The 576,716-nt window shown below is 44.0% G+C and overlaps 1 long non-coding RNA gene across 1 annotated transcript; it reads right to left on the reverse strand.

Annotated features, from left to right (window-relative positions):
• Positions 1-172,905: 172,905 nt before the first annotated feature.
• On the reverse strand, positions 172,906-437,064 carry LOC307069972. The gene is made up of 3 exons (XR_013811508.1): positions 437,011-437,064; positions 174,798-174,892; positions 172,906-173,022 (listed from the first exon to the last, which is right to left on the reverse strand). It is a non-coding gene; the product is annotated as an uncharacterized lncRNA (long non-coding RNA).
• Between the last annotated feature and the right edge of the window lie 139,652 nt (positions 437,065-576,716).

The following is a 576,716-nucleotide window of genomic DNA, read 5'->3' on the forward strand; positions in this document are numbered from 1 at the left end:
AAAATTTTCCACAAACTTGTCATCAGAATGCTCCATAAAACTTGTATCACTATGATCCATGTACTTCTCATCAAAATGCTCTCTCACCACTGATATCAAAATGTTCCATCACTAGTCATCACAATACGCGCTCACCCCTGTCATGACACTGTTCCACGGCCTTGTCATCACAAGGCTCCATGACCCTTGTCAACACAATGCTCCAATACCCCTGTAATCACAATGCTCCATGCTATTGTCATCACAAAGCTCCATGATGCATGTCATCAATCTGCTCCATGGACTTCTTATCACAATGCTCCATGCCCTTGTCATCACCATGCTCCAAGACAACTGTAATCAAAATGATCCATGCCACTTTTCATCTCAATGCTCCATGAACTCTGTAATCACAATGAACCATGACCATCATCATGGAGACTTCTCAATACATAGGTTTTAAGATTCTTACTAGTCAGATATATTCCTCTGCGAGAAATATGGGGTTTTGAGTCCATTTCACTGAGGAAAGTGTAGGTCTTGTCTATTCCGTAGTTGGTTTTTGGAAAGGTATCTGTACTAATATCAAACTCTGGTTTTATGCATCACCCCATCACTCCTTCCCCGTTAAGCAGGCATAAGAGTGTTTTCTAAATGTGAGACTCTGTTCTCTTTCCTAACTCAGTTCATGTGTAGCCATGTTTACAGGACATTCATAAGTGATATCTTATGATAAGTTTCTTTTTCTCTGTGACTTATTTCACTTAGAATCATCGTACCTGAATCCACTCATTTTGCTGCCAGTGGCCTTATAACATTGATTTCATGGCTGAGGGATATTCCATCGTACGTAAGTAACACAATTTCTTGAACAAATTTTTCTTTCCTGGGATATTTAAGGTGTACCCAAGTTGAGGATCTTGTAAGCAGTGCAACACGAAATTTTGCGGTGGCTGTCTTATTGATTTTCAGTATTCCCAAGGTATATTCCCTAGACTGGAAGTGCCCTTGGCTCTGTTGCTCTGTTGTTTCCTTGTTTTAGGGAACACAATGCACTCCTCCAGAGAGGCAGTTGGCAATTTACATCCTGCCCATCAGCATAAAAAGGCTCCCTGTTCTCCAGGGCCTGTCTTGCCTTTCTGGTTTTTACACATTTTGCGGATGTCCCTTTTGACTGGTGGGAAGTGATCCTTCATTGTAGTTCAGATTTGCGTTGCCCGCTTGCTTGCTTGGCCAAAAAGGTCGTATGCGTTTTCTCCTTAATATATTCAGGAGAAAACACATATGCCCTTTCTGGCCAAGTGCATAATTGTCGAAGTTTTGCCCCTCTTCCTGTGCTTTAAAGGTGATTCCAATGAACCTCTTGAAATCTGTTTCCTGCTATTCTGGCTCGCTTTCAAGTCCGCCTCATTGCCTTCCATCAAAAGATTTTTGGACGATTGTTGTCCTTTACTTCTCTGACAGTTTGTGCATTGCTGTGCCCCTAAGCTCCATTTTTCAACTCGTTTTTGTGAGTTGACCGCAAGTCCAAATTTTGGTTCAAGACCTATACTTGTTCCCGGCGGGCGGCTGAGACTTTGGTTAATTCTTCTTCTTTCCGGGAAATTAGAGTGACCTGTGCCCGTCCAAAAGCCTAACAGCTACTCTCTCATTGGTTCTCCCTCATCCCTTTCATCCTCTGCCAAATTGGCAACCTGTGCGAACCAGGAGGTTAAAGGGGCTGTCTTTCCAAGTTTGGAGATTGGTAGTAAATCTGTTGGAAAGTCAAACCGGAGCACCAGGAGAGGGATTATTAGTTGAGTTTTAGAAAACTTTCATATTCACAGTGTGTCCATTCTCTAGGGTTTCCGTACATGTTATTGCTGTAGTAATATTCCCATCATCCTGGAGAATTGGGACCCTTGGAATGTGGGCCACTCGTTATTGCTTTAAAGGGTCTGCATTTGCTCACCGAAACTCACCAATCCTCTCAGTCCCAAGTGTCCAGCCTTATGCCACATCGAGCTGTCGTTGTAGATTGGGTCATTCCAGGTTTCATCAGAGCCCCTGAAGGAATTGTAAAGAATTTCCCTGGTTTTTGGTTTTGTTTTTGAAATTCCTTTTTATAGTGGGTTTGAACTGATTCTCACTGCCCTGTTTATGCCAGTCTAGACAAACTTGATTCCCTTACGGAGACATATCAATACATAGGTTTTAAGATTCTTACCAGTCAGATATATTCCTCTGCGGGAAATATGGCGTTTTGAGTCCCTTTCACTGAGGAAAGTGTAGGTTTTTAATATTCCGTAGTTGGTTTTTGGAACGGTACCTGTACTAATATCAAACTCTGGTTTTATGCATCACCCCCCCTCTACTTCCCCCTTAAGCAGGCACAAGAGTGTTTTCTAAATGTGAGACTCTGTTCTGTTTCCTAACTCAGTTCATGTGTAGCCATGTTTACAGGACCTACATAAGTGATATCTTATGATAAGTTTCTTTTTCTCTGTGACTTATTTCACTTAGAATCATCGTACCTGAATCCACTCATTTTGCTGCTACTGGCCTTATAATTTTGATTTCATGCCTGAGGGATATTCCATCGTACGTAAGTAACACAATTTCTTGAACCATTTTTGGCTTTCCTAGGATATTTAAGGTGTACCCAAGTTGAGGTTCCTGTAAGCAGTACAGCACTAAATTTTGCTGTGGCTCTGTCTTATTGATTTTCAGTATTCCCAAGGTATATTCCCTAGACTGGAAGTGCCCTTGGCTCCGTTGCTCTGTTGTTTCCTTGTTTAAGGGAAAACAATGCTCTCCTCCAGAGAGGCAGTTGACAATTTACATCCTGCCCATCAGCATAACTAGGCTCCTTGTTCTCCAGGGCCTGCCTTGCCTTTCTGGTTTTTACACATTTTGTGGATATCCCTTTTGACTGGCGGGAAGTGATACTTCATTGTAGTACAGATTTGCATTGCCTGCTTCCTTGCTTGGCCAAAAAGGACGTATGCGTTTTCTTCTGAATATATGCAGGAGAAAACACATACGGCATTTCTGGCCAAGTGCATTATTGTTGAAGTTGTGCCCCTCTTCCTGTTTTTTAAAGGTGATTCCAATGTACCTCTTGAAATCTGTTTCCTGCTATTCTGGCTCGCTTTCAAGTCCGCCTCATTGCCTTCCCTCAACAGATTTTCGGACGATTGTTGTCCTTTATTACTCTGCCAGTTTGTGCAATGCTGTGCCCCTGAGCTCCATTTTTCTACTCGTTTTTTGTGAGCTGACCGTTAGTCCAAAATTTTGGTTCAGGACCTATACTCGTTCCCGGTGGGTGTCTGAGACTTTGGTTAATTCTTCTTCCTGCCGGGAAATTAGAAAGACATGTGCCGTTAAAATGCCTAACAGCTACTCTCTCATTGGTTCTCCCTCTGCCCTTTCATTCTCTACCAAATTGGCCACCTGTAAGAACCAGGAGCTTAAAGGAGCTGTCTCTCGAAGTTGGGAGATTGATAGTAAAGCAGTTGGAAATTCAAACTGGAGCACCAGGAGTGGGAATATTAGTTGAGTTTTAGAAACCTTTTGTATTCACACTGTGTCCATTCTCTAGGTTTCCCGTACATGTTATAACTGTAGTAATATCCCCTACCACCTGGAGAGTTGGGACCCTTGGAATGTGTGCCACACATTATTGCTTAAAAGGGTCTGCATTTGCTCACCAAATCTCACCAATCCTCTCAGTCCCAAGTGTCCAGCCTTATGCCACATCCAGCTGTCATTGTAGATAGTGTCATTCCAGGTTTCATCAGAGCCCCTGAAGCAACTGTAAAGAATTTCCCTGTTTTTTTGTTTTGTTTTTGAAATTCCTTTTTACAGCGGGTTTGAGCTGATTCTAACTGCCATGTTTATGCCAATCTAGACACACTTGATTCCCTTATGGAGACTTATCAATACATAGGTTTTAAGATTCTTACTAGTCAGATATATGCATCTGCGAGAAATATGGGGTTTTGAGTCCATTTCACTGAGGAAAGAGTAGGTCTTGTGTATTCCGTATTTGGTTTCTGTAACGGTACCTGTACTAATATCAAACTCTGGTTTTATGCATCACCCCACCTCTCCTTCCCCCTTAACCAGGCACAAGAGTGTTTTCTAAATGTGAGACTCTGATCTCTTTCCTAACTCAGTTCATGTGTAGCCATGTTTACAGGACCTTCATAAGTGATATCTTATGTTAAGTTTCTTTTTCTCTGTGACTTATTACATTTTGAATCATCGTACCTGAATCCACTCATTTTGCAGCTACTGGTCTTTTAACATTGATTTCATGGCTGAGGGATATTCCATCGTACATAAGTAAAACAATTTCTTGAACCATTTTTGTCTTTCCTAGGATATTTAAGGTGTACACAAGTTGAGGTTCTTTTAAGCAGTGCAGCACTAAATTTTGAGGTGGCTCAGTCTTATTGATTTTCAGTATTCCCAAGCTATATTCCCTAGACTGGAAGTGCCCTTGGCTCTGTTGCTCTGTTGGTTCCTTGTTTTAGGGAACACAATGCACTCCTCCAGAGAGGCAGTTGGCAGTTTACATCCGGCCCATCAGCATAACTAGGCTCCCTCTTCTCCAGGGCCTGCCTAGCCTTTCTTGTTTTTACACATTTTGCGGATGTCCCTTTTGACCGTTGGAAAGTGATACTTCATTGTAGTTCAGATTTGCATTGCCCGTTTGCTTGCTTGGCCAAAAAGGACGTATGCGTTTTCTCCTGAATATATTCAGGAGAAAACACATATGACATTTCTGGCCAAGTGCATCATTGTTGAAGTTGTGCCCCTCTTCCTGTGCTTTAAAGGTGATTCCAATGTACCTCTTGAAATCGGTTTCCTGCTATTCTGGCTCGCTTTCAAGTCCGCCTCATTGCCTTCCCTCAACAGATTTTCGGACGATTTCTGTCCTTTATTACCTTGCCAGTTTGTGCAATGTTGTTCCCCTGAGCTCCATTTTTCAACTCGTTTCTTGTGAGCTGACCGCAAGTCCAAAATTTTGGTTCAGGACCTATACTGGTTCCGGCTGGTGTCTGAGACTTTGGTTAATTCTTCTTCCTGCCGGAAAATAAAAATGACATGTGCCGTCCAAATGCCTAACTGCTACTGTCTCATTGGATCTCCCCCTTCCCTTTCATTCTCTACAAAATTGGCCAGATGTGAGAACCAGGAGGTTAAAGGGGCTGTCTCTCCAACTTGGGAGATTGATAGAAAAGCATTTGGAAATTCAAACGGAGCACCAGGAGAGGGACTATTAGTTGAGTTTTACAAACCATTTGTATTCACACTGTGTCCATTCTCTAGGTTTCCCGTACATGTTATAACTGTAGTAATATTCCCTACATCCTGGAGAGTTGGGACCCTTAAAATGTGTGCCACGCATTATTGCTTTAAATGGTCTGCATTTGCTCACCGAATCTGACCAATCCTCTCAGTCCCAAGAGTCCAGCCTTATGCCACATCCAGCTGTGGTTGTAGATAGGGTCATTCCAGGTTTCATCAGAGCACATGAAGGAATTGTAAAGAATTTCCTTGTTTTTTTGTTTTGATTTTGAAATTCCTTTTTATAGTGGGTTTGAGCTTTTTCTCACTGCCATGTTTATGGCAGTCAAGACACACTTCATTCCCTTACGGAGACATATCAATACATAGGTTTTAAGTTTCTTACTAGTCAGATATATACCTCTGCGGGAAATATGGGGTTTTGAGTCCCTTTCACTGAGGAAAGTGTAGGTCTTTTCTACTCCATAGTTGGTTTTTGGAACGGTACATGTACTAATATCAAACTCTGGTTTTATGCATCACCCCAACTCTCCTTCCCCCTTAAGCAGGCACAAGAGTGTTTTCTAAATGTGAGACTCTGTTCTGTTTCCTAACTCAGTTCATGTGTAGCCATGTTTACAGGACCTTCATAAGTGATATCTTAGAATAAGTTTCTTTTTCTCTGTGACTTATTTCACTTAGAATCATCGTACCTGAATCCACTCATTTTGCTGCTACTGACCTTATAATTTTGATTTCATGCCTGAGGGATATTCCATCGTACGTAAGTAGCACAATTTCTTGTACCATTTTTGTCTTTCCTAGGATATTTAAGGTGTACCCAAGTTGAGGTTCCTGTAAGCAGTGCAGCACTAAATTTTGCGGTGGCTCTGTCTTATTGATTTTCATTATTCCCATGTATATTCACTAAACTGGAAGTGCCCTTGCCTCTGTTGCTCTGTTGTTTCCTTGTTTTAGGGAAAACAATGCACTCCTCCAGAGAGGCAGTTGGCAATTTATATCCTGCCCATCAGCATAACTAGGCTCCTTGTTCTCCAGGGCCTGCCTTGCCTTTCTGGTTTTTAAACATTTTGTGGATGTCCCTTTTAACTGGTGGGAAGTGATACTTCATTGTAGTACAGATTTGCATTGCCCGCTTGCTTGCTTGGCCAAAAAGGACGTATGCGTTTTCTCTTGAATATATTCAGGAGAAACACATATGGCATTTCTGGCCAAGTGCATCATTGTTGAAGTTGTGCCCCTCTTCCTGTGCTTTAAAGGCGATTCCAATGTACCTCTTGAAATCTGTTTCCTGGTATTCTGGCTCGCTTTCAATTCCGCCTTGTTGCCTTCACTCAACAGATTTTTGGACGATTGTTGTCCTTTATTTCTCTGACAGTTTGTGCATTGTTGTGTCCCTAAGCTCCATTTTTCAACTCGTTTCTTGTGAGCTGACCGCAAGTCCAAAATTTTGGTTCAGGACCTATACTGCTTCCCGGAGCGTGGCTGAGACTTTGGTTAATTCTTCTTCCTTCCTGGAAATTAGAGTGACATGTGCCCGTCCAAATGCCTAACAGCTACTCTTTTATTGGTTCTAACTCTGCCCTTGCAGCCTCTGCCATGTTGGCAACCTGTGTGAACCAGGAGGTTAAAGGGGCTGTCTCTCCAAGTTGGGAGATTGATAGTAAAGCAGTTGGAAAGTCTAACCGGAGCACCAGGTGAGGGATTATTAGTTGAGTTTTAGAAACCTTTTGTATTCACAGTGTGTCCATTCTCCAGGTTTCCCGTATATGTTATAGCTGTAGTAATATTCCCTTCAACCTGGAGATTTGGGACACTTGGATTGTGTGACACGCATTATTGCTGTAAGTTGTCTGCATTTGCTCACGGAATCTCACCAATCCTCTCAGTCCCAAGTGTCCAGCCTTATGCCACATCCAGCTGTCGTTGTAGATAGGGTCATTCCAGGTTTCATCAGAGCCCGTGAAGGAATTGTAAAGAATTTCCCTGTTTTTTGTTTTCCTTTTGAAATTCCTTTTTATAGTGGGTTTGAGCTGATTCTCACTGCCATGTTTATGCCAGTCTACACACTCTTGATTCCCTTGCGGAGACATATCAATACATAGGTTTTAAGGTTATTACCAATCAGATATATTCCTCTGCGGGAAATATAGTGTTTGGAGTCCCGTTCACTGAAGAAGGTGTAGGTCTTGTCTAACCCGTAGTTGATTTTTGGAACGGTACCTGCACTAATACCAAACTCTGGTTTTATGCATCACCCCACCTATCCTTCCCCCTTAAGCAGGCATAAGAGTGTTTTCTAAAACTAAGACACTGCTCTCATTCGTAACTCAGTTCATGTGTAGCCATGTTTACAGGACCTTCATAAGTGATATCTTATGATAAGTTTCTTTTTCTCTGTGACTTATTTCACTTAGAATCATCGTACCTGAATCCACTCATTTTGCTGCTACTGGCCTTATGACATTGATTTCGTGGCTGAGGGATATTCCATCGTATGTAAGTACCACAATTTCTTGAACCATTTTTGTCTTTCATGGGATATTTAAGGTGTATCCAAGTTGAGGTTCTTGTAAGCTGTGCAGCCATAAATTTTGTGGTGGCTCTGTCTTATTGATTTTCAGTTTTCCCAAGGTATCTCTGCTAGACTGGAAGTGCCCCTGGCTCTGTAGCTCTGTTGTTTACTTATTTTAGGGAACACAATGCCCTTCTCCAGAGAGGCAGTTGGCAGTTTACATCCTGCCCATCAGCATAACTAGGCTCCCTCTTCTGCAGGGCCAGTCTTGTCTTTATGGTTTTTAAACATTTTGCGGATGTCCCTTTTGACCGGTGGGAAGTGATACTTCTTTGTAGTGCAGATTTGCATTGCCCGCTTGCTTGCTTGGCCAAAAAGGGCGTATGCGTTTTCTACTGAATATATTCAGGAGAAAAGCCATATGCCCTTTTTGGCCAAGTGCATCATTGTCGAAGTTGTGCCCCTCTTCCTGTGCTTTAAAGGCGATTCCAATGTACCTCTTGAAATCTGTTTCCTGCTATTCTGGCTCGCTTTGAAGTCCCCCTCGTTGCCTTCCCTCAACAGATTTTTGTATGATAGTTGTCCTTTATTACTCTGCCAGTTTGTGAATTACTGTGCCCCTGAACTCCATTTTTCTACTCGTTTCTTGTGAGCTGACCGCAAGTCCAAAATTTTGGTTCAGGACCTATACTTGTTCCCGGCGGGTGGCTGAGACTTTGGTTAATTCTTCTTCCTGCTGGGAAATTAGAGTGACATGTGCCCGTCCAAATGCCTAACAGCTACTCTCTCATTGGTTCTCCCTCTTCCCTTTCATCCTCTGCCAAATTGGCAACCTGTGCGAACCAGGAGGTTAAAGGGGCTGTCTCTCCAAGTAGGGAGATTGATAGTAAAGCAGTTGGAAAGTCAAACCGGAGCACCAGGAGAGGGAATATTAGTTGAGATTTAGAAACATTTCGTATTCACAGTGTGTCATTCTCTAGGTTTCCCGTACATGTTATAGCTGTAGTAATATTCCCTTCAACCTGGAGAGTTGGGACCCTTGGAATGTGTGCCACGCATTATTGCTTTAAATATTCTCCATTTGCTCACCAAATCTCACCAAACCTCTCAGTCCCACGTGTCCAGCCTTATGCCGCATCCAGCTGTCATTTTAGATAGGTGCATTCCAGGTTTCATAAGAGCCCCTGAAGGAATTGTAAATAATTTCCCTGTTTTTTTGTTTTGTTTTTGAAATTCCTTTTTATAGTGTGTTTCAACTGATTCTCACTGCCATGATTATGCGAGTCTAGACAAACTTGATTCCCTTACGGAAACATATCAATACATAGGTTTTAAGATTCTTACTAGTCAGGTATATTCCTCTGCGGAAAATATGGGGTTTTGAATCCCTTTCACTGAGGAAGGTGTAGGTCTTGTCTATTCCGTAGTTGGTTTTTGGAATGGTACCTGTACTAATATCAAACTCTGGTTTTAGGCATCACCCAACCTCTCTTTCCCCCTTGAGCAGGCATAAGAGTTTTTTCTAAATGTGAGACTCTGTTCTCTTTCCTAACTCAGTTCATATGTAGCCATGTTTACAGTACCTTCATAAGTGATATCTTATGATAAGTTTCTTTTTCTTTGTGACTTATTTCACTTAGATTCATCCTAATTGAATCCACTCATTTTGCTGCTACTGGCCTTATGACATTGATTTCGTGGCTGAGGGATATTCCATCTTACTTAAGTACCAGAATTTCTAAAACCATTTTTGTCTTTCCTGGGATATTTAATGTGTACCCAAGTTGAGGTTCTTGTAAGCAGTGCAGCCCTAAATTTTGGGGTGGCTCTGTCTTATTGATTTTCAGTTTTCCCAAGGTATCTTCTCTAAACTGGAAGTGCCCTTGGCTCTGTAGCTCTGTAGTTTACTTGTTTTAGGGAACACAATGCACTCCTCCAGAGAGGCAGTTGGCAATTTACATCCTGCCCATCAGCATAACTAGGCTCCCTGTTCTCCAGGGCCTGTCTTGCCTTTCTGGTTTTTACACATTTTGTGGATGTCCCTTTTGACCGGTGGGAAGTGATACTTCTTTGTAGTGCAGATTTGCATTGCCCGCTTGCTTGCTTGGCCAAAAAGGGCGTATGCGTTTTCTACTGAATATATTCAGGAGAAAACACATATGCCCTTTTTGGCCAAGTGCATCATTGTCGAAGTTGTGCCGCTCCTCCTGTGATTTAAAGGCGATTCCAACGTACCTCTTGAAATCTGTTTCTTGCTATTCTGGCTCGCATTCAAGTCCGCCTCGTTGTCTTCCGTAAACAGATTTTTGGACGATAGTTGTCCTTTATTACTCTTCCAGTTTGTGAATTGCTGTGCCCCTGAGCTGCATTTTTCAACTCATTTTTTGTGAGCTGACCGCAAGTCCACAATTTTGGTTCAGGACCTATACTGGTTCCCGGCGGGTGGCTGAGACTTTGGTATATTCTTCTTCCTCCGGAAAATTAGAGTGACATGTGATCGTCCAAATGCCTAACAGCTACTCTTTTATTGGTTCTAACTCTGCCCTTGCAGCCTCTGCCAAATTGGCAACCTGTGCGAACCAGGAGGTTAAAGGGGCTGTCTCTCCAAGTAGGGAGATTGATAGTAAAGCAGTTTGAAAGTCAAACCGGAGAAGCAGGTGAGGGATTATAAGTTGACTTTTAGAAACATTTCATATTCACAGTATGTCCATTCTCTAGGTTTGCCGTACATGTTATAGCTGTAGTAATATTCCCTTCAACCTGGAAAGTTGGGACCCTTGGAATGTGTGTCACGCATTATTGCTGTAAGTTGTCTGCATTTGCTCACGGAATCTCACCAATCCTCTCAGTCCCAAGTGTCCAGCCTTATGCCACATCCAGCTGTCGTTGTAGATATGGTCATTCCAAGTTTCATCAGAGCCCCGGAAGGAATTGTAAAGAATTTCCCTGTTTTATTGTTTTGTTTTTAAAATTCCTTTTTATAGTAGGTTTGAGCTGATTCTCACAACCATGTTTATGCCAGTCTAGACACATTTAATTCCCTTACGGAGACATATCAATACATAGGTTTTAAGATACGTACTAGTGAGATATATTGCTCTGCGGGAAATATGGGATTTTGAGTCCCTTTCACTGAGGAATGTGTAGGCATTGTCTAATCCGTATTTGGTTTTTGGAACTGTATCTGTACTAATATCAAAATCTTGTTTTATGCATCACTCCACCTCTCCTTCCCTCTTAAGGTGGCATAAGGGTGTTTTCCAAATGTGAGACTCTGTTCTCTTTCCTAATTCAGTTCATGTGTAGCCATGTTTACAGGACGTTAATAAGTGATATCTTATGATAAGTTTGTTTTTCTCTGTGACTTATTTCACTTAGAATCATCGTACATGAATCCACTCATTTTGCTGCTACAGGCCTTATGACATTTATTTCATGACTGAGGGATATTCCATCGTATGTAAGTAACACAATTTCTTGAACCATTTTTGTCTCTCCTGGGATATTTAAGGTGTACCCAAGTTGAGGTTCTTGTGAGCTGTGCAGCCCTAAATTTTGGGGTGGCTCTGTCTTATTGATTTTCAGTTTTCCCAAGGTATCTTCTCTAGACTGGAAGTGCCCTTGGCTCTGCAGCTCTGTTGTTTACTTGTTTTAGGGAACACAATGCACTCCGCCAGAGAGGCAGTAGGCAATTTACATCCTGCCCATCAGCATAACTATGGTCCCCATTCTCCAAGGCCTGTCTTGTCTTTCTGGTTTTTACACATTTTGCGGATGTCCCTTTTGACCACTGGGAAATGATACTTCTTTCTAGAACAGATTTGCATTGCCCACTTGCTTGCTTGGCCAAAAAGGGTGTATGTGTTTTCTCCTGAATATATTCCAGAGAAAACACATACGCCCTTTTTGGCCAAGTGCATCATAGTCGAAGTTGTGTCCCTCTTCCTGTGCTTTAAATGCGATTCCAATGTGCCTCTTGAAATCTGTTTCCTGCTATTCTGGTTCGCTTTCATCATAAAGCTCCATGATGCTCGTCATCACAATTATCCATGGTCGTCTCATCACAATGCTCCACGGTCTTACCATCACATTGCTCCATGTCCTGATCATCACAATGCTCCATGACCCTTGTCATCACAATGCTCCATGCCTTTCTCAGCACAATACTCAATGACCCTTGTCATCACAATGCTCCATGCGCTTGTCAGGAAAATGCTCCACCAGCTTGTCATCACAATGCTGCATGCACTTCTCATCAAAATGATCCGTCACCACTGATATCACAATGTTCCATCACTAGTCATAACAATACTCCCTCACCCTTGTCATCACAATTTTCCCTGACCTCTGTCATCACAATACTACATGCCCTTATCATAACAGTGCTCCATGACCCCTGACCTCACAATGCTCCATAACACATGTCATCAAAATGATCCATGACATTTGTCATCACAAAGCTCCATGACCATTGGCATCACAATGCTCCATTCCAATGTCATCACAATGATTCATGAAGCCTCTCATCACATTGCTCCATGCACTTGTCAACCCAAATCTCCATGAGTATTGTAATCACAATGCTCGATGTCCTTCTCAAAACAATGCTGCATGCCCTTGTCATTACAATCCTGCATGATCTATGTATCACAGTGTTCCGTGCCCTTGTCATCACAATGCTCCATGCCCACTCTCATCAAAATAATCCATGAAATTTTTCAGACCAATGCCCCATACCCTTGTCATCAAAATGCTCCATTACACTTGTCATAACAATGCTCCATGACCCCTGCTATCACAATGTTCCACGGCCTTGTCATCACAGGCCTCCGTGACCCTTGTCATCACAATGCTCCAACACCCCTGTAATCACAGTGCTCAATGCCCTTGTCATCACAATGCTCCAACACCCCTGTAATCACAGTGCTCCATGCCACTTTTCTTCTCAATGCTTCATGAACCATGTCATCACCATGCACCGTGCCCATCACCATAATATTTCATGCTATTGTCATCACGAGGAAATCAAAATGCTCAATGACCTCTGTCATCACAATGCTCCAAACCCTTCTGATCACAATGTTCCATAACACTTGTCATCACAATGCTCCATGACACTTGGCATCACAATACTCCATGCCATTGTCATCGCAATGGACCATGACATATGTCATCACAATGCTTCCTGACATCTGTCTTCACAATACTCCAAGACCTTGTCATCAGAATGCTCCATGCCCTGTCATCACAGTGAGCCATGCCCACTGTCATCACAATAATCCATGAAAATTGTCAGACCAATGTTCCATGCCCCTGTCATCACAATGCTCCGTGACTCTAGTCATCAGAATGCTTTATGACATTTTATATCACAATGGTCCATGCTCTCATCACACAAGGCTCTGTGACCTCTGTCACCACAGTGCTCCATGCCCTTGTCATCACAATGTGCCATGCCCATTGTCATCACAATAATCCATGAAACTTCTCAGACCTATGTTCCATGCCCCTTTTATCACAATGCTCCATGCCCTTGTCATCACAATGCTACCTGATGCATGTCATCACAATGCTCCGTGACTCCAATATCACAATGCTTCATGACTTTTGTCATCACAATGGTCCATGCCCTCGTCACACAAGGCTCTGTGACATTTGTCATCACAATGCTCCATGCTCTTGTCATCACAATGCTCCATGACCCTTGTCATCACGATGTTCTAAGCCCTTGTCATCAAAATGCTCCATTACATTTGTCATCACAATCCTCCATGACACTTGGCATCACAAAACTCCATACCATTGTCATCGCAATGGACAATGACATATGTCATCAAAATGCTCCCTGACACCTGTCTTCACAATAATCCATAACCTTTTCATCACAATGCTCCATGCCCTTGTCATCACAATGCGTCATGCACACTGTCATCACAATAATCCATGAAACTTGTCAGACCAATGTTCCAGGCCCCTGTCATCACAGTTCTCCATGCCCTTGTCATCACAGTGCTCCGTGCCTCCAGTCATCACAATGATTCATGACCTTTGTCATCACAATGGTACATGCCCTCGTCACACAAGGTTCTGTGACCTTTGTCACCACAATGCTACATGAACTTTTCATCACAAAACCCCATGAACCTTCTCATCACAATGCTACATGCCTTGGTCAGCACAATGCTCCATGACGCTTGTCATCACGATGCTCCATGCACTTGTCAGCACAATGCTCCATGACCCATGTCATAACAATTCACCATGCGCTTGTCATCACAATGCTCCACATCCTTTTCATCGTTATGCTCCATAAAACGTGTCATCACAATTCTCCATGCACTTCTCATCTAAATGCTCTCTCACCACATATATCACAATATTCCATCACTAGTCATGACAATACTCCCTCACCCCGTCATCACCATGTTCCATGAACCCTGTCATCAAAATGCTACATGCCCATATCATCACAATGCTACATGCCCATATCTTCACAATGCTCCATGACCCCTGACATCACAATTTTCCATAACCCCTGTCACAAATGCTCCATGACACTTTTCATCACAATGCTCCATGACCCCTGACATCACAATGTTCCATAACCCCTGTCATAAAAATGTTCCATGATACATTTCATCACATTGCTCCATGACTGTCATCACAATGCTCCATGAACTATTCATCACAATGCTCTGTGACCCTTGTCATCACAAAGCTCCATGCAATTTTCAGCACAATGCTCCATGACATTTGTCATCACAATGCTCGATGCACATGTAAGCAAAATGCTCCATAACCCATGTCATCACAATGCTCCCTGCACTTCTCATCACAATGCACTACGCTCTTTTCATCAAAATGCTCCATGACCTTTGTCATCACAAAGCTCCATGAACCTTGACATCACAATGCTCCATTCCATTGTCATAACAATGCTCCATGAACCCTCTCATCACATTGCTCCATGCATTTGTCATCAGAAATCTCCGTGAGGCTTGTCATCACAACGCTCGATGCACTTCTCCTCACAATGCTCCATGCCCTTGTCATCACAAAGCTCCATGACGCATGTCATCAGAATGCTCCATGCCATTGTCATCAAAATACTTCACAAGCTTGTCATCAGAGTGCTGCATGACACTTGTCATCACAATTCTCCATGCACTTGTCAGTACAATGCTCCCTGACCCTTGTCATCACAATGCTCCAAGCGATTGTCATCACAATGCTCCATTACTTTTGTCATCAGAATCCTCCATGACACTAGTCATCACAATGCTCCATGCCCTTGTTATCACAATGCTCCATGACCCCTGTCATCACAATGCTCCGTGACTGCAGTCATCTCAATGCTTCATGACCTTTGTCGTCACAATGGTACATGCCCTCGTCATCACCCATCTCTGTGACATTTTTCACCACAATGCTCCATGAACTTTTCATCACAATGCTATTTGACCCTTGTCATCACAATGCTCTATGCCTTTCTCAGCACAGTGCTCCATGACCCATGCCATCACAATGTGCCATGCTGTTGTCATCACAGTGCTCCACAGTCTTTTCATCACAGTGCTCCATAAACCTTGTCATCACAATGCTCAATGCACTTCTCATCAAAATGATCTCTCACCACTGATATCACAAGGTTACATCACTATTCATCACAATACTCCCTCACCCCTGTCATCACAATGTTCCATGACTCCTGTCATCAGAATGCTACATGCACTTATCATCACAATGTTCGATGACCCCTGACATCACAATGTTCCATAACCCCTGTCATCAAAATGCTCCAGGACCCCTGACATCACAACGTTCCATAACCACTTTCATCAAAATGTTCCATGACAATTTTCATCAAATTTCTCCATGACCCTGTCATCACAATGCTCCCCGCCCTTCACAACAGAGTGCACCACACACTTGTCATTAAAATGCTCCATGACCTTTGTCATCACAAAGCTCCATGACCCTTGGCATCACAATGCTGCATGTCATTGTCATCACAATGCTCCATGAACCCTCTCATCACATTGCTCCATGGCCTTGTCATCACAAAGCTCCATGACGCTTGTCCTCACAATGCTCGATGTCCTTCTTATCACAATGCTCCAGCGCTTGTCATTACAATCCTGCATGACCCATGTATCTCAGTATTCCGTGCCCTTGTCATCACAATGCTCCTTCCCCCTCTCATCACAATAATCCATGAAATTTTTCAGATGAATGCTCCATGCCCTTGTCATCAAAATTCTCCATTACCCCTGTCATAACAATGCTCCATGACCCCTGCCATCACAATGTTCCACAGCCTTGTCATCACAAGGCTCCATGACCCTTGTCATCACAATGCTCCACGGCCCCTGTAATCACAATGCTCCATGCCCTTGTCATCACAATGCTCCAAGACTGCTGTTATCACAATGCTCCATGCCCCTTTTCATCTCAATGCTCCATGAACCCTGTCATCAAAATGAACCATGCCCATCATCATAATGCTTCATGCTATTGTCATAACAATGAAATCAAAATGCTCTATGACCTCTGTCATCACAATGCTCCCAATCCTTCTGATCAAAATGTTCCATAACACTTTTCATCACAACGCCCCATGACGCTCGTAATCACAATTATCCATGTTCTTCTCATCACAATGCTCCATGACCTTTGTCATCACAATGCTCAATACCCTTGTCATCACAATGCTCCCTGACACTTGTCATCAGTATGCTCCTTGAACCCTGTCATGACAAGTCTCCATGCCTTTTTCATCACAATGATCCATGCCCTTTTCATCACAGTGCTCCAAGACCCATGTAATCACAATGCTCCATACCCTTGTCATCACAGTGCTCCGTGATGCATGTCATCAGAACGCTCCATGTCCTTCTCATCCCAATGCTCCATGCCCTTGTCATCACAATGCTCCAAGACCCCTGTAATCACAATTCTCCATGCCCCTTTTCATCAGAATGCTCCATGAGACTTGTCATCACAAGGCTCCATGGTCTTCTTATCACAAGGCTCCAGTTCCTTGTCATCACAATGCTCCATGACCCCTGTCATCACAATACACCATGAACATTTTCAGCCCAGTGCTCCATGACCTTCTCATCACAATGCTCCATGACCCCTGCCATCACAATGCTCCAGGACCACTGTCATCACAACGCTCCATGAACCCTGACAACACAATGATCCGGGACTCTTGTGATTAAAATGCTCCATGACCCTTGTCATCACAATGATCCATGCCCTTGTCATCCCAATGCTCTATGACCACTCTAATCAAAATGCTCCTTGAGACTTGTCATCACAGTGCTCCATGAAACTTGTCATCACAATGCTCCATGCCTTTGTCAGCAAATGCTACATAATCTTGTCATCACAATGCTCCATGCACTTGTCATCACAATCCTCCATGACCCTTGGGAACACATTGTTTCATGCCCTTGTCATCTCTCTCTTGCCTTTGTGGTTTTTACAGATTTTCAGATATCCCTTTTTACCGGTTGGAAGTGACAATTCTTTGTACTGTGGATTTGCATTGTGCGCTTGCTTGATTGGCCAAAAAGGTCGTATGCGTTTTCTCCTGAATTCAGGAGAAAAGTCATACGCCCTTTTTGGCCAAGTGCATCATTGTCGAAGTTGTGATGCTTTTCCTGAGCTTTAAAGGCGATTCTAATTTACCTCTTGAAATATGTTTTGTGCAATTCTGCCTCATTTTCAAGTCCACTTCTTTGCCTTTCCTCAACAGATTTTTGGAATTGAGTAGTTCTTTATAACTGCAGGTTTGTGAATTTCTGTGCCCCTGAGCTCCAATTTTGAAATCCCATTTTTGTGAGCTGTCTGCAAATCCACAGTACTGCTTCAGGACCTATACTGGTTCCAGGGGTGGCTATACTGGTTCCCTGCTGTTGGTTGAGGCTTTGGTTAATTCTTCTTCCTGAATGGGAAATTAGAGTGACATGTGCCCGTCCAAATGCCTTCATCTACTCTCTGATTGGTTCTCCGTCTTCCCTTTCATCCTCTGCACAATTAGCAAACTGTGTGAACCAGGAGGTTATAGGGGTTGACTCTCCAAAGTTGGGAGATTGATAGTAAAGCAGTTGGAATGCCAAATTGGAGCACAAGGAGAGGAAAAATTAGGAGACTTTTAGAAACCTTTCGCCAAAACAGTGTGTTCATTCTCTAGGTTTCCCATACATGTTATAACTGTAGTGATATTCCCTTCTTTCTGGAGATTTGGGACCCATGGAATGGTAGCATGCATTACTACTTTAAAGGGTCTGCATTTTCTCTCCCAATCTCACCAGTCCTCTCATTCCCCGGTGTCCAGCCTTATGTCTCTTCCAGCTGTCTTTGCAGATAGGGTCATTCCAGGTTTCATCAGAACCCCTGAAGGAATTGTGTAAGAATTTCGCTGTTATTTTGTTTTGTTTTTGAAATTCATTTTTATAATGGGGTTGAACTGATTTTCACGGACGTGTTTATGCCGATCTAGACACAATTGATTCACTTACAGAGACATATCAATACATAGGTTTTAAGATTTTTTACTAGTCCGATATATTCCTCTGCGTGGAATAGGGGTGTTGAGTCCCGTTCACTGAGGAAAGTGTAGGTCTTGTCTATTCTGTATTTGGTTTATGGAATGGTACCTGTGCTAACATCAAACTCTGGTTTTATGCATCACCCAACCTCTACTTTCCCCTTAAGCAGGCATAAGAGTGTTTTCTAAATGTGAGACTCTGTTCTCTTTCCTAATTCAGTTCATGTGTTGTGATGTTGACATTACCTCTATAAGTGATATCTTATGATTAGATACTTTTTCTGTGTGACTTATTGAACTTAGAATCATAGTACCTTAATCCACTCATTATGCTGCTACAGTCCTTATGGCATTGATATCACGTCTCAGTGATATTCCGTTTTACAAAATTACCACAAGTTCTTTATGCATTTCTCTTTTTCCTGGCATATTTTATGTGTATCGAAGTGGAGGTTCTTGTATGCAGAGCAGCCCTAAATATTGGGGTGCCTGTGTCTTGTTGATATTTAGTCTTCCCAAGTCATATGCCCATGAGTTGAAGTCCCCTTTGCTCGGGGGCTTTGTATTTTAGATGTTTTAGGAAACAGCATACACTTCTTCAGAGTGGCTCTTGGATATTTATACCCCACCCATCAGCGTTATCAGGCTCCGTGTTCTCCATGGCCTCTCCTGCATTTCTGGTTTGTACACATTTTTTGGATGGCCTTTCTGAGCAGTGGAAATTGAGGCTTCTTTGTTGAGCAGACTTGCATTTCCCACTTGCTTGGTTGGCCAAAAACTCTGTATGTGTTTTTTTCCTGAAGATATTCACGAAAAAAACGCATACACCCTTTTGCCCAACTGCATCATTTTAGAAATTCTGCTGCTTTTCATATGCTTTAAATGTGAGTACAATCTACCTTTTGAAATCTGTTTCCTGCAATTCTGCCGCTCATTCAGATCCTCTTCGTTGCCTTACCTGAATATATTTTTGGATGTTGGTTATCATTTATATCTTTGCAGGTCTTTGAATTGTCTGCTCCTGAGCACCATTTTTCAACTCGCATTTTTTGTGAGCTGGCCGCCAAACCATTGTATTGCTTCCGGGCCTATTCTGGTTCTGGGGAGGCAGGCTGTGCCTTTGGTTAATTCTTCTTCGTAATGGGAAATTAGAGTGACATGTGCCTGTCAAAACTCCTACAGCTAGTCTCTCATTGTTTCCATCTCTTCCCGTTTATCCTCTGCAAAAATTGCAAACTGTGTGAAAGAGGAGGTTAAAGGTGCTGATTCTCCAAGTGGGGAGATTGTTAGTAATGTGGCTGGAATGGCGAACCCCAGCACCAGGAGATCAAAAATGAGGTGCATTTTAGACACCTTTCCTGATCACACGGTGTACGTTCATCTTGGATTTCCAGGCATGTTTTCACTGTCAGAAGATTCCCTTGAACTTGCAGATTTGGGACCCATGGAATGGGTACCAGGCAGTATTACTTTAAAAGGTCTGCATTTCCCAACCCAGCCTCTCTAACATGTCTTAGCGTGCATAGCTTCCAGCCTTATATATCATCCTGCTGTGGGTCTACATGTGTTCAATCCATGTTACATCGTAGCCCTTCAACAAAAGTTGTAAGAATTTTTGTCTGTCTCACTGTTTTTATACATATTTTTAAATTTATTTTTATATTGGTTACAGCTGATTTTCAAAGCTCTGTTTTTTGCTGCTGTGCATCCACTTGATTCATGTACTGTGAGACAACAATAAATTCTTTTTCAGATGCTTACCAGTTATATGTATTATTTTCCAGTGACTTGAGTGGTCTGAGTGCAGTTCTTTGAGGTACCGTGTAGGCCTTGTCAGTTATTCAATTTGGTACTTGGAATGGTATCTTTGCTAATTTCAACCTCCTGGATAATAACTCACCCTTCCCCACCTTTCCCATTTAGCAGCCTTATGTCTATTTTCTACATATTTGACTATGTTTCTTTTTTGTAATTTATTTCATGTGTAGCCATTTTTGATTCCACCTTTAAGTGACATCTTATGATATGTGTCTTTTTCTTTCTGACATACGTCACTTAGAATGATCGTATGTATCTCCTACAGAGTTGTTACAACTGGCCTTATTTCATTGATTTCTGGATGAGTAATATTCCACTCTACATAAGTACCCCATATCTTTTATCCATTTTATCCTTCCAGGGACATTTATTTTACATCCAAGTTGAGGCCCTTTTTAACAGAGAGGTGGTAAACGTTGGGGTGCCTGTTTTCTTTCGATTTTTGTTTTTCCCAAGGTATACACCCATGAGTGCAAGTGCCCTATGCTCTGTAGCTCATTTTTTAGATGTTTTAGCTAACAAAATACACTTCTCCAGAGTGGCCATTGGCAAATTACATTTCCACTATCAGCCTCACAGGGCTCCCTTTTCTCCTCACCCTGTCCTGCATTTCGGGTGTTTACACTTCATGTGGATATCCCTTCTGACTGATGTGAAGTGATACATTTTGTAGTATTGATTTCCAGTGCCCACCTTTTTGGTTGGATAAAAAGTGTGTATGTCCTTTACGTGAATATATTCAGAAAAAATGCATACGCCCTTTTTGGCCAACTGCATCATTGGCGATGTTCAGCCCCTTTTCTTGTGCTTTAATGGGGAGTCCTTTCCACCTCTTCAAATCTGTTTCCTGCCACTCTCCCTTGCTTACAAGTCCTTTTCTGTGATTTACCTGAAGACATTTTTTGACGATAGATATTTTCAACTCTGCAGTTTCATGAATTTTAGTGCCCCTGAGATCCATTTTTCAACTTGTGTTTTTGGAAACTGGACACAAAACAGCGGGATTTCCTCTAGCCCTATTCTGTTTCCGTGGGCAATTCTAGCCTTTGATGAATTTGTCTTCTGGATTGGAAATTAGAGTGGCATGTGCCTGTCCGAACACCTAGGACTTGTCTCTAAATTTTTCTCATCCTTCCGCTTCATCCTCTGGACAAATTCCAAACTGTGTTCAACAGGATGTTGACGGTGCTGATATCCCCAAGTGAGGAGATTGTTAGGAAAGATGCTGGAGGGGTGAACCCGAGCACCAGGCGATGAGGCGATGAGGTGCCTTTTCCAAACTGTTTCTGATCAAACGGTGTACCATCCTCTAGGTGTGACAGGCATGTTTTAGCCGTAGGAATGGTCCCGTGCATGTAAGGAGAACACCAGGGAGTTTTCCAAATCAGTGTCTCCCTGAACCCCAAACTGGGGAATTTTTAAGCTATGGCTAAATATATGTCCATTAAGGGCCTTGGGAAATAGGCAGAGTCCAAACCTTAGATGATTTAAATCTTCAGACTCAAAAGTGCTCACCATCGGCCTTGCTTAGGTTACATTTTATCTGTCATTGATAGATGATGTCAATAAAAATATCTATTCTTTTGCAGATTATTTCCCCTTATAGGTTATTGTAAAATATTCAGTGTAGTTCCCTGTGCTATACAGTAGTTCCTTGTTGATGATCTGTTTTATACATAGCAGTGTGTATGTGTTAATCCCAAACTGTTAATTTATCCCTTCTCCTACCTTTCCCCTTTGGTAATAATAAATTATAAGATTTTATACTTCTCAGAAATGGGGAAGCTGAAAGAGAGGTATCATTTTCAATGGAAAAGCATTCAAAACAAGATTAAAGCTTCAGCCAAGAGTATTCGATGTACATCCTTGGGAATAAATCACTTCATTTCTCTAATGTTGACCTGACAAATAAGACAGACGTCTTCACTAAACTTGCTTATAATAAAGTGATGGAAATATCAGATGTAAGTCTTAGAAACATCTTATTTTACCCGAGCCTTATACACTGCTCTAGGTTGACTACAGTTTGGCTCACACATCTGTTCATTGAAGTTACAATGTTCTCAATTTCTGTTACTGATCCTCCACAGTGGACCCCAACAGGAGTCCCCATGCCCAGTGTCATTGGAGCCAACAGATCAAGACTGAGTTTGGTTCAGAAGCAAAGGAAACTTTATATTTTGAAAACAGAATGGAGAGGTGAGAGCGTGCACTCCCCCGCGGGCTGTGGGCTGGGCTGCTGTGTAGGGATCCCAGCAGCGTCATCGGGAGGGAGGGGATGGAGCTCTCGAGGGCTGGGTTGGCTTCAGCTCAGGCTCTATGTCGCAGAGTCTGCATGGGACCCCGCTAGCTGAGGTGTCGACCCAGCCATTCTGCACTAGGAATTCGGTCTGAAGTGCCGCGTGTGGGACCTCTGCATGCGGAACCCTAGGAGCACGTGAAATTAGACAAAGCACAAAGGAAAAACCGGTTAGACTTTAATTTATTGCCCAGATTCTCTTTTTATCTCCCAGGAATTTTTAATGAACGTTGCCGGAGACGAACACCTCCTCTGCTTTTTGTCCTGATCCTCATTCTTTGGGTGCTGAGGGTGCAGACACCTCTTTTGTAACTGCTTCATGCTGAGGTGCGAGCCCTCATACACGGGGGGAGGGGCAAAACTTCTCCCCAGCAGCCTCCAGGTGAGGTTGATTGTCCCAAGGACTCCTGCCTCACTGCTCGTCCACCTGAGCACCAGCATTGGAAGTGTTATAGATTCTAATGACCTTTAAGGGTCCAGGAAAGAGATGCACAGAGATGCTGCTGTGGCAGGTTTCACCCCACCCCACATTTGTTCGGTGAACTTAGGCTGACGGATTTGCCAGCCTAGATGCTCTGACCAGTAGTCTGTGCTTCCTTTAATTAGGTCCCTGAATTAATGTACAAACAGCACCATGTGTCAAATCCCTGCGCACTCAACTCCCACACAGTCCAGGTTCGGTGGTGATCCAGGACCATGACGTCCACTGAGTCAACGGCCTTTTGAAGTAGGCAGCAGTCCAGCCGGTCATATTGGCCACCATCACCGCGGTGTCTGTAGGGTTTTCTATGGTGAAATCGTGATATACGTTTCCTCCGCCAAGCTTGTTAGCTCCCGTCTGTGTGCAGTAAGTCCTGCAAGCAGTAGTCTGCTCGTTCGGGGCACAGACTTGTTTTCTGAGAGAAACTCCAGGTCAAGTGATGGACACACGAGTCATCTTGGGGTCCCATTTCCCCCATTTGTCTCTCTGGAGGTTGGAGTTGGAGGGCCTCCTCACTCGAGGTCAGTGTGTCCACAGAGCGACCCCTGCATCTTCAGGGCATGATGGGTTGTTAGGATCACCACGTGGGTTCCTTTTCCCTTAGGAGGTAGGTGGCCTTGTGGGCTGCTGATTTCCAGCTTTTTAGATACCCCAGTATCCTGACCTAATGGGGCAGTGGGCAAAGCCCTTGCTGACCATAGTTTATCATACCTGAAGGGCATTCTTGTGTTGCTCCATTTCAAGTGGTCCCAGTTTTTGCACTAAGGCTCCAAGGGCGATTAACCTTTGACCTGGTATGTAAAGGTCAAAGGGTTTAGCTAAATTAGGGAGTTCCTGGGCAAGGGTCTGAATTGACTGCTCTTTCCATTCTTGAAAGGCTGCTTCTGGATTCTATTCAAAAGAATCATCATCATTTCGTGTCAGTGTTTCATGTAGAGGCCCAGCTATTAGACTGTAGTTAGGGATCCAGATGCATAAAACCTTGGCCTCCCCAGGAACCCCTAAGCTGTCTTCTAGTTTTAGAAGAGGTAAGGCTGCAAATGGCTTCTTCCCTTTTCTGGGATGCGTTTCTCCTAATATCTGTGAGAATGAAGCCCAGGCATGTCACCTTAGCCTGGGATATTTGAGCCTTTTTCTTGGACACCTTCTATCCTTTCTTGGCTAGGTAGTTCAGAGGCGTCTTTAGTAGACCTGACAATCAGAATGTCATCTACATATTGAAGGAGGGTTCCCTTTTACAGAGGTAGAACTTTTAGGTCTTTAGAGGACATTTCCCCAATGATGGTGTGGGGATTTTTGAACCATTGGGGCAGGACGGCCCAGCATTATTGCTTTTGTTGCATGTTGTGTCCTGCCACTCACAAGCCAAAAGTTATTGTGACTCTGAGATGAATGGAATACAGAAGAAGGCATCATTGAAGTCTAATACAGAATGCCATGGCCTGGTGGATGGTAGAATGACCAGCAGGGTGTAGGAAATAGGAGCTACTGGATGTATATCCTCGGTGGCTTCACTGACTGTCCTGATATACTTTACCAGGTCTCCAGCAGCCCATGGGGCTCTCGTGGTCAGGCCAATCCCAGGATATGGAGCTTACCTGGGCTGAGCCACCCACCCCACAGCCCACGGGGCTCTCGTGGTCAAGTCCCTCCCAGGATATGGAGCTCACCTGTGCAGCTACCCAGCAGCCCATGGGACTCTCCTACTCAGGCCCTTCCCAGGATACAGAGCTCCCCTGGGCCGGTACCCCAGCAGGGCTGGACACACAGGAACTGTGCACATAGCCCACCTTGCAGAGAACCCCCAGCTCACTTGTCGCTCACAGCTGACACAGAACACCTCAGAGAAGGACTTGAACTAACAAACAGCAGGTCTGAGAGGTCTGTGACCCTGGGTATCACTCTGTGCAGCCTTTCTCTGCCTGGTCTTCCAGACACTTCCACTGCAGCCAGGGCACCAGGCCTCTGTCTCCACCCACCATCACTCCTCTCCCTGACCCCTGCATTCCTCTCATTAGGATGGGGTCTTCTTGAAGTTGTTTTCCACTCATAGACCAGATAAAATGATAAGAAAACAAGCCGCAGCTGCAGGCCCTTGTCTATCCTAACTCTCAGGAGCCCACACCTGTTCCTTGGGCCTGGCCTGTTTAGCAAGGTTCATTTTCTGCAACTGTGAGCACCTGAGGGGTGAGGATTGGCTGATTTGGGCAACCTGACACTGCCTGCCAGCCCTCCCCAGGTGTGCCTGGGTTGAGGTCAATATAAACGCATCTCCAGTCAGCAAGAGCCCCTGTTGCTGTGCCTGACGCCATATTCTCTGCCCCGTCAGCAGTGCCGGGGCTGGGGTAGTGGGAGGGAGTGAGGGGCCGTGGCTTTGTGGGTGGCCCAGTTTGAGGGGGGCTCTGATGGACTTTCTGCAGGACTTGCCAGGCTGCCACCTGCTAAAGAAGAGGATGTGTCACCCATACCTGCCACTGGAATTTCTCCCCAGGCAGTGGTGAGGATGTAAAAAAGCAGTGGGGGCCGTGGCAGGAGGGGTATCTCAGGCAGGGAAATGAAAAGCTTCCAGAAGAGCATCTGAGGCCAGGACCATCCTGGCTGGCCTGCAGGCACCAAGTCGGCCTACGTGCTGTCACTTGTGTGACTCCACAGCCCTTCCTCTAGGCTTGCAAGTTCTTATACATATTCAGGTGTTTTACCTGGAAAGGGTGGGAAGAGTTCAGCTGCAGCAGGACTGGGGCTCAGCTCACATTTCCTCACAGACTCCTCAACACAGTCCCCCAGCTTTGCAATGAGGATGCTCCTTGTGGGGGGGAGTGCTGCTGACTGCATGGGAGACGATTTCACACCTCTGACCAACTTAAGAATTTTTACCACTGGAGCAAGTGCCCTGATACAATTTTCCTCTGTATAACTAGTAGGTTCTCTTTTGTATTTTTTTTTTCTTTTTTTCTTTTTGGTTCAAGGTAGATTTTATTTATTCCTATTTTTTTAAATTTACAGATATAAACATGGAAATAATACATTAATATAAAGAGGTCTATATGAAGGGAAAAACTTTTTTTCTGTTTTTTTAATTAAATGTTATTTATTTACTTTTATTTTTTTTTAAATTTATTTCTTTCTTTTATACAGCAGGTTCTTATTGGATATCTATTTTATACATATAAGTGTGCACATGTGAATCCCAGTCTCCCAATTCATCCCACCACCACCCTCCCATGGCATTCCCCCCTTGGTGTCCATATGTTTGTTCTCTACATCTGTGTCTCTATCTCTGCCCTGCAAACCGGTTCACCTGTACCATTTTTCTAGGTTCCACATATATGCATTAATATACAATATTTGTTTTTCTCTTTTTGACTTACTTCCATCTGTATGACAGTCTCTAGATCCATCAAGGTCTCTACAAATGACCCAATTTCATTCCTATGTATGGCTGAGTAATATTCCATTGTATATATGTACCACATCTTTATCCATTCGTCTGTCTGTGGGCACTTAGGTTGCTTTCATTACCTGCCTATTGTAAATAGTGCTGCAATGAACATTGTGGTGAATGTGTCTTTTTGATTTATGGTTTTCTCTGGGTATATGCCCAGTAGTGGCATTGCTGGATTATATGGTAATTCTATTTTTAGTTTTTAAAGGAACCTCCATACTGTTCTCCATAGAGATTGTATTGATTTACATTCCCAACAATTGTGGAAGAAGGTTCCTTATCTCCACACCCTCTCCAGCATTTGTTGTTTGTAGATTTTCTGATGATGCCCATTCTAACAGGTGTGACGTGATACCTCATTGTAGTTTCGATTTCCATTTCTCTAATAATTAGAGATGTTGAGCAGATTTTCATGTGTGTCTTGGCCATCTCTATGTCTTCTTGGAATAAATGTTTATTTAGATCTTCTTCCATTTTTCTAATGGGTTGTTTGTTTTATTAATATTGAGCTGCATGAGCTGTTTATATATATTGGAGATTAAGCAATTGTCCATTGGTTCGTTTGCAAATATTTTCTGCCATTCTGAGGGTTGTCTTTTCGTCTTGTTTGTAGTTTCCTTTGCTTTGCAAAAGCTTTTACGTTTCATTAGGTCCCAGCTGTTTAGTTTTCTTTTTTATTTCATTAGTATAGGAGGTGGATCAAAAAAGATCTTGCTGTGATTTATGTCAGAGTATTCTTCATAAGATTTCCTCTCAGAGTTTTATACTGTCCAGTCTTACATTAAGGTCTCTAATCCATTTTGAATATATTTTTATGTATGGTGTTGGGGAGTGTTCTAATTTCATTCTTTTACATGTAGCTGTCCATATTTCCCAGCACCACTGATTGAAGAGACTGTCTTATCTCCATTGTATAGTCTTGTCTCCTTTGTCATAGATTAGTTGACCATAGGTGTGTAGGTTTATCCCTGGGCTTTCTTTTTTTTTTTTTTTCCTTTTACACGTTTATTGGAGTATAATTGCTTTACAATGGAGTGTTTGTTTCTGCTGTATAACAAAGTGAATCAGCTATACATATACAAATGTCACCAGATTCCCTCACTCTTGCGTCTCCCTCCCACACTCTATATCCCACCCCTTTAGGTGTTCACAAAGCACCGAGCTGATCTACCTCTTCTATATGGCAGCATCCCAGTAGCTATCAGTGTTACATTTGGTAATGTATTTATGTCCATGCCACTCTCTCACTTCGTCCCAACTTACCCATCCCCCTTCCGGTGTCCTCAAGTCCTTTCTCCACTTCTGTGTCCTTAATCCTGTCCTGCCACTAAGTTCTTCAAAATCTTTTTTTTTTCTTCATTAGATTCCGTATATCTCTGTTAACATACAGTATTTGTTTTTCCCTTTCTGACTTACTTCACTGTGTAGGACAGATTCTAAGTCCATCCACCTCAGTACAAATAAGTCAGTTTTGCTTCTTTTTATGGCTGAGTAATATTCCATTGTATATATGTGCCAGATCTTCTTTATCCATTCATCTATCGATGGACACTTAGGTTGATTCCATGTCCTGGCTATTGTAAATAGAGCTGAAATGAACATTTTCGTACAAAACTCTTTTTGAATTATGGTTTTCGCAAGGCAAATGCACAGTAGTTGGATTGTTGGGTCGTTTGGTACATCTATTGTTAGTTATTTAAAGGAACCTCCGTACTGTTCTCCCTAGTGCCCATATCAATTTACATTCCTACCCACAGTGCAAGTGTGTTCTCTTTTCTCCAATAAAGGCCTCTACAGCATTTATTGTTTTGTAGGTTTTTTTTGATGATTGCCACTCTGACTGCTGTGAGGTGATACCTCACGGTAGTTTTGATTTGCATTTCTCTAATGATTAGTGATGTTCAGCATCCTTTCATGTGTTTCTTGGTAATCTGTATATCTTCTTTGAAGAAATGTCTATTTAGGTCTTCTGCCCTTTTTTGAATTGGGTTGTTTGTTTTTGTGATATTGAGCTACATGAGGTGCATGTAAAGTTTGGAGATTAATCCTTTTTCAATTCCTTCATTTGAAAATATTTTCTCCCATTCTGAGGGTTGTTTTTGCATCTTGTTTATGTTTTCCTGTACTGTGTAAAAGCTTTTAAGTTTCATTAGGTCCCATTTGTTGATTTCTGTTTTGATTTCCATTTCTCTAGGAGGTGGGTCAAAAAGGATCTTGCTGTGATTTATGTCATAGAGTGTTCTGCCTATGGTTTCCTCTAAGTGTTTTATAGTGTCTGGTCTTATATTTAGATCTCTAATCAATTTAGAGTTTATTTTTGTGTATGGTGTTATGGAGTGTCCTAATTTCATTCTTTTATGTGTAGGGGTCCAGTTTTCCCAGCACCAATTACTGAAGAGACTGTCTTTTCTCCATTGTATATCCTTAGCTCCTTTGTCATAGATGAGATAGCCATAGGTATGTAGGTTTATCTCTGAGCTTTCTGTCCTGTTCCGTTGATCTGTGTTTATGCCAATCTACAAACACTTGATTCCATTATGGAGACATATAAATTCATAGGTTTCAAGATTATTAGCAGTCAGATATATTCCTCTTCAGTGAATAGGGTGTTTTGTGTCCAGTTCATTGAGAAAGGAGTAAGTCTTGTCTATTACATATTTGGTATATGGAATGGTATCTGTGCTAATTTCAAACTCTGCTTTTACACATCACCCCACGTCACCTTTCCCCTTAAGGAGGCATAAGTGTGTTTTCTAAATGTGTAACTCTGTTCTCTTTTGAAATTCAGTTCATGTGTATCCATGTTTACATTCCCTCTATAAGTGATATATTACAATAAGTTTCTTTTTCTTTGTGGCTCATTTCACTTAGCATCATTGTACCTAAAGCCACTCATTATGCTGCTATTGGCCTTATGACATTGATTTTATGTCTGAGTGACATTCCATTGTATATAAGTACAACAACATCTTTATCCATTATTTTTTTTCCTTTCCTGGTGTATTTAAAGTGTACCGAAGTTGAGGTTCTTGTAAACAGAACAGCCATAAACTTAGGGGTGGCAGTGTGTTGTGGATTTTTAGTTTTCCCAAAATACACGCCCATGAGTGGAAGTGTGCTATGCTTTGTACCTCTGTTTTAGAAAACAACATACAGTTCTCCAGAGAGGCTGTTGACAATTTACATTCTGTCCATCGGCATAACCAGGCTCCCTTTTCTCCATGGCCTGTCTTGTATTTGTGGTTTTTACACTATTTCCGGATGGCCCTTTTGACCGGTGGTAAGTGACACTTCTAAGTAGTGTGGATTTGCAATGCCTGATGGCTTGCTTGGCCAAAAAGGGCGTATGCATTTTTTCCTGAATATATTCAAGAAAATACACATACTCCCTTTTTGGCCAAGGACATCATTGTCGAAGTTCTGTCGCTTTTCATGTGCTTTAAAGACGACTCCAATCTACCTCTTGAAATCTGTTTCCTTAAATTCTGCCTTACATTCAAATCCTCTTCACTGCCTTACCTCAATATATTTCTGGATGATAGTTGTCCCTTATAACTCTGCAAGTTTGTGAATTGCTGTGCCCCTGATTTCCATTTTTCAAATCGCCTATTTGTGAGCCGGCTGCAATACCGCAGGATGGCTTTAGGCCCTAGTCTGGTTCCGGGGCTGCAGGCTGAGCCTTTGGTTAATTCTTCTTCCTGAGGTGAAACTAGAGAGACATGTGCCCATCCCAATACCTACAGCTAATCTCTCATTTGTTTCCCCTCTTCCTGTTCATCCTCTGCACAATTTGCAAACTGTGCATAACAGGAGGGTAAAGCCGCTGAAACTCCAAGTGGGGAGATTTTCAGTAATGCAGATGGAATGGCGAAGCCCAGCACGATGAAAGGAAAAATGAGGTAGCTTTTAGAAAACTTTCCCGATTACACAGTGTACTAACCACTGGGTTTCCCATGCATTTTTAACTTTAGGAAGATTCCCTTAAACCTGGAGAGTTGAGACCACTAGAATGGGTAGCACAAAGTATTGCTCTAAGTGGTGTTCTTTTGCTCACACAACCTCAGCAATCATGTCAGCTCCAAATGTCCAGTCTTATGTCTCATCCAGAGGTGGGTGTAAAGTTGGTTGATCCACATTGCATCACAGGCCCTGAACGTAATTTTTAAGAATTTATCTCTGTTTCGCTGTTTTTACATTTTGCTTTTGAAATTTATTTTTATACGGGGGGTTTAGCTGAATTTCAGTGCAGTGTTCATGCCGTTATACACACACATGATTCCTTTATGGAGACATGAGAATACATATGTTTTAAAATTCTTAAAGTCAGATATATTCCTCTGCAATGAATAGGGGGTGTTGAGTCCAGTTCATTGTGCTGGAAGTAGGTGTTGTCTATTACATACTTGGTTTATGTATCGGTATCTGTGCTAATTTAAAACTGTGGTTTTATGCATTACCCCACCTCGCCTTTCCCCTTAAGCAGGTAGAAGATTGTTTTCTAAATGTGTGACTCTGTTGTGTTTGTAATTCAGTTCATGTGTAGCCATGTGTACATTCCCGCTATGAGTCATATCTTATGATAAGATTCGTTACTCTGTACTCTTTCCTAACTCAGTTCATGTGTAGACATGTTTACAGGACCTTCATAAGTGATATCTTATGATAAGTTTCTTTTTCTCTGTGAATTATTTCACATAGAATCTTCGTACCTGAATCCACTCATTTTGCTGCTACTCGCCTTATGACATTGATTTCATGGCTGAGGGATATTCCATCGTACGTAAGTACCAGAATTTCTTGAACCATTTTTGTCTTTCCTGGGACATTTATTGTGTACCCAATTTGAGCTTCTTGTAAGCAGAGCAGCCCTAAATTTTGGGGTGGCTCTGTCTTATTGATTTTCATTTCTCCCAAGATATATTTCATAGACTGGTAGTGCCCTCTGCTCTGTAGCTCTGTTTTTTACTTGTTTTAGCGAACAGAATGCACTCCTCCAGAGAGGCAGTTGGCAATTTACATCCTGCCCATCAGCATAACTAGGATCCCTGTTCTCCAGGGCATGTCTTGCCTTTCTGGTTTTTACACATTTTGTGATGTCCGTTTTGACTGGTGGGTAGTGATACTTCTTTGTAGTGCAGATTTGCATTGCCTGCTTGCTCTCTTGGCTATAAAGGGCGTATGCGTAAACGCCTACGCCCTTTTGGGCCAAGTGCATCATTGTCGAAGTTGTGACCCTCTTCCTGTGCTTTAAAGGCGATTCCAATTTAACTCTTGAAATCTGTTTCCTGCTATTCTGGTTCGCTTTCAAGTCCGCCTCGTTGCCTTCCCTCAACAGATTTTTTGACGATAGTTGTCCTTTATTACTCTGCAGTTTGTGAATTGCAGTGCCCCTGAGTTCCATTTTTCAACTCGTTTTTTGTGAGCTGACCTCAAGTCCAAAATTTTGCTTCAGGACATATACTGATTCCAGGCGGGTGGCTGAGAATTTGGTTAATTCTTCTTCCTGCCGGGAAATTTGAGTGTCATGTGCCCGTCCAAATGCCTAACAGCTACTCTCTCATTGGTTCTCCCTCTTCCCTTTCATCCTCTGCCAAATTGGCAACCTGTGCTAACAAGCAGGTTAAAGGGTCTGTCTCTCTAAGTTGGGAGATTGACAGTAAAACAGTTGGAAATTCAAACCGGAGCACCAGGAGAGGGACTATTGTTGAGTTTCAGACACCTTTCGTATTCACAGTGTTTCCATTCTCTACGTTTCCTGTACATGTTATAGCTGTACTAATATTCCCTTCAACCTAGAGAGTTGGGACCATTGCAATGTGTGCCACGCATTATTGATTTAAATGGTCTGCATTTGCTCACCGAAACTCACCAATCCTCTCAGTCCCAAGTGTCCAGCCTTATGCCACATACAGCTGTCGTTGTAGATAGGGTCATTCCAGGTTTCATCAGAGACCCTGAAGGAATTGTAAAGCATTTCCCTGTTTTTTTGGTTTGTTTTTGAAGTTCCTTTTTATAGTGGGATTGAGCTGATTCTCACTGCCATGTTTATGCCAGTCTAGACACACTTTATTCCCTAATGGAGACATATCAATACATAGGTTTTAAGATTGTTACTAATCAGATATATTCCTCTGCGGGAAATATGGGGTTTGAGTCCCTTTCACTGCAGAAAGTGTAGGTCTTGACTATTCCTCATTTGGTTTTTGAAACGGTACCTGTACTACTATCAAACTATGGTTTTATGCATCACTCCACCTCTCCTTCCCCCTTAAGTAGGCATAAGAGTGTTTTCTAAATGGGAGACACGGTTCTCCTTCCTTAATCAGTTCATGTGTAGCCATGTTTACCGGAACTTCATAAGTGATATTTTATGATAAGTTTCTTTTTCTCTGTGACTTATTTCACTTAGAATCATCGTACCTGTATCCACTCATTTTGCTGCTACTGGCCTTATGACATTGATTTCATGGCTGAGGGATATTCCATCCTACGTAAGTAACACTATTTCTTGAACTATTTTTGTCTTTCATGGGATATTTAAGGTGTACCCAAGTTGAGGTTTTTGTAAGCAGTGCAACCCTAAATTTTGGGGTGGCTCTGTCTTATTGATTTTCAGGATTCCCAATGTATATTCCCTAGACTGGAAGTGCCCTTGGCTCTGTAGCTCTGTCGTTTACTTGTTTTAGGGAACACAATGCACTCCTCCAGAGAGGCTATTGGCAATTTACATCCTGCTCATCAGCATAACTAGGCTCCCTGTTCTCCAGGGCCTGTCTTGCCTTTCTGGATTTTACACATTTTGTGGATGTCCCTTTTGACCGGTGGAAAGTGATACTCCTTTGTAGTGCAAATTTGCATTGCCCGCTTGCTTGCTTGGCCAAAATGGGCTTATGCGTTTTCTCCTGAATATATTAAGGAGAAAACACATACGCCCTGTTTGGCCAAGTGCATCATTGTCGAATTTGTGCCCCTCTTCCTGTGATTTAAAGGCGATTCCAATGTACCTCATTAAATCTGTTTCCTGCATTTCTGGCTCGCTTTCAAGTACGCCTCGTTGCCTTCCCTCAACAGATTTTTGGACGATAGTTGTCCTTTATTTCTCTGCCAGTTTGTGAATTGTTGTGCCCCTGAGTTCCATTTTTTACTCGTTTTTTGTGAGCTGACCGCAAGTCCAAAATTGGGCTTCAGGACCTATACTGGTTCCCGACGGGTGGCTGAGACTTTGGTTAATTCTTCTTCCTGCCGGGAAATTTGAGTGTCATGTGCCCTTCCAAATGACTAACAGCTACTCTCTCATTGGATTTCCCTCTTCCCTTTCAACCTCTGCCAATTTGGCCACGTGTTAGAACCAGGAGTTTAAAGGGGCTGTCTCTCCATGTTGGGAGATTGATAGTAAAGCAGTTGGAAATTCAAACTGGAGCACCAGGAGAGGGACTATTAGTTGAGTTTTAGAAACCTTTCATATTCACAGTGTGTCCATTCTCTAGGTTTCCCATACATGTTATAGCTGTAGTAATATTCCCTTCAACCAGAAGAGTTGGGACCCTTGGAATGTGTGCCACACATTATTGCTTTAAATGGTCTGCATTTGCTGACCCAATCTCACAAATCCTCTCAGTCGCAAGTGTCCAGACTTATGCCACATCCAGCCGTCATTGTAGATAGGGTCATTCCAGGTTTAATCAGATCCCCTGAAGGAATTGTAAAGAATTTCCCTTTTTTGTTTTCTTTTTGAAATTCTTTTTATAGTGGGTTTGAGCTGATTCTCACTGCCATGTTTATGCCAGTCTAGACACACTTGATTCCCTTACTGAGACATATCAATACATAGGTTTTATTAATCTTACTAGTCAGATATATTCCTCTTTGGGAAATATGTGGTTTTGAGTCCCCTTCACTGAGGAAATTGTAGGGCTTGTCTCTTCCGTAGTTGGTTTTTGGAACGGTACATGCACTAATATCAAACTCTGGTTTTATGCATCTCCCCACCTCTCCTTCCCCCTTAAGCAGACATAAGAGTGTTTTCTAAATGTGAGACTCTGTTCTCTTTCCTAATTCCGTTCATGTGTAGCCATGCTCTCAGGGCCTTCATAAGTGATATCTTATGATAAGTTTCTTTTTCTCTTTGACTTATTTCTCTTAGAATCATCGTACCTGAATCCACTCATTTTGCTGCTACTGGCCTTATGACATTGATTTCATGTCTGAGGGATAATCCATCGTACGTAAGTACCACAATTTATTGAACCATTTTTGTCTTTCCTGGGATATTTCAAGTGTACCCAAGTTGAGGTTCTTGTAAGCAGTGCAGCCCTAAATTTTGGGGTTGCTCTGTCTTATTGATTTTCAATTTTCCCAAGGTATATTCCCTAGGCTGGGAATGGCCCTGGCTCTGTAGCTCTGTTGTTTACTTGTTTTAGGGAACACAATGCACTCCTCGGGAGAGGCAGTAGGCAATTTACATCCGGCCCATCAGCATACCTAGGCTCCCTGTTCTCCAGGGCCTGTCTTGCCTTTATGGTTTTTACACATTTTGCGGATGTCCCTTTTGACCGGTGGGAAGTGATACTTCTTTTTAGAACAGATGTGCATTGGCCACTTGCTTGCTTGGCCAAAATGGGCGTATGTGTTTTCTCCTGAATATATTCCAGAGAAAACGCATACGCCCTTTTTGGCCAAGTGCATCATTGTCGAAGTTATGCCCCTCTTCCTGTGCTTTAAAGGCAATTCCAAAGTACCTCTTGAAATCTGTTTCCTGCTATTCTGGTTCGCTTTCTAGTCTGCCTCGTTGCTTCGGTCAACAGATTTTTGGACGATAGTTGTCCTTTATTACTCTGCCAGTTTGTGAATTGCTGTGCCCTTGAGCTCCATTTTTCAACTCGTTTTTTGTGAGCTTTCCCAAGTCCAAAATATTGGTTCAGGACCTATACTGGTTCCCGGCGGGTGGCTGAGACTTTGGTTAATTCTTCTTCCTGCAAGGATATTAGAGTGACATGTGCCCGTCCAAATGCCTAACAGCTACTCTCTCATTGGTTCTCCCTCTTCCCTTTCATCCTCTGCCAAATTGGCAACCTGTGCGAACCAGGAGGTTAAAGGCGCTGTCTCTCCAAGTAGGGAGATTGATAGTAAAGCAGTTGGAAAGTAAAACTCGAGCACCAGGAGAGGGACTCTTAGTTGAGTTTTAGAAACCTTTCATATTCACAGTGTGTCCATTCTCTAGGTTTCCCGTACATGTTATAGCTGTAGTAATATTGCCTTCAACCTGGAGAGTTGGGACCCTTGGAATGTGTGCCACACATTATTGCTCTAAATGGTCTGCATTTGCTCATGGAATCTCACCAATCCTCTCAGTCCCAAGTGTCCAGCCTTATGCCACATCCAGCTGTCATTCCAGGTTTCATCAGAGCCCCTGAAGGAATTTTAAAGAATTTCCCTGTTTTTTTTGTTTTGTTATTGAAATACCTTCTTAGTGGTTTTGAGCTGATTCTCACTGCCATGTTTATGCCAGTCTATACACACTTGATTACCTTATGGAGACATATCGATACATAGGTTTTAAGATTTATACTAGTCAGATGTATTCCTCTGCGGGAAATATGGGGTTTTGAGTTCCTTGAACTGAGGCAAGTTTAGGTCTGGTCTATTCCGTATTTGGATTTTGGAACGGTACCTGTACTAATATCAATCTCTGGTTTTATGCATCACCACACCTCTCCTTCCCCCTTAGGAAGGCATAAGGGTGTTTTCTGAATGTGAGACTCTGTTCTCTTTCCTAACTCACTTCATGTGTAGCCATTTTTACAGGACCTTCATAAGTGGTATATTATGATAAGTTTCTTTTTCTCTGTGACTTATTTTCCTTAGAATCATCATACCTGAATCCACTCATTTTGCTGCTACGGTCCTTATGACATTGATTTCATGGCTGAGAGATATTCCATCGTACGTAAGTACCACAATTTCATGAACCATTTTTGTCTTTCCTGGAATATTTCAGGTGTACCCAAGTTGAGGTTCTTGTAAGCAGTGCAGCCCTAAATTTGGGTTGGCTCTGTCTTATTGATTTTCAGTTTTCCCAATGTATATTCCCTAGACTGGAAGTGCACTTGGCTCTGTAGCTCTGTTGTTTACTTTTTTGGGGGAACACAATGCATTCTTCCAGAGAGGCAGTTGGCAATTTACATCCCGCCCATCAGCATAACTAGGCTTCCTGTTCTCCAGGGCCTGTTTTGCCTTTCTAGTTTTTACACATTTTGCAGATGTCCCTTTTGTCCAGTGGGAAGTGATACTGCTTTGTAGTGCAGATTTGCATTGCCCGCTTGCTTGCTTGGCCAAAAAAGGCATATGCATTTTCTCCTGAATATATTCTGGAGAAAACTCATATGCACTTTTTGGCCAAGTGCATCATTGTCGACAATGAGCCCCTCTTGCTGTGCTTAAAAGGCGATTCCAAAGTACCTCTTGAAATTTGTTTCATGCTATTGTGCCTTGTTTTAAAGTCCGCCTCATTGCCATCCCTCAAAAGATTTTAGGACGATAGTTGTCGTTCATTACGCTGCCAGTTTTTGAATTGCTGTGCCCCAGAGCTCCATTTTTCAACTCGTTTTTTTTTAAGCTGACAGCAAATCCACAATTTTGGTTGAGGACCTATACTGGTTCCTGGCGGGTGACTGAGACTTTGGTTAATAATTCTTCCTTAAGGGAAATTAGAGTGACATGTGCCAGTCCAAATGCCTAACAGCAACTCTCTCATTGGTTCTCCATCTTACCTTTCATCCTCTGCCAATTAGCAACATGTGAGAACCAGGAGGTTAAAGGGGCTGTCTCAACAAGTTGGGAGATTGATAGTAACGCAGTTGGAAATTCAAACTGGAGAAACAGGAGAGGGATTATTAGTTGAGTTTTAAAAACCTTTCGTATTAACAGTGTGTCCATTCTCTAGGTTTCCCGTAAATGTTATAGCTGTAGTAGTATTCCCTTCAACCTGCATAGTTGGGACCATTGGAATGTGTGCCACACATTATTGCTTTAAATGCTCTGCATTTGCTCACCGAATCTCAACAATCCTCTCAGTCCCAAGTGTCCAGACTTATGCCACATCCAGCTGGCATTGTAGATAGGGTCATTACAGGTTTCATCAGAGCCCCTGAGGAATTGTAAACAAATTCCCTGTTTTTTTGATTTGCATTTGAAATTCCTTTTTATATTGGGTTTGATCTGATTCTCACTGCCATGTTTATGCCAGTTAGGACACACTTGATTCCCTTACGGAGACATATCAATACATATGTTTTAATATTCTTACTAATCAGATATATTCCTCTGCAGGAAATATGGGGTTTTGAGTCCCTTTAACTGAGGAAGGTTTAGGGATTGACTCTTCCATAGTTGGTTTTTGGAAAGGTACATGTGCTAATATCAAACTCTGGTTTTATGCATCTCCCCACCTCTCTTTCCCACTTAAGCAGGCATAAGTGTGTTTTCTAAATGTGAGACTCTGTTCTCTTTCCTAACTCAGTTCATGTGTAGTTATGTTTACAGGACCTTCATAAGTGATATCTTATGATAAGTTTCTTTTTCTCTGTGACTTATTTCACTTAGAATCATCGTACCTGAAACCACTCATTTTGCTGCTTCTGGCCTTATGACATTGATTTCATGGCTGAGGGATATTACATCGTACGTATGTACCACAATTTCTTGAACCATTTTTGTCTTTCCTGGGATATTTCAGGTGTACCCAAGTTGAGTTTCTTGTAAGCAGTGCAGCCCTAAATTTTTGGGTGGCTCTATCTTATTGATTTTCAGTTTTCCCAAGGTATATTCCCTAGACTGGAAGTGCACCTGGCTCTGTAGCTCTGTTGTTTACTTGTTTTTGGGAACACAATGCATTCCTCCAGAGAGGCAGTTGGCATTTTACATCCCACCCATCAGCATAACTAGGCTCCCTGTTCTCCAGGGCCTGTGTTGCTTTTCTAGTTTTTACACATTTTGAGTATGTCCCTTTTGTCCGGTGGGAAGTGATACTGCTTTGTAGTGCAGATTTGCATTGCCTGCTTGCTTGCTCGGCCAAAAAGGGTGTATGCGTTTTCTCCTGAATATATTCAGGAGAAAACGCATACACAGTTTTTGGCCCATTGCATCATTGTCGAATTTGTGCCCCTCTTCCTGTGCTTTAAAGGCGATTCCAATTTACCTCTTGAAATCTGTTTCCTGCTATTCTGGCTCGCTTTCAAGTCCACCTTTTTGCCTTCCCTCAACAGATTTTTGGACAATAGTTTTCCTTTATTACTCTTCCCGTTTGTGAATTGCTGTGCCCCTGAGCTCCATTTTTCAACTCGTTTTTTGTGAGCTGACCGCAAGTCCAAAATTTTGGTTCAGGACCTATACTGGTTCTCGGCGGGTGGCGGAGAATTTGGCTAATAATTCTTCCTTCCAGGAGATTAGAGTGACTAATGCCGGTCCAAATGCCTAACAGCTACTCTCTCATTGGTTGTCCATTTCCCTTTCATCCTCCTCCAAATTGGCAACATGTGAGAACCAGGAGGTTAAAGGGGGGGGGGCTGTCTCTCTAAGTTGGGAGATTGATAGTAAAGCATTTGGAAATTCAAATCGGAGCACCAGGAAAGGGACTATTAGTTGAGTTTTAGAAACCTTTCATATTCATAGTATGTCCATTCTCTAGGTTTCCCGTACATGTTATAGCTGTAGTAATATTCCCTTCAACCTGGAGAGTTGGGACCCTTGGAATGTGTGCCACACATTATTGCTCTAAATGGTCTGCATTTTCTCACAGAATCTCACCAATCCTCTCAGTCCCAAGTGTCCAGCCTTATGCCACATCCAGCTGTCATTGTAGATAGTGTCATTCCAGGTTTCATCAGAGCCCCTGTAGGAATTTTAAAGAATTTCCCTGTTTTTTTTTTTTTGTTTTTGAAATACCTCCTTAGTGGGTGTGAGCTGATTCTCACTGCCATGTTTATGCCAGTCTAGACACACTTGATTACCTTATGGAAACATATCGATACATAGGTTTTAAGATTTATACTAGTCAGATGTATTCCTCTGCGGGAAATATGGGGTTTTGAGTTCCTTTAACTGCGGAAAGTTTAGGTCTTGTCTATTCCGTATTTGGATTTTGGAACAGTACCTGTACTAATATCAATCTCTGGTTTTATGCATCACCACACCTCTCCTTCCCCCTTAAGAAGGCATAAGGGTGTTTTCTGAATGTGAGACTCTGTTCTCTTTCCTAACTCACTTCATGTGTAGCCATGTTTACAGGACCTTCATAAGTGATATCTTATGATAAGTTTCTTTTTCTCTGTGACTTATTTTCCTTAGAATCATCATATCTGAATCCACTCATTTTGCTGGTACTGGCCTTATGACATTGATTTCATTGCTGAGAGATATTCCATCGTACGAAAGTACCACAATTTCTTGAACCATTTTTGTCTTTCCTGGGATATTTCAGGTGTACCCAAGTTGAGGTACTTGTAAGCAGTGCAGCCCTAAATTTTGGGGTGGCTCTCTCTTATTGATTTTCAGTTTTCCCAAGGTATATTCCCTAGACTGGAAGTGCACTTGGCTCTGTACCTCTGTTGTTTACTTTTTTGGGGAACACAATGCATTCTTCCAGAGAGGCAGTAGGCAATTTACATCCCGCCCATCAGCATAACTAGGCTCCCTGTTCTCCAGAGCCTGTTTTGCCTTTCTAGTTTTTACACATTTTGCAGATGTCCCTTTTGTCCAGCGGGAATTGATACTGCTTTGTAGTGCAGATTTGCATTGCCTGCTTGATTGCTTGGCCAAAAAGGGCATATGCATTTTCTCCTGAATATATTCTGGAGAAAACTCATATGCACTTTTTGGCCAAGTGCATCATTGTCGACAATGAGCCCCTCTTGCTGTGCTTAAAAGGCGATTCCAAAGTACCTCTTGAAATTTGTTTCATGCTATTGTGCCTTGTTTTAAAGTGCGCTTCATTGCCATCCCTCAAAACATTTTTGGACGATAGTTGTCGTTCATTACGCTGCCAGTTTTTGAAATGCTGTGCCCCAGAGCTCCAATTTTCAACTCGTTTTTTGTAAGCTGACAGCAAATCCACAATTTTGGTTGAGGACCTGTACTGGTTCCCGGCGGGTGACTGAGACTTTGGTTAATATTTCTTCCTGACGGGAAATTAGAGTGACATGTGCCCGTCTAAATGCCTTACAGCTACTCTCTCATTGGTTCTCCCTCTTCCCTTTCATCCTCTGTCAAACTGGCAACCTGTGCGAACCAGGAGGTTAAAGGGTTTGTCTCTCCAAGTTGGGAGATTGATAGTAAAGCAGTTGGAAACTCAAACTGGAGCACCAGGATAGGGACTATTAGTTGAGTTTTAGAATACTTTCGTATTCACAGTGTGCCCATTCTCTACGTTTCACATACATGTTATAACTGTAGTGATAGTCCCTTTTACCTGTCGACTTGGGACCCATGGAATTGGTGGCATGCATAATTGCTTTAAATGGTCTGCATTTTCTCATCCAATCTCACCAATCCTCTCAGTCTCAAGTGTCCAGCCTTATGTCTCATCCAGCTGTCATTTTAGATAGGGTCATTGCAGGTTTCATCAGAACACCTGAAGGAATTGTGTTAGAATTTCGCTGTTTTTTTGTTTTGTTTTTGAAATTCATTTATATAATGAGGTTGAGCTGATTTTCACTGACGTGTTTATGCCGGTCTAGACACACTTGATTCCCTTATGGAGACATATCAATACGTAGGTGTTAAGATTCTTACTAGTCAGATATATTCCTCTGCGGGAATAGGGCTGTTGAGTCCCGTTCACTGAGGAAGGAGTAGGTCTTGTCTCTTTTGTATTTGGATTATGCAATGGTACCTGTGCTAATATCAAACTCTGGTTTTGTTCATCTCCCCACCTCTCCTTTCCCCTTAAGCAGGCATAAGTAAGTTTTCTAAATGTGAGACTCTGTTCTCTTTCTTAATTCTGTTCATGTGTAGCCATGTTTACATTTCCTTCATAAGTGATATCTTATGTCAGAATGCTCTACAGCTCTTGTCATCATAATGCTCCATGATGCTCATCATCACAATTATCCATGGCCTTCTCATCACAATGCTCCACTGTCTTGACATCACATTTTTCCATGCCCTGTTCATCACAATGCTCCATGTCCCTTGTCATCACAATTCTGCACCTCTTTGTCATCACAATGCTCGATGATACTTCTCATCACAATGTTAAATGCTTTTGTCATCACAATTCTCCATGCACTTGTCATCGCAATGCTCCCTGACCCATGTCATAGCAAGCTCCATATGCTTGTCATCACAAAGCTTCATGACATTGTTATAAAAATTCTCAATGTCCTTTGTCATCACAATGCTGCATGCCAATGTCATCACAATGCTCCATGACACTTGTCATCACAATGTTCCAAGCCCTGGTCATCACAATGCTCCTTGCCCTTGTCATCACAATGCTCCATGACCTCTGTCATCACAATGTTCCCTGACACCTGTCATCACAATGCTCCATGCCCCTTGTCAGTACAGTGCTCCATGATGCTCGTCATCACAATTACCCAAGGTCTTCTCATCACAATGCTTCAGGGTTTTACCGTCACAATTCTCCATGCCCTAGTCGTCTCAATGCTCCATGTCCCTTGTCATCACAATTCTCCACGTCCTTATCATCACAATTCTCCTTGACACTTCTCCTCACAATTTTATATGCGCTTGTCATCACAATTCTGCATGCACTTGTCATCACAATGCTCCAGGACCCCTGTCATAGCAAGCTCCATGCGCTTGTCATCACAATGTTTCAAGACCTGGTCATTAAAATTCTCAATGGCCCTTGTCATAACAATGATCCATACCCTTATCATCACAAAGCTCCTTTACCTTTGTCATCACAATCCTCCATGACACTTGGCATCACAATGCTCCATGTCATTGGCATCACAATGGAACATGACATATGTCATCACAATGCTCCCTGACACCTATCTTAACAATAATCCATGATGTTGTCATCACAATGCTCCATGCCATTGTCATCACAATGCTCCATGACACTTGTCATCAAAATGCTCCAAGCCCTTGTCATCACAATACTCCATGCCTTTGTCATCATAATGCTCCATGACCTCTGTCATCACAATGATCACTGACACCTGTCATCACAATGCTCCATTCCCCTTGTCAGTACAGTGCTCCATGATGCTCATCATCACAATTACCCAAGGTCTTCTCATCACAATGCTTCAGGGTTTTACCATCAAAATGCTCCATGCCCCTGTCATCACAATGCTCCATGCCCTTGACATCCCAATGCTCCAGGGCCGCTGTCATCACAATGCTCCGTGACTCCATTCATCAAAATGCTTCATTATCTTTGTGATCACAATGGTCAGTGACCTCGTCATCACAAGGCTCTGTGACCTGTCACCACAATGCTCCATGAACTTTGCATCACAAGGCTCCATGACCCTTGTCATCACAATGCTCCATGCCTTTCTCAGCACAATACGCAAAGACACTTGTCATCACAATGCTCCATGCACTTGTGAAGACAATGCTCCACCAGGTTCTCATCACAATGCTCCATGCCTTTCTCAGCACAATACACAAAGACACTTGTCATCACAATGCTCCATGCACTTGTGAGCACAATGCTCCACCAGGTTCTCATCACAATGCTCCCTGCACTTCTCATCAAAATGCTCTGTCACCACTGATATCACACTGTTCCATAACTAGTCATCACAATACTCCCTCACCCTTCTCATCACAATGTTCCATGACCCCTGTCATCACAATAATATATGCACTTATCATCACAGTGCTCCATGACCCCTGACCTCAAAATGCTCCATAACACATGTCATCAAAATGCTCCATAACTTTTGTCATCACAAAGCTCAATGACCCTTGGCATCACAATGATCCATGTCATTGTCATCACAATGCTCCAGGAAACTTCTCATCACATTGCTCCATGCCCTTGTCATCACAAATGTCCATGACGCTTGTCATCACAATGTTCGATGCCCTTCTCATAACAATGCACCATGCCCTTGTCATTACAGTCCTCCATGAACCCTGTACCACAGTGTTCCAGGCCCTTGTCATCAGAGTGCTCCAGGCACACTCTCATCACAATAATCCATGAAACTTTTCAGACCAATGCCCCATGGCCTTGTCATCACAATGCTCCCTTACCACTGTCATAACAATGCTCCATGATCCCAGTCATCACAATGTTCCACAGCCTTGTCATCACAAGGCTCCATGACCCTTGTCATCACAAGGCTCCATACACATGAAATCACAATGCTCCATGTCCTTGTCATCACAAAGCTCCATGATGCATGTCTTCGGAATGCTCCATGGCTTTCTCATCACAATGCACCATTCCCTTGTCATCAGAATGCTCCACGACCCCTGTAATCACAATGCTCCATGCCCATTTTCATTAGAATGCTCCATGAGAATGTCATCACAAGGATCCATGGTTTTCTCATCACAATGCTCCAGGACCTTGTCATCACAATGCTCCTTTCTCTTGTCATCACAATGCTCCATGACTCCTGTCATCACAATACTCCATGAACATTTCAGCACAGTGTTCCATGATATTCTCATCACAGTGCTCCTTGACACCAGTCATTACAATGCTTCATGACCAATGTCATCACAACCCTACATGACCTCTGACAACACAATGATCCGGGACTCTTGTCATCAAAATGCTACATGACACTTGTCATCACAATGATCCATGCCCTTGTCATCACAATGCACCATGCACACTGTCATCACAATAATCCATGAAACTTGTCAGATTAATGTTCCATGCCCCTGTCATCACAATGCTCCATGCCCTTATCAACACAATGCTCCATGACACCTGTCATCACAATGCTCCGTGACACCAGTCATCACAATGCTTCATGGCCTTTGTCATCACAATGGTCCATGCCCTGGTCACACAAGGCTCTGTGATCTTTGTCACCACAATGCTCCATGCCCTTGTCATCATAATGCTCCATGCACACTGTCATCACAATAATCCATGAAAATTGTCAGACCAATGATCCATGCCCTCGTCACACGAGGCTCTGTGATCTTTGTCACCACAATGCTCCATGAACTTTTCTTCACAATGCTCTGTGTCCCTTGTCATCACAATGCTCCATGCCTTTGTCAGCACAATGCTCCATGACACTTGTCATCACAAGGCTCCATGGTCCTCTCATCACAATGCTCCAGGACATTCTCATCGCATTGCTCCATTCCTTTCTCATCACAATGCTCCATGACCCATGTCATCACAGTACTCCATGAATATTTTCAGCCCAGTGCTCCATGAACTTCTCATCACAATGCTCCATGACCCATGTCATCACAATGCTACATGACCACAGCCATCAAAATGATCCATGCCACTTGTCATCAGAATATTCCATGCGCTTGTCATCCCCATGCTCCATGACCCCTGTAATCACAATGGTCCTTGACGCTTGTTGTCACATAGCTCCATGACACTTGTCATCAAGGTGCTCCATGCATTTGTCAGCAAAATGCTACATGACCTTGTCATCACAATGCTCCATGCACTTGTCCTCACAATTCTCCATTACCTGTGTCATCACAATCATCCATGAACTTTGGGATCACATTGCTTCATGCCCTTGTCATCACAATGCTCCATGATTCTTGAAATAAAACTGAACCATGACCTCTCTCATCACAATGCTCCAAACACTTGTGATCACAATGTTCCATAACACTTGTCATCACAACACTCCATAACACTTGTCATCACAACGCTCCATGAATCCTGTCATCACAATAATCCATGCCCTTGTCATCACAATGCTCCATGAACTTTTTCATCACAATGCTCAATACACTTGTCATCACAATGCTCCCTGACACTTTTCCTCAGAATGCTCCTTGAATCCTGTCTTGAAAAGGCTCCATGCCTTTTTCATCAAAATGCTCCATGCCCTTTTTCTCACAATGCTCCATGCCATTGTCATCACAATACTCCACAAGCTTGTCATCAGAATGCTCCAAGACCCTTGTCATCACAATGCTCCATGACCCCTCTCATCACAATGCTCCATGACCCATGTCATCACAATGCTCCATGAAACCTGACAACACAATGATCCGGGACATTTGTCATCAAAATTCTCATTGACCCTTGTCATCACAATGATCCATTCCCTTGTCATCATAATGCTCCATTACCTTTGTCATCACAATGCTCCCAGCCCTTGTCATCACAATGCTCCATTACATTTGTCTTCACATTTCTCCATGACACTTATCATCACAATGCTCAATGCCATTGTCATCACAATGCACCGTGACATATGTCACCACAATGCTCCCTGACACCTTTCTTCACAATAATCAATGACCTTGTCATCACAATGCTCCATGCGCTAGTTATCACAATGTGCCATGCCCTCTGTCATCACAGTAATCCATGAAATATGTCAGACCAATGCTCCATGCCCCTTTCTTCCCAATTCTCCATGCCCTTGTCATCACAATGCTCCATGACCCCTGTCATCACAATGCTCCGTGACTCCAGTCATCACAATGCTTCATGACATTTGTCATCACAATGTTCCATGCCACTTTTCATCTCAATGCTGCATGAACCCTGTCATCACAATGCACCATGCCCATCATCATAATGCTTCATGCTATTGTCATCACAATGAAATCAACATGCTCCATGACCTCTGACACCAAAATGACCCAAACCCTTGTGATCACTATGTTCCATAACACTTGGCATCACAACGCCCAATTATGCTCGTCATCACAATTATCCATGGTCTTCTCATCACAAAGCTCCATGACCTTTGTCATCACAATGCTCAATACACTTGTCATCTCAATTCTCCCTGACACTTGTCCTCAGTATGCTCTTTGAACCCTGTCATGACAAGGCTCCATGCATTTTTCATCGCAATGATCCATGCCCTTTTCATCACAATGCTCCAAGACCCCGGTAATCACAATGCTCCATGTGCTTGTCTTCACAAAGCTCCATGACGCATGTCATCAGAAAGCTCCATGGCCTTCTCATCACCATGCTCCATGCCCTTGTCATCTCAATGCTCCAAGACCCCATTAATTACAATGCTCCATGCCGCTTTTCATCAGAATGCTGCATGAGAATTGTCATCACAAGACTCCATGGTCTGCTCAGCACAATACTCCAGGACCTTGTCATCACAATGCTCCATTCCCTTGTCATCACAATGCTCCATGACCACTGTCATCAGAATACTCCATGAACATTTTCAGCTCAATGATCCATGACCTTCTCATCACAATGCACCATGACCCCTGTCATCACAATGCTCCATGCACACTGTCATCCCCGCGCTCCATGACCCCTCACAACACAATGATCCGGGATTCTTGTCATCAAAAATCTCCATGATACTTGTCATCACAATGATCCATGCCCTTGTCATCCCAATGCTCCATGACACCTTAATCAGAATATTCCGTGACGCTTGTCATCACAATGCTCCATGACCCTTGTCATCACTGTGCTCCATGACCCCTGTAATCACAATGCTCCATGAACATTTTCAGCCCAATGCTCCATGAACGTCTCATCACAATGCTCCAAGACCCCTGTAATCACAATGCTCCATGCCCCTTTTCATCTCCGTGCTGCAGGAACCCTGTCATCACAATGAACCATGCCCATCATCATAATGTTTCATGCTATTTTCATTACAATGAAATCAAAATGCTCCATGACCTCTGTCATCACAATGTTCCAAACCCTTTTGATCACAGTGTTCCATAAAACTTGTCATCACAATGCCCCATGACGCTCGTCATCACAATTATCCATGGTCTTCTCATCACAATGCTCCATGACCTTTGTCATCACAATGTTCAATACACTTCTCATCACAATGCTCCCTGACACCTGTCGTCATTATGCTCCTTGAACCCAGTCATGACAAAGCTCCATGACATTTTCATCACAATGATCCATGCCCTTTATTTCACTATGTTCCAAGACCCATGTAATCACAATTCTCCATGCCCCTTTTCATCAGAATGCTCCATGAGACTCGTCAATACAAGGCTCCAATGTTTTCTTATCACAGTGCTTCAGTACCTTGTCATCACAATGCTCCATTCCCTTGTCATCACAATGCTCCATGACCCCCACCTTCACAATACTCCATGAATATTTTTAGCCCAATGCTCTATGACCTTTTCATCACAATGCTCCATGAACCTGTCACCAAAATGCTCCATTACCACTGTCATCACAATGCTCCATGACCCCTGACAACACAATGATCCGGGACTCTTGTCATCAAAATGCTCCATGACCCATGTCATCACGATGATCCATGCCCTTGCCATCCCAATGCTCCATGACCCCTGTAATCACAATGCTCCGTGACGCTTGTCATCACAGTGCTCCATGATTGTTGTCATCAAAATGCTCCATGCCTTTGTCAGCAAAATGCTTCATGACATTTTCATCACAATGCTCCATGCACTTGACATCACAATACTCCATTCCCATTGTCATCAAAATCCTCGGTGAACCTTGGGTTCACATTGCTTCATGCCCTTGTCATCACAATGCTCCATGCTCCTTGAAATGAAAATGATCCATGACCTCTATCATCACAATGCTCCAAACCCTTGTGATCACAATGTTCCATAACACTTGTCATCACAACGCTCCATGAGGCCTGTCATCACAATGCTGCATGAAATTTGTCATCAAAATGCTCAATACACTTGTCATCACAATGCTCCCTGACACTTGTCGTCAGAATGCTCCTTGAACCCTGTCATGAAAAGGTTCCATGCCTTTTTCATCACAATGCTCCATGCCCTTTTCATCACAATGCTCCATGACCCCTGTCATCACAATGATCCATGACACCTGTCATCAAAATGCCCCATTTCCCTTGTCATTACAGTGCTCCATGACGCTCGTCATCCCAATTATCCATGACCTTCTCATCACAATGCTCCACGGTCTTGCAATCACAATGCTCAATGCCCTGGTCATTACAGTGCTCCATGTCCCTTGTCATCACAATTCTCCACGTCCTTGTCATCACAATGCTCCATGACATTTCTCGTCACAAAGTTACATGCTATTGTCATCACAATTATCCATGCACTTGTCATCACAATGCTCCATGACACCTGTCATAGCAAGTTCCATGTGCTTGTCATCACAATGTTTCACGACGTTGGCATCAAAATTCTCAGTGGCCTTGGTCATCACAATGCTCCATGCCCTTGTCATTACAATGCTCCATGAGACTTCTCAGCACAATGCTCCAAGTGCTTTTCATCACAATGCTCCATTACTTTTGTCATCACAATCCTACATGGCACTTGTCATCACAATGCTCCATGCCATTGTCATCACAATGCTCCCTGACACCTGACTTCACAATACTCCATGACCTTTTCTTCACAGTGCTCCATGCCCTTGCATTCACAATGTGCAATGGCCACTGTCATCACAATAATCCATGAAATTTTACAGACCGATGCTCCATGCCCCTGTCATCACAATGCTCCATGCACTTGTCATCACAATGCTCCATGACACATGTCATCACAATGCTTCAAGACTTTGTCATCACAATGGTCCATGCCCTCATCATCACAAGTCTCTGTGACATTTGTCACCAAAATGTTCCATGAACTTTTCATCACAATGCTCTGTGACCCTTGGCATCACAATGCTCCATGCCTTTGTCAGCACAATGTTCCATGACACTTGTCATCACAATGCTCTATGAGCTTGTCAGCACAATGCTCCATGACCGATGTGATCACAATGTGCCATGCGGTTGTCATCACAGTGCTCCACATCCTTGTCATCACAATGCTCCATAAACATTGTCATCACAAGGCTCCATGAACTTCTCATGAAAATGCTCTCTCACCACTGATATCACAATGTTCCATCACTAGTCATCACAATACTCTCTCACCCCTGTCATCACAATGTTCCATGACCCCTATCATCACAATGTTACATGCTGTTATCATCACAATGCACCAATCCCTTGTCATCAAAATGCTCCATGACCTTTGCCATCACAAAGCTCCATGACCCTTGCATCACAATGCTCCTTGCCATTGTCATCACAATGCTTCATGAAGCCTCTCATCACATTGCTCCATGCCCTTGTCATCACAAAGCTCCATGACGCTTGTCATCACAATGTTCGATGACCTTCTCATCACAATGCTCCATGACCTTGTCATTAAAATCCTCCATGACCCATGTATCACAGTGTTCCGTGTCCTTGTCATCACAATGCTCCATGCCCAGTCTCATCACAATAATCCATGAAAATTTTCAGACAAATGCTCCATGCCCTTTTCATCACAAAGCTCCAAGACACATGTCATCAGAATGCTAAATGGCCTTCTCATTCACAATGCTCCATGCCCTTGTCATCACAATGCTCCAAGACACCTGTAATCACAATGCTCCATGTCCCTTTTCATGTCAATGCTCCATGAACCCTGTCATCACAATGCACCTGGCCCATCACCATAATGCTTCATGCTGTTGTCTTCACAATGAAATCAAAATGCTCCATGACCTCTGTCATCACAATGCTCCAAACCCTTGTTATCACAAAGTTCCCTAACACTTGTCATCACAACGCCCCATGACGCTCGTCATCACAATTATCCATGGTCTTCTCATCATAATGCTCCATAACATTTGTCATCACAATGCTCAATACACTTGTCATCACAATGCTCCCTGATACTTGCCATCAGTATTCTCCTTGAACACTGTCATGACAAGGCTCCATGCCTTTTTCATCACAATGATCCATGCCCTTTTCATCACAATGCTCCAAAACCCATGTAATCACTATGCTCCTTGCACTGGTCATCACAAAGCTCCATGACGCATGTCATCAGAATGCTCCTTGGACATCTCTCACAATGCTCCATGCCCTTGTAATCACAATGCACCAAGACCCCTGTAATCACAATGCTCCATGCCACTTTTCATCAGAATGCTCGATGAGACTTCTCATCACAAGGGTCCATGGTCTTCTCATCACAATGCTCCTTGCCTTTGTCATCAAAATACTCCACAAGCTTGTCATCAGAATGCTCCATGACCCTTGTCATCACAATGCTCCATGACCCCTGTCATCACAATGCTCCATGCCCCTTGTCATTACAGTTCTCCATGACGCTCGTCATCACAAATATCCATTGTCTTCTCATCACAATGCTCCACCGTCTTGCCATCACAATGCTCCATGACACTTCAAATCACAATGTAACATGCTCTTGTCATCACATTCTCCATGCACTTGTCATCGCAATGCTCCATGACCCATGTCATAGCAAGCTCCATGTGTTTTTCATCGCAGTGCTTCACGAACTTGTCATCAAAATTCTCAAAAGCGCTTTTCATCACAATGCTCCATGACCATTGTCATCACAATGCTCCAAGCCTTGTCATCAGAATGCTCCATTACCTTTGTCTTCACAATGCTCCATGACAATTGGCATCACAATTCTCCATGCCATTGTCATCACAATGGAACATGACATATGCCATCACAATGCACCCTGACACCTGTCTTCACAATACTCCATGACCTTGTCATCACAATGCTCCATGCCCTTGTCATCACAATGCACCATGCCAACTGTCATCACAATAATCCATGAAACTTGTAACACCAATGCCCCATGCCCGTCATCACAATGCTCCATTCCCTTGTCATCACAATTCTCTGTGACTCCAGTCATCACAATGCTTCATGAACTTTGTCATCACAATGGTCCATGCCCTCGTCATCACAAGGTTCTGTGAACATTGTCACCAAAATGCTACATGAACTTTTCATCCCAATGCTCTCTGAGCCTTGTCATCACAATGCTGCATGCCTTTGTCAGCACAATGCTCCATGACCCTTGTCATCACAATGCTCCATGCGCTTGTCAGCACAATGCTCCATGACCCATGTCATAACAGTGTGCAATGCACTTGTCATCACAATGCTCCCCAAACTTGTCATTACAGTACTCCATAAACATTATCATCACAAAGCTCCATGCACTTCGAATCAAAATGCTCTCTCACCACTGATATCACAATTTTCCATCACTAGTCATCACAATACTCCCTCACCCCTGTCATCACAATGTTCCATGGCCTCGTCATCACAATGTTCCATGACCCAAGTAATCACAATGCTCCATACCACTTTTCATCTAAATGCTCCATGAACTCTGTCTTCACAATGAACCATGCCCATCATCATAATGCTTCATGCTGTTGTCTTCACAATGAAATGAAAATGCTCCATGACCTCTGTCATCACAATGCTCCAAACCCATGTGATCACAATGCTCCATAACACTTGTTATCATAACGCCCCATGAGGCTCGTCATCACAATTATCCATGAACTTCTCATCACAATGTTCCATGACATTTGTCATCACAATGCTCAATACACTTGTCATCACAATGCTCCCTGACACTTGTCATTAGTATGCTCCTTGAACCCTGTCATGACAAGGCTACATGCCTTTTTCATCACAATGATCCATTCCCTTTTCATCACAATGCTCCAAGACCCCTGTAATCACAATGCTCCATGCCCTGGTCTTTACAAAGCTCCATGATGCATGTCATCAGAATGCTCCTTGGACATCTCTCACAATGCTCCATGCCCTTGTAATCACAATGCTCCAAGACCCCTGTAATCACAATGCTCCATGCCCCTTTTCATCAGAATGCTCCATGAGACTTCTCATCACAAGGCTCCATGGTCTTCTCATCAGAGTGCTCCAAGAGCTTGTCATCACAATGCTCCATGACCCCTTTCATCAGAATCCTCCATGAACATTTTCAGCTCAATGCTCCATGATATTCTCATCACAATGCTCCATGACCCCTGTCATCACAATGCTCCATGCTCCTTGATATCAAAATGATCCATGACCTCTGTCATCACAGTGCTCCAAACCCTTGTGATCACATTGTTCCATAACACTTGTCATCACAACGCTCCATGATGCCTGCCATCACAATACTCCATGCCCTTGCCATCACAATGCTCCATGACCTTTGTCATCACAATGCTCAATACACTTTTCATCACAATGCTCCCTGACACTTGTCGTCAGAATGCTTCTCGAAACCTGTCATGAAAAGGCTGTATGCCTTTTTCATCACAATGCTCCATGCTCTTTTCATCACAATGCTCCATGCCATTGTCATCACAGTACTCCACAAGCTTGTCATCAGAATGCTCCATGACACTTGTCATCACAATTCTGCATGACCCCTGTCATCAAAATGCTCTTTGACACCTGTCATCACAATGCTCCAGGCCCCTTGTCATTACAGTTCTCCATGACGCTCGTCATCACAATTATCCATGGTCTTCCATCACAATGCTCCACGGTCTTGCCATCACAATGCTCCATGACACTTCAAATCACAATGTTACATGCTCCTGTAATCACATTCTCCATGCACTTGTCATTGCAATGCTCCATGACCCCTGTCATAGCAAGCTCCATGTGCTTTTCATCACAGTGCTTCACGAACTTGTCATCAAAATTCTCAAAAGCCCTTGTCATCACAATGCTCCATGCCCTTTTCATCACAATGCTCCATGATCATTGTCATCACAATGCTCCATTACCTTTGTCATCACAATCATCCATGACACTTGTCATCACAATGCTCAATGCCATTGTCCTTAAAATGCACCATGACATAGGTCATCACAATGCTCCCGGACACCTGACTACACAATAATCCATGACCTTTTCTTCACAGTGCTCCATGATCTTGTCATCACAATGTGCAATGCCCACTGTCATCACAATAATCCATGAAATTTTTCAGACCGATGCTCCATGCCCCTGTCATCACAATGCTCCATGCACTTGTCATCACAATGCTCCATGACACCTGTCATCACAATGCTCCGTGACTCCAGTCATCACAATGCCTCAAGACATTGTCATCACAATGGTCCATGCCTTCATCATCACAAGTCTCTGTGACCTTTGTCACCACAATGCTCCATGAACTTTTAATCACAATGCTCTGTGACCCTTGGCATCACAATGCTCCATGCCTTTGTCAGCACAATGTTCCATGACAATTGTCATCACAATGCTCCATGAGCTTGTCAGCACAGTGCTCCATGACCGATGTGATCACAATGTGCCATGCCGTTGTCATCACAATGCTCCACATCCTTGTCATCACAATGCTCCATAAACATTGACATCACAATGCTCCATGCACTTCTCATGAAAATGCTCTCTCACCACTGATATCACAATGTTCCATCACTAGTCATCACAATACTCCCTCACCCCTGTCATCACAATGTTCCATGACCCCTATCATCACAATGCTACATGCAATTATTATCACAATGCACCACTCCCTTGTCATCAAAATGCTCCATGACCTTTGTCATCACAAAGCTCCATGACCCTTGGCATCACAATGCTCCATGCCATTGTCATCACAATGCTTCATAAAGCCTCTCATCACATTGCTCCATGCCCTTGTCATCAAAAAGCTCCATGACCCTTGTCATCACAATGTTCGATGCTCTTCTCATCACAATGCTCCATGTCCTTGTCCTTACAATCCTCCATGACCCAGGTATCACATTGTTCCGTGTCCTTGTCATCACAATGCTCCATGCCCACTCTCATCACAATAATCCATGAAAATTTTCAGACAAATGCTCCATGGCCTTGTCATCAAAAAGCTCCATGACGCATGTCATCAGAATGCTCCATGGCCTTCTCATCACAATGCTCCATGCCCTTGTCATCACAATGCTCCAACACCCCTGTAATCACAATGCTCCATGCCCCTTTTCATCTCAATGCTCCATGAACCCTGTCATCACAATGCACCGTGCCCATCACCATAATATTTCATGCTATTTTCATCACAATGAAATCAAAATTTTCCATGACCTTTGTCATCACAATGCTCCAAACCCTTCTGATCACAGTGTTCCATAACACTTGTCATCACAATGCCCCATGACGCTCCTCATCACAATTATCCATTGTCTTCTCATCACAATGCTCCATGACCTTTGTCAACACCATGTTCAATACACTTGTCATTACAATGCTCCCTGACACTGGTCTTCAGTATGCTCCTTGAAACCTGTCATGACAGGGATGCATGCCTTTTCTTCACAATGATCCATGCACTTTTCATTACAATGCTCCAAGACCCCTGTCATCACAATTCTCCATGCCCTTGTCATCACAATGCTTCATGAGCCGGCATCACAATGCTCCGTGAGTCCTGTCATCACAATGCTTCATGACGTTTCTCATCACAATGGTCCATGCCCTCGTCATCACAAGTCTCTGTGACTTTTGTCACCACAATGCTCCATGAACTTTTCATCACAATGCTCTCTGACCCTTGTCATCACAATGCTCTATGCATTTCTACGTACAATTCTCTATGACTCTTGTCATCACAATGCTCCATGAGCTTCTCAGCACAATGCTCCATGACCCATGTCATGACAATGTTCCATGTGCTTGTCATCACAATGCTCAACATCCTTGTCATCAAAATGCTGCATAAACCTTGTCATCACAGTGCTCCATGCACTTCTCATCAAAATGCTCTCTCACCACTGATATCACAATGTTCCATCACTAGTTATCCCAATACTCCATCACCCCTGTCATCACAATGTTCCATGGCCCCTGTCATCAAAATGCTACATGCACTTATCATCACAATATTTGATGACCCCTGACATCACAATGTTCCATAACCCCTGTCATCAAAATGCTCCATGACCCTTTTCATCACACTGCTACATGACCCCTGACATCACAGTATTCTATAACCGCTGTAATCAAAATATTCCATGACACTTTTCATCAAATTGCTCCATGACCCTGTCATCAAAATGCTCCCTGCCCTTCCCTTCACAATGCACCATGCCCTTGTCATCAAACTGCTCCATGACATTTGTCATCACAAAGCTCCATAACCCTTGGCATCACAATGCCATTGTCATCACAATGCTCCATGAACACTCTCATCAAATTGCTCCATGTACTTGTCATCACAAAGCTCCATGACGATTGTGATACCAATGCTCGATGCCCATCTCATCACAATGCTCCATGCCCACTTTCATCACAATAATCCATGAAACTTTTCAGACCAATGCTGATGCCCTTGTCATCACAATGCTCCGTTACCCCTCTCATAACAATGCTCCATGAAACCTGCCATCACAAGGTTCCACGGCCTAGTCATCACAAGACTCCATGACCCTTCTCATCACAATGCTCCAAGATCCTGTAATCACAATGCTCCATGCACTTGTCATCACAAAACTCCATGACGCATGTCATCAGAATGCTTCATGGCCTTCTTATTCACAATGCTCCATGCCCATGTCATCACAATGCTCCAAGACACCTTTAGTCACAGTGCTCCATGCCCCTTTTCATCTCAATGCTCCATGAACCCTGTCATCATAATGCACCATGCCCATCATCATAATGCTTCTTGCTATTGTTATCACAATGAAATCAAAATGCTCCATGACCTCTGTCATCACAATGCTCCAAACCATTGTGATCATAATGTTCCATAACACTTGTAATCACAATGCTCCGTGGCACTTGTCATCACAGTGCTCCATGACCCTTGTCATCAAAATGCTCCATGCATTTTTCAGCAAAATGCTACATGACCTTGTCATCACAATCCTCCATGACCCTTGGGATCACATTGCTTCATGCCCTTGTCATCTCTGTCTTTCTTTTCTGGTTTTTACAGATTTTCGGAAGTCCATTTTGACCGGTGGGAATTGACAAATCTTTGTAGTGCGGATTTGCATTATGCACTTACTTGATTGGCCAAAAAGAGCGTATGTGTTTTCTCCTGAATATATTCAGCAGAAAATGGATACGCTCTTTTTGGCCAAGTGCATCATTGTCGAAGTTGTTACGCTTTTCCTGTGCTTAAAAGGTGATTCCAATTTACCTCGTGAAATATGTTTTGTGCAATTCTGCCTCATTTTCAAGTCCACTTCGTTGCCTTCCCTCAACTGATTTTTGGAAGTGAGTTGTCCTTTATTACTCTGCAGGTTTGTGAATTGATCTGCCCCGAACTCCAATTTTCAACTCACGTTTTTGTGAGCTGCCCGCAAATCCACAATTTTGCTTCAGGACATATACTGGATCCGGGGGTGCAGGCTGACGCTTTGGTTAATTCTTCTTCCAGACGGGAAATTAGACTGACATATGTCCGTCCAAATGTCTACAGCTACTCTCTGATTGGTTCTCCCTCTTCCCTTTCATCCTCTGCACAATTTGCAAACTGTGCAAAGCAGCAGGTTATAGGGGCTGACTCTCCAAGGTGGGAGATTGATAGTAAAGCAGTTGGATTGCCAAACTGGAGCACAAGGAGAGGAAAAATTAGGAGCCTTTTACAAATCTTATGCCATCACAGGGTGTCCATTCTCTAAGTTTCTCATACATGTTATAACTGTAGTTATATTCCATTCTACCTGGAGAGTTGGGACCCATGGAATGGGTGGCATGCATTACTGCTTTAAAGGGTCTGCATTTTCTCACCCAATCTCACCAGTCCTCTCATTCCCAAGTGTCCAGCCTTATGTCTCATCTAGCTGTCTTTGAAGATAGCGTCATTCCAGGTTTCATCAGAACCCCTGAATGCATTGTGTAAGAATTTCACTGTTTTTTTGTTTTTGTTTTTGTTTTTGAAATTCATTTTTATAATGGGTTTGAGCTGATTTTCACCGACGTGTTTATGCCGGTCTAGACACACTTGATTCCCTTATGGAGACATATCAATATATAGGTTTTAAGATTCTTACTATTCAGATATATTCCTCTGCGGGGAATAGGTGTGTTGAGTCCCGTTCACTGAGGAAGGTGTAGGTTTTGTCTATTCTGTATTTGGTTTATGGAATTGTACCTGTGCTAATATCAAACTCTGGATTTATGCATCAGCCCACCTCTCCTTCCCGCTTAAGCAGGCATAAGAGTGTTTTCTCAATGTGAGACTCTGTTCTCTTTCCTAACTCAGTTCACGTGTAGCCATGTTTACAGGACCTTCCTAAGTGATATCTTATGATAAGTTTCTTTTTCTGTGTGACTTATTTCACTTAGAACTATCGTACCTAAATCCACTCATTATGCTGCTACTGGCCTTATGACATTGATTTTACGTCTGAGTGATATTCTTTTGAACAAAATTACCACAAGTTCTTTACGCAATTTTCTCTTTCCTGGAATATTTAAAGTGTACTGAAGTTGAGTACCAAAGGCTGAGCCTTTGGTTGAGTACTGAAGTTTGCAGAGCAGCCTTAAACTTTGGGGTGCCTGTGTCTTCTTGATATTTAGTCTTCACAAGTTATAGGCCCATGAGTGGAAGTGCCCTATGCTCGGTAGCTTTGTATTTAAATGCTTTAGGAAACAGCATACACTTCTTCAGAGCGGCTCTTGGATAATTATACCCCACCCATCAGCGTGAGTAGCTCCCTGTTCTCCATGGCCTCTCCTGCATTTCTGGTTTGTACACATTTTTGGATGGCCTTTCTGAGCAATGGAAATTTCGACTTCTTTGTTGTGCGGATTTGCATTTCCTGCTTGCTTGCTTGGCCAAAAACTCTGTATGTCTTTTTTTCCTGAAGATATTCACGAAAAAACGTATACACCGTTTTGCCCAAATGCATCATTTTAGAAATTCTGCTTCTTTTCATATGCTTTAAATGTGAGTCCAATCTACCTTTTGAAATCTGTTTCCTGCAATTCTGCCTCTCATGCAGATCCTCTTCGTTGCCGTACCTGAATATATTTTTGGACGTTGGTTATCATTTTTATCTTTGCAGGTCTTTGAATTATCTGCTCCTGAGCTCCATTTTACAACTCGCATTTTTTTGTGAGCTGGACGCCAAACCTTTGTATTGCTTCCGGCCCTATTCTGGTTCTGGGGAGGCAGGCTGAGCCTTTGGTTAATTCTTCTTCCTAATGGTAAATTAGAGTGACATGTGCCTGTCAAAACTCCTACAGCTAATCTCTCATTGGTTCCCCCTCTTCCCGTTTATCCTCTGCACAAATTGCAAACTGTGTGAAACAGGAGGTTAAAGGTGCTGATTCTCCAAGTGGGGAGATTGTTAGTAATTTGGCTGGAATGGTGAACCCCAGCACCAGGAGATCAATAATGAGTTGCATTTTCGACACCTTTCCTGATCACACAGTGTACATTCGTCTAAGTTTCTCAGGCATGTTTTCGCTTTCGGAAGATTCCCTTGAACCTGCAGATTTGGGACCCATGGAATGGGTACCAGGCAGTATTACTTTAAAAGATCTGCATTTCCTCTCCCAGCCTCTCTAACATCTCTTAGCGTGCATAGCTTCCAGCCTTATATATCATCCTGCTGTGGGTCTACATGTGTTCAATCCATGTTACATCGTAGCCCTTCAACAAAAGTTGTAAGAATTTTTGTCTGTCTCACTGTTTTTATACATATTTTTAAATTTATTTTTATATTGGTTACAGCTGATTTTCAAAGCTCTGTTTTTTGCTGCTGTGCATCCACTTGATTCATGTACTGTGAGACAACAATAAATTCTTTTTCAGATGCTTACCAGTCATAAGTATTATTTTCCAGTGACTTGAGTGGGCTGAGTGCAGTTCTTTGAGGTACCGTGTAGGCCTTGTCAGTTATTCAATTTGGTACTTGGAATGGTATCTTTGCTAATTTCAACCTCCTGGATAATACCTCACCCTTTCCCACCTTTCCCATTTAGCAGCCTTATGTCTATATTCTACATATTTGGCTATGTTTCTGTTTTGTAATTTATTTCATGTGTAGCCATTTTTGATTCCACCTTTAAGTGACATCTTATGATATGTGTCTTTTTCTTTCTGACATACGTCACTTAGAATGATCGTACGTATCTCCTCCAGAGTTGTTACAACTGGCATTATTTCATTGATTTCTGGATGAGTAATATTCCACTCTACATAAGTACCCCATATCTTTTATCCATTTTATCCTTCCAGGGACATTTATTTTTTATCCAAGTTGAGGCCCTTTTTAACAGAGAGGTGGTAAACGTTGGGGTGCCTGTTTTCTGTCGATTTTTATTTTCCCAAGGTATACGCCCATGAGTGCAAGTGCCCTATGCTCTGTAGCTCATTTTTTAGATGTTTTAGCAAACACAGTACACTTCTCCAGAGTGGCCGTTGGCAAATTACATTTCCACTATCAGCCTCACAGGGCTCCCTTTTCTCCTCACCCTGTCCTGCATTTTGGGTGTTTACACTTTATGTGGATGGCCCTTCTGACTGATGTGAAGTGATACATTTTGTAGTATTGATTTCCAGTGCCCACCTTTTTGGTTGGATAAAAAGTGTGTATGGCCTTTACTTGAATATATTCAGAAAAAATGCATACGCCCTTTTTGGCCAACTGCATCATTGGCGATGTTCAGCCCCTTTTCTTGTGCTTTAATGGGGAGTCCTTTCTACCTCTTCAAATCTGTTTCCTGCCACTCTCCCTTGCTTACAAGTCCTTTTCTGTGACTTACCTCAAGACATTTTTTGACGATAGATATTTTCAACTCTGCAGTTTCATGAATTTTAGTGCCCCTGAGTTCCATTTTTCAACTTGTGTTTTTGGAAACTGGACACAAAAGAGCGGCATTTCCTCTAGCCCTATTCTGTTTCCGTGGGCAATTCTAGCCTTTGATGAATTTGTCTTCCGGATTGGAAATTACAGTGGCATGTGCCTGTCTGAACACCTAAGACTTGTCTCTAAATTTTTCTCATCCTTCCACTTCATCCTCTGGACAAATTCCAAACTGTGTGCAAAAGGATGTTGACGGTGCTGATATCTCCAAGTGAGGAGATTGTTAGTAAAGATGCTGGAGGGGTGAACCCGAGCACCAGGCGATGAGGAGATGAGGTGCCTTTTCCAAACTCTTTCCGATCAAACGGTGTACCATCCACTAGGTGTGACAGGCATGTTTTAGCCGTAGATAGGGTCCCGTGCATATAAGGGGAACACCAGGGTTTTTTTCCAAATTAGTGCCTCCCCGAACCCCAAACTGGGGAATGTTTAAGCTACGGCTACACATATGTCCATTAAGGGCCTTAGAAAATAGGCAGAGTCCAAACTTTAGATGATTGAAATCTTCGGGATCAGAAGTGCTCACCATCGGCCTTGCTTAGGTTACATTTTATCTGTCATTGATAGATGATGTCAATAAAAATATCTATTGTTTTTCAGATTATTTCCCCTTATATGTTACTGCAAAATATTCCGTGTAGTTCCCTGTGCTATACAGTAGTTCCTTGTTGATGAACTGTTTTATACATAGAAATGGTTATCTGTTAATCCCAAACTGTTAATTTATCCCTTCTCCTACCTTTCCCCTTTGGTAATAATGAATTATAAGATTTTATACTTCTCAGAAATGGGGAAGCTGAAAGAGAGGTATCATTTTCAATGGAAAAGCATTCAAAACAAGATTGAAGCTTCAGCCAAGAGTATTCGATGTACATCCTTGGGAATAAATCACTTCATTTCTCTAATGTTGCCCTGACAAATAAGACAGACGTTTTCACTGAACTTGCTTATAATAAAGTGATGGAAATATCAAATGTAAGTCTTAGAAATATCTTATTTTACCCGAGCCTTATAAACTGCTCTATGTTAACTACAGTTTGGCTCACACATCTGTTCATTGAAGTTACAATGTTCTCAATTTCTGTTACTGATCCTCCAGTGTGGACCCCAACAGGAGTCCGCGTGCCCAGTGTCAATGGAGCCAACAGATCAAGACTGAGTTTGGTTCAGAAGCAAAGGAAACTTTATATTTTGAAAACAGAATGGAGACGTGAGAGCGTGCACTACACCGCGGGCTGTGGGCTATGCTGCTGTGTAGGGGTCCAGGCAGCGTCATCGGGAGGGAGGGGATGGAGCTCTCGAGGGCTGGGTTGGCTGCAGCTCAGGCTCTATGCTGCGGAGTCTGCATGGGACCCCACTAGCTGAGGTGTCGACCCAGCCATTCTGCACTAGGAAATCGGGTCTGAAGTGCCGGGTGTGGGACCTCTACATGTGGAACCCGTGAGCACGTGAAATTAGACAAAGCACAAAGGAAAAACAGGTTAGACTTTATTTTATTGCCCAGATTCTCTTTTTATCTCCCAGGAATTTTTAATGAACGTTGCCGGAGATGAACACCTCCTCTGCTTTTTGTCCCGTTCCTCATTCTTGGGGTGCTGAGGGTGCAGACCCCTCTTTTGTAACTGCTTTATGCTGAGCTGGAAGCCCTCATACACGGGGGAGGGGCAAAATTTCTCCCCTGCAGCCTCCAGGTGAGGTTGATCGTCCCAAGGCCTCCTGTCTCACTGCTCGTCCACCTGAGCACCAGCATTGGAAGTGTTATAGATTCGATTGACCTTTAAGGGTCCAGGAAAGAGATGCACAGAGATGCTGCGGTGGCAGGTTTCACCCCAACCCACATTTGTTTGGCGACCTTAGGCAGACGGTTTTTGCCAGCCTAGATGCACTGACCAGTAGTCTGTGCTTTCTTTACTTAGGTCCCTGAATTAATGTACAAACAGCACCATGTGTCAGAGCCCTGCGCGCTCAACTCCCAGACAGTCCAGGGTCAGTGGTGATCCAGGACCATGACGTCCACTGAGTCAACGGCCTTTTGAAGTAGCCAGCAGTCCAGCCGGTCATATTGGCCACCATCACCGCGGTGTCTGTAGGGTTTTCTATGGTGAAATTGTGAATATACGATTCCCCCACCAAGCTTATTAGCTCCCCTCTGGGTGCAGTAAGTCCTCCAAGCAGTAGTCTGCTCTTTCGGGGTACAGACTTGTTTTCTGAGAGAAACTCCAGGTCAAGTGATGGTCACAAGTGTCTTCTTGGGGGCCCATGGCCCCCGTTTGTCTCTCTGGAGTTTGGAGTTGGAGGGCCTCCTCACTCGAGGTCAGTGTGTCCACAGAGCGACCCCTGCAACTTCAGGGCATGATGGGTGGTTAGGATCAACACGTGGGGTCCTTTTCCCTTAGGAGGGAGCTGGCCTTGTGGGCTGCTGATTTCCAGCTTTTTAGATACCCCAGTATCCTGGCCTGATGGGGCGGTGAGCAAAGCCCTTGGTGACCATAGTTTGTCATACCTGAAGGGCATTCTTGTGTTGCTCCATTTCAAGTGGTCCCAGTTTTTGTACTAAGCCTCCAAAGGTGATTAACCTTTGACCGGGTATGTAAAGGTCAAAGGGTTTAGCTAAATTAGGGAGTTCCTGGGCAAGGGCCTGAATTGACTGCTCTTTCCATTCTTGAAAGGCTGTTTCTGGATTCCATCCTAAAGGATCATCATCTTTTCGTGTCAGTGTTTCATGTAGAGGCCCAGCTATTAGACTGTAGTTAGGGATCCAGATGCATAAAACCTTGGCCTCCCCAGGAACCCCTAAGCTGTCTTCTAGTTTTAGAAGAGGTAAGGCTGCAAATGGCTTCTTCCCTATCCTGGGATGCGTTTCTCCGAATATCTGTGAGAATGAAGCCCAGGCATGTCACCTTAGCCTTGGATATTTGAGCCGTTTTCTTGGACACCTTCTATCCTTTCTTGGCTAGGTAGTTCAGAGGCGTCTTTAGTAGACCTGACAATCAGAATGTCATCTGCATATTGAAGGAGGGTTCCCTTTTACAGAGGTAGAACTTTTAGGTCTTTAGAGGACATTTCCCCAATGATGGTGTGGGGATTTTTAAACCATTGGTGCAGCATGGCCCAGCATTATTGCTTTTGTTGCATGTTGTGTCCTGCCACTCACAAGCCAAAAGTTATTGTGACTCTGAGATGATTGGAATACAGAGGAAGGCATCATTGAAGTCTAATACAGAATGCCATGGCCTGGTGGATGGTAGAATGACCAGCAGGGTGTAGGAAATAGGAGCTACTGGATGTATATCCTCGGTGGCTTCACTGACTGTCCTGATATCCTTTACCAGGTCTCCAGCAGCCCATGGGGCTCTCGTGGTCAGGCCAATCCCAGAATATGGAGCTCACCTGGGCTGCACCCCCCAAACCACAGCCCACGGGGCTCTTGTGGTCAAGTCTCTCCCAGAGTATGGAACTCATCTGTGCAGCTACACAGCAGCCCATGGGGCTCTCATAATCAGGCCCTTACCAGGATACGGAGCTCCCATGGGCAGGTACCCCAGCAGGGCTGGACCCACAGGAACCGTGCACATAGCCCAACTTGCAGAGAACCCCCAGCTCACCTGTCGCTCACAGCTGACATAGAACACCTCAGAGCAGGGCTTGAACTAACAAACAACAGCTCTGACAGTTTTGTGTACCTGGGTATCACTCTGTGTGGGCTCTCTCTGCCTTGTCTTCCAGACACTTCCACTGCAGCCAGGGCACCAGGCCTCTGTCTCCACCCACCATCACTCCTCTCGCTGACTCCTGTGTTCCTCTCATTAGGAGAGGGTCTTCTTGAAGTTGTTTTCCACTCATGGACCAGATAAAATGATAAGAAAACAAGCCGCAGCTGCAGCCCCTTGTCTATCCAGACTCTCAGGAGCCCACACCTGTTCCTTGGGCCAGGCCCGTTTAGCAAGGTTCATTTTCTGCAACTGTGAGCCCCTGAGGGGTGAGGATTGGCTGATTTGGGCAGCCTGACACTGCCTGCCAGCCCTCCCCAGGTGTGCCTGTGTTGAGGTCAATATAAAGACCTCTCCAGTCAGCAAGAGCTCCTGTAGCTGTGCCTGACGCCATATTCTCTGCCCCATCAGCAGTGTCGGGGCTGGGGTGGTGGGAGGGAGTGAGGGGCCGTGGCTTTGTGGGTGGTCCAGTGTGAGTGGGGCTCTGCTGTACTTTCTGCAGGAGTTGCCAGGCTGCCACCTGCTAAAGAAGAGGTTGTGTCACCCATACCTGCCGCTGGAATTTCTCCCCAGGCAGAGGTGAGGAAGTAAAAAAGCAGTGGGGGCCGTGGCAGGAGGGGTATCTCATGCAGGGAAATGGAAAGCTTCCAGAAGAACATTTGGGGCCAGGACCATCCTGGCTGGCCTACAGGCACCAAGTCGGCCTGCGTGCAGTCACTGCTGTGGCTCCACAGCCCTTCCTCTAGGCTTGCAAGTTCTTGTACATATTCAGGTGTTTTACCTGGAAAGGGTGGGAAGAGTTCAGCTGCAGAAGGAGTGGGGCTCAGCTCATATTTACTTACAGACGGCTCGAAACTGTCCCCCAGCTTTGCAATGAGGATGCTCCTTGGGGGGGGGATCGCTGCTGACTGCATGGGAGATTATTTCACACCTCTGACCAACTTAGGAATTTTTTACCACTGGAGCAAGTGCCCTTATATCATTTTCCTCTGTATAACTGGTGGTTTCTGTTTTTTTTTTTTTTTTTTTCCTTTTTTTCTTTTTGGTACAAGGTAGATTTTATTTATTCATCTTTTTTTTTAAATTTAGAGATATAAACATAGAAATAATGCATTAATATAACGACGTCTATATGAAGGGAAAAACTATTTTTCCGTTTTATTTTATTAAATGTTATTTATTTATTTTTAATTTTTTTAAATTTATTTATTTCTTTTATACAGCAGGTTCTTATTGGATATCTATTTTATACATATAAGTGTGCACATGTGAATCCCAGTCTCCCAATTCATCCCACCACCACCCTCACATGACGTTCCCCCCTTGGTGTCCATATGTTTGTTCTCTACATCTGTGTCTCTATCTCTACCCTGCAAACCGGTTCATCTGTACCATTTTTCTAGGTTCCACATATATGCATTAATATACAGTATTTGTTTTTCTCTTTCTGACTTACTTCACTCTGTATGACAGTCTCTAGATCCATCAAGGTCTCTACAAATGACCTAATTTCATTCCTATGTATGGCTGAGTAATATTCCATTGTATGTATGTACCACATCTTTATCCATTCGTCTGTCTGTGGGCACTTAGGTTGCTTTCATTACCTGGCTATTGTAAATAGTGCTGCAATGAACATTATGGTGAATGTGTCTTTTTGATTTATGGTTTTCTCTGGGTATATGTCCAGTAGTGGGATTGCTGGATTATATGGTAATTCTATTTTTAGTTTTTTAAGGAACCTCCATACTGTTCTCCATAGAGACTGTATCGATTTACATTCCCAACAATAGTGGAAGAAGGTTCCTTTTCTCCACACCCTCTCCAGCATTTGTTGTTTGTAGATTTTCTGATGATGCCCATTCTAACAGGTGTGACGTGATACCTCATTGTAGTTTCGATTTCCATTTCTCTAATAATTAGTGATGTTGAGCAGATTTTCATGTGCGTCTTGGCCATCTCTATTTCTTCTTGGAAGAAATGTCTATTTAGATATTCTTCCATTTTTTTATTGAGTTGTTTGCTTTATTAATATTGAGCTGCATGAGCTGTTTATATATATTGGAGATTAAGCATTTGTCCATTGATTCGTTTGCAAATATTTTCTGCCATTCTGAGGGTTGTCTTTTCGTCTTGTTTGTAGTTTCCTTTGCTTTGCAAAAGCTTTTACGTTTCACTAGGTCCCTTCTGTTTCGTTTCTTTTTTTTTATTTCATTAGTATAGGAGGTGGATCAAAAAAGATCTTGCTGTGATTTACGTCAGAGTATTTTTCGTAAGTTTTCCTCTCAGAGTTTTATAGTGTCCAGTCTTACATTAAGGTCTCTAATCCATTTTGAATATATTTTTATGTATGGTGTTGGGGAGTGTTCTAATTTCATTCTTTTACATGTAGCTGTCCATATTTCCCAGCACCACTGATTGAAGAGACTCTCATTTCTCCATTGTAAAGTCTTGCCTCCTTTGTCATAGATTAGTTGAGCATAGGTGTGTAGGTTTATCCCTGGGCTTTATTTTATTTTTTTTTCTTTTACACGTTTATTGGAGTATAATTGCTTTACAATGGAGTGTTAATTTCTGCTGTCTAACAAAGTGAATCAGCTATACATATACAAATATCACCAGATCCACTCCCTCTTGCATCTCCCTCCCACACTCCATATCCCACCCCTTTAGGTGGTCACAAAGCACCGAGCTCATCTCCCTGTTCTTTGTGGCTGCTTCCCAGTAGTTATCGGTATTACATTTGGTAATGTATTTATGTCCATGCCACTCTCTCACTTCTTTCCATCTTACCCATTCCCCTTCTGTTGTCCTCAAATCTTTTCTCTATGTCTGTGTCCTTAATCCTGTCCTGCCACTAGGTTCTTCAAAACTTTTTTTCCTTCGTTAGATTCCATATATCTCTGTTAACATACAGTATTTGTTTTTCCCTTTCTGACTTACTTCACTGTGTAGGACAGATTCTAAGTCCATCCACCTCAGTACAAATAACTCAGTTTTGCTTCTTTTTATGGCTGAGTAATATTCCATTGTATATATATGCCAGATCTTCTTTATCCATTCATCTGTCGATGGACACTTAGGTTGCTTCCATGTCCTGGCTATTGTAAATAGAGCTGCAATGAACATTTTTGTACATAACTCTTTTTGAATTATGGTTTTCGCAAGGCAAATGCCCAGTAGTTGGATTGTTGTGTCGTATGGTACTTCTATTGTTAGTTATTTAAAGGAACCTCCGTACTGTTCTCCCTAGTGGCCATATCAATTTACATTCCCACCCAGAGTGCAAGTGTGTTCCCTTTTCTCCAATAAAGGCCTCTCCAGCATTTAGTGTTTTGTAGAATTTTTTGATGATTGCCAATCTGAATGCTTTGAGGTGATACCTCACAGTAGTTTTGATTTGCAATTCTCTAATGATTAGTGATGTTCAGCATCCTTTCATGTGTTTCTTGGCAGTCTGTATATCTTCTTTGGAGAAATGTCTATTTAGGTCTTCTGCCCATTTTTGGATTGGGTTGTTTGTTTTTGTGATATTGAGCTACATGAGGTGCTTGTAAAGTTTGGAGATTAATCCTTTGTCAATTGCTTCATTTGAAAATATTTTCTCCCATTCTGAGGGTTGTTTTTGCATCTTGTTTATGTTTTCCTGTACTGTGTAAAAACTTTTAAGTTTCATTAGGTCCTATTTGTTGATTTCTGTTTTTATTTCCATTTCTCTAGGAGGTGGGTCAAAAAGGATCTTGCTGTGATTTATGTCATAGAGTGTTCTGCCTATGGTTTGCTCTAAGTGTTTTATAGTGTCTGGACTTATATTTAGATCTCTAATCAATTTAGAGTTTATTTTTGTGTATGGTGTTATGGAGTGTCCTAATTTCATTCTTTTATGTGTAGGGGTCCAGTTTTCCCAGCACCAATTACTGAAGAGTCTGTCTTTTCTCCATTGTATATCCTTAGCTCCTTTGTCATAGATGAGATAGCCAAACGTATGTAGGTTTATGTCTGGGCTTTCTGTCCTGTTCCATTGATCTGTGTTTATGCCAATCTACTTACACTTGATTCCATTATGGAGACATATAAATACAGAGGTTTCAAAATTATTACCAGTCAGATATATTCTTCTTCATTGAATAGGGTGTTTTGTGTCCAGTTCAGTGAGAAAGGAGTAGGTCTTGTCTATTACATATTTGGTATATGGTATGGTATCTGTGCTAATTTCAAACTCTGCTTTTGCACATCACCCCACGTCAACTTTCCCCTTAAGGAGGCATAAGTGTGTTTTCTAAATGTGTAACTCTGTTCTCTTTTGAAATTCAGTTCATGTGTATCCATGTTTACATTCCCTCTATAAGTGATATATTACAATAAGTTTCTTTTTCTTTGTGGCTCATTTCACTTAGCATCATCGTACCTAAAGCCACTCATTATGCTGCTATTGGACTTATGACATTGATTTTATGTCTGAGTGACATTCCATTGTACACAAATACCACAACATCTTTATCCATTTTGTTTTCCTTTCCTGGGATATTTAAAGTGTACCGAAGTCGAGGTTCTTGTAAACAGAGCAGCCCTAAATTTTGGGCTGGCTGTGTGTTGTGGAATTTTAGTTTTCCCAAAATACACGCCCATGAGTGGAAGTGTTCTATGCTCTGTAGCTCTGTTTTAGAAAACAACATACAGTTCTCCAGAGAGGCTGTTGGCAATTTACATCCTGTCCATCGGCATAACCAGGCTCCCTTTTCTCCATGGCCTGTCCTGCATTTGTGGTTTTTACACTATTTGCTGATGGCCCATTTGACCGATGGTAAGTGACACTTCTATGTAGTGTGGATTTGCAATGCCTGATGGCTTGCTTGGCCAAAAAGGGCGTATGCATTTTTTTCCCGAATATATTCAAGAAAATACACATACTCCCTTTTCGGCCAAGGGCAACATTGTCGAAGTTCTGTCGCTTTTCATGTGCTTTAAATACGACTCCAATCTACCTCTTGAAATCTGTTTCCTTCAATTCTGCCTTGCTTTCAAATCCTCTTCACTGCCTTACCTCAATACATTTCTGGATGATAGCTGGCCTTTATAACTCTGCAAGTTTGTGAATTGCTGTGCCCCTGATTTCCATTTTTCAACTCACTTATTTGTGAGCTGGCTGCAATACCGCAGGATGGCTTTAGGCCCTAGTCTGGTTCCGGGGCTGCAGGCTGAGCCTTTGTTTAATTCTTCTTCCTAATGGAAACTAGAGAGACATGTGCCCATCCAAACACCTACAGCTAATCTCTCATTTGTTTCCCCTCTTCCTGTTCATCCTCTGCACAATTTGCAAACTGTGCATAACAGGAGGGTAAAGGCGCTGACACTCCAAGTGGGGAGATTTTCAGTATTGCAGATGGAATCGCTAAGCCGAACACGAGGAAAGGAAAAATGAGGTTCATTTTAGAAAACTTTCCCAATTACACAGTGTACCATCCAACGGGTTTCCCAAGCATGTTTTAACTGTAGGAAGATTCCCTTAAACCTGGAGAGTTGGGGGCCTCTAGAATGGGTGGCACACAGTATTGCTCTAAGTGGTGTTCTTTTGCTCACACAACCTCAGCAATCTTGTCAGCCCCAAGAATCCAGTCTTATGTCTCCTCCAGCTGTGGGTGTAAAGGTGGTCAATCCAGGTTGCATCACAGGCCCTGAAAGTGATTTTTAAGATTTTCTCTCTGTTTTGCTGTTTTGCATTTTGCTTTTGAAATTTATTTTTATAAGGGTGTTTAGCTGAAATTCAGTGCTGTGCATTCCATTATACACACGCATGATTCCTTTATGGAGACATGAGAATACATATGTTTTAGGATTATTACAAGTCAGATATATTCTTCTGCAATGAATAGGGGCTGTTGAGTCCAGTTCATTGTGCCGGGAGTAGGTGTAGTCTATTACATACTTGGTTTATGGAACGGTATCTGTGCTAATTTAGGACTCCGAATTTATGCATCACCCCACCTCTCCTTCCCCCTTAAGCAGGCATAAGAGTGTTTTCTAAATGTGAGACTCTGTTCTCTTTCCTAACTCAGTTCATGTGTAGCCATGTTTACAGGACCTTCATAAGTGATATCTTATGATAAGTCTCTATTTCTCTGTGACTTATTTCACTTAGAATCATTGTACCTGAATCCACTCATTTTGCTGCTACTGGCCTTATGGCATTGATTTCATTGCTGAAGGATATTACATCGTAAGTAAATACCACAATTTCTTGAACCATTTTTGTATTTCCTGGGATATTTCAGGTGTACACTAGTTGAGTTTCTTGTAAGCAGTGCAGCCCTAAATTTTGGCGTGGCTCTCTCTTATTGATTATCAGTTTTTCCAAGGTATATTCCCTAGACTGGAAGTGCCGTTGGCTCTGTAGCTCTGTTGATTACTTGTTTTAGGGAACACAATGCACTACTCCAGAGAGGAGGTTGGCAATTTACATCCTGCCCATCAGCATAACTAGGCTCCCTGTTCTCCACGGCCTGTCTTGCCTTTCTGGATTTTACACATTTTGCAGAAGTCCCTTTTGACCAGTGGGAAGTGATAATGCTTTGTAGTGCAGATTTGCATTGCCTGCTTGCTTGCTTGGCCAAAAAGAGGGTATGCATTTTCTCCTGAATATATTCAGGAGAAAATGCATACCCCCTTTTGGCCCATTGCATCATTGTCGAAGTTGTGCCCCTCTTCCTGTGCTTTAAAGGCAATTCCAATGTACCTCTTGAAATCTGTTTCCTGCTATTCTGGCTCGCTTTCAAGTCTGCCTCATTGCCTTCCCTGAACAGATTTTTGGACGATAGTTTTCCTTTATTATTCTGCCCGTTTGTGAATTGCTGTGAACGTGAGCTCCATTTTTCAATTCGTTTTTTGTGAGCTGACCGCAAGTCCAAAATTTTGGTTCAGGACCTATACTCGTTCCCGGTGGGTGGCTGAGACTTTGATTAATTCTTCTTCCTGCCGGGAAATTAGAGTGGCATGTGCCCGTCCAAATGCCTAACAGTTACTCTCTCATTGGTTCTCCATCATACCTTTCATCCTCTGCTAATTGGCAACATGTAAGAACCAGGAGATTAAAGGGGCTGTCTCTCCAAGTTGGGAGATTGATAGCAAAGCAGTTGGAAATTCAAACCGGAGCACCAGGAGAGGGACAATTAGTTGAGTTTTAAAAACCTTTTGTATTCACAGTGTGTCCATTCTCTAGGTTTCCCGTACATGTTATAGCTGTAGTTGTATTCCCATCCACCTGGAGAGTTGGGACCATTGGAATGTGTTCCACGCATTATTGCTTTGAATGGTCTGCATTTGCTCACCCAATCTCACCAATCCTCTCAGCCCCAAGTGTCCAGACTTACGCCACATCCAGCTGTCATTGTAGATAGGGTCATTATAGATTTCATCAGAGCCTCTGAAGGAATTGTAAAGAATTTCCCTGTTTTTTTTTGTTTTGTTTTTGAAATTCGTTTTTATAGTGGGTTTGAGCTGATTCTCACTGCCATGTTTCTGCCAGTCTAGACACACTTGATTCCCTGATGGAGACATATCAATACATAGGTTATAAGATTCTTACTAGTCAGATATATCTCTCCACGGGAAATATGGGGTTTTGAGTCCCTTTCACTGAGGAAGGTGTAGGGATTGTCTCTTCCGTAGTTGGTTTTTGGAACGGTACCTGTACTAATGTCAAACTCTGGTTTTGTGCATCACGCCACCTCTCCTTCCCCCTTAAGCAGGCATAAGAGTGTTTTCTAAATGTGAGACTCTGTTCTCTTTCCTAACTGAGTTCATGTGTAGCCATGTTTACAGGACCTTCATAAGTGATATCTTATGATAAGTTTATTTTTCTCTGTGACTTATTTCACTTAGAATCATCGTACCTGAATCCACTCATTTTGCTGCTACTGGCCTTATGACATTGATTTCATGGCTGAGGGATATTCCATCGTACGTAAGTACCACAATTTCTTGAACCATTTTTGTCTTTCCTGGGATATTTCAGGTGTACCCAAGTTGAGTTTCTTGTAAGCAGTGCAGCCCTAAATTTTGAGGTGGCTCTCTCTTATTGATTTTCAGTTTTGCCAAGGTATATTCCCTAGACTGGAAGTGCCCTTGCCTCTGTAGCTCTGTTGTTTACTTGTTTTAGGGAACACAATGCACTCCTCCAGAGAGGCAGTTGGCAATTTACATCCCGCCCATCAACATAACTAGGCTCCCTCTTCTCCAGGGCCTGTCTTGCCTTTCTGGTTTTTACACATTTTGAGGATGTCCCTTTTGACGGGTGGGAAGTGATACTTCTTTTTAGTGCAGATTGGCATTGCCCGCTTGCTTGCTTGGCCAAAAACGGCGTATGCGTTTTCTCCTGAATATATTCAGGAGAAAATGCATAAGCCCTTTTTGGCCAAGTGCATCATTGTAGAAGTTGTGCCCCTCTTCTTGTGCTTTAAAGATGATCCCAATGTACCTCTTGTAATCTGTTTCCTGATATTCTGCCTTGCATTCAAGTCCGCCTGGTTGCCTTCCCTCAACAGATTTTTGGACGATTGTTGTTCTTTATTACTCTGCCAGTTTGTGAATTACTGTGCCCCTGAGATCCATTTTTCAACTCGTTTTTTTGTGAGCTGACCACAAGTCCAAAATTTTGGTTCAGTACCTATACTGGTTCCCGGTGGGTGGCTGAGACTTTGGTTAATTCTTCTTCCTGCTGGGAAATTAGAGTGACATGTGCCCGTCCAAATGCGTAACAGCTACTCTCTCATTGGTTCTCCCTCTTCCCTTTCATCCTCTGCCAAATTGGCAACCTTTGTGAACCAGGAGTTTACAGGGGCTGTCTCTCCAAGTTGGGAGATTGATAGTAAAGCAGTTGGAAAATCAGACCGGAGCACCAGGAGAGGGAATACTAGTTGAATTTTAGAAACCTTTCATATTCACAGTGTGTCCACTCTCTATGTTTCGCGTAAATGTTACAGCTGTAGTAATATTCCCTTCAACCTGGAGAGTTGGGACACGTGGAATGTGTGCCACGCATTATTGCTTTAAATGGTCTGTATTTGCTCACCGAATCTCACCAATCCTCTTAGTCCCAAGTGTCCTGCCTTATGCCACATCCAGCTGTCTTTGTAGATGGGGTCATTCCAGGTTTCATCAGATGCCCTGAAGGAATAGTAAAGAATTTCCCTGTTTGAGCTGATTCTCACTGCCATGATTCTGCCAGTGTAGACACACTTGTTTCCCTGATGGAGACATATCAATACATAGGTTTTAAGATTCTTACTAGTCAGATATATTCCTCTGCGGGAAATATTGGGTTTTGCGTCCTTTTCACTGAGGAAGGTGTAGGGATTGACTCTTCCGTAGTTGGTTTTTGGAATGGTACCTATACTAAAATAAAACTCTGGTTTTATGCATCACACCACCTCTCCTTCCCCCTTAAGCAGGCATAAGAGTGTTTTCTAAATGTGAGACTCTGTTGTCTTTCCTAACTCAGTTCATGTGTAGCCATGTTTACAGGACGTTCATAAGTGATATCTTATGATAAGTTTCTTTTTCTCTGTGACTTATTTCACTTAGAATTATCGTACCTGAATCCACTCATTTTGCTACTACTGGCCTTATGACTTTGATTTCATGGCTGAGGGATATTCCATCGTACGTAAGTACCACAATTTCTTGAACCATTTTTGTCTCTCCTGGGATATTTCAGGTGTACCCAAGTTGAGGTTCTTGTAAGCAGTGCAGCCCTAAATTTTGAGGTGGCTCTCTCTTATTGATTTTCAGTTTTCCCAAGGTATATTCCCTAGACTGGAAGTGCCCGTGTCTCTGTAGCTCTGTTGTTTACTTGTTTTAGGGAACACAATGCACTCCCCCAGAGAGGCAGTTGGCAATTTACATTCCGCCCATCGGCATAACTAGGCTCGCTCTTCTCCAGGACCTGTCTTGCCTTTCTGGTTTTTACATATTTTGCGGATGTCCCTTTTGTCTGGTGGGAAGTGATACTGCTTTGTAGTGCAGATTGGAATTGCGCGCTTGCTTGCTTGGCCAAACAGGGCGTATGCGTTTTTTCCTGAATATATTCAGGAGAAAACGCATACGCCCTGTTTGGCCAAGTGCATCATTTTCGAAGTTCTGCCCCCTTCCTGTGCTTTAAAGGCGATTCCAATGTACCTCTTGAAATCTGTTTCCTGCTATTCTGGCTCGCTTTCCAGTCTGCCTCATTTCCTTCCATCAACAGATTTTTGGACGGTAGTTTTCCTTTATTACTCTGCCCGTTTGTGAATTGCTGTGCCCCTGAGCACCATTTTTCAACTCCTTTTTTTGTGAGCTGACCGCAAGTCCAAAATTTTGGTTCAGGACCTATACTGGTTCCCGGCGGGTGGCTGAGACTTGGGTTAATTCTTCTTCCTGCCGGGAAATTAGAGTGACATGTGCCCGTCCAAATGCCTAACAGCTACTCTCTCATTGATTCTCCCTCTTCCCTTTCATCCTCTACCAAATTGGCAACCTGTGCGAACCAGGAGGTTAAAGGGGCTGTCTCTCCATGTTGGGATATTGATAGTAAAGCAGTTGGAATGTCAAACCGGAGCACCAGGAGAGGGACTATTAGTTGAGTTTTAGAAACCTTTCGTATTCACATTGTGTCCTTTCTCTACGTTTTCCGTACATGTTATAGCTGTAGTAATATTCCCTTCACCCTGCAGATTTGGGACCCTTGGAATGTGTGCCACGCATTATTGCTTTAAATGGACTGCATTTGCTCACCGAATCTCACCAATCCTCTCAAACCCAACTGTCCAGCCTTATGCCACATCCAACTGTCGTTGTAGATAAGGTCATTCCCGGTTTCATCAGAGACCCTGAAGGAATTGTAAAGGATTTCCCTGATTTTTTTGTTTTGTTTGTGAAATTCCTTTTTAGAATGGGTTTGAGCTGATTCTCACTGCCATGTTTATGCGAGTCTAGACACACTTGATTCCCTTACGGAGACATATCAATACATAGGTTTTAAGATTTTTACTAGTTAGATATTATCCTCTGCGGGAAGTATGGGGTTTTGAGTCCCTTTCACTTAGGAAGTTGTAGGTCTTTTCTACTCCGTAGTTGGTTTTTGGAATGGTACATGTACTAATATCAAACTCTGGTTTTATGCATCACCCCACCTCTCCTTCCCCCTTAAGCAGGCATAAGAGATTTTTCTCAATGTGAGAGTCTGTTCTCTTTCCTAACTCAGTTCATGTGTAGCCATGTTTACAGGACCTTCATAAGTGATATCTTATGATAAGTTCCTTTTTCTCTGTGACTTATTTCACTTAGAATCATCGTACCTGAATCCACTCATTTTGCTGCTACTGGCCTTATGATATTGATTTCATGGCTGAGGGATATTCCATCATACGTAAATACCACAATTTCTTGAACCATTTTTGTCTTTCCTGGGATATTTCAGGTGTACCCAAGTTGAGGTTCTTGTAAGCAGTGCAGCCCTAAATTTTGGGGTGGCTCTGTCTTATTGACTTTCAGTTTTCCCAAGGTATATTCCCTAGACTGGAAGTGCCCTTCGCTCTGTAGCTCTATTGTTTACTTGTTTTAGGGAACACAATGCACTCCTCCAGAGAGGCAGTTGGCAATTTACATCCCGCCCATCAGCATAACTAGGCTCCCTTTTCTCCAAGGCCTGTGTTGCCTTTCTAGTTTTTACACATTTTGTGGTTGTCTCTTTTGTAAGGTGGGAAGTGATACTGCTTTTTAGTGCAGATTTACATTGCCTGCTTTTGCTCGGCCATAAAGGGTGTATGCGTTTTCTCATGAATATATTCATGAGAAAACGCATACGCCCTTTTTTGCCCATTGCATCATTGTCGAAGTTGTGCCCCTCTTCCTGTGCTTTAAAGGCAATTCCAGTGTACCTCTTGAAATCTGTTTCCTGCTATTCTGGCTCGCTTTCAAGTCCACCTCAGTGCCTTCTCTCAACAGATTTTTGGACGATAGTTTTCCTTTTTTACTCTGCCCGTTTGTGAATGGCTGTGCCCCTGAGCTCCATTTTTAAATTCGTTTTTTGTGAGCTGACCACAAGTCCAAAATTTTGGTTCAGGACCTATACTGGTTCCCTGCAGGAGGCTGAGACTTCGATTAATTCTTCTTCCTGCCGGGAAATTAGAGTGACTTGTGCCCGTCCAAATGTCTAACAGCTACTCTCTCATTGTTTCTCCATATTACCTTTCATCCTCTGCCGATTGGCAACATGTGAGAACGAGGAGGTTAAAGGGGCTGTCTCTCCAATTTGGGAGATTGATAGTAAAGAAGTTGGAAATTCAAACCGGAGCAGCAGGAGAGGGACAATTAGTTCAGTTTTGAAAACCTTTTGTATTCACAATGTGTTCATTCCCTAGGTTTCCCGGTCATGTTATATCTGTAGTAGTATTCCCTTCAGTCTGGAGAGTTGGGACCTTTGGAATGTGTGCCACGCATTATTGCCTTAAATGGTCTGAATTTGCTCGCTGAATCTCACCAATCCTCTCAGTCCCAAGTGTCCAGACTTATGCCATATCCAGCTGTCATTGTAGATAGGGTCATTATAGATTTCATCAGAGCCCCTGAAGGAATTGTAAAGAATTTCCCTGTTTTTTGTTTTGTTTTTGAAGTTCCTTTTTATAGTGGGTTTGAGCTGATTCTCACTGACATGTTTCTGCCAGTCTAGACACACTTGATTCCCTGATGGAGACATATCAATACATAGGTTTTAAGATTCTTACTAGTCAGATATATTCCTCTGCGGGAAATATGGTGTTTTGCGTCCTATTCTCTGAGGAAGGTGTAGGGATTGACTCTTCCATAGTTGGTTTTTGGAACGGTACTTGTACTAATATCAATCTCTGGTTTTATGCATCACACCACCTCTCCTTCCCCCTTAAGCAGGCATAAGTGTGTTTTCTAAATGTGAGACTCTGTTCTCTTTCCTAACTGAGTTCATGTGTAGCCATGTTTACAGGATCTTCATAAGTGATATCTTATGATAAGTTTATTTTTCTCTGTGACTTATTTCACTTAGAATCATCGTACCTGAAGCCACTCATTTTGCTGCTACTGGCCATATGTCATTGATTTCATGGCTGAGGGATATTCCATCGTACATAAGTACCACAATTTTTTGAACCATTTTTGTCTTTCCTGGGATATTTCACCTTTACCCAAGTTCAGGTTCTTGTAAGCAGTGCAGCCCTAAATTTTGAGGTGGCTCTGTCTTATTTATTTTCAGTTTTGCCAAGGTATATTCCCTAGACTGGAAGTGCCCGTGCCTCTGTAGCTCTGTTGTTTACTTGTTTTAGGGAACACAATGCACTCCTCCAGAGAGGCAGTTGGCAATTTACATTCCGCCCATCAGCATAACTAGGCTCCCCCTTCTCCAGGGCCTGTCTTGCCTTTCTGGTGTTTACATATTTTGCAGATGTCCCTTTCGTCTGGTGGGAAGTGATACTGCTTTGTAGTGCAGATATGCATTGCCCGCTTGCTTGCTTGGCCAAACAGGGCGTATGCATTTTCTCCTGAATATATTCAGGAGAAAACGCATACGTCCTGTTTGGCCAAGTGCATCATTGTCGAAGTTGTGCCCCACTTCCTGTGCTTTAAAGGTGATTCCAATGTACCTCTTGAAATCTGTTTCCCGCTATTCTGCCTAGCTTTCAAGTCTGCCTCGTTGACTTGCCTCAACAGATTTTTGGACGATAGTTTTCCTTTATTACTCTGCCCGTTTGTGAATTGCTGTGCCCCTGAGCTCCATTTTTCATCTTGTTTTTTGAGAGCTGACCGCAAGTGCAAAATTTTGGTTCAGGGCCTATACTGGTTCCCTGCTGGTGGCTGAGACTTTGATTAATTCTTGTTCCTGCCTGGAAATTAGAGTGACATGTGCCGGTCCAAATGCCTAACAGCTACTCTCTCATTGGTTCTCCATCTTACCTTTCATCCTCTGCCAATTGGCAACATGAGAGAATCAGGAAGTTAAAGGGGCTGTCTCTCCATGTTGGGAGATTGATAGTAAAGCAGTTGGAATTCAAATCAGAGCACCAGGAGAGGGACTATTAGTTGAGTTTTAGAAACCTTTTGTATTCACAGTGTGTCCATTCTCTAGGTTTCCCGTACATGTTATAGCTGTAGTAATATTCCCTTCAACCTGGAGAGTTGGGACCCTTGGAATGCGTCCCACTCATTATTGCTTTAAATGGTCTGCATTTGCTCACTGAATCACACCAATCCTCTCAGTCCCAAGTGTCCTGCCTTATGCCACATCCAGTTTTCATTGTAGAAAGGGTCCTTCCAGGTTTCATCAGAGCCCCTGAATGAATTGTAAAGAATTTCCCTGTTTTTTGTTTTCTTTTTGAAATTCCTTTTTATAGTGGGTTTGATATGATTCTCACTGACATGTTTCTGCCAGTCTAGACACACTTGATTCCCTGATGCAGATATATCAATACACAGGTTTTAAGATTCTTACTAGTCAGATATATTCCTCTGCGGGAAATATGGGGTTTTGAGTCCTTTTCACTGAGGAAGGTGTAGGGATTGACTCTTCCGTAGTCGGTTTTTGGAATGGTACCTGTACTAATATCAAACTCTGGTTTTATGCATCACGCCACCTGTCCTTCCCTCTTAAGCAGGCATAAGAGTGTTTTCTAATTGTGAGACTCTGTTGTCTTTCCTAACTCAGTTCATGTGTAGCCATGTTTACAGGACCTTCATAAGTGATATCTTATGATAAGTTTCTTTTTCTCTGTGACTTATTTCACTTAGAATCATCGTATCTGAAGCCCCTCATATTGCAGCTACTGGCCTTATGACTTTGATTTCAGGGCTGAGGGATATTCCATCATACGTAAATACCACAATTTCTTGAACCATTTTTGTCTTTCCTGGGATACTTCAGGTGTACCCAAGTTGAGGTTCTTGTAAGCAGTGCAGCTCTAAATGGTGGGGTGGCTCTGTCTTATTGATTTTCAGTTTTCCAAGGTATATTCCTTAGACTGGAAGTGCCCTTGGCTCTGTAGCTCTGTTGTTTACTTGTTGTAGGGAACACAAGGCACTCCTCCAGGGAGGCAGTTGGCAATTTACATCCTGCCCATCAGCATAACTAGGCTCCCAGTACTCCAGTGCTTGTCTTGCCTTTCTGGTGTTTACACATTTTGCGGATGTCCCTTTTGACCGGTGGGAAGTGATACTTCTTTGTAGTGCAGATTTGCATTGCCCGCTTCCTTGCTTGGCCAAAAAGGACGTATGTGTTTTCTCCTGAATATATTCAGGAGAAAATGCATACGTCCTTTTTGGCCAAGTGCATCATTGTCGTATTTGTGCCCCTCTTCCTGTGCTTTAAAGGCAATCCCAATGTACCTCTTCAAATCTGATTCCTGCTATTCTGGCTCTCTTTCAAGTCTGCCCCTTTGCCTTCTCTCAACAGATTTTTGGACGATTGTTGTCCTTTATTACTCTATCATTGTATGAATTGCTGTGCCCTGAGCTCCATTATACAACTCGTTTTTGTGAGTTGACGTCAAGTCCAAAATTTCGGTTCAGGAACTATACTGGTTCTCCGTGGGTGGCTGATACTTTGGTTAATTCTTCTTCCTGCCGGGAAATTAGAGTGACATGTGCTCGTTAAAATGCCTAACAGCTACTCTCTCATTGGTTCTCCCTCTTCCCTTTCATCCTCTGCCTATTTGGCAACCTGTGCGAACCAGGAGTTTAAAGGGGCTGTCTCTCCAAGTTGGGAATTTGATAGTAAAGAGGTTGGAAACTCAAACCGGAGCACCAGGATAGGGACTATTAGTTGAGTTTTAGAATCCTTTCATATTCACAGTGTGTGCATTCTCTACATTTCCCATACATGTTATAACTGTAGTTATATTCCATTTTACCTGGCGAGTTGGGACCCATGGAATTGGTGGCATGTATTATTGCTTTAAACGGTCTGCATTTTCTCGTTCAATCTCACCAATCCTCTCAGTCAAAAGTGTCCAGCCTTATGTCTCATCCAGCTATCGTTTTAGATAGGGTCATTCCAGGTTTCTCCAGAACACCTGAAGGAATTGTGTTAGGATTTCACTGTTTTTTTGTTTTGTTTTTGAAAATCATTTATATAATGAGGTTGAGCTGATTTTCACTGACGTGTTTATGCCGGTCTAGACACACTTGATTCCCTTACGGATACATATCAATACATAGGTATTAAGATTCTTACTAGTCAGATATATTCCTCTGCGGAAATACGGCTGTTGAGTCCCGTTCACTGAGGAAGGAGTAGCTCTTGTCTATTCTGTATTTGGATTATGCAACGGTACCTGTGCTAATATCAAACTCTGGTTTTGTGCATCTCCCCACCTCTTCTTTCCCCTTAAGCATGCATAAGTATGATTTCTAAATGTGAGACTCTGTTCTCTTTCCTAATTCAGTTCATGTGTAGCCATGATTACTTTTCCTTCGTAAGTGATATCTTATGTCAGAATGCTCCACGGCTCTTGTCATCATAATGCTCCATGATGCTCGTCATCACAATTATCCATGGCCTTCTCATCACAATGCTCCACCGTCTTGCCATCACATTGCTCCATGTCCTGGTCATCACAATGCTCCATGTCCCTTGTCATCACAATTCTCCACCTCTTTGTCATCACAATGCTCCCTGACACTTCTCATCTCAAAGTTACATGCTCTTGTCATCACAATTCTCCATGCAATTGTCATCTCAATGCTCCCTGACCCTTGTCATAGCCAGCTCCATATGCTTGTCATCACAATGCTTCATGACATTGTTATAAAAATTCTCAATGTCCCTTGTCATGACAGTGCTCGATGCCAATGTCATCACAATGCTCCATGACATTTGTCATCAAAAGTCTCCAGGCCCTTGTCATCACAATGCTCCAGGCCCTTGTCATCACAATGCTCCATGACCTCTGTCATCACAATGTTCCCTGACAACTGTCATCACAATGCTCCATGCCCTGGTTATCTCAATGCTCCATAACCTTTGTCATCACAATTATCCACATCCTTGTCATCACAATGCTCCTTGACACTTCTCCTCACAATGTGATATGCTCTTGTCATCACAATTCTGCATGCACTTGTCATCACAATGCTCCAGGACCCCTGTCATAGCAAGCTCCATGCACTTGTCATCACAATGTTTCAAGAGCTGGTCATTATAATTCTCTATGGCCCTTGTCATCACAATGATCCATGATCTTGTCATCACAATGCTCCTATACCTTTGTCAACACAATCCTCCATGACACTTGGCATCACAATGCTCCATGTCATTGGCATCACAATGGAACATGAAATATGGCATCACAATGCTCCCTGACACCTGTCTTAACAATAATCCATGATGTTTTCATCACAATGCTCCATGCCATTGTCATCACAATGCTCCATGCCCTTGTCATCACAATGATCCATGACCTCTGTCATCACAATGTTCCCTGACACGTGTCATCACAGTGCTCCATGCCACTTGTCAGTACAGTGCTCCATGATGCTCGTCATCACAATTACCCAAGGTTTTCTCATCACAATGCTTCAGGGATATACCATCAAAATGCTCCATGCCCCTGTCATCACAATGCTCCAATGCCCTTGACATCCCAATGCTCCATGACCGCTGTCATCACAATGCTCCGTGACTCCATTCATCACAATGCTTCATGATCTTTGTCATCACAGTGGTCAATGCCCTCATCATCACAAGGCTCTGTGACCTCTGTCGCCACAATGCTCCATGAACTTTGCATCACAATGCTCCATGACCCTTGTCATCACAATGCTCCATGCCTTTCTCAGCACAATACACAAAGACACTTGTCATCACAGTGCTCCATGCGCTTGTCAACACAATGCTCCACCAGCTTGTCATCACAATGCTCCATGCACTTCTCATCAAAATGCTCTGTCACCACTGATATCACAGTGTTCCATAACTACTCATCACAATAGTCCCTCACCCTTCTCATCACAATGTTCCATGACCCCTGTCATCACAATACTACATGCCCTTATCATCACAGTGCTCCATGACCCCTGACCTCACAATGCTCCAAAACACATGTCATCAAAATGCTCCATAACTTTTGTCATCACAAAGCTCAATGACCCTTGGCATCACAATGCTCCATGTCATTGTCATCACAATGCTCCAGGAACCTTCTCATCACATTGCTCCATGCCCTTGTCATCACAAATGTCCATGACGCTTGTCATCATAATGTTCGATGCCCTTCTCATAACAATGCTCCATGCCCTTGTCATTACAGTCCCCCATGAACCCTGTACCGCAGTGTTCCAGGCCCTTGTCATCACAATGCTCCAGGCCCACTCTCATCACAATAATCCATGAAAATTTTCAGACCGATGCCGCATGGCCTTGTCATCACAATGCTCCATTACCCCTGTCATAACAATGCTCCATGATCCCAGTCATCACAATGTTCCACAGCCTTGTCATCACAAGGCTCCATACACATGAAATCACAATGCTCCATGCCCTTGTCATCAAAAAGCTCCATGATGCATGTCTTCAGAATGCTCCATGGCCTTCTCATCACAATGCACCATTCCCTTGTCATCAGAATGGTCCGCGACCACTGTAATCACAATGCTCCATGCCCATTTTCATTAGAATGCTCCATGAGAATGTCATCACAAGGCTCCATGGTTTTCTCATCACAATGCTCCAGGACCTTGTTATCACAATGCTCCTTTCTCTTGACATCACAATGCTCCATGACTCCTGTCATCACAATACTCCATGAACATTTTCAGCCCAGTGTTCCATGACATTCTCATTACAATACTCCAAGACACCTGTCATCACAATGCTCCATGACCAATGTCATCACAAGCCTCCCAGACCCCCGACAACACAATGATCCGGGACTCTTGTCATCACAATGCTCCATTACACTTGTCATCACAATGATCCATATCCTTGTCAACCCAATGCTCCAGGACCCCGTAATAACAATGCTCCGTGACGCTTGTCATCACAGTGCTCCATGACACTTGTCATCACAATGCTCCATGCCTTTGTCATCAAAATGCCCCATTGATTTGTCATCACAATGCTCCATGCCCTTCTCATCACAATGCACCACAACCTTGTCATCAAAATGCTCCATGACCTTTGTCCTCACAAAGCTCCATGACCCCTGTCATCACAATGCTCCAAACCTTTGTGATCACAATGTTCCATAACACTTGTCATCAAAACGCTCAATGATGCCTGTCATCACAATAAACCATGCCCTTGTCATCACAATGCTCCATGATATTTGTCATCACAATTCTCAATACACTTGTCATCACAATGCTCCCTAACCCTTGTCTTAAGAATGCTCCTTGAACGCTGTCATGAAAAGGCTCCATGCGTTTTTCATCAGAATGCTCCATGCCCTTTACATCACAATACTCCATGCCATTGTCAGCATAATACTCCACAAGCTTGTCATCAGAATGATCCATGACCCTTGACATCACAATGCTCCATGACCTCTGTCATCACAATTCTCTATAACACCTGTCATCATAATGCTCCATGCCCATTGTCATTACAGTGCTCCATGACACTCATCTTCACAATTATCCATGGTCTTCTCATCACAATGCTCCACGGTCTTGCCATCACAATGTTGCATGCCCTGGTCATCACAGTGCTCCATGTCTTTGGTGATCACAATTCTCCTCGTCCTTGGCATCACTACGCTCCATGACACTTCTACTCACAGTGTTATATGCATTGTCATCACAATTCTCTATGCACTTTTAATCGCAATGCTCAATGACCCCTGTCATAGCAAGCTCCATGTGGTTGTCATCACAATGCTTCATGAATTATCATCAAAATTATCAATGGCCCTTGTCATCACAATGGTCCATGCCCTCGTCATCACAATGTTCCAAGACCTTGTCATCAAAATGCTCCATTAACTTTGTCATCATAATCCTCCATGACACATGGTATCACAATGCTCAATGCCATTGTCATCACAATGAACAATGACATATGTCATCACAATGCTCCCTGAAACCTGTCTTCACAATATTCCATGACCTTGTCATCACAATGTTCCATGCCCTTGTCATCACAATGCGCCATGCCCACGGTCATCACAATAATCCATGAAACATGTCAGACCAATGTTCCATGCCCCTGTCATCACAATGCTCCATGCCCTTGTCATCACAAAGCTCCATGAACCCTGTCATCACAATGCTCCGTGACTCCAGTCATCACAATGCTTCATGAACTTTGTCCTCACAATGGTCCATGCCCTAGTCACACATGGCTCTGTGACTTTGTCACCAAAATGCTCCATGCCCGTATCATCTCAATGCTCCATGCCCACTGTCATCACAATAATCCATGAAATTTGTGAGACCAATGTTCCATGCCCCTGTCATCACATTGCTCCATGCCCTTGTCATCACAATGCTCCATGACCCCTGTCATCACAATGCTCAATGAAAACTCTCATCACATTGCTCCATGCCCTTGTCATCACAATGCTCCATTACACCTGTCATAACAATGTTCCATGACCACTGCCATCACAATGTTCCACAGACTTGTCATCACAAGGCTGCATGACCCTTGTCATCACAATGCTCCAAGACCTCTGTAATCACAGTTCTCCATGCCACTTTTCCTCTCAATGCTCCATGAACACTGTCATCAAAATGCACCATGCCCTTCATCATAATGATTCATGCTATTGTCATCACAATGAAATCAAAATGCTCCATGTCCTCTGTCATCACAATGCTCCAAACCCTTCTGATCACAATGTTCCATAACACTTTTCATCACATGCCCCATGACGCTCGTCATCACAATTATGCAAGGTCTTCTCATCACAATGCTCCATGACCATTGTCACGACAATGCTCAATACACTTGGCATCACAATGCTCGCTGACTCTTGTCATCAGTATGCTCCTTGAACCCTGTCATGACAAGGCTCCATGCATTTTTCATCACAATGATCCATTCCCTTTTCATCACAATGCTCCAAGATCCCTGTAATGTCAATGCTCCATGTCCTTGTCATCACAAAGCACCATGACGCATGTCATCAGAATGCTCCATTGCCTTCTCATCAAAATGCTCCATGCACTTGTAATCACATTGCTTCAAAACCCCTGTAATCTCAATGCTCCATGCACCTTATCATCAGAATGCTCCATTCCCTTTTCATCACAATGTTCCAAGACCCCTGTTATCACAATGCTCCGTGACTCCAGTCATCACAATGCTTCATGACACTTGTCATCACAGTGGTCCATGACCTCGTCACACAAAGCTCTGTGACCTTTGTCACCACAATGCTCCATGAAATTTTTATCACAATGCTCTGTGACCCTTGTCATCACAAAGCTCCATGCCTTTGTCAGCACAATGCTCCAAGACCCTTGTCATCACAATGCCCGATGCGCGTGTCCGCAAAATGCTCCATAACCCATGTCATCACAATGCACCATGCACTTGTCATCACAATGCTCCACATCCTTGTCATCACAATGCTCCATGCACTTCTCCTCAAAATGCTTTCTCACCCCTGATATCACAATGTTCCATCACTAGTCATCAAAATACACCCTGACCCCTGTCATCACAATATTCCATGACCCCTGTAATCACAATTCTCCATGCCCTTGTCATCACAAAGCTCCATGACGCATGTCATCAGAATGCTCCATGGCCTTCTCATCACAATGCTCCATGCCCTTGTCATCACAATGCTCCAACACCACTGTAATCACAATGCTCCATGCCCCTTTTCATCTCAATGCTCCATGAACCCTGTCATCACAATGCACCATGCCCATCACCATAATATTTCATGCTATTGTCATCACAATGAAATCAAAATGCTCAATGACCTCTGTCATCACAATGCACCAAACCCTTCTGATCACAATGTTCAATAACACTTGTCATCACAATGCCCCATGACGCTGCTCATCACAATTATCCATGGTCGTCTCATCACAATGCTCCATGATCTTTGTCATCACAAAGCTCAATTCACTTATCATCTCAATGCTACCTGACAGTTGTCATCAGTATGCTCCTTGAACCCTGACATGACAAGGCTCCATGCATTTTTCATCACAATGATCCATTCTCTTTTCATCAAAATGCTCCAAGACCCCTGTTATCACAATGCTCCATGTCCTTGTCATCACAAAGCTCCATGACACATGTCATCAGAATGCTCCATTGCCTTCTCATCACAATGCTCCATGCCCTTGTACTCACATTGCTTCAAAACCCCTGTAATCTCAATGCTCCATGCACCTTTTCATCAGAATGATCCATGCCCTTGTCATCACAATGTTCCATGACCCTTGTCATCGCAATGTTCCAAGCACTTGTCATCAAAATGCTCCATTACCTTTATCATCACAATCCTCCATGACACTTCGTATCACAATGCTCCATGCCATTGTCATCCCAATGGACAATGACATATGTCATCACAATGCTCCCTGACACCTGTCTTCACAATACTACATGACCTTGTCATCACAATGCGCCATGCACACTGTCATCATAATAATCCATGAAACATGTCAGACCAATGTTCCATGCCCCTGTCATCACAATGCTCCATGCCCTTGTCATCACAATGCTCCAAGACCCATCTCATCACAATGCTCCGTGACTCCAGTCATCACAATGCTTCTTGAACTTTGTCCTCACAATGGTCCACGCCCTCGTCACACAGGGATCTGTGACCTTTGTCACCACAATGCTCCATGTCCTTTTCATCTCAATGCTCCATGCCCACTGTCATCACAATAATCCATGAAACTTGTCAGACCAATGTTCCATGCCCCTGTCATCACATTGTTCCATGCCCTTGTCGTCAAAATGTTCCATGACCCCTGTCATCACAATGCTCCATGACTCCAGTCATCACAAAGATTCATGAACTTTGTCCTCACAATGGTCCATGCCCTTTTCACACACGGTTCTGTGTTATTTGTCACCACAATGCCCCATGAAATATTTATAACAATACTCTGTGACCCTTGTCATCACAATGCTCCATGCCTTTGTCAGCAAAATGCTCCTTGACATTTGTCATCAGTATGCACCTTGAACCCTGTCATGACAAGGCTCCATGCCTTTTTCATCACAGTGATCCATGGACTTTTCATCACAATGCTCCAAACACCTGTAATAACAATGCTCCATGCCCTTGTCATCACAAAGCTTCATGACGCATGTCATCAGAATGCTCCATGGCTTCCTCAGCACAATGCTCCATGCCCTTGTCATCACAATGCTCCAAGGTTCCTGTAATCACAATGCTCCATGCCCCTTTTCATCAGAATGCTCCATGAGACTTGTCATCACAAGGTTCTATGGTCTTCTCATCACCATGCTCCATTACTTTTGTCATCACAATCCTCTTTGACACTTGGCATTACAATGCTCCATGCTGTTTTCATCACAATGCACCACGATATATGTCATCACAATGCTCCCTGACAGCTGTCTTTACAATATTACATGGCCTTGTCATAACAGTGCTCCATGCCCTTGTCATCACAAAAATCCATGACCCTTGTCATCGCAATGTTCCAAGACCTTGTCATCAAAATGCTCCATTACATTTGTCATCACAATCCTGCATGGCACTTGGTATCACAATGCTCCATGCCATTGTCATCACAATGGACAATGACATATGTCTTCACAATGCTCCCTAACACCTGTCTTCACAGTAATCCATGACCTTGTCATTACAATGTTCCATGCCCTTGTCATCAAAATGTGTCATGTCCACTGTCATCACACAATTTCATGAAACATGTCAGACCAATGTTCCATGCCCCTGTCATCACAAAGTTCCATGCCCTTGTCATCACAATGCTCCATGCTCTTGTCATCCCAATGCTCCATGACCCCTGCCATCACAATGCTCCGTGACTCCAGTCATCACACTGTTTCATGACCTTTGTCCTCACAATGGTCCATGCCCTCGTCACAAAAGGCTCTGTGATTTTTGTCACCCCAATGCTCCATGAAATTTTCATCACAATGCTCTGTGTCCCTTGTCATCACAATGCTCCATGACACTTGTCATCAAAATGCTCCATGCGCTTGTCAGCACAATGCTCCATGACACATGTCATCACAAAGTGCATTGCTCTTTTCATCACAATGGTCCACATCCTTTTCATCGCTATTCTCCATAAAACTTGTCATCACAATGCTCCATGCTCTTCTCATCAAAATGCTCTCTCACCACATATATCACAATATTCCATCACTAGTCATCACAATACTCGCTCACCCCTGTCATCAGAATGTTCCATGACCACTCTCATCACAGTGCTACGTGCCCTTATCATCACAATGCTCCATGACCCCTGACATCACAATGTTCCATAACCCCTGTCACAAAATGCTCCATGACCCATTTCATCACACTGCTTCATGACCCCTGACATCACAATGTTCCATAACCACTGTCATCAAAATATTCCATAACCCATTTATTCAAATTGCTACATGACCCTGTCATCACAATGCTCGCTTCCCTTCTCATCACAAGGCACCACGCCCTTGTCATCACAATGCCCCATGACATTTGTCATCACAAAGCCCCATGACCCTTGGCCTCACAATGCTCCATGCCATTGTCATCACAATGCTCAATGAAATCTCTCATCACATTGCTCCATGCCCTTGTCATCACAATGCTCCATTACACCTGTCATAACAATGCTCCATGACCCCTGCCAACACAATGTTCCACGGCCTTGTCATCACAAGGCTCCATGACCCTTGTCATCACAATGTTCCAAGACCCATGTAATCACAATGCTCCATGCCCCTATTCATCAGAATGCTCCATGAGACTTGTCATCACAAGGCTTCATGGTCTTCTCATCACACTGCTCCAGGACCTTGTCATCACAATGCTCCATTCCCTTGTCATCACAATGCTCCTTGACCATTGTCATCACAATACTCCATGAACATTTTCAGGCCAATGCTCCATGACCTTCTCATCACAATGCTCCATGACCCTTGTCATCACAATGCTCGATGCGCGTGTCAGCACAATGCTCCATAACCCATGTCATCACAATGCACCATGCACTTTTCATCACAATGCCCCACATCCTTGTCATCAAAATGCTCCATAAACCTTGTCATCACAATGCTCCATGCACTTCTCCTCAAAATGCTTTCTCACCACTGATATAACAATGTTCCATCACTAGTCATCACAATACTCCCTCACCCCTGTCATCACAATATTCCATGACCCCTGTAATCACAATTCTCCATGCCCTTGTCATCACAAAGCTCCATGACGCATGTCATCAGAATGCTCCATGGCCTTCTCATCACAATGCTCAATTCCCTTCTCATCACAATGCTCCAACACCCCTGTAATCACAATGCTCCATGCCACTTTTCATCTCAATGCTCCATGAACCCTGTCATCACAATGCACCGTGCCCATCACCATAATATTTCATGCTATTGTCATCACAATGAAATCAAAATGCTCAATGACCTCTGTCATCACAATGCACCAAACCCTTCTGATCACAATGTTCCATAACACTTGTCATCACAATGCCACATGATGCTGCTCATCACAATTATCCATGGTCGTGTCATCACAATGCTCCATGATCTTTGTCATCACAATGCTCAATACACTTATCTTCACAATGCTACCTAACAGTTGTCATCAGTATGCTCCTGGAACCCTGTCATGACAAGGCTCGATGCATTTTTCATCACAATGATCCATTCCCTTTTCATCACAATGCTCCAAGACCCCTGTAATCACAATGCTCCATGTCCTTGTCATCACAAAGCTCCATGACACATGTCATAAGAATGCTCCATTGCCTTCTAATCACAATGCTCCATGCCCTTGTAATCACATTGCCTCAAAACCCCTGTAATCTCAAAGCTCCATGCATCTTTTCTTCAGAATGCTCCATGCCCTTGTCATCACAATGCTCCATGACCCTTGTCATCGCAATGTTCCAAGCCCTTGTCATCAAAATGCTCCATTACCTTTGTCATCACAATCCGCCAAGTCACTTGGTATCACAAAGCTCCATGCCATTGTCACCACAATGGACAATGACATATGTCATCACAATGCTCCCTGACACCTGTCTTCTCAATATTCCATGACCTTGTCATCACAATGTTCCATTCCCTTGTCATCAAAATGGGCCAAGCCCACTGTCATCACAATATTCCATGAAACATGTCAGACCAGTGTTCCATGCCCCTGTCATCCCAATGCTCCATGCCCATGTAATCACAATGCTCCATGACCCCTGTCATCACAATGCTCCGTGACTCCAGTCATCACAATACTTCATGACCTTTGTCCTCACAATGATCCATGCCCTCGTCACACAAGGCTCTGTGACCTTTGTCACCACAATGCTAAATGCCCTTGTCATCTCAATGTTACATGCCCACTCTCATCACAATAATCCATGAAACTTGTCATACCAATGTTCCATGCCCCTGTAATCCCATTGCTCCATGCCCTTGTCCTCACAATGTTCCATGACCCCTGTCATCACAATGCTCCGTGACTCCAGTCATCACAATGATTCATGACCTTTGTCCTCACAATGGTCCATGCCCTCGTCACACAAGGCTCTGTGATCTTTGTCACCGCAATGCTCCATGAAATTTTCATCACAATGCTCTGTGACCCTTGTCATCACAATGCTCCAAGCCTTTGTCAGCATAATGCTCCATGACACTTGTCATCAAAATGCTCCATGCACTTGTCAGCACAGTGCTCCTTGACACATGTCATCACAATGTTCCATGCTCTTTTCATCACAATGCTCCATATCCTTTTCAGCGCTATGCTCCACAAAACTTGTCATCACAATGCTCCATGCTCTTCTCATCAAAATGCTCTCTCACCACATATATCACAATGTTCCATCACTAGTCATCACAATACTCGCTCACCCCTGTCATCACAATGTTCCATGACCACTGTCATCACAGTGCTACATGCCCTTATCATCACAATGCTCCATGACCCCTGACATCACAATGTTCCATAACCCCTGTCACAAAATGCTCCATGTCCCATTTCATCACAATGCTTCATGACCCCTGACATCACAATGTTCCATAAACCCTGTCATCAAAATATTCCATGAACCTTTATTCAAATTGCTCCATGACCCTGTCATCACAATGCTCCCCGACCTTCTCATCACAATGCACCACGCCCTTGTCATCAAAATGCCCCATGACATTTGTCATCACAAAGCTCCCTGACCCTTGGCATCACAATGCTCCATGCCATTGTCATCACAGTGCTCAATGAAATCTCTCATCAGATTGCTCTATGCCCTTGTCATCACAATGCTCCATTACACCTGTCATAACAATGCTCCATGACCCCTGCCATCACAATGTTCCACGGCCTTGGCATCACAAGGCTCCATGACCCTTGTCATCATAATGCTCCAAGACCTCTGTAATCACAATTCTCCATGCCACTTTTCATCTCAATGCTCCATGAACACTGTCATCACAATGCACCATGCCCATCATCATAATGATTCATGCTATTGTCATCACAATGAAATCAAAATGCTCCATGTCCTCTGTCAATACAATGCTACAAACCCTTCTGATCACAATGTTCCATAACTTTGGTCATCACATGCCCCATGACGCTCGTCATCACAATTATGCAAGGTCTTCTCATCACAGTGCTCCATGACCTTTGTCACCACAATGCTCAATACACTTGGCATCACAATGCTCGCTGACACTTGTCATCAGTATGCTCCTTGAACACTGTCATGACAAGGCTCCATGCCTTTTTCATCACAATGATCCATTCCCTTTTCATCACAATGCTCCATGACCCCTGTTATCACAATGCTCCGTGACTCCAGTAATCACAATGCTTCATGACATTTGTCATCACAATGGTCCATGACCTCGTCACACAAAACTCTGTGACCTTTGTCACCACAATGCTCGATGAAATTTTTATCACAATGCTCTGTGACCCTTGTCATCACAAAGCTCCATGCCTTTGTCAGCAAAATGCTCCAAGACCCTTGTCATCACAATGATCGATGCGCGTGTCAGCACAGTGCTCCATAACCCATGTCATCACAATGCACCATGCACTTGTCATCACAATGCTGCACATCCTTGTCATCAAAATGCTCCATAGACCTTGTCATCACAATGCTCCATGCACTTCTCCTCAAAATGCCTTCTCACCACTGATATCACAATGTTCCATCACTAGTCATCACAATACTCCCTCACCCCTGTCATCACAATATTCCATGACCCCTGTAATCACAATTCTCCATGCCCTTGTCATCACAAAGCTCCATGATGCATGTCATCAGAATGCTCCATGGCCTTCTCATAACAGTGCTCCATGACCTTTGTCACCACAATGCTCAATACACTTATCATCACAATGCTCCTTGACACTTGTCAACAGTATGCTCCTTGAACCGTGTCATGACAAGGCTCCATGCATTATTCATCACAATGATCCATTCCCTTTTCATCACAATGCTCCAAGATCCCTGTAATCACAATGCTCCATGTCCTTGTCATCACAAAGCTCCATGACGCATGTCATCAGAATTCTCCATTGCCTTCTTATCACAATGCTCCATGCCCTTGTCATCACATTGCTCCAAAACCCCGGTAATCTCAATGCTCCATGCACATTTTCATCAGAATGCTCCATGCCCTTGTCATCACAATGCTCCATGACCCTTGTCATCGCAATGTTCCAAGCCCTTGTCATCAAAATGCTCCATTACCTTTGTCATCACAATCCTCCATGACACTTGGTATCACAATGCTCCATGCCATTGTCATCACAATGGACCATGACATATGTCATCACAATGCTCCCTGACACCGGTCTTCACAATTCTCCATGACCTTGTCATCACAATGTTCCATGCCCTTGTCATCACAATGCACCATGCCCACTGTCATCACAATAATCCATGAAACTTGTCAGACCAATGCTCCATGCCCCTGTCATCACAATGCTCCATGCCCTTTTCATCACAATGCTCCAAGAACCCTGTAATCACAATGCTCTATGCCCCTTTTCATCAGAATGCTCCATGAGACTTTTCATCACAAGGGTCCATGGTCTTCTCATCACAATGCTCCATTACCTTGTCATCACAATTTTCTATGACACCTGTCATCTCAATACTCCATGAACATTTTCAGCCCAATGCTCCATGACCTTCTCTTCACAGTGTTTCATGACCCATGTCATCAAAATGCTCCATGACCACTGGCATCAAAATGCTCCATGATCATTGTCATCACAATGATCCATGCCCTTGTCATCCCAGTGTTCCATGGCCCCTGTAATCACAATGCTCTGTGACGCTTGTCATCACATTGGTCCGTGACCCTTGTCATTACAATGCTCCATGCCTTTGTCAGCAAATTGCTACATTACCTTGTCATCACAATGCTCCATGCGGTTGTCATAATAATTCTCTATTACCATTGTCATCAAAATCCTCCATGAACTTTGGGATCACATTGCTTCATGCCCTTGTCATCAAAATGCTCCATGCTCCTTGAAATCAAAATGATCCATGACCTCTGTTATCACACTGCTCCAAACACTTGTGATCACAATGTTCTATAACACTTGTCATCACAACACACTTTGATGCCTGTCATCACAATTATCCATGGACTTCTCATGACAACGCTCCATGACATTTGTCATCACAATGCTCAATACACTTGTCATCACAATGCTCCCTGTTACTTCTCATCAGAATGCTCCTTGAACCGTGTCATGAAAAGGCTCCATGCCCCTTTCATCACAATGCTCGATGCCATTGTCATCACAATACTTCACAATGTTGTCATCAGTATCCTCCATGACCCTTGTCAACACAATGCTCCATGACCCCTGTCATCACAATGCTCCATGCCCCTTGTCATTACAGTGCTCCATGATGCTCGTCATCACAATTATCCATGGTCTTCTCATCACAATGCTCTACGGTCTTGCCATCACAATGCTCCATGTGCCTTGTCATTACAATACTCCACGTCCTTGTCATCACAATTATCCTTAACACTTCTCATAACAATGTTATATGATCTTGTCTTCACAATTCTCCATGCACTTGTCATCGCAGTGCTCTATGACCACAGTCATAGCAAGCTCCATGTGCTTTTCATCACAATGCTTCACGACGTTTTCATCAAAATTCTCAGTGGCCCTTTTCATCACAATGCTCCATTCCCTTGCCATCACAATGCTCCATGACTATTGTCATCACAATGTTCCAAGCCCTTGTCATCAAAATGCTCCATTACCTTTGTCATCACAATCCTCCATGACACTTGGTATCACAATGCTCCATGCCATTGTCATCACAATGGACAATGACATATGTCATCACAATGCTCCCTGACACCTGTCTTCACAATACTCCATGACCTTGTCATCACAATGTTCCATGCCCTTGTCATCACAATACTCCATGACCCCTGTCATCACAGTGCTCCGTGACCCCAGTTATCACAATGCTTCATGACCTTTGTCATCACAATGGTGCATGACCTCGTCACACAATGCTCTGTGACCTTTGTCACCAAAATGCTGCATGCCATTTTCATCACAATGCTCCAAGCTCACTGTCATCACAATAATCAATGAAACTTGTCAGACCAATGTTCCATGCCCCTGTGATCATATTGCTCCATGCCCCTGTCATCACAGTGCTACATGCCCTTATCTTCACAATGCACCATGACCACTGACATCACAATGTTCCATAAACTCTGTCAGAAAATGATCCATGACCCATTTCGTCACAATGCTTCATGACCCCTGACATTACAATGTTCCATAACCCCTGTCATCAAAATATTCCATGACACTTTTCATCAAATTTCTCCATGACCCTGTCATCACAATGCTCCCTGCCCTTCTCATCTCAATGCACTACGCACTTGTCACCTAATGCCCCCTGACTTTATCATCACAAAGCTCCAAGACCCTTTGCATCACAGTGCTCCATGGCATTGTCATCACAATGATCGATGAAATCTCTCATCACATTGCTCCATGCCCTTGTCATCACAATGCTCCATTACACCTGTCATAACAATGCTCCATGAGCCCTGCCATCACAGTGTTCCACGGCCTTGTCATCACAAGGCTCCATGACCCTTGTCATCACAATGCTCCAAGACCCCTGTAATCACAATGCTCCATGCCCTTGTCGTCACAAAGATCCATGACGCATGTCATCAGAATGCTCCATGGCCTTCTCCTCACAATGCTCCATGTCCTTGTCATCACAATGCTCCAAGACACCTGTAATCACAATGCTCCATGCCCCTTTTCATCTCAATGCTCCATGAACCCTGTCATCACAAAGCACCATGCCCATCATCATAATGCTTCATGCTATTGTCATCACAATGAAATCAAAATGCTCCATGACATTTGTCACCACAATGCTCCAAATCCTTGTGATCACAGTGTTCCATAACACTTGTCATCAAAATGCCCCATGACGCTCGTCATCACTATTATGAATGGTTTTCTCATCACAATGCTCCGTGACCTTTGTCACCACAATCCTCAATACACTTATCATCACAATGTTCCCTGACACTTGTCATTAGTATGCTTCACGAACACTTTCGTGAAAAGGCTCCATGCTTTTTTTATCACAATGATCCATTCCCTTTTCATCAAAATGCTCCAAGACCCCTGTAATCACAATGCACCCTTCCCTTGTCATCACAAGGCTCCATGACACATGTCATCAGAATGCTCCATGGCCTTCTCATCAAAATGATCCATGCCCTTGGCATCACAATGCTCCAAGAACCCTGTAATCACAATGCACAGTGCCTACAGTCATCGCAGTAATTCATGACATTTGTCATCACAATGGTCCATGACCTCGTCACAGAAGGCTCTGTGACCTTTGTCACCACAATGCTCCATGGACTTTTCATCACAAAGCTCGGTCACCCTTGTCAACACAATGCTCCATGCGTTTGTCAGCACAATGCTCAATGACCCTTGTCATCACAATGTTCCATGCACTTGTCAGCACAATGCTTCATAACCCATGGCATCACATTGCGCCATGTGCTTGTCATCACAATGCTCCACATCCTTGTCATCAAAATGCTCCATAAACCTTGTCATCACAATGCTCCATACACTTCTCATTAAAATGCTCTCTCACCAATGATATCACAGTATTCCATCACTAGTCATCACAATACTCCCTCACCCCTGTCATCACAATGTTCCATGACCCCTGTCATCAAAATGCTATATGCCCTTATCATCACAATGCTCCATGACACCTGTCATCAAAATGCTCAATGACCCGTTTCAGCACAATGCTCCATGCCCCCTGACATCAGAATCTTCAATAATCCCTGTCACAAAATGCTCCATGACCCGTTTCATCACAATGCTCCATGCCCCCTGACATCAGAATGTTCAATAATCCCTGTCACATACTACTCCATGACCTTTTTCATCACAATGCTCCATGACACCTGACATCACAATTTTCCATAACCCCTCTCATCAAAATGTTCCATGAACCTTTTCATCAAATTGCTCCATGACCCTGTCATCACAATGCTCCCTGCACTTCTCACCACAATGCACCACGGCCTTGTCATCAAAATGCTCCATGACATTTTTCATCACAAAGCTCCATGACCATTGGCATCACAGTGCTCCATGCCATTATGATCAAATGCTCCTTGAACCCTCTCATCACATTGATCCATGCCCTTGTGATCAAAAAGCTCCATGACGCTTGTCATCACAATGCTCAATACCCTTCTCATTACAATGCTCCATTCCCTTATCATTACAATCCTCCATGACCTATGTATCATAGTGTTCCGTGCCCTTGTCATCACAATGCTCCATGCCCACTCTCATCACAATAATCCTTGAAACATTTCAGACCAGTGCTCCACGTCCTTGTCATCAAAATGCTCCATTACCCCTGTCATAATAATGCTCCATGATACTTACCATCACAAGGTTCCATGGCCTTGTCATCACAAGCCTCCATGACCCTTGTCATCACAATGCTCCAAGACCCCTCTAATCACACTGCTCCATTTCTTTGTCATCACAAAGCTGCATGATGCATGTCATCAGAATGCTCCATGGCCTTCTCATCACAATGCTCCATGCCCTTGTCATCACAATGCTCCAACACCCATGTAATAACAATGCTCCATGAACCCTGTCATCACAATGCACCATGCCCATCATCATAATGCTTCATGCTATTGTCATCACAATGAAATAAAAATGCTCCATGACCTCTGTCATCACAATGCTCCAAACCCTTGTGATGACAATGTTCCATAACACTTGTCCTCACAATTCCCCATGACGCTGGTCATTACAGTTATCCATGGTCTTCTCATCTCAATGCTCCATGACCTTTGTCATCACAGTGCTCAAAACACTTATCATCACAATGCTCCCTGACTCTTGACATCAGTATGCTCCTTGAACACTGTCATGACAAGGCTCCATGCATTTTTCATCAAAATGAAACATTCCCTTTTCATCACAATCCTCCAAGACCCCTCTAATCACAATGCTCCATGTCCCTGTCATCACAAAGCTCCATGACGCATGTCATCAGAATGTTCCATGGCCTTCTCATCACAATGCTCCATGCCCTGGTCTTCACAATGCTACAAATCCCCTGTAATCACAATGCTCCATGAACCTTTTTATCAGTATGATCCATGACCCTTGTCATCACAAGGTGCCATGGCCCTCTCATCACAGTGCTCCAGGATCTTCTCATCGCATTGCTCCATTCCCTTCTCATCACAATTCTCCATGACCCGTGTCATCACAGTACACCATGAATATTTTCAGCCCAGTGCTCCATGACCTTCTCATCACAATGCTCCATGACCTATGTCATCACAATGCTACATGATCACTGGCATCAAAATAATCCATGCCACTTGTCATCAGAATATTCCATGTGCTTGTCATCCCCATGCTCCATGACCCCTGTAATCACAATGGTCCTTGACGCTTGTCGACACAGAGCTCCATGACACTTGTCATCACGGTGCTCCATGCCTTTGTCAGCAAAATGCTACATGACCTTGTCATCACAATGCTCCATGCACTTGTCCTCACAATTCTCCATTACCAGTGTCATTACAATCCTCCATGAACCTTGGGATCACATTGCTTCATGCCCTTGTCATCACAATGATCCATGATACTTGAAATCAAAATGATCAATGACCTCTGTCATCACAATGCTCCAAACCCTTGTGATCACCATGTTCCATAACACTTGTCATCACAACGCTCCATGATGCCTTTGATCACAATAATCCATGCCCTTGTCATCAAAATGCTCCATGAACATTGTCATCACAATGCTCAATACACCTGTCATCACAATGCTCCCTGACACTTTTCCTCAGAATGCTCCTTGAACCCTGTCATGAAAAGGCTCCATGCCTTTTTCATCACAATGTTCCATGCCATTTTCTCACGATGCTCCATGCCACTGTCATCACAATACTCCACAAGCTTGTCATCAGAATGCTCCAAGGCCCTTGTCATCACAATGCTCCATGATACCTGTTATCACAATGCTCCATGACACCTGTCATCACAATGCTCCATGCCCCTTGTTATTACAGTGCTCCATGACGCTCGTCATCACAAATATCCATGATCTTCTCATCACAATGCTCCACGGTCTTTCCATCTCAATGCTCCATGACACTTCTCATCACAATGTTACATGCTCTTGTCATCACAATTCTCCATTCATTTGTCAACACAATGCTCAATGACCACTGTCATAGCAAGCTCCATGTGCTTTTCATCACAATGCTTCAGGAACTTGTCATCAAAATTCTCAATGGCCCTTGTCATCACAATCCTCCATGCACTTGTCATCAAAATGCTCCATGACCCTTGTCCTCACAATGCTCCAAATCCCTGTCATTACAATGCTCCATTAACTTTGTCATCACATTCCTCCATGACCCTTGGCATCACAATGTTCCATGCCATTGTCATCAAAATGCTCCATGAACACTCTCATCACATTGTTCCATGCAGTTGTCATCACAGGCTCCATGATGCTTTTCATCACAATGCTCGATGCTCTTCTTAACACAGTGCTCCATGCCCTTGTCATTACAATCCGCCATGACCCATGTATCACAGTGTTCCTTGCCCTTGTCATCACAATGCTCCATGCCCCCTCTCATCACAATAATCCATGAAACTTTTCAGACCAATGCTCTATGCCCTTGTCATCAAAATGCTCCATTACCCCTGTTATAACAATGCTCCATGACACCTGCCATTAAAATGTTCCACGGCCTTGTAATCACAACCTCCATAACCCTTGCCATCACAAGGCTCCATGTCCTTGTCATCACAAAGCTCCATGACGCATGTCATCAGAATGCTCCATGGCCTTCTCATTCACGATGCTCCATGCCCTTGTCATCACAATTCTCCTAGACCCCTGTAATCACAATGCTCCATGCCCCTTTTCATCTCAATGCTCCATGAACCGTGTCATCACAATGCACCATGCCCATCATCATAATGCTTCATGCTATTGTCATCAAAATGAAATAAAAATGCTCCATGACCTCTGTCATCACAATGCTCCAAACGCTTGTGATCACATTGTTCCACAACACTTGTCATTGCAACGCTCCATGATACCTGTCATCACAATACTCCATGCCCGTGTCATCACAATGCTCCATGAACTTTGTCATCACAATGCACAATACACTTGTCATCACAATGCTCCCTGACACTTGTCGTCAGAATGCTCCTTGAACCCTGTCATGAAGAGCTCCATGCCTTTTCCATCACAATGCTCCATGCCCTTTTCATCACAATGCTCCATGACCCCTGTCATCACAATTCTCCATGCACTTTTCATCGCAATGCTCCATGTCCCCTGTCATAGCAAGCTCCGTGTGCTTGTCATCACAATGCTTCACGACGTTGGCATCAAAATTCTCAATGGCCCTTGTCATCACAATGCTCCATGACGCTCATCATCACAATTATCCATGGTCTTCTCATCACAGTGCTCCACGGTCTTGCCATCACAATGCTCCATGACACTTCTCATCACAATGTTACATGCTCTTGTCATCACAATTCTCCATGCACTTGTCATTGCAATGCACCATGACCCCTGTCATAGCAAGCTCCATTTGCTTTTCATCACAGTGCTTCACGAACTTGTCACCACAATTCTCAATGGCCCTAGTCATCACAGTGCTCCATTACCGTTTTCTTCACAATCCCCCATGTCACGTGCCTTCACAATGCTCCATGTCATTGTCATCACAATGCACCATGACATATGTCATCACAATGATCCCTGACACCTGTTTTCACAATATTCCATGACCTGGTCATAACAATGCTCCATGCCCTTGTCATCAAAATGTGCCATGCCCACTATCATCACAGTAATCCATGAAACTTGTCAGACCAATGCTCCAAGCCCCTGTCATCACAATGCTCCATGTCATTGTCATCACAGTGCTCCGTGACTCCAGTCATCACATTTTTCATGACCTTTGTCATCACAATGGTCCATGCCCTCCTCATCACAGTGCTCTTTGAAATTTGTCACCATAATGCTCCATGAACCTTTCATCACAATGCTCTCTGACCCTTGTCATCACAATGCTCCATGCCTTTGTCAGCAGAGTGCTCCATGACCCTTGGCATCACAATGCTCCATGTGCTTGACAGAACAATGCTCCATGACCCATATCATCACAATGTGCCATGCGCTTGTCATCACAATGTTCCACAACCTTATCTTCACAATGCTCCGTAAACATTGTCATCACAAAGCTTCATGCACTTCTCATCAAAATGCTCTTTCACCACTGATATCATAGTGTTCCATCACTAGTCATTACAATACTCCCTCACTCCTGTCATGACAATGTTCCACGGCCTTGTCATCACTAGGCTCCATGACCCTTGTCATCACAATGCTCCAATACCACAATAATCACAATGCTCCATGCCCCTTGTCATCAGTGTGCTCCATGAGACTTGTCTTCACAAGGCTCCATGGTCTTCTCATCACAATGCTCCAGGACCTTGTCATCACAATGCTTCATGACCTCCTCATCAAAATTCTCAATGTCCCGTGTCATCATAATGTTCCAAGCCCTAATCATCACAATGCCCCATTATCTTTGTCATCACAGTCCTCCATGACACTTGGCATCACAATGCCCCATGCCATTGTCATCGCAATGGAACATGACATATGTCATCACAATGCTCCCTGACACCTGTCTTCACAATACTCCATGACCTTGTCATCACAATGTTCCATGCCCTTGTCATCACAATGCTCCGTGACCCCTGTCATCACAATGCTCCGTGACTCCAGGCATCACAATGCTTCATGATATTTGTCAATACAATTTTCCATGCCACTTTTCATCTCAATGCCGCATGAACCCTGTCATCACAGTGCACCATGCCCATCATCATAATGCTTCATGCTATTGTCATCACAATGAAATCAATATGCTCCATGACCTCTAACACCAAAATGCCCCAAACCCTTGTGATCACAATGTTCCATAAGACTTGGAATCACAACGCCCCATTACGCTCGACATCACAATTATCCATGGTCTTCTCATCACAATGCTCCATGATCTTTGTCATCACAATGCTCAATACACTTGTCATCTCAATGCTCCCTGACACTTGTCCTCAGTGTGCTCCTTGAACCCTGTCATGACAAGGCTCCATGCATTTTTCATCAAAATGATCCATGCCCTTTTCATCACAATGCTCCAAGACCCCGGTAATCACAATGCTCCATGTGCTTGTCTTCACAAAGCTCCATGACGCATGTCATCAGAATGCTCCATGGCCTTCTCATCAGCATGTTCCATGCCCTTGTCATCTCAATGCTCCAAGACCCCTGTAATTACAATGCTCCATGCCGCTTTTCATCAGAATGCTCCATGAGTCTTGTCATCACAAGACTGCATGGTCTTCTCAACACAATGCTCCAGGACCTTCTCATCACAATGCTCGATTCCCTTGTCATCACAATGATCCATGACCCCTGTCATCACAATACTCCATGAACATTTTCAGCCCAATGATCCATGACCTTCTCATCACAATGAACCATGACCCCTGTCATCACAATGACCAATGAACACTGTCATCCCCGCGCTCCATGACCCCTCTCAACACAATGATCCGGGAATCTTGTCATCAAAAATCTCCATGACACTTGTCATCACAATGATCCATGCCCTTGTCATCCCAATGCTCCATGACAACTTTAACAAGAATGTTCCGTGAGGCTTGTCATCACAATGCTCCATGACCCTTGTCATCACAGTGCTCCATGACACCTGTCATCACAATGCTCCATGCACTTGTCATCACAATGCTCCATGACACCTGTCATCACAGTGCTCCGTGATTCCAGTCATTACAATGATTCATGACCATTCTCATCACAATGGTCCATGCCCTCGTCACACAAGGCTCTGTGATCTTTGTCACCACAATGCTCCATGAAATTTTCAACACAATGCGCTGTGTCCCTTGTCATCACAATACTCCATGCATTTGTCAGCACAATGCTCCATGACACTTGTCATCAAAATGCACCATGCGCTTGTCAGCACAATGCCCCATGACACATGTCATCACAATGTGCCATGCTCTTTTCATCACAATGCTCCACATCCTTTTCATCGCTATGCTCCATAAAACTTGTCATCACAATGCTCCATGTACTTCTCATCAAAATGCTCTCTCACCACATATATCACAATGTTCCATCACTAGTCATCACAATACTCGCTCACCCCTGTCATCACAATGCTCCATGACCCCTGACATCAAAATGTTCCATAACAGCTGTCATCAAAATATTCCATGACCCTTTATTCAAATTGCTCCATGACCCTGTCATCACAATGCTCCCTGCCCTTCTCATCACAATGCACCACGCCCTTGTCATCAAAATGCCACATGACATTTGTCATCACAAAGCTCCCTGACCCTTGGCATAACAATGCTCCATGCCATTGTCATCACAATGCTCAATGAAATCTCTCATCACATTGCTCTATGCCCTTGTCGTCACAATGCTCCATTACACCTGTCATAACAATGCTCCATGATCCCTACCATCACAATGTTCCACGGCCTTGGCATCACAAGGCTCCATGACCCTTGTCATCACAATGCTCCAAGACCTCTGTAATCACAATTCTCCATGCCACTTTTCATCTCAATGCTCCATGAACACTGTCATCACAATGCACCATGCCCATCATCATAATGATTCATGCTATTGTCATCACAATGAAATCAAAATGCTCCATGTCCTCTGTCATCACAATGCTCCAAACCCTTCTGATCACAATGTTCCATAACACTTGTCATCACATGCCCCATGACGCTCGTCGTCACAATGATGCAAGGTATTCTCATCACAATGCTCCATGACCTTTGTCACCGCAATGCTCAATACACTTGGCATCACAATGCTCGCTGACACTTGTCATCAGTATGCTCCTTGAACACTGTCATGACAAGGCTCCATGCCTTTTTCATCACAATGAACCATTCCCTTTTCATCACAATGCTCCAAGACCCCTGCTATCACAATGCTCCGTGACTCCAGTAATCACAATGCTTCATGACATTTGTCATCACAATGGTCCATGACCTCGTCACACAAAGCTCTGTGACCTTTGTCACCACAATGCTCCATGAAATTTTTATCACAATGCTCTGTGACCCTTGTCATCACAAAGCTCCATGCCTTTGTCAGCAAAATTCTCCAAGACCCTTGTCATCACAATTATCGATGCGCGTGTCAGCACAATGCTCCATAAACCATGTCATCACAATGCACCATGCACTTGTCATCACAATGCTGTATATGCTTGTCATCAAAATGCTCCATAGATCTTGTCATCACAATGCTCCATGCACTTCTCCTCAAAATGCTTTCTCACCACTGATATCACAATGTTCCATCACTAGTCATCAAAATACTCCCTCACTCCTGTCATCACAATATTCCATGACCCTTGTAATCACAATTCTCCATGCCCGTGTCATCAGAAAGCTCCATGGCGCATGTCATCAGAATGCTCCATGGCCTTCTCATCACAATGCTCCATGCCCTTGTCATCACAAAGCTCCAACACCCCTGTAATCACAATGCTCCATGCCCATTTTCATCTCAATACTCCATGAACCCTGTCATCACAATGCACCGTGCCCATCACCATAATATTTTATGCTATTGTCATCACAATGAAATCAAAATGCTCAATGACCTCTGTCATCACAATGCACCAAACCCTTCTGATCACAATGTTCCATAACACTTGTCATCACAATGCCACATGACGCTGGTCATCACAATTATCCATGGTCTTCTCATCACAATGCTCCATGATCTTTGTAATCACAATGTTCAATACACTTATCATCACAATGCTCCCTGACAGTTGTCATCAGTATGCTCCTTGAACCCTGTCATGACAAGGCTCCATGCATTTTTCATCACAATGATCCATTCCCTTTTCATCACAATGCTCCAAGACCCCTGTAATCACAATGCCCCATGTCCTTGGCATCACAAAGCTCCATGACTCATGTCATCAGAATGCTACATTGCCTTCTCATCACAATGCTCCATGCCCTTGTAATCACATTGCTTCAAAATCCCTCTAATCTCAATGCTCCATGCACTTTTTCATCAGAATGCTCCATGCCATTGTCATCACAATGCTCCATGACCCTTGTCATCGCAATGTTCCAAGCCCTTGTCATCAAAATGCTCCATTACCTTTATCATCACGATCCTCCATGACAATTGGTATCACAATGCTCCATGCCATTGTCATCACAATGGACAATGACCTATGTCATCACAATGCTCCCTGACACCTCTCTTCTCAATATTCCATGACCTTGTCATCACAATGTTCCATGCCCTTGTAATCAAAATTCGCCATGCCCACTGTCATCACAATATTCCATGAAACATGTCAGACCAATGTTCCATGACCCTGTCATCACAATGCTCCATGCCGATGTCATCACAATGCTCCATGACCCCTGACATCACAATAATCCATGAAACTTGTCAGACCAATGTTCCATGCCCCTGTCATCACAATGCTCCATGCCCTTGTCATCACAATGCTCCATGACCCCTCTCATCACAATGCTCCGTGACTCCAGTCATCACAATGCTTCATGACCTTTGTCCTCACAATGGTCCACGCCCTCGTCACACAAGGCTCTGTGACCTTTGTCACCACAATGCTCCATGCCCACTGTCATCACAATAATCCATGAAACTTGTCAGACCAATATTCCATGCCCCTGTCATCACATTGCTCCATGCCCTTGTCATCACAATGCTCCATGACCCCTGTCATCACAATGCTCCATGACTCCAGTCATCACAAAGATTCATGACCTTTGTCCTCACAATGGTCCATGCCCTCTTCACACAAGGCTCTGTGATATTTGTCACCACAATGCTCCATGAAATTTTTATCACAATTCTCTGTGACCATTGTCCTCACAATGTTCCATGCCTTTGTCAACACAATGCTCCATGACACTTGTCATCAAAGTGCTCCATGCACTTGTCAGCACAATGCTACATGACACATGTCATCACAATGTGCCATGCTCTTTTCATCACAATGCTCCACATCCTTTTCATTGCTATGCTCCATTAAACTTATCATCACAATGCTCCATGCACTTCTCATCAAAATGCTCTCTCACCACATATATCACAATGTTCCATCACTAGTCATCACAATACTCGCTAACCCCTGTCATCACAATGTTCCATGACCACTGTCATCACAGTGCTACATGCCCTTATCATCACAATGCTCCATGACCCCTGACATCACAATGTTCCATAACCCCTGGCACAAAATTCTCCATGACACATTTCATCACAATGCTTCATGACCCCTGACATCACAATGTTCCATAACCCATGTCATCAAAATATTCCATGACCGTTTTATTCAAATTGCTCCATGACCCTGTCAGCACAATGCTCCCTGTCCTTCTCATCACAATGCACCACGCCCATGTCATCAAAATGCCCCATGACATTTGTCATCACAAAGCTCCATGACCCTTCGCATCACAATGTTCCATATCCTTGTCATCACAAAGCTCCATGACGCATGTCATCAGAATGTTCCATTGCCTTCTCATCACAATGCTCCATGTCCTTGTAATCACATTGCTTCAAAACCCCTGTAATCTCAAAGCTCCATGCACGTTTTCATTAGAAGTCTCCATGCCCTTGTCATCACAATGCTCCATGACCCTTGTCATCGCCATGTTCCAAGCCCTTGTCATCAAAATGCTACATTACCTTTGTCATCACAATCCTCCATGACACTTGATATCACAATGCTCCATGCCATTGTCATCACAATGGACAATGACATATGTCATCACAATGCTCCCTGACACCAGTCTTCACAATACTCCATGACGTTGTCATCACAATGTTCCATGCCCTTGTCATCACAATGCTCCATGACGCCTGTCATCACAATGCTACGTGACTCCAGTCATCACAATGCTCCGTGACTCCAGTCATCACAATGCTGCATGACCTTTGTCCTCACAATGGTCCATGCCCTCGTCACACAAGGCTCTGTGACCTTTGTCACTACAATGCTCCATGCCCTTGTCATCTCAATGCTCCATGCCAACTGTCATCACAATAATCCATGAAACATGTCAGACCAATGTTCCATGCCCCTGTCATCACATTGCTCCATGCCCTTATCATCACAATGCTCCATGACCCCTGACATCACAATGTTCCATAACCCCTGTCACAAAATGCTCCATGACCCATTTCATCACAATGCTTCATGACCCCTGACATCACAATGTTCCATAACCCCTGTCATCAAAATATTCCATGACCCTTTTCATCAAATTGCTCCGTGACCCTGTCATCACAATGCTCCCTGCCCTTCTCATCAGAATGCACCACGACATTGTCATCAAAATGCCCCATGACATTTGTCATCACAATGCTCCATGACCCTTGGCATCACAATGCTCCATGCCATTGGCATCACAATGCTCAATGAAATCTCTCATCACATTGCTCCATGCCCTTGTCATCACAATGCTCCATTACACCTGTCATAACAATGCTCCATGACCCCTGCCATCACAATGTTCTACGGCCTTGTCATCACAAGGCCCCATGACCCTTGTCATCACCATGCTCCAAGACCTCTGTAATCACAATTCTCCATGCCACTTTTCATCTCAATGCTCCATGAACACTGTCATCACAATGCACCATGCCCATCATCATAATGATTCATGCTATTGTCATCACAATGAAATCAAAATGCTCCATGTCCTCTGTCATCACAATGCTCCAAACCATTCTGATCACAATGTTCCATAACACTTGTCATCACATACCCCATGACGCTAGTCATGACATTTATGCAAGGTCTTCTCATCACAATTCTCCATGACCTTTGTAACCACAATGCTCTATACACTTGGCATCACAATGCTCGCTGACACTTGTAATCAGTATGCTCCTTGAACACTGTCATGACTAGGCTCCATGACTTTTTCATCACAGTGATCCATTCCCTTTTCATCAAAATGCTCCAAGACCCCTGTTATCACAAAGCTCCGTGACTCCAGTCATCACAGTGAGTCATGACATTTGTCATCACAATGGTCCATGAACTCGTCACACAAAGTTCTTTGACATTTGTCAACACAATGCTCCATGAAATTTTTATCACAATGCTCTGTGACCATTGTCATCACAAAGCTCCATGCCTTTGTCAGCACAATGCTCCATGACCCATGTCATCACAATGATCGATGAGCGTGTCAGCACAATGCTCCATAACCCATGTCATCACAATGCTCCACATCCTTGTCATCAAAATGCTCCATAAAACTTGTCATCACAATGCTCCATACACTTCTCCTCAAAATGCTTTCTCACCACTGATATCACAATGTTCCATAACTAGTCATCAGAATACTCCCTCAGCCCTGTCACCACAATATTCCATGACCCCTGTAATCACAATTCTCCATGCCCTTGTCATCACAAAGCTCCATGACGCATGTCATCAGAATGCTCCATGGCCTTCTCATCACAATGCTCCATGCCCTTGTCATCACAATGCTCCAAAACCCCTGTAATCACAATGCTCCATGCCCCTATTCATCAGAATGCTCCATGAGACTTATCATCACAAGGCTCCATGGTCTTCTCATCACACTGCTCCAGGAACTTGTCATCACAATGCTCCATTCCCTTGTAATCACAATGCTCCTTAACCAATGTCATCAAAATACTCCATGAATATTTTCAGGCCAATGCTCCATGACCCTTCTCATTACAATGCTCCATGACACCTGTTATCACAATGCTCCATGCCCCTTGTCATTACAGTGATCCATAATGCTATTCATCATAATTATCCATGGTCTTTTCATCACAATGCTCCACGGTCTTGCTATCACAATCCTCAATGCCCTGTTCATCAAAATGCTCCATGTCCCATGTCATTACAATTCTCCACGTCCTTGTTATCACAATGCTTCGTGACACTTCTCATCACAATGTTACATGATTTTGTCATCACAATTCTCCATGCACTTGTCATCGCAATGCTCTATGACCCCTGTCATAGCAAGCTCCATGCGCTTGTCATCACAATGCTTCACGATGTTGTCATCAAAATTCTCAATGGCCCTTGAAATCACAATGCTCCATGCCCTTGTCATCACAATGCTCCATGACCCTAGTCATCACAATGTTCCAAGCCCTTGTCATCAAAATGCTCCATTACCTTTGTCATCACAATCCTCCATGACACTTGGTATCACAATGCTCCATGCCATTGTCATCACAATGGACAATGACATATGTCATCACAATGCTCCCTGACACCTGTCTTCACAATACTCCATGACCTTGTCATCACAATGTTCCATGCCCTTGTCATCACAATGTGCCATGCCCACTCTCATCACAATAATCCATTAATCTTGTCAGAGCAATTCTCCATGACCCCTGTCATCACAATGCTCCGTGAATCCAGCCATCACAATGCTTCATGACCTTTGTCATCACATTAGTCCATGCCCTCTTCACACAAGGCTCTGTGATCTTTTTCACCACAATGCTCCATGAATATTTCATCAAAATGCTCTGTGTCCCTTGTCATCAAAATTCTCCATGCCTTTGTCACCACAATGCTCCATGCCTACTGTCATCACAATAATCCATGAAACTTGTCAGAACAATGTTCCATGCCCCTGTCATCACATTGCTCCATGCCCTTGTCATCACAAGGCTCCATGACCCGTTTCATCACAATGCTCCCTGACTCCAGTCATCACAATGCTCCGTGACTCCAGTCATCACAATGCTTCATGACCTATCTCATCACAATGGTCCATGCCCTCATCACACAAGGCTCTGTGATCTTTTTCACCACAATGCTCCATGAATATTTCATCACAATGCTCTGTGTCCTTTGTCATCAAAATGTTCCATGCATTTTTAAGCACAATGCTCCATGACACTTGTCATCAAAATGCTCCATGCGCTTGTAAGCACAATGCTCGATGACCCATGTCATCACAATGCGCCATGCGCTTGTCATCACAATACTCCACATCCTTATCATTGCTATGCTCCATAATACTTGTCATCATAATGCTCCATGCACTTCTCCTCAAAATGCCTTCTCACCACTGATATCAGAATGTTCCATCACTAGTCATCACAATACTCCCTCACCCCTGTCATCACTATATTCCATGACCCCTGTAATCACAATTCTCCATTCCCTTGTCATCACAAAGCTCCATGACGCATGTCATCAGAATGCTCCATGGCCTTCTCATCACAATGCTCCATGCCCTTGTCATCACAATGCTCCAAGACCCCTGTAATCACAGTGCTCCATGCCCCTTTTCATCTCAATGCTCCATGAACCCTGTCATCACAATTCACCGTGCCCATCACCATAATATTTCATGCTATTGTCATCACAATGAAATCAAAATGCTCAATGACCTCTGTCATCACAATGCACCAAACCCTTCTGATCACAATGTTCCATAACACTTGTCATCACATTGCCCCGTGACGCTGGTCATCACAATTATCCATGGTCTTCTCATCACAATGCTCCATGATCTTTGTCATCACAATGCTCAATACACTTATCATCACAATGCTCCCTGATAATTGTCATCAGTATGCTCCTTGATACCTGTCATGACAAGAATCCATGCATTTTTCATCACAATGATCCATTCCCTTTTCATCACAATGCTCCAAGACCCCTGTAATCACAATCCTCCATGTCCTTGTCATCACAAAGCTCCATGACGCATGTCATCAGAATGCTCCATTGCATTCTCATCACAATGCTCCATGCCACTGTAATCACATTGCTTCAAAACCCCTGTAATCTCAATGCTCCATGCACCTTTTCATCAAAATGCTCCATGACCCCTGACATCGCAATGTTCCATAACCCCTGTCATCAAAATGTTCCATGACACTTTTCATCAATTTGCTCCATGACCCTGTCATCACAATGCTCCCTGCACTTCTCATCACAATGAACCACGAACTTGTCATCAAAATGCTCCATGACCTTTGTCATCACAAATCTCCATGACCCTTTGCATCACAGTGCTCCATGCCCTTGTCATCACAAAGCTCCATGACGCATGTCATCAGAATGCTCCATTGCCTCCTCATCACAATACTCCATGCCCTTGTCATCACAATGTTCCATAGCCCCCCTTATCAAAATGTTCCATGACACTTTTCCTCAATTTGCTCCAAGACACTCTCATCACAATGCTCCCAGACCTTCTCATCACAATGCACAACGACCTTGTCATCAAAATGCTCCATGACCTTCGTCATCACAATACAACATGCGTTTGTCATCAAAATGCCCCAAGACCTTTGTCATCACAAAGCTCCATTACCCCTGTCATAACAATGATCCATGACCCCTGCCATCACAAGGTTCCACGGCCTTGTCATCACAAGCCTCCATGACCCTTGTCATCACAATGCTCCAAGACCCCTGTAATCACAATGCTCCATGCCCTTGTCATCACAAAGCTCCATGACGCATGTCATCAGAATGCTCCATTGCCTTCTCATCACCATGTTCCATGCCCTTGTCATCACAATGCTCCAACAGCCTTGTAATCACAATGCTCCATGGCCCTTTTCATCTCAATGCTCCATGAACCCTGTCATCACAATGCACCGTGTCCATCACCATAATATTTCATGCTATTGTCATCACAATGAAATCAAAACGCTCAATGACCACTGTCATCACAATGCACCAAACCCTTCTGATCACAATGTTCCATAACAACTTGTCATCACAATGCCCCATGAGTCTGGTCATCAAAATTATCCATGGACTTCTTATCACAATGCTCCATGATCTTTGTCATCAAAATGGTCAATACACTTATCGTCACAATGCTCCCTGACAGTTGTCATCAGTATGCACCTTGAACCCTGTCATGACAAGGCTCCATGCATTTTTCATCACAATGATCCATTCCCTTTTCATCACAATGCTCCAAGACCCCTGTAATCACAATGCTCCATGTCCTTGTCATCACAAAGCTCCATGACGCATGTCATCAGAATGCTCCATTGCTTTCTCATCACAATACTCCATGCCCTTGTCATCACAATGCTTCAAATCCCCTGCAATCTCAATGCTCCATGCACCATTTCATCAGTTTGCTCCATGACCCTTGTCATCACAAGGGTCCATGGCCCTCTCATCACAATGCTCCAGGACCTTCTCATCACATTGCTCCATTCCCTTCTCATGACAATGCTCCATGACCCCTGTCATCACAGTACTCCATGAATAATTTCAGCCAAATGCTCCATGACCTTCTCATCACAAAGCTCCATGACCCATGTCATCACAATGCTACATGACCACAGTCATCAAAATGATCCATGCCACTTGTCATCAGAATGTTCCATGTGCTTGTCATCCCAATGCTCCATGACCCCTGTAATCAAAATGCTCCTTGACGCTTGTCGTCACAGAGTTCCATGACAGTTGTCATCACAATTCTCCATGCCTTTGTCAGCAAAATGCTACATGACCTTGTCATCACAATGCTCCATGCAATTGTCATCACAATTCTCCTTTACCAGTGTCATCACAATCCTCCGTGACCCTTGGGATCACATTGTTTCATGCCCTTGTCATCACAATGCTCCGTGATTCTTGAAATCAAAATGATCCATTACCTGTGTCATCACAATGCTCCAAACTCTTGTGATCACAATGTTCCATAACAATTGTCATCACAACGCTCCATGATGCCTGTCATCACAATACTCCATGCCCTTGTCATCAAAATGCTCCATGAACTTTGTCATCACAATGCTCTATACACTTGTAATCACAATGCTCCCTGAAACTTTTTGTCAGAATGCTCCTTGAACCCTGTCATGAAAAGGCTCCATGCATTTTTCATCACAATGCTCCATGCCATTGTCATCACAATACTCCACAAGCTTGTCATCAGAATGTTCTATGACTTTTGTCATCACAATGCTCCATGATCCCTGTCATCACAATGCTCCATGCTCCTTGTCATTACAGTGCTCCATGACGCTCGTCATCAAAATTATCCATGGTCTTCTCATCACAATGCTCCACGGTCTTGCCATCACGATGCTCCAAGACACTTCTCATCACAATGTTACATGCTCTTGTCATCACAGTTCTCCATGCACTTGTCATCGCAATGCTCCATGACCCCTGTCATAGCAAGCTCCATGTGCTTTTCATCACAATGCTTCAGGAACTTGTCATCAAAATTCTCAATGGCCCTTGTCATCACAATCCTCCATGCCCTTGTCATCAAAATGCTCCATGACCCTTGTCATCACAATGCTCCAAACACCTGTCATCACAATGCTCCATTAACTTTGTCATCACATTCCTCCATGACACTTGGCATCACAATACTCCATGCCATTGTCATCACAATGGGCCATGACATATGTCATCACATGCCCCCAGACCCGTGTCTTCACAGTACTCCATAACCTTCTCATCACAATGCTCCATGCTCTTCTCATCAGAATGCGCCTTGCCCACTGTCATCACAATAAACAATGAAACTTGTCAGACCAATGCACCATGCCCCTGTAATCAGAATGCTCCATACCCTTGTCATCACAATGTTCCGTGACTCCAGTCATCACAATGCTTCATGACCTTTGTCATCACAATGGTACTTAACCTCGTCATCACAATTCTCTGTGACCATTGTCACCACAATGCTCCATGAACTTTTCATCACAATGCTCTGTGACCGTTGTCATCACAAGGTTCCATGAATTTGTCAGCACAATGTTCCATGACCTTTGTCATCACAATGCTCCATGCACTTCTCAGCACAATGCTCCATGACCCATGTCATCAAAATGAGCCATGCAACTGTCAACACAATGCTCCACAGCCTTGTCATCACAATGGTCCATAAACCTTGTCATCACAATGCTCCATAAACCTTGTCATCACAATGCTCCATGCACTTCTCATCAAAATGCTTTCTCACCACTGATATCACAATGTTCCATCAGTAGTCATCACAATACTCCCTCACCACTGTCATCACAATTTTCCATGACCTCTGTTATCACAATGCCACATGCCATATCATCACAATGCTCCATGACCCCTGACATCAAAATGTTCCATATCCTCTGTCATCAGAATGCTCCATCACCCTTTTCATCACAATGCTCCAAGACCCCTGACATCACAATGTTCCATAACCACTGTCATCAAAATGTTCCATGACCCTTTTCATCAAATTGCTCCATGACCCTGTCCTCACAATGCACCATGTCCATCATCATAATGCTTCATGCTATTGTCATCACAATGAAATCAATATGCTCCATGACCTCTGTCATCAAAATGCACCAAACCCTTGTGATCACAATGTTCCATAACCATTGTCATCACAATGCACCATGACGCTCATCATCACAATTATCCATGGTCTTCTCATCACAGTGCTCCATGACCTTTGTCATCACAACGCTCAATAAACTTGTCATCACAATGCTCCCTGACACTTGTCATCAGTATGCTCCTTGAACCCTGTCATGACAATGCTCCATGCCTTTTTCATCACAATGATCCATACTATTTTCATCACAATGCTCCAAGACCCCTGTAATCACAATGCTCCATGACCTTTAATCACAAAGCTCCATGATACATGTCATCAGAATGCTCCATGGCCTTCTCATCACATTGCTCCATGTCCTTGTCATCACAGTGCTCCAAGACCCCTGTCATCTCAATGTTCTCTGACTCCAGTCATCACAAGTCTTCATGACATTTGTCATCACAATGGTCCATGTCCTCGTCACACAGGGCTCTGTGACCTTTCTCACCACAATGCTCCATGAACTATTCATCACAATGCTCTGTGATCCTTGTCATCACCATGCTCCATGCCTTTGTCAGCACAATGCTCCATGACCGTTGTCATCACAATGCTCCATGCGCTTGTGAGCACAATGCTCCACAACCCATGTCATCACAATGCGCCATGCGCTTGTCATCACAGTGCTCCACATCCTTGTCCTTACAGTGCTCCAAAAACCTTTTCATCACAATGCTCCATGCATTTCTCATTAAAATGCTCTCTCCCCTGTCATCACAATGTTCCATAATCCGTGTTATGACAATGCTACATGACCTTATCATCACAATGCTCCATGAACCCTGACATCACAATGTCCCATAACCCCTGTCATCAAAATGCTCCATGACACTTTTCATCACAATGCTCCATGACCCCTGACATCACAGTGTTCCATAACCACTGTCATCAAAATATTCCATGATACTTTTCATCAAATTGCTCCATGACACTGTAATCAAAATGCAACCTGCCCTTCTCATCACAATGCACCACGACCTTGTCATCAAAATGCCCCATGAACTTTGTCATCACAAACTCCATGACCCTTGGCATCACAATGCTCCCTGCCATTTTCATCACAATGTTTCATGACCCCTGTAATCACAATGCTCCATGCACATTTTCATCAGAATGCTCCATGAGAATTTTCATCACAAGGCTCCATGGTTTTCTCAACACAATGCCCCAGGAACTTGTCATCACAGTGCCCCATTACCCTGTCATCACAATACTCCATGAACATTTTCACCCCAATGCTCCATGACCTTCTTATCACAATGCTCCTTGAACCTGTCATCACAATGCTCCATGTCCACTGTCATCACAGAGCTCCATGACCCCTGACAACACAATGATATGGGAATCTTGTATTCAAAATGCTCCATGACCCTTTTCATCACAATGCTCCATGCCCATGTCATCACAATGCTCCATGAAGCCTCTCATCACATTTCCCCATGCCCTTGTCATTACAAACATCCATGATCCATGTATCACTGTGTTCCATGCCCTTGTCATCACAATGCTCTATGCCCACTCTCATCACAGTAATCCATGAAAGTTTTCAGACCAATGCTCGATGCCCTTGTCATCACAATCCTCCATTGCCCATGTCATAACCATGCTCCATGAACCCTGCCATCACAATGTTCTACGTCTTGTCATCACAAGGATCCAATACCCCTGTAATCACAATGCTCCATGACCCTTTTCATCAGGATGCTCCATGAGAATTGTCACCAAAAGGCTCCATGGTCCTCTCATTACAATGCTCCAGTACCTTGTCATCACACAGGTCCATGCCCACTTAATCAAAAGGCTCTGTGAAATTTGTCACCACAATGCTCCATGAAAATTTCATCACAATGCTCTTTTACCCATGTCTTCACTATGCTCCATGTCTTTGTCAGCACAATGCTCCATGACGCTTGTCATCACAATGCTCGATACTCTTCTCATCACAATGCTTCATGCCCTTGTCATTACAATCCTCCATGACACATGTATCAAGTGTTCCGTGCCCTAGTCATCACAATGCTCCACGCCGAATCTCATCACAATAATCCATGAAATTTTCAGACCAATGTTCCATGCCCTTGTCATCACAATGCTCCATTACCCCTGTCATAACAATGCTCCATGACCCCTGCCATCACAATGTTCCACGGCCTTGTCATCCAAAGCTCCATGACCCTTGTCATCATAGTGCTCCAAGACCTCTGTAATCAAAATGCTCCATGCCCTTGTCATCACAATGATTCCTGATGCATGTCATCAGAATGCTCCATGGTCTTCTCATGAAAATGCTCCATTCCCTTGTCATCACAATGCTCCAGGAACCCTGGATTCACAATGTCCCATGCCCCTTGTCATTACAGTGCTCCATGACGCTCGTCATCACAATTATCCGTGATCTTCTCATCACAATGCTCCACGGTCTTGCCATCACAATGCTCCATGCCCTGGTCATCACAATGCTCCATGTCCCATGTCATCACAATTCTCCACGTCCTTGTCATCACAATGCTCCATGACACTCCTTATCACAATGTTACATGATCTTGTCATCACAATTCTCCATGCACTTGTCATTGCAATGCTCTATGACCCCTGTCATAGCAAGCTCCATGCGCTTGTTATCACAATGCTTCACGACGTTGTCATCAAAATTCTCAATGGCACTTGTCATCGCAATGCTCCATGACCCTTGTCATCACAATGTCCAAAGCCCTTGTCATCAAAATGCTCCATTACATTTGTCATCACAATCCTCCATGACACTTGGTATCACAATGCTCCATGCCATTGTCATCACAATGCTCCGTGACACCAGTCATCACAATGCTTCATGGCCTTTGTCACCACAATGCTCCATGAAATTTTCATCACAATGCTCTTTGTCCGTAGTCATCACAATGCTCCATGCCTTTGTCAGCACAATGCTCCATGACACTTGTTATCAAAATGCTCCATGCGCTTGTCAGCACAATGCTCCTTGACCTATGTCATCACAATGTGCCATGCGCTTGTCATCACAATGCTCAACATCCTTTTCATCACTATGCTCCATAAAATTTGTCATCACAATGCTCCATGCACTTCTCATCAAAATGCTCTCTCAAAACTTATAACACAATGTTCCATCACTAGTCAACACAATACTCCCTCACCCCTGTCATCACAGTGTTCCATGACCCCTGTCATCACAGTGCTACAGGCCCTTATCATCACAATGCTCCATGACCCCTGACATCACAATGTTCCATAACCCCTGTCACAAAATGCTCCATGACCCATTTCATCACAATGCTTCATGACCCCTGACATCACAATGTTCCATAACCCCCGTCATCAAAATATTCCATGACACTTTTCATCAAATTGCTCCATGACGCTGTCATCACAATGCTCCCTGCCATTCTCATCACCGTGCACCACGCACTTGTCATCAAAATGCCCCATGACCTTTGTCATCACAAAGCTCCATTACTCCTGTCATAACAATGATCCATGAACCCTGCCATCACAGGGTTCCACGGCCTTGTCATCACAAGCCTCCATGACCCTTGTCATCACAATGCTCCAAGACCCCTGTAATCACAATACTCCATGCCCTTGTCATCACGAAGCTCCATGACGCATGTCATCTGAATGCTCCATGGCCTTCTCATCACAATGCTCCATGCCCTTGTCATTACAATGCTCCAACAGCCCTATAATCACAAAGCTCCATGCCCCTTTTCATCTCAATGCTCCATGAACCCTGCCATCACAATGAACTGTGCCCATCACCATAATATTTCATGCTATTGTCATCACAATGAAATCAAACTCCTCAATGATCTCTGTCATCACAATGCACCAAACCCTTCTGATCACAATGTTCCATAACACTTGTCATCACAATGCCCCATGAGGCTGGTCATCACAATTATCCTTGGATTTCTCATCACAATGTTCCATGATCTTTGTCATCACAATGCTCAATACACTTATCATCACAATGCTCCCTGACTGTTGTCATCAGTATGCTCCTTGAAACCTGTCATGACAAGACTCCATGCATTTTTCATCACAATGATCCATTCCCTTTACATCACAATGCTCCAAGACCCCTGCAATCACAATGCTCCATGTACTTGTCATCAAAAAGCTCCATGACGCATGTCATCAGAATGCTCCATTGCTTCTCATCACAATACTCCATGCCCTTGTCATCGCAATGCTTCAAAACCCCTGTAATCACAATGCTCCATGAACCTTTTCATCAGAATGCTCCATGACCCTTTTCATCAAAATGCTACATTACCCCTGACATCACAATATTCCATAACCCTTGTAATCAAAATGTTCCATGACACTTTTCATCAATTTTATCCATGACCCTGTCATCACAATGCTCCCTGCCCTTCTCATCACAATGCACCACGACATTGTCATCAAAATGCTCCAAGACGTTTGTCATCACAAAGCTCCATGACCCTTGGCATCACAATGCTCCATGCCATTTCATCACAATGCTACATGAAACCTCTCATCACATTGCTCCATGCCATTGTCAGCACAATGCTCCATGGCGCTTGTCATCACAATGCTCGATACTCTTCTCATCACAATGTTCCATGCCCTTGTCATTACAATCCCCCTTGACACATGTATCACAGTGTTCCCTGCCCTAGTCATCACAATGCTCCATGACGAATCTCATCACAATAATCCATGAAATTTTCAGACCAATGTTCCATGCCCTTGTCATCACAATGCCCCTTTAACCCTGTCATAGAAATGCTCCATGACCCCTGCCATCACAATGTTAAACGGCCTTGTCATCCAAGGCTCCATGACCCTTGTCATCACAGTGCTCCAATACCCATGTAATCGCAATGCTCCATGCCATTGTCATCACAAAGATTCATGACGCATGTCATGAGAATGCTCTGTGGCCTTCTCATCACAATGATCCCTGCCCTTGTCATCACAATGCTCCAAGACCCCTGTAATCACAATGCTCCATGCCCCTTGTCATTATAGTGCTCCATGACGCTCGTCATCACAATTATCCGTGATCTTCTCATCACAATGCTCCACGGTCTTGCCATTACAATGCTCCATGCCCTGGTCATCACAATGCTCCATGTCCCATGTCATCACAATTCTCCACGTCCTTGTCATCACAATGCTCCATGACACTTCTTATCACAATGTTACATGATATTTTCATCACAATTCTCCATGCACTTGTCATCGTAATGCTCTATGACCCCTGTCATAGCAAGCTCCATGCACTTTTTATCACAAAGCTTCACGACGTTGTCATCAAAATTCTCAATGGCACTTGTCATCGCAATGCTCCATGACCCTTGTCATCACAACGTCCAAAGCCCTTGTCATCAAAATGCTCCATTACCTTTGTCATCACAATCCTCCATGACACTTGTTATCACAATGTTCCATGCCATTGTCATCACAATGCTCCGTGACTCCAGTCATCACAATGCTTCATGACCTTTGTCACCACAATCCTCCATGCCCTTGTCATCACAATGCTCCATGCCCACTGTCATCACAATATTCCATGAAACTTGTCAGACCAATGATCCATGCCCTCTTCACACAAGGCTCTGTAATCTTTGTCACCACAATGCTCCATGATATTTTCATCACAATGCTCTTTCTCCCTAGTCATCACGATGCTCCATGCCTTTGTCAGCACAATGCTCCATGACACTTGTCATCAAAATGCTCCATGCGCTTGTCAGCACAATGCTCCTTGACCTATGTCATCACAATGTGCCATACGCTTGTCATCACAATGCTCCATATCCTTTTCATCGTTATGCTCCATAAAACTTGTCATCACAATGCTCCATGCACTTCTCATCAAAATGCTCTCTCAACACATATAACACAATGTTCCATCACTAGTCATCACAATACTCCCTCACCCCTGTCATCACAATGTTCCATGACCCCTGTCATCACAGTAGTACAGGCCCTTATCATCACAATGTTCCATGACCCCTGACATCACAATGTTCATAACCCATGTCACAAAATGCTCCATGACCCATTTCATCACAATGCTTCATGACCCCTGACATCACAATGTTCCATAACCCCTGTCATCAAAATATTCCATGACACTTTTCATCAAATTGCTCCAAAACGCTGTCATCACAATGCTCCCTGCACTTCTCATCAAAATGCACCACGCCCTTGTCATCAAAATGCCCCATGACCTTTGTCAGCACAAAGCTCCATTACCCCTGTCATAACAATGATCCATGACCCCTGCCATCACAAGGTTCCACGGCCTTGTCATCACAAGCCTCCATGACCCTTGTCATAACAATGCTCCAAGACTCCTGTAATCACAATGCTCCATTCCCTTGTCATCACAAAGCTCCATGACGCATGTCATCTGAATGCTCCATGGCCTTCTCATCACAATTCTCCATGCCCTTGTCATCACAATGCTCCAACAGCCCTATAATCACAATGCTCCATGGCCCTTTTCATCTCAATGCTCCATGAACCCTGTCATCACAATGAACCCTGCCCATCACCATAATATTTCATGCTATTGTCATCACAATGAAATCAAAATGCTCAATGACCCCTGCCATCACAATGCAACAAACCCGTCTGATCACAAAGTTCCATAACACTTTTGATCACAATGCCCTATGACGCTGGTCATCACAATTTTAAATGGACTTCTCATCACAATGCTCCATCATCTTTGTCATCACAATGCTCAATACACTTATCATCACAATGCTCCCTGACAGTTGTCATCAGTATGCTCCTTGAACCCTGTCATGACAAGGCTCTATGCATTCTTCATCACAATGATCCATTCCCTTTTCATCACAATGCTCCAAGACCCCTGTAATCACAATGCTCCATGTCCTTGTCATCACAAAGCTCCATGACGCATGTCATCAGAATGCTCCATTGCCTTCTCATCACAATGCTCCATGCCCTTCTCATCACAATGCTTCAAAACCCTTGTAATCTCAGTGCTCCATGCACCTTTTCATCAGAATGCTCCATGAGCCTTTTCATCAAAATGCTCCATGACCCCTCACATCACAATGTCCCATAACACTTGTTATCAAAATGTTCCATGACACTTTTCATCAGTTTGCTCCATGACCCTGTCATCACAATGCTCCCTGCACTTCTCATCACAATGCACCACGACCTTGTCATCAAAATGGTCCATGACCTTTGTCATCACAAAGCTCCATGACCCTTGGCATCACAATGCTCCATGCCATTTCATCACAATGCTACATGAAACCTCAAATCACATTGCTCCATGCCATTGTCAGCACCATGCTCCATGATGCTTGTCATCACAATGCTCGATACTCTTCTCATCACAATGCTCCAGGTCCTTGTAATTACAATCCTCCATGACACATGTATCACAGTGTTCCGTGCCTTAGTCATCACAATGCTCCATGCCGAATCTCACAATATTCCATGAAATTTTCAGACAAATGTTCCATGCCCTTTTCATCACAATGCTCCATTACCCCTGTCATAACAATGCTCCATGAAACCCGCCATCACAATGATCCATGGCCTTGTCATCCATGGTTACATGACCCTTGTCATCACATTGCTTCAAGACCCCTGTAATCACAATGCTCTATGCCCTTGTCATCACAAAGATCCTTGACGCATGTCATCAGAATGCTCCATTGCCTTCTCATCACAATGCTCCATGCCCTTGTCATCACAATGCTTCAAAACCCTTGTAATCACAATGCTCCATGCACCTTTTCATCAGAATGCTCTATGACCCTTTTCATCAAAATGCTCCATGACCCCTGACATCACAATATCCCATAACCCCGGTCATCAAAATGTTCCATTACAATTTTCATCAATTTTGCTCCATGACCCTGTCATCACAATGCTCCCTGCCCTTCTCATCACAATGCACCACGACCTTGTCATCAAAATGCTTCATGACCTTTGACATCACAAAGCTCCATGACCCTTGGCATCACAATGCTCCATGCCATTTCATCACAATGCTATATGAAACCTCTCTTCACATTGCTCCATGCACTTGTCAGCACAATGCTCCATGACACTTGTCATCACAATGCTCGATACTCTTCTCATCACAATGCTCCATGCCCTTGTCATTACAATCCTCCATGACACATGTATGACAGGTTTCCGTGCCCTAGTCCTCACAATGTTCCATGCTGAAACTCATCACAATAATCCATGAAATTTTCAGACCAATGTTCCATGCCCTTCTCATCACAACGCTCCATTACCCCTGTCATAACAATGCCCCAAGACACATGTCATCACAATGTTCCACGGCCTTGTCATCAAAATGCCCCATGACCTTTATCATCACAAAGATCCATTACCTCTGTCATAACAGTGATCCATGACCCCTGCCATCACAAGTTTCCACGGCCTTGTCATCACAAGCCTCCTTGACGCTTGTCATCACAATGCTCCAAGACCCTTCTAATCACAATGCTCCATGCCCTTGTCATCACAAAGCTCCATGACGCATGTCATCTGAATGCTCCATGGCCTTGTCATCACAATGCCCCATGCCCTTGTCATCACAATGCTCCAAATCCCCTGTAATCACAATGCTCCATGCCCCTTTTCATCTCAATGATCCATGAACACTGTCATCACAATGCACCGTGCCCATCGCCATAATATTTCATGCTGTTGTCATCACAATGAAATCAAAATGCTCAATGACCTCTGTCATCTCAATGCACCAAACCCTTGTGATCACAATGTTCCATAACACTTGTCATCACAATGCCCCATGACGCTGGTCATCACAATTATCCATGGACTTCTCATCACAATGCTCCATGATCTTTGTCATCACAATGCTCAATACACTTATCATCACAAAGCTCCCTGACAGTTGTCATCAGTATGCTCCTTGAACAATGTCATGACAAGGCTCCATGCATTTTTCATCACAATGATCCATTTCATTTTCATCAAAATGCTCCATTAACCCTGACATCACAATGTTCCATAACCCCTGTAATCAAAATGTTCCATGACACTTTTCATCAATTTGCTCCATGATCCTGTCATCACAATGCTCCCTACCCTTCTCATCACAATGCACCACGACCTTTTCATCAAAATGCTCCATGACGTTTGTCATCACAAAGCTCCATGACCGTTGGCGTCACAATGCTCCATGCCATTTCACAACAATGCTACATGAAACTTCTCATCACATTGCTCCATGCCCTTCTCAGCACAATGCTCCATGACGCTTGTCATCACATTGCTCGATACACGTCTCATCACAATACTCCATGTCCTTGTAATTACAATCCTCCATGACACATGTATCACAGTGTTCCGTGCCCTAGTCATCACAATGCTCCATGCAGAACCTCATCACAATAATCCATGAAATTTTCTGACCAATGTTCCATGCCCTTCTCATCACAATGCTCCATGACCCCTGTCATAACAATGCTCCAAGACACATGCCATCACAATGTTCCACGGCCTTGTCACCCAATGCTCCATGACCCTTGTCATCACAGTGCTCCAAGACCTCTGTAATCACAATGCTCCATGCCCTTGTCGTCACAATGATTCATGACGCATGTCATCAGAATGTTCCGTGGCCTTCTGATCACAATGCTCCATTCCCTTGTCATCACAGTGATCCAAGACCCCTGTAATCACAATGCTCCATGCCCGTTGTCATTACAGTGCTCCATGACGCTCGTCATCACAATTATCCGAGATCGTCTCATCACAATGCTCCACGGTCTTGCCATCACAATGCTCCATGCCCTGGTCATCACAATGCTCCATGACCCCTGTCATCACAATGCTCCGTGACTCCAGTCATCACAATGTTTCATGACCTTTGTCATCACAGTGGTCCATATCCTCTTCAAACAAGGCTCTGTGATCTTTTACACCACAATGCTCCATGAATATTTCATCACACTGCTCTGTGTCGCTTGTCATGAAAATGCTCGATGCCTTTGTCACCACAATGCTCCATGCCCTTGTCATCACAATGCTCCATGCCCACTGTCAACACAATAATCCATGAAACTTGTCAGACCAATGTTCCATGCCCCTGTCATCACATTGCTCCATGCCCTTGTCATCACAATGCTCCATGACCCTTTTCATCACAATGCTCCATGCCCTTGTCATCACAATGCTCCATGACCCCTTTCATCACAATGCTCCGAGAATCCAGTCATCACAATGCTTCATGAACTTTTTGCTCACAATGGTCCATGCCCTCGTCACACAAGGCTCTCTGACCTTTGTCATCACAAAGCTCCATGACCCTTGTCATCGCAATGTTCCAAGCACTTGTCATCAAAATGCTCCATTACCTTTGTCATCACAATCCTCCATGACACTTGGTATCACAATGTTCCATGCCCTTATCATCACAATGCGCCATGCCCACTGTCATCACAATAATCCATGAAACATGTCAGACCCATGCTCCATGCCCTTGTCATCACAATGCTCCATGACGTATGTCATCACAATGCTCCGTGACTCCAGTCATCACAATGCTTCATGACATTTGTCCTCACAATGATCCATGACCTCATCCCACAAGGCTCTGTGACCTTTGTCACTACAATGCTCCATGCCCTGGTCATCTCAATGCTCCAGGCGCACTGTCATCACAATAATCCATGAAACTTGTCAGACCAATGTTCCATGCCCCTGTCATCACATTGCTCCATGCACTTGTCATCCCAAATCTCCATGACGCTTGTCATCACAATGCTCGATGCACTTCTCATCACAATGCTCCATGCCATTGTCATTACAATCCTGCATGATCTATGTATCACAGTGTTCCGTGCCCTTGTCATCACACTGCTCCATGCCCACTCTCTTCACAATAATCCATGAAACTTTTCAGACCATTGTCCCATATCCTTGTCATCACAATGCTCCATTACCCCTGTCATAACAATGCTCCATGACCCCTGCCATCACAGGATTCCACGGTCTTGTCATCACAAGCTTCCATGACCCTTGTCATCACAATGCTCCAAGACCCCTGTAATTACAAATCTCGATGCCCTTGTCATCACAAAGCTCCATGACACATGTCATCAGAATGCTCCATGGCCTTCTCCTCACAGTGCTCCAGGCCCTTGTCATCACTATGCTCCAACACCCCTGGAATCACAATGCTCCATGCCCCTTTTCATCTCAATGCTCCATCAAACCTGTCATCTCAATTCACCGTGCCCATCAGCATAATATTTCATGCTTTTGTCATCAAAATGAAATCAAAATGCTCAATGCCGTCTCTCATTACAATGCACCAAATCCTTGTGATCACAATGTTCCATTACACTTGTCATCACAATGCCCCATTACGCTGGTCATCACAATTATCCATGGTCTTCTCTCACAATGCTCCAATCCCTTGTCATCAGAATGCTCCATTACATTTGTCATCACAATCCTCCATGACACGTGGCTTCACAATGCTCCATGTCATTGTTATCACAATGCACCATGACATATGTCATCACAATGCTCCCTGACACCTGTCCTCACCATACTCAATGACCTGGTCATATCAATGCTCCATGCGGCTGTCATCACAGTGCACCATGCCCACTATCATCACAATAATCAATGAAAGTTGTCAGACCAATGATCCATGCTCCTGTCATCACAATGCTCCATGCCTTTGTCATCACAATTGTCCGTGACTCCAGTCATCACAATGCTGAATGACCTTTGTCCTCACAATGGTCCATAACCTCGTCATCACAGGGCTCTGTGAACTTTGTCACCATAATGCTCCATGAACTTTTCATAACAATGCTCTGTGACCCTTGTGATCACAATGCTCAATGCCTTTGTCAGCAGAGTGCTCCATGACCCATGTTATCACAATGCTCCATGGGCTTGTCAGAACAATGCTCCATGACCCATGTCATCACAATGTGCCATGCACTTGTCATCACAATGTTCCACATCTTTGTCACCACAATACTCTATAAACCTTGTCATCACAAAGCTCCATGCACTTCTCATCAAAATGCTCTTTCACCACTGATATCAAAATGTTCCATCACTAGTCATTACAATACTCCCTCACGCCTGTCATGACAATTTTCCACGTCCTTCTCATCACAAGGGTCCATGACCCTTGTCATCACAATGCTCCAAGACCCCTGTAATCACAATGCTTCATGCTCTTGTCATGAAATAGCTACATGACGCTAGTCATCAGACAGCTCCATGGCCTTAGCATCCCAATGTTCCATGCCCTTTTCATCGCAATGCTCCAACAACCCTGTAATCACAATGCTCCATGCCTCTTTTCATCTCAATGCTCCATGAACCCTGTCATCACAATGCACCGTGCCCATCACCATAATATTTCATGCTATTGTCATCACAATGAAATCAAAATGCTCAATGACCTCTGTCATCACAATGCACCAAACCCTTCTGATCACAATGTTCCATAACACTTGTCATCACAATGCCCCATGACGCTGGTCATCACAATTATCCATGGTCTTCTCATCACAATGCTCCATGATCTTTGTCATCACAATGCTCAATACACTTATCATCACAATGCTCCCTGAAAGTTGTCATCAGTGTGCTCCTTGAACCCTGTCATGACAAGGCTCCATGCATTTTTCATCACAATTTTCCATTCCCTTTTCATCACAATGCTCCAAGACCCCTGTAATCACAATGCTCCATGTGCTTGTCATCACAAAGCTCAATGACACATGTCATCAGAATGCTCCATTGCCTTCTCATCACAATGCTCCATGAACTTTTAATCACATTGCTTCAATACCCCTGTAATCTCAATGCTCCATGCACCTTCTCATCAGAATGCTCCATGCCACTGTCATCACAATGCTCCATGACCCTTGTCATCGCAATGTTCCAAGCCCTTGTCATCAAAATGCTCCATTAACTTTGTCATCACAATCCTCCATGACACTTGGTATCACAATGCTCCATGCCATTGTCATCACAATGGACAGTGACATATGTCATCACAAGACTCCCTGACACCTGTCTTCACAATACTCCATGAGCTTGTCATCACAATGTTCCATGCCCTTGTCATCACAATGCGCCACGCCCACTGTCAACACAATAACCCATGAAACATGTCAGACCAGTGTTCCATGCCCCTGTCATCACAATGCTCCATGCCCTTGTCATCACAATGCTTAATGACCCCTGTCATCACAATGCTCCGTGACTCCAGTCATCAAAATCCTTAATGACATTTTTGCTCACAAGGGTCCATGCCCTCGTCACAAAAGGCTCTGTGACCATTGTCACCACAATGCTCCATGCCCTTGTAATCTCAATGCTCCCTGCCCACTGTCTACACAATAATCCATGAAACTTATCAGACCAATGTTCCATGCCCCTGTCATCACATTGCTCCATGCCCTTGTCATCACAATGCTCCATGACCCCTGTCATCACAATGCTCCGTGACTCCAGCCATCACAATGAGTCATGACCTTTCTCATCACAATGGTCCATGCCCTCGTCACATAAGGCTCTGTGATCTTTGTCACCACAATGCTCCATGAAATTTTCATCACAATGCTCTGTGTCCCTTGTCATCACAATGCTCCATCCATTTGTCAGCACAATGCTCAATGACACTTGTCATCAAAATGTTCCATGTGCTTGTCAGCAAAATGCTCCATGAAACATGTCATCACAATGTGCCATGCTCTTTTCATCACAATGCTCCACATCATTTTACTCGCTATGCTCCATAAAACTTGTCATCACAATGCTCCAGGCACTTCTCATCAAAATGCTCTCTCACCACATATATCACAATGTTCCATCACTAGTCATCACAATACTCGCTCACCCCTGTCATCGCAATGTTCCATGACCGCTGTCATCACAGTGCTACATGCCCTTATCATCACAATGCTCCATAACCCCTTACATCACAATGTTACATAACCCCTGTCATCAAAATATTCCATGACCCTTTTATTCAAATTGCTCTATGACCCCTGTCATCACAATGCTCCGTGACTCCAGTCATCACAATGATTCATGACCTTTCTCATCACAATGGTCCATGCCCTCGTCACACAAGGCTCTGTGATCTTTGTCACCACAATGCTCCATGAAATTTTCATCACAATGCTCTGTGTCCCTTGTCATCACAATGCTCCATGCCTTTGTCAGCACAATGCTCCATGACACTTGTCATCAAAATGCTCCATGCGCTTGTCAGCACAATGCTCCATGACACATGTCATCACAATGTGCCAACATCTTTTCATCACAATGCTCCACACCCTTTTCATTGCTATGCTCCATAAAACTTGTCATCACAATGCTCCATGCACTTCTCATCAAAATGCTCTCTCACCACATATATCACAATGTTCCGTCACTAGTCATCACAACAATCGCTCACCCCTGTCATCACAATTTTCCATGACCAATGTCATCACAGTGCTACATGCCCTTATTATCACAATGCTCCATGACTCCTGACATCACAGTGTTTCATATCCCCTGTCACAAAATCCTCCATGACCCATTTCATCACAATGCTTCATGACCCCTGACATCACAGTGCTACATAACACCTGTCATCAAAATATTCCATGACCCTTTTATTCAAATTGCTCCATGACCCTGTCATCACAATGCTCCCTGCCATTCTCATCACAATGCACCACACCCTTGTCATCAAAATGCCCCATGACATTTGTCATCACAAAGCTCCATGAGCCTTGGCATCACAATGCTCCATGCCATTGTCATCACAATGCTAAATGAAATCTCTCATCACATTGCTCCATGCTCTTTTCATCACAATGCTCCATTACACCTGTCATAACAATGCTCCATGACCCCTGCCATCACAATGTTCCACAGACTTGTCATCACAAGGCTCCATGACCCTTGTCATCAAAATGCTCCAAGACCTCTGTAATCACAATTCTCCATGCCACCTTTCATCTCAATGCTCCATGAACATGGTCATCACAATGCACCATGCCCATCATCATAATGATTCATGCTATTGTCATCACAATGAAATCAAAAGGCTCCATGTCCTCTGTCATCACAATGCTCCAAACCCTTCTGATCACAATGTTCCATAACACTTGTCATCACATGCCCTATGACGCTCGTCATCACAATTATGCAAGGTCTTCTCATCACAATGCTCCATGACCTTTGTCACCACAATGCTCAATACACTTGGCATCACAGTGCTTGCTGACACTTGTCATCAGTATGCTCCTTGAACACTGTCATGACAAGGCTCCATGCCTTTTTCATCACAATGATCCATTCCCTTTTCATGACAATGCTCCAAGACCCCCGTTATCACAATGCTCCGTGACTCCAGTCATCACAGTGCTTCATGACATTTGTCACCACAATGGTCCATGACCTCGTCACACAAAGCTCTGTGATATTTGTCACCGCAATGCTCCATGAAATTTTTATCACAATGCTCTGTGACCCTTGTCATCACAAAGCTCCGAGCCTTTGTCATCACAATGCTCGATGCATTTGTCAGCACAATGCTCTGTGACTCCTGTCATCACAATGCACCATGCATTTGTCATAAAAATTCTCCTCATCCTTGTCATCAAAATGCTCCATAATCCTTGTCATCACAATGCTCCATGCACTTCTCCTCAAAATGCCTTCTCACCACTGATTTCACAATGTTCCAATACTAGTCATCACAATACTCCCTCACCCCTGTCATCACAATATTCCATGACCCCTGTAATCACAATTCTCCATGCTCCTGTCATCACAAAGCTCCATGACGCTTGTCATCAGAATGCTCCATGGCCTTCTCATCACAATGCTCCAACACCCCTGTAATCACAATGCTCCATGCCCCTTTTCATCTCAATGCTCCATGAACCCTGTCATCACAATGCACCGTGCCCATCACCAATATTTCATGCTATTGTCATCACAATGAAATCAAAATGCTCAATGACCTGTGTCATCACAACGCACCAAACCCTTCTGATCACAATGTTCCATAACACTTGTCATCACAATGCCCCATGACGCTGGTCATCACAATTATCCATGGTCTTCTCATCACAATGCTCCATGATCTTTGTCATCACAATGCTCAATACACTTATCATCACAATGTTCCCTGACAGTTGTCATCAGTATGCTCCTTGAAGCCTGTCATGACAAGGCTCCATGCATTTTTCATCACAATGATCCATTCCCTTTTCATCACAATGCTCCAAGACCACTGTAATCACAATGCTCCATGTCCTTGTCATCACAAAGCTCCATGATGCATGTCATCAGAATGATCCATTGCCTTCTCATCACAATGCTCCATGCCCTTGTAATCACATTGCTTCAAAACCCCTGTAATCTCAATGCTCCATGCACCTTTTCATCAGAATGCTCCATGCCCTTGTCATCACAATGCTCCATGACCCTTGTCATCACAAAGTTCCAAGCCCTTGTCATCACAATCCTCCATGACACTTGGTATCACAATGCTCCATGCCATTGTCATCACAATGGACAATGACATATGTCATCACAATGCTCCCTGACACCTGTCTTCACAATACTCCATGACCTTGTCATCACAATGTTCCATGCCCTTGTCATCACAATGCGCCATGCCCACTGTCATCACAATAATCCTTGAAACATGTCAGACCAATGTTCCATGCCCCTGTCATCACATTGCTCCATACCCTTGTCATCACAATGCTCCATGACCACTGTCATCACAATGCTCCGTGACTCCAGTCATCACAATGATTCAGGACCTTTCTCATCACAATGGTCCATGCCCTCGTCACACAAGGCTCTGTGAATTTTGTCACCACAATGCTCCGTGAAATTTTAATCACAATGCTCTCTTTCCCTTGTATCACAATGCTCAATGCCTTTGTCAGCACAATGCTCCATGACACTTGTCATCAAATTGCTCCATGCGCTTGTCAGCACAATGCTCCATGACACATGTCATCACAATGTGCCAAGCTCTTTTCAGCACAATGCTCCACATCCTTTTCATCACTATGCTCCATAAAACTTGTCATCACAATGCTCCATTCACTTCTCATCAAAATGCTCTCTAACCACATATATCACAATGTTCCATCACTAGTCATCAAAATACTCGCTCACCCTTGTCATCACAATATTCCATGACCACTGTCATCACAGTGCTACATGCCCTTGTCATCACAATGCTCCATGACTCCTGACATCACAATGTTCCATAACCCCTGTCACAAAATACTCCATGACCCATTTCATCACAATGCTTCATGACCCCTGACATCACAGTGCTCCATAACACCTGTCATCAAAATATTCCATGACAATTTTATTCAAAATGATCCATGACCCTGTCATCACAATGCTCCCTGCCCTTCTCATCACAATGCACCACACCCTTGTCATCAAAATGCCCCATGACATTTGTCATCACAAAGCTCCATGAGCCTTGGCATCACAATGATCCATGCCATTGTCATCACAATGCTCAATGAAATCTCTCATCACATTGCTCCATGCCCTTGTCATCACAATGCTCCATTACACCTGTCATAACAATGCTCCATGACCCCTGCCATCACAATGTTCCACGGCCTTGTCATCACACGGCTCCATGATCCTTGTCATCACAATGCTCCAAGACCTCTGTAATCACAATTCTCCATGCCACTTTCATCTCAATGCTCCATGAACTCTGTCATCACAATGCACCGTGCCCATCACCATAATATTTCATGCTATTGTCATCACAATGAAATCAAAATGCTCAATGACCTGTGTCATCACAACGCACCAAACCCTTCTGATCACAATGTTCCATAACACTTGTCATCACAATGCCCCATGACGCTGGTCATCACAATTATCCATGGTCTTCTAATCACAATGCTCCATGATCTTTGTCATCACAATGCTCAATACACTTATCATCACAATGCTCCCTGACAGTTGTCATCAGTATGCTCCTTGAAGCCTGTCATGACAAGGATCCATGCATTTTTCATCACAATGATCCATTCCCTTTTCATCAGAATGATCCAAGACCCCTGTAATCACAATGCTCAGTGTCCTTGTCATCACAAAGCTCCATGACACATGTCATCAGAATGCTCCATTGCCTTCTCATCACAATGCTCCATGCCCTTGTAATCACATTGCTTCAAAACCCCTGTAATCTCAATGCTCCATGCACATTTTCATCTGAATGCTCCATGCCCTTGTCATCACAATGCTCCATGACCATTGTCATCACAATGTTCCAAGCCCTTGTCATCAAAATGCTCCATTACCTTTGTCATCACATTCCTCCATGACATTTAGTATCACAATGCTCCATGCCATTGTCATCACAATGGACAATGACATATGTCATCACAATGCTCCCTGACACCTGTCTTTACAATACTCCATGACCTTGTCATCACAATTCTCCATGCCCTTGTCATCACAAAGCTCCATGACGCTTGTCATCAGAATGCTCCAAGGCCTTCTCATCACAATGCTCCATGCCCTTGTCATCACAATGCTCCATGCTCCTTGATATCAAAATGATCCATGACCTCTGTCATCACAGTGCTCCAAACCCTTGTGATCACATTGTTCCATAACACTTGTCATCACAACGCTCCATGATGCCTGTCATCACAATACTCCATGCCCTTGTCATCACAATGCTCCATGACCTTTGTCATCACAATGCTCAATACACTTGTCATCTCAATGCTCCCTGACACTTGTCGTCAGAATGCTTCTCTAACCCTGTCATGGAAAGGCTCTATGCCTTTTTCATCGCAATGCTCCATGGCCATTTCATCACAATGCTCCATGCCATGGTCATCACAATACTCCAAAAGCTTGTCATCAGAATGCTCCATGACCCTTGTCATCACAATGCTCCATGACCCCTGTCATCACAATGCTCCATGACACCTGTCATCACAATTCTCCATGCCCCTTGTCATTACAGTTCTCCATGACGCTAGTCATCACAATTATCCATGGTCTTGTAATCACAATATTCCACCGTCTTGCAATCACAATGCTCCATGTCCCTTGAAATCACAATGTTACATGCTCTTGTAATCACATTCTCCATGCACTTTTCATAGCAATGATCCATGACCCCTTTCATAGCAAGCCTCATGTGCTTTTCATCACAGTGCTTCACGAACTTGTCATCAAAATTCTCAAAAGCCCTTGTCATCACAATGCTCCATGCCCTGTTCATCACAATGCTCCATGACCATTGTCATCACAATGCTCCATTACGTTTGTCGTCACAATCCTCCATGACAATTGGCATCACAAATCTCCATGACATTGTCATCACAATGGAACATGACATATGCCATCACAATGAACCCTGACACCTGTCTTCACAATACTCCATGACCTTGTCATCACTATGCTCCATGCCCTTGTCATCACAATGTGCCATGCCGACTGTCATCACAATAATCCATGAAACTTGCCAGACCAATGTTCCATGCCGCTGTCATCACCGTGCTCCATTCCCTTGTCATCACAATGCTCTGTGACTCCAGTCATCACAATGCTTCATGACATTTTTCATCACAATGGTTCATGCCCTCGCCATCACAAGGCTCTGTGAGCTTTGTCACCACAATTCTCCATGATTTTTTCATCCCAATGCTCTTTGAGCCTTGTCATAACAACGTTCCATGCCTTTGCCAGCACAATGCTCCATGACCCTTGTCATCACAATGCTCCATGCGCTTGTCAGAACAATGCTCCATGACCAATGTCATCACAGTGTGCCATGCACTTGTCATCACAATGCTCCACAAACTTGTCATCACAATGCTTCATAAACATTGTCATCACAAAGCTCCATGCACTTCAAATCAAAATGCTCTCTCACCACTGATATCACAATTTTCCATCACTAGTCATCACAATACTCCCTCACCCCTGTCATCACAATGTTACACGGCCTTGTCGTCACAAGGATCCATGACCCGAGTAATCACAATGCTCCATACCCCTTTTCATCTCAATGCTCCATGAATCCTGTCATCACAACGAACCATGCCCATCATCATAATGCTTCATGCTATTGTCATCACAATGAAATCAAAATGCTCCATGTCCACTGTCATCACAATGCTCCATGGCCCCTGACAACACAATGATATGGGACTCTTGTCATCAAAATTCTCCATGACACTTTTCATCACGATGATCCATGCCCTTGCCATCCCAATGCTCCATGAGCCCTGTAATCACAATGCTCCGTGACGCTTGTCATCACAGTGCTCCATGACTCTTGTCATCAAAATGCTCCATGCATTTGTCAGCAAAATGCTTCATGACCTTGTCATCACAATGCTCCATGTGCTTGTCATCACAATCCTCCATTCCCATTGTCATCAAAATCCTCGGTGAACCTTGGGTTCACATTGCTTCATGCCCTTGTCATCACAATGCTCCATGGTCCTTGAAATGAAAATGATCCATGACCTCTGTCATCACAATGCTCCAAACCCTTGTGACCACAATGTTCCATAACACTTGTCATCACAACGCTCCATGATGCCTGTCATCACAATGCTGCATGAACTTTGTCATCACAATGCTCAATACACTTGTCATCACAATGCTCCCTGACACTTGTGTTCAGAATGCTCCTTGAACCCTGTCATGAAAAGGTTCCATGCCATTTTCATCACAATGCTCCATGCCAGTGTCATCACAATACTCCAAAAGCTTTTCATAAGAAGGCTCCATGACCCCTGTCATCAAAATGATCCATGACACCTGTCATAACAATGCTCCATTCCCCTTGTCATTACAGTCCTCCATGAAGGTCGTCATCACAATTACCCATGACCTTCTCATCACAATGCTCCACCGTCTTGCCATCACAATGCTCAATGCCCTGGTCATCACAATGCTCCAGGTCCCTTGTCATCACAATTCTCCTAGTCCCTTTGATCACAATGCTCCATGATACTTCTCATCACAATGTTACATGCTCTTGTCATCACAATTATCCATGCACTTGTCATCGCAATGCTCCATGAACCCTGTCATTCAAAGCTCCATGTGCTTGTCATCACAATGCTTCACGACGTTGTCATCAAAATTCTCAATGGCATTTGTCATCACAATGCTCTGTGCCCTTGTCATCACAATGCTCCATGCCCCTGTCATCACAATGCTCCATGACCCTTGTCATCACGATGCTCCAAGCCCTTGTCTTCACAATGCTCCATTACCTTTGCCATCACATTCCTCCATGACACTTGTCATCACAATGCTGCAAGCCATTGTCATCACAATGCAACATGATATATGTCATCACAATGCTCCCTGACACCTGTCATCACAATGCTCCGTGACTCCAGTCATCACAATGCTTCATGACCTTTTTCATTACAATGGTCCATGAACTTTTCATCACTATGCTCTGTGACCCTTGGCATCAAAATGCTCCATGACTTTGTCAGCACAATGCTACATGACCTTGTCAGCACAATGCTCCATGACACATGTCATCACAAGGCGTCATGTGCTTGTCATCACAATGCTCCACATCCTTGTCATCACAAAGCTACATAAAACTTGTCATCACAATGCTCCATGCACTTCTCATGAAAATGATCTCTCACCACTGATATCACAATATTCCATCACTAGTCATCACAATACTCTCTCACACTTGTCATCACAATGTTCCATGACCCCAGTCATCACAATGCTACATGCCCTTATCATCACAATGTACCACTCCCTTGTCATCACAATGCTCCATGACATTTGTCATCACAAAGCTCCATGAACCTTGGCATCACAATGCTCCATGCCATTGTCATCACAATGCTCCATGAAGACTCTCATCACATTGATCCATGCCCTTGTCATCACAAAGCTACATGAACCTTGTCATCACAATGCTCGATGCCCTTCTCATCACAATGCTCCATGCCCTTGTCACTACAGTCCTCCATGACCCATGTATCACAGTGTTACTTGCCCTTGTCATCACAATGCTCCATGCTCACTCTCATTACAATAATCCATGAAATTTTTCAGACCAATGCTCCATGGCCTTGTCATCACAATGCTCCATTACCCCTGTCATAACAATGCTCCATGACTCCTGCCATCACAAGGTTCCATGGCCTTGTGTTCACAAGACTCTATGACCCTTGTCATCACAATGCTCTAAGACCCTGTAATCACAATGCTCCATGTCCTTGTCATCATAAAGTTCCATGACACATGCCATCAGAATGCTCCATGGCCTTCTCATTCACAATTCCTCATTCCCTTGTCATCACAATGCTCCATGACCACTGTCATCACAACGCTCCTTGACCTTTGACAACACAATGATCCGGGACTCTTGTCATTAAAATGCTCCATGACACTTATCATCACAATGATCCATGCCCTTGTCATCCTAATGCTCCATGACCCCTGTAATAACAACGTTCTGTGACGCTTGTCATCACAGTGCTCCATGACTCTTGTCATCAAAATGTTCCATGCATTTGTCAGCAAAATGCTTCATGACATTGTCATCACAATGCTCCATGCACTTGTCATCACAATACTCCATTCCCCTTTTCATCAAAATCATTGATGAACCTTGGGTTCACATTGATTCATGCCCTTGTCATCACAATGCTCTATGGTCCTTGAAATGAAAATGATACATGACATCTGTCATCACAATGCTCCAAAACCTTGTGATCAGAATGTTCCATAACACTTGTCATCACAACGCTCCATGATGCCTGTCATTACAATGCTGCATGAACTTTGTCATCACAATGCTAAATACACTTGTCAACACAATGCTCCCTGACACTTATCATCAGAATGCTCCTTGAACGCTGTCATGAAAAGGCTCCATGCTTTTTTCATAACAATGCTCCATGCCCTTTTCATCACAATGCTCCATGCCAGTGTAATCACAATACACCACAAGCTTGTCATCAGAATGCTCCATGACCCCTGTCCTCACAATGACCCATGGCACTTGTCATCAAAATGCTCCATTTCCCTTGTCATTACAGTGCTCCATGACGCTCGTCACCACAATAATCCATGACCTTCTCATCACAATGCTCCACGGTCTTGCGATCACAATGCTCAATGCCCTGGTCATCACAGTGCTCCATGTCCCTTGTCATCACAATTCGCCACGTCCTTGTCATCACAATGCTCTTTGACACTTCTCATCACAAAGTTACATGCTATTGTCATCACAATGATATATGCAATTGTCATCACAATGCTCCATGACACCTGTCATAGCAAGTTCCATGCGCTTGTCATCACAATGCTTCACGACGTTGGCATCAAAATTCTCAATGACCCTAGTCATCACAATGCTTAATTCCCTTGTCATCACAATACTCCATGCCCTTTTCATCACAATGATCCATGACCATTGTCATCACAATGCTCCATTACATTTGTCATCACAATCCTCCATGACACTTGTCATCACAAAGCTCCTTGCCGTTGTCATCACAATGCACCATGACATAGGTCATCACAATGCTCCCTGAAACCTGACTTCACAATACTCCATGACATTTTCTTCACAGTGCTCCATGCCCTTGTCATCACAATATGCAATGCCCACTGTCATCACAATAATCCATGAAATTTTTCAGACCGATGCTTCATGCCCCTGTAATCACAATGCTCCATGCACTTGTCATCACAATGCTCCATGACACCTGTCATTACAATGCTCCGTGACTGCAGTCATCACAATGCTTCAAGACTTTGTCATCAGAATGGTCCATGCCCTCATCATCACAAGTCTCTGTGACCTTTGTCACCACAATGCTCCATGAAATTTTCATCACAATGCTCTGTGACCCTTGGCATCACAATGCTCCATGCCTTTGTCAACACAATATTCCCTGACACTTGTCATCACAATGCTCCATGAGCTTTGTGTGCACAATGCTCCATGACCGATGTGATCACAATGCGCCATGCGGTTGTCATCACAATGCTCCATAAACATTGTCATCACAATGCTGCATGCACTTCTCATGATAATGCTCTCTCACCACTGATATCACAATGTTCCATCACTAGTCATCACAATACTCCCTCACCCCTGTCATCAAAATGTTCCATGACCCCTATCATCACAATGCTACATACCGTTATCACCACAATGCACCACTCACTTGTCATCAAAATGCTCCATGACCTTTGTCATCACAAAGTTCCATGACCCTTGGCATCACAATGCTCCATGCCATTGTCATCACAATGTTTCATGAAGCCTCTCATCACGTTGCTCCATGTCCTTGTCATCACAAAGCTCCATGACGCTTGTCATCCCAATGATCGTTGCCCTTCTCATCACAATGCTCCATGAGGTGTCATTAAAATACTTCATGAACCATGTATCACAGTGTTCCGTGTCCTTGTCATCACAAGGCTCCATGCCCACTCTCATCACAATAATCCATGAAAATTTTCAGACAAATGCTCCATGCCCTTGTCATCACAAAGCTCCATGACGCATGTCATCAGAATGCTCCATGGCCTTCTCATTCACAATGCTCCATGGCCTTGTCATCACAATGCTCCAAGACACCTGTAATCACAATGCTCCATGTCCCTTTTCATCTCAATGCTCCATGAACCCTGTCATCACAATGCACCATGCCCATCATCATAATGCTTCATGCTATTGTCATCACAATGAAATCAAAATGCTCCATGACCACTGTCATCATAATGCTCCAAACCCTTGTGATCACAATGTTCCCTAACACTTGTCATCACAACGCCCCATGACGCTCGTCATCACAATTATCCATGGTCTTCTCATCACAATGCTCCATAACATTTGTCATCACAATGCTCAATACACTTGTCATCAGAATGCTCCCTGACTCTTGCCATCAGTATGCTCCTTGAACACTGTCATGACAAGGCTCCATGCCTTTTTCATCACAATGATCCATGCCCATTTCATCAGAATGCTCGAATACCCCTCTAATCACAGTGATCCTTGCCCTGGTCATCACAAAGCTCTATGACGCATGTCATCAGAATGCTCCATGGCCTTCTCATTCACAATGCTCCATGCCCTTGTAATCACAGTGCTCCCCAAACTTGTCATCTCAATGCTCCATAAATATTGTCCTCACAAAGCTCCATGCACTTCGCATCAAAATGCTCTCTCACCACTGATATCACAATTTTCCATCACTAGTCATCACAATACACCCTCACCACTGTCATCACTTTGTTCCAGGGCTTTGTCATCACAAGGCTCCATGTCCCGAGTAATCACAGTGCTCCATACCCCTTTTCATCTCAATGCTACATGAACACTGTCATCACAACGAACCATGCCCATCATCATAATGCTTCATGCTATTGTCATCACAATGAAATCAAAATGCTCCATGACCTCTGTCATCACAATGCTCCAAACTCTTGTGATCACAATGATCCAAGACCCCTGTAATCACAGTGCTCCATGCCGCTTTTCATCAGAATGCTCCATGAGACTTCTCATCACAAGGCTCCATGGTCTTCTCATCAGAGTGCTCCAGGGCATGGTCATCACAATGTTCCATGACCCCTTTCATCTGAATACTCCATGAATATTTTCAGCTCAATGCTCCATGATCTTCTCATCACAATGATCCATGATACCTGTCATCACAATGCTCCATGCTCCTTGATATCAAAATGATCCATGAACTCTGTCATCACAGTGCTCCAAACCCTTGTGATCACATTGTTCCATAACACTTGTCGTCACAGCACTCGATGATGCCTGTCATCACAACACTCCATGCCCTTGTCATCACAATGCTCCATGACCTTTGTCATCACAATGCTCAATACACTTGTCCTCACAATGTTCCCTGACACTTGTCGTCAGAATGCTTCTCGAACACTTTCATGAAATGGCTCTATGCCTTTTTCATCACAATGCTCCATGCCCTTTTCATCACAATGCTCCATGCCATTGTCATCACAATTCTCCACAAGCTTGTCATCAGAATGCTCCATGACCCTTGTCATCACAATGCTCCATGACCACTGTTATCACAATGCTCCATGACACCTGACATCACAATGCTCCAGGCCCCTTGTCATTACAGTTCTCCATGACACTCGTCATCGCAATTATCCATGGTCTTCTCATCACAATGCTCCACCGTCTTGCCATCACAATGCTCCATGACACTTCAAATCACAATGTTACATGCTCTTGTAATCACATTCTCCATGCACTTGTCATCGCAATGCTCCATGACCCCTGTCCTAGCAAGCTCCATGTGCTTTTCATCACAGTGCTTCACGAACTTGTCATCAAAATTCTCAAAAGCCCTTGTCATCACAATGCTCAATGCCCTTCTCATCACAATGCTCCATGACCTTGTCATTACAATCCTCCATGACCGATGTATCACAGTTTTCCGTGTCCTTGTCATCACAATGCTCCATGCCCACTCTCATCACAATAATCCATGAAAATTTTCAGGCAAATGCTCCATGCCCTTGTCATCACAAAGCTCTATGATGCATGTCATCAGAATGCTCCATGGCCTTCTCATTCACAATGCTCCATGCCCTTGTAATCACAGTGCTCCCCAAACTTGTCATCTCAATGCTCCATAAATATTGTCCTCACAAAGCTCCATGCACTTCGCATCAGAATGCTCTCTCACCACTGATATCACAATTTTCCATCACTAGTCATCACAATACACCCTCACCACTGTCATCACAATGTTCCAGGGCTTTGTCATCACAAGGCTCCATGTCCCGAGTAATCACAGTGCTCCATACCCCTTTTCATCTCAATGCTACATGAACACTGTCATCACAACGAACCATGCCCATCATCATAATGCTTCATGCTATTGTCATCACAATGAAATCAAAATGCTCCATGACCTCTGTCATCACAATGCTCCAAACTCTTGTGATCACAATTTTCCATAACACTTGTCATCACAATGCCCCATGACACTCCTCATCACAGTTATCCATGGTCCTCTCAGCACAATGCTCCATGAACTTTGTCATCACAATGCTCAATACACTTGTCATCACTATGCTCCCTGACACTTGACGTCAGAATGCTCCTTGATCCCTGTCATGAAAAGGTTCCATGCCTTTTTCATCACAATGCTCCATGCTTTTTTCATCACAATGCTCCATGCCATTGTCATCACAATACTCCACAATCTTGTCATCTGAATGCTCCTTGACCCTTGTCATCACAATGATCCATGACACTTGTCATCACAATTCTCCATGCCCCGTGTCATTACAGTGCTCGATGACACTTGTCATCAAAATGCTCCATGGTCTTGCGATTACTATGCTCCACGGTCTTAACATCACAGTGCTCGATGACCTGGACATCACAGTGCTCCATGTCCCTTGTCATCACAATGCTCCATGCGCTTCTCATCACAATGCTCCATGACCCATGACATCACAATGTGCCAAGCGCTTCTCATCACAATGCTCCACAACCTTGTCATCACAATGCTCCATAAACCTTGTTATCACAATGCACCATGCACTTCTCATCAAAATGCTCTCTCACCACTGATATCACAATGTTCCATCACTAGTCATCACAATACTCCCTCACCCCTGTCATCACAATGTTCCATGACCACTGTAATCACAATGCTCCATTCCCTTCTCATCACAAAGCTCCATGATGCATGTCATCAGAATGTTCCATGGCCTTCTCATCACAATGCTCCATGCCCTTGCCATCACTATGCTCCATTACACCTGTCATCACAATGCTTCATGACCACTGTCATCACAGCGTTCCATGACCGCAGACAACACAATGTTCTGGGACTCTTGTCATCAAAATGCTCCATGACACTTGTCATCAAAATGATCCATGTGCTTGTCATCCCAATGCTCCATGACCCCTGTAATCAGAATGATCCGTGACGCTTGTCATCCCAGTGCTCCATGACCCTTGACATCACAATGTTCCATGCCATTGTCATCACAGTGCTCCAAGAACCCTCTCATCACATTGCTCCATGCACTTGTCATCACAAAGCTCAATGACGCTTGTCATCACAATGCTCGATGCCCTTCTCATCACAGTGCTCCATGCCCTTGTAATTACAATCCTCCATGATCCATGTATCACCGTGTTCCTTGCTCTTGACATCACAATGCTCCATGCCCACTCTCATCACAATAATCCATGAAAATTTTCACACAAATGCTCCATGCCCTTGTCATCAAAAGGCTCCATTACCCGTATCATAACAATGCTCCATGACCCCTGCCATCACAGTGTTCCATGGCCTCGTCATCACAAGGCTCCATGACCCTTGTCATCACAATTCTCCAAGACTCCTGTAATCACAATGCTCCATGCCCTTGTCATCACGAAGCTCAATGACTTATGTCATCAGAATGCTCCATGGCATTCTCATCACAATGCTCCATGCCCTTGTCATCACAGTGCTCCAAGACCCCGTATTCACAATGCTACATGCCCCTTTTCTTCTCAATTCTCCATGAACTCTGCCATTCCAATGCACCATGCCCAACATCATAATGCTTAATGCTATTGTCATCACAATGAAATCAAAATGCTCCATGACCTCTGTCATCACAATGCTCCATACCCTTGTGATCACAATGTTCCATAACACTTGTCATCATAATTCCCCATGATGCTCCTCATGACAATTATCCATGGTCTTCTCATCACAATGCTCCGTGACCTTTGTTATCACAATGCTCAATACACTTGTCATCTCAATGCTCCCTGCCACTTGTCGTCAGTATGCTTCTTGAACCCTGTCATGACAAAGCTCCATGCCTTTTTCATCAAAATGATCCATGCGCTTTTCATCACAATGCTCCAAGACCCCAGTAATCACAGTGCTCCATGCCCCTGTCATCACAAAGCTCCATGACCCATATCATCAGAATGCTCCATGGCCTTCTCAACACCATGCTCCATGCACTTGTCATCACAATGCTCCCTGACACTTGTCTTCAGAATGCTCCATGAACCCTGTCATGAAAAGGCTCCATGCCTTTTTCATCACAATGCTCCATGACATTTCATCACTATGCTCCATGCAATTGTCATCACAATACTCCACAAGCTTGTCATCAGAATGCTCCATGACCCATGTCATCACAATGCTCCATGACCCCTGTCATCACAATGCTCCATGACCCCTGTCATCACAATGCTCCATGACACCTGTCATCACAATGCTCCATGCCCCTTGTCATTACAGTGCTCCATGATGATCGTCATCACAATTATCCATGGTCTTCTCATCACAATGTTGCACAGTCTTGCCATCACAATGCTCCCTGCCCTGGCCATCACAATGCTCCATGTCCCTTGTTATCAAAATTCTCCCCGTCCTTGTCATCACAATACTCCATGACACTTCTCATCACAATGTTACATGCTCTTGTCTTCACAATTCTCCATGCACATTTCATTGCAATGCTCCATGTCCCCTGTCATAGCAAGCTCCATGCGCTTGTCATCACAATGCTTCACGACGGTCGCATCAAAATTCTTAATGGCCCTAGTCATCACAATGCTCCATGACCTTGTCATCACGATGCTCAATGACCCTTTTCATCACAATTCTCGAAGAAGTTGTCATCACGACGCTCCATTACATTTGTCATCACAATCCTCCATGACACTTGGCATCACAATACTCCACGCCATTGTCATCACAATGCACCATGACATATGTCATCACAATGCTCCCTGACACCTCTCTTCACAATACTACATGACCTTGTCATAACAATGTTCCATTCCCTTGTCATCACATTGTGCCATGCCCACCCTCATAGCAATAATCCATGAAACTTGTCAGACCAATTCTCCATGCCCTGTCATCACAATGCTCCATGCCCTTGTAATGACAATGCTCTATGACCCCTCACATCATAATGCTCTGTGAATCCAGTCATCACTATGCTTTATGAACTTTGTCATCACAATGGTCCATTCCCTCGTCATGACAATGCTCTGTAACACTTGTCATCACAATGCTCCATGCCTTTGTCAGCACAATGCTCAATACACTTGTCATCACAAAGCTCCATGATGCCTGTCATGACAATACTCCTTGCCCGTGTCATCACAATGCTCCATGAACTTTGTCATCACAATGCTCAATACACTTGTCATCACAATGCTCCCTGACACTTGTCGTCCGAATGCTCCTTGAACCCTGTCATGAAAAGGCTCCATGCCTTTTTCATCACAATGCTCCATGCCCTTTTCATCACAATGCTCCATGCCATTATCATCACAATACTCCACAAGCTTGTCATCAGAATGTTCCATGACCCTTGTCATCACAATGCTCCATGCCCCTTGTCATTACAGTGCTCCATGATGATCGTCATCACAATTATCCGTGGTCTTCTCATCACAATGCTCCACCGTCTTGCTATCACAATGCTCCATGACACTTCTCATCACAATGTTACATGTTCTTGTCATCACAATTCTCCATGCACTTGTCATCGCAATGCTCCATGACACCTGACATAGCAAGCTCCATGTTCTTTTCATCACAGTGCTTCACGACCTTCTCATCAAAATTCTCAACGGCCCTTGTCATAACAATGCTACATGCCATTGTCATCAAAATGCTCCATGACCATTGTCATCACAATGCTCCAAGACCTTATCATCACAATGCTCCATTACTATTGTCATCAAAATCCTCCATGACACTTGGCTTCACAATGCTCCATGCCATTGTCATCACAATGCACCATGACATATGTCATCACAATGCTACCTGACACCTGTCTTCACAATACTCCATGACCTTGTCATAAAAATGTTCCATGCCCTTGTCATCACAATGCGCCATGCCCACTATCATCACAATAATCCATGAAACTTGTCAGACCAATGCTCCATCCCCCTGTCATCACAATGCTCCATGCCATTGTCATCACAATGCTCGGTGACTCCAGTCATCACAATGCTTCATGACCTTTGTCATATCAATGGTTAATGCCCTCGTCATCACAGGACTCTGTGAACTTTGTCACCATAATGCTCCATGAAGTTTTCATCACATTGCTCTGTGACCCTTGTCAACACAACGCTCCATGCCTTGTCAGCAGAGTGCTCCATGACCCTTTTCATCACAATGCTCCATGCGCTTGTCAGCACAATGCTCCATGACCCATGTCATCACAATGTGCCATGCACTTGTCATCACAATGTTCCACAACTTTGTCATCACAATGCTCCATAAACCTTGTCATCACAAAGCTCCATGCACTTCTCATCAAAATGCTCTTTCACCACTGATGTCAAAATGTTCCATCTCTAGTCATCACAATACTCCTTCACCCCTGTCATGACAATATTCCACGGCCTTGTCATCACAAGGCTCCATGATGAATGTCATCAGACAGCTCCATGGCCTTATCATCACAAAGCTCCATGCCCTTTTCTTCACAATGCTCCAAGACAACTGTAATCACAATGCTCCATGCCCCTTTTCATCTCAATGCTCCATGAACTCTGTCATCACAATGAACCATGCCCATCATCATAATGCTTCATGCTATTGTCATCACAATGAAATTAATATGCTCCATAAGCTCTGTCATCACAATGCTCAAAACCCTTGTGATCACAATGTTCCATAACGCTTGTCATCACAACTCCCCATGATGATCGTCATCACAATTATCCATGGTCTTCTCATCACAATGCTCCATGACCTTTCTCATCACAATGCTCAATACACGTGTCATCACAATGCTCCCTGACACTTGTCGTCAGTATGCTCCTTGAACCCTCTCATTACAAGGCTCCATGCTTTTTCATCACAATCACCCATGCCCTATTCATCACAATGCTCCAAGACCCCTGTAATCACAATGCTCCATGCCCCTTTTCATCAGAATGCTCCATGAGACTTGTCATCACAAGGCTCCATGGTCTTCTCCTCACTATGCTCCAGGACCTTGTCATCACAATGCTCCATTCCATTGTCATCACAATGCTCCATTACACATGCCATCACAATACTCAATGAATATTTTCAGCCCAATGCTCCATGAACTTCTGTTCAAAATGCTCCATGACCCCTGTCATCACAATGCTCCAGGACCACAGTCATCACAACGCTCCATGACACCAGACAACACAATGACCCGAGACTCTTGTCATCAAAATGCTCCATGACACTCGTCATCACAATGATCCATGCCCTTGCCATCCCAATGCTCATGACACCTGTAATTACAGTGCTCCATGATGCTTGTCATCACAGTGCTCCATGACACTTTTCATCAAAATGCTACATGTATTTGTCAGCAAAATGCTACATGACCTTGTCATCACATGCTCCATGTGCTTGTCATCACAATACTCCATTCCCATTGTCATCAAAATCCTCCATGAACCTTGGGTTCACATTGCTTCATGCCCTTGTCATCACAATGCTCCATGCTCCTTGAAATGAAAATGATACATGACTTCTGTCATCACAATGCTGCAAATCCTTGTGATCACAATGTTCCATAACACTTGTCATCACAATGCTCCATGATGCCTGTCATAACAATGCTCCATGACCTTTGTCATCAGAATTCTCAATACACTTGTCATCAAACTGCTCCCTGACACTTGTTGTCAGAATGCTCCTTGAACACTGTCATGAAAAGGCTCCATGACTTTTTCATCCCAATGCTCCATGCCCTTTTCATCACAATGCTCCATGCCATTGTCATCACATTACTCCACAAGCTTGTCATCAGAATGCTCCATGACCCTTTTCATCACAATGATCCATGTCACCAGTCATCACAATGTTCCATGCCCCTTGTCATTACAGTGCTAAATGACGCTCGTCATCACAATTATCCATGGTCTTCTCATCACAATGCTCCACGGTCTTGCCATCACTATGCTCCATGCCCTGGTCATCACAATTCTACATATCCTTGTCATCACTATGCTCCATGACACTTCTAATCAAAATGTTACATGCACTTGTCAATACAATTCTCCATGCAATTGTCATCGAAATGCTCCCTGACCCCTTAATAGCAAGCTCCATGCGCTTGTCATCACAATGCTTCACGAACTTCTCATCAAAATTCTCAATGGTCCTTGTCAACTCAGTGCTCGATGATCTTGTCATCACAATGCTCCATGACCCTTGTCATCACGATGCTCCATTTCCTTTGTCATCACAATCCTCCATGACACTTGGCATCACAATGACCCATGCCATTGTCATCACAATGGACCATGACATATGTCATCACAATGCTCCCTGACACCTGTCTTCACAATACTGTATGACCTTGTCATCACAATGCTCCATGCCCTTGTCATCACAATTCGCCATGCCCACTGTCATCACAATAATCCATAAAACTTGTCATAGCAATGCTCTATGCCCCTGTCATCACAATGCTCCATTCCCTTGTCATCACAATGCTCCATGACCCCTGTCAACACAATGCTCCTCCGTGACTCCAGTCATCACAGTTCTTCATGACCTTTGTCATCACAGTGGTCCATGCCCTCATCATCACAAGTCTCTGTGACCTTTGTCACCACAATGCTCCATGAACTATTCATCACAATGCTCCGTGACCCTTGTCATCACAATGTTCCATGCCTTTCTCAGCACAATGCACCATGACCCATGTCATCGCAATTCTCCTTGCGCTAGTCAGCACAATGCTCCATAACACATGTCATAACAATGCTGGATGTTCTAGTCAGCACAATGCTCCATGACATATGTCATCACAATGCGCCATGCGCTTGTCATCACAATGCTCCAGAACCTTGTCATCACAATGCTCCATAAAATTTATCATCACAATGCTCCATACACTTCTCATCAAAATGCTCTCTCACCAATGATATCACAATGTTCCATCACTAGTCATTAAAATACTCCCTCACCCCTGTCATCACAATGATCCATGACCCCTGTCATCACAATGCTATATGCCCTTATCATCACAATGTCCCATTACCCCTAACATCACAATGTTCCATAACCCCTGTCATCAAAATGCTCCATGACCCTTTTCATCACAATGTTCCATGACCCCTGGCATCACAATGATCCATAACACCTGTCATCAAAATGTTCGATGACCCTTTTCATCTAATTGCTCCATGACCCTGTCATCACAATGCATCCTGCCCTTCTCATCACAGTGCACCACGCCCTTGTCATCAAAGTGCTCCATGACCTTTGTCATCACAAAGCTCCATGACCGTTGGCATCACAATGCTCCATGCCATTGTCATCACAATGCTTCATGAAGCCTCTCATCACATTGCTCCATGTCCTAGTCATCACAAAGCTCCACGATGCTTGTCATCAAAATGCTCCATGCCCTTCTCAACACAATTCTCCATGCCCTTGTCATTACAATACTCCATGACCCATGTATCACAGTGTTCCATGCCCTTGTCATCACAATGCTCCATGCCCTATCTCATCACAATATTCCATAAAACTTTTCAGACCAAAGCTCCATGCCCTTGTAATCACAATGCTCCATTACACCTTCATGACAATGCTCCATTACCCCAGCCATCAAAATGATCCACGGCCTTGTCATCACAAGGCTCCATAACCCTTGTCATCAAAATGATCCAAGAGCCCTGTAATCACAATTCTCCATGCCTTTGTCTTAACAAAACTCCATGACACACGTCACCAGAATGCTCCATGGCCTTCTCATCACAATGCTCCATACCCTTGCCATCACAATACTCCATTAGCCCTGTCATAACAATGCTCCATGACCCATGACAACACAATGATCCGGGACTCTTGTCATCAAAATGCTCCATGACACTTGTCATCACAATGCTCCATGCCCTTGTCATCCCAATGCTCCATGTCCCCAGTAAACAGAATGCTCCATGACGCTTGTCATCACAGTGCTCCATGACCCTTGTCATCACAATGCTCCATGCCTTTGTTAGCAAAATGCTACATGAACTTGTCATCACGATGCTCCATGTGCTTGTCATCAAAATACTCCAATACATTTGTCATCACAATCCTCCATGAACCTTGGGATCACATTGCTTCATGCCCTTGTCATCACAATGGTCCATTCTACTTGAAATCAAAATGATCTATGACCTCTGTCATCACAATGTTCCAAGCCCGTGTGATCACAATGTTCCATAACACTTGTCATCACAACGCTCCATTATGCCTGGTATCACAATACTCCATGCCCTTGTCATCACAATGCTCCCTGACTTTTGTCATCACAATGCTCAATACACTTGTCATCACAATGCTCCCTGACACTTGTCATCAGAATGCTCCTTGAACCCTGTCATGAAAAGGCTCCATGCCTTTTTCATCACAATGCTCCATGCCCTTGTCATCACAAAGCTCCATGACGCTTGTCATCAAAATGCTCGATGCCCTTCTCATCACAATGCTCCAGGCCCTTGTCATTACAGTGCTCCATGACCCATGTATCACAGTGTTCCTTGCCCTTGTCATCAAAATGCTCCATGCCCACTCTCATAGCAATAATTCATGGAAATTTTCAGACCAATTCTCCATGCCCTTGTCATCACAATGCTCCATTAGACTTGTCATAACAATGCTCCATGAACCCTGCCATCACAATATTGCACGGCCTTGTCATCAAAAGTCTCCATGACCCTTGTCATCACAATGCTCCCAGACCCTTGTAATGACAATGCTCCATGCCCTTGTCATCACAAAGCTTCATGACCCATGTCATCAGAATGCTCCACGGCCTTCTCATCACAATGCTCCATGCCCTTGTCATCACAATGCTCCAAAAACACTGTATTCACAATGCTCCATACCCTTGTCACCAAAAAGCTCCATAACGCATGTCAGCAGAATGCTCCTTGGCCTTCTCATCAAAATGCTCCATGCCCTTGTCATCACAATGCTCCAAGACCCCTGTAATCACAGTGCTCCATGCCCCTTTGTATCTCAATGCTCCATGATCCCTGTCATCACAATGCAGCAGGCACATCATCATAATGCTTTATGCTATTGTCATCAAAATGAAATCAAAACGCTCCATGACATCTGTCATCACAATGCTAAAAACCATTGTGATCACAATGTTCCATAACACTTGTCATCACAATGCCCCATGACGCTCGGCATCACAATTATGAATGGTTTAATCATCACAATGCTCCATGACCTTTGTCACCACAATCCTCAATACACTTATCACCACAATGCTCCCTGACCCTTGTCATCAGTATGCTCCATGAACACTGTCATGAAAAGGCTCCAAGCCTTTTTCATCTCAATGATCCTTTCCCTTTTCATCACAATGCTCCAAGACCCCTGTAATCACAAAGCTCCCTGCACTTGTCATCAGAAAACTACATGACACAAGTCATCTGAATGCTCCATGGCATTCTCATCACAATGGTCCATGCCCTTGGCATCACAATGTTCCAAGTACACTGTCATCACAGTGCTCCGTGACTACAGTCATCACAGTGCTTCATGACATTTGTCATCACAATGTTCCATGACCTCGTCACAAACGGCTTTGTGACCTTTGTCACCACAATGCTCCATGAACTATTTATCACAGTGCTCTGTGACCCTTGTCATCACAAAGCTCCATGCCATTGTCAGCACAATGCTCCATGACCGTTGTCAGCACAATGCTCGATGTGCATGTAAGCACAATGCTCCATAACCCATGTCATCACAATGCTCCCTGCACTTCTCATCACAATGCACCACGCACTTGTTATCAAAATGCTCCATGACCTTTGTCATCACAAAGTTCCATGACACTTGGCATCACAATGCTCCATTCCATTGTCATCAAAAGCTCCATGAACACTCTCATCACATTGCTCCATGCACTTGTCATCACAAAACTCCATGAGGCTTGTCATCACAACACTCGATGCCCTTCTCATCACAATGCTACATATCCTTGTCATTACAATCCTGCATGATCTATGTATCACCATGTTCCGTACCCTTTTCATAACAATGCTCCATGACCCCTGCCATCACAAAGTTCCACGGCCTTGTCATCACAAGCCTCCATGAAACTTGTCATCACAATGCTCCAAGACCCCTCTAATCAAATGCTCCATGCCCTTGTCATCACAAAGCTCCAAGACGCATGTCATCAGAATGCTCCATGGCCTTCTTATCACAAAGCTCCATGCCCTTGTGATCACAATGATCCAAGACCACTGTAATCACAGTGTTCCATGCCCCTTTTCATCTCAATGCTCCATGAACCCTGTCATCACAGTGCACCATGCCCATCACCATAATATTTCATGCTATTGTCATCACAATGAAATCAAAATGCTCAATGACCTCTGTCATCACAATGCTCCAAGCCCTTCTGATCACAATGTTCCATAACTCTTGTCATCACAATGCCCCATGAGGCTGTTCATCACAATTATCAATGGTCTTCTCATCACAATGCTCCTTGATCTTTGTCATCACAATGCTCAATACACTTATCATCACAATGCTCCCTGACACTTCTCATTAGTATGCTCCTTGAACCCTGTCATGACAAGGCTCCATGTAATTTTCATCACAACGATCCATGCCCTTTTCATCACAATGCTCCAAGACTCCTGTAATCACAATGCTCCATGTCCTTGTCATCACAAAGCTCCATGACGCATGTCATCAGAATGCTCCTTGGCCTTCGCATCACAATGCTCCATGCCCTTGTCATCACAATGCTACAAAACCCCTGTAATCTCAATGCTCCATGCACCTTTTCATCAGAATGCTCCATGACACTTGTCATCACAAGGCTCCATGGTCCTCTCATCACAATGCTCCAGGACCTTGTCATCACAGTGCTCCATTCCCTTGTCATCACAATGCTCCATGACCCCTGTCATCACAATACTACATGTACATTTTCAGCCCAGTGCTCAATGACCGTCTCATTACAATGCTCCATGACCCATGTCTTCACAATGCTCCATGACCACAGTCATCAAAATGCTCCATGACCCCTGTCATCACTATGGTCCATGCCCTCGTCATCAAAAGGCTCTGTGACATTTGTCACCAAAATTCTCCATGAAATTTTCATCACAATGTTCTCTTACTCATGTCATAACTATGCTAAATGCCTTTGTCAGCACAATGCTCCATGACACTTGTCATCACAATGCTCCATGCGCTTTTCCGCAAAATGCCCCATGACCTGTGTCATCACAATGCAACATGTGCTTGTCATCACAATTCTCCACAACCTTGTCATCACAGTTCTCGATAAACCTTCTTGTCACAATGCTCCATGAACTTCCCATCAAAATGCTCTCCCATCACAGATATCATAATGTTCCATCACTTGTCATCACAATACTCCCTCACCACTGTCATCACAATGTTCCATGACACCTGTCATCACAATGCTCCATGACCCTTTTCATCACAATGCTCTCTGACCCCTGACATCACAATGTTCCATAACCACTGTCATCAAAATGTCCCATGACACTTTTCATCAAATTGCTCCATGACCCTTTCATCACAATGCTCACTGCCCTTCTCATCACAGTACAACACGCCCTTGTCATCAAAACCCTCTATGACCTTTGTCATCACAAAGCTCCGTGACCCTTGGCATCACAATGCTCCATGCCATTGTCATCAAAATGCTCCATTAGCCCTCTCATCACATTGTTACATGTCCTTGTCATCACAGGCTCCATGATGCTTTTCATCACAATGCTCGATGCTCTTCTTAACACAAAGCTCCAAGGCTTGTCATTACAATCCTACATGACCCATGTAACACAGTGTTCCGTGCCCTTGTCATCACAATGCTCCATGCCCCCTCTCATCACAATAATCCATGAAAATTTTCAGACCAATGCTCCATGCCCTTGTCATCACAATGCTCCATTAACCCTGTTATAACAATGCTCCATAAAAACTGCCATTACAATGTTCCACGGCCTTCTCATCACAAGGCTCCATGACCCTTGTCAGCACAATGCTCCAAGACACCTGTAATCACAATGCTCCATGCCTTTGTCATCACAATGCTCCAAGCCCTTGTCATCACAATGCTCCTTTACCTTTGTCATCACAATACTCCATGACACTTGGCATCACAATGCTCCATGCCATTGTCATCACAATGGGCCATGACTTAGGTCTTCACAATGCTCCCAGACACCTCTCTTCACAAAACTGCATGACCTTGTCATCACAATGCTCCGTGCCCTTGTCATCACAATGCGCCATTCCCACTGTCATCACAATAATCCACGAAGCTTCTCAGACCAATGCTCCATGCACCTGTCATCACAATGCTCCATGCCCTTGTCATCACAATGCTCCATGACCCCTGTCATCACAATGCTCTGTGACTCCAGTCATCACAATGCTTCATGACCTTTCTCATTAAAATGGTCCATTCCCTCGTCATCACAAGTCTCTGTGACCTTTGTCACCACAATGCTCCATGAACTTTTCATCACAATGCTCTGTGACCCTTGTCATCACAATGCTCTATGCCTTTCTCAGCACAATGCTCCATGACACTTGTCATCACAATGTTCTAAGCCCTTGTCATCACAATGTTCCATTACCTTTGTCATCACAATCCTCCATGACACTTGGCTTCACAATGCTCCATGCCATTGTTATCACAATGCACCAAGACATATGGCATCACAATGATCCCTGACACCTGTCTGCACAATAATTCATGACCTTCTCATAACAATGATCCATGCCCCTGTCATCACAATGCTCCATGCCCTTGCCATCACAATGCTCCATGATTCCAGTCATCACTATGCTTCATGACATTTGCCATCAAAATGGTCCATGCCCTCATCATCACAGGGCTCTGTGAAATTTGTCACCATAATGCTCCATGAACTTTTCATTCACAATGATCTGTGACACTTGCCATCACAATGCTCCATGCCTTTGTCAGCAGAGTGCTCCATGACCCTTGTTATCACAATGCTCTATGCACTTGTTATCAAAATTTTCCACAAACTTGTCATCAAAATGCTCCATAAAACTTGTCATCACAATGCTCCATGTACTTCTCATCAAAATGCTCTCTCATCACTGATATCAAAATGTTCCATCACTAGTCATCACAATACTCCCTCACCCCTGTCATGACAATGTTCCACGGCCTTGTCATCACAAGGCTCCATGACCCTTGTCATCACAATGCTCCAAGACCCCTGTAGTCACAATGCTCCATGTTATTGTCATCACAAAGCTCCATGACGCATGTCATCAATCTGCTCCATGGCCTTCTCATCACAATGCTCCATGCCCTTGTCATCACAATGCTCCAAGACACCTGTAATCAAAATGCTCCATGCCACTTTTCATCTAATTAATCCATGAACTCTGTAATCACAATGAACCATGCCCATCATCAAAATGCTTCATGCTATTGTCATCACAATGAAATAAAAATGCTCCATAACCTCTGTCAACACAATGCTCCAAACCCTTGTGATCACAATGTTCCATAACACTAGTCATAACAACGCCCCATGATGCTCATCATCACAATTATCCATGGTCTTCTCATCACAATTCTCCATGTCCTTTGTCATCACAATGCTCAATACACTTGTCATTACAATGCTCCATGACACATGTCGTCAGTATGCTCCTTGAACCCTGTCATGACAAGGCTCCATGCCTTTTGCATCACAATCACCCATGCCCTTTTCATCACAATGCTCCAAGACCCATGTAATCACAATGTTCCACACCCCTTTTCATCAGAATGTTCCATGACACTTGTCATCACAAGGCTCCATGGTCTTCTCCTCACAATGCTCCAGGACCTTGTCATCACAATGCTCCATTCCATTGTCATCGCAATGCTCCATGACCACTGCCATCGCAATACTCAATGAATATTGTCAGCCCAATGCTCCATGAACTTCTCATCGCAGTGCTCCATGACCCCTGTCATCACAATGCTCCATGACCACTGTCATCACAGTGCTCCATGACACCGGACAACACAATGATCCGGGACTCTTGTCATCAAAATGCTCCATGACCCTTGTCATCACAATGATCCATGCCCTTGCCATCCCAATGCTCCGTGACCCTTTTAATCACAATGCTCCATGACGCTTGTCATCACAGTCTTCCATGACACTTGTCATAAAAATGCTCCATGCATTTGTCAGCAAAATGCTACATGACCTTGTCCTCACAATGCTCCATGCGCTTGTCATCACAATACTCCATTCCCATTGTCATCAAAACCCTCCATGAACCCTGGGTTCACAGTGCTTCATGCCCTTGTCATCACAATGCTCCATGCACCTTGAAATGAAAATGATACATGACTTCTGTCATCACAATGCTCAAAACCCTTGTGATCACAATGTTCCATAACATTTGTCATCACAACGCTCTATGATGCCTGTCATCACAATGCTCCATGACCTTTGTCATCACAATGCTCAATACACTTGTCATCACAATGCTCCCTGACACTTGTCGTAAGAATGCTCCTTGAACCCTGTCATGAAAAGGCTCCAAGCCTTTTTCATCACAATGCTCCATGCCCTTTTCATCACAATGCTCCATGCCATTGTCATCACATTACTCCACAAGCTTGTCATCAGAATGGTCCATGACCCTTGTCATCACAATGATCCATGACACCTGTCATCACAATGCTCTATGCCCCTTGTCATTACAGTGCTCCATGACGCTCATCATCACAATTATCCATGGTCTTCTCATCACAGTGCTCCACGGTCTTTCCATCACAATGCTCCATGCACTGGTCATCACAATTCTACATGTCCTTATCATCAAAATGCTCCATGACACTTCTCATCACAATGTTACTTGATCTTGTCAATACAATTCTCCATGCACTTGTACATCACAATGCTCCATGACCCCTGTCATAGCAAGCTCGGTGCGCTTTTCATCACAATGCTTCACGACCTTCTCATCAAAATTCTCAATGGTCCTTCTCCTCAAAATGCTCCAAGATCATGTCATCACAGTGCTCCATGACCCTTGTCATCACGATGCTCCAAGCCCTTTTCATCACAATGCTCCATTACTTTGTCATCACAATCCTCCATGACACTTGGCATCACAATGCTCCATGCCATTGTCATCAAAATAGACCATGACATATGTCATCACAATGCTCCTTGACAACTGTCTTCACAATAATCCTTGAACTCGTCATCACAATGCTCCATGCCCCTGTCATCACAATGCGCCATGCCCACTATCATCACAATAATCCATAAAAATTGTCAGAGCAATGCTCTATGCCCCTGTCATCACAATGCTCCATGCCCTTGTCATCACAATGCTCCATGACGCCTGTCATCACAATGCTCCGTGACTCCAGCAACCACAATACTTCATGACTTTGTCATCAAAATGGTCCATGCCCGCATCATCACAATGTTCCGTGATCTTTGTCATCACAATGCTACATGCAATTATCATCACAATGCTCCATGACGCCTAATATCACAATATTCCATAACCCCAGCATAAAAAAGCTCCATGACCCTTTTCATCACAAAGCTCCATGACCCCTGACATCACAATGTTCCATATCCCCTGTCATCAAAATGTTCCATGACAGTTTTCATCAAATTGCTCTATGACCCTATCATCACAATGCTCCCTGCCCTTCTCATCACAATGCACAACGCCCTTGTAATCAAAATGCTCCATGACCTTTGTCATCACAAAGCTCCATGACCCTGGGCATCACAATGCTCCATGCCATTGTCAACACAATGCTCCATGAACCCTTTCATCACATTGCTTCATGCCCTTGTCATCACAAAGCTCCATGACGCTTGTCAACACAATGCTCGATGACATTCTATTCACAATGATCCATGCTCTTGTCATTACAATCCTCCATGACCCATGTATCACAGTGTTCCTTGCCCTTGTCATCAAAATGCTCCAAGACCCCTGTAATCACAATGCTCCATGCCCTGGTCATCACAATGCTCGAAGGCTCCTGTAATCAAAATGCTCCATTCCCCATTTCATCAGAATGCTCCATGAGACTTGTCATCACAAGGCTCCATGGACTTCTCATCACAATGCTCCAGGACCTTGTCATCACGATGCTCCATTCCCTTGTCATCACAATACTCCATGAATATTTTCAGCCAATGCTCCATGACCTTCTCATCACACTGCTCCATGACCCCTGTCATCACAATGCTCCATGACCACTGTCATCTCAATGCTCTATGACCCCTTACAACACAATAATCCGGGACTGTTGTCATAACAATTCTCCATGATCATTGTCATCACAATGCTCCCTGACACTTGTTGTCAGAATGCTCCTTGAAACCTGTCATTAAAAGGCTCCATGCATTTTTCATCACAATGATTCATGCCCTTTTCATCACAATCATCCATGCCATTTTCATCACAGTACTCCACAAGCTTATCATCAGAATGCTCCGTGACCCTTGTCATCGCAATGCTCCATGACCCCTGTCATCACAATGCTCCATGACACCTGTCATCAGAATGCTCCATGCCCCTTGTCATTACAGTGCTCCATGACGCTCGTCATCACAGTTATCCATGGTCTTCTCATCACAGTGCTCCACGGTCTTGCCATCACAATGCTCCATTCCCTGGTCATAACAATGCTCCATGTCCCTTGTCATCACAATTCTCCACGTCCTTGTCATCACAATGCTCCATGACGCTTCTCTTCACAATGTTACATGCTCTTGTCATCACAATTCTCCATGCACCTGTCATCGCAATGCCCCAATGCACCTGTCATAAAAAGCTCCATGCCTTTGTCATCAAAATGCTTCATATATTTTCATCAAAATTCTCAGTGTCCGTTGTCATCACAGTGCTCCAGGCCCTTGTCATCACAATGCTCCATGTCCCTTGTGATCACAATGCTCCAAGCCGCTGTCATCACAATACTCCGTTACCTTTGTCATCACAATCCTCCATGACACTTGGCATCACAATGCTCCATGACATTGTCATCTCCATGGACCATGACATATGTCATGACAACGCTCCCTTTCACCTGTCTTCACAATATTCCATGACCTTGAAATCACAATGCTCCATGCCCTTGTCATCAAAATGCACCAAGTCCACCATCATCACAATAATCCATGAAACTTGTTAGACCAATTTTGAATGCCACTGTCATCACAATGCTCCATGCCCCTGTCATCACTAAGCTCCATTACGCATGTCATCACAATGCTCCATTGCCTTCTCATCACAATGCTCCATGCCCTTGTCATCACATTGCTCCAAGACCACTTTAATCACAATGCTCCATGCCCCTTTTCATCTCAATGCTCCATGATCCCTGTCATCAAAATGCACCATGCCCATCATCATAATGCTTCATGCTATTGTCATCACAATGAAATCAAAATGCTCCATGACCTCTGTCATCACAATGTTCCAAACTCTTGTGATCACAATGTTCCATAACACTTGTCATCACAACGCCCCATGATGCTCGTCATCACAATTATCCATGCTTTTCTCATCACAATGCTCCATGACCTTTGTCATCACAATGCTCAATACACTTGTCATCACAATGCTCCCTGACACTTGTCGTCAGTATGCTCCTTGAAACCTGTCATGACAAGGCTCCATGCCTATTCCATCACAATGATCCATGCCCTTTTCATCACAATGCTCCAAGACCCCTGTAATCAAAATGCTCCATGCCCTTGTCATCACAAAGCTCTATGACATATGTCATCAGAACGCTCATGGTCTTCTCATACAAATGCTCCATGCCCTTGTCATCACAATGCTCCAAGACCCCTGTAATCACAATTCTCCATTCCGTTTTTCATCAGAATGCTCCATGAGACTTGTCATCACAAGGCTCCACGGTCTTCTCATTACAATGCTCCGGGACCTTGTCATCACAATGCTCCATGACCCATGTCATCACAATACTCCATGAATATATTCAGCCCAAAGCTCCATGACCTTCTCATCTCACTTCTCCATGACCCTTGTCATCACAATGCTCCATGACCACTGTCATCACAACCCTCCATGAACACTGACAACACAGTGATCCGGGACTCTTGTCATCAAAATGCTCCATAACCCTTGTCATCACAATGATCCATGCCCTTGTCATCCCAATTCTCCATGACCCCTGTAATCACAATGCTCCATGACACTTGTCATCACAGTGCTCAGTGACCCTTGTCATAACAATGCTCCATGCATTTGTCAGCAAAATGCTCCATGACCTTGTCTTCACAGTCCTCCATGCCCCTTGGGATCACATTGCAACATGCTCTTGTTATCTCTGTCTATATTTTCTGGTTTTTACAGATTTTCGGATGTCCCTTTTGAGTGGTGGGAAGTGACAATTCTTTGTAGTGTGGATTTGCATTGCGGGCTTGCTTGATTGGCCAAAAAGGGCGTATTCACTTTCTCTTGAATATATTCAGCAGAAAATGCATACGCCCTTTTTGGCCAAGTTCATCATTGTCGAGGTTGTTACGCTTTTCCTGTGCTTTAAAGGTGATTCCAATTTACCACTTGAAATATGTTTCGTGCAATTCTGCCTCATTTTCAAGTCTGCTTCGTTGCTTTCCCTCAACAGATTTTTGGACGAGAGTTGTCCTTTATAACTCTGCAGGTTTGTGAATTGCTGTGCCCCTGAGCTCCAATTTTCAACTCGTGTTTTTGTGAGCTGACCGCAAATCCACAATTTTGCTACAGGACCTATACTGTTTCCGGGGGTGCAGGCTGACGCTTTGGTTAATCCTTCCTTCCAGAGGGGAAATTAGAGTGACATGTGTCCGTCCAAATGCCTACAGCTACTCTCTGATTGGTTCTCCCTCTTCCCTTTCATCCACTGCACAATTTGCAAACTGTGCGAAGCAGGAGCTTATAGGGGCTGACTCTCCAAGTTGGGAGATTGATAGTAAAGTAGTTCGAATGCCAAACTGGAGCACAAGGAGAGGAAAAAATTAGGAGCCTTTTAGAAATCTTTGCCATCACAGGGTGTCCATTCTCTAGGTTTCCCATACATGTTATAACTGTAGTGATATTCCCTTCTACCTGGAGAGTTGGGACCCATGGAATGTGTGGCATACATTACTGCTTTAAGGGGTCTGCATTTTCTCACCCTATCTCACCAGTCCTCTCAGCCCCAAGTGTCCAGCCTTATGTCTCATCTAGCTCTCTTTGCAGATAGGGTCATTCCAGGTTTCATCAGAACCCCTGAATGCATTGTGTAAGAATTTCGCTGTCTTTTTTGTTTTGTTTTGTTTTTGAAATTCATTTTTATAATGGAGTTGAGCTGATTTTCACCGACATGTTTATGCCGGTCTAGACACACTTGATTCCCTTATGGAGACATATCAATATATAGGTTTTAAGATTCTTACAAGTCAGATATATTCCTGTGCTTGGAATTGGGGTTTTGAGTCCCGTTCACTGAGGAAGGTGTAGGTTTTGTCTATTCTGTATTTGCTTCATGGAATGCTACATGTGCTAATATCACACTCTGGTTTTATGCATCACCCCACCTCTCCTTCCCCCTTAAGCAGGCATAAGAGTGTTTCCTCAGTGTGAGACTCTGTTCTCTTTCCCCAGTTCATGTGTAGCCATGTTTACAGGGCCTTCATAAGTGATATCTTGTGATAAGTTTCTTTTTCTGTGTGACTTATTTCACTTAGAATCATCCTACCTAAATCCACTCATTATGCTGCTACTGGCCTTATGACATTGATTTCATGTCTGAGTGATATTCCATTGTACAAAATTACCACAAGTTCTTTACGCAAATTTCTCTTTCCTGGAATATTTAAGTTGTACCGAAGTTGAGGTTCTTGTATGCAGAGCAGCCCTAAACATTGGGGTGCCTGTGTCTTGTTGATATTTAGTCTTCCCAAGTTATATGCCCATGAGTGGAAGTGCCCTATGCTCGGTAGCTTTGTATTTTAGATGTTTTAGGAAACAGCATACACTTCTTCAGAGTGGCTCTTGGATATTTATATCCCACCCATCAGCGTGACTAGCTCCCTGTTCTCCATGGCCTCTCCTGCATTTCTGGTTTGTACACATTTTTTGGATGGCCTTTCTCAGCAGTGGAAATTGAGACTTCTTTGCTGTGCAGATTTGCATTTCCCGCTTGCTTGGTTGGCCAAAAAATCTGTATGTGTTTTTTTCCTGAAGTTATTCATGAAAAAAACGCATACACCCTTTTGCCCAACTACATCATTTTAGAAATTCTGCTGCTTTTCATATGCTTTAAATGTGAGTCCAATCTCCCTTTTGAAATCTGTTTCCTGCAATTCTGCCTCTCATTCAGATCCTCTTCGTTGCCTTACCTGAATATATTTTTGGACGTTGGTTATCATTTTTATCTTTGCAGGTCTTTGAATTGTCTGCTCCTGATTTCCATTTTGCAACTCGCTTTTTTTGTGAGCTGGCCGCCAAACCATTGTATTGCTTCCGGACCTATTCTGGTTCTGGGGAGGCAGGCTGAAACTTTGGTTAATTTTTCTTCCTAATGGGAAATTAGAGTGACATGTGCCTGTCAAAACTCCTACAGCTAGTCTCTCATTGGTTCCTCCTCTTCCCGTTTATCCTCTGCACAAATTGCAAACTGTGTGAAACAGGAGGTTAAAGGTGCTGAATCTCCAAGTGGGGAGATTGTTAGTAATTTGGCTGGAATGGCGAACCCCAGCACCAGGAGATCAAAAATGAGGTGCATTTTAGACACCTTTCCTGATCACACGGTGTACATTCGTCTCGGTCTCCCAGGCATGTTTTTGCTGTCAGAAGATTCCCTTGAACCTGCAGATTTGGAACCCATGGAATGGGAATCAGGCAGTATTTCTTTTAAAGTTCTGCATTTCCTCACCCAGCCTCTCTAACATCTCTTAGCGTGCATAGCTTCCTGCCTTATATATCATCCTGCTGTGGGTCTACATGTGTTCAATCCATGTTACATCATAGCCCTTCAACAAAAGTTGTAAGAAATTTTGTCTGTCTCACTGTTTTTCTAAATATTTTTAAATTTATTTTTATATTGGTTACAGCTGATTTTCAAAGCTCTGTTTTTTGCTGCTGTACATCCACTTGATTCATGTACTGTGAGACAACAATAAATTCTTTTTCAGATGCTTACCATTCATATGTATTATTTTCCATTGACTTGAGTGGGCTGAGTGCAGTTCTTTGAGGTACCGTGTAGGCCTTGTCAATGATTCAATATGGTACTTGGAATGGTATCTTTGCTAATTTCAACCTCCTGGATAATGCCTCACCCTTACTCACCTTTCCCATTTAGCAGCCTTATGTCTATTTTCTACATATTTGACTATGTTTCTGTTTTGTAATTTATTTCATGTGTAGCCATTTTGATTCCACCTTTAAGTGACATCTTATGATATGTGTCTTTTTCTTTCTGTCATACGTCACTTAGAATGATCGTATGTAACTCCTCCAGAGTTGTTACAACTGGCCTTATTTCATTGATTTCTGGATGAGTAATATTCCACTCTACATAAGTACCCCATCTCTTTTATCCATTTTATCCTTCCAGGGACATTTAGGTTATATCCAAGTTGAGGCCCTTTTTAACAGAGAGGTGGTAAACGTTGGGGTGCCTGTTTTCTGTCGATTTTTGTTTTTCCCAATGTATACGCCCATGAGTGCAAGTGCCCTATGCTCTGTAGCTCATTTTTTAGATGTTTTAGCAAACACAGTACACTTCTCCAGAGTGGCCGTTGGCAAATTACATTTCCACTATCAGCCGCACATGGCTCCCTTTTCTCCTCACCCTGTCCTGCATTTCGTGTGTTTACATTTTATGTGGATGGCCCTTCTGACTGATGTGAAGTGATACATTTTGAAGTATTGATTTCCAGTGCCCACCTGTTTGGTTGGATAAAATGTGTGTATGGCCTTTACTTGAATATATTCAGAAAAATATGCATACACCCTTTTTGGCCAACTGCATCATTGGCGATGTTCAGCCCCTTTTCTTGTGCTTTAATGGGGAGTCCTTTCTACCTCTTCAAATCTGTTTCCTGCCACTCTCCCTTGCTTACAAGTCCTTTTCTGTGACTTACCTCAAGACATTTTTTGACGATAGATATTTTCAACTCTGCAGTTTCATGAATTTTAGTGCCCCTGAGTTCATATTTCAACTTGTGTTTTTGGAAACTGGACACAAAACAGTGGGATTTCCTCTAGTCCTATGCTGTTTCCATGGGCAATTCTAGCCTTTGATGAATTTGTCTTCCGGATTGGAAATTAGAGTGGCATGTGCCTGTCCAAACACCTAGGACTTGTCTCTAAATTTTTCTCATCCTTCCTCTTCATCCTATGGACAAATTCCAAACTGTGTGCAACAGGATGTTGACGGTGCTGATATCCCCAAGTGAGGAGATTGTTAGGAAAGATGCTGGAGGGGTGAACCCGAGCACCAGGTGATGAGGAGATGAGGTGCCTTTTCCAAACTGTTTCCGATCAAACGGTGTACCATCCTCTAGGAGTGACAGGCATGTTTGAGCAGTAGGAATGGTCCCCTGCATGTAAGGAGAACACCAGGGATTTTTCCAAATCAGTGCCTCCCCGAACCCCAAACTGGGGAATTTTTAAGCTACGGATACACATATGTCCATTAAGGGCCTTGGGAAATAGGCAGAGTCCAAACTTTAGATGATTGAAATCTTCGGGATCAGAAGTGCTCACCATCGGCCTTGCTTAGGTTACATTTTATCTGTCATTGATACATGATGTCAATAAAAATATCTATTCTTGGGCTTCCTTGGTGGCGCAGTGGTTGAGAGTCCGCCTGACGATGCAGGGGACACGGGTTCGTGCCCCGGTCTGGGAGGATCCCACATGCCGCGGAGCGTCTTGGCCCATGAGCCATGGCCATTGAGCCTGCGTGTCCGGAGCCTGTGTTCCGCAACGGGAGAGGCCACAACAGTGAGAGGCCCACATACCGCAAAAAAAAAAAAAAAAAAAAAAAAAAAAAAAATCTATTCTTTTTCAGATAATTTCCCCTTATAGGTTATTGCAAAATATTCAGTGTAGTTCCCTGTGCTATACAATAGTTCCTTGTTGATGATCTGTTTTATACATAGCAGTGTGTATGTGTTAATCCCAAACTGTTAACTTATCCCTTCTCCTACCTTTCCCCTTTGGTAATAATAAATTATAAGATTTTATACTTCTCAGAAATGGGGAAGCTGAAAGAGAGGTATCATTTTCAATGGAAAAGCATTCAAAACAAGATTGAAGCTTCAGCCAAGAGTATTCGATGTACATACTTGGGAATAAATCACTTCATTTCTCTAATGTTGACCTGACAAATAAGACAGACGTCTTCACTGAACTTGCTTATAATAAAGTGATGGAAATATTAAATGTAATTCTTAGAAACATCTTATTTTACCCGAGCCTTATACACTGCTCTAGGTTGACTACAGTTTGGCTCACACATCTGTTCATTGAAGTTACAATGTTCTCAATTTATGTTACTGATCCTCCAGAGTGGACCCCAACTGGAATCCCCATGCCCAATGTCATTGGAGCCAACAGATCAAGACTGAGTTTGGTTCAGAAGCAAAGGAAACTTTATATTTTGAAAACAGAATGGAGAGGTGAGAGTGTGCACTCCCCCATGGGCTGTGGGCTGGGCTGCTGTGTAGGGATCCCGGCAGCGTCAGCAGGAGGGAGGGGATGGAGCTCTCTAAGGCTGGGTTGGCTGCAGCTCAGGCTCTATGTTGCAGAGTCTGCATGGGACCCCGCTAGCTGAGGTGTCGGCCCAGCCATTCTGCACTAGGAAATCGGGTCTGAAGTGCCGGGTGTGGGACCTCTGCATTCGGAACCCTAGGAGCACGTGAAATTAGACAAAGCACAAAGGAAAAACAGGTTAGACTTTATTTTATTGCCCAGATTCCCTTTTTATCTCCCAGGAATTTTTAATGAATGTTGCTGGAGACGAAGACCTCCTCTGCTTTTTGTCCCTTTCCTCATTCTTGGGGTGCTGAGGGTGCAGACCCCTCTTTTGTAACTGCTTCATGCTGAGGTGGGAGCCCTCATACACGGGGGGAGGGGCAAAACTTCTCCCCAACAGCCTCCAGGTGAGGTTGATTGTCCCCAGGACTCCTGCCTCACTGGTCTTCAACCTAAGCACCAGCATTGGAAGTGTTATAGATTCTAATGACCTTTAAGGGTCCAGGAAAGAGATGCACAGTGATGCTGCGGTGGCAGGTTTCACCCCACCCCACATTTGTTCGGCGACCTTAGGCTGAAGGTTTTTGCCAGCCTAGATGCACTGACCAGTAGTCTGTGCTTTCTTTAATTAGGTTCCTGAATTAATGTACAAACAGCACCATGTGTCAGAGCCCTGCCCGCTCAACTCCAAGACAGTCCAGGTTCGGTGGTGATCCAGGACCATGACGTCCACTGAGTCAACGGCCTTTTGAAGTAGGCAGCAGTCCAGCCGGTCATATTGGCCACCATCACCGCGGTGTCTGTAGGGTTTTCTATGGTGAAATCGTGATATACGTTTCCTCCGCCAAGCTTGTTAGCTCCCGTCTGGGTGCAGTAAGACCTCCAAGCAGTAGTCTGCTCCTTCGGGGTACAGACTTGTTTTCTGAGAGAAACTCCAGGTCAAGTGATGGTCACACGTGTCTTCTTGGGGGTCCATTGCCCCCGTTTGTCTCTCTGGAGGTTGGAGTTCGAGGGCCTCCTCACTCGAGGTCAGTGTGTCCACAGAGCGACCCCTGCAACTTCAGGGCATGATGGGTGTTTAGGATCACCACGTGGGATCCTTTTCCCTTAGGAGGGAGCTGGCCTTGTGGGCTGCTGATTTCCAGCTTTTTAGATACCCCAGTATCCTGGCCTGATGGGGCGGGGGGCAAAGCCCTTGGTGACCATAGTTTATCATACCTGAAGGGCATTCTTGTGTTGCCCCATTTCAAGTGGTCCCAGTTTTTGCACTAAGGCTCCAAGGGTGTTTAACCTTTGACCGGGTATGTAAAGGTCAAAGGGTTTAGCTAAATTACGGAGTTCCTGGGCAAGGGTCTGAATTGACTGCTCTTTCCATTCTTGAAAGGCTGCTTCTGGATTCTATTCAAAAGGATCATCATCATTTCGTGTCAGTGTTTCATGTAGAGGCCCAGCTATTAGACTGTAGTTATGGATCCAGATGCAGAAAACCTTGGCCTCCCCAGGAACCCCTAAGCTGTCTTCTAGTTTTAGAAGAGGTAAGGCTGCAAATGGCTTCTTCCCTATCCTGGGATACTTTTCTCCGAATATCTGTGAGAATGAAGCCCAGGCATGTCGCCTTAGCCTGGGATATTTGAGCCGTTTTCTTGGACACCTTCTATCCTTTCTTGGCTAGGTAGTTCAGAGGCGTCTTTAGTAGGCCTGGCGATCAGAATGTCATCTGCATATTGAAGGAGGGTTCCCTTTTACAGAGGTAGAACTTTTAGGTCTTTAGAGGACATTTCCCCAATGATGGTGTGGGGATTTTTGAACCATTGGGGCAGGACGGCCCAGCATTATTGCTTTTGTTGCATGTTGTGTCCTGCCACTCACAAGCCAAAAGTTCTTGTGACTCTGAGATGAATGGAATACAGAAGAAGGCATCATTGAAGTCTAATACAGAATGCCATGGCCTGGTGAATGTTAGAATGACCAGCTGGGTGTAGGAAATAGGAGCTACTTGATGTATATCCTCGGTGGCTTCACTGACTGTCCTGGTATACTTTACCAAGTCTCCAGCAGCCCATGGGGCTCTCGTGGTCAGGCCAATCCCAGGATGTGGAGCTCACCTTGTCTGCACAGCCCACCACACAGCCCACGGGGCTCTCGTGGTCAAGTCCCTCCCAGGGTATGGAGCTCACCTGTTCAGCTACCCAGCAGCCCATGGGTCTCTCATAGTCAGGCCCTTACCAGGATACGGAGCTCCCCTGGGCATATACCCCAGCAGGGCTGGACACACAGGAACCGTGCACATAGCCCACCTTGCAGAGAACCCCCAGCTCACCTGTCGCTCACAGCTGACACAGAAAACCTCAGAGCAGGACTTGAACTAACAAAGAGCAGCTCTAACAGGTCTGTGACCCTGGGTATCACTCTGTGTGGCCTCTCTCTGCCTGGTCTTCCAGACACTTCCACTGCAGCCAGGGCAACAGGCCTCTGTCTCCACCCACCATCACTCCTCTCCCTGACTCCTGGGTTCCTCTCATTAGGATAGGGTCTTCTTGAAATTGTTTTCCACTCATGGACCACATAAAATGATAAGAAAACAAGCCGCAGCTGCAGACCCTTGTCTATCCTGACTCTCAAGAGCCCACACCTGTTCCTTGGGCCTGGCCCGTTTAGCAAGGCTCATTTTCTGTACTGTGAGCCCCAGAGGGGTGTGGATTGGCTGATTTGGGCAGCCTGACACCGCCTGCCAGCCCTCCCCAGGTGTGCCTGGGTTGAGGTCAATATAAACACCTCTCCAGTCAGCAAGAGCTCCTGTAGCTGTGCCTGATGCCATATTCTCTGCCCCGTCAGCAGTGTCGGGGCTGGGGTGGTGGGAGGGAGTGAGGGGCCGTGGCTTTGTGGGTGGTCCAGTGTGAGTGGGGCTCTGCTGGACTTTCTGCAGGAGTTGCCAGGCTGCCACCTGCTAAAGAAGAGGATGTGTCACCCATACCTGCCACTGGAATTTCTCCCCAGGCAGAGGTGAGGAAGTAAAAAAGCAGTGGGGGCCGTGGCAGGAGGGGTATCTCAGGCAGGGAAATGGAAAGCTTCCAGAAGAGCATCTGGTGCCAGGACCATCCTGGCTGTCCTGCAGGCACCACGTCGGCCTGCATGCTGTCGCTGGTGTGGCTCCACAGCCCTTCCTCTAGGCTTGCAAGTTCTTGTACATATTCAGGTGTTTTACGTGGAAAGGGTGGGAAGATTTCAGCTGCAGCAGGACTGGGACTCAGCTCACATTTACTCACAGACGCCTCGACATAGTCCCCCAGCTTTTCAATGAGGTTGTTCCTTGTGGGGTGGAGCGCTGCTGACTGCATGGGGGATGATTTCCCACTTCTAACCAACTTAAGAATTTTTTACTACTGGAGCAAGTGCCCTGATACGATTTTCCTCTGTATAAGTGGTGGGTTCTGTTTTTTTTTTTTTTTTTTTTTTTTTTCCTTTTTTCTTTTTGGTTCAAAGTAGGTTTTATTTATTCCTCTTTTTTTTTTTTAATTTAGAGATATAAACATGGAAATAATGCATTAATATAAAGACGTCTATATGAAGGGAAAAACTTTTTTTCTGTTTTATTTTATTAAATGTTATTTATTTATTTTTATTTTTTAAAATTTATTTATTTCTTTTATACAGCAGGTTCTTATTGGATATCTATTTTATACATATAAGTGTGCACATGTGAATCCCAGTCTCCCAATTCATCCCACCACCACCCTCACATGGCGTTCCCCCCTTGGTGTCCATATGTTTGTTCTCTACATCTGTGTCTCTATCTCTGCCCTGCAAACCGGTTCATCTGTACCAATTTTCTAGGTTCCACATATATGCATTAATATACAATATTTGTTTTTCTCTTTCTGACTTACTTCACTCTGTATGACAGTCTCTAGATCCATCAAGGTCTCTACAAATCACCCAATTTCATTCGTATGTATGGCTGAGTAATATTCCATTGTATATATGTACCTCATCTTTATCCATTCGTCTGTCTGTGGGCACTTAGGTTGCTTTCATTACCTGGCTATTGTAAATAGTGCTGCAATGAACATTGTGGGGAATGTGTCTTTTTGATTTATGGTTTTCTCTCGGTATATGCCCAGTAGTGGGATTGCTGGATTATATGGTAATTCTATTTTTAGTTTTATAAGGAACCTCCATTCTGTTCTCCATAGAGACTGTATCAATTTACATTCCCAACAATAGTGGAAGAAGGTTCCTTTTCTCCACACCCTCTCCAGCATTTGTTGTTTGTAGATTTTCTGATGATGCCCATTCTAACAGGTGTGACGTGATACCTCATTCTAGTTTCGATTTCCATTTCTCTAATAATTAGTGATGTGGAGCAGATTTTCATGTGCGTCTTGGCCATCTCTATGTCTTCTTGGAAGAAATGTCTATTTAGATCTGCTTCCATTTTTGTATTGGGTTTTTTGTCTTATTAATGTTGACCTGCATGAGCTGTTTATATATATTGGAGATTCGTCATTTGTCCATTGATTCGTTTGCAAATATATTCTGGCATTCTGAGGGTTGACTTTTTGTCTTGTTTGTAGTTTCCTTTGCTTTGCAAAAGCTTTTACGTTTCTTTAGGTCCCATCTGTTTAGCTTCTTTTTTTAATTTCATTACTAAAGGAGGTGGATCAAAAAAAATCTTGCTGTGATTTACGTCAGAGTATTCTTCGTAAGTTTTCCTCTCAGAGTTTTATACTGTCCGGTCTTACATTAAGGTCTCTAATCCATTTTGAATATATTTTTATGTATGGTGTCGGGGAATGTTCTAATTTCATTTTTTACATGTAGCTTTCCATATTTCCCAGCACCACTGATTGAAGAGACTGTCTTATCTCCATTGTATAGTCTTGCCTCTTTTGTCATAGATTAGTTGACCATAGGTGTGTAGGTTTATCCCTGGGCTTTCTTTTTTTTTTTTTTTCCTTTTACACGTTTATTGGAGTATAATTGCTTTACAATGGAGTGTTAGTTTCTGCTGTATAACAAAGTGAATCAGCTATACATATACAAATATCACCAGATCCCCTTCCTCTTGCATCTCCCTCCCATATTCCATATCCCACCTCTTTATGTGGTCACAAAGCACCGAGCTGATCTCCCTGTTCTATGTGGCTGCTTCCCAGTATCTATCGGTGTTACATGTGGTAATGTATTTATGTCCATGCCACTCTCTCACTTCGTCCCAGCTTACCCATACCCTTTCCGGTGTCCTCAAGTCCTTTCTCTACATCTGTGTCCTTAATCCTGTCCTGCCACTAGGTTCTTCATAATCTTTTTTATTTCTTCATTAGATTCCGTATATCTCTGTTAACATACAGTATTTGTTTTTCCCTTTCTGACTTACTTCACTGTGTAGGACAAATTCTAATCCATCCTCCTCAGTACAAGTGTCTGTCGATGGACACTTAGTTTGCTTCCATGTCCTGGCTATTGTAAATAGAGCTGCAATGAATATTTTTGTACATAACTCTTTTTGAATTATGATTTTCGTAAGGCAAATGCCCAGTAGTTTGATTTTTGTGTCGTATGGTACTTCTATTGTTACTTATTTAAAGGAACCTCCGTACTGTTCTCCCTAGTGCCCATATCAATTTACTTTGCCACCCACAGTACAAGTGTGTTCCCTTTTCTCCAATAAAGGCCTCTCCATCATTTATTGTTTTGTAGATTTTTTTGATGATTGCCGCTCTGACTGCTGTGAGGTGATACCTCACGGTAGTTTTGATTTGCATTTCTCTAATGATTAGTGATGTTCAGCATCCTTTCATGTCTTTCTTGGTAATCTGTATATCTTCTTTGGAGAAGTGTCTATTTAGGTCTTCTGCCCGTTTTCGGATTGGGTTGTTTGTTTTTGTGATATTGAGCTACATGAGGTGCTTGTAAAATTTGGAGATTAATCCTTTATCAATTGCTTCATTTGAAAATATTTTCTCCCATTCTGAGGGTTGTTTTTGCATCTTGTTTATGTTTTCTTGTACTGTGTAAAAGCTTTTAAGTTTCATTAGGTCCCATTTGTTGATTTCTGTTTTTATTTCCATTTCTCTAGGAGGTGGGTCAAAAAGGATCTTGCTGTGATTTATGTCATAGAGTGTTCTGCCTATGGTTTCCTCTAAGTGTTTTATAGTGTCTGGTCTTATATTTAGATCTCTAATCAATTTAGAGTTTTTTGTGTGTATGGTGTTATGGAGTGTTGGAATTTCATTATTTTATGTGTAGGGGTCCAGTTTTCCCAGCACCAATTACTGAAGAGACTGTCTTTTCTCCATTGTATATCCTTAGCTCCTTTGTCATAGATGAGATAGCCATAGGTATGTAGGTTTATCTCTGAGCTTTCTGTCCTGTTCCATTGATCTGTGTTTATGCCAATCTACATACAGTTGATTCCATTATGGAGACATATAAATACATAGGTTTCAAGATTATTACCAGTCAGATATATTCCTCTTCAGTGAATAGGTTGTTTTGTGTCCAGTTCATTGAGAAAGGAGTAGGTCTTGTCTATTACATATTTGGTATATGGAATGGTATCTGTGCTAATTTCAAACTCTGCTTTTACACATCACCCCACGTCACCTTTCCCTTAAGGAGGCATAAGTGTGTTTTCTAAATGTGTAACTCTGTTTTCTTTTGAAATTCAGTTCATGTGTATCCATGTTTACATTCCCTCTATAAGTGATATATTACAATAAGTTTCTTTTTCTTTGTGGCTCATTTCCCTTAGCATCATCATACCTAAAGCCATTCATTATGCTGCTATTGGCCTTATGACATGGATTTTATGTCTGAGTGACATTCCATTGTATATAAGTACCACAACATCTTTATCCATTATTTTCCCTTTCCTGGGATATTTAAAGTGTACCAAAGTCGAGGTTCTTGTAAACAGAGCAGCTCTAAACTTTGGACTGGCTGTGTTTTGTGGATTTTTAGTTTTCCCAAAATACACGCCCATGTGTGGAAGTGTGCTATGCTCTGTAGCTCTGTTTTAGAAAACAACATACAGTTCTCCAGAGAGCCTGTTGGCCATTTACATCCTGTCCATCGGTGTAACCAGGCTCCCTTTTCTCCATGGCCTGTCCTGTATTTGTGGTTTTTACACTATTTGCGGATGGCCCTTTTGACCGGAGGTAAGTGACACTTCTATGTAGGGTGGATTTGCAATGCCTGATGGCTTGCTTGGCCAAAAAGGGCGTATGCATTTTTTTCCCGAATATATTCAAGAAAATACACATACTCCCTTTTCGGCCAAGGGCAACATTGTCGAAGTTCTGTCGTTTTTCATGTGCTTTAAAAATGACTCCAATCTACCTCTTGAAATCTGTTTCCTTCAGTTCTGCCTTGCTTTCAAATCCTCTTCACTGCCTTACCTCAATATATTTCTGGATGATAGTTGTCCTTTATAACTCTGCAAGTTTGTGAATTGCTGTGCCCCTGATTTCCATTTTTCAACTTGCTTATTTGTGAGCTGGCTGCAATACCGCAGGATGGTTTTAGGTCCTAGTCTGGTCCCGGTGTTGCAGGCTGAGCCTGTGTTTAATTCTTTTTCCTGATGGGAAACTAGAGTGACATGTGCCCATTCAAACACCTAGAGCTAATCTCTCATTTGTTTCCCCACTTCCTGTTCATCCTCTGCACAATTTGCAAACTGTGAATAACAGGAGGGTAAAGGCGCTGACACTCCAAGTGGGGAGATTTTTAGTAATGCAGATGGAATGGCGAAGCCGATCATGAGGAAAGGAAAAATGAGGTACCTTTTAGAAAACTTTACCGATTACACAGTGTACCATCCACTGGGTTCCCCAAGCATGTCTTAACTGTAGGAAGATTCCCTTAAACCTGGAGAGTTTGGGCCACTGGAATGGGTAGCACACAGTATTGCTCTAAGTGGTGTTCTTTTGCTCACAGAACCTCAGGAATCTTGTCAGACCCCAGTGTCCAGTCTTATGTCTCATCCACCTGTGGATGTAAAGGTGGTCAATCCAGGTTGCATCACAGGCCCTGAACGTAATTTTTAAGACTTTCTCCCTGTTTCACGGTTTTTCCATTTTGCTTTTGAAATTTATTTTTATAAGGTGGTTTAGCTGAATTTCAGTGCTGTGTTCAAGTCATTAGACACACACATGATTCATTTATGGAGACATGAGAATACATATGTGTTAAAATTCTTACTAGTCAGATATATTCCTCTTCAATGAATAGGGGTTGTTGAGTCCAGTTCACTTTGCCGGGAGTAGGTGCTGTCTATTACATACTTGGTTTAGGGAACGATATCTGTGCTAATTAAGGACTGTGTATTTATGCATCACCCCAACTCGCCTTTCCCGATAATCAGGCAGAAGTTTGTTTTCTAAATGTGTGACTCTGTTGTGTTTGTAATTCAGTTCATGTGTAACCATGTGTACATTCCCGCTATGAGTGATAACTTATGATAAGTTTCATTGTTCTGTTGTCTTTCCTAACTCAGATCATGTGTAGCCATGTTTACAGGACATTCATAAGTGTTATATTATGATAAGTTTATTTTACCCTGTGACTTATTTCACTTAGAATCATCGTACCTGAATCAACTCATTTTGCTGCTACTGCCCTTATGACATTGATTTCATGGCTTAGGGATATTCCATCGTACATAAGAAACACAATTTCTTGAACCGTTTTGTCTTTCCTGGGATATTTAAGGTGTACCCAAGTTGAGGTTCTTGTAAGCAGTGCAGCGCTAAATTTTGGGGTGGCTCTGTCTTATTTATTTTCAGTTTTCCCAAGGTATCTTCCCTAGACTGGAAGTGCCCTTGGCTCTGTAGCTCTGATGTTTACTTGATTTAGGGAACACAATGCACTCCTCCAAAGAGGCAGTTGGCAATTTACATCCTGCCCATCAGCATAACTAGGCTCCCTGTTCTCCTGGGCCTGTCTTGCCTTTCTTTATTTTACACATTTTGGGGATGTCCCTTTTGAGCGGTGGGAAGTGATACTTCTTTGTAGTGCAGATTTGCATTGCCCGCTTGCTTGCTTGGCCAAAATGGGCGTATGCATTTTCTCCTGAATATATTCAGGAGAAAACGCATACGTCTTTTTTGTCCAAGTGCATCCTTGTCAAAATTGTGCCCCTCTTCCTGTGCTTTAAAGGCAATTCCAATGTAACTCTCGAAATCTGTTTCCTGCATTCTGGCTCGCTTTCAAGTCTGCCTCATTGCCTTCCCTCAACAGATATGTGGAGGATTGTTGTCCTTTATTACTCTGCCCGTTTGTGAATTGCTGTGCCCCTGAGCTCCATTTTTCAACTCGTTTTTTGTGAGCTGACCCCAAGTCCAAAATTTTGGTTCAGGATCTATACTGGTTCCCGGCGGGTGGCTGTGATTTTGGTTAATTCTTCTTCCTGACAGGAATTAGAGTGACATGTGCCCGTCCAAATCCCTAACAGCTATCTCTCATTGGTTCTCCCTCTTCCCTTTCATCCTCTGCCAAATTAGCAACCTGTGCGAAACAGGAGTTTAAAGGAGCTGTCTCTCCAAGTTGGGAGATTGATAGTAAAGCAGTTGGAAAGTCAAACTGGAGCACCAGGAGAGGCATTATTTGTTGTGTTTTAGAAACCTTTCATATTCAATGTGTGTCCATTCTCTAGGTTTCCCGTACATGTTATAGCTGTAGTAATATTCCCTTCAACCTGGAGAGCTGTGAACCTTGGAATGTGTGCCACGCATTATTGCTTTAAATGGTCTGCATTTGCTCACCGAATCTCACGAATCCTCTCAGTTCCAAGTGTCCAGCCTTATGCCTCATCCAGCTGTCATTATAGATAGGGTCATTCCAGGTTTCATCAGAGACCCTGTAGGAATTGTAAAGAATTTTCCTCTTTTTTTGTTTTCTTTTTGAATTTTCTTTTTATAATGGGTTTGAGCTGATTCTCACTGCCATGTTTATGCCAGTCTAGACACACTTGATTCCCTTACGGAGACATATTAATACATAGATTTTAAGATTCTTACTTGTCAGATATATTCCTCTGCAGGAAATATGGGGTTTTGAGTCCCTTTCACTGAGGAAAGTGTAGGTCTTGTCTATTCCGTATCTGGTTTTTGGAACGGTACCTGAACTACTATCAAATTCTGGTTTTATGCATCACCCTATCTCTCCTTCCCCGTTAAGCAGGCATAAGAGTGTTTTCTAAATGTGAGACACTATTCTCTTTCCTAACTCCGTTCATGTGTAGCCATGTTTACAGGACCTTCATAAGTGATATCTTATGATAAGTTTCTTCTTCTCTGTGACTTATTTCACTTAGAATCATCGTATCTGAATCCACTCATTTTGAAGCTACTGGTCTTATGACATTGATTTCATGGCTGAGGGGTATTCCATTGTACGTAAGTACCACAATTTCTTGAAGCATTTTTGTCTTTCTTAGGATATTTAAGGTGTACCCAATTTGTGGTTCTTGTAAGCAGTGCAGCCCTCAATTTTGTGTTTGCTGTGTCTTATTGATTTTCAGTTTTCCCAAGATATCTTCCTTAGACTGGAAGTGCCCTTGGCTCTGTAGCTCTGTTGTTTACTTGTTTTAGGGAACAGAATGCACTCCTCCAGAGAGGCAGTTGGCAATTTACATCCTGCCCATCAGCATAACTAGGCTCCCTGTTCTCCAGGGCCTTTATTGCCATTGTGGTTTTTACACATTTTGCATATGTCCCTTTTTACCGATTGGAAGTGATACTTCTTTGTAGTGCAGATTTGCATTGCCCGCTTGCTTGCTTGGCCAAAAAGGGTGTATGTGTTTTCTCCTGAATATATGCAGGAGAAAACGCACACGCCCTTTTTGGCCAAGTGCATCACTGTCGAAGTTGTGCCTCTCTTCCTGTGCTTTAAAGGTGATTCCAATGTACCTCGTGAAATCTGTTTCCTGCTATTCTGGCTCACTTTCAAGTCCGCCTTGTTGCCTTCCCTCAATGGATTTTTGGACGATAGTTGTCCTTTATTACTCTGCCAGTTTGTGAATTGCTGTGCCCCTGAGCTCCATTTTTTAACTCGTTTTTTGTGAGCTGATGGCAGGTCCAGAACTTTGGTTCAGGATCTATTCTGGTTCCCGGCGGGTGGCTGTGACTTTAGCTAATTCTTCTACCTGCCGGGAAATTAGAGTGACATGTGCCCTTTCAAATGCCTAACAGCTACTCTCTCATTGGTTCTCCCTCTTCCCTTTCATCCTCTGCCAAATTGGCAACATGTGCGAAACAGGAGGTTAAAGGGGCTGTCTCTCCAAGTTGGGACATTGATAGTACAGCAGTTGGAAAGTCTAACCAGAGCACCAGGAGAGGGAATATTAGTTGAGTTTTAGAAACATTTCATATTCACAGTGTGTCCATTCTCTAGGTTTCCCGTACACGTTATAGCTGTAGTAATACTCATTCAACCTGGAGAGTTGGGACCCGTGGAATGTGTGCCACACATTATTGCTTTAAATGGTCTGCATTTGCTCACCCAATCTCACCAATACTCTCAATCCCAAGTGTCCAGCTTTATGCCACATCCAGCTGTCGTTGTAGATAGGGTCATTCCAGGTTTCATCAGAGCCCCTGAAGGAATTTTAAAGAATTTCCCTGTTTTTTTGTTTTGTTTTCGAAATTCTTTTTATAGTGGGTTTCAGCTGATTCTTACTGCCATGTTTATGCCAGTCTAGACACACTTGATTCGCTTACGGTGACATATCAATACACAGGTTTTAAGATTTTTACTAGTCAGATATATTCCTCGGCGGTAATATTGTGTTTTGAGTCCCTTTCACTGAGGAAGGTGTAAGTCTTGTCTATTCCGTAGGTGGTTTTTGGAACGGTACCTGTACTAATATCAAACTCTGATTTTATGCATCACACAACCTCTCCTTCCCCCCTTAAGCAGGCACAAGAATGTTTTCTAAATGTGATACTCTGTTCTCTTTCCTACCTCAGATTATGTGTATCCAGACAATTTTAAAGGACCTTCATAAGTGATATCTTATGATAAGTTCCTTTTTCTCTGTGACTTATTTCACTTAGAATCATCGTACCTGAATCCACTCATTTTGCTGCTACTGGCCTTATGACATTGATTTCATGGCTGAGGAATATTCCATCGTACGTAAGTAACACAATTTCTTGAACCATTTTTGTCTTTCCCGTGATATTTTACGTGGACCCAAGTTGAGGTCCTTGTAAGCAGTGCAGCCCTAAATTTTGGGGTGGCTCTGTCTTATTGATTTTCAGTTTTCCCAATGTATATTCCATAGACTGGAAGTGCCCTTGGCTCTGTAGCTCTGTTGTTTACTTGTTTTAGAGAACACAGTGCACTCCTCCAGAGAGGCAGTTGGCAATTTACATCCTGCCCTTCTGCATAAGTAAGCTCCCTGTTCTCCAGGGCCTGTCTTGCCTTTCTGGTTTTTTACACATTTTGCGGATGTCCCTTTTGACCGGTGGGAAGTGATACTTCTTTGTTGTGCAGATTTGCATTGCCCGCTTGCTTGCTTGACCAAAAAGGGCATATGCATTTTCTCCTGAATATAATCTGGAGGAAACGCATATGCCCTTAATGGCCAAGTGCATCATTGTCGAAGTTGTGCCCCTCTTCCTGTGCTTTAAATGTGATTCCAATGTACCTCTTGAAATCTGTTTCCTGCTATTCTGGCTCGCTTTCAATTCCATCTCGTTGCCTTCCCTCAACAGATTTTTGAACAATAGTTGTCCTTTATTACGCTGCCAGTTTGTGAATTGCTGTGCCCCTGAGCTCCATTTTTTAACTCATTTTTTATTAGCTGACCGCAAGTCCAAAATTTTGGTTCAGGACCTTTACTGGTTCCCGGCGAGTGGCTGAGACTTTGGTTAATTCTTCTTCCTGATGGGAAATTAGAGTGACATGGGCCCGTCCAAATGCCTAACAGCTACTCTCTCATTGTTTCTCCCTCTTCCCTTTCATCCTCTGCCAAATTGGCAACCTGTGCTATCCTTGAGGTTAAAGGGGCTGTCTCTCCATGTTGGGACATTGATAGTAAAGCAGTTGGAAAATCAAACCGGAGCACCAGGAGAGAGACTATTAGTTGAGTTTTAGAAACCTTTCATATTCACACTGTGTCCATTCTCTAGGTTTTCCGTACATATTATAGCGATAGTAATATTCCCTTCAACCTGGAGAGTTGGGACCCTTTGAATGTGTGACACACATTATTGCTTTAAATGGTCTGCATTTGCTCACCGAATCTCACCAGTCCTCTCAGTCCGAGGTGTCCAGCCTTATGCCACATCCAGCTGTCATTGTAGATAGGGTCATTCCAGGTATCATCGGAGCCCCTGAAGGAATTGTAAAGAATTTCCCTGTTTTTTTGTTTTGTTTTTCAATCTCCTTTTTATAGTGGGTTTAATCTGATTCTCACTGCCATGTTTATGCCCGTCAAGACACACATGATTCCCTTAAGGAGACATATCAATACATAGGTTTTAAGATTTTACTAGTCAGATATACTCCTATGAGGGAAATATGGGGTTTTGAGTCCCTTTCACTTAGTAAGGTGTAGGTTTTGGCTAATCGTTAGGTGCTTTTTTGAACGGTACATGTACTAATATCACACTCTGGTTTTATGCATCACCCCACCTCTCCTTCCCCATTAAGCAGGCATAAGAGTGTTTTCTAAATGTGAGATTCTTTTCTCTTTCCTAACTCAGTTCATGTGTACCCATGTTTACAGTACCTTCATAAGTGATATCTTATGTTAAGTTTCTTTTTCTCTCTGACGTATTTCACTTAGAATCATCGTTCCTGAATCCAATCATTTTGCTGCTACTGGCCTTAGGACATTGATTACATGGCTGAGGGATAATCCATCGTACGTAAGTAACACAATTTCTTTAACCATTTTTGTCTTTCCTGGGATATTTTAGGTGGACCCAAGTTGAGGTTCTTGTAAGCAGTGCAGCCCTAAATTTTGGGGTGGCTCTGTCCTATTGATTTTCAATTTTCCCAAGGTATATTCCGTAGATTGGAAGTGCCCTTGGGTCTGTAGCTCTGTTGTTTACTTGTTTTAGGGAACACAATGCACTCCTCCAGAGAGGCAGTTGGCAAATTACATCCGGCCCATCAGCATAACTAGGCTCCCTGTTCTCCAGGCCCTGTCTTGCCTTTCTATTTTTTTACAAATTTTGCGGATGGCCCTTTTGACCAGTGGGATGTGATACTTCTTTGTAGTGCAGATTTGCATTGTCCGCTTGCTTGCTTGGCCAAAAAGTGTGTATGCGTTTTCTCCTGAATATATTCATGAGAAAACGCATACACCCTTTTTTAGCTAAGTGCATCACTGTCGAAGTTGTGTCCCTCTTCCTGTGCTTTAAAGGCGATTCCAATGTACCTCTTGAAATCTGTTTCCTGCTATTCTGGCTCGCTTTCAAGTCCGCCTCGTTGCCTTCCCTCAACAGATATTTGGATGATAGTTGTCCATTATTACTCTGCCACTTTCTGTATTGCTGTGCCCGTGAGCTCCATTTTTCAACTCGTTTTTTGTGAGCTGACCGCAAGTCTAAAATTTAGGTTCAGGAACTATATTGGTTCCCGGAGGGTGGCTGAGACTTTGGTTAATTCTCCTTCCTGCTGGGAAATTAGAGTGACATGTGCCCGTCCAAATGCCTAACAGCTACTCTCTCATTGGTTCTCCCTCTTCCCTATCATCCTCTGCCAAATTGGCAACCTGTGCGAAACAGGAGGTTTGAGGGGTTGAATCTCGAAGTTGGGAGATTGATAGTACAGCAGTTGGAATGTCAAACCAGAGCACCAGGAGAGGGACTATTAGTTGAGTTTTAGAAACCTTTCGTTTCTTCACAGTGTATCCATTCTCTATGTTTCCCGTACATGTTATAGCTGTAGTAATATTCCCTTCAACCTGGAGAGTTGGGACCCTTGGAATGTGTGGCACGCATTATTGCTTTAAATGGTCTCCATTTGCTCACTGAATCTCACCAATCCTCTCAGTCCCACGTGTGCAGCCTTATGCCACATCCAGCTGATGTTTTAGATAGTGTCATTCCAGGTTTCATCAGAGCCCCTGAAGGAATTGTAAAGAATTTCCCTGTTTTTTTTATTTGTTTTCGAAATTCTTTTTATAGTGGGTTTGAGCTGATTTTTACTGCCATGTTTATGCCAGTCTGGACACACTTGATTCCCTTACGGTGACATATCAATACATAGGTTTTAAGATTCTTACTAGTCAGATATATTCCTCTGCGGAGAGTAGGGGTGTTGAGTCCCGTTCACTGAGGAAGGAGTAGGTCTTGTCTATTCTGTATTTGGATTATGGAATGGTACCTGTGCTAATATCAAACTCTGGTTTTATGCATCTCCCCACCTCTCCTTTCCCCTTAAGCAGGCATAAGTATGTTTTCTCTATGTGAGACTCTGTTCTCTTTACTAATTCAGTTCATGTGTACCCATGTTTACATTTCCTTCATAAGGGATATCTTATGTCAGAATGCTCCATGGCTCTTGTCATCATAATGCTCCATGATGCTTGTCACCACGATTATCCATGGCCTTCTCATCACAATACTCCACGGTCTTGCCATCACATTGCTCCATGCCCTGATCATCACAATGCTCCATGTCCCTTGTCATCACAATTCTCCACCTCTTTGTCATCACAATGTTCCTTGACACTTCTCATCACAATTCTCCATGCACTTGTCATTGCAATGCTCCCTGAACCCTGTCATAGCAAGCTCCATATCCTTGTCATCACAATGCTTCATGACATTGTTATAAAAATTCTCAATGTCCCTTGTCATCACCATGCTCCCTGCCATTGTCATCACAATGCTTCATGACACTTGTCATAACAATGCTCCAAGCCCTTGTCATCACAATGCTCCATGCCCTTTTCATCACAATGCTACATGACCCATGTCATCACAATGTTCCCTGACACCTGTCATCACAATGCTCCTTGCCCCTTGTCAGTACAGTGCGCCATGATGCTCGTCATCACAATTACCCAAGGTCTTCTCATCACAATGCTTCTCGATTTTACCATCACAATGCTCCATGCCCTGGTTATCTCAATGCTCCATGTCCCTTGTCATCACAATTCTCCACGTCCTTGTCATCACAATGCTTCTTGACACTTCTCATCACAATGATATATGCTCTTGGCATCACAATTCTGCATGCACTTGTCATCACAATGCTCCATGATCCCTGTCATAACAAGCTCCATGTGCTTGTCATCACGATGTTTCAAGACCTGGTCATTAAAATTCTCAATGGCCCTTGTCATCACAGTGATCCATGCCCTTGTCATCACAATGCTCCCTTACCTTTGTCATCACAATCCTCCATGACACTTGGCATCACAATGCTCCATGTCATTGACATCACAATGGACCATGGCATATGTCATCAAAATGCTCCCTGACACCTGTCTTCACAATAATCCATGACGTTGTCATCACAATGTTCCATGCTCTTGTCATCACAATGCACCATTCCCACTGTCATCACAATAATCCATGAAACTTGTCAGACCAATGCTCCATGACCCATGTCATCACAATGCTCCATGCCTTTCTCAGCACAATACTCAATGAGACTTGTCATCACAATGCTCCATGTGCTTGTCAACACAATGCTACACCAGTTTGTCATCACAATGCTCCATGAACTTCTCATCAAAATGCTCTGTCACCACTAATATCACAATGTGCCATCAGTAGTCATCACAATACTCCCTCACCCTTGTCATCACAATGTTCCATGACCCCTGTCATTCCAATACTACATGCCCTTATCATCACAGTGCTCCATGACCCCTGACATCACAGTGCTCCATAACCCATGTCAGCAAAATGCTCCATGACCCATTTCATCACAATGCTCCATGACCCCTGACCTCACAATGCTCCATAACACATGTCATCAAAATGCTCCATGACCTTTGTCATCACAAAGCTCTATTACCCTTGGCATCACAATGCTCCATGTCATTGTCATCACAATGCTCCATGAACCTTCTCTGCACATTGCACGATGCCCTTGTGATCACAAATCTACATGACGCTTGCCATCAAAATGCTCGATGCACTTCTCATAACATTGCCCCATGCCCTTGTCATTACAGTTCTCCATGAACCCTGTACCACAGTATTCCGGGCCCTTGTCATCACAATGCTCCATGCCCACTCTCATAACAATAATCCATGAAACTTTTCAGACCAATTCCACATGGCCTTGTCATCACAATGCTCCATTACCCCTGTCATTATAATGCTCCATGATCTCTGTCATCAAAATGTTCCACAGCCTTGTCATCACAAGGCTCCATGACCCTTGTCATCACAAGGCTCCAAGACCCATGTACTCACAGTGCTGCATGCCCTTGTGATCACAAAGATCCATAATGGATGTCATCAGAATGCTCCATGGCTTTCTCATCGCAATGCTCCTTTCCCTTGTAATCAGAATGCTCCAAGACCCCTGTAATCACAATGCTCCATGCCCATTTACATCAGAATGCTCCATGAGACTTGTCATCACAAGGCTCCATGGTTTTCTCATCACAATGCCCCAAGACCTTGTCATCACAATGCTCCATTCCCTTGTCATCACAATGCTCCATGACTGCTGTCATCACAATACTCCATGAACATTTTCAGCCCAATGTTCCATGACATTCTCATCACAATGCTCCATGACCCCTGTCATCACAATGCTCCATGACCACTGTCATCACAGTGCTCCATGACCCCTGACAAAACAGTGATCTGGGACTCTTGTCATCAAAATGCTCCATGACACTTGTCATCACAATGATCCTGCCCTTGTCATCCCAATGCTCCATGAACCCGTAATCACAATGCTATGTGACGCATGTCATCACAGTGCTCCATGACACTTGTCATCACAATGCTCCATGCCCTTCTCATCACAATGCACCACGACATTGTAATCAAAATGCTCCATGACCTTTGTCATCACAAAGCTCCATGACCATTGGCATCAAAATGCTCCATGCTCCTTTAAATCAAAATGATCCATGACCCCTGTCATCACAATGCTCCAAACCCTTGTGATCACAATGTTCCATAATTCTTGTCATCACAACGCTCAATGATGCCTGTCATCACAATACACCATGCCTTTGTCATCACAATGCTCCATGACCTTTGTCATCACAATTCTCAATACACTTGCCATCACAATGCTCCCTAACACTTGTCGTCAGAATGCTCCTTGAACCCTGTCATAAAAAGGCTCCATGCCTTCTTCATCACAATGCTCCATGCCATTTTCATCACAATGCTCCTTGCCATTGTCATCACAATACTCCATAAGCTTGTCATCAGAATGCTCCATGACCCTTGTCATTACAATGCTCCATGACCGCTGTCATCAGAATTCTCTATAACACCTGCCATCACAATGCTCCATATCCCTTGTCATTACAGTGCTCCATGACACTCGTCATCACAATTAGCCATGGTCTTCTCATCACAATGCTCCACGGTCTTGCCATCACAATGCTGCATGCCCTGGTCATCACAATGCTCCATGTCTTTGGTGATCACAGTTCTCCACGTCCTTGTAATCACTATGCTCCATGACACTTCTCCTCACAGTGTTAAATGCTTTGTCATCACAATTCTCTATGCACTTTTCATCGCAATGCTCCATGACACCTGTCATAGCCAGCTCCATGTGGTTGTCATCACAATGCTTCATGAATTGTCATCAAAATTATCAATGGCCCTTGTTATAACAATGCTCCATGCCCTTGTCAACACAATGCTCCAAGCCATTGTCATCACAATGCTCCATTACCTTTGTCATCACAGTCCTCCATGACACTTGGTATCACAATGCTCCATGGCATTGTCATCACAATGGACAATGACATATGTCATCACAATGCTCCCTGACACTGGTCTTCACAATAATCCATGACCTTGTCATCACAATGATCCATGCCCTTGTCATAACAATGCACCATGCCACTGTCATCACAATGCTCCATGCCCTTTTCATCACAATTTTCCAAGAACCCTATAATCACAATGCTCTATGCCCCTTTTCATCAGAATGCTCCATGAGACTTGTCATCACAAGGCTCCATGGTCTTCTCAACATAATGCTCCATCACCATGTCATCACAATGCTCCATTCCCTTGTCATCACAATGTTCTATGACACCTGTCATCACAATACTCCATGAATATTTTCAGCCCAATGTTCCATGACCTTCTCATCACAATGCTTCATGACCCATGTCATCAAAATGCTCCATGACCACTGTCATCAAAATGCTCCATGATCATTGTCATCACATTGATCCATGCCCTTGTCATCCCAGTGGTCCATGGCCACTGTAATCACAATGCTCTGTGACGCTTGTCATCACATTGCTCCGTGACACTTTTCATCACAATGCTCCATGCTTTGTCAGCAAAATGCTACATGACATTGTCATCATAATGCTCCATGCGCTTGTCATCATAATTCTACATTACCATTGTCATCAAAATCCTCCATGAACCTTGGGATCACATTGCTTCAAGCCCTTGTCATCAAAATGCTCCATGTTCTTTGAAATAAAATTGATCCATGACCTCTGTCATCACAATGCTCCAAACACTTGTGATCACAATGTTCCATAACACTTGTCATCACAACACACTTTGATGCCTGTCATCACAGTTATCCAGGACTTCTCATGACAATGCTCCATGAACTTTGTCATCACAATGCTCAATACACTTATCATCACAATGCTCCCTGTCATTTCTCGTCAGAATGCTCCTTGAACCATGTCATGAAAAGGATCCATGGACTTTTCATCACAATGCTCCATGCCAATTTCATCACACAACTTCACAAGCTTGTCATCAGTATCCTCCATGACCCTTGTCATCACAATGCTCCATGACACTTGTCATCACAATGGTCCACGCCCATGTCATTACAGTGCTCCATGACGCTAGTCATCACAGTTATCCATGGTTTTCTCATCACAATGCTCCACGGTCTTACCATCACAATGCTCCATGACACTTCTCATCACAATGTTACATGATCTTGTCATCACAATTCTTCATGCACTTGTCATCGCAATGCTCCATTACCCGTCATAGCAAGCTCCATGTGCTTTTCATCACAATGCTTCACGACCTTGTCATCAAAATTCTCAATGGCACTTGTCATCACAGTGCTCCATGCACTTGTCATCACAATGCTCCATGACCCTTGTCATCGCAATGTTCCAAGCCCTTGTCATCAAAACGCTCCATTACTTTGTCATCACAATCTTCCATGACATTTGGTATCACAATGTGCCATGCCATTGTCATCACAATGCTCCATGCCCTTGTCATCACAATGCTCCCTGACCCCTGTCATCACAAAGCTCCGTGACTCCAGTCATCACAATGATTCATGACCTTTCTCATCACAATGGTCCATGCCCTCGTCACACAAGGCTCTGTGACCTTTGTCACCACAATGCTCCATGCACTTGTCATCTCAATGCTCCACGCCCACTGTCATCACAGTAATCCATGAAACTTGTGAGACCAATGTTCCATGCCCCTGTCATCACTTTGCTCCATGCCCTTGTCATCACAATGCTCCATGACCCTTGTCATCACAATGCTCCGTGACTCCAGTCATCACAATGATTCATGACCTTTCTCATCACAATGGTCCATGCCCTCGTCAAACAAGGATCTGTGATCTTTGTCACCACAATACTCCATGAAATTTTCATCACAATGCTCTGTGTCCCTTGTCAACACAATGCTCCATGCCTTTGTCAGCACAATGCTCCATGACACTTGTCATCAAAATGCTCCATGCGCTTGTCAACACAATGCTGCATGACACATGTCATCACAATGTGCCATGCTCTTTTCATCACAATGCTCCACATCCTTTTCATCGCTATGCTCCATAAAACTTCTCATCACAATGCTCCACGCACTTCTTATCACAGTGCTCTCTCACCACATTTATCACAATGTTCCATCACTAGTCATCACAATACTCGCTCACCCCTGTCATCACAATGTTCCATGACCACTGTCATCACAGTGCTACATGCCCTTATCATCACAATTCTCCATGACCCCTGACATCACAATGTTCCATAACCCCTGTCACAAAATGCCCCATGTCCCATTTCATCACAATGCTTCATGACCCCTGACATCGCAATGTTCCATAACCCCTGTCATCAAAATATTCCATGACCGTTTTATTCATATTGCTCCATGACCCTGTCATCACAATGCTCCCTGCCCTTCTCATCACAATGCCCCACGCCCTTGTCATCAAAATGCCCCATGACATTTGTCATAACAAAGCTCCATGACACTTGGCATCACAATGCTCCATGCCCTTGTCATCACAATGCGCAATGAAACTCTCATCACATTGCTCCATGCCCTTGTCATCACAATGATCCATTACACCTGTCATAACAATGCTCCATGACCCCTGCCATCACAGTGTTCCACGGCCTTGTCATCACAAGGCTCCATGACCCTTGTCATCACAATGCTCCAAGACCTCTCTAATCACAATTCTCCATGCCACTTTTCATCTAAATGCTCCATGAACACTGTCATCACAATTCACCATGCCCATCATCATAATGATTCATGATATTGTCATCACAATGAAATCAAAATGCTCCATGTCCTGTCATCACAATGCTCCAAACCAATCTGTTCACAATGTTCCATAACACTTGTCATCACATGCCCCATAACGCTCGTCATCACAATTATGCAAGGACTTCTCATCACAATGATCCATGACCTTTGTCACCACAATGCTCAATACACTTGGCATCACAATGCTCGCTGACACTTGTCATCAGTATGCTCCTTGAACACGGTCGTGACAAGGCTTCATTCCTTTTTCATCACAATGATCCATTCCATTTTCATCACAATGCTCCAAGACCCCTGTTATCACAATGCCCCGTGACTCCAGTTATCACAATGCTTCATGACATTTGTCATCAAAATGGTCCATGACCTCGTCACACAAAGCTCTGTGACCTTTGTCACCACAATGCTCCATGAAATTTTTATCACAATGCTCTGTGACCCTTGTCATCACAAAGCTCCATGCCTTTGTCAGCACAATGCTCCATGACCCTTGTCATCAAAATGCTCGATGCGTGTGTCAGCACAATGCTCCATAACCCATGTCATCACAATGCACCATGCACTTGTCATCACAATGCTCCACATCCTTGTCATCAAAATGCTCCATAAACCTTGTCATCACAATGCTCCATGCACTTCTCCTCAAAATGCCTTCTCACCACTGATATCACAATGTTCCATCACTAGTCATCACAATACTCCCTCACCCCTGTCATCACAATATTCCCTGACCCTTGTAATCACAATTCTCCATGCCCTTGTCATCACAAAGCTCCATGACGCATGTCATCAGAGTGCTCCATGGTCTCCTCATCACAAGGCTCCATGCCCTTGTCATCACAATGCCCCAACACTCCTGTAATCACCATGCTCCATGCCCCTTTTCATTTCAATGTTCCGTGAATCCTGTCATCACAATGCACCGTGCCCATCACCATAATATTTCATGCTATTGTCATCACAGTGAAATCAAAATGCTAAATGACCTCTGTCATCACAATGCACCAAACCCTTCTGATCACAATGTTCCATAACACTTGTCATCACAATGCCCCATGACGCTGGTCATCACAATTATCCATGGTCTTCTCATCACAATGCTCCATGATCTTTGTCATCACAATGCTCAATACACTTATCATCACAATGCTCCCTGACAGTTGTCATCAGTATGCTCCTTGAACCCTGTCATGGCAAGGCTCCATGCATTTTTCATCACAATGATCCATTCCCTTTTCATCACAATGCTCCAAGACCCCTGTAATCACAATGCTCCATGTCCTTGTCATCACAAAGCTCCATGACACATGTCATCAGAATGCACCATTGCCTTCTCATCACAATGTTCCATGCCCTTGTAATCACATTGCTTCAAAACCCCTGTAATCTCAATTCTCCATGCACCTTTTCATCAGAATGCTCCATGCCCTTTTCATCACAATGCTCATGACCCTTGTCATCGCAATGTTTCAAGTCCTGGTCATCAAAATGCTCCATTACCTTTGTCATCACAATCCTCCCTGACACTTGGTATCACAATGCTCCATTCCATTGTCATCACAATGGACAATGACATATGTCATCACAATGCTCCCTGACACCTGTCTTCACAATTTGCCATGCTCTTTTCATCACAATGCTCCACATCCTTTTCATCGCTATGCTCCATAAAATTTCTCATCACAACGCTCCATGCACTTCTCATCAAAATGCTCTCTCACCACATATATCACAATGTTCCATCACTAGTCATCACAATACTCGCCCACCCCTGTCATCACAATGTTCCATGACCACTGTCATCACAGTGCTACCTGCCCTTATCATCACAATGCTCCATCACTCCTGATATCACAAAGTTCCATAACCACTGTCACAAAATGCCCCATGATCCATTTCATCACAATGCTTCATGACCCCTGACATCGCAATGTTCCATAACCCCTGTCATCAAAATATTCCGTGACCCTTTTATTCAAATTGCTCCATGACCCTGTCATCACACTGCTCCCTGCCCTACTCATAACAATGCACCACGCCCTTGTCATCAAAATGCCCCATGACATTTGTCATCACAAAGCTCCATGACCCTTGGCATCACAATGCTCCATGCCCTTGTCATAACAATGCTCAATGAAACTCTCATCACATTGCTCCATGCCCTAGTCATCACAATGCTCCATTACACCTGTCATAACAATGCTCCATGACCCCTGCCATCACAATGATCCACGGCCTTGTCATCAAAAGGCTCCATGACCCTTGTCATCACAATGCTCCAAGACCTCTGTAATCACAATTCTCCATGCCACGTTTCATCTCAATGCTCCATGAACACTGTCATCAAAATGCACCCTGCCCATCATCATAATGGTTCATGCTATTGTCATCACAATGAAATCAAAATGCTCCATGTCCTCTGTCATCACAATGCTCCAAACCCATCTGATCACAATGTTCCATAACACTTGTCATCACATGCCCCATGACGCTCGTCATCACAATTATGCAAGGTCTTCTCATCACAATGCTCCATGACCTTTGTCACCACAATGCTCAATACACTTGTCATCAGTATGCTCCTTGAACACTGTCATGACAAGGTTCCATGCCTTTTTCATCACAATGATCCATTCCCTTTTCATCACAATGCTCCCAGATCACTGTTTTCACAATGCTCCATGCACCTTTTCATCAGAATGCTCCATGGCACTTTTCATCAAAATGCTCCATGACCCCTGACATCACAATGTTCCATAACCCCTGTCATCAAAATGTTCCATTACCTTTGTCATCACAATCCTCCATGACACTTGGTATCACAATGCTCCATGCCATTGTCATCACAATGGACAATGACATATGTCATCACAATGCTCCCTGACACTTGTCTTCACAATATTCCATGACCTTGTCATCACAATGTTCCATGCCCTTGTCATCACAATGCGCCATGCCCACTGTCATCACAATAATCCAGGAAACTTGTCAGACAAATATTCCATGCCACTGTCATCACAATGCTCCATGCCCTTGTCATCACAATGCTCCATCACCCCTGTCATCACAATGCTCCGTGACTCCAGTCATCACAATGCTTCATGACCTTTGTCATCACAGTGCTCCATGCCCTCGTCACACAAGGCTCTGTGACCTTTGTCAACACAATGCTCCATGCCCTTGTCATCACAATGATCCATGCTCACTCTCATCACAATAATCCATGAAACTTGTCAGACGAATAGTCCATGCCCTCGTCACAAAAGGCTCTGTGATCTTTGTCACCACAATGCTCCATGAACTTTTCATCACAATGCTTTGTGTCCCTTGTCATCACAAGGCTCCATGCCTTTGTCAGCACAATGCTCCTTGACACTTGTCATCAAAATGCTCCATGCGCTTGTCAGCACAATGCTCTATGACACATGTCATCACAATGCTCCATGCACTTCTCATCAAAATGCTCTCTTACCATACATATCACAATGTTCCATCACTAGTCCTCACAATACTCCCTCACCCCTGTCACCACAGTGTTCCATGACCCCTGTCATCACACTGCTACATGCCCTTATCATCACAATGCTCCATGAGCCCTGACATCACAATGTTCCATAAACCCTGTCACAAACTGCTCCATAACCCATTTCATCACAATGCTTCATGACCCCTGACATCACAATGTTCCATAACCACTGTCAACAAAATATTCCATGACCCTTTTCATCAAATTGCTCCAAGACCCTGTCATCACAATGCTCCCTGTCCTTCTCTTCTCAATGCACCAAGCCCTTGTCGTCAAAATGCCCCATGATCTTTGTCATCACAAAGCTCCATGAGGCTAGGCATCACAATGCTCCATGCAATTGTCATCACAATGCTCAATGAAATATCTCATCACATTGCTCCATGCCCTTGTCATCACAATGCTCCAGTACACCTGGCATAACAATGCTCCATGACCCCTGCCATCACAATGTTCCACGGCCTTGTCATCACAAGGCTCCATTTCCCTTGTCATCACAATGCACCAAGACCTCTGTAATCACAATTCTCCATGCCCCTTTTTATCTCAATGCTCCATGAACCCTGTCATCACAATGCACCATGCCCATCATCATAATGATTCATGCTATTGTCATCACAATGAAATTAAAATGCTCCATGACCTCTGTCATCACAATGCTCCAAACCCTTCTGATAACAATGTCCCATAACACTTGTCATCACAATACCCCATGACGCTCGTCATCACAATTATGCAAGGTCTTCTCATCACAGTGCTCCATGACTTTTGTCACCACAATGCTCAATTCAATTGTCATCACAATGCTCTGTGACACTTCTCATCAGTATGCTCCTTGAACACTGTCATGACAAGTATCCATGCCTATGTCATCACAATGATCCATTCCCTTTTCATGACAATGCTCCAAGACCACTGTTATCACAGTGCTCTGTGACTTCAGTCATCACAATCCTTCATGACATTTGTCATCACATTGGTCCATGACCTCGTCACACAAAGCTCTGTGACCTTTGTCACCACATGGCTCCATGAACATTTAATCACAATGTTCTGTGATCCTTGTCATCACAAAGCTCCATGCCTTTGTCAGCACAATGCTCCATGACCCTTGTCATCACAATGCTCGATGTGTGTGTCAGCACAATGCTCCATAACCCATGTCATCACAATGCGCCATGCACTTGTCATAACAATGCTCCATAAATCTTGTCATCACAATGCTCCATGCACTTCTCCTCAAAATGCTCTCTCACCACTGATATCACAATGTTCCATCACTATTCATCACTATACTCCCTCACCCCTGTCATCACAATGTTCCATGAACCCTGTCATCACAATGCTACATGCCCTTATCATCACAATGCTCCATGACACCTGACAGCACAATGTTCCATAACCCCTGTAATCAAAATGCTCCATGACCCTTTTCATCACAAAGCTGCATGACCACAGACATCAAAATGTTCTATAACCTCTGTCATCAAAATATTCCATGACCATTTTCATCAAATTGTTCCATGACCCTCTCATCACAATGCTCCCTGCCCTTGTCATCACAATGCACCACACACTTGTTATCAAAATGCTCCATGACCTTTGTCATCACAAAGGTCAATGACCCTTGGCATCACAATGCTCTATTCCATTGTCATCACAATGCTCCATGAACCCTCTCATCACATTGCTCCATGCACTTGTCATCCAAATCTCGATGACGCTTGTAATCACAATGCTCGATGCCCTTGTCATTACAATCCTGCATGATTGATGTATCACAGTGTTCCATGCCCTTGTCATCACAATGCTCCATGCCCACACTCATCACAAAAATCCATGAAAATTTTCAGACCAATGCCCCATTCCCTTGTCATCACAAAGCTCCATTACCCCTTTCATAACAATGCTCCATGACCCCTGCCATCACAAGGTTCCACGGCCTTGTCATCACAAGCCTCGATGACCCTGGGTATCAAAATGCTCCAAGACCCCTGTATTCACAATGTTCCATGCCCTTGTCTTCACAAAGCTCCATGACGCATGTTATCAGAATGTTCCATGGCCTTCTCATCACAATGGTCCATGCCCTTGTAATCACAATGTTCCAACACCACTGTAATTACAATGCTCCATGCTCCTTTTCATATCAAAGCTCCATGAACCCTGTCATCACAATGAACCGTGCCCATCAGCATAATATTTCATGCTATTGTCATCACAATGAAATCAAAATGCTCAATGACCACTGTCATCACAATGCACCACACCCTTCTGATCAAAATATTCTATAACACTTCTCATCACAATGCCCCATGACGTTAGTCTTCACAATGACCCATGCCCTTTTCATCACAATGCTCCAAGACCCCTGTAATCACAATGCTCCATGTGCTTGTCATCGCAAAGATCAATGACACATATCAACAGAATGCTCCATTGCCTTCTCATCACAATGCTCCATGCCCTTGTCATCACAATTCTTCATAACCCCTGTAATCACAATGCTCCATGCACATTTTCATCAAAATGCTCCATGAAACTTTTCATCACAATGCTCCATGACCCCTGACATCACAATGTTCCATAACCCATGTCATCAAAATGTTCCATGACACTTTTCATGAATTTGCTACATGACCCTGTCATCACAATGCTCCCTGCCCTTCTCATCACAATGCACCACGACCTTGTCATCAAAATGCTCCATGACATTTGACATCACAAAGATCCATGACCCTTGGCATCACAATGCTCCATGCCATTTCATCACAATGCTACATGAAAGCTCTCATCACATTGCTCCATTCCCTTGTCAGCACAATGCTCCATGACGCTTCTCATCACAATGCTCGATACTCTTCTCATCACAATGCTCCATGCCCTTGTCATTACAAGCCTCCATGACACATGTATCACAGTGTTCCGTAACCTAGTCATCACAATGCTCCATGCCGAATCTCATCTCAATAATCCATGAAATTTTCAGACCAATGTTCCATGCCCTTGTCATCACAATGCTACATTACCCCTGTCATAATTATGCTCCATGACCCCTGCCATCACAATGTTCCACCGCCTTGGCATCCAAGGCTCCATGACCCTTGTCATCACAATGCTCCAAAACCCCTGTAATCACAATGCTCCTTGCCCTTGTCGTCACAAAGATCCGTGACCCATGTCATCAGAGTGCTCCATGGCCTTCTCATCACAATGCTCATTGCCCTTGTCATCACAATGCTTCAAATTCCCTGTAATCACAATGCTCCATGCACCTTTTCATCAGAATGCTCAATGACCATTTTCATCAAAATGCTCCATGACGTTTGTCATCACAAAGCTCCATGACCCTTGGCATCACAATACTCCATGCCATTTCATCACAATGTTACATGAAACCTCTCATCACATTGCTCCATGCCCTTGTCAACACAATGCTCCATGACGCCTGTCATCACAATGCTCGAAACTCTTCTCATCAAAATGCTCCATGCCCTTGTCATTACAATCATCCATGACACATGTATCACAGTGTTCCGTGCCCTAGTCATCACAATGTTCCATGCCGAATCTCATCACAATAATCCAGGAAATTTTCAGACCAATGTTCCATGCCCTTGTCATCACAATGCTCCATGCCCTTGTCATCACAATGCTCCGTGACTCCAGCCATCACAATGCTTCATGAACTTTGTCCTCACAATGGTCCATGCCCTCGTCACACAGGGCTCTGTGACTTTGTCATCACAATACTCCATGCCCTTGTCATCTTAATGCTCCATGCCCACTGTCATCACAATAATCCATGAAACTTGTCAGACCAATGTTCCATGCCCCTGTCATCACATTGCTCCATGCCGTTGTCATCACAGTGCTCCATGACCCCTCTCATAACAGTGTTCCGTGACTCCAGTCATCACAATGATTCATGCCTTCTCCTCAAAATGGTCCATGCCCTCGTCACACAAGGCTCTGTGATCTTTGTCACCACAGTGCTCCATGAAATTTTCATCACAATGCTCTGTGTCCCTTGTCATCAAAAAGCTCCATGACACATATCACCAGAATGCTCCATTGCCTTCTCATCACAATGCTCCATGCACTTGTAATCACATTGCTCCAAACCACTGTAGTTCAATGCTCCATGCACCTTTTCATCAGAATGCTTCATGAGCATTTTCATCAAAATGCTGCATGACCCCTGACATCACAATGTTCCATAATCCCTGTCATCAAAATGTTCCATGACACTTTTCATCAGTTTGCTCCATGACCCTGTCATCACAATTCTCACTGCCTTTCTCATCACAATGCACCACGACCTTGTCATCAAAATGCTCCATGACCTTTGTCATCACAAAGCTCCATGACCCTTGGCATCACAATAATCCATGCCATTTCATCACAATGCTACATGGAACCTCTCATCACATTGCTCCATGCCCTTGTCAGCACAATGCTCCATGACGCTTGTCATCACAATGCTCGATACTCTTCTCATCACAATGCTCCATGCCCTTGTCATTACAATCCTCCATGACACATGTATCACAGTGTTTCGTGCCCTAGTCATCACAATGTTCCATGCCGAATCTCATCACAATAATCCATGAAATTTTCAGACCAATGTTCCATGTCCTTGTCATCACAATGCTCCATTACCCCTGTCATAATTATGCTCCATGACCCCTGCCATCACAATGTTCCACCGCCTTGGCATCCAAGGCTCCATGACCCTTGTCATCACAATGCTCCAAGACCCCTTTAATCACAATGCTCCATGCCCCTGTCATCACAAAGATCCGTGACCCATGTCATCAGAATGCTCCATGGCCTTCACATCAAAATGCTCCATGCCCTTGTCATCACAATGCTCCAAGACCCCTGTAATCACAATGTTCCATGCCCCTATTCATCAGAATGCTCCATGAGACTTGTAATCACAAGGCTCCATGGTCTTCTCATCACACTGCTCCAGGACCTTGTCATCACAAAGCTCCATTCTCTTGTCATCACAATGCTCCTTGACCACTGTCATCACAATACTCCATGAACATTTTCAGCCCAATGCTCCATGACCTTCTCATCACAATGCTCCATGACCACTCTCATCACAATGCTCCATGACACCTGTCATCACAATGCTACATGCCCCTTGTCATTACAGTGATCCATGACGCTCCTCATCATAATTATCCATAGTCTTTTCATTACAATGCTCCACGGTCTTGCTATCACAATTCTCCATTCCCTGTTCATCACAATGCTCCATGTCCCATGTCATTACAATTCTCCACGTCCTTGTCATCACAATGTTTCGTGACACTTCTCATCACAATGTTACATGATCTTGTCATCACAATTCTCCATGCACTTGTCATCACAATGCTCTATGACCACTGTCATAGCAAGCTCCATGCGCTTGTCATCACAATGCTTCACGACGTTGTCATCACAATACTCAATGGCCCTTGTCATCACAATGCTCCATGCCCTTGTCATCACAATGCTCCATGACACTTGCCATTGCAATATTCTAAGCCCTTGTCATCAAAATGCTCCATTACCTTTGTCATCACAATCCTCCATGACACTTGGTATCACAATGCTCCATGCCATTGTCATCACAATGGACAATGACATATGTCATCACAATGCTCCCTGACACCTGTCTTCACAATAATCCATGACCTTGTCATCACCATGTTCCATGCCCTTGTCATCACAATGCGCCATGCCCACTCTCATCACAATAATCCATAAATCTTGTCATCACAATGCTCCATGACCCCTGTCATCACAGTGCTCCTTGACAGCAGTCATCACATTGCTTCATGACCTTTGTCATCACCGTGGTCCATTCCCTCTTCAAACAAGGTTCTGTGATCTTTTTCACTGCAATGCTCCATGAATATTTCATCACAATGCTCTGTGTCCCTTGTCATTAAAATGCTCCATGCCTTTGTCACCACAATGCTCCATGCCATAGTCATCACAATGCTCCATGCCCACTGTCATCACAATAATCCAAGAAACTTGTCAGACCAATGTTCCATGCCCCTGTCTTCACATTGCTCCATGCCCTTGTCATCACAATGCTCCATGACCCCTTTCATCACAATGCTCCGTGACTCCAGTCATCACAATGCTTCATGACCTATCTCATCACTATGGTCCATGCCTTTGTCACACAAGGCTCTGTGATCTTTTTCACCACAATGCCCCATGAATATTTCATCACAATGCTCTGTGTCCCTTGTTAATAAAATGCTCCATGCCTTTGTCAGCACAATGCTCCATGACACTTTTCATCAAAATGCTCCATGCGCTTGTCAGCACAATGCTACATGGCCCATGTCATCAAAATGCACCATGCGCTTGTCATTACTATACTCCACATCCTTATCATTGGTATGCTCCATAACACTTTTCATCACAATGCTCCATTCACTTCTCATCAAAATGCTCTCTCACCCCATATATCACAATGTTACATCACTAGTCACCACAATACTCCCTCACCCCTGTCATCACAGTCTTCCATGACCCCTGTCCTCACAGTGCTACATGCCCTTATCATCACAATGCTCCATGACCCCTGACATCACAATGTTCCATAACCCCTGTCACAAAATGCTCCATGACCCATTTCATCACAAAGCTTCATGACCCCTGACATCACAATGTTCCATAACCCCTGTCATCAAAATATTCCATGAAACTTTTCATCAAATTGCTCCATGACCCTGTCATCACAATGCTCCCTGTCTTTCTCATCTCAATGCACCATGCCCTTGTCGTCAAAATGCCCCATGAACTTTGTCATCACAAAGCTCCATGACCCTTGACATCACAATGCTCCATGCCATTGTCATCACAATGCTCAATGAAATCTCTCATCACATTGCTCCATGCCCTTGTCATCACAATGCTCCATTACACCTGTCATAACAATGCTCCATGAACCCTGCCATCACAATGTTCCACGGCCTTGTCATCACAAGGCTCCATGGCCCTTGTCATCACAATGCACCAAGACTTCTATAATCACAATTCTCCATGCAACTTTTCATCTCAATGCTCCATGATCCCTGTCATCACAATGCACCATGCCCATCACCATAATGATTCATGCTATTGTCATCACAATGAAATTAAAATGCTCCATGACCTCTGTCATCACAATGCTCCAAACCCTACGGATCACTATGTTCCATAACACTTGTCATCACAATGCCCCATGATGCTCGTCATCACAATTATCCATGGTTTTCTCATCACAATGCTCTATGACCTTTGTCACCAAAATGCTCAATACACTTGTCATCACAATGCTCCCTGACACTTGTCATCAGTATGCTCCTTGAACACTGTCATGACAAGGATCCATGCCTATTTCATCACAATGATCCATTCCCTTTTCATGACAATGCTCCAAGATCACTTTTATCACAGTGCTCATTGACTTCAGTCATCATAATGCTTCATGACGCTTGTCATCACAATGGTCCATGACCTCGTCACACAAAGCTCTGTGACCTTTGTCACCCCAATGCGCCATGAACTTTTAATCACAATGCTCTGTGATCCTAGACATCACAAAGCTCCATGCATTTGTCAGCACAATGCTCCATAACCCATGTCACCGCAATGTTCCATGAAATTTTTATCACAATGCTCTGTGACCCTTGTAATCACAAATCCATGCCTTTGTCAGCACAATGCTCCATGACCCTTTTCATCACAATGCTCGATGCGCGTTTCAGCACAATGCCCCATAACCCATGTCATCACAATGCGCCATGCACTTGTCATCACAATGCTCCACATCCTTGTCATCAAAATGCTCCATAAACCTTGTCATCACAATGCTCCATGCACTTCTCCTCAAAATGCTCTCTCACCACAGATATCACAATGTTCCATCACTAGTCATCACAATACTCCCTCACCCCTGTCACCACAATGTTCCATGACCCCTGTCATCACAATGCTACATGCCCTTATCATCACAATGCTCCATTACACCTGACATAACAATGTCCCATAACCCCTGTAATAAAAATGCTCCATGACCCTTTTCATCACAAAGCTCCATGACCCCTGGTATCACAATGTTCTATAACCCATGTCATCAAAATATTCCATGACACTTTTCATCAAACTGCTCCATGACCCTGTCATCACAATGCTCCCTGCCCTTCTCATGACAGTGCAACACGCCCTTGTCATCAAAATGCTCCATGACCTTTGTCATCACAAAGGTCCATGACCCTTAGCATCACAATGCTCCATTCCATTGTCATCACAATTCTGTATGAACCCTCTCATCACATTGTTAAATGCACTTGTCATCCCAAATCTCCATGACGCTTGTAATCACAATGCTCGATGCCCTTCTCATTACAATGCTCGATGCCTTTGTCATTACAATCCTGCATGATCTATGTATCACAGTGTTCCGTACCCTTCTCATCACAATGCTCCATGCCCACTCTCATCACAATAATCCATGAAAATTTTCAGACCAATGCCCCATGCCCTTGTCATCACAATGCTCCATTACCCCTGTCATAACAATGCTCCATGACCCCTGCCATCACAAGGTTCCACGGCCTTGTCATCACAAGCCTCAATGAACCTTGTCATCAAAATGCTCCAAGACACCTGTAATCACAATGCTCCATGCCCTTGTCATCACAAAGCTCCATGACGCATGTCATCAGAATGCTCAATGGCCTGCTCATCACAATGTTCCATGCCCTTGTCATCACAATGCTCCAACACCCATGTAATCACAATGCTCCATGCCCCTTTTCATCTCAATGCTCCATGAACCCTGTCATCACAATGCACCGTGCCCATCACCATAATATTTCATGCTATTGTCATAAAAATCAAATCAAAATGCTAAATGACCTCTGTCATCAAAATGCACCAAACCCTTCTGATCTCAACGTTCCATAACACTTGTCATCACTATGCCCCATGATGCTGATCATCACAATGATCCATACCCTTTTCATCACAATGCTCCAAGACCCCTGTAATCACAATGCTACATGTCTTGGTCATCACAAACCTCCATGACGCATGTCATCAAAATTCACCATTGCCTTCTCATCACAATGCTCCTTGCCCTTGTCATCACAATGCTTCAAAACTCCTGTAATCACAATGCTCCATGCACCTTTTCATCAGTATGCTCCATGACACTGTTCATCAAAATGCTCCATGACCCCTGACATCACAATGTTCCATAACCCCTGTCATCAAAATGTTCCAATACCTTTGTCATCACAATCCTCTATGACACTTGGTATCACAATGGACAATGACATATGTCATCACAATGCTCCCTGACACCTGTCTTCACAATATTCCATGACCTTGTCAGCACGATGTTCCATGCCCTTGTCATCACAGTGTGCCATGACCACTGTCATCACAATAATCCATGAAACTTGTCAGACCAATGGTCCATGCCCTCGTCACACAAGGCTCTGTGATCTTTTTCACCACAATGCTCCATGAATATTTCATCACAATGCTCTGTGTACCCTGTCATCAAAATGCTACATGCCTTTCTCAGCACAATGCTCCATGACACTTGTCATCAAAATGCTGCATGCGCTTGTCAGCACAATGCTCTATGACACATGTCATCACAATGCGCCATGCACTTGTCATCACAATACTCCATATCCTTATCATTGCTATGCTCCATAACACTTATCATCACAATGCTCCATGCACTTCTCATCAAAATGCTCTCTCACCATATATATCACAATGTTCCATCACTAGTCATCACAATACTCCCTCACCCCTGTCACCACAGTGTTCCATGACCCCTGTCATCACACTGCTACATGCCCTTATCATCACAATGCTCCATGAGCCCTGACATCACAATGTTCCATAACCACTGTCACAAAATGCTCCATGACCCATTTCATCACAATGCTTCATGACCCCTGACATCAGAATGTTCCATAACCCCTGTCAACAAAATATTCCATGACCCTTTTCATCAAATTGCTCCAAGACTCTGTCATCACAATGCTCCCGGTCCTTCTCATCTCAGTGCACCAAGCCCTTGTCGTCAAAATGCCCCATGACCTTTGTCATCACAAAGCTCCATGACCCTTGGCATCACAATGCTCCATGCCATTGTCATCACAATGCTCAATTGAATATCTCATCACATTGCTCCATGCCCTTGTCATCACAAAGCTCCATTACACCTGTCATAACAATGCTCCATGACCCCTGCCATCACAATGATCCACGGCCTTGTCATCACAAGGCTCCATGTCCCTTGTCATCACAATGCACCAAGACCTCTGTAATCACAATTCTCCATGCCCCTTTTCATCTCAATGCTCCATGAACCCTGTCATCACAATGCACCATGCCCATCATCATAATGATTCATGCTATTGTCATCACAATGAAATTAAAATGCTCCATGACCTCTGTCATCACAATGCTCCAAACCCTTCTGATCTCAATGTCCCATAACACTTGTCATCACAATACCCCATTACGCTCGTCATCAAAATTATGCAAGGTCTTCTCATCACAATGCTCCCTGACCATTGTCACCACAATGCTCAATACACTTGTCATCACAATGCTCCATGACACTTGTCATCAGTATGCTCCTTGAAGACTGTCGTGACAAGGATCCATGCATTTTTCATCTCAATGATCCATTCCCTTTTCATGACAATGCTCCAAGACCACTGTTATCACAGTGCTCTGTGACTTCAGTCATCACAGTCCTTCAAGACATTTGTCATCACAATGGTCCATGACCTCATCACACAAAGCTCTGTGACCTTTGTCACCGCATGGCTCCATGAACTTTTAATCACAATGCTCTGTGATCCTTGCCATCACAAAGCTCCATGCCTTTGTCAGCACAATGCTCCATGACCCTTGTCATCACAATGCTCGATGCGTGTGTCAGCACAATGCTCCATAACCCATGTCATCACAATGCGCCATGCACCTGTCATCATAATGCTCCACATCTTTGTCATCAAAATGCTCTATAAACATTGTCATCACAATGCTCCATGCACTTCTCCTCAAAATGCTCTCTCACCACTGATATCACAATGTTCCATCACTAGTCATCACAATACTCCCTCACCCCTGTCATCACAATGATCCATGACCCCTGTCATCACAATGCTACATGCCCTTATCATCACAATGCTCCATGACACCTGACATCAAAATGTTCCATAACCCCTGTAATCAAAATGCTCCATGACCCTTTTCATCACGAAGCTCCATGACCACTGAAATCACAATGTTCTATAACCTCTGTCATCAAAATATTCCATGACCCTTTTCATCAAATTGTTCCATGACCCTGTCATCACAATGCTCCCTGCCCTTCTCATCACAATGCACCACGCCCTTGTCATCAAAATGCTCCATGACATTTGTCATCACAAAGGTCCATGACCCTTGGCATCACAATGCTCCATTCCATTGTCATCACAATGCTCCATGAACCCTCTCATCATATTTCTCCATGAACTTGTCATCCAAATCCCATGACGCTTGTAATCACAAAGCTCGATGCCTTTCTCATCACAATGCTCCATGCCCTTGTCATTACAATTCTGCATGATTGATGTATCACAGTGTTCCGTGCCCTTGTCATCACAATGCTCCATGCTCACACTCATCACAAAAATCCATAAAAATTTTCAGACCAATGCCCCATTCCCTTGTCATCGCAAGCCTCGATGACCCTTGGTATCTAAATGCTCCAAGACCCCTGTAATCACAATGCTCCATGCCCTTTTCATCACAAAGCTCCATGACGCATGTCAACAGAATGTTCCATGGCCTTCTCATCACAATGTTCCATGACCCCTGACTTCACAATGTTCCATAACCCCTGTCATCAAAATGTTCCATGACACATTTCATCAATTTGCTCCATGACCCTGTCATCACAATGCTCTCTGCCCTTCTCATCACAATGCACCACGACCTTGTCATCAAAATGCTCCATGACCTTTGTCATCTCAAAGATCCATGACCCTTGGCATCACAATGCTCCATGCCATTTCATCACAATGCTACATGAAAACTCTCATCACATTGCTCCATTCCCTTGTCAGCACAATGCTCCATGACGCTTGTCATCACAATGCTCGATACTCTTCTCATCACAATCCTCCATGCCCTTGTCATTACAATCCTCCATGACACATGTATCACAGGGTTCCGTGCCCTAGTCATCACAATGCTCCATGCCGAATCTCATCACAATAATCCATGAAATTTTCAGACCAATGTTCCCTGCCCTTGTCATCACAATGCTCCATTACCCCTGTCATAACAATGCTCCATGACCCCTGCCATCACAATGATCCACCGCCTTGGCATCAAAGGCTCCATGACCCTTGTCATCACAATGCTCCAAGACCCCTGTAATCACAAATCTCCTTGCCCTTGTCGTCACAAAGATCCATGACCCATGTCATCAGAATGCTCCATGGACTTCTCATCACAAGACTCCATGGTTTTCTCATCACACTTCTCCAGGACCTTGTCATCACAATGCTCCATTCCCTTGTCATCACAATGCTCCTTGACCCCTGTCATCACAATACTTCGTGAACATTTTCAGCCCAATGCTCCATGACCTTCTCATCAAAATGCTCCATTCCCTTGTCATCACAATGCTCCAAGACCCCTGTAATCACAATGCTCCATGCCCCTTTTCATTACAGTGCTCCATGACGCTCGTCATCACAATTATCCGTGATCTTCTCATCACAATGCTCCACGGTCTTGCCATCACAATGCTCCATGACCTGGTCATCACAATGCTCCATGTCCCATGTCATCACAATTCTTCACGTCCTTGTCATCACAATTCTCCATGACACTTCTTATCACAATGTTACATGATCTTGTCATTACAATTCTCCTTGCACTTGTCATTGCAATGCTCTATGACCCCTGTCATAGCAAGCTCCATGAGCTTGTCATCACAATGCTTCACGACGTTGTTATCAAAATTCTCAATGGCCCTTGTCATCACAATGCTCCATGCACTTGTCATCACAATGCTCCATGACCCTTGTCATCACAGTGTCCCAAGCCCTTGTCATCAAAATGCTCCATTAACTTTGTCATCACAATCCTCCATGACACTTTTTATCACATAGCTCTGTGCCATTGTCATCACAATGGACAATGATATATGTCATCACAATTCTCCCTGACACCTGTCTTCACAATACTCCATGACCTTGTCATCACAATGTTCCATGCCCTTGTCATCACAATGCGCCATGTCCACTGTCATCACAATAATCCATGAAACATGTCAGACCAATGTTCCATGCCCCTGTCATCACAATGCAACATGCCCTTGTCCTCACAATGCTCCATGACCCCTGTCATCACAATGCTCCGTGACTTCAGTCATCACAATGCTTCATGACCTTTGTCATCACAATGGTCCATTCCCTCGTCACACAAGGCTCTGTGACCTTAGTCACCACAATATTCCATGTCCTTGTCATCACAAAGCTCCATGACGCATGTCATCATAATGCTCCATTGCCTTCTCATCACAATGCTCCTTGCCCTTGTCATCACAATGCTTCAAAACCCCTCTAATCACAATGCTCCATGCACCTTTTCATCAGCATGCTCCATGACCCTTTTAATCAAAATGCTCCATGAGCCCTGACATCACAATGTTCAATAACCCCTGTCATCAAAATGTTCCATTACACTTTTCATTAGTTTGGTCCATGACACTGTCATCACAATGCTCCCTGCCCTTCTCATCACAATGCACTACGACCTTGTCATCAAAATGCTCCATGACCTTTGACATCACAAAGCTCCATGAACCTTGGCATCACAAAACTCCATGCCATTTTATCACAATGCTACATGAAACCTCTCATCGCATTCCTCCATGACCTTTTGCATCACAATACTACATGCCATTTTATCACGATGCTACATGAAACCTCTCATCACATTGCTCCATGACCTTGTCAGCACAATGCTCCATGACACTTGTCATCACAATGCTCGATACTCTTCTCATCACAATGCTCCATGCACTTGTCATTACAGTCCTCCATGACACATGTATCACAGTGTTCCGCGCCCTAGTCATCACAATGCTCCATGCCTAATCTCATCACAATAAAACATGAAATTTTCAGAGTAATGTTCCATGCCCTTGTCATCACAATGCTCCATTACCCCTGGCATAACAATGCTCCATGACCCCTGCCATCACAATGTTCCACGGCCTTGTCATCCAAGGCTCCATGACCCTTGTCATCATAGTGCTCCAAGACATCAGTAATCACAAGGCTCCATGCCCTTGTTGTCACAATGATTATTGTCGCATGTCATCAGAATGCTCCATGGACTTCTCATTAAAATGCTCCATTCCCTTTTCATCACAATGCTCCAAAACCTCTGTAATCACAATGCTCCTTGCCCCTTGTCATTACAGAGCTCCATGACGCTCGTCATCACAATTATCCGTGAACTTCTCATCACAATGCTCCACGGTCTTGCCATCACAATGCTCCATGGCCTGGTCAACACAATGCTCCATTTCCCATGTCATCACAATTCTCCACGTCCTTGTCATCACAATGCTCCATGAAACTTCTTATCACAATGTTACATGATCTTGTCATCACAATTCTTCATAAACTTGTCATCGGAATGCTCTATGACCACTGTCATAGCAAGCTCTATGCACTTGTCATCACAATGCTTCACGACGATGTCATCAAAATTCTCAATGGCCCTTGTCATCACAATGCTCCAGGCACTTGTCATCACAATGCTCCATGAACCTTGTCATCACAATGTCCCAAGCTCTTGTCATCAAAATGCTCCATTACCTTTGTCATCACAATCCTCCTTGACACTCGGTATCACAATGCTCCATGCCATTGTCATCACAATGGACAATGACATATGTCATCACAATGCTCCCTGACACCTGTCTTCACAATACTCCATGACCTTGTCATCACAATGTTCCATGCCCTTGTCATCACAATGTGCCATGCCCACTGTCATGACAATTATCCATGAAACTTGTCAGACCAATGTTCCATGCCCCAGTCATCACAATGCACCATGCCCTTGTCATCACAATGCTCAATGACCCCTGTCATCACAATCCTCCATGACTCCAGTCATCACAATGCTTCATGACCTTTGTCATCACAATGGTCCATTCCCTCGTCACACAAGGCTCTGTGACCTTTGTCACCACAATGCTAAATGTCCTTGTCATCACAAATCTCCATGACACATGTCATCAGAATGCTCCATTGCCTTCTCATCACAATGCTCCTTGCCCTTGTCATCACAATGCTTCAAAACCCCTGTAATCACAATGCTCCATGCACCTTTTCATCAGAATGCTCCATCACCATTTTCATCAAAATGCTCCATAACCCCTGACATCACAATGTTCCATAACCCCTGTAATCAAAATGTTCAATGACACTTTTCATCAATTTGCTCCATGACCCTGTCATCACAATGCTCCCTGCCCTTCTCATCACAATGCACCACGACCTTGTCATCAAAATGCTCCATGACCTTTGTCATCACAAAGCTCCATGACCCTTGGCATCACAATGCTCCATGCCATTTCATCACAATGCTACATGAAACGTCTCATAACATTGCTCCATGCCCTTGTCAGCACAATGCTCCATGACGCTTGTCATCACAATGCTCGATACTCTTCTCATCACAATGCTCCATGCTCTTGTCATTACAATCCCCCATGACACATGTGTCACAGTGTTCCGTGCCCTAGTCATCACAATGCTCCATGCCGAATCTCATCACAATAATCCATGAAATTTTCAGACCAATATTCTATGCCCTTCTCATCACAATGCTCCATTACCCCTGTCATAACAATGACGCCTGCCATCACAATGTTCCACGGCCTTGTAATACAAGGCTCCTTGACCATTTTCATCACAGTGCTCCAAGACCCCTATAATCACAATTTTCCATGCCCGTGTCGTCACAAAGATTCATGACGCATGTCATCAGAATGCTCCGAGGCCTTCTCAACACAATGCTACATGCCCTTGTCATCACAATGCTCCAAGACCCCTGTAATCACAATGTTCCATGCCCCTTGTGATTACAGTGCTCCATGACGCTCGTCATCACAATTATCCGTGATCTTCTCATCACAGTGCTCCACGGTCTTGCCATCACAATGCTCCATGTCCCATGTCATCACAAATCTCCAAGTCCTTGTCATCACAATGCTCCATGATACTTCTTATCACAATGTTACATGATATTTTCATCACAATTCTCCATGCACTTGTCATCGCAATGCTCTATGACCCCTGTAATCACAATGCTCCATGTCCTTTTCATCACAAAGCTCCATGACACATGTCATCAGAGTGCTCCATTGCCTCCACATCACAATACTCCATGCCCTTATCAACACAATGTTCCATAACCCCTGTTATCAAAATGTTCCCTGACACTTTACATCAATTTGCTCCAAGAACCTGTCATCACAATGCTCCCTGCACTTCTCATCACAATGCACAACGATCTTGTCATCAAAATGCTCCATGACCTCTGTCAACACAATGCACCACGCCCTTGTCATCAAAATGCCCCATGACTTTTGTCATCACAAAGCTTCATTACCTCTGTCATAAGAATGATCCATGACCCCTGCCATCACAAGGTTCCAAGGCCTTGTCATCACAAGCCTCCACGGCCTTGTCATCACAAGCCTCCATGACCCTTGTCATCACAATGCTCCAAGACCCCTGTAATCACAATACTCCATTCCCTTGTCATCACAAAGCTCCATGACGCATGTCATCTGAATGCTCCATGGCCTTCTCATCACAATGCTCCATGCTCTTGTCATCACAATGCTCCAACATCCCTGTAATCACAATGCTCCATGCCCCTTTTCATCTCAATGCTCCATGAACCCTGTCATCACCATTGATCGTGTACATCACCATAATATTTCATGCTATTGTCATCACAATGAAATTAAAATGCTCAATGACCTCTGTCATCACAATGCTCCATGACCCCTGACATCACAATGTTCCATAACCCCTGTCATCAAAATGTTCCATGACACTTTTCATCAAACTGCTCCATGACACTGTCATCACAATGCTCCCTGTCCTTCTCATCACAATGTACCACGCCCTTGTCATCAAAATGCCCCATGACTTTGTCATCACAAAGCTCCATTACCCCGGTCATTACAATGATCTATGACCCCTGCCATCACAAGGTTCCACGGCCTTGTCATCACAAGCCTCCATGACCCTTGGCATCACAATACTCCATGCCATTGTCATCACCATGCTCCATGAACACTCTCATCACATTGCTCCATGCCCTTGTCATCACAATGCTCAATGGCCTTTTCATCACAATGCTCAATGCAATTTTCATCATCATACTCCTCAAGCTTGTCGTCCGAATGCTCCATGAACATTGTCATCACAATGCTCCATGACCCCTGTCATCACAATGCTCCATGACACCAGTTATCACAATGCTCCATGCCCCTTGTCACTACAGTGCTCCATGACGCCCGTCATCACAATGATCCATGGTCTACTCATCACAATGCTCCCCGGTCTTGCCATCACAATGCTCCATGACCTGGTCATTAGTATTCTCCTCGTCCTTGTCATCACAATGCTCTTTGACACATCTCATCACAATTTTACATGCTCTTTTCATCAAAATTCTCCATGCACTTGTCATCGCAATGCTCCATGACCCCTGTCATAGCAAGCTTCATGCGCATGTCATCACAATGCTTCACGAACTTGTCATCAAAATTCACAATGACCCTTGCCATCACAATGCTCCAAGCCCTTGTCATCACAATTGTCCATGACATAGGTCATCACAATGCTCCCTGACACCAGTCTTCACAATTCTGCATGACGTTGTCATCACAATGCTCAATGCCCTTGTCATCACAAGGAGCCATGCCCATTGCCATCACAATAATCCATGAAACATGTCAGACCAATGTTCCATGCCCCTGTCATCACAATGCTCCATGCCATTGTCATCACAATGATCCGTGACTCCAGTCATCAAAATGCTTCATGACCTTGGTCATCACAATGGTCCATGCCCTCGTCATCACAAAGCTCTGTGACATTTGTCACCACAATGCTCCATGAACTTTTCATCAAAATGCTTCGTGACACTTGTCATCACAGTGTTCCATGACTTTCTCAGCACAATGCTCCATGAACCTTGTCATCACAATGCTCCATGCCCTTGTCAGCACAGTGCTCCATGACCTTTGTCATCACAATGCTCCATCCCTTGTCATCACAATGCTCCATTACCTTTGTCATCACAATACTCCATGACACTTGGCATCACAATGCTCCATGCCATTGTCATCACAATGGGCCATGACTTAGGTGTTCACAATGCTCCCTGACACCTGTCTTCACAAAACTGCATGACCTTTTCATCACAATGCTCCGTGCCCTAGTCATCACAATGCGCCATTCCCACTGTCATCACAATAATCCATGAAATTAGTCAGACCAATGCTCCATGCACCTGTCATCACAATGCTCCATGCCCTTGTCATCACAATGCTCCATGACCCCTGTCATCACAATGCTCTGTGACTCCAGTCATCACAATTCTTCATGACCTTGGTCATCACAATGGTCCATGCCCTCGTCATCACAAGGCTCTGTGACATTTGTCACCACAATGCTCCATGAACTTTTCATCACAATGCTCTGTGACCCTTGTCATCACAATGCTCCGTGACCCTTGTCATCACAATGCTCCATGCGCTTCTCAGCACAATACTACATGACCCATGTCATCACAACGTGCCATGTGCTTGTCATCACAATGCTCCACATCCTTTTCATCACAATGCTGCTTAAACCTTGTCACTACAGTGTTCCATGCACTTCTCATCAAAATGCTCTCTCACCACTGATATCACAATATTCCATCACTATTCATTCCAATACTCCATCACCCCTGTCATCACAATGTTCCATGATCCCTGTCATTAAAATGCTACATGCACTTATCATCAAAATGTTCGATGACCCCTCACATCACAATATTCCATGACCCCTGTTATCACAATGCTCCATGACGCATTTCATCACAAAGCTCCATGACCCCTGACATCACAATATTCCATAACCACTGTAATCAAAATGTTCCATGACCCTTTTCACCAAATTGCTCAATGACCCTGTGATCACAATGCTCCCTGAGCTTCTCATCACAATGCAAGTCACCCTTGTCATCAGAATGCTCCATGACATTTGTCATCACAAAGCTCCATAACCCTTGGCATCACAATGCTCCATGCCATTGTCATCACAATGCTCCATGAACCCTCTCGTCACATTGCTCCATGCCCTTGTCATCACAAAGCTCCATGACGCTTGTCATCACAATGCTCGATGCATATCTCATCACAATGCTCCATGCCCTTGTCATTACAATCCTCCATGACCCATGTATCACAGTGGTGTGTGATCTTGTCATCACAATGCTCCATTCCCCCTGTCATAACAATGCTCCATGACACCTGCCATCACAAGGTTCCACAGCCCTGTCATCAAAACACTCCATGACACTTTTCATCACAATATTCCAAGAACCTGTAATCACAATCCTCCCTGCAATTCTCATCAGAAAGCTCCATGACGCATGTCATCAGAATGCTCCATGGACTTCTCATTCACTATGCTCCATGCCCTTGTCATCACAATGCTCCAAGACCCCGGTAATCACAATGCTCCATGCCCCTTTTAATCTCAATGCTCCAAGAACCGGGTCATCCCATGCACCATGCCCATCATCATAATGCTTCATGCTATTGCCATCAAAATGAAATCAATATGCTCCATGACTTCTGTCATCACAATGCTCCAAACACTTGTGATCACAATGTTCCATAACACTTGTCATCACAATGCCCCATGACGCTCCTCACCACAGTTAACCATGGTCTTCTCATCACAGTGCTCCATGAACTTTGTCATCACAATGCTCAATACACTTGTCATCACAATGCTCCCTGACATTTGTCGAGAGTATGCTCCTTGAACCCTGCGATGACAAGGCTCCATGCCTTTTTCATCACAATGATCCATGCCCTTTTCATCACAATGCTCAAAGTCCCCTGTAATCACAATGCTCCATTCCCCTTTTCATCACAAACATCCATGACACATGTCATCAGAATGCTCCATGGCCTTCTCATCACAATGTTCCATGCCCTTGTTATCACAGTGCTCCAAGACCCCTGTCATCACAATACTCCATGAATATTTTCAGCCCAATGCTCCATGATCTTCTCATCACAATGCTCCATGATCCCTGTCATCACAACGCTCTGTGCTCCTTGAAATCAAAATGATCCATGACCTCTGTCATCACAATGCTCCAAACCCTTGTGATCACATTGTTCCACAACACTTGTCAGCACAACGCTCCATGATGCCTGTCATCACAATACTCCATGCCCTTGTCATCACAATGCTCCATGACCTTTGTCATCACAATCCTCAATACACTTGTCATCACAATTCTCCCTGACACTTGTCGTCAGAATGCTCCTTGAATGCTGTCATGAAAAGCCTCCATGCCTTTTACATCACAATGCTCCATGCCCTTTTCATCACAATGCTCCATGCAATTGTCATCAAATTACTCCACAAGGTTGTCATCAGAATGCTCCATGACCCATGTCTTCACAATGCTCCATGACCCCTGTCATCACAATGCTCCATGAACCCTGTCATCACAATGCTCCATGCCCCTTGTCATTACAGTGCTGCATGACGCTCGACATCACAATTATCCATGGTCTTCTCATCACAGTGCTCCAAGGTCTTGCCATCACAATGCTCCATGACACTTCTCATCGCAATGTTACATGATCTTGTCATCACAATTCTCCATGCACTTGTCATCGCAATGCTCATTGACCCCTGTCATAGCAAGCTCCAAGTGCTTTTCATCACAGTGCTTCACGACATTGTCATCAAAATTCTCAATGGCCTTTGTCATCACAGTGCTCCATGCCCTTGTCATCACAATGCTCCATGACCATTGTCATCAAAAATCTCCAAGCCCTTGTCATCACAATGCACCATTACCTTTGTCATCACAATCCTCTATGACACTTGTCTTCACAATGCTCCATGCCCTTGTCATCACAATGTGCCATGCCTACTGTCATCTCAATAATCTATGAAACTTTTCAGACCAATGTCCCATGCCCTTGTCATCACAATGCTCCGTGATTCCAGTCATCACAATGCTTCATGACCTTTGGCATCAAAATGGTCCATGCCCTCGTCATCACAGGGCTCTGTGAAATTTGTCACCATAATGCTCCATGAACTTTTCATTCACAATGCTCTGTGACCCTTGCCATCACAATGCTCCATGCCTTTGTCAGCAGAGTGCTCCATGACCCTTGTTATCACAATGCTCCATGCGCTTGTTATCAAAATTTTCCACAAACTTTTCATCAAAATGTTCCATAAAAATTGTCATCACAATGCTCCATGTACTTCTCATCAAAATGCTCTCTCACTACTGATATCAAAATATTCCATCACTAGTCATCACAATACTCCCTCACCCCTGTCATGACAATGTTCCACGGCCTTGTCATCACAAGGCTCCATGACCCTTGTCATCACATTGCTCCAAGACCCCTGTAGTCACAATGCTCCATGCTATTGTCATCACAAAGCTCCATGACGCATGTCATCAATCTGCTCCATGGCCTTCTCATCAAAATGCTCCATGCCCTTGTCATCACAATACTCCAAGACACCTGTTATCAAAATGCTCCTTGCCACTTTTCATCTCAATGATCCATGAACTCTGTAATCACAATGAACAATGCCCATCATCAAAATGCTTCATGCTATTGTCATCACAATGAAATCAAAATGCACAATGACCTCTGTCATCACAATGCACCAAACCCTTGTGATCACAATGTTCCATAACACTCGTCATCACAACGCCCCATGATGCTCATCATCACAATTATCCATGGTCTTCTCATCACAGTGCTCCATGACCTTTGTCATCACAATGCTCAATACACTTGTCATCACAATGCTCCCTGACACTTGTCGTAAGAATGCTCCTGGAACCCTGTCATGAAAAGGCTCTAAGCCTTTTTCATGACAATGCTCCATGCCCTTTTCATGACAATGCTCCATGCCATTGTCAACACATTACTCCACAAGCTTGTCATTAGAATGGTCCATGACCCTTGTCATCACAATGATCCATGACACCTGTCATCACAATGCTCTATGCCCCTTGTCATTACAGTGCTCCATGATGCTCATCATCACAATTACCCATGGTCTTCTCATCACAGTGCTCCACGGTCTTTCCTTCACAATGCTCCATGCACTGGTCATCACAATACTACATGTCCTTATCATCAAAATGCTCCATGACACTTCTCATCACAATGTTACATGATCTTGTCAATACAATTCTCCATGCACTTGTACATCACAATGCTCCATGACCCCTGTCATAGAAAGCTCGGTTCGCTTTTCATCACAATGCTTCATGACCTTTTCATCAAAATTCCCAATGGCCCTTCTCCTCACAGTGCTCCAAGATCTTGTCATCACAGTGCTCCATGACCCTTGTCATCACGATGCTCCAAGCCCTTGTCATCACAATGCTCCATTACTTTGTCATCACAATCCTCCATGACACTTGGCATCACAATGCTCCATGCCATTGTCATCATAATGGACCATGACATATGTCATCACAATGCTCCTTGACACCTGTCTTCACAATACTCCTTGACCTTGTCGTCACAATGCTCCATGCGCCTGTCATCACAATGTGCCATGCCCACTGTCATCACAATAATCCATAAAAACTGTCAGAGCAATGCTCTATGCCCCTGTCATCACAATGCTCCATGACCCCTGTCATTACAATGCTCCGTGACTCCAGCAACCACAATAATTCATGACTTTGTCAACAAAATGGTCCATGCCCACATCATCACAATGTTCCGTGACCTTTGTCATCACAATGCTACATGCAATTATCATCACAATGCTCCATGACGCCTGATATCACAATGTTCCATAACCCCAGCAACAAAAAGCTCCATGACCCTTTTCATCACAAAGCTCCATGCCCCCTGACATCACAATGTTCCATATCCCCTGTCATGAAAATGTTCCATGACAGTTTTCATCAAATTGCTCTATGACCCTGTCATCACAATGCTCCCTGCCCTTCTCATCACAATGCACCACGACCTTGTCATCAAAATGCTCCATGACCTTTGTCATCACAAAGCTCCATGACCCTTGGCATCACAATGCTCCATGCCATTGTCATCACAATGCTCCATGAACCCTTTCATCACATTGTTTCAGGCCCTTGTCATCACAAAGCTCCATGACGCTTGTCATCACAATGCTCGATGACCTTCTATTCACAATGCTCCATGCTCTTGTCATTAAAATCCTGCATTACCCATGTATCACAGTGTTCCTTGCCCTTGTCATCACAATGCTCCAAGACACATTTAATCACAATGCTCCATGCCCCTTTTCATCTCAATGCTCCATGAACCCTGTCATCACAATGCACCGTGCCCATCACCATAATATTTCATGCTATTGTCATCACAATGAAATCAAAATGCTCAATGACCTCTGTCATCACAATGCTCCAAACCGTTGTGATCACATTGTTCCATAACACTTATCATCACAATGCCCCATGACGCTGGTCATTACAATTTTCCATGGTCTTCTCATCACAATGCTCCATGACCTTTGTCATCACAATGCTCAATACACTTGTCATCACAATGCTCCCTGACACTTGTCGTCAGTATGCTCCTTGAACCCTGTCATGACAAGGCTCCATGCATTTTTCATCACAATGATCCATGCCCTTTTCATCACAATCCTCCAAGACCCACCTAATCACAATGCTCCATGTCCTTTTCATCACAAAGCTCCATGACGCATGTCATCAGAATGCTCCATGGCCTTCTCATCACAATGCTCCATGCCCTGGTCTTCACAATGCTACAAAACCCCTGTAATCACAATGCTCCATGAACCTTTTTATCAGTATGATCCATGACCCCTGTCATCACAAGCCGCCATGGCCCTCTCATCACAATACTCCAGGACCTTCTCATCACATTGCTCCATTCCCTTCTCATCACGATGCTCCATGAACCCTGTCATCACAGTACTCCATGAATATTTTCAGCCCAATGCTCCATGACCTTCTCATCACAATGCTCCATGACCCATGTCATCACAATGCTACATGACCACAGTCATCAAAATGATCCATGCCACTTGTCATCAGAATATTCCATGAGCTTGTCATCCCCATGCTCCATGACCCCTGTAATCACAATGGTCCTTGACGCTTGTCGTCACAGAGCTCCATGACACTTGTCATCACGGTGCTCCATGCCTTTGTCAGCAAAATGCTACATGACCTTGTCATCACAATGCTCCATGCACTTGTCCTCACAATTCTCCATTACGAGTGTCATCACAATCCTCTGTGAACCTTGGGATCACATTGCTTCATGCCCTTGTCATCACAATGCTCCATGATTCTTCAAATCAAAATGATCCATGACCTCTGTCATCACAATGCTCCAAACACTTGTGATCACCATGTTCCATAACAGTTGTCATCACAACGCTCCATGATGCCTGCCATCACAATACTCCATGATCTTTGTCATCACAATGCTCAATACACCTGTCATCACAATGCTCCCTGACACTTTTCCTCAGAATGCTCATTGAAACCTGTCATGAAAAGGCTCTATGCCTTTTTCATCACAATGCTCCATGCCCTTTTTCTCACAATGCTCCATGCCATTGTCATCACAATACTCCACAAGCTTGTCATCAGAATGCTCCAAGACCCTTGTCAATACAATGCTCCATGATCCCTGTCATCACAATGCTCCATGACGCTGGTCATTACAATTATCCGTGGTCTTCTCATCACAATGCTCCATGACCTTTGTCATCACAATGCTCAATACACTTGTCATCACAATGCTTCCTGACACTTGTCGTCAGTATGCTCTTTGAACCCTGTCATGACAAGGCTCCATGCATTTTTCATCACAATGATCCATGCCCTTTTCATCACAATCCTCCAAGACCCCTCTAATCACATTGCTCCATGCCCTTGTAATCACAATGCTCCATTGCCCATGTCATAACAATGCTCCATGACCCCTGCCATCACAATGTTCAACGGCCTTGTCATCACAAGGATCCAAGACCCCTGTAATCACAATGATCTATGCCAGTTTTCATCAGAATGCTCCATGAGAATTGTCATCACAAGGCTACATCGTCCTCTCATCACAATACTCCATGCCCGTGTCATCACAATGCTCCATGCACTTTGTCATCACAATGCTCAATACACTTGTCATCACAATGCTCCCTGACACTTGTCGTCAGAACGCTCCTTGAACCCTGTCATTAAAAGGCTCCATATCTTTTTCATCACAATGCTCCATGCCCTTTTCATCACAATGTTCCATGCCATTGTCATCACAATACTCCACAGGCTTGTCATCAGAATGTTCCATGACCCTTGTCATTGCAATGCTCCATGACACCTGTCATCACAATGCTCCATGACACCTGTCATCACAATGCTCCACGCACCTTGCCATCACAATGCTCCATGACACTTCTCATCACAATGTTACATACTCTTGTCATCACAATTCTCCATGAACTTGTCATCGCAATGCTCCATGACCCTTGTCATCCCAATGCTACAAGACACCTGTAATCACAATGCTCCATGCCCCTTTTCATCTCAATGCTCAATGAACCCTGTCATCACAATGCAGCATGCCCATCATCATAATATTTCATGCTATTGTCATCAAAATGAAATCAAAATTCTCCATGTCCTCTGTCATCACAATACTCCAAACCCTTGTGATCATAATTTTCCATAACACTTGTCATCACAATGCCCCATGACGCTCATCATCACAATTATCCATGGTTTTCATATCACGATGCTCCATGAACTTTGTCATCACAATGCTCCCTGACACTTGTCGTCAGTATGCTCCTTGAACCCTGTCATGACATGGCTCCTTGCATTTTCCTTCACAATGATCCATGCCCTTTTCATCACCATGCTCCAAGACCCCTGAAATCACAATGCTGCATGCCCTTGTCATCACAAAGCTCCATGACGCATGTCATCAGAATGCTCCATGTTTTTCTCGGCAGAATGTTCCATGCCCTTGTCATCACAATGCTCCAAGACACCTGTAATCACAAGGCTCCATGCACTTTTCATCTCAATGGTCCATGAACACTGTCATCACAATGCACCCTGCCCATCATCATAATGCTTCATGCTATTGACATCACAATGAAATCATAATGCTCCATGTTCTCTGTCATCACAATGCTGCAAACTCTTGTTATCACAATGTTCCATAACACTTGTCATCACAACTCCCCATGACGCTCGTTTTCACAATTATCCATTGTCTTCTCATCAAAATGCTCCATGAACTTTGTCATCACAATGCTCAATACCCTTGTCATCACTATGCTCCCTGACACTTGTCATCAATATGCTCCTTGAACCCTGTCATGACAATGCTCCATGACTTTTTCATCACAATGATCCATGCCCTTTTCTTCACAGTGCTCCTAGACCACTGTAATCACAATGCTCCATGCCCTTTTCATCACAAAGCTCCATGATGCATGCCATCAGAATCCTCCATGTTTTTCTCAGCAGAATGTTCCATGCCCATGTCTTCACAATGCTCCATGACCCCTGTCATCACAATACTCCATGAACATTTTCAGCCCAAAGCTCCATGAATTTCTCATCTCACTTCTCCAGAACCCTTGTCATCGCAATGCTCCATGACCACTGTCATCACAACGCTCCATGACATTTGACAACACAATGATCCGGGACTCTTGTCATTAAAATTCTCCATAATCCTTGTCATCACAATGATCCATGCCCTTGTCATCCCAATGCTCCATGACCCCTGTAATCACAATGCTCCATGACACTTGTCATCACAGTGCTCCATGACCCTTGTCATCACAATGCTCCATGCCTTTTTCAGCAAAATGCTACATGACCTTGTCATCACAATCCTCCATGACCCTTGGGATCACATTGCTTCATGCCCTTGTCATCTCTGTCTTTCTTTTCTGGTTTTTACAGATTTTCGGAAGTCCCTTTTGACCGGTGGGAATTGACAATTCTTTGTAGTGCGGATTTGCATTGTGCACTTACTTGATTGGCCAAAAAGAGCGTATGTGTTTTCTCCTGAATATATTCAGCAGAAAATGCATACGCTCTTTTTGGCCAAGTGCATCATTGTCGAAGTTGTTACGCTTTTCCTGTGCTTCAAAGGCGATTCCAATTTACCTCGTAAAATGTTTTGTGCAATTCTGCCTCATTTTCAAGTCCACTTCGTTGCCTTCCCTCAACTGATTTTTGGAAGTGAGTTGTCCTTTATAACTCTGCAGGTTTGTGAAATGATCTGCCCCGAACTCCAATTTTCAACTCGCGTTTTTGTGAGCTGACCGCAAATCCACAATTTTGCTTCAGGACATATACTGGTTCCGCGGGTGCAGGCTGACACTTTGGTTAATTCTTCTTCCAGACGGGAAATTAGACTGACATATGTCCGTCCAAATGCCTACAGCTACTCTCTGATTGGTTCTCCCTCTTCCCTTTCATCCTCTGCACAATTTGCAAACTGTGCAAAGCAGCAGGTTATAGGGGCTGACTCACCAAGGTGGGAGATTGATAGTAAAGCAGTTGGATTGCCAAACTGGAGCACAAGGACGGGAAAAATTAGGAGCCTTTTAGAAATCTTTTGCCATCACATGGTGTCCATTCTCTAGGTTTCCCATACATGTAATAACTGTAGTGATATTCCCTTCTACCTGGAGAGTTGGGACACATGGAATGTGTGGCATGCAATACTGCTTTAAAGGGTCTGCATTTTCTCACCCAATCTCACCAGTCCTCTCATTCCCAAGTGTCCAGCCCTATGTCTCATCTAGCTGTCTTTGCAGATAGCGTCATTCCAGGTTTCATCAGAACCCCTGAATGCATTGTGTAAGAATTTCGCTATTTTTTGTTTTGTTTTTGAAATTCATTTTTATAATGGGTTTGAGCTGATTTTCACCAACGTGATTATGCCGGTCTAGACACACTTGATTCCCTTATGGAGACATATCAATATATAGGTTTTAAGATTCTTACTAGTCAGATATATTCCTCTGCGGGGAATAGGTGTGTTGAGTCCCGTTCACTGAGGAAGGTGTAGGTTTTGTCTATTCTGTATTTGGTTTATGGAATGGTACTTGTGCTAATATCAAACTCTGGCTTTATGCATCAGCCCACCTCTCCTTCCCGCTTAAGCAGGCATAAGAGTGTTTTCTCAATGTGAGACTCTGTTCTCTTTCCTAACTCAGTTCATCTGTAGCCATGTTTACAGGACCTTCATAAGTGATATCTTATGATAAGTTTCTTTTTCTGTGTGACTTATTTCACTTAGAATCATCCTACCTAAATCCACTCATTATGCTGCTACTGGCCTTATGACATTGATTTTATGTCTGAGTGATATTCTTTTGAACAAAATTACCACAAGTTCTTTACACAATTTTCTCTTTCTTGGAATATTTAAGGTGTACTGAAGTTGAGGTTCTTGTTTGCAGAGCAGCCTTAAATTTTGGAGTGCCTGTGTCTTGTTGATATTTAGTCTTCCCAAGTTATATGCCCATGAGTGGAAGTGCCCTATGCTCGGTAGCTTTGTATTTAAATGTTTTAGGAAACAGCATACACTTCTTCAGAGTGGCACTTGGATATTTATACCCCACCCATCAGCGTGAGTAGCTCCCTGTTCTCCATGGCCTCTCCTGCATTTCTGGTTTGTACACATTTTTTGGATGGCCTTTCTGAGCAGTGGTAATTGAGACTTCTGTGTTGTGCGGATTTGCATTTCCTGCTTGCTTGCTTGGCCAAAAACTGGGTATGTGTTTTTTTCCTGAAGATATTCACGAAAAAACGCATACACTGTTTTGCCCAACTGCATCATTTTAGAAATTCTCCTGCTTTTCATACGCTTTAAATGTGAGTCCAATCTACCTTTTGAAATCTGTTTCCTGCAATTCTGCCTCTCATTCAGATCCTCTTCGTTGTCGTACCTGAATATATTTTTGGACGTTGGTTATCATTTTTATCTTTGCAGGTCTTTGAATTATCTGCTCCTGAGCTCCATTTTGCAACTCGCATTTTTTGTGAGCTGGCCGCCAAACCATTGTATTGCTTCCGGCCCTATTCTGGTTCTGGGGAGGCAGGCTGAGCCTTTGGTTAATTCTTCTTCCTAATGGTAAATTAGAGTGACATGTGCCTGTCAAAACTCCTACAGCTAGTCTCTCATTGGTTTCCCCTCTTCCCGTTTATCCTCTGCACAAATTGCAAACTGTGTGAAACAGGAGGTTAAAGGTGCTGATTCTCCAAGTGGGGAGATTGTTAGTAATTTGGCTGGAATGGTAAACCCCATCACCAGGAGATCAAAAATGAGGTGCATTTTCGACAACTTTCCTGATCACACGGTGTACATTCGTCTCGGTTTCCCAGGCATGTTTTCGCTTTCGGAAGATTCCCTTGAACCTGCAGATTTGGGATCCATGGAATGGGTACCAGGCAGTATTACTTTAAAAGGTCTGCATTTCCTCACCCAGCCTCTGTAACATCTCTTAGCGTGCATAGCTTCCAGCCTTATATATCATCCTGCTGTGGGTCTACATGTGTTCAATACATGTTACATCGTAGCCCTTCAACAAAAGTTGTAAGAATTTTTGTCTGTCTCACTGTTTTTATACATATTTTTAAATTTATTTTTATATTGGTTACAGCTGATTTTCAAAGCTCTGTTTTTTGCTGCTGTGCATCCACTTGATTCATGTACTGTGAGACAACAATAAATTCTTTTTCAGATGCTTACCAGTTATATGTATTATTTTCCAGTGACTTGAGTGGGCTGAGTGCAGTTCTTTGAGGTACCGTGTATGCCTTTTCAGTTATTCAATTTGGTACTTGGAATGGTATCTTTGCTAATTTCAAACTCCTGGATAATACCTCACCCTTCCCCACCTTTCCCATTTAGCAGCCTTATTTCTATTTTCTACATATTTGACTATGTTTATGTTTTGTAATTTATTTCATGTGTAGCCATTTTTGATTCCACCTTTAAGTGACATCTTATTATATGTGTCTTTTTCTTTCTGACATACGTCACTTAGAATGATCGTATGTAACTCCTCCAGAGTTGTTACAACTGGCCTTATTTCATTGATTTCTGGATGAGTAATATTCCACTCTACATAAGTACCCCATTTCTTTTATCCATTTTATCCTTCCAGGGACATATTTAATATCCAAGTTCAGGCCCTTTTTAACAGAGAGGTGGTAAACGTTGGGGTGCCTGTTTTCTGTCGATTTTTGTTTTTCCCAATGTATACGGCCATGAGTGCAAGTGCCCTATGCTCTGTAGCTCATTTTTTAGATGTTTTAGCAAACACAATACACTTCTCCAGAGTGGCCGTTGACAAATTACATTTCCACTATCAGCCTCACAGGTCTCTCTTTTGTCCTCACCCTGTCCTGCATTTCTGGTGTTTACACTTTATGTGGATGGCCCTTCTGACTGATGTGAAGAGAAATATTTTGTAGTATTGATTTCCAGTGCCCACCTGTTTGGTTGGATAAAAAGTGTGTATGGCCTTTACTTGAATATATTCAGAAAAAATGCATACGCCCTTTTTGGCCAACTGCATCCTTTGCGATGTTCAGCCCCTTTTCTTGTGCTTTAATGGGGAGTCCTTTCTACCTCTTCAAATCTGTTTCCTGCCACTCTCCCTTGCTTACAAGTCCTTTTCTGTGACTTACCTCAAGACATTTTTTGACGATAGATATTTTCAACTCTGCAGTTTCATGAATTTTAGTGCCCCTGAGTTCCATTTTTCAACTTGTGTTTTTGGAAACTGGACACAAAACAGCGGGATTTCCTCTAGCCCTATTCTGTTTCCGTGGGCAATTCTAGCCTTTGATGAATTTGCCTTCCGGATTGGAAATTAGAGTGGCATGTGCCTGTCTGAACACCTAAGACTTGTCTCTAAATTTTTCTCATCGTTCCGCTTCATCCTCTGGACAAATTCCAAACTGTGTGCAACAGGATGTTGACGGTGCTGATATCTCCAAGTGAGGAGATTGTTAGGAAAGATGCTGGAGGTGTGAACCCGAGCACCAGGCGATGAGGAGATGAGGTGTCTTTTAAAAACTCTTTCCGATCAAACGGTGTACCATCCTCTAGGTGTGACAGGCATGTTTTAGCTGTAGATAGGGTCCCGTGCATTTTAGGGGAACACCAGGTTTTTTTCCAAATTATTGCCTCCCCGAACCCCAAACTGGGGAATTTTTAAGCTACTGCTACACATATGTCCATTAAGGGCCTTGGAAAATAGGCAGAGTCCAAACTTTAGATGATTGATATATTCAGGATCAGAAGTGCTCACCATCGGCCTTGCTTAGGTTACATTTTATCTGTCATTGATAGATGATGTCAATAAAAATATCTATTCTTTTTCAGATTATTTCCCCTTATAGGTTACTGCAAAATATTCAGTGTAGTTCCCTGTGCTATACAGTAGTTCCTTGTTGATGAACTGTTTTATACATAGCAGTGTGTATGTGTTAATCCCAAACTGTTAATTTATCCCTTCTCCTACCTTTCCCCTTTGGTAATAATAAATTATAAGATTTTATACTTCTCAGAAATGGGGAAGCTGAAAGATAGGTATCATTTTCAATGGAAAAGCATTCAAAACAAGATTGAAGCTTCAGCCAAGAGTATTCGATGTACATCCTTGGGAATAAATCACTTCATTTCTCTAATGTTGACCTGACAAATAAGACAGATGTCTTCACTGAACTTGCTTATAATAAAGTGATGGAAATATCAAATGTAAGTCTTAGAAACATCTTATTTTACCCGAGCCTTATACACTGCTCTATGTTAACTACAGTTAGGCTCACACATTTGTTCATTGAAGTTACAATGTTCTCAATTTCTGTTACTGATCCTCCAGAGTGGACCCCAACAAGAGTCCCCGTGCCCAGTGTCAATGGAGCCAACAGATCAAGACTGAGTTTGGTTCAGAAGCAAAGGAAACTTTATATTTTGAAAACAGAATGGAGAGGTGAGAGCGTGCACTACCCCGCGGGCTGTGGGCTGGGCTGCTGTGTAGTGGTCCCTGCAGCATCATCGGGAGGGAGGGGATGGAGCTCTCGAGGGCTGGGTTGGCTGCAGCTCAGGCTCTATGTTGCGGAGTCTGCATGGGACCCCGCTAGCTGAGGTGTCGACCCAGCCATCTGCACTAGGAAATCTGGTCTGAAGTGCCGGGTGTGGGACCTCTGCATGTGGAACCCTAGGAGCACGTGAAATTAGACAAAGCACAAAGGAAAAACAGGTTAGACTTTATTTTATTGCCCAGATTCTCTTTTTATCTCCCAGGAATTTTTAATGAACGTTGCCGGAGATGAACACCTCCTCTGCTTTTTGTCCCGTTCCTCATTCTTGGCGTGCTGAGGGTGCAGACCCCTCTTTTGTAACTGCTTCCAGCTGAGCTGGGAGCCCTCATACACGGGGGAGGGGCAATATTTCTCCCCAGCAGCCTCCAGGTGAGGTTGATTGTCCCAAGGCCTCCTGCCTCACTGCTCGTCCACCTGAGCACCAGCATTGGAAGTGTTATAGATTCGATTGACCTTTAAGGGTCCAGGAAAGAGATGCACAGAGATGCTACAGTGTCAGGTTTCACCCCACCCCACATTTGTTCGGCGACCTTAGGCTGACGGTTTTTGCCAGCCTAGATGCTCTGACCAGTAGTCTGTGCTTTCTTTAATTAGGTCCCTGAATTAATGTACAAACAGCACCATGTGTCAGAGCCCTGCCCGCTCAACTCCCAGACAGTCCAGGGTCGGTGGTGATCCAGGACCATGACGTCCACTGAGTCAACGGCCTTTTGAAGTAGCCAGCAGTCCAGCCGGTCATATTGGCCACCATCACCGTGGTGTCTGTAGGGTTTTCTATGGTGAAATCGTGAATATACGATTACCCCGCCAAGCTTATTAGCTCCCCTCTGGGTGCAGTAAGTCCTCCAAGCAGTAGTCTGCTCTTTCGTGGTACAGACTTGTTTTCTGAGAGAAACTCCAGGTCAAGTGATGGTCACACGTGTCTTCTTGGGGGCCCATTGCCCCCGTTTGTCTCTCTGGAGGTTGGAGTTGGAGGGCCTCCTCACTCGAGGTCAGTGTGTCCACAGAGCGACCCCTGCAACTTCAGGGCATGATGGGTGGTTAGGATCACCACGTGGGATCCTTTTCCCTTAGGAGGGATCTGGCCTTGTGGGCTGCTGATTTCCAGCCTTTTAGATACCCCAGTATCCTGGCCTGATAGGGCGGTGAGCAAAGCCCTTTGTGACCATAGTTTTTCATACCTGAAGGGCATTCTTGTGTTGCTCCATTTCAAGTGGTCCCAGTTTTTGCACTAAGGCTCCAAGGGTGTTTAACCTTTGACCGGGTATGTAAAGTTCAAAGGGTTTAGCTAAATTAGGGAGTTCCTGAGCAAGGGCCTGAATTGACTGCTCTTTCCATTCTTGAAAGGCTGTTTCTGGATTCTATCCTAAAGGATCATCATCTTTTCGTGTCAGTGTTTTATGTAGAGGCCCAGCTATTAGACTGTAGTTAGGGATCCAGATGCATAAAACCTTGGCCTCCCCAGGAACCCCTAAGCTGTCTTCTAGTTTTAGAAGAGGTAAGGCTGCAAATGGCTCCTTCCCTATCCTGGGATGCGTTTCTCCGAATATCTGTGAGAATGAAGCCCAGGCATGTCACCTTAGCCTGGGATATTTGAGCCTTTTTCTTGGACACCTTCTATTCTTTCTTGGCTAGGTAGTTCAGAGGCGTCTTTAGTAGACCTGACAATCAGAATGTCATCTGCATATTGAAGGAGGGTTCCCTTTTACAGAGGTAGAACTTTTAGGTCTTTAGAGGACATTTCCCCAATGATGGTGTGGGGATTTTTGAACCATTGGTGCAGGATGGCCCAGCATTATTGCTTTTGTTGCATGTTGTGTCCTGCCACTCACAAGCCAAAAATTCTTGTGACTCTGAGATGATTGGAATACAGAAGAAGGCATCATTGAAGTCTAATACAGAATGCCATGGTCTGGTGGATGGTAGAATGACCAGCAGGGTGTAGGAAATAGGAGCTACGGGATGTATATCCTCGGTGGCTTCACTGACTGTCCTGATATCCTTTACCAGGTCTCCAGCAGCCCATGGGGCTCTCGTGGTCAGGCCAATCCCAGGATATGGAGCTCACCTGGGCTGCACCCCCCACACCACAGCCCACAGGGCTCTTGTGGTCAACTCTCTCCCAGAGTATGGAACTCATCTGTGCAGCAACACAGCAGCCCATGGGGCTCTCATAGTCAGGCCCTTACCAGGATACGGAGCTCCCTTTGGGCAGGTACCCCAGTAGGGCTGGACCCACAGGAACCGTGCACATAGCCCACCTTTCAGAGAACCCCCAGCTCACCTGTCGCTCACAGGTGACACAGAACACCTCAGAGCAGGGCTTGAACTAACAAACAACAGCTCTGACAGTTCTGTGTCCCTGGGCATCACTCTGTGTGGCCTCTCTCTGCCTGCTCTTCCAGACACTTCCACTGCAGCCAGGGCACCAGGCCTCTGTCTCCACCCACCATCACTCCTCTCGCTGACTCCTGGGTTCCTCTCATTAGGATAGGGTCTTCTTGAAGTTGTTTTCCACTCATGGACCAGATAAAATGATAAGAAAACAAGCAGCAGCTGCAGCCCCTTGTCTATCCTGACCATCAAGAGCCCACACCTTTTCCTTGGGCCAGGCCCGTTTAGCAAGATTCATTTTCTGCAACTGTGAGCCCTTGAGGGGTGAGGATTGGCTGATTTGGGCAGCCTGACACTGCCTGCCAGCCCTCCCCAGGTGTGCCTGGGTTGAGGTCAATATAAAGACCTCTCCAGTCAGCCAGAGCTCCTGTAGCTGTGCCTGACGCCATATTCTCTGCCCCGTCAGCAGTGTCGGGGCTGGGGTGGTGAGAGGGAGTGAGGGGCCGTGGTTTGTGGGTGGCCCAGTGTGAGTGGGGCTCTGCTGGACTTTCTGCAGGAGTTGCCAGGCTGCCACCTGCTAAAGAAGAGGATGTGTCACCCATACCTACCGCTGGAATTTCTCCCTAGGCAGAGGTGAGGAAGTAAAAAAGCAGTGGGGGCTGTGGCAGGAGGGGTATCTCAGGCAGGGAAATGGAAAGCTTCCAGAAGAGCATCTGGGGCCAGGACCATCCTGGCTGGCCTACAGGCACCAAGTCGGCCTGCGTGCAGTCGCTGGTGTGGTTCCACAGCCCTTCCTCTATGCTTGCAAGTTCTTGTACATATTCAGGTGTTTTACCTGGAAAGGGTGGGAAGAGTTCAGCTGCAGCAGGACTTGGGCTCAGCTCACATTTACTTACAGACGCCTCGACACAGTCCCCCAGCTTTGCAATGAGGATGCTCCTTGTTGGGGGGATCGCTGCTGACAGCATGGGAGATTATTTCACACCTCTGACCAACTTAAGAATTTTTTACCACTGGAGCAAGTGCCCTTATACGATTTTCCTCTGTATAACTGGTGGTTTCTGTTTTTTTTTTCCTTTTTTTCTTTTTGGTTCAAGGTAGATTTTATTTATTCCTCTTTTTTTTAATTTAGAAATATAAACATAGAAATAATGCATTAATATAACGACGTCTATATGAAGGGAAAAACTTTTTTCCGTTTTATTTTATTAAATATTATTTATTTATTTTTAACTTTTTTATATTTATTTATTTATTTTATACAGCAGGTTCTTATTGGATATCTATTTTATACATATAAGTGTGCACATGTGAATCCCAGTCTCCCAATTCATCCCACCACCACCCTCACATGACGTTCCCCCCTTGGTGTCCATATGTTTGTTCTCTACATCTGTGTCTCTATCTCTGCCCTGCAAACCGGTTCATCTGTACCATTTTTCTAGGTTCCACATATATGCATTAATATACAATATTTGTTTTTCTCTTTCTGACTTACTTCACTCTGTATGACAGTCTCTAGGTCCATCAAAGTCTCTACAAATGACCTAATTTCATTCCTATGTATGGCTGAGTAATATTCCATTGTATGTATGTACCACATCTTTATCCATTCGTCTGTCTGTGGGCACTTAGGTTGCTTTCATTACCTGGCTATTGTAAATAGTGCTGCAATGAACATTATGCTGAATGTGTCTTTTTGATTTATGGTTTTCTCTGGGTATATGTCCAGTAGTGGGATTGCTGGATTATATGGTAATTCTATTTTTAGTATTTAAAGGAACCTCCATACTGTTCTCCGTAGAGACTGTATCGATTTACATTCCCAACAATAGTGGAAGAAGGTTCATTTTCTCCACACCCTCTCCAGCATTTGTTGTTTGTAGATTTTCTGATGATGCCCATTCTAACAGGTGTGACGTGATACCTCATTGTAGTTTCGATTTCCATTTCTCTAATAATTAGTGATGTTGAGCAGATTTTCATGTGCGTCTTGGCCATCTCTATTTCTTCTTGGAAGAAATGTCTATTTAGATATTATTCCATTTTTATATTGGGTTGTTTGTTTTATTAATATTGAGCTGCATGAGCTGTTTATATATATTGGAGATTAATCATTTGTCCATTGATTCGTTTGCAAATATTTTCTGCCATTCTGAGGGTTGTCTTTTTGTCTTGTTTGTAGTTTCCTTTGCTTTGCAAAAGATTTTACGTTTCACTAGGTCCCATCTGTTTCGTTTCTTTTTTTTATTTCATTAGTATAGGAGGTGGATCAAAAAAGATCTTGCTGTGATTTACGTCAGAGTATTTTTCGTAAGTTTTCCTCTCAGAGTTTTATACTGTCCAGTCTTTCATTGAGGGCTCTAATCCATGTTGAATATATTTTTATGTATGGTGTTGGGCAGTGTTCTAATTTCATTCTTTTACATGTAGCTGTCCATATTTCCCAGCACCACTGATTGAAGAGACTCTCATTTCTCCATTGTAAAGTCTTGCCTCCTTTGTCATAGATTAGTTGAGCATAGGTGTGTAGGTTTATCCCTGGGCTTTATTTTTTTTTTTTTCCTTTTACACGTTTATTGGAGTATAATTGCTTTACAATGGAGTGTTAGTTTCTGCTGTATAACAAAGTGAATCAGCTATACATATACAAATATCACCAGATCCACTCCCTCTTGCATCTCCCTCCCACACTCCATATCCCACGCCTTTAGGTGGTCACAAAGCATCGAGCTCATCACCCTGTTCTATGTGGCTGCTTCCCAGTAGCTATCAGTATTACATTTGGTAATGTATTTATGTCCATGCCACTCTCTCACTTCTTCCCATCTTACCCATCCCCCTTCTGTTGTCCTCAAATCCTTTCTATATGTCTCTGTCCTTAATCCTGTCCTGCCACTAGGTTCTTCAAAACTTTTTTTTCTTCGTTGGATTCCATATATCTCTGTTAACATACAGTATTTGTTTTTCCCTTTCTGACTTACTTCACTGTGTAGGACAGATTCTAAGTCCATCCACCTCAGTACAAATAACTCAGTTTTGCTTCTTTTTATGGCTGAGTAATATTCCATTGTATATATATATATGCCAGATCTTCTTTATCCATTCATCTGTCGATGGACACTTAGGTTGCTTCCATGTCCTGGCTATTGTAAATAGAGCTGCAATGAACATTTTTGTACATAACTCTTTTTGAATTATGGTTTTCGCAAGGCAAATGCCCAGTAGTTGGATTGTTGTGTCATATGGTACTTCCATTTTTAGTTATTTAAAGGAAACTCCTTACTGTTCTCCCTAGTGGCCATATCAATTTACATTCCCACCCAGAGTGCAAGTGTGTTCCCTTTTCTCCAATAAAGGCCTCTCCAGCATTTAGTGTTTTGTAGAATTTTTTGATGATTGCCACTCTGACTGCTGTGAGGTGATACCTCACAGTAGTTTTGATTTGCATTTCTCTAATGATTAGTGATGTTCAGCATCCTTTCTTGTGTTTCTTGTCAATCTGTATATCTTCTTTGGAGAAATGTCTATTTAAGTCTTCTGCCCGTTTTTGGATTGGGTTGTTTGTTTTTGTGATATTGAGCTACATGAGGTGCTTGTAAAGTTTGGAGATTAATCCTTTGTCAATTGCTTCATTTGAAAATATTTTCTCCCATTTTGAGGGTTATTTTTGCATCTTGTTTATGTTTTCTTGTACTGTGTAAAAGCTTTTAAGTTTCATTAGGTCCCATTTGTTGATTTTTGTTTTTATTTCCATTTCTCTAGGAGGTGGGTCAAAAAGGATCTTGCTGTGATTTATGTCATAGAGTGTTCTGCCTATGGTTTCCTCTAAGTGTTTTATAGTGTCTGGTCTTATATTTAGATCTCTAATCAATTTAGAGTTTATTTTTGTGTATGGTGTTATGGAGTGTCCTAATTTCATTCTTTTATGTGTAGGGGTCCAGTTTTCCCAGCACCAATTACTGAAGAGTCTGTCTTTTCTCCATTGCATATCCTTAGCTCCTTTGTCATAGATGAGATAGCCATAGGTATGTAGGTTTACCTCTGGGCTTTCTGTCCTGTTCCATTGATCTGTGTTTATGCCAATCTATATACACTTGATTCCATTATGGAGACATATAAATACATAGGTTTCAAGATTATTACCAGTCAGATATATTCTTCTTCAGTGAATAGGGTGTTTTGTGTCCAGTTCATTGAGAAAGGTGTAAGTCTTGTCTATAACATATTTGTTATATGGTATGGTATCTGTGCTAATTTCAAACTCTGCTTTTACACATCACCCCACGTCACCTTTCGCCTTAAGGAGGCATATGTGTGTTTTCTAAATGTGTAACTCTGTTCTCTTTTGAAATTCATTTCATGTGTAACCATGTTTACATTACCTCTATAAGTGATATATTACAATAAGTATCTTTTTCTTTGTGGCTCATTTCACTTAGCATCATCGTACCTAAAGCCACTCATTATGCTGCTATTGGCCTTATGACATTGATTTTATGTCTGAGTGACATTCCATTGTATACAAGTACCACAACATCTTGATCCATTTTTTTTTCCTTTCCTGGGATATTTAAAGTGTACCGAAGTCGAGGTTCTTGTAAACAGAGCAGCCCTAAATTTTGGGCTGGCTGTGTGTTGTGGATTTTTATTTTTCCCAAAATACACGCCCATGAGTGGAAGTGTGCTATGCTCTGTAGTTCTGTTTTAGAAAACAACATACAGTTCTCCAGAGAGGCTGTTGGCAATTTACATACTGTCCATCGGCATAACCAGGCTCCCTTTTCTCCATGGCCTGTCCTGCATTTGTGGTTTTTACACTATTTGCGGATGGCCCTTTTGACCGGAGGTAAGTGACACTTCTATGTAGGGTGGATTTGCAATGCCTGATGGCTTGCTTGGCCAAAAAGGGCGTATGCATTTTTTTCCCGAATATATTCAAGAAAATACACATACTCCCTTTTCGGCCAAGGGCAACATTGTCGAAGTTCTGTCGCTTTTCATGTGCTTTAAAGACGACTCCAATCTACCTCTTGATATCTGTTTCCTTCAATTCTGCCTTGCTTTCAAATCCTCTTCACTGCCTTACCTCAATATATTTCTGGATGATAGTTGTCCTTTATAACTCTGCAAGTTTGTGAATTGCTGTGCCCCTGATTTCCATTTTTCAACTCACTTATTTGTGAGCTGGCTGCAATAGCGCAGGATGGCTTTAGGCCCTAGTCTGTTTCCGGGGTTGCAGGCTGAGCCTTTGTTTAATTCTTCTTCCTGATGGGAAACTAGAGTGATATGTGCCCATCCAAACAGCTACTGCTAATCTCTCATTTGTTTCCCCTCTTCCTGTTCATCCTCTGCACAATTTGCAAACTGTGCATAACAGGAGGGTAAAGGCGCTGACACTCCAAGTGGGGAGATTTTCAGTATTGCAGATGGAATCGCTAAGCCGAACACGAGGAAAGGAAAAATGAGGTACATTTTAGAAAACTTTCCCGATTACACAGTGTACCATCCAACGGGTTTCCCATGCATGTTTTAACTGTAGGAAGATTCCCTTAAACCTGGAGAGTTGGGGCCACTAGAATGGGTAGCACACAGTATTGCTCTAATTGGTGTTCTTTTGCTCACACAACCTCAGCAATCTTGTCAGCCCCAAGTGTCCCGTCTTATGTCTCCTCCAGCTGTGGGTATAAAGGTGGTCAATCCAGGTTGCATCACAGGCCCTGAAAGTAATTTTTAAGACTTTCTCTCTGTTTTGCTTTTTTTTTATTTTGCTTTTGAAATTTATTTTTATAAGGGTTTTTAGCTGAATTTCAGTGCTGTGCATTCCGTTATACACACGCATGATTCCTTTATGGAGACATCAGAATACATATGTTTTAGAATTATTACAAGTCAGATATATTCTTCTGCAATGAATAGGGGTTGTTGAGTCCAGTTCATTGTGCCGGGAGTAGGTGCTGTCTATTACATACTTGGTTTATGGAACGGTATCTGTGCTAATTTAGGACTGTGGATTTATGCATCACCCCACCTCTCCTTCACCCTTAAGCAGGCATAAGAGTGTTTTCTAAATGTGAGTCTCTGTTCTCTTTCCTAACTCAGTTCATGTGTAGCCATGTTTACAGGACCTTCATAAGTGATATCTTATGATAAGTTTCTTTTTCTCTGTGACTTATTTCACTTAGAATCATCGTACATGAAGCCACTCATTTTGCTGCTACTGGCCTTATGGCATTGATTTCATGGCTGAGGGATATTCCATCGTACCTAAGTACCACAATTTATTGAACCATTTTTGTCTTTCCTGGGATATTTCCGGTGTACCCAAGTTGAGGTTCTTGTAAGCAGTGCAGCCCTAAATTTTGAGGTGAATCTGTCTTATTGATTTTCAGTTTTCCCAAGGTATATTCCCTAGACTGGAAGTGCCCGTGTCTCTGTCGCTCTGTTGTTTACTTGTTTTAGGGAACACAATGCACTCCTCCAGAGAGGCAGTTGGCAATTTACATCCCGCACATCAGCATAACTAGGCTCCATCTTCTCCAGGGCCTGTCTTGCCTTTCTGGTTTTTACATATTTTGTGGATGTCCCTTTTGTCTGGTTTGAAGTGATACTGCTTTGTAGTGCAGATTTGCATTGCCCGCTTGCTTACTTGGGCAAAAAGGGCTTATGTGTTTTCTCCTGAATATATTCAGGAGAAAACGCATATGCCCTGTTTGGCCAAGTGCCTCATTTTCGAAGTTGTGCCCCTCTTCCTGTGTTTTAAAGGCGAATCCAATGTACCTCTTGAAATCTGTTTCCTGCTATTCTGGCTTGATTTCAATTCTGCCTCGTTGCCTTCCCTGAACAGATTTTTGGACGATAGTTTTCCTTTATTACTCTGCCCGTTTGTGAATTGCTGTGCCCCTGAGCTCCATTTTTCAACTCGTTTTTTGTGAGCTGACCACAAGTCCAAAATTTTGGTTTAGGACCTATACTGGTTCCCGGCGGGTGGCTGAGACTTTGATTAATTCTTCTTCCTGCCGGGAAATTAGAGTGACATGTGTCCGTCCAAATGTCTCTCAGCTACTCTCTCATTGGTTCTCCATCTTAATTTTCATCCTCTGCCAATTGGCAACATGTGAGAACCAGGAGGTTAAAGGGGCTGTCTCAACAAGTTGGGAGATTGATAGTAAAGCAGTTGGAAATTCAAACTGGAGCACCAGGAGAAGGAGTATTAGTTGAGTTTTAAAAACCTTTTGTATTCAGTGTGTCCATTCTCTAGGTTTCCCATACATGTTATATCTGTAGTAGTATTCCCTTCAACCTGGAGAGTTGGGACCATTGGAATGTGTGCCGCGCATTATTGCTTTAAATGGTCTGCATTTGCTCACCGAATCTCACCAATCCTCTCAGTCCCAAGTGTCCAGCCTTATGCCACATCCAGCTGTCGTTGTACATAAGGTCATTCCGGGTTTCATCAGAGACCCTGAAGGAATTGTAAAGGATTTCCCTGATTTTTTTGTTATGTTTGTGAAATTCCTTTTTAGAATGGGTTTGAGCTGATTCTCACTGCCATGTTTATCCGAGTCTAGACACACTTGATTCCCTTATGGAGACATATCAATACATAGGTTTTAAGATTTTTACTACTCAGATATTTTCCTCTGCGGGAAATATGGGGTTTTGAGTCCCTTTCACTTAGGAAGTTGTAGGTCTTTTCTACTCCGTAGTTGGTTTTTGGAACGGTATATGTACTAATATCAAACTCTGGTTTTATGCATCACCCCACCTCTCCTACCTCCTTAAGCAGGCATAAGAGTTTTTTCTCAATGTGAGAGTCTGTTCTCTTTCCTAACTCACTTCATGTGTAGCCATGTTTACAGGACCTTCATAAGTGATATCTTATGATAAGTTTCTTTTTCTCTGTGACTTATTTCACTTAGATTCATCGTACCTGAATCCACTCATTTTGCTGCTACTGGCCTTATGACATTGATTTCATGGCTGAGGGATATTCCATCATAAGTAAATACCACAATTTCTTAAACCATTTTTGTCTTTCCTGGGATATTTCAGGTGTACCCAAGTTGAGGTTCTTGTAACCATTGCAGCCCTAAATTTTGGGGTGGCTCTGTCTTATTGACTTTCAGTTTTCCAAAGGTACATTAACTAGACTGGAAGTGCCCTTGGCTCTGTAGCTCTGTTATTTACTTGTTTTAGGGAACACAGTGCACTCCTTCAGAGTAGGCAATTTACATCCCGCCCATCAGCATAACTAGTCTCCCTCTTCTACAGGGCCTGTCTTGCCTTTTTGGTTTTTACATATTTTGCGGATATCCATTTTGCCTGTTGGGAAGTGATACTGCTTTGTAGTGAAGATTTGCATTGCCCGCTTGCTTGCTTGGCCAAAAAGAGCTTATGCGTTTTCTCCTGAATATATTCAGGATAAAACACATACGCCCTGTTTGGCCAAGTGCATCATTGTCGAAGTTGTGCCCCTCTTCCTGTGATTTAAAGGCAATTCCAATGTACCTCTTGAAATCTGATTCCTGCTATTCTAGCTCTCTTTCAAGTCTGCCCCTTTGCCTTCTCTCAACAGATTTTTGGCCGATTGTTGTCCTTTATTACTCTGCCATTTTGTGAATTGGTGTTCCCTGAGCTCCATTATTCAACTCGTTTTTGTGAGCTGACGTGAAGTCCAAAATTTCGGTTCAGGCCCTATTCTGGTTCCCGGTTAGTGTCTGAGACTTTGGTTAATTCTTCTTCCTGCCGGGAAATTAGAGTGACATGTGCCCGTCCAAATGCCTAACAGCTACTCTCTCATTGGTTCTCCCTCTTCCCTTTCATCCTCTGCCAATTTGGCAACCTGTGCAAACCAGGAGTTTAAAGGGGCTGTCTCTCCAAGTTGGGAGATTGATAGTAAATCAGTTGGAAACTCAAACCGGAGCACCAGGATAGGGACTATTAGTTGAGTTTTAGAATCCTTTCGTCTTCACAGTGTGTGCATTCTCTACGTTTCCCATACATGTTATAACTGTAGTGTTATTCCCTTTTACCTGGCGAGTTGTGACCCATGGAATTGGTGGCATGCATTATTGCTTTAAACGGTCTGCATTTTCTCGTTCAATCTCACCAATCCTCTCAGTGAAAAGTGTCCAGCCTTTTGTCTCATCCAACTGTCGTTTTAGATAGGGTCATTCCAGGTTTCATCAGAACACCTGAAGGAATTGTGTTAGGATTTCACTGTTTTTTTGTTTTGTTTTTGAAAATCATTTATATAATGAGGTTGAGCTGATTTTCACTGACGTGTTTATGCCCGTCTAGACACACTTGATTCCCTTACGGAGACATATCAATACATAGGTATTAAGATTCTTACGAGTCAGATATATTCCTCTGCGGGAATAGGGCTGTTGAGTCCCGTTCACTGAGGAAGGAGTAGCTCTTGTCTATTCTGTATTTGGATTATGCAACGGTACCTGTGCTAATATCAAACTCTGGTTTTGTGCATCTCCCCACCTCTCCTTTCCCCTTAAGCAAGCATAAGTATGATTTCTAAATGTGAGACACAGTTCTCTTTCCTAATTCAGTTCATGTGTAGCCATGTTTACATTTCCTTCATAAGTGATATCTTATGTCAGAATGCTCCACGGCTCTTGTCATAATAATGCTCCATGATGCTCGTCATCACAATTATCCATGGCCTTCTCATCACAATGCTCCACCGTCTTGCCATCACATTGCTCCATGCCCTGGTCATCACAATGCTCCATGTCCCTTGTCATCACAATTCTCCAGCTCTTTGTCATCACAATGCTCCCTGACACTTCTCATCACAATGTTACATGCTCTTGTCATCACAATTCTCCATGCAATTGTCATCGCAATGCTCCCTGACCCATGTCATAGCAAGCTCCATATGCTTGTCATCACAATGCTTCATGACATTTTTAAAAAAATTCTCAATGTCCCTTGTCATGACAGTGCTCCATGCCAATGTCATCACAATGCTCCATGCCACTTGTCATCACAATGCTCCAGGCCCTTGTCATCACAATGTTCCAGGCCCTTGTCATCACAGTGCTCCATGACCTCTGTCATCACAATGTTCCCTGACAACTGTTATCACAATGCTCCATGCCCCTTGTCAGTACAGTGCTCCATGATGCTCGTCATCACAATTACCCAAGGTATTCTCATCACAATGCTTCAGGGTTTTACCATCACAATGCTCCATGCCCTGGTCATCTCAATGTTCCATGACCCTTGTCATTAAAATTCTATACATCCTTGTCATCACAATGCTCCTTGACACTTCTCCTCACAATGTGATATGCTCTTGTCATCACAATTCTGCATGCACTTGTCATCACAATGCTCCAGGACCCCTGTCATAGCAAGCTCCATGCACTTGTCATCACAATGTTTCAAGACCTGGTCATTAGAATTCTCTATGGCCCTTGTCATCACAGTGATCCATGATCTTGTCATCACAATGCTCCTTTACCTTTGTCATCACAATCCTCCATGACACTTGGCATCACAATGCTCCATGCCATTGGCATCACAATGGACCATGACATATGTCATCACAATGCTCCCTGACACCGGTCTTCACAATTCTCCATGACCTTGTCATCACAATGCTCCATGCCCTTGTCATTACAATGCACCATGCCCACTGTCATCACAATAATCCATGAAACTTGTCAGACCAATGCTCCATGCCCCTGTCATCACAATGCTCCATGCCCTTTTCATCACAATGCTCCAAGAACCCTGTAATCACAATGCTCTATGCCCCTTTTCATCAGAATGCTCCATGAGACTTTTCATCACAAGGGTCCATGGTCTTCTCATCACAATGCTCCAGAACCTTGTCATCACAATTCACCATTACCTTGTCATCACAATGTTCTATGACACCTGTCATCTCAATACTCCATGAACATTTTCAGCCCAATACTCCATGACCTTCTCATAACAATGTTTCATGACCCATGTCATCACAATGCTCCATGAACACTGGCATCAAAATTCTCCATGATCATTGTCATCACAATGATCCATGCCCTTGTCATCCCTGTGTTCCATGGCCCCTGTAATCACAATGCTCTGTGACGCTTGTCATCACATTGCTCCGTGACCCTTGTCATCACAATTCTCCATGCCTTTGTCAGCAAAATGCTACATTACCTTGTCATCACAATGCTCCATGCGGTTGTCATAATAATTCTACATTATCATTGTCATCAAAATCCTCCATGAACATTGGGATCACATTGCTTCATGCCCTTGCCATCAAAATGCTCCATGCTCCTTGTAATCAAAATGATCCATGACCTCTGTCATCACAATGCTCCAAATACTTGTGATCACAATGTTCCATAACACTTGTCATCACAACACACTTTGATGCCTGTCATCACAATTATCCATGGACTTCTCATGACAATGCTCCATGACATTTGTCATCACAATGCTCAATACACTTGTCATCACAATGCTCCCTGTCACTTCTCATCAGAATGCTCCTTGAACCGTGTCATAAAAAGTCTCCATGCCCCTTTCATCACAATGCTTGATGCCATTGTCATCACAATACTTCACAAGCTTGTCATCAGTATCCTCCATGACCCTTGTCATCACAATGCTCCATGACCCCTGTCATCACAATGTTCCATGCCCCTTGTCATTACAGTGCTCCATGAAGCTCTTCATCACAATTATCCATGGTCTTCTCATCACAATGCTCCACGGTCTTGCCATCACAATGCTCCATTTGCCTTGTCATTACAATACTCCACGTCCTTGTCATCACAATGATCCTTAACACTTCTCATAACAATGTTACATGATCTTGTCTTCACAATTCTCCATGCACTTGTCATCGCAATGCTCTATGACAACAGTCATAGCAAGCTCCATGTGCTTTTCATCACAATGCTTCACGACGTTTTCATCAAAATTCTCAATGGCCCTTGTCATCACAATGCTCCATTCAGTTGCCATCACAATGCTCCATGACCATTGTCATCACAATGTTCCAAGCCCTTGTCATCAAAATGCTCCATTACCTTTGTCATCAGAATCCTCCATGACACTTGGTATCAAAATGCTCCATGCCATTGTCATCACAATGGACAATGACATATGTCATCACAATGCTCCCTGACACCTGTCTTCAAAATACTCCATGACCTTGTCATCACAATGTTCCATGCCCTTGTCATCACAGTGCTCCATGACCCCTGTCATCACAGTGATCCATGACTCCAGTTATCACAATGCTTCATGACCTTTGTCATCACAATGCTTCATGACCTTTGTCATCACAATGGTGCATGACCTCGTCACACAACGCTCTGTGACCTTTGTCACCACAATGCTGCATGCCATTTTCATCACAATGCTCCAAGCTCACTGTCATTACAATAATCCATGAAACTTGTCAGACAGATATTCCATGCCCCTGTCATCACATTGCTCCTTGCCCTTGTCATCACAATGCTCCATGCACTTCTCATCAAAATGCTCTCTCACCACATATATCACAATGTTCCATCACTAGTCATCACAATACTCCCTCACCCCTGTCATCACAGTGTTCCATGACCCCTGTCATCACAGTGCTACATGCCCTTATCTTCACAATGCACCATGACCACTGACATCACAATGTTCCATAAACTCTGTCAGAAAATGCTCCATGACCCATTTCATCACAATGCTTCATGACCCCTGATAGTACAGTGTTCCATAACCCCTGTCATCAAAATATTCCATGACCCTTTTCATCAAATTTCTCCATGACCGTGTCATCACAATTCCCCCCGCCATTCTCATCTCAATGCACCACGCCCTTGTCACCTAATGCCCAATGACTTTGTCATCCCAAAGCTCCAAGACCCTTTGCATCACAATGCTCCATGCCATTGTCATCACATTGATCAATGAAATCTCTCATCACATTGCTCCATGCCCTTGTCATCACAATGCTCCATTACACCTGTCATAACAATGCTCCATGAGCCCTGCCATCACAATGTTCCACGGCCTTGTCATCACAAGGCTCCATGACCCTTGTCATCACAATGTTCCAAGACCCCTGTAATCACAATGCTCCATGTGCTTGTCGTAACAAAGCTCCATGACGCATGTCATCAGAATCCTCCATGGCCTTCTCATCACAATGCTCCATGCCCTTGTCATCACAATGCTCCAAGACCACTGTAATCACAATTCTCCATGTCCCTTTTCATCTCAATGCTCCATGAACCCTGTCATCACAATGCACCATGCCCATCATCATAATGCTTCATGCTATTGTCATCACAGTGAAATCAAAATGCTCCATGACATTTGTCACCACAATGCTCCAAATCCTTGTGATCACAGTGTTCCATAACGCTTGTCATCAAAATGCCCCATGTCGCCCGTCATCACTATTATGAATGGTTTTCTCATCACAATGCTCCGTGACCTTTGTCACCACAATCCGCAATACACTTATCATCACAATGCTCCATGACACTTGTCATTAGTATGCTTCACGAACACTGCCGTGAAAAGGCTCCATGCTTTTTTTTATCACAATGATCCATTCCCTTTTCATCACAATGCTCCAAGACCCCTGTAATCACAATGCTCCGTGACTACAGTCATCACAGTGCTTCATGACATTTGTCATCACAATGGTCCATGACCTCATCACAGAAGGCTCTGTGACCTTTGTCACCACAATGCTCCATTGACTTTTCATCACAAAGCTCTGTCACCCCTGTCATCACAATGCTCCATGCGTTTGTCAGCACAATGCTCAATGACCCTTGTCATCACAATGCTCCATGCGCTTGTCAGCACAATGCTTCATAACCCATGTCATCACAATGCGCCATGTGCTTGTCATCACAATGCTCCACATCCTTGTCATCAAAATGCTCCATAAACATTGTCATCACAATGCTCCATACACTTCTCATCAAAATGCTCTCTCACCAAAGATATCACAGTGTTCCGTCACTAGTTATCACAATACTCCCTAACCCCCGTCATCACAATGTTCCATGACCCCTGTCATCAAAATGCTATATGCCCTTATCATCACAATGCTCCATGACACCTGTCATCAAAATGCTCAGTGACCCGTTTCATCCGAATGCTCCCTGCCCCCTGACATCAGAATGTTCAATAATCCCTGTCACACACTGCTCCATGACCCTTTACATCACAATGCTCCATGACACCTGACATCACAATTTTCCATTACCCCTCTCATCAAAATGTTCCATGAACCTTTTCATCAAATTGCTCCATGACCCAGTCATCACAATGCTCCCTGCACTTCTCATCACAATGCACCACGGCCTTGTCATCAAAATGCTCCATGACATTTTTCATCACAAAGCTCCATGACCATTGGCATCACAGTGCTCCATGCCATTATCATCAAATGCTCCTTGAACCCTCTCATCACATTGCTACATGCCCTTGTGATCACAATGCCCCATGACGCTCGTCATCACAATTATGCAAGGTCTTCTCATCACAATGCTCCATGACCTTTGTCACCACAATGCTCAATACACTTGGCATCACAATGCTCGCTGACACTTGTCATCACTATGCTCCTTGAACACTGTCATGACAAGACTCCATGCCTTTTTCATCACAATGATTAATTCCCTCTTCATCATAATGCTCCAAGACCCCTGTTATCACAATGCTCCGTGACTGAAGTCATCACAGTGCTTCATGACACTTATCATCAAAATGGTCCATGACCTCGTCACACAAAGCTCTGTGACCTTAGTCACCACAATGCGCCATGAAATTTTTATCACAATGCTCTGTGACACTTGTCATCACAAAGCTCCATGCCTTTGTCAGCACAATGCTCCATAACCCATGTCATCACAATGCACCATGCACTTGTCATCACAATGCTCCACATCCTTGTCATCAAAATGCTCCATAAACCTTGTCATCACAATGCTCCTTGCACTTCTCTTCAAAATGCCTTCTCACCACTGATACCACAATGTTCCATCACTAGTCATCACAATACTTCCTCACCCCTGTCATCACATTATTCCAGGAACCCTGTAATCACAATTCTCCATGCCCTTGTCATCACAATGTTCCATGTCCTTGTCATCACAATGCGCCATGCCCACTGTCATCACAATAACCCTTGAAACATGTCAGACCAGTGTTCCATGCCCCTGACATCACAATGCTCCTTGCCCTTGTCATCACAATGCTTCATGACCCCTGTCATCACAATGCACCGTGACTCCAGTCATCACAATGCTTCATGACCTTTGTCCTCACAATGGTCCATGCCCTTGTCACACAAGGCTCTGTGAACTTTGTCACCACAATGTTCCATGCACTTGTCATCTCAATACTCCATGCCCACTGTCATCACAATAATCCATGAAACATGTCAGACCAATGTTCCATGCCCCTGTCATCACATTGCTACATGCCCTTGTCATCACAATGCTCCATGATCCCTGTCATCACAATGCTCCGTGACTCCAGTCATCACAATGCTTCATGACCTTTCTCATCACAATGGTCCATGCCCTCGTCACACAAGGCTCTGTGATCTTTGTCACCACAATGCTCCATGAAATTTTCATCACAATGCTCTGTGTCCCTTGTCATCACAATGCTCTATGCCTTTGTCAGCACAATGCTCCATGACACTTGTCATCAAAATGCTCCATGCGCTTGTCAGCACAATGCTCAATGACACATGTCATCACAATGTGCCATGCTCTTTTCATCACAATGCTCCACATCCTTTTCATCGCTATCCTCCATAAAACTTGTCATCACAATGCTCCATGCACTTCTCATCAAAATGCTCTCTCACCACATATATCACAATGTTCCATCACTAGTCATCACAATACTCGCTCACCCCTGTCATCACAATGTTCCATGACCACTGTCATCACAGTGCTACATGCCCTTATCATCACAATGCTCCATGACCCCTGACATCACAATGTTCCATAACCCCTGTCATCAAAATATTCCATGACACTTTTATACAAATTGCTCCATGACCCTGTCATCACAATGCTCCCTGCCCTTCTCATCACAATGCCAAACGCCCTTGTCATCAAAATGCCCCATGACATTTGTCATCACAAAGCTCCATGACTCTTGGCATCACAGTGCTCCATGCCATTGTCATCACAATGCTCAATGAAATCTCTCATCACATTGCTCAATGCCCTTGTCATCACAATGCTCCATTACACCTGTCATAACAATGCTCCATGACCCCTGCCATCACAATGTTCCACGGACTTGTCATCACAAGGCTCCATGACCCTTGTCATCACAATTCTCCAAGACCTCTGTAATCACAATTCTCCATGCCACTTTTCATCTCAATGCTCCATGAACACTGTCATCACAATGCACCATGCCCAAGACCATAATATTTCATGCTATTGTCATCACAATGAAATCAAAATGCTCCATGTCCTCTGTCATCAAAATGCTCCAAACCCTTCTGATCACAATGTTCCATAACACTTGTCATCACAATGCCCCATGACGCTGGTCATCACAATTATCCATGGTCTTCTCATCACAATGCTCCATGATCTTTGCCATCACAATGCTCAATACACTTATCATCACAATGCTCCCTGAAAGTTGTCATCAGTATGCTCCTGGAACCCTGTCATGACAAGGCTCCATGCATTTTTCATCACAATGATCCATTCCTTTTTCATCACAATGCTCCAAGACCCCTGTAATCACAATGCTCCATGCCCTTATCATCACAATGCTCCATGACCCCTGACATCACAATGTTTCATAACCCCTGTCACAAAATGCTCCATGACCCATTTCATCACAATGCTTCATGACCCCTGACATCACAATGTTCCATTACCCCTGTCATCAAAATATTCCATGACACTTTTCATCAAATTGCTCCATGACCCTCTCATCACAATGCTCCCTGCCCTTCTCATCACAATGCACCACGCCCTTGTCATCAAAATGCCCTATGACATTTGTCATCACAAAGCTCCATGACCCTTGGCATCACATTGCTCCATGACCTTGTCATCACAATGCTCCATTACACCTGTCATAACAATGCTCCATGACCCCTGCCATCACAATGCTCGATGCTCGTGTCAGCACAATGCTCCATAACACATGTCACCACAATGCACCATGCATTTGTCATCACAATGCTCCACATCCTTGTCATTAAAAAGCTCCATAAACCTTGTAATCACAATGCTCCATGCACTTCTCGTCAAAATGCTTTCTCACCACTGATATCACAATGTTCCATCACTAGTCATCACAATACTCCCTCACCCCTGTCATCACAATATTCCATGACCCTTGTAATCACAATTCTCCATGCCCTTGTCATCACAAAGCTCCATGACGCATGTCATCAGAATGCTCCTTTGCCTTCTCATCACAATGCTCCATGCCCTTGTAATCACATTGCTTCAAAACCCCTGTAATCTCAATGCTCCATGCACCTTTTCATCAGAATGCTCCATGCCCTTGTCTTCACAATGCTCCATGACCCTTGTCATCGCAATGTTCCAAGCCCTCGTCATCAAAATGCTCCATTACCTTTGTCATCACAATCCTCCATGACACTTGGTATCACAATGCTCCATGCCATTGTCATCACAATGGACAGTGACATATGTCATCACAATGATCCCTGACACCTGTCTTCACAATACTCCATAACCTTGTCATCACAATGTTCCATGCCCTTGTCATCACAATGTGCCATGCCCACTGTCATCACAATAATCCATGAAACATGTCAGACCAATGTTCCATGCCCCTGTCATCACAATGCTCCATGCCCTTGTCATCACAATGCTACATGACCCATGTCATCACAGTGCTCAGGGACTCCAGTCATCACAATGCTTCATGACATTTGTCCTCACAATGGTCCATGCCCTCGTCACACAAGGCTCTGTGACATTTGTCACAACAGTGCTCCATGCCCTTGTCATCTCAATGTTCCATGCCCACTGTCATCAAAATAATCCATGAAAATTGTCAGACCAATGTTCCATGCCCCTCTCATCATATTGCTCCATGCCCTTGTCATCACAATGCTCCATGACCCCTGTCATCACAATGCTCATTGACTCCAGTCATCACAATGATTCATGACCTTTCTCATCACAATGGTCCATGCCCTCGTCACACATGGCTCTGTGATCTTTGTCACCAAAATGCTCCATGAAATTTTCATCACAATGTTCTCTGTCCTTTGTCATCACAATGCTCAATGCCTTTGTCAGCACAATGCTCCATGACACTTGTCATCAAAATGCTCCATGCGCTTATCAGCACAATGCTCCATGACACATGTCATCACAATGTGCCATGCTCTTTTTCTCACAATGCTCCACATACTTTTCATCGCTATGCTCCATAAAACTTGTCATCACAATGCTCCATGCACTTCTCATCAAAATGCTCTCTCACCACATATATCACAATGTTCCATCACTAGTCATCACAATACTCGATCACCACTGTCATTACAATGTTCCATGACCACTGTCATCACAGTGCTACATGCCCTTATCATCACAATGTTCCATGACCCCTGACATCACAATGTTCCATAACCCCTGTCACAAAATGCTCCATGACCCATTTCATCACAATGCTTCATGACCCGTGACATCACAATGTTCCATAACCCCTGTCATCAAAATATTCCATGACACTTTTCATCAAGTTACTCCATGACCATGTCATCACTATGCTTCCTGCCCTTCTCATCACAATGCACCATGCCCTTCTCATCAAAATTCCCCTTGACATTTGTCATCACAAAGCTCCATGACCCTTGACATCACAATGCTCGATGCCATTGTCATCAAAATGCTCAATGAAATCTCTCACCACATTGCTCCTTGCCCTTGTCATCACATTGCTGCATTACAACTGTCATAACCATGCTCCATGACCCCTGCCATCAGAATGTTCCACGGCCTTGTCATCACAAGGCTCCATGACGATTGTCATCACAATGCTCCGAGAACTCTGTAATCACAATTCTCCATGCCACTTTTCATCTCAATGCTCCATGAACACTGTCAACACAATGCACCATACCAATCATCATAATGCTGCATGGCCTTCTCATCACAATGCTCCATGCCCTTGTCATCACAATGCTCCAACACCCCTGTAATCACAATGCTCCATGCCCCTTTTCACCTCAATGCTCCATGAACCCTGTCATCACAATGCACCGTGCCCATCACCATAATATTTCATGCTATTGTCATCAAAATGAAATCAAAATGCTCAATGACCACTGTCATCACAATGAACCAAACCCTTCTGATCACAATGTTCCATAACACTTGTCATCACAATGCCCCATGAAGCTGGTCATCACAATTATCCATGGTCTTCTCATCACAATGCTCCATGATCTTTGTCATCACAATGCTCAATACACTTATCATCACAATGCTCCCTGACAGTTGTCATCAGTATGCTACTTGAACCCTGTCATGACAAGGCTCCATGCACTTTTCATCACAATGATACATTCACTTTTCATCACAATGCTCCAAGACCCATGTAATCACAATGCTCCAAGACCCCTCTAATCACAATGCTTCATGCCCTTGTAATCACATTGCTTCAAAACCCCTGTAATCTCAATGCTCCATGCACCTTTTCATCAGAATGCTCCATGCCCTTGTCATCACAATGCTCCATGACACTTGTCATCGCAATGTTCCAAACCCTTGTCATCAAAAAGCTCCATTATTTTGTCATCACAATCCTCCATGACACTTCGTACCACAATGCTCCATGCCATTGTCATCAAAATGGACAATGGCATATGTCATCACAATGATCTCTGACACCTGTCTTCACAATACTCCATGACCTTGTCATCACAATGTTCCATGCCCTTGTCATCACAATGCGCCATGCCCACTCTCATCACAATAATCCATAAATCTTGTCATCACAATGCTCCATGATCCCTGTCATCACAATGCTCCGTGACTCCAGTCATCACAATGCTTCATGACCTTTCTCCTCACAATGGTCCATGCCCTCATCACACAAGGCTGTGTGATCTTTGTCACCACAATGATCCATGAAATTTTCATCACAATGCTCTGTGTCCCTTGTCATCACAATGCTCCATGCCATTGTCAGCACAATGCTCCATGACACTTGTCATCAAAATGCTCCATGCGCTTGTCAGCACAATGCTCCATGACACATGTCATCACAATGTGCCATGCTCTTTTCATCACAATGCTCCACATCCTTTTCATCACTATGCTCCATAAAACTTGTCATCACAATGCTCCATGCACTTCTCATCAAAATGTTCTCTCACCACATATATCACAATGTTCCATCACTAGTCATCACAATACTCGCTGACCACTGTCATCACAATGTTCCATGACCACTGTCATCACAGTGCTACATGCCCTTATCATCACAATGCTCCATGACCCCTGACATCACAATGTTCCATAACACCTGTAACAAAATGCTCCATGACCCATTTCATCACAATGCTTCATGACCCCTGACATCACAATGTTCCATAACCCCTGTCATCAAAATATTCCATGACACTTTTATTCAAATTGCTCCATGATCCTGTCATCACAATGCTCCCTGCCCTTCTCATCACAATGCACCACGCCCTTGTAATCAAAATGCCCCATGACATTTGTCATCACAAAGCTCCATGACCCATGGCATCACAATGCTCCATGCCATTGTCATCAAAATGCTCAATGAAATCTCTCATCACATTGCTCCATGCCCTTGTCATCACAATGCTCCATTACACCTGTCATAACAATGCTCCATGACCCCTGCCATCACAATGTTCCACGGCCTTGTCATCACAAGGCTCCATGATCCTTCTCATCACAATGCTCTAAAACCTCTGTAATCACAATTCTCCATGCCACTTTTCATCTCAATGCTCCATGAACACTGCCATCAGAGTGCACCATGACCATCATCATAAGATTCATGCTATTGTCATCACAATGAAATCAAAATGCTCAATGTCCTCTGTCATCACAATGCTCCAAACCTTTCTGATCACAGTGTTCCATAACACTTGTCATCACATGCCTCATGACGCTCGTCATCACAGTTATGCTAGGTCTTCTCATCACAATTCTCCATGACCTGTGTCACCACAATGCTCAATACACTTGGCATCACAATGCTCGCTGACACTTGTCATCAGTATGCTCCTTGAACACTGTCATGAAAACGCTCCATGCCTTTTTCATCACAATGATCCATTCCCTTTTCATGACAATGCTCCAAGACCCCTCTTATCACAATGCTCCTTGACTCCAGTCATCACAATGCTTCATGACATTTGTCATCACAATGGTCCATGACCTCGTCACACAAAGCTCTGTGACCTTTGTCACCACAATGCTCCATGAAATTTTTATCACAATGCTCTGTGACCCTTGTCATCACAAAGCTCCATGCCTTTGTCAGCTCAATGCTCCATGACCCTTGTCATCACAATGCTCGATGTGCCTGTCAGCACAATGCTCCATAACCCAAGTCATCACAATCCACCATGCACTTGTCATCACAATGCTCCACATCCTTGTCATCAAAATGCTCCATAAACCTTGTCATCACAATGCTCCATGCACTTCTCCTAAAAATGCCTTCTCACGACTGATATCACAATGTTCCATCACTTGTCATCACAATACTCCCTCACCCCTGTCATCACAATATTCCATGACCCCTGTAATCACAATTCTCCATGCCCTTGTCATCACAAAGCTCCATTAGGCATGTCATCATAATGCTCCATGGCCTTCTCATCACAATGCTCCATGCCCTTGTCATAACAATGCTCCAACACCCCTGTAATAACAATGCTCCATGCCCCTTTTCAACTCAATGTTCCATGAACACTGTCATCACAATGCACCGTGCCCATCACCATAATATTTCATGCTATTGTCATCACAATGAAATCAAAATGCTCAATGACCTCTGTCATCACAATGCACCAAACCCTTCTGATCACAATGTTCCATAACACTTGTCATCACAATGTCCCATGACGCTGGTCATCACAATTATCCATGGTCTTCTCATCACAATGCTCCATGATCTTTGTCATCACAATGCTCAATACACTTATCATCACAATGCTCCCTGACAGTTGTCATCAGTATGCTCCTTGAACCCTGTCATGACAATGCTCCATGCACTTTTCATCACAATGATCCATTCCCTTTTCATCACAATGCTCCAAGACACCTGTAATCACAATGCTCCATGCCCTTGTAATCACATTGCTTCAAAACCCCTGTAATCTCAATGCTCCATGCACCTTTTCATCAGAATGCTCCATGCCCTTGTCATCACAATGCTCCATGACCCTTGTCATCGCAATGTTCCAAGCCCTTGTCATCAAAAAGCTCCATTACCTTTGTCATCACAATCCTCCATGACACTTGGTATCACAATGCTCCATGCCATTGTCATCACAATGGACAATGACATATGTCATCACAATGATCCCTGACACCTGTCTTCACAATACTCCATGACCTTGTCATCACAATGTTCCATGCCCTTGTCATCACAATGCGCCATGCCCACTGTCATAACAATAATCCATGAAACATGTCAGACCAATGTTCCATGCCAGTGTCATCACAATGCTCCATGCCCTTGTCATAACAATGCTCCATGACCCCTGTCATCACAATGCTCCGTGACTCCAGTCATCACAATGCTTCATGACCGTTCTCCTCACAATGGTCCATGCCCTCATCACACAAGGCTCTGTGACCTTTGTCACCACAATGCTCCATGCCCTTATCATCTCAATGCTCCATGCCCACTCTCATCACAATCCATGAAACTTGTCAGACCAATGTTCCATGCCCCTGTCATCACATTGCTCCATGCCCTTGTCATCACATTGCTCCAAGACACCTGTCATCACAATGCTCCATGACTCCAGTCATCACAATGCTTCATGAACTTTCTCCTCACAATGGTCCATGCCCTCATCACACAAGGCTCTGTGACCTTTGTCACCACAATGCTCCATGCCCTTGTCATCTCAATCATCCATGCCCACTGTCATCACAATAATCCATGAAACTTGTCAGACCAATGATCCATGCCCTTGTCATCACATTGTTCCATGCCCTTGTCATCACAATGCTCCATGAGCCCTGTCATCACAATGCTCCGTGACTCCAGTCATCACAATGATTCATAAACATTCTCATCACAATGGTCCATGCCCTCGTCACACAAGACTCTGTGATCTTTGTCACCAAAATGCTCCATGAAATTTTCATTACAATGCTCTGTGTCCCTTGTCATCACAATGCTCCATGCAGTTGTCAGCACAATGCTCCATGACACTTGTCATCAAAATACTCCATGCGCTTGTCAGCATAGTGCTCCATGACACATGTCATCACAATGTGCCATGCTCTTTTCATCACAATGCTCCACATCCTTTTCATCGCTTTGCTCCATAAAACTTGTCATCACAATGCTCCATGCACTTCTCATCAAAATGCTCTCTCACCACATATATCACAATGTTCCATCACTTGTCATCACAATACTCGCTCACCCCTGTCATCACAATGTTCCATGACCACTGTCATCTCAGTGCTACATGCCCTTATCATCACAATGCTCCATGACCCCTGACATCACAATGTTCCATAACCCCTGTCACAAAATGCTCCATGACCCATTTCATCACAATGGTTCATGACACCTGTCATCACAATGTTCCATAACCACTGTCATCAAAATATTCCATGACACTTTTATTCACATTGCTCCATGACCCTCTCATCACAATGCTCCCTGCCCTTCTCATCACAATGCAACACGCCCTTGTCATCAAAATGCCCCATGACATTTGTCATCACAAAGATCCATGACTCTTGGCATCACAATGCTCCATGTCATTGTCATCACAATGCTCAATGAAATCTCTCATCACATTGCTCCATGCCCTTGTCATCACAATGCTCCATTACACCTGTCATAACATTGCTCCATGACCCCTGCCATCACAATGTTCCACGGCCTTCTCATCACAAGGCTCCATGATCCTTGTCATCACAATGCTCTAAGACCACTGTAATCACAATTCTCCATGCCACATTTCATCTCAATGCTCCATGAACACTGTCATCACAGTGCACCATGACCATCATCATAATGATTCATGCTATTGTCATCACAATGAAATCAAAATGCTCCATGTCCTCTGTCATCACAATGCTCCAAACCTTTCTGATCACAGTGTTCCATAACACTTGTCATCACATGCCCCATGACGCTCGTCATCACAGTTATGCAAGGTCTTCTCATCACAATGCTCCATGACCTTTGTCACCACAATGCTCAATACACTTGGCATCACAATGCTCGCTGACACTTGTCATCAGTATGCTCCTTGAACACTGTCATGAAAAGGCTCCATGCCTTTTTCATCACAATGATCCATTCCCTTTTCATGACAATGCTCCAAGACCCATGTTATCACAATGCTCCTTGACTCCATTCATCACAATGCTTCATGACATTTGTCATCACAATGGTCCATGACCTCGTCACACAAAGCTCTGTGACCTTTGTCACCACAATGCTCCATGAAATTTTTATCACAATGCTCTGTGACCCTTGTCATCACAAAGCTCCATGCCTTTGTCAGCACAATGCTCCATGACCCTTGTCATCACAATGCTCGATGCGCTTGTCAGCACAAGGCTCCATAACCCATGTCATCACAATGCACCATGCACTTGTCATCACAATGCTCCACATCCTTGTCATCAAAATGCTCCATAAACCTTGTCATCACAATGCTCCATGCACTTCTAATAAAAATGCTCTGTCACCAATGATATCACAATGTTCCATCACTAGTCATCACAATACTCCCTCACCCCTGTCATCACAATATTCCATGACCCCTGTAATCACAATTCTCCATGCCCTTGTCATCACAAAGCTCCATGACACATGTCATCAGAATGCTCCATGGCCTTCTCATCACAATGATCCATTCCCTTGTCATCACAATGCTCCAACACCCCTGTAATAACAATGCTCCATGCCCCTTTTCATCTCAATGCTCCATGAACCCTGTCATCACAATGCACCATGCAGATCACCATAATATTTCATGCTATTGTCATCACAATGAAATCAAAATGCTCAATGACCTCTGTCATCACAATGCACCAATCCCTTCTGATCACAATGTTCCATAACACTTGTCATTTGAATGCCCCATGACGCTGTTCATCACAATTATCCATGGTCTTCTCATCACAATGCTCCATGATATTGGTCATCACAATGCTCAATACACTTATCATCACAATGCTCCCTGACAGTTGTCATCAGTATGCTCCTTGAACCCTGTAATGACAAGGCTCCATGCATTTTTCATCACAATGATCCATTCCCTTTTCATCACAATGCTCCAAGACCCCTGTAATCACAATGCTCCATGTCCTTGTCATCACAAAACTCCATGCCTTGTAATCACATTGCTTCAAAACCCTTGTAATCTCAATGTTCCATGCACCTTTTCATCAGAATGCTCCATGACTCTTTTCATCAAAATGCTCCATTACCCCTGACATCACAATGTTCTATAAAACCTGTCATAAAAATGTTACATGACACTTTTCATCAATTTGCTCCATGACCCTGTCATCACAATGCTCCCTGCCCTTCTCATCACAATGCACCACGCCCTTGTCATCAAAATGCTCCATGACCTTTGTCATCACAAAGCTCCATGACACTTGGCATCACAATACTCCATGCCATTTCATCACAATGCTACATGAAACCTCTCATCACATTGCTCCATGCCCTTGTCACCACAATGCTCCATGACGCTTGTCATCACAATGCTCGATACACTTCTCATCACAATGTTCCATGCCATTGTCACTACAATCCTCCATAACACATGTATCACAGTGTTCCGTGCCCTAGTCATCACAATGTTCCATGCCGAATCTCATCACAATAATCCATGAAATTTTCAGACCAATATTCCATGCCCTTCTCATCACAATGCTCCATTACCCCTGTCATAACAATGCTCCAGTGCCCCTGCCTTCACAATGTTCCACCGCCTTGGCATCCAAGGCTCCATTACCCTTGTCATCACAATGCTCCAATACCCCTGTAATCACAATGTTCCATGCCCCTATTCATCAGAATGCTCCATGAGACTTGTCGTCACAAGGCTCCATGGTCTTCTCATCACACTGCTCCAGGACCTTGTCATCACAATGCTCCATAATCATTTCATCACAATGCTCCTTGACCCCTCTCATCACAATGCTCCATGACACCTGTCATCACAATGCTCCATGCCCCTTGTCCTTACAGTGATCCATGATGCTCTTCATCATAATTACCCATGCTCTTTTCATCATAATGCTCCACGGTCTTGCTATCACAATTCTCCATGCCCTGTTCATCACAATGCTCCATGTCCCATGTTATTACAATTCTCCACGTCCTTGTCATCACAATGCTTCGTGACACTTCTCATCACAATGTTACATGATCTTCTCATCACAATTCTTCCTGCACTTGTCATTGCAATGCTCTATGACCACTGTCATAGCAAGCTCCATGGGATTGTCATCACAATGCTTCACGACGTTGTCATCAAAATTCTCAATGGCCCTTGTCATCACAATGCTCCATGACCTTGTCATCACAATTCTCCATGACCCTTGTCATCACAAAGTTCCAAGCCCTTGTCATCAAAATGCTCCATTACCTTTGTCATCACAATCCTCCATGACACTTGGTATCAATATGCTCCATGCCATTGTCATCAAAATGGACAATGACATATGTCATCACAATGCTCCCTGACACCTGTCTTCACAATAATCCATGACCTTGTCATCACAATGTTCCATGCCCTTATCATTACAATGCGCCCTGCCCACTCTCATCACAATAATCCCTAAATCTTTTCAGAGCAATGCTCCATGACCCCTGTCATCACAATGATCCGTGACTCCAGTCATCACAATGATTCAGGACCTTTGTCATCACAGTGGTCCATGCCCTCGTCACACAAGGCTCTGTGATCTTTTTCACCACAATGCTCCATGAATATTTCATCACAATGCTCTGTGTCCCTTGTCATCAAAATGCTCCATGCGTTTGTCACCAGAATGCTCCATACCCTTGTCTTCACAATGATCCATGCCCACTGTCATCACAATAATCCATGCAAATTTTCAGATCAATGATCCATGCCCCTGTCATCACATTGCTCCATGCCCTTGTCATCACAATGCTCCATTACCCCTTTCATCACAATGCTCCTTGACTCCAGTCATCACAATGCTTCATGACCTATCTCATCACAATTGTCCATGCCCTCGTCACACAAGGCTCTGTGATCTTTTTCACCACAATGCTCCATGAACATTTCATCACAATGCTCTGTGTCCCTTGTCATCAAAATGCTCCATGCCTTTGTCAGCACAATGCTCCATGACACTTGTCATCAAAATGCTCCATGCACTTGTCAGCATAATGCTCCATGACCCATGTCATCAAAATGAGCCATGCGCTTGTCATCACAGTACTCCACATCCTTATCATTGCTATGCTCCATAACACTTGTCATCAAAATGCTCCATGCACTTCTCATCAAAATGCTCTCTGACCACGTATATCACAATGTTACATCACTAGTCATCACAATACTCCCTCACCCCTGTCATCACAGTGTTCCATGACCCCTTTCATCACCGTGCTACATGCCCTTATCATCACAATGCTCCATGACACCTGACATCACAATGTTCCATAGCCCCTGTCACAAAATGCTCCATGACCCATTTCATCACAATGCTTCATGACCCCTGACATCACAAATTTCCATAACCCCTGCCATCAAAATATTCCACGACACTTTTATTCAAATTGCTCCATGACCCTGTCATCACAATGCTCCCTTTCCTTCTCATCTCAATGCACCATGCCCTTGTCATCAAAATGTCCCATGAACTTTGTCATCACAAAGCTCCATGACACTTGGCATCACAGTGCTCCATGTCATTGTCATCAAAATGCTCAATGAAATCTCTCATCACAATGCTCCATGCCCTTGTAATCACATTGCTTCAAAACACCTGTAATCTCAAATCTCCATGCACTTTTTCATAAGAATCCTCCATGCATTGTCATCACAATGCTCCATGACCCTTGTCATCGCAATGTTCCAAGCCCTTGTCATCAAAATGCTCCATTACATTTGTCATCACAAAACTCCATGACACTTGGTATCACAATGCTCCATGCCATTGTCATCACAATGGACAATGACATATGTCATCACAATGCTCCATGGCACCTGTCTTCACAATACTCCATGACCTTGTCATCACAATGTTCCATGCCTTTGTCATCACAATGTGCCATGCCCACTGTCATCACAATAATCCATGAAACATGTTAGACCAATGTTCCATGCCCCTGTCATCACATTGCTCCATGCCCTTGTCATCACAATGCTCCATGACCCCTGTCATCACAATGGACCGTGACTCCAGTCATCACAATGATTCATGACCTTTGTCCTCACAATGCACCATGCACTCATCACACAAGGCTCTGTGATCTTTGTCACCACAAGGCTCCATATAATTTTCATCACAATGCTCTGTGTCCCTTGTCATCACAATGCTCCATGCCTTTGTCAGCACAATGCTCCATGACACTTGTCATCAAAATACTCCAAGCGCTTGTCAGCACAATGCTCCATGACACATGTCATCACAATGTGCCATGCTCTTTTCATCACAATGCTCCACATCCTTTTCATCGCTATGCTCCATAAAACTTGTCATCACAATGCTCCATGCACTTCTCATCAAAATGCTCTCTCACCACATATATCACAATGTTCCATCACTTGTCATCACAATACTCGCTCACCCCTGTCATCACAATGTTCCATGACCACTGTCATCTCAGTGCTACATGCCCTTATCATCACAATGCTCCATGACCCCTGACATCACAATGTTCCATAACCCCTGTCACAAAATGCTCCATGACCCATTTCATCACAGTGCTTCATGACACCTGTCATCACAATGTTCCATAACCACTGTCATCAAAATATTCCATGACACTTTTATTCAAATTGCTCCATGACCCTTTTATCACAATGCTCCCTGCCCTTCTCATCACAATGCACCACGCCCTTGTCTTCAAAATGCCCCATGACATTTGTCATCACAAAGCTCCATGACACTTTTCATCACAATGCTCCATGCCATTGTCATCACAATGCTCAATGAAATCTCTCATCACATTGCTCCATGCCCTTGTCATCACAATGCTCCATTACACCTGTCATAACAATGCTCCATGACCCCTGCCATCAAAATGTTCCACGGCCTTGTCATCACAAGGCTCCATGACCCTTGTCATCACAATGCACCAAGACCTCTGTAATCACAATTCTCAATGCCCCTTTTCATCTCAATGATCCATGAACACTGTCATCACACTGCACCATGCCCATCATCATAATGCTTCATGCTATTGTCAACACAATGAAATTAAAATGCTCCATGTCCTCTGTCATCACAATGCTCCAAACGTTTCTGATCACAATGTTCCATAACACTTGTCATCACATGCCCCATGACGCTCGTCATCACAATTATGCAAGTTCTTCTCATCACAATGCTCCATGTCCTTTGTCACCACAATTCTCAATACACTTGGCATCACAATGCTCGCTGACACTTGTCATCAGTATGCTCCTTGAACACTGTCATGACAAGGCTCCATGCCTTTTTCATCACAATGATCCATTCCCTTTTCATCACAATGCTCCAGGACCCCTGTTATCACAATGCTCCGTGACTCCAGTCATCACAATGCTTCATGACACTTGTCATCACAATGGTCCATGACCTCTTCACACAAAGCTCTGTGACATTTGCCATCACAATGTTCCATGAAATTTTTATCACAATGCTCTGTGACACTTGTCATCACAAAGCTCCATGCCTTTTTCAGCACAATGCTCCATGACCCTTGTCATCACAATGCTCGATGCGCGTGTCAGCACAATGCTCCATGTCCCATGTCATCACAATGCACCATGCACTTGTCATCACAGTGCTCCACATCCTTGTCACCAAAATTCTCCATAAACCTTGTCATCACAATGCTCCATGCACTTCTCCTCAAAATGCGTTCTCACCACTGATATCACAATGTTCCATCACTAGTCATCACAATACTCCCTCACCCCTGATATCACAATATTCCATGACCCCTGTAATCACAATTCTCCATACCCTTGTCATCACAAAGCTCCATGACACATGTCATCAGAATGCTCCATGGCCTTCTCATCACAATGTTCCATGCCCTTGTCAACACAATGCTCCATGCCCTTGTCAACACAATGCTCCATTCCCTTGTCATCACAATGCCCCATGACGCTGGTCATCACAATTATTCATGGTCTTCTCATCACAGTGCTCCATGTTCTTGGTCATCACAATGCTCAATACACTTATCATCACAATGCTCCCTGACAGTTGTCATCAGTATGCTCCTTGAACCCTGTCATGACAAGGCTCCATGCATTTTTCATTACAATGATAATTTCCCTTTTCATCACAATTCTCCAAGACCCCTGTAATCAAAATGCTCCATGTCCTTGTCCTCACAAAGCTCCATGACGCATGTCATCAGAATGCTACATTGCCTTCTCATCACAATGCTCCATGCCCTTGTAATCACATTGCTTCAAAACCCCTGTAATCTCAATGCTCCATGCACCTTGTCATCACAATGCTGCATGCCCTTGTCATCACAATGCTCCATGACCCTTGTCATCGCAATGTTCCAAGCCCTTGTCCTCAAAATGCTCCATTACCTTTGTCATCAAAATCCTCCATGACACTTGGTATCACAATGCTCCATGCCATTGTCATCACAATGGACAATGACATATGTCATCACAATGCTCACTGACACCTGTCTTCACAATATTCCATGACCTTGTCATCACAATGCTCCATACCCTTGTCATCACAATGCTCCTTGACCCCTCTCATCACAATGCTCCATGACACATGTCATCACAATGCTCCATGCCCTTTGTCATTACAGTGATAGATGATGCTCTTCATCATAATTCTCCATGGTCTTTTCATCACAATGCTCCATGGTCTTGCTATCACAATTCTCCATGCCCTGTTCATCACAATGCTCCATGTCCCATGTCTTTACAATTCTCCAAGTCCTTGTCATCACAATGCTTCGTGACACTTCTCATCACAATGTTACATGATCTTGTCATCACAATTCTTCATGCACTTCTCATTGCAATGCTCTATGAACACTGTCATAGCAAGCTCCATGGGCTTGTCATCACAATGCTTCACGACGTTGTCATCAAAATTCTCAATGGCCCTTGTCATCACAATGCTCCATGCCCTTGTCATCACAATGCTCCATGAGCCCTGTCATCACAATATTCCAACCCCTTGTCATCAAAATGCTCCATTACCTTTGTCATCACAATCCTCCATGACACTTGGTATCACAATGCTCCATGCCATTGTCATCACAATGGACAATGACATATGTCATCACAATGCTCCCTGACACCTGTCTTCACAATACTCCATGACCTTGTCATCACAATGTTCCATGCCCTTGTCATCACAATGCGCCATGCCCACTGTAATCACAATAATCCATGAAATATGTAAGACCAATGCTCCATGCCCCTGTCATCACGTTGCTCCATGCCCTTGTCATCAAAATGCTCCGTGACTCCAGTCATTACAATGATTCATGAGCTTTCTCATCACAATGGTCCATGCCCTCGTCACACAAGGCTCTGTGATCTTTGTCAACCCAAAGCTCCATGAAATTTTCATCACAATGCTCCATGCCCTTGTCATCACAAAGATCCATGACACATGTCATCAGAATGCTCCATGGCCTTCTCATCACAATGATACTTGCCCATGGTATCACAATGTTCCAAGAACCCACTAAACACAATACTCCGTGACTACAGTCATTGCAGTGCTTCATGACATTTGTCACACAATGGTCCATGACCTCCTAACAGAAGGCTCTGTGACCTTTGTCACCACAATGCTCCATGTACTTTCCATCACAATTCTCTGTCACCCTTGTCATCACAATGCTCCATGCGTTTGTCAGCACACTGCTCAATGACTCTTGTCATCACAATGCTCCATGCGCTTGTCAGCACAATGCTTCATAACCCATGTCATCACAATGCGCCATGTGCTTGTCATCACAATGCTCCACATCCTTGTCATCAAAATGCTCCATAAACCTTGTCATCACAATTCTCCATGCACTTCTAATAAAAATGATCTGTCACCAATGATATCACAGTGTTCCATCACTAGTTATCACAATACTCCGTCACCCCTGTCATCACAATGTTCCATGACCCCTGTCATCAAAATGCTATATGCCCTTATAATCACAATGCTCCATGAGCCCTGACATCACAATGTTCCATAACACCTGTCATCAAAATGCTCCATGACCCGTTTCATCACAAAGCTCCATGCCCCCTGACATCAGAATGTTCAGTAATCCCTATCACAAAATGCTCCATGACCCTTTTCATCATAATGCTCCATGACAACTGACATCACAATTTTCCATAACCCCTCTCATTAAAATGTTCCATGACCCTTTTGATCAAATTGCTCCATGACCCTGTCATCACAATTCTCCCTGCACTTCTCATCACAATGAACCATGGCCTTGTCATCAAAATGCTCCATGACATTTGTCATCACAAAGCTCCATGACCATTGGCATCACAATGCTCCATGCCATTATGATCAAATGCTCCTTGAACCCTCTCATCACATTGCTCCATGCCCTTGTCATCACAAAGCTCCATGAGGCTTGTCATCACAATGCTCGATGCCCTTCTCATCACAATGCTCCATGCCCTTATCATTACAATCCTCCATGACCTATGTATAATAGTGTTCGTGCCCTTGTCATCACAATGCTCCATGCCCACTCTCATCACAATAATCCATGAAACATTTCAGACCAATGCTCAATGCCCTTGTCATCACAATGCTCCATTACCCCTGTCATTATAATGCTCCATGACCACTGTCATCACAAGGTTCCATGGCCTTGTCATCACAAGCCTCCATGACCCTTGTCATCACAATGCTCCAAGACCCCTCTAATCACAATGCTCCATGTCTTTGTCATCACAAAGCTCCATGATGCATGTCATCAGAATGCTCCATGGTCTTCTCATCACAATGCTCCATTCCCCTTTTCATCTCAATGCTCCATGAACCCTGTCATCACAATGCACCATGCCCATCATCATAATGCTTCATGCTGTTGTCATCACAATGAAATCAAAATGCTCCATGACCTCTGTCATCACAATGCTCCAAACCCTTGTGATCACAATGTTCCATAACACTTGTCATCACAATGCCCCATGACGCTGGTCATTACAATTATCCATGGTCTTCTCATCACAATGCTCAATGACCTTTGTCATCACAATGCTCAATACACTTGTCATCACAATGCTCCCTGACACTTGTCGTCAGTATGCTCCTTGAACCCTGTCATGACAGGGCTCCATGCATTTTTCATCACAATGATCCATGCCCTTTTCATCACAATCCTCCAAGACCCCTCTAATCACAATGCTCCATGTCCTTTTCATCACAAAGCTCCATGACGCATGTCCTCAGAATGCTCCATGGCCTTCTCATCACAATGCTCCATGCCCTGGTCTTCACAATGCTACAAAACCCCTGTAATCACAATGCTCCATGAACCTTTTTATCAGTATGCTCCATGACAATTGTCATCACAAGGCGCCATGGCCGTCTCATCACAATACTCCAGGACCTTCTCATCGCATTTCTCCATTCCCTTCTCATCACAATGCTCCATGACCCCTTTCATCACAGTACTCCATGAATATTTTCAGCCCAATGCTCCATGAGCTTCTCTTCACAATGCTCCATGACCCTTGTCATCACAATGCTACATGACCACAGTCATCAAAATTATCCATGCCACTTGTCATCAGAATATTCCATAAGCTTCTCATCCCCATGCTCAATTACCCCTGTAATCACAATGGTCCTTGACGCTTGTCGTCACAGAGCTCCATGACACTTGTCATCACGGTGCTCCATGCCTTTGACAGCAAAATGCTACATGACCTTGTCATCACAATGCTCCATGCACTTGTCCTCACAATTCTCCATTACCAGTGTCATCACAATCCTCCATGAACCTTGGGATCACATTGCTTCATGCCCTTGTCATCACAATGCTCCATGATTCTTCAAATCAAAATGATCCATGACCTCTGTCATCACAATGCTCCAAACACTTGTGATCACCATGTTCCATAACACTTGTAATCACAACGCTCCATGATGCCTGCCATCACAATACTCCATGCCCTTGTAATCACAATGCTCCATGAACTGTGTCATCACAATGCTCAATACACCTGTCATCACAATGCTCCCTGACAATTTTCCTCAGAATGCTCCTTGAACCCTGTCATGAAAAGGCTCTATGCATTTTTCATCACAATGCTCCATGCCCTTTTTCTCACAATGCTCCATGCCATTGTCATCACAATACTCCACAAGGTTGTCATCAGAATGCTCCAAGACCCTTGTCAATACAATGCTCCATGATCCCTGTCATTACAATGCTCCATGACGCTGGTCATTAAAATTATCCATGGTCTTCTCATCACAATGCTCCATGACCTTTGTCATCACAATGCTCAATACACTTGTCATCACAATGCTCCCTGACACTTGTCGGCAGTATGCTCCTTGAACCCTGTCATGACAAGGCTCCATGCATTTTTCATCACAATGACCCATGCCCTTTTCATCACAATGCTCCAAGACCACTCTAATCTCAATGCTCCTTGCCCTTGTCATCACAAAGCTCCATTATGCATGGCATTAGAATGCTCCATGGCCTTCTCATCACTATGCTCTTTGACCTTGTCATCTCAATGCTCCAAGACCACTGTCATCGTAATGATCCATGCTCCTTTTCATCAGAATGCTCCATGAGACTTGTCATCACCAGGCTCCATTGTCTTCTCATCACAATGCTCCAGGACCTTGTCATCACAATGCTCCATTCCCTTGTCATCACAATGCTCCATGACCCCTTTCATAACAATACTCCAAGAACATTTTCAGCCCAATGCTCCATGAACTTCTCATCACAATGCTCCATTACCCCTATCATTACAATTCTCCATGCTCCTTGAAATCAAAATGATCCATGACCTCTGTCATCACAATGTTCCAAATCATTGTGATCACATTGTTCCATAACACTTGTCTTCACAACACTCCAGGATGCCTGTCATAACAATACTCCATGCCCTTGTCTTCACAATGCCCCATGACCTTTTTCATCACAATGCTCAATACACGGGTCATCACAATGCTCCCTGACACTTGTCGTCAGAATGCTCCTTGAAACCTGTCATGAAAAGGCTCCATGCCTTTTTCATCACAATGCTCCATGCCCTTCGCATCACAATGCTCCATGCCATTGTCATCACAATACTCCACAAGCTTGTCATCAGAATGCTCCATAACACCTGTCATCACAATGCTCCATGACCCCTGCTATCACAATGCTCCATGACACCTGTCATCAAAATGCTCCTTGCCTCTTGTCATTACAGTGCTCCATGACGCTCGTCATCACAATTATACATGGTCTTCTCATGACAGTGCTCCACGGTATTGCCATCACAAGGATCCATGACACTTTTCATCACAATGTTACATGATCTTGTCATCACAATTCTCCATGCAATTGACATCGCAATGTTCCATGAACCCTGTCATAGCAAGCTCCATATGTTTTTTATCACAATGCTTCACGACCTTGTCATCATAATTATCAATGGCCCTTCTCATCACAATGCTCCATGCTCTTCTCATCAAAATGCTCCATGACCCTTGTCATCACAATGCTCCAAGCCCTTGTCATCACAATGCTCCATTACCTTTGTCATCACAATCCTCCATGACATTTGGCATCACAATGCTCCATGCCATTGTCATCACAATGGACCATGACATATGTCAATAAAACACTCCCTGACACCTGTCTTCACAATACACTTGACTTTGTCATCACAATTCTCCATGCCCTTGTCATCACAATGTGCCTTGCCCACTGTCATCAAAATAATCCATGAAACTTGTCAGACCAATGTTCCATGCCACTGTTATCACAGTGCTCCATGCCCTTGTGATCACAAAGCTCCGTGACACCAGTCATCACAATGCTTCATGACCTTTGTCATCACAATGGGCCATGCCCTCGTCATCACAAGGCTCAGTGACCTTTGTCACCACAGTGCTCCATGAATTTTTCATCACAAGGCTTTGTGAAACTTGTCATCACAATGCTCCTTGCCTTTGTCTGCATAATACTCCAGAAGCTTGTCATCAGAATGCTCCATGTCCCTTGTCATCACAATGATCCATGACACCTGTCATCACAATTCTCCATGCCACGTGTCATTACAGTGCTCGATGACACTCGTCATCAAAATGCTCCATGGTCTTGACATCACAATGCTCCACGGTCCTGCCATCACAATGCTCCATGCCCTGGACATCACAATGCTCCATGTCCCTTGTCATCACAATGCTCCATGACACTTCTCATCACCATGTTATATGCTCTTGTCATCACAATCCTCCATGCCATTGTCATCACAATGGACCATGACATATGTCATCACCATGCTCCCTGACACCTGTCTTCACAATACTCCATGCCCTTGTCATCACAATGCTCCATGCCCTTGTCTTCACAATGCACCATGCCTACACTCATCAAAATAATCCATGAAAGTTGTCAGACCAATTCTCCATGCCCCTATCATCACAGTGCTCCATGCCGTTGTCATCACAATGCACCATGAACCCTGTCATCACATTGCTACCTGGCTCCACACATCACAATGCTTCATGAACTTTGACATCAGAGTGGTCCATGCCCTGGTCATCAGAAGTCTCTGTGACTTTTCTCACCACAATGCTCCATGAACTTTTCATCACAATGCTCCATGACCCTTGTCATCACAAAGCGCATGCGCTTCTCAGCACAATGCTCCATGTCCCATGTCATCACAATGTGTCATGCGCTTGTCATCACACTGCTCCACAACCTTGTCATCACAGTGCTCCATAAACCTTGTCATCACAATGCACCATGCACTTCTCATCAAAATGCTCTCTCACAACTGATATCACAATATTCCATCACTAGTCATCACTATACTCCCTCACCCCTGTCATCACAATGTTCAATGACCCCTGTAATCACAATGCTCCATGCCGTTGTCATCACAAAGCTCCATGATGCATGTCATCAGAATGCTCCATGGGTTTCTCATCACAATGCTCCATGCACTTGCCATCACAATGCTCCATTAACCCTGTCATCACAATGCTCCATGACCACTGTCAACAGAGCCCTCCATGACCCCTGACAGCACAATGATCTGGGACACATGTCATCAAAATGCTCCATGACACTTGTCATCACAATGATCCATGTACTTGTCACCCCAATTCTCCATGACCCCTGTAATCAGAATGTTCCGTGACGCTTGTCATCCCAGTGCTCCATGACCCTTGGCATCACAATGCTCCATGCCATTGTCATCACAATGCTCCATGAACCCTCTCATCACATTGCTCCATGCCTTTGTCATAACAATGCTCCATGACCCCTGCCATCACAATGTTCCACGGCCTCATCATCACAAGGCTCCATGACCCTTGTCATCACAATTCTCCAAGAACACTGTAATCGCAATGCTCCATGCACTTGTCATCACAAAGCTCCATGACGCATATCATCAAAATGCTCCATGACCTCTGGCATCTCAGTGCTCCAAACCATTGTGATCACAATGTACCATAACTCTTGTCATCACAATTCCCCATGACGCTCCTCATCACAATTATCCATGGTCTTCTCATCACAATGCTCCATGACCTTTGTCATCACAATGCTCAATACACTAGTCAGCTCAATGCTCCCTGACACTTGTCCTCAGTATGCTCCTTGAACCCTGTCATGACAAGGCTCCATGCCTTTTTCATCACAATGATCCATGCACTTTTCATCACAAAGCTCCAAGACCTCTGTAATCACAATGCTCCATGCCCTTGTCATCACAAAGCTCCATGACCCATATCATCAGAAGTCTCCATGGCCTTCTCATCACCATGCTCCATGCCCTTGTCATCACAATGCTCCCTGACATTTGTCTTCAGAATGCTCCTTGAAACCTGTCATGAAAAGGCTCCATGCATTTTTCATCACAATGCTCCATGCCCTTTTCATCACTATGCTCCAGGCCATTGTCATCACAAAACTCCACAAGCTTGTCATCAGAATGCTCCATGACCCATGTCATCACAATGCTCCATGAACCCTGTCATCACAATGCTCCATGACACCTGTCCTCACAATGCTCCATGCCCCTTGTCATTACAGTGCTCCATGACTCTCGTCATCACAATTATCCATGGCCTTCTCATCACACTGCTCCATGGTCTTGCCATCACTATGCTCCATGCCCTGGTCATCACAATGCTCCATGTCCCTTGTCATCACAATTCTACACGTCCTGGTCATCACAATACCCCATGACTCTTCTCATCACAATGTTACGTGGTCTTGTCATCACAGTTCTCCATGCACTTTTCATAGCAATGCTCCATGTCCCCTGTCATAGCAAGCTCCGTGCGCTTGTCATCACAATGCTTCACGACGTTTGTATCAAAATTCTCAATGGCCCTTGTCATCACAATGCTCCATGTCCTTGTCATCACAATGCTCCATGGCCTTTTTCTTCACAATTCTAAAAGAAATTTTCATCACAATGCTCCATTACCTTTGTCATCACAATCCTCCATGACACTTGGCATCACAATGCTCCATGCCATTGTCATCACAATGCACCATGACATATGTCATCACAGTGCTCCTTGACACCTGTCTTCACAATACTACATGACCTTGTCATAACTATGTTCCATGCCCTTGTCATCACAATGTGTCCTGTCCACTCTCATAGCAATAATTCATGAAAATTGTCAGACCAATGCTCCATGCCCCTGTCATCACAATGCTGCATGCCCTTGTAATCACAATGCTCCATGACTCTTCACATCATAATGCTCCTAGACTCCAGCCATCACAATGCGTTATGAACTTTTTCATCACAATGGTTAATTCCCTCGTCATCACATTGCTCTGTAACACTTGTCATCACAATGCTCCATGCCATTGTCAGCACAATGCTCCATGACCCTTGTCATCACAATGCTCCATGCGCTTGTCAGCACAATGCTCCAAGACACATGTCATCACAATGTGCCATGCACTTGTCATCACAATGCTCCACAACCTTGTCATCACAATTTTCCATAAACCTTGTCATCATAATGCTCCATGCACTTCTCATCTAAATGCTCTCTCACCACTGATATCACAATGTTCCATCACCAGTCATCACAATACTCCCTCACCCCTGTCATCACAATGTTCCATGACCCCTGTCATCAAAATGCTACATGCCCTTATCATCACAATGCTCCATGACCACTGACATCACAATGTTCCATATCCCCTGTCATCAAAATATTCCCTGACCCTTTCCATCAAATTGTTCCATAAACCTGTCATCAGAAAGCTCCCTGCCCTACTCATCACAATGCACCACGCCCTTGTCATCAAAATGCTCCATGACATTTGTCATCACAAACCTCCATGACCATGGCATCACAATGCTCCATTCCATTGTCATCACAATGCTCCATGAAACATCTCATCACATTACTCCATGCACTTTTCATCCCAAATCTCCATGACGCTTTTAATCACAATGCTCGATGCCTTTCTCATCACAATGATCCATGCCTTGTCATTACAATCCTCCATGACCCATGTATCACCGTGTTCCCTGCACTTGTCATCACAATGTTCCATGCCCACACTCATCACAATAATACATGAAACTTTTCAAACCAATGTGCCATGCCCTTGTCATCACAATGCTCCATTACCCCTGTCATAACAATGCTCCATTACCCCTGCCATCACAATGTTCCACGGCGTTGTCACCACAAGGCTCCTTGAACATTGTCATCACAATGCTCCAAGACCCCTGTAATCACAATGCTCCATACCCCTTTTCATCTCAATTCTCCATGAACACTGTCATCAAAATGCACCATGCCAATCATCATAATGCTTCATGCTATTGTCATCACAAAGAAATCAAAATGCTCCATGACATCTGTCATCACAATGCTCCAAACCATTCTGATCACAATGTTCCATAACACTTGTCATCACAATGCGCCATGAGGCTCGTCATCACAATTATCCATGGTCTCCTCATCAAAATGCTCCATGACCTTTGTCAACACAACGCTCAATACACTTGTCATCACAATGCTCCCTGAAACTTGTCTTCAGTATGCTACTTGAAACCTGTCATGACAAGGCTCTTTGCCTTTTCCTCATAATGATCCATGCACTTTTCATCACAATGCTCCAAGACCCCTGTAATCACAATGCACCATATGCTTGTCATCACAAATCTCCAGAACGCATGTCATCAGAATGCTCCATGGCATTGTCATCAACATGCTCCATGCCCTTGTCATCACAATGCTCCAAAACCCCTCTAATCACAATGCTCCATGCACTTGTCATCGCAATGCTCCATGACCCATGTCATATCAAGCCCCATGCGCTTGTCATAACTATGCTTCACGACCTTGTCAACAGAATTCTCAATGGCCCTTGTCACCACAATGCTCCATTACCTTTGTCATCACAATCCTCCATGACACTTGGCTTCACAATGCTCCATGACATTGTCATCACGATGCACCAGGACATATGTCATCACAATACTCCCTGATACCTGTCTTCACAATAATCCATGACCTGGTCATAACAATGCTCCATGCCCTTGTCATCACAATGCGACATGCACACTTTCATCACAATAATCCATGATACTTCTCAGACCAATGCTCCATGCCCCTGTCATCACAATGCCCCATGCCCTTGTCATCACAATGCTCCGTGACTCCAGTCATCACACTGCTTCTTGACCGTTGTCATCACAGTGGTCCATGCCCTCGTAATCACAGGGCTCTGTGAACTTTGTCACCATAATGCTCCATCATCACAAAGCTCCATGCGCTTCTCATCAAAATGCTCTTTCACCACTGATATCAAAATGTTCCATCATTAGTCATTACAATACTCCCTCAGCCCTGTCATGACAATGTTCCACGGCCTTGTCATCACAAGGCTCATTGACTCTTGTCATCACAATGCTCCAAGACCCCTGAAATCACAATGCTCCATGCCCCTTGTCATCAGTGTGCTCCATGAGAATTGTCATCACAAGGCTCCATGGTCTTCTCATCACAATGCTCAAGGACCTTGTCATCACAATGCTTCACGACCTCCTCATCAAAATTCTCAATTTCCCTTGTCATCATAATGTTCCAAGCTCTAATCACAATGCCCATTATCTTTGTCATCACAATCCTCCATGACACTTGGCATCACAGTGCCCCATGCCATTGTCATCGCAATGGAACATGACATATGTCATCACAGTGCTCCCTGACACCTGTCTTCACAATGCTCAATACACTTGTCATCACAATGCTCAATACACTTGTCATCACAGTGCTCCCTGACACTTGTGGTCAGTATGCTCCTTGAACCCTGACATGACAAGGCTCCATGCATTTTTCATCACAATGATCCATGCCCTTTTCCTCAAAATGCTCCAAGACCCCTGTAATCACAATGTTCCATGCCGTTGTCATCACAAAGCTCCATGATGCATGTCATCAGAATGCTCCATAAACATTGTCATCACAATGCTGCATGCACTTCTCATGATAATGCTCTCTCACCACTGACATCACAATGTTCCATCACTAGTCATCACCATACTCCTTTACCCCTGTCATCACAATGTTCCATGACCCTTATCATCACAATGCTACATGCCGTTATCATCACAATGCACCACTCCCTTGTCATCAAAATGCTCCATGACCTTTGTCATCACAAAGCTCCATGACCCTTGGCATCACAATGCTCCATGCCATTGTCATCACAATGCTTCATGAAGCCTCTCATCACATTGCTCCATGCCCTTGTCATCGCAAAGCTCCATGACGCTTGTCATCACAATGCTCGATGCCCTTCTCATCACAATGCTCCATGACCTTGTCATTACAATCCTCCATGACCCATGTATCACAGTGTTCCGTGTCCTTTTCATCACAATGCTCCATGCCCACTCTCATCTCAATAATCCATGAAAATTTTCCGACAAATGCTCCATGCCCTTGTCATCACAAAGCTCCATGACACATGTCATCAGAATGCTCCATGGCTTTCTCATTCACAATGCTCCATGCTCTTGCCATCACAATGCTCCAAGACACCTGTAATCACAATGCTCCATGTCCATTTTCATCTCAATGATCCATGAACCCTGTCATCACACTGCACCATGCCCATCATCATAATGCTTCATGCTATTGTCATCACAGTGAAATCAAAATGCTCCATGACCTCTGTCATCACAATGCTCCTAACCCTTGTGATCACAATGTTCCATAACACATGTCATCAGAACGCCCCATGACGCTCGTCTTCACAATTATCCATGGTCTTCTCATCACAATGTTCCATGACCTTTGTCATCACAATGCTCAATACACTTGTCATCACAATGCTCCCTGACTCCTGCCATCAGTATGCTCCTTGAACACTGTCATGACAAAGCTCCATGCCTTTTTCATTACACTGATCCATGCCTTTTTCATCACAATGCTCCAAGACCCATGTAATCACAATGCTCCTTGTCCTGGTCATCACAAAGCTCCATGACACATGTCATCAGAATGCTCCTTGGACATCTCTCACAATGTTCCATGCCCTTGTAATCACAATGCTCCAAGACCACTGTAATCACAATGCTCCATGCCCCTTTTCATCAGAATGGTCCATGAGACTTCTCATCACAAGGCTCCATTGTCTTCTCATCAGAGTGCACCAGGACCTTGTCATCACAATGCTCCATGAACCATTTCATCAGAATACTCCATGAACATTTTCAGCTCAATGCTCCATGATCTTCTCATCACAATGCTCCATGACCCCTGTCATCACAATACTCCATGCTCCTTGATATCAAAATGATCCATGACCTCTGTCATCACAGTGCTCCAAACCCTTGTGATCACATTGTTCCATAACACTTGTCATCACAACGCTCCATGATGCCTGTCATCACAATACTCCATGCCCTTGTCATCACAATTCTCCATGACCTTTGTCATCACATTGCTCAATACACTTGTCATCACAATGCTCCCTGACACTTGTCATCAGAATGCTTCTCGAACCCTGTGATGGAAAGGCTGTATGCCTTTTTCATCACAATGCTCCATGCCCTTTTCATCACAATGCTCCATGCCATTGTCATCACAATACTCCACAAGCTTGTCATCAGAATGCTCCATGACCCTTGTCATCACAATGCTCCATGACCCCTGTCATCACAAAGCTCCATGACACCTGTCATCACAATTCTCCATGCACCTTATCATTACAGTTCTCCATGACTCTCGTCATCACAATTATCCATGGTCTTCTAATCACAATGTTCCTCCGTCTTGCAATCACAATGCTCCATGAACCTTGAAATCACAATGTTACATGCTCTTGTCATCACATTCTCCATGCACTTGTCATCGCAATACTCCATGACCCCTGTCATAGCAAGCCTCATGTGCTTTTCATCACAGTGCTTCAAGAACTTGTCATCAAAATTCTCAAAAGCCCTTGTCATCACAATGCTCCATGCCCTTTTCATCACAATGCTCCATGACCATTGTCATCACAATGCTCCAAGACCTTGTCATCACAATGCTCCATTACCTTTGTCGTCACAATCCTCCATGACAATTGGCATCACAATTCTCCATGCCATTGTCATCACAATGGAACATGACATATGCCATCACAATGAACCCTGACACCTGTCTTCAAAATATTCCATGACCTTGTCATCACTATGCTCCATGCTCTTGTCATCACAATGTGCCATGCCGACTGTCATCACAATAATCCATGAAACTTGCCAGACCATTGTTCCATGCCGCTGTCATCACAATGCTCCATTCCCTTGTCATCACAATGCTCTGTGACTCCAGTCATCACAATACTTCATGACATTTTTCATCACAATGATCCATGCCCTCGTCCTCACAAAGCTCTGTGAACTTTGTCACCACAATTCTCCATGATCTTTTCATCCCAATGCTCTCTGAGCCTTTTCATAACAACGCTCCATGCCTTTGTCAGCACAATGCTCCATGACCCTTGTTATCACAATGCTCCATGCGCTTGTCAGAACAATGCTCCATGACCCATGTCATCACAGTGTGCCATGCACTTGTCATCACAATGCTCCATAAACATTGTCATCACAAAGCTCCATGCACTTCGAATCAAAATGCTCTCTCACCACTGATATCTCAATTTTCCATCACTAGTCATCACAATACTCCCTCACCCCTGTTATCACAGTGTTACACGGCCTTGTCATCACAAGGCTCCAAGACCCGAGTAATCACAATGCTCCATACCCCTTTTCATCTCAATGCTCCATGAACCCTGTCATCACAACGAACCATGCCCATCATCATAATACTTCATGCTATTGTCATCACAATGAAATCAAAATGCTCCATGACCTCTGTCATCACAATGCTCCCAAACCTTGTGATCACAATGCTCCATAACACTTGTCATCACAACGCCCCATGAGGCTCGTCATCACAATTATCCATGCACTTCTCATCACAATGTTCCATGACATTTGTCATCACAATGCTCAATACACTTGTCATCCCAATGCTCCCTGACACTTGTCGTCACTATGCTCCTTGAACCCTGTCATGACAAGGCTCCATGCCTTTTTCATGATAATGATCCATGCCTTTTTCATCACAATGCTCCAAGACCCCTGTAATCACAATGCTCCATGCCCTGGTCATCACAAAGCTCCATGACGAATGTCATCAGAATGCTCCTTAGACATCTCTCACAATGCTCCATGCCCTTTTCATCACAATGCTCCAAGACCCCTGTAATCAAAATGCACCATGCCCCTTTTCATCAGAATGCTCCATGAGACTTCTCATCACAAGGCTCCATGGTCTTCTCATCACAATGCTCCAGGACCTTGTCATCACAATGCTCCATGACCCCTTTCATCAGAATACTCCATGAACATTTTCAGCTCAATGCTCCATGATCTTCTCTTCACAATGCTCTATGACCCCTGTCATCACTATGCTCCATGATCCTTGATATCAAAATGATCCATGACCTCTGTCATCACAGTGCTCCAAACCCTGGTGATCACATTGTTCCATAACACTTGTCATCACAATTCTCCATGATGACTTTCATCACAATAATCCATGCCCTTGTCATCACAATGCTCCATGACCTTTGTCATCACAATGGTCAATACACTTGTCATCACAATGCTCCCTGACAATTGTCGTCAGAATGCTTCTCGAAGCCTGTCATGAAGAGGCTGTATGCCTTTTTCATCACAATGCTCCATGCCCTTTTCATCACAATGCTCCACGCCATTGTCATCACAATACTCCACAAGCTTGTCATCAGAATGCTCCATGACACTTGTCATCACAATTCTCCATGACCCCTGTCATCACAATGCTCCAGGCCCCTTGTCATTACAGTTCTCCATGACGCTCGTCATCACAATTATCCATGGTCTTCTCATCACAATGCTCCACCGTCTTGCCATCACAATGCTCCTTGACACTTCAAATCACAATGTTACATGCTCTTGTAATCACATTCTCCATGAACTTGTCATCGCAATGCTCCATGACCCCTGTCATAGCAAGCTCCATGTGCTTTTCATCACAGTGCTTCACGAACTTGTCATCAAAATTCTCAAAAGCCCTTGTCATCACAATGCTCCATGCCCTTTTCATCACAATGATCCATGACCATTGTCATCAAAATGCTCCATTACTTTTGTCATCACAATCATCCATGACACTTGTCATCGCCATGCTCCATGCCATTGTCATCACAATGTACCATGACATAGGTCATCACAATGCTCCCTGACACCTGACTTCACAATACTCCATAACCTTTTCTTCACAGTGCTCCATGCCCTTGTCATCACAATGTGCAATGCCCACTGTCATCACAATAATCCATGAAATATTTCAGACTGATGCTCCATGCCCCTGTCATCACAATGCTCCATGACACCTGTCATCACAATGCTCCGTGTCTCCAGTCATCACAATGCTTCAAGACTTTGTCATCAGAATGGTCCATGCCCTCATCATCACAAGTCTCTGTGACCTTTGTCACCACAATGCTCCATGAACATTTCATCACAATGCTCTGTGACCCTTGGCATCACAATGCTCCATGCACTTCTCATGAAAATGCTCTCTCACAACTGATATCACAATGTTCCATCACTAGTCATCACAATACTCCTTCACCCCTGTCATCAAAATGTTCCATGACCCCTATCATCACAATGCTACATGCCGTTATCATCACAATGCACCACTCCCTTGTCATCAATATGCTCCATGACCTTTGTCATCACAAAGCTCCATGACCCTTGGCATCACAATGCTCCATGCCATTGTCATCACAATGCTTCATGAAGCCTCTCATCACATTGCTCCATGCCCTTCTCATCGCAATGCTCCATGACCTTGTCATTACAATCCTCCATGACCCATGTATCACAGTGTTCCGTGTCCTTTTCATCACAATGCTCCATGCCCACTCTCATCACAATAATCCATGAAAATTTTCAGACAAATGTTCCATGCCCTTGTCATCACAAAGCTCCATGACGCATGTCATCAGAATGCTCCATGGCCTTCTCATTCACAATGCTCCATGACCTTGCCATCACAATGCTCCAAGTAACCTGTAATCACAATGCTCCATGTCCCTTTTCATCTCAATGATCCATAAACCCTGTCATCACACTGCACCATGTCCATCATCATAATGCTTCATGCTATTGTCATCACAATGAAATCAAAATGCTCCATGACCTCTGTCATCACAATGCTCCAAATCCTTGTGATCACAATGTTCCATAGCACTTGTCATCACAACGCCCCATGACGCTCGTCTTCACAATTATCCATGGTCTTCTCATCACAATGTTCCATGACCTTTGTCATCACAATGCTCAATACACTTGTCATCATAATGCTCCCTGACTCCTGTCATCAGTATGCTCCTTGAACACTGTCATGACAAGGCTCCATGCCTTTTTCATTACAATGCTCCAAGACCCCTGTAAGCACAATGCTCCTGGCCCTGGTCATCACAAAGCTCCATGACCCATGTCATCAGAATGCTCCTTGGACATCTCTCACAATGCTCCATGCCCTTGTAATCACAATGCTCCAAGACCCCTGTAATCACAATGCTCCATGCCACTTTTCATCAGAATGCTCCATGAGGCTTCTCATCACAAGGCTCCATTGTCTTCTCATCAGAGTGCTCCAGGACCTTGTCATCACAATGCTCCATGACCCATTTCATCAGAATACTCCATGAATATTTTCAGCTCAATGCTCCATGATCTTCTCTTTACAATGCCGCATGACCCCTCTCATCACAATGCTCCATGCTCCTTGATATCAAAATAATCCATGACCTCTGTCATCACATTGATCCAAACCCTTGTGATCACATTGTTCCATAACACTTGTCATCACAACGCTCCATGATGCCTGTCATCACAATAGTCCATGCCCTTTTCATCACAATGCTCCATGACCTTTGTCATCACAATGCTCAATACACTTGTCATCACAATGCTCCCTGACACTTGTCATCAGAATGCTTCTCGAACCCTGTGATGGAAAGGCTCTATGCCTTTTTCATCACAATGCTCCATGCCCTTTTCATCACAATGCTCCATGCCATTGTCATCACAATACTCCACAAGATTGTCATCAGAATGCTCCATGACCCTTGTCATCACAATGCTCCATGACCCCTGTCATCACAAAGCTCCATGATACCTGTCATCACAATTCTCCATGCCCCTTGTCATTACAGTTCTCCATGACGCTCGTCATCACATTTATCCATGGTCTTCTAATCACAATGTTCCACCGTCTTGCAATCACAATGCTCCATGACCCTTGAAATCACAATGTTACATGCCCTTGTCATCACATTCTCCATGCACTTGTCATCGCAATGCTCCATGACACCTGTCATAGCAAGCCTCATGTGCTTTTCATCACAGTGCTTCACGAACTTGTCATCAAAATTCTCAAAAGCCCTTGTCATCACAATGCTCCATGCCCTTTTCATCACAATGCTCCATGACCATTGTCATCACAATGCTCCAAGCCCCTGTCATCACAATGCTCCATTACCTTTGTCGGCACAATCCTCCATGACAATTGGCATCACAATTCTCCATGCCATTGTCATCACAATGGAACATGACATATGCCATCACAATGAACCCTGACACCTGTCTTCACAATACTCCATGACCTTGTCATTACTATGCTCCATGCCCTTGTCATCACAATGCACCATGCCGACAGTCATCACAATAATCCATGAAACTTGCCAGACCAATGTCCCAAGCCGCTGTCATCACAATGCTCCATTTCCTTGTCATCACAATGCTCTCTGACTCCTGTCATCACAATACTTCATGACATTTTTCATCACAATGATCCATGCCCTCGTCATCACAAGGCTCTGGGAACTTTGTCACCACAATTCTCCATGATCTTTTCATCCCAATGCTCTCTGAGCCTTGTCATAACAACGCTCCATGCCTTTGTCAGCACAATGCTCCATGACCCTTGTTATCACAATGCTCCATGCGCTTGTCAGAACAATGCTCCATGACCCATGTCATCACTGTGTGTCATGCACTTGTCATCACAATGCTCCCCAAACTTGTCATCACAATGCTCCATAAACATTGTCATCACAAAGCTCCATGCACTTCGAATCAAAATGCTCTCTCACCCTGATATCTCAATTTTCCATCACTAGTCATCACAAAACACCCTCACCCCTGTCATCACAATGTTACACGGCCTTGTCATCACAAGGCTCCATGACCCGAGTAATCACAATGATCCATACCCCTTTTCATCTCAATGCTCCATGAACCCTGTCATCACAACGAACCATGCCCATCATCATAATGCTTCATGCTATTGTCATCACAATGAAATCAAAATGCTCCATGACCTCTGTCATCACAATGCTCCCAAACCTTGTGATCACAATGCTCCATAACACTTGTCATCACAACGCCCCATGAGGCTCGTCATCACAATTATCCATGCACTTCTCATCACAATGTGCCATGATATTTGTCATCACAATGCTCAATACACTTGTCATCACAATGCTCCCTGACATTTGTCGTCACTATGCTCCTTGAACCCTGTCATGACAAGGCTCCATGCCTTTTTCATGATAATGATCCATTCCTTTTTCATCACAATGCTCAACGACCCCTGTAATCACAATGCTCCATGCCCTGGTCATCACAAAGCTCCATGACGAATGTCATCAGAATGCTCCTTAGACATCTCTCACAATGCTCCATGCCCTTTTCATCACAATGCTCCAAGACCCCTGTAATCAAAATGCACCATGCCCCATTTCATCAGAAAGCTCCATGAGACTTGTCATCACAAGGCTCCATGGTCTTCTCATCACAATGCTCCAGGACCTTGTCATCAAAATGCTCCATGACCCCTTTCATCAGAATACTCCATGAACATTTTCAGCTCAATGCTCCATGATCTTCTCATCACAATGCTCCATGACCCCTGTCATCACTATGCTCCATGCTCCTTGATATCAAAATGATCCATGAGGTCTGTCATCACAGTGCTCCAAACCCTTGTGATCCCATTGTTCCATAACACTTGTCATCACAATGCTCCATGATGCCTGTCATCACAATACTCCATGCCCTTGTCATCACAATGCTCCATGACCTTTGTCATCACAATGCTCAATACACTTGTCATCACAATGCTCCCTGACTCTTCTCGTCAGAATGCTTCTCGAACCCTGTCATGAAGAGACTGTATGCCTTTTTCATCACAATTCTCCATGCCCTATTCATCACAATGCTCCACGACATTGTCATCACAATACTCCACGAGCTTGTCATCAGAATGCTCCATGACACTTGTCATCACAATTCTCCATGACCCCTGTCATCACAATGCTCCAGGCCCCTTATCATTACAGTTCTCCATGACGCTCGTCATCACAATTATCCATGGTCTTCTCATCACAATGCTCCACCGTCTTGCCATCACAATGCTCCATGACACTTCAAATCACAATGTTACATGCTCTTGTAATCACATTCTCCATGAACTTGTCATCGCAATGCTCCATGACCCCTGTCATAGCAAGCTCCATGTGCTTTTCATCACAGTGCTTCACGAACTTGTCATCAAAATTCTCAAAAGCCCTTGTCATCACAATGCTCCATGCCCTTTTTTTTTTTTTTTTTTTTTTTTTTTTTTAATTTTTTATTTATTTATTTATGGCTGTGTTGGGTCTTTGTTTCTGTGTGAGGGCTTTCTCTAGTTGTGGCAAGCGGGGGCCACTCTTCATCGCGGTGCGCAGGCCTCTCACTATCGCGGCCTCTCTTGTTGCGGAACACAGGCTCCAGACGCGCAGGCTCAGTAATTGTGGCTCACGGGCCTAGTTGCTCCGTGGCATGTGGGATCTTCCCAGACCAGGGCTCGAACCCGTGTCCCCTGCATTGGCAGGCAGATTCTCAACCACTGCGCCACCAGGGAAGCCCTCCATGCCCTTTTCATCACAATGATCCATGACCATAGTCATCAAAATGCTCCATTACATTTGTCATCACAATCATCCATGACACTTGTCATCACAATGCTCCATGCCGTTGTCATCACAATGCACCATGACATAGGTCATCACAATGCTCCCTGACACCTGACTTCACAATATTCCATAACCTTTCCTTCACAGTGCTCCATGCCCTTGTCATCACAATGTGCAATGCCCACTGTCATCACAATAATCCATGAAATTTTTCAGACCGATGCTCCATGCCCCTGTCATCACAATAATCCATGCACTTGTCATCACAATGCTCCATGACACCTGTCATCACAATGCTCCGTGTCTCCAGTCTTCACAATGCTTCAAGACTTTGCCATCAGAATGGTCCATGCACTCATCATCACAAGTCTCTGTGACCTTTGTCACCACAATGCTCCATGAACATTTCATCACAATGCTCTGTGACCCTTGGCATCACAATGCTCCATGCACTTCTCATGAAAATGCTCTCTCACCACTGACATCACAATGTTCCATCAGTAGTCATCACAATACTCCTTCACCCCTGTCATCACAATGTTCCATGACCCCTATCATCACAATGCTACATGCCGTTATCATCACAATGCACCACTCCCTTGTCATCAATATGCTCCATGACATTTGTCATCACAAAGCTCCATGACCCTTGGCATCACAATGCTCCATGCCATTGTCATCACAATGCTTCATGAATCCTCTCATCACATTGCTCCATGCCCTTGTCATCGCAAAGCTCCATGGCGCATGTCATCACAATGCTCGATGCCCTTCTCATCACAATGCTCCATGACCTTGTCATTACAATCCTCCATGACCCATGTATCACAGTGTTCCGTGTCCTTTTCATCACAATGCTCCATGCCCACTCTCATCACAATAATCCATGAAAATTTTCAGACAAATGCTCCATGCCCTTTTCATCACAAAGCTCCATGACGCATGTCATCAGAATGCTCCATGGCATTCTCATTCACAATGCTCCATGACCTTGCCATCACAATGCTCCAAGACACCTGTAATCACAATGCTCCATGTCCCTTTTCATCTCAATGATCCATGAACCCAGTAATCACACTGCACCATGCCCATCATCATAATGCTTCATGCTATTGTCATCACAATGAAATCAAAATGCTCCATGACCTCTGTCATCACAATGCTCCAAACACTTGTGATCACAATGTTCCATAACACTTGTCATCACAACGCCCCATGACGCTCGTCTTCACAATTATCCATGGTCTTCTCATCACAATGTTCCATGACCTTTGTCATCACAATGCTCAATACACTTGTCATCACAATGCTCCCTGACTCTTGCCATCAGTATGCTCCTTGGACACTATCATGACAAGGCTCCATTCCTTTTTCATTACAATGATCCATGCCTTTTTCATCACAATGCTCCAGGACCCCTGTAATCACAATGCTCCGTGCTCTGGTCATCACAAAGCTCCATGACACTTGTCATCAGAATGTTCCTTGGACATCTCTCACAATGCTCCATGCCCTTTTCATCACAATGCTCCAAGACCCCTGTAATCACAATGCTCCATGCCCCTTTTTATCAGAAGGCTCCATGAGACTTCTCATCACAAGGCTCCATGGTCTTCTCATCAGAGTGCTCCAGGACCTTGTCATCACAAATCTCCATGACCCCTTTCATCAGAATACTCCATGAATATTTTCAGCTCAATGCTCCATGATCTTCTAATCACAATGATCCATGCCCCTGTCATCACTATGCTCCATGCTCCTTGATATCAAAATGATCCATGACCTCTGTCATCACAGTGCTCCAAACCCTTGTGATCACATTGTTCCATAACACTTGTCATCACAATGCTCCATGATGCCTGTCATCACAACACTCCATGCCCTTGTCATCACAATGCTCCATGACCTTTGTCATCAGAATGCTCAATACACTTGTCATCACAGTGCTCCCCGACACTTGTCGTCAGAATGCTTCTCGAACCCTGTCATGAAGAGGCTGTATGCCTTTTTCATCAGAATGCTCCATGCCCTTTTCATCACAATGCTCCACGCCATTGTCATCACAATACTCCACAAGCTTGTCATCAGAATGCTCCATGACCCTTGTCATCACAATGCTCCATGACCCCTGTCATCACAAAGCTCCATGACACCTGTCATCACAATTCTCCATGCCCCTTGTCATTACAGTTCTCCATGACGCTCGTCATCACAATTATCCATGGTCTTCTAATCACAATGTTCCTCCGTCTTGCAATCACAATGCTCCATGACCCTTGAAATCACAATGTTACAAGCTCTTGTAATCACATTCTCCATGCACTTGTCATCGCAATGCTCCATGACCCCTGTCATAGCAAGCCTCATGTGCTTTTCATCACAGTGCTTCACGAACTTGTCATCAAAATTCTCAAAAGCCCTTGTCATCACAATGCTCCATGCCCTTTTCATCACAATGCTCCTTGACCATTGTCATCACAATGCTCCAAGCCCTTGTCATCACAATGCTCCATTACATTTGTCGTCACAATCCTCCATGACAATTGGCATCACAATTCTCCATGCCATTGTCATCACAATGGAACATGACATATGCCATCACAATGAACCCTGACACCTGTCTTCACAATACTCCATGACCTTGTCATCACTATGCTCCATGCCCTTGTCATCACAATGCGCCATGCCAACTGTCATCACAATAATCCATGAAACTTGCCAGACCTATGTCCCAAGCCGCTGTCATCACAATGCTCCATTTCCTTGTCATCACAATGCTCTGTGACTCCAGTCATCACAATACTTCATGACATTTTTCATCACAATGATCCATGCCCTCGTCATCACAAGGCTCTGTGAACTTTGTCACCACAATTCTCCATGATCTTTTCATCCCAATGCTCTCTGAGCCTTGTCATAACAACGCTCCATGCCTTTGTCAGCACAATGCTCCATGACCCTTGTTATCACAATGCTCCATGCGCTTGTCAGAACAATGCTCCATGACCCATGTCATCACAGTGTGCCATGCACTTGTCATTACAATGCTCCCCAAATATGTCATCACAATGCTCCATAAACATTGTCATCACAAAGCTCCATGCACTTCGAATCAAAATGCTCTCTCACCACTGATATCTCAATTTTCCATCACTAGTCATCACAATACTCCCTCACCCCTGTCATCACAATGTTACACGTCCTTGTCGTCACAAGGCTCCATGACCCGAGTAATCACAATGCTCCATACCCCTTTTCATCTCAATGCTCCATGAACCCTGTCATCACAACGAACCATGTCCATCATCATAATGCTTCATGCTATTGTCATCACAATGAAATCAAAATGCTCCATGACCTCTGTCATCACAATGCTCCCAACCCTTGTGATCACAATGCTCCATATCACCTGTCATCACAACGCCCCATGAGGCTCGTCATCAGAATTATCCATGCACTTCTCATCACAATGTTCCATGACCTTTGTCATCACAATGCTCCCTGATACTTGTCGTTAGTATGCTCCTTGAACCCTGTCATGACAAGGCTCCATGTCTTTTTCATGACAATGATCCATGCCCTTTTCATCACAATGCTCCAAGACCCGTGTAATCACAATGCTCCATGCCCGTTTTCATCAGAACGCTCCATGAGACTTCTCATCACAAGGCTCCATGTTCTTCTCATCAGAGTGCTCCATGCCCTGGTCATCACAATGCTCTATGACACCTTTCATCAGAATACTCCATGAATATTTTCATCTCAGTGCTCCATGATCTTCTCATCACAATGCTCAATGACACCTGTCATCACAAAGCTCCATGACACCTGTCATCACAATGCTCCAGGCCCCTTGTCATTACAGTTCTCCATGACACTCGTCATCACAATTATCCATGGTCTTCTCATCACAATGCTCCACCGTCTTGCCATCACAATGCTCAATGCCCTGGTCATCACAATGCTCCAGGTCCCTTGTCATCACAGTTCTCCTCGTCCCTGTGATCACAATGCTCCATGATACTTCTCATCACAATGTTACATTCTCTTGTCATCACAATTATCCATGCAGTTGTCATCGCAATGCTCCATGACCCCTGTCATAGCAAGCTCCATGTGCTTGTCATGACAATGCTTCACGACGTTGTCATCAAAATTCTCAATGGCCGTTGTCATCACAATGCTCCGTGCCCTTGTCATCACATTGTTCCATGCCCTTGTCATCACAATGCTCCATGACCGTTGTCATCACGATGCTCCAAGCCCTTGTCTTCAGAATGCTCCATTAACTTTGTCATCACATTCCTCCATGACACTTGTCATCACAATGCTGCAAGCCATTGTCATCACAATGCACCATGATACATGTCATCACAATGCTCCCTGACACCTGTCTTCACAATAATCCATGACCTTGTCATCACAAAGTTCCATTCCCTTGTCATCACAAGGCGCCATCCCCAATGTCATCACAATAATCCATGAAACTTGTCAGACCAATGCTCCATGCCCCTGTCATCACAATGCTCCATGCCCTTGCCATCACAATGCTCCATGACTCCTGTCATCACAATGCTCCGTGACTCCAGTCATCACAATGCTTCATGACCTTTGTCATCACAATGGTCCATGAACTTTTCATCACTATGCTCTGTGACCCTTGGCATCACAATGCTCCATGACTTTGTCAGCACAATGCTCCTTGACCCTTGTCATCACAATGCTCCATGAGGTTGTCAGCACAATGCTCCATGCACTTATGAAAATGATCTCTCACCACTGATATCACAATGTTCCATCACTAGTCATCAATATACTCCCTCACACTTGTCATCACAACGCTCCATGATGCCTGTCATCACAATACTCCATGCCCTTGTCATCACAATGCTCAATACACTTGTCATCACAATGTTCCCTGACACTTGTCATCAGAATGCTTCTCGAACCTTGTCATGAAAAGGCTCTATGCCTTTTTCATCACAATGCTCCATGCCCTATTCATCACAATGCTCCATGCCATTGTCATCACAATACTCCACAAGCTTGTCATCAGAATGATCCATGACACTTGTCATCACAATGCTCCATGACCCCTGTCATCACAATGCTCCATGACACCTGTCATCACAATGCTCCATACCCCTTGTCATTACAGTTCTCCATGACGCTCGTCATCACAATTATCCATGGTCTTCTCATCACAATGATCCACCGTCTTGCCATCACAATGCTCCATGACACTTCAAATCACCATGTTACATGCTCTTGTAATCAATTTCTCCATGCACTTGTCATTGCAATGCTCCATGACACCTGTCATAGCAAGCTCCATGTGCTTTTCATCACAGTGCTTCACGAACTTGTCATCAAAATTCCCAAAAGCGCTTGTCATCACAATGCTCCATGACCATTGTCATCACAATGCAACAAGCCCTTGTCATCACAATGCTCCATTACCTTTGTCATCACAATCCTCCATGACACTTGTCATCACAATGCTCCATGCCATTGTCATAACAATGCACCATGACATAGGTCATCACAATGCTCCCTGACACCTGACTTCACAATACTCCATGACCTTTTCTTCACAGTGCTCCATGCCCTTGTCATCACAATACGCAATGCCCACTCTCATCAAAATAATCCATGAAATTTTTCAGACCGATGCTCCATGCCCCTGTCATCACAATGATCCATGCACTTGTCATCACAATGCTCCATGACACCTGTCATCACAATGCTCCGTGACTCCAGTCATCGTAATGCTTCAAGACTTTGTCATCACAATGGTCCGTGCCCTCATCATCACAAGTCTCTGTGACCTTTGTCACCACAATGCTCCATGAACTTTTCATCACAATGCTCTGTAACCCTTGGCATCACAATGCACCATGCCATTGTCTTCACAATGATTCATGAATCCTCTCATCACATTGCTCCATGCCCTTGTCATCACAAAGCTCCATGACGCTTGTCATCACAATGCTCGATGCACTTCTCATCACAATGCTCCATGACCTTGTCATTACAATCCTCCATGACCCATGTATCACAGTGTTCCGTGTCCTTGTCATCACAATGCTCCATGCCCACTCTCATCACAATAATCCATGAAAATTTTCAGACAAATGCTCCAAGCCCTTGTCATCACAAAGCTCTATGACGCATGTCATCAGAATGCTCCATGGCCTTCTCATTCACAATGCTCCATGCCCTTGTCATCACAGTGCTCCCCAAACTTGTCATCTCAATGCTCCATAAACATTGTCATCACAAAGCTCCATGCATTTCGCATCAAAATGCTCTCTCACCACTGATATCACAATTTTCCATCACTAGTCATCACAATACTCCCTCAACCCTGTCATCACAATGTTCCAGGTCTTTGTCATCACAAGGCTCCATGACACGAGTAATCACAGTGATCCATGCCCCTTTTCATCTCAATGCTCCATGAACCCTCTCATCACAACGAACCATGCCCATCATCATAATGCTTCATGCTATTGTCATCACAATGAAATCAAAATGCTCCATGACCTCTGTCATCACAATGCTCCAAACACTTGTGATCACAATGTTCCATAACACTTGTCATCACAATGCCCCATGACGGTCCTCATCACAGTTATCTATGGTCCTCTCAGCAAAATGCTCCATGAACTTTGTCATCACAATGCTCAATACACTTGTCATCACAATGCTCCCTGACACTTGACGTCAGAATTCTCCTTGATCCCTGTCATGAAAAGGTTCCATGGCTTTTTCATCATAATGCTCCATGCCTTTTTCATCACAATGCTCCATGCCATTGCCATCACAATATTCCACAAGCTTGTCATCAGAATGCTCCTTGACCCTTGTCATCACAATGATCCATGACACTTGTCATCACAATTCTCCATGCCACGTGTCGTTACAGTTCTCGATGACACTCTTCATCAAAATGCTCCATGGTCTTGCCATCACAATGCTCCATGTCCCTTGTCATCACAATGCTCCATGCGCTTCTCCGCACAATGCTCCATGACCCATGACATCACAATGTGCCAAGTGCTTCTCATCACAATGCTCCACAACCTTGTCATCACAATGCTCCATAAACTTTGTTATCACAATGCACCATGCACTTCTCATCCAAAGGCTCTCTCACCACTGATATCACAATGTTCCATCACTAGTCATCACAATACGCCCTAACCCCTGTCATCACAATGTTCCATGACCCTTGTAATCACAATGCTCCATGCCCTTGTCATCACAAAGCTCCATGATGCATGTCATCAGAATGTTCCATGGCCTTCTCATCACAATGCTCCATTCCCTTGCCATCACAATGCTCCTTTACACCTGTCATCACAATGCTCCATGACCAGTGTCATCACAGCGCTCCATGACCGCAGACAACACAATGTTCTGGGACTCTTGTCATCAAAATGCTCCATGACACTTGTCATCAAAATGATCCATGCGCTTGTCATCCCAATTCTCCATGACACCTGTAATCAGAATGCTCCTTGACGCTTGTCATCCCAGTGCTCCATGACCCTTGACATCACAATGTTCCATTCCATTGTCAACACAGTGCTCCAAGAACCCTCTCATCAATTTGCTCCATGCCCTTGTCATCACAAAGCTCCATGACGCTTGTCATCACAATGCTCGATGCACTTCTCATCACAGTGCTCCATGCCCATGTCATTACAATCCTCCATGATCCATGTATCACAGTGTTCCGTGTCCTTTTCATCACAATGCTCCATGCCCACTCTCATCACAATAATCCATGAAAATTTTCACACAAATGCTCCATGCCCTTGTCATCAAAAGGCTCCATTACCCGTGTCATAACAATGCTCCATGACCCCTGCCATCACAATGTTCCATGGCCTCGCCATCACAAGGCTCCCTGACCCTTGTCATCACAATTCTCCAAGAGCCCTGTAATCACAATGCTCCATGTCCTTCTCATCACGAAGTTCAATGAATTATGTCATCAGAATGCTCCATGGCCTTCTCATCACAATGCTCCATGCACTTGTCATCAAAATGCTCCAAGACCCCAGTAATCACAGTGCTCCATGCCCCTGTCATCACAAAGCTCCATTACCCATATCATCAGAATGCTCCATGGCCTTCTCAACACCATGCTCCATGCACTTGTCATCACACTGCTCCCTGACACTTGTCTTCAGAATGCTCCATGAACACTGTCATGAAAAGTCTCCATGCCTTTTTCATCACAATGATCCATGACCTTTCATCACTATGCTCCATGCCATTGTCATCACAATACTCCACAAGCTAGTCATCAGAATGCTCCATGACCCATGTCATCACAATGATCCATGACCCCTCTCATCACAATGCTCCATGACACCTGTCATCACAATGCTCCATGCCACTTGTCATTACAGTGCTCCATGATGATCGTCATCACAATTATCCATGGTCTTCTCATCACAATGCTGCACAGTCTTGCCATCACAATGCTCCATGCCCTGGCCATCACAATGCTCCATATCCCTTGTTATCACAATTCTCCATGTCCTTGTCATCACAATACACCATGACACTTCTCATCACAATGTTACATGCTCTTGTCTTCACAATTCTCCATGCACTTTTCATTGCAATGCTCCATGTCCCCTGTCATAGCAAGCTCCATGCACTTGTCATCACAATGCTTCACTACGTTGGCATCAAAATTCTTAATGGCCCTTGTCATCACAATCCTCCATGACACTTGGCATCACAATGCTCCACGCCATTGTCATCAAAATGCACCATGACATATGTCATCGCAGTGCCTCCTGACACCTGTCTTCACAATACTACATGACCTTGTCATAAAAATGTTCCATGCCCTTGTCATCACAATGTGCCATGCCGACCCTCATAGCAATAATCCATGAAACTTGTCAGACCAATTCTCAATGCCCCGGTCATCACAATGCTCCATGCCCCTGTAATCACAATGCTCCATGACCCCTCACATCATAATGCTCCGTGACTCCAGTCATCACAATGCTTCATGACCTTTGTCCTCACAATGGTCCATGCCCTCTTCACACAAGGCTCTGTGATCTTTGTCACCACAATGCTCCATGAAATTTTCATCACAATGCTCTGTGTCCCTTGTCAGCACAATGCTCCATGAACCCTGTCATCACAAACCTACATGCGCTTCTCAGCACAATGCTCCAAGACACATGTCATCACAATATGCCATGCACTTGTCATGACAATGCTCCACAACCTTGTCATCACAATGCTCCATAAAAGTTGTCATCACAATGCTCCATGAACTTGTCATCTAAATGCTCTCTCACCACTGATATCACAATGTTCCATCACTAGTCATCACAATACTCCCTCACCCCTGTCATCACAATGTTCCATAACCCCTGTCATCGAAATGCTACATGCCCTTATCATCACAATGCTCCATGACCACTGACATCACAATGTTCCATAACCGCTCTCATCAAAATGTTCCCTGACTCTTTTCATCAAATTGTGCCATGACCCTTTCATCACAATGCTCCCTGCCCTACTCATCACAATGCACCACACTCTTGTCATCAAAATGCTCCATGACATTTGTCAACAGCAAGCTCCATGACACTTGTCATCACAATGCTCCATGCCCTTGTCAGAAAAGTGCTCCATGAACCTTGTCATCACAGTGCTCCAAGTCCTTGTCATCACAATGCTATATTACATTTGTCATCACAAACCTCCATGACAATTGGCATCACAATGCTCCATGGCATTGTGATCACAATGGGCCATGACTTATGTCTTCACAATGCTCCCAGACACCTGTCTTCACAATACTGCATGACCTTGTCATCACAATGCTCCATGCCCTTGTCATCACAATGCGCCATTCCCACTCTCATCGCAATAATGCATGAATCTTGTAAGACCAATGCTCCATGCCCCTGTCATCACAATGCTCCTTGCCCTTGTCATCACAATGCTCCATTAGCCGTCAACACAATGCTCCGTGACTCCTGTCATCACAATGCTTCATGACCTTACTCATCACAATGGTCCATGCCATCGTCATCACAAGTCTCTGTGACTTTTGTCACCACAATGCTCCATGAACTTTTCATCACAATGCTCTGTGACCCTTGTCATCACAATGCTCTATGCGTTTCTCAGCACAATGCTCCATGACACTTGTCATCACAATGCTCTATGAGCTTTTTAGCACAATGCTCCATGACCCATGTCATCACAATGCACCATGTGCTTGTCATCAAAATGCTCCACATCCTTCTCATCACAATGCTCCATGCCCTTGTCATCACAATGCTCCAAGACACCTGTAATCACAATGCTCCATGTCCCTTTTCATCTCAAAGATCCATGAACCCTGTCATCACACTGCACCATGCCCATCATCATAATGCTTCATGCTATTGTCATCACAATGAAATCAAAATGCTCCATGACCTCTGTCATCACAATGCTCCAAACCGTTGTGATCACAATGTTCATAAAACTTGTCATCACAACGCCCCATGACTGCCGTCATCACAATTATCCATGGTCTTCTCATTACAATGCTCCATGACCTTTGTCATCACAATGCTCAATACACTTGTCATCACAATGCTCCCTGACACTTGTCATCAGTATGCTCCTTGAACCTTGTCATGACAAGGCTCCATGCCTTTTTCATCACAATGATCCATGCCCTTTTCATCACAATGCTCCATGCAATGTCATCACAATACTCCACAAGCTTATCATCAGAATGCTCCATGAACCTTGCCTTCACAATGCTCCATGACCCTTGTCATCACATTGTTCCATGACCCCTGTCAACACAATGCTCCATGACACCGGTCTCCAGAATGCTCCATGACCCTTGTCATTACAGTGCTCCATGATGCTCGTCATCACAGTTATTCATGGTCTTCTCATCACAGTGCTCCACGGTCTTGCCATCACAATGCTCCATTCCCTGGTAATAAAAATGCTCCATGTCCCTTTTCATCACAATTCTCCATGTCCTTGTCATCACAATGCTCCATGACACTTCTCATCACAATGTTTCATGCTCTTCTCTTCACAATTCTCCATGAACTTGTCTTCACAATGCCCCATGACCCCTGTCATAGCAAGCTCCATGCCTTTGTCATCAAAATGCTACAAAACCTTGTCATAAAAATTCTCAATGTCCGTTGTCATCACAATGCTCCATGCCCTTGTCATCACAATGTTCCATGACCCTTGTTATCACAATGCTCCAAGCCGTTGTCATCACAATGCTCCATTACCTTTGTCATCACAATCCTCCATTACACTTGGCATCACAATGTTCCATGCCATTGTCATCTCAATGGACCATGACATATGTCATCACAATTCTCCCTGTCACCTGTCTTCAGAGTATTCCATGACCTTGTCATCACAATGCTCCATGCCCTTGTCATCACAATGCACCATGCCCACTGTAATCACAATAATCCATGAAACTTGTCAGTCCAATGTTCCATGCCACTGTCATCACAATGCTATATGCCCTTGTCATCACAAAGCTGCATGACGCATGTCATCAGAATGCTCCATTGCATTCTCATCACAATGGTCCATGCCCTTGTCATCACAATGCTCCTAGACCACTTTAATCACAATGCTCCATGCCCCTTTTCATCTCAATGTTCCATGAACCCTGTCATCAAAATGCTCCAAACCCTTGTGATCACAATGTTCCATAACACTTGTCATCACAACGCCCCATGACGCTCGTCATCACAATTATCCATGGTTTTCTCATCACGATGCTCCATGACCTTTGTCATCACAATGCTCAATACACTTGTCATCACAATGCTCCCTGATACTTGTCGTCACTATGCTCCTTGAACCCTGTCATGACAAGGCTCCATGCATTTTCCATCACAATGATCCATGCCCTTTTCATCACCATGTTCCAAGACCCCTGAAATCACAATGCTGCATGCCCTTGTCATCACAAAGCTCCATGATGCATGTCATCAGAATGCTCCATGGCCTTCTCATCACAATGCTCCATGATGCCTGTCATCACAATGCTCCATGAGCATTGTTATCACAATGCTCAATACACTTGTCATCACAATGATCCCTTACACTTGACATCAGAATGCTCCCTGATCCCTGTCATGAAAAGGTTCCATGTCTTTTTCATCACAATGCTCCATGCATTTTTCATCACAATGCTCCATGCCATTGTCATCACAATACTCCACAAGCTTGTCATCAGTATGCTCCATGACCCTTGTCATCACAATGATCCATGACACCTATCATCACAATTCTCCATGCCCCATATCACTACAGTGCTCGATGACACTCGTCAACAAAATGCTCCATGGTCTAGCGATCACAATGCTCCACGGTCTTGCCATCACAATGCTCCATGCCCTGGACATCACAATGCTCCTTGTCCCTTGTCATCACAATGCTCCATGACACTTCTCATCACCATGTTACATGCTCTTTTCATAACAATCCTCCATGACACATGGCATCACAATTCTCCATGCCATTGTCATCAAAATGGACCATGACACATGTCATTACAATGCTCCCTGACACCTGTCTTCACAATACTCCATGACCTTGTCATCACAATGCTCCATGCCCTTGTCATAACAATGCTCAATGCCCTTGTCTTCACAATGCGCCATGCCGTCACTCATCACAATAATCCTTGAAAGTTGTCAGACCAGTTCTCCATGCACCTATCATCACAATGCTCCATGCCTTTGTCATCATAATGCACCATGAACCCTGTCATCAAAATGCTCCATGACTCCAGTCATCACAATGCTTTATGACCTTTGTCATCACAATGGTCCATGACCTCGTCATCACACGTCTCTGTGACCTTTGTCACCACAATGCTCCATGAACTTTTCATCACAATGTTCCGTGACCCTTGTCATCATAATGCTCCATGCCTTTGTCAGCACAATGCTCCATGACCCATGTAATCACAATGAGCCATGCGCTTGTCATAACAATACTCCAAAACTTGTCATCACAATGCTCCTTAAAACTTGTCATCACAATGCTCCATGCACTTCTCATCAAAATGCTCTCTCACCACTGATATCACAATGTTCCATCACTAGTCATCACAATACTCCCTCACCCTAGTCATCACAGTGTTCCATGACCAATGTCATCAAAATGTTCCATGCCCTTGTCATCACAATGCTCCTTAAAACTTGTCATCCCAATGCTCCATGCACTTCTCATCAAAATGCTCTCTCACCACTGATATCACAATTTTCCATCACTAGTCATCACAATACTCCCTCACCCCTGTCATCACAATGTTCCATGACCCCTGTCATCAAAATGTTCCATGCCCTTGTCATCACAATGCTCCGTGATGCATGTCATCAGAATGCTACATGCCCTTGCCCTCACAATGCTCCATTACCCCAGTCATCACAATGCTCCATGACCACTGTCATCACAGCGATCCATAACCACTGACAACACAATGATCCGGGACTCTTGTCATTAAAATGCTCCATGACACTTGTCATCACAATGATCCATGTGCTTGTCATCCCAATGCTCCATGACCCCTGTAATCAGAATAGTCTGTGACGCTTGTCATCCCAGTGCTCCATGACCCTTGACATCACAATGCTCCATGCCATTGTCATCACAGTGCTCCATGAACCCTCTCATCACATTGCTCCATACACTTGTCATCACAAAGCTCCCTGACGCTTGTCATCACAATGCTCAATGCCCTTCTCATCACAATAGTCCATGAACCTTTTCACACTAATGCTCAATGCCCTTGTCATCGAAAGGCTCCATTACCCGTGTCATAACAATGCTCCATGACCCCTGCCATCACAATGATCCACGGCCTCATCATCACAAGGCTCCATGACCCTTGTCATCACAATTCTCCAAGACCCGTGTAATCACAATGCTCCATGCCCTTGTCATCACGAAGCTCCATGACTTATGTCATCAGAATGCTCCATGGCCTTCTCATCACAGTGCTCCATTCCCTTGTCATCACAGTGCTCCAAAACCCCTGTAATCATAATTCTCCATTCCACTTTTCATCTCAATGCTCCATGAACACTGTCATCACAATGCACCATGCCCATCATCATAATGCTTCATGCTATTGTCATAACAATGAAATCAAAATGTTCCGTGACCTCTGTCATCACAACCCTCCAAACCCTTGTGATCACAATGTTCCATAACACTTGTCATCACAATTCCCCATGACGCTCCTCATCACAATTATCCACGGTCTTCTCATCACAATGCTCCATGACATTTGTCATCACAATGCTCAATACACTTGTCATCTCAATGCGCCCTGACACTTTTCGTCCGTATCCTCCTTGAACACTGTCATGACAAGGCTCCATGCATTTTTCATCACAAAGATCCATGCGATTTTCATCACAATGCTCCAAGACCACTGTAATCACAATGCTCCAGGCCCTTGTCATCACAAAGCTCCATGACCCATATCATCAGAATGCTCCATGGCCTTCTCATCAACATGCTCCATGCCCTTGTAATCACAATGCTCCCAGACACTTGTCTTCAGAATGCTCCTTGAACCCTGTCATGAAAAGGGTCCATGCCTTTTTCATCACAATGCTCCATGCTTTTTTCATCACTATGCTCCATGCCATTGTCATAACAATGCTCAATGAAATCTGTCATCACATTGCTCCATGCCCTTGTCATCACAATGCTCCATTACACCTGTCATAACAATGCTCCATGACCCCTGCCATCACAATGTTCCACGACCTTGTCATCACAAGGCTCCATGACCCTTGTCATCACAATGCTCCAAGACCTCTGTAATCACAATTCTCCATGCCCCTTTACATCTCAATTCTCCATCAACCCTGTCATCACAATGCACCATGTCCATCATCATAATGATTCATGCTATTGTCATCACTATGAAATCAAAATGCTCCATGACCTCTGTCATCACAAAGCTGCAAACCCTTCTGATTACAATGTTCCATGACACTTGTCATCACAATGCCCCATGACGCTCGTCATCACAATTATGCAAGGTCTTCTCATCACAATGCTCCATGTCCTTTGTCAACACAATGCTCAATACACTTGGCATCACAATGCTCCCTGACACTTGTCATCACTATGCTCCTTGAACACTGTCATGACAAGGCTCCCTGCATTTTTCATCACAATGATGCATTCCCTTTTCTTCACAATGCTCCAAGACCCCTGTTATCACAATGCTGCGTGACTCCAGTCATCACAATGCTTCATGACATTTGTCATCACAATGGTCCATGACCTTGTCACACAAAGCTCTGTGACCTTTGTCACCACAATGCTCCATGAAATTTTATCACAATGCTTTGTGACCCTTGTCATCACAAAGCTCCATGCCTTTTTCAGCACAATGGTCCATGACTCTTGTCATCACAATGCTCGATGCGCGTGTCAGCACAATGCTCCACAACTAATGTCATCACAAATCCCCATGCACTTGTCATCACACTGCTCAACATCCTTGTCATCAAAATGCTCCATAATCCTTGTCATCACAATGCTCCATGCACTTATCAAAATGCTCTCTCACCACTGATATCTCAATGTTCCACCACTAGTCATCACAATACTCCTTCAACCCTGTCATCACAATGTTCCATTACCCCTGTCATCACAATGCTACATGCCATTATCATCACAATGCTCCATGACACCTGACATCACAAAGTTCCATAACCCCTGTAATCAAAATGCTCCATGACCCTTTTCATCACAAAGCTTCATGATCCCTGACATCAGAATGTTCTATAACCCCTGTCATCAAAATGTTCCATGACCATTTTCATCATATTGCTCCATGACCCTGTCATCACAATGCTCCCTGCCCTTCTCATCACAATGCACCTGGCCCTTGTCATCAAAATGCTACATGACATTTGTCATCACAAAGCTCCATGACCCTTGGCATCACAATGCTCCATTCCATTATCATCACAATGCTCCATGGACCCTCTCATCACATTGCTCCATGCACTTGTCATCCCAAATCTCCATGACGCTTGTCATCACAATGCTCGATGCCCTTCTCATCACAATGCTCCTTGCCATTTTCATTACAATCCTGCATGATCTATGTATCACAGTGTTCCATGCCCTTGTCATCACACTGCTCCATGCCCACTCTCTTCACAATAATCCATGAAACTTTTCAGACCATTGCCCCATGTCCTTGTCATCACAATGCTCCATTACCCCTGTCATAACAATGCTCCATGTCCCCTGCCATCACAAGATTCCACGGTCTTGTCATTACAAGCCTCCATGACCCTTGTCATCACAATGCTCCAAGACCCCTGTAATCACAAATCTCGATGCCCTTGTCATCACAAAGCTCCATGACTCATGTCATCAGAATGCTCCATGGCCTTCTCCTCACAGTGCTCCATGACCTTGTCATCACAATGTTCCATGCCCTTGTCATCACAATGCGGCATGCCCACTGTCATCAGAATAATCCATGAAACTTGTCAGACAAATGTCCCATGCCACTGTCATCACAATGGTCCATGCCCATGTCATCACCATGCTCCATTACCAATGTCATCAAAATGCTCCTTGCCTCCAGTCATCACAATGCTTCATGACTTTTTTCATCACAATGCTCCATGCCCACTGTCATCACATTAATCCATGAAACTTGTCAGATCAATTGTCCATGCCCCCGTGACACAAGGATCTGTGATCTTTGTCACCACAATGCTCCATGAATATTTCATCAAAATGCTCTGTGTCCCTTGTCATCACCATGCTCCATGCTTTTGTCAGCACAATGCTCCATGACACTTGTCATCAAAATGCTCCATGCGCTTGTCAGCACAATGCTCCATGACCCCTGCCATCACAATGCTCCGTGACTCCAGTCATCACAGTGCTTCATGACCTTTGTCAACGCAGTGGTCCATGCCCTCTTCACACAAGGCTCTGTGACCTGTGTCATCACAATGCTCCATGCCCACTGTCATCACAGTAATCCATGAAACTTGTCAGACAAATGTTCCATGCCCCTGTCATCACTTTGCTCCGTGCCCTTGTCATCACAATGCTCCATGACCCCTGACATCACAATGTTCCATAACCCCTGTCACAAAATGCTCCATGACCCATTTCATCACAATGATTCAGGACCCCTGACATCACAATGTTCCATAACGCCTGTCATCAAAATATTCCATAACGCTTTTCATCAAATTGCTCCATGACCCTGTCATCACAATGCTCCCTGCCCTTCTCATCACAATGCACCACGCCCTTGTCATTAAAATGCCCAATGACATTTTCATCACAAAGCTCCATGACCCCTGGCATCACAATGCTCCATGCCATTGTCATCACAATGCTCAATGAAATCTCTCATCACATTGCTCCATGCCCTTGTCATCACAATGCTCCATTACACCTGTCATAACAATGCTCCTTGACCCCTGCCATCACAATGTTCCACGACCTTGTCATCACAAGGCTCCATGACCCTTGTCATCACAATGCTCCAAGACCTCTTTAATCACAATTCTCCATGCCCCTTTACATCTCAATTCTCCATCAACCCTGTCATCACAATGCACCATGCCCATCATCATAATGATTCATGCTATTGTCATCACTATGAAATCAAAATGCTCCATGACCTCTGTCATCACAAATCTGAAAACCCTTCTGATCACAATGTTCCATGATACTTGTCATCACAATGCCCCATGACGCTCGTCATCACAATTATGCAAGGTCTTCTCATCACAATGCTCCATGACCTTTGTCAACACAATGCTCAATACACTTGTCATCACAATGCTCCCTGACACTTGTCATCACTATTCTCCTTGAACACTGTCATGACAAGGCACCCTGCATTTTTCATCACAATGATGCATTCCCTTTTCTTCACAATGCTCCAAGACCCCTGTTATCACAATGCTCCGTGACTCCAGTCATCACAATGCTTCATGACATTTGTCATCACAATGGTCCATGACCTTGTCACACAAAGCTCTGTGACTTTTGTCACCACAATGCTCCATGAAATTTTTATCACAATGCTCTGTGACCCTTGTCATCACAAAGCTCCATGCCTTTTTCAGCACAATGCTCCTTGACTCTTGTCATCACAATGCTCGATGCGCGTGTCAGCACAATGCTCCACAACCAATGTCATCACAAATCGCCATGCACTTGTCATCACAATGCTCAACATCCTTGTTATCACAACGCTCCATGCCCTTCTCATCACAATGCTCCATGCTATTGTCATTACAATCCTGCATGATCTATGTATCACAGTGTTCCATGCCCTTGTCATCACACTGCTCCATGCCCACTCTCTTCACAATAATCCATGAAACATTTCAGACCATTGCCCCATGTACTTGTCATCACAATGCTCCATTACCCCTGTCATAACAATGCTCCATGTACCCTGCCATCACAAGATTCCTTGGTCTTGTCATCACAAGCCTCCATGACCCTTGTCATCACAATGCTCCAAAACCCCTGTAATCACAAATCTCGATGCCCTTGTAATCTCAAAGCTCCATGACTCATGTCATCAGAATGCTCCATGGCCTTCTCCTCACAGTGCTCCATGCCCTTGTCATCACAATGCTCCAACACCCCTGGAATCACAATGCTCCATGCCCCTTTTCATCTCAATGCTCCATCAACCCTGTCATCACAATGCACCGTGCCCATCAACATAATATTTCATGCTTTTGTCATCACAATGAAATCAAAATGCTCAATGTCGTCTGTCATTACAATGCACCAAAACCTTGTGATCACAATGCTCCATAACACTTGTCATCACAATGCCCCATGACGCTGGTCATCACAATTATCCATGGTCTTCTCTCACAATGCTCCAAGCCCTTGTCATCAGAATGCTCCATTACATTTGTCATCACAATCCTCCATGACACTTGGCTTCACAATTCTCCATGCCATTGTCATCACAATGCACCATGACATATGTCATCACAATGCTCCCTGACACCTGTCTTCAGCATATTCCATGACATGGTCATATTAATGCTCCATGCCGCTGTCATCACAGTGCGCCATGCCCACTATCATCACAATAATCAATGAAAGTTGTCAGACCAATGCTCCATGCTCCTGTAATCACAATGCTCCATGCCCTTGTCATCACAATGGTCCGTGACTCCAGTCATCACAATGCTACATGACCTTTGTCCTCACAATGGTCCATAACCTCGTCATCACAGGGCTCTCTGAACTTTGTCACCATAATGCTCCAAGAACTTTTCATCACAATGCTCTGTGACCCTTGTCATCACAATGCTCCATGCCTTTGTCAGCAGAGTGCTCTAAGACCCTTGTCATCACAATGCTCCATGGGCTTGTCAGAACAATGCTCCATGACCCATGTCATCACAATGTGCCATGCACTTGTCATCACAATGTTCCACTACTTTGTTATCACAATACTCTATAAAACTTGTCATCACAAAATTCCATGCACTTCACATCAAAATTCTCTTTCACTGCTGATATCAAAATGTTCCATCACTAGTCATTACAATACTCCTTCACGCCTGTCATGACAAATTTCCAAGTCCTTGTCATCACAAGGCTCCATGACCCTTGTCATCACAATGCTCCAAGACCCCTGTAATCACAATGCTGCATGCTCTTGTCATCACATAGCTCCATGACGCTTGTCATCAGACAGCTCCATGGCCTTAGCATCACAATGCTCCATGCCCTTTTCATCACAATGCTCCAAGACACCTGTAATCACAATGCTCCATGCCCCTTTTCATCTCAATGCTCCATGAACTCTGTCATCACAATGAACCTTGCCCATCATCATAATGCTTCATGCTATTGTCATAACAATGAAATCAAAATGCTCCATAAACACTGTCATCACAATGCTCCAAACCCTTGTGTTCACAATGTTCCATAACACTTGTCATCACAACTCCGCATGACGCTCGTCTTCACAATTATCCATGGTCTTCTCATCACAATGCTCCATGACCTTTCTCATCACAATGCTCAATACACTTGTCATCACAATGCTCCCTGACACTTGTCGTCAGTATGCTCCTTGAACCCTCTCATGACAAGGCTCCATGCTTTTTCTTCACAATCATCCATGCCCTATTCATCACAATGCTCCACGACCCATCTAATCACAATGCTCCATGCCACTTTTCATCAGAATGCTCCATGATACTTGTCATCACAAGGCTACATGGTCTTCTCCTCACAGTGCTCAAGGACCTTGTCATCACAATGTTCCTTTCCATTGTCACCACAATGCTCCATGACCCCTGCCATCATAATACTCAATGAATATTTTCAGCCCAATGCTCCATGAAATTCTGATCACAATGCTCCATGTACCCTGTCATCACAATGTTCCATGACCACAGTCATCACAACGCTCCATGACACCAGACAACACAATTATCCGTGACCCTTATAATCAAAATGCTCCATGACACTTTTCATCAGAATGATCCATGCCCTTGCCATCCCAATGCTTCATGACCCCTGTAATCACAATGCTCCATGACGCATGTCATCACAGTGCTCCATGACACTTGTCATCAAAATGCTCCATGCATTTGTCAGCAAAATTCTACATTACCTTGTCATCACAATGCTCCATGCCTTTGTCAGCACAATGCTCCATGACACGTTTCATCCCAATGTTCCATGCCCCTGTCAGCATAGTGCTCCGTGACAATTGTCATCACAATGCTCCATTACCTTTGTCATCACAAACATCCTTGACACTTGGCATCACAATACTCCATGGCATTGTCATCACAATGGGCCACGACTTATGTCTTCACAATGCTCCCAGACACCTGTGTTCACAATACTGCATTACCTTGTCATCACCATGCTCCATGCCCTTGTCATCACAATGCACCTTTCCCACTGTCATTGCAGTAATCCAAGAAACTTGTAAGACCAATGTTCCATGCCCCTGTCATCACAATGCCCTGTGACTCCAGTCATCCCAGTGCTTCATGATCTTTGTCATCACAATGGTCCATGCCCTCGTCATCACAAGGCTCTGTGACATTTGTCAACACAATGCTCCATGAACTTTTCATCATAATGGTCTGTGACCGTTGTCATCACAATGCTCCATGCCTTTCTCAGCACAATGCTCCATGACCCTTGTCATCACAATGCTCCATGCCCTTGTCAGCACAGTGCTCCATGACCCTTGTCATCCCAATGCTCCATGCGCTTGTCATCAAAATGCTCCATTACCTTTGTCATCACAATCCTCCATGACATTTGGCATCACAATGCTCCATGGCATTGTCATCACAATGGGCCATGACATATGTCTTCACAATGCTCCCAGACACCTGTCTTCACAATAATGCCTGAGCTTCTCATCACAGTGCTCCATGCCCTTTTCATCACAATGTGCCATTCCCAGTGTCATCGAAATAATCCATGAAAATTGTAAGACCAATGTTCCATGCCCCTGTCATCACAATGCTCCATGACACATCAACACAATGCTCCGTGACTCCTGTCATCACAATGCTTCATGACCTTTCTCATCACAATGGTCCATGCCCTCGTCATCACAAGTCTCTGTGACCTTTGTCACCACAGTGCTCCATGAGCTTTACATCACAATGCTCTGTGACCTTTGTCATCACAATGCACTATGTGTTTCTCAGCACAGTGCTCCGTGACCCTTTTGATGACAATGCTCCATGTGCTTGTCATCAAAATGCTCCATGATCTTTGTCATCACCAAGCTCCATGACCCTTGGCATCTCAATGCTCCATGCACTTGTCATCAAAATGCTCCATGATCTTTGTCATCACCAAGCTCCATGACCCTTGGCATCACAGTGCTCCATGCACTTGTCATCAAAATGCTCCATGATCTTTGTCATCACCAAGCTCCATGACCCTTGGCATTAGAATGATCCATGCCATTGTCATCACAATGCTTCCTGAAGCCTCTCATCACATTGCTTCCATGTCCTTATCATCACAAAACTCCATGATGATTGTCATCAAAATGCACGATACCCTTCTCATCACAATGTTCCATGCACTTGTCAATACAATTCTCCATGACCCATGTATCACAGTATTCCTTTCCCTTTTCATCATAATCCTCCATGCCCACTCTCATCACAATAATCCATGAAAAGTTTCAGACCAATGCTCCATAAACTTGTAATCAAAATGCTCCATTACCATAGTCATGACAATGCTCCATAACCCCTGCCATCAAAATGTTCTACGGCCTTGTCATCACAAGGCTCCATAACCCTTGTCATTACAATGATCCAAGACCACTGTAATCACAATGCTCCTTGCCTTTGTCATCACACAGCTCAATGACGCATGTCATCAGAATGCTCCATGGCTTTCTCAACACAATGCTCCATACCCTTGCCATCACAATATTCCATTACCCCTGTCATAACAATGCTCCATGACCACTGTCATAATGATGTTCCACGGCCTTGTCATCACAATGCTCCATGAACCCTGTCATCACAATGCTCCGTGACTCCAGTCATCACAGTGCTTCATGAACTTTGTCATCACAATGGTCCATGCCCTCATCATCACAATTCTCTGTGACCTTTGTCACCACAATGCTCCATGAACTTTTCATCACAATGCTCTCTGACCATTGTCATCACAATGCTCTATGCCTTTCTCAGCACAATGCTCCATGACCCTTGTCATCACAATGCTCCATGTGCTTCTCAGCACATTGCTCCATGACCCATGTTATCAAAATGTGCCATGTGCTTGTCATCACTGTGCTCCACAACATTGTCATCACAGTGCTCCATAAACCTTGTCATCAATATGCTCCAGGCACTTCTCAACAAAATGCTCTCTCACAACTGATATCACTATGTTCCATCACAAGTCATCACAATACTCCCTCTCCCGTCATCACAATGTTCCATGACCCCTGTCATCACATTGCTCCATGTACTTATCATCACAATGTTTGATGACCCCTGACATCACAATGTTCCATAACCACTGTCATCAAAATGCTCCATGACACTTTTCATCAAAATGCTCCATGACCCCTGACATCACAATATTCCATAACCCCTGTCATCAAAATCTTCCATGACCCTTTTCATCAAATTGCTCCATGACCCTGTCATCACAATGCTCCCTTCCCTTCACAACACAGTGCACCACGAACTTGTCATCAAAATGCTCCATGACATTTGTCGTCACACATCTCCATGACAATTGGCATCACAATGCTCCATGTCATTGTCATCACAATGCTCCATGAACCCTCTCATCACATTGTTCCATGCCCTTGTCATCACAAAGCTCCATGACGCTTGCCATCACAATGCTCGATGCCCTTCTCATCACAATGCTCCATGTCCTTGTCATTATAATCCCCCATGACCCATGTATCACAGTGTTCTGTGCCCTTGTCATCAAATTGCTCAATGCCCACTCTCATCACAATAATCCATGAAACTTTTCAGACCAATGCTGCATGCCCTAGTCATCACAGTGCTCCATTACACCTGTCATAACAATGCTCCAAGACCCCTGCTATCACAATGATCCACGGCCTTTTAATCACAAGGCTCCATGACTCTTGTCATCACAATGCTCCAAGACCCCTGTAATCACAATGCTCCATGCAATTGTAATCACAAAGCTCCTTGACGCATGTCATCAGAATGCTCCATGGCCTTCTCATCACAATGCTCCATACACTTGTCATCACAATGCTCCAAGACCACTGTATTCACAATGCTCCATGTCCTTGTCATCAAAAAGCTCCATGACGCATGTCATAAGAATGCTCCATGGCCTTCTCATCACAATGCTCCATGCCCTTGTCATCACAATGCTCCAATACCCCTGTATTCACAATGCTCCATGCCCTTGTCATCAAAAAGCTCTATGACGCATGTCATCAGAATGCTCCTTGGCCTTCTCATCACAATGCTCCATGCCCTTGTCATCACAGTGTTCCAAGATCCCTGTAAACACAATGCTCCATGCCTCTTTTCATCAGTGTGGTCCATGAGACTTGTCATCACAAGGCTCCATGGTCTTCTCAACACAATGCTCCAGGACTTTGTCATCACAATGCTTCACGACCTTCTCATCAAGATTCTAAAGGGCCCTTGTGATCATAATGTTCCAAGCCCTAATCATCACAATGCCCCATTATCTTTGTCATCACATTCCTCCATGACACTTGGCATCACAATGCCCCACGCCATTGTCATCACAATGGAACATGACATATGTCATCACAATGCTCCCTGACACCTGTCTTCACAATACTCCATGACCTTTTCATCACAATGCTCCATGCCCTTGTCACCACAATCCGCCATGCCGAATGTCATCACAGTAATCCATGAAACTTGTCAGACCAATGCTCCATGCGCTTGTCATCACAATGCTCCATGCCCTTGTCATCACAATTCTCCATGACCCCGCACATCATAATTCTCCGTGAATCCAGTCATCACAATGCTTTATGACCTTTGTCATCACAATGGTCCATTCCCACATCATCACAGTTCTCTGTAACACGTTTCATCACAATGCTCCATGCCTTTGTCAGCATAATGCTCCATGACCCTTGTCATCACAATGATCCATGCGCTTGTCAACACAATGCTCCACAACCTTATCATCACAATGCTCCATAAACCTTGTCATCACAATGCTCCTTGCACTTCTGATCACAATGTTCCATAACACTTGTCATCACATGCCCCATGATGCTCGTCATCACAATTATGCAAGGTCTTCTCATCACAATGCTCCATGACCTTTGTCACCACAATGCTCAATACACTTGGCATCACAATGCTCGCTGACACTTGTCATCTGTATGCTCCTTGAACACTGTCATGACAAGGCTCCATGCCTTTTTCATCACAATGATCCATTCCCTTTTCATCACTATGCTCCAAGACCCCTGTTATCACAATGTTCCATAACTCCAGTCATCACAATGCTTCATGACACTTGTCATCACAATGGTCCATGACCTCGTCACACAAAGCTCTGTGACCATTGTCACCACAATGCACCATGAAATTTTTATCAAAATGCTCTGTGACCCCTGTCATCACAAAGCTCCATGCCTTTGTCAGCACAATGCTCCATGACCCTTGTCATCACAATGCTCGATGCGCCTGTCAGCACAATGCTCCATAACCCATGTCATCACAATGCACCATGCACTTGTCATCACAATGCTCCACATACTTGTCATCAAAATTCTCCATAAACATTGTCATCACAATGATCCATGCACTTCTCTTCAAAATGCCATCTCACCACTGATATCACAATGTTGCATCACTAGTCATCACAATACTCCCTCACCCCTGTCATCACAATATTCCATGACCCCTGTAATCACAATTCTCCATGCCCTTGTCATCACAAAGCTCGATGACTCATTTCATCAGAATGCTCCATGGACTTCTCATCACAATGCTCCATGCCCTTGTCATCACAATGCTCCAACACCCCTGTAATCACAATGCCCCATGCCCATTTTCATCTCAATGCTCCATGAACCCTGTCATCACAATGCACCGTGCCCATCACCATAATATTTCATTCTATTGTCATCACAATGAAATCAAAGTGCTCAATGACCTCTGTCATCACAATGCACTAAACCCTTCTGATCAAAATGTTCCTTAACACTTGTCATCACAATGCCCCATGACGCTGGTCATCACAATTATCTATGGTCTTCTCATCACATTGCTCCATGATCTTTGTCATCACAATGCTCAATACACTTGTCATCACAATTCTCCCTGACAGTTGTCATCAGTATGCTCCTTGAACCCTGTCATGACAAGGCTCCATGCATTTTTCATCAAAATGATCCATTCCCCTTTTCATCACAATGCTCCACGTCCCCTGTAATCACAATGCTCCATGTCTTTGTCATCACAAAGCTCCATGACGCATGTAATCAGAATCCTCCATTGCCTTCTCATCACAATGCTCCATTCCCTTTTCATCACATTGCTTCAAAACCCCTGTAATCTCAATGCTCCATGAATATTTTCATCAGAATGCTCCATGCCCTTGTCATCACAATGCTCCATGACCCTTGTCATCGCAATGTTCCAAGCCCTTGTCAACAAAATGCTCCATTACCTTTGTCATCACAATCTTCCATGACAATTGGTATCACAGTGCTCCATGCCATTGTCATCACAATGGACAATGACATATGTCATCACAATGAACCCTGACACCTGTCTTCACAATACTCCATGACCTTGTCATCACAATGTTCCATGCCCTTGTCATCACAATGAGCCATGCCCACTGTCATCACAATAATCCAAGAAACATATCAGACCAATGTTCCATGACCCTGTCATCACAATGCTCCATGCCCTTGTCATCACAATGCTCCATGACCCCTGACATCACAATGTTCCATGACTCCAGTCATCACAATGCTTCATGACCTTTGTCGTCACAATGGTCCATGCCCTCGTCACACAAGGCTCTGTGACCTTTGTCACCACAATGTTCCATGCCCTTGTCATCTCAATGCTCCATGCCCACTGTCATCACAATAATCCATGAAAATTGTCAGACCAATGTTCCATGCCCCTGTCATCATATTGCTCCTTGCCCTTGTCATCACAGTGCTCCATGACCACTGTCATCACAGTGCTCCGTGACTCCAGTCATCACAATGATTCATGACCTTTCTCATCACAATGGTCCATGCCCTCGTCACACAAGGCTCTGTGATCTTTGTCACCACAATGCTCCATGAAATTTTCATCACAATGCTCTGTGTCCCTTGTCATCACAATGCTCCATGCCTTTGTCAGCACAATGCGCTAGGACACTTGTCATCAAAATGCTCCATGCGCTTGTCAGCACAATGCTCCATGACACATGTCATCACAATGTGCCATGCTCTTTTCATCACAATGCTTCACATCACTTTCATCGCTATGCTCCATAAAACTTGTCATCACAATGCTACATGAACTTCTCATTAAAATGCTCTCTCAACACATATATCACAATGTTCCATCACTGGTCATCACAATACTCCCTCACCTCTATCATCACAATGTTCCATGACCACTGTCATCACAGTGCTACATGCCCTTATCATCACAATGCTCCATGACCCCTGACATCACAATGTTCCATAACCCCTGTCACAAAATGCTCCATGACCCATTTCATCACAATGCTTCATGACACCTGACATCACAATGTTCCATAAACACTTTCATCAAAATATTACATGAACTCTTATTCAAATTGCTCCAAGACCCTGTCATCACAATGCTCCCTGCCTTTCTCATCACAAGGCACCACGCCCTTGGCATCAATATGTCCCATGACATTTGTCATAGCAAATCTCCATGACCTTTGGCATCACAATGCTCCAAGCCATTGTCATCACAATGTTCAATGAATTCTCTCATCACATTGCTCCATGCCCTTGTCATCACAATGCTCCATTACACCTGTCATAACAATGCTCCATGAACCCTGCCATCACAATGTTCCACGGCCTTGTCATCACAAGGCTCCATGACCCTTGTCATCACAATGCTCCAAGACCTCTGTAATCACAATTCTCCATGCCACTTTTCATCTCAATGCGCCATGAACACTGTCATCAAAATGCACAATGCCCATCATCATAATGATTCATGCTATTGTCATCACAATGAAATCAAAATGCTCCATGTCCTCTGTCATCACAATGCTCCAAACCCTTCTGATCACAATGTTCCATAACACTTGTCATCACATGCCCCATGACGCTCGTCATCACAATTATGCAATGTCTTCTCATCACAATGCTCCATGACCTTTGTCACCACAATGCTCAATACACTTGGGATCACAATGCTCGCTGACACTTGTCATCCGTATGCTCCTTGAACACTGTCATGACAAGGCTCCATGCCTTTTTCATCACAATGATCCATTCCCTTTTCATCACAATGCTCCAAGACCCCTGTTATCACAATGCTCTGTGACTCCAGTCATCACAATGCTTCATTACATTTGCCATCAAATTGGTCCATGAACTCGTCACACAAAGCTCTGTGACATTTGTCACCACAATGCTCCATGATATTTTTATCACAATGCTCTGTGACCCTTGTCATCACCAAGCTCCTTGCCTTTGTCAGCACAATGCTCCATGACCATTGTCATCACAATGTTCGATGCGCCTGTCAGCACAATGCTCCATAACCCTTTTTCATCACAATGCTCCATGCCCTTGTCATCGCAATGCTCCATGACCACTAGCATCACAGTGCTCCGTGACTCCAGTCATCACAATGCTTCATGACATTTTTCATCAAAATGGTCCATGCCCTCGTCACGCAAGGCTCTGTGACCATTGTCACCACAATGCTCCATGCTCTTGTCATCTCAATACTCCATGCCAACTGTCATCACAATAATCCATGAAACTTGTCAGACCAATGTTCCATGACCCTGTCATCATATTGCTCCATGCCCTTGTCATCACAATGCTCCATGACCCCTGTCATCACAGTGCTCTGTGACTCCAGTCACCACAATGATTCATGACCTTTCTCATCACAATGGTCAATGCCCTCGTCACACAAGGCTCTGTGATCGTTGTCACCACAATGCTCCATGAAATTTTATTCACAATGCTCTGTGTCCCTTGTCATCACAGTGCTCTATGCCTTTGTCAGCACAATGCTCCATGACACTTCTCATCAAAATGCTCCATGCGCTTGTCAGCACAATGATCCATGACACATGTCATCACAATGTGCCATGTTCTTTTCATCACAAAGCTCCACAGCCTTATCATCGCTCTGCTACATAACTCTAGTCATCACAATGCTCCATGCACCTCTCATCAAAATCCTCTCTCACCACATATATCACAATGTTCCATCACTAGTCATCACAATACTCGCTCACCCCTGTCATCACAATTTTCCATGACCACTGTCATCACAGTGCTACATGCCCTTATCATCTCAATGCTCCATGACCCCTGACATCACAATGTTCCATAACCCCTGTCATCAAAATATTCCATGACACTTTTATTCAAATTGCTCCATGACCCTGTCATCACAATGCTCCCTGCCCTTCTCATCACAATGCACCACACCCTTGTCATCAAAATGCCCCATGACATTTGTCATCACAAAGCTCCATGACCCTTGGCATCACAATGCTCCATGCCATTGTCATCACAATGCTCAATGAAATCTGTCATCACATTGCTCCATGCCCTTGTCATCACAATGCACCATTACACCTGTCATAACAATGCTCCATGACACCTGCCATCACAATGTTCCACGGCCTTGTCATCACAAGGCTCCATGACCCTTGTCATCACAATGCTCCAAGACATCTGTAATCACAATTCCCCATGCTACTTTGCATCTCAATGCTCCATGAACACTGTCATCACAATGCACCATGCCCATCATCATAATGATTCATGCTATTGTCATCACAATTAAATAAAAATGCTCCATGTCCTCTGTCATCACAATGCTCCAAACCCTTCTGATCACAATGTTCCAAAACACTTGTCATCACATGCCCCATGATGCTCGTCATCACAATTATGCAAGGTCTTTTCATCACAATGCTCCATGACCATTTTCAGAACAATGCTGAATACACTTCGCATCACAATGCTCGCTGACACTTGTCATCAGTATGCTCCTTGAACACTGTCATGACAAGGCTCCATGCCTTTTTCATCACAATGATCCATTCCCTTTTCATGACAATGCTCCAAGACCCCTGTTATCACAAGGCTCCGTGACTCCAGTCATCACAATGCTTCATGACATTTGTCATCACAATGGTCCATGACCTCGTCACACAAAGCTCTGTGACATTTGTCACCACAATGCTCCATGAAATTTTTATCAAAATGCTCTGTGACCCCTGTCATCACAAAGCTCCATGCCTTTGTCAACACAATGCTCCATGACCCTTGTCATCACAATGCTCGATGCGCGTGTCAGCACAATGCTCCATAACCCATGTCATCACATTGCACCATGCACTTGTCATCACAGTGCTCCACATCCTTGTCATCAAAATGCTCCATAAACCTTGTCATCACAATGCTCCATGCACTTCTCCTCAAAATCCCTTCTCGCCACTGATATCACGATGTTCCATCACTAGGCATCACAATACTCCCTCACCCCTGTCATCACAATATTCCATGACCCCTGTAATCACAATTCTCCATGCCCTTGTCATCACAAAGCTCCATGACGCATGTCATCAGAATGCTCGATTGCCTCCTCATCACAATGCTCCATGCCCTTGTCATCACAATGCTCCAACACCCCTGTAATCACAATGCTCCATGCCCCTTTTCATCTCAATGCTCCATGAACCCGGTCGTCACAATGCACCGTGCCCATCACCATAATATTTCATGCTATTGTCATCACAATGAAATCAAAATGCTCAATGACCTCTGTCATCATAATGCACCAAACCATTCTGATCACAATGTTCCATAACACTTGTCATCACAATGCCCCATGACGCTGGTCATCACAATTATCCATGGTCTTCTCTTCACAATGCTCCATGATCTTTGGCATCACAATGCTCAATATACTTATCATCACAATTCTCCCTGACAGTTGTCATCAGTATGCTCCCTGAACCCTGTCATGACAAGGCTCCATGAATTTTTCATCACAATGATCCATTCCATTTTCATCACAATGCTCCAAGACCCCTGTAATCACAATGTTCCATGTCCTTGTCATCACTAAGCTCCATGACGCATGACATCAGTATGCTCCATTGCCTTCTCATCACAATGCTCCATGCCTTTGTCATCACATTGCTTCAAAACCCCTGTAATCTCAATGCTCCATGCACCTTTACATCAGAATGCTCCATGCCCTTGTCATCACAATGCTCCATGACACTTGTCATCGCAATGTTCCAAGCCCCTGTCATCAAAATGCTCCATTTCCTTTGTCATCACAATCCTCCATGACACATGTTATCACAATGCTCCATGCCATTGTCATCACAATGGACAATGACATATGTCATCACAATGATCCCTGACACCTGTCTTCACAATACTCAATGACCTTGTCATCACAATGTTCCATGCCCTTGTCATCACAATGCGCCATTCCCACTCTCTTCACAATAATCCATGAAGCATGTCAGACCAATGTTCCATGCCCCTTTCATCACAATGCTACATGTCCTTGTCATCACAATGCTCAATGACCCCTGTCATCACAATGCTCCGTGACTCCAGTCATCACAATGCTTCATGACCTTTGTCCTCAAAATGGTCCATGCCCTCGTCACACTAGGCTCTGTGACCTTTGTCAACACCCTGCTCCATGTCCTTGTCAACACAATGTTCCATGCCCACTGTCATCACAATAATCCATGAAACTTGTCAGACCAATGTTCCATGTCCCTGTCATCATATTGCTCCATGCCCTTGTCATCACAATGCTCCATGAACCCTGTCATCACAATGCTCCGTGAATATAGTCATCACAATGATTCATGACCTTTGTCCTCACAATGGTCCATGCCCTCATCACACATGGCTCTGTGATCTTTGTCACCACAATGCTCCATGAAATTTTCATCACAATTCTCTGTGTCCCTTGTCATCACAATGCTCCATGTCTTTGTCAGCACAATGCTCCATGACACTTGTCATCAAAATGCTCCATGCGCTTGTCAGCACAATGCTCCATGACACATGTCATCACAATGTGCCTTTCTCTTTTCATCAGAATGCTCCCCATCCTTTTATCGCTGTGCTCCATAAAAATTGTCATCACAATGCTCAATGCACTTCTCATCAAAATGCTCTCTCACCACATATATCACAGTGTTCCATCACTAGTCATCACAATACTCGCTCACACCTGTCATCACAATGTTCCATAACCACTGTCATCACAGGGCTACATGCCCTTATCATCACAATGCTCCATGACCCCTGATATCACAATGTTCCATAAACCCTGTCACAAAATGCTCCGTGCCCCATTTCAAAACAATGCTTCATGATCCCTGACATCACAATGTTCCATAACCACTGTCATCAAAATATTCCATGACACTTTTATTCAAATTGCTCTATGACCCTGTCATCACAATGCTCCCTGCCCTTCTCATCACAATGCACGATGCCCTGGTCATCAAAATGCCCCTTGACATTTGTCATCACAAAGCTCCATAACCCTTGGCATCACAGTGTTCCATGCCATTGTCATCAAAATGCTCAATGAAATCTCTCATCACATTGCTCCATGCCCTTGTCATCACAATGCTCCATTACACCTGTCATAACAATGCTCCATGACCCCTGCCATCACAATGTTCCACGGCCTTGTCATCACAAGGGTCCATGACCCTTGTCATCACAATGCTCCAAGACCTCTGTAACCACAATTCTCCATGCCACTTTTCATCTCAATGCTCCATAAACACTGTCATCACAATGCACCATGCCCAACACCATAATATTTCATGCTATTGTCATCACAATGAAATCAAAATGCTCCATGTCCTCTGTCATCACAATGCTCCAAACCCTTCTGATCACAATGTTCCATAAACTTGTCATCACATGCCCCATGACGCTCGTCGTCACAATTATGCTAGGTCTTCTCATCACAATGCTCCATGACCTTTGTTACCACAATGCTCAATACACTTGGGATCACAATGCTCGCTGACACTTGTCATCAGTATGCTCCTTGAACACTGTCATGACAAGGCTCCATGCCTTTTTCATCACAATGATCCATTCCCTTTTCATCACAATGCTCCAAGACCCCTGTTATCACAATGCTCCGTGACTCCAGTCATCACAATGCTTCATGACATTTGTCATCACAATGGTCCATGAACTCGTCACACAAAGCTCTGTTACCTTTGTCACCACAATGCTCCATGAAATTTTTAGCACAATGCTCTGTGACCCTTGTCATCACAAAGCTGCATGCCTTTTTCAGCAAAATGCTCCATGACCCTTGTCATCACAATTTTCGATGCGCGTGTCAGCACAATGCTCCATAACCCATGTCATCACAATGCACCATGCACTTGTCATCACAATGCTCCACATACTTGTCATCAAAATGCTCCATAAACCTTGTCATCACAATTCTCCATGGACTTCTCCTCAAAATGCCTTCTCACCACTGATATCACAATGTTCCATCACTAGTCATCACAATACTCCCTCACCACTGATATCACAATATTCCATCACTAGTCATCACAATACTCCCTCACCCCTGTCATCACAATATTCCATGACCCCTCTAACCACAATTCTCCATGCCCTTGTCATCACAAAGCTCCATGACGCATGTCATCAGAATGCTCCATGGCTTTCTCATCACAATGCTCCATGCCCTTGTCATCACAATGCTCCAACACCCCTGTAATCACAATGCTCCATGCCCCTTTTCATCTCAATGGTCCATGGACCCTGTCATCACAATGCACTGTGCCCATCACCATAATATTTCATGCTATTATCATCACAATGTAATCAAAATGCTCAATGACCACTGTCATCACAATGCACCAAACCCTTCTGATCACAATGTTCCATAACACTTGTCATCACAATGCCCTATGACTCTGGTCATCACCATTATCCAAGGTCTTCTCATCACAATGCTCCATGATCTTTGGCATCACAATTCACAATACACTTATCATCACAATGCTCGCTGACACTTGTCATCAGTATGCTCCTTGAACACTGTCATGACAAGGCTCCATGCCTTTTTCATCACAATGATCCATTCCCTCTTCATCACAATGCTCCATGAACCCTGTCATCACAGTGCTCCATCACTCCAGTCACCACAATGATTCATGACCTTTCTCATCACAATGGTCCATGCCCTCGTCACACAAGGCTCTGTGATCGTTGTCACCACAATGCTCCAAGAAATTTTAATCACAATGCTCTGTGTCCCTTGTCATCACAGTGCTCTATGCCTTTGTCAGCACAATGCTCCATGACAATTCTCATCAAAATGCTCCATGCGCTTGTCAGCACAATGATCCATGACACATGTCATCACAATGTGCCATGCTTTTTTCATCACAATGCTCCACAGCCTTTTCATCGCTCTGCTCCATAAAACTTGTCATCACAATGCTCCATGCACTTCTCATCAAAATCCTCTCTCACCACATATATCACAATGTTCCATCACTAGTCATCACAATACTCGCTCACCCCTGTCATCACAATTTTCCATGACCACTGTCATCACAGTGCTACATGCCCATATCATCTCAATGCTCCACGACCCCTGACATCACAATGTTCCATAACCCCTGTCATCAAAATATTCCATGACACTTTTATTCAAATTGCTCCATGACCATGTCATCACAATGCTCCCGGCCCTTCTCATCACAATGCACCACACCCTTGTCATCAAAATGCCCCATGACATTTGTCATCACAAATCTCCATGACCCTTGGCATCACAATGCTCCATGCCATTGTCATCACAATGCTCAATGAAATCTGTCATCACATTGCTCCATGCCCTTGTCATCACAATGCTCCATTACACCTATCATAACAATGCTCCATGAAACCTGCCATCACAATGTTCCACGGCCTTGTCATCACAAGGCTCCATGACCCTTGTCATCACAATGCTCCAAGATATCTGTAATCCCAATTCTCCATGCCACTTTTCATCTCAATGCTCCATGAACACTGTCATCACAATGCACCATGCCCATCATCATAATGATTCATGCTATTGTCATCACAATTAAATAAAAATGCTCCATGTCCTCTGTCATCACAATGCTCCAAACCCTTCTGATCAAAATGCTCCATAACACTTGTCATCACATGCCCCATGACGCTCGTCATCACAATTATGCAAGGTCTTCTCATCACAATGCTCCATGACCATTTTCAAAACAATGCTGAATACACTTCGCATCACAATGCTCGCTGACACTTGTCATCAGTATGCTCCTTGAACACTGTCATGACAAGGCTCCATGCCTTTTTCATCACAATGATCCATTCCCTTTTCATCACAATGCTCCAAGACCCCTGTTATCTCAATGCTCCGTGACTCCAGTCATCACAATGCTTCATGACAATTGTCATCACAATGGTCCATGACCTCGTCACACAAAGCTCTGTGACATTTGTCACCACAATGCTCCATGAAATTTTTATCAAAATGCTCTGTGACCCCTGTCATCACAAAGCTCCATGCCTTTGTCAACACAATGCTCCATGACCCTTGTCGTCACAATGCTCGATGCGCGTGTCAGCACAATGCTCCATAACCCATGTCATCACAATGAACCATGCACTTGTCATCTCAGTGGTCTACATCCTTGTCATCAACATACTCCATAAACCTTGCCATCACAATGCTCCATGCACTTCTCCTCAAAATGCCTTCTCGCCACTGATATCAAAATGTTCCACCACTAGTCATCACAATACTCCATCACCCCTGTCATCACAATATTCCATGACCCCTGTAATCACAATTCTCCATGCCCTTGTCATCACAAAGCTCCATGACGCATGTCATCAGAATGCTCCGTGGCCTTCTCATCACAATGCTCCTTGCCATTGTCATCACAATGCTCCAACACTCCTTTAATCACAATGCTCCATGCCCCTTTTCATCTCAATGCTCCATGAACCCTGTCATCACAATGCACCGTGCCCATCACCATAATATTTCATGCTATCGTAATCACAATGAAATCAAAATGCTCAATGACCTCTGTCATCATAATGCACCAAACGATTCTGATCACAATGTTCCATAACACTTGTCATCACATGCCCCATGACGCTCGTCATCACAATTATGCAAGGTCTTCTCATCACAATGCTCCATGACCATTTTCAGAACAATGCTGAATACACTTCGCATCACAATGCTCGCTCACACTTGTCATCAGTATGCTCCTTGAACACTGTCATGACAAGGCTCCATGCCTTTTTCATCACAATGATCCATTCCCTTTTCATCACAATGCTCCAAGACCCCTGTTATCTCAATGCTCCGTGACTCCAGTCATCACAATGCTTCATGACATTTGTCATCACAATGGTCCATGACCTCGTCACACAAAGCTCTGTGACATTTGTCACCACAATGCTCCATGAAATTTTTATCAAAATGCTCTGTGACCCCTGTCATCACAAAGCTCCATGCCTTTGTCAACACAATGCTCCATGACCCTTGTTGTCACAATGCTCGATGTGCGTGTCAGCACAATGCTCCATAACCCATGTCATCACAATGCACCATGCACTTGTCATCACAGTGCTCTACATCCTTGTCATCGACATGCTCCATAAACCTTGTCATCACAATGCTCCATGCACTTCTCCTCAAAATGCCTTCTCGCCACTGATATCACAATGTTCCACCACTAGTCATCACAATACTCCCTCACCCCTGTCATCACAATATTCCATGACCCCTGTTATCACAATTCTCCATGCCCTTGTCATCACAAAGCTCCATGACGCATGTCATCAGAATGCTCCATGGCCTTCTCATCACTATGCTCCTTGCCATTGTCATCACAATGCTCCAACACCCCTGTAATCACAATTCTCCATGCCCCTTTTCATCTCAATGCTCCATGAACCCTGTCATCACAATGCACCGTGCCCATCCCCATAATATTTCATGCTATAATCATCACAATGAAATCAAAATGCTCAATGACCTCTGTCATCATAATGCACCAAACGATTCTGATCACAATGTTCCATAACACTTGTCATCACAATGCCCCATGACGCTGGTCATCACAATTATCCATGGTCTTCTCTTCACAATACTCCATGATCTTTGGCATCACAATGCTCAATACACTTATCATCACAATGCTCCCTGACAGTTGTCATCAGTATGCTCCTTGAACCCTGTCATGACAAGGCTCCATGCATTTTTCATCACAATGATCCATTCCCTTTTCATCACAATGCTCCAAGACCCCTGTAATCACAATGCTCCATGTACTTGTCATCACAAAGCTCCATGACGCATGTCATCAGAATGCTCCATTGCCTTCTCATCACAATGCTCCATGCCCTTGTCATCACATTGCTTCAAAACCCCTGTAATCTCAATGCTCCATGCACCTTTTCATCAGAATGTTCCATACACTTGTCATCACAATGCTCCATGACACTTGTCATCGCAATGTTCCAAGCCCTTGTCATCAAAACGCTCCATTACCTTTGTCATCACAATCCTCCATGACACATGTTATCACAATGCTCCATGCCATTGTGATCACAATGGACAATGACATATGTCATCACAATGATCCTTGACACCTGTCTTCACAATACTCCATGACCTTGTCATCACAATGTTCCATGCCCTTGTCATCACAATGCGCCATTCCCACTCTCTTCACAATAATCCATGAAACATATCAGACCAATGTTTCATGCCCCTGTCATCACAATGGTCCAAGCCCTTGTCATCACAATGCTCCATGACCCCTGTCATCACAATGCTCCGTGACTCCAGTCATCACAATGCTTCATGACCTTTGTCCTCAAAATGGTCCATGCCCTCGTCACACAAGGCTCTGTGACCTTTGTCAACACACTGCTCCTTGTCCTTGTCAACACAATGTTCCATGCCCACTGTCATCACAATAATCCATGAAACTTGTCAGACCAATGTTCCATGTCCCTGTCATCATATTGCTCCATGCCCTTGTCATCACAATGCTCCATGAACCCTGTCATCACAATGCTCCGTGAATATAGTCATCACAATGATTCATGACCTTTGTCCTCACAATGGTCCATGCCCTCGTCACACATGGCTCTGTGATCTTTGTCACCACAATGCTCCATGAAATTTTCATCACAATTCTCTGTGTCCCTTGTCATCACAGTGCTCCATGTCTTTGTCAGCACAATGCTCCATGACACTTGTCATCAAAATGCTCCATGCGCTTGTCAGCACAATGCTCCATGACACATGTCATCACAATGTGCCATGCTCTTTTCATCAGAATGCTCCCCATCCTTTTATCGCTGTGCTCCATAAAAATTGTCATCACAATGCTCAATGCACTTCTCATCAAAATGCTCTCTCACCACATATATCACAGTGTTCCATCACTAATCATCACAATACTCGCTCACCCCTGTCATCACAATGTTCCATAACCACTGTCATCACAGGGCTACATGCCCTTATCATCAAAATGCTCCATGACCCCTGACATCAAAATGTTCCATAACCCCTGTCACAAAATGCTCCGTGACCCATTTCAAAAAAATGCTTCATTATCCCTGACATCACAATGTTCCATAACCACTGTCATCAAAATATTCCTTGACACTTTTATTCAAATTGCTCTATGACCCTGTCATCACAATGCTCCCTGCCCTTCTCATTACAATGCACGATGCCCTGGTCATCAAAATGCCCCTTGACATTTGTCATCACAAAGCTCCATAACACTTGGCATCACAGTGTTCCATGCCATTGTCATCAAAATACTCAATGAAATCTCTCATCACATTGCTCCATGCCCTTGTCATCACAATGCTCCATTACACCTGTCATAACAATGCTCCATGACCACAGCCATTACAATGTTCCACGGCCTTGTCATCACAAGGCTCCATGACCATTGTCATCACAATGCTCCAAGACCTCTGTAATCACAATTCTCCATGCCACTTTTCATCTCAATGCTCCATGAACACTGTCATCACAATGCACCATGCCCATCACCATAATATTTCATGCTATTGTCATCACAATGAAATCAAAATGCTCCATGTCCTCTGTCATCACAATGCTCCAAACCCTTCTGATCACAATGTTCCATAACACTTGTCATCACATGCCCCATGACGCTCGTCATCACAATTATGCTAGTTCTTCTCATCACAATGCTCCATGACCTTTGTTACCACAATGCTCAATACACTTGGGATCACAATGCTCACTGACACTTGTCATCAGTATGGTCCTTGAACACTGTCATGACAAGGCTCCATGCCTTTTTCATCACAATGATCCATTCCCTTTTCATCACAATGCTCCAAGACCCCTGTTATCACAATGCTCCGTGACTCCAGTCATCACAATGCTTCATGACCTTTGTTCTCACAATGGTCCATGACCTCCTCACACACGGCTCTGTGACCTTTGTCACCACAATGCTCCATGCCCTTGTCATCTCAATGCTCCATGCCCAATGTCATGACAAAAATCTATGAAACTTGTCAGACCAATGTTCCATGCCCGTGTCATCAAATTGCTCCATGCCCTTGTCATCACAATGCTCCATGACCCCTGTCATCACAATGCTCCGTGACTCCTGTTATCACAATGATTCATGACCTTTGTCCTCACAATGGTCCATGCCCTCGTGACACAAGGCTCTGTGATCTTTGTCACCACAATGCTCCATGAAATTTTCATCACAATGCTTTGTGTCCCTTGTCATCACAATGCTCCATGCGCTTGTCAGCACAATGCTCCATGACACATGTCATCACAATGTGCCATGCTCTTTTCATCATAATGCTCCACATCCTTTTCATCGCTGTGCTCCATAAAACTTGTCATCACAATGCTCCATGCACTTCTCATCAAAATGCTCTCTCAACACATATATCACAATGTTCCATCACTAGTCATCACAATACTCGCTCACTACTGTCATCAAAATGTTCCATGACCACTGTCATCACAGTGCTACATGCCCTTATCATCACGATGCTCCATGACCCCTGACATCACAATGTTCCATAACCCCTGTCACAAAATGCTCCGTGACCCATTTCATCACAAAGCTTCATGAACCCTGACATCACAAAGTTCCATAACCACTGTCAACAAAATATTCCATGACACACTTATTCAAATTGCTCCATGACCCTGTCATCACTATGCTCCCCGCCCTTCTCATCACAATGCACCATGCCCTTGTCTTCAAAATGCCCCTTGACATTTGTCATCTAAAAGCTCCATAACACATGGCATCACAGTGTTCCATGCCATTGTGATCACAATGCTCAATGAAATCTCTCATCACATTGCTCCATGCCCCTGTCATCACAGTGCTACATGCCCTTGTCATCACAATGCTCCATGACCCCTATCATCACAATGCTCCGTGACTCCAGTCATCACAATGCTTCATGACCTTTGTCCTCACTATGGTCCATGCCCTCGTCACACAAGGCTCTGTGACCTTTGTCACCACAATGCTCCATGCCCTTGTCATCACAAAGCTCCATGACGCATGTCATCAGAATGCTCCATTGCCTTCTCATCACAATGCTCCATGCCCTTGTCATCAAAATGCTCCATGACCCTTCTCATCACAATGCTCCATGCCCTTGTCATCACAATGCTCTATGACCCCTGTCATCACAATGCTCCGTGACTCCAGTCATCACAATGATTCATGACCTTTCTCATCACAATGGTCCATGCCCTCGTCACACAAGGCTCTGTGATCTTTGTCACCACAATGCTCCATGAAATTTTCATCACAATGCTCTGTGTCCCTTGTCATCACAATGCTCCATGCCTTTGTCAGCACAATTCTCCATGACAGTATTCATCACAATGCTCCATGCGCTTGTCCGCACAATGCCCCATGACCTGTGTCATCACAATGCGCCATGCACTTGTCATCACAATGCTCCACAACCGTGTCATCACAGTGCTCCATAAACCTTGTCATCACAATGCTCCATGCACTTCACATCAAAATGCTCTCCCACCACTGATATCATAAAGTTCCATCACTAGTCATCACAATACTCCCTCACCCCTGTCATCACAATGTTCCAGGACCCCTGTCATCAAAATGCTCCATGACCCTTTTCATCATAATCCTCCATGACCCCTGACATCACAATGTTCCATAACCCCTGTCATAAAAATGTCCCATGACAAATTTCATCAAATTGCTCCATGACCCTTTCATCACAATGATCCCTACCCTTCTCATACACAGTTCACCACGCACTTGTCATCAAAATGCTCCATGACCTCTGTCATCACAAAGCTACATGACCCTTGGCATCACAATGCTCCATTCCCTTGTCATCACAAAGCTCCATGACGCATGTCATCAGAATGCTCCATGGCCTTCTCATTCATGATGCTCCATGCCCTTGTCATCACAATTCTCCTAGACCTCTGTAATCACAATGCTCAATGCCCATTTTCATCTCAATGCTCCATGAACCGTGTCATCACAATGCACCATGCCCATCATCATAATGCTTCATGCTATTGTCATCAAAATGAAATCAAAATGCTCCATGACCTCTGTCATCACAATGCTCCAAACCCTTGTGATCACAATGTTCCATAACACTTGTCATCACAACGCCCCATGATGCTCATCATCACAATTATCCATGGCCTTCTATTCACAATACTCCATGACATTTGTCATCACAATGCTCAATACACATGTCATCACAATGCTCGCTGACACTTGTCATCAGCATGCTCCTTGAACCCTGTCATGAAAAGGCTCCATGAATTTTGCATCACAATGATCCATGTCCTTTTCATCACAATGCTCTGTGACCCTTGTCATCGCAATGCACCATGTCTTTGTCAGCACAATGATCCATGACACTTGTCATCACAATGCTCCATGTGCTTTTCAGCACAATGCTCCTTGACCCATGTCATCAAAATGCACCATGCGCTTGTCATCACAATGCTCCACATCCTTGTCATCACAATTCTCCATAAACCTTGTCATCACAATGCTCCATGCACTTCTCATCAAAATGCTCTTTTACCACTGATATCACAATGTTCCATCGCTAGTCTTCACAATACTCCCTCACCACTGTCGTCACAATATTCAATGAGCCCAATCATCACTATGCTACATGCACTTATCATCAAAATGCTCCATGACCAATGACATCACAATGCTCCATAATCCCTGTCATCAAAATGCACCATTAACATTTTCAGCACAATGCTCCATGAACCCTGACATCACAATTTTCCATATCTACTCTCATCAAAATATTCCATGACATTTTCACCAAATTGCTCCATTACCCTGTTAGCACAATGCTCCCTGCCATTCTCATCACAACGCACCACGACCTTGTCATCAAAATGCTCCATGACCTTTGTCATCACAAAACTCCATGACACTTGGCATCACAATGCTCCATGCCATTGTCATCACAATGCTCCATGAAGCCTCTCATCACATTGCTCCATGCCCTTGTCACCACAATGCTCCATGACACTTGTCATCACAATGCTCGATACTCTTCTCATCACAATGCTCCATGACCTTGTCATCACAATGCTCCAAGACCCCTGTAATCACAATGCTCCATGCCCCTATTCATCAGAATGCTCCATGAGACTTGTCATCACAGGGCTCCATGGTCTTCTCATCACACTGCTCCAGGACCTTGTCATCACAATGTTCCATTCCCTTGTCATCACAATGCTCCTTGACCACTGTCATCACAATACTCCATGAATATTTTCAGGCCAATGCTCCATGACCTTCTCATCACGATGCTCCATGACCCTTGTCATCACAATGCTCCATGACCCCTCTCATCACAATGCTCCATGACACCTGTCATCACAATGCTCCATGCCCCTTGTCATTACAGTGATCCATGACGCTCTTCATCATAATTATCCATGGTGTTTTCATTACAGTGCTCCACGGTCTTGCTATCACAATTATCCATGCCCTGTTCATCACAATGCTCCATGTCCCATGTCATTACAATTCTCCACGTCCTTGTCATCACAATGCTTCGTGACACTTCTCATCACAATGTTACATGATCTTGTCATCACAAATCTCCATGCACTTGTCATCGCAATGCTCTATGACCCCTGTCATAGCAAGCTCCACGCGCTTGTAATCACAATGCTTCATGACGTTGTCATCAAAATTCTCAATGGCCCTTGTCATCACAATGCTCCATGCCCTTGTCATCACAATGCTACATGACCCTTGTCATCACAATGTTCCGAGCCCTTGTCATCAAAATTATCCTTTACCTTTGTCATCACAAACCTCCATGCCATTGTCATCATAATGGACAATGACATATATCATCACAATGCTCCCTGACACCTGTCTTCACAATAATCCATGACCTTGTCATCACAATGTTTCATGCCCTTGTCATCACAATGCGCCATGCCCACTCTCATCACAATAATCCATAAATCTTGTCATCACAATGCTCCATGACCCCTGTCATAACAATGCTCCGTGACGACTATCATCACAATGATTCAGGACCTATCTCATCACAATGGTCCATGCCCTCGTTACACAAGGCTCTGTGATCTTTTTCACCACAATGCTCCATAAATATTTCATCACAATGCTCTGTGTCCCTTGTCATCAAAATGCTCCATGCCTTTGTCAGCACAATGCTCCCTGACACTTTTCATCAAAATGCTCCATGCGCTTGACAGCACAATGCTCCATGACCCATGCCATCAAAATGCGCGATGAGCTTGTCATCACAATACTCCACATCCTTATCATTGCTATGCTCCATAACACTTGTCATCACAATGCTCCATGCACTTCTCATCAAAATGCTCTCTGACCACATATATCACAATGTTCCATCACTAGTCATCACAATACTCCCTCACCCGTGTCATCACAGTGTTCCATGACCCCTGTCGTCATAGTGCTACATGCCCTTATCATCACATTGCTCCATGACCCCTGACATCACAATGTTCCATATCCCCTGTCATCGAAATATTCCATGACACTTTTCATCAATTTGCTCCATGACCCTGTCATCACAATGCTCCCTGCACTTCTCATCACAATGCACCACAACCTTGTCATCAAAATGCTCCATGACCTTTGTCATCACAAAGCTCCATGACCCTTGGCATCACAGTGCTCCATGCCATTTCATCACAGTGCTACATGAAAGTTCTCATCACATTGCTCCATGCACTTGTCACCACAATGCTCCATGACACTTGTCATCACAATGCTCGATACTCTTCTCATCACAATTCTCCATGCCCTTGTCATCACAATGCTCCAAGACCCCTGTAATCACAATGCTCCATGCCCCTATTCATCAGAATGCTCCATGAGACTTGTCATTACAAGGCTCCATCTTCTTCTCATCGCACTGCTCCAGGACCTTGTCATCACAATGCTCCATTCCCTTGTCATCACAATGCTCCTTGACCACTGTCATCACAATACTCCATGAACATTTTCAGGCCAATGCTCCATGACCTTCTCATCACAGTTCTCCATGACCCTTGTCATCACAATTCTCCATGACCCCTCTCATCAAAATGCTCCATGACACCTGTCATCACAATGCTCCATGCCCCTTGTCATTACAGTGATCCATGACGCTCTTCATCATAATTATCCATGGTCTTTTCATCACAATGCTCCACGGTCTTGCTATCACAATTCTCCATGCCCTGTTCATCACAATGCCCCATGACCCCTGTCATCACAATGCTCCGTGACTCCAGTCATCACAATGCTTCATGACTTTTGTCATCACAATGGTCCATGAACATTTCATCACTATGCTCTGTGACCCTTGGCATCACAATGCTCCATGACTTTGTCAGCACAATGCTCCATGACCCTTGTCATCACAATGCTCCATGAGCTTGTCAGCACAATGCTCCATGACACATGTCATCACAAGGCGTCATGTGCTTGTCATCACAATGCTCCACATCCTTGTCATCACAAAGCTCCATAAAACTTGTCATCACAATGCTACATGCACTTCTCATGAAAATGATCTCTCACCACTGATATCACAATGTTCCATCACTAGTCATCACAATACTCCCTCACACTTGTCATCACAATGTTCCATGAACCCAGTCATCACAATGCTACATGCCCTTATCATCACAATGTACCACTCCCTTGTCATCACAATCCACCATGACACTTGTCATCACAAAGCTCCTTGCCGTTGTCATCACAATTCACCATGACATAGGTCATCACAATGCTCCATGAAACCTGATTTCACAATACTCCATGACCTTTTCTTCACAGTGCTCCATGCCCTTGTCATCACAATATGCAATGCCCACTGTCATCACAATAATCCATGAAATTTTTCAGACCGATGCTCCATGCCTATGTCATCACAATGCTCCATGCACTTGTCAGCACAATGCTCCATGACACCTGTCATTACAATGCTCCATGACCCCTGCCATCACAATGTTCCACAGCCTTGTCATGACAACGCTCCATGACCCTTGTCATCTCAATGCTCCAAGACCTCTGTAATCACAATTCTCCATGCCACTTTTCATCTCAATGCTCCATGAACAGTGTCATCACAATGCACAATGCCCATCATCATAATGATTCATGCTATTTTCATCACAGTGAAATCAAAATGCTCCATGTCCTCTGTCATCTCAATGCTACAAACCCTTCTGATCACAATGTTCCATAACACTTGTCGTCACATGCCTCATGACGCTCGTCATCACAATTATGCAAGGTCTTCTCATCACAAGGCTCCATGACCTTTGTCACCACAATGCTCAATACACTTGGCATCACAATGCTCGCTGACACTTGTCATCAGTATGCTCCTTGAACACTGTCATGACAAGGCTCCATGCCTTTTTCATCACAATGATCCATTCCCTTTTCATCACAATGCTCCAAAACTCCCGTTATCACAATGCTCCGTGTCTCCAGTCATCACAATGCTTCATGACATTTGTCATCACAATGGTCCATGACCTCGTCACACAAAGCTCTGTGACCTTTGTCACCACAATGCTCCATGAAATTTTTATCACAATGCTCTGTGACCCTTGTCATCACAAAGCTCCATGCCTTTGTCAGCACAATGCTCCATGACCCTTGTCATCACAATGCTTGATGCGCGTGTCAGCACAATGCTCCATAACCCATGTCATCACAATGCACCATGCACTTGTCATCACAATGCTCCACATCCTTGTCATCAAAATGCTCCATAAACCTTGTCATCACAATGCTCCATGCACTTCTCCTCAAAATGCCTTCTCACCACTGATATCACAATGTTCCATCACTAGTCATCACAATTTCCCCTCACCCCTGTCATCACAATATTCCATGACCCCTGTAATCACAGTTCTCCATGCCTTTGTTGTCAAAAAGCTCCATGACGCGTGTCATCAGAATGCTCCATGGACTTCTCATCACAATGCTCCATGCCCTTGTCATCACAATGCTCCAAAACCCTTGTAATCACAATGCTCCATGCCCCTTTTCATCTCAATGCTCTATGAACGCTGTCATCACAGTGCACCGTGCCGATCACCATAATATTTCATGCTATTGTCATCAGAATGAAATCAAAATGCTCAATGACCTCTGTCATCACAATGCACCAAACCCTTCTGATCACAATGTTCCATAACACTTGTCATCACAATGCCCCATGACGCTGGTCATCACAATTATCCATGGTCTTCTCATCACAATGCTCCATGATCTTTGTCATCACAATGCTCAATACACTTATCATCACAATGCTCCCTGACAGTTGTCATCAGTATGCTCCTTGAACCCTGTCATGACAAGGCTCCATGCATTTTTTATCACAATGATCCATTCCCTTTTCATCACAATGCTCCAAGACCCCTGTAATCACAATGCTCCATGTCCTTGTCATCACAAATCTCCATGACGTATGTCATCAGAATGCTCCAATGCCTTCTCATCACAATGCTCCATGCCCTTGTAATCACATTGCTTCAAAACCCCTGTAATCTCAATGCTCCATGCACCTTTTCATCAGAATGCTCCATGCCCTAGTCATCACAATGCTCCATGACCCTTGTCATCGCAATGTTCCAAGCCCTTGTCATCAAAATGCTCCATTACCTTTGTCATCACAATCCTCCATGACACTTGGTATCACAATGCTCCATGCCATTGTCATCACAATGGACAATGACATATGTAATCACAATGCTCCCTGACACCTGTCTTCACAATGCTCCATGCCTTTGTCAGCACAATGCTCCAAGACACTTGTCATCAAAATGCTCCATGCGCTTGTCACCACAATGCTCCATGACACATTGCATCACACTGTGCCATGCTCTTTTCATCACAATCTCCACATCCTTTTCATTGCTATGCTCCATAAAACTTGTCATCACAATGCTCCATGCACTTCTAATCAAACTGATCTCTCACCACATATATCACAATGTTCCATCACTAGTCATCACAATACTCGCTCACCACTGTCATCACAATGTTCCATGACCACCGTCATCCCCGTGCTACATGCCCTTATCATCACAATGCTCCATGAACCCTGACATCACAATGTTCCATAACCCCTGTCATCTAAATGTTCCATGACACTTTTCATCAATTTCCTCCATGAGCCTGTCATCACAATGCTCCCTGCCCTTCTCATCACAATGCACCACGACCTTGTCATCAATATGCTCCATGAGCTTTGTCATCACAAGGCTCCATGACCATTTGCATCACAATGCTCCATGCTATTTCATCACAGTCCTACATGAAAGCTCTCATCACATTGCTCCATGCACTTGTCAGCACAATGCTCCATGACGCTTGTCATCACAATGCTCGATACTCTTCTCATCACAAGGCTCCATGCCCTTGTCATTACAATCCTCCATGACACATGTATCACAGTGGTCCGTGCCCTAGTTATCACAATGTTCCATGCTGAATCTCTTCACAATAATCCATGAAATTTTCAGACCAATGCTCCATGCCCTTGTCATCACAATGCTCCATTACCCCTGTCATAACAATGCTCCATGATCCCTGCCATCACAATGTTCCACCGCCTTGGCATCCAAGGCTCCATGACCCTTGTCCTCACAATGCTCCAAGACCCCTGTAATCACAATGCTCCATGCCCTTGTCATCAAAATGTTCCATGACACATGTTATCAGAGTGCTCCATGGATTTCTCATCACAATGCTCCATGCCCTTGTCATCACAATGCTCCAAGACCCCTGTAATCACAATGCTCCATGCCCCTATTCATCAGAATGCTCCATGAGACTTATCATCACAAGGCTCCATGGTCTTCTCATCACACTGCTCCAGGACCTTGTCATCACAATGCTCCTTGACCACTGTCATCACAATACTCCATGAATATTTTCAGGCCAATGCTCCATGACCTTCTCATCACAATGCTCCATGATCCTTGCATCACAATGCTCCATGACCCCTCTCATCACAATGCTCCATGACACCTGTCATCACAATGATCCATGCCCCTTGTCATTACAGTGATACATGACGCTCTTCATCATAATTATCCATGGTCTTTTCTTCACAATGCTCATCGGTCTTGCTATCACAATTCTCCATGTCCTGTTCATCACAATGCTCCATGTCCCATGTCATTACAATTCTCCAAGTCCTTGTCATCACAATGCTTCGTGACACTTCTCATCACAATGTTACATGATATTGTCATCAAAATTCTCCATGCACTTGTCATCGCAACGCTCTATGACCCCTGTCATAGCAAGCTCCATGCGCTTGTCATCACAATGCTTCACGACGTTGTCATCAAAATACTCAATGGCGCTTGTCATCACAATGCTCCATGCCATTGTCATCACAATGCTCCATGACCCTTGTCATCACAATGTTCCAAGAACTTGTCATCAAAATGCTCCATTACCTTTGTCATCACAATCCTCCATGACACTTGGTATCACAATGCTCCATGCCATTGTCATTACAATGGACAATGACATATGTAATCACAATGCTCACTGACACATGTCTTCACAATACTCCATGACCTTGTCATCACAGTGTTCCATGCCCTTGTCATCACAATGCGCCCTGCCGACTCTCACCACAATAATCCATAAATTTGTCATCACAATGCTCCATGATCCCTTTCATCACAATGCTCCGTGACTCCAGTCATCACAATGCTTCATGACCTTTGTCATCACAGTGGTCCATGACCTCGTCACACAAAGCTCTGTGACCTTTTTAACCACAATGCTCCATGAAATTTTTATCACAATGCTCTGTGACCCTTGTCATCACAAAGCTTCATGCCTTTTTCAGCACAATGCTCCATGACCCTTGTCATCACAATGCTCGATGCGCGTGTCAGCACAATGCTCCATAACCCATGTCATCAAAATGCGCCATGCACTTGTCATCACAATGCTCCACATCCTTGTCATCAAAATGCCCCAGAAAATTTGTCATCACAATGCTCAGGCACTTCTCCTCAAAATGCCTTCTCACCACTGATATCACAATGTTCCATCACTAGTCAACACAATACTCCCTCACCCCTGTCATCACAATATTCCATGACCCCTGTAATCACAATTCTCCATGCCCTTGTCCTCACAAAGCTCCATGACGCATGTCATCAGAATGCTCCATGGCCTTCTCATCACAATGCTCCATGCCCCTTGTCATTACAGTGATACATGACGCTCTTCATCATAATTATCCATGGTCTTTTCTTCACAATGCTCATCGGTCTTGCTATCACAATTCTCCATGTCCTGTTCATCACAATGCTCCATGTCCCATGTCATTACAATTCTCCAAGTCCTTGTCATCACAATGCTTCGTGACACTTCTCATCACAATATTACATGATGTTGTCATCACAATTCTCCATGCACTTGTCATCGCAATGCTCTATGACCCCTGTCATAGCAAGCTCCATGTGCTTGTCATAACAAAGCTTCACGACCTTGTCATCAAAATTCTCAGTGGCCCTTATCACCACAGTGCTCCAAGCCCTTGTCATCACAATGCTCCATTACCTTTGTCATCAAAATCCTCCATGACACTTTGCTTCACAATGCTCCATGACATTGTCATCACAATGCACCAGGACATATGTCATCACAATGCTCCCTGATACCTGTCTTCACAATAATCCATGACCTGGTCATAACAATGCTTCATGCCCTTGTCATCACAATGCTCCATGCCCTTGTCATCACAATGATCCGTGACTCCAGTCATCACACTGCTTCTTGACCTTTGTCATCACAATGGTCCATGCCCTCATAATCACAGGGCTCTGTGAACTTTGTCACCATAATGCTCCATGAACTTATCATCACAATGCTCCGTGATCCTTGTCATCACAATGCTCCATGCCTTTGTCAGCAGAGTGCTCCATGACCCTTGTCATCACAATGCTCCATGCGCTTGTCAGCACAATGCTCCATGACCCATGTCATCACAATATGCCATGCGCTTGTCATCCCAATGTTCCTCATCTTTGTCATCCCAATGCTCCATAAACCTTGTCATCACAAAGCTCCAAGCACTTCTCATTAAAATGCTCTTTCACCACAGATATCAAAATGTTCCATCACTAGTCATTACAATACTCCCACACCCCTGTCATGACAATGTTCCACGGCCTTGTCAACACAAGGCTCCATGACCCTTGTCATCACAATGCTCCAATACCCATGTAATCACACTGCTCCATGCTCTTGTCATCACAAAGCACCATGACGCATGTCATCAGACAGCTCCATGGCTTTCTCATCACAATGCTCAATGCCCTTTTCATCAAAATGCTGCATTAACTCTGTCATCACAATGAACCATGCCCATCATCATAATGCTTCATGCTATTGTCATCAGAATCAAATGAGAATGCACCATAAACTCTGTCATCACAATGCTACAAACCCTTGTGTTCACAGTGTTCCATAACACTTGTCATCACAACACCCCATGACGCTCATCATCACAATTATCCATGGTCTTCTCATCACAATGCTCCATGACCATTTTCATCACAATGCTCAATACACTTGTCATCACAATGCTCCCTGACACTTGTCATTAGAATGCTCCTTGAACCCTCTCATGACAAGGCTCCATGTTCTTTCATCACAATCATCCATGCCCTATTTTTCACAATGCTCCAAGACCCATGTAATCACAATGCTCCATGCCCCTTTTCATCAGAATGCTCCATGATACTTGTCATCACAAGGCTCCATGGTCTTCTCCTCACAATGCCCCAGGACCTTGTCATCACAATGCTCCATAACCCCTGCCATCACAATACTCAATGAATACTGTCAGCCCAATGCTCCATGAACTTCTGATCACAATGCTCCATGACCCCTGTCATCACAATGCACCATGACCCCTGTCATCACAATGCTCCATGACCACTGTCATCACAACCCTCCATGACACCAGACAACACAATGATCCGGGACACCTGTCATCAAAATGCTCCATGACACTTGTCATCACAATGATCCATGCTCTTGACATCACAATGCTCCATGACACCTGTCATCACAATGCTCCATGACTCCAGTCATCACAATGCTTCATGACCTTTGTCATCACAATGTTCCATGCCCCGTCTTCACAATTCTCTGTGAAATTTGTCACCACAGTGCTCCATGAAATTTTCATCATAATGGTCTGGGACCGTTGTCATCACAATGCTCCATGCCTTTCTCAGTACAATGTTCCATGACCATTGTCATCACATTGCTCCATGCCGTTGTCAGCACAGTGCACCATGACCCTTATCAACACAAGGCTCCAAGCACTTGTCATCACAATGCTGCATTACCTTTATCATCCAAACCTCCACGACACTTAGCAGCATAACGCTCCATGGCATTGTCATCACAATGGGCCATGACTTATGTCTTCAAAATGCTCCCAGACACCTGTCTTCAAATACTGCATGACTTTGTCATCACAATGTTACATGCCCTTGTCATCACAATGTGCCATTCCCAATGTCTTCGCAATAATCCATGAAATATGTAAGACCAATGTTCCATGCTCCCGTCATCACAATGCTCCATGCCCCTGTCAACACAATGCTCCATGCTCTTGTCATCACAATGCTCCATGACCCGTCATCACAATGCTCCGTGACTCCTGTCATCACAATGCTTCATGACCTTTCTCATCAAAATGGTCCATGTCCTCGTCATCACAAGTCTCTGTGACATTTGTCACCACAATGCTCCATGAACATTTCATCACAATTCTCCATGACCCTTGTCATCACAATGCTCCATGTGCTTATCAGCACAATGCTGCATGACCCATGTCATCACAATGCACCATGTACTTGTCATCACAATGCTCCACATCCTTGTCATCACAATGCTCCATAAAACTTGTCATCACAGTGCTCCATGCACTTCTCATCAAAATGCCTTCTCACAACTGATATCACAATGTTCCATCACTAGTCATCCCTATACTCCATCAACCCTGTCATCACAATGTTCCATGACCCCTGTCATCAAAATGCTACATGCACTTATCACAATGTTCGATGACCCCTGACATCACAATTTTCCATAGCCCCTTTCATCAAAATGCTCCAGGAACCTTTTCATCACACTGCTCCATGACCCCTGACATCACAATATTCTATAACCCCTGTAATCAAAATGTTCCATGACCATTTTCATCAAATTTATCCATGACCCTGTCATCACAATGCTCCCTGCCCTTCTAATCACAATGCTCCATGCCCTTGTCATCAAATTGCTCCATGACATTTGTCATCACAAAGTTCCATAACCTTTGGCATCACAATGTTCCATGCCATTGTCATCACAATGCTCCATGAACCCTCTCATCAAATTGCTCCATGCACTTGTCATCACAAAGCTCCATGACGCTTGTGATACCAATGCTCGATGCCCTTCTCATCACAATGCTCCATGCCCTTGTCATTACAATCCTCCATGACCCATGTAACACAGTGTTCCGTGACCTTGTCATCAAAATGCTCCATGCCCACTCTCATCACAATAATCCATGAAACACTACAGACCAATGCTGATGTCCTTGTCATCACAATGCTCCATTACCACTGTCATAACAATGCTCCATGACACCTGCCATCAGAAGGATCCACGGCCTTGTCATCACAAGACTCCATGACACTTGTGATCACAATTCTCCAAGACCCTGTAATCACAATGCTCCATGCACTTGTCATCACAAAGCTCCATGGCGCATGTCATCAGAATGCTCCATGGCCTTCTCATTCACAATGCTCCATTCCCTTGTCATCACAATGCTTCAAGACACCTGTAATCACAATGCTCCATGCCCCTTTTCATCTCAATGCTCCATGAACCCTGTCATCACAATGCACCATGCCCATCATCATAATGCTTCATGCTTTTGTCATCACAATGAAATCAAAATGCTCCATGACCTCTGTCATCACAATGCTCCAAACCCTTGTGATCACAATGTTCCATAACACTTGTCATCACAATGTCCCATGACGCTCCTCATCACAGTTTTCCATGGTCTTCTCATCACAATGCTCCATGAACTTTGTTAAAACAATGCTCAATACACTTGTCATCACAATGCTCCCAGACACTTGTCATCAGTATGCTCCTTTAACCCTGTCATGACAAGGCTCCATGCCGTTTTCATCACAATGCTCCAAGACACCTGTAATCACAATGCTCCTTGCCCTTATCATCACAAACCTCCATGACGCATGTCATCAGAATGCACTATGGCCTTCTCATCACAATTCTCCATGCCCGTGTTATCACAATGCTCCAAGAACCCTGTCATCACAATACTCCATGAATATTTTCAGCCCAATTCTCTATGATATTCTCATCACAATGCTCCATGACCCCTTTCATCACAATGCTCCATCTTCCTTGAAATCAAAATGATCCCTGACCTCTATCATCACAATGCTCCAAACCCTTGTGATCACATTGTTCCACAACAATTGTCATTGCAACGCTCCATGATACCTGTCATCATAATACTCCATGCGCGTGTCATCACAATGCTCCATGAACTTTGTCATCACAATGCACAATACACTTGTCATCACAATGCTCACTGACACTTGTCGTCAGAATGCTCCTTGAACCCTGTCATGAAGAGCTCCATGCCTTTTCCATCACAATGCTCCATGCCCTTTTCATCACAATGCTCCATGACCCCTGTCATCACAATTCTCCATGCACTTTTCATCGCAATGCTCCATGTCCCCTGTCATAGCAAGCTCTGTGTGCTTGTCATCACAATGCTTCACAACGTTGGCATCAAAATTCTCAAAGGCCCTTGTCATCAGAATGCTACATGACGCTCGTCATCACAATTACCCATGGTCTTCTCATCACAGTGCTCCACGGTCTTGCCATCACAATGCTCCATGACACTTCTCATCACAATGTTACATGCTCTTGTCATCACAATTCTCCATGCACTTGTCATCGCAATGCTCCATGACCCCTGTCATAGCAAGCTCCATGTGCTTTTCATCACAGTGTTTCACGAACTTGTCATCAAAATTCTCAATGGTCGTTGTCATCACAATGCTCCATTACCGTTTTCATCACAATCCTCCATGACACTTGGCTTCACAATGCTCCATGCCATTGTCATCAAAATGCACCATGACATAAGTCATCACAATTCTCCCTGACACCTGTCTTCACAGTACTCATGACCTGGTCATAACAATGCTCCATGCCCTTGTCATCACAATGTGCCATGCCCACTATCATCACAATAATCCATGAAACTTGCCAGACCAATGCTCCATGCCCCTATCATCACAATGCTCCATGCCTTTGTCATCACAGTGCTCCGTGACTCCAGTCATCACATTGCTTCATGACCTTTGTCATCACAATGGTCCATGCCCTCCTCATCACAGTGCTCTTTGAAATCTGTCACCATAATGCTCCATGAACTTTTCATCATAATGCTCTGTGACCTTTGTCATCACAATGCTCCATGCCTTTGTCAGCAGAGTGCTCCATGACCCTTGGCATCACAATGCTCCATGCGCTTGTCAGAACAATGCTCCATGACCCATGTCATCACAATGTGCCATGCGCTTGTCATCACAATGTTCCACAACCTTATCATCACAATGCCCCGTAAACATTGTCATCACAAAGCTCCATGCACTTCTCATCAAATTGCTCTTTCACCACTAATATCAAAATGTTCCATCACTAGTCATTGCAATACTCCCTCACCCCTGTCATGACAATATTCCACGGCCTTGTCATCACAAGGCTCCATGACCCTTGTCATCACAATGATCCAAGACCCCTGTATTCACAATGCTCCATGCCCCTTGTCATCAGTGTGCTCCATGAGACTTGTCATCACAAGGCTCCATGGTCTTCTCATCACAATGCTCCAGGGCCTTGTCATCACAATGCTTCACGACCTCCTCATCAAAATTCTCAATGTCCCTTGTCATCATAATGTTCCAAGCCCTAATCATGACAATGCCCATTATCTTTGTCATCACAATCCTCCATGACACTTGGCATCACAGTGCCCCATGCCATTGTCATCGCAATGGAATATGACATATGTCATCTCAATGCTCCCTGACACCTGTCTTCACAATAATCCATGACCTTGTCATAACAATGCTCAATACACTTGTCATCACAATGCTCAATACACTTGTCATCACAATGCTCCCTGACACTTGTCGTCAGTATGCTCCTTGAACCCTGACATGACAAGGCGCCATGCATTTTTCATCACAATGATCCATGCCCTTTTCCTCACAATGCTCCAAGACCCCTGTAATCACAATGCTCCATGCCGTTGTCATCACACAGCTTCATGACGCATGTCTTCAGAATGCTCCATGGCCTTCTCATCACCATGCTCCATGATATTTCATCAAAATGCTCCATTCCCTTGTCATCAAAATGCCCCATGACCCCTGTCACCACAATACTGAATGAACATTTTCAGCCCAATATTCTATGACCTTCACATCTCCATGCCCCATGAACCCTGTCATCACAATGCTCCATGACCCATGTCATCACAATGCTCCATGAACCCTGACTACACAATGATCCGGGACTTTTGTCATCAAAATGCTCCATGACCCTTGTCATCACAATGATCCATTCCCTTGTCATCACAATGCTCAATTAACGTTGTCATCACAATACTCCAAGCCCTTGTCATCACAATGCTCCATTACCTTTCTCATCACATTTCTCCATGAGAACTGGCATCACAATGCTCAATGCCATTGTCATCACAATGCACCGTGACATATGTCACCACAATGCTCCCTGACACCTTTCTTCACAATAATCAATGACCTTGTCATCACAATGGTCTATGCGCTAGTTATCACAATGTGCCATGCCCTCTGTCATCAAAATAATCCATGAAATATGTCAAACCAATGCTCCATGCCCCTTTCATCCCAATGCTCCATGCCCTTGTCATCACAATGCTCCATGACCCCTGTCATCACATTGCTCCGTGAATCCAGTCATCACAATGCTTCATGACATTTGTCATCACAATGTTCCATGACACTTTTCATCTCAATGCTGCATGAACACTGTCATCACAATGCACCATGCCCATCATCATAATGCTTCATGCTATTGTCATCAAAATGAAATCAAAATGCTCCATGACCTCTGACACCAAAATGCCCCAAACCCTTGTGATCACAATTTTCCATAACACTTGGCACCACAACGCCCCATTACGCTCATCAACACAATTATCCATGATCTTCTCATCACAATGCTCCATGACCTTTGTCATCACAATGCTCAATACACTTGTCATCTCAATGCTCCCTGACAGTTGTCCTCAGTGTGATCCTTGAACACTCTCATGACAAGGCTCCATGCATTTTTCATCACAATGATCCATGCCCTTTTCATCACAATGCTCCAAGACCCCGGTAATCACAATGCTCTATGTGCTTGTCTTCACAAAGCTCCATGACGCATGTCATCAGAATGCTCCATGGCCTTCAAATCACAATTCTCCATGCCATTGTCATCACAATGGAACATGACATATGCCATCAAAATGAACCCTGACACCTGTCTTCACAATACTCCATTACCTTGTCATCACTATGCTCCATGCCCTTGTCATCACAATGTGCCATGCGGACTGTCATCACAGTAATCCATGAAGCTTGCCAGACAAATGTTTCATGCCACTGTCATCACAATGCTCCATTCCCTTGTCATCACAATGCTCTGTGACTCCAGTCATCACAATGCTTCATGACATTTTTCATAACAATGGTCCATGCCCTCGTCCTCACAAGGCTCTGTGAACTTTGTCACCACAATTCTCCATGATCTTTTCATCCTAATGCTCTCTGATCCATGTCATAACAAAGCTCCAAGCCTTTGTCAGCACAATGCTCCATGACCTTTGTCATCACAATGCTCCATGCGATTGTCAGAACAATGCTCCCCAAACTTGTCATCACAAAGCTCCATGAACTTCGAATCAAAACAATCTCTCACCACTGATATCGCAATTTTCCATCACTAGTCATCACAATACTCACTCACCCCTGTCATCACAATGTTACACGGCCTTGTCATCACAAGGCTCCATGACCCGAGTAATCACAATGCTCCATACCCCTTTTCATCTCAATGCTCCATGAACCCTGTCATCACAACGAACCATGCCCATCATCATAATGCTTCATGCTATTGTCATCACAATGAAATCAAAATGCTCCATGACCTCTGTCATCACAATGCTCCAAACCCTTGTGATCACAATGCTCCATAACACTTGTCATCACAACGCCCCATGAGGCTTGTCATCACAATTATCCTGCACTTCTCATCACAATGTTCCATGATCTTTGTCATCACAATGCTCAATACACTTGTCATCACAATGCTCCCTGACACTTGTCGTCAGTATGCTCCTTGAACCCTGTCATGACAAGGCTCCATGCCTTTTTCATGACAATGATCCATGCCTTTTTCATCACAATGCTCCAAGACCCCTGTAATCACAATGCTCCATGCCCGTTTTCATCAGAATGCTCCATGAGACTTCTCATCACAAGGCTCCAAGGTCATCACATCAGAGTGCTCCAGGACCTTGTCATCACAATGCTCTATGACCCCTTTCATCAGAATACTCCATGAATATTTTCAGCTGAATGCTCCATGATCTACTCATCACAATGCTCCATGACCCCTGTCATCACAATGCTCCAGGCCCCTTGTCATTACAGTTCTCCATAACGCTCGTCATCACAATTATCCATGGTCTTCTTATCACAATGCTCCACCGTCTTGCCATCACAATGCTCCATAACACTTCTCATCACAATGTTCCATGACCTTTTTCATCACAATGCTCAATACACTTGTCATCACAATGCTCCCTGACACCTGTCGTCAGTATGCTCATTTAACCCTGTCATGAAAAGGCTCCATGCCTTTTTCATCACAATGATCGATGCCCTTTTCATCACAATGCTCCAAGACCCCTGTAATCACAATTCTCCATGCCATGGTCATCACAAACCTCTATGATGCATGTCATCAGATTACTCCTTGGACATCTCTCACAATGCTCCATGCCCTTGTAATCACAATGCTCCAAGACCTCTGTAATCACAATGATCCATGCCCCTTTTCATCAGAATGCTCCATGAGACTTCTCATCACAAGGCTCCATGGTCTTCTCATCACAATGCTCCAGGACCTTGTTATCACAATGCTCCATGACCCATTTCATCAGAATACTCCATGAACATTTTCAGCTCAATGCTCCATGATCTTCTCATCACAATGCTCCATGACCCCTGTCATCACAATGCTCCATGCTCCTTGATATCAAAATGATCCATGACATCTGTCATCACAGTGCTCCAAACCCTTGTGATCACATTGTTCCATAACACTTGTCATCACAATGCTCCATGATGCCTGTCATCACAATACTCCATGCCCTTGTCATCACAATGCTCCATGCCATTGTCATCACAATACTCCACAAGCTTGTGTACAGAATGTTCCATGACCCTTGTCATCAGAATGCTCCATGACCCTTGTCTCATAATGCTCCATTACCACTTTCATCAGAATACTCCATGAACATTTTCAGCTGAATGCTCCATGATCTTTTCATCACAATGCTCCAAGACCCCTGTAATCACAATGCTTCATGCCCCTTTTCATCTCTGTGCTCCATGAACCCTGTCATCACAATGAACCATGCCCATCATCATAATGCTTCATGCTATTTTCATTACAATGAAATCAAAATGCTCCATGACCTCTGTCATCACAATGTTCCAAGCCCTTGTGATCACAATATTCCATAAAACTTGTCATCACTGTGACCCATGACGCTCGTCATCACAATTATCCATGGTCTTCTCATCACAATGCTCCATGATCTTTGTCATCAGAATGCTCAATACACTTGTCATCACAATGCTCCCTGACTCTTGTCGTCATTATGCTCCTTGAACCCAGGCATGACAAGGCTCCATGCCTTTTTCATCACAATGCTCCATGCCCTTGTCATCACAATGCTCCATGACCGTTGTCCTCACGATGCTCCAAGCCCTTGTCTTCACAATGCTCCATTAACTTTGTCATCACATTCCTCCATGACACTTGTCATCACAATGAGGCAAGCCATTGTCATCACAATGCACCGTGATATATGTCATCACAATGCTCCCTGACTCCTGTCTTCACAATAATCCATGACCTTGTCATCACAAAGCTCCATTCCCCTGTCATCACAAGGCGCCATGCCCAATGTCATCACAATAATCCATGAAACTTTTCAGACCAATGCTCCATGCCCCTGTCATCACAATGCTCCATGCCCTTGTCATCACAATGCTCCATGACCCCTGTCATCACAATGCTCCGTGACTCCAGTCATCACAATGCTTCATGACTTTTGTCATCACAATGGTCCATGAACATTTCATCACTATGCTCTGTGACCCTTGGCATCACAATGCTCCATGACTTTGTCAGCACAATGTTCCATGACCCTTGTCATCACAATGCTCCATGAGCTTGTCAGCACAATGCTCCATGACACATGTCATCACAAGGCGTCATGTGCTTGTCATCACAATGCTCCACATCCTTGTCATCACAAAGCTCCATAAAACTTGTCATCACAATGCTACATGCACTTCTCATGAAAATGATCTCTCACCACTGATATCACAATGTTCCATCACTAGTCATCACAATACTCCCTCACACTTGTCATCACAATGTTCCATGAACCCAGTCATCACAATGCTACATGCCCTTATCATCACAATGTACCACTCCCTTGTCATCACAATCCACCATGACACTTGTCATCACAAAGCTCCTTGCCGTTGTCATCACAATTCACCATGACATAGGTCATCACAATGCTCCATGAAACCTGATTTCACAATACTCCATGACCTTTTCTTCACAGTGCTCCATGCCCTTGTCATCACAATATGCAATGCCCACTGTCATCACAATAATCCATGAAATTTTTCAGACCGATGCTCCATGCCTATGTCATCACAATGCTCCATGCACTTGTCATCACAATGCTCCATGACACCTGTCATTACAATGCACCGTGACTCCAGTCATCACAATGCTTTAAGACTTTGTCATCAGTATGGTCCATGCCCTCATCATCACAAGTCTCTGTGACCTTTGTCACCACAATGCTCCATGAACTTTTCATCACAATGCTCTGTGACCTTTGGCATCACAATGCTCCATGCCTTTGTCAGCACAATGTTCCATGACACTTGTCATCACAATGCTCCATGAGCTTTGTGGGCACAATGCTCCATGACCGATGTGATCACAATGCGCCATGCGGTTTTCATCACAATGCTCCATAAACATTGTCATCACAATGCTCCATGCACTTCTCATGATAATGCTCTCTCACCACTGATATCAAAATTTTCCATCACTAGTCATCACAATACTCCCTCACCCCGTCATCAAAATGTTCCATGACCCCTATCATCACAATGCTACATGCCGTTATCATCAAAAAGCACCACTCCCTTGTCATCAAAATGCTCCATGACTTTTGTCATCACAAATCTCCATGACACTTGGCATCACAATGCTCCACGCCATTGTCATCACAATGTTTCATGAAGCCTCTCATCACATTGCTCCATGCCCTTGTCATCACAAAGCTCCATGACGCTTGCCATCACAATGCTCGATGCCCTTCTCATCACAATGCTCCATAACTTGTCATTGAAATACTCCATGACCCATGTATCACAGTGTTCCGTGTCCTTGTCATCACAATGCTCCGTGCCCACTCTCATCACAATAATCCATGAAAATTTTCAGACAAATGCTCCATGCCGTTGTCATCACAAAGCTCCATGACGCATGTCATCAGAATGCTGCATGGCCTTCTCATTCACAATGCTCCATGCCCTTGTCACCACAATGCTCCAAGACACCTGTAATCACAATGTTCCGTGTCCCTTTTCATCTCAAAGCTGCATGAACCCTGTTATCACAATGCACCATGCCCATCATCATAATGATTCATGCTATTGTCATCACAATGAAATCAAAATGCTCCACGACCACTGTCATCACAATGCTAAAAACCATTGTGATCACAATGTTCCATAACACTAATCATCACAACGCCCCATGACACTCGTCATCACAATTATCGTTCGTCTTCTCATCACAGTGCTCCATAACATTTGTCATCACAATGCTCAATATGTTTGTCATCACAATGCTCCCTCAGTCTTGCCATCAGTATGCTCCTTGAACAGTGCCATGACAAGGCTCCATGCCTTTTTCATCACAATGATCCATGCACATTTCATCAGAATGCTCCAATACCCCTCTAATCACAATGCTCCTTGCCCTGGTCATCACAAAGCTCCATGACGCATGTCATCAGAATGCTCCTTGGACATCTCTCACAATGCTCCATGCCCTTGTAATCACAATGATCCAAGACCCCTGTAATCACAATGCTCCATGACCCTTTTCATCAGAATGCTCCATGAGACTTCTCATCACAAGGCTCCATGGTCTTCTCATCAGAGTGCTCCAGGGCCTGGTCATCACAATGCTCCATGACCCCTTTCATCTGAATACTCCATGAATATTTTCAGCTCAATGCTCCATGATCTTCTCATCACAATGCTCCATGACCCCTGTCATCACAATGCTCCATGCTCCTTGATATAAAAATGATCCATGACCTCTGTCATCACAGTGCTCCAAACACTTGAGATCACATTTTTCCATAACAGTTGTTGTCACAGCACTCGATGATGCCTGTCATCACAATAATCCATGCTCTTGTCATCACAATGCTCCATGACCTTTGTCATCACAATGCTCAATACACTTGTCATCACAATGTTCCCTGACACTTGTCGTCAGAATGCTTCTCGAACACTTTCATGAAATGGCTCTATGCCTTTTTCATCACAATGCTCCAGGCCCTTTTCATCACAATGCTCCATGCCATTGTTATCACAATACTCCACAAGCTTGTCATCAGAATGCCCCATGACCCTTGTCATCACAATGCTCCATGACCCCTGTTATCACAATGCTCCATGACACCTGTCATCGCAATGCTCCATGACACCTGTCATCGCAATGCTCCATGCCCCTTGTCATTACAGTTCTCCATGACGCTCGTCATTACAATTATCCATGGTCTTCTCATCACAATGCTCCACCGTCTTGCCATCACAATGCTCCATGACACTTCAAATCACAATGTTACATGCTCTTGTAATCACATTCTCCATGCACTTGTCATCACAATGCTCCATGACCCCTGTCATAGCAAGCTCCATGTGCTTTTCATCACAGTGCTTCACGAACTTGTCATCAAAATTCTCAAAAGCGCTTGTCATCACAATGCTCCATGACCATTGTCATCACAATGCTCCAAGCCCTTGTCATCACAGTGCTCCATTACCTTTGTCATCACAATCATCCATGACACTTGTCATCACAATGCTCCATGCCACTGTCATCACAATGCACCATGACATAAATCATCACAATGCTCCCTGACACCTGACTTCCCAATACTCCATGACTTTTCTTCACAGTGCTCCATGCCCTTGTCATCACAATACGCAATGCCCACTGTCATCACAATAATCCATGAAATTTTTCAGACCGTTGCTCCATGCCCCTGTCATCACAATGCTCCATGCAGTTGTCATCACAATGCTCCATGACCAGTGTCATCACAATGCTCCGTGACTCTAGTCATCACAATGCTTCAAGACTTTGTCATCACAATGGTCCATGCCCTCATCAACACAAGTCTCTGTGACATTTGTCACAACAATGCTCCATTAACTTTTCATCACAATGCTCTGTGACCCTTGGCGTCACAATGCTCCATGCCATTGTCATCACAATGCTTCATGAAGCCTCTCATCACATTGTTCCATGCCCTTGTCATCACAAAGCTCCATGACGCTTGTCATCACAATGCTCGATGCCCTTCTCATTACAATGATCCATGACCTTGTCATTACAATCCTCCATGACCCATGTATCACAGTGTTCGGTGTCCTTGTCATCACAATGCTCCATGCCCACTCTCATCACAATAATCCATGAAAATTTTCAGACAAATGCTCCATGCCCTTGTCATCACAAAGCTCTATGACGCATGTCATCAGAATGCTCCATGGCCTTCTCATTCACAGTGCACCATGCACTTGTAATCACAGTGCTCCCCAAACTTGTCATCTCAATGCTCCATAAACATTGTCGTCACAAAGCTCCATGCACTTCGCATCAAAATGCTCTTTCACTACTGATATCACAATTTTCCATCACTAGTCATCACAATACTCCCTCACCCCTGTCATCACAATGTTCCAGGGCTTTGTCATCACAAGGCTCCATGACCCGAGTAATCACAATGCTCCATACCACTTTTCATCTCAATGCTCAATGAACCCTGTCATCACAACGAACCATGCCCATCATCATAAAGCTTCATGCTATTGTCATAACAATGAAATCAAAATGCTCCATGACCTCTGTCATCACAATGCTCCAAACACTTGTGATCACAATGTTCCATAACACTTGTCATCACAGTGCCCCATGACGCTCCTCATCACAGTTATCCATGGTCCTCTCAGCACAATGCTCCATGAACTTTGTCATCACAATGCTCAATACACTTGTCATCAAAATGCTCCCTGACACTTCACGTCAGAATGCTCCTTGATCCCTGTCATGAAAAGGATCCATGCCTTTTTCATCACAATGCTCTATGCCTTTTTCATCACAATGGTCCATGCCATTGTCATCACAATACTCCACAATCTTGTCATCAGAATGCTCCTTGACTCTTGTCATCACAATGATCCATGACACTTGTCATCACAATTCTCCATGCCCCGTGTCATTACAGTGCTCGATGACAGTCGTCATCAAAATGCTCCATGGTCTTGCGATTACAATGCTCCACGGTCTTGCCATCAAAATGCTCCATGACGTGGACATCACAATGCTCCATGTCCCTTGTCATCACAATGCTCCATGCCCTTGTCATCACAAAACTCCATGATGTATGTCATCAGAATGTTCCATGGCCTTCTCATCACAATTTTCCATGCCCTTGCCATCACAATGCTCCATTACACCTGTCATCACAATGCTCCATGACCACTGTCATCATAGCGCTCCATGACCGCAGACAACACAATGCTCTGGGATTCTTGTCATCAAAATGCTCCATGACACTTGTCATCAAAATGATTCATTCGCTTGTCATCCCAAAGCTCCATGACACCTGTAATCAGAATGCTCCGTGACGCTTGTCATCCCAACGCTCCATGACACTTGGCATCACAATATTCCATGCCATTGTCATCACAGTGCTCCAAGAAACCTCTCATCACATTGCTTCATGCCCTTGTCATTACAATCCTCCATGATCCATGTATTACTGTGTTCCTTGCTCTTGACATCACAATGCTCCATGCCCACTCTCATCACAATAATCCATGAAAATTTTCACACAAATGCTCCATGCCCTTGTCATCAGAAGGCTCCATTACCCGTGTCATAACAATGCTCCATGACCCCTGCCATCACAATGTTCCACGGCCTCATCATCACAAGGCTCCATGACCTCTGTCATCACAATTCTCCAAGACCCCTGTAATCACAATGCTCCATGCCCTTGTCATCACGAAGCTCAATGACTTATGTCATCAGAATGCTCCATGGCCTTCTCATCACAATGCTCCATGCCCTTGTCATCACAGTGCTACAAGACGCATGTATTCACAATGCTCCATGCCCCTTTTCATCTCAATTCTCCATGAACACTGCCATTCCAATGCACCATGCCCAACATCATAATGCTTAATGCTATTGTCATCACAATGAAATCAAAATGCTACATGACCTCTGTCATCACAATGCTCCAAACCCTTGTGTTCACAATGTTCCATAACACTTGTCATCACAATTCCCCATGATGCTCCTCATGACAATTATCCATGGTCTACTAATCACAATGCTCCGTGACCTTTGTCATCACAATGCTCAATACACTTGTCATCTCAATGCTCCCTGCCACTTGTCGTCAGTATGCTTCTTGAACCCTGTCATGACAAGGATCCATGCCTTTTTCATCAACATGATCCATGCGCTTTTCATCACCATGCTACAAGACCCCAGTAATCACAGTGCTCCATGCCCCTGTCATCACAAAGCTCCATGACCCATATCATCAGAATGCTCCATGGCCTTCTCAACACCATGCTCCATGCACTTGTCATCACAATGCTCCCTGACACTTGTCCTCAGAATGCTCCATGAACCCTGTCATGAAAAGGCTCCATGCCTTTTTCATCACAATGCTCCATGATCTTTCATCACTATGCTCCATGCAATTGTCATCACAATACTCCACAAGCTTGTCATCAGAAAGCTCCATGACCCATGTCATCACAATGCTCCATGACCCCTGACATCACAATTCTCCATGACACCTGTCATCACAATGCTCCATGCCCCTTGTCATTACAGTGCTCCATGATGCTCGTCATCACAATATTCCGTGGACTTCTCATCACAATGCTGCACAGTCTTGCCATCACAATGCTCCCTGCCCTGGCCATCACAATGCTCCATGTCCCTTGTTATCACAATTCTAAACGTCCTTGTCATCACAATACTCCATGACACTTCTCATCACAATGTTACATGCTCTTGTCTTCACAATTCTCCATGCACTTTTCATTGCAATGCTCCATGTCCCCTGTCATAGCAAGCTCCGTGCCCTTGTCATCACAATGCTTCATGACGTTGGCATCAAAATTCTTAATGGCCCTTGTCATCACAATCCTCCATGACACTTGGCATCACAATGCTCCACGCCATTGTCATCACAATGCACCATGACATATGTCATCACAGTGCTCCCTGACACCTGTCATTACAATACTACATGACCTTGTCATAAAAATGTTCCATGCCCTTGTCATCACAATGTGCCATGCCCACCCTCATAGCAATAATCCATGAAACTTGTCAGACCAATTCTCCATGCCCCGGTCATCACAATGCTCCATGCCCTTGTAATCACAATGCTCCATGACCCCTCACATCATAATGCTCCGTGACTCCAGTCATCACAATGCTTTATGACCTTTGTCATGAAAATGGTCCATTCCCTCGTCATGACAATGCTCTGTAACACTTGTCATAACAATGCTCCATGCCTTTGTCAGCACAATGCTCCATGAACCTTGTCATCACAATCCTACATGCGCTTCTCAGCACAATGCTCCAAGACACATGTCATCACAATGTGCCATGCAGTTGTCATCACAATGCTCCACAACCTTGTCATCACAATGCTCCATAAAAGTTGTCATCACAATGCTCCATGCACTTCTCATCTAAATGCTCTCTCACCACTGATATCACAATGTTCCATCACTAGTCATCACAATACTCCCTCACCCCTGTCATCACAATATTCCATAACCCCTGTCATCAAAATGCTACATGCCCTTATCATCACAAGGCTCCATGACCACTGAAATCACAATGTTCCATAACCCCTGTCATCAAAATATTTCCTGACCCTTTTCATCAAATTGTTCCATGACCCTTTCATCACAATGCTCCCTGACCTACTCATCACAATGCACCACACTCTTGTCATCAAAATGCTCCATGAACTTTGTCATCACAAACCTCCATGACAATTGGCATCACAATGCTGCATGGCATTGTCATCACAATGGGCCACGACTTATGTCTTCACAATGCTCCCAGAAACCTGTCTTCACAATACTGCATGACCTTGTCATCACAATGCTCCATGCCCTTGTCATCACAATGCGCCATTCCCACTCTCATCGCAATAATGCATGAAAATTGTAAGACCAATGCTCCATGCCCCTGTCATCACAATGCACCTTGCCCTTGTCATCATAATGCTCCATGAGCCGTCATCACAATGATCCGTGACTCCTGTTATCAAAATGCTTTATGACCTTACTCATCAAATTTGTCCATGCCCTCGTCATCACAAGTCTCTGTGACTTTTGTCACCACAATGCTCCATGAACTTTTCATCACAATGCTCTGTGACCCTTGTCATCCCAATGCTCAATGAGTTTCTCAGCACAATGCTCCATGACTCTTGTCATCACAATGCTCCATGAGCTTTTTAGCACAATGCTCCATGGCCCATGTCATCACAGTGCACCATGGGCTTGTCATCACAATGCTCCACATCCTTGTCATCACAATGCTGCATAAACTTTGTCATCACAGTGCTCCATGCACTTCTTATCAAAATGCTCTCTCACCACTGATATCACAGTGTTCCATCACTAGTCACCCCAATACTCCATCACCCCTGTCATCACAATGTTGCATGACACCTGTCATCAAAATGCCACATGCACTTATCATCACAATGTTACATACTCTTATCACCACAATTCTCCATGCACTTGTCATCGCAATGCTCCATGACACCTGTCAGAGCAAGCTCCATGTGCTTTTCATCACAGTGCTTCACAACCTTGTAATCTAAATTCTCAATGGCCCTTGTCATCACAATGCTCCATGCCCTTGTCATTTCAATGCTCCATGACAACTCTCATCAGAATGCTCCATGACACCTGTCATCACAATGCTCCATGCCCCTTGTCATTACAGTGTTACATGACGCTCTTCATCATAATTATCCATGGTCTTTTCATCACAATTCTCCACGGTCTTGCTATCACAATTCTCCATGCCCTGTTCATCACAATGCTCCATGTCCCATGTCATTACAATAATCCACGTCCTTGTCATCACAATGCTTCGTGACATTTCTCATCACAATGTTACATGATCTTGTCATCACAATTCTCCATGCACTTGTCATCGCAATTCTCTATGAACCCTGTCATAGCAAGCTCCATGCGCCTGTCATCACCATGCTTCACGACGTTGTCATCAAAATTCTCAATGGAACTTGTCATCAGAATGTTCCATGCCATTGTCATCACAATGCTCCATGACACTTGTCATCACAATATTCCAAGCCCTTGTCATCAAAATGCTCCATTACCTTTGTCATCACAATCCTCCATGACACTTGATATCACAATGCTCCATGCCATTGTCATCACAATGGACAATGACATATGTCATCACAATGCTCCCTGACACCTGTCTTCACAATACTCCATGACCTTGTCATCACAATGCTCCGTGCCCTTGTCATCACAATGCTCCATGACCACACTCATCAAAATAATCCATAAATCTTGTCAGAGCACTGCTCCATGATCCCTGTCATCACAATACTCCGTGACTCCAGTCATCACAATGCTTCATGACATTTGTCATCACAATTGTCCATGACCTCGTCACACAAAGCTCTGTGACCTTTGTCACCAGAATGCTCCATGAAATTTTTATCACAATACTCTGTGACCCTTGTCATCACAAAGTTCCATGCCTTTGTCAGCACAATTCTCCATGACCCTTGTCATCACAATGCTCGATGCACGTGTCAGCACAATGCTCCATAACCCATGTCATCACAATGCACCATGCACTTGTCATCACATTGCTCCACATCCTTGTCATCAAAATGCTCCATAAACCTTATCATCACAATGCTCCATGCATTTCTCCTCAAAATGCTTTCTCACCACTGATATCACAATGTTCCATCACTAGTCATCACAATACTCCCTCAACCCTGTCATCACAATATTCCATGACCCTGGTAATCACAATGCTCCATGCCCTTGTCATCACAATGCTCCAACACCCCTGTAATCACAATGCTCCATGCCTCTTTTCATCTCAATGCTCCATGAACCCTGTCATCACAATGCGCCGTGCCCATCACCATAATATTTCATGCTATTGTCATCACAATGAAATGAAAATGCTCAATGACCTCTGTCATCACAATGCAGCAAACCCTTCTGATCACAATATTCCATAACACTTGTCACCACAATGCTGCATGACGCTTGTCATCACAATGCTCGATACTCTTCTCATCACAATGCTCCATGCCCTTGTCATTACAATCCTCCATAACACATGTATCACAGTGTTCCGTGCCCTAGTCATCACAGTGTTCCATGCCGAATCTCATCACAATAATCCATGAAATTTTCAGACCAATGTTCCATGCTCTTGTCATCACAATGCTCCATTAACCCGTCAGAACAATGCTCCATGACTCCTGCCATCACAATGTTCCACCGCCTTGGCATCCAAGGCTCCATGACCCTTGTCATCACAATGCTCCAAGACCCATGTAATCACAATGCTCCATGCCCTTGTCATCACAAAGATATATGACACATGTCATCAGAATGCTCCATGGCCTTCTCATCAAAATGCTCCATGCCCTTGACATCACAATGCTCCAAGACCCCTGTAATCACAATGCTCCATGCCACTATTCATCAGAATGCTCCATGAGACTTGTCATCACAAGGCTCCATGGAGTTCTCATCAAACTGCACCAGGACCTTGTCATCACAATGCTCCATTCCCTTGTCATCACAATGCTCCTTGACAACTGTCATCACAATACTCCATGAACATTTTCAGGCCAATGCTACATGACTTCTCATCACAGTGCTCCATGACCCTTGTCATCACAATGCTCCATGACCCCTCTCATCACAATGCTCCATGACACCTGTCATCACAATGCTGCATGCCCCTTGTCATTACAGTGATCCATGACGATCTTCATCATAATTATCCATGGTCTTTTCATCACAATGCTGCACGGTCTTGCTGTCACAATTCTCCATGCCCTGTTCATCACAATGCTCCATGTCCCATGTCATTACAATTCTCCACGTCCTTGTCATCACAATGCTTTGTGACACTTCTCATCACAATGTTACATGATCTTGTCATCACAATTCTCCATGCACTTGTCATCGCAATGCTCTATGACCCCTCTCATAGCAAGCTCCATGCGCTTGTCATCACAATGCTTCACGATGTTGTCATCAAAATTCTCAATGGCCCTTGTCATCACAATGCTCCATGCCCTTGTCATCACATTGCTCCATTACACCTGTCATAACAATGCTCCATGACCCCTGCCATCACAATGTTCCACGGCCTTGTCATCACAAGGCTCCATGACCCTTGTCATCACAATGCTCCAAGACCTCTGTAATCACAATTCTCCATGCCACTTTTCATCTCAATGCTCCATGAACACTGTCATCACAATGCACCATGCCCATCATCATAATGATTCATGCTATTGTCATCACAGTGAAATCAAAATGCTCCATGTCCTCTGTCATCACAATGCTCCAAACCCTTCTGATCACAATGTTCCATAACACTTGTCATCACATGCCCCATGACGCTCGTCATCACAATTATGCAAGGTCTTCTCATCACAATGCTCCATGACCTTTGTCACCACAATGCTCAATACACTTAGCATCACAATACTCGCTGACACTTGTCATCAGTATGCTTCTTGAACACTGTCATGACAAGACTCCATGCCTTATTCATCACAATGATCCATTCCCTTTTCATGACAATGCTCCAAGACCACTGTTATAACAATGCTCCGTGACTCCAGTCATCACAATGCTTCATGACACTTGTCACCACAATGGTCCATGACATCGTCACACAAAGCTCTGTGACCTTTGTCACCACAATGCTCCATGAAATATTTATCACAATGCTCTTTGACCCTTGTCATCACAAAGCTCCATGCCTTTGTCAGCACAATTTTCCATGACCCTTGTCATCACAATGCTCGATGTGTGTGTTAGCACAATGCTCCATAACCCATGTCATCACAATGCACCATGCACTTGTCATCACAATGCTCCACATCCTTGTCTTCAAAATGCTCCATAAATATTTTCATCACAATGCTCCATGCACTTCTCCTCAAAATGCCTTCTCACCACTGATATCACAATGTTCCATCACTAGTCATCACAATACTCCCTCACCCCTGTCATCACAATATTCCATGACACCTGTAATCACAATTCTCCAGGCCCTTGTCATCACAAATCTCCATGACGCATGTCATTAGAATGCTCCATTGCCTTCTCATCACAATGCTCCATGCCCTTGTCATCACAATGATCCAACACCCCTGTAATCACAATGCTCCATGCTCCTTTTCATCTCAATGCTCCATGAACCCTGTCATCACAATGCACCGTGCCCATCACCATAATATTTCATGCTATTGTCATCAGAATGAAATCAAAATGCTCAATGACCTCTGTCATCACAATGCACCAAACCCTTCTGATCACAATGTTCCATAACACTTGTCATCACAATGCCCCATGACGCTGGTCATCACAATTATCCATAGTCTTCTCATCTCAATGCTCCATGATCTTTGTCATCACAATGCTCAATACACTTATCATCACAAAGCTCCCTGACAGTTGTCATCAGTATGCTCCTTGAACAATGTCATGAAAAGGCTCCATGCATTTTTCATCACAATGTTCCATTCCCTTTTCATCACAATGCTCCAAGACCGCTGTAATCACAATGCTCCATGACCCTTGTCATTGCAATGTTCCAAGCCCTTGTCTTCAAAATGCTCCATTACCGTTGTCATCACAATCCTCCATGACACTTGGTATCACAATGCTCCATGGCATTGTCATCACAATGCACAATTACATATGTCATCACAATGCTCCCTGACACCTGTCTTCATAATACTCCATGACCTTGTCATCACAATGTTCCATGCCCTTGTCATCACAATGCTCCATGCCCTTGTCATCACAATGCTCCATGCCCTTGTCATCACATTGCTCCATGCACTTGTCATCCAAATCTCCATGACGCCTGTAATCACAATGCTCGATGCCCTTCTCATCACAGTGCTCCATGCCCTTGTCATTACAATCCTGCATGATCGATGTATCACAGTGTTCCGTGCCCTTGCCATCACAATGCTCCATGCCCACACTCATCAAAAAAATCCATGAAAATTTTCAGACCAATGCCCCATTCCCTTGGCATCACAAAGCTCCATTACCCTGTCATAACAATGCTCCATGAACCCTGCCATCACAAGGTTCCTCGGCCTTGTCATCACAGGCCTCGATGACCCTTGTTATCAAAATGCTCCAAGACCCCTGTAATCACAATGCTCCATGCCCTTGTCATCACAAAGCTCCATGACGCATGTCATCAGAATGTTCCATGGCCTTCTCATCATAATGGTCCATGCCCTTGTAATCACAATGTTCCAACACCACTGTAATTACAATGCTCCATGCTCCTTTTCATCTCAATGCTCCATGAACCCTGTCATCACAATGAACCGTGCCCATCACCATAATATTTCATGCTATTGTCATCAAAATGAAATCAAAATGCTCAATGACCACTGTCATCAGAATTCACTAAACCTTTATGATCAAAATGTTCCATAACACTTCTCATCACAATGCCCCATAACGCTGGTCATCACAATGATCCATGCCCTTTCATCACAATGCTCCAAGATCCCTGTAATCACAATGCTCCATGTGCTTGTCATCACAAAGCTCCATGACGCATGTCATCAGAATGCTCCATTGCCTTCTCATCACAATGCTCCATGCCCTTGTCATCACAATGCTTCAAACCCCTGTAATCACAATGCTCCATGCACGTTTTCATCAGAAAGCTCCATGACCACTGACATCACAATGTTCCATAACCCCTGTCATCAAAAAGTTCCATGACACTTTTCATCAATTTGCTCCATGACCCTGTCATCACAGTGTCCCAAGCCCTTGTCATCAAAATGCTCCATTAACTTTGTCATCACAATCCTCCATGACACTTTTTATCACAAAGCTCCGTGACATTGTCATCACAATGGTTAATGACATATGTCATCACAATGCTCCCTGACACCTGTCTTCACAATACTCCATGACCTTGTCATCACAATGTTCCATGCCCTTGTCATCACAATGGGCCATGCCCACTGTCATCACAATAATCCATGAAACTTGTCAGACCAATGTTCCATGCCCCTGTCATCACAATGCACCATGCCCTTGTCATCACAATGCTCCATGACCCCTGTCACCACAATGCTTCATGACCTTTCTCATCACAATGTTCCATTCCCTCGTCACACAAGGCTCTGTGACCTTTGTCACCACAATGCTCCATGTCCTTGTCATCACAAAGCTCCGTGACGCATGTCATCAGAATGCTCCATTGCCTTCTCATCACAATGCTCCTTGCCCTTGTCATCACAATGCTTCAAAACCCCTGTAATCACAATGCTCCATGCACCTTTTCATCAGAATGCTCCATGACCATTTTCATCAAAATGCTCCATGACCCCACACATCACAATGTTCCATAACCCCTGTAATCAAAATGTTCCATGACACTTTTCATTAATTTGCTCCATGACCCTGTCATCACAATGCTCCCTGCCCTTCTCTTCACAATGCACCACGACCTTGTCATCAAAATGCTCCATGACCTTTGTCATCAAAAAGCTCCATGACCCTTGGCATCACAATGTTCCATGCCATTTTATCACAATGCTACATGAAACCTCTCATCACATTGCTCCATGCCCTTGTCAGCACAATGCTCCATGACGCTTGTAATCACAATGCTCGATACTCTTCTCATCACAATGCTCCATGCCCTTGTCATTACAATCCCCCATGACACATGTATCACAGTGTTCCGTGCCCTAGTCATCACAATGCTCCATGCCGAATCTCATCACAATAGTACATGAAATTTTAAACTAATGTTCCATGCCCTTGTCATCACAATGCTCCATTACCCCTGTCATAACAATGCTCCATGAACCCTGCCATCACAATGTTCCACGGCCTTGTCATCCAAGGCTCCATGACCCTTGCCATCACAGTGATCCAAGAACCCTGTAATCACAAATTTCCATGCCCTTGTCGTCACAAAGATTCATGACACCTGTCATCAGAATGCCCCGAGGCCTTCTCATCACAATGCTCCATGCCCTTGTCATCACAATGTTCCATAACCCCTTTTATCAAAATGTTCCATGACACTTTTCATCAATTTGCTCCAAGACCCTGTCATCAGAATGCTCCCTGCCCTTCCCATCACAATGCACAACGACCTTGACATCAAAATGCTTCATGACCTCTGTCATCACAGTGCACCACGCCCTTGTCATCAAAATGCCGCCTGACCTTTGTCATCACAAAGCTCCGTTACCCCTGTCATAACAATGATCCATGACCCCTGCCATCACAAGTTTCCACGGCCATGTCATCACAAGCCTCCATGACCCTTGTCATCACAGTGCTCCAAGAACCCTGTAATCACAATGCTCCATGCCCTTGTCATCACAAAGCTCCATGACGCATGTCATCTGAATGCTCCATGGCCTTATCATCACAATGCTCCATGCCCTTGTCATCACAATGCTCCAACACCCCTGTAATCATAATGCTCCATGCCTCTTTTTATCTCAATGCTCCATGAACCCTTTCATCACAATGCACCGTGTCCATCACCATAATATTTCATGCTATTTTCATCACAATGAAATCAAACTGCTCAATGATCTCTGTCATCACAATGCACCAAACCCTACTGATCACAATGTTCCATAACACTTGTCATCACAATGCCCCATGAGGCTGGTCATCACAATTATCCATGGACTTCTCATCACAATGCTCCATGATCTTTGTCATCACAATGCTCAATTCACTTTTCATCACAATGCTCCCTGACAGTTGTCATGAGTATGCTCCTTGAACCCTGTGATGACAAGGCTCCATGCATTTTTCATCACAATGATCCATTCCCTTTTCATCACAATGCTCCAAGACCCCTGAAATCAAAATGCTCCATGTACTTGTCATCACAAAGCTCCATGACGCATGTCATCAGAATGCTCCATTGCCTTCTCATCACAATACTCCATGCCATTGTCATCACAATGCTTCAAAACCCCTTAATCACAATGCTCCATGCACCTTTTCATCAGAATGCTCCATGACCCTTTTCATCAAAATGCTCCATGACGCCTGACATCACAATGTTCCATAACACCTGTCATCAAAATGTTCCATGACACTTTTCATCAGTTTGCTCCATGACCCTGTGATCACAATGCTCCCTGCGCTTCTCATCACAATGCACCACACCCTTGTAATCAAAATGCCCCATGACATTTGTCATCCCAAATTTCCATGACCCTTGGCATCACAATGCTCCATGCCATTGTCATCACAATGCTCAATGAAATCTCTCATCACATTGCTCCATGCCCTTGTCATCACAATGCTCCATTACACCTGTCATAACAATGCTCCATGACCCCTGCCATCACAATGTTCCACGGGCTTGTCATCACAAGGCTCCATGACCCTTGTCATCACAATGCTCCAAGACCTCTGTAATCACAATTCTCCATGCCACTTTTCATCTCAATGCTCCATGAACACTGTCATCACAATGCACCATGCCCATCATCATAATGATTCATGCTATTGTCATCACAGTGAAATCAAAATGCTCCATGTCCTCTGTCATCACAATGCTCAAAACCCTTCTGATCACAATGTTCCATAACACTTGTCATCACATGCCCCATGACGCTCGTCATCACAATTATGCAAGGTCTTCTCATCACAATGCTCCATGACCTTTGTCACCACAATGCTCAATACACTTGGCATCACAATACTCGCTGACCCTTGTCATCAGTATGCTCCTTGAACACTGTCATGACAAGGCTCCATGCCTTATTCATCACAATGATCCATTCCCTTTTCATGACAATGCTCCAAGACCACTGTTATCACAATGCTCTGTGACTCCAGTCATCACAATGCTTCATGACACTTGTCACCACAATGGTCCATGACATCGTCACACAAAGCTCTGTGACCTTTGTCACCACAATGCTCCATGTAATTTTTATCACAATGCTCTTTGACACTTGTCATCACAAAACTCCATGCATTTGTCAGCACAATTCTAAATGACCCTTGTCATCACAATGCTCGATGCGTGTGTTAGCACAATGCTCCATAACCCATGTCATCACAATGCACCATGCACTTGTCATCACAATGCTCCACATCCTTGTCATCAAAATGCTCCATAAACATTGTCATCACAATGCTCCATGTACTTCTCCTCAAAATGCCTTCTCTCCACTGATATCACAATGTTCCATCACTAGTCATCACAACACTCCCTCACCCCTGTCATCACAATGTTCCATGACCACTGTCATCACAGTGCTACATGCCCTTGTCATCACAATGCTCCATGACCCCTGTCATCACAATGCTCCGTGACTCCAGTCATCACAATGCTTCATTAACTTTATAATCACAATGGTCCATGCCCTGGTCACACAAGGCTCTGTGACCTTTGTCACCACAATGCTCCATGTCCTGGTCATCACGAAGCTCCATGACACATGTCATCAGAATGCTCCATTGCCTTCTCATCACAATGCTCCTTGCCCTTGTCATCACAATGCTTCAAAACCCCTGTAATCACAATGCTCCAGCACCTTTTCATCAGCATGCTCAATGACCCTTTTCATCAAAATGCTCCATGACCCCTGACATCACAATGTTCCATAACTCCTGTAATCAAAATGTTCCACGACACTTTTCATCAATTTGCTCCATGACCCTGTCATCACAATGCTCCCTGCCCTTCTCATCACAATGCACCACGACATTGTCATCAAAATGCTCCATGACCTTTGTCATCACAAATCTCCATGACCCTTGGCATCACAATGCTCCATGCCATTTCATCACAATGCTACATGAAACCCCTCTTCACATTGCTCCATGCCCTTGTCAGCACAATGCTCCATGACTCTTGTCATCACAATGCTCGATACTCTTCTCATCACAATGCTCCATGCCCTTGTCATTACAATCCTCCATGACACATGTATCACAGTGTTCCGTGCCCTAATCATCACAATGCTCCATGCCTAATCTCATCAAAATAATCCATGAAATTTTCAGACCAATGTTCCATGTCCTTGTCATCACAATGCTCCATTACCCCTGTCATAACAATGCTCCATGACCCCTGCCATCACAATGTTCCACGGACTTGTCATCCAAGGCTCCATGACCTTTGTCATCACAATGCTCCAAGACCCCTGTAATCACAATGCTCCATGCCCTTGTCGTCACAATGATCCATGACACATGTCATCAGAATGCTCCATGGCCTTCTCATCACAATGCTCCATTACCTTGTCATCACAATGCTCCAAGACCCCTGTAATCAAAATGCTCCATGCCCCTATTCATCAGAATGCTCCATGAGACTTGTCATCACAAGACTCCATGGTTTTCTCATCACACTGCTCCAGGACCTTGTCATCACAATGCCCCATTCCCTTGTCATCACAATGCTCCTTGACCCCTGTCATCACAATACTCCATGAACATTTTCAGCCCAATGCTCCATGACCTTCTCATCAAAATGCTCCATTCCCTTGTCATCACAATGCTCCAAGACCCCTGTAATCACAATGCTCCATGCCCCTTGTCATTACAGAGATCCATGACGCTCATCATCACAATTATCCGTGATCTTCTCATCACAATGCTCCACGGTCTTGCCATCACAATGCTCCATGCCCTGGTCATCACAATGCTCCATGCCCTGGTCATCACAATGCTCCATGTCCCATGTCATCACAATTCTCCACGTCCTTGTCATCACAATGCTCCATGACACTTCTTATCACAATGTTACATGATCTTGTCATTACAATTCTCCATGCACTTGTCATTGCAATGCTCTATGACCCCTGTCATAGCAAGCTCCATGCGCTTGTCATCACAATGCTTAACGAAGTTGTCATCAAAATTCTCAATGGCCCTTCTCATCACAATGGTCCTTGCACTTGTCATCACAATGCTCCATGACACTTGTCATCACAGTGTCCCAAGCCCTTGTCATCAAAATGCTCCATTAACTTTGTCATCACAATCCTCCATGACACTTTTTATCACAAAGCTCCGTGCCATTGTCATCACAATGGTTAATGACATATGTCATCACAATGCGCCCTGACACCTGTCTTCACAATACTCCATGACCTTGTCATCACAATGTTCCATGCCCTTGTCATCACAATGGGCCATGCCCAATGTCATCACAATAATCCATGAAACTTGTCAGACCAATGTTCCATGCCCCTGTCATCACAATGCACCATGCCCTTGTCATCACAATGCTCCATGACACCTGTCATCACAATGCTTCATGACCTTTCTCATCAAAATGGTCCATTCACTCGTCACACAAGGCTCTGTGACCTTTGTCACCACAATGCTCCATGTCCTTTTCATCACAAAGCTCCATGACACATGTCATCAGAATGCTCCATTGCCTTCTCATCACAATGCTCCTTGCCCTTGTCATCACAATGCTTCAAAACCCCTGTAATCACAAGGCTCCATGCACCTTTTCATCAGAATGCTCCATGACCATTTTCATCAAAATGCTCCATGACCCCACACATCACAATGTTCCATAACCCCTGTAATCAAAATGTTCCATGACACTTTTCATTAATTTGCTCCATGACCCTGTCATCACAATGCTCCCTGCCCTTCTCTTCACAATGCACCACGACCTTGTCATCAAAATGCTCCATGACCTTTGTCATCAAAAAGCTCCATGACCCTTGGCATCACAATGTTCCATGCCATTTCATCACAATGCTACATGAAACCTCTCATCACATTGCTCCATGCCCTTGTCAGCACAATGCTCCATGACGCTTGTAATCACAATGCTCGATACTCTTCTCATCACAATGCTCCATGCCCTTGTCATTACAATCCCCCATGACACATGTATCACAGTGTTCCGTGCCCTAGTCATCACAATGCTCCATGCCGAATCTCATCACAATAGTACATGAAATTTTAAACTAATGTTCCATGCCCTTGTCATCACAATGCTCCATTACCCCTGTCATAACAATGCTCCATGAACCCTGCCATCACAATGTTCCACGGCCTTGTCATCCAAGGCTCCATGACACTTGCCATCACAGTGATTCAAGACCCCTGTAATCACAAATTTCCATGCCCTTGTCGTCACAAAGATTCATGACACCTGTCATCAGAATGCCCCGAGGCCTTCTCATCACAATGCTCCATGCCCTTGTCATCACAATGTTCCATAACCCCTTTTATCAAAATGTTCCATGACACCTTTCATCAATTTGCTCCAAGACCCTGTCATCAGAATGCTCCCTGCCCTTCCGATCAAAATGCACAACGACTTGACATCAAAATGCTTCATGACCTCTGTCATCACAGTGCACCACGCCCTTGTCATCAAAATGCCGCCTGACCTTTGTCATCACAAAGCTCCGTTACCCCTGTCATAACAATGATCCATGACCCCTGCCATCACAAGTTTCCACGGCCATGTCATCACAAGCCTCCATGACCCTTGTCATCACAGTGCTCCAAGACCCCTGTAATCACAATGCTCCATGCCCTTGTCATCACAAAGTTCCATGACGCATGTCATCTCAATGCTCCATGGCCTTATCATCACAATGCTCCATGCCCTTGTCATCACAATGCTCCAACACCCATGTAATCACAATGCTCCATTCCCCTTTTTATCTCAATGCTCCATGAACCCTTTCATCACAATGCACCGTGTCCATCATCATAATATTTCATGCTATTTTCATCACAATGAAATCAAACTGCTCAATGATCTCTGTCATCACAATGCACCAAACCCTACTGATCACAATGTTCCATAACACTTGTCATCACAATGCCCCATGAGGCTGGTCATCACAATTATCCATGGACTTCTCATCACAATGCTCCATGATCTTTGTCATCACAATGCTCAATTCACTTTTCATCACAATGCTCCCTGACAGTTGTCATCAGTATGTTCCTTGAACCCTGTCATGACAAGGCTCCATGCATTTTTCATCACAATGATCCATTCCCTTTTCATCACAATGCTCCAAGACCCCTGCAATCGCAATGCTCCATGTACTTGTCATCACAAAGCTCCATGACGCATGCCATCAGAATGCTCCATTGCCTTCTCATCACAATACTCCATGCCATTGTCATCACAATGCTTCAAAACCCCTTAATCACAATGCTCCATGGACCTTTTCATCAGAATGCTCCATGACCCTTTTCATCAAAATGCTCCCTGCCCTTCTCATCACAATGCACCACGCCCTTGTAATCAAAATGCCCCATGACATTTGTCATCCCAAATTTCCATGACCCTTGGCATCACAATGCTCCATGCCATTGTCATCACAATGCTCAATGAAATCTCTCATCACATTGCTCCATGCCCTTGTCATCACAATGCTCCATTACACCTGTCATAACAATGCTCCATGACCCCTGCCATCACAATGTTCCACGGGCTTGTCATCACAAGGCTCCATGACCCTTGTCATCACAATGCTCCAAGACCTCTGTAATCACAATTCTCCATGCCACTTTTCATCTCAATGCTCCATGAACACTGTCATCACAATGCACCATGCCCATCATCATAAAGATTCATGCTATTGTCATCACAGTGAAATCAAAATGCTCCATGTCCTCTGTCATCACAATGCTCCAAACCCTTCTGATCACAATGTTCCATAACACTTGTCATCACATGCCCCATGACGCTCGTCATCACAATTATGCAAGGTCTTCTCATCACAATGCTCCATGACCTTTGTCACCACAATGCTCAATACACTTGGCATCACAATACTCGCAGACACTTGTCATCAGTATGCTTCTTGAACACTGTCATGACAAGGCTCCATGCCTTATTCATCACAATGATCCATTCCCTTTTCATGACAATGCTCCAAGACCACTGTTATCACAATGCTCCGTGACTCCAGTCATCACAATGCTTCATGACACTTGTCACCACAATGGTCCATGACATCGTCACACAAAGCTCTGTGACCTTTTTCACCACAATGCTCCATGAAATTTTTATCACAATGCTCTGTGACCCTTGTCATCACAAAGCTCCATGCCTTTGTCAGCACAATTCTCCATGACCCTTGTCATCACAATGCTCGATGCGTGTGTTAGCACAATGCTCCATAACCCATGTCATCACAATGCACCATGCACTTGTCATCACAATGCTCCACATCCTTGTCATCAAAATGCTCCATAAACATTGTCATCACAATGCTCCATGTACTTCTCCTCAAAATGCCTTCTCTCCACTGATATCACAATGTTCCATCACTAGTAATCACAGTATTCTCTCAACCCTGTCATCACAATATTCCATGACCCCTATAATCACAATTCTCCATGTTCTTGTCATCACAAAGCTCCATGACGCTTGTCATCAGAATGCTCCATGGCCTTCTCATCACAATGCTCCATGCCCTTGTCATCACAATGCTCCAAAACCCCTGTAATCACAATGCTCCATGCATCTTTCCATCAGAATGCTCCGTGACCCTTTTCATCAAAATGCTCCATTACCCCTGACATCACAATGTTCCATAACCCCTGTCATCAAAATGTTCCATGACACTTTTCATCAATTTGCTCCATGACCCTGTCATTGCAATGCTCCATGCCCTTCTCAGCACAAAGCACCACGACCTTGTCATCAAAATGCTCCATGACGTTTGTCATCACAAAGCTCCATGACCCTTGGCATCACAATACTCCATGCCATTTCAGCACAATGCTACATGAAACCTCTCATCACATTGCTCCATGCCCTTGTCACCACAATGCTCCATGACGCTTGTCATCACAATGCTCGATACACTTCTCATCACAATGCTCCATGCCCTTATCATTACAATCCTCCATGACACATGTATCACAGTATTCCGTGACCTAGTCATCACAATGTTCCATGCCGAATCTCATCACAATAATCGATGAAATTTTGAGACCAATGTTCCATGCCCTTGTCATCACAATGCTCCATTACCCCTGTCATAACAATGCTCCATGACCCCTGCCATCACAATGTTCCACCGCCTTGGCATCCAAGGCTCCAAGACCCCTGTAATCACAATGCTCCATGCCCTTGTCATCACAAAGATCCATGACACATGTCATCAGAATGCTCCATGGCCTTCTCATCACAATGCTCCATGCCCTTGTCATCACAATGCTCCAAGACCCCTGTAATCACAATGTTCCATGCCCCTATTCATCAGAATTCTCCATGAGACTTGTAATCACAAGGCTCCATGGTCTTCTCATCCCACTGCTCCAGGACCTTGTCATCACAAAGCTCCATTCCCTTGTCATCACAATGCTCCTTGACCACTGTTATCACAATACTCCATGAACATTTTCAGGCCAATGCTCCATGACACTTGTCATCACAATGCTCCATGACCACTCTCATCACAATGCTCCATGACACCTGTCATCACAATGCTCCCTGCCCTTCTCATCACAATGCACCACGCACTTGTCATCAAAATGCTCCATGACCTTTGTCATCACAAATGTCCATGACCCTTAGCATCACAATGCACCATTCCATTGTCATCACCATGCTGCATGAACCATCTCATCACATTGTCCCATGCACTTGTCATCCCAAATCTCCAGGACGCTTGTAATCACAATGCTCGACGCCCTTCTCATCACAATGTTCCATGCTTTTGTCATTACAATCCTGCATGATGTATATATCACAGTGTTCCGTCCCCTTGTCATCACAATGCTCCATGCCCACTCTCATCACAATAATCCATGAAAATTTTCAGACTAATGCCCCATGCACTTGTCATCACAATGCTCCATTACACCTGTCATAACAATGCTCCATGACTCCTGCCATCACAAGGTTCCACGGCCTTGTCATCACAAGCCTCGATGAACCTTGTCATCAAAATGCTCGAAGACACCTGTAATCACAATGCTCCATGCCCTAGTGTTCACAAAGCTCCATGACGCATGTCATCAGAATGCTCCATGGCCTTCTCATCACAATGCTCCATGACCTTGTCATCACAATGCTCCAACACCCCTGTAGTCACAATGCTCCATGCCCCTTTTCATCTCAATGCTCCATGAACGCTGTCAATACAATGCACCGTGCCCATCACCATAATATTTCATGCTATTGTCATCACAATGAAATCAAACTGCTCAATGGCCTCTGTCATCACAATGCACCAAACCCTTCTGATCACAATGTTCCATATCACTTGTCATCACAATGCCCCATGACGCTGATCATCCCAATGATCCATGCCCTTTTCATCACAATGCTCCAAGACCCCGGTAATCACAATGCTCCATGTCTTTTTCATCACAAACCTCCATGACGCATGTCATCAGAATGCTCCATTGCCTTCTCATCACAATGCTCCTTGCCCTTGTCATCACAATGCTTCAAAACCCTTGTAATCACAATGCTCCATGCACCTTTTCATCAGAATGCTCCATGACACTTTTCATCACAATGCTCCATGACCCCTGACATCACAATGTTCCATAACCCCTGTCATCAAAATGTTTCATTACCTTTGTCATCACAATCCTCCATGACACTTGGTATCACAAAGCTCCATGCCATTGTCATCACAATGGACAATGACATATGTCATCACAGTGCTCCCTGCCACCTGTCTTCTCAATATTCCATGACCTTGTCATCACAATGTTCCATGCCCTTGTCATCACAATGTGCCATGCCCACTGTCATCACAATAATCCAGGAAACTTGTCAGACAAATATTCCATGCCACTGTCATCACAATGCTCCATGCCCTTGTCATCACAAGGCTCCATCACCCCTGTCATCACAATGCTCCTTGACTCCAGTCATCACAATGCTTCATGACCTTTGTCATCACAATGGTCCAGGCCCTCCTCACACAAGGCTCTGTGACTTTGTCAACACAATGCTCCATGCCCTTGTCATCACAATAATCGATGAAACTTGTCAGACCAATGGTCCATGCCCTCGTCACACAAGGCTCTGTGATCTTTGTCACCACAATGCTCCATGAACTTTTCATCACAATGCTCTGTGTCCCTTGTCATCACAATGCTCCATGCCTTTGTCAGCACAATGCTCCATGACACATGTCATCAAAATGCTCCATGCGATTTTCAGCACAATGCTCCATGACCCCTGTCATCACAATGCTCCGTGACTCCCGTCATCACAATGCTTCATGACCTATCTCATCACTATTGTCCATACCCTCGTCACACAAGGCTCTGTGATCTTTGTCACCACAATGCTCCATGAATATTTCATCACAATGCTCTGTGTACCTTGTCATCAAAATGCTTCATGCCTTTGTCAGCACAATGCTCCATGACACTTGTCAACAAAATGCTCCATGTGCTTGTCAGTACAATGCTCTATGACACATGTCATCACCATGCGCCATGCACTTGTCATCACAATACTCCATATCCTTATCATTGCTATGCTCCATAACACTTGTCATCACAATGATCCATGCACTTCTCATCAAAATGCTCTCTCACCATATATATCACAATATTCCATCACTACTCATCACAATACTCCCTCATCCCTGTCACCACAGTGTTCCATGACCCCTGTCTTCACACTGCTACATGCCCTTATCATCACAATGCCCCATGAGCCCTGACATCACAATGTTCCATAACCCCTGTCATAAAATGCTCCATGACCCATTTCATCACAATGCTTCATGACCCCTGACATCAGAATGTTCCATAAACCTGGTCTCAAAATGCTCCATGACCCATTTCATCACAATGCTTCATGACACCTGACATCAGAATGTTCCATAACCCCTGTCAACAAAACATTCCATGACCCTTTTCATCAAATTGCTCCAAGACCCTGTCATCACAATGCTCCCTGTCCTTCTCATCTCAATGCACCAAGCCCTTGTCGTCAAAATGCCCCATGACCTTTGTCATCACAAAGCTCCATGACCCTTGGCATCGCAATGCTCCATCTCATTGTCATCACAATGCTCAATGAAATCTCTCATCATATTGCTCCATGCCCTTGTCATCACAATGCTCCATTGCACCTGTCATAACAATGCTCCATGACCCCTGCCATCACAATGTTCCACGGCCTTGTCATCACAAGGCTCCATGACCCTTGTCATCAAAATTCACCAAGACCTCTGTAATCATAATTCTCCATGCCCCTTTTCATCTCAATGCTCCATGAACCCTGTCATCACAATGCACCACGCACATCATCATAATGATTCATGCTATTGTCATCACAATGAAATTAAAATGCTCCATGACCTCTGTCATCACAATGCTCCAAACCCTTCTGATCACCATGTCCCATAACACTTGTCATCACAATACCCCATGACGCTCGTCATCACAATTATGAAAGGACTTCTCATCACAATGCTCCATGCACTTTGTCAACACAATGCTCAATACACTTGTCATCACAATGCTCCGTGACACTTGTCATCAGTATGCTCCTTGAACACTGTCATGGCAAGGATGCATGCCTATTTCATCACAATGATCCATTCCCTTTTCATGACAATGCTCCAAGACCACAGTTATCACAGTGCTCTGTGACTTAAGTCATCACAATCCTTCATGACATTGGTAATCACAATGGTCCATGACCTCGTAACACAAAGGTCTGTGACCTTTGTCACCACATGGCTCCATGAACTTTTAATCACAATGCTCTGTGATCCTTGTCATCACAAAGCTCCATGCCTTTGTCAGCACAATGCTCCATGACCCTTGTCATCACAATGCTCGATGCGTGTGTCAGCACAATGCTCCATAACCCATGTCATCACAATGCGCCATGCACTTGCCATCACAATGCTCCACATCCTTGTCATCAAAATGCTCCATAAACCTTGTCATCACAATGCTCCATGCACTTCTCCTCAAAATGCTCTCTCACCACTGATATCACAATGTTCCATCACTAGTCATCACAATACTCCCTCACCCCTGTCATCACAATGTTCCATGACCCCTGTCATCACAATGCTTCATGCCCTTATCATCACAATGCTCCATGACACCTGACATCACAATATTCCATAACCCCTGTAATCAAAATGCTCCATGACCCTTTCATCACAAAGCTCCATGACCACTGACATCACAATGTTCTATAACCTCTGTCATCAAAATATTCCATGACCCTTTTCATCAAATTGTTCCATGACCCTGTCATCACAATGCTCCCTGCCCTATTCATCACAATGCACCACGCCCTTGTCATCAAAATGCTCCATGTCCTTTGTCATCACAAAGGTCCATGACCCTTGGCATCACAATGCTCCATGAACACTCTCATCACATTGCTCCATGCACTTGTCATCCAAATCTCCATGACGCCTGTAATCACAATGCTCGATGCCCTTCTTATCACAATGCTCCATGCCCTTGTCATTACAATCCTGCATGATCGATTTATCACAGTGTTCTGTGCCCTTGCCATCACAATGCTCCATGCCCACACTCATCAAAAAAATCCATGAAAATTTTCAGACCAATGCCCCATTCCCTTGGAATCACAAAGCTCCATTACCACTGTCATAACAATGCTCCATGACCCCTGCCATCACAAGGTTCCTCGGCCTTGTCATCACAAGCCTCGATGACCCTTGGTATCAAAATGCTCCAAGACCACTGTAATCACAATGCTCCATGCCCTTGTCATCACAAAGCTCCATGATACATGTCATCAGAATGTTCCATGGCCTTCTCATCACAATGGTCCATGCCCTTGTAATCACAATGTTCCAACACCACTGTAATTACAATGCTCCATGCTACTTTTCATCTCAATGCTCCATGAACCCTGTCATCACAATGAACCGTGCCCATCACCATAATATTTCATGCTATTGTCATCAAAATGAAATCAAAATGCTCAATGACCACTGTCATCAGAATGCACCAAACCCTTATGATCAAAATGTTTCATAACACTTCTCATCACAATGCCCCATGACGCTGGTCATCACAATGATCCATGCCCTTTTCATCACAGTGCTCCAAGATCCCTGTAATCACAATGCTCCATGTGCTTGTCATCACAAAGCTCCATGACGCATGTCATCAGAATGCTCCATTGCCTTCTCATCACAATGCTCCATGCCCTTGTCATCACAATGCTTCAAAACCCCTCTAATCACAATGCTCCATGCACCTTTTCATCAGAATGCTCCAGGATCACTGACATCACAATGTTCCATAACCCCTGTCATCAAAAAGTTCCATGACACTTTTCATCAATTTGCTCCATGACCCTGTCATCACAATGCTCCCTGCCCTTCTCATCACAATGCACCACGACCTTGTCATCAAAATGCTCCATGACATTTGCCATCAAAAAGATCCATGACCCTTGGCATCACAATGCTCCATGCCATTTCATCACAATGCTACATGAAAACTCTCATCACATTGCTCCATGCCCTTGTCAGCACAATGCTCCATGACTCTTGTCATCACAATGCTCGATACTCTTCTCATCACAATGCTCCATGCCATTGTCATTACAATCCTCCATGACACATGTATCACAGTGTTCCGTGCCCTAATCATCACAATGCTCCATGCCTAATCTCATCACAATAATCCATGAAATTTTCAGACCAATGTTCCATGCCCTTGTCATCACAATGCTCCATTACCCCTGTCATAACAATGCTCCATGACCCCTGCCATCACAATGTTCCACGGGCTTGTCATCCAAGGCTCCATGACCTTTGTCATCACAATGCTCCAAGACCCCTGTAATCACAGTGCTCCATGCCCTTGTCGTCACAATGATCCATGACACATGTCATCAGAATGCTCCATGGCCTTCTCATCACAATGCTCCATTACCTTGTCATCACAATGCTCCAAGACCCCTGTAATCAAAATGCTCCATGCCCCTATTCATCAGAATGCTCCATGAGACTTGTCATCACAAGACTCCATGGTTTTCTCATCACACTGCTCCAGGACCTTGTCATCACAATGCCCCATTCCCTTGTCATCACAATGCTCCTTGACCCCTGTCATCACAATACTCCATGAACATTTTCAGCCCAATGCTCCATGACCTTCTCATCAAAATGCTCCATTCCCTTGTCATCACAATGCTCCAAGACCCCTGTAATCACAATGCTCCATGCCCCTTGTCATTACAGAGATCCATGACGCTCATCATCACAATTATCCGTGATCTTCTCATCACAATGCTCCACGGTCTTGCCATCACAATGCTCCATGCCCTGGTCATCACAATGCTCCATGTCCCATGTCATCACAATTCTCCACGTCCTTGTCATCACAATGCTCCATGACACTTCTTTTCACAATGTTACATGATCTTGTCATTACAATTCTCCATGCACTTGTCATTGCAATGCTCTATGACCCCTGTCATAGCAAGCTCCATGCGCTTGTCATCACAATGCTTAACGAAGTTGTCATCAAAATTCTCAATGGCCCTTGTCATCACAATGGTCCATGCAATTGTCATCACAATGCTCCATGACCCTTTTCATCACAGTGTCCCAAGCCCTTGTCATCAAAATGCTCCATTAACTTTGTCACCACAATCCTCCATGACACTTTTTATCACAAAGCTCCGTGCCATTGTAATCACAATGGACAATGACATATGTCATCACAATGCTCCCTGACACCTGTCTTCACAATACTCCATGACCTTGTCATCACAATGTTCCATGCCCTTGTCATCACAATGGGCCATGCCCACTCTCATCACAATAATCCATGAAACTTGTCAGACCAATGTTCCATGCCCCTGTCATCACAATGCACCATGCTCTTGTCATCACAATGCTCCATGACCCCTGTCATCACAATGCTTCATGACCTTTCTCATCAAAATGGTCCATTCCCTCCTCACACAAGGCTCTGTGACCTTTGTCACCACAATGCTCCATGTCCTTCTCATCACAAAGCTCCATGACACATGTCATCAGAATGCTCCATGAACTTTTCATCACAATGCTCTGTGACCCTTGTCATCACAATGCTCTATGCGTTTCTCAGCACAATGCTCCATGACTCTTGTCATCACAATGTTCCATGAGCTTTTTAGCACAATGCTCCATGACCCATGTCATCACAATGCACCATGTGCTTGTCATCACAATGCTCCACATCCTTGTCATCACAATGCTGCATAAACTTTGTCATCACAGTGCTTCATGCTCTTCTCATCAAAATGCTCTCTCACCACTGATATCACAAAGTTCCATCACTAGTCATCCCAATACTCCATCACACCTGTCATCACAATGTTGCATGACACCTCTCATCAAAATGCTACATGTACTTATCATCACAATGTTACATGCTCTTGTCATCACAATTCTCCATGCACTTGTCATCGCAATGCTCCATGACACCTGTCATAGCAAGCTCCATGTGTTTTTCATCACAGTGCTTCACAACCTTGTCATCTAAATTCTCAATGGCCGTTGTCATCACAATGCTCCATGCCCTTGTCATTTCAATGCTCCATGACCTATGTCATCACAATGCTCCAAGACCTTGTCATCACAATGCTCCAAGACACCTGTAATCAAAATGTTCCATGCCCTTGTCATCAGAAAGCTCCATGACGCATGTCATCAGAATGCTCCATGGCTTTCCCATCACAATGCTCCATGCACTTTTCATCACAATGCTCAAAGACACCTGTAATCACAATGCTCCATGCCCCTTTTCTTCTCAATGCTCCGTGAACCCTGTCATCACAATGCACCATGCACATCATCATACTGCTTCAAGCTATTGTCATCACAATGAAATCAAAATGCTCCATGACCTATGTCATCACAATGCTCCAAACCGTTGTGATCACAGTGTTCATAAAACTTGTCATCACAACGCCCCATGACTCCCGTCATCACAATTATCCATGGTCTTCTCATCACAATGCTCAATACACTTGTCATCACAATGCTCCCTGACACTTGTCATCAGTATGCTCCTTGAACCTTGTCATGACAAGGCTCCATGCCTTTTTCATCACAATGATCCATGCCCTTTTCATCACAATGCTCCATGGCAATGTCATCACAATACTCCACAAGCTTATCATCAGAATACTCCATGAACCTTGCCATCACAATGCTCCATTACCCCTGTCATCACATTGTTCCATGACCCCTGTCAACACAATGCTCCATGACACCGGTCTTCAGAATGCTCCATGACCCTTGTCATTACAGTGCTCCATGATGCTCGTCATCACAGTTATTCATGGTCTTCTCATCCCAGTGCTCCACGGTCTTGCCATCACAATGCTCCATCCCCTGGTAATAACAATGCTCCATGTCCCTTGTCATCACAATGCTCCATGACACTTCTCATCACAATGTTACATGCTCTTCTCTTCACAATTCTCCATGAACTTGTCTTCGCAATGCCCCATGCCCCCTGTCAGAGCAAGCTCCATGCCTTTGTCATCAAAATGCTTCAAAACCTTGTCATAAAAATTCTCAATGTCCGTTGTCATCACAATGCTCCATGCCCTTGTCATCACAATGTTCCATGACCCTTCTTATCACAATGTTCCAAGCCGTTGTCATCACAATGCTCCATTACCTTTGTCATCACAATCCTCCATTACACTTGGCATCACAATGCTCCATGCCATTGTCATCTCAATGGACCATGACATATGTCATCACAATGCTCCCTGTCACCTGTCTTCAGAGTATTCCATGACCTTGTCATCACAATGCTCCATGCCCTTTTCATCACAATGTGCCATGCACACTGTCATCACAATAATCCATGAAACTTGTCAGTCCAATGTTCCATGCCACTGTCATCACAATGCTATATGCCCTTGTCATCACAAAGCTGCATGACGCATGTCATCAGAATGCTCCATTGCATTCTCATCACAATGGTCCATGCCCTTGTCATCACAATGCTCCTAGACCACTTTAATCACAATGCTACATGCCCCTTTTCATCTCAATGCTCTATGAACCCTGTCATCACAATGCTCCAAACCCTTGTGATCACAATGTTCCATAACACTTGTCATCACAACGCACCATGACGCTCGTCATCACAATTATCCATGGTTTTCTCATCACGATGCTCCATGAACTTTGTCATCACAATGCTCAATACACTTGTCATCACAATGCTCCCTGATACTTGTCATCACTATGCTCCTTGAACCCTGTCATGACAAGGCTCCATGCATTTACCGACACAATGATCCATGCCCTTTTCATCACCATGCTCCAAGACCCCTGAAACCACAATGCTTCATGCCCTTGTCATCACAAAGCTCCATGACGCATGTCATCAGAATGCTCCATGGCCTTCTCATCACAATGCTCCATGATGCCTGTCATCACAATGCTCCATGATCATTGTTATCACAATGCTCAATACACTTGTCATCACAAAGCTCCCTGACACTTGACGTCAGAATGCTCCTTGATCCCTGTCATGAAAAGGTTCCATGTCTTTTTCATCACAATGCTCCATGTCTTTTTCATCACAATGCTCCATGCCATTGTCCTCACAATACTCCACAAGCTTGTCATCGGAATGCTCCATGACCCTTGTCATCACAATGATGCATGACACCTATCATCACAATACTCCATGCCCCGTATCACTACAGTGCTCGATGACACTCGTCAACAAAATGCTCCATGGTCTTGCGATCACAATGCTCCACGGTCTTGCCATCACAATGCTCCATGCCCTGGACATCACAATGCTCCCTGTCCCTTGTCATCACAATGCTCCATGACACTTCTCATCACCATGTTACATGCTCTTGTCATCACAATCCTCCATGACACATGGCATCAGAATGCTCCATGCCATTGTCATCAAAATGGACCATGACATATGTCTTTACAATGCTCCCTGACAGCTGTCTTCACAATATTCTATGACCTTGTCATCACAATGCTCCATGCCCTTGTCATCACAATGCTCCATGCCCTTGTCTTCACAATGCGCCATGCCTTCACTCATCACAGTAATCCTTGAAAGTTGTCAGACCAGTTCTCCATGCACCTATCATCACAATGCTGCATGCCATTGTCATCACAATGCACCATGAACCCTGTCATCACATTGCTCCATGACTCCAGTCATCACAATGATTCATGACCTTTGTCATCACAATGGTCCATGCCCTCGTCATCACACGTCTCTGTGACCATTGTCACCTCAATGCTCCATGAACTTTTCATCACAATGCTCCGTGACAATTGTCATCATAAAGCTCCATGCCTTTGTCAGCACAATGCTCCATGACCCATGTCATCACAATGAGCCATGCACTTGTCATCACAATGTGCCATGCCCAATATCATCACAATAATCCATGAAACTTGTCAGACCAATGCTCCATCCCACTGTCATCACAATGCTCCATGCCCTTGTCATCACAATGCTCGGTGACTCCAGTCATCACAATGCTTCATGACCTTTGTCATCACAATGGTCCATGCCCTCGTCATCACAGGACTCTGTGAACTTTGTCACCATAATTCTCCATGAAGTTTTCTTCACAATGCTCTGTGACCCTTGTCAACACAACTCTCCATGTCTTTGTCAGCAGAGTGCTCCATGACCCTTTTCATCACAATGCTCCATGCGCTTTTCAGCACAATGCTCCATGACCCATGTCATCACAATGTGCCATGCACTTGTCATCACAGTGTTCCACAACTTTGTCATCACAATGCTCCATAAACCTTGTCATCACAAAGCTCCATGCACTTCTCATCAAAATGCTCTTTCACCACTGATATCAAAATGTTCCATCTCTAGTCATCACAATACTCCTTCACCCCTGTCATGACAATATTCCACGGCCTTGTCATCACAAGGCTACATGATGCATGTCATCAGACAGCTCCATGGCCTTATCATCACAAAGCTCCATGCCCTTTTCTTCACAATGCTCCAAGACAACTGTAATCACAATGCTCCATGCCCCTTTTCATCTCAATGCCCCATGAACTCTGTCATCACAATGAACCATGCCCATCATCATAATGCTTCATGCTATCGTCATCACAATGAAATTAAAATGCTCCATAAGCTCTGTCATCACTATGCTCCAAACCCTTGTGATCACAATGTTCCATAACACTTGTCATCACAACTCCCCATGCTTCTCGTCATCACAATTATCCATGGTGTTCTCATCACAATGCTCCATGACCTTTCTCATCACAATGCTCAATACACTTATCATCACAATGCTCCCTGACACTTGTCGTCAGTATGCTACTTGAACCCTCTCATTACATGGCTCCATGCTTTTTCATCACAATCACCCATGCCCTATTCATCACAATGCTCCAAGACCCCTGTAATCACAATGCTCCATGCCCCTTTTCATCAGAATGCTCCATGAGACTTGTCATCACAAGGCTCCATGGTCTTCTCCTCACTATGCTCCAGGACCTTGTCATCACAATGCTCCATTCCATTGTCATCACAATGCTCCATTACACCTGCCATCACAATACTCAATGAATATTGTCAGCCCAATGCTCCATGAACTTCTCTTCACAATGCTCCATGACCACTGTCATCACAATGCTCCATGACCACTGTCATCACAACGCTCCATGACACCAGACAACACAATGATCCGGGACTCTTGTCATCAAAATGCTCCATGACACTTGTCATCACAATGATCCATGCGCTTGCCATCCCAATGCTCATGACCCCTGTAATCACAATGCTCCATGATGCTTGTCATCACAGTGCTCCCTGACACTTGTCATCAAAATGCTACATGAGCTTGTCCTCACATGCTCCATGCGCTCGTCATCACAATACTCCATTCCCATTGTTCTCAAAATCCTCCATGAACCTTGGGTTCACAGTGCTTCATGCCCTTGTCATCTTAATGCTCCATGCTCCTTGAAATGAAAATGATACATGACTTCTGTCATCACAATGCTCCAAATCCTTGTGATCACAATGTTCCATAACACTTGTCATCACAATGCTCCATGATGCCTGTCATCACAATGCTCCATGACCTTTGTCATCACAATGCTCAATACACTTGTCATCACAATGCTCCCTGACACTTGTCGTCAGAATGCTCCTTGAACACTGTCATGAAAAGGCTCCATGCCTTTTTCATCACAATGCTCCATGCCCTGTTCATCACAATGCTCCATGCCATTGTCATCACATTACCCCACAAGCTTGTCATCAGAATGCTCCATTACCCTTGTCATCACAATGATCCATGACACCAGTCATCACAATGTTCCATGCCCCTTGTCATTACAGTGCTCCATGACGCTCGTCATCACAATTATCAATGGTCTTCTAATCACAATGCTCCACGGTCTTGCCATCACTAGGCTCCATGCCCTGGTCACCACAATTCTACGTATCCTTGTCATCACAATGCTCCATGACACTTCTAATCAAAATGTTACATGCTCTTGTCAATACAATTCTCCTTGCAATTGTCATCGAAATGCTCCCTGACGCCTTCATAGCAAGCTCCATGGGCTTGTCATCACAAAGCTTCACGATCTTCTCATCAAAATTCTCAATGGCCCTTGTCAACTCAGTGCTCCATGATCTTGTCATCACAATGCTCCATGACCCTTGTCATCACGATGCTCCATTTCCTTTGTCATCACAATACTCCATGACACTTGGCATCACAATTCCCCATGCCATTGTCATCACAATGGACCATGACATATGTCATCACAATGCTCCCTGACACCTGTCTTCACAATACTGTATGACCTTGTCATCACAATGCTCCATGCCCTTGTCATCACAATGCGCCATGCCCACTGTCATCACAATAATCCATAAAACTTGTCATAGCAATGCTCTATGCCTCTGTCATCACAATGCTCCATTCCCTTGTCATCACAATGCTCAGTGACTCCAGTCATCACAATTCTTCATGACCTTTGTCCTCACAATGGTCCATGCCCTCATCATCACATGACTCTATGACATTTGTCACCACAATGCTCCATGAACTTTTCATCACAATGCTCCTTGGCCCTTGTCATCACAATCTTCCATGCCTTTCTCAGCACAATGCACCATGACCCACGTCATCACAATGCTCCTTGTGCTAGTCAGCACAATGCTCCATAATACATGTCATAACAATGCTGTATGTTCTAGTCAGCACAATGCTCCATGACATATGTCATCACAATGCTCCATAAAACTTGTCATCACAATGCTCCATACACTTCTCATCAAAATGCTCTCACCAATGATATCACAATGTGCCATCACTAGTCATTAAAATACTCCCTCACCCCTGTCATCACAATGATCCATGAACCCTGTCATCACAATGCTATATGCCCTTATCATCACAATGTTCCATTACCCCTAACATCACAATATTCCATAACCCCTGTCATCAAAATGCTCCATGACCCTTTTCATCACAATGCTCCATGACCCCTGACATCACAATGTTCCATAACCCCCGTCATCAAAATGTTCGATGACCCTTTTCATCAAATTGCTCCATCACACTCTCATCACAATGCACCCTGCCCTTCTCATCACAATGCACCACGCCCTTGTCATCAAAATGCTCCATGACCTTTGTCATCACAAAGCTCCATGACCCTTGGCATCACAATGCTCCATGGCATTGTCATCACAATGCTGATGAACCCTATCATCACATTCCTCCTTGCCCTTGTCATCACAAAGCTCCATGACCCTTGTCATCACAATGCTAAATGCCTTTCTCATCACAATGGTCCATGCCCTTGTCATTACAATCCTCCATGACCCATGAATCACCGTGTTCTGTGACCTTGTCATCACAATGCTCCATGCCCACTCTCATCACAATAATCCATGAAACATTTCAAACCAATGCTCAATGCCCTTGTCATCACAATGCTCCATTACACCTGTCATAGCAATGCTCCATTACCCCTGCCATCACAATATTCCATGGCGTTGTCATCACAAGGCTCCATGACCCTTGTCATAACAATGCTCCATGAACCCTGTAATCACAAGGCTCCATGCCCCTTTTCATCTCAATTCTCCATGAACACTGTCATTACAATGCACCATGCCCATCATCATAAAGCTTCATGCTATTGTCATCACAATGAAATCAAAATGCTCCATGACCTCTGTCATCACAATGCTCCAAACCCTTGTGATCACAATGTTCCATAACACTTGTCATCACAATGCCCCATGACGCTCCTCATCACAATTATCCATGGTCTTCACATCACAATGCTCCATGACCTTTGTCATCACAGTGCTCCTTGACACTTGTCATCAGTATGCTCCTTGAACCCTGTCATGACAAGGCTCCATGCCTTTTACATCACAATGATCCATGGACTTTTCATCACAATGCTCCAAGACCCCTGTAATAACAATTCTCCATGCCCTTGTCATCACAAAGCTTCATGACGCATGTCATCAGAATGCTCCATGGCTTTCTCATCACAATGCTCCATACCCTTGTCATCACAATGCTCCAAGGCTCCTGTAATCACAATGCTCCATGCCCCTTTTCATCAGAATGCTCCATGAGACTTGTCATTACAAGGCTCTATGGTCTCCTCATCACAATGCTCCATTACCTTTGTCATCACAATCCTCCATGATACTTGCCATCACAATGCTCCATGCCGTTGTCATCACAATGCACCACGACATATGTCATCACAATGCTCCCTGACACCTGTCTTCACAATACTATATGACCTTGTCATAACAATGGTCCATGCTGTTTACATCACAATGCACCATGCCCTTGTAATCACAATGGTCCATGACCCCTCACATCATAATGCTCGGTGAATCCAGTCATCACAATACTTTATGACCTTTTTCATGAAAATGGTCCATTCCCTCGTCATCACAATGCTCCATGCACTTGTCACCACAATGCTCCAAGACACAGGTCATCACAATATGCCATGCACTTGTCTTCACAATGCTCCACAACCTTGTCATCACATTGCTCCATAAACCTTGTCATCACAATGCTCCATGAACTTGTCATCTAAATGCTCTCTCACCACTGATATCACAATGTTCCATCACTAGTCATCACAATACTCCCTCACCCCTTTCATCACAATGTTCCATGATCCCTGTTATCAAAATGCTACATGCCCTAATCATCACAATGCTCCATGACCACTGACGTCACACTGTTCCATAACCCCTGTCATCAAAATGTTTCCTGACCCTTTTCATTAAATTGCTCCATGATCCTGTCATCACAATGCTCCCTGCACTTCTCATCACAATGCACAATGCTCTTGTCATCAAAATGCTCATTGACATTTGTCCTCACAAATCTCCATGACCCTTGGCATCACAATGCTCCATGCCATTGTCATCACAATGTTCCATGAACCCTATCATCACATTGCTCCTTGACCTTGTCATCACAAAGCTTCATGACGCTTGTCATCACAATGCTCGATGCCTTTCTAATCACAATGATCCATGCCCTTGTCATTACAATCCTCCATAACCCATGTATCACCGTGTTCTGTGCCCTTGTTATCACAATGCTCCATGACCACAATCGTCACAATAATCCATGAAACTTTTCAAACCAATGCTCCATGCACTTGTCATCACAATGCTCCATTACACCTCTCATAACAATGCTCCATGATCCCTGCCATCACAGTGTACCAAGGCGTTGTCATGACAAGGCTCCATGACCCTTGTCATAACAATGATCCAAGACCCCTGTAATCACAAGGCTCCATGCCCCTTTTCATCTCAATTCTCCATGAACACTGTCATCACAATGCAACATGCCCATCTTCATAAAGCTTCATGCTATTGTCATCACAATTAAATCAAAATGCTCCATGACCTCTGTTATCACAATGCTCCAAACCCTTGTGATCACAATGTTCCATAACACTTGTCATCACAATGCCCCATGACACTCCTCATCACAATTATCCATGGTATTCTCATCACAATGTTCCATGACCTTTGTCATCACAATGCTCCCTGAAACTTGTCATAAGTATGCTCCTTGAACACTGTCATGACAAGGCTCCATGCCTTTTCCTCACAATGATCCATGGACTTTTCATCACAATGCTCCAAAACCACTGTAATCACAATTCTCCATGCCCTTGTCATCACAAAACTTCATGACGCATGTCATCAGAATGCTCCTGGCATTGTCATCACCATGCTCCATGCCCTTGTCATCCCAATGCTCCAAGACCCCTGTAATCACAATGCTCTTTGCCCTTTTTCATCAGAATGTTCCATGAGACTTGTCATCACAATGCTCCATGATCTTCTCATCACAATGCCCAAGGACTTTGTCATCACAATGCTCCATTCTGTTGTCATCACAATGCTCATTGACACCCTCAATAACAATACTCAATGAATATGGTCAGCCCAATACTTCATGAACTTCTCATCACAATGCTCAATGACCCCTGGCATCACAATGCTCCATGACCAATGTCATCACAACGCTCCATGACACCAGACAACACAATGATCCGGGACTCTTGTCATCAAAATTCTCCATGACCCTTGTCATCACAATGATCCATGTCTTTGCCATCCCAAAGCTCCATGACCCCTGTAAACACAATGCTCCATGACGCTTGTCATCACAATGCTCCATGCATTTGTCAGCAAAATGCTACATGACCTTGTCATCACAATGCTCCATGGGCTTGTCATCACAATACTCTGTTCCCATTGTCATCAAAATACTCCATGAATCTTGGGTTCACATTGCTTCATGCCCTTGTCATCAAAATGCTCTATGCTCCTTGAAATGAAAATGATACATGACTTCTGTCATCACAATGCTCCAAATCCTCGTGATCACAATGTTCCATAATACTTGTCATCACAATGCTCCATGATGCCTATCATCACAATGCTCCATGATCTTTGTCATCACAATTCTCAATACACATGTCATCACAATGCTCCCTGACACTTGTCGTCAGAATGCTGCTGGAGCACTGTCATGAAAAGGCTCCATGCCTTTTTCAGCACATTACTCCACAAGCTTGTCATCAGAATGGTCCATGACAATTGTCATCACAATGATCCATGACACCTGTCATCACAATGCTCCATGCCCCGTGTCATTACAGTGCTCCATGACGCTCATCATCACAATTATCCATGGTCTTCTCATCACAATGCTCCACGGTCCTGCCATCAAAATGCTCCATGCCCTGGTCATCACAATTCTACATGTCCTTGACATCACAATGCTCCAAGACACTTCTCATCAAAATGTTACATGCTGTTGTCAATACAGTTCTCCATGCACTTTTCATTGCAATGCTCCATGACCCCTGTCATAGCAAGCTCCATGTGCTTCTCATCACAGTGCTTCACGACCTTCTCCTCAAAATTCTCAATGGCCCTTGTCATCACAACTCTCCATGATCTTGTCATCAGAGTGCTTCATGACCTTGTCATCACGATGCTCAAAGCCCTTGTCATCACAATGCTCCATTACATTTGTCATCCCAATCATCCATGACACTTGGCATCACAATGCCCAATGGCATTGTCATCACAATGGATAGTGGCATATGTCATCACAATGCTCCCTGACACCTGCCTTCACAATAATGTATGACCTTGTCATCACAATGCTCCATGCCCTTGTCATCACAATGAGCCATGCCAACTGTCATCCAATAATCCATAAAACTTTTCAGAGCAATGCTCTATGCCTCTGTCATCACAATCCACCATGCCCTTGTCATCACAATGCTCCATGACCCCGGTCGTCACAATGCTCCGTGACTCCAGTCATAACAATGATTCATGACCTTTGTCATCAAAATGGTCCATGCCCTCGTCATCACAAGTCTCTGTGACCTTTGTCACCACAATGCTCCATGAACTTTTGATCACAATGCTCCGTGACCCTTGTCATCACAATGCTCCATGCCTTTCTCAGCACGATGCTCCATGACCCTTTTCATCACAATGCTTCATGCGCTAGTCAGCACAATGCTCCATAACACATGTCATAACAATGCACCACACGCTTGTCATCACAATGCTCCACAACCTTGTCATCACAACGCTCCATAAACCTTGTCATCACAATGCTCCATACACTTCTCATCAAAATGCTCTCTCACCACTGATATCACACTGTTCCATCACTAGTCATCACAATACTCCCTCACCCCTGTCATCACAATGTTCCATGACCCCTGTAATCACAATGCTACATGCCCTTATCACCACAATGTTCGATGACTCCTGACATCACAACGTTCCATAATCCCAGTCATCAAAATGCTCCATGACCCTTTTCATCGCAATGCTCCATGACCCCTGACATCACAATGTTCCATAACCCCTGTCATCAAAATGTTCGATGACCATTTTCATCAAATTGCTCCATGACCCTGTCATCACTATGCACCCTGCCCTTCTCATTACAATGCACCACGCACTTGTCAACAAAATGCTCCATGACCTTTGTCATCACAAAACTCCATGACCCTTGGCATCACAATGATCCATGCCCTTTTCATCACAATGCTCCAAGACCACGGTATTCGCAATGCTCCATGAACATTTTCAGCCCAATGCTCCATGAACTTCTCATCACAATGCTCCATAACCCCTGTCATCACAATGCTCTATGACCACTGTCATCACAATGCTCCATGACCCCTTACAGCACAATAATCCGGGAATTTATCATCAAAATGCTCCCTGACACTTGTCATCACAATGATCCGTGCCCTTGCCATCTTCATTCTCCATGACCGCTGTAATCACAATGCTCCGTGATGCTTGTCTTCACAGTGCTCCATGAAACTTGTCATCACGATGCTCCATGCCTTTGTCAGCAAAATGCTACATGACATTGTCATCACAATGCCCCATGCGCTTGTCATCAAAATCCTCCATGAAACTTTGGATCACATTGCTTCATGCCCTTGTCATCACAATGCTCCATGCTCCTTGAAATCAAAATGATCCATGAACTGTCATCACAATGCTCCAAAACCATGTGATCACAATGTTCCATAACCCTTGACATCACAATGATCCATGATACCTGTCATCACAATTCTCCATGCCATTGTCATCACAATGCTCCATGACAATCGTCATCACAATGCTCAATACACTTGTCATCACAATGCTCACTGACACTTGTTGTCAGAATGCTCCTTGAAACCTGTCATGAAAAGGCTCCATGCATTTTTCATCACAATGATTCATGTCATTTTCATCACAATGCTCCATGCCATTGTCATCACAATACTCCACAAGCTTATCATCAGAATGCTCCATGCCCTTGTCATCAAAATAATCCATGCCCATTGTCATCACAATAATCCATGAAACTTGTTAGACCAATTTTCTATGCCACTGTCATCACAATGCTCCATTCCCTTGTCATCACAAAGCTCCATTACGCATGTCATCAGAATGCTACATTGCCTTCTCATCACAATGCTCCATGCCCTTGTCATCACAATGCTCCATGAACCCTGTAATCACAATGCACCATGCTCATCATCATAATGCTTCATGCTATGGTCATCATAATGAAATCAAAATGCTCCATGAACTCTGTCATCACAATGCTCCAATCCCTTATGATCACAAAGTTCCATAACACTTGTCCTCACAACGCCCCATGATGCTCGCCATCACAATTATCCATGGTTTTCTCATCACAATGCTCCATGACCTTTGTCATCACAATGCTCAATTTACTTGTCATCACAATGCTCCCTGACCCTTGTCATCAGTATGCTCCTTGAACCCTGTCATAACAAGGCTCCATGCCTTTTCCATCACAATGATCCATGCCCTTTTCATCACAGTGCTCCAAGACCCCTGTAATCACAATGCTCCATGCCCTTTTCATCACAATGATCCATGACCCTTGTCATCACAATGCTCCAAGCCCTTGTCATCACAATCCTCCATGACACTTGGCATCACAATGCTCCATGCCATTGTCATCACAATGGACCACCGCATATGTCATCACAGTGCTCCCTGATACCTGTCTTCACAATACTGTATCACCTTGTTATCACAATGCTCCATGCCCTTGTCATCACGATGTGCCATGCCCACTGTCATCACAATAATCCATAAAACTTGTCAGATCTATGCTCTATGGCCCTGTCATCACAATGCTCCATGCCCTTTTCATCACAATGCTCCATGACCCATGTCATTACAGTCCTCCTTGACACCGGTCATAACAATGATTCATGACCTTTGTCATCACAATGTTCCATGCACTCTTCATCACAAGTCGCTGTGACCTTTGTCACCACAATGCTCCATGAACTTTTGATCACAATGCTCCGTGTCCCTTGTCATCACAATGCTCCATGCCTTCCTCAGCACAATGCTCCCTGACCATTGTCATCAAAATGCTCCATGTGCTAATCAGCACAATGCTCCATAACACATGTCATAACCATGTGTCATGCACTTGTCATCACAATGCTCCACAACCTTGTCATCACAACGCTCCTTAAACATTGTCATCACAATGCTCCATACACTTCTCATCAAAATGCTCTCTCACCACTGATATCACAATGTTCCATCACTAGTCATCACAATAGTCCCTCACCCCTGTCATCACAATGTTCCATGACCCCTGTCATCACAATGGTACATGCCCTTATCATCACAATGTTCAATGACCCCTGACATCACAATGTTCCATAACACCTGTCATCAAAATTCTCCATGACCCATTTCATCAAAATGCTCCATGAACCCTGACATCACAATGTTCCATAACCCCTCTCATCAAAATGTTCGATGACACTTTTCATCAAATTGCTCCATGACCCTGTCATCACAATGCATGCTGCCCTTCTAATCACAACGCACGACACACTTGTCATCAAAGTGCTCCATGACCTTTGTCATCACAAAGCTCCATGACCCTTTGCATCACAATGTTCCATGCCATTGTCATTACAATGCTTCATGAAGCCTCTCATCACATTGTTCCATGTCCTGGTCATCACAAAGCTCCAAGACGCTTGTCATCAAAATGCTTGATGCCCTTCTCATCACAATGCTCCATGCCCTTGTCATTACAATCCTTCATGACCCATGTATCAGAGTGTTCCATGACCTGTCATCACAATGCTCCAAACACTTGTGATCACAATGTTCCATAACACTTGACATCACAATGCTCCATGATGCCTGTCATCACAATACTACATGCCCTTGTCACCACAATGTTCCATGACCATTTTCATCACAATTCTCAATACACTTGTCATCACAATGCTCCCTGACACTTGTTGTCAGAATGCTCCTTTAAATCTGTCATGAAAAGGCTCCATGCATTTTTCATCACAATGATCCATGCCCTTTTCATCACAATGCTCCATGCCATTGTCATCACAATACCCCACAAGCTTATCATGAGAATGCTCCATGACCAGTGTCATTACAATGTTCAATTACCTCTGTCATCACAATGCTCCATGACGCATGTCATCAGAATGCTCCATGACCCTTGTCATTAGAGTGCTCCATGATGCTCGTCATCACAGTTATCCATTTTTCTTCTCATCACAGTGCTCCATGGTCTTTCGATCACAATGCTCCATTCCCTGGTCATAACAATGCTCCATGTCCCTTGTCATCACAATTCTCCACGTTCCTGTTATCACAATGCTCCAAGCCCTTGTCATCACAATGCTCCATTACCTTTGTCATCACAATCCTCCATGACACTTGGCGTCACAATGCTCCATGCCCTTGTCATCACAATTCGCCATGCCCAGTGTCATCACAATAATCCATAAAACTTGTTACACCAATTTTCCATGCCACTGTCTTCACAATGCTCCATGCCCTTGTCAACACAAAACTACATGACGCATGTCATCAGAATGCTCCCTTGCCTTCTCATCACAATGCTCCATGCCTTTGTCATCATAATGCTCCAAGACCACTTTAATCACAATGCTCCTTGCCAATTTTCATCTCAATTCTCCATGAACCCTGTCATCACAATGCACCATGCCCATTATCATAATGCTTCATGCTATTGTCACCACAATGAAATCAAAATGTTCCATGACCTCTGTCATCAATATGCTCCATACCCTGGTGATCACAAGGTTCCATAACACTTGTCATCACAATGCCCCATGATGCTCGTCATCACAATTATCCATGGTTTTCTCATCACAATGCTCCACGAACTTTGTCATCACAATGCTCAATACACTTGTCATCACAATGCTCCTTGACCCCTGTCATCACAATACTCCATGAATATTTTCAGCCCAATGCTCCATGACCTTCTCATCACAATGCTCCATGACTCTTGTCATCACAATGCTCCATGACCCTTGTAATCACAATGATCAAAGCCCTTGTCATCAAAATGCTCCATTACATTTGTCATCACAATCTTCCATGACACTTGGTATCACAATGCTCCATGCCATTGTCATCACAATGGACAATGACATATGTCATTACAATGCTCCCTGACACCTGTCTTCACAATACTCCATGACCTTGTCATCACAATGTTCCATGCACTTGTCATCACAATGCACCATGCCCACTGTCATCAGAATAATCCATGAAACATGTCAGACAAATGTTCCATGCCACTGTCATCACAATGCTCCATGCCCATGTGTTCACAGTGCTCCATTACCCATGTCATTAAAATTCTCCTTGCCTCCAGTCATCACAATGCTTCATGACATTTGTCATCACAATGTTCCATGCCCACTGTCATCACAATAATCCATGAAACTTGTCAGACCAATTGTCCATGCCCCCATCAAACAAGGCTCTGTGATCTTTGTCACCACAATGCTCCATGAATATTTCATCACAATGCTCTGTGTCTCTTGTCATCACGATGCTCCATGCCTTTGTCAGCACAATGCTCCATGACACTTGTCATCAAAATGCTCCATGCGCTTGTCAGCACAATGCTCCATGACCCCTGCCATCACAATGCTCCGTGACTCCAGTCATCACAGTGCTTCATGACATTTGTCAACACAGTGGTCCATGCCCTCTTCACACAAGGCTCTGTGACCTTTGTCATCACAATGCTCCATGCCCACTGTCATCACAATAATCCATGAAAATTGTCAGACAATTGTTCCATGCCCATGTCATCACATTGCTCCGTGCCCTTGTCATCACAATGCTCCATACACTGACATCACAATGTTCCATAACCCCTGTCACAAAATGCTCCATGACCCATTTCTTCACAATGCTTCATGACCCCTAACATCACAATGTTCCATAACGCCTGTCATCAAAATATTCAATGACGCTTTTCATCAAATTGCTCCATGACCCTGACATGACAATGCTCCCTGCCCTTCTCATCACAAGGCACCACGCCCTTGTCATTAAAATGCCCAATGACATTCTTCATCACAAAGCTCCATGACCACTGGCATCACAATGCTCCATGCCATTGTCATGACAATGTTCAATGAAATCTCTCATCACATTGGTCCATGCCCTTGTCATCACAATGCTCCATTACACCTGTCATAACAATGCTCCATGACCCCTGCCATCACAATGTTCCACGGCCTTGTCATCACAAGGCTCCATGACCCTTGTCATCACAATGCTCCAAGACCTCTGTAATCACAATTCTCCATGCCCCTTTACATCTCAATTCTCCATCAACCCTGTAATCACAATTCACCATGCCCATCATCATAATGATTCATGCTATTGTCATCACTATGAAATCAAAATGCTCCATGACCTCTGTCATCACAAAGCTGCAAACCCTTCTGATCACAATGTTCCATGACACTTTTCATCAGAATGCCCCATGACGCTCGTCATCACAATTATACAAGGTCTTCTCATCACAATGCTCCATGATCTTTGTCAACACAGTGCTCAATACACTAGACATCACAATGCTCCCTGACACTTGTCATCACTATGCTCCTTGAACACTGTCATGACAAGGCTCCCTGCATTTTTCATCACAATGATGTATTCCCTATTCTTCACAATGCTCCAGGACCCCTGTTATCACAATGCTCCGTGACTCCAGTCATCACAATGCTTCATGACATTTGTCATCACAATGGTCCATGACCTTGTCACAAAAAGCTCTGTGACCTTTGTCACCACAATGCTCCATGAAATTTTTATCACAATGCTCTGTGACCCTTGTCATCACAAAGCTCCATGCCTTTGTCAGCACAATGCTCCATGACTCTTGTCATCACAATGCTCGATGCGGGTGTCAGCACAATGCTCCTCAAACAATGTCATCACAAATCGCCATGCACTTGTCATCACAATGCTCAACATCCTTGTCATCAAAATGCTCCATAAACCTTGTCATCACAATGCTCCATGCCCTTATCAAAATGCTCTCTCACCACTGATATCTCAATGTTCCACCACTAGTCATCACAATACTCCTTCAACCCTGTCATCAAAATGCTCCATAAACCTTGTCATCACAATGCTCCATGCACTTATCAAAATGCTCTCTCACCACTGATATATCAATGTTCCACCACTAGTCATCACAATACTCCTTCAACCCTGTCATCACAACGTTCCATTACCCCTGTCATCACAATGCTACATGCCATTATCATCACAATGCTCCATTACACCTGGCATCACAAAGTTCCATAACCCCTGTAATCAAAATGCTCCATGACCCTTTTCATCACAAAGCTCCATGATCCCTGACATCAGAATGTTCTATAACCACTGTCATCAAAATATTCCATAACCCTTTTCATCAAATTGCTCCATGACTCTGTCATCACAATGCTCCCTGCCCTTCTCATCACCATGCACCAGGCCCTTGTCATCAAAATGCTACATGACATTTGTCATCACAAAGCTCCATGACCCTTGGCATCACAATGCTCCATTCCATTATCATCACAATGCTCCATGGACCCTCTCATCACATTGCTCCATGCACTTGTCATCCCACATCTCCATGACACTTGTCATCACAATGCTCGATGCCCTTCTCATCACAATGCTCCATGCCATTGTCATTACAATCCTGCATGATCTATGTGTCACAGTGTTCCATGCCCTTGTCATCACACTGCTCCATGCCCACTCTCTTCACAATAATCCATGATACTTTTCAGACCATTGCCCCATGTCCTTGTCATCACAATGCTCCATTACACTGTCATAACAATGCTCCATGTCCCCTGCCATCACAAGTTTCCACGGTCTTGTCATCACAAGCCTCCATGACCCTTGTCATCAAAATGCTCCAATACCCCTGTAATCACAAATCTCGATGCCCTTGTCATCACAGAGCTCCATGACTCATGTCATCAGAATGCTCCATGGCCTTCTCCTCACAGTGCTCCATGTCCTTGTCATCACAATGTTCCATGCCCTTGTCATCACAATGTGCCATGCCCACTGTCATCAGAATAATCCATGAAACATATCAGACAAATGTTCCAAGCCACTGTCATCACAATGCTCCATGCCCATATCATCACAATGCTCCATTACCCATGTCATCAAAATGCTCCTTGCCTCCAGTCATCACAATGTTTCATGACTTTTGTCATCACAATGCTCCATGCCCTCTGTCATCACAATAATCCATGAAACTTGTCAGACCAATTGTCCATGATCCCGTCACACAAGGCTCCTTGATCTTTTTCACCACAATGCTCCATGAATATTTCATCACAATGCTCTGTGTCCCTTGTCATGACCATGCTCCATCCCTTTGTGAGCACAATGATCCATGACAGTTGTCATCAAAATTCTCCATGAGCTTGTCAGCACAATGCTCCATGACCCCTGCCATCACAATGCTCTGTGACTCCAGTCATCAAAGTGCTTCATGACCTTTGTCATCACAGTGGTCCATGCCCTCTTCACACAAGGCTCTGTGACCTTTGTCATCACAATGCTCCATGCCCACTCTCATCACAATAATCCATGAAACTTGTCAGACAAATGTTCCATGCCCCTGTCATCACATTGCTCCGTGCCCTTGTCATCACAATGATCCATGACCGCTGACATCACAATGTTCCATAACCCCTGTCACAAAATGCTCCATGACCCATTTCTTCACAATGCTTCATGACCCCTGACATCACAATGTTCCATAACGCCTGTCATCAAAATATTCCATGACGCTTTTCATCAAATTGCTCCATGACCCTGTCATCACAATGCTCCCTGCCCTTCTCATCACAATGCACCACGCTCTTGTCATTAAAATACCCAATGACATTTTTCATCACAAAGCTCCATGACCACTGGCATCACAATGCTCCATGCCATTGTCATCACAATGCTCAATGAAGTCTCTCATCACATTGCTCCATGCCCTTGTCATCACAGTGCTCCATTACACCTGTCATAACAATGCTTCATAACCCGTGCCATCACAATGTTCCACGGCCTTGTCATCACAAGGCTCCATGACACTTGTCATCACAATGCTCCAAGACCTCTGTAATCACAATTCTCCATGCCCCTTTACATCTCAATTCCCCATCAACACTGTCATCACAATGCACCATGCCCATCATCATAATGATTCATGCTCTTGTCATCATTATGAAATCAAAATGCTCCATTACCTCTGTCATCAAAAAGCTGCAAACCCTTCTGATCACAATGTTCCATGACACTTGTCATCACAATGCCCCATGACGCTCGTCATCACAATTATGCAAGGTCTTCTCATCACAATGCTCCATGACGTTTGTCAACACAATGCTCAATACACTTGTCATCACTATGCTCCTTGAACACTGTCATGACAAGGATCCCTGCATTTTTCATCACAATGTTGCATTCCCTTTTCTTCACAATGCTCCAAGACCCCTGTTATCACAATGCGCCGTGACTCCAGTCATCACAATGCTTCATGACATTTGTCATCACAATGGTCCATGTCCTTGTCACACAAAGCTCTGTGACTTTTGTCACCACAATGCTCCATGAACTTTTTATCACAATGCTCTGTGACCCTTGTCATCACAAAGCTCCATGCCTTTGTCAGCACAATGCTCCATGACTCTTGTCATCACAATGCTCGATGCGCGTGTCAGCACAATGCTCCACAACCAATGTCATCACAATTCGCCATGCACTTGTCATTACAATGCTCAACATCCTTGTCATCAAAATGCTCCATAAACCTTGTCATCACAATGCTCCATGCACTTATCAAAATGCTCTCTCACCACTGATATCTCAATGTTCCACCACTAGTCATCACAATACTCCTTCAACCCTGTCATCACAATGTTCCATTACCCCTGTCATCACAATGCTACATGCCATTATCATCACAATGCTCCATGACACCTGTCATCACAATATTCCATAGCCCCAGTAATCAAAATGCTCCATGACCCTTTTCATCACAAAGCTCCATGATCCCTGACATCAGAATGTTCTATATCCCCTGTCATCAAAATGTTCCATGAACCATTTCATCAAATTGCTCCATGACCCTGTCATCACAATGCTCCCGGCCCTTCTCATCACAATGCACCAGGCCAATGTCATCAAAATGCTACATGACATTTGTCATCACAAAGCTCCATGACCCTTGGCATCACAATGCTCCATTCCATTATCATCACAATGCTCCATGGACCCTCTCATCACATTGCTCCATGCACTTGTCATCCCAAATCTCCATGACACTTGTCAACACAATGTTCGATGCCCTTCTCATCACAATGCTCCATGCCATTTTCATTACAATCCTGCATGATCTATGTATCACAGTGTTCCATGCCCTTCTCATCACACTGCTCCATGCCCACTCTCTTCACAATAATCCATGAAACATTTCAGACCATTGCCCCATGTCCTTGTCATCACAATGCTCCATTACCCCTGTCATAACAATGCTCCATGTCCCCTGCCATCACAAGATTCCACGGTCTTGTCATCACAAGCCTCCATGACCCTTGTCATCACAATGCTCCAAGACCCCTGTAATCACAAATCTCGATGCCCTTGTAATCACAAAGCTCCATGACTCATGTCATCAGAATGCTCCATGGCCTTCTCCTCACAGTGCTCCATGCCCTTGTCATCACAATGATCCAACAGCCCTGGAATCACAATGCTCCATGCCCCTTTTCATCTCAATGCTCCATCAACCCTGTCATCACAATGCACCGTGCCCATCACCATAATATTTCATGCTTTTGTCATCACAATGAAATCAAAATGCTCAATGTCGTCTCTCATTACAATGCACCAAATCCTTGTGATCACAATGCTCCATAACACTTGTCATCACAATGCCCCATGACGCTGGTCATCACATTTATCCATGGTCTTCTCTCACAATGCTCCAAGCCCTTGTCATCAGAATGCTCCATTACATTTGTCATCACAATCCTCCATGACACTTGGCTTCACAATGCTCCATGCCATTGTCATCACAATGCACCATGACATATGTCATCACTATGCTCCCTGACACCTGTCTTCACCATATTCCATGACCTGGTCATATTAATGCTCCATGCCGCGGTCATCACAGTGCGCCATGCCCACTATCATCACAATAATCAATGAAAGTTGTAAGACCAATGCTCCATGCTCCTGTCATCACAATGCTCCATGCCCTTGTCATCACAATGGTCCGTGACTCCAGTCATCACAATGCTACATGACCTTTGTCCTCACAATGGTCCATAACCTCGTCATCACAGGGCTCTGTGAACTTTGTCACATAATGCTCCATGAACTTTTCATCACAATGCTCTGTGACCCTTGTCATCACAATGCTCCATGCCTTTGTCAGCAGAGTGCTCCATGACCCTTGTCATCACAATGCTCCATGGGCTTGTCAGAACAATGCTCCATGACCCATGTCATCACAATGTGCCATGCACTTGTCATCACAATGTTCCACAACTTTGTTATCACAATACTCTATAAACCTTGTCATCAAAAAACACCATGCAGTTCACAACAAAATTCTCTTTCACCGCTGATATCAAAATGTTCCATAACTTGTCATTACAATACTCCTTCACGCCTGTCATGACAAGGTTCCACGTCCTTGTCATCACAAGGCTCCATGAACCTTGTCATCACAATGCTCCAAGACCCCTGTAATCACAATGCTGCATGCTCTTGTCATCACATAGCTCCATGACGCTTGTCATCAGACAGCTCCATGGCCTTAGCATCACAATGCTCCATGCCCTTTTCATCACAATGCTCCAAGACACCTGTAATCACAATGCTCCATGCCCCTTTTCATCTCAATGCTCCATGAACTCTGTCATCACAATGAACCTTGCCCATCATCATAATGCTTCATGCTATTGTCATAACAATGAAATCAAAATGCTCCATAAACACTGTCATCACAATGCTCCAAACCCTTGTGTTCACAATGTTCCATAACACTTGTCATCACATCTCCCCATGACGCTCGTCTTCACAATTATCCATGGTCTTCTCATCACAATGCTCCATGACCTTTCTCGTCACAATGCTCAATACACTTGTCATCACAATGCTCCCAGACACTTGTCATCAGTATGCTCCTTGAACCCTCTCATGACAAGGCTCCATGCTTTTTCATCACAATCATCCATGCCCTATTCATCACAATGCTCCAAGACCCATGTAATCACAATGCTCCATGCCACTTTTCATAAGAATGCTCCATGATACTTGTCATCACAAGGCTACATGATCTTCTCCTCACAGTGCTCCAGGACATTGTCATCACAATGCTCCTTTCCAATGTCACCACAATGCTCCATGACCCCTGCCATCATAATACTCAATGAATATTTTCAGCCCAATGCTCCATGAATTTCTGATCACAATGCTCCATGACCCCTGTCATCACAATGTTCCATGACCATAGTCATCACAACGCTCCATGACACCAGACAACACAATTATCCGGGACCCTTGTAATCAAAATGCTCCATGACACTTGTCATCAGAATGATCCATGCCCTTGCCATCCCAATGCTTCATGACCCCTGTAATCACAATGATCCATGACGCATGTCATCACAGTGCTCCATGACACTTGTCATCAAAATGCTCCATGCATTTGTCAGCAAAATTCTACATTACCTTGTCATCACAATGCTCCATGCCTTTGTCAGCACAATGCTCCATGACAGGTTTCATCGCAATGCTCCATGCCCCTGTCAGCATAGTGCTCCGTGACCCTTGTCATCACAATGCCCCAAGCCCTTGTCATCACAATGCTCCATTACCTTTGTCATCACAAACCTCCATGACACTTGGCATCAAAATACTCCATGGCATTTTCATCACAATGGGTCACGACTTATGTCTTCACAATGCTCCCAGACACCTGTCTTCACAATAATGCATTACCTTGTCATCACAATGCTCCATGCCTTTGACATCACAATGCACCATTCCCACTGTCATTGCAGTAATCCATGAAACTTGTAAGACCAATGTTCCATGCCCCTGTCTTCACAATGCTCCATGCACTTGTCTTCACAATGCTCCATGACCCATCATCACAATGCTCCATGACCCCTTTCATCACAATGCTCCATGCTCCTTGAAATCAAAATGATCCATGACCTCTGTCATCACAATGCTCCAAACCCTTGTAATCACATTGTTCCACAACACTTGTCATCACAACACTCCATGATGCCTGTCATCACAATACTCCATGCCCGTGTCATCACAATGCTCCATGAGCATTGTCATCACAATTTTCAATACACTTGTCATCCCAATGCTCCCTGACACTTGTCGTCAGAATGCTCCTTGAACCCTGTCATGAAAAGGCACCATGCCTTTTTCATCACAATGCTCCATGCCCTGTTCATCACAATGATCCATGCCATTGTCATCACAATACTCCACAAGCTTGTCATCATTATGTTGCATGACCCTTGTCATCACAATGCTCCATGAACCCCGTCATCACAATGCTCCGTGACTCCAGTCATCCCAATGCTTCATGACCTTTGTCATCACAATGGTCCATGCCCTCGTCATCACAAGGCTCTGTGACATTTGTCACCACAATGCTCCATGAACTTTTCATCATAATGGTCTGTGACCGTTGTCATCACAATGCTCCATGCCTTTCTCAGCACAATGCTCCATGACCCTTGTCATCACAATGCTCCATGCCCTTGTCAGCACAGGGCTCCATGGCCCTTGTCATCACAATGCTCCATGCGCTTGTCATCAAAATGCTCCATTACGTTTGTCATCACAATCCTCCATGACATTTGGCATCACAATGCTCCATGGCATTGTCATCACAATGGACCATGACATATGTCTTCACAATGCTCCCAGACACCTGTCTTCACAATAATGCCTGAGCTTCTCATCACAATGCTCCATGCCCTTTTCATCACAATGTGCCATTTCCAGTGTCATCGAAATAATCCATGAAACTTGTAAGACCAATGTTCCATGCCCCTGTCATCACAATGCTGCATGCATTTGTCATCACAATGCTCCATGACACGTCATCACAAATCTCCGTGACTCCTGTCATCACAATGCTTCATGACCTTTCTCATCACAATGGTCCATGCCCTCGTCATCACAAGTCTCTGTGACCTTTGTCACCACAATGCTCCATGAACTTTTAATCATAATGCTCTGTGACCTTTGTCAGCACAATGCACTATGTTTTTCTCAGCACAGTGCTCCGTGACACTTGTCATCACAATGCTCCATGCGCTTGTCATCAATATGCTCCATGATCTTTGTCATCACCAAGCTCCATGACCCATGGCATCACAATGCTCCTTGCACTTGTCATCAAAATGCTCCATCATGTTTGTCATCACCAAGCTCCATGACCCTTGACATCAGAATGATCCATGCCATTCTCATCACAATGCTTCCTGAAGCCTCTCATCACATTGCTTCCATGTCCTTATCATCACAAAGCTCCACGATGATTGTCATCAAAATGCACGATTCCCTTCTCATCACAATGTTCCATGCCCTTGTCAATACAATTCTCCATGACCCATGTATCACAGTGTTCCTTTCCCTTGTCATCATAATCCTCCATGCCCACTCTCATCACAATAATCCATGAAAAGTTTCAGACCAATGCTCCATAAACTTGTAATCAAAATGCTCCATTACCCCTGTCATGACAATGCTCCATAACCCCTGCCATCAAAATGTTCCACGGCCTTGTCATCACAAGGCTCCATAACCCTTGTCATTACAATGATCCAAGACCCCTGTAATCACAATGCTCCATGCCTTTGTCATCACACAGCTCAATGACGCATGTCATCAGAATGCTCCATGGCTTTCTCATCACAATGCTCCATACCCTTGCCATCACAATATTCCATTACCCCTGTCATAACAATGCTCCATGACCACTGTCATAATTATGTTCCACGGCCTTGTCATCACAATGCTCCATGAACCCTGTCATCACAATGCTCCGTGACTCCAGTCATCACAGTGCTTCATGAACTTTGTCATCACAATGGTCCATGCCCTCATCATCACAATTCTCTGTGACTTTTGTCACCACAATGCTCCATGAACTTTTCATCACAATGCTCTCTGACCATTGTCATCACAATGCTCTATGCCTTTCTCAGCACAATGCTCCATGACCCTTGTCATCACAATGCTCCATGTGCTTCTCAGCACATTGCTCCATGACCCATGTTATCAAAATGTGCCATGCGCGTGTCATCACTGTGCTCCACAACATTGTCATCACAATGCTCCATAAACCTTGTCATCAATATGCTGCAGGCACTTCTCAACAAAATGCTCTCTCACAACTGATATCACTATGTTCCATCAAAAGTCATCACAATACTCCCTCACCCGTCATCACAATGTTCCATGACCCCAGTCATCACATTGCTACATGCACTTATAATCACAATGTTTGATGACCCCTGACATCACAATGTTCCATAACCCCTGTCATCCAAATGCTCCATGACCATTTTCATCACACTGCTCCGTGACCCCTGATATCACAATGTTCCATAACCCCTGTCATCAAAATCTTCCATGACCCTTTTCATCAAATTGCTCCATGACTCTGTCATCACAATTCTCCCTTCCCTTCACAACACAGTGCAACACGAACTTGTCATCAAAATGCTCCATGACATTTGTCGTCACACATCTCCATGACAATTGGCATCACATTGTTCCATGCCCTTGTCATCACAAAGCTCCATGAAGCTTGCCATCACAATGCTCGATGCCCTTCTCATCAAAATGCTCCATGTCCTTGTCATTATAATCCCCCATGACCCATGTATCACAGTGTTCTGTGCACTTGTCATCAAAATGCTCCATGCCCACTCTCATCACAATAATCCATGAAACTTTTCAGACCAATGCTCCATGCCCTAGTCATCACAGTGCTCCATTACACCTGTCATAACAATGCTCCATGACCCCTGCTATCACAATGATCTACAGCCTTTTAATCACAAGGCTCCATGACTCTTGTCATCACAATGCTCCAAGACCCCTGTAATCACAATGCTCCATGCAATTGTCATCACAAAGCTCCTTGACGCATGTCAGCAGAATGCTCCTTGGCCTTCTCATCACAATGCTCCATACCCTTGTCATCACAATGTTCCAAGATCCCTGTAAACACAATGCTCCATGCCTCTTTTCATCAGTATGGTCCATGAGACTTGTCATCACAAGGCTCCATGGTCTTTTCAACACAATGCTCCAGGACTATGTCATCACAATACTTCACGACCTTCTCATCAAGATTCTAAATGGCCCTTTTGATCATAATGTTCCAAGCCCTAATCATCACAATGCCCCATTATCTTTGTCATCACATTCCTCCATGACACTTGACATCACAATGCCCCACACCATTGTCATCGCAATGGAACATGACATATGTCATCACAATGCTCCCTGACACCTGTCTTCACAATACTCCATGACCTTTTCATCACAATGCTCCATGCCCTTGTCACCACAATCCGCCATGCCGAATGTCATCACAATAATCCATGAAACTTGTCAAACCAATGCTCCATGCCCTTGTCATCACAATGCTCCATGCCCTTGTCATCACAATTCTCCATGACACCGCACATCATATTTCTCCATGAATCCAGTCATAACAATGCTTTATGACCTTTGTCATCACAATGGTCCATTCCCTCATCATCACAGTTCTCTGTAACACGTTTCATCACAATGCTCCATGCCTTTGTCAGCATAATGCTCCATGACCCTTGTCATCACAATGATCCATGAGCTTGTCAGCACAGTGCTCCAGAACCTTATCATCACAATGCTCCATAAACCTTGTCATCACAATACTCCTTGCACTTCTCATCTAAATGCTCTCTCACCACTGATATCACAATGTTCCATTACTTTTCATCACAATACTCCCTCACCCCTTTCATCACAATGTTCCATGACCCCTATCATCAAAATGCTACATGCCGTTATCATCATAATGCTCCATGACCACTGACAACACAATGTTCCATAACCCTGTCATGAAAATGTTCCCGGACGATTTTCATCAAATTGCTCCATGACCCTGTCATCACAATGCTCCCTGCCCTTCTCATCACAATGCTCAACGCTCTTGTCAACAAAATGCTCCATGACCTTTGTCATCACAAACTCCATGACCCTTGGCATCACAATGCTCCATGCCATTGTCATCACAATGCTCCATGAAACCTATCATCACATTGTTCCTTGCTCTTGTCATCACAAAGCTCCATGATGTTTGTCATCACAATGCTCGATGCCCTTCTCATCACAATGATCCATGCCCTTGTTATTACAATCCTCCATGACCCATGTATCACCGTCGTTCTGTGCCCTTGTCATCACAATGCTCCATGCCCACTCTTAACACAATAATCCATGAAATTTTTCAAACCAATACTCCATGCCCTTGTCATCACAATGCTCCATTACCCCTGTCATAACAATGCTACATGACCCCTGCCATCACAATGTTCCACGGTGTTGTCATCACAAGGCTCCATGACCCTTGTAATAACAATGCTCCAAGACCCCTGTAATCACAATGCTCCATGCCCCTTTTCATCAGAATGCTCCATGAAACTTGTCATCACAATGCTCCATGGTCTTCTCATCACAATGCTCCAGGACATTGTCATCCCAATGCTCCATTCCTTGTCATCACAATGCTCCATGAGCCCTGCCACCACGATACTCAAGGAATATTGTCAGCTCAGTGCTCCATGAAATTCTCATCACAATGCTCCATGACCCCTGTCATCACAATGCTCCATGACCACTGTCATCACAATGCTCCATGACACCAGACAACACAATGATCTGGGAATCTTGTCATCGAAATGCTCCATGACCCTTGTCATCACAATGATCCATGCCCTTGCCATCCCAATGCTCCATGACCCCTGTAATCACAATGCTCCATGACGCTTGTCATCACAATGCTCCATGACACTTGTCATCAAAATGCTCCATACATTTGTCAGCAAAATGCTACATGACCTTGTCATCACAATGCTCCATGCGCTTGTCATCACAATACTCCATTCCCATTGTCATCAAAATCCTCCATGAACCTTGGGTTCACATTGCTTCATGACCTTGTCATCACAATGATCCATGCTCCTTGAAATGAAAATGATACATGACTTCTGTCATCACAATGCTCCAAAGCCTTGTGATCACAATGTTCATAACACTTGTCATCATAACGCTCCATGATGCCTGTCATCACAATGCTCCATGAAATTTGTCATCACAATGATCAATACACTTGTCATCACAATGCTCCCTGAGACTTGTCATCAGAATGCTCCTTGAACACTGTCATAAAAAGGCTCCATGGCTTTTTCATCACAATGCCCCATTCCCTTTTCATCAAAATGCTCCATGCCATTGTCATCACATTACTCCACAAGCTTGTCATCAGAATGGTCCATGACACTTGTCATCACAATGATCCATGACACCTGTCATCACAATGCTCCATGCCCCTTGTCATTACAGTGCTCCATGACGATCCTCATCACAATTATCCGTGGTCTTCTCATGACAATGCTCCACGTCTTGTCATCCCAATGCTCCATGCCCTGGTCATCGCAATTCTACATGTCCTTTTCATCACAATGCTCCATGACACTTCTCATCAAAATGTTACATGCTCTTGTCAAGACAATTCTCCATGCACTTTTCATCGCAATGCTCCATGACCCCTGTCATAGAAAGCTCCATGCGCTTGTCATCACAATGCTTCACGACCTTGTCATCAAAATTCTCAAAGGCCCTTGTCATCACAATGCTCCATGATGTTGTCATCACAATGCTTCATGACCTGGTCATCACGAAGCTCCAAGCCCTTGTCATCACAATGCTCCCTTACCTTTGTCATCACAATCCTCCATGACACTTGGCATTCCAATGCCCCATGCCATTCTCATCACAATCGACCATGACATATGTCATCCCAATAATCCCTGACACCCGTCTTCACAATACTGTATGACCTTGTCATCACAATGTTCCATGTGCTTGTAATCACAATGTGCCATGCCCATTGTCATCACAATAATCCATAAAACTTCTCAGAGCAATGCTCTATGCCCATGTCATCAAAATGTTCCATTCCCGTGTCATCACAGTGCTCCGCGACTCCAGTCATCACAGTGCTTTATGAACTTTTTCATCACAATGGCACATGCTTTCATCATCACAAGTCTCTGTGACTTTGTCACCACAATGCTCCATGAACTTTTCATAACAATGCTCTCTGAGCCTTGTCATCAAAATGCTCTATGCCTTTCTCAGCACAGTACTCCATCCCCCTTTTCATCACAATGCTCCATGTGCTTGTCAGCACATTGCTCCATGACCCATGTTATCACAATGTGCCATGCGCTTGTCATCACAATGCTCCACAACCTTGTCATCACAATGCTCCATAAACCCTTGTCATCACAATGCTCCATGCACTTCTCAACAAAATGCTCTCTCACAACTGATATCACTATGTTCCATCACTAGTCATCACAATACTTCCTCACCCCTGTCATCACAATGTTCCATGACCCCTGACATCACTATGTTCCATAACCCCTGTCATCAAAATGCTCCATTACCTTTTTGAGCAAAATGCTCCATGACCCCTGACATCACAATGTTCCATTACCCATATCATCAAAATCTTCCATAACCCTTTTCATCAAATTGCTCCTCGACTCTGTCATCACAATGCTCCCTTCCCTTCACAACACAATGCACCACGCCCTTGTCATGAAAATGCTCCATGACATTTGTCGTCACATATCTCCATGACGCTTGGCATCACAATGCTCCATGCCATTGTCATCACAATGCTCGATGCCCTTCTCATCACAATGTTCCATGCCCTTGTCTTTAAAATCCTCCATGACCCATGTATCACAGTGTTCCGTGCCCTAGTCATCACAATGCACCATGCCCACTCTCATCACAATAATCTATGAAATTTTCAGACCAATGCTCCATGCCCTAGTCATCACAATGCTCCATGACGCCTGATATCACAATGTTCCATAACCCCTGGCATCAAAATGCTCCATGACCCTATTCATCACAAAGCTCCATGACCCCTGACATCACAATGTTCCATATCCCCTGTCATCAAAATGATCCATGACCCTTTTCATCAAATTGTTCCATGACCCTGTCATCACAATTTTGCCAGCCCTTCTCATCACAATGCACAACGCCATTGTCATCAAAATGCTCCATGACCTTTGTCATCACAAAGGTCCATGACTCTCTTCATCAAAATTTTCCATGGACTTCTCATCACAATGCTCCATGACCTTTGTCATCACAATGCTCAATACACTTGTCATCACAATGCTCCCTGACACTTGTCATCAGTATGCTCCTTGAACCCTCTCTTGACAACGCTCCATGCCTTTTTCATCACAATGATCCATGCCCTTTTCATCACAATGCTCCATGCCATTGTCATCACTATACTCCACAAGCTTATCATCAGAATGCTCCGTGACCCTTGTCATCACAATGGTCCATGACCCCTGTCATCACAATGTTCCATGACACCTGTCATCACAATGCTCCATGACAACTGTCATCAGAATGCTCCATGCCCCTTGTCATTACAGTGCTCCATTATGCTCGTCATCACAGTTATTCATGTCCTTCTCATCACAGTGCTCCATGGTCTTGCTATCACAATGCTCCATTCCCTGGTAATCACAATGCTCCATTCCCTGGTAATAACAATGCTCCATGTCCCTTGTCATCAGAATTCTCCACGTTTTTGTCATCACAATGCTCCATGACACTTCTCATCACAATGTTACATGCACTTGTCATCAAAATTTTCCCTGAAATTGTCATCTCAATGCCGTATGACCCCTGTCATAGCAAGCTCCATGCCTTTGTCATCAATATTCTTCACGATATTGTCATCAAAATTCTCAATGTCCGTTGACATCACAATGCTCCATGACCTTGTCATCACAATGCTCCATGACCCTTGTTATCACAATGCTCCAAGCCGTTGTCAACACAATGCTCCATTACCTTTGTCATCACAATACTCCATGACACCTGGCATCACAATGCCCCATGCCATTGTCATCACAATGGGCCATGACATATGTCATCACAATGCTCCCTGACACCTCTCTTCACAATAATCTCTGACCTTGTCATCACAATGCTCCGTGCCCTTGTCATCACAATGTGCCATGCCCACTCTCATCACAATAGTCCATAAATCTTGTCAGAGAAATGCTCTATGACCCTGTCATCACAATGCTCCATGCGCTTGTCATCACAATGCTCCATGACCCTGTCATCACAATGCTCCGTGACTCATCATAACAATAATTCATGACGTTTGTCATCACAATGGTCCATACCCTGGTCATCACAAGTCTCTGAGACTTTGTCACCACAATGCTCCATGAACTTTTCATCACAATGCCCTCTGACACTGGTCATCACCATATTCTATGCCTTCCTCAGCACAATGCTCCCTGACCCTTGTCATAAGAGTGCTCCATGTGCTTGTCAGCACATTGCTCCATGACCCATGTTATCACAATGTGCCATGCGCTTGTCATCAATATGTAACCAAGTTGAGGTTATTGTAATCAATGGAGCCCTAAATTTTTGGGTGACTATGTCTTATTGATTTTCAGTTTTCCCTAGGTATACTCCCAACACTGGAAGTGCCCTTGGATCTGTAGCTCTGTTGTTTACTTGTTTTAGGGAACACAATGCACTCCTCCAGAGAGGCAGTTGGCAATTTACATCCTGCCCATCAGCATAACTAGCTTCCCTGTTCTCCAGTGTCTGTCTTGCCTTTCTGTTTTTTACACATTTTGTGTATGTCACTTTTGACCGGTGGGAAGTGATACTCCTTTGTAGTGCAGATTTGCATTGCCCGCTTGCTTGCTTGGCCAAAAAGGGTGTATGCATTTTCTCCTGAATATAACCTGGAGAAAACACATACGCCTTTATTGGCCAAGTGCATCATTGGCGAAGTTGTGCCCCTCTTCCTGTGCTTTAAAGGTGACTCCAATGTACCACTAGAAGTCTATTTCCTGCAATTCTGGCTCGCTTTCAAGTCCGTCTCGTTGCCTTCCCTCAACAGATTTTTGAACGATAGTTGTCCTTTATTACGCTGCCAGTTTGTGAATTGCTGTGCCCCTGAGCACCATTTTTCATCTCGTTTTTTGTGAGCTGACCGCATTCCAAACTTTTGGTTCAGGACCTAAACTGGTTCCCGGAAGGTGGCTGAGACTTTGTTTAATTCTTCTTCCTGATAGGAAATTAGAGTGACATGTGCCCGTCCAAATTCCTAACAGCTACTCTCTCATTGGTTCTCCCTCTTGCCTTTCATCCTCAGCCAAATTGGCAACCTTTGCGAACAAGGAGGTTAAAGGGGCTGTCTCTCCAAGTTGGGACATTGATAGTAAAGCAGTTGGAAAGTCAAACCGGAGCACCAGGGGAGGGAATATTAGTTGAGTTTTAGAAACCTTTCATATTCACTGTGTGTCCATTCTCTAGGTTTCCCGTACATATTATAGCTGAATTAATATTCCCTTCAACCTGGAGAGTTGGGACCCTTGGAATGTGTGACACGCATTATTGCTTTAAATGGTCTGCATTTGCTCACCGAATCTCACCAATCCTCTCAGTTGCAAGTGGCCAGCCTTATGCTACATCCAGCTGTCGTTGTAGATAGGGTCATTCCAGGTTTCATCAGAGCCCCTGAAGGAATTGTAAAGAATTTCCCTTTTTTTTTTGTTTTCTTTTTGAAATTCCTTTTTATACTGTGTTTGAGCCGATTCTCACTGCCATGTTTATGCCAGTCTAGACACACTTGATTCCCTTTCAGAGACATATCAATACATAGGTTTTAAGATTCTTACTAGTCAGATATATTCCTCAGTGGGAAATATTGGTTTTGAGTCCCTTTCACTGAGGAAGGTGTAGATGTTGTCTATTCCGTATTTGGTTTTTGGACCAGTACCTGTACTAATATGAAACTCTGGTTTTATGCAACACCGCACCTCTCCTTCCCCCTTATGCAGGCATAAGAGTGTTTTCTAACTGTGAGACTCTGTTCTCTTTCCTAAATCAGTTCATGTGTATCCATGTTTACAGGACCTTCATAAGTGATATCTTATGATAAGTTTCTGTTTCTCTGTGACTTATTTCACTTAGAATCATCGTACCTGAATCCACTCATTTTGCTGCTACTGGCCTTATGACATTGATTTCATGGCTGAGGGATATTCCATCTTACGTAAGTAACACAATTCCTTGAACCATTTTTGTCTTTCCTGGGATATTTCAGGTGTCCCCAAGTTGAGGTTCTTGTAAGCAGTGCAGCCCTAAATTTTGAGGTGGCTCTGTATTATTGATATTCACTTTTCCCAAGGTATATTCCCTACACTGGAAGTGCCCGTGGCTCTGGATCTCTGTTGAATACTTGCTTTAGGGAACACAGTGCACTCCTCCAGAGAGGCAGTTGTCAGTTTATATCCTGCCCATCAGCATAACTAGGCTCCCTGTTCTCCAGGGTCTGTGTTGCCTTTTTGGTTTTACACATTTTGCGGATGTCCCTTTTGACCGGTGGGAATTGACACTTCTTTGTAGTACAGATTTGCATTGCCCGCTTGCTTGCTTGTCCAAAAAGGGCGTATGGGTTTTCTCCTGAATATATTCATCAGAAAACGCATACGCCCTTTTTGGCCAATTGCATCATTGTCGAAGTTGTGGCCCTTTTCCTGTGTTTTAAATGCAATTCCAATGTACCTTTTGAAATCTGTTTCCTGCTATTCTGGCTCGCTTTCAAGGTCGCCTCGTTGCCTTCCCTGAACAGATTTTTGGACGATAGTTGTCCTTTATTACTCTGCCAGTTTGTGAATTGCTATGCACCTGAGATCCATTTTTCAACTCGTTTTTTGTGAGCTGACCGCAAGTCCCAAACGTTTGTTCAGGACCTATACTGGTTCCCGGCGGGTGGCTGAGCCTTTGGTTAATTCTTCTTCCTGCCGGGAAATTAGAGTGACATGTGCCCATCCAAATGCCTAACAGCTACTCTCTCATTGGTTCTCCCTCTTCCCTTTCATCCTCTTCCAAATTAGCAACCTGCGCGAACCAGGAGGATAAAGGGCTGTCTCTACAATTTGGGAGATTGATAGTAAAGCAGTTGGAAATTCAAACCGGAGCACCAGGAGAGGGACTATTAGTTGAGTTTTAGAAACCTTTCGTATTCACAGTGTGTCCATTCTCTAGTTTTCAGGTACATGTTATAGCTTTAGTAATATTCCCTTCAACCTGGAGAGTTGGGACTTTGGAATGTGTGCCACACATTATTGCTTTAAATGGTCTGCATTTGCTCACTGAATCTCTCTAATCCTTTCAGTCCCAAGTGTCCAGCCTTACGCCACATCCAGCTGTCGTTGTAGATAGGTTCATTCCAGGTTTCATCAGAGCCCCTGAAGGAATTGTAAAGAATTTCCTGTTTTCTTTTTTCCAAATTCGTTTTTATAGTGGGTTTGAGCTGATTCTCACTGCCACGTTTATGCCAGTCTAGACACACTTGATTCCCTTACAGAGACATATCAATACATAGGTTTTAAGATTCTCACTAGTCAGATATATTCCTCGGCAGGAAATATTGGGTTTTGAGTCCCTTTCACTGTGGAAGGTGTAGGTCTTGTCTATTCCGTAGTTGGTTTTTGGAACGGTACCTGTACTAATATCACACTCTGGTTTTATGTGTCACCCCACCTCTCCTTCCCCCTTAGGCAGGCACAAGAGTGTTTTCTAAATGTGAGACTCTGTTCTCTTTCCTAACTCAGTTCTTGTGTAGCCACGTTTACTGGACCTTCATAAGTGATATCTTATGATAAGTTTCTGTTTCTCTGTGACTTATTTCACTTAGAATCATCGTACCTGAATCCAATCATTTTGCTGCTACTGGCCTTATGACATTTATTTCATTGCTGAGGGATATTCCATCTTACATAAGTAACACAATTTCTTGAACCATTTTTGTCTTTCCTGGGATATTTAAGGTGTACCCAAGTTGAGGTTCTTGTTAGCAGTGCAGCTTTAAATTTTTGGTTTGGCTCTGTCTTATTGATTTTCAGTTTTCCCAAGGTATATTCCCTAGACTGGAAGTGCCCTTGGCTCTATAGCTCTGTTGATTACTTGTTTTAGGGAACACAATGCACTCCTCCAGAGAGGCAGTTGTCAATTTACATCCTGCCCATCAGCATAACTAGGCTCCCTGTTCTCCAGGGCCTGTCTTGCCTTTTTGATTTTACACATTTTGCGGATGTCCCTTTTTACAGGTGGGAAGTGACACTTCTATGTAGTGCAGATTTGCATTGCCCGCTTGCTTGCTTGGCCAAAAAGGGCGCATGCGTTTTCTCCTGAATATATTCAGGAGAAAACGCATACACCCTTTTTAGCCAAGCGCATCATTGTCGAAGTTGTGCCCCTCTTCCTGTGCTTTAAATGCAATTCCAATGTACCAGCTGAAATCTGTTTCCTGCTATTCTGGCTCGCTTTCAAGGTCCCCTCGTTGCCTTCCCTCAACAGATTTTTGGACGATAGTTGTCCTTTATTACTCTGCCACTACATGAATTGCAGTGTCCCTGAGCTCCATTATTCAACTCGTTTTTTGTAAGCTGACTGCAATTCCAAAATTTTGGTTCTGGACTTATTCTGGTTCCCAGCGGGTGGCTGAGACTTTGGTTAATTCTTCTTCCTGCTGGAAAATTAGAGTGACATGTGCCCGTCCAAATGCCTAACATCTACTCTCTCATTGGTTCTCCCTCTTCCCTTACATCCTCTGCCAAATTGACAACCAGTGTGAAACAGGAGTTTAAAGGGCTGTCTCTCCAAGTTGCTAGATTGATAGTAAAGCAGTTGGAAATTCAAACCGGAGGACCAGGTGAGGGACCATTATTTGAGTTTTAGAAACCTTTTGTATTCACAGTGTGTCCATTCTCTAGGTTTCCCGTACATGTTATAGCTGTAGTAATATTCCCTTCAACCTGGAGAGTTGGGACCCTAGGAAATTGTGCCACACATTTTTGCTTTAAATGGTCTGCATTGGTCACCGAATCTCATCAATCCTCTCAGTCCCAAGTGTCCAGCCTTATGACGCATCCTGCTGTCATTGTAGATAAGGTCATTCCAAGTTTCATCAGAGCCCTTGTAGGAATTGTAAAGAATTTCCCTTTTTTTTGTTTTGTTTTTGAAATTCCTTTTTATATTGCATTTGAGCTGATTCTCAATGCCATGTTTATGCCAGTCTAGACACACTTGATTCCCTTACAGAGACATATCAATACATTGGTTTTAGATTCTTTCCAGTCATATATATTCCTCTGTGGGAAATATGGGATTTTGTGTCCCTTTAACTGAGGAAAGTGTTGGTCTTGTCTATTCCGTAGTTGGTTTTTGGAAGGGTACCTGTACCAATATCAAACTATGGTTTTATGCATCACCCCACCTTTCCTTCACCCTTAAACAGGCACAAGAGTGTTTTCTAAATGTGAGACTCTGTTCTCTTTCCTAACTCAGTTCATGTGCATCCAGCCATTTTTACAGGACCTTCATAAGTGATATCTATGATAAGTTTCCTTTTCTCTGTGACTTATTTCACTTAGAATCATCGTACCTGAATCCACTCATTTGGCTGCTACTGGCCTTATGACATTGATTTCATGGCTGAGGGATATTTCATCGTACGTAAGTAACACAATTTCTTGAACCATTTTTGTCTTTCCTGGGATATTTAAGGTTTCACCCAAGTTGAGGTTCTTGTAAGCAGTGCAGCCCTAAATTTTGGGGTGTCTCTGTCTTATTGATTTTCAATTTTCCCAAGGTATATTCCTTAGACTGGAAGTGCCTTTGGCTCTGTAGCTCTGTTGTTAACTTGTTTTTGGGAACACAATGCACTCCTCCAGAGAGGCAGTTGGCAATTTACATCCTGCCCATCAGCATAACTAGGCTCCCTCTTCTCCAGGGCCTGTCTTGCTTTTCTGGTTTTTACACATTTTACGGATATCCAATTTCACCAGTTGGAAGTGATACTTCTTTTTAGTGCAGATTTACATTGCCCACTTGCTTGCTTTGCCAAAAAGGGCGTATGCATTTTCTCCTGAATGTATTCAGGAGAAAATGCATACGCCCTTTTTGGCCAAGTGCATCATTGTCGAAATTGTGCCCCTCTTCCTGTGTCTTAAAGGTGATTCCAATGTACCTCTTGAATTCTGTTTCCTACTATTCTGGCTCGCTTTCATGTCCACCTCGTTGCCTTTCCTCAACAGATTTTTGAAAGATTGTTGTCCTTTATTACTCTGCCAGTTTGTGAATTGTTGTGCCCCTGAGCTCCATTTTTCAACTCGTTTTTTGTGAGCTGACCGCAAGTCCCAAATGTTGGTTCAGGACCTATACTGGTTCGCGGCAGTTGGCTGAGACTTTGGTTAATTCTTGTTCTTGCTGGGAAATTAGACTGACATGTGCCCGTCCAAATGCCTAACAGCTACTCTCTCATTGGTACTTCATCTTCCCTTTCATTCTTTGCCAATTTGGCAACCTTTGCGAACGAGGAGGTTAAAGGGACTGTCTCTCCAAGTTGGGAGATTGATAGTAAAGCAGTTGGAAAGTGAAACCGGAGCACCAGGAGAGGGACTATTAGTTGAGTTTAGAAACGTTTCGTATTCACTGTGTGTCCATTCTCTCGGTTTCCCATACATGTTATAGCTGTAGTAATATTCCCTTCTATCTTGAGAGTTGGGACCCAAGGAATGGGTACCACGCATTATTGCTTTAAAGGGTCTGAATTTGCTCACCCAATCTGACCAATCCTCTCAGTCCCAAGTGTCCAGCCTTATGCCACATCCAGCGGTCGTTGTAGATAGGGTCATTCCAGGTTTCATCAGAGCCCCTGAAGGAATTGTAAAGAATTTCCCTGTTTTTTTGTTTTGTTTTTAAATTCCTTTTTATCGTGGGTTTCAGCTGATTTTCACTGCCATGTTTATGCCAGTCTAGACACACTTGATTCCCTTATGGAGACATATCAATACATAGGTTTTAAGATTCTTACTAGTCAGATATATTCCTCTGCAGAGAATAGGGTTGTTGAGTCCCGTTCAGTGAGGAAGGATTAGGTCTTGTCTATTCTGTATTTGGATTATGGAATGGTACCTGTGCTAATATCAAACTCTGGTTTTATGTATCAACCCAACTCTCCTTTCCCCGTAAGCAGGCATAAGTATGTTTTCTATATGTTAGACACTGTTCTATTTAATAATTCATTTCATGTGTACCCATGTTTACATTTCCTTCATAAGTGATATCTTATGTCAGAATGCTCCATGGCTCTTGTCATCATAATGCTCCATGATGCTTGTCACCATTAATATCCATGGTCTTCTCATCACAATGTTCCATGGTCTTGCCATCACATTGCTCCATGTCCCTTGTCATCACAATTCTCCTCCTCTTTGTCATCACAATATTCCATGACATTTCTCATCTCAATGTTACATGCTTTTGTCATCACAATTCTCCGTGCAATTGTCATCGCAATGCTCCCTTAACCGTGTCATAGCAAGCTCCATATGCTTGTCATCACAATTCTCCATGACACTTGTCATCACAATGCTCCAAGCCCTTGTCATCACAATGCTCCATGATCCTTGTCATCACAATGCTCCAAGACCTCTGTAATCACAATTCTCCATGCCACTTTTCATCTCAATGCGCCATGAACACTGTCATCACAATGCACCATGCCCATCATCATAATTATTCATGCTATTGTCATCACAATGAAATCAAAATTCTCCATGACCTCTGTCATCACAATGCTCCAAAACCTTCTGATCAAAATGTTCCATAACACTTGTCATCACATGCCGCATGACGCTCGTCATCACAATTATGCAAGGTCTTCTCATTAGAGTGCTCCATGAACTTTGTTACCACAATGCTCAATACACTTTGCATCACAATGCTCGCTGACACTTGTCATCAGTATGCTCCTTGAACCCTGTCATGACAAGGCTCCATGCATTTTTCATCACAATGATCCATTCCCTTTTCATCACAAGGCTCCAAGATGCCTGTAATCACAATGCTCCATGCCCTTCTCATCAAAATGCTCCATTACGCATTTCATCAGAATGCTCCATTGCCCTCTCATCACAATGCCCCATGCCCTTGTCATCACATTGCTTCAAACCCCCTGTAATCTCAATGCTCCATGCACCTTTTCATCAGAATGCTCCATGCCCTTGTCATCACAATGCTCCATGACCCTTTTCATCACAATGATCCAAGCCCTTGTCATCAAAATGCTCCATTACCTTTGTCATCACAATCCTCCATGACACTTGGTATCACAATGCTCCATGCCATTGTCATCACAATGGACAATGATATATGTCATCACAATGCTCCCTGACACCTGTCTTCACAATACTCCATGACCTTGTCATCACAATGTTCCATGCCCTTGTCATCACAATGTGCCATGCCCACTGTCATCACAATAATCCATGAAACATGTCAGACAAATGTTCCATGACCCTGTCATCACAATACTCCATGCCCATTTCATGACAATGCTCCAGGACCCCTGTCATCACAATGCTCCGTGACACCATTCATCACAATGCTTCATGACCTTTCTCCTCACAATGGTCCATGCCCTCGTCACACAAGCTCTGTGACCTTTGTCACCACAATGCTCCATGCCCTTGTCATCTCAATGCTCCATGCCCACTGTCATCACAATAATCCATGAAACTTGTCAGACCAAGGTTCCATGCCCCTGTCATCATATTGCTCCATGCCCTTGTCATCACAATGCTCCATGACCCGTGTCATCACAGTGCCCCATGACTCCATTCATCACAATGATTCATGACCTTTCTCATCACAATGGTACATGCCGTCGTCACACAAGGCTCTGAGATCTTTTTCACCACAATGCTCCATGATATTTTAATCACAATGCTCTGTGTCCCTTGTCATCACAATGCTCCATGCCTTTGTCAGCACAATGCTCCATGACACTTGTCATCAAAATGCTCCATGCGCTTGTCAGCACAATGCTCCATGACACTGGTCATCACAATGTGCCATGCTCTTTTCATCACAATGCTCCACATCCTTTTCATCGCTATGCTCCATAAACTTGTCATCACAATGCTCCATGCACTTCTCATCAAAATGCTCTCTCACCACATATATCACAATTTTCCATCACTAGTCATCACAATACTCGCTCACCCCTGTCATCACAATGTTCCATGACCACTCTCATCACAGTGCTACATGCCCTTATCATCACAATGCTCCATGACCCCTGACATCACAATGTTCCATAAACCCTGTCACAAAATGCTCCATGACCCATTTCATCACAATGCTTCCTGACCCCTGACATCACAATGTACCATAAGCCCTCTCAGCAAAATATCCCATGACACTTTTCATTAAATTGCACCATGACCCTGTCATCACAATGCTCCCTGCCCTTCTCATCACATTGCATCACGCCCTTGTCATCATAATGCCCCATAACATTTGTCATCACAAAGCTCCATGACCCTTGGCATCACAATGCTCCATGCCATTGTCATCACAATGCTCCATGAAATCTCTGAACACATTGCTCCATGCCCTTGTCATCGCAATGCTCCATTACACCTGTCATAACAATGCTCCATGACCCCTGCCATCACAATGTTCCACGGCCTTGTCATCACAAGGCTCCCTGACCCTTGTCATCACAATGCTCCATGGCCTCTGCAATCACAATTCTCCATGCCACTTTGCATCTCAATGCTCCATGAACACTGTCATCACAATGCACCATGCCCATCATCATAATGATTCATGCTATTTTCATCACAATGAAATCAAAATGATCCATGTCCTCTGTCATCACAATGCTCCAAACCCTTCTGATCACAATGTTCCATAACACTTGTCGTCACATGCCCCATGATGCTCGTCATCACAAATATGCAAGGTCTTCTCATCACAATGCTCCATGACCTTTGTCACCACAATGCTCAATACACTTGGCATCACAATGGTCGCAGACACTTGTCATCAGTATGCTCCTTGAACACTGTCATGACAAGGATCTATGCGAATTTCATCACAATGATCCATTCCTTTTTCTTCGAAATGCTCCAAGACCCCTGTAATCACAATGCTCCATGTCCTTGTCATCACAAAACTCCATGACGCATGTCATCAGAATGCTCCATTGCCTTCTCATCACAATGCTCCATGCCCTTGTAGTCGCATTGCTTCAAAACCCCTGTCATCTCAATGCTCCATGCACCTTTTCATCAGAATGCTCCATGCCCTTGTCATCACAATGCTCCATGACCCTTGTCATCGCAATGTCCCAAGCCCTTGTCATCAAAATGCTCCATTACCTTTGTCATCACAATCCTCCATGACACTTGGTATCACAATGCTCCATGCCATTGTCATCACAATGGACAATGACATATGTCATCACAGTGCTCCTTGACACCTGTCTTCACAATACTCCATGATCTTGTCATCACAATGTTCCATGCCCTTGTCATCACAATGTGCCATGCCCACTGTCATCACAATAATCCATGAAACATGTCAGACCAATGTTCCATTTCCCTGTCATCACAATGCTCCATGCCCTTGTCATCACAATGCTCCATGACCCCTGTCATCACAATGCTCCGTGACTCCAGTCATCACAATGCTTCATGACCTTTGTCCTCACAATGGTCCATGCCCTCGTCACAAAAGGATCTGTGACCTTTGTCACCACAATGTTCCATGCCCTTCTCATCTCAATGCTCCATGCCCACTGTCATCACAATAATCCTTGAAACCTGTCAGACAAATGTTCCATGCCCGTGTCATCACATTGTTCCATGCCCTTGTCATCACAGTGCTCCATGAGCACTGTCATCACAATGCTCCATGACTCCAGTCATCACAATGATTCATGACCTTTGTCCTCACTATGGTCCATGCCCTCGTCACACAAGGCTCTGTGATCCTTTTCACCACAACGTTCCATGTAATTTTCATCACAATATTCTGTGTCCCTTGTCATCACAGTGCTCCATGCCTTTGTCAGCACAATGCTCCATGACACTTGTCATCAAAATTCTGAATGCCCTTGTCAGCACAATGCTCCATGACCCATGTCATCACAATGTGCCATGCTCTTTTCATCACAATGTTCCACAATATTTTCATCGCTATGCTCCTTAAAACTTGTCATCACAATGCTCCGTGCTCTTCTCATCAAAAGGCTCTCTCACAAAATATATCACAATGTTCCGTCACTAGTCATCACAATACTCGTTCAACCCTGGCATCACAATGTTCCATGACCAGTGTAATCACAGTGCTACATGTACTTATCATCACAAGGCTCCATGACCCCTGACATCACAATATTCCATAACCCCTGTCACAAAATGCTCCATGACACATTTCATCACAATGCTTCATGACCACTGACATCACAATGTTCCATAACACCTGTCATCAAAATATTCCATGACACTTTTATTCAAATTGCTCCATGACCCTGTCATCACAATGCTCCCTGCCCGTCTCATCACTAGGCAACACGCCCTTGTCATCAAAATGCCCCATGACACTTGTCATCACAAAACTCCATGACCCTTGATATCACAATGCTCCATGTCATTGTCATCACAATGCTCAATGAAATCTCTCATCACATTGCTCCATGCCCTTGTCATCACAAAGCTCCATTACACCTGTCAATACAATGCTCCATGAAACCTGCCATCACAATGTTCCACGGCCTTGTCATCACAATGCTCCATGACCCTTGTCATCACAATGCTCCAAGACCTCTGTAATCGCAATTCTCCATGCCACTTTTCATCTCAATGCGCCATGAACACTGTCATCACAATGCACCATGCCCCTCATCATAATGATTCATGCTATTGTCATCACAATGAAATCAAAATGCTGCATGTCCTCTGTCATCACAATGCTCCAAACACTTCTGATAACAATGTTCCATAACACTTGTCATCACATGCCCCATGACGCTCGTCATCACAATTATGCAAGGTATTCTCATCACAATGCTCCATGACCTTTGTCACCACAATGCTCAATACACTTGGCATCACAATGCTCGCTGACTCTTGTCATCAGTATGCACCTTGAACACTGTCATGACAAGGCTCCATGCATTTTTCATCACAATGATCCATTCCCTTTTCATCACAATGCTCCAAGACCCCTGTTATCACAATGCTCCGTGACTCCAGTCATCACAATGCTTCATGATATTTGTCATCACAATGGTCCATGACCTCGTCACACAAAGCTCTGTGACCTTTGTCACCACAATGCTCCATGAAATTTTTATCACAATGCTCTGTGACACTTGTCATCACAAAGCTCCATGCCTTTGTCAGCACAATACTCCATGACCCTTGTCAGCACAATGCTCGATGCACGTGTCAGCACAATGCTCCATAACCCATGTCATCACAATGCACCATGCACTTTTCATCACAATGCTCCACATCCTTGTCATCAAAATGCTCCATAAAACTTGTCATCACAATGCTCTATGCACTTCTCCTCAAAATGCCTTCGCACCACTGATATCACAATGTTCCATCACTAGTCATCACAATACTCCCTCACCCCTGTCATCACAATATTCCATGACCCCTGTAATCACAATTCTCCATTCCCTTGTCATCACAAAGCTCCATGACGCATGTCATCAGAATGCTCCATGGCCTTCTCATCAGAATGCTCCATGCCCTTCTCATCACAATGCTCCAACACCCCTGTAATCACAATGCTCCATGCCCATTTTCATCTCAATGCTCCATGAACCCTGTCATCACAATGCACCGGGCCCATCACCATAATATTTCATGCTATTGTCCTCACAATGAAATCAAAATGCTCAATGACCTCTGTCATCACAATGCACCAAACCCTTCTGATCACAAAGTTCCATAACACTTGTCATCACAATGCCCCATGAGGCTGGTCATCACAATTATCCATGGTCTTCTCATCACAATGCTCCATGATCTTTGTCATCACAATGCTCAATACACTTATCATCACAATGCTCCCTGACAGTTGTCATCAGTATGCTCCTTGAACCCTGTCATGACAAGGCTCCATGCATTTTTCATCACAATGATCCATTCCATTTTCATCACAATGCTCCAAGACCCCTGTAATCACAATGCTCCATGTCCTTGTCATCACAAAGCTCCATGACGTTTGTCATCAGAATGTTCCATTGCTTTCTCATCACAATGCTCCATGCCCTTGTAATCACATTGCTTCAAAACCCCTGTAATCTCAATGCTCCTTTCACCTTTTCATCAGAATGTTCCATGCCCTTGTCATCACAATGCGCCCTGCCCACTCTCATCACAATAATCCATAAATCTTGTCATCACAATGCTCCATGATCCCTGTCATCACAATGCTCCGTGACTCCAGTCATCACAATGCTTCATGACCTTTGTCATCACAATGGTCCATGACCTCGTCACACAAAGCTCTGTGACCTTTGTCACCACAATGCTCCATGAAATTTTTATCACAATTCTCTGTGACCCTTGTGATCACAAAGCTCCATGCCTTTTTCAGCACAATGCTCCATGACACTTGTCATCAAAATGCTCGTTGCGCGTGTCAGCACAGTGCTCCATAACCCATGTCATCACAATGCGCCATGCACTTGTCATCACAATGCTCCACATCCTTGTCATCAAAATGCTCCATAAACTTTGTCATCACAATGCTCCATGCATTTCTCCTCAAAATGCCTTCTCACCACTGATATCACAATGTTCCATCACTAGTCATCACAATACTCCCTCACCCCTGTCATCACAATATTCCATGACCCCTGTAATCACAATTCTCCATGCCCTTGTCATCACAAAGCTCCATGACGCATGTCATCAGAATGCTCCATTGCCTTCTAATCAAAATGCTCCATGCCTTGTAATCACATTGCTTCAAAACCCCTGTAATCACAATGCTCCATGCAACTTTTCATCCCAATGCTCCATGCCTTGTAATCACATTGCTTCAAAACCCCTGTAATCTCAATGCTCCATGGACCTTTTCATCAGAATGCTCCATGACACTTTTCATCAAAATGCTCCATTACCCCTGACATCACAATGTTCCATAGACCCTGTCTTCAAAATGTTCCATGACACTTTTCATCAACTTGCTCCATGACCCTGTCATCACCATGCTCCCTGCCCTTCTCATCACAATGCACCACGACCTTGTCATCAAAATACTCCATGACCTTTGTCATCACAAAGCTCCATGACCCTTGGCATCACAATACTCCATGCCATTTCATCACAATGCTACATGAAACCTCTCATCACATTGCTCCATGCCCATGTCACCACAATGCTCCATGACGCTTGTCATCACAATGCTCGATAATCTTCTCATCACAATGCTCCATGCCCTTGTCATTACAATCCTCCATGACACATGTATCACAGTGTTCCGTGCCCTAGGCATCACAATGTTCCATGCCGAATCTCATCACAATAATCCATGAAATTTTCAGACAAATGTACCATGCCCTTGTCATCACAAGTCTCCATTACTCCTGTCATAACAATGCTCCATGCCCTTGACATCAAAAAGATCCAGGACACATATCATCAGAATGCTCCATGGACTTATCACAATGCTCCATGCCCTTGTCATCACAATGCTCCAAGACCCCTGTAATCACAATGCTCCATGCCCCTATTCATCAGAATTCTCCATGAGACATGTCATCACAAGGCTCCATGGTCTTCTAATCATACTGCTCCAGGACCTTGTCATCACAATGCTCCATTCCCTTGTCATCACAATGCTCCTTGACCACTGTCATCACAATACTCCATGAATATTTTCAGCCCAATGCTCCATGACCTTCTCATCACAATGCTCCATGACCCTTGTCATCACAATGCTCCATGACCCCTCTCATCACAATGCTCCATGACACCTGTCATCACAATGCTCCATGCCCCTTGTCATTACAGTGATCCATGACGGTCTTCATCATAAATATCCATGGTCTTTTCTTCACAATGCTCAATGGTCTTGCTATCACAATTCTCCATGCCTTGTTCATCACAATGCTCCATGTCCCATGTCATTACAATTCTCCAAGTCCTTGACATCACAATGCTACGTGACACTTCCCATCACAATGTTACATGATCTTGTCATCACAATTCTCCATGCACTAGTCATCGCAACGTTCTATGACCCCTGTCATAGCAAGCTCCATGCGCTTGTCATCACAATGCTCCACGACGTTGTCATCAAAATTCTCAATGGCCCTTGTCATCACAATGCTCCATGCCCTTGTCATCACAATGCTCCATGACCCTTGTCATCACAATGTTCCAAGCCCTTGTCATCAAAATGCTCCATTACCTTTGTCATCACAATCCTCCATGACACTTGGTATCACAATGCTCCATGCCATTGTCATCACAATGGACAATGACATATGTCATCACAATGCTCCCTGACACCTGTCTTCACAATAATCCATGACCTTGTCATCACAATGTTCCATGCCCTTGTCATCACAATGCACCATGCCCACTCTCTTCACAATAATCCATAAATCTTGTCATCACAATGCTCCATGACCCCTGGCATAACAATGCTCCGTGACTCCAGTCATCACAATGATTCATGACCTTTCTCATCACAATGGTCCATGCCCTTGTCACACAAGGCTATGTGATCTTTGTCACCACCATGCTCCATGAATATTTCATCACAATGCTCTGTGTCCCTTGTCATCAAAATGTTCCATGCCTTTGTCAGCACAATGCTCCCTGACACTTGTCATCAAAATTCTCCATGTGCTTGTCAGCACAATGCTCAATGACCCATGTCATCAAAATGCGCCATGCGCTTGTCATCACAATACTCCACATCCTTATCATTGCTATGCTCCATAACACTTGTCATCACAATGCTCCATGCATTTCTCATCAAAATGCTCTCTGACCACATATATCACAATGTTACATCACTAGTCATCACAATACTCCCTCACCCGTGTCATCACAGTGTTCCATGACCCCTGTCATCACAGTGCTACATGCCCTTATCATCACAATGCTCCATGACCCCTGACATCACAATGTTCCATAACCCCTGTCATTAAAATGTTCCATGACACATTTCATCAAATTTCTCCATGACCATGTCATCACAATGCTCCCTTCCCTTCTAATCACAATGCTCCATGCCCTTGTCATCAAATTGCTCCATGACATTTGTCATCACAAGGTCCATAACCTTTGACATCACAATGCTCCATGCCATTGTCATCACAATGCTCCATGAACCCTCTCATCAAATTGCTCCATTCACTTGTCATCACAAAGCTCCATGACGCTTGTGATACCAATGTTCGATGCTTTTCTCATCACAATGCTCCATGCCATTGTCATTACAATCCTCCATGACCCATGTAACACAGTGTTCCGTGACCCTGTCTTCACAATGCTCCATGCCCACTCTCATCACAATAATCCATGAAACTCTTCAGACAAATGCTGATTCCCTTGTCATCACAATGCTCCATTACCCCTGTCATAACAATGCTCCATGACACCTGCCATCACAAGGTTCCACGGCCTTGTCATCACAAGACTCCATGACCCTTGTGATCACAATGCTCCAAGACCGTGTAATCACAATGCTCCATACACTTGTCATCACAAAGCTCCAAGGCGCATGTCATCAGAATGCTCCATGGCCTTCTCATTCACAATGCTCCATTCCCTTGTCATCACAATGCTTCAAGACTCCTGCAATCACAATGCTCCATGCCCTTTTCATCTCAATGCTCCATGAACCCTGCCATCACAATGCACCATGCCCATCATCATAATGCTTCATGCTTTTGTCATCACAATGAAATCAAAATGCTCCATGACTTCTGTCATCACAATGCTCCAAACCCTTGTGATCACAATGTTACATATCACTTGTCATCACAATGCCCCGTGACGCTCCTCATCACAGTTATCCATGGTCTTCCCATCACAATGCTCCATGAACTTTGTTAAAACAATGCTCAATACACTTGTCATCGCAATGCTCCCAGACACTTGTCATCAGTATGCTCCTTGAACTCTGTCATGACAAGGCTCCATGTCGTTTTTATCACAATGCTCCAAGACCCCTGTAATCACAATGCTCCTTGCCCTTATTATCACAAACCTCCATGACGCATGTCATCAGAATGCACTATGGCCTTCTCATCACAATTCTCCATGCCCGTGTTATCACAATGCTCCAAGAACACTGTCATCACAATACTCCATGAATATTTTCAGCCCAATTCTCTATGATATTCTCATCACAATGCTGCATGACCCCTTTCATCACAATGCTCCATGCTCCTTGAAATCATAATGATCCCTGACCTCTATCATCACAATGCTCCAAACCCTTGTCATCACATTGTTCCACAACACTTGTCATTGCAATGCTCCATGATACCTGTCATAATAATACTCCATGCCCGTGTCATCACAGTGCTCCATGAACTTTGTCATCACAATGAACAATAAACTTGTCATCACAATGCTCACTGACACTTGTCGTCAGAATGCTCCTTGAACCCTGTCATGAAGAGCTCCATGCCTTGTCCATCACAATGCTCCATGCCCTTTTCATCCCAATGCTCCATGACACCTGTCATCACAATTCTCCATGCACTTTTCATCGCAGTGCTCCATGTCCCGTGTCATAGCAAGCTCTGTGCGCTTGTCATCACAATGCTTCACGACGTTGGCATCAAAAATCTCAATGGCCCTTGTCATCAGAATGCTACATGACACTCGTCATCACAATTACCCATGGTCTTCTCATCACAGTGTTCCACGGTCTGGCCATCACAATTCTCCATGACACTTCTCATCACAATGTTACATGCTCTTGTCATCACAATTCTCCATGCACTTGTCATCGCAATGCTCCATGACCCCTGTCATTGCAAGCTCCATGTGCTTTTCATCACAGTGCTTCACGAAGTTGTCATCACAATTCTCAATGGCCCTTGTCATCACAATGCTCCATTACCGTTGTCATCACAATCCTCCATGACACTTGGCTTCACAATGCTCCATGCCATTGTCATCACAATGCACCATGACATAAGTCATCACAATGCTCCCTGACACCTGTCTTCACAGTACTCATAACCTGGTCATAACAATGCTCCATGCCCTTGTCATCACAATGTGCCATGCCCACTATCATCACAGTAATCCATGAATCTTGTCAGACCAATGCTCCATGCCCCTATCATCACAATGCTCCATGCCTTTGTCATCACAGTGCTCGGTGACTCCAGTCATCACATTGCTTCATGACCTTTGTCATCACAATGGTCCATGCCCTCCTCATCACAGTGCTCTTTGAAATTTGTCACGATAATGCTCCATGAACTTTTCATCACAATGCTCTGTGACCTTTGTCATCACAATGCTCCATGCCTTTTTCAGCAGAGTGCTCCATGACACTTGGCATCACAATGCTCCATGCGCTTGTCAGAAAAATGCTCCATGACCCATGTCATCACAATGTGCCATGCGCTTGTCATCACAATGTTCCACAACCTTATCATCACAATGCACCGAAAACATTGTCATCAAAAAGCTCCATGCACTTCTCATCAAAATGCTCTTTCACCACTGATATCAAAATGTTCCATCACTAGTCATTGCAATACTCCCTCACCCCTGTCATGACAATATTCCACGGCCTTGTCATCACAAGTCTTCATGACCCTTGTCATCACAATGCTCCAAGACCCCTGTAATCACAATGCTCCATGCCCCTTGTCATCAGAGTGCTCCATGAGACTTGTCATCACAAGGCTCCATGGTCTTCTCATCACAATGCTCCAGGACCTTGTCATCACAATGCTTCACGACCTCCTCATCAAAATTCTCAATGTCCCTTGTCATCATAATGTTCCAAGCCCTAATCATGACAATGCCCATTATCTTTGTCATCACAATCCTCCATGACACTTGGCATCACAGTGCCCCATGCCACTGTCATCGATTTGGAACATGACATATGTCATCACAATGCTCCCTGACACCTGTCTTCACAATACTCCATGACCTTGTCATTACAATGCTCAATACACTTTTCATCACAATGCTCAATACACTTGTCATCACAATGCTCCCTGACACTTGTCGTCAGTATGCTCCATGAACCCTGACATGACAAGGCTCCATGCATTTTTCATCACAATGATCCATGCCCTTTTCATCACAATGCTCTAAGACCCCTGTAATCACAATGCTCCATGTCCTTGTCATCACAAAGCTCCATGACACATGTCAACAGAATGCTCCATTGCCTTCTCATCACAATGCTCCATGCCCTTGTAATCACATTGCTTCAAAACCCCTGTAATCTCAATGCTCCATGAACGTTTTCATCAGAATGCTCCATGCCCTTGTCATCACAATGCTCCATGACCCTCGTCATCGCAATGTTCCAAGCCCATTTCATGAAAATTCTCCATTACTTTTGTCATCAAAATCCTCCATGACACTTGGTATCACAATGCTCCATGCCATTGTCATCACAATGGACAATGACATATGTCATCACAATGCTCCCTGACACTTGTCATCAGTATGCTTCTTGAACCCTGACATGACAAGGCTCCATGCATTTTTCATCACAGTGATCCATGCCCTTTTCCTCACAATGCTCCAAGACCAATGTAATCACAATGCTCCATGCCGTTGTCATCACACAGCTTCATGACGAATGTCCTCAGAATGCTCCATGGCCTTCTCATCACCATGATCCATGATATTTTCATCAAAATGCTCCATTCCCTTGTCATCGAAATGCCCCATGACCCTTGTCACCACAATACTCCATGAACATTTTCAGCCCAATGCTCTATGACCTTCTCATCACCATGCCCCATGAACCCTGTCATCACAATGCTCCATGACCCATGTCATCACAATGCTCCATGAACCCGGACAACACAATGATCCGGGACTTTTGTCATCAAAATTCTCCATGACCCTTGTCATCACAATGATCCATTCCCTTGTCATCACAATGCTCCATTACCGTTGTCATCACAATGCTCCAAGCCCTTGTCATCACAATGCTCCATTACATTTCTCATCACATTTCTCCATGAGACTTGGCATCACAATGCTCAATGCCATTGTCATCACAATGCACCGTGACATATGTCACCACAATGCTCCCTGACACCTTTCTTCACAATAATCAATGACCTTGTTATCACAATGCTCTATGCGATAGTTATCACAATGTGCCATGACCTCTGTCATCACAATAATCCATGAAATATGTCAGACCAATGCTCCATGCCCCTTTCATCCCAATGCTCCATGCCCTTGTCATCACAATGCTCCATGACCGCTGTCATCACAATGCTCCGTGACTCCAGTCATCACAATGCTTCCTGACATTTGTCATCACAATGTTCCATGCCACTTTTCATCTCAATGCTGTATGAAACCTGTCATCACAATGAAACATGCCCATCATCATAATGCTTCATGCTATTGTCATCAAAATGAAATCAAAATGCTCCATGACCTCTGATACCACAATGCCCCAAACCCTTGTGATCACAATTTTCCATAACACTTGGCACCACAACGCCCCATTACGCTCATCAACACAATTATCCATGGTCTTCTCATCACAATGCTCCATGACCTTTGTCATAACAATGCTCAATACACTTGTCATCTCAATGCTCCCTGACACTTGTCCTCAGTGTGCTCCTTGAACCTTGTTCTGACAAGGCTCCATGCATTTTTCATCACAATGATCCATGCCCTTTTCATCACAATGCTCCAAGACCCCGGTAATCACAATGCTCCATGTGCTTGTCTTCACAAAGCTCCATGACGCATGTCATCAGAATGCCCCATGGCCTTCAAATCACCATGCTCCATGCCCTTGTCATCTCAATGCTCCAAGACCCCTGTAATTACAATGCTCCATGCTGCTTTTCATCAGTATGCTCCATGAGACATGTCATCACAAGACGCCATGTTCTTCACAACAAAATTCTCCAGGACCTTGTCGTCACAATGCTGCATTCCCTTGTCATCACAATGCTCCATGACCCCTGTCATCACAATACTCCATGCACATTTTCAGCCCAAAGATCCATGACCTTCTCATCGCAAGGAACCATGAGCACTGTCATCACAATGCTCCATGACCACTGTCATCCCCGCGCTCCATGACCCCTCACAACACAATGATCCGGGATTCTTGTCATCAAAAATCTCCATGACACTTGTCATCACAATGATCCATGCCCTTGTCATCCCAATGCTCCATGACACCTTTAATCTGAATGTTCCGTGATGCTTGTCATCACAGTGCTCCATGACCCTTGTCATCGTAGTGCTCCATGACCCCTGTAATCACAATGCTCCATGAAGATTTTCAGCCCAATGCTCCATGACCTTCTCATCACAATGCTCCAAGACCACTGTAATCACAATGTTCCATGCCCCTTTTCATCTCTGTGCTCCATGAACCCTGTCATCACAATGAACCATGCCCATCATCATAATGTTTCATGCTATTTTCATTACAGTGAAATCAAAATGCTCTATGACCTATGTCATCACAATGTTCCAAACCCTTGTGATCACTGTGTTTCATAAAACATGTCATCACAACGCCCCATGACGCTCGTCATCACAATTATCCATGGTCTTCTCATCACAATGCTCCATGACCTTTGTCATCACAATGCTCAAAACACTTGTCATCACAATGCTCCCTGACACTTGTCGTCATTATGCTCCTTGATCCCTGTCATGACAAGGCTCCATGCCTTTTTCATCACAATGATCCATGCCCTTTTCTTCACAATGTTCCAAGACCCATGTAATCACAATTCTCCATGCCCCTTTTCATCAGAATGCTCCATGAGACTCGGCAATACAAGGTTCCAATGTTTTCTCATCACAATGCTTCAGTACCTACTCAACACAATGCTCAATTCCCTTGTCATCACAATGCTCCTTGACCTCCGCCTTCACAATACTCCATGAATATTTTTAGCCCAATGCTCTATGACCTTCTCATAACAATGCTCCATGAACCCTGTCATCACAATGCTCCATGACCACTGTCATCACAATGCTCCATGACCCCTGACAGCACAATGATCCGGGACTCTTGTCATCAAAATGCTCCATGACACTTGTCACCACGATGATCCATGCCCTTGCCATCCCAATGCTCCATGACCCCTGTAATCACAAAGCTCCATGACGCTTGTCATCACAATGCTCCATGACACTTCTCATCACAATGTTACATGCTCTTCTCTTCACAATTCTCCATGAACTTGTCTTCGCAATGCCCCATGACCCCTGTCATAGCAAGCTCCATGCCTTTGTCATCAAAATGCTTCAAAACCTTGTCATAAAAATTCTCAATGTCCGTTGTCATCACAATGCTCCATGCCCTTGTCATCACAACGTTCCATGACCCTTGTTATCACAATGTTCCAAGCCGTTGTCATCACAATGCTCCATTACCTTTGTCATCACAATCCTCCATTATACTTGGCATCACAATGCTCCATGCCATTGTCATCTCAATGGACAATGACTTATGTCATCACAATGCTCCCTGTCACCTGTCTTCAGAGTATTCCATGACCTTGTCATCACAATGCTCCATGCCCTTGTCATCACAATGTGCCATGCCCACTGTCATCACAATAATCCATGAAACTTGTCAGTCCAATGTTCCATGCCACTGTCATCACAATGCTATATGCCCTTGTCATCACAAAGCTGCATGACGCATGTCATCAGAATGCTCCATTGCATTCTCATCACAATGGTCCATGCCCTTGTCATCACAATGCTCCTAGACCACTTTAATCACAATGTCCCATGCCCCTTTTCATCTTAATGCTCCATGACCCCTGTCATAGCAAGCTCCATGTGCTTTTCATCACAGTGCTTCACGAATATGTCATCAAAATTCTCAAAAGCCCTTGTCATCACAATGCTCCATGCCCTTTTCATCTCAATGATCCATGAAACCTGTCATCACAATGCAACATGCCCATCATCATAATGCTTCAGGCTATTGTCATCACAATGAAATCAAAATGCTCCATGACCTCTGTCATCACAATGCTCCAAACCCTTGTGATCACAATGTTCCATAACACTTGTCATCACAACGCCACCTGACACTCCTCATCACAATTATCCATGGACTTCTCATCACAATGCTCCATAATATTTGTCATCACAATGCTCAATACACTTGTCATCACAATGCTCCCTGACTCTTGCCATCAGTATGCTCCTTGAACACTGTCATGACAAGGCTCCATGCATTTTTCATCACAATGATCCATGCCCATTTCATCATAATGCTCCAAGACCCCTGCAATCACAGTGATCCATGCCCTTGTCATCACAAATCTCCGTGATGCATGTCATCAGAATGCTCCTTGGAAATCTCTCACAATGCTCCATGCCCTTGTAATCACAATGATCCAAGTCCCCTGTAATCACAATGCTCCATGCCCCTTTTCATCAGAATGCTCCATGAGACTTCTCATCACAAGGCTCCATGGTCTTCTCATCACAATGCTCCAGGACCTTGTCATCACAATGCTATATGATCCCTTTCATCAGAATACTCCATGAAAATTTTCAGCTCAGTGCTCCATGATCTTCTCATCACAATGCTCCATGACCATGGTCATCACAATGCTCCATGCTCCTTGATATCAAAATGATCCATGACCTCTGTCATCACAGTGCTCCAAACCCTTGTGATCACATTGCTCCATTACACTTGTCATCACAACGCTCCATGATGCCTGTCATCACAATACTCCATGCCCTTGTCAGCACAACGCTCCATGACTTTTGGCATCACAATGCTCAATACACTTGTCATCACAATGCTCCCTGACTCTTGACGTCAGAATGCTTCTCGAACTCTGTCATGAAAAGGCTATATGCATTTTTCATCACAATGCTCTATGCCATTGTCATCAAAATAATCCACAAGCTTGTCATCAGAATGCTCCATGACCTTTGTCATCACAATGCTCCATGACCCCTGTCATCACAATGCTCCATGACACCTGTCATCACAATCCTCCAGGCCCCTTGTCATTACAGTTCTCCATGACGCTCGTCATCACAATTATCCATTGTCTTCTCATCACAATGCTCCACCGTCTTGCCATCACAATGCTCCATGACACTTCAAATCACAATGTTACATGCTCTTGTAATCACATTCTCCATGCACTTGTCATCGCAATGCTCCATGACCCCTGTCATAGCAAGCTCCATGTGCTTTTCCTCACAGTGCTTCACTAACTTGTCATCAAAATTATCAAAAGTGCTTGTCATCACAATGCTCCATGCCCTTTTCATCACAATGTTCCATGACCATTGTCATCACAATGCTCCAAGCACTTTTCATCACAATGCTCAATTACCTTTATCTTCACAATGCTCCATGACAATTGGCATCACAAATCTCCATGCCATTGTCATCACAATGGAACATGACATATGCCATCACAATGCACCCTGACACCTGTCTTCACAATATTCCATGACATTGTCATCAAAATGCTCCATACCCCTTTTCATCTCAATGCTCCATGAACCCTGTCATCACAACGAACCATGCCCATCATCATAATGCTTCATGCTATTTTCTTCACAATGAAATCAAAATTCTCCATGACCTCTGTCATCACAATGCTCCAAACCCTTCTGATCACAATGCTCCATAACACTTGTCATCAAAACGCCCCATGAGGCTCGTCAAAACAATTATCCATGCACTTTTCAGCACAATGTTCCAAGACCTTTGTCATCACAATGTTCAATACACTTTTCATCACAATGCTCCCTGACACTTGTCGTCAGTATGCTTCTTGAACCCTGTCATGACAAGGCTCCATGCCTTTTTCATGATAATGATCCATGCCTTTTTCATCACAATGCTCCAAGGCCCTTGTAATCACAATGCTCCATGGCCTGGTCATCACAAAGCTCCATGACGAATATCATCAGAATGCTCCTTAGACATCTCTCACAATGCTCCATGCCCTTTTCATCACAATGCTCCAAGACCCCTGTAATCACAATGTTCCATGCCCCTTTTCATCAGAATGCTCCATGAGACTTCTCATCACAAGGATCCATGGTCTTCTCATCACAATGCTCCAGGACCTTGTCATCACAATGCTCCATGACCCCTTTCATCAGAATACTCCATGAACATTTTCAGCTCAATGCTCCATGATCTTCACATCACAATGCTCCATGACCCCTGTCATCACTATGCTCCATGCTCCTTGATATCAAAATGATCCATGTCCTCTGTCATCACAGTGCTCCTAAATCCTTGTGAGCACATTGTTCCATAATACTTGTCATCACAACGCTCCATGATGCCTGTCATCACAATACTCCATGCCCTTGTCATCACAGTGCTCCATGAACTTTGTGATCACAATGCTCAATACACTTGTCATCACAGTGCTCCCTGACACTTGTCGTTAGAATGCTTCTCGAACCCTGTCATGAAAAGGCTCTATGCCTTTTTCATCACAATGCTCCATGCCCTTTTCATCACAATGCTCCATGCCATTGTCATCACATTACTCCACAAGCTTGTCATCAGAATGCTCCATGACACTTGTCATCACAATTCTCCATGACCCCTGTCATCACAATGCTCCAGGCCCCTTGTCATTACAGTTCTCCATGACGCTCGTCATCACAATTATCCATGGTCTTCTCATCACAATGCTCCACCGTCTTGCCATCACAATGATCCATGACACTTCAAATCACAATGTTACATGCTCTTGTAATCACATTCTCCATGAACTTGTCATCGCAATGCTCCATGACCCCTGTCATAGCAAGCTCCATGTGCTTTTCATCACAGAGCTTCACGAACTTGTCATAAAAATTCTCTAAAGCCCTTGTTATCACAATGCTCCATGCCCTTTTCATCACAATGATCCATGACCATTGTCATCAAAATGCTCCATTACATTTGTCATCACAATCTGCCATGACACTTGTCATCACAATGCACCATGCCGTTGTCATCACAATGCACCATGACATAGGTCATCACAATGCTCCCTGACACCTGACTTTACAATACTCCAAGACCTTTTCTTCAGAGTGCTCCATGCCCTTGTCATCACAATGTGCAATGCCCACTGTCATCACAATAATCCATGAAATTTTTCAGACCGATGCTCCATGCCCCTCTCATCATAATGATCCATGCACTTGTCATCACAATGCTCCATGACACCTGTCATCACAATGCTCCGTGTCTCCAGTCATCACAATGGTTCAAGACTTTGTCATCAGAATGGTCCATGCCCTCATCATCACAAGTCTCTGTGAACTTTGTGACCACAATGCTCCGTGACATTTGTCATCACAAAGCTCTGTGACCCTTGGCATCACAATGCTCCATGCCATTGTCATCACAATGCTTCATGAAGCCTCTCATCACATTGCTCCATGCCCTTGTCATCGCAAAGCTCCATGACAGGTGTCATCACAATGCTCGATGCCCTTCTCATCACAATGCTCCATGACCTTGTCATTACAATCCTCCATGACCCATGTATCACAGTGTTCCCGGTCCTTTTCATCACAATGCTCCATGCCCACTCTCATCACAATAATCCATGAAAATTTTCAGACAAATGATCCATGCCCTTGTCATCACAATGCTCCATGACCCCTGTCATCACAATGCTCCATGCTCCTTGATATCAAAATGATCCATGACCTGTGTCATCACAGTGCTCCAAACCCTTGTGATCACATTGTTCCATAACACTTGTCATCACAACGCTCCATGATGCCTGTCATCACAATACTCCATGCCCTTGTCATCACAATGCTCCATGACCTTTGTCTTCACAATGCTCAATACACTTGTCATCACAATGCTCCCTGACACTTGTCGTCAGAATGCTTCACGAACACTGTCATGGAAAGGCTCTATGCCTTTTTCATCACATTGCTCCATGCCCTTTTCATCACAATGCTCCATGCCATTTTCATCAAAATACTCCACAAGCTTGTCATCAGAATGCTCCATGACCCTTGTTATTACAATGCTCCATGACCCCTGTCATCACAATGCTCCTTGACACCTGTCATCACAATTCTCCATGCCCCTTGTCATTACAGTTCTCCATGACACTCGTCATCACAATTATCCATGGTCTTCTAATCACAATCTTCCACCGTCTTGCAATCACAATGCTCCAGGTCCCTTGAAATCACAATGTTACATGCTCTTGTCATCACATTCTCCATACACTTGCCATCGCAATGCTCCATGACCCCTGTCATAGAAAGCCTCATGTGCTTTTCATCACAGTGCTTCACGAACATGTCATCAAAATTCTCAAAAGCCCTTGTCATCACAATGCTCCATGCCCTTTTCATCACAATGCTCCATGACAAATGTCATCACAATGCTCCAAGCCCTTGTCATCACAATGCTCCATTACCTTTGTCGTCACAATCCTCCATGACAATTTGCATCACAATTCTCCATGCCATTGTCATCACAATGGAACATGACAAATGCCATCACAATGAACCCTGACACCTGTCTTCACAATACTCCATGACCTTGTCATCACTATGCTCCATGCCCTTTTCATCACAATGCGCCATGCTGACTGTCATCACAATAATTCATGAAACTTGCCAGACCAATGTTTCATGCCACTGTCATCACAATGCTCCATTCCCTTGTCATGACAAAGCTCTGTGACTCCAGTCATCACAATGCTTCATGACATTTTCATCACAATGGTCCATGCCCTCACCATCACAAGGCTCTGTGAACTCTGTCACCACAATTCTCCATGATCTTTTCATCCCAATGCTCTCTGAGCCTTGTAATAACAATGCTCCATGCCTTTGTCAGCACAATGCTCCATGACCCTTGTCATCACAATGCTCCATGCGCTTGTCAGAACAATGCTCCATGACTCATGTCATCACAGTGTGCCATGCACTTGTCATCACAATGCTCCCCAAACTTGTTATCACAATGCTCCATAAACATTGTCATCACAAAGCTCCATGCACTTCGAATCAAAATGCTCTCTCACCACTGATATCTCAATTTTCCATCACTAGTCATCACAATACACCCTCACTCCTGTCATCACAATGTTACACGGCCTTGTCATCACAAGGCTCCATGACCCGAGTAATCACAATGCTCCATACCCCTTTTCATCTCAATGCTCCATGAACCCTGTCATCACAACGAACCATGCCCATCATCATAATGCTGCATGCTATTGTCATCACAATGAAATCAAAATGCTCCCTGACCTCTGTCATCACAATGCTCCAAACCCTTGTGATCACAATGCTCCATAACTCTTGTCATCACAACGCCCCATGAGGCTCTTCATCACAATTATCCATGCACTTCTCATCACAATGTTCCATGATCTTTGTCATCACAATGCTCAATACACTTGTCATCACAATGCTCCCTGACACTTGTCGTCAGTATGCTCCTTGAACCCTGTCATGACAAGGCTCCATGCCTTTTTCATGACAATGATCCATGCCCTTTTCATCACAATGATCCAAGACCCCTGTAATCACAATGCTCCATGCCCGTTTTCATCAGAATGCTCCATGAGACTTCTAATCACAATGCTCCATGGTCTTTTCATGAGAGTGCTCCAGGACCTTGTCATCACAATGCTCTATGACCCCTTTCATCAGAATACTCCATGAACATTTTCAGCTCAATGCTCCATGATCTACTCATCACAATGCTCCATGACCCCTGTCATCACAATGCTCCAGGCCCCTTGTCATTACAGTTCTCCATAACTCTCATCATCACAATTATCCATGGTCTTCTCATCACAATGCTCCACATTCTTGCCATCACAATGCTCCATGACACTTCGAATCACCATGTTCCATGACCTTTGTCATCACAATGCTGAATACACTTGTCATCACAATGCTCCCTGACACTTGTCGACAGTATGCTCCTTGAACCCTGTCATGACAAGGCTCCATGCCTTTTTCATCACAATGATCCATACCTTTTTCATCACAATGCTCCAAGACCCCTGTAATCACAGTGCTCCACGTCGTGGTCATCACAAAGCTCCATGATGCATGTCATCAGAATGCTCCTTGTACATCTCTCACAATGCTCCATGCCCTTGTAATCACAATGCTCCAAGACCCCTGTAATCACAATGCTCCATGCCCCTTTTCATCAGAATGCTCCATGAGACTTCTCATCACAAGGCTCCATAGTCTTCTCATCAGAGTGCTCCAGGACCTTGTCATCACAATGCTCCATGACCACTTTCATCAGAATAATCCATGAACATTTTCAGCTCAGTGCTCCATGATTTTCTCATCACAATGCTCCATGACCCCTGTCATCACAATGCTCCATTCTCCTTGATATCAAAATTATCCATGACATCTGTCATCACAGTGCTCCAAACTCTTGTGATCACATTGTTCCATAACACTTGTCATCACAACGCTCCATGATGCCTGTCATCACAATACTCCATGCCCTTGTCATCAAAATACTCCACAAGCTTGTCTACAGAATGTTCCATGACCCTTGTCATCAGAATGCTCCATGACCCTTGTCATCATAATGCTCCATTACCACTTTCATCAGATTACTCCATGAACATTTTCAGCAGAATGCTCCATGATCTTTTCATCACAATGCTCCAAGACCCCTGTAATCACAATGCTTCATGCCCCTTTTCATCTCCGTGCTCCATGAACCCTGTCATCACAATGAACCATGCCCATCATCATAATGCTTCATGCTATTTTCATTAAAATGAAATCAAAATGCTCCATGACCTCTGTCAATACAATGTACCAAACCCTTGTGATCACAATATTCCATAAAACTTGTATTCACAATGCCCCATGACGCTCGTCATCACAATTATCCATGGTCTTCTGATCACAATCCTCCATGACCTTTGTCATCTCAATGCTCAATACACTTGTCATCACAATGCTCCCTGACTCTTGTCGTCATTATGCTCCTTGAACCCTGTCATGACAAGTCTCCGTGCCTTTTTCATCACAATGATCCATGCCCTTTTTATCACAATGTTCCAAGACCCATGTAATCACAATTCTCCATGCCCTTTTTCATCAGAATGCTCCATGAGACTCGTCAATACATGGCTCCTATGTTTTCTCATCACAATGCTTCAGTACCTTCCCATCACAATGCTCCATTCCCTTGTCATCACAATGCTCCATGACCCCTGCCTTCACAATACTCCATGAACATTTTTAGCCCAATGCTCTATGACCTTCTCATAACAATGCTCCATGAAACATGTCATCACAATGCTCCATGACCACTGTCATCACAATGCTCCATGACCCCTGACAACACAATGATCTGGGACTCTTGTCATCAAAATAATCCATGACCCTTGTCATCACGATGATCCATGCCCTTGCCATCCCAAAGCTCCATGACCCCTGTAATCACAATGCTCCATGACGCTTGTCATCACAGTGCTCCATGACTCTTGTCATCAAAATGCTCCATGCATTTGTAAGCAAAATGCTGCATGACCTTGTCATCACAATGCTCCATGCGCTTGTCATCACAATCCTCCATTCCCATTGTCATCAAAACCCTCGGTGAAACTTGGGTTCACATTGCTTCATGCTCTTGTCATCACAATGCTCCATGGTCCTTGAAATGAATATGATCCATGACCTCTCTCATCACAATGCTCCAAGCCCTTGTGATCACAATGTTCCATAACACTTGTCATCACAAGGATCCATGATGCCTGTCATCACAATGCTGCATGAACTCTGTCCTCACAATGCTCAATACAATTGTTATCACAATGCTCCCTGACACTTGTCGTCAGAATGCTCCTTGAACCCTGTCATGAAAAGGCTCCATGCCTTTTTCATCACAATGCTCCATGCCAGTGTCATCACAATACTCCACAAGCTTTTCATAAGAAGGCTCCATGACCCCTGTCATCAAAAGGATCCATGACACCTGTCATCACAATGCTCCATTCCCCTTGTCATTACAGTGCTCCATGAATGTCGTCATCACAATTACCCATGACCTTCTCATCACAATGCTCCACCGCCTTGCCATCACAATGCTCAATGCCCTGGTCATCACAATGATCCAGGTCCCTTGTCATCACAATTCTCGTCCCTGTGATCACAATACTCCATGATACTTCTCATCACAACGTTACATGCTCTTGTCATCACAATTATCCATGCACTTGTCAGCGCAATGACCCATGACCCCTGTCATAGCAAGCTCCATGTCCTTGACATCACAATGCTTCACGACGTTGTCATCAAAATTCTCAAAGGCCGTGGTCATCACAATGCTCCGTGCCCTTGTCATCACAATGCTCCATGCCTCTGTCATCACAATGCTCCAAGACCGTTGTCATCACGATGCTCCAAGCCCTTGTCTTCACAATGATCCATTAACTTTGTCATCACATTCCTCCATGACACTTGTCATCACAATGCTGCAAGCCATTGTCATCAAAATGCACCATGATATATGTCATCACAATGCTCCCTGACACCTTTTTTCACAATAATCCATGACCTTGTCATCACAAAGCTCCATTCCCCTGTCATCACAAGGCGCCATGCCCAATGTCATCACAATAATCCATGAAACTTGTCAGACCAATGCTCCATGCCCCTGTCATCACAATGCTCCATGCCCTTGTCATCACAATGCTCCATGACCCCTGTCATCACAATGCTCCGTGACTCCAGTCATCACAATGCTTCATTACCTTTTTCATCACAATGGTCAATGAACTTTTCATCATTATGCTCTGTGGCCGTTGGCATCACAATGCTCCATGACTTTGTCAGCACAATGCTCCATGACCCTTGTCATCACAATGTTCCATGAGCTTGTCAGCACAATGCTCCATGGCACATGTCATCACAAGGCGTCATGTGCTTGTCATCACAATGCTCCACATCCTTGTCATCACAAAGCTCCATAAAACTTGTCATCACAATGCTCCATGCACTAATCATGAAAATGATCTCTCACCACTGATATCACAATGTTCCATCACTAGTCATCAAAATACTCCCTCACACTTGTCATCACAATGTTCCATGACCCCAGTCATCACAAAGCTACATGTCCTTATCATCACAATATACCACTCCCTTGTCATCACAATGCTCCATGACACTTGTCATCAAAAAGCTCCTTGCCATTGTCATCACAATTCACCATGACATAGGTCATCACAATGCTCCCTGAAACCTGACTTCACAATACTCCATGACCTTTTCTTCACAGTGCTCCATGCCCTTGTCATCACAATATGCAATGCCCACTGTCATCACAATAATCCATGAAATTTTTCAAACCTATGCTCCATGCCCTGTCATCACAATGATCCATGCACTTGTCATCACAATGCTCCATGACACCTGTCATTACAATGCTCCGTGACTCCAGTCATCACAATGCTTTATGAATTTGTCATCAGAATGGTCCATGCCCTCATCATCACATGTCTCTGTGACCTTTGTCACCACAATGCTCCATGAACTTTTCATCACAATGCTCTGTGACCCTTGGCATCACAATGCTCCATGCCTTTGTCAGCACAATGTTCCATGACACTTGTCAGCACAATGATCCATGAGCTTTGTGGGCACAATGCTCCATGACCGATGTGATCAAAATGCGCCATGCGGTTGTCATCACAATGCTCCATAAACATTGTCATCACAATGCTCCATGCATTTCTCATGGTAATGCTCCCTCACCACTGATATCAAAATGTTCCATCACTAGTCATCACAATACTCCCTCACCCCTGTCATCAAAATGTTCCATGACCCCTATCATCACAATGCTACATGCCGTTATCATCACAAACCACCACTCCCTTGTTATCAAAATGCTCCATGACCTTTGTCATCACAAAGCTCCATGACCCTTGGCATCACAATGCTCCACGCCATTGTCATCACAATGCTTCATGAAGCCTCTCATCACATTGCTCCATGCCCTTGTCATCACAAAGATCTATGACGCTTGTCATCACAATGCTCGATTCCCTTCTCATCACAATGCTCCATGACGTGTCATTAAAATACTCCATGACCCATGTATCAGTGTTCCGTGTCCTTGTCATCACAATGCTCCGTGCCCACTCTCATCACAAGAATCCATGACAATTTTCAGACAAATGCTCCATGCCCTTGTCATCACAAAACTCCATGTCGCATGTCATCAGAATGCTCCATGGCCTTCTCATTCAAAATGCTCCATGCCCTTGTCATCACAATGCTCCAAGACACCTGTAATCACAATGCTCCATGTCCCTTTTCATCTCAATGCTCCATGAACCCTGTCATCACAATGCACCATGCCCATCATCATAATGCTTCATGCTATTGTCATCACAATGAAATCAAAATGCTCCACGACCACTGTCATCACAATGCTCCAAACCCTTGTGATCACAATGTTCCATAACACTTGTCATCACAACGCCCCATGACGCTCATCATCACAATGATCCATGGTCTTCTCATCACAATGCTCCATGATCTTTGTCATCACAATGCTCCATGCCCTGGTCATCACAAAGCTCCATGACGCATGTCATCAGAATGCTCCTTGGAGATCTCTCACGATGCTCCTTGCCCTTGTAATCACAATGCTCCAAGACCCCTGTAATCACAATGCCCCATGCCCCTTTTCATCAGAATGCTCCATGAGACTTCTCATCACAAGGCTCCATGGTCTTCTCATCAGCGTGCTCCAGGGCCTGGTCATCACAATGCTCCATGACCCCTTTCATCTGAATACTCCATGAATATTTTCAGCTCAATGCTCCATGATCTTCTCATCACAATGCTCCATGACCCCTGTCATCACAATGCTCCATGCTCCTTGATATCAAAATGATCCATGACCTCTGTCATCACAGTGCTCCAAACACTTGCGATCACATTGTTCCATAACACTTGTCGTCACAGCACTCGATGATGCCTGTCATCACAATACTCCATGCTCTTGTCATCACAATGCTCCATGACCTTTGTCATCACAATGCTCAATACACTTGTCATCAAAAAGTTCCCTGACACTTGTCGTCAGAATGCTTCTCGAACACTTTCATGAAATGGCTCTATGCCTTCTTCATCACAATGCTCCAGGCCCTTTTCATCACAATGCTCCATGCCATTGTCATCACAATACTCCACAAGCTTGTCATCAGAATGCTCCATGACCCTTGTCATCACAATGCTCCATGACACCTGTCATCACAATGCTCCATGCCCCTTGTCATTACAGTTCTCCATGACGCTCGTCATCACAATTATCCCTGGTCTTCTCATCAAAATGCTCCACCCTCTTGCCATCACAATGCTCCATGACACTTCAAATCACAATGTTACATGCTCCTGTAATCACATTCTCCATGCACTTGTCATCGCAATGCTCCATGACCCCTGTCATAGCAAGGTCCATGTGCTTTTCATCACAGTGCTTCACGAACTTGTCATCAAAATTCTCAAAAGCCCTTCTCATCACAATGCTCCATGACCATTGTCATCACAATGCTCCAAGCCCTTGTCATCACAATTCTCCATTACCTTTGTCATCACAATCCTCCATGACACTTGTCATCACAATGCTCCATGCCACTGTCATCACAATGCACCATGACATAGGTCATCACAATGCTCCCTGACACCGGACTTCACAATACTCCATGACTTTTCTTCACAGTACTCCATGCCCTTGTCATCACAATACACAATGCCCACTGGCATCACAATAATCCATGAAATTTTTCAGACCGTTGCTCCATGCCCCTGTCATCACAATGCTCCATGCAGTTGTCATCACTATGCTCCATGACCCCTGTCATCACAATGCTCCGTGACTCCAGTCATCACAGTGCTTCAAGACTTTGTCATCACAATGGTCCATGCCCTCATCATCACAAGTCTCTGTGACATTTGTCACCACAATGCTCCATGAACTTTTCATCACAATGCTCTGTGACCCTTGGCATCACAATGCTCCATGCCATTGTCATCAGAATGCTTCATGAAGCCTCTCATCACGTTGCTCCATGCCCTTGTCATCGCAAAGCTCCATGAACTTTGTCATCACAATGCTCAATACACTTGTCATAACAATGCTCCCTGGCACTTGACGTCAGAATGCTCCTTGATCCCTGTCATGAAAAGGTTCCATGCCTTTTTCATCACAATGCTCCATGCCTTTTTCATCACAATGCTCCATGCCATTGTCATCACAATACTCCACAAGCTTGTCATCAGAATGCTCCTTGACCCTTGTCATCACAATTCTCCATGCCCCGTGTCATTACAGTTCTCGATGACACTCCTCATCAAAATGCTCCATGGTCTTGCGATTACAATGCTCCACGGTCTTGCCATCAAAATGCTCCATGACCTGGACATCACAATGCTCCATGTCTTTTGTCATCACAATGCTCCATGTGCTTCTCAGCACAATGCTCCATGACCCATGACATCACAATGTGCCAAGCGCTTCTCAACACAATGCTCCACAACTTTGTCATCACAATGCTCCATAAACCTTGTTATCACAATGCACCATGCACTTCTCATCAAAATGCTCTCTCACCACTGATATCACAACGTTCTATCACTAGTCATCACAATACTCCCTCACCCCTGTCATCAAAATGTTCCATGACCCCTCTAATCACAATGCTCCATGCCCTTGTCATCACAAAGCTCCATGATCCATGTCATCAGAATGCTCCATGGCCTTCTCATCACAATGCTCAATACACTTGTCATCACAATGCTCCCTGACACTTGTCTTCAGTATGCTCCTTGAACCTTGTCATGACAAGGCTCCATGCCTTTTTCATCACAATGATCCATGCCCTTTTCATCACAATGCTCCCTGCCAATGTCATCACAATACTCCAGAAGCTTATCTTCAGAATGCTCCATGAACCTTGTCATCACAATGCTCCATGACCCTTGTCTTCACATTGTTCCATGAACCTTGTCATCACAATGCTCCATGACACCTTTCTTCAGAATGCTCCATGACCCTTGTCATTACAGTGCTCCATGATGCTTGTCATCACAGTTATTCATGGTCTTCTCATCACAGTGCTCCACGGTCTTCCCATCAAAATGCTCCATTCCCTGGTAATAACAATGCTCCATATCCCTTGTCATCACAATTCTCCATGTCCTTGTCATCACAATGCTCCATGACACTTCTCATCACAATGTTATATACTCTTCTCATCACAATTCTCCATGAAATTGTCTTCGCAATGCCCCATGACCCCTGTCATAGCAAGCTCCATGCCTTCGTCATCAAAATGCTTCAAAACCTTGTCATAAAAATTCTCAATGTCCGTTGTCATCACAATGCTCCATGCCCTTGTCATCACAATGTTCCATGACCCTTGTTATCACAATGCTCCAAGCTGTTGTCATCACAATGCTCCATTACCTTTGTCATCACAATCCTCCATTACACTTGGCATCACAATGCTCCATGCCAATGTCATCTCAATGGACCATGACATATGTCATCACAATGCTCCCTGTCACCTGTCATCAGAGTATTCCATGACCTTGTCATCACAATGCCCCATGCCCTTGTCATCACAATGCGCCATGCCCACTGTCATCACAATAATCCATGAAACTTGTCAGTCCAATGTTCCATGCCACTGTCATCACAATGCAATATGCACTTGTCATCACAAAGCTGCATGACGCATGTCATCAGAATGCTCCATTGCATTCTCATCACAATGGTCCATGCCCTTGTCATCACAATGCTCCTAGACCACTTTAATCACAATGCTACATGCCCCTTTTCATCTCAATGCTCTATGAACCCTGTCATCACAATGCTCCAAACCCTTGTGATCACAATGTTCCATAACACTTGTCATCACAATGCCCCATGACGCTCGTCATCACAATTATACATGGTTTTCTCATCATGATGTTCCATGACCTTTGTCATCACAATGCTCAATACACTTGTCATCACAATGCTCCCTGACACTTGTCGTCACTATGCTCCTTGAACCCTTTCATGACAAGGCTCCATGCATTTTCCGTCACAATGATCCATTCCCTTTTCATCACCATGCTCCAAGACCCCTGAAATCACAATGCTGCATGCCATTGTCATCACAAAGGTCCATGACGCATGTCATCAGAATGCTCCATGGCGTTCTCATCACAATGCTCCATGATACCTGTCATCACAATGCTCCATGACCATTGTTATCACAATGCTTAATACACTTGTCATCACAATGCTCCCTGACACTTGACGTCTGAAAGCTCCTTGATCACTGTCATGAAAAGGTTCCATGTCTTTTCATCACAATGCTCCATGCCATTGTCATCATAATACTCCACAAGCATGTCATCAGAACGCTCCATGACCCATGTCATCACAATGATCCATGACACCGATCATCACAATTCTCCATGCCCCGTGTCACTACAGTGCTCGATGACACTCGTCAACAAAATGCTCCATGGTCTTGCGATCACAATGCTCCACGGTCTTGCCATCACAATGCTCCATGCCCTGGACATCAAAATGCTCCCTGTCCCTTGTCATCACAATGCTCCATGACACTTCTCATCACCATGTTACATGCTCTTCTCATCACAATCCTCCATGACACATGACATCACCATGCTCCATGCCATTGTCATCAAAATGGACCATGACATATGTCATTACAATGCTCCCTGACACCTGTCTTCACAATACTCCATGACCTTGTCATCACAATGCTCCATGCCCTTGTCATCACAATTCTCCATGCCCTTGTCTGCACAATGCGCCATGCCCTCACTCATCACAATAATCCTTGAAAGTTGTCAGACCAGTTGTCCATGCACCTATCATCACAATGCTCCATGCCATTGTCATCACAATGCACCGTGAACCCTGTCATCACAATGCTCCATGACTCCAGTCATCACAATGCTTCATGACCTTTGTCATCACAATGGTCCATGCATTCGTCATCACACGTCTCTGTGACCTTTGTCACCACAATGCTCCATGAACTTTTCATCACAACGCTCCGTGACCATTGTCATCATAATGCTCTATGCCTTTGTCAGCACAATGCTCCATGACCCTTGTCATCACAATGCTCCATGCGCTTCTCAGCACAATGTTCCATGACCCATGTCATCACAATGAGACATGCGCTTGTCATCACAATGCTCCACAACTTTGTCATCACAATGCTCCTTAAAATTTGTCATCACAATGCTCCATGCACTTCTCATCAAAATGCTCTCTCACCACTGATATCACAATGTTCCATCACTAGTCATCACAATACTCCCTCAACCTTGTCATCACAATGTTCCTTGACCCCTGTCATCAAAATGTTCCATGCCCTTGTCATCACAATGCTCCTTAAACTTGTCATCACAATGCTCCATGCACTTCTCATCAAAATGCTCTCTCACCACTGATATCACAATTTTCCATCACTAGTCATCACAATACTCCCTCAGCCCTGTCCTCACAATGTTCCATGACGCCTGTCATCAAAATGTTCCATGCCCTTATCATCAAAATGCTCCGTGATGCATGTCATCAGAATGCTACATGCCCTTGCCATCACAATGCTCCATTACCACTGTCATCACAATGCTCCATGAGCACTGCCAGCACAGCGATCCATGACCCGTGACAACACAATGATCCGGGACTCTTGTCATCAAAATGCTCCATGACACTTGTCATCACAATGATCCATGTGCTTGTCATCGCAATGCTCCATGACCCCTGTAATCAGAATAGTCTGTGACGCTTGTCATCCCAGTGCTCCATGACTCTTGACATCACAATGTTCCATGCTATTGTCATCACAATGCTCCATGAACCCTCTAATCACATTGCTCCATGCACTTGTCATCACAAAGCTCCCAGACGCTTGTCATCACAATGCTCAATGCCCTTCTCATCACAATAATCCATGAATCTTTTCACACCAATGCTCCATGCCCTTGTCATCGAAAGGCTCCATTACCCGTGTCATAAAAATGCTCCATGACCCCTGCCATCACAATGATCCATGGCTTCGTCATCACAAGGCTCCATGACCCTTGTCATCACAATTCTCCAAGACCCCTGTACTCACAATGCTCCATGCCCTTGTCATCACGAAGCTCCATGACATGTCATCAGAATGCTCCATGGCCTTCTCATCACAATGCTCCATGCCCTTGTCATCACAGTGCTCCAAGACCCCTGTAATCACAATTCTCCATGTCACTTTTCGTCTCAATGCTCCATGAACACTGTCATCACAATTCACCATGCCCATCATCATAATGCTTCATGCTATTGTCATAACAATGAAATCAAAATGTTCCATCACCACGGTCATCACAATCCTCCAAACCCTTGTGATCACAATGTTCCATAACACTTGTCATCACAATTCCCCATGACGCTGGTCATCACAATTATCCATGGTCTTCTCATCACAATGCTCCATGACATTTGTCATCACAATGCTCAATACACTTGTCATCTCAATGCTCCCTGACGCTTGTCGTCAGTATCCTCCTTGAACCCTGTCATGACAAGGCTCCATGCATTTTTCATCACAATGATCCATGCGATTTTCATCACAATGATCCAAGACCACTGTAATCACAATGCTCCATGCCCTGGTCATCACAAAGCTACATGACCCATATCATCAGAATGCTCCATGGCCTTCTCATCACCATGTTCCATGCCCTTGTCATCACAATGCTCCCAGACACTTGTCTTCAGAATGCTCCTTGAACCCTCTCATGAAAAGGGTCCATGCCTTTTTCATCACAATGCTCCTTGCTTTTTTCATCACTATGCTCTATGCCATTGTCATCACAATACTCCACAAGCTTTTATTCAGAATGCTCCATGACACATGTCATCACAATGCTCCATGACCCCTGTCATCACAATCTGCAATGACACTTGGCATCACAAAAAATGCTCCATTACATTTGTCATCACAGTACTCCATGACACTTGCCATCACAATGCTCCACGCCATTGTCATCACAGTGCACCATGACATATGTCATCACAATGCTCCCTGACACATCTCTTCACAATACTATATGACCTTGTTATAACAATGATCCATTCCCTTGTCATCACATTGTGCCATGTCCACCCTCATAGCAATAATCCATGAAACTTGTCAGACCAATTCTCCTTGGCCCTGTCACCACAATGCGCCATGCCCTTGTAATCACAATGCTCCATGACCCCTCACATCATAATGCTCCGTGACTCCAGTCATCACAATGCTTTATGTACATTGTCATCACAATGGTCCATTCCCTCGTCATGACAATGCTCTGTAACACTTGTAATCACAATGCTCCATGCCTTTGTCAGCACAATGCTCAATACACTTGTCATCACAAAGCTCCATGATGCCTTTCATGACAATACTCCTTGCCCGTGTCATCACAATGATCCATGAACTTTATCATCTCAATGCTCAATACACTTGTCATCACAATGCTCCCTGACACTTGTCGTCAGAATGCTCCTTGAACCCTGTCATGAAAAGGATCCATGCCTTTTTCATCACAATGCTCCATGCCCTTTTCATCACAATGCTCCATGCATTGTCATCACAATACTCCACAAGCTTGTCATCAGAATGTTCCATGACCCTTGTCATCACAATGCTCCATGCCCCTTGTCATTACAGTGCTCCATGATGATCGTCATCACAATTATCCATGGTCTTCTCATCACAATGCTCCACCGTCTTGCCATCACAATGCTCCATGACACTTCTCATCACAATGTTACATGCTCTTGTCATCACAATTCTCCATGCAATTGTCATCGCAATGCTCCATGACACCTGACATAGCAAGCTGCATGTGCTTTTCATCACAGTGCTTCACGACCTTGTCATCAAAATTCTCAACGGCCCTTGTCATAACAATGCTACATGCCGTTGTCATCACAATGCTCCATGACCATTGTCATCACAATGCTCCAAGACCTTATCATCACAATGCTCCATTACTTTTGTCATCAAAATCCTCCATGACACTTGGCTTCACAATGCTCCATGCCATTGTCATCACAATGCACCATGACATATGTCATCACAATGCTCCCTGACACCTTTCTTCACAATACTCCATGACCCTGTCATAAAAATGTTCCATGCCCTTGTCATCACAATGCGCCATGCCCACTATCATCACAATAGTCCATGAAACTTGTCAGACCAATGCTGCATCCCCCTGTCATCACAATGCTCCATGCCATTGTCATCACAATGCTCGGTGACTCCAGTCATCACAATGCTTCATGACCTTTGTCATCACAATGGACCATGCCCTCGTCATCACAATGCTCGGTGATTCCAGTCATCACAATGCTTCATGACCTTTGTCATCACAATGGTCCATGCCCTCGTCATCACAGGACTCTGTGAACTTTGTCACCATAATGCTCCATGAAGTTTTCATCACAATGCTCTGTGACCCTGGTCAACACAGCGCTCCATGCCTTTGTCAGCAGAGTGCTCCATGACACTTTTCATCACAATGCTCCATGCGCTTGTCAGCACAATGCTCCATGACCCATGTCATCACAATGTGCCATGCACTCGTCATCACAATGTTCCACAACTTTGTCATCACAAAGCTCCATGCCCTTTTCTTCACAATGCTCCAAGACAACTGTAATCACAATGCTCCATGCCCCTTTTCATCTCAATGCTCCATGAACTCTGTCATCACAATGAACCATGCCCATCATCATAATGCTTCATGCTATTGTCATCACAATGAAATTAAAATGCTCCATAAGCTCTGTCATCACAATGCTCCAAACCCTTGTGATCACAATGTTCCATAACACTTGTCATCATAACTCCCCATGATGCTCGTCATCACAATTATCCATGGTCTTCTCATCACAATGCTCCATGACCTTTCTCATCACAATGCTCAATACACTTGTCATCACAATGCTCCCTGACACTTGTCGTCAGTATGCTCCTTGAACCCTCTCATTACAAGGCTCCATGCTTTTTCATCACTATCACCCATGCCCTATTCATCACAATGCTCCAAGACCCCTGTAATAACAATGCTCCATGCCCCTTTTCATCAGAATGCTCCATGAGACTTGTCATCACAAGGCTCCATGGCCTTCTCCTCACTATGCTCCAGGACCTTGTGATCACAATGCTCCATTCCATTGTCATCACAATGCGCCATTACACCTGCCATCATAATACTCAATGAATATTGTCAGCCCAATGCTCCATGAACTTCTGTTCACAATGCTCCATGACCCCTGTCATCACAATGCTCCATGACCACAGACATCACAACGCTCCATGACACCAGACAACACAATGACCCGGGACCCTTGTCATCAAAATGCTCCATGACACTTGTCATCACAATGATCCATGCCCTTGCCATCCCAATGCTCATGATCCCTGTAATTACAATGTTCCATGATGCTTGTCATCACAGTGCTCCATGACACTTGTCATCAAAATGCTACATGCATTTGTCAGCAAAATGCTACATGACCTTGTCATCACATGCTCCATGCGTTTGTCATCACAATACTCCATTCCCATTGGCATCAAAATCCTCCATGAACCTTGGGTTCACATTGCTTCATGCACTTGTCATCACAATGCTCCATGCTCCTTGAAATGAAAATGATACATGACTTCTGTCATCACAATGCTCCAAATCCTTGTGATCACAATGTTCCATAACACTTGTCATCACAATGCTCCATGATGCCTGTCATCACAATGCTCCATGACCTTTGTCATCACAATGCTCAATACACTTGTCATCACACTGCTCCCTGACACTTGTTGTCAGATTGCTCCTTGAAAACTGTCATGAAAAGGCTCCATGCCTTTTCCATCACAATGCTCCATGCCCTTTTCATCACAATGCTCAATGCCATTGTCATCACATTACTCCACAAGCTTGTCATCAGAATGCTCCATGACCCTTGTCATCACAATGATCCATGTCACCAGTCATCACAATGTTCCATGCCCCTTGTCATTACAGTGCTCCATGACGCTCGTCATCACAATTATCCATGGTCTTCTCATCACACTGCTCCACGGTCTTGCCATCAATATGCTTCATGCCCTGGTCATCACAATTCTACATATCCTTGTCATCACAATCCTCCATGACTCTTCTAATCAAAATGTTACATGCTCTTGTCAATACAATTTTCCATGCAATTGTCATCGAAATGCTCCCTGACCCCTTCATAGCAAGCTCCATGTGCTTGTCATCACAATGCTTCACGACCTTCTCATCAAAATTCTCAATGGCCCTTGTCAACTCAGTGCTCCATGATCTTGTCATCACAATGCTCCATGACCCTTGTCATCACGATGCTCCATTTCCTTTGTCATCAAAATCCTCCATGAAAATTGGCATCACAATGACCCATGCCATTTTCATCACAATGGCCCATGACATACGTCATCAAAATGCTCCCTGACACCTGTCTTCAAAATAATGTATGACCTTGTCATCACAAAGCTCCATGCCCTTGTCATCACAATGTGCCATGCCCACTGTCATCACAATAATCCATAAAACTTGTCATAGCAATGCTCTATGCCCCTGTCATCACAATGCTCCATTCCCTTGTCATCACAATGCTCCATGACCCCTGTCATCACAATGCTCCGTGACTCCAGTCATCACAAATCTTCATGACCTTTGTCATCACAATGGTCCATGCCCTCATCATCACAAGTCTCTGTAACATTTGTCACCACAATGCTCCATGAGCTTTTCATCACAATGCTCCGTGACCCTTGTCATCACAATGTTCCATGCCTTTCTCAGCACAATGCACCATGACCCATGTCATCACAATGCTCCTTGCGCTAGTCAGCACAATGCTCCATAACACATGTCATAATAATGCTGGATGTTCTAGTCAGCACAATGCTCCATGACATATGTCAACACAATGCGCCATGCGCTTGTCATCACAATGCTCCACAACCTTGTCAGCACAATGCTCCATGACATATGTCATCACAATGCGCCATGCGCTTGTCATCACAATGCTCCACAACCTTGTCATCACAACGCTCCATAAACCTTGTAATCACAATGCTCCATACACTTCTCATCAAAATGCTCTCTCACCAATGATATCACAATGTTCCATCACTAGTCATTAAAATACTCCCTCACCCGTGTCATCACAATGATCCATGACCCGTGTCATCACAATGCTATATGCCCTTATCATCACAATGTTCCATTACCCCTAACATCACAATGTTCCATAACCCCTGTCATCAAAATGCTCCATGACCCTTTTCATCACAATGCTCCATGACCCCTGACATCACAATGTTCCATAACCCATGTCATCAAAATATTCCTTGACGCTTTACATCAAATTGCTCCATGACCCTGTCATCACATTGCTCCGTGCCCTTGTCATCACAATGCTCCATGACCCCTGACATCACAATGTTCCATAACCCCTGTCACAAAATGCTCCATGACCCATTTCATCAAAATGCTTCATGACCCCTGACATCACAATGTTCCATAACGCCTGTCATCAAAATATTCCTTGACGCTTTACATCAAATTGCTCCATGACCCTGTCATCACAATGCTCCCTGCCTTTCCCATCACAATGCACCAGGCCCTAGTCATTAAAATGCCCCTTGACATTTTTCATCACAAAGCTCCATGACCCCTGGCATCACAATGCTCCATGCCATTGTCATCACAATGCTCAATGAAATCTCTCATCACATTGCTCCATGCCCTTGTCATCACAATGCTCAATTACACCTGTCATAACAATGCTCCATGACCACTGCCATCACAATGTTCCACGGCCTTGTCATCACAAGGCTCCATGACCCTTGTCATCACAATGCTCCAAGACCTCTGTAATCACAATTCTCCATGCCCCTTTTCATCTCAATTCTCCATCAACCCTGTCATCACAATTCACCATGCCCATCATCATAATGATTCATGCTATTGTCATCACTATGAAATAAAAATGCTCCATGACCTCTGTCATCACAAAGCTGCAAACCCTTGTGATCACAAATTTCCATGACTCATGTCATCACAATGCCCCATGACGCTGGTCATCACAATTATCCATAGTCTTCTCATCACAATGCTCCATGATCTTTGTCAACACAATGCTCAATACACTTGTCATCACAATGCTCCCTGACACTTTTCATCACTATGCTCCTAGAACACTTTCATGACAAGGCTCCCTGCATTTTTCATCACAATGATGCATTCCCTTTTCTTCACAATGCTCCAAGACCCCTGTTATCACAAAACTCCGTGACTCCAGTCATCTCAATGCTTCATGACATTTGTCATCACAATGGTCCATGACCTTGTCACACAAAGCTCTGTGACCTTTGTAAACACAATGCTCCATGAACTTTTTATCACAATGCTCTGTGACCCTTGTCATCACAAAGCTCCATGCCTTTGTCAACACAATGTTCCATGACCCTTGTCATCACAATGATCGATGCGCATGTCAGCACAATGCTCCATAACCAATGTCATCACAATTCGCCATACACTTGTCATCACAATGCTCAACATCCTTGTCATCAAAATGCTCCATAAACCTTGTCATCACAATGCTCCATGCACTTAACAAAATGCTCTCTCACCACTGATATCTCAATGTTCCACCACTAGTCATCTCAATACTCCTTCAACCCTGTCATCACAATGTTCCATTACCCCTGTCATCACAATGCTACATGCCATTATCATCACAATGCTCCATGACACCTGACATCACAAAGTTCCATAACCCCTGTAATCAAAATGCTCCATGACCCTTTTTATCACAAAGCTCCATGATCCCTGACATCACAATGTTCTATAACCCCTGTCATCAAAATGTTCCATGACACTTTTCATCAAATTGCTCCATGACCCTGTTATCACAATGCTCCCTGCCCTTCTCATCACAATGCACCAGGCACTTGTCATCAAAATGCTGCATGACATTTGTCATCACAAAGCTCCATGACCCTTGGCATCACAATGCTCCATTCCATTATCATCACAATGCTCCATGGACCCTCTCATCACATTGCTCCATGCACTTGTCGTACCAAATCTCCATGACGCTTGTCATCACAATGCTCGATACCCTTCTCATCACAATGCTCCATGCTATTGTCATTACAATCCTGCATGATCTATGTATCACAGTGTTCCGTGTGCTTGTCATCACACTGCTCCATGCCCACTCTCTTCACAATAATCCATGAAACTTTTCAGACGATTGCCCCATGTCCTTGACATCACAATGCTCCATTACCCCTGTCATAACAATGCTCCATGACCCCTGCCATCACAAGATTCCACGGTCTTGTCATCACAAGCCTCCATGATCCTTGTCATCACAATGCTCCAAGACCCCTGTAATCACAAATCTCGATGCCCTTGTCATCACAAAGCTCCATGACGCATGTCATCAGAAGGCTCCATGGCCTTCTCCTCACAGTGCTCCATGCCCTTGTCATCACAATGCTCCAACACCCCTGGAATCACAATGCTCCATGCCCCTTTTCATCTCAATGCTCCATCAACCCTGTCATCACAATGCACCGTGCCCATCACCATAATATTTCATGCTTTTGTCATCACAATGAAATCAAAATGCTCAATGTCGTCTGTCATTACAATGCACCAAATCCTTGGGATCATAATGTTCCATAACACTTGTCATCACAATGCCCCATGACGCTGGTCATCACAATTATAAACGGTCTTCTCTCACAATGCTCCAAGCCCTTGTCATCAGAATGCTCCATTACATTTGTCATCACAATCGTCCATGACACTTGGCTTCACAATGCTCCATGCCATTGTCATCACAATGCACCATGACATATGTCATCACAATGCTCCCTGACACCTGTCTCCACCATACTCCATGACCTGGTCATATCAATGCTCCATGCCACTGTCGTCACAGTGCGCCATGCCCACTATCATCACAATAATCAATGAAAGTTGTCAGACCAATGCTCCATTCTCCTGTCATCACAATGCTCCATGCCCCTGTCATCACAATGGTCTGTGACTCCAGTTATCACAATGCTTCATGACCTTTGTCCTCACAGTGGTCCATAACCTCGTCATCACAGGGCTCTGTGAACTTTGTCACCATAATTCTCCATGAACTTTTCATCACAATGCTCTGTGACCCTTGTCATCACAATGCTCCGTGCCTTTGTCAGCAGAGTGCTCCATGACCCTTGTCATCACAATGCTCCATGGGCTTGTCAGAACAATGCTCCATGACCCATGTCATCACAATGTGCCATGCACTTGTCATCACAATGTTCCACAACTTTGTCATCACAATACTCTATAAACCTTGTCATCACAATCCTCCATGCACTTCTCATCAAAATGCTCTTTCACCGCTGATATCAAAATGTTCCATCACTAGTCATTACAATACTCCCTCACGCCTGTCATGACAATGTTCCACGTCCTTGTCATCACAAGGCTCCATGACCCTTGTCATCACAATGATCCAAGAACCCTGTAATCACAATGCTGCATTCTCTTGTCATCACATAGCTCCATGACGCTTGTCATCAGACAGCTCCATGGCCTTAGCATCACAATGTTCCATGCCCTTTTCATCACAATGCTCCAAGACACCTGTAATCACAACGCTCCATGCCCCTTTTCATCTCAATGGGCCATGAACTCTGTCATCACAATGAACCATGCCCATCATCATAATGCTTCATGCTATTGTCATAACAGTGAAATCAAATGCTCCATAAACACTGTCATCACAATGCTCCAAACCTTTGTGTTCACAATGTTCCATAACACTTGTCACCACAACTCCCCATGACACTCGTCATCACAATTATCCATGGTCTTCTCATCACAATGCTCCATGACCTTTGTCATCACAATGTTCAATACACTTGTCATCACAATGCTCCCTGACACTTGTCGTCAGTATGCTCCTTGAACCCTCTCATGAAAAGGCTCCATGCTTTTTCATCACAATCTTCCATGCCCTATTCATCACAATGCTCCAAGGCCCATGTAATCACAATGCTCCATGCCCCTTTTCATCAGAATGCTCCATGATACTTGTCATCACAAGGCTACATGGCCTTCTCCTCACAATGCTCCAGGACCTTGTCATCACAATGCTCCTTTCCATTGTCACCACAATGCTCCATGACCCCTGCCATCATAATACTCAATGAATATTTTCAGCCCAATGCTCCATGAAATTCTGATCACAATGCTCCATGACCCCTGTCATCACAATGTTCCATGACCACAGTCATCACAACGCTCCATGACACCAGACAACACAATTATCCGGGACCCTTGTAATCAAAATGCTCCATGACACTTGTCATCAGAATGATCCATGCCCTTGCCAACCCAATGCTTCACGACCCCTGTAGTCACAATGCTCCATGACGCATGTCATCACAGTGCTCCATGACATTTGTCATCAAAATGCTCCATGCATTTGTCAGCCAAATTCTACATTACCTTGTCATCACAATGCTCCATGCCTTTGTCAGCACAATGCTCCATGACAAGTTTCATCACAATGCTCCATGCCCCTGTCAGCATAGTGCTCCGTGACCCTTGTCATCACAATGCTCCAAGCCCTTGTCATCACAATGCTCCATTACGTTTGTCATCACAAACCTCCATGACACTTGGCATCACAATACTCCATGGCATTGTCATCACAATGGGCCAGGACTTATGTCTTCACAATGCACCCAGACACCTGTCTTCACAATACTGCATTACCTTGCCATCACCATGCTCCATGTCCTTGTCATCACAATGCACCATTCCCACTGTCATTGCAGTAATCAATGAAACTTGTAAGACCAATGTTCCATGCCCCTGTCTTCACAATGCTCCATGCACTTGTCTTCACAATGCTCCATGACCCGTCATCACAATGCTCCATGACCCCTTTCATCACAATGCTCCATGCTTCTTGAAATCAAAATGATCCATGACCTCTGTCATCACAATGCTCCAAACCCTTGTGATCACATTGTTCCACAACACTTGTCATCACAACGCTCCATGATGCCTGTCATCACAATAATCCATGCCCGTGTCATCACAATGCTCCATGAGCTTTGTCATCACAATGTTCAATACACTTGTCATCACAATGCTCCCTGACACTTGCCGTCAGAATGCTCCTTGAATCCTGTCATGAAAAGGCACCATGCCTTTTTCAACACAATGCTCCATGCCCTGTTCATCACAATGATCCATGCCATTGTCATCACAATACTCCACAAGCTTGTCATCATTATGTTGCATGACCCTTGTCATCACAATGCTCCATGACTGCTGTCATCACAATGCTCTGTGACTCCAGTCACCCCAATGCTTCATGACCTTTGTCATCACAATGGTCCATGCCCTCGTCATCACAAGGCTCTGTGACATTTGTCACCACAATGCTCCATGAACTATTCATCATAATGGTCTGTGACCGTTGTCATCACAATGTTCCATGCCTTTCTCAGCACAATGCTCCATGACACTTGTCATCACAATGCTCCATGCCCTTGTCAGCACAGTGCTCCATGACCCTTGTCATCACAATGCTCCATGCGCTTGTCATCAAAATGATCCATTACCTTTGTCATCACAATCCTCCATGACACTTGGCATCACAATGCTCCATGGCATTGTCATCACAGTGGGCCATGACATATGTCTTCACAATGCTCCCAGACACCTGTCTTCACAATAATGCATGAGCTTGTCTTCACAATGCTCCATGCCCTTTTCATCACAATGTGCCATTCCCACTGTCATCGCAATAATCCATGAAACTTGTAAGACCAATGTTCCATGCCCCTGTCATCACATTGCTGCATGTCCTTGTCATCACAATGCTTCATGACACGTCATCACAATGCTCCGTGACTCCTGTCATCACAATGCTTCATGACCTTTCTCATCACAATCCTTCATGCCCTCATCATCACAAGTCTCTGTGACCTTTGTCACCACAATGCTCCATGAACTTTTAATCACAATGCTCTGTGACCATTGTCATCACAGTGCACTATGCGTTTCTCAGCACAATGCTCCGTGACCCTTGTCATCACAATGCTCCATGCGCTTGCCATCAAAATGCTCCATGATCTTTGTCATCACCAAGCTCCATGACCCTTGGCATCAAAATGCTCCATGCGCTTGTCATCAAAATGCTCCATGATCTTTGTCATCACCAAGCTCCATGATCCTTGGCATCAGAATGATCCATGCCATTGTCATCACAATGCTTCCTGAAGCCTCTCATCACAAGGCTTCCATATCCTTATCATCACAAATCTCCACGATGATTGTCATCAAAATGCACGCTTCCCTTCTCATCACAATGTTCCATGCCCTTGTCAATACAATTCTCCATGACCCATGTATCACAGTGTTCCTTTCCCTTGTCATCATAATGCTCCATGCCCACTCTCATCACAATAATCCATGAAAAGTTTCAGACCAATGCTCCATAAACTTGTAATCACAATGCTCCATTACCACTGTCATAACAATGCTCCATAACCCCTGCCATCAAAATGTTCCACGGCCTTGTCATCACAATGCTCCATAACCCTAGTCATTACAATGATCCAACACCCCTGTAATCACAATGCTCCATGCCTTTGTCATCACACAGCTCAATGACGCATGTCATCAGAATGCTCCATGGCTTTCTCATCACAATGCTCCATACCCTTGCCATCACAATATTCCAATACCACTGGCATAACAATGCTCAATAACCACTGTCATAAGGATGTTCCACGGCCTTGTCATCACAATGCTCCATGAACCCTGTCATCACAATGCTCCGTGACTCCAGTCATCACAGTGCTTCATGAACTTTGTCATAACAATGGTCCATGCCCTCATCATCACAATTCTCTGTGACCTTTGTCACCACAATGCTCCATGAACTTTTCATCACAATGCTCTCTGACCATTGTCATCACAATGCTCTATGCCTTTCTCAGCACAATGCTCCATGACCCTTGTGCTCACAATGCTCCATGTGCTTCTCAGCACATTGCTCCATCACCCATGTTATCAAAATGTGCCATGCACGTGTCATCACTGTGCTCCACAACATTGTCATCACAATGCTCCATAAACCTTGTCATCAATATGCTCCAGGCACTTCTCAAAAAAATGCTCTCTCACAACTGATATCACTATGTTCCATCACAAATCATCACGATACTCCCTCACCCCTGTCATCACAATGTTCCATGACCCCTGTCATCACATTGCTACATGCACTTATCATCACAATGTTCGATGACCCATGACATCACAATGTTCCCTAACCCCTGTCATCAAAATGCTCCCTGACCCTTTTCATCAAAATGCTCCATGACCCCTGACATCACAATGTTCCATAACCCCTGTCATCAAAATCTTCCATGACCCTTTTCATCAAATTGCTCCTTGACCCTGTCATCACAATACTCCCTTCCCTTCACAACACAATGTACCACGAACTTGTCATCAAAATGCTCCATGACATTTGTCGTCACACATCTCCATGACAATTGGCATCACAATGCTCCATGTCATTGTCATCACAATGCTCCATGAACCATCTCATCACATTGTTCCATGCCCTTGTCATCACAAAGCTCCATGACGCTTGCCATCACAATGCTCGATGCCCTTCTCATCACAATGCTCCATGTCCTTGTCATTATAATCCCCCATGACCCATGTATCACAGTGTTTTGTGCCCTTGTCATCAGAATGCTCCATTCCCACTCTCATCAAAATAATAAATGAAACTTTTCAGACCAATGCTCCATGCCCTAGTCATCACAGTGCTCCATTACACCTGTCATAACAATGCTCCATGACCCCTGCTATCACAATGATCCACGGTCTTTTAATCACAAGGCTCCATGACTCTTGTCATCACAATGCTCCAAGACCCCTGTAATCACAATGCTCCATGCAATTGTCATCACAAAGCTCCTTGACGCATGTCATCAGAATACTCCATGGCCTTCTCATCACAATGCTCCATGTCCTTGTCATCACAATGCTCCAAGACCCCTGTATTCACAATGCTCCATACACTTGTCATCAAAAAGCTCCATGACGCATGTCATCAGAATGCTCCTTGGCCTTCTCATCTCAATGCTCCATGCCCTTGTCATCACAATGCTTCACGACCTTCTCATCAAGATTCTAAATGGCCCTTGTGATAATAATGTTCCAAGCCCTAATCATCACAATGCCCCATTATCTTTGTCATCACATTCCTCCATGACACTTGGCATCAAAATGCCCCACACCATTGTCATCGCAATGGAACATGACACATGTCATCACAATGCTCCCTGACACCTGTCTTCACAATGTTCAACGCTGTTGTCATCACAAGGCTCCATGACCCTTGTCATAACAATGCTCCAAGACCCCTGTAATCACAATGATCCATGCCCCTTTTCATCAGAATGCTCCATGAGACTTGTCATCACAATTCTCCATGGTCTTCTCATCACAATGCTCCATGACATTGTCATCCCAATTCTCCATTCCCTTGTCATCACAATGCTCCATGAGCCTTGCCATCACAATACTCAAGGAATATTTTCAGCTCAGTGCTCCATGAAATTCTGATCACAATGTTCCATGACCCCTGTCATCACAATGCTCCATGACCACTGTCATCACAACGCTCCATGACACCAGACAACGCAATGATGTAGGAATCTTGTCATCAAAATGCTCCATGACCCTTGTCATCACAATGATCCAAGCCCTTGCCATCCCAATGCTCCATGACCCCTGTAATCACAATGCTCCATGACGCTTGTCATCACAATGCTCCATGACACTTGTCATCAAAATGCTCCATACATTTGTCAGCAAAATGCTACATGACCTTGTCATCACAATGCTCCAGGCGCTTGTCATCACAATACTCCATTCCAATTGTCATCAAAATCCTCCATGAAACTTGGGTTCACATTGCTTCATGCCCTTGTCATCACAATGATCCATGCTCCTTGAAATGAAAATGATACATGACTTCTGTCATCACAATGCTCCAAAGCATTGTGATCACAATGTTCATAACACTTTTCATCATAACGCTCCATGATGCCTGTCATCACAATGCTCCATGAAATTTGTCATCACAATGCTCAATACACTTGTCATCACAATGCTCCCTGAGAATTGTCATCAGAATGCTCCTTGAACACTGTCATAAAAAGGCTCCATGCCTTTTTCATCACAATGCTCCATGCCCTTTTCATCAAAATGCTCCATGCCATTGTCATCACATTACTCCACAAGCTTGTCATCAGAATGGTCCATGACACTTGTCATCACAATGATCCATGACACCTGTCATCACAATGCTCCATGCCCCTTGTCATTACAGTGCTCCATGACGCTCATCATCACAATTATCCATGGTCTTCTCATCACAATGCTCCACGGTCCTGCCATCACAATGCTCCATGCCCTGGTCATCACAATTCTACATGTCCTTGACATCACAATGCTCCAAGACACTTCTCATCAAAATGTTACATGCTGTTGTCAATACAGTTCTCCATGCACTTTTCATTGCAATGCTCCATGACCCCTGTCATAGCAAGCTCCATGCGCTTCTCATCACAATGCTTCACGACCTTCTCATCAAAATTCTCAATGGCCCTTGTCATCACAACTCTCCATGATCTTGTCATCACAGTGCTCCTTGACCTTGTCATCACGATGCTCAAAGCCCTTGTCATCACAATGCTCTATTACATTTGTCATCCCAATCTTCCATGACACTTGGCATCACAATGCCCAATGGCATTGTCATCACAATGGATCGTGACATATGTAATCACAATGCTCCCTGACACCTGCCTTCACAATAATGTATGACCTTGTCATCACAATGCTCCATGCCCTTGTCATCACAATGAGCCATGCCAACTGTCATCCAATAATCCATAAAAGTTGTCAGAGCAATGCTCTATGCCTCTGTCATCACAATCCTCCATGCCCTTGTCATCACAATGCTCCATGACCCCGGTCGTCACAATGCTCCGTGACTGCAGTCATAACAATGATTCATGACCTTTGTCATCAAAATGGTCCATGCCCTCGTCATCACAAGTTCCTGTGACCTTTGTCACCATAATGCTCCATGAACTTTTGATCACAATGCTCCATGACCCTTGTCATCACAATGCTCCATGCGTTTCTCAGCACGATGCTCCATGACCCTTTTCATCACAATGCTCCATGCGCTAGTCAGCACAATGCTCCATAACACATGTCATAACAATGCACCACACGCTTGTCATCACAATGCTCCACAACCTTGTCATCACAACGCTCCATAAACCTTGTCATCACAATGCTCCATACACTTCTCATCAAAATGCTCTCTCACCACTGATATCACAATGTTCCATCACTAGTCATCACAATACTCCCTCACCCCTGTCATCACAATGTTCCATGACCCCTGTAATCACAATGCTACATGCCCTTATCACCACAATGTTCGATGACCCCTGACATCACAACGTTCCATAATCCCTGTCATCAAAATGCTCCCTGACCCTTTTCATCACAATGCTCCATGACCCCTGACATCGCAATGTTCCATAGCCCCTGTCATCAAAATGTTCGATGACCATTTTCATCAAATTGCTCCATGACCCTGTCATCCCTATGCACCCTGCCCTTCTCATTACAATGCACCACGCACTTGTCAACAAAATGCTCCATGACCTTTGTCATCACAAAACTCCATGACCCTTGGCATCACAATGATCAAGGCCATTGTCATCACAGTGCTTCCTGAAGCCTCTCATCACATTGCTTCCATCTCCTTGTCATCACAAAGCTCCACGATGCTTGTCATCAATATGCTTGATGCCCTTCTCATCACAATGCTCCATGCCGTTGTCATTACAATCCTCCATGACCCATGTAACACAGTGATGTGTGACCTTGTCATCACAATGCTCCATGCCCACTCTCATCACAATAATCCATGAAACTTTTCAGAGCAATTCTCCATACAATTTTAATCACAATGCTCCATTACCCCTGTCATGAGAATGCTCCATTACCCCTGCCATCAAAATGATCCACGGCTTTGTCATCACAAGGCTCCATATCCTTGTCATCACAATGATCGAAGACCACTGTAATCACAATGCTGCATGCCTTTGTCATCACAAAGCTCCATGACGCATGTCATCAGAATGCTCCATGGCTTTCTCATCACAATGCTCCATACCCTTGCCATCAAAATACTCCATTACCCCAGTCATAACAATGCTCCATGACCACTGTCATCACGATGTTCCACGGCCTTGTCATCACAAGGAACCATGACCCTTGTCATCACCATGCACCATGCCCATCATCATAATGCTTCATGCTATTGTCAACACAATGAAATCAAAATGCTCCATCACCTATGTCATCACAATGCTCCAAACACTTGTGATCACGATATTCCATAACACTTGTCATCACAACGCCCCATGATGCTGGTCATTACAATTATCCATGGTTTTCTCATCACAATGCTCCATGACATTTGTCATCACAATGCTCAATACTCATGTCATCATAATGGTCCCTGACACTTGTCATCAGTATGCTCCTTGAACCCTGTCATGACAAGACTCCATGCCTTTTTCATAACAATGATCGATGCCCTTTTCATCACAATGCTCCAAGACCCTGGTATTCACAATGCTCCATGCCCTTGTCTTCACAAAATTCCATGATGAATGTCATCGGAATGCTCCATGGCCTTCTCATCACAATGCTCCATGCCCTTGTCATCACAATGCTCCAAGACCCCTGTAATCACAATGCTCCATGACCCCTCACATCATAATGCTCCATGAATCCAGTCATCACAATGATTTATGATCTTTGTCATCACAATGGTCCTTTCCCTCGTCATCACAATCCTCCATAACCCATGTATCACCGTGTTCTGGGCCCTTGTCATCACAATGCTCGTTGCCTTTCTCATCACAATGATCCATGCTCTTGTCATTACAATCCTCCGTAACCAGTGTATCACCGTGTTCTGTGCCCTTGTCATCACAATGCTCCATGACCACTCTCGTCACAATAATCCATGAAACTTTTCAAACCAATGCTCCATGTCATTGTCATCACAATGCTCCATTACCCCTGTCATAACAATGCTCCATGAGCCCTGCCATCACAATGTACAACGGCGTTGTCATGACAAGGATCCATGACCCTTGTCATAACAATGCTCCAAGACCCCTGTAATCCCAAGGCTCCATGTCCCTTTTCATCTCAATTCTCCGTGAACACTGTCATCACAATGCACCATGCCCATCATCATAAAGCTTCATGCTATTGTCAACACAATGAAATCAAAATGCTCCATGACCTCTGTCATGACAATGCTCCAAACACTTGTGATCACAATGTTCCATAACACTTGTCATCACAATGCCCCATGACACTACTCATCACAATTATCATTGGTCTTCTCATCACAATGCTCCATGACCTTTGTCATCACAATGCTCCCTGAAACTTGTCGTCAGTATGCTCCTTGAACCCTGTCATGACAAGGCTCCATGACTTTTCCTCACAATGATCCATGGACTTTTCATCACAATGCACCAAGGCCCCTCTAATCACAATGCTCCATGCACTTGTCATCACAAAGCTCCAAGACACATGTCATCAGAATGCTCCTGGCATTGTCATCACCATGCTCCATGCCCTTGTCATCCCAATGCTCCAAGACCCCTGTAATCACAATGCTCCATGCCCTTTTTCATCAGAATGTACCATGAGATTTGTCATCACTATGCTCCATTCCCTTGTCATCACAATGCTCCATGACCCCTGCCACCACAATACTCAATGAATATTGTCAACTCAATGTTCCATGAACTTCTCATCACAATGCTCCATGAACCCTGGCATCACAATATTCCATGACCACTGTCATCACAACGATCCATGACACCAGACAACACAATGATGCGGGACTCTTGTCATCAAAATGCTCCATGACCCTTGTCATCACAATGATCCATGTCTTTGCCATCCCAATGCTCCATGACCCCTGTAAAAACAATGCTCCATGACGCTTGTCATCACAATGCTCCATGACCCTTGTCATCAAAATGCTCCATGCATTTGTCTGCAAAATGCTACATAACCTTGTCATCACAATGCTCCATGCACTTGTCATCAAAATACTCCGTTCCCATTGTCATCAAAATCCTCCATGAACCTTGGGTTCACATTGCTTCATGCCCTTGTCATCACAATGCTCCATGCTCCTTGAAATGAAAATGATACATGACTTCTGTCATCAGAATGTTCCATAACACTTGTCATCACAATGCTCCATGTGTCCTGTCATCACAATGCTCCATGACCTTTGTCATCACAATGCTCAATACACTTGTCATCACAATGCTCCCTGACACTTGTCGTCAGAATGCTCCTTGAACACTGTCATGAAAAGGCTCCATGTCTTTTTCATCACAATGCTCCATGCCCTTTTCATCACAATGATCCATGCCATTGTCATCACATTACTCCACAAGCTTGTCATCAGAATGGTCCATGACCTTTGTCATCACAATGATCCATGGTCTTCTCATCACACTGCTCTAGGACCTTGACATCAAAATGCTCCATTCCCTTGTCATCACAATGCTCCTTGACCACTGTAATCACAATACTCCATGAACATTTTCAGCCCAATGATCCATGACCTTCTCATCACAATGCTCCATTACCCTTGTCATCACAATGCTCCATGACCCCTCTCTTCACAATGCTCCATGGCACCTGTCATCACAGTGCTCCATGCCCCTTGTCATTACAGTGATCCATGACGCTCTTCATCATAATTATCCATGGTATTTTCATCACAATGCTCCACGGTATTGCTATCAAAATTCTCCATGCCCTGTTCATCACAATGCTCCATGTCCCAGGTCATGACAATTCTCCACGTCCTTGTCATCACAATGCTTCGTGACACTTCTCATCACAATGTTACGTGATCTTGTCATCACAATTCTCCATGCACTTGTCATCACAATGCTCTATGACCACTGTCATAGCAAGCTCCATGCGCTTGTCATCACAATGCTTAACAACGTTGTCATCAAAATTATCAATGGCCCTTGTCATCACAATGCTCCATGCCCTTGTCATCACAATGCTCCATGACCCTTGTCCTCAAAATGTTCCAAGCCCTTGTCATCAAAATGCTCCATGCCACTGTCATCACAATGGACAATGACATATGTCATCACAATGCTCCCTGACACCTGCCTTCACAATACTCCATGACCTTGTCATCAGAGTGTTCCATGCCCTTGTCATCACAATGCGCCACGCCCACTCTCATCACTATAATCCATAATCTTGTCAGAGCAATGCTCCATGACCCCTGTCATCACAATGCTCCGTGACTCCAGTCATCACAATGCTTCATGACCTTTGTCATCACAGTGGTCCATGTCCTCTTCAAAGAAGGCTCTGTGATTTTGTCACCACAATGATCCATGAATATTTCATCACAATGCTCTGTGTCCCTTTTCATCAAAATGCTCCTTGCCTTTGTCACCACAGTGCTCCATGCCTTTGTCACCACAATGCTCCATGCCCTTGTCATCACAATGCTCCATGCCCACTGTCATCACAATAATCCATGAAACTTGTCAGACCAATGTGCCATGCCCCTGTCTTCACATTGCTCCATGCCCTTGTCATCACAATGCTCCATGAACCCTTTCATCACAATGCTCCGTGACTCCAGTCCTCACAATGCTTCATGACCTATCTCATCACTATGGTCCATGCCCTCGTCACACAAGGCTCTGTGATCTTTTTCAACTCAATGCTCCATGAATATTTCATCACAGTGCTCTGTGTCCCTTGTCATCAAAATGCTCCCTGCCTTTGTCAGCACAATCCTCCAATGCACTTGTCCTCAAAATGCTCCATGCGCTTGTCAGCACAATGCTCCATGACCCATGTCATCACAATGCAACATGAGCTTGTCATCACAATACTCCATTACCCCTGTCATAACAATGCTCCATGACCCCTGCCATCACAAGGTTCCATAAACCCTGTCATAAAAATATTCCATGACACTTTTCATCAGTTTGCTCCATGACCCTGTCATCACAATGCTCCCTGCCCTTCTCATCATAATGCACAACGACCTTGTCATCAAAATGCTCCATGACCTTTGTCATCACAAAGCTCCATGACCCTTGGCAACACAATGCTCCATGCCATTTCATCACAATGATACATGAAACCTCTCATCACATTGCTCCATGCCCTTGTCAGCACAATGCTCCATGACGCTTGTCATCACAATGCTCGATACTCTTCTCATCAGAATGCTCCATGCCCTTGTCAATACAATCCTCCATGACACGTGTATCACAGTGTTCCGTGCCCTAGTCATCACAATGCTGCATGCCGAATCTCATCACAATAATCCATGAAATTTTCAGAACAATGTTCCATGCCCTTGTCATCACAATACTCCATTACCCCTGTCATAATTATGCTCCATGACCCCTGCCATCACAATATTCCACGGCATTTTTATCCAAGGCTCCATGACCCTTGTCATCACGATGCTCCAAGAACCCTGTAATCACAATGCTCCATGCCCTTGTCGTCACAATGATCCATGACCCATGTCATCAGAATGCTCCATGGACTTCTCATCACAATTCTCCATGCCCTTTTAATCACAATGCTCCAAGACCACTGTAATCACAATGCTCCATGCCCCTATTCATCAGAATGCTCCATGAGAGTTGTCATCACAAGACTCCATGGTTTTCTCATCACACTGCTACAGGACATTGTCATCACAATGCTCCTTTCCCTTGTCATCACAATGCTCCTTGACCCCTGTCATCACAATACTCCATGAAAATTTTCAGCCCAATGCTCCATGACCTTCTCATCACAATGCTCCATGACACTTGTCATCACATTGCTCCTTGACCCCACTCATCACAATGCTCCATGACACCTGTCATCACAATGCTCCATGTCCCTTGTCATTACAGTGATCCATGACGCTCTTCATCATAATTATCTATGGTCCTTTCATCACAATGCTCCACGGTGTTGCCATCACAATTCTCCATGACCTGTTCATCACAATGCTCCATGTCCCATGTCATTACAATTCTCCACGTCCTTGTCATCACAATGCTCCGTGACACTTCTCATCACAATGTTACATGATCTTGTCATCACAATTCTCCATGCACTTGTCATCGCAATGCTGTATGAACCCTGTCATAGCAAGCTCCATGCGCTTGTCAACACAATGCTTCACGACGTTGTCATCAAAATTCTCAATGGCCCTTCTCATCACAATGCTCCATGCCCTTGTCATCGCAATGCTCCATGACCATTGTCATCACAATGTTCCAACCTTGTCAACAAAATGCTCCATTACCTTTGTCATCACAATCCTCCATGACACTTGGTACCACAATGCTCCATACCATTGTCATCACAATGGACAATGACATATGTCATCACAATGCTCCCTGACACCTGTCTTCACAATACTCCATGACCTTGTCATCACAATGTTCCATGCCCTTGTCATCACAATGCACCATGCCCACTGTCATCACAATAATCCATGAAACTTGTCAGATCAATGTTCCATGAACCTGTCATCACATTGCTCCATGCCCTTTTCATCACAATGCTCCATGAACCCTTTCATCACAATGCTCTGTGACTCCAGTCATTACAAGGCTTCATGACCTATCTCATCACTATGGTCCATGCCCTCGTCACACAAGGCTCTGTGATCTTTTTCACCACAATGTTCCATGAATATTTCATCACAATGCTCTGTATCCCTTGTCATCAAAATGCTCCATGCCTTTGTCAGCACAATGCTCCATGACAGTTTTCATCAAAATGCTCTATGCGCTTGTCAGCAGAATGCTCCATGACCCACGTCATCACAATGCGCAATGCGTTGTCATCACAATACTCCACATCCTTATCATTGCTATGCTCCATAAAACTTCTCATCACAATGCTCCATGCACTTCTCATCAAAATGCTCTCTCACCACATACATCACAATGTTCCATCACTAGTCATCACAATACTCGCTCATCCCTGTCATCACAATGTTCCATGACCACTGTCATCACAGTGCTACATGCCCTTATCATCACAATGCTCCATGACCCCTGACATCACAATATTCCATAACCCCTGTCACAAAATGCTCCATGACCCATTTCATCACAATGCTTCATGACCACTAACATCACAATGTTCCATAACCCCTGTCATCAAAATATTCCATGACCCTTTTATTCAAATTACTCCATGACCCTGTCATCACAATTCTCCCTGCCCTTCTCATCACAATGCACCACGCCCTTGTCATCAAAATGCCCCATGGCATTTGTCATCAAAAAGCTCCATGACCCTTGGCATCACAATGCTCCATGCCATTGTCATCACAATGCTCAATGAAATCTCTCATCACATTGCTCCATGCCCTTGTCATCACTATGCTCCCTTACACCTGTCATAACAATGCTCCATGACCCCAGCCATCACAATGTTCCACGACCTTGTCATCACAAGGCTCCATGACCCTTGTCATCACAGTGCTCCAAGACCTCTGTAATCACAATTCTCCATGCCACTTTTCATCTCAATGCTCCATGAACACTGTCATCACAATGCACCATGCCCATCATCATAATGATTATTGCTATTGTCATCACAATGAAATCAAAAAGCTCCATGTCCTCTGTCATCACAATGCTCCAAACCCTTCTGATCACAAAGTTCCATAACACTTGTCATCACAACGCCCCATGATGCTCGTCATCACAATTATGCAAGGTCTTCTCATCACAATGCTCCATGACCTTTGTCACCACAATGTTCAATACACTTGGCATCACAATGCTCGCTGACACTTGTTATCAGTATGCTCCTTGAACACTGTCATGACAAGGCTCCATGCCTTTTTCATCACAATGATCCATTCCCTTTTCATCACAATGCTCCAAGACCCCTGTTATCACAATGCTCCGTGACTCCAGTCATCACAATGCTTCATGACATTTGTCATCACAATGGTCCATGACCTCATCACACAAAGCTCTATGACATTAGACAGCACAATGCTCCATGAAATTTTTATCACAATGCTCTGTGACCCTTGTCATCACAGAGCTCCATGCCTTTGTCAGCACAATGCTCCATGACCCTTGTCATCACAATGCTCGATGCGTGTGTCAGCACAATGCTCCATAACCCATGTCATCACAATGCACAATGCACTTGTCATCACAATGCTCCACATCCTTGTCATCAAAATGCCCCATAAACCTTCACATCACAATGCTCCATGCACTTCTCTTCAAAAGGCCTTCTCGCCACTGATATCACAATGTTCCATAACTAGTCATCACAATACTCCCTCACCCCTGTCATCACAGTGTTCCTTGACCCCTGTCATCACAGTGCTACATGCCCTTATCATCACAATGCTCCATGACGCCTGACATCACAATGTTCCATAACCCCTGTCACAAAATGCTCCATGACACATTTCATCAAAATGCTTCATGACCCCTGACATCACAATGTTCCATAACCCTTGTTATCAAAATATTCCATGACACTTTTCATCAACTTGCTCCATGACCCTGTCATCACAATGCTCCCTGTCCTTCTCATCTCAATGCCCAATGCCCTTGTCGTCAAAATGCCCCATGACCTTCATCATCACAAAACTCCTTGCCATTGTTATCACAATGCTCAATGAAATATCTCATCACGTTGCTCCATGCCCTTGTCATCACAATGCTCCATTACACCTGTCATAACAATGCTCCATGACCCCTGCCATCACAAGGTTCCACGGCCTTGTCATCACAAGCCCCAATGACCCTTGTCATCAAAATACTCCAAGACCCCTGTAATCACAGTGTTCCATGCGTTTGTCATCACAAAGCTCCATGACGCATGTCATCAGAATGCTCCATGGCCTTCTCATCACAATTCTCCATGCCCCTGTAATCACAATGTTCCAACACCCCTGTAATCACAATGCTCCATGCATCTTTTCATCTCAATGCTCCATGAACCCTGTCATCTCATTGCACCGTGCCCATCACCATAATATTTCATGCTATTGTCATCACAATGAAATCAAAATTCTCAATGACCTCAGTCATCACAATGCACCAAACACTTTTGATCACAAAGTTCCATAACACTTGTCATTACAATGCCCCATGACGCTGATTATCACAATGATCCATGCCCTTTTCATAACAATGCTCCAAGACCCCTGTAATCACAACGCTCCGTGTCCTTATCATCACAAAACTCCATGACTCATGTCATCAGAATGCTCCATTGTCTTCTCATCACAATGCTCCTTCCCCTTGTCATCGCAATTCTTCAAAACCCCTGTAATCATAATGCTCCATGCACCTTTTCATCCGAATGCTCCATGACCCTTTTCATCAAAATTCTCCATGACCCCTGACATCACAATGTTCCATAAACACTGTCATAAAAATGTTCCATGACACTTTTCATCAGTTAGCTCCATGACCCTGTCATCACAATCCTCCCTGCCCTTCTCATCATAATGCACAACGACCTTCTCATCAAAATGCTCCATGACATTTGTCATCACAAAGCTCCATGACCCTTGGCAACACAATGCTCCATGCCATTTCATCACAATGCTACATGAAACCTCTCATCACATTGCTCCATGCCCTTGTCAGCACAATGCTCCATGACGCTTGTCATCACAATGCTCGATACTCTTCTCATCAGAATGCTCCATGCCCTTGTCAATACAATCCTCCATGACACGTGTATCACAGTGTTCCGTGCCCTAGTCATCACAATGCTGCATGCCGAATCTCATCACAATAATCCATGAAATTTTCAGACCAATGTTCCATGCCCTTGTCATCACAATGCTCCATTTCCCCTGTCATAATTATGCTCCATGACCCCTGCCATCACGATGATCCACGGCATTTTTATCCAAGGCTCCATGACCCTTGTCATCACGATGCTCCAAGAACCCTGTAATCACAATGCTCCATGCCCTTGTCGTCACAAAGATCCATGACCCATGTCATCAGAATGCTCCATGGACTTCTCATCACAATTCTCCATGCCTGTGTAATCACAATGCTCCAAGACCACTGTAATCACAATGCTCCATGCCCCTATTCATCAGAATGCTCCATGAGAGTTGTCATCACAAGACACCATGGTTTTCTCATCACACTGCTACAGGACCTTGTCATCACAATGCTCCTTTCCCTTGTCATCACAATACTCCTTGACCACTGTCATCACAATACTCCAAGAAAATTTTCAGCCCAATGCTCCATGACCTTCTCATCACAATGCTCCATGACACTTGTCATCACATTGCTCCTTGACCCCACTCATCACAATGCTCCATGACACCTGTCATCACAATGCTCCATGTCCCTTGTCATTACAGTGATCCATGACGCTCTTCATCATAATTATCTATGGTCCTTTCATCACAATGCTCCACGGTGTTGCCATCACAATTCTCCATGCCCTGTTCATCACAATGTTCCATGTCCCATGTCATTACAATTCTCCACGTCCTTGTCATCACAATGCTCCGTGACACTTCTCATCACAATGTTACATGATCTTGTCATCACAATTCTCCATGCACTTGTCATCGCAATGCTGTATGAACCCTGTCATAGCAAGCTCCATGCGCTTGTCAACACAATGCTTCACGACGTTGTCATCAAAATTCTCAATGGCCTTTGTCATCACAATGCTCCATGCCCTTGTCATCACAATGCTTCATGACCATTGTCATCACAATGTTCCAAGCCCTTGTCAACAAAATGCTCCATTACCTTTGTCATCACAATCCTCCATGACACTTGGTACCACAATGCTCCATGCCATTGTCATCACAATGGACCATGACATATGTCATCACTATGCTCCCAGACACCTGTCTTCACAATACTCCATGACCTTGTCATCACAATGTTCCATGCCCTTGTCATCACAATGCACCATGCCCACTGTCATCACAATAATCCATGAAACTTGTCAGACCAATGTTCCATGACCCTGTCATCACATTGCTCCATGCTCTTTTCATCACAATGCTCCATGAACCCTTTCATCACAATGCTCCGTGACTCCAGTCATCACAAGGCTTCATGACCTATCTCATCACTATGGTCCATGCCCTCGTCACACAAGGCTCTGTGATCTTTTTCACCACAATCTTCCATGAATATTTCATCACAATGCTCTGTGTCCCTTGTCATCAAAATGCTCCATGCCTTTGTCAGCACAATGCTCCATGACACTTTTCATCAAAATGCTCTATGCGCTTGTCAGCAGAATGCTCCATGACCCACGTCATCACAATGCGCAATGCGCTTGTCATCACAATACTCCACATCCTTATCATTGCTATGCTCCATAAAACTTCTCATCACAATGCTCCATGCACTTCTCATCAAAATGCTCTCTCACCACATACATCACAATGTTCCATCACTAGTCATCACAATACTCCTTCATCCCTGTCATCACAATGTTCCATGACCACTGTCATCACAGTGCTACATGCCCTTATCATCACAATGCTCCATGACCCCTGACATCACAATATTCCATAACCCCTGTCACAAAATGCTCCATGACCCATTTCATCACAATGCTTCATGACCCCTAACATCACAATGTTCCATAACCCCTGTCATCAAAATATTCCATGACCCTTTTATTCAAATTGCTCCATGACCCTGTCATCACAAGTCTCCCTGCCCTTCTCATCACAATGCACCACGCCATTGTCATCAAAATGCCCCATGACATTTGTCATCAAAAAGCTCCATGACCCTTGGCATCACAATGCTCCATGCCATTTCATCAGAATGCTACATGAAACCTCTCATCACATTGCTCCATGCCCTTGTCATCACAATGCTCCAGGACGCTTGTCATCACAATGCTCGATACTCTTCTCATCACAATGCTCCATGCCCTTGTCACTACAACCCCCCATGACACAGGTATCACAGTGTTCCGTGCCCGAGTCATCACTTGGCTCCAAGCCGAATTTCATCACAATAATCCATGAAATTTTCAGACTAATGTTCCATGCCCTTGTCATCACAATGCTCCATTACCCCGGTCCTAACAATGCTCCATGACCCCTGCCATCACAATGATCCACGGCCTTGTCATCCAAGGCTCCATGACTCTTGTCATCACAGTTCTCCAAGACCCCTCTAATCACAATGCTCCTTGCCATTGTCGTCACAAAGATTCATGACGCATGTCATCAGAATGCTCCGTGGCCTTCTCATCACAATGCTCCATGCCCTTGTCATCACAATGCTCCAAGACCCCTGTCATCACAATGCTCCATGCCCCTTGTCATTACAGTGCTCGATGACGCTCGTCATCACAATTATCCGTGATCTTCTCATCACAATGCTCCACGGTCTTGCCATCACAATGCTCCATGCCCTGGTCATCACAATGCTCCATGTCCCATGTCATCACATTTCTCCACGTCCTTTTCATCACAATGCTCCATGACAGTTCTTATCACAATGTTATATGACCTTTTCATCACAATTCTCCATGCACTTGTCATCGCAATGCTCTATGACCCCTGTCATAGCAAGCTCCATGCACTTGTCATCACAATGCTTCACGATGTTGTTATTAAAATTCTGAATGGCACTTGTCATCACAATGCTCCATGACCCTTGTCCTCACAATGTTCCAAACCCTTGTCATCAAAATGCTCCATTACTTTTGTCATCACAATCCTCCATGACACTTTGTATCACAATGCTCCATGCCATTGTCATCGCAATTGACAATGACATATGTCATCACAATGCTCCCTGACTCCAGTCATCACAATGCTTCATGATCTTTGTCATCACAATGGTCCATGCCCTCACCACACAAGGCTCTGTGACCTTTGTCACCACAATGCTCCATGCACTTGTCATCACAATGCACCACGCCCTTGTCATCAAAATGCCCCATGGCCTTTGTCATCACAAAGCTCCATTACCCCTGTCATAACAATTATCCATGACCCCTGCCATCACAAGGTTCCACGGCCTTGTCATCACAAGCCTCGATGACACTTGTCATCACAATGCTCCAAGACCCCTGTAATCACAATGCTCCATGCCCCTTTTCATCTCAACGCTCCATGAACCCTTGTCATCACAATGCTCCAACACCCCTGTAATCACAATGCTCCATGCCTCTTTTCATCTCAATGCTCCATCAACCCTGTCATCACAATGCACTGCGCCAATCACCATAATATTTCATGCTATTGTCATCATAATGAAATCAAAATGCTCAATGACCTCTGTCATCACAATGCACCAAACCCTTGTGATCACAATGTTCCATAACACTTGTAATCACAATGCCCCATGAGCCGGTTCCTCACAATTATCCATGGTCTTCTCATCACAATGCTCCATGACCTTTGTCATCACAATGCTCAATACACTTATCATCACAATGCTCCCGGACACTTATCATCAGTATGCTCCTTGAACAGTGTCATGAAAAGGCTCCATGCATTTTCATCAAAATGATCCATTCCCTTTTCATCACAATGCTCCAAGACCACTGTAATCACAATGCTCCATGTCCTTGTCATCACAAAGCTCCATGACGCTGTCATCAGAATGCTCCATTGCCTTCTCATCACAATGATCTATGCCCTTGTCATCACAATGCTTCAAAATCCCTGTAATCACAATGCTCCATGCACCTTTTCATCAGAATGCTCCATGACAATTTTCATCAAAATGCTCCATAACCCCTGACATCACAATGTTCCATAACCCCTCTAAACAAAACGCTCCATGACCCTTTTCATCACAAAGCTACATGACCCCTGACATCACAATGTTCTATAACACCTGTCATCAAAATATTCCATGACACTTTTCATCAAATTGCTCCATGACCCTCTCATCACAATGCTCCCTGTCCTTCTCATCACAATGCACCATGCCCTTGTCATCAAAATGCTCCATGACCTTTGTCATAACAAAGGTCCATGACCCTTGGCATCACAATGCTCCATTCCATTGTCATCACAATGTTCCATGAACCCTCTCATCACATTGCTTCCTGCACTTTTCATCCCAAATTTCCATGACGCTTGTCATCACAATGCTCGATGCCCTTCTCCTCACAATGCTCCATGCCCTTGTCATTACAATCCTCCATGACACATGTATCACAGTGTTCCGTGCCTTAGTCATCACAATGCTCCATGCCGAATCTCATCACAATAATCCATGAAATTTTCAGACCAATGTTCCATGCCCTTGTCATCAAAATGCTCCATTACCCCTGTCATAAAAATGCTCCATGACCCCTACCATCACAATGTTCCACGGCCTTGCCATCCAAGGCTCCATGACACTTGTCATCACAGTGATCCTAGACCCTGTTATCACAATGCTCCATGCCACTGTCGTCACAAAGATCCATGATGCATGTCATCAGAATGCTCCATGGCCTTCTCATCAAAATGCTCCATGCTCTTGTCATAAAAATGCTCCAAGACCCCTGTTATCACAATGCTCCATGCCCCTCTTCATCAGAATGCTCCATGAGACTTGTCATCACAAGGCTCCATGGTCTTCTCATCAGAGTGCTCCTGGACCTTGTCATCACAATGCTCCATTCCCTTGTCATCACAATGGTCCATGACCCATCTCATCACAATGCTCCATGACACCTGTCATCACAATGCTCCATGACCCTTGTCATTACAGTGATCCATGACGCTCTTCATAATAATTATCCATGGTCTTTTAATCACAATGATCCACGGTCTTGCCATCACAATTTTCCATGCCCTGTTCATCACAATGCTCCATGTCCCATGTCATTACAGTTCTCCACGTCCTTGTCATCACAATGCTCTGTGACACTTCTCATCACACTGTTACATGATCTTGTCATCACAATTCTCCATGCACTTGTCATCGCAATGCTCTATGACCCCTGTCATAGCAAGCTCCATGCACTTTTCATCACAGTGCTTCACGACGTTGTCATCAAAATTCTCAATGGCCCTTGTCATCACAATGCTCCATGTCCTTGTCATCACTATGCTCCATGACCCTTGTCATCACAATGTTCCAAGCCCTTGTCATCAAAATGCTCCATTGCCTTTGTAATCACAATCATCCATGACACTTGGTATCACAATGCTCCATGCCATTGTCATCACAATGGACAATGACATATTTCATCACACTGCTCCCTGACACCTGTCTTCACAATATTCCATGACCTTGTATCACAATGCGCCATGCCCACTCTCATCACAATAATCCATGAAACTTGTCAGACCAATGTTCCATGCCCCTGTCCTCACAATGCTCCATGCCCTTGTCATCACAGTGCTCCATGACCCCTGTCATCACAATGCTCCGTGACTCCAGTTCTCACAATGCTTCATGACCATTGTCATCACAATGGTACATGCCTTCGTCACAAAAGGCTCTGTGACATTTGTCACCACAATGCTCCATATCCTTGTCATCACAATTTTCCATGCCCACTGTCCTCACAATAATCCATGAAACTTTTCAGACCAATGATCCATGCCCTCTTCAAACAAGGCTCTGTGATCTTTGTCACCACAATGCTCCATGAATGTTTCATCACAATGCTCTGTGTCCCTTGTCATCATAATGCTCTATGCCTTTGTCAGCACAATGCTGCATGACACTTTTCATCAAAATGCTCCATGCGCTTGTCAGCACATTGCTCCATGAAAAATGTCATCACAATGCACAATGCGCTTTTCATCACAATGCTCCACATCCTTTTCATCGCTATGCTCCATAACATTTGTCATTTCAATGCTCCATTTACTTCTCATCAAAATGCTCTCTCACCACATATATCACAATGTTCCATCACTAGTCATCACAATACTCCCTCACCCCTGTCATCACAATGTTCCATGACCGCTGTCATCACAATGCTACATGCCCTTATCATCACAATGCTCCATGACTCCTGACATCACAATGTTCCATAACCCCTGTAATCAAAATGCTCCATTACCCTTTTCATCACAAAGCTACATGACCCCTGACATCACAATGTTCTATAACACCTGTCATCAAAATGTTCCATGACACTTTTCATCAAGTTCCTCCATGACCCTGTCATCACAATGCTCCCTGTCCTTCTCATCACAATGCACCATGCCTTGTCATCAAAATGCTCCATGACCTTTGTCATAACAAATGTCCATGACCCTTGGCATCACAATGCTCCATTCCATTGTCATCACAATGTTCCATGAACCCTCTCATCACATTGCTTCACGCACTTTTCATTCCAAATCTCCATGACGCTTGTCATCACAATGCTCGATGCCCTTCTCATCACAATGCTCCATGCCATTGTCATTACAATCCTGCATCATCTATGTATCACAGTGCTCCGTCCCCTTTTCATCACAATGTTCCATGTCCACTGTCATCACAATAATCCATGAAAAATTTCACACCAATGCCCCATGCACTTGTCATCAAAATGCTCCATTAACCCTGTCATAACAATGCTCCATGACCAATGCCATCACAATGTTCAACGGCCTTGTCATCACAAGCCTCCATGACCCTTTTCATCACAAGGTTCCATGGCCCTCTCATCACAATGCTCCAGGAACTTCTCATCACATTGCTCCATTCCCTTCTCATCACAATGCTCCATGACCCCTGTCATCACAGTACTCCATGAACATTTTCAGCCCTATACCCCATGACCTTCTCATCAAAAAACTCCATGGCCCATGTCATCACAATGCTACATGACGACAGTCATCAAAATGATCCATGCCACTTGTCATCAGAATGTTCCATGCGGTTGACATCCCAATGCTCCATGACCCATGTAATCACAATGCTCCTTGACGCTTGTCATCACAGAGCTCCTGACACGTGTCATCACAATTCTCCGTGCATTTGTCAGCAAAATGCTACATGACCTTGTCATCACAATGCTCCATGCACTTGTCATCACAATGCTCCATGACCCCTGACATCAAGATGTTCCATATCCTCTGTCATCAGAATGCTCCATCACCCTTTTCATCACAATTATCCAAGACCCGTGACATCACAATGTTCCATAACCACTGTCATCAAAATATTCAATGACACTTTTCATCAAATTGCTCCATGACCCTGTCATCATAATGCACCATGTCCATCATCATAATGCTTCATGCTATTCTCATCACAATGAAATCAATATGCTCCATGACCTCTGTCATCAAAATGCTCCAAACCCTTGTGATCACAATGTTCCATAACACTTGTCATCACAATGCCCCATGACGCTCATCATCACAATTATCCATGGTCTTCTCATCACAGTGCTCCATGACCTTTGTCATCACAGTGCTCAATAAACTTGTCATCACAATGCTCCCTGACACTTGTCATCAGTATGCTCCTTGAACCCTGTCATGACAAGGCTCCATGCCTTTTTCATCACAATGATCCATGCCATTTTCATCACAATGTTCCAAGACCCCTGTAATCACAATGCTCCATGCACCTTTTCATCAGAATGCTCCATGAGACTTGTCATCACAAGTCTCCATGGTTTCCTCATCACAATGCCCCAGGAACTTTTCATCACAATACTCCATTCCCTTGTCATCACAATGCCCCATTACCCCTGTCATCACAATACTCCATGAATATTTTCAGCCCAATGCTCCATGACCTTCTTATCACAATGCTCCATGACCCTGTCATCACAGTGCTCCATGACCACAGTCATCACAGTGCTCCTTGACCCCTGACAACATAATGATCTGGGAATATTGTCATAAAAATGCTCCATGACCCTTGTCATCACAATGCTCCGTGCCCTTGTCATCACATTGCTCCATGTAGCCTCTCATCACATTACTCCATGCCCTTGTCATTACAATCCTACATGACCCATGTATCACAGTGTTCCGTGTCCTTGTCATCACAATGCTCCTTCCAGACTCTCATAACAATAATCCATGAAACTCTTCAGACCAATGCTCGATGCCCTTGTCATCACAATGCTCCATTGCCCATGTCATAACCATGCTCCATGACGCCTGCCATCACAATGTGCTACGGCCTTTTCATCACAAGGGTCCAATACCCCTGTAATCACAATGCTCCATGCCCCTTTTCATCAGAATGCTCCATGAGAATTGTCATCACAAGGTTCCATGGTCCTCTCATCACAATGCTCCAGGACCTTGTCATCAAAATGGTCCATGCCCACGTCATCAAAAGGCTCTGTGAAATATGTCAACACATTGTTCCATGAAATTTTCATCACAATGCTCCGTGACTCCAGTCATCACAATGCTTCATGACCTTTGTCCTCACAATGGTCCATGCCCTCGTCACACAAGGCTCTGTGACCTTTGTCACCACAATGCTCCATGCCCTTGTCATCTCAATGCTCCATGCCCACTGTCATCACAATAATCCATGAAACTTGTCAGACCAATGTTCCATTCCCATGTCATCACATTGCTCCATGCCCTTGTAATCACAATGCTCCATGACCCCTGTCATCACAATGCTCCGTGACTCCAGTCATCACAATGATTCATGACCTTTGTCCTCACAATGGTCCATGCCCTCGTCACACAAGGCTCTGTGATTTTTGTCACCACAATGCTCCATGAAATTTTCATCACAATGCTCTGTGTCCCTTGTCATCACAATGATTCATGCCTTTGTCAGCACAATTCTCCATGACAATATTCATCACAATGCTCCATGCACTTGTCCGCACAACGCCCCATGACCTGTGTCATCACAATGCGCCATGCGCTTGTCATCACAATGCTCCACAACCGTGTCATCACAGTGCTCCATAAACCTTGTCATCACAATGCTCCATGCACTTCACATCAAAATGCTCTCCCACAACTGATATCATAAAGTTCCATCACTAGTCATCACAATACTCCCTCACCCCTGTCATCACAATTTTCCAGGACCCCTGTCATCAAAATGCTCCATGATCCTTTTCATCATAATCCTCCATGACCCCTGGCATCACAATGTTCCATAACCACTGTCATAAAAATGCCCCATGACAATTCTCATCAAATTGCTCCATGACTATTTCATCACAATGATCCCTGCCCTTCACATACACAGTTCACCAAGCGCTTGTCATCAAAATGCTCCATGACCTTTGTCATCACAAAGCTACATGACCCTTGGCATCACAATGCTCCATGCCCTTGTCATCAAAATGCTCCATGAACACTCTCATCATATTTTTCCATGCACTTGTCATCACAGGCTCCGTAATGCTTTTCATCACAATGCTCGATGCTCTTCTTAACACAATGCTCCATGCCCTTGTCATTACAATCTGCCATGACCCATGTATCACAGTGTTCCGTGCCCTTGTCATCACAATGCTCCATGCCCCCTCTCATCACAATAATCCATGAAGCTTTTCAGACCAATGCTCCATGCCCTGGTCATCGAAATGCTCCATTACCCCTGTTATAACAATGCTCCATGACACCTGCCATTACAATGTTCCACGGCCTTGTCATCACAAGGCTCCATAACCCTTGTCCTCACAATGCTCCATGTCCTTGCCATCAAAAAGCTCCATGACACATGTCATCAGAATGCTCCATGGCGTTCTCATTCACGATGATCCATGCCCTTGTCATCACAATTCTCCTAGACCTCTGTAATCACAATGCTCAATGCCCCTTTTCATTTCAATGCTCCATGAAACGTGTCATCACAATGCACCATGCCCATCATCATAATGCTTCATGCTATTGTCATCAAAATGAAATCAAAATGCTCAATGACCTCTGTCATCACAATGCTCCAAACCCTTGTGATCATAATGTTCCATAACACTTGTCATAACAACGCCCCATGACGCTCATCATCACAATTATCCATGGCCTTCTATTGACAATACTCCATGACCTTTGTCATCACAATGCTCAATACACTTGTCATCACAATGCTCGCTGACACTTGTCATCAGTATGCTCCTTGAACCCTGTCATGACAAGGCTCCATGAATTTTGCATCACAGTGATCCATGTCCTTTTCATCACAATGCTCTGTGACCCTTGTCATCGCAATGCACCATGCCTTTGTCAGCACAATGATCCATGACACTTGTCATCACAATGCTCCATGTGCTTTTCAGCACAATGCTCCTTGACCCATGTCATCACAATGCACCATGCGCTTGTCATCACAATGCTCCATGATGCCTGTCATCACAATACTCCATGACCTTGTCATCACAATGCTCCATGACCTTTGTCATCACAATGCTCAATACACTTGTCATCACAATGCTCCCTGACACTTGTCGTCAGTATGCTCCTTGAAACCTGTCATGACAAGGCTCCATGCATTTTTCAACATAATGATCCACGCCCTTTTCCTCACAATGCTCCAAGACCCCTGGAATCACAATGCTCCATGCCATTGTCATCACAAAGCTTCATGACACATGTCTTCAGAATGCTCCATGGCCTTCTCATCACCATGCTCCATGCCCTTTTCATCACAATCCTCCATTCCCATGTCATCAAAATACCCCATGACCCCTGTCATCACAATACTACATGAATATTTTCAGCCCAATGCTCCATGACATTCTCATCACAATGCCCCATGTACCCTGACATCACAATGCTCCATGACCCCTCTCATCACAATGCACCGTGACTCCAGTCATCACAATGCTTCATGACATTTGTCCTCTCAGTGGTCCATGCCATTGACACACAAGGCTCTGTGACCTTTGTCACCACAATGCTCCATGAACTTTTCATCACAATTCTCTGTGACCCTTGTCATCAAGATGCACCATGCCTTTGTCACTACAGTGCTCCATGACCCATGTCATCGCAATGCACCATGCACTTATCATCACAAATCTCCATGAGGCTTGTCATCACAATGCTCGATGCACTTCTCATCACAAGGCTCCATGACCTTGTCATTACAATCCTGCCTGATCTATGTATCACAGTGTTCCGTGCCCTTTTCATTACAATGCTCCATGCACTTGTCATCACAATGCTCCATGACCCTTGTCATCACAGTGCTCCAAACCCTTGTCATCAAAATGCTCCATTAACTTTGTCATCATAATCCTCCATGATCCTTGGCATCACAATGCTCCATGCCATTGTCATCACAATGGACCACGACATATGTCATCACTGTGCTCCCTGACACCTGTCTTCACAATACTCCATGACCTTGTCATCACAATGCTCCATGCCATTGTCATCACAATGAGCCAGTCCCACTGTCATCACAGTAATCCATGAAACTTGTCAGACCAATGTTCCATGGCCCTGTCATCACAGTGCTCTATGCCCTTCTCATCACAATGCTCCATGAACCCTGTCATCACAATGCTCCGTGAATCCAGTGATCACAATGATTTATGACATTTGTCATCACAATGTTCCATGCCCACGTCACACAAGGCTCTGTGACCTTTGTCACCACAATGCTCCATGCTCTTGTCATCACAATGTGCCATGCCCACTGTCATTACAATAATCCATGAAACTTGTCAGAACAAAGTTCCATGCCCCTGTCATCACAGTGCTCCATGCCCTGTCATCACAATGCTCCAAGACCATTGTCATCACGATGCTCTAAACCCTTGTCATCAAAATGCTCCATTACGTTTGTCATCACAATCCTCCATGACACTTGGCATCACAATGCTCCATGAAATTGTCATCGCAATGGACCATGACATATTTCATCAAAATGCTCCCTGACACCTGTCTTCACAATACTCACTGACCTTGTCATCACAATGCTCCATGCCCTTGTCATCACAATGCGTCATGCCCACTCTCATCACAATAATCCATTTAACTTGTCAGACCAAAGTTCCATGCCCCTATCATCACAATGCTCCATGCCTTTGTCAACACAATGCTCCATAACCCCTGTCATAACAATGCTCCGTGATCCCTGCCATCACAATGTTCCACGGCCTTGTCATACAAGGCTCCATGACCCTTGTCATAATAATGCTTCAAGACCCCTGTAATCACAATGCTCCATGCCCTTGTCATCACAAAGATCCATGACGCATGTCATCAGAATGCTCCATAGCCTTCTCATCACAATGCTCCATGCCCTTGTCATCACAATGCTCCAAGACCCCTGTAATCACAGTGCTCCATGCCCCTTTTTATCTCAATGCTCCATGATCCCTGTCATCACAATGCACCAGGCACATCATCATAATGCTTCATGCTATTGTCATCACAATGAAATCAAAACGCTCCATGATATTTGTCATCACAATGCTAAAAACCCTTGTGATCACAATGTTCCATAACACTTGTCATCACAATGCCCCATGACGCTCGTCATCACAATTATGAATGGTTTAATCATCACAATGCTCCATGACCTTTGTCACCACAATCCTCAATACACTTATCACCACAATGCTCCCTGACACTTGTCATTAGTATGCTCCATGAACACTGTCATGAAAATGTTCCATGCCTTTTTCATCACAATGATCCTTTCCCTTTTCATCACAATGCTCCAAGACCCCTGTAATCACAATGCTCCCTGCCCTTGTCATCACAAAACTCCATGACACATGTCATCTGAATGCTCCATGGCATTCTCATCACAATGCTCCATGCCCTTGGCATCACAATGCTCCAAGTACACTGTCATCACATTGCTCCGTGACTACAGTCATCACAGTGCTTCATGACATTTGTCATCACAATGTTCCATGACCTCGTCACAGAAGGCTTTTTGACCTTTGTCACCACAATGCTCCATGAACTATTCATCACAGTGCTCTGTGACCCTTGTCATCACAAAGCTCCATGCCATTGTCAGCACAATGCTCCATGACCATTGTCAGCACAATGCTCGATGCGCGTGTAAGCACAATGCTCCATAACCCATGTCATCACAATGCTCCCTGAATTTCTCATCATAATGCACCACGCACTTGTTATCAAAATGCTCCATGACCTTTGTCATCACAAAGTTCCATGACACTTGGCATCACAGTGCTCCATGACCCATGTCATCAAAATACTCCATGAACGTTTTCAGCCCAAAGCTCCATGACCTTCTCTTCTCACTTCTACATGACCCTTGTCATCACAATGCTCCATGACCACTGTCATCACAACCCTCCATGACCCCTGACAACACAGTGATCCGGGACTCTTGTCATCAAAATGCTCCATAACCCTTGTCATCACAGTGATCCATGCCCTTGTTATCCCAATGCTCCATGACCCCTGTAATCACAATGCTCCGTGACGTTTGTCATCACAGTGCTCCGTGACCCTTGTCATCACAATGTTCCATGCCTTTTTCAGCAAAATGCTCCATGACCTTGTCATCACAGTCCTCCATGACACTTGGGATCACATTGCAACATGCTATTGTTATCTCTGTCTTTATTTTCTGGTTTTTACAGATTTTCGGATGTCCCTTTTGAGTGGTGGGAAGTGACAATTCTTTGTAGTGTGGATTTGCATTGAGGGCTTGCTTGATTGGCCAAAAAGGGCATATTCATTTTCTCCTGGATATATTCAGCAGAAAATGCATACGCCCTTTTTGGCCAAGTGCATCATTGTCGAAGATGTTACGCTTTTCCTGTGCTTTAAAGGTGATTCCAATTTACCACTTGAAATATGTTTTGTGCAATTCTGCCTCATTTTCAAGTCTGCTTCATTGCCTTCCCTCAACAGATTTTTGGAGGAGAGTTGTCCTTTATAACTCTGCAGGTTTGTGAATTGCTGTGCCCCTCAGCTCCAATTTTCAACTCGTGTTTTTGTGAGCTGACCGCAAATCCACAATTTTGCTACTGGACCTATACTGTTTCCGGGGGTGCAGGCTGACGCTTTGGTTAATTCTTCCTTACAGACGGGAAATTAGAGTGTCATGTGTCCGTCCAAATGCCTACAGCTACTCTCTGATTGGTTCTCCCTCTTCCCTTTCATCCACTGCACAATTTGCAAACTGTGCGAAGCAGGAGCTTATATGGGCTGACTCTCCAAGTTGGGTGATTGATAGTAAAGCAGTTGGAATGCCAAACTGGAGCACAAGGAGGGGAAAAATTAGGAGACTTTTAGAAATCTTTTGCCATCACATGGTGTCCATTCTCTAGGTTTCCCGTACATGTTATAACTGTAGTAATATTCCCTACAACCTGGAGAGCTAGGACCCTTGGAATCTGTGCCACGCATTATTACTTTAAATGGTCTGCATTTGCTCACCTAAACTCAACAATCCTCTCAGTCCCAAGTGTACAGCCTTATGCCACATCCAGCTGTTATTGTAGATAGGGTCATTACAGGTTTCATCAGAGCCCCTGAAGGAATTGTAAATAATTTCCCAGTTTTTTTGTTTTGTTTTTGAAATTCCTTTTTATAGTGGGTTTGAGCTGATTCTCACTGCCATGTTTAGGGCAGTCAAGACACACTTCATTCCCTTATGGAGACATATGAATACATAGGTTTTAAGATTCTTACTACTCTGATATTTTCCACTGCGGGGAATATGGGTGTTCAGTCCCATTCACTGAGGAAGGAGTAGGTCTTGTCTATTCTGTATTTGGATTATGGAACGGTACATGTGCTAATATCAAACTCTTGTTTTGTACATCTCCCCACCTCTCTTTCCCCTTAAGCAGGCATAAGTATGTTTTCTAAATGTGAGACACTTTTCTCTTTCCTAATTCAGTTCATATGTAGCCATGTTTACATTTCTTTCATAAGTGATATCTTATGTCAGAATGCTCCATGGCTCATGTCATCATAATGCTCTATGATGCTCGTCATCACAATTATCCATGGTCTTCTCATCACAATGCTCCACAGTCTTGCCATCACATTGTTCCATGCCCTGATCATCACAATGCTCCTTTACCTTTGTCATCACAATCGTCCATGACATGTGTCATCACAATGCTCCATTTCATTGGCATCACAGTGGACCATGACATATGTCATCCCAATGCTCCCTGACACCTGTCTTCACTATAATCCATGACGTTGTCATCACAATGTTCCATGCTCTTGTCATCACAATGCACCATTCCCACTGTCATCACAATAATCCATGAAAATTGTCAGACCAATGCTCCATGCCCCTGTTATCACAATGCTCTATGCCCTTGACATCCCAAAGCTCCATGACCCTTGTCATCACAATGCTCCATGATTCCATTCATCACAATGCTTCATGATCTTTGTCATCACAATGCTCAATGCCCTCGTCATCACAAGGCTCTGTGACTTGTGTCACCACAATGCACCATGAACTTATCATCACAATGCTCCATGCCTTTCTCAGCACAATACTCAATGACAATTGTCATCACAATGCTACATGCGCTTGTCAGCAAAATGCTCCACCAGCTTGTCATCACAATGCTCCATTCCCTTGTCATCACAATGCTCCAACACACCTGTAATCACAATGCTCCATGCCCCTTTTCATCTCAATGCTCCATGAACCCTGTCATCACAATGCACCGTGCCCATCACCATAATATTTCATGCTATTGTCATCACAAAGAAATCAAAATGCTCAATGACCTCTGTCATCACAATGCACCAAACCCTTCTGATCACAATGTTCCATAACACTTGTCATCACAATGCCCCATGACGCTGGTCATCACAATTATCCATGGGCTTGTCATCACAATGCTCCATGATCTTTGTCATCACAATGCTCAATACACTTATCATCACAATGCTCCCTGACAGTTGTCATCAGTATGCTCCTTGAACCCTGTCATGACAAGGCTCCATGCATTTTTCATCACAATGATCCATTCCCTTTTTATCACAATGCTCCAAGACCTCTGTAATCACAATGCTCCATGTCCTTGTCATCACAAAGCTCCTTGACGCATGTCATCAGAATGCTCCATTGCCTTCTCATCATAATGTTCCATGCACTTTTCATCACATTGCTTCAAAACCCCTGTAGTCTCAATGCTCCATGCACCTTTTCATCAGAATGCTCCATGCCCTTGTCATCACAATGCTCCATGACCCTTGACATCTCAATGTTCCAAGCCCCTGTCATGAAAATGCTCCATTACCTTTGTCATCACAATCCTCCATGACACTTGGTATCACAAAGCTCCATGCCATTGTCATCAAAATGGACAATGACATGTGTCATCACAATGCTCATTGACACCTGTCTTCACAATACTCCATGACCTTGTCATCACAATGTCCCATGCCATTGTCCTCACAATGCGCCATGCCCACTGTCATCACAATAATCCATGAAACATGTCAGACCAATGTTCCATGCCCCTGTCATCACAATGCTCCATGCCCTTGTCATCACAATGCTCCATGACCCCTGTCATCACAATGCTCCTTGACTCCAGTCATCACAATGCTTCACGACCTCTGTCCTCACAATGGTACATGCCCTCATCACACAAGTCTCTGTGATCTTTGTCACCACAATGCTCCATGCCCTTGTCATCTCAATGCTCCATGCCCACTATCATCACAATAATCCATGAAACTTCTCAGACCAATATTCCATGCCCCTGTCATCATATTGCTCCATGCCCTTGTCATCACAATGCTCCATGACGCCTGTCATCACAGTGCTCCATGACTCCAGTCATCACAATGCTTCATGACTTTTGTCCTCACAATGGTCCATGCCCTCGTCACTCAAGGCTCTGTGATGTTTGTCACCACAATGTTCCATGCAATTTTCATAACAATGCTCTGTGTCCCTTGTCATCACAATGCTCCATGCCTTTGTCAGCACAATGCTCCATGACACTTGTCATCAAAATGCTCCATGACCCATTTCATCACAATGTTTCATGACCCCTGACATCACAATGTTCCTTAAACCCTCTCATCAAAATATTCCATGAACTTTTATTCAAATTGCTCCATGACACTGTCATCACAATGCTCCCTGCCCTTCTCATCACAATGCACCATGCCCTTGACATAAAAATGCTCCATTACATTTGTCATAACAAATCTCCATGACTTTTGGCATCACAATACTCCATGACCTTGTCATCGCAATGTTCCATGCCCTTGTCATCACAATGCGCCATGCCCTCTGTCATCACAATAATCCATGAAACATGTCAGACCAATGTTCATGCCCCTGTCATCACAATGCTCCATGCCCTTGTCATCACAATGCTCCATGACCCATGTCGTCACAATGCTCCTTGTCTCCAGTCATCACAATGCTTCATGACCTTTGTCATCACAATGGTCCATGCCCTCGTCACACAAGGCTCTGTGACCTTTGTCACCACAATGCTCCATGCACTTGTCATCTCAATGTTCCATGCCCACTGTCATCACAATAATCCATGAAACTTGTCAGACCAATGTTGCATGCCCCTGTCATCATATTGATCCATGCCCTTGTCATCACAATGCTCCATGACCCCTGTCATCACAGTGCTCCGTGACTCCATTCACCACAATGATTCATGACTTTTCTCATCACAATGGTCCATACCCTCGTCACACAAGGCTCTTTGATCTTTGTCAACACACTACTCCATGAAATTTTAATCACAATGCTCTGCGTCCCTTGTCATCACAGTGCTCCATGCCTTTGTCAGCACAATGCTCCATGACACTTCTCATCAAAATGCTCCATGCGCTTGTCAGCACAATGCTCCATGACACATATCATCACAATGCTCCACATGCTTTTCATCACAATGCTCCACATCCTTTTCATCGCTATGCTCCATAAAATTTGTCATCACAATGCTCCCTGCCCTTCTCATCACAATGCACCACGCCCTTGTCATCAAAATGCCCCATGACATTTGTCATCACAAAGCTCCATGACCCTTGGCATCACAATGCTCCATGCCATTGTGATCACAGTGCTCAATGAAATCTCTCATCACATTGCTCCATGCCCTTGTCATCACAATGCTCCATTACACCTGTCATAACAATGATCCATGACCCCTGCCATCACTATGTTCCACGGCCTTGTCATAACAATGCTCCAAGACCTCTGTAATCACAATTCTCCATGCCACTTTTCATCTCAATGCTCCATGAACACTGTCATCACAATGCACCATGCCCATCATCATAATGATTCATGCTATTGTCATCACAATGATATCAAAATGCTCCATGTCCTCTGTCATCACAATGCTCCAAACCCTTCTGATCACAATGTTCCATAACACTTGTCATCACATGCCCCATGACAATCGTCATCACAATTATGCAAGGTCTTCTCATCACAATGCTCCATGAACTTTGTCCCCACAATGCTCAATACACTTGGCATCACAATGCTCGCTGACACTTGTCATCAGTATGCTCCTTGAACACTGTCATGACAAGGCTCCATGCCTTTTTCATCACAATGATCCATTCCCTTTTCATCACAATGCTCTAAGACACCTGTTATCACAATGCTACGTGACTCCAGTCATCACAATGCTTCATGACATTTGTCATCACAATGGTCCATGACCTCGTCACACAAAGCTCTGTGACCTTTTTCACCACAATGCTCCATGAAATTTTTATCACAATGCTCTGTGACACTTGTTATCACAAAGCTCCATGCATTTGTCAGCACAATGCTCCATGAGCATTGTCATCACAATGCTCGATGTGCGTGTCAGCACAATGCTCCATAACCCATGTCATCACAATGCACCATGCACTTGTCATCACAATGCTCCACATCCTTGTCATCAAAATGCTCCATAAACCTTGTCATCACAATGCTCCATGCACATCTCCTCAAAATGCCTCCTTACCACTGATATCACAATGTTCCATCACTAGTCATCACAATACTCCCTCACACCGGTCATCACAATATTCCATGACCCCTGTAATCACAATTCTCCATGCCCTTGTCATCACAAAGTTCCATGACGCATGTCATCAGAATGCTCCAAGGCCTTCACATCACAATGCTCCATGCCCTCGTCATCACAAGGCTCCAACACCCCTGTAATCACAGTGCTCCATGCCCCTTTTCATCTCAATGATCCATGAACCCTGTCATCGAAATGCACCGTGCCCATCACCATAATATTTCATGCAATTGTCATCACAATGAAATCAAAATGCTCAATGATCTCTGTCATCACAATGCACCAAACCCTTCTGATAACAATGTTCCATAACACTTGTCATCACAATGCCCTATGACGCTGGTCATCACAATTATCCATGGTCTTCTCATCACAATGCTCCATGAACTTTGTCATCACAATGATCAATACACTTATCATCACAATGCTCCATGACAGTTGTCATCAGTATGCTCCTTGAACCCAGTCATGACAAGGCTCCATGCATTTTTCATCACAATGATTCATTCCCTTTTCATCGCAATGCTCCAAGGCCCCTGTAATCACAATGCTCCATGTCCTTGTCATCACAAAGCTCCATGATGCATGTCATCAGAATGCTCCATTGTCTTCTCATCACAATGCTCCATCCCTTGTTATCACGTTGCTTCACGACGTTGTCATCAAAATTCTCAATGGCCTTGAAATCACAATGATCCATGCCCTTGTCATCACAATGCTCCATGACCCTTGTCATCGCAATGTTCCAAGCCCTTGTCATCAAAATGCTCCATTAACTTTGTCATCACAATCCTCCATGACACTTGGTATCACGATGCTCCATGTCATTGTCATCACAATGGACAATGACGTATGTCATCACAATGCTCCCTGACAGCTGTCTTCACAATAGTCCTTAACCTTGTCATCACAATGTTCCATGCCCTTATCATCACAATGCGCCATGCCCACTGTCATCACAATAATCCATGAAACATGTCAGACCAATGTTCAATGCCCCTGTCATCACAATGCTCCATGCCCTTGTCATCACAATGCTCCATGACCCCTGTCATCACAATGCTCCGTGACTCCATTCATCACAATGCTTCATGACGTTTGTCCTCACAATGGACCATGCCCTCGTCACACAAGGCTCTGTGACCTTTGTCACCACAATGCTCCATGCCCTTGTCATCTCAATGTTCCATGCCCACTGTCATCACAATAATCCATGAAACTTGTCAGACCAATGTTCCATGCCCCTGTCATCACAATGCTCCATGCCCTTGTCATCACAATGCTCCATGACCCCTGTCATCACAATGCTCCGTGACTCCAGTCACCACAATGATTCATGACCTTTCTCATCACAATGGTCCATGCCCTCGTCACACAAGGCTCTGGGATCTTTGTCACCACAATGCTCCATGAAATTTTAATCACAATGCTCTGTGTCCCTTGTCATCACAGTGTTCCATGCCTTTGTCAGCACAATGCTCCATGACACTTGTCATCAAAATGCTCCATGCGCTTGTCAGCACAATGCTCCATGACAGATGTCATCACAATGTGCTATGCTCTTTTCATCACAATGCTCCACATCCTTTTCATCGCTATGCTCCATAAAACTTGTCATCACAATGCTCCCTGCCCTTCTCATCACAATGCACTACGCCCTTGTCATCAAAATGCTCCATGACATTAGTCATCACAAAGCTCCATGACCCTTGGCATCACAATGCTCCATTCCATTGTCATCACAATGCTCAATGAAATGTTTCATCACATTGCTCCATGCCCTTTTCATCACAGTGCTCCATTACACCTGTCATAACATTGCTCAATGACCCCTGCCATCACAATGTTCCACGGCCTTGTCATCACAAGGCTCCATGACCCTTGTCATCACAATGATTCAAGACCTCTGTAATCACAATTCTCCATGCCACTTTTCATCTCAATGCTCCATGAACACTGTCATCACAATGAACCATGCCCATCATCATAATGATTCATGCTATTGTCATCACAATGAAATCAAAATGCTCCATGTCCTCTGTCATCACAATGCTCCAAACCCTTCTGATCACAATGTTCCATAACACTTGTCATCACATGCCCCATGAGGATCGTCTTCACAATTATGCAAGGTCTTCTCATCACAATGCTCCTTGACCTTTGTCACCACAATGCTCAATACACTTGGCATCACAATGCTCGCTGACACTTGTCATCAGTATGCTCCTTGAACACTGTCATGACAAGGCTCCATGTCTTTTTCATCACAATGATCCATTCCCTCTTCATCACAATGCTCCAAGACCCCTGTCATCACAATGCTCCGTGACTCCAGTCATCACAATGATTCATGACATTTCTCATCACAATGGTCCATGCCCTCGTCACACAAGGCTCTGTGATCTTTGTCACCACAATATTCCATGAAATTTTCATCACAATGCTCTGTGTCCCTTGTCATCACTATGCTCCATGCCTTTGTCAGCACAATGCTCCATGACACATGTCATCACAATGTGCCATGCTATTTTCATCACAATGCTCCACATCCTTTTCATCGCTGTGCTCCATAAAACTTGTCATCACAATGCTCCATGCACTTCTCATCAAAATGTTCTCTCACAACATATATCACAATGTTCCATCACTAATCATCACAATACTCGCTCACCCCTGTCATCACAATGTTCCATGACCACTGTCATCACAGTGCTACATGCCCTTATCATCACAATGCTCCATGACCCCTGACATAACAATGTTCCATAACCCCTGTCACAAAATGCTCCATGACCCATTTCATCACAATGCTTCATGACCCATGACATCACAATGTTCCATAACCACTGTCATCAAAATATTCCATGACCCTTTTATTCAAATTGCTCCATGACCCTGTCATCACCATGCTCGCTGCCCTTCTCATCACAATGCACCACGCCCTTGTCATCAAAATGCCCCTTGACATTTGTCATCACAAAGCTCCATGACACTTTGCATCACAGTGTTCCATGCCATTGTCATCACAATGCTCAATGAAATCTCTCATCACATTGCTCCATGCCCTTGTCATAACAATGCTCCTTTACACCTGTCATAACAAAGCTCAAAGACCCCTGCCATCACAATGTTCCACGGCCTTGTCATCAAAAGGCTCCATGACCCTTGTCATCACAATGCTCCAAGTCCTCTGTAATCATAATTCTCCATGCCACTTTTCATCTAAATGGTCCATGAACACTGTCATCACAATCCACCATGCCCAACACAATAATATTTCATGCTATTTTCATCAAAATGAAATCAAAATTCTCCATGTCCTCTGTCATCACAATGGTCCAAAACCTTCTGATCACAATGTTCCATAACACTTGTCATCACATGCCCCATGACGCTCGTCATCACAATTATGCAAGGTCTTCTCATCACAATGCTCCATGAGCTTTGTCACCACAATGCTCAGTACACTTGGCATCACAATGCTCGCTGACACTTGTCATCAGTATGCTCCTTGAACACTGTCATGACAAGGCTTCATGCCTTTTTCATCACAATGATCCATTCCCTTTTCATCACAATGGTCCAAGACCCCTGTTATGACAATGCTCTGTGAATCCAGTCACCACAATGCTCCATGAAAGTTTATCAAAATGCTCTGTGACCCTTGTCATCACAAAGCTCCATGCCTTTGTCAGCACAATGCTCCATGACCCTTGTCATCACAATGCTCGATGCGCGTGTCAGCACAATGCTCCATAACCCGTGTCATCACAATGCACCATGCACTTGTCATCACAATGTTCCACATCCTTGTCTTCAAAATTCTCCATGAACATTGTCATCACAATGCTCCATGCACTTCTCCTCAAAATGCCTTCTCACCACTGATACCACAATGTTCCATCTCTAGTCATCACAATACTCCCTCACCCCTGTCATCACAATATTCCATGACCGCTGTAATCACAATTCTCAATGCCCTCTTCATCAAAAACCTCCATGACGGATGTCATCAGAATGCTCCATGGACTTCTCATCACAATGCTCCATGCCCTTGTCATCACAATGCTCCAACACCCCTGTAATCACAATGCTCCATGACCCTTTTCATCTCAATGCCCCATGAACACTGTCATCACAATGCACCGTGCCCATCACCATAATATTTCATGCTATTGTCATCACAATGAAATCAAAATGCTCAATGTCCTCTGTCATCACAATGCACCAAAGCCTTCTGATCACAATGTTCCATAACCCTTGTCATCACAAGGCCACATGACGCTGGTCATCACAATTATCCATGGTCTTCTCAACACAATGCTCCATGATCTTTGTCATCACAATGCTCAATACACTTATCATCACAATGCTCCCTGACAGTTGTCATCAGTATGCTCCTTGAACCCTGTCATGTCCAGGCTCCATGCATTTTTCATCACAATGATCCATTCCCTTTTCATCACAATGCTCCAAGACCCCTGTAATCACAGTGCTCCATGTCCTTGTCATCACAAAGCTCCTTGACGCATGTCATCAGAATGCTCCATTGCCTTCTCATCATAATGGTCCATGCACTTGTCATCATATTGCTTCAAAACCCCTGTAATCTCAATGCTCCATGCACCTTTTCATCAGAATGCTCCATGCCCGTGTCATCACAATGCTCCATGACCCTTGTCATCGCAATGTTCCAAGCCCTTGTCATGAAAATGCTCCATTACCTTTGTCATCACAATCCTCCATGACACTTGGTATCACAAAGCTCCATGCCATTGTCATCAAAATGGACAATGACATGTGTCATCACAATGCTCCCTGACACCTGTCTTCACAATACTCCATGACCTTGTCATCACAATGTTCCATGCCCTTGTCATCACAATGCACCATGCCCACTGTCATCACAATAATCCAAGAAACATGTCAGACCAATGTTCCATGTCCCTGTCATCACAATGCTCCATGCCCTTGTCATCACAATGCTCCATGACCCCTGTCATCACAATGCTCCTTGACTCCAGTCATCACAATGCTCCATGACCTGTGTCCTCACAATGGTCCATGCCCTCGTCACACAAGTCTCTGTGATCTTTGTCACCACAATGCTCCGTGCCCTTGTCATCTCAATGCTCCATTCCCACTATCATCACAATAATCCAAGAAACTTCTCAGACCAATATTCCATGCCACTGTCATCATATTGATCCATGCCCTTGTCATCACAATGCTCCATGACGCCTGTCATCACAGTGCTCCGTGACTCCAGTCATCACAATGCTTCATGACTTTTGTCCTCACAATGGTCCATGCCCTCGTCACTCAAGGCTCTGTGATCTTTGTCACCACAATGTTCCATGCAATTTTCCTCACAATGCTCTGTGTCCCTTGGCATCACAATGCTCCATGCCATTGTCAGCACAATGCTCAATGAAATGTCTCATCACATTGCTCCATGCCCTTGTCATCATAATGCTCCATTACACCTGTCATAACAATGCTCCATGAACCCTCACGTCAATATTTTCCAAGGCCTTGTCATCACAATGCTCCAAGACCTCTGTAATCACAATTCTCCATGCCACTTTTCATCTCAATGCTCCATGAACACTGTCCTCACAATGCACCATGCCCAACATCATAATGATTCATGCTATTGTCATCAAAATGAAATCAAAATGCTCCATGTCCTCTGTCATCACAATGCTCCAAACCCTTCTGATCACAGTGTTCCATAACACTTGTCATCTCATGCCCCATGACGCTCGTCATCACAATTATGCAAGGTCTTCTCATCACAATGATCCATGATCTTTGTCACCACAATGCTCAATACACTGTGGAGCACAATGCTCGCTGACACTTGTCATCAGTATGCTCCTTGAACACTGTCATAACAAGGCTCCATGCCTTTTTCATCACAATGATCCATTCCCTTTTCATCACAATGCTCTAAGACACCTGTTATCACAATGCTCCGTGACTCCAGTCATCACAATGCTTCATGACATTTGTCATCACAATGGTCCATGACCTCGTCACACAAAGCTCTGTGACATTTGTCACCACAATGCTCCATGAAATTTTTATCACAATGTTCTGTGACCCTTGTTATCACAAAGTTCCATGCCCTTGTCAGCACAATGCTCCCTGACCATTGTCATCACAATGCTCGATGCGCGTGTCAACACAATGCTCCATAACCCATGTCATCACAATGCACCATACTCTTGTCATCACAATGCTCCACATCCTTGTCATCAAAATGCTCCATAAACCTTGTCATCACAATGCTCCATGCACTTCTCCTCAAAATCCCTTCTCACCACTGATATCACCATGTTCCATCACTAGTCATCACAATACTCCCTCACCCCTGTCATCACAATATTCCATGACCCCTGTAATCACAATTCTCCATGCACTTGTCATCACAAAGCTCCATGACGCATGTCATCAGAATGCTCCATGGCCTTCTCATCACAATGCTCCATGCCCTTGTCATCACAATGCTCAAACACCCCTGTAATCACAATTCTCCATGCCCCTTTTCATCTCAATGCTCCATCCACCCTGTCATCACAATGCACCGTGCCCATCACCATAATATTTCATGCTATTGTCATCACAATGAAATCAAAATGCTCAATGACCTCTGTCATCACAATGCACCAAACCCTTCTGATCACAATGTTCCATAACAGTTGTCATCACAATGCCCCATGACGCTGGTCATCACAATTATCCATGGTCTTCTCATCACAACGCTCCATGATCTTTGTCATCACAATGCTCAATACAATTATCATCACAATGCTCCCTGACAGTTGTCATCAGTGTGCTCCTTGAACCCTGTCATGTCAAGGCTCCATGCATTTTTCATCACAATGATCCATTCCCTTTTCATCACAATTCACCAAGACCCCTGTAATCACAATGCTCCATGTCCTTGTCATCACAAAGCTCCTTGACGCATGTCATCAGAATGCTCCATTGCTTTCTCATCATAATGCTCCATGCCCTTGTAATAACACTGCTTCAAAACCCCTGTAATCTCAATGCTCCAAGCACCTTTTCATCAGAATGCTCCATGCCCTTGTCATCACAATGTTCCAAGCCCTTCTCATCAAAATGCTCCATTACCTTTGTCATCCCAATCCTCCATGACACTTGGTATCACAATGCTTCATGCCATTGTCATCACAATGGACAATGACATATGTCATCACAATGCTCCCTGACACCTGTCTTCACAATACTCCATGACCTTGTCATCACAATGTTCCATGCCGTTGTCATCACAATGTGCCATGCCCACTGTCATCACGATAATCCATGAAACATGTCAGAACAATGTTCCATGCCCTTGTCATCACAATGCTCCATGACCACTGTCATCACAATGCTCCTTGACTCCAGTCATCAAAATGCTTCATGACCTTTGTCCTCACAATGGTCCATGCCCTCGTCACACAAGGCTTTGTGACCTTTGTCACCACAATGCTCCATGCCCTTGTCATCTCATTGCTCCATGCCCACTGTCATCACAATAATCCATGAAACTTGTCAGACAAATGTTCCATGCCCCTGTCATCACATTGCTCCATGCCCTTGTCATCACAATGCTCCATGACGCCTGTCATCACAGTGCTCCGTGACTCCAGTCATCACAATGCTTCATGACCTTTGTCCTCACAATGGTCCATGACCTCGTCACACAAGGCTCTATGATCATTGTCACCACAATGTTCCATGCAATTTTCATCACAATGCTCTGTGTCCCTTGTCATCACAATGCTCCATGCCTTTTTCAGCACAATGCTCCATGACACTTGTCATCAAAATGCTCCATGACCCATTTCATCACAATGCTTCATGACCCCTGACATCACAATGTTCCATAAACCCTGTCATCAGAATATTCCATGAACTTTTATTCAGATTGCTCCATGACACTGTCATCACAATGCTCCCTGCCCTTCTCAACACAATGCACCACGCCCTTGTCATCAAAATGCCCCATGACATTTGTCATAACAAATCTCCATGACCTTTGGCATCACAATAATCCATTACCTTGTCATCAAAATGTTCCAAGCCCTTGTCATCACAATGCACCATGCCCACTGTCATCACAATAATCCATGAAACATGTCAGACCAATGTTCCATGCCCCTGTCATCACAATGCTCCATGCCCTTGTCATCACAATGCTCCATGACCCCTGTCATCACAATGCTCCTTGACTCCAGTCATCACAATGTTTCATGACGTTTGTCCTCACAATGGTCCATGCCCTAGTCACACAAGGCTCTGTGACCTTTGTCACCACAATGCTCCATGCCCTTGTCATCTTAATGTTCCATGCCCACTGTCATCACAATAATCCATGAAACTTGTCAGACCAATGTTCCATGCCCGTGTCATCATATTGATACATGCCCTTTTCATCACAATGCTCCATGACCCCTGTCATCACAGTGCTCCCTGACTCCAGTCACCACAATGCTTCATGACCTTTCTCCTCACAATGGTCCATGCCCTCATCACACAAGGCTCTGGGATCTTTGTCAACACAATGCTCCATGAAATTTTAATCACAATGCTCTGTGTCCCTTGTCATCACAGTGCTCCATGCCTTTGTCAGCACAATGCTCCATGACACTTGTCATCAAAATGCTCCATGCGCTTGTCAGCACAATGCTCCATGACACATATCATCACAATGTGCCATGGACTTTTCATCACAATGCTCCACATCCTTTTCATCGCTATGCTCCATAAAACTTGTCATCACAATGCTCCATGAACTTCTCATCAAAATGCTCTCTCAACACATATATCACAATGTTCCATCACTGGTCATTACAATACTCCCTCACCTCTGTCATCACAATGTTCCATGACCACTGTCATCACAGTGCTACATGCCCTTATCATCACAATGTTCTATGACCCCTGACATCACAATGTTCCATAACCCCTGTCACAAAATGCTCCATGACCCATTTCATCACAATGCTTCATGACCCCTGACATCACAATGTTCTATAACCCCTGTCAACAAAATATTCCATGACCCTTTTCATCAAATTGCTCCATGACCCTGTTATCACCATGCTCGCTGCCCTTCTCATCACAATGCACCACGCCCTTGTCATCAAAATGCCCCATGACATTTGTCATCACAAATCTCCATGACCATTGGCATCACAATGTTCCATGTCATTTTCATCACAGTGTTCAATGAAATCTCTCATCACATTGCTCCATGCCCTTGTAATCGCAATGCTCCAATTCACCTGTCATAACAATGCTCCATGACCCCTGGATCACAATGTTCAACGGCCTTGTCATCACAAGGCTCCATGACCCTTGTCATCACAATGCTCCAAGACCTCTGTAATCACAATTCTCCATGCCACTTTTCATCTCAATGCGCCATGAACACTGTCATCACAATGCACCATGCCCATCATCATAATGATTCATGCTATTGTCATCACAATGATATCAAAATGCTCCATGTCCTCTGTCATCACAATGCTCAAAACCCTTCTGATCACAATGTTCCATAACACTTGTCATCACATGCCCCATGACGCTCGTCATCACAATTATGCAAGGACTTCTCATCACAATGCTCCATGAACTTGGTCAACACAATGCTCAATACACTTGGCATCACAATGCTCGCTGACACTTGTCATCAGTATGCTCCTTGAACACTGTCATGACAAGGCTCCATGCCTTTTTCATCACAATGATCCATTCCCTTTTCAACACAATGCTCCAAGACCCCTGTTATCACAATGCTCCGTGACTCCAGTCATCACAATGCTTCATGACATTTGTCATCACAATGGTCTATGACCTCGTCACACAAAGCTCTGTGACCTTGGTCACCACAATGCTCCATGAAATTTTTATCACAATGCTCTGTGACCCTTGTCATCACAAAGCTCAATGCCTTTGTCAGCATAATGCTCCATGACCCTTGTCATCACAATGCTCGATGCGCGTGTCAGCACAATGCTCCATAACCAATGTCATCACAATGCACCATGCACTTGTCATCACAATGCTCCACATCCTTGTCATCAAAATGCTCCATAAACCTTGTCATCACAATGCTCCATGCACTTCTACTCAAAATGCTTTCTCACCACTGATATCACAATGTTCCATCACTAGTCATCACAATACTCCCTCACCCCTGTCATCACAATATTCCATGACCACTGTAATCACAATTCTCCATGCACTTGTCATCACAAAGCTCCATGACGCATGTCATCAGAATGCTCCATGGCCTTCTCATCACCATGCTCCATGCCCTTGTCATCACAATGCTCCAACAGCCCTGTAATCACAATGCTCCATGCCCCTTTTCATCTCAATGCTCCATGAACCCTGTCATCACAATGCACCGTGCCCATCACCATAATATTTCATGCTATTGTCATCACAATGAAATCAAAATGCTCAATGACCTCTGTCATCACAATGCACCAAACCCTTCTGATCACAATGTTCCATAACACTTGTCATCACAATGCCCCATGACGCTGGTCATCACAATTATCCATGGTCTTCTCATCACAATGCTCCATGATCTTTGTCATCACAATGCTCCATACACTTATCATCACAATGCTCCCTGACAGTTGTCATCAGTATGCTCCTTGAACACTGTCATGACAAGGCTCCATGCATTTTTCATCACAATGATCCATTCCGTTTTCATCACAATGCTCCAAGACCCCTGTAATCACAATGCTCCATGTCCTTGTCATCACAAAGCTCCATGACGCATGTCATCAGAATGCTCCATTGCCTTCTCATCACAATGCTCCATGACCTTGTAATCACATTGCTTCAAACCCCCTGTAATCTCATGGCTCCATGCACCTTTTCATCAGAATGCTCAATGCCCTTGTCATCACAATGCTCCATGACACTTGTCATCGCAATGTTCCAAGCCCTTGTCATCAAAATGCTCCATTATCTTTGTCATCACAATCCTCCATGACACTTGGTATCACAATGCTCCATGCCATTGTCATCACAATGGACAATGACATATGTCATCACAATGCTCCCTGACACCTGTCTACACAATATTCCATGACCTTGTCATCACAATATTCCATGCCCTTGTCATCACAATGCACCATGCCCACTGTCATCACAATAATCCATGAAACTGGTCAGACCAATGTTCCATGCCCCTGTCATCATACTGCTCCATGCCCTTGTCATGACAATGCTCCATGACCCCTGTCATCACAATGCTCTGTGACTCCAGTCATCACAATGCTTCATGACCTTTGTCCTCACAATGGTCCATGCCCTCGTCGCACAAGGCTCTGTGACCTTTGTCACCACAATGCTCCATGCCCTTGTCATCTCAATGCTCCTTGCCCACTGTCATCACAATAAACCATGAAACTTGTCAGACAAATGTCCATGCCCCTGTCATCATATTGCTCCATGCCCTTGTCATCACAATGCTCCATGACCCCTTTCATCACAGGGCTCCGTGACTCCAGTCATCACAATGATTCATGACCTTTCTCATCACAATGGTCCATGCCCTCGTCACACAAGGCTGTGATCTTTTTCACCACAATGCTCCATGAAATTTTCATCACAATGCTCTGTGTCCCTTGTCATCACAATGCTCCATGCCTTTTTCAGCACAATGCTCCATGACATTTGTCATCAAAATGCTCCATGCGCTTGTCAGCACAATGCTCCATGACACATGTCCTCACAATGTGCCATGCTCATTTCCTCACAATGCTCCACATCCTTTTCATCGCTATGCTCCATAAAACTTGTCACCACAATGCTCCATGCCGTTCTCATCAAAATGATCTCTCAACACATATATCACAATGTTCCATCACTGGTCATCACAATACTCCCTCACCTCTGTCATCACAATGTTCCATGACCACTGTCATCACAGTTCTACATGCCCTTATCATCACAATGCTCCATGATCCCTGACAGGACAATGTTCCATAACCCCTGTCACAAAATGCTTCATGACCCATTTCATCACAATGCTTCATGACCCCTGACATCACAATGTTCCATAACCACTGTCATCAAAATATTCCATGACCATTTTCATCAAATTGCTCAATGACCCTGTCATCACAATGGTCCCTGCCTTTCTCATCACAATGCACCACGCCCTTGTCATCAAAATGCCCCATGACATTTGTCATAACAAATCTCCATTACCCTTGTCATCACAATGCTCAATGCCATTGTCATCACAGTGTTCAATGAAATCTCTCATCACATTGCTCCATGCCCTTCTAATCAGAATGCTCCATTAAACATGTCATAACAATGCTCCATGACCCCTGCCATCACAATGTTCCACGGCCTTGTCATCACAAGGCTCCATGATCCTTGTCATCACAATGCTCCAAGACCTCTGTAATCACAATTCTCCATGCCACTTTTCATCTCAATGTGCCATGAACACTGTCATCACAATGCACCATTCCCATCATCATAATGATTCATGCTATTGTCATCACAATGATATCAAAATCCTCCATGTCCTCTGTCATCACAATGATCCAAACCCTTCTGATCACAATGTTCCATAACACTTGTCATCACATGCCCCATGACGCTCGTCATCACATTTATGCAAGGTCTTCTCATCACAATGCTCCATGACCTTTGTCACCACAATGCTCAATACACTTGGCATCACAATGCTCGCTGACACTTGTCATCAGTATGCTCCTTGAACACATTCATGACAAGGCTCCATGCATTTTTCATCACAATGATCCATTCCCTTTTCATCACAATGCTCCAAGACCCCTGTAATCACAATGCTCCATGTGCTTGTCATCACAAAGCTCCATGACACATGTTAATCAGAATGCTCCATTGCCTTCTCATCACAATGCTCCATGCCCTTTTAATCCCATCGCTTCAAAACCCCTGTAATCTCCATGCTCCATGCACCTTTTCATCAGAATGCTCAATGCTATTGTCATCAAAATGCTCCATGACCCTTGTCATCGCAATGTTCCAAGCCCTTGTCATCAAAACGCTCCATTACCTTTGTCATCACAATCGTCCATGACACTTGGTATCACGACGCTCCATGCCATTTTCATCACAATGGAAAATGACATATGTCATCACAATGCTCCCTGACACCTGTCTTCACAATACTCCATGACCTTGTCATCACAATGTTCCATGCCCTTGTCATCGCAATGCGCCATGCCCACTGTCATCACAATAATCCATGAAACATGTCAGACCAATGTTCCATGCCCCTGTCATTACAATGCTCCATGCCCTTGTCATCACAATGCTCCATGACCCCTGTCAACACAATGCTCCGTGACTCCAGTCAACACAATGCTTCATGACCTTTGTCCTCACAATGGTCCATGCCCTCGTCACACAAGGCTCTGTGACCTTTGTCACCACAATGCTCCATGCCCTTGTCATCTCAATGCTCCATGCCCACTGTCATCACAATAATCCATGAAACATGTCAGACCAATCTTCAATGCCACTGTCATCACAATGCTCCATGACCCCTCTCATAACAGTGTTCCGTGATTCCAGTCATCACAATGATTCATGCCCTTTCTCCTCAAAACGGTCCATGCCCTCGTCACTCAAGGCTCTGTGATCTTTATCAACACAATGCTCCATGAAATCTTCATCACAATGCTCTGTGTCCCTTGTCATCACAATGCTCCATGCCTTTGTCAGCACAATGCTCCATGACACTTGTCATCAAAAGGCTCCATGCTCTTGTCAGCACAATGCTCCATGACACATGTCATCACAATGTGCCAAGCACTTTTCATCACAATGCTCCACATCCTTTTCATTGCTTTCCTCCATAAAACTTGTCATCACCTTGCACCATGCACTTCTCTTCAAAATGCTCTCACACCACATATATCACAATGTTCCATAACTAGTCATCACAATACTCGCTAACCCCTGTCATCACAATTTTCCATGACCACTGTCATCACAATGCTACATGCCCTTATCATCACAATGCTCCATGACCCCTGACATCACAATGCTCCATGTCCTTGTCATCACAAAGCTCCATGACACATGTCATCAGAATGCTCCATTGCCTTCTCATCACAATGCTCCATGCCCCTGTAATCACATTGCTCCAAACCCCTGTAATTCAATGCTCCATGCTCCTTTGCATCAGAATGCTTCATGACCCTTTTCATCAAAATGCTGCATGACCCCTGACATCACAATGTTCCATAACACCTGTCATCAAAATGTTCCATGACATTTTTCATCAATTTGCTCCATGACCCTGTCATCACAATGTTCCCTGTCCTTCTCATCACAATGCACCATGACCTTGTCATCAAAATACTCCATGACCTTTGTCATCACAAAGCTCCATGACCCTTGGCATCACAATAATCCATGCCATTTCATCACAATGCTACATGAAACCTCTCATCACATTGCTCCATGCCCTTTTCAACACAATGCTCCATGACGCTTGTCATCACAATGCTCGATACTCTTCTCATCACAACGCTCCATGCCCTTGTCATTACAATCCTCCATGACACATGTATCACAGTGTTCCGTGCTCTAGTCATCACAATGTTGCATGCCGAATCTCATCACAATAATCCATGAAATTTTCAGACAAATGTTCTATGCTCTTTTCATCACAATGCTCCATTACCCCTGTCATAACAATGCTCCATGACCCCTGCCATCACAATGTTCCACGGCCTTGTCATCCAAGGCTCCATGACCCTTGTCATCACAATGCTCCAAGACCCCTGTAATCACAATGCTCCATGCCCTTGTCATCACAAAGATCCATGACACATGTCATCAGAATGCTCCATGGCCTTCTCATCACAATGCTCCATGCCCTTGTCATCACAATGCTCCAAGAACCCTGTAATCACAATGTTCCATGCCCCTATTCATCAGAATGCTCCATGAGGCTTGTAATCACAAGGCTCCATGGTCTTCTCATCACACTGCTCCAGGACCTTGTCATCACAAAGCTCCATTCCCTTGTCATCACAATGCTCCTTGACCACAGTCATCACAATACTCCATGAACATTTTCAGGCAAATGCTCCATGACCTTCTCATCACAATGCTCCATGACACTTGTCATCACAATGGTCCATGACCACTCTCATCACAATGCTCCATGACACCTGTCATCACAATGCTCCATGCCCCTTGTCATTACAGTGATCCATGATGCCCTTCATCATAATTATCCATAGTCTTCTCATCACAATGCTCCACGTTCTTGCTATCACAATTCTCCATGCCCTGTTCATCACAATGCTCCATGTCCCATGTCATTACAATTCTCCACGTCCTTGTCATCACAATGCTTCGTGACACTTCTCATCACAATGTTACATGATCTTGTCATCACAATTCTCCATGCACTTGTCATCGCAACGCTCTATGACCGCTGTCATAGCAAGCTGCATGTGCTTGTCATCACAATGCTTCACGACGTTGTCATCAAAATTCTCAATGGCCCTTGTCATCATAATGCTCCATGCCCTTGTCATCACAATGCTCCATGACCTTTAATCACAAAGATCCATGATGCATGTCATCAGAATGCTCCATGGCCTTCTCATCAAAATGCTCCATTCCCTTGTCATCACAATGCTCCAAGACCCCTGTAATCACAATGCTCCATGCCCCTTGTCATTACAGAGATCCATGACGCTCATCATCACAATTATCCGTGATCTTCTCATCACAATGCTCCACGGTCTTGCTATCACAATTCTCCATGCCCTGTTCATCACAATGCTCCATGTCCCATGTCATTACAATTCTCCACGTCCTTGTCATCACAATGCTTCGTGACACTTCTCATCACAATGTTACATGATCTTGTCATCACAATTCTCCATGCACTTGTCATCGCAACGCTCTATGACCGCTGTCATAGCAAGCTGCATGCGCTTGTCATCACAATGCTTCACGACGTTGTCATCAAAATTCTCAATGGCCCTTGTCATCATAATGCTCCATGCCCTTGTCATCACAATGCTCCATGACCTTTAATCACAAAGATCCATGATGCATGTCATCAGAATGCTCCATCGCCTTCTCATCACAATGCTCCATGTCCTTGTCATCACAGTGCTCCAAGACCCCTGTCATCTCAATGCTCTGTTACTCCAGTCATCACAAGGCTTCATGACATTTGTCATCACAATGTTCCATGTCCTCGTCACACAAGGCTCTGTGACGTTTCTCACCACAATGATCCATGAACTTTTCATCACAATGCTCTGTGATCCTTGGCATCACAATGCTCAATACACTTGTCATCACAATGCTCCCTGACACTTGTCGTCAGAATGCTCCTTGAACACTGTCATGAAAAGGCTCCATGCCTTTTTCATCACAATGATCCGTGCCATTTTCATCACAATGCTCCATGCCATTGTCATCAGAATACTCCACAAGCTTGTCATCAGAAGGCTCCATGACCCTTGTCATCACAATGCTCCATGACACCAGTCATCACAATGTTCCGTGACCCCAGTCATCACAATGCTTCATGACCTTTGTCCTCACAATGGTCCATGTCCTCGTCACACAAGGCTCTGTGACGTTTCTCACCACAATGATCCATGAACTTTTCATCACAATGCTCTGTGATCCTTGGCATCACAATGCTCAATACACTTGTCATCACAATGCTCCCTGACACTTTTCGTCAGAATGCTCCTTGAACACTTTCATGAAAACGCTCCATGCCATTTTCATCACTATGCTCCATGCCCTTTACCTCACAATGCTCCATGCCATTGTCATCACAATACTCTACAAGCTTGTCATCAGAATGCTCCATGACTCTTGTCATCACAATGCTCCATGACATCTGTCATCACAATGCTCCATGCCCCTTGTCATTACAGTGCTCCATGACGCTCATCATCAAAATTATCAATGGTCTTCTCATCACAATGCTCCACGGTCTTGCCATCACAATGCTCCATGACACTTCTCATCACAGTGTTACATGCTCTTGTCATCACAATTCTCCATGCACTTGTCATCGAAATGCTCCATGACCCCTGTCATAGTAAGCTCCATGTGCTTTTCCTCAGAATGCTTCACGAATTTGTCATCAAAATTCTCAATGGCCCTTATCTTCACAATCCTCCATGCCCTTGTCATCAAAATGCTCCATGACCCTTGTCATCACAATGCTCCAAACCCCTGTCATCACAATGTCCATTAACTTTGTCATCGCTTCATGATATATGTCATCACAATGTTCCATAACCCCTGTCATCAAAATATTCCATGACACTTTTCATCAAATTGGTCCATGACCCTGTCATCACAATGCTCCCTGCCCTTCTCATCACAATGCACTACGACCTTGTCATCAAAATGCTCCATGTCCTTTGTCATCACAAAGCTCCATGACACTTGGCATCACAGTGCTCCATGCCATTTCATCACAATGCTACTTGAAACCTCTCATCACATTGCTCCATGGCCTTGTCACCTCAGTGCTCCATGACGCTTGTCATCAAAATGCTCGATACTCTTCTCATCACAATGCTCCATGCCCTTGTCATTACAATCCTCCATGACACATGTATCACAGTGTTCCGTGCCCTAGTCATCACAATGCTCCATGCCCAATCTCATAACAATAATCCATTAAATTTTCAGACCACTGTTCCATGCCCTTGTCATCACAATGCTCCATTACCCCTGTCATAACAATGCTCCATGACCCCTGCCATCACAATGTTTCACCGCCTTGTCATCCAAGGCTCCATTACCCTTGTCATCCAAGGCTCCATGACACTTGTCATCAGAATGCTCCATGCCCTTGTCATCACAATGCTGAAGACCCCTGTAATCACAAAGCTCCATGCCGCTATTCATCAGAATGCTCCATGAGACATGTCATCACAAGGCTCCATGGTCTTCTCATCACACAGCTCCAGGACCCTGTCATCACAATGATCCATTCACTTGTCATCACAATGCTCCATGAAGCCTCTCATCAACTCCAGTCATCACAATGCTTCATGACCTTTGTCATCACAATGGTCCATGCCCTCGTCATCACAGGAGTCTGTGAACTTTGTCACCACAATGCTCCATGAAGTTTTCATCACAATGCTCTGTGACCCTTGTCAACACAACGCTCCATGCCTTTGTCAGCAGAGTGCTCCATGACACTCTTCATCACAATTCTCCATGCGCTTTTCAGCACAATGCTCCATGACCCATGTCATCACAATGTGCCATGCACTTGTCATCACAATGTTCCACAACATTGTCATCACAATGCTCCATCAACCTGGTCATCACAAAGCTCCATGCACTTCTCATCAAAATGCTCTTTCACCACTGATATCAAAATGTTCCATCTCTAGTCATCACAATACTCCTTCACCCCTGTCATGACAATATTCCACGGCCTTGTCATCACAAGGCTCCATGATGCATGTCATCAGACAGCTCCATGGCCTTATCATCACAAAGCTCCATGCCGTTTTCTTCACAATGCTCCAAGACAACTGTAATCACAATGCTCCATGCCGCTTTTCATCTCAATGCTCCATGAACTCTGTCATCACAATGAACCATGACCATCATCATAATGCTTCATGCTATTGTCATCACAATGAAATTAAAATGCTCCATAAGCTCTTTCATCACAATGCTCCAAACCCTTGTGATCACAGTGTTCCATAACACTTGTCATCACAACTCCCCATGATGCTCGTCATCACAATTATCCATGGTCTTCTCATCACAATGCTCCATGAACTTTCTCATCACAATGCTCAATACACTTATCATCACAATGCTCCCTGACACTTGTCGTCAGTATGCTCCTTGAACCCTCTCATTACATGGCTCCATGCTTTTTCATCACAATCACCGATGCCCTATTCATCACAATGCTCCAAGACCCCTGTAATCACAATGCTCCATTCCCCTTTTCATCAGAATGCTCCATGAGACTTGTCATCACAAGGCTCCATGGTTTTCTCCTCACTATGCTCCAGGACCTTGTCATCACAATGCTCCATTCCATTGTCATCACAATGCTCCATTACACCTGCAATCACAATACTCAATGAATATTGTCAGCCCAATGCTCCATGAACTTCTGTTCACAATGCTCCATGACCCCTGTCATCACAATGCTCCATGACTACAGTCATCACAACACTCCATGACACCAGACAACACAGTGATCCGGGACTCTTGTCATCAAAATGCTCTATGACGCTAGTCATCACAGTGCTCCCTGACACTTGTCATCAAAATGCTACATGACCTTGTCTTCACATGCTCCATGCACTTGTCATCACAATACTCCATTCCCATTGTCATCAAAATCCTCCATGAAACTTGGGTTCACATTGCTTCATGCCCTTGTCATCATAATGCTCCATGCTCCTTGAAATGAAAATGATACATGACTTCTGTCATCACAATGCTCCAAATCCTTGTGATCACAATGTTCCATAACACTTGTCATCACAATGCTCCATGATGCCTGTCATCACAATGCTCCATGAACTTTGTCATCACAATGCTCAATACACTTGTAATCACAATGCTCCATGAACTTTGTCATCACAATGCTCAATACACTTGTCATCACAATGCTCCCTATCACTTGTCGTCAGAATGCTCCTTGAACACTGTCATGAAAAGGCTCCATGCTTTTTTCATCACAATGCTCCATGCCCTTTTCATCACAATGCTCCATGCCACTGTCATCACATTACTCCACAAGCTTGTCATCAAAACGCTCCATGACCCTTGTCATCACAATGATCCATGACACCAGTCATCACAATGTTCCATGCCCCTTGTCATTACAGTGCTCCATGATGCTCGTCATCACAATTATCCATGGTCTTCTCATCACAATGCTCCACGGTCTTGCCATCACTATGCTCCATGCCTTGGTCATCACAATTCTACGTATCCTTGTCATCACAATCCTCCATGACACTTCTAATCAAAATGTTACATGCTCTTGTCAATACAATTCTCCATGCAATTGTCAACGAAATGCTCCCTGACCCCTTCATAGCAAGCTCCATGTGCTTGTCATCACAAAGCTTCACGAACTTCTCATCAAAATTCTCAATGGCCCTTGTCAACTCAGTGCTCCATGATCTTGTCATCACAATGCTCCCTGACCCTTGTCATCACGAAGCTCCATTTCCTTTGTCATCACAATCCTCCATGACACTTGGCATCACAATGACCCATGCCATTGTCATCCCAATGGACCATGACAAATGTCATCACAATGCTCCCTGACACGTGTCTTCCCAATACTGTATGACCTTGTCATCACAATGCTCCATGCCCTTGTCATCACAATGTGCCATGCCCACTGTCATCACAATAATCCATAAAACTTGTTATAGCAATGCTCTATGCCTCTGTCATCACAATGCTCCATGCCCTTGTCATCACAATGCTCCATGACCCCTGTCATCACAATGCTCCGAGACTCCAATCATCACAATTCTTCATGACCATTGTCATCACAATGGTCCATGCCCTCATCATCACAAGTCTCTGTTACTTATGTCACCACAATGCTCCATGAACTTTTCATCACAATGCTCCGTGACACTTGTCATCAAAATGTTCCATGCCTTTCTCAGCACAATGCACCATGACCCATGTCATCACAATGCTCCTAGCGCTAGTCAGCACAATGCTCCATAACACATGTCATAACAATGCTGGATGTTCTAGTCAGCACAATGCTCCTTGACATTTGTCATCACAATGTGCCATGCGCTTGTCATCACAATGCTCCACAATCTTGTCATCACAATGCTCCATAAAACTTGTCATCACAATGCTCCATACACTTCTCATCAAAATGCTCTCTCACCAATGATATCACAATGTGCCATCACTAGTCATTAAAATACTCCTTCACCCCTGTCATCACAATGATCCATGACCCCTGTCATCACAATGCTATATGCCCTTATCATCACAATGTTCCATTACCCCTAACATCACAATGTTCCATAACCCCTGTTATCAAAATGCTCCATGACCCTTTTCATCACAATGCTCCATGACCCCTGACATCACAATGTTCCATAACCCCTGTCATCAAAATGTTCGATGACCCTTTTCATCAAATTGCTCCATGACCCTGTCATCACAATGCACCCTGCCCTTCTCATCACAATGCACCACGCCCTTGTCATCAAAATGCTCCATGACCTTTGTCATCACAAAGCTCCATGACCGTTGGCATCACAATGCTCCATGCCATTGTCATCACAATGCTTCATGAAGCCTCTCATCACATTGCTCCATGTCCTGGTCATCACAAAGCTCCACGATGCTTGTCATCAAAATCCTCCTTGCCCTTCTCAACACAATGCTCCATGCCCTTGTCACTACAATACTCCATGACCCATGTATCACAGTGTTCCATGCCCTTGTCATCACAATGCTCCATGCCCTATCTCATCACAATAATCCATAAATCTTTTCAGACCAAAGCTCCATGCCCTTGTAATCACAATGCTCCTTTACAACTTCATGACAATGCTCCATTACCCCAGCCATCAAAATGATCCACGGCCTTGTCATCACAAGGCTCCATAACCCTTGTCATCAAAATGAACCAAGACCCCTGTAATCACAATTCTCCATGCATTTGTCATCACAAAACTCCATGACACATGTCACCAGAATGCTCCATGGCCTTCTCATCACAATGCTCCATACCCTTGCCATCACAATACTCCATTAGCCCTGTCATAACAATGCTCCATGACCCATGACAACACAATGATCCGGGACTCTTTACATCAAAATGCTCCATGACACTTGTCATCACAATTCTCCATGCCCTTGTCATCACAAAGCTCCATGACGCTTGTCATCACAATGCTCGATGCCCTTCTCATCACCATGCTCCAGGCCCTTGTCATTACAATCCTCCATGACCCATGTATCACAGTGTTCCTTGCCCTTGTCATCACAATGCTCCATGCCCATTCTCATCGCAAAAATCCATGGAAATTTTCAGACCAATTCTCCATTCCCTTGCCATCACAATGCTCCATTAGACTTGTCATAACAATGCTCCATGAACCCAGCCATCACAATATTGCACGGCCTTGTCATCAAAAGGCTCCATGACCCTTGTCATCTCAATGCTCCCAGACCCCAGTAATCACAATGCTCCATGCCCTTGTCATCACAATGTTCCAAAAACACAATATTCACAATGCTCCATACCCTTGTCTCCACAAAGCTCCATGACGCATGTCAGCAGAATGCTCCTTGCCTTCTCATCACAATGCTCCATGCCCTTGTCATCTCAATGGTCCAAGACCCCTGAAATCACAATGCTCCATGCCCCTTTTCATCAGTATGCTCCATGAGACTTGTCCTCACAAGGCTCCATGGTTTTCTCATCACAATGCTCCAGGACCTTGTCATCACAATGTCTCAGGACATTCTCATCAAAATTCTCTATGGCCCTTGTCATCATAATGTTCCAAGCCCTAATCATCATAATGACCCATTATCTTTCTCATCACAATCCTCCTGTACACTTGGCATCACAATGCCCCATGCCATTGTCATCGCAATGGACCATGACATATGTCATCACATGTTCCCTGATACCTGTCTTCACAATACTCCTTGACCTTGTCATCACAATGCTCCATGCCCTTGTCATCACAATCCGCCATGCCCACTGTCATCACAATAATCCATGAAACTTGTCACACCAATGCTCCATGCCCCTGTCATCATAATGCTCCATGCCCTTGTCATCACAATGCTCCGTGACTCCAGTCATCACAATGCTTCATGACCTTAGTCATCACAATAGTCCATGCCCGCGTCATCACAAAGCTCCGTGACCCTTGTCATCTCAATGCTCCTTGCCTTTGTCAGCACAATACTCCAGGACCCTTGTCATCACAATGTGCCACATGCATTTCATCACAATAGTCCACAACCTTTTTATCACAATGCTCCATAAACATTGTCATCACAATGCTCCATGCACTTCTCATCAAAATGCTCTCTCACCACTTATATCAAAATGTTCCATCACTAGTCATCAGAATACTCGCTCACCCCTATCATCACAATGTTCCAGGACCCCGTCATCACAATGCTACATGCACTTATCATCACAATGTGCCATGTCACATGATATCACAAAGTGCCAAAACACCTGTCATCAAAATGTTCCATGACCCTGTCATCACAATGCTCCCAGCCCTTCTCATCACAATGCACAAAGCCCTTGTCATCAAAATGCTCCATGACATTTGTCATCTCAAAGCTCGATGAGCCTTGGCATCACAATGCTCCATGTCAATGTCAACACAATGCTCCATGAACACTCTCATCACATTGATCCATGCCCTTGTCATCACAAAGCTCCATGACGCTTGTCATCACAATGCTCGTTGCTTTTCTCATCACAATGCTCCAAGCCCTTGTAATTACAATCCTCCATGACCAATGTATCACAGTGTTCCATGACCTTGTCATCACAATTCTCCATGCCCACTCTCATCAAAATAATCCATGAAAATTTTCAGACCAATGCTCATTGCCCTTCTCATCACAAAGCTCCATTACCCCTGTCATAGCAATGCTCCATGACCCCTGCCATCACAATGCTCTACAGCCGTGTCATCACAATGCTCCATGACACTTGTCATCAAAATGCTCCAAGACCCTGTAGTCACAATGCTCCATGCCCTTGTCATCACAAAGCACAATGACACATGTCATCAGAATGCTCCATGGCCTTCTCATCACATTGCTCCATGCCCTTGTCATCACAATGCTCCAAGACCCCTGTAATCACAATGCTCCATGCCCCTTTTCACCTCAATGCTCCATGAACACTGTCATCACAATGCATCATGCCCATCATCATAATTCGTCACGCCATTGTCATCACAATGCACCATGACATATGTCATCACAATGCTCCCTGACACTTGTCTTCACAATACTACATGATCTTGTCATAACAATGTTCCATTCCCTTGTCATCACAATGTGCCATGCCCACCCTCATAGCAATAATCCATGAAACTTCTCAGACCAATTCAACATGCCCCTGTCATCACAATGCTCCATGCCCTTGTAATCACAATGCTCCATGATCCCTCACATCATAATGCTCCATGAATCCAGTCATCACAATGCTTTATGACCATTGTCATCACAATGATCCATTCCCTCGTCATCACAGTGCTCTGTAACACTTGTCATCACAATGCTGCATGCCTTTTTCAGCCCAGTGCTCCATGAACTTGTCATCACAATGCTCCATGCGCTTGTCAGCACAATGCTCCAAGACACATGTCATCAAAATATGCCAAGCACTTGTCATCACAATGCTCCATAAAACTTGTCATCACAATGCTCCATGCACTTCTCATCTAAATGCTCTCTCACCACTGATATCACAATGTTCCATCACTAGTCATCACAATACTCCTTCACCCCTTTCATCACAATGTTCCATGACCCATGTCATCAAAATGCTACATGCCCTTATCATCACAATGCTACATGACCACTGACATCACAATGTTCCATAACCCCTGTCATCAAAATGTTCCCCGACACTTTTAATCAAATTGCTCCATGACCCAGTCATCACAATACTCCCTGCCCTTCTCATCACAATGCACAACGCTCTTGTCATCAAAATGCTCCATGACCTTTGTCATCACAAAGCTCCATGACGCTTGGCATCACAATGCTCCATGGCATTGTCATCACAATGCTCCATGAACCATATCATCATATTGCTCCTTGCCCTTGTCATCACAAAGCTCCATGATGCTTGTCATCACAATGCTCAATGCCTTTCACATCACAATGGTCCATGCCCTTGTCATTACAATCCTCCATGACCCATGAATCACCGTGTTCTGTGACCTTGTCATCACAATGCTCCATGCCCACTCTCATCACAATAATCCATGAAATATTTCAAACCAATGCTCAATGCCCTTGTCATCAAAATGCTCCATTACACCTGTCATAAAAATGCTCCATGACCCCTGCCATCACAATATTCCATGGCGTTGTCATCACAAGGCTCCATGTCCCTTGTCATAGCAATGCTCCATGACCCCTGTAATCACAAGGCTCCATGCCCCTTTTCATCTCAATTCTCCATGAACACTGTCATTACAATGCACCATGCCCATCATCATAATGCTTCATGCTATTGTCATCACAATGAAATCAACATGCTCCATGACCTCTGTCATCACAATGCTCCAAAACATTGTGATCACAATGTTCCATAACACTTGTCATCACAATGTCCCATGACGCTCCTCATCACAATTATCCATGGTCTTCACATCACAATGCTCCATGACCTTTGTCATCACAGTGCTCCTTGACACATGTCATCTGTATGCTCCTTGAACCCTCTCATGACAAGGCTCCATGCCTTTTTCATCACAATGATCCATGGACTTTTCATCACAATGCTCCAAGACCCCTGTAATAACAATTCTCCATGCCCTTTTCACCACAAAGTTTCATGACGCATGTCATCAGAATGCTCCATGGCTTTCTCCTCACAATGCTCCATGACCTTGTCATCAGAATGCACCATGCGCTTGTCAGCACAATGCTCCAAGACACATGTCATCACAATATGCCATGCACTTGTCTTCACAATGCTCCACAACCTTGTTATCACATTGCTCCATAAACCTTGTCATCACAATGCTCCATGAACTTGTCATCTAAATGCTCTCTCACCACTGATATCACAATGTTCCATCACTAGTCATCACAATACTCCCTCACCCCTTTCATCACAATGTTCCATGATCCCTGTCATCAAAATGCTACATGCCCTTATCATCACAATGCTCCATCACCACTGACGTCACACTCTTCCATAACCCCTGTCATCAAAATGTTTCCTGACCCTTTTCATCAAATTGCTCCATGATCCTGTCATCACAATGCACCCTGCCCTTCTCATCACAATGCACAATGCTCTTGTCATCAAAATGCTGATTGACATTTGTCCTCACAAATCTCCATGACCCTTAGCATCACAATGCTCCATGCCATTGTCATCACAATGTTCCATGAACCCTATCATCACATTGCCCCTTGCCCTTGTCATCACAAAGCTCCATGATGCTTGTCTTCACAATGCTCGATTCCTTTCTCATCACAATGATCCATGCCCTTGTCATTACAATCCTCCATAACCCATGTATCACCATGTTCTGTGCCCTAGTCATCACAATGCTCCATGACCACTCTCGTCACAATAATCCATGAAAATTTTCAAACCAATGCTCCATGCACTTGTCATCACAATGCTCCATTACCCCTGTAATCACAAGGCTCCATGCCCCTTTTCATCTCAATTCTCCATGAACACTGTCATCACAATGCAATATGCCCATCATCATAAAGCTTCATGCTATTGTCATCACAATGAAATCAAAATGCTCCATGACCTCTGTCATCACAATGCTCCAAACCCTTGTGATCACAATGCTCCATAACACTTGTCATCACAATGCCCCATGACACTCCTCATCACAATTATCCATGGACTTCTCATCACAATGCTCCATGACCTTTGTCATCACAATGCTCCCTGACCATTGTCATAAGTATGCTCCTTGAAACCTGTCATGACAAGGCTCCATGCCTTTTCCTCACAATGATCCATGGACTTTTCATCACAATGCTCCAAATCCCCTGTAATCACAATGCTCCATGCCCTTGTCATCAGAAATATCCATGACGCATGTCATCAGAATTCTCCTGGCATTGTCATCACCATGCTCCATGCCCTTGTCATCCCAATGCTCCAAGACCCCTGTAATCACAATGCTCTATGCCCTTTTGCATTAGAATGTTCCATGAGACTTGTCATCACAATTCACCATGGTCTTCTCATCACAATGCCCCTGGACTTTGTCATCACAATGCTCCATTCCCTTGTCATCACAATGCTCATTGACACCCGCCATAACACTACTCAATGAATATTGTCAGCCCAATACTCCATGAACTTCTCATCACAATGCTCGATGATCCCTGGCATCACAATGCTCCATGACCAGTGTCATCACAACGCTCCATGACACCAGGCAACACAATGATCCGGGACTCTTGTCATCAAAATTCTCCATGTACCTTGTCATCACAATGATCCTTGTCTTTGCCATCCCAAAGCTCCATGACACCTGTAAACACAATGCTCCATGACGCTTGTCATCACAATGCTCCATGCATTTGTCAGCAAAATGCTACATGACCTTTTCATCACAATGCTCCATGCGCTTGTCTTCACAATACTCCGTTCCCATTGTCCTCAACATCCTCCATGAACCTTGGGTTCACATTGCTTCATGCCCTTGTCATCAAAATGCTCTATGCTCCTTGAAATGAAAATGATACATGACTTCTGTCATCACAATGATCCAAATCCTAGTGATCACAATGTTCCATAATACTTGTCATCAGAATGCTCCATGATGCCTATCATCACAATGCTCCATGACCTTTGGCATCACAATTCTCAATACACATGTCATCACAATGCTCCCTGACACTTGTCGTCAAAATGCTGCTGGAGCACTGTCATGAAAAGGCTCCATGCCTTTTTCAGCACATTACTCCACAAGCTTGTCACCAGAATGGTCCATGACAATTGTCATCACAATGATCCATGACACCTGTCATCACAATGCTCCATGCCCCTTGTCATTAAAGGGCTCCATGACGCTCATCATCACAATTATCCATGGTCTTCTCATCACAATGCTCCACGGTCCTGCCATCACAATGCTCCATGCCCTGGTCATCACAATTCTACATGTCCTTGACATCACAATGCTCCAAGACACTTCTCATCAAAATGTTACATGCTGTTGTCAATACAGTTCTCCATGCACTTTTCATTGCAATGCTCCATGACCCCTGTCATAACAAGCTCCATGCGCGTCTCATCACAGTGCTTCACGACCTTCTCATCAAAATTCTCAATGGCCCTTGTCATCACAACTCTCCATGATCTTGTCATCACAGTGCTCCTTGACCTTGTCATCACGATGCTCATAGCCCTTGTCATCACAATGCTCTATAACATTTGTCATCCCAATCTTCCATGACACTTGGCATCACAATGCCCAATGGCATTGTCATCACAATGGATCGTGACATATGTCATCACAATGCTCCCTGACACCTGCCTTCACAATAATGTATGACCTTGTCATCACGATGCTCCATGCCCTTGTCATCACAATGAGCCATGCCAACTGTCATCCAATAATCCATAAAACTTGTCAGAGCAATGCTCTATGCCTCTGTCATCGCAATCCACCATGCCCTTGTCATCACAATGCTCCATGACCCAGGTCGTCACAGTGCTCCGTGACTCCAGTCATAACAATGATTCATGACCTTTGTCATCAAAATGGTCCATGCCCTCGTCATCACAAGTCTCTGTGACCTTTGTCACCACAATGCTCCATGAACTTTTGATCACAATGCTCCATGACCCTTGTCATCAAATGCTCCATGCGTTTCTCAGCACGATACTCCATGACCCTTTTCATCACAATGCTTCATGCGCTAGTCAGCACAATGCTCCATAACACATGTCATAACAATGCACCACACGCTTGTCATCACAATGCTCCACAACCTTGTCATCACAACGCTCCATAAACCTTGTCATCACAAGTCTCCATACACTTCTCATCAAAATGGTCTCTCACCACTGATATCACACTGTTCCATTCCTAGTCATCACAATACTCCCTCACCCCTGTCATCACAATGTTCCATGACCCCTGTAATCACAATGCTACATGCCCTTATCACCACAATGTTCGATGACCCCTGACATCACAACGTTCCATAATCCCTGTCATCAAAATGCTCCATGACCCTTTTCATCACAATGCTCCATGACCCCTGACATCACAATGTTCCATAACGCCTGTCATCAAAATATACGATGACCATTTTCATCAAATTGCTCCATGACCCTGTCATCACTATGCACCCTGCCCTTATCATTACAATGCACCACACACTTGTCAACAAAATGCTCCAAGACCTTTGTCATCACAAAACTCCATGACCCTTGGCATCGCAATGATCAATGTCATTGTCATCACAGTGCTTCCTGAAGCATCTCATCACATTGCTTCCATGTCCTTGTCATCACAAAGCTCCACGATGCTTGTCATCAAAATGCTCGATGCCCTTCTCATCACAATGCTCCATGCCCTTGTCATTACAATCCTCCATGTCCCATGTAGCACAGTGTTGTGTGACCTTGTCATCACAATGCGCCATGCCCACTCTCATCATAATAATCCATGAAACTTTTCAGACCAATGCTCCATACAATTGTAATCACAATGCTCCATTACCCCTGTCATGACAATGCTCCATTACCCCTGCCATCAAAATGAACCAAGGCCTTGTCATCACAAGGTTCCATAACCCTTGTCATCACAATGATCCAAGACCCCTGTAATCACAATGCTCCATGCCTTTGTCATCACAAAGCTCCATGACGCATGTCATCAGAATGCTCCATGGCTTTCTCATCACATTGCTCCATACCCTTGCCATTAAAATACTCCATTACCCCAGTCATAACAATGCTCCATGACCACTGTCATCACGATGTTCCACGGCCTTGTCATCACAAGGAACCATGACCCTTGTCATCACAATGCACCATGCCCATTATCATAATGCTTCATGCTATTGTCAATTCAATGAAATAAAAATACTCCATGACCTGTGTCATCACAATGCTCCAAACACTTGTGATCATGATATTCCATAACACTTGTCATCACAACGCCCCATGAAGCTCGTCATCACAGTTATCCATGGTCTTCTCATCACAATGCTCCATGTCATTTGTCATCACAATGCTCAATACTCATGTCATCATAATGGTCCCTGACACTTGTCGTCAGTATGCTCCTTGAACCCTGTCATGACAAGACTGCATGCCTTTTTCATCACAATGATCCATGCCCTTTTCATCACAATGCTCCAAGACCACGGTATTCGCAATGCTTCATGCCCTTGTCTTCACAAAACTCCATGATGCATGTCATCAGAATGCTCCATGGCCTTCTCATCACAATGATCCATGCCCTTGTCATCACAATGCTCCAAGACCCCTGTAATCACAGTTCTCCATGTCCCTTTTCATCTCAATTCTCCATGAACCCTGTCATCACAATGCACCATGCCCATCATCTTAATGCTTCATGCTATTGTCATCACAATGAAATCATAATGCTACATGACATCTGTCATCACAATGCTCCAAACCCTTGTGATCACAATGTTCATAACACTTGTCTTCACAACGCCCTATGACTCTCGTCATCACAATTATCCACGGTCTTCTCATCACAGTGCTCCATGAGCTTTGTCATCACAATGCTCAATACACTGGTCATCACAATGCTCTCTGACACTTGTCATCAGTATACTCCTTGAACCCTGTCATGACAATGCTTCATGCCTTTTTCATCACAATGATCCATGCCGTTTTCATCACAATGCTCCAAGAACCCTGTAATCACATTGCTCCATGCCCTGGTCATCACAGTGCTTCATGACGCATGTCATCAGAATGCTCCATGGACTTCTCATCACAATGCTCGATGCCCTTCTCATCACAATGTTCCATGTCCTTGTCATTATAATCCCCCATGACCCACGTATAACAGTGTTCTGTGCCCTTGTCATCAAAATGCTCCATGCCCACTCTCATCACAATAATCCATGAAACTTTTCAGACCAATGCTCCATGCCCTAGTCATCACAGTGCTCCATTACACCTGTCATAACAATGCTCCATGACCCCTGCTATCACAATGATCCACGGACTTTTAATCACAAGGCTCCATGACTCTTGTCATCACAATGCTCCAGGACCCCTGTAATCACGATGCTCCATGCAATTGTCATCACAAAGCTCCTTGACGCATGTCATCAGAATGCTCCATGGCCTTCTCATCACAATGCTCCATGCCCTTGTCATCACAATGCTCCAAGACCCCTGTATTCACAATGCTCCATGCCCTTGTCATCAAATAGCTCCATGACGCATGTCATCAGAATGCTCCTTGGCCTTCTCATCACAATGCTCCATGCCCTTGTCATCACAATGTTCCAAGATCCCTGTAAACACGATGCTCCATGCCTCTTTTCATCAGTATGGTCCATGAGACTTGTCATCACAAGGCTCCATGGTCTTTTCAACACAATGCTCCAGGACTTTGTCATCACAATGCTTCACGACCTTCTCATCAAGATTCTAAATGGCCCTTGTGATCATAATGTTCCAAGCCCTAATCATCACAATGCCCCATTATCTTTTTCATCACATTCCTCCATGACACTTGGAATCACAATGCTCCATGCCATTGTCATCACAATGGACAATGACATATGTCATCACAATGCTCCCTGACACCTGTCTTCACAATACTCCATGACCTTTTCATCACAATGCTCCATGCCCTTGTCACCACAATCCACCATAACGAATATCATCACAATAATCCATGAAACATGTCAGACCAATGCTCCATGCCCTTGTCATCACAATGCTCCATGCCCTTGTCATCACAATTCTCCATGACACAGCACATCAAAATTCTCCGTGAATCCAGTCATCACAATGCTTTATGACCTTTGTCATCACAATGGTCCATTGCCTCATCATCACTGTTCTCTGTAACACGTTTCATCACAATGCTCCATGCCATTGTCAGCATAATGCTCCATGATCCTTGTCATCACAATGATCCATGCGCTTGTCAGCACAATGCTCCACAACCTTATCATCACAATGCTCCATAAACCTTGTCATCACAATGCTCCTTGCACTTCTCATCTAAATGCTCTCTCACCACTGATATCACAATGTTCCGTTACTATTCTTCACAATACTCCCTCACCCCTTTCATCACAATGTTCCATGACCCCTATCATCAAAATGCTACATGCCCTTATCATCATAATGCTCCATGACCATAGACAACACAATGTTCCATAACACTGTCATGAAAATGTTCCCTGACGATTTTCATCAAATTGCTCCATGACCCTGTCATCACAATGCTCTCTGCCATTCTCATCACAATGCACAACGCTCTTGTCATCAAAATGCTCCATGACCTTTGTCATCACAAACTCCATGACCCTTGGCATCACAATGCTCCATGCCATTGTCATCACAATGCTCCATGAAACCTATCATTACATTGTTCCTTGCTCTTGTCATCACAAAGCTCCATGATGCTTGTCATCACAATGCTCGATGCCTTTCTCATCACAATGATCCATGCCCTTGTCATTACAATCCTCCATGACCCATGTATCACCGTCGTTCTGTGCCTTTGTCATCACAATGCTCCATGCCCACTCTCATCACAATAATCCATGAAACTTTTCAAACCAATACTCCATGCCATTGTCATCACAATGCTCCATTACACCTGTCATAACAATGCTCCATGATCCCTGCCATCACAATGTTCCACGGTGTTGTCATCACAAGGCTCCATGACACTTGTCATAACAATGCTAGAAGACCCCTGTAATCACAATGCTCCATGCCCCTTTTCATCAGAATGCTCCATGAAACTTGTCATCACAATGCTCCATGGTCTTCTCATCACAATGCTCCAGGACATTGTCATCCCAATGCTCCATTCCCTTGTCATCACAATGCCCCATGAGCGCTGCCATCACAATACTCAAGGAATATTGTCAGCTCAGTGCTCCATGAAATTCTGATCACAATGCTCCATAACCCCTGTCATCACAATGCTCCATGACCACAGTCATCACAACGCTCCATGACACCAGACAACACAATGATCTGGTAATCTTGTCATCAAAATGCTCCATGACCCTTGTCATCACAATGATCCATGCCCTTGCCATCCCAATGCTCCATGACCCCTGTAATCACAATGCTCCATGACGCTTGTCATCACAATGCTCAATGACACTTGTCATCAAAATGCTCCATACATTTGTCAGCAAAATGCTACATGACCTTGTCATCACAATGCTCCATGCGCTTGTCATCACAATACTCCATTCCCATTGTCATCAAAATCCTCCATGAAACTTGGTTCACATTGCTTCATGCCCTTGTCATCATAATGATCCATGCTCCTTGAAATGAAAATGATACATGACTTCTGTCATCACAATGCTCCAAAGCCTTGTGATCACAATGTTCATAACACTTGTCATCATAACGCTCCATGATGCCTGTCATCAAAATGCTCCATGAAATTTGTCATCACAATGCTCAATACACTTGTCATCACAATGCTCCCTGAGACTTGTCATCAGAATGCTCCTTGAACACTGTCATAAAAAGGCTCCATGCCTTTTTCATCACAATGCTCCATGCCTTTTTCATCAAAATGCTCCATGCCATTGTCATCACATTACTTCACAAGCTTGTCATAAGAATGGTCCATGACACTTGTCATCACAATGATCCATGACACCTGTCATCACAATGCTCCATGCCCCTGGTCATTACAGTGCTCCATGACGATCCTCATCACAATTATCCGTGGTCTTCTCATGACAATGCTCCACGGTCTTCTCATCCCAATGATCCATGCCCTGGTCATCACAATTCTAGATGTCCTTTTCATCACAATGCTCCATGACACTTCTCATCAAAATGTTACATGCTCTTTTCAATACAATTCTCCATGCACTTTTCATCGCAATGCTCCATGACGCCTGTCATAGAAAGCTCCATGAACTTGTCATCACAATGCTTCACGACCTTGTCATCAAAATTCTCAATGGCCCTTGTCATCACAATGCTCCATGATGTTTTCATCACAATGCTTCATGACCTTGTCATCACGAAGCTCCAAGGCCTTGTCATCACAATGCTCCATTACCTTTGTCATTACAATCCTCCATGACACATGTATCACAGTGTTCCGTGCCCTAGTCATCACAATGTTCTGTGCCGAATCTCATCACAATAATCCATGAAATTTTCAGACCAATGTTCCATGCCCTTGTCATCACAATGCTCCATTACCCCTGTCATAATTATGCTCCATGAACCCTGCCATCACAATGTTCAACCGCCTTGGCATCCAAGGCTCCATGACACTTGTCATCACAATGCTCCAAGAGCCCTGTAATCACAATGCTCCATGCCCTTGTCATCACAATGATAAATGACACATGTCATCAGAATGCTCCATGGCCTTCTCATCACAAGGCTCCATGCCCTTGTCATCACAATGCTCCAAGACCCCTGTAATCACAATGTTCCATGCCCCTATTCATCAGAATGCTCCATGAGACTTGTAATCACAAGGATCCATGGTCTTCTCATCACACTGCTCCAGGAACTTGTCAGCACAAGGCTCCATTCCCTTGTCATCAAAATGCTCCTTGACCACTGTCATCACAATACTCCATGAACATTTTCAGGCCAATGCTCCATGACCTTCTTATCACAATGCTCCATGACACTTGTCATCACAATGCTCCATGACCATTCTCATCACAATGCTCCATGACATCTGTCATCACAATGCTCCATGCCCTTTGTTATTGCAGTGATCCATGACGCTCTTCATCATAATTATCCATAGTCTTTTCATCACAACGCTCCTCGGTCTTGCTATCACAATTCTCCATGCCCTGTTCATCACAATGCTCCATGTCCCATGTCATTACAATTCTCCACGTCCTTGTCATCACAATGCTTCGTGACACTTCTCATCACAATGTTACATGATCTTGTCATCACAATTCTCCATGCACGTGTCATCACAATGCTCTATGACCACTGACATAGCAAGCTCCATGCGTTTGTCATCACAATGCTTCACGACGTTGGCATCACAATTCTCAATGGCCCTTGTCATCACAATGCTCCATGCCCTTGTCATCACAATGCTCCATGGCACTTGTCATCTCAATGTTCTAAGCCCTTGTCATCAAAATGCTCCATTACCTTTGTCATCACAATCCTCCATGACACTTGGTATCACAATGCTCCATGCCATTGTCATCACAATGGACAATGACATATGTCATCACAATGCTCCCTGACACCTGTCTTCACAATAATCCATGACCTTGTCATCACAATGTTCCATGCCCTTGTCATCACAATGCGCCATGCCCACTCTCATCACAATAATCCATAAATCTTGTCATCACAATAATCCATGACCCCTGTCATCACAATGCTCCGTGACTCCAGTCTTCACAATTCTTCATGACCATTGTCATCACAGTGGTCCATGACTTCTTCAAACAAGGCTCTGTGATCTTTTTCACCACAATGCTCCATGAATATTTCATCACTATGCTCTGTGTCCCTTGTCATTAAAATGCTCCATGCCTTTGTCACCACAATGCTCCATGCCCTAGTCATCACAATGCTCCATGCCCACTGTCATTACAATAATCCAAGAAACTTGTCAGACCAATGTTCCATGCCCCTGTCTTCATACTGCTCCATGCCCTTGTCATCACAATGCTCCATGACCCCTTTCATCACAATGCTCTGTGACTCCAGTCATCACAATGCTTCATGACCTATCTCATCACTATGGTCCATGCCCTTGTCACACAAGGCTCTGTGATCTTTTTCACCACAATGCTCCATGAATATTTCATCACAATGCTCTGTGTCCCTTGTTATCAAAATGCTCCATGCCTTTTTCAGCACAATCCTCCATGACACTTTTCTTCAAAATGCTCCATGCACTTGTCAGCACAATGCTACATGACCCATGTCATCACAATGTGCCATGCGCTTGTCATCACTATACTCCACATCCTTATCATTGGTATGCTCCATAACACTTTTCATCACAATGCTCCATGCACTTATCATCAAAATGCTATCTCACCCCATATATCACAATGTTACATCACTATTCATCACAATACTCCCTCACCCATCTCATCACAGTGTTCCATGACCCCTGTCATCACAGTGCTACAGGCCCTTATCATCACAATGCTCCATGACCCCTGACATCACAATGTTCCATAACCCCTCTCACAAAATGCTCCATGACCCATTTCATCACAATGCTTCATGACCCCTGACATCACAATGTGCCATAACCCATGTCATCAAAATATTCCATGACCATTTTCATCAAATTGCTCCATGACCCTGTCATCACAATGCTCCCTGTCCTTCTCATCTCAATGCACCATGCCCTTGTCGTCAAAATGTCCCATGACCTTTGTCATCACAAAGCTCCATGACACTTGACATCACAATGCTCCATGCCATTGTCATCACAATGCTCAATGAAATCTCTCATCACATTGCTCCATTCCCTTGTCATCACAATGCTCCATTATACCTGTCATAACAATGCTCCATGAACCCTGCCATCACAATGTTTCACGGCCTTGTTACCACAAGGCTCCATGTCCCTTGTCATCACAATGCACCAAGACCTCTGTAATCACAATTCTCCATGCCCCTTTTCATCTCAATGCTCCATGACCCCTGTCATCACAATGAACCATGCCCATCAACATAATGATTCATGCTATTGTCATCACAATGAAATTAAAATGCTCCATGACCTCTGTCATCACAATGCTCCAAACCCTTCTGATCACAATGTTCCATAACACTTGTCATCACAATACCCCATGACGCTCCTCACCACAATTATGTAAAGTCTTCTCATCACAATGCTCCATGATCTTTGTCACCAAAATGCTCAATACACTTGTCATCACAATGCTCCCTGACACTTGTCATCACAATGCTCCCTGACACTTGTCATCAGTATGCTCCTTGAACACTGTCATGACAAGGATCAATGCCTATTTCATCACAATTATCCATTCCCTTTTCATGACAATGATCCAAGATCACTTTTATCACAGTACTCACTGACTTCAGTCATCACAATGCTTCATGACATTTGTCATCACAATGGTCCATGGCCTCGTCACACAAAGCTCTGTGACCTTTGTCACCCCAATGCGCCATGAAATTTTAATCGCAATGCTCTGTGATCCTAGTTATCACAAAGCTCCATGCCTTTGTCAGCCCATTGCTCCATGACCCTTGTCATCACAATGCTCGATGCGTGTGTCAGCACAATGCTCCATATCCCATGTCACCACAATGTTCCATGAAATTTTTATCAAAATGCTCTGTGACACTTGTCATCACAAATTTCCATGCCTTTGTCAGCACAATGCTCCATGACCCTTGTCATCACAATGCTCGATGCGCGTATCAGCACAGTGCTCCATAACCCATGTCATCACAATGCGCCATGCACTTGTCATCACAATGCTCCACATCCTTGTCATCAAAATGCTCGATAAACCTTGTCATCACAATGCTCCATGCACTTCTCCTCAAAATGCTTTCTCACCACTGATATCACAATGTTCCATCACTAGTCATCACAATACACCCTCACACCTGTTACCACAATGTTCCATAACCCCTGTCATCACAATGCTACATGCCCTTATCATCACAATGCTCCATTACCCCTGACATAACAATGTCCCATAACCCCTGTAATAAAAATGCTCCATAACACTTTTCATCACAAAGCTCCATGACCCCTGGTATCACAATGTTCTATAACCAATGTCATCAAAATATTCCATGACACTTTTCATCAAACTTCTCCATGACTCTGTCATCACAATGCTCCCTGCCCTTCTCATCACAATGCACCACGCCTTTGTCATCAAAATGCTCCATGACCTTTGTCATAACAAAGGTCCATGACCCTTAGCATCACAATGCTCCATTCCATTGTCATTACCATGCTGCATGAACCCTCTCATCACATTGTTCCATGCACCTGTCATCCCAAATCTACATGACGATTGTAATCACAGTGGTCGATGCACTTCTCATTACAATGCTCGATTCCTTTGTCATTACAATCCTCCATGATCTATGTATCACAGTGTTCCGTGCCCTTGTCATCACAAAGCTCCATGCCCACTCTCATCACAATAATCCATGAAAATTTTCAGAACAATGCCCCATGCCCTTGTCATCACAATGCTCCATTACCCCTGCCATAACAATGCTCCATGACACCTGCTATCACAAGGTTCCACGGCCTTGTCATCACAAGCCTCGATGAACATTGTCATCAAAATGCTCCAAGACACCTTTAATCAAATTGCTCCATGCCCTTGTCATCACAAAGCTCCATGACGCATGTCATCAAAATATTCCATGGCCTTCTCATCACAATGCTCCATGCCCTTGTCATCACAATGCTCCAACACACCTTTAATCACAATGATCCATGCCACTTTTCATCTCAATGCTCCATGAAGCCTGTCATCACAATGAACCGTGCACATCACCATAATATTTCATGCTATTGTCATCACAATGAAATGAAAATGCTCAATGACCTCTGTCATCACAATGCACCAAACCCTTCTGATCACAATGTTCCATAACACTTGTCATCACAATGCCCCATGACGCTGATCATCACAATGATCCATGCCCTTTTCATCACAATGCTCCAAGACCCCTGTAATCACAATTCTCCATGTCTTTGTCATCACAAACCTCCATGACGCATGTCATCAGAATGCTCCATTGCCTTCTCATCACAATGCTCCCTGCCCTTTTCATCACAAAGCTTCAAAACCCCTGTAATCACAATGCTCCATGCACCTTTTCATCAGAATGCTCCATGACACTTTTCATCAAAATGCTCCATGACCCCTGACATCACAATGTTCCATAACCCCTGTCATCAAAATGTTTCATTATGTTTGTCATCACAATCCTCCATGACACTTGGTATCACAATGCTCCATGCCATTGTCATCACAATGGACAATGACATATGTCATCACAATGCTCCCTGACACCTGTCTTCACAATATTCCATGACGTTGTCATCACAATGTTCCATGCCCTTGTCATCACAATGCGCTATGCCCACTGTCATCACAATAATCCAGGAAACATGTCAGATAAATATTCCATGCCACTGTCATCACAATGCTCCATGCCCTTGTCATCACAATGGCCATCACCCCTGTCATCTCAATGCTCCGTGACTCCAGTCATCACAATGCTTCATGACCTTTGTCATCACAATTGTCCATGCCCTCTTCACACAAGGCTCTGTGACCTTTGTCAACACAATGCTCCATGCCCTTTTCATCACAATGGTCCATGCTCACTGTCCTCACAATGATCCATTAAACTTGTCAGACCAATGGTCCATTCCCTCGTCACACAAGGCTCTGTGATCTTTGTCACCACAATGCTCCATGAACATTTCACCACAATGCTTTGTGTCCCTTGTCATCACAAGGATCCATGCCTTTGTCAGCACAATGCTCCATGACACTTGGCATCAAAATGCTCCATGCGCTTTCAGCACAATGCTCCATGACCCCTGTCATCACAATGCTCCGTGACTCAAGTCATCACAATGCTTCATGACCTATCTCATCACTATGGTCCATGCCCTCGTCACACAAGGCTCTGTGATCTTTTTCACCACAATGCTCCATGAATATTTCATCACAATGCTCTGTGTACCTTGTCATCAAAATGTTCCATGCCTTTGTCAGCACAATGCTCCATGACACTTGTCATCAAAATGCTCCATGTGCTTGTCAGCACAATGCTCCATGACACTTGTCATCACAATGCGCCATGCACTTGTCATCACAATACTCCATATCCTTATCATTGCTATGCTCCATAACACTTGTAATCACAATGCTCCATGCACTTCTCATCAAAATGCTCTCTCACCATATATATCACAATGTTCCATCACTAGTCATCACAATACTCCCTCACTCCTGTCACCACAGTGTTCCATGACCCCTGTCATCACACTGCTACATGCCCTTATCATCACACTGCTCCATGATCCCTGACATCACAATGTTCCATAACCCCTGTCACAAAATGCTCCATGACCCATTTCATCACAATGCTTCATGACCCCTGACATCAGAATGTTCAATAACCCCTGTCAACAAAATATTCCATGACCCTTTTCATCAAATTGCTCCAAGACCCTGTCATCACAATGATCCCTGTCCTTCTCATCTCAATGCACCAAGCCCTTGTCGTCAAAATGCCCCATGACCTTTGTCATCACAAAGATCCATGACCCTTTGCATCACAATGCTCCACGCCATTGTCATCACAATGCTCAATGAACTATCTCATCACATTGCTCCATGCCCTTGTCATCACAATGCTCCATGACCCCTGCCATCACAATGTTCCACGGACTTGTCATCACAAGGCTCCATGACCCTTGTCATCACAATGCACCAAGACCTCTGTAATTACTATTCTGCATGCCCCTTTTCATCTCAATGCTCCATGAACCCTGTCATCACAATGCACCATGCCCATCATCATAATGATTCATGCTATTGTCATCACAATGAAATCAAAATGCTCCATGTCCTCTGTCATCACAATGCTCCAAACCCTTCTGATCACAATGTACATTAAAACTTGTCATCACAATACTCCATGACACTTGTCATCACAATTATGCAAGGTCTTCTCATCACAATGCTCCATGACCTTTGTCACCACAATATTCAATACAATTGTCATCACAATGCTCCCTGACACTTGTCATCAGTATGCTCCTTGAACACTGTCATGACAAGGATCCATGCCTATTTCATCACAATGACACAATCCCTTTTCATGACAATGCTCCAAGACCACACTTATCACAGTGCTCTGTGACTTCAGTCATCACAATCCTTCATGACATTTGTCATCACAGTGGTCCATGACCTCGTCACACAAAGCTCTGTGACCTTTGTCACCACATGGCTCCATGAACTTTTAATCATAATTCTCTGTGATCCTTGTCATCACAAAGCTCCATGCCTTTGTCAGCACAATGCTCCATAACCCATGTCATCACAATGTGCCATGAACTTGTCATCACAATGCTCCACATCCTTGTCATCAAAATGATCCATAAACCTTGTCATCACAATGCTCCATGCACTTCTCTTCAAAATGCTCTCTCACCACTGATATGACAATGTTCCATCACTAGTCATCACAATACTCCCTCAACCCTGTCATCACAATATTCCATGACCCCTGTCATCACAATGCTACATGCCCTTATCATCACAATGCTGCATGACACCTGACATCACAATGTTCCATAACCCCTGTAATCAAAATGTTCCATGACCCTTTTCATCACAAAGCTCCATGACCACTGACATCACAATGTTCTATAACCTCTGTCATCAAAATATTCCATGACCCTTTTCATCACAATGCACCACGCCCTTGTCATCAAAATGCTCCATGTCCTTTGTCATCACAAAGGTCCATGACCCTTGGCATCACAATGCTCCATTCCATTGTCATCACATTTCTCCATGAACCCTCTCATCACATTGCTCCATGCACTTGTCATCCAAATCTCCATGACCCTTGTAATCACAATGCTCGATGCACTTCTCATCACAATCCTCCATTCCCTTGTCATTACAATCCTGCCTGATCGATGTATCACAGTGTTCCGTGCCATTGTCATCACAATGCTCCATGCCCACACTCATCACAAAAATCCATGAAAATTTTCAGACCAATGCCCCATTCCCTTGTCATCACAAAGCTCCATTACACCTGTCATAACAATGCTCCATGACCCCTGCCATCACAAGGTTCCACGGCCTTGTCATCACAAGCCTCGATGACCCTTGGTATCAAAATGCTCCAAGACCCCTGTAATCACAATGCTCCATGCCCTTGTCATCACAAAGCTCCATGACGCATGACATCAGAATGCTCCATGGCCTTCTCATCACAATGGTCCATGCCCTTTTAATCACAATGTTCCAACACCACTGTAATTACAATGCTCCATGCTCTTTTTCATCTCAATGCTCCATGAACCCTGTCATCACAATGAACCGTGCCCATCACCATAATATTTCATGCTATTGTCATCACAATGAAATCAAAATGCTCAAACCACTGTCATCACAATGCACCAAACCCCTCTGATCAAAATGTTCCATAACACTTCTCATCACAATGCCCCATGACGCTGATCATCACAATGATCCATGCCCTATTCATCACAATGCTCCAAGACCCCTGTAATCACAATGCTCCATGTGCTTGTCATCACAAATCTCCATGACGCATGTCATCAGAATGCTCCATTGTCTTCTCATCACAATGCTCCATGCCCTTGTCATAACAATGCTTCAAAACCCCGGTAATCACAATGCTCCATGCACCTTTTCATCAGAATGCTCCATTACCCTTTTCATCACAATGCTTCATGACCCCTGACATCACAATGTTACATAAACCCTGTCATCAAAATGTCCCATGACACTTTTCATCAATTTGCTCCATGACCCTGTCATCACAATGCTCCCTGCCCTTCTCATCACAATGCACCACGACCTTGTCATCAAAATGCTCCATGACATTTGTCATCACAAAGATCCATGACCCTTGGCATCACAATGCTCCATGCCATTTCATCACAATGCTACATGAAAACTCTCATCACATTGCTCCATTCCCTGGTCAGCACAATGCTCCATGACGCTTGTCATCACAATGCTCGATACATTTCTCAACCCAATGCTCCATGCCCTTGTCATTACAATCCTCAATGACACATGTATCACAGGGTTCCGTGCCCTAGTCATCACAATGCTCCATGCCGAATCTCATCACAATAATCCATGAAATTTTCAGACCAATGTTCCATGCCCTTGTCATCACAATGCTCCATTACCCCTGTCATAACAATGCTCCATGACCCCTGCCATCACAATGTTCCCCGGCCTTGCCAAGGCTCCATGACACTTGTCATCACAATGCTCCAAGACCCCTCTAATCACAATGCTCCATGCCCTTGTCATCACAAAGATCCATGACCCATGTCATCAGAATGCTCCATGGCCTTCTCATCACAATGCTCCATGCCCTTGTAATCACAATGCTTCAAGACCCCTGTAATCAAAATGCTCCATGCCCCTATTCATCAGAATGCTCCATGAGACTTGTCATCACAAGAATCCATGGTTTTCTCATCACACTGCTCCATTCCCAGGTCATCACAATGCTCCTTGACCCCTGTCATCACAATCCTCCATGAATATTTCAGCCCAATGCTCCATGACATTCTCATCAAAATGCTCCATTCCCTTGTCATCACAATGCTCCAAGACCCATGTAATCACAATGCTCCATGACCCTTGTCCTCACAATGCTCCGTGACTTCAGTCATCACATTGATTCATGACCTTTCTCATCACAATGGTCCATTCCCTCGTCACACAACGCTCTGTGACCTTTGTCACCACAATGCTCCATGTCCTTGTCATCACAAAGCTCCATGACGCATGTCATCAGAATGCTCCATTGCCTTCTCATCACAATGCTCCTTGCCCTTGTCATCACAATGCTTCAAATTCCCTGTAATCACAATGCTCCATGCACCTTTTCATCAGAATGCTCCATGAAGTTTGTCATCACAAAGCTCCATGACCCTTGGCATCACAATACTCCATGCCATTTCATCACAATGCTACATGAAACCTCTCATCACATTGCTCCATGCCCTTGTCTCCACAATGCTCCATGACGCTTGTCATCACAATGCTCGATACTCTTCTCATCACAATACTCCATGCCCTTGTCATTACAATCCTCCATGACACATGTATCACAGTGTTCCGAGCCCTAGTCATCACAATGTTTCATGCCGAATCTCATCACAATAATCCATGAAATTTTCAGACCAATGTTCAAGGCCCTTTTCATCACAATGCTCCATTACCCCTGTCATAACAATGCTCCATGGCCCCTGCTATCACAATGTTCCACTGCCTTGGCATCCAATGCTCCATGACCCTTGTCATCACAATGTTCCAAGCCCTTGTCATCAAAATTCTCCATTACCTTTGTCATCACAATCCTCCATGACACTTGGTATCACAATGCTGCATGCCATTGTCATCACAATGGACAATGACATATGTCATCACAGTGCTCCCTGACACCTGTTTTCACATTACTCCATGACTTTGTCATCACAATGTTCCATGCCCTTGTCATCACATTGCGCCATGCCCACTGTCATCACAATGCGCCATGCCCACTGTCATCACAATAATCCATGAAACATGTCAGACCAATGTTCCATGCCCCTGTCATCACAATGCTCCATGCCCTTTTCATCACAATGCTCCATGACCCCTGTCATCACAATGCTCTGTGACTCCAGTCATCAGAATGCTTCATGACCTTTGTCCTCACAATGGTCCATGCCCTCATCACACAAGGCTCTGTGACCTTTGGCACCACAATACTCCATGCCTTGTCATCTTAATCCTCCATGCCCAGTGTCATCACAATAATCCATGAAACTTGTCAGACAAATGTTCCATGCCCCAGTCATTATATTGCTCCATTCCCTTGTCATGACAATGCTCCATGACCCCTGTCATCACAGTGCTCCGTGACTCCAGTCATCACAATGATTCATGACCTTTCTCATCACAATGGTCGTTGCCCTTGTCACACAAGGCTTTGTGATCTTTGTCACCACAATGCTCCATGAAATTTTCATCACAATGCTCTGTGTCCCTTGTCATCACAATGCTCCATGCCTTTGTCAGCACAATGCTCCTTGACACTTGTCATCAAAATGCTCCATGCGCTTGTCAGCACAATGCTCCATGACACATGTCAGCACAATGTGCCAAGCTCTTTTCATCACAATGCTCCACATCATTTTCATCGATATGCTCCATAAAACTTGTCATCACAATGCTCCATGCACTTCTCATCAAAATGCTCTCTCACCACATATATCACAATGTTCCATCACTAGTCATCACAATACTCGCTCACACCTGTCATCACAATGTTCCATGACCACTGTCATCAGAGTGCTACATGCCCATAACATCACAATGCTCCATGATCCCTGACATCACAATGCTCCATATCCTTGCCATTACAAAGCTGCATGACATATGTCATCAGAATGCTCCCTTGTCTTCTCATCACAATGCACGATGCCCTTGTCATCACAATGCTCCAACACCCCTGTAATCACAATGCTCCATGCCCCTTTTCATCTCAATGCTCCATGAACCCTGTCATCACAATGCACCGTGCCCATCACCATAATATTTCATGCTATTGCCATCACAATGAAATCAAAATGCTCAATGACCTCTGTCATCACAATGCACAAAACCCTTCTAATCACAATGTTCCATAACACTTGTCATCATAGTGCCCCATGACGCTGATCATCACAATGATCCATGCCCTTTTCATCACAATGCTCCAGGACCCATGTAATCACAATGCTCCATGTCTTTGTCATCACAAACCTCCATGACGCATGTCATCAGAATGCTCCATTGCATTCTCATCACAATGCTCCTTGCCCTTGTCATCACCATGCTTCAAAACCCCTGTAATCACAATGCTCCATGCACCTTTTCATCAGAATGCTCCATGACACTTTTCATCAAAATGCTCCATGACCCCTGACATTACAATGTTCAATAACCCCTGTCAACAAAATGTTCCATTACATTTGTCATCAAAATCCTCCATGACACTTGGTATCAGAATGCTCCATGCCATTGTCATCATAATGGACAATGGCATATGTCATCACAATGCTCCCTGACACTTGTCTTCACAATATTCCATGACCTTGTCATCACAATGTTCCATGCCCTTGTCATCACAATGCGCCATGCCCACTGTCATCACAATAATCCAGGAAACGTGTCAGACAAATATTCCATGCCACTGTCAACACAATGCTCCATGCCCTTGTCATCACAATGCTCCATCACCCCTGTCATCACAATGCTCCGTGATTCCAGTCATCACAATGCTTCATGACCTTTGTCATCACAATGGTCCATGCCCTCGTCAAACAAGGCTCTGTGACCTTTGTCAACACAATGCTCCATGCCCTTTTCATCACAATGATCCATACTTACTGTCATCACAATAATCCATGAAACTTGTCAGAACAATGGTCCATGCCCTCGTCACACAAGGCTCTGTGATCTTTTTCACCACAATGATCCATGAACTTTTCATCACAATGCTTTGTGTCCCTTGTGATCACAAGGCTCCATGCCTTTGTCAGCACAAAGCTCCATGACACTTGTCATTAAAATGCTCCATGCACTTTTCAGCACAATGCTCCATGACCCCTGTCATCACAATGCTCCGTGACTCCTGTCATCACAATGCTTCATGACCTATCTCATCACTATGGTCCATGCCCTCATCACACAAGGCGCTGTGATCTTTTTCACCACAATGCTCTATGAATATTTCATGACAATGCTCTGTGTACCTTGTCATCAAAATGCTCGATGCCTTTGTCAGCACAATGCTCCATGACACTTGTCATCAAAATGCTCCATGCCCTTGTCAGCACAATGCTCTATGACACATGTCATCACAATGTGCCATGCAGTTGTCATCACAATACTCCATATCCTTATCATTGCTATGCTCCATAACACTTGTCATCAAAATGTTCCATGCACTTCTCATCAAAATGCTCTCTCACCATATATATCACAATGTTCCATCACTAGCCATCACAATACGCCCTCACCCCTGTCACCACAGTGTTCCAAGACCCCTGTCATCACACTGCTACATGCCCTTATCATCACAATGCTCCATGAGCACTGGCATCACAATGTTCCCTAAACCCTGTCACAAAATGCTCCATGACCCATTTCATCACAATGCTTCATGACCCCTGACATCAGAATGTTCCATAACCCCTGTCAACAAAATATTCCATGACACTTTTCATCAAATTGCTCCAAGACCCTGTCATCACAATGCTCCCTGTCCTTCTCATCTATATGCACCAAGCCCTTTTCGTCAAAATGCCCCATGACCTTTGTCATCACAAAGCTCCATGACCCTTGGCATCACAATGCTCCATGCCATTGTCATCACAATGCTCAATGAAATATCTCATCACATTGCTCCATGCCCTTGTCATCACAATGCTCCATTACACCTTTCATAACAATGCTGAATGACGCCTGCCATCACAATGTTCCACGGCCTTGTCATCACAAGGCTCCATGACCCTTGTCATCACAATGCAACAAGACCTCTGTAATCACAATTCTCCATGCCCCTTTTCATCTCAATGCTCCATGAACCCTGTCATCACAATGCACCATGCCCATCATCATAATGATTCATGCTATTGTCATCACAATGAAATTAAAATGCTCCATGTCCTCTGTCATCACAATGCTCCAAACCCTTCTGATCACAATGTCCCATAAGACTTGTCATCACAATACCCCATGACGCTCGTCATCACAATTATGCAAGGTCTTCTCATCACAATGCTCCATGACCTTTGTCACCACAATGCTCAATACAATTGTCATCACAATGCTCCGTGACACTTGTCATCAGTATGCTCCTTGAACACTGTCATGACAAGGATCCATCACTATTTTATCACAATGATGCATTCACTTTTCATGACAATGCTCCAAGACAACTGTTATCACAGTGCTCTGTGACTTCAGTCATCACAATCCTTCATGACATTTGTCATCACATTGGTCCATGACCTCGTCACACAAAGCTCTGTGACCTTTATCACCACATGGCTCCATGAACTTTTAATCACAATGCTCTGTGATCCTTGTCATCACAAAGCTCCATGCCTTTGTCAGCACAATGCTCCATGACCCTTGTCATCACAATGCTCGATGCGTGTGTCAGCACAATGCTCCATAACCCATGTCATCACAATGCGCCATGCACTTGTCATCACAATGCTCCACATCCTTGTCTTCAAAATGCTCCATAAACCTTGTCACCACAATGCTCCATGCACTTCTCCTCAAATTGCTCTCTCACAACTGATATCACAATGTTCCATCACTAGTCATTACTATACTCCCTCACCCCTGTCATCACAATGTTCCATTACCACTGTCATCACAATGCTACATACCCGTATCATCACAATGCTCCATGGCACCTGACATCACAATGTTCCATAACCCCTGTAATCAAAATGTTCCATGACCCATTTCATCACAAAGCTCCATGACCACTGACATCACAAGGTTCTATAACCTCTGTCATCAAAATATTCCATGACACTTTTCATCAAATTGTTCCTTGAACCTTTCATCACAATGCTCCCAGCCCTTGTCATCACAATGCACCACACCCTTGTCATCAAAATGCTCCATGACCTTTGTCATCACAAAGGTCCATGACCCTTGGAATCACAATGCCCCATTCCATTGTCATCACAATGCTCCATGAAACCTCTCATCACATTGCTCAATGCACTTGTCATCCAAATCTCCATGACGCTTGTAATCACAATGCTCGATGCCCTTCTCATCACAATGCTCCATGCCCTTGTCATTACAATCCTGCCTGATCGATGTATCACAGTGTTCCGTGCCATTGTCATCACAATGCTCCATGCCCACACTCATCACAAAAATCCATGAAAATTTTCAGACCAATGCCCCATTCCCTTTTCATCACAAAGCTCCATTACACCTGTCATAACAATGCTCCATGACCCCTGCCATCACAAGGTTCCACGGCCTTGTCATCACAAGCCTCGATGACCTTTGGTATGAAAATGCTCCAAGACCCCTGTAATCACAATGCTCCATGCCCTTGTCATCACAAAGCTCCATGACGCATGCATCAGAATGCTCCATGGCCTTCTCATCACAATGGTCCATGCCCTTTTAATCACAATGTTCCAACACCACTGTAATTACAATGCTCCATGCTCTTTTTCATCTCAATGCTCCATGAACCCTGTCATCACAATGAACCGTGCCCATCACCATAATATTTCATGCTATTGTCATCACAATGAAATCAAAATGCTCAAACCACTGTCATCACAATGCACCAAACCCCTCTGATCAAAATGTTCCATAACACTTCTCATCACAATGCCCCATGACGCTGATCATCACAATGATCCATGCCCTATTCATCACAATGCTCCAAGACCCCTGTAATCACAATGCTCAATGGGCTTGTCATCAGAATGCTCCATTGTCTTCTCATCACAATGCTCCATGCACTTGTCATAACAATGCATCAAAACCCCTGTAATCACAATGCTCCATGCACCTTTTCATCAGAATGCTCCATGACCCTTTTCATCACAATGCTCCATGACCCCTGACATCACAATGTTCCATAACCCCTGTCATCAAAATGTTCCATGACACTTTTCATCAATTTGCTCCATGACCCTGTCAGCAAAATGCTCCCTGCCCTTCTCATCACAATGCACAACGACCTTGTCATCAAAATGCTCCATGACATTTGTCATCACAGAGATCCATGACCCTTGGCATCACAATACTCCATGCCATTTCACCACAATGCTACATGAAAACTCTCATCACATTGCTCCATTCCTTTGTCAGCACAATGCTCCATGACGCTTGTCATCACAATGCTCGATACTCTTCTCATCACAATGCTCCATGCCCTTTTCATTACAATCCTCCATGACACATGTATCACAGTGTTCCCTGCCCTAGTCATCACAATGTTCCATGCCGGACCTCATCACAATAATCCATGAAATTTTCAGACCAATGTTCCATGCCCTTGTCATCACAATGCTCCATTACCCCTGTCATAATTATGCTCCATGACCCCTGCCATCACAATGTTCCACCGCCTTGGCATCCAAGGCTCCATGACCCTTGTCATCACAATGCTCCAAGACCCCTGTAATCACAATGCTCCCTGCCCTTTTCATCACAAAGATCCATGACACATGTAATCAGAATGCTCCATGGCCTTCTCATCACAATGCTCCATGCCCTTGTCATCACAATGCTCCAAGACCCCTGTAATCACAATGTTCCATGCCCGTATTCATCAGAATGCTCCATGAGGCTTGTAATCACAAGGATCCATGGTCGTCTCACCACACTGCTCCAGGACCTTCTCATCACAAATCTCCATTCCCTTGTCATCACAATGCTCCTTGACCACTGTCATCACAATACTCCATGAATATTTTCAGCCCAATGCTCCATGACCTTCTCATCACAATGCTCCATGACACATGTCATCACAATGCTCCATGACCACTCTCATCACAATGCTCCATGGCACCTGTCATCACAATGCTCCATGCCCCTTGTCATTACAGTGATCCATGACGCTCTTCATCATAATAATCCATAGTCTTTTCATCACAATGCTCCTCGGTCTTGCTATCACAATTCTCCATGTCCTGTTCATCACAATGCTTCATGTCCCATGTCATTACAATTCTCCACGTCCTTGTCATCACAATGCTTCGTGACACTTCTCATCACAATGTTACATGATCTTGTCATCACAATTCTCCATGCATTTGTCATCGCAATGCTCTATGACCACTGTCATAGCAAGCTCCATGCGCTTGTCATCACAATGCATCACGACGTTGTCATCACAATTCTCAATGGCCCTTGTCATCACAATGCTCCATGCCCTTGTCATCACAATGCTCCATGACACTTGTCATCACAATGTTCTAAGCCCTTGTTATCAAAATGCTCCATTACCTTTGTCATCACAATCCTCCATGACACTTGGTATCACAATGCTCCATGCCATTGTCATCACAATGGACAATGACATATGTCATCACAATGCTCCCTGACACCTCTCTTCACAATAATCCATGACCTTGTCATCACAATGTTCCATGCCCTTGTCATCACAATGTGCCATTCCCACTCTCATCACAATAATCCATAAATCTTGTCATCACAATGCTCCATGACCCCTGTCATCACAATATTCCGTGACTCCAGTCATCACAATACTCCGTGACTCCAGTCATCACAATGCTCCATGACACTTGTCACCACAATGCTCAATACAATTGTCATCACAATGCTCCCTGACACTTGTCATCAGTATGCTCCTTGAACACTGTCATGACAAGGATCCATGCCTATTTCATCACAATGATGCATTCCCTTTTCATGACAATGCTCCAAGACAACTGTTATCACAGTGCTCTGTTACATCAGTCAACACAATCCTTCATGACATTTATCATCACAATGGTCCATGACCTCGTCACACAAAGCTCTGTGACTTTGTCACCACATGGCTCCATGAACTTTTAATCACAATGCTCTGTGATCCTTGTCATCACAAAGCTCCATGCCTTTGTCAGCACAATGCTCCATGACCCTTGTCATCACAATGCTCGATGTGTGTGTCAGCACAATGCTCCATAACCCATGTCATCACAATGTGCCATGCACTTGTCATCACAATGCTCCACATCCTTGTCATCAAAATGCTCCATAAATCTTGTCATCACAATGCTCTATGCACTTCTCCTCAAAATCCCTTCTCACCACTGATACCACAATGTTCCATCACTAGTCATCACTATACTCCCTCACCCCTGTCATCACAATGTTCCATGACCCCTGTCATCACAATGCTACATGTCCTTATCATCACAATGCTCCATGACACCTGACATCACAATGTACCATAACCCCTGTAATCAAAATGCTCCATTCCCTTGTCATCACAATGCTCCATGACCACTGACATCACAATGTTCTATAACCTCTGTCATCAAAATATTCCTTGACCCTTTTCATCAAATTGTTCCATGACCCTGTCATCACAATGCTCCCTGCCCTTGTCATCACAATGCACCACACGCTTGTCATCAAAATGCTCCATTACTTTTGTCATCACAAAGGTCCATGACACTTGGCTTAACAATGCTCCATTCCATTGGCATCACAATGCTCCATGAACACTCTCATCACGTTGCTCCATGCACTTGTCATCCATATCTCCATGACGCTTGTCATCACAATGCTCCATGCCCACACTCATCACAAAAATCCATGAAAATTTTCAGACCAATGCCCCATTCCCTTGTCATCACAAAGCTCCATTACCCCTGTCATAAAAATCCTCCATGAACCCTGCCATCACAAGGTTCCACCGCCTTGTCATCACAAGCCTCGATGACCCTTGGTATCAAAATGCTCCAAGACTCCTGTAATCACAATGCTCCATGCCCTTGTCATCACAAAGCTCCATGACGCATGTCATCAGAATGTTCCATGGCCTTCTCATCACAATGGTCCATCCCCTTGTAACCACAATGTTCCAACACCACTGTAATTACAATGCTCCATGCTCTTTTTCATCTCAATGCTCCATGAACCCTGTCATCACAATGAACCGTGCCCATCACCATAATATTTCATGCTTTTGTCATCACAATGAAATCACAATGCTCAATGACCACTGTCATCACAATGCACCAAACTCTTCTGATCAAAATGTTCCATAACACTTCTCATCACAATGCCACATGACGCTGGTCATCACAATGATCCATGCCCTATTCATCACAATGCTCCAAGACCCCTGTAATCACAATGCTCCATGTGCTTGTCATCACAAAGCTCCCTGACACATGTCATCAGAATGCTCCATTGTCTTCTCATCACAATGCTCCATGCCCTTGTCATAACAATGCTTCAAAACCCCTGTAATCACAATGCTCCATGCACCTTTACATCAGAATGCTCCATGACCCTTTTCATCACAATGCTCCATGACCCCTGACATCACAATGTTCCATAACCCCTGTCATCAAAATGTTCCATGACACTTTTCATCAATTTGCTCCATGACCCTGTCATCAATATGCTCCCTGCCCTTCTCATCACAATGCACCACGACCTTGTCATCAAAATGCTCCATGACATTTGTCATCACAGAGATCCATGACCCTTGGCATCACAATACTCCATGCCATTTCACCACAATGCTACATGAAAACTCTCATCACATTGCTCCATTCCTTTGTCAGCACAATGCTCCATGACGCTTGTCATCACAATGCTCGATACTCTTCTCATCACAATGCTCCATGCCTTTTTCATTACAATCCTCCATGACACATGTATCACAGTGTTCCCTGCCCTAGTCATCACAATGTTCCATGCTGGATCTCATCACAATAATCCATGAAATTTTCAGACCAATGTTCCATGCCCTTGTCATCACAATGCTCCATTACCCCTGTCATAATTATGCTCCATGACCCCTGCAATCACAATGTTCCACCGCCTTGGCATCCAAGGCTCCATGACCCTTGTCATCACAATGCTCCAAGACCCCTGTAATCACAATGCTCCATGCCCTTTTCATCACAAAGATCCATGACACATGTCATCAGAATGCTCCATGGCGTTCTCATCACAATGCTCCATGCCCTTGTCATCACAATGCTCCAAGACCCCTGTAATCACAATGTTCCATGCCCCTATTCATCAGAATGCTCCATGAGACTTGTAATCACAAGGCTCCATGGTCGTATCATCACACTGCTCCAGGACCATATAATCACACAGCTCCATTCCCTTGTCATCACAATGCTCCTTGACCACTGTCATCAAAATACTCCATGAATATTTTCAGCCCAATGCTCCATGACCTTCTCATCACAATGCTCCATGACACTTGTCATCACAATGCTCCATGACCACTCTCATCACAATGCTCCATGCCTCCTGTCATCACAATGCTCCATGCCCCTTGTCATTACAGTGATCCATGATGCTCTTCATCATAATTATCCATAGTCTTTTCATCACAATGCTCCACGGTCTTGCTATCACAATTCTCCATGCCCTGTTCATCACAATGCTCCATGTCCCATGTCATTACAATTCTCCACGTCCTTGTCATCACAATGCTTCGTGACACTTCTCATCACAATGTTACATGATCTTGTCATCACAATTCTCCATGCATTTGTCATCGCAATGCTCTATGACCACTGTCATAGCAAGCTCCATGCGCTTGTCATCACAATGCATCACGACGTTGTCATCACAATTCTCAATGGCCCTTGTCATCACAATGCTCCATGCCCTTGTCATCACAATGCTCCATGACACTTGTCATCACAATGTTCTAAGCCCTTGTCATCAAAATGCTCCATTACCTTTGTCATCACAATCCTCCATGACACTTGGTATCACAATGCTCCATGCCATTGTCATCACAATGGACAATGACCTATGTCATCACAATGCTCCCTGACACCTGTCTTCACAATAATCCATGACCTTGTCATCACAATGTTCCATGCCCTTGTCATCACAATGCGCCATTCCCACTCTCATCACAATAATCCATAAATCTTGTCATCACAATGCTCCATGACCCCTGTCATCACAATGCTCCGTGACTCCAGTCATCACAGTTCTCCATGACCTTTGTCACCACAATGCTCAATACAATTGTCATCACAATGCTCCCTGACACTTGTCATCAGTATGCTCCTTGAACACTGTCATGACAAGGATCCATGCCTATTTCATCACAATGATCCATTCCCTTTTCATGACAATGCTCCAAGACCACTGTTATCACAGTGCTCTGTGACTTCAGTCATCACAATCCTTCATGACCTTTGTCATCACAATGGTCCATGACCTCGTCACACAAAGCTCTGTGACCTTTGTCACCACATGGCTCCATGAACTTTTAATCACAATGCTCTGTGATCCTTGTCATCACAAATCTCCATGCCTTTGTCAGCACAATGCTCCATGACCCTTGTCATCACAATGCTCGATGCGTGTGTCAGCACAATGCTCCATAACCCATGTCATCACAATGCGCCATGCACTTGTCATCACAATGCTCCACATCCTTGTCATCAAAATGCTCCATAAATCTTGTCATCACAATGCTCCATGAACTTCTCCTCAAAATGCTCTCTCACCACTGATATCACAATGTTCCATAACTAGTCATCACTATACTCCCTCACCACTGTCATCACAATGTTCCATGACCCCTGTCATCACAATGCTACATGTCCTTATCATCACAATGCTCCATGACACCTGACATCACAATGTTCCATAACCCCTGTATTCAAAATGCTCCATGACCCTTTTCATCACAAAGCTCCATGACCACTGACATCACAATGTTCTATAACCTCTGTCATCAAAATATTCCATGACCCTTTTCATCAAATTGTTCCATGACCCTGTCATCACAATGCTCCCTGCCCTTGTCATCACAATGCACCACACCCTTGTCATCAAAATGCTCCATGACCTTTGTCATCACAAAGGGCAATGTCCCTTGGCTTCACAATGCTCCATTCCATTGTCATCACAATGCTCCATGAACACTCTCATCACATTGCTCCATGCACTTGTCATCCAAATCTCCATGACGCTTGTCATCACAATGCTCCATGCCCACACTCATCACAAAAATCCATGAAAATTTTCAGACCAATGCCCCATTCCCTTGTCATCACAAAGCTCCATTACCCCTGTCATAAAAATCCTCCATGACCCCTGCCATCACAAGGTTCCACCGCCTTGTCATCACAAGCCTCGATGACCCTTGGTATCAAAATGCTGAAAGACCCATGTAATCACAACGCTCCATGCCCCTGTCATCACAACGCTCCATGACGCATGTCATCAGAATGTTCCATGGCCTTCTCATCACAATGGTCCATGCCCTTGTAATCACAATGTTCCAACACCACTGTAATTACAATGCTCCATGCTCTTTTTCATCTCAATGCTCCATGAACCCTGTCATCACAATGAACCGTGCCCATCACCATAATATTTCATGCTTTTGTCATCACAATGAAATCAAAATGCTCAATGACCACTGTCATCACAATGCATCAAACCCTTTTGATCAAAATATTCCATAACACTTCTCATCGCAATGCCCCATGACGCTGGTCATCACAATGATCCATGCACTTTTCATCACAATGCTCCAAGACCCCTGTAATCACAATGCTCCATGTGCTTGTCATCACAAAGCTCCATGACGCATGTCATCAGAATGCTCCATTGTCTTCTCATCACAATGCTCCATGCCCTTGTCATAACAATGCTTCAAAACCCCTGTAGTCACAATGCTCCATGCATCTTTTCATCAGAATGCTCCATTACCCTTTTCATCACAATGCTCTATGACCCTTGTCATCACAGTGCTCCAAGACCCCTGTAATCACAATGCTCCATGCCCTTGTCATCACAAAGATCCATGACACATGTCATCAGAATGCTCCATGGCCTTCTCATCACAATGCTCCATGCCCTTGTCATCACAATGCTCCAAGACCCCTGTAATCACAAAGTTCCATGCCCCTATTCATCAGAATGCTCCATGAGACTTGTAATCACAAGGCTGCATGGTCGTCTCATCACACTGCTCCAGGAACTTGTCATCACAAAGCACCATTCCCTTGTCATCACAGTGCTCCTTGACCACTGTCATCACAATACTCCATGAATATTTTCAGGCCAATGCTCCATGACCTTCTCATCACAATGCTCCATGACACTTGTCATCACAATGCTCCATGACCACTCTCATCACAATGCTCCATGACACCTGTCATCACAATGCTCCATGCCCCTTGTCATTACAGTGATCCATGACACTCTTCATCATAATTATACATAGTGTTTTCATCACAATGCTCCACGGTCTTGCTATCACTCTTTTCCATGCCCTGTTCTTCACAATGCTCCATGTCCCATGTCATTACAATTCTCCACGTCCTTGTCATCACAATGCTTCGTGACACTTCTCATCACAATGTTACATGATCTTGTCATCACAATTCTCCATGCATTTGTCATCACAATGCTCTATGACCACTGTCATAGCAAGCTCCATGCGCTTGTCATCACAATGCTTCACGACGTTGTCATCACAATTCTCAATGGCCCTTGTCATCACAATGCTCCATGTCCTTGTCATCACAATGCTCCATGACACTTGTCATCACAATGTTCTAAGCCCTTGTCATCAAAATGCTCCATTACCTTTGTCATCACAATCCTCCATGACACTTGCTATCACAATGCTCCATGCCATTGTCATCACAATGGACAATGACATATGTCATCACAATGCTCCCTGACACCTCTCTTCACAATAATCCATGACCTTGTCATCACAATGTTCCATGCCCTTGTCATCACAATGCGCCATTCCCACTCTCATCACAATAATCCATAAATCTTGTCATCACAATGGTCCATGACCCCTGTCATCACAATGCCCTGTGACTCCAGTCATCACAATGCTTCATGACCTTTTTCATCACAGTGGTCCATGCCCTCTTCAAACAAGGCTCTGTGATCTTTTTCACCACAATGCTCCATGAATATTTTATCACATTGCTCTTTGTCCCTTGTCATTAAAATGCTCCATGCCTTTGTCACCACAATGCTCCATGCCCTATTCATCACATTGCTCCATGCCCACTGTCATCACAATAATCCAAGAAACTTGTCAGAAAAATGTTCCATGCCCCTGTCATCATATTGCTCCATGCCCCTGTCATCACAATGCTCCATGCCACCTGTCATCACAGTGCTCCGTGACTCCAGTCATCACAATGATTCATGACCATTCTCATCACTATGGTCCATGCCCTCGTCACACAAGGCTCTGTGATCTTTGTCACCACAATGCTCCATGAATATTTCATCACAATGCTCTGTGTCCCTTGTTATCAAAATGCTCCATGCCTTTGTCAGCACAATGCTCCATGATACTTTTCATCAAAATGATCCATGTGTTGTCAACACAATGCTACATGACCCATGTCATCACCATGCACAATGCGCTTGTCATCACTATACTCCACATCCTTATCATTGGTATGCTCCATAACACTTTTCATCTCAATGCTCCATGCACTTCTCATCAAAATGCTCTCTCACAACATATATCACAATGTTACATCACTAGTCATCACAATACTCCCTCACCCCTGTCATCACAGTGTTCCATGACCCCTGTCATCACAGTGCTACATGCCCTTATCATCACAATGCTCCATGACCCCTGACATCAAAATGTTCCATAACCCCTGTCACAAAATGCTCCATGACCCATTTCATCACAATGCTTCATGATCCCTGACATCACAATATTCCATAACCCCTGTCATCAAAATATTCCATGACCCTTTTCATCAAATTGCTCCATGACCCTGTCATCACAATGCTCCCTGTCCTTCTCATCTCAATGCACCATGCCCTTGTCGTCAAAATGCCCCATGACCTTTGTCATCATAAAACTCCATGACCCTTGGCATTACAATGCTCCATGCCATTGTCATCACAATGCTCAATGAAATCTCTCATCACATTGCTCCATGCCCTTGGCATCACAATGCTCCATTACCCCTGTCATAACAATGCTCCATGACCCCTGCCATCACAATGTTCCACCGCCTTGGCATCCAAGGCTCCATGACCCTTGTCATCACAATGTTCCAAGCCCTTGTCATCAAAATTCTCCATTACATTTGTCATCACAATCCTCCATGACACATGGTATCACAATGCTCCATGCCATTGTCATCACAATGGACAATGAAATATGTCATCACAATGCTCCCTGACACCTGTCTTCACGATATTCCATGACCTTGTCATCACAATGTTCCATGTCCTTGTCATCACAATGTGCCATGTCCACTGTCATCACAATAATCCATGAAACATGTCAGACCAATGTTCCATGCCCCTGTCATCACAATGCTCCATGCCCTTGTCATCACAATGCTCCATGACCCCTGTCATCACAATGCTCCGTGACTCCAGTCATCACAATGATACATGACCCTTGTCCTCACAATGGTCCATGCCCTCGTCACACAAGGCTCTGTGACCTTTGTCACAACAATTCTCCATTCCCTTGTCATCTTAATGCTCCATGCCCACTGTCATCACAATAATCCATGAAACTTGTCAGACCAATGTTCCATGCCCCTGTCATCACATTGCTCCATGCCCTTGTCATCATAATGCTCCATGACCCCTCTCATAACAGTGTTCCGTGACTCCAGTCATCACAATGATTCATGCCCTTTCTCCTCACAATGGTCCATGCCCTCGTCACACAAGGCTCTGTGATCTTTTTCACCACAATGCTCCATGAATATTTCATCACAATGCTCTGTGTACATTGTCATCATAATGCTCCATGCGCTTTTCAGCACAATGCTCCATGACCCCTGCCATCACAATGCTCCGTGACTCCAGTCATCACAATGCTTCATGACCTATCTCATCACTATGGTCCATACCCTCGTCACACAAGGCTCTGTGATCTTTGTCACCACAATGCTCCATGAATATTTCATCACAATGCTCTGTGTACATTGTCATCAAAATGCTCCATGCCTTTGTCAGCACAATGCTCCATGACTCTTGTCATCAAAATGCTCCATGCGCTTGTCAGCACAATGCTCTATGACACATGCATCACAATGCGCCATGCACTTGTCATCACAATACTCCATACCCTTATCATTGATATGCTCCATAACACTTGTCATCACAATGCACAATGCACTTCTCATCAAAATGCTCTCTCACCATATATATCACAATGTTCCATCACTAGTCATCACAATACTCCCTCACTCCTGTCACCACAGTGCTCCATGACCACTGGCATCACACTGCTACATGCCCTTATCATCACAATGCTCCATGAGCCCTGATATCACAATGTTCCATTACCCCTTTCACAAAATGCTCCATGACCCATTTCATCACAATGCTTCATGACCCCTGACATCAGAATGTTCCATAACCCCTGTCAAAAAAATATTCCATGACACTTTTCATCAAATTGCTCCATGACCCTGTCATCACAATGCTCCCTGTCCTTCTCATCTCAATGCACCAAGCCCTTTTCGTCAAAATGCCTCATGACCTTTGTCATCACAATGCTCCATGCCATTGTCATCAAAATGCTCCATGAACCCTCTCATCACATTGCTCCATGAACCCTCTCATCACATTGCTCCATACACTTGTCATCCAAATCTCCATGACGCTTGTAATCACAATGCTCGATGCCCTTCTCATCACAATGCTCCATGCCCTTGTCATTACAATCCTGCATGATCGATGTATCACAGTGTTCCGTGCCCTTGTCATCACAATGCTCCACGTCCACACTCATCACAAAAATCCATGAAAATTTTCAGACCAATGCCCCATTCCCTTGTCATCACAAGCCTCGATGACCCTTGGTATCAAAATGCTCCAAGACCCCTGTAATCACAATGCTCCATGCCCTTGTCATAACAAAGCTCCATGACGCATGCCATCAGAATGTTCCATGGCCTTCTCATCACAATGGTCCATGCGCTTTTAATCACAATGTTCCAACACCACTGTAATTACAATGCTCCATGCTCCTTTTCATCTCAATGCTCCATGAACCCTGTGATCACAATGAACCGTGCCCATCACAATAATATTTCATGCTATTGTCATCACAATAAAATCAAAATGCACAATGACCACTGCCATCACAATGTACCAAACCCTTCTGATCAAAATGTTCCATAACACTTCTTATCACAATGCCCCATGATGCTGGTCATCACAATGATCCATGCCCTTTTCATCACAATGCTCCAAGACCCCTGTAATCACAATGCTCCATGTGCTTGTCATCACAAAGCTCCATGACGCATGTCATCAGAATGCTCCATTGCCTTCTCATCACAATGCTCCTTGACCCCTTTCATCACAATACTCCATGAATATTTTCAGCCCAATGCTCCATGACTTTCTCATCAAAATGTTCCATTCCCTTGAAATCACAATGCTCCAAGACCCCTGTAATCACAATGCTCCATGTCTCTTGTCATTACAGAGCTCCATGAAGCTCGTCATCACAATTATCCGTGATCTTCTCATCACAATGCTCAACGGTCTTGCAATCACAATGCTCCATGCCCTGGTCAACACAATGCTCCATGTCCCATGTTATCACAATTCTCCACGTCCTTGTCATCACAATGCTCCATGACACTTCTTATCACAATGTTACATGATCTTGTCATCACAATTCTTCATAAACTTGTCATCGCAATGCTCTATGACCACTGTCATAGCAAGCTCCATGCGCTTGTCATCACAATGCTTCACGACGTTTTCATCAAAATTCTCAATGGCCCTTGTCATCACAATGCTATATGCACTTGTCATCACAATGCCCCATTACCCTTGTCATCACAATGTCCCAAGTTCTTGTCATCAAAATGCTCCATTACCTTTGTCATCACAATCCTCCATGACACTTGGTATCACAATGCTCCATGCCATTGTCATCACAATGGACAATGACATATATCATCACAATGCTCCCTGACACCTGTATTCACAGTACTCCATGACCTTGTCATCACAATGTTCCATGCCCTTGTCATCACAATGTGCCATGCCCACTGTCATCACAATAATCCATGAAACTTGTCAGACCAATGTTCCATGCCCCAGTCATCACAATGCACCATGCCCTTGTCATCACAATGCTCAATGACCCCTGTCATCACAATCCTCCGTGACTCCAGTCATCACAATGCTTCATGACCTTTGTCATCACAATGGTCTATTCCCTCATCACATAAGGCTCTGTGACCTTTGTCACCACAATGCTCCATGTCCTTGTCATCACAAAGCTCCATGATGCATGTCATCAGAATGCTTCATTGACTTCTCATCACAATGCTCCTAACCCTTGTCATCACAATGCTTCTAAACCCCTGAAATCACAAAGCTCCATGCACCTTTTCATCAGAATGCTCCATGACCCTTTTCATCACAATGCTCCATGACCCCTGACATCACAATGTTCCATAAGCCCTATAATCAAAATGTTCCAAGACACTTTTCATCAATTTGCTCAATGACCCTGTCATCACAATGCTCCCTGCCCTTCTCATCACAATGCACCACGACCTTGTCATCAAAATGCTCCATGACCTTGGTCATCACAAAGCTCCATGACCCTTGGCATCACAATGCTCCATGCCATTTCATCACAATGCTACATGAAACCTCTCATCACATTGCTCCATGCCCTTTTCAGCACAATGCTCCATGACGCGTGTCATCACAATGCTCGATACTGTTCTCATCACAATGCACAACGACCTTGTCATCAAAATGCTCCATGACCTCTGTCATCACAATGCACCATGCAATTGTCATCAAAATGCCGCATGACTTTTGTCATCACAAAGCTCCATTACCCCTGTCATAAGAATGATCCATGACCCCTGCCATTACAAGGTTCCACGGCCTTGTCATCACAAGCCTCCACAGCCTTGTCATTACAAGCCTCCATGACCCTTGTCATCACAATGTCCAAGACTCCTGTAATCACAATGCTCCATGCCCTTGTCATCACAAAGCTCCATGACGCATGTCATCAGAATGCTCCTTGGCCTTCTCATCACAATGTTCCATGCCCTTGTCATCACAATGCTCCAACACAACTTTAATCACAATGCTCCATGCCCATTTTCATCTCAATGCTCCATGAACCCTGTCATCACCATGGACCGTGTCCATCACCATCATATTTCATGCTATTGTCATCACAATGAAATCAAAACGCTCAATGACCTCTGTCATCACAATGCACCAAAACCTTCTGATCACAATGTTCCATAACACTTGTCATCACAATGCCCCATGACGCTGGTCATCACAATTATCCATGGACTTCTCATCACAATGCTCCATGATCTTTGTCATCACAATGCTCAATACACTTATCATCACAATGCTCCCTGACAGTTGTCATCAGTATGCTCCTTGAACCCTGTCATGACAAGGCTCCATGCATTTTTCATCACAATGATCCATTCCCTTTTCATCACAATGCTCCAAGACCCCTGTAATCACAATGCTCCATGTCCTTGTCATCACAAAGCTCCATGACGTATGTCATCAGAATGCTCCATTGCTTTCTCATCACAATATCCCATGCCCTTGTCATCACAATGCTTCAAAACTCCTGTAATCTCAATGCTCCTTGCACCTTTGCATCAGTATGCTCCATGACCCTTGTCATCACAAGGCTCCATGGCCCTCTCATCGTAATGCTCCAGGACCTTCTCATCACTTTGCTCCATTCCCTTCTAATCACAATGCTCCGTGACCCCTGTCATCACAGTACTCCATGAATATTATCAGCCCAATGCTCCATGACCTTCTCATCACAAAGCTCCATGACACATGTCATCACAATGCTAAATGACCACAGTCATCAAAATGATCCATGCCACTTGTCATCAGAATGTTCCATGTGCTTGTCATCCCAATGCTCCATGACCCCTGTAATCACAATGCTCCTTGACGCTTGTTGTCACATAGCTCCATGACACTTGTCACCACAATTCTCCATGCCTTTGTCAGCAAAATGCTACAAGACCTTGTCATCACAATGCTCCATGGAATTGTCATCACAATTCTCCATTACCAGTGTCATCACAATCCTCCGTGAACCTTGGGATCACATTGTTTCATGCCCTTGTCATCACAATGCTCCGTGATTCTTGAAATCAAAATGTTCCATGACCTGTGTCATCACAATGGCCAAACTCTTGTGATCACAATGTTCCATAAGAGTTGTCATCACAACGCTCCATGATGCCTGTCATCACAATACTCCATGCCCTTGTCATCACAATGCTCCAGGAAATTTGTCATCACAATGCTCAATACACTTGTCATCACAATGCTCCCTGACACTTTTCGTCAGAATGCTCCTTGAACCCTGTCATGAAAAGGCTCCATGCCTTTTTCATCACAATGCTCCATGCCCTTTTCATCACAATGTTCCATGCCATTGTCATCACAATACTCCACAAGCTTGTCATCAGAATGCTCCATGACCCTTGTCATCACAATGCTCTATGACCCATGTCATCACAATGCTCCATGACACCTGTCATCACAATGCTCCATGCCGCTTGTCATTACAGTGCTCGATGACGCTCGTCATCAAAATTATCCATGGTCTTCTCAACACAATGCTCCACGGTCTTGCCATCACAATGCTCCATGACACTTCTCATCACAATGTTACATGCTCTTGTCATCACTGTTCTCCATGCACTTGTCATCGCAATGCTCCATGACACCTCGCATAGCAAGCTCCATGTGCTTTTCATCACAATGCTTCAGGAACTTGTCATCAAAATTCTCAATGGCACTTGTCATCACAATCCTCCATGCCCTTGTCATCAAAATGCTCCATGACCATTTTCATCACCATGCTCCAAACCCCTGTCATCAAAATGCTCTATTAACTTTGTCATCACATTCCTCCATGACACTTGGCATAACATTACTCCATGCCATTGTCATCACAATGGACCATGACATATGTCATCACAATGACCCCAGACCCCTGTCTTCACAGTACTCCATGACCTTCTCATCATAATGCACCATGCTTTTCTCATCAGAATGCGCCTTGCCCACTGTCATCACAATAAACCAGGAAACTTGTCAGACCAATGCACCATGCATCTGTCATCAGAATTCTCCATACCCTTGTCATCACAATGTTCCGTGACTCCAGTCATCACAATGCTTCATGACCTTTGTCATCACAATGGTCCTTGACCTCGTCATCACAAGACTCTGTGACCATTGTCACCACAATGCCTCATGAACATTTCTTCACAATGCTCTGTGACCGTTGTCGTCACAATGTTCCATACCTTTGTCATCACAATGCTCCATGCGCTTCTCAGCACAATGCTCCATGACCCATGTCATCAAAATGCGCCATGTAATTGTCATCACAATGCTCCACAGCCTTGTCATCACAATGCTCCATAAACCTTTTCATCACAATGCTCCATAAACCTTGTCATCACAATGCTCCATGCACTTCTCATCAAAATGCTTTCTCACCACTGATATCACAATGTTCCATCAGTAGTCATCACAATACTCCCTCACCACTGTCATCACAATTTTCCATGACCTCTGTCATCACAATGCCTCATGCCATATCATCACAATGCTCCATGACCCCTGACATCAAAATGTTCCATATCCTCTGTCATCAGAATGCTCCATCACCCTTTTCATCACAATGCTCTTAGACCCCTGATATCACAGTGTTCCCTAACCACTGTCATCAAAATGTTCCACGACTCTTTTCATCAAATTTCTCCATGACCCTGTCATCACAATGCACCATGTCCATCATCATAATGCTTCATGCTGTTGTCATCACAGTGAAATCAATATGCTCCATGACCTCTGTCATCAAAATGCTCCAAACCCTTGTGATCACAATGTTCCATAATCATTGTCATCACAATGCACCATGACGCTCATCATCACAATTATCCATGGTCTTCTCATCACAGTGCTACATGACCTTTGTCATCACAATGCTCAATACACTTGTCATCACAATGCTCCCTGACACTTGTCATCAGTATGCTCATTGAACCCTGTCATGACAAGGCTCCATTCCTTTTTCATCACAATAATCCATACCATTTTCATCACAATGCTCCAAGACCCCTGTAATCACAATGCTCCATGACCTTTAATCACAAAGCTCCATGATGCATGTCATCAGAATGCTCCATGGCCTTCTCATCACAATGTTCCATGTCCTTGTCATCACAGTGCTCCAAGACCCCTGTCATCTCAATCCTCTGTTACTCCAGTCATCACAAGGCTTCCTGACATTTGTCATCACAATGGTCCATGTCCTCGTCACACAAGGCTCTGTGACCTTTCTCACCACAATGCTCCATGAACTTTTCATCACAATGCTCTGTGATCCTTGTCATCACATTGCCGCATGCCTTTGTCAGCACAATGCACCATGACCCTTGTCATCACAATGCTCCATGCGCTTGTGAGCACTATGCTCCATAACACATGTCATCACATTGCGCCATGAGCTTTTCATCACAATGCTCCACATTTTTGTCATTACAGTGCTCCAAAAACCTTGTCATCACAATGCTCCATGCACTTCTCATCAAAATGCTCTCTCCCCCCTGTCATTACAATGTTCCATGATCCCTGTCATGACAATGCTGCATGACCTTATCATCACAATGCTCCATGAACCCTGACATCACAATGTTCCATAACCCCTGTCATCAAAATGGTCCATGACCCTTTTCATCACAATGCTCCATGACCCCTGACATAACAGTGTTCCATAACCACTGTCATCAAAATATTCCATGATACTTTTCATCAAATTGCTCCATGACCCTGTCATCAAAATGCTCCATGAACTTTGTCATCACAAAGCCCCATGACACTTGGCATCACAATGCTCCATGCCATTTTCATCACAATGCTTCATGACCCCTGTAATCACAATGCTCCATGCACATTTTCATCAGAATGCTCCATGAGACTTGTCATCACAAGGCTCCATGGTTTTCTCATTACAATGCCCCAGAACCTTGTCATCACAATGCTCCATTCCCTTCTCATCACAATGCCCCATTACCCCTGTCATCACAATACTCCATGAACATTTTCAGCCCAGTGCTCTCTGACCTTCTTATCACAATGCTCCATGACACTGTCATCACAATGCTCCATGACCACTGTCATCACAGAGCTCCATGACCCCTTACAACACGATGTTATGGGAATCTTGTCATCAAAATGCTCCATGACCCTTCTCATCACAATGCTCCATGCACTTGTCATCACAATGCTCCATGAAGCCTCTCATCACATTGCTCCACGCCATTGTCATTACAGTCCTCCATGATCCATGCATCACAGTGTTCCGTGCCCTTGTCATCACAATGCTCTATGCCCACTCTCATCACAATAATCCATGAAACTTTTCAGACCAATGCTCGATGCCCTTGTCATCACAATGCTCCATTGCCGATGTCATAACCATGCTCCATGAACCCTGCCATCACAATATTCTATGGCCTTGTCATCACAAGGATCCAATACACCTGTAATCACAATGCTCCATGACCCTTTTCATCAGAATGCTCCATGAGAATTGTCACCACAAGGCTCCATGGTCCTCTCATCACAATGCTCCAGTACCTTGTTATCACACTGGTCAAAGCCCACTTCATCAAAAGGCTCTGTGAAATTTGTCACCACAATGCTCCATGAAATTTTCATCACAATGCTCTTTTACCCATGTCTTCACCATGCTCCATGCCTTTGTCAGCACAATGCTCCATGACACTTGTCAACACAATGTTCGATACACTTTTCATCACAATGCTCCATGCACTTGTCATTACAATCCTCCATGACACATGTATCAAGTGTTCCGTGCCCTAGTCATCACAAGGCTCCATGCCGAATCTCATCACAATAATCCATGAAATTTTCAGACCAATGTTCCATGCCCTTGTCATCACAATGCTCCATTACCCCTCTCATAACAATGCTCCATGACCCCTGCCATCACAATGTTCCATGGCCTTGTCATCCAAAGCTCCATGACCCTTGTCATCACAGTGCTCCAAGACGTCTGTAATCACAATGATCCATGCCATTGTCATCATAATGATTCATGACGCATGTCATCAGAATGCTCCATGGACTTCTCATGAAAATGCTCCATGCCCTTGTCATCACAATGGTGCAGGAAACCTGTAATCACAATGCTCCATGCCCCTTGTCATTACAGAGCTCCATGAAGCTCGTCATCACAATTATCCGTGAACTTCTCATCACAGTGCTCCACGGTCTTGCCATCACAATGCTCCATGCCCTGGTCATCACAATGCTCCATGTCCCATGTCATCACAATTCTCCACGTCCTTGTCATCACAATGCTCCATGACACTTCTTATCACAATGTTACATGATCTTGTCATCACAATTCTCCATGCACTTGTCAACGCAATGCTTTATGACCCCTGTCATAGCAAGCTCCATGCGCTTGTCATCACAATGCTTCACGACGTTGTCATCAAAATTCTCAATGGCCCTTGTCATCACAATGCTCCATGCCCTTGTCATCACAATGCTCCATGACCCTTGTCATCGCAATGTTCCAAGCCCTTGTCATCAAAATGCTCCATTACCTTTGTCATCACAATCCTCCATGACACTTGGTATCACAATGCTCCATGCCATTGTCATCACAATGGACAATGACATATGTCATCACAATGCTCCCTGACACCTGTCTTCACAATACTCCATGACCTTGTCATCACAATGTTCCATGCCCTTGTCATCACAATGTGCCATGGCCACTGTCATCACAATAATCCATGAAACATGTCAGACCAATGTTCCATGACCCTGTCATCACAATGCTCCATGCCCTTGTCATCACAATGCTCCATGACCCCTGTCATCACAATGCTCCGTGACTCCAGTCATCAAAATGCTTCATGACCTTTGTCCTCACAATGGTCCCTGCCCTCGTCACACAAGGTTCTGTGACCTTTGTCACCACAATGATCCGTGCCCTTGTCATATCAATGCTCCATGCCCACTGTCATCACAATAATCCATGAAACTTGTCAGACAAATGTTCCATGCCCCTGTCATCACATTGCTCTATGCCCTTGTCATCACAATGCTCCATTACCCCTGTCAACACACTGCTCCGTGACTCCAGTCATCACAATGTTTCATGACCTTTCTAATCACAATGGTCCATGCCCTCTTCACACAAGGCTCTGTGATCTTTGTCAACACAATGCTCCATGAAATTTTCATCACAATGCTCTGTGTCCCTTGTCATCACAATGCTCCATGACTCTGTCAGCACAATGCTCCATGACACTTGTCATCAAAATGCTCCATGCGCTTGTCAGCACAATGCTCCATGACACATTTCATCACAATAGGCCATGCTCTTTTCATCACAATGCTCCACATCATTTTCATCGATATGCTCCATAAAACTTGTCATCACAATGCTCCATGCACTTCTCATCAAAATGGTCTCTCACCACATATATCACAATGTTCCATCACTAGTCATCACAATACTCGCTCACCCCGTCATCACAATGTTCCCTGACCACTGTCATCACAGTGCTACATGCCCTTGTCATCACAATGCTCCGTGACCCCTGTCATCACAATGCTCCGTGACTCCTGTCATCACAATGCTTCATTAACTTTATAATCACAATGGTCCATGCCCTGGTCACACAAGGCTCTGTGACCTTTGTCACCACAATGCTCCATGTCCTGGTCATCACGAAGCTCCATGACACATGTCATCAGAATGCTCCATTGCCTTCTCATCACAATGTTCCTTGCCCTTGTCATCACAATGCTTCAAAACCCCTGCAATCACAATGCTCCAGCACCTTTTCATCAGCATGCTCAATGACCCTTTTCATCAAAATGCTCCATGACCCCTGACATCACAATGTTCCATAACTCCTGTAATCAAAATATTCCACGACACTTTTCATCAATTTGCTCCATGACCCTGTCATCACAATGCTCCCTGCCCTTCTCATCACAATGCACCACGACATTGTCATCAAAATGCTCCATGACCTTTGTCATCACAAATCTCCATGACCCTTGGCATCACAATGCTCCATGCCATTTCATCACAATGCTACATGAAACCTCTCATCACATTGCTCCATGCCCTTGTCAGCACAATGCTCCATGACGCTTGTCATCACAATGCTCGGTATTCTTCTCATCACAATGCTGCATGCCCTTGTCATTACAATCCGCCATGACACATGTATCACAGTGTTCCGTGCCCTAGTCATCACAATGCTCCATGCCGAATCTCATCACAATAATCCATGAAATTTTCAGACTAATGTTCCATGCCCTTGTCATCCCAGTGCTCCCTTACCCCTGTCATAACAATGCTCCATGACCCCTGCCATCACAATGTTCCACGGCCTTGTCATCCAAGGCTCCATGACCCTTGTCATCACAGTGCTCCAAGACCTCTGTAATCACAATGCTCCATGCCCTTGTCATCACAAAGATTTATGACACATGTCATCAGAATGCTCCGTGGCCTTCTCATCACAATACTCCATGCCCTTGCCATAACAATGCTTCTAAACCCCTGTAATCACAATGCTCCATGCACCTTTTCATCACAATGCTCCATGACCCTTTTCATCAAAATGCTACATTACCCCTGACATCACAATGTTCCATAACACCTGTAATCAAAATGTTCCATGACACTTTTCATCAATTTGCTCCATGACTCTGTCATCACAATGCTCCCTGCCCTTCTCATGACAATACACCACGACCTTCTCATCAAAATGCTCCATGACTTTTGTCATCACAAAGCTCCATGACCCTTTGTATCACAATGCTCCATGCCATTTCATCACAATGCTACATGAAACCTCTCATCACATTACTCCACGCCCTTGTCAGCACAGTGCTCCCTGACGCTTATCATCACAATGCTCGATACTCTTCTCATCAGAATGCTCCATGCTGTTCTCATTACAATCCTCAATGACACATGTATCACAGTGTTCCTTGCCCTAGTCATCACAATGCTCCCTGCCGAAACTCATCACAATAATGCATGAAATTTTCAGACCAATGTTCCATGCCCTTGTCATCACAATGCTCCATTACCCCTGTCATAACAATGCTCCATGACCCCTGCCATCACAAGGTTCCACGGCCTTGTTATCCAAGGCTCCATGACCGTTGTCATCAGAATTCTCCAAGACCCCTGTAATCACAATGCTCCATACCACTTTTCATCTCAATGCTCCATGAACACTGTCATCACAATGCACCATGCCCATCATCATAATGCTTCATGCTATTGTCATCAAAACGAAATCAAAATGCTCCATTACCTCTGTCATCACAATGTTCTAAACCCTTGTGATAACAATGTTCCATAACACTTGTCATCACAATGCCCCTTGACGCTGGTCATCACAATTATCCATGGTCTACTCATCACAATGCTCCATGACCTTTGTCATCACAATGCTCAATACACTTATCATCACAATGCTCCCGGACACTTATCATCAGTATGCTCCTTGAACACTGTCATGAGAAGGCTCCATTCACTTTTAATCACAATGATCCATTCCCTTTTCATCACAATGCTCCAAGACCCCTCTAATCACAACGCTCCATGTCCTTGTCATCACAGAGCTCCATATGCATGTCATCAGAATGCTCCATGGCATTCTCATCACAATGCTCCATTCCCTGGTCATCACAAGGCTTCAAAATCCGTGTATTCACAATGCTCTATGCACCTTTTCATCAGTATGCTCCATGACTATTCTCATCACAAGGATCCAAGGAACTCTCATCAAAATGCTCCAGAACCTTCTCATCACATTGCTCCATTCTCTTCTCATCACAATGCTCCATGACCCCTGTCATCACAGTACTCCATGAACATTTTCAGCCCAATGCTCCATGACCTTCTGATCACAAAGCTCCATATCCCATGTCATCACAATGCTACATGACCACAGTCATCAAAATGATCCATGCCACTTGTCATCAGAATGTTCCCTGTGTTTGTCATCCCAATGCTCCATGACCCCTGTAATTACAATGCTCCTTGACGCTTGTCGTCTCAGAGCTCCATGACACTTGTCATCACAATTATCCATGCCTTTGTCAGCAAAATGCTACATGACTTTGTCATCACAATGTGCCATGCACTTGTCATCACAATTCTCCATTACCAGTGTTATCACAATCCTCCGTGCACCTTGGGATCACATTGTTTCATGCCCTTGTCCTCACAACTTTCCATGATACTTGAAATCAAAATGATCCATGACCTGTGTCATCACAGTGCTCCAAACACTTGTGATCACAATGTTCCATAACAATTGTCATCACAAGGCTCCATGATGCCTGTCATCACAATACTCCATGCCCTTGTCATCACAAAGCTCCAACAGCCCTGTAATCACAATGCTCCATGCCCATTTTCATCTCAATGCTCCATGAATTCTGTCATCACAATGCACCGTGCGCTTTACCATAATATTTCATTCTATTGTCATCACAATGAAATCAAAATGCTCAATGACCTCTGTCATCACAATGCACCAAACCCTTCTGATCACAATGTTCCATAACACTTGTCATCACAATGCCCCATGACGCTGGTCATCACAATTATCCATGGACTTCTCATCTCAGTGCTCCATGATCTTTGTCATCACAATGCTCAATACACTTGTCATCACAATGCTCCCTGACACTTTTCGTCAGAATGCTCCTTGCGCCCTTTCATGAAAAGGCTCCATGCCATTTTCATCACAATGCTCCATGCCCTTTTCCTCACAATGCTCCATGCCATTGTCATCACAATACTCCACAAGCTTGTCATCAGAATGCTCCATGACCTTTGTCATCACAATGCTCCAAGATCCCTGTCATCACAATGCTCCAAACCCCTGTCATCACAATGCTCCATTAACTTTGTCATCACATTCCTCCATGACACTTGGCATCACAATGCTCTGTGCCATTGTCATCACAATGGACCATGATATATGTCATCACAATGCTCCCAGACCGCTGTCTTCACAGTACTCCATGACCTTCTCATCACAATGCTCCATGCTCTTCTCATCAGATTGCGCATTGCCCACTGTCATCACAATAAACCAGGAAACTTGTCAGACCAATGCACCATGCCCCTGTCATCAGAATGCTCCATACTCTTGTCTTCACAGTGTTCCGTGACTCCAGTCATCACAATCCTTCATGACCTTTGTCATCACAATGGTCCTTGAACTCCTCATCACGAGCCTCTGTGACCATTGTCACAATGCTCCATGAACTTTTCATCACAATGCTCGGTGACCGTTGTCATCACAATGTTCCATGCACTTCTCAGCACAATGCTCCATGACCCATGTCATTAAAATGCGCCATGCACTTGTCATCACAATGCTCCACAGCCTTGTCATCACAATGCTCCATAAACCTTGTCATCACAATGCTCCATAAAACTTGTCATCACAATGCTCCATGCACTTCTCATCAAAATGCTTTCTCACCACTGATATCACAATGTTCCATCACTAGTCATCACAATACTCCCTCACCACTGTCATCACAATTTTCCATGACCTCTGTCATCACAATGCTACATGCCTTATCATCACAATGCTCCATGACCCCTGACATCAAAATGTTCCATATCCTCTGTCATCAGAATGCTCCATCACCCTTTTCATCACAAGGCTCCAAGACCCCTGACATCACAATGTTCCATAACCACTGTCATCAAAATGTTCCATGACACATTTCATCAAATTGCTCCATGACCCTGTCATCACAATGCACCATGTCCATCATCATAATGCTTCATGCTATTGTCATCACAATGAAATCAATATGCTCCATGACCTCTCTCATCAAAATGCTCCAAACCCTTGTGATCAAAATGTTCCATAACCATTGTCATCACAATGCACCATGACGCTCATCATCACAATTATCCATGGTCTTCTCATCACAGTGCTCCATGACCTTTGTCATCACAATGCTCAATACACTTGTCATCACAATGCTCCCTGACACTTGTCATCAGTATGCTCATTGAAACCTGTCATGACAAGGCTCCATGCCTTTTTCATCACAATTATCCATACCATTTTCATCACAATGCTCCAAGACCCCTGTAATCACAATGCTCCATTACCTTTAATCACAAAGCTCCATGATGCATGTCATCAGAATGCTCCATGGCCTTCTCATCACAATGCTCCATGTCCTTGTCATCACAGTGCTCCAAAACCCCTGTCATCTCAATGCTCTGTGACTCCTGTCATCACAAGGCTTCATGATATTTGTCATCACAATGTTCCATGTCCGCGTCACACAAGGCTCTGTAACATTTCGCACCACAATGCTCCATGAACTTTTCATCACAATGTTCTGTGATCCTTGTCATCACCATGCTCCATGCCTTTGTCAGCACATTTCTCCATGAGCCTTGTCATCACAATGCTCCATGCGATTGTGAGCACAATGCTCCATAACCCATGTCATCACAATGCACCATGCACTTTTCATCACAATGCTCCACATTCTTGTCATTACAGTGCTCCAAAAACCTTGTCATCAAAATGCTCCATGCACTTCTCATCAAAATGCTCTCTCCCCCCGTCATCACAATGTTCCATGATCCCTGTCATGACAACGCTACATGACCTTATCATCACAATGCTCCATGTACCCTGACATCACAAAGTTCCATAACCCCTGTCATCAAAATGTCCCATGACAATTTTCATCCAATTGCTCCATGACCCTTTCATCACAATGATCCCTGCCCTTCTCAACACAGTTCACCACGTGCTTGTCATCAAAATGCTCCATGACCTCTGTCATCACAAAGCTACATGACCCTTGGCATCACAATGCTCCATGCCATTGTCATCAAAATGCTCCATGAACACTCTCATCACATTGTTCCATGCCCTTGTCATTACAGGCTCCGTGATGTTTTCATCACAATGCTCGATGCTCTTCTTAACACAATGCTCCATGCCCTTGTCATTACAATCCTCCCTGACCCATGTATCACAGTGTTCCGTGCCCTTGTCATCACAATGCTCCATGCCCCCTCTCATCACAATAATATATGAAGCTTTTCAGACCAATTCTCCATGCCCTTGTCATCAAAATGCTCCATTACCCCTGTTATAACAATGCTCCATGACACCTGCCATTACAATGTTCCACGGCCTTGTCATCACAAGGCTCCATAACCCTTGTCATCACAATGCTCCATGTCCTTGTCATCAAAAAGCTCCATGACGCATGTCATCAGAATGCTCCATGGCCTTCTCATTCACGATGCTCCATACCTTTGTCATCACAATTCTCCTAGACCTCTGTAATCACAATGCTCAATGCCCCTTTTCATCTCAGTGCTCCATGAACCGTGTCATCACAATGCACCATGCCCATCATCATAATGCTTCATGCTATTGTCATCAAAATGAAATCAAAATGCTCCATGACCTCTGTCATCACAATGCTCCAAACCCTTGTGATCACAATGTTCCATAACACTTGTCATATCAACGCCCCATGATGCCATCATCACAATTATCCATGGCCTTCTATTCACAATACTCCATGAACCTTGTCATCACAATGCTCAATACACTTGTCATCAAAATACTCGCTGACTCTTGTCATCAGTATGCTCCTTGAACCCTGTCATGACAAGGCTCCATGAATTTTGCATCACAATGATCCATGTCCTTTTCATCACAATGCCCTGTGACCCTTGTCATCACAATGCACCATGCATTTGTCAGCACAATGATCCATGACACTTGTCATCACAATGCTCCATGTGCTTTTCAGCACAATGCTCCTTTAAACATGTCATCACAATGCACCATGCGCTTGTCATCACAATGCTCCACATCCTTGTCATCACAATGCTCCATAAACCTTGTCATCACAATGCTCCATGCACTTCTCATCAAAATGCTCTCTCACCACTGATATCACAATGTTCCAACACTAGTCTTCACAATACTCCCTCTCCCCTGTCATCACAATGTTCCATGACCCCTATCATCACTATGCTACATGCACTTATCATCAAAATGCTCCATGACCAATGCCATCACAATGCTCCATAATCCCTGTCATCAAAATGCTCCATTACCATTTTCATCACAATGCTCCATGACCGCTGACATCACAATTTTCCATAACCACTCTCATCAAAATATTCCATGACTTTTTCACCAAATTGCTCCATGACACTGTTAGCACAATGTTCTCTGCCCTTCTCATCAAAACGCACCACGACCTTGTCATAAAAATGCTCCATGACCTTTGTCATCAGAAAACTCCATGACACTTGGCATCACAATGCTCCATGCCATTGTCATCACAATGCTCCATGAAGCCTCTCATCACATTGCTCCATGCCCTTGTCATCACAAACCTCCATGTCATCACAATGCTCTATGCCCTTCTCATCACAATGCTCCATGTCCTTGTCATTACAATCCTCCATGACCCATGTATCAAAGTGTTCTGTGCCCTTGTCATCACAATGCTCCATGCCCACTCTCATCACAATAATCGATGAAACATTTCAGAACAATGCTCAATGCCCTTTTCATCAAAATGCTCCATTACCCCTGTCATAACAATGCTCAATGACACCTGCATTCACAAGTTTCCACGGCCTTGTCATCACAAGTCTCCATGACACTTGTCATCACAATGCTCCAAACACTGTAATCACAATTCTGCATACACTTATCATCACAAAGTTCCATGACGCATGTCATCAGAATGCTCCATGGCCTTCTCATTCACGATGCTCCATGCCCTTGTCATCACAATGGTCCAAAACACCTGTAATCACAATGCTCTATGCCCCTTTTCATCTCAATGCTCCATGAACCGTGTCATCACAATTCACCATGCGCATCATCATAATGCTTCATGCTATTGTCATCAAAATGAAATCAATATGCTCCATGACCCATGTCATCACAATGTGCCATGCGCTTGTCATCACAAATCTCCATGAGGCTTGTCATCACAACGCTCGATGCACTTCTCATCACAATGCTCAATGCCATTGTCATTACAATCCTGCATGATCTATGTATCACAGTGTTCCGTGCCGTTGTCATCACAATGCTCCATGCCCTTTTCATCACAATGCTCCATGACCCTTGTCATCACGATGCTCCAAACCCTTGTCATCAAAATACTCCATTGCCTTTGTCATCACTATCCTCCATGACTCTTGGCATCACAATGCTCCATGCCATTGTCATCACAATGGACCATGACATATGTCATCACTATGCTCCCAGACACCTGTCTTCACAATACTCCATGACCTTGTCATCACAATGCTCCATGCCCTTGTCATCACAATGAGCCATGCCCACTGTCATCACAATAATCCATGAAATTTTTCAGACCAATGTTCCATGTCCCTGTCATCACAATGCTCCATGCACTTGTCATCACAATGCTTGATGACACCTGTCATCACAATGCTCCGTGACTCCAGTCATCACAATGCTTTATGACATTTGTCATCACAATGTTCCATGCCCTCGTCACACAAGGCTCTGTGACCTTTGTCACCACAATGCTCCATGCTCTTGTCATCACAATGTTCCATGCCCCTGTCATCACAATCCTCCATGCCCTTGTCATCACAATGCTCCATGACCCTTGACATCACGAAGCTCTAAGCCCTTGTCATCAAAATGCTCCATTACATTTGTCATCACAATCCTCCATGACACTTGGCATCACAATGCTCCATGCAATTGTCATCGCAATGGACCATGACATATTTCATCAAAATGCTCGCTGACACCTGTCTTCACAATACTCCCTGACCCTGTCATCACAATGCTACATGCCCGTGTCATGACAATGCGTCATGCCCACTGTCATCAAAATAATCCATGAAACATGTCAGACCAATATTCCATGCCCCTGTCATCACAATGCTCCATGCCTTTGTCATCACAATGCTCCATGACCCCTGTCATAACAATGCTCCATGATCCCTGCCATCACAATGTTCCACAGCCTTGTTATCCAAGGCTCCATGACCCTTGTCATCACAATGCTCCAAGACCCCTGTAATCACAATGCTTCATGCCCTTGTCATCACCAAGATCCATGATGAAGTTCATCAGAATGCTCCATGGCGTTCTCATCACAATGCTCCATTCCCATGTCATCACAGTGCTCCAAGAACCCTGTAATCACAGTGCTCCATGCCCCTTTTAATCTCAATGCTCCATGAACCCTGTCATCACAATGCACCATGCCCATCATCATAATGCTTCATGCTATTGTCATCATAATGAAATCAATATGCTCCATGATATCTGTCATCACAATGCTAAAAACCCTTCTGATCACAATGTTCCATAACACTTGTCATCACAATGCCTCATGAAGTTCGTCATCACAATTATTAATGGTTTATTCTTCAAAATGCTCCATGACCTTTGTCACCACAATCCTCAATACACTTATCACCACAATGCTCCCTGACACTTGTCATCAGTATGCTCCATGAATCCTGTCATGAAAAGGCTCCATGCCTTTTTCATCGCAATGATCCATTCACTTTTCATCACAATGCTCCAAGACCCCTGTAATCACCATGTTCCCTGCCCTTGTCATCACAAAGCTCCATGAAACATGTTATTTGAATGCTCCATGGCATTCTCATCACAAAGCTCCATGCCTTTGGCATCACAATGCTCCAAGTACACTGTCATCACAGTGCTCCATGACTACAGTCATCACAGTGCTTCATGACATTTGTATTCACAATGGTCCATGACCTCGTCACACAAGGCTTTGTGACCTTTGTCACCACAGTGCTCCATGAACTATTCATCACAATGCTCTATGACCCTTGTCATCACAAAGCTCCATTCCATTGTCAGCACAATGCTCCATGACCCTTGTCAGCACAATGCTCGATGCGCGTGTAAGCACAATGCTCCATAACCCATGTCATCACAATGCTCCCTGCACTTCTCATCACAATGCACCACGCACTTGTTTTCATAATGCTCCATGACCTTTTTCAGCACAAATCTCCATCACACTTGGCATCCAAAGCTCCATTCCATTGTCATCACAATGCTCCATGAACCCTCTCATCACATTGCTCCATGCACTTGTCATCACAAATCTCCATGAGGCTTGTCATCACAACGCTCGATGCCCTTCTCAACACAATGCTACATGTCCTTGTCATTACAATCCTGCATGATCTATGTATCACCGTGTTCTGTGCCCTTCTCATAACAATGCTCCATGACCACTGCCATCACAAGGTTCCACGGCATTGTCATCACAAGCCTCCATGAACCTTGTCATCACAATGCTCCAAGACCCCTCTAATCACAATGCTCCATGCCCTTGTCATCACAAAGCTCCATGACGCAAGTCATCAGAATGTTCCATGGCCTTCTCAACACAATGCTCCATGCCCTTGTCATCACAATGCTGTAAGACCCCTGTAATCACAGTGCTCCATGCCCCTTTTCATCTCAATGCTCCATGAACTCTGTCATCACAATGCACCGTGCCCATCACCATAATATTTCATGCTGTTGTCATCACAATGAAATCAAAATGCTCAATGACCTCTGTCATCACAATTCTCCAAACCCTTCTGATCACAATGTTCCATAAATCTTGTCATCACAATACCCCATGAGGCTGGTCATCACAATTATCAGTGGTCTTCTCATCACAATGCTCCATGATCTTTGTCATCACAATGCTCAATACACTTATCTTCACAATGCTCCTTGAAACTTCTCATCAGTATGCTACTTGAACCCTGTCATGACAAGGCTCCATGCAATTTTCATCGCAATGATCCATGTCCTTGTCATCACAAAGCTCCATGATGCATGTCATCAGAATGCTCCATGGCCTTCACATCACAATGCTCCATGCCCTTGTCATCACAATGCTCCAAAATCCCTGTAATCACAATGCTCCATGCACATTTTCATCAGAATGCTCCATGACACTTGACATCACAAGTCTCCATGGTCCTCTCATCACAATGCTCCAGGACCTAGTCATCACAGTGCTGCATTCCCTTGTCATCACAATGCTCCATGACCCCTGTCATCACAATACTCTATGTACATTTTCAGGCCAATGCTCAATGACCGTCTCATTACGATGCTCCATGACCCATGTCATCACAATGTTCCATGACCACAGTCACCAAAATGCTCCATGACCCCTGTCATCACAATGGTGCATGCCCTCGTCATCAAAAGGCTCTGTGACATTTGTCACCACAATGCTCCATGAAATTTTCATGACAATTTTCTCTTACTCATGTCATCACTATGCTCCATGCCTTTGTCAGCACAATGCTCCTTGAACATTGTCATCACAATGCTCCATGTGCTGGTCCGCACAATGCCCCATGACCTGTGTCATCACAGTGCGACATGCGCTTGTCATCACAATGCTCCACAACCTTGTCATCACAGTGCTCCATAAACCTTGTCGTCACAATGCTCCATGCACTTCCCATCAAAAGGCTCTCCCATCACTGATATCATAATGTTCCATCACTAGTCATCACAATACACCCTCACCCCTGTCATCACAATGTTCCATGACACCTGTCATCACAATGCTCAATGACACTTTTCATCACAATGCTCCCTGACCCCTGATATCACAATTTTCCATAACCCCTGTCATCAAAATGTCCCATGACAATTTTCATCAAATTGCTATATGACCGTTTCATCACAGTGCTCACTGCCCTTCTCATAACAGTGCACCACGCCCTTGTCATCAAAACCCTCGATGACCTTTGTCATCACAAATCTCCGTGACCCTTGGCATCACAATGCTCCATGCCATTGTCATCAAAATGCTCCATGAACCCACTCAACACATTGTTACATGTCCTTTTCATCACAGGCTCCATGATGCTTTTCATCACAATGCTCGATGCTCTTCTTAACACAAAGCTCCAAGGCTTGTCATTACAATCCTCCATGACCCATGTATCACAGTGTTCCGTGCCCTTGTAATCACAATGCTCCATGCCCCCTCTCATCACAATAATCCATGAAAATTATCAGACCAATGCTCCATGCCCTTGTCATGAAAATGCTACATTACCACTGTTATAAAAATGCTCCATGAAAACTGCCATTAAAATGTTCCACGGCCTTCTCATCACAGGCTCCATGACCCTTGTCATCACAATGCTCCAAGACACCTGTAATCACAATGCTCCATGCCCCTGTCATCACAAAGCTCCATGACGCATGTCATCAGAATGCGCCTTCGCCTTCTCATCACAATGCTCCATGACCTGGTCATCGCAATGCTCCAAGACCACTATAATCACAATGCTCCATGCCCCTTTTCATCTCAATGCTCCATTAACTCTGTCATCACAATGCACCATGCCCATCATCATAATGCTTCATGCTATTGTCATCACAATGAAATCAAAATGCTCCATGACCTCTGTCATCACAAAGCTCCAAACCCTTGTGATCACAATGTTCCATAACACTTGTCATCACAACGCTCCATGACGCTCATCATCACAATTATCCATGGTCTTCTATTCACAATACTCCATGACCTTTTTCATCACAATTCTCAATAAACTTGTCATCACAATGCTCCCTGACAATGGTCGTTAATATGCTCCTTGAAACCTGTCATGACAAGGCTCCATGCATTTTTCATCACAATGATCCATGCACTTTTCATCACAATACTCCAAGACTACTGTAATCACAATGCTCCATGCCCTTGTCATCACAAAGCTTCATGTAGCATGTCTTCAAAATGCTCCATGGCCTTCTCATCACCATGCTCCATGCCCTTTTCATCACAATGCTCCATTCCCTTGTCATCAAAATGCTCCATGACCCCTGTCATCACATTACTCCATGAATATTTACAGCCCAATGCTCCATGACCTTCACTTCACAATGCCCCATGCACCCTGTCATCACTATGCTCCATGACCACTTTCATCACAACGATCCATGACCCCTTACAACAGAATGATCCTGGACTCTTGTCATCAAAATGCTCCATGACCCTTGTCATCACAATGATCCATTCCCTTGCCATCACAATGCTCCATAACCCTTGTAATCACAAGGCTCCAAGCCCTTGTCATCACAATGCTCCATTATATTTGTCATCACATTTCTCCATGACACTTGACATCACAATGCTCCATGCCATTGTCATCACAATGGACCATGACATATGTCACCACAATGCTCCCTGACAACTGTCTTCACAATAATCTACGACCTTGTCATCACAATGTTACATGACCTCTGTAATCACAATGTTCAGTGACGCTTGTCATCACAGTGCTCCATGACCCTTGTCATCAAAATGTTCCATGCATTTGTCAGCAAAATGTTTCATGAATATGTCATCACAATGTGCCATGGTCCTTGAAATGAAAATGATCCATGACCTCTGTCATCATAATGCTCCATGCCCACTGTCAAAGCAATAATCCATGAAACTTGTCAGACCAATTCTCCATGCCGCTGTCATCACAATGCTCCATGCCCTTTTAATCACAATGCTCCATTACCCCTCACATCATAATGTTCCTTGACTCCAGTCATCACAATGCTTTATGACCTTTGTAATCACAATATTCCATTCCCTCGTCATCACAATGCTCTGTAACACTTCTCATCACAATTCTCCATGCCTTTGTCAGCACAATGCTCCATGACCCTTGTCATCATAATGTTCCATGTGCTTCTCAGCACAATGCTCCAAGACACATGTCATCACAATGGGCCATTCACTTGTCATCACAATGCTCCACAACCTTGTCATCACAATGCTCCATAAACCTTTTTATCACAATGCTCCATGCACTTCTCATCTAAATGCTCTCTCACCACTGATATCACAATGTTCCATCACTAGTCATCACAATACTCCCTCACCCCTGTCATCACAATGTTCCATGACCCCTGTCATCAAAATGCTACATGCCCTTATCATCACAATGCTCCATGACCACTGACATCACAATGTTCCATGACCTCTGTCATCAAAATGTTCCCTGACCCTTTTCATCAAATTGCTCCATGACCATGTCATCACAATGTCCCCTGCCCTTCTCATCACAATGCACCACGCACTTGTCATCAAAATGCTCCATTACCTTTGTCATCACAAATCTCCATGACCCTTGGCATCACAATAATCCATGCCACTGTCATCACAATGCTCCATGAACACTCTCATCACATTGCTCCCTGCCCTTGTCATCACAATGCTCAATGGCCTTTTCATCACAATGCTCCATGCAATTGTCATCATCATACTCCTCAAGCTTGTCATCCGAATGCTCCATGAACCTTGTCATCACAATGCTACATGACCCCTGTCATCACAATGCTCCATGACACCAGTTATCACAATGCTCCATGCCCCTTGTCACTACAGTGCTCCATGACGCCCGTCATCACAATTATCCATGGTCTACTCATCACAATGCTCCCCGGCCTTGCCATCACAATGCTCCATGCCCTGGTCATCAGTATTCTCCACGTCCTTGTCATCACAATGCTCTTTGACACATCTCATCACAATTTTAAATGCTCTTTTCATCAAAATTCTCCATGCACTTGTCATCGCAATGCTCCATGACCCCTGTCATAGCAAGCTTCATGCGCATGTCATCACAATGCTTCACGAACTTGTCATCAAAATTCTCAATGACCCTTGTCATAACAATGCTCCAAGCCCTTGTCATCACAATGCTCCATTACCTTTGTCATCACAATCCTCCATGACACTTGGCATCACAATGCTCCATGCCATTGTCATCACAGTGCTCCCTGACACCTGTCTTCACAATTCTGCATGACGTTGTCATCACAATGCTCAATGCCCTTGTCATCACAAGGAGCCATGCCCATTGCCATCACAATAATCCATGAAACATGTCAGACCAATGTTCCATGCCCCTGTCATCACAATGCTCCATGCCATTGTCATCACAATGATCCGGGACTCCAGTCATCAAAAGGCTTCATGACCTTGGTCATCACAATGGTCCATGCCCTCGTCATCACAAGGCTCTGTGACATTTGTCACCACAATGCTCCATGAACTTTTCATCAAAATGCTTTGTGACACTTGTCATCACAATGCTCCATGCCTTTCTCAGCACAATGCTCCATGAACCATGTCATCACAATGCTCCATGTCCTTGTCAGCACAGTGCCCCATGACCTTTGTCATCACAATGCTCCAAGCACTTGTCATCACAATGCTCCATTACCTTTGTCATCACAATACTCCATGACACTTGGCATCACAATGCTCCATGCCATTGTCATCACAATGGGCCATGACATAGGTGTTCACAATGCTCCCTGAAACCTGTCTTCACAAAACTGCATGACCTTGTCATCGCAATGCTCCATGCCCTTGTCATCACAATGCGCCATTCCCACTGTCATCACAATAATCCATGCAACTTGTCAGACCAATGTTCCATGCCCCTGTAATCACAATGCTCCATGCCCTTGTCATCACAATGCTCCATGTCCCCTGTCATCACAATGCTCTGTGACTCCAGTCATCACAATGCTTCATGACCTTTCTCATCAAAATGGTACATGCCCTCGTCATCATAAGTCTCTGTGACCTTTGTCACCACAATGCTCCATGAACTTTTCATCACAATGCTCTGTGACCCTTGTCATCACAATGCTCTATGCCTTTCTCAGCACAATGCTCCATGACCCTTGTCATCACAATGCTCCATGCGCTTCTCAGCACAATACTCCATGACCCATGTCATCACAACGTGCCATGTGCTTGTCATCACAATGATCCACATCCTTTTCATCACAATGCTGCTTAAACCTTGTCATTACAGTGTTCCTTGCATTTCTCATCGAAATGCTCTCTCACCACTGATATCAAAATGTTCCATCACTATTCATTCCAATACTCCATCACCCCTGTCATCACAATGTTCCATGACCCCTGTCATTAAAATGCTACATGCACTTATCATCAAAATGTTCGATGACCCCTGACATCACAATATTCCATAACCCCTGTCATCAAAATGCTCCATGACACATTTCATCACAAAGCTCCATGACCCGTGACATCACAATATTTCATAACCACTGTAATCAAAATGTTCCATGACCCTTTTCACCAAATTGCTCAATGACCCTGTGATCACAATGCTCCCTGCCCTTCTCATCACAATGCACGTCACCCTTGTCATCAGAATGCTCCATGACATTTGTCATCACAAAGCTCCATAACCCTTGGCATCACAATGCTCCATGCCATTGTCATCACAATGCTCCATGAACCCTCTCATCACATTGCTACCTGCCCTTGTCATCACAAAGCTCCATGACGCTTGTCATCACAATGCTCGATGCATTTCTCATCACAATGCTCCATGCCCTTGTCATTACAATCCTCCATGACCCATGTATCACAGTGTTGCGTGAACTTGTCATCACAGTGCTCCATTCCCCCTGTCATAACAATGCTCCATGACACCTGCCATCACAAGGATCCACAGCCCTGTCAATACAAGACTCCATGACCCTTTTCATCACAATGCTCCAAGAACCTGTAATCACAATCCTCCATGCAATTGTCATCAGAAAGCCTCATGATGCATGTCATCAGAATGCTCCCTGGACTTCTCATTCACTATGCTCCATGCCCTTGTCATCACAATGCTCCAAGACCCCTGTAATCACAATGCTCCATGCCCCTTTTATTCTCAATGCTCCAAGAACCCTGTCATCCCATGCACCATGCCCATCATCATAATGCTTCATGCTATTGTCATCACAAAGAAATCAATATGCTCCATGACTTCTGTCATCACAATGCTCCAAACACCTGTGATCACAATGTTCCATAACACTTGTGATCACAATGCCCCATGATGCTCCTCATCACAGTTAACCATGGTCTTCTCATCACAATGCTCCATGAACTTTGTCATCACAATGCTCAATACACTTGTCATCACAATGCTCCCTGACATTTGTCGAGAGTATGCTCCTTGAACCCTGCCATGACAAGGCTCCATGCCTTTTTCATCACAATGATCCATGCCCTTTTCATCACAATGCTCAAAGTCCCCTGTAACCACAATGCTCCATTCCCCTTTTCATCACAAACATCCATGACACATGTCATCAGAATGCTCCATGGCCTTCTCATCACAATGCTCCATGCTCTTGTTATCACAGTGCTCCAAGACCCCTGTCATCACAATACTCCATGAATATTTTCACCCCAATGCTCCATGACCTTCTCATCACAATGCTCCATGATCCCTGTCATCACAACGCTCCGTGCTCCTTGAAATCAAAATGATCCATGACCTCTGTCATCACAATGCTCCAAACCCTTGTGATCACATTGTTCCACAACACTTGTCATCACAACGCTCCATGATGCCTGTCGTCACAATACTCCATGCCCTTGTCATCACAATGCTCCATGAACTTTGTCATCACAATGCTCAATACACTTGTCATCACAATGCTCCCTGACACTTGTCGTCAGAATGCTCCTTGAACGCTGTCATGAAAAGCCTCCATGCCTTTTACATCACAATGCTCCATGCCCTTTTCATCACAATGCTCCATGCCATTGTCATCACAACGCTCCATGATGCCTGTCGTCACAATACTCCATGCCCCTTGTCATTACAGTGCTGCATGACGCTCGACATCACAATTATCCATGGTCTTCTAATCACAGTGCTCCAAGGTCTTGCCATCACAATGCTCCATACACTTCTCTTCACAATGTTACATGATCTTCTCATCACAATTCTCCATGCACTTGTCATCGCAATGCTCCATGACCCCTGTCATAGCAAGCTCCAAGTGCTTTTCATCACAGTGCTTCACGACATTGTCATCAAAATTCTCAATGGCCGTTGTCATCACAGTGCTCCATGCCCTTGTCATCACAGTGCTCCATGACCATTGTCATCAAAAAGCTCCAAGCCCTTGTCATCACAATGCTCCATTACCTTTGTCATCGCAATCCTCTATGACACTTGGCTTCACAATGCTCCATGCCATTGTCTTCACAGTGCACCAAGACATATGTCATCACAATGCTCCCTGACACCTGTCTGCACAATAATTCATGACCTTCTCATAACAATGCTCCATGCCCTTGTCATCACAATGTGCCATGCCCACTGTCATCTCAAAAATCTATGAAACTTTTCAGAACAATGTTCCATGCCCCTGTCATCACAATGCTCCATGCCCTTGTCATCACAATGCTCCGTGATTCCAGTCATCACAATGCTTCATGACATTTGGCATCAAAATGGTCCATGCCCTCGTCATCACAGGGCTCTGTGAAATTTGTCACCATGATGCTCCATGAACTTTTCATTCACAATGCTCTGTGACCCTTGCCATCACAATGCTCCATGCCTTTGTCAGAAGAGTGCTCCATGACCCTTGTTATCACAATGCTCCATGTGCTTGTTATCAAAATTTTCCACAAACTTGTCATCAGAATGCTCCATAAAACTTGTCATCACAATGCTCCATGTACTTCTCATCAAAATGCTCTCTCACCACTGATATCAAAATGTTCCATCACTAGTCAAAACAATACTCCCTCACCCCTGTCATGACAATGTTCCACGGCCTTGTCATTACAAGGCTCCATGACCCTTGTCATCACAATGCTCCAAGACCCCTGTAGTCACAATGCTCCATGCTATTGTCATCACAAAGCTCCATGACGCATGTCATCAATCTGCTCCATGGCCTTCTCATCACAATGCTCCATGCCCTTGTCATCACAATGCTCCAAGACACCTGTGATCAAAATGCTCCATGCCCCTTTTCATCTCAATGATCCATGAACTCTGTAATCACAATGAACAATGCCCATCATGAAAATGCTTCATGCTATTGTCATCACAATGAAATCAAAATGCTCCATAACCTCTGTCAACACAATGCTCCAAACCCTTGTGATCACAATGTTCCATAACACTTGTCATCACAACGCCCCATGATGCTCATCATTACAATTATCAATGGTCTTCTCATCACAATTCTCCATGTCCTTTGTCATCACAGTGCTCAATACACTTGTCATTACAATGCTCCCTGACACTTGTCGTCAGTATGCTCCTTGAACCCTGTCATGACAAGGCTCCATGCCTTTTGCATCACAATCACCCATGCCATTTTTATCACAATGCTCCAAGACCCATGTAATCACAATGCTCCACACCCAGTTTCATCAGAATGCTCCATGACACTTGTTATCACAAGGCTCCATGGTCGTCTCCTCAAAATTCTCCAGGACCTTGTCATCACAGTGCTCCTTTCCATTGTCATCGCAATGCTCCATGACCACTGCCATCGCAATACTCAATGAATATTGTCAGCCCAATGCTCCATAAACTTCTCATCACAGTGCTCCATGACCCCGGTCATCACAATGCTCCATGACACCGGACAACACAATGATCCGGGACTCTTGTCATCAAAATGCTCCATGACCCTTGTCATCACAATGATCCATGCCCTTGCCATCCCAATGCTCCATGACCCCTGTAATCACAATGCTCCATGACGCTTGTCATCACAGTGTTCCATGACACTTGTCATCAAAATGCTCCATGCATTTGTCAGCAAAATGCTACATGAACTTGTCATCACAATGTTCCATGCGCTTGTCATCACAATACTCCATTCCCATTGTCATCAAAACCCTCCATGAACCTTGGGTTCACAATGCTTCATGCCCTTGTCATCACAATGCTCCATGCACCTTGAAATGAAAATGATACATGACTTCTGTCATCACAATGCTCAAAACCCTTTTGATCACAATGTTCCATAACATTTGTCATCACAACGCTCCATGATGCCTGTCATCACAATGCTCCATGATCTTTGTCATCACAATGCTCAATACACTTGTCATTACAATGCTCCCTGACACTTGTCGTAAGAATGCTCCTTGAACCCTGTCATGAAAAGGCTCCAAGCCTTTTTCATCACAATGTTCCTTGCCCTTTTCATCACAATGCTCCATGCCATTGTCATCACATTACTCCACAAGCTTGTCATCAGAATGGTCCATGACCCTTGTCATCACAATGATCCATGACACCTGTCATCACAATGCTCTATGCCCCTTGTCATTACAGTGCTCCATGACGCTCATCATCACAATTACCCATGGTCTTCTCATCACAGTGCTCCACGGTCTTTCCATCACAATGCTCCATGCACTGTTCATCACAATTCTACATGTCCTTATCATCAAAATGCTCCATGACACTTCTTATCACAATGTTACATGATCTTGTCAATACAATTCTCCATGCACTTGTACATCACAATGCTCCATGATCCCTGTCATAGCAAGGTCGGTGCGCTTTTCATCACAATGCTTCACGAACTTCTCATCAAAATTCTCAATGGCCCTTCTCGTCACAATGCTCCATGATCTTGTCATCACAGTGCTCCATGACCCTTGTCATCACGATGCTCCAAGCCCTTGTCATCACAATGCTCCATTGCTTTGTCATCACAATCCTCCATGACACTTGGCATCACAATGCTCCATGCCATTGTCATCATAATGGACCATGACATATGTCATCACAATGCTCCTTGACACCTGTCTTCACAATACTCCTTGACCTTGTTGTCACAATGCTCCATGCGCCTGTCATCACAATGTGCCATGCCCACTGTCATCACAATAATCCATAAAAACTGTCAGAGAAATGCTCTATGCCCCTGTCATCACAATGCTCCATGCCCTTGTCATCACAATGTTCCATGACCCCTGTCATCACAATGCTCCGTGACTCCAGCAACCACAATACTCATGACTTTGTCATCAAAATGGTCCATGCCCGCATCATCACAATGTTCCATGACCTTTGTCATCACAATGCTACATGCAATTATCATCACAATGCTCCATGACGCCTGATATCACAATGTTCCATAACCCCAGCATCAAAAAGCTCCATGACCCTTTTCATCAAAAAGCTCCATGACCCCTGACATCACAATGTTCTATATACCCTGTCATCAAAATGTTCCATGACAGTTTTAATCAAATTGCTCTATGAGCCTGTCATCACAATGCTCCCTGCCCTTCTCATCACAATGCTCCATGCCCTTTTCATTACAATCCTCCATGACACATGCATCACAGTATTCCGTGCCCTAGTCGTCACAATGCTCCATGCCGAATCTCATCACAATAATCCATGAAATTTTCAGACCAATGTTCGATGCCCTTGTCATCACAATGCTCCCTTTCCCCTGTCATAATAATGCTTCATGAGCCCTGCCATCACAATATTCTACGGCCTTGTCATCCTAGGCTCCATGACCCTTGTCATCTCAGTGCTCCAAGACGTCTGTAATCACAATGATCCATGCCCTTGTCGTCACAATGATTCATGATGCATGTCATCAGAATGCTCCATGGCCTTCTCATCAAAATGCTCCATTCCCTTGTCATCACAATGCACCAAGACCCCTGTAATCACAATGCTCCATGCCCCTTGTCATTACAGTGCTCCATGACGCTCGTCATCACAATTATCCGTGATCTTCTCATCACAGTGCTACACGGTCTTGCCATCACAATGCTCCAAGACACTTCTCATCACAATGTTACGTGCTCTTGTCATCACAGTTCTCCATGCACTTGTCATCGCAATGCTCCATGACCCCTGTCATAGCAAGCTCCATGTGCTTTTCATCACAATGCTTCAGGAACTTGTCATCAAAATTCTCAATGGCACTTGTCATCACAATCCTCCATGCCCTTTTCATCAAAATGCTCCTTGAACCTTGTCATCACAATGCTCCAAACCCCTGTCATCACAATGCTCCATTAACTTTGTCATCATATTCCTCCATGACACTTGGCATCACAATACTCCATGCCATCGTCATCACAATGGACCATGACATATGTCATCACAATGCCCCCACACCACTGTCTTGACAGTACTCCATGACCTTCTCATCACAATGCTCAATGCTCTTCTCATCAGAATGCGCCTTGCCCACTGTCATCACAATAAACAATGAAACTTGTCAGACCAATGCACCATGCCCCTGTCATCAGAATACTCCATACCCTTGTCATCACAATATTCCGTGACTCCAGTCATCACAGTGCTTCATGACCTTTGTCATCACAATGGTACTTAACCTCGTCATCACAAGGCTCTGTGACAATTGTCACCACAATGCTCCATGAACTTTTCATCACAATGCTCTGTGACTGTTGTCATCACAATGTTCCATGAATTTGTCAGCACAATGCTCCATGACCCTTGTCATCACAATGCTCCATGCGCTTCTCAGCACAATGCTCCATGACCCATGTCATCAAAATGTGCCATTCAATTGTCATCACAATGCTCCACAGCCTTGTCATCACAATGCTCCATAAACCTTGTCATCACAATGCTCCATAAACTTTTTCATCACAATGCTCCATGCACTTCTCATCAAAATGCTTTCTCACCACTGATATCACAATGTTCCATCAGTAGTCACCACAATACTCCCTCACCACTGTCATCAAAATTTTCCAAGACCTCTGTCATCACAATGCCACATGCCATATCATCACAATGCTCCATGACCCCTGACATCAAAATATTCCATATCTTCTGTCATCAGAATGCTCCATCACCCTTTTCATCACAATGCTCCAAGATCCCTGACATCACACTGTTCCATAAACACTGTCATCTAAAAGTTCCATGACACTTTTCATCAAATTGCTCCATGACCCTGTCATCACAATGCACCATGTCCATCATCCTAATGCTTCATGCAATTGTCATCACAATGAAATCAATATGCTCCATGACCTCTGTCATCAAAATGCTCCAAACCCTTGTGATCACAATGTTCCATAATCATTGTCATCACAATGAACCATGATGCTCATCATCACAATTACCTATGGTCTTCTCATCACAGTGCTCCATGACATTTGTCATCACAACGCTCAATACACTTGTCATCACAATGCTCCCTGACACTTGTCATCAATATACTCCTTGAACCCTGTCATGACAAGGCTCCATGCCTTTTTCATCACAATGATCCATACCATTTTCATCACAATGCTCCAAGACCCCTGTAATCACAGTGCTCCATGAACTTTAATCACAATGCTCCATGATGCATGTCATCAGAATGCTCCATGGCCTTCTCATCACAATGCTCCATGTCCTTGTCATCACAGTGCTCCAAGACCCCTGTCATCTCAATGTTCTGTGACTCCAGTCATCACAAGGCTTCATGACATTTGTCATCACAATGGTCCATGTCCTCGTCACACAGGGCTCTGTGACCTTTCTCACCACAATGCTCCATGAACTTTTCATCACAATTCTCTGTGATCCTTGTCTTCACCATGCTCCATGACCCTTGTCATCACAATGCTCCATGCGCTTGTGAGCACAATGCTCCATAACCCATGTCATCACAATGCGCCATGCGCTTGTCATCACAATGCTCCACATCCTTGTCATTACAGTGCTCCAAAACCTTGCCATCACAATGATCCATGCACTTCTCATCAAAATGCTGTCTCCCCCCTGTCATCACAATGTTCCATGATCCCAGTCACGACAATGCTACATGAGATTATCATCACAATGCTCCATGAACCCTGACATCACAATGTTCCATAACCCCTGTCATCAAAATGCTCCATGACCCTTTTCATCACAATGCTCCATGACCACTGACATCACAGTGTTCCATAACCCCTGTCATCAAAATGCTCCATGACCCTTTTCATCACAATGCTCCATGACCCCTGACATCACAGTGTTCCATAACCACTGTCTTCAAAATATTCCATGATACTTTTCATCAAATTGCTCCATGACCCTGTCATCAAAATGTTCCCTGCCCTTCTCATCACAATGCACCACGACCTTGTCATCAAAATGCTCCATGAACTTTGTCATCACAAACTCCATGACCCTTGGCATCACAATGTTCCATGCCATTTTCATCACAATGCTTCATGACCCCTGTAATCACAATGCTCCATGCACCTTTTCATCAGAATGCTCCATGAGACTTTTCATCACAAGGCTCCATGGTTTTCTCATCACAATGCCCCAGGAACTTGTCATCACAATGTCCCATTACCCTGTCATCACAATACTCCATGAACATTTTCAGCCCAATGCTGCATGACCTTCTTATCACAATGCTCCATGCCCTTGACATCCCAATGCTCCATGACCCCTGTCATCACAAGGCTCCGTGACTCCATTCATCACAATGCTTCATGATCTTTTTCATCACAATGGTCAATGCCCTCGTCATCACAAGTCTCTTTGACATATGTCAACACAATGCTCCACGAACTTTTCATCACAATGCTCCGTGACCCTTGTCATCACAATGCTCCATGCCTTTCTCAGCACAATACTCAATGAGACTTGTCATTACAATGCTCCATGCGCTTGTCAACACAATGCTCCACCGGCTTGTCATCACAATGCTCCATGCACTTCTCATCAAAATGCTCTGTCACCACTGATATCACAATGTTCCATCAGTAGTCATCACAATACTCCCTCACCCTTGTCATCGCAATGTTCCATGACCCCTGTCATCACAATACTACATGCCCTTATGATCACAGTGCTCCATGACCCCTGACATCTCAGTGCTCCATAACCCATGTCATCAAAATGCTCCATGACCCTTTTCATCACAATGCTCCATGACCCCTGACCTCACAATGCTCCATAACACATGCCATCAAAATGCTCCATGACCTTTGTCATCACAAAGCTCCATGACCCTTGGCATCATAATGCTCCATGTCTTTGTCATCACAATGCTCCATGAACCTTCTCGTCACATTGCTCCATGCCCTTGTGATCACAAATCTCCATGACGCTTGTCATCAAAATGCTCGATGCCCTTCTCATAACATTGCTCCATGCCCTTGTCATTACAGTTCTCCATGAACCCTGTACCACAGTATTCCGGGCCCTTGTCATCACAATGCTCCATGCCCACTCTCATAACAATACTCCATGAAACTTTTCAGACCAATTCCACATGGCCTTGTCATCACAATGCTCCATTACCCCTGACATAACAATGCTCCATGATCCCTGTCATCACAATGTTCCACAGCCTTGTCATCACAAGGCTCCATGACCCTTGTCATCATAAGGCTCCAAGACCCATGTACTCACAGTGCTTCATGCCCTTATCATCACAAAGATCCATGATGGATGTCATCAGAATGCTCCATGACTTTCTCATCGCAATGCTCCTTTCCCTTGTCATCAGAATACACCAAGACACCTGTAATCACAATGCTCCATGCCCATTTACATCAGAATGCTCCATGAGACTTGTCATCAAAAGGCTCCATGCCCATTTACATCAGAATGCTCCATGAGACTTGTCATCACAAGGCTCCATGGTTTTCTCATCACAATGCTCCAGGACCTTGTACTCACAATGCTCCATTCCCTTGTCATCACAATGCTCCATGACTGCTGTCATCACAATACTCCATGAACATTTTCAGCCCAATGTTCCATGACATTCTCATCACAATGCTTCATGACCCCTGTCATCACAATGCTCCATGACCACTGTCATCACAGTGCTCCATGACCCCTGACAAAACAGTGATCCGGGACTCTTGTCATCAAAATGCTCCATGACACTTGTCATCACAATGATCCTGCCCTTGTCTTCCCAATGCTCCATGAACCCGTAATCACAATGCTCCGTGACGCATGTCATCACAGTGCTCCATGACACTTGTCATCACAATGCTCCATGCCTTTGTCATCAAAATGCTCCATGACCTTGTCATCACAATGCACCATGCCCTTCTCATCACAATGCACCACGACCTTGTCATCAAAATGCTCCATGACCTTTGTCATATCAAAGCTCCATGACCATTGGCATCACAATGCTCCATGCTCCTTTAAATCAAAATGATCCATGACCCCTGTCATCACAATGCTCCAAACCCTTGTGATCACAATGTTCCATAATTCTTGTCATCAGAACGCTCAATGATGCCTGTCATCACAATACACCATGCCCTTTTCATCACAATGCTCCATAACCTTTGTCATCACAATTCTCACTACACTTGTCATCAAAATGTTCCCTAACACTTGTCGTCAGAATGCTCCTTGAACCCTGTCATGAAAAGGCTCCATGCCTTTTTCATCACAATGCTCCATGCCATTTTCATCACAATGCTCCATGCCATTGTCATCACAATACTCCACAAGCTTGTCATCAGAATGCTCCATGACCGCTGTCATCAGAATTCTCTATAACACCTGCCATCACAATGCTCCATGCCCCTTGTCATTACAGTGCTCCATGACACTCGTCATCACAATTATCCATGGTCTTCTCATCACAATGCTCCACGGTCTTGCCATCACAATGCTGCATGCCCTGGTCATCACAATGCTCCATGTCTTTGGTGATCACAGTTCTCCACGTCCTTGGAATCACTATGCTCCATGACACTTCTCCTCACAGTGTTAAATGCTTTGTCATCACAATTCTCTATGCACTTTTCATCGCAATGCTCAATGACCCCTGTCATAGCCAGCTCCATGTGGTTGTCATCACAATGCTTCATGAATTGTCATCAAAATTATCAATGGCCCTTGTTATCACAATGCTCCATGCCCTTGTCATCACAATGCTCCAAGCCCTTGTCATCACAATGCTCCATTACCTTTGTCATTACAATCCTCCATGACACTTGGTATCACAATGCTCCATGGCATTGTCATCACAAGGGACGATGACATATGTCATCACAAAGCTCCCTGACACCGGTCTTCACAATAATCCATGACCTTGTCATCACAATGATCCATGCCCTTGTCATA

This window comes from Hyperoodon ampullatus (genome assembly GCF_949752795.1).
Source record: "Hyperoodon ampullatus genome assembly, contig: SUPER_X_unloc_1, whole genome shotgun sequence".
NCBI classification, from domain to species: domain Eukaryota; kingdom Metazoa; phylum Chordata; class Mammalia; order Artiodactyla; family Ziphiidae; genus Hyperoodon; species Hyperoodon ampullatus.